Below are 571,214 nucleotides of genomic sequence, written 5' to 3'. Positions count from 1 at the left end.
TGAGTACCCCATTGTAAACAGGGGACAAAGCATGTCTCAGACCCCCTGCCCGGTTAAGGCTGGGTTTCAACTGTTTCACATAGAATGCCTCCTTCACCCCTCTCTCAAACCATTTCTTCTCTCTTGCAAAGATTTTAACTTCCTTGTCTTCAAACGTGTGGTTAGTGTCTTTAAGGTGGAGATGAACTGCAGACTGAGGTCCACTGGGGCCCTCTCTGCGGTGCTGGTATAGCCTTTTGTGTAAAGATTGCTTAGTCTCGCCTATGTAGTGTTCATTACAGTTTTGCTCACATCTGATAGAATACACTACATTGCTCTGTAATTCAATTTATTTCAATTTATTTCCTTTATATAGCGCCAAATCACAACAGAGTTGCCTCAAGGCGCTTCACACAGGTAAGGTCTAACCTTACCAACCCCCAGAGCAACAGTCGTAAGGAAAAACTCCCTCTGAGGAAGAAACCTCAAGCAGACCAGACTCAAAAGGGGTGACCCTCTGCTTGGGCCATGCTACAAACATAAATTACAGAAATAATTTACAGAACAATTCACGGACGAATATACAAGAAATTGCTGTTGGTACACAGGACAGGAGGATCGCCAACACAGACAACTCCCATCTCTGGATGGAGCTGCACCTTAAACAGAGAAAAAACAGAATCAGGCATCAGAAAGACAAAAAATACTGTATAATTTGCCAGCATTAAACAAGAAAAACAAAAGAAATACTAAGGTGATCGCCGGCTGCTAGCCCTAAGCTTCACTAAAACTAAAAAAGTAAAGACCCATTTTTATGCTTTGGCTTTTAACACCGCGTGAGTGTGTGGTCCTCTGTGTGTGTGTGTGTGTGTTTTTTTTTTTGTGTGTGTTTGTACAGCACTTTGGAAACTATGTTTGTGAAATGAGCTATATAAATAAAGTGTATGGTATGGTATAAAAGACTGAGAATTTAGGTGAAGTTGAGGCCGCGGCCCACTTCAATTACTAATAACATGAATTAAAAGAGTAAAAAGCGTAAAACAAAACTGTACCAGTATGCTAGCCATATGAAAGGGAAAATAAGTGTGTCTTAAGTCTGGACTTGAAAGTCTCCACAGAATCTGATTGTTTTATTGACACAGGGAGATCATTTCACAGAACAGGGGCACGATAAGAGAAAGATCTGTGACCGCAGACTTCTTATTCACCCTAGGGACCTGTACCCTGAGAATGTAAAGCCCGGGCCGGTACGTGAGGTTTAATTAGTTCAGCTCGGTAGGGAGGTGCCAGTCTATGAATAATTTTATAGGTTAGTAGCAAACCTTAAAATCTGATCTCACTGGGACAGGAAGCCAGTGAAGAGACGCCAAAATGGGTGTAATGTGGTCAAACTTTCTGCTTCGTGTCAAAAGTCTGGCTGCAGCATTCTGAACCAATTGGAGAGCCCTAATGCTAGACTGTGGTAAACCAGAAAATAGAACATTGCAGTAGTCCAATCTAGAAAAGATGAACGCATGGATCAGGGTCTCAGCATCAGCCATAGACACTTCACTATATTTCGCAGGTGGAAGAAAGCAGTCCTAGTAATATTTCTAATATGGAGACCAAAGGACAACGAAGGATCAAAAATTACCCCAAGGTTCCTCACTTTGTCAGTGTGATGTATGACACACGAGCCTAGGCTGAGTGTTAACTGGTCAAATTGATGCCGATGTCTCACTGGACCAAGAACCATCATTTCAGTCTTTTCAGAGTTTAAAAGTAGGACGTTTCTAGACATCCAACTTCTCACTGCTGCAAGGCAATCTTCTACGGATTTTATGTGAACGAGATTACCAGCAGTTATCGGCATATATAACCGAGTATCATCTGCATAACAGTGAAAGGAAATCCAAAAACGCCGCAATATGTGCCCAAGGGGTGCTATATAACGGGAGAAAAGCAGGGGGCCTAAGACAGACCCCTGAGGAACCCCAAATTTCATGTCAGTGAGGTTAGAGGTAGTGTTACTGTACAAAACACAGTGAGAACGACTGGTCAAGTATGACGTCAGCCATGCAAGGGCAGTCCCAGTAATCCCAAAATTATTTTCCAGCCTATCAAGTAGAATATGATGATCCACTGTATCAAATGCAGCACTGAGATCTAACAGCAGCAGAACCGTAGTAGTGTCTGAATCCATTGTAAGCAGAAGATCATTCACCACTTTAGTGAGAGCCATCTCTGTGGAATGATATTTTCTAAAAGCAGACTGCAGTGGCTCAAAGAGATTATTCTCAGTAAGATATTCTACAAGCTGCCGTGACACCACTTTTTCCAGAATTTTAGAGCAAAATGATAGATTTGATATTGGCCGGTAGTTTGTCAATACACTAGGGTCAAGATTAAGTTTCTTAAGTAATGGTTTAATCACCGCAGATTTGAAACGTTTAGGAACAGATCCAGATCCAGAAGTTAAAGAAAGATTCATCATTTCCAGTACAATCGGCCCAAGAGTGGGCCACAGGTCCTTAAACAGTTTTGTTGGTATAGGATCAAATAAACAGGTTGTGCTTTTTGTTGACATTACGAGTTTTGTCAGCATGTCTAGAGAGATACTATCAAATTCTGTAAATCTAGGTAATACGTCAGTAGTGGCGCCCACCTCAATAGCAGGGTGTAGTGGCTGGGTTAAGGCATGCTGGGATATGTTCAACCTAATGTCATCTATTTTCTTCTCAAAGTAATCTAGGAAATCTTGTGCTGTAAAAGGAGAGCGAGCTACAGGTGGTTGCCCATGAATAAGTGTTGCCACTATGTTGAACAAGAACTTTGAGTTATGCTAGTCTTTGTTGATCAAATCAGAGTAATAGGTCCGCTTTGTAGCCAATAATGCATGCTTATAGTCTAAGATAGTATCACGCCACGCAAGGTGGAATACTTCTAATTTTGAACGATGCCATTTCCATTCTAGACCTCTTGCTTTATGCTTGAGGTCACGCAGGTAATCATTGAACCAAGGTGACTGCGATTTGGGGGAGCGCGGTTTCAACACGGGTGGTGCAATCATGTTAAGTGTCGTTTTGAGCACTGAGTTTAAACTATCCACAAGTCTGTCTACTGACTGGGTATTTGTCAAAAGTGAGGCTAAGACATTAGGCAGTGTAGCTTCTAGTTCAGTCTTAGTTGAGGAGTTAATGCATCGCCATAATGATAAATAAGGTTGTTGTTCCACTAAACACGGCAGTGAAACTGTAAACTTAATAAGTGAGTGATCAGAGACCACTGATGTAAGAGGCATGATGTCAATATTTGTGACAGCAATACCACGTGCGAGAGCCAGATCCAAGGTATTTCCACTAATGTCCGTCAAATCCCGAATGCATTGCCGAAATCCTAATGCATTCACAATGTCCATAAATGATTTGCAGAGGGGATCAGAACGCTTATTTATATGAATGTTAAAGTCACCAATGATCAGAATGTTATCTGCTCTCGTTGACAAGTTAGAAATAAACGCACCAAATTCATCTAAGAATTCAGAGTATGGGCCAGGAGGCCTATATACAGTGACAAAGTAATACGGCTGATTTTTATTCTTCTGACCTTGGCAATGCGTAATATCCTGAGCGGAGTGGAGAATCAGATGCTCAAATGAGTTATATTTGTGACCCCCAACAGTTAATAAGCTAAACCTAGATTTATAAATAAGAGCTACACCCCCGCCTTGCTTCGCATCATGAGGGACGTGACTAAATGTATATGCTGGTGGGCAGGCTTCATTTAAGGGGAGAACAGCTGTAGGTTTAAGCCAGGTTTCACATAACCCAATCATATCTAAGTGATGATCAATAATTAAATCAATCAACCGTGATTTTGAGGACAGTGATCTTATGTTAATGAGACCCAGTCTACAGACCTCAGTGGGGTTGACAGTTGAGCTGTTTGGGTTTAGGGGTGGTTCCAGAGTGGCATATATAAGATGCCTAGAAGTAGGTTTAGGTTTAAGACATTCCACGCGCGTTGTAGGTAGCAGACATGAAATCTTTGCTATTAGTGGAACAACCACTGGGCCATCCTCAATTTCAACATGATCCAATATAGTAATGGGTATTAAGTTTGCAAAGCATATCCCTCTATGATTTTTATGGACACGTCTACGGAAGCAGGCCACAGTCTCAACTTGTTGAATTTCCCTCCCTGGCATATAAACTGCATTATCACCATAGTGGATTTTCTGCACTAATTTCCCCGCTAAGCTAATTGATTCAACATCCACATTTGTCATAAGCCTTGCAGGGTCTCTAATCACCTGCTCCGTGGCCTGGTGTAGATTCCTAATGTTACCCTCCCTGTAGAGCTCTATCTATGTTTGCAGACAAGATGGCGGCGCCTTCCCCAGTAGGGTGGAGGCCGTCCGGCATCAGCAGGCCACGGCGGCCCCAGAACAAAGGCCATTTATCAATAAAGCTAAAGCCTTGCTGTCTACAAAACTAAGCCAGCCACCTATTTAATGATGTCAGCCTGCTAAACGCCTCATCAGTACCCCAGGAGGGGAGAGGACCAGAGACTATTAATCGATGCTGATATCCTGATATCATTGGTGCCGACGTGAATAACTATGTGACTATATCTCATGTCATGTTCCTTCGTCTGTCTTCCCTTCTGCAGCATCAGCAGCCTAAGATGGGATGCAATGTTGGGGGCTCTGGCCCCAGGGATACATTTAATGTCAGCCAGCGTCTGTAACCTGACTTTGCGGGTGATAGAATCGCCGATCACTAAAGTAAATTCCCTATCACTAAAGTGTAACTAGGGATCCTGTCCTTAGAGTGAACTAATTTCTGTCTCAAGGTGTTAACTGGTTTAAAGTAAACTGGGATTTTGTGCTGTCTGAAGATCCTCTGTAGTTTTTCCCCTACTCCTGCTAAATAAGGGAGAGACACTCTTCTTCTTGTCTCCGTCTCCTGTCTATCTGGTCTCTTTGTTCTCTGGGACTTCTGCACTTTATCCAGGGACCATTGTGGGTACCCACATATGGTGAGGGCTTTCCGGACAAGTTGTTGTTCTTTAGCCCTTCCCTCTGCAGTTGTGGGCACCTGTAGGGCTCTGTGTTGAAGAGTCCTGATCACCCCGAGCTTGTATTCAAGGGGGTGGTTTAAGCCAAAGAGTAGATATTGGTCAGTGTGAGTGGATTTTCTGTAAACCCCTGTCTGGAGCTGCCCATTCTCTCCAATCGTAACATCACAGTCCAAGAAGGCTAAATGGTTGTTTCTGGCATCCTCACGTGTGAACTTTATATTGGAGTCCACCAAGTTGATGTGCTCTGTAAAGTCCTCAACCTCCTGTTGCTTGATTTTAACCCATGTGTCATCGACATATCTGAACCAGTGACTGGGAGGGATGCCAGTGAAAGACGTCAAGGCTCTCTTCTCCACTCGCTCCATGTACAGATTGGCCACAATGGGGGATACCGGAGACGCCATCGCACAACCATGGATCTGCCTGTAGTAATTCCCCCTAAACAGGAAATACGTGGTGTTGAGACAGATCTCCAAGAGTTGGCAGATGTGGTCTGGTGTGAGTTTGGTCCTTTCAAGTAGAGACACATCCTCCAGCAGTCTCTGCCTCACAGCTGAGACGGCCTCAGCAGTGGGGATGCAGGTCAACATCAATGTCACATCAAATGACACCATAGTTTCATCTGCCTCCAGCTGAAGGTCCTTGATCTTGTTCACAAAATCTTGTTTGTTCTCCACATAGTGGTCTGAGTTACCCACTAGAGGAGCCAAAATCCACTTGAGGTGCTTGGCCAAACTGTACATGATGGAATCTGTGCTACATACAATAGGCCTGAGTGGCACGTCCTGTTTGTGGATTTTGGGCAGTCCATAGATGCATGGAGTGACATCCCTCTTTCTCCAGGTTTTGGATGTAGTTAATGACTTTCTTCTTATAGCCGCTTGTGGGGTCTCTCTTCAGACACTCGTATGTATTGGAGTCACTGAGCAAGTTGTTGATCTTGGCCTCATAGTCCGATGTGTTCAGGACCACCGTGCATCTGCCTTTATCCACTGGCAGGATAAGGATGCTTTGGTCCTTCTGCAGTGCTGACAAAGCTTTCCTTTCTTCTCCTGTGATGTTGGATGGAGGAGGCTTAGCACTGTTAAGCACTGCTGTGACTATTAGTCAGAGGTCCCCAGCTTCTGACTCTGACAAACTGTTATGTTTAATGGCTGACTCTACTGCAGTGATGTAATCTACTGTCGGTATATGTTTAGGGGTCACTGAGAAATTTAGTCCTTTAGCGAGCACATCTTTTTCTGTCTGTGTAAGAACCCTGTCTGAGAGATGCTTTACCCAATTTTCCCTGTTGTCACTAATTTGTCTGGGTGTATCTTTATAACTACCCCCACTGAAAGTACACCTTTTCTGCACTAAAAGTTTGTGAAACTTCCTGATTTGCCACTCCTTACTTTTTAAATGCTCAGCCATTTGAATTTTAACTATGAACTTTGTGATCTTATTATGGGCCTCTTCCCCTAGTAAAGTTTCGAACCTTTTGTGGACTATCAAGATCATTTTGGAGGTGTAATATTTTAAAATGAAGCCTTCTAATTCTAAGGCCCAAAATCCTCCTAAGGTAACTGTGTGTATTGGAGTCACTGAACAAGTTGTTGATTCTGGCAGATTTCAACTGGAAACCACAATTTTCCATTAGACCAATGTAAATAAGTACTTTTAATGAAATGCACTGATGTTTGACTTTTTTCAGTGTTGTAAATTGAATCCTTGGTAATGAATTTGTATGTCATGTCTTCATGACGTTAGAGTTGCACATCACTGGGTGTGAATTCAAAGTGTTAATCGCTCCTATATAAGATGATCCAATGTATCTTTATACATGGGCTGCAATACGACTCAGGGATGGTATTTGGTTCAACTCAGTTCAATATGATACAGTTGATAGATATTTTTCTTTTTAAAATGTAGACAATCTAGAATAAGGCGAATGTGGCATTACTTACCTTGAAATGTATATCATAAAATACCATGGAAGCTCAAAGAAAATTTCAGAACTCCATGTTTATTGCATAAAATGAGCTTTAGATACTGTGATTACCTTCGACCTTGCTTAACTGTGGCTGAAATTTTTGCTGCTGTCTCAGTTCAGATGCTGCATCCTTTGAAGGTTGCATTCTATGAAGATCAGGCATTCCACGATCACTGAGGCTGAACCAACCGTTCTGAAATGACCGTCTAACCCATTGAGCTTTTTATGATTGCATCATTAGCTTATCCTGAGTTTGCCCCATAGGTCTACTCTGTTGCCAATCGACCTTGTCAACATAGTCTGAGTACTCTGTAGTCTGTTGATCCTTTTTCAATACTTGTTTATACTTTGCTTATGAACATTATTTAGGATTGTACACATGGAGGCTGAAATTATCTTTTTTTTTTTTTAATTTCCAGCCATTTTCTTGTAAAAATTAAAAAAATATTCATGCCATGACTTTTGGGATTGTTTGGACCACAAAGGATACACCTGTTTTAGCCTTCATTTTCAGGGAAAAGAGGGGTGCATTGTCATCCATATTCCAAGGAACTTTTGAAACAGCCTGGTTCCACCACCATTATGCATGCCGTCAAAGACTGCAGCATTTGAAGGATGCAGCCCCTCAATTGGGACACAGCAACTACATCAATACTCCAGACCATTGATCAATCCAACTGTACTATGTACCCATCGATGGGAGTCTTTCTTGTGTGTCCTTGCTGGCACTAGCATTACGAGCATGCAGACTCTCATTGCCTATCATCTTCTGAGATTAAGAGTTGACTGTGTGATCAGTCTCACGAGAATCATGTTCTGGCCTTTTGAACATTTACGAGCGTTTGAAGATATGGAAGTAGCAGCATAACTGTTTCACTTAACCAGTTTATAACTTTAAAACTGGTCCATTGACCAGCTCAGTCATAGGTGTCAACCTGATTCCAGAAATGGCAAAAAGCCACCAACTCCGCACAGGATGATTTCATTGATTTACAGCAGATGTGATGAATTCATCAATTAAATTGCCTGGTGGAGTTGATGGTTAAAAAGAAACCGGCACCCTCTTTGCCCTTTTTGGAGTCAGGTTGACACCTATGTCATAGTACAGTTGGATCGATCCAAGGTTCAGAGTATCAATGTTGTTGCATTTTTTACTTCAAAAACAGTTTCATTTTTTATACTTTAAATCGATCCCAAAAATTTTTCAGGCATCTTTTCAGTCAGATGACTCACTGCCAAATTAGAGCCAATCTGAAAGAGCCTCTGGTGAGCCTGGCAAGGCGCCGAAATAGGTTTGGCACTAGTTTTGGGCAAAAAAAAATGAAATAAAAGGGATCTGAATATTGAACCTGTGCTGGCGACCAGACGACGGATGACTGAGAGAACTCCGTCACATCATTGTAATAGATATAATTACACAAAGGAAGGCGCTGTTAGGTTAAATTAGCCATGATATTCACCATGACTGAAAATCAGAAGGTTAAATGACACCACAAGCTGAATGACTGACATTAAGGCACGCTTGAAAGGGGAATTATAACGGAGCCTTTATGGGCAACTCAAATACCCCATGTGTCAGACTGGAGAAAGGTTTAAAAGGTTTCTCGAGAAGCCACTGAGAGACACTGATTTTGTCTCTAAAAGCACTGAGTGGCCAGATCGTTTCCAGCAGTGGAAGCCTAATGTAGCTCAATTTCAGTTGCCCTGATGTCCAGAAATTGCCTTGGTGAGTGCACAGCTTCTCAAGCAACTAACCACGGCAAGAAAAGCTGAATAAATGTTAGTGTTTAGCTGTTTGTTTTCCATAGATTGTCTCTCAGCATTGACTAAATAACTGTGATGCTTCCTGCCCCCGTTATTGCTTCAGTGAGAGCTATAGTCTCTCTGGTCAAAAATGTTGCCACTCTCAGACTGTAAACAGCTCAATTAGTGGAAGAGAAGGTTAGAGAGCCAGACCTTATCACAATCTAATTACTCTTCCAGCAAACACCCACACAAATAACTGTATGTTCCGAGCATCTTTTTTTTGGCTATTAATTTATTAAAATTCCCATAAAGGAAGAATTAAGCCACACAGTATATACGAGGTCTGTCAATAAAGTATTGTACCTTTTTATTTTTTTCAAAAACTAGATGGATTTCATTCATATGTTTTTACGTCAGACATGTTTGAACCCTCATGCGCATGTGTGAGTTTTTCCACGACTGTCGGTGACGTCATTCGCCTGTGAGCACGCCTTGGGAAGGAGTGGTCCCGTCCCCTCGTCGGATTTTCATTGTCTGGAAATGGCGGAATGAAAAGGACTTTTTTTCCATCAGAATTTTTTCAGAAGCTGTTAGAGACTGGCACCTGGAAACCATTAGAAAAATTTATCTGGCTTTTGGTGAAAATTTTACAGGCTTCACAGAGAATAAGGACTGTTACTACAGCTTTCAGGACTGCTTTAAGGACGGTCGGTGCGCCACGCTCTGAGCTGCGATGACGAGGCACAAACCACTGGATCATTTCTAAGCTGATGGCTCTGTGGATACAAGACCGTCGTGTGCTCTTTCTCTGGTTCTCACAAGAAAATAAAAGTAAAATTTTCACAGAAAGCCAGATAAATTTTTCTAATGGTTTCCAGGTGCTAGTCTCTAACAGCTTCTGAAAAAATTCTGATGGAAAAAAACGTCCTTTTCATTCCGCCATTTCCAGACAATGAAAATCTGAAGAGGGGACGGGACCACTCCTTCCACAAGGTGTGCTCAGAGGCGAATGACGTCACCGACAGGCGTGGAAAAACTCACGCATGCGCACGAGGGTTCAAACATGCCTGACGTAAAAACATATGAATGAAATCCATATAGTTTTTGAAAAAAATAAAAAGGTAAGATACTTTATTGACAGACCTCGTATTACTGTTTTTCCTCACTTTTCAACTTCATTGAAAGAAGTCAAAAAATGGTTTATATATATATATATATATATATATATATAAATAAAATTACAGTTAAATATAGTAGAGAAGCTTGCTTGAATCTTCAACTGGACTGGGTTGCTTGACGCGAGACTCGTGTCAAGCAACCCAGTATTGCATGGTACTGACTAATGCAGTAGAGCATGTATGGGGTCCCAGCTTCCACCTGGAGCCAAGCAGTGCAGCTCAGGTGTCATTGCTAATTTCCAACCAGTGCAGTTGTCATTTTTACGGATAGGTTTTATAAACACCAATTGTACTTGTGCTCATCTGTGCACCCATGAGTGCGTTGGTCTTACAATGAGGCTACAAAAACCTGCTCTAAAGTTGAGCGCGCGGCTTTTCCTGCAATTTTGAGGTGAAATTTTCAGATATGCTTCACACAGGCAGATACGAAGGAGATCATCGAGGAGGCTTTGATGGAGCTTCATCTCAGGTGAAACAGTGGAGCTGCACCTGAAAATGTTCTGCTCCCTTTCTGTGCAGATCCATATCTGCACCAGAAAACCTCTCTTTTCTCTGCCATCGAAACACAATTTTGCCAGGTTGAAGCAGCCACTGCTTTTAACGCCACGAGCAGATGACATTCTGATGTTAGTTCTAAAAGTCACCCGTGATTAATTATAAGACGAAACACAAGCAGGTTGCTCTTGAGCCTTATGTTGCACTCAGAATATTCACCTCAAAACAGCAAAGTGCAGTTGGACTTGACCCAAATGCATCAGAAGGTTAATTAAATTTATGCACGCAAGGCCATGTAGTTTTTCCTACAAAGTATCTGGGACAATTCAGCTGTAGACCTTTTTACATGCAGAATCCTTATTAACACATACGTTATCATCAAAACCTCAGAACCAAACTGGCTTTGCTCATGTGTCATGTTTAGGCTCAGTTCTCCGATTAATAAGACGTGCAACATAAGTAAAAAGAAAAACAGTTCAAAATGATGAGCAGCTGAGATGAAAAAAATAACTTCACACTTTTTCCTGGATTAAAAATACACAAAAAAAGGGTCAGTTCTTCATGGTGTAGCTTGAATTTAAACAATTTTCTTTCTTATCATTCATAACACATCACTTGATCTGATTTCATATTGTTCTTTCCTGAGGTGTGTAGTATGAAAGCACTGTTATGGAATACCAAAGGCCTCGGGTCCAAAGTGAAAAGTGCCATTAATAAAGAAGAGATTACTTTCACTTGCTGTCAAGGCCTCGAGCCGCTGAAGGATTGATGCGCTCACATTAAATCAGCCCCTTCAAAAGTCCTTCCAACCTTGGATGTGGGCCAACTGTACCGCCGACGTCTCGCTTCATTCTGTGAACGATATTATCAACACATCAATATCAGCATTTTTGATTTGTTGCTCATTATTTTTGCACTTTTTTCTCTTTTTTTCTAACGCTACATCCAGTATCTGTAGTTAAATTTTTGTTGTCGTCTTGACGCGTTGTTCAAAATGCAGACCTTTTTCTGACAGCCACCGAATCAAGGAAATGAGACTTAACACGGTTTAGCGTCTCTTCATTTTCATTCGCTTTATTATTACTACACACATTTGCGCGTGTGCCCAGATGTGCTCGCGTGCACCGGCGCCTATGTCAAATGCGCTCTCACGGATGATTAGTGAAGTCTCCTCTCCAAATAGACACCCAAATCTGTAAAATACTGAGAGTCCCCCCCGGTCTATGACATATAGCACATTTAGTTGACTTTGACACTGTGGAGAGTGATTGCTCCTGTGCGCCACTAATTAGCCGTCATTCATAATTGATTACAGTCCAACTGTAAATAATAAATGGAAATTGAATTTTATTTGGGATGTCATATCGTTTGCATTTACCTTTGGCACTGCGGAGCCGGGATGTAAACATGACTGCATAATTGCCAAATAATTTCACAGTCAGTTAATTCATTATGTTAAAGGCTAACAATTGCTGTTGTTCTTTGTTTAGTTTGTTTTTCCTCTGGTCTAGTTTCAGCACCTGGGTGTGAGGAAATAATGAATGGTGCATTCACATGTTGGCAGCATGCGGCGGATACCAAACGTTCCATCGTTTTCAATGAGGAAGATGAAAAATTCTGCCAGTGCTAGCTGTGAGAGTGGTAGCCACACACCAAGACAGTTGTGCTGTCCAACTGTTTAACTTTTTTATCCACTTACAACACAGAAGATTATCCTTTAATAAAGGTGAAAGATATACAGTTATTCCAGTGCAGAAGACATTATACCTCATACAGGACCCACGTGGGAGATATTCACGCTAAAGCTAACTGAATCAATGCTAACAGACTTAAACTACTTCCAAAGCTAATGGACTGTAAAATAACTACTTCTAAAGCTAAAAGAATCTAAAACTAAATGACTAACAAACTACAGTCTAAGCTAACTGAACCTAAAGAATAAACAAACTGTAAAACTGCTTCTAAAGCTAACCAAATGTACTAATGGACTTTAAAACAACTAGCACAGCTTTACTAGTTCTCAATATATTTAGGCCATTTTGTTTAATGTGGACCAGCATATTCATGTTTGCTGCCAGATGAAGTGTGGACATCTGCTTGGCCTTCTCCAGCTACTGGGGTCCTTGATACTCAGGCACCTGCGTGCTGGATCACGCACAGAGAAACGGGCCACATGGCCAAAATGTCATAGCAGATGCTCACAATGCAAGTGATTCTCCTCATCCTAGTCTTTCTCAGTAACTACTCATTTGATACACAGTCATTCCAGCGGCACCCAAGGATCCTTTGAAGACACCTAGTACCAAAGACATCCAGTTGTTACCTTAGATGACTGGTTAGTGTCCAGGTCTCACAACCATACAGCAAGACAGGCAGCACCAGGACCATAAAGACCTGGACCTTAATTTGCCTGCAAAGATATCGCCATCGCCAAACACCTCTGTCCAGTGACCTCATGACTATAACTATCATGCTGGACAGCCAAATTTCTCCTTTGGGGATCAATAAAGTATCTATCTATCTATAAGCTTTTCCCAGGTACCCATCGATCTCAAAGGCCGAGGACCCAGAGACATGTATGTCACTGCCGAGATAAGTGAATCAAACATATAAAGCTGGCTGTGTGTGTGCTATCCACAGCCACAGTAATGAAGCAATCAACACCTAACTTACTATGGTGACTGGGGACACCAAAGGGCCGGTCACTGGGGCCCTTAGGTTGAAAGCATATGTGCGCAAGCACACACACATACATACACACGGTCAGCCTTATATATTAAATTACAACCCGCTCACTGGAGCCCTTATTTTCGCAATTCATGTGGTACTCAGGTCAGGTAGTCACAAACTGCTCTATGAAAATTAATGACGGCAACATACACACTATGCAATGCAACTTACTGTACCTTAAGTGACATGAAATATCCAATGACATGGCTTAAATTCTTCTCTATTACCCATGTGTAGAATGGGTAACTCACCAAGTGTCTCAAAAAGTTCAACTCTTTCACCACATACAGATACACATCTAATAATTTAGTCCAGGAAGTTGTTAAAAGCCTGAATCTTTGGGTTTGGGTTTGAGATTGTCGATTAAGATTATCACAAACCCAGACATTCTGATTCATCACTCAGCTTCTCAAATGCTGCAATCACAGCATTCATTTACTCCGCAAAGATCACTACATCATCAGTGAGTGTCAGTAAACCTTTCCTGGCCAACAAAAGTACCCAAATCACAGGTTTCCACAACCCTACCCAACACTCAGTGAACAGCGTCGGACCCAGAACACACCCCTGAAGAATGCCTGTTTTCACTGGGAAGTCATTCTATTGACTAACCAACTACCTCACTGCTAAAGGAGTCAAAAGTGAACTGAATCTAATGCAAACCAGCTATAAAACAACTACGTACATACAAATCTAACTGAATCAAAAGCAGTCAACTATAAACCAGTTACTTCCAAAGCTAAATGAATCAAAAGCTAACTGACGTGAAAGTTAGCAGACTATAAAAGTATCAACTGTAAACCTAAAATCAAAAGCTACTTGAATTTAGAAACAATTGAACATAAATGTTGTGATTTCTCAAATACTTTAAACAAAGTAGTCTGGGTTTCAGTGTTCAGTTTTCTTAGCATGTTGAAACTCTGTTAAAACTGATTTATGCGTCTGTACCAATTTCTGATTTTTTTTTCTTCTTTTCAAAAACAACTGTGACTGAAAAGACAGTTCACAACTTTTGAAAAGCTAACAAGCAGCAACTAAAAAGGAAAAACAAAATGGTTTAAGCAGTGAAAAGGTGCACAGATGGTTTACTTGGAAACTTTAGTGCCTTCTTCAGCTTCTCCCTTTGCAGTTCCTGAAGAACAACAAGACATCCAGTTGCTGTAAACTTTAAAATATTCTCTGTGCTATTTCTCATAAAAAGGCAATGTCTGAAAAGATTCATTATAGTGGCAGTTTTTCTTCTGTGGAAGCTGGAAACTGGTCTCAGTTTGCGGTTCCTCTTCCATTTGGCTCAGTTGGGTCAGTCGGATTTTAGTAGTCACGACCAGACAGCCGCCAGCATCCTCTTGCATTTCGGATTTCTGTGTGTCTCTATTGTGTATGCACATATTCTGAGGCATGTGCTGTTCGAGCTCGAGAAAAAAAAAGCCATCGATGCATTCCTCAGAAGTAGCACATCATTAATAACAGAGGGACCTTTGAAGATCCTGCATAAATGTCTAATTAGGTTTGGTAACCTTTAGGAAACTGAAGTGGGTGAATACTAAACAGGCCTGGAGATCTTGTACTGCATGGCAAACTAAGCGCTCAACACATGGGAGGGAGTGCTGACATTGAGAAGGTTTGTTCCCCTGACTGAAAGGGCATGCAATTTAAGCCACATTACAGGCACGTCTATACTCATTGGCCAATTCCTGTCCAATTTACTGCACTTAACCATCCTGTACATACATGGTGTGATGGAGCTGGTTCAAAATATGCTGTTTTTTTTTTTTTTTTTTTCTTTTTTGTGTGTCCTGACCTTCATGCTGTGCGGTTCACTGTTCTGCACAGTCATGACAAGTCTGGGTGGCATTTAGCAGAGCCTTAAGTCAGCCGATTCAAGCCACCAGCCATGTTCAAACCAATGCAGTGCTACAGTGATGTGACCTGGAAAATGCTACTTTGAAATGCTTTACATACCAGTAATCCATGTACTAACAATAGTACCACGGCCAGTCTTGTATAATCCTCATCCTCCTGTTGGCCAAATTTCCATAGCAGCATTAACGTAGGAGGGCCAAGCTGCTGGTAGAATCAAGGGATACCCTATGTGCAGCTGAGTGCCAAGTGAGGAATCAGAGAGTCTGGGTTTGCGATTACCGTGGATCAAGGTTAAAGCCACAACCAAATACACACAATGCCTTCCTATATAGGAGGTAAAAAGTAGATGCCACAATCCGTAGGGTAGGCATTTAGTTGCAGGTGAACGGGATACAGATGATCTACAACCACGACAATGTACAAACAGACTGTACTTCAGTTTGGCAACTGATGGAGAACTTCAAAAATATTCGACATATACTGCCGGTCAAAAGTTTGCACACACTTTCCTGCTCAGTTAAATGGAAAAGTGTATCCAAATTTGACTGGTAGTGTACAAAAAATGCTAGTAACATCGACAGGGCCAAATATACAAGAGTGTGGCTATACGCCCAACCATTGGCTCAATAAAGTAAATACGCAAGCATATACGAGGTCTGTCCGTAAAGTATCGTACCTTTTTATTTTTTTCAAAAACTATATGGATTTCATTCATATGTTTTTACGTCAGACATGCTTGAACCCTATCTCGGCTTTCAGTGCTTACCAGTCGTGTGAGTATAAAAGAACTTGTGGAGAGCTGGACATGTCCCAACTTGTCCTCTAACACTCCGAAACGGAGGTGTTCCTTTGTCTCGCTTCATCAGCGAATCGGTCGTGACGCGCGAAGCCTCCGCGCGGCTTTCCATGACAAAATCTCGTTAAAAGTGAAATCTGCCGGAAAATGGCTGATGTCCAGGTCTTGTGATAACCAGAGAAAGAGCACACGACGGTCTCGTATCCACAGAGCCATCAGCTTAGAAATGATCCAGTGGTTTGTGCCGCATCGTCACAGCTCGCAGCGCGGCGCACCGACCGTCCTTTAAAGGGGTCCTTAAACCTGTAGTTAAAGTCCTTATTCTCTGTGAAGCCCGTAAAATTTTCACTGAAAGCCAGATAAATTTTTCGAATGGTTTCCAGGTGCCAGTCTCTAACAGCTTCTGAAAACATTCTGATGGAAAAAAAGTCCTTTTCATTCCGCCATTTCCAGACAATGAAAATCCGACGAGGGGGCGGGACCGCTCCTCCCACAAGGAGTGCTCACAGGCGAATGACGTCACCGACAGGTGTGGAAAAACTCACGCATGCGCACGAGGGTTCAAGCATGTCTGACGTAAAAACATATGAATGAAATCCATATAGTTTTTGAAAAAAATAAAAAGGTACGATACTTTACGGACAGACCTCGTACGGCCAACCGCAACTAACCAATGCGCGCGGTTGTAAGGTCACTTCCGGTTTAAACGGGAAAAAAGGCAGATATCGTCTCGCCTGGTGCGGGAGGGTTCACAGCCCTCGAAGGGGCTGTAAACTAAAGCGGTTCTGTTTGGCTCATCACACCCAGGGAACTGCATCAAACTAACACCATCTTACAGGCAAAAAGCAGCATTTGTTCATAAAAACTGTTTCGTCGTCGTTAACAGGCTTTCGTCCAAAATGCTTATGAAGTTTGTCTGCTTTCATTCATTGCAGTGTTTTTTTTTCGCAGTAATTAAAGACGGCGCCAAACATACGCCGCTTTTCACGCCACAATAGAGCCTTAAAAAAAGTGGTGTTAAAAAATGTAGTTTAGATGCACAAAATGTGTCAAATACACGAACACGGTTGGGCGAATAAGGTAAGACATTATACTAAATTTATCTGCCCAACGGTTGGGTGTGTCATGTTCAATGTGTGACTTATCTGCCCAACGGTTGGGCGAATAGCCTTTGCCAATATACATGAGTAATTATATTTTAAAGTCACCATCATACGTCCACAGTGTGTCTCTACTTCTAGTACAGGCCTCACCAACCCTGCTCCTGGTTGGCACCCGTCCTGCATATTTTCCATGTCTATCTGCACTAGTCACACCTCAATCAGCATTGGTGTTTCCCAACTCTTGATTGCCTAATTTGCTAATTAGCTATGAGTGGAGAAAGTTGTAAAACATGCTGAGCATTTGACCTCCAGGAGCAGTTTTGGAGAGGTCTGTTCTATTGTGTACTATGTACTAGCCAATGTAAGTACATGCAAAGTATTTGGGTGGAGTGCAAGATCTCAGCTTTCACTGACCTCCTGGATTGTGTCATTAAAAATATATCTGCATATGGTACAATATGTAATCACCATATGCAGGGGAGGTGATGGTCTAGTAGTTAAGTGTTGGGCTTGAGACCAGAGGATCTTTGGTTCAAACCCCAGCCTGACCGGAAAAATCACAAAGGGCCCTTTGGCAAGGTCCTTAATCCCCTAGTTGCTCCCGGTGTGTAGTGAGTACGTTGTATGGCAGCACACTCACATCGGGGTGAATGTGAGGCATTATTGTAAAGCGCTTTCAGTGTTTGATGCAGATGGAAAAGTGCTATATAAATGCAGTCCATTTACCATTTAAATAGTCACACCATCTCTCTAGGTCCTCGATCTTTGAGCTCTAGACACAACTGCAAAGACCTTAAAGCGTCACAAGGTCACCTGGCAGAGGTGTTAGGTGATGCCAATTCCTTTGCAAGAGAGCTATGGGTCAGGTCTTGCAGTGTGCAGCACCAGTGCATGCTCCCAGCTTTGATCTGAGCGGTTAAAGTGCAATATTAACATGAACATGGCAACTGCACTTAAATCTGAACCCAAAATAATCCCAGCTGTTGTAGGGGTGGTTTCACTCTGAGTTCATGCAGCTCAAATCCAGTTTGATCCAGTGCACCATGCAGGACATTGAACCCTCATTCTGACTTATAGTAAGTATGCTGAATAATTGGCAAACTAGATTTTTTTTTTACAAACAGACACACAATAGAGTAAACAGTGTCTCACTGCAATATGACGGGGCCCATCATCCTGGCCACACTGGAATCTACACGTGCAGTTTCTATGACTCCAAAACTGGTTTTATGAGTCACTTGTGCAAACACACCCCAGTTCCCCAACCTGGAGTAGCCATCGTGTACTAAGACACAGTGTCATTTTCTGTTTTTGTACACACAGAATCATTCTAACTGCAATTACTTTGACTAAAACAAAAATTAACACAGCACAGTATCCACTAAAAAAAAAAAAAAAAAAAATCTATTAAACAATGTTTGTGAAACATTTGGTGCTTTTACCATCAAACCCACAATTGTGCCACATATCTGCATCACTATAATGTGAATAAATGTTCTACCTACCTCCTGCTCAGGTCATGACAGGGCTCTTCCTTGCTAAAATTGGAGTCAATCCCCAATATGCCTCATTGTGAGATTAGAAATAAAGTCATCCATATGTGTGTTTGGTGACTAAACAAAGAGGGAGCTTATATTAAATTAATAATAAATTTAAAAACCACATAAGGATTAAGTGCTGGAGAAAGAGGATATATACACAAAGGAAAATGAGTTTGATGATGTGCAGGTGTGGCCAGGTGATGATTCCAGAATGGCAACAGCAGAGGGGTGTGGCCAGTGTGGTGTGTTCATGAAACCCGGGAGAGACCAAAGTAGCCTTCATTGAAATGTTCCATAAACATTAGATTGTAGAAAAACATGTAAATGCCATGTTTGAAATGCATTCTGTGAAGTCACTTCTGTGCTTCTCACTGACGTCTTCGACAATTTATTTGCAAACAGCTTCCTGGTGATATATTTTGCTTCTGCTTAGCTTGACTAAAGGCTGCTTGTTTCCTAAATTAGTCTCCTCCTCAGCTCTGAGCTGTTGACACTGAACGATGACATTATTGCAACCACGCATCAAGAAGTGGGAAGTAAAACACACACAGACACACACACATAAATTACGACAACAGTCACTCTGCAAGACATTGGACAGGAATCAGCTCTCGGACCGCGCATGCTCACCAAGCATAATTTTGTACTGCGACTAAATGTCTGGAATCACCATTCACATCTTTATTACACACACTCGTAAAAAACACAAACAAATACACAGTGTGCACATAAAAATCAGATGCACCGTTAATGGAGGTGTACAGCTCAGCTACTGTTTCATCAAGTGCACAGGCAATGCAAATCTGTATCCTGCAGCATGCTGAGAAATGGATCAAGTCCCTTCTGTCTGCTGAATCTGAAGCACACACCAATAGGGATTAGATCACCACTTTACCACTGCACGGTGACTTTGAAATAGCCAACTGAGGAAAAAAATTGAGACTGTTTCATGCATTGATATGCCCATCAGGCCAACAAGGGTCTCTCTTGGACAGATATCGTTATTTAACTGCTAGAATTGTGGCAACCTTGAGAATATTCTTTATGTGATTGATACCAGCAGCCACACAGCAGCTTACCTGAAAGACGTCCTCTTACAGGGCGGTTTTGTTAGTTATTATATCACGGCTGAGTGATTTGATTGGTGCTTTGTATATCACGTGACATGGATTGTTCATCCCATTTATGTTGTGTTCAGTGGTGGGCACAGTTCCGATAATCCGATAATTAATTAATTGTTTATCTGTAAACACCAACACATGAGACACATCACATTAACGTGTTGATTTACATAATGAATGACTGAACCTATCAGTGTTTAGCAGAGGCACATTTTACCCAGAATCCTTTGCGATCTGTCTGTGTTTGTTACAAAACCTCAGAATTAGTGCATTATTCAACATTAAAAGATATATGTTATATTTTAACTTTGTACAAATGAAGAAATTGACATTAATGGAGTTATTCTATCAGTATTAATGTTATTTATAAATCAAAACCATAAGTCAGCACTGCTTTAAACTGGAAGACTCATATAAAACATATACAAAGTAAACTGTCAAGAAGCATTTCAGTTCTAAACAAAGCGAAACATATTCTGGACCACAACTCACTCCGCATTCTTTACTGCTCACTGGTTTTACCATATTTACAGTACTGTGCAGAGGTATGGGGTAATACTTATAAAGGTACAACACAATCACTATCAGTAATGCAGAAAAGAGCTATAAGAATTATTCATAATACTGGCTATAGAGATCATACAATCCACTATTTTTACAATCCAAATTCTTAAAATTCACAGACTTGGTTCATTTTCAAACAGTACAAATTGTGTATAAAGCAATAAGCAATTTACTTCCAGCAAATATTAAAAATATGTTTTTTAACAGATCAGGGGATTACAGTCTGAGGGGGAAATTTAATTTAAAGCATCAGTGGGCACGAACAACATTAAAAGGTTTCTGTATTTCTGTCTGTGGGGTGAGGATGTGGAACAGATTGGGAGTGGGGCTCAAGCAATGTCCAAGCATGAACCAGTTCAAACAGCGTTACAAAAATATGTTTTTTTCTAGGTATAGGGAGGAGGAAGGGTAATGAGGGTTAGGGTGTTTTTGTTTTTTGCTTCGGCTTGTAAATATATAGTATTTTGTATGTAAGTAGGTATGTGTAGGTGTATATTTATACTCAACAAAAATATAAACGCAACACTTTTGGTTTTGCTCCCATTTTGTATGTGATGAACTCAAAGATCTAAAACTTTTTCCACATACACAATATCACCATTTCACTCAAATATTGTTCACAAACCAGTTTAAATCTGTGATAGTGAGCACTTCTCCTTTGCTGAGATAATCCATCCCACCTCACAGGTGTGCCATATCAAGATGCTGATTAGACACCATGATTAGTGCACAGGTGTGCCTTAGACTGCCCACAATAAAAGGCCACTCTGAAAGGTGCAATTTTGTTTTATTGGGGGGGGGATACCAGTCAATATCTGATGTGACCACCATTTGCCTCATGCAGTGCAACACATCTCCTTCGCATCATCCGTGAAGAGAACACCTCTCCAACGTGCCAAATGCCAGCTAATGTGAGCATTTGCCCACTCAAGTCGGTTACGACGACGAACTGGAGTCAGGTCGAGACCCCGATGAGGACGATGAGCATGCAGATGAGCTTCCCTGAGACGGTTTCTGACAGTTGTGCAGAAATTCTTTGGTTATGCAAACCCATTGTTTCAGCAGCTGTCCGAGTGGCTGGTCTCAGACGATCTTGGAGGTGAACATGCTGGATGTGGAGGTCCTGGGCTGGTGTGGTTACACGTGGTCTGCGGTTGTGAGGCTGGTTGGATGTACTGCCAAATTCTCTGAAACGACTTTGGAGATGGCTTATGGTAGAGACATGAACATTCAATACACGAGCAACAGCTCTGGTTGACATTCCTGCTGTCAGCATGCCAATTGCACGCTCCCTCAAATCTTGCGACATCTGTGGCATTGTGCTGTGTGATAAAACTGCACCTTTCAGAGTGGCCTTTTATTGTGGGCAGTCTAAGGCACACCTGTGCACTAATCATGTTGTCTAATCAGCATCTTGATATGGCACACCTGTGAGGTGGGATGGATTATCTCAGCAAAGGAGAAGTGCTCACTATCACAGATTTAGACTGGTTTGTGAACAATATTTGTGGGAAATGGTGATATTGTGTATGTGGAAAAAGTTTTAGATCTTTGAGTTCATCTCATACAAAATGGGAGCAAAACCAAAAGTGTTGCGTTTATATTTTTGTTGAGTGTATGTTTGTGTATATGTATGTGTATATATATATGTATATGTGTATGTATGTTGATGTGTGTATGTATATATATGTGTATATATATATATATATATATATATATATATATATATATATATATATATATATATATATATATATATATATATCGGTTTAGGTGTGTAGGAATCTATGTGTATATGTGGCAAAGGGTATTACTGGTTGTGGGGAAGAAGGGGTAGGGATAAATAAGCTGATGCTTCACCCTACCGCTTTTCGGACATGTTGGGTACACAGTAGGAACTTTTTGTTGTTGTCTTTACTGATCTATCTTGTAATTGTTGTTGTATCAAATGTTCGAAATAAACAGTTTTCATTCATTCATTCATTCATTCATTTTCCAAGACCTCCACCTGACCAGAGCGTTGTGGTTGCGCTCAGCTTGTGTCTGTGCTGGAAGCCATGTAGTAAACAAGAGCTTCCAGCAGGGGGCAAGATGTTCAAGGACAGTGTGGGCTCATGGTTTGGGTCAGTTGTCGCTTTTGATGCTACCAGAAGCGATTGTGGTGTTAAAACTCAAATTCAGTTTGTTAGTAGTTACAAATGTACCAAAGACAATACTGGAATTTATTGGTTATCTGTAACTTCCAATACATTTTTGGATGGTTTATCGTTTTATCTTTATCAAAGATAACTTTTCAGTTATCTGATTATCTGTTATCGAAGTAAATTTTTTGGTTATCTGTGCCCACCACTGGTTGTGTTGCATTTATCATGCAAATTTGGTTCCATATGTTTTGAACCATCGCATGCTGTGACACACACTGCTGGGGGGCAGCATTTAGCTAAACATGGCAGAGTTTGTTTTGCTGATGGTGCTAATTGACGGTGCTAATTCTTTTAACACACACACACACAAAAAAAAAACAAAAAAACAAATCCACTACACTGATTCAACATATTCAAAAGAAGATATCAAAAATTATTGCAGTATTAAATAAGACAAAGCAAGTTCTTGATTGCAGAGCACTACATACTTTATATCGTTCTTTGGTTGCACCCTACCTGACTTACTGGCTGAGGTTTGGGGCAACAATTATAAAACTACATTGCAACCGTTATTCATTCTTCAAAAAAGAGCATTAAGAACAATTCATAATGCAGGTTATCGTGACCACACCAACCCATTGTTCATTAAATCTCAAATATTAAAACTTCACGATATGATTTTGTTCAAGACTGTTCAATTAATGTACAAAGTGAAAAATAAACAAGTGCCCTTTAGAATTCAAGATTTTTTTTTTTTTTTACTGAGAGAGAGGGAAAATATAATTTATTGGGGCTTGTATCTTTTTAAAATTGCTGGTGCTCGGAACGACCAGGAAAGGTTTCTGTGTCTCCATGTGTGGCCCTAGATTATGGAATAACCTGACAGATGAACTCAAACGATGTCCAAATATCAATCAGTTTAAAAATCAATATAAAGACTTGATGTTTTCAAATATGTATCTGCTGAAGAAGGTTGAGTTTTGTGTGTTGCCAAATTGTAAATGTAAATTTGTTCGGTATCATTCGGACTGCATGCTTTAAGATGAAGAGATTAAAGTGGTTGAAAATGGGAGTGAGAATAGCTGTTTTATAACTTCCCCTCACTCCTTTCGGACTAGATAACTTTATTTTTGGTTAAAGGGTAGGTGTTAAAAAGCATTGCTTCTGGCTATACCCTTTCATTGTAAGTTTTTGTTGTTGTTTGGACTGTGTGTGCTGAATACATTTATTCATTCATCATTCTGTAAGCCTTCTGGAGGCATGAAGAACTGTTAGGATGAAACCTGGACAAATTTCCGATGCAGTTTTTCGCTGGACTGAAGGAAGTACACAAGGTCAGTGCACGGCATCATGGACTACATCGTCAGAATTATTTTTGAACTGTTTCTCCAAGCTGACTGAGAACAATTTAGAACTCTTATTTAATGTTAGTGTTGGACTGTTGATGTCAAAACACCAGTGACACACATCAGAAAAAGGAATTACATTTCCCTTTCTGTTGTTTATAAATTAATGAAATATCAAATTACAAGAATCTATTTTTGTTGTTATATAAAATAAATTCATGTTTTTTCACTCTCTCATTGAATGGAATTTTCCATCTTTCACCTCATGAAATATTCATACCATTGAACTCAAGCATTCATTATTTGTACTGTAACTGCTATTGAGCGTTCCACCAGGTCTGCATTTACAAATTTAAATTTAATGAGATCACTGAAGAATCTGTTAGAAAGTTACTTTGAAATATTGGAGATGTAAGTACAGTTGATGTACTTGGTTTGTGATGGAAAACCTTTGTTTCATGCATCAAATATTATTTCTCCTATATTATGCAATTTCTTCAATCTTTCTCTTACTCACAGAATAGTGTTGGATGATTGGAAATCATCTCATGTAACCCCAGTTTATAAAGGTAAGGGCAATAGGGATGAAGAGTCTAGTTATAGGCCAATTAGTGTTATTTGTCATATTGCAAAAGTCATGGAAAAATTTGCACACGCCCAAATTATGAAATATCTAAGGGATCATGAAGTGATTAGTACTGATCAATCTGCTTATCTTAAATTTCACAACATGCAGACATCCTTACATAGAGTTATTGATATTGACTATTGACTATATTGAAGACAATCTTATTACAGCTATTTGTGCATTGGACATTAGCAAATGTTTTGACACCATAAGTCACAGTATTCTTTTAGCAAAGCTTAAATTCCATGGTTTTGATGATAACTCAGTTGAATGGTTCAGGGCCTATTTGTGTCAGAGAGGCCATATGACTTACTGTAACAATAATTATGCGAGGATTGATTATGTTAATATTGGTGTTCCATAAGGGTCTATTTTAGGACCTATGCTATTTCTAATATATGTTAATGATATAATCAATTACCTAGATGGTGCATCATGTAATATGTATGTGGATGATGTGCTCATGTCCTATATGGAAGATGTTAGCAAATTACAAAAGTCCTTAGATAGTGTTAAGAAATGGTATGACAGAAATTTGTTAGTTGTGAACCCCTCAAAGTGCAATAGTATGTTTGTTACTACAAAACAAAAAGAGACTTTTGAAAAGTATGCTTAATGATTATCCTTGTATTGACGTATCTTTAGATGGTGACCACATAGTTTGTGTTGAGCATTGTAAATACTTGTGTGTACAGATTAATAAGCATATGAATTGGAATAAACACATAGAAGACCTTTGTAAACAACTCAATAGTATGGTATGGACATTTTGTTGACTTAAAAAAATCTTCCTTTTGATTCATTAATTCAGTTATATAAGAGTATATTGCAACCAAAAATAGACTATGGCATAACCGTATGGGGTTTCAGTTCTGACCAAAATATTGCTAAGGTACAGAGAAATCAGAATAGGGCTATATGAGCTATCATGAACAATTCTGATTATATATACTCGTAAACTGTACAGGTATCTGGTAAAGGAATTGAAATTGTTAAATGTTACACAAAGAAGAGATTATTTTATGTCATTGTTGATGTTCAAGAGCATTCACGGACTCACTCCCCAGCATGTTTGCAAAGAAATATTAATGGCAATTGAAGTCAATAACAGAATTTCAAGAAATGTAAGCCCAAATGATCTTTTTGTGCCCACAGTAACTAAAGAGGTCACTAAAAAACACATTTTCTTTCCTTGGACCTACTATTTGGAATTCCATGCCTGAGAGGTTAACGGAGTGCACAAACATTGAGTAATTTAAGTATCATGCCAAACTACATTTTCTTACTTGTTAATACTGTATTATGTGCCGTCTTATTTAATCTGTTTTATTGTTGTTATTCTTTTTACCCATACAGGGCCACATTGTAAACAGGTGTTACCTGAATTGTGTAAAATATATAAAGTATAAAACTAGTATAAATATATTTTAAATAAATAAAAAAAAGAAACATTTTGTACAAGATGCCTTTTGGATGTAACTCCAGATGTACATGGGAGACTGTGGCATGGGTGTTCTTTAAGGTCTAGCGCTTCCTCTCTTACTGTATGGTTGTGAGACTTGGATTCTAACCACTGATGACATATCTTTGGCACTTGGGTTGTCAGTAGCTTCTTGGGGACCGTTGGAAGACCTTTGTGTCAAACAAGCAGTTAATTAGGGAGACTCAAATGAGGAGCATCACTTGCATAGTGAGGGGGCATCAGTAAGACATTTTGTCCATGTGGCATGTTTTACGGCTTCATGTTGAGGACCCCAGCTGCTGGAGAAGGTCAAGGGGATACTCACATTTCACCTGGCTGTGGTAGCTACTTGTAGATGATTACTTGTGAGAGGTAGGAATGGACCAGCTGTCTGACTGGTTGGTTGCCAACCAGGACCCGGGTGGTTCTGTGGTGTGGTGGATGTGGTGATGCACTGTGCATTATCCCAGACCTGACCTGATTCTCTTCAGGTTTGTTTTTTGTTTTTTTTATACTCTAGTAGTTTTTTTCTTTCTTTTCTTTTTTTTTTTTTAACCAACAAAAGGGATGTGGCCAAGCGGTTTGTGGACTTGCTTCAAGAACAGAAGGTTTTCTTGGTAGAAAACCACCCATGCAACATGGCATCCAGTGTAAAACTTGTGCCAAATCAGCATGCAGATCAATAAGAGATCTGTTGTGGTGACCCTGACCAACAAGGTGGAATAACTTACTTTATTACAATATTTCATTACAACTATCACTGAATACAAGTTTGGGTTTGATCCAGAATATGTGACATCTGTGTGAAAACCGCATTACCACTAATTAGCAGTGAAATCAGGTGAATGAACATTCTTGGTTTACACTTTAATATCGCAGCCAACACATTCTCATTAGACAAAATTATTTATGGCTTTGATCAGTTTTATTTCTATTCAGATTTAATTTTACCATTTAATTTCCCCGGAGGAGAAAAGCGAAGAGCAGTTTCACTTTGCGGCAGCTACAAATGAGTCTGCGAGGAAGCAAAAAACAGGTTAGACTTTATACCATTAAAGGTGTCAAAACAAGGTATTTAGCAAGACTAATGCTGGAGCTACTGCAGTTTCATCACGGCGTCGGAACATTCTACCAGATGTTTTGTCATTAGCTTTCAAGGTAGCGCAGTTCATCTCAACCATTCAACAAGGACAGGATTTTACAATTCCATTTCACAAATCACTCAGAGGTTATTTTAGGAGAATCCATGTTTGCCCTCCGGAAACCAAATGTTCAATTTTGTCACGTTTGACAGTCTGTCAGCACCATCTTTTTCCTTCAAGGTGAAGGTCGGGACACTGATTGTAAATGTCACTGGATTATACCCAACCAAAAACAAAATTCGCTGATACATTTCATCAATTTAACACTGCTACTGTTCATCGACATTCTCCTTGTTTTGCCCGAGAATGACAAAGAAAAGGTGTCAGCCCATTTTGCCACACTGATGGAGCCGCGGGTCTACGGAGACCTTTAATTTTCTGAGTGAACGGTTCCAGAAAGAGCTAATGATATGTTAATGCTGAACGGCAGACATTAGGGCGACCAAATGACGGCAGTCCCAATTACCTCTAAGGAACGCGCCTCGTGCAGTCTTGTCACGCAAATTAACTCTGCAAATACAAACAACGTGCAGAACAATGGGTGAAAGTACACGGGGGAGGTTGCCAAAATGTCACAGATCTGACAGAAGAATTGAGCAACCGAAGACTACGCCGCTCGCTCAATAATTACGCCTCCGCGCTTTGTTTTGCCGTGTGGAGAAAGATAAAAATTACTGTACCTCACAGTAGATTTACATCTTCTGTTCCCTGTGAGAACAATTATGCCGGTGTAGTTTTTACCTGTTTTGTTTTCCTGAAAATGTCGCCAAACTTGGATGGTGCTTTCAAAACCTTGCGCAAAACTTTTGATTTTGCCTTTTTGTTCTCGGCCTTTCGTAACTTTTCTGTCAAACTTCATTTTGGCAGGAACGCAGAGACAGCATCCTGTCTGTGTTTACTTTCGCAGCTGTAGTCGTGCAGGGTGAAAGCAGTGGGAGGAGGTTATTTTTTAAATTTTTTTAGATATTTATTTTTTGAACAGTGCAAGATTGAAATATGCCAGAGCAGATTGTGAATTCCCAGGCTTCCCTCTTGCACGTATCCCTTTGTGTGGTTTTACCTTTGAATGTATCAGTTAGTATGTATGTGTTCCTGTTTGGGTAGGCTTAGCATCAGATTGCTTCTCCCCCGGCCCCTCTCTAGTGTCTGCAGCATATGGCCATTGTGATAGAGGGTAAAAGGAAATGACAGGCCATTTGAAGATGCTCCAGTCGCTGCATCATGAATAATGCAGAGAGTGCAGCGAGCAGGTTTCTCAGCGCGAGCTTCAAAGTTTATCGGGCTCCGCTGTCTCGCAGGGAGAGAGACTACAGTACTGCGGGGAGATTAGGCCGACACTGAGCAAGGACCTGGTCAAACTCAATTAAATACAACCAGGATAATTCCATCCTCTCATTGCGCCATTTGCTTTTATTAGAAAAATAAATACAGCGTGGTCACAACTTGAACTGACAATACGGGAAAGCTGCTAGTGAATTATTAAGCAGGGACAGGAGAAGGAGTCATGTAAAAATATGCAAATTAGTAAACAGCAAAGTCTGTGATCGATGAGTATTTTCATTAATTATGTCACTCACCCAGTCTAAGATCAGCAAAGAGGGAGATGGACAGAACAAGTACCCAGTGGGCCTTATTGATTAACACTTTTTTCACACTAAACTCAGTATGACATAAATAAAACTTTGTGTCAGACTTATGAGATATGAGAAGGACTGTAAAACAGAGTCATGATCCAAGGACTCGGCAACAGACACGGTCCAACTGACAGCAGCAGGGTGGAGGAGGTATGCTCCGGACCAGCAGCAGGGGCCAACCAGTGGTGGCAGGGTGGAGGAGACAGAGTTCCGGTCAGTGACTGCAATCAGGAGAGTGATGAGTCAAGATTGACATCTTTAAATGGTGTTTCTTATTGGTTGAGGTTGATGACTAACTTGTGGCCAGCTGATTACAGGCACAGCTGTTACTGATTAGGCAAATCTTAATGTTGTTGTTGTCCATTCAACTGCTCCCATTTTGTGTTTGGGATCACCTCAGGGGATACAGCCAGATCTGCATTGGTAGTTGGCACAGGTTTTATGCCAGATGCCCTTCCTGACGCAACTCCAGTTTTACCTGGAGAAACACACACAGCCGCTGGTGTTCCAAAGAGGTCTCCCATCCAAGTACTAACCAGGTCCCGCACTGCTTAGCTTCTGAGATCTGACAGGATCAGGATGACACAGAGCAGATCAGCTGCATTAGGCAAAACTTAAAGGTTCAAATCTGAGGCTTCCTGGTAAAACTTGAGCTATGCTACATTTCTCAAAACTGAATAGGACATGTGAGGCAGGCTAATAAGCTATCCATGGCAACACTGAAGGAGTTATAGACCTCTGTGGCTGTGATTGTTGGACCTGTGTACAGTAGTGTTCAGAATAATAGTAGTGCTATGTGACAAAAAAGATTAATCCAGGTTTTGAGTATATTTCTTATTGTTACATGGGAAACAAGGTACCAGTAGATTCAGTAGATTCTCACAAATCCAACAAAACCAAGCATTCATGATATGCACACTCTTAAGGCTATGAAATTGGGCTATTAGAAAAGGGGTGTTCACAATAATAGTAGCATCTGCTGTTGACGCTACAAACTCAAAACTATTATGTTCAAACTGCTTTTTTTTAGCAATCATGTGAATCACTAAACTAGTATTTAGTTGTATAACCAGTTTTTCATGATTTCTTCACATCTGTGAGGCATTAATTTTGTTGGTTTGGAACCAAGATTTTGCTCATTTACTAGTGTGCTTGGGGTCATTGTCTTGTTAAAACATCCATTTCATGCATGTCCTCTTCAGCGTAAGGCAACATGACCTCTTCAAGTATTTTGACATATCCAAACTGATCCATGATACCTGGTATGCGATATATAGGCCCAACACCATAGTAGGACAAATATGCCCATATTATGATGCTTGCACCACCATGCTTCACTGTCTTCACTGTGAACTGTGGCTTGAATTCAGAGTTTGGGGGTCGTCTCACAAACTGTCTGTGGCCCTTGGACCCAAAAAGAACAATTTTACTCTCATCAGTCCACAAAATATTCCTCCATTTCTCTTTAGGCCAGTTGATGTGTTCTTTGGTAAATTGTAACCTCTTCTGCACGTCTTTTATTTAACAGAGGGACTTTGCGGGGGATTCTTGCAAATAAATTAGCTTCACACAGGCATCTTCTAACTGTCACAGCACTTCCAGGTAACTCCAGACTGTCTTTGATCATCCTGGAGCTGATCAATGGGTGAGCCTTTGCCATTTTGGTTATTCTTCTATCCATTTTGATGGTTGTTTTCTGTTTTCTTCCACGCGTTTCTGGTTTTTTGTTCATTTTAACGCACTGGAGATCATTGTAGATGAACAGCCTATAATTTTTTGCACCTGCGTATAAGTTTTCCCCTCTCCAATCAACTTTTTAATCAAACTACACTGTCTTCTGAACAATGCCTTGAATGTCCCATTTTCCTCAGGCTTTCAAAGAGAAAAGCATGTTCAACAGGTGCTGGCTTCATCCTTAAATAGGGGACACCTGATTCACACCTGTTTGTTCCACAAAGTTGACAAACTCAGTGACTGAATGCTACACTACTATTATTGTGAACACCCCCTTTTCTATTTTTTTTTTAATAATAGCCCAATTTCATAGCCTTAAGAGTGTGCATATCATGAATGCTTGGTCTTGTTGGATTTGTGAGAATCTACTGAATCTACTGGTACCTTGTTTCCCATGTAACAATAAGAAATACTCAAAACCTGGATTAATCTTTTTAGTCACATAGCACTATATTCTGAACACTACTGTAACATTTGTCCTTTGCAACACCAGTCACCTTCATGGTGGATTTGCATATTCGGTGTTTTGCAGTTGTGAATCCCGTGCCGTCTTGGGGTCCGTGACTCACGCAAGAGATCAGTATTAGCAGAGTTCTGGTTCAGGGCACAATGTAAACAAGCGTTGTGAAGTATAGACAATAAGACATCGGGGCATGGCAGAAGTTCATCACAGATGCTACACCTCCTCATGATAACTTTCTCAACTTGGGAGAACAAGTCATCATCATAATCGCCCATGAATTTGGTGGATTAACACCATCCACATCCTCGCTAGTCATTGTTTACATGCACTGTGAGACGCCAGAACTCTGCTGGCACCACGGTGCATTCTGGGACGCGCAGGAGGATGCCAGGGGCATTATGGGAAACAAAGTACCAAATAGAAGGATTTAAATACAAGGAAACAGTTCAAATCTGAATATGTAAGACAAATTATTGGCAGATCAGAGATCTGAAAATAAAGTATTATCTTATCTTATCTAGACTTGAGTCTTTCATGTACCCACTGGCCAATCTTGGCTGAAATTTAACATCATCTTTTTCATAAAAATCATTCTTTATGATGCTCTGCCATGAAGCTGTATAACTGGTGATGCGACAGACAAAAGGCAAAACTTGGTTGCGATAATGACCAATCAGCACCTTAGTTTGAAATTCTGGATTCAGTGCTTTGTCGTCAATCACAATCAATAAATCTGGGGTCAAAGGTCCAAATTTATTCAGTCCACTCTTTTGTTCCCCCACTCCTCTGAGGCCCTTTGTCTGATTTTCACCAAACCTGACATATGAATGATGGTCAGCCTGAGAATTGTCCTTAAAGGTCTTATTTTGGCAGAGGTAAAGGTCATTGACTCAAAGCTCAAAATTTGGATTTTCATTGATTCATTCATTCAGTGTCCACCATAGTAGGTGTTTTGACAAGAAATTGACAAGGCAAGATAAAAGGTCAATCAATGGAGTCAAGGTCATTTGATTCAAAAGTTAAAATTTTGGGTTTTCTGATGTGATTTTCAACAACCTTGGAAAGTACATGTGTGGGTTCAGGAATTACCCAGATGAGATGAAATTTACCAAAGGCCAAGGTCACGTCTGCCTATCTGTTCACTGACCTGCTGCTCCCAGGTCTTTTTGTCCCAAAACTGGCCTTAAAAATTTACATTGTCAAAGTTCAAAGTGAAAGAATTTAATTTTCAACTCAATGTGGACCAAATACACACTCAGATGGATTCCATTTGCCCTGGCAAGGTCAGCCAGAGGTCAATCCTTTGGATAAGGTCACTGGTGTCAAATGTCATATTACCAGAGTGCGTACCCTCTTCATGCCCACAGGTAGTATTACCTAGCTGTGGAAGACAGTGTAGATCCTTGTTCAAATCACCATAAACAGTCACAGATGCAACAAAGTGCGCACAAAAAAAACAAAACACACACACACACACACATCTGTGATCAAACCATTTTTGTGGCTGTCATAACCACTGTACCAGTCTACCCTTCAATTCCACAAATATTTCTGATTCAAGCGTTTAACCACTGTGTTGGTGATGCTCCACATATTCCCAGAAGGGGCGTTGATGGCTTTTAATAGCCCCATTGATAGATGATTTATTAGTCGCCCTCATTTGAATGTATAATTCAACTGAAGATGATTAATAAAGCTCCCAAAACATCTTCACTAAATCTTGCAGTTGGGTTTAATATGCATGTTTCTCTCCACCAGAGTCTGTTAAGAACTCATTAGTCCCAAAGCTCATCCTCACGGCAGATGTAGACCTACAGAAACATCGCCGGATGGATCATCCACATCCTCACTGTAAACAAACAATTGGCGGCAGGTTTGGCTAATGATGATGAAGGTACGTCAGAGGACAAAGCCTTGCTAATTAGGCTGCTGATGTTGTTCTGACAATCGTTACCAGAGAAACTTCAGTGTGTTTTAGCATATTACAAGGACGACGGCCAGGTCACATATTGATCAAACTATAATTACTTTCAACTTTAAAATGACTTCAGTACTTAGATTTTAATAAAACACCAAAGATGAAGGCTATTTTTTATTGAAGAACAAATTTACGATTCCATTTTTCAGATCTGACTGATGCAGGTTGAGTGCGTTTTGCTGCACACGCGACCTCAGTAATTTAGTTATGTCAATGACTGGATAGCTTTTTGGAGCTCAAATCAAATTGGGTAAAAATGAGGGCTTTGGTGGAGTAATTTTTTGCAAGAACAACAATTAAAAAGCTCATTGTTGTGTGGGCCGCTGAAGAGGAGTACTGCTGGCCCACCACACCAGTGGGCGCCCTGCCTGGAGTGCGGGCTCCAGGCACCAGAGGGTTAATAAGTGAGTGATCAGAGACCACTGATGTAAGAGGCATGATGTCATATTTGTGACAGCAATACCACGTGCGAGAGCCAGATCCAAGGTATTTCCACTAATGTCCGTCAAATCCCGAATGCATTGCCGAAATCCTAATGCATTCACAATGTCCATAAATGATTTGCAGAGGGGATCAGAACGCTTATTTATATGAATGTTAAAGTCACCAATGATCAGAATGTTATCTGCTCTCGTTGACAAGTTAGAAATAAACGCACCAAATTCTAAGAATTCAGAGTATGGGCCAGGAGGCCTATATACAGTGACAAAGTAATACGGCTGATTTTTATTCTTCTGACCTTGGCAATGCGTAATATCCTGAGCGAGTGGAGAATCAGATGCTCAAATGAGTTATATTTGTGACCCCCAACAGTTAATAAGCTAAACCTAGATTTATAAATAAGAGCTACACCCCCGCCTTGCTTCGCATCATGAGGGACGTGACTAAATGTATATGCTGGTGGGCAGGCTTCATTTAAGGGGAGAACAGCTGTAGGTTTAAGCCAGGTTTCACATAACCCAATCATATCTAAGTGATGATCAATAATTAAATCAATCAACCGTGATTTTGAGGACAGTGATCTTATGTTAATGAGACCCAGTCTACAGACCTCAGTGGGGTTGACAGTTGAGCTGTTTGGGTTTAGGGGTGGTTCCAGAGTGGCATATATAAGATGCCTAGAAGTAGGTTTAGGTTTAAGACATTCCACGCGTGTTGTAGGTAGCAGACATGAAATCTTTGCTATTAGTGGAACAACCACTGGGCCATCCTCAATTTCAACATGATCCAATATAGTAATGGGTATTAAGTTTGCAAAGCATATCCCTCTATGATTTTTATGGACACGTCTACGGAAGCAGGCCACAGTCTCAACTTGTTGAATTTCCCTCCCTGGCATATAAACTGCATTATCACCATAGTGGATTTTCTGCACTAATTTCCCCGCTAAGCTAATTGATTCAACATCCACATTTGTCATAAGCCTTGCAGGGTCTCTAATCACCTGCTCCGTGGCCTGGTGTAGATTCCTAATGTTACCCTCCCTGTAGAGCTCTATCTATGTTTGCAGACAAGATGGCGGCGCCTTCCCCAGTAGGGTGGAGGCCGTCCGGCATCAGCAGGCCACGGCGGCCCCAGAACAAAGGCCATTTATCAATAAAGCTAAAGCCTTGCTGTCTACAAAACTAAGCCAGCCACCTATTTAATGATGTCAGCCTGCTAAACGCCTCATCAGTACCCCAGGAGGGGAGAGGACCAGAGACTATTAATCGATGCTGATATCCTGATCATTGGTGCCGACGTGAATAACTATGTGACTATATCTCATGTCATGTTCCTTCGTCTGTCTTCCCTTCTGCAGCATCAGCAGCCTAAGATGGATGCAATGTTGGGGGCTCTGGCCCCAGGGATACATTTAATGTCAGCCAGCGTCTGTAACCTGACTTTGCGGGTGATAGAATCGCCGATCACTAAAGTAAATTCCCTATCACTAAAGTGTAACTAGGGATCCTGTCCTTAGAGTGAACTAATTTCTGTCTCAAGGTGTTAACTGGTTTAAAGTAAACTGGGATTTTGTGCTGTCTGAAGATCCTCTGTAGTTTTTCCCCTACTCCTGCTAAATAAGGGAGAGACACTCTTCTTCTTGTCTCCGTCTCCTGTCTATCTGGTCTCTTTGTTCTCTGGGACTTCTGCACTTTATCCAGGGACCATTGTGGGTACCCACATATGGTGAGGGCTTTCCGGACAAGTTGTTGTTCTTTAGCCCTTCCCTCTGCAGTTGTGGGCACCTGTAGGGCTCTGTGTTGAAGAGTCCTGATCACCCCGAGCTTGTATTCAAGGGGGTGGTTTAAGCCAAAGAGTAGATATTGGTCAGTGTGAGTGGATTTTCTGTAAACCCCTGTCTGGAGCTGCCCATTCTCTCCAATCGTAACATCACAGTCCAAGAAGGCTAAATGGTTGTTTCTGGCATCCTCACGTGTGAACTTTATATTGGAGTCCACCAAGTTGATGTGCTCTGTAAAGTCCTCAACCTCCTGTTGCTTGATTTTAACCCATGTGTCATCGACATATCTGAACCAGTGACTGGGAGGGATGCCAGTGAAAGACGTCAAGGCTCTCTTCTCCACTCGCTCCATGTACAGATTGGCCACAATGGGGGATACCGGAGACGCCATCGCACAACCATGGATCTGCCTGTAGTAATTCCCCCTAAACAGGAAATACGTGGTGTTGAGACAGATCTCCAAGAGTTGGCAGATGTGGTCTGGTGTGAGTTTGGTCCTTTCAAGTAGAGACACATCCTCCAGCAGTCTCTGCCTCACAGCTGAGACGGCCTCAGCAGTGGGGATGCAGGTCAACATCAATGTCACATCAAATGACACCATAGTTTCATCTGCCTCCAGCTGAAGGTCCTTGATCTTGTTCACAAAATCTTGTTTGTTCTCCACATAGTGGTCTGAGTTACCCACTAGAGGAGCCAAAATCCACTTGAGGTGCTTGGCCAAACTGATGATGGAATCTGTGCTACATACAATAGGCCTGAGTGGCACGTCCTGTTTGTGGATTTTGGGCAGTCCATAGATGCATGGAGTGACATCTTTCTCCAGGTTTTGGATGTAGTTAATGACTTTCTTCTTATAGCCGCTTGTGGGGCTCTCTTCAGACACTCGTATGTATGGAGTCACTGAGCAAGTTGTTGATCTTGGCCTCATAGTCCGATGTGTTCAGGACCACCGTGCATCTGCCTTTATCCACTGGCAGGATAAGGATGCTTTGGTTTCTGCAGTGCTGACAAAGCTTTCCTTTCTTCTCCTGTGATGTTGGATGGAGGAGGCTTAGCACTGTTAAGCACTGCTGTGACTATTAGTCAGAGGTCCCCAGCTTCTGACTCTGACAAACTGTTATGTTTAATGGCTGACTCTACTGCAGTGATGTAATCTACTGTCGGTATATGTTTAGGGGTCACTGAGAAATTTAGTCCTTTAGCGAGCACATCTTTTTCTGTCTGTGTAAGAACCCTGTCTGAGAGATGCTTTACCCAATTTTCCCTGTTGTCACTAATTTGTCTGGGTGTATCTTTATAACTACCCCCACTGAAAGTACACCTTTTCTGCACTAAAAGTTTGTGAAACTTCCTGATTTGCCACTCCTTACTTTTTAAATGCTCAGCCATTTGAATTTTAACTATGAACTTTGTGATCTTATTATGGGCCTCTTCCCCTAGTAAAGTTTCGAACCTTTTGTGGACTATCAAGATCATTTTGGAGGTGTAATATTTTAAAATGAAGCCTTCTAATTCTAAGGCCCAAAATCCTCCTAAGGTAACTGTGTGTATTGGAGTCACTCAACAAGTTGTTGATTCTGGCAGATTTCAACTGGAAACCACAATTTTCCATTAGACCAATGTAAATAAGTACTTAAATGCACTGATGTTTGACTTTTTTCAGTGTTGTAAATTGAATCCTTGGTAATGAATTTGTATGTCATGTCTTCATGACGTTAGAGTTGCACATCACTGGGTGTGAATTCAAAGTGTTAATCGCTCCTATATAAGATGATCCAATGTATCTTTATACATGGGCTGCAATACGACTCAGGGATGGTATTTGGTTCAACTCAGTTCAATGATACAGTTGATAGATATTTTTCTTTTTAAAATGTAGACAATCTAGAATAAGGCGAATGTGGCATTACTTACCTTGAAATGTATATCATAAAATACCATGGAAGCTCAAAGAAAATTTCAGAACTCCATGTTTATTGCATAAAATGAGCTTTAGATACTGTGATTACCTTCGACCTTGCTTAACTGTGGCTGAAATTTTTGCTGCTGTCTCAGTTCAGATGCTGCATCCTTTGAAGGTTGCATTCTATGAAGATCAGGCATTCCACGATCACTGAGGCTGAACCAACCGTTCTGAAATGACCGTCTAACCCATTGAGCTTTTATGATTGCATCATTAGCTTATCCTGAGTTTGCCCCATAGGTCTACTCTGTTGCCAATCGACCTTGTCAACATAGTCTGAGTACTCTGTAGTCTGTTGATCCTTTTTCAATACTTGTTTATACTTTGCTTATGAACATTATTTAGGATTGTACACATGGAGGCTGAAATTATCTTTTTTTTTTTTAATTTCCAGCCATTTTCTTGTAAAAATTAAAAAAATATTCATGCCATGACTTTTGGGATTGTTTGGACCACAAAGGATACACCTGTTTTAGCCTTCATTTTCAGGGAAAAGAGGGGTGCATTGTCATCCATATTCCAAGGAACTTTTGAAACAGCCTGGTTCCACCACCATTATGCATGCCGTCAAAGACTGCAGCATTTGAAGGATGCAGCCCCTCAATTGGGACACAGCAACTACATCAATACTCCAGACCATTGATCAATCCAACTGTACTATGTACCCATCGATGGGAGTCTTTCTTGTGTGTCCTTGCTGGCACTAGCATTACGAGCATGCAGACTCTCATTGCCTATCATCTTCTGAGATTAAGAGTTGACTGTGATCAGTCTCACGAGAATCATGTTCTGGCCTTTTGAACATTTACGAGCGTTTAAGATATGGAAGTAGCAGCATAACTGTTTCACTTAACCAGTTTATAACTTTAAAACTGGTCCATTGACCAGCTCAGTCATAGGTGTCAACCTGATTCCAGAAACGGCAAAAAGCCACCAACTCCGCACAGGATGATTTCATTGATTTACAGCAGATGTGATGAATTCATCAATTAAATTGCCTGGTGGAGTTGATGGTTAAAAAGAAACCGGCACCTCTTTGCCCTTTTTGGAGTCAGGTTGACACCTATGTCATAGTACAGTTGGATCGATCCAAGGTTCAGAGTATCAATGTTGTTGCATTTTTTACTTCAAAAACAGTTTCATTTTTTATACTTTAAATCGATCCCAAAAATTTTCAGGCATCTTTTCAGTCAGATGACTCACTGCCAAAGAGCCAATCTGAAAGAGCCTCTGGTGAGCCTGGCAAGGCGCCGAAATAGGTTTGGCACTAGTTTGGGCAAAAAAAAATGAAATAAAAGGGATCTGAATATTGAACCTGTGCTGGCGACCAGACGACGGATGACTGAGAGAACTCCGTCACATCATTGTAATAGATATAATTACACAAAGGAAGGCGCTGTTAGGTTAAATTAGCCATGATATTCACCATGACTGAAAATCAGAAGGTTAAATGACACCACAAGCTGAATGACTGACATTAAGGCACGCTTGAAAGGGGAATTATAACGGAGCCTTTATGGGCAACTCAAATACCCCATGTGTCAGACTGGAGAAAGGTTTAAAAGGTTTCTCGAGAAGCCACTGAGAGACACTGATTTTGTCTCTAAAAGCACTGAGTGGCCAGATCGTTTCCAGCAGTGGAAGCCTAATGTAGCTCAATTTCAGTTGCCCTGATGTCCAGAAATTGCCTTGGTGAGTGCACAGCTTCTCAAGCAACTAACCACGGCAAGAAAAGCTGAATAAATGTTAGTGTTTAGCTGTTTGTTTTCCATAGATTGTCTCTCAGCATTGACTAAATAACTGTGATGCTTCCTGCCCCCGTTATTGCTTCAGTGAGAGCTATAGTCTCTCTGGTCAAAAATGTTGCCACTCTCAGACTGTAAACAGCTCAATTAGTGGAAGAGGTTAGAGAGCCAGACCTTATCACAATCTAATTACTCTTCCAGCAAACACCCACACAAATAACTGTATGTTCCGAGCATCTTTTTTTTGGCTATTAATTTATTAAAATTCCCATAAAGGAAGAATTAAGCCACACAGTATATACGAGGTCTGTCAATAAAGTATTGTACCTTTTTATTTTTTTCAAAAACTAGATGGATTTCATATGTTTTTACGTCAGACATGTTTGAACCCTCATGCGCATGTGTGAGTTTTTCCACGACTGTCGGTGACGTCATTCGCCTGTGAGCACGCCTTGGGAAGGAGTGGTCCCGTCCCCTCGTCGGATTTTCATTGTCTGGAAATGGCGGAATGAAAAGGACTTTTTTTCCATCAGAATTTTTCAGAAGCTGTTAGAGACTGGCACCTGGAAACCATTAGAAAAATTTATCTGGCTTTTGGTGAAAATTTTACAGGCTTCACAGAGAATAAGGACTGTTACTACAGCTTTCAGGACTGCTTTAAGGACGGTCGGTGCGCCACGCTCTGAGCTGCGATGACGAGGCACAAACCACTGGATCATTTCTAAGCTGATGGCTCTGTGGATACAAGACCGTCTGTGCTTTCTCTGGTTCTCACAAGAAAAAAAGTAAAATTTTCACAGAAAGCCAGATAAATTTTTCTAATGGTTTCCAGGTGCTAGTCTCTAACAGCTTCTGAAAAAATTCTGATGGAAAAAAACGTCCTTTTCATTCCGCCATTTCCAGACAATGAAAATCTGAAGAGGGGACGGGACCACTCCTTCCACAAGGTGTGCTCAGAGGCGAATGACGTCACCGACAGGCGTGGAAAAACTCACGCATGCGCACGAGGGTTCAAACATGCCTGACGTAAAAACATATGAATGAAATCCATATAGTTTTTGAAAAAAATAAAAGGTAAGATACTTTATTGACAGACCTCGTATTACTGTTTTTCCTCACTTTTCAACTTCATTGAAAGAAGTCAAAAATGGTTTATATATATATATATATATATATATAAATAAAATTACAGTTAAATATAGTAGAGAAGCTTGCTTGAATCTTCAACTGGACTGGGTTGCTTGACGCGAGACTCGTGTCAAGCAACCCAGTATTGCATGGTACTGACTAATGCAGTAGAGCATGTATGGGGTCCCAGCTTCCACCTGGAGCCAAGCAGTGCAGCTCAGGTGTCATTGCTAATTTCCAACCAGTGCAGTTGTCATTTTTACGGATAGGTTTTATAAACACCAATTGTACTTGTGCTCATCTGTGCACCCATGAGTGCGTTGGTCTTACAATGAGGCTACAAAAACCTGCTCTAAAGTTGAGCGCGCGGCTTTTCCTGCAATTTTGAGGTGAAATTTTCAGATATGCTTCACACAGGCAGATACGAAGGAGATCATCGAGGAGGCTTTGATGGAGCTTCATCTCAGGTGAAACAGTGGAGCTGCACCTGAAAATGTTCTGCTCCCTTTCTGTGCAGATCCATATCTGCACCAGAAAACCTCTCTTTTCTCTGCCATCGAAACACAATTTTGCCAGGTTGAAGCAGCCACTGCTTTTAACGCCACGAGCAGATGACATTCTGATGTTAGTTCTAAAAGTCACCCGTGATTAATTATAAGACGAAACACAAGCAGGTTGCTCTTGAGCCTTATGTTGCACTCAGAATATTCACCTCAAAACAGCAAAGTGCAGTTGGACTTGACCCAAATGCATCAGAAGGTTAATTAAATTTATGCACGCAAGGCCATGTAGTTTTTCCTACAAAGTATCTGGGACAATTCAGCTGTAGACCTTTTTACATGCAGAATCCTTATTAACACATACGTTATCATCAAAACCTCAGAACCAAACTGGCTTTGCTCATGTGTCATGTTTAGGCTCAGTTCTCCGATTAATAAGACGTGCAATAAGTAAAAAAAAACAGTTTAAAATGATGAGCAGCTGAGATGAAAAAAATAACTTCACACTTTTTCCTGGATTAAAAATACACAAAAAAAGGGTCAGTTCTTCATGGTGTAGCTTGAATTTAAACAATTTTCTTTCTTATCATTCATAACACATCACTTGATCTGATTTCATATTGTTCTTTCCTGAGGTGTGTAGTATGAAAGCACTGTTATGGAATACCAAAGGCCTCGGGTCCAAAGTGAAAAGTGCCATTAATAAAGAAGAGATTACTTTCACTTGCTGTCAAGGCCTCGAGCCGCTGAAGGATTGATGCGCTCACATTAAATCAGCCCCTTCAAAAGTCCTTCCAACCTTGGATGTGGGCCAACTGTACCGCCGACGTCTCGCTTCATTCTGTGAACGATATTATCAACACATCAATATCAGCATTTTGATTTGTTGCTCATTATTTTTGCACTTTTTTCTCTTTTTTTCTAACGCTACATCCAGTATCTGTAGTTAAATTTTTGTTGTCGTCTTGACGCGTTGTTCAAAATGCAGACCTTTTTCTGACAGCCACCGAATCAAGGAAATGAGACTTAACACGGTTTAGCGTCTCTTCATTTTCATTCGCTTTATTATTACTACACACATTTGCGCGTGTGCCCAGATGTGCTCGCGTGCACCGGCGCCTATGTCAAATGCGCTCTCACGGATGATTAGTGAAGTCTCCTCTCCAAATAGACACCCAAATCTGTAAAATACTGAGAGTCCCCCCCGTCTATGACATATAGCACATTTAGTTGACTTTGACACTGTGGAGAGTGATTGCTCCTGTGCGCCACTAATTAGCCGTCATTCATAATTGATTACAGTCCAACTGTAAATAATAAATGGAAATTGAATTTTATTTGGGATGTCATATCGTTTGCATTTACCTTTGGCACTGCGGAGCCGGGATGTAAACATGACTGCATAATTGCCAAATAATTTCACAGTCAGTTAATTCATTATGTTAAAGGCTAACAATTGCTGTTGTTCTTTGTTTAGTTTGTTTTTCCTCTGGTCTAGTTTCAGCACCTGGGTGTGAGGAAATAATGAATGGTGCATTCACATGTTGGCAGCATGCGGCGGATACCAAACGTTCCATCGTTTTCAATGAGGAAGATGAAAAATTCTGCCAGTGCTAGCTGTGAGAGTGGTAGCCACACACCAAGACAGTTGTGCTGTCCAACTGTTTAACTTTTTTATCCACTTACAACACAGAAGATTATCCTTTAATAAAGGTGAAAGATATACAGTTATTCCAGTGCAGAAGACATTATACCTCATACAGGACCCACGTGGGAGATATTCACGCTAAAGCTAACTGAATCAATGCTAACAGACTTAAACTACTTCCAAAGCTAATGGACTGTAAAATAACTACTTCTAAAGCTAAAAGAATCTAAAACTAAATGACTAACAAACTACAGTCTAAGCTAACTGAACCTAAAGAATAAACAAACTGTAAAACTGCTTCTAAAGCTAACCAAATGTACTAATGGACTTTAAAAACAACTAGCACAGCTTTACTAGTTCAATATATTTAGGCCATTTTGTTTAATGTGGACCAGCATATTCATGTTTGCTGCCAGATGAAGTGTGGACATCTGCTTGGCCTTCTCCAGCTACTGGGGTCCTTGATACTCAGGCACCTGCGTGCTGGATCACGCACAGAGAAACGGGCCACATGGCCAAAATGTCATAGCAGATGCTCACAATGCAAGTGATTCTCCTCATCCTAGTCTTTCTCAGTAACTACTCATTTGATACACAGTCATTCCAGCGGCACCCAAGGATCCTTTGAAGACACCTAGTACCAAAGACATCCAGTTGTTACCTTAGATGACTGGTTAGTGTCCAGGTCTCACAACCATACAGCAAGACAGGCAGCACCAGGACCATAAAGACCTGGACCTTAATTTGCCTGCAAAGATATCGCCATCGCCAAACACCTCTGTCCAGTGACCTCATGACTATAACTATCATGCTGGACAGCCAAATTTCTCCTTTGGGGATCAATAAAGTATCTATCTATTATAAGCTTTTCCCAGGTACCCATCGATCTCAAAGGCCGAGGACCCAGAGACATGTATGTCACTGCCGAGATAAGTGAATCAAACATATAAAGCTGGCTGTGTGTGTGCTATCCACAGCCACAGTAATGAAGCAATCAACACCTAACTTACTATGGTGACTGGACACCAAAGGGCCGGTCACTGGGGCCCTTAGGTTGAAAGCATATGTGCGCAAGCACACACACATACATACACACGGTCAGCCTTATATTTAAATTACAACCCGCTCACTGGAGCCCTTATTTTCGCAATTCATGTGGTACTCAGGTCAGGTAGTCACAAACTGTCTATGAAAATTAATGACGGCAACATACACACTATGCAATGCAACTTACTGTACCTTAAGTGACATGAAATATCCAATGACATGGCTTAAATTCTTCTCTATTACCCATGTGTAGAATGGGTAACTCACCAAGTGTCTCAAAAAGTTCAACTCTTTCACCACATACAGATACACATCTAATAATTTAGTCCAGGAAGTTGTTAAAAGCCTGAATCTTTGGGTTTGGGTTTGAGATTGTCGATTAAGATTATCACAAACCCAGACATTCTGATTCATCACTCAGCTTCTCAAATGCTGCAATCACAGCATTCATTTACTCCGCAAAGATCACTACATCATCAGTGAGTGTCAGTAAACCTTTCCTGGCCAACAAAAGTACCCAAATCACAGGTTTCCACAACCCTACCCAACACTCAGTGAACAGCGTCGGACCCAGAACACACCCCTGAAGAATGCCTGTTTTCACTGGGAAGTCATTCTATTGACTAACCAACTACCTCACTGCTAAAGGAGTCAAAAGTGAACTGAATCTAATGCAAACCAGCTATAAAACAACTACGTACATACAAATCTAACTGAATCAAAAGCAGTCAACTATAAACCAGTTACTTCCAAAGCTAAATGAATCAAAAGCTAACTGACGTGAAAGTTAGCAGACTATAAAAGTATCAACTGTAAACCTAAAATCAAAAGCTACTTGAATTTAGAAACAATTGAACATAAATGTTGTGATTTCTCAAATACTTTAAACAAAGTAGTCTGGGTTTCAGTGTTCAGTTTCTTAGCATGTTGAAACTCTGTTAAAACTGATTTATGCGTCTGTACCAATTTCTGATTTTTTTTTCTTCTTTTCAAAAACAACTGTGACTGAAAAGACAGTTCACAACTTTTGAAAACTAACAAGCAGCAACTAAAAAGGAAAAACAAAATGGTTTAAGCAGTGAAAAGGTGCACAGATGGTTTACTTGGAAACTTTAGTGCCTTCTTCAGCTTCTCCCTTTGCAGTTCCTGAAGAACAACAAGACATCCAGTTGCTGTAAACTTTAAAATATTCTCTGTGCTATTTCTCATAAAAAGGCAATGTCTGAAAAGATTCATTATAGTGGCAGTTTTTCTTCTGTGGAAGCTGGAAACTGGTCTCAGTTTGCGGTTCCTCTTCCATTTGGCTCAGTTGGGTCAGTCGGATTTTAGTAGTCACGACCAGACAGCCGCCAGCATCCTCTTGCATTTCGGATTTCTGTGTGTCTCTATTGTGTATGCACATATTCTGAGGCATGTGCTGTTCGAGCTCGAGAAAAAAAAAGCCATCGATGCATTCCTCAGAAGTAGCACATCATTAACAGAGGGACCTTTGAAGATCCTGCATAAATGTCTAATTAGGTTTGGTAACCTTTAGGAAACTGAAGTGGGTGAATACTAAACAAGCCTGGAGATCTTGTACTGCATGGCAAACTAAGCGCTCAACACATGGGAGGGAGTGCTGACATTGAGAAGGTTTGTTCCCCTGACTGAAAGGGCATGCAATTTAAGCCACATTACAGGCACGTCTATACTCATTGGCCAATTCCTGTCCAATTTACTGCACTTAACCATCCTGTACATACATGGTGTGATGGAGCTGGTTCAAAATATGCTGGTTTTTTTTTTTTTCTTTTTTGTGTGTCCTGACCTTCATGCTGTGCGGTTCACTGTTCTGCACAGTCATGACAAGTCTGGGTGGCATTTAGCAGAGCCTTAAGTCAGCCGATTCAAGCCACCAGCCATGTTCAACCAATGCAGTGCTACAGTGATGTGACCTGGAAAATGCTACTTTGAAATGCTTACATACCAGTAATCCATGTACTAACAATAGTACCACGGCCAGTCTTGTATAATCCTCATCCTCCTGTTGGCCAAATTTCCATAGCAGCATTAACGTAGGAGGGCCAAGCTGCTGGTAGAATCAAGGGATACCCTATGTGCAGCTGAGTGCCAAGTGAGGAATCAGAGAGTCTGGGTTTGCGATTACCGTGGATCAAGGTTAAAGCCACAACCAAATACACACAATGCCTTCCTATATAGGAGGTAAAAAGTAGATGCCACAATCCGTAGGGTAGGCATTAGTTGCAGGTGAACGGGATACAGATGATCTACAACCACGACATGTACAAACAGACTGTACTTCAGTTTGGCAACTGATGGAGAACTTCAAAAATATTCGACATAACTGCCGGTCAAAAGTTTGCACACACTTTCCTGCTCAGTTAAATGGAAAAGTGTATCCAAATTTGACTGGTAGTGTACAAAAATAGCTAGTAACATCGACAGGGCCAAATATACAAGAGTGTGGCTATACGCCCAACCATTGGCTCAATAAAGTAATACGCAAGCATATACGAGGTCTGTCCGTAAAGTATCGTACCTTTTTATTTTTTCAAAAAACTAATGGATTTCATTCATATGTTTTTACGTCAGACATGCTTGAACCCTATCTCGGCTTTCAGTGCTTACCAGTCGTGTGAGTATAAAAGAACTTGTGGAGCTGGACATGTCCCAACTTGTCCTCTAACACTCCGAAACGGAGGTGTTCCTTTGTCTCGCTTCATCAGCGAATCGGTCGTGACGCGCGAAGCCTCCGCGCGGCTTTCCATGACAAATCTCGTTAAAAGTGAAATCTGCCGGAAAATGGCTGATGTCCAGGTCTTGTGATAACCAGAGAAAGAGCACACGACGGTCTCGTATCCACAGAGCCATCAGCTTAGAAATGATCCAGTGGTTTGTGCCGCATCGTCACAGCTCGCAGCGCGGCGCACCGACGTCCTTTAAAGGGGTCCTTAAACCTGTAGTTAAGTCCTTATTCTCTGTGAAGCCCGTAAAATTTTCACTGAAAGCCAGATAAATTTTTCGAATGGTTTCCAGGGCCAGTCTCTAACAGCTTCTGAAAACATTCTGATGGAAAAAAGTCCTTTTCATTCCGCCATTTCCAGACAATGAAAATCCGACGAGGGGGCGGGACCGCTCCTCCCACAAGGAGTGCTCACAGGCGAATGACGTCACCGACAGGTGTGAAAAACTCACGCATGCGCACGAGGGTTCAAGCATGTCTGACGAAAACACATATGAATGAAATCCATATAGTTTTTGAAAAAAATAAAAAGGTACGATACTTTACGGACAGACCTCGTACGGCCAACCGCAACTAACCAATGCGCGCGGTTGTAAGGTCACTTCCGGTTTAAACGGGAAAAAAGGCAGATATCGTCTCGCCTGGTGCGGGAGGGTTCACAGCCTCGAAGGGGCTGTAAACTAAAGCGGTCTGTTTGGCTCATCACACCCAGGGAACTGCATCAAACTAACACCATCTTACAGGCAAAAAGCAGCATTTGTTCATAAAAACTGTTTCGTCGTCGTTAACAGGCTTTCGTCCAAATGCTTATGAAGTTTGTCTGCTTTCATTCATTGCAGTGTTTTTTTTTCGCAGTAATTAAAGACGGCGCCAAACATACGCCGCTTTTCACGCCACAATAGAGCCTTAAAAAAGTGGTGTTAAAAAATGTTTAGATGCACAAATGTGTCAAATACACGAACACGGTTGGGAAATAAGGTAAGACATTATACTAAATTTATCTGCCCAACGGGGGTGTCATGTTCAATGTGTGACTTATCTGCCCAACGGTTGGGCGAATAGCCTTTGCCATATAATGAGTAATTATATTTAAAGTCACCATCACGTCCACAGTTGCTCTACTTCTAGTACAGGCCTCACCAACCCTGCTCCTGGTTGGCACCCGTCCTGCATATTTTCCATGTCTATCTGCACTAGTCACCTCAATCAGCATTGGTGTTTCCCAACTCTTGATTGCCTAATTTGTAATTAGCTATGAGTGGAGAAAGTTGTAAAACATGCTGAGCATTGACCTCCAGGAGCAGTTTTGGAGAGGTCTGTCTATTGTGTACTATGTACTAGCCAATGTAAGTACATGCAAAGTATTTGGGTGGAGTGCAAGATCTCAGCTTTCACTGACCTCCTGGATTGTGTCATTAAAAATATATCTGCATATGGTACAATATGTAATCACCATATGCAGGGGAGGTGATGGTCTAGTAGTTAAGTGTTGGGCTTGAGACCAGAGGATCTTTGGTTCAAACCCAGCCTGACCGGAAAAAATCACAAGGGCCCTTTGGCAAGGTCCTTAATCCCCTAGTTGCTCCCGGGTGTAGTGAGTACGTGTATGGCAGCACACTCACATCGGGTGAATGTGAGGCATATTTGTAAAGCGCTTTCAGTGTTTGATGCAGATGGAAAAGTGCTATATAAAGCAGTCCATTTACCATTTAAATAGTCACACCATCTCTCTAGGTCCTCGATCTTTGAGCTCTAGACACAACTGCAAAGACCTTAAAGCGTCACAAGTCACCTGGCAGAGGGGTTAGGTGATGCCAAATCCTTTGCAAGAGAGCTATGGGTCAGGTCTTGCAGTGTGCAGCACCAGTGCATGCTCCCAGCTTTGATCTGAGCGGTTAAAGTGCAATATTAACATGAACATGGCAACTGCATTAAATCTGAACCCAAATAATCCCAGCTGTTGTAGGGGTGTTTCACTCTGAGTTCATGCAGCTCAAATCCAGTTTGATCCAGTGCACCATGCAGGACATGAACCCCATTCTGACTTATAGTAAGTATGCTGAATAATGGGCAAACTAGATTTTTTTTTTTACAAACAGACACACAATAGAGTAACAGTGTCTCACTGCAATATGACGGGCCCATCATCCTGGCCACACTGGAATCTACACGTGCAGTTTCTATGACTCCAAAACTGTTTTATGAGTCACTTGTGCAAACACACCCCAGTTCCCCAACCTGAGTAGCCATCGTGTACTAGACCAGTGTCATTTTCTGTTTTTGTACACACAGAATCATTCTAACTGCAATTACTTTGACTAAAACAAAAATTAACACAGCACAGTATCCACTAAAAAAAAAAAAAAAAAAAATCTATTAAACAATGTTTTGTGAAACATTTGGTGCTTTTACCATCAAACCCACAATTGTGCCACATATCTGCATCACTATAATGTGAATAAATGTTCTACCTACCTCCTGCTCAGGTCATGACAGGGCTCTTCCTTGCTAAAATTGGAGTCAATCCCCAATATGCCTCATTGTGAGATTAGAAATAAAGTCATCCATATGTGTGTTTGGTGACTAAACAAAGAGGGAGCTTATATTAAATTAATAATAATTTAAAAACCACATAAGGATTAAGTGCTGGAGAAAGAGGATATATACACAAAGGAAAATGAGTTTGATGATGTGCAGGTGTGGCCAGGTGATGATTCCAGAATGGCAACAGCAGAGGGGTGTGGGCAGTGTGGTGTGTTCATGAAACCCGGGAGAGACCAAAGTAGCCTTCATTGAAATGTTCCATAAACATTAGATTGTAGAAAAACATGTAAATGCCATGTTTGAAATGCATTCTGTGAAGTCACTTCTGTGCTTCTCACTGACGTCTTCGACAATTTATTTGCAAACAGCTTCCTGGTGATATATTTGCTTCTGCTTAGCTTGACTAAAGGCTGCTTGTTTCCTAAATTAGTCTCCTCCTCAGCTCTGAGCTGTTGACACTGAACGATGACATTATTGCAACCACGCATCAAGAAGTGGGAAGTAAAACACACACAGACACACACACATAAATTACGACAACAGTCACTCTGCAAGACATTGGACAGGAATCAGCTCTCGGACCGCGCATGCTCACCAAGCATAATTTTGTACTGCGACTAAATGTCTGGAATCACCATTCACATCTTTATTACACACACTCGTAAAAAACACAAACAAATACACAGTGTGCACATAAAATCAGATGCACCGTTAATGGAGGTGTACAGCTCAGCTACTGTTTCATCAAGTGCACAGGCAATGCAAATCTGTATCCTGCAGCATGCTGAGAAATGGATCAAGTCCCTTCTGTCTGCTGAATCTGAAGCACACACCAATAGGGATTAGATCACCACTTTACCACTGCACGGTGACTTTGAAATAGCCAACTGAGGAAAAAATTGAGACTGTTTCATGCATTGATATGCCCATCAGGCCAACAAGGGTCTCTCTTGGACAGATATCGTTATTTAACTGCTAGAATTGTGGCAACCTTGAGAATATTCTTTATGTGATTGATACCAGCAGCCACACAGCAGCTTACCTGAAAGACGTCCTCTTACAGGGCGGTTTTGTTAGTTATTATATCACGGCTGAGTGATTTGATTGGTGCTTTGTATATCACGTGACATGGATTGTTCATCCCATTTATGTTGTGTTCAGTGGTGGGCACAGTTCCGATAATCCGATAATTAATTAATTGTTTATCTGTAAACACCAACACATGAGACACATCACATTAACGTGTTGATTTACATAATGAATGACTGAACCTATCAGTGTTTAGCAGAGGCACATTTACCCAGAATCCTTTGCGATCTGTCTGTGTTTGTTACAAAACCTCAGAATTAGTGCATTATTCAACATAAAAGATATATGTTATATTTAACTTTGTACAAATGAAGAAATTGACATTAATGGAGTTATTCTATCAGTATTAATGTTATTTATAAATCAAAACCATAAGTCAGCACTGCTTTAAACTGGAAGACTCATATAAAACATATACAAAGTAAACTGTCAAGAAGCATTTCAGTTCTAAACAAAGCGAAACATATTCTGGACCACAACTCACTCCGCATTCTTTACTGCTCACTGGTTTTACCATATTTACAGTACTGTGCAGAGGTATGGGGTAATACTTATAAAGGTACAACACAATCACTATCAGTAATGCAGAAAAGAGCTATAAGAATTATTCATAATACTGGCTATAGAGATCATACAAATCCACTATTTTTACAATCCAAATTCTTAAAATTCACAGACTTGGTTCATTTTCAAACAGTACAAATTGTGTATAAAGCAATAAGCATTTACTTCCAGCAAATATTAAAAATATGTTTTTAACAGATCAGGGGATTACAGTCTGAGGGGGAAATTTAATTTAAAGCATCAGTGGGCACGAACAACATTAAAAGGTTTCTGTATTCTGTCTGTGGGGTGAGGATGTGGAACAGATTGGGAGTGGGGCTCAAAGCAATGTCCAAGCATGAACCAGTTCAAACAGCGTTACAAAAATATGTTTTTTCTAGGTATAGGGAGGAGGAAGGGTAATGAGGGTTAGGGTGGTTTTTGTTTTTTGCTTCGGCTTGTAAATATATAGTATTTTGTATGTAAGTAGGTATGTGTAGGTGTATATTTATACTCAACAAAAATATAAACGCAACACTTTTGGTTTTGCTCCCATTTTGTATGTGATGAACTCAAAGATCTAAAACTTTTTCCACATACACAATATCACCATTTCACTCAAATATTGTTCACAAACCAGTTTAAATCTGTGATAGTGAGCACTTCTCCTTTGCTGAGATAATCCATCCCACCTCACAGGTGTGCCATATCAAGATGCTGATTAGACACCATGATTAGTGCACAGGTGTGCCTTAGACTGCCCACAATAAAAGGCCACTCTGAAAGGTGCAATTTTGTTTTATTGGGGGGGGGATACCAGTCAATATCTGATGTGACCACCATTTGCCTCATGCAGTGCAACACATCTCCTTCGCATCATCCGTGAAGAGAACACCTCTCCAACGTGCCAAATGCCAGCTAATGTGAGCATTTGCCCACTCAAGTCGGTTACGACGACGAACTGGAGTCAGGTCGAGACCCCGATGAGGACGATGAGCATGCAGATGAGCTTCCCTGAGACGGTTTCTGACAGTTTGTGCAGAAATTCTTTGGTTATGCAAACCCATTGTTTCAGCAGCTGTCCGAGTGGCTGGTCTCAGACGATCTTGGAGGTGAACATGCTGGATGTGGAGGTCCTGGGCTGGTGTGGTTACACGTGGTCTGCGGTTGTGAGGCTGGTTGGATGTACTGCCAAATTCTCTGAAACGACTTTGGAGATGGCTTATGGTAGAGACATGAACATTCAATACACGAGCAACAGCTCTGGTTGACATTCCTGCTGTCAGCATGCCAATTGCACGCTCCCTCAAATCTTGCGACAGTCTGTGGCATTGTGCTGTGTGATAAAACTGCACCTTTCAGAGTGGCCTTTTATTGTGGGCAGTCTAAGGCACACCTGTGCACTAATCATGTTGTCTAATCAGCATCTTGATATGGCACACCTGTGAGGTGGGATGGATTATCTCAGCAAAGGAGAAGTGCTCACTATCACAGATTTAGACTGGTTTGTGAACAATATTGTGGGAAATGGTGATATTGTGTATGTGGAAAAAGTTTTAGATCTTTGAGTTCATCTCATACAAAATGGGAGCAAAACCAAAAGTGTTGCGTTTATATTTTTGTTGAGTGTATGTTTGTGTATATGTATGTGTATATATATATGTATATGTGTATGTATGTTGATGTGTGTATGTATATATATATGTGTATATATATATATATATATATATATATATATATATATATATATATATATATATATATATATATATATATATCGGTTTAGGTGTGTAGGAATCTATGTGTATATGTGGCAAAGGGTATTACTGGTTGTGGGGAAGAAGGGGTAGGGATAAATAAGCTGATGCTTCACCCTACCGCTTTTCGGACATGTTGGGTACACAGTAGGAACTTTTTTGTTGTTGTCTTTACTGATCTATCTTGTAATTGTTGTTGTATCAAATGTTCGAAATAAACAGTTTTCATTCATTCATTCATTCATTCATTTTCCAAGACCTCCACCTGACCAGAGCGTTGTGGTTGCGCTCAGCTTGTGTCTGTGCTGGAAGCCATGTAGTAAACAAGAGCTTCCAGCAGGGGGCAAGATGTTCAAGGACAGTGTGGGCTCATGGTTTGGGTCAGTTGTCGCTTTTGATGCTACCAGAAGCGATTGTGGTGTTAAAACTCAAATTCAGTTTGTTAGTAGTTACAAATGTACCAAAGACAATACTGGAATTTATTGGTTATCTGTAACTTCCAATACATTTTTGGATGGTTTATCGTTTTATCTTTATCAAAGATAACTTTTCAGTTATCTGATTATCTGTTATCGAAGTAAATTTTTTGGTTATCTGTGCCCACCACTGGTTGTGTTGCATTTATCATGCAAATTTGGTTCCATATGTTTTGAACCATCGCATGCTGTGACACACACTGCTGGGGGGCAGCATTTAGCTAAACATGGCAGAGTTTGTTTTGCTGATGGTGCTAATTGACGGTGCTAATTCTTTTAACACACACACACACAAAAAAAAACAAAAAAACAAATCCACTACACTGATTCAACATATTCAAAAGAAGATATCAAAAATTATTGCAGTATTAAATAAGACAAAGCAAGTTCTTGATTGCAGAGCACTACATACTTTATATCGTTCTTTGGTTGCACCCTACCTGACTTACTGTGCTGAGGTTTGGGGCAACAATTATAAAACTACATTGCAACCGTTATTCATTCTTCAAAAAAGAGCATTAAGAACAATTCATAATGCAGGTTATCGTGACCACACCAACCCATTGTTCATTAAATCTCAAATATTAAAACTTCACGATATGATTTTGTTCAAGACTGTTCAATTAATGTACAAAGTGAAAAATAAACAAGTGCCCTTTAGAATTCAAGATTTTTTTTTTTTTTTACTGAGAGAGAGGGAAAATATAATTTATGGGGCTTGTATCTTTTTAAAATTGCTGGTGCTCGGACGACCAGGAAAGGTTTCTGTGTCTCCATGTGTGGCCCTAGATTATGGAATAACCTGACAGATGAACTCAAACGATGTCCAAATATCAATCAGTTTAAAAATCAATATAAAGACTTGATGTTTTCAAAATATGTATCTGCTGAAGAAGGTTGAGTTTTGTGTGTTGCCAAATTGTAAATGTAAATTTGTTCGGTATCATTCGGACTGCATGCTTTAAGATGAAGAGATTAAAGTGGTTGAAAATGGGAGTGAGAATAGCTGTTTTTATAACTTCCCCTCACTCCTTTCGGACTAGATAACTTTATTTTTGGTTAAAGGGGTAGGTGTTAAAAAGCATTGCTTCTGGCTATACCCTTTCATTGTAAGTTTTTGTTGTTGTTTTGGACTGTGTGTGCTGAATACATTTATTCATTCATTCATTCTGTAAGCCGTCTGGAGGCATGAAGAACTGTTAGGATGAAAACCTGGACAAATTTCCGATGCAGTTTTTCGCTGGACTGAGGAAGTACACAAGGTCAGTGCACGGCATCATGGACTACATCGTCAGAATTATTTTTGAACTGTTTCTCCAAGCTGACTGAGAACAATTTAGAACTCTTATTTAATGTTAGTGTTGGACTGTTGATGTCAAAACACCAGTGACACACATCAGAAAAAGGAATTACATTTCCCTTTTCTGTTGTTTATAAATTAATGAAATATCAAATTACAAGAATCTATTTTTGTTGTTATATAAAATAAATTCATGTTTTTTCACTCTCTCATTGAATGGAATTTTCCATCTTTCACCTCATGAAATATTCATACCATTGAACTCAAGCATTCATTATTTGTACTGTAACTGCTATTGAGCGTTCCACCAGGTCTGCATTTACAAATTTAAATTTAATGAGATCACTGAAGAATCTGTTAGAAAGTTACTTTGAAATATTGGAGATGTAAGTACAGTTGATGTACTTGGTTTTGATGGAAAACCTTTGTTTCATGCATCAAATATTATTTCTCCTATATTATGCAATTTCTTCAATCTTTCTCTTACTCACAGAATAGTGTTGGATGATTGGAAATCATCTCATGTAACCCCAGTTTATAAAGGTAAGGGCAATAGGGATGAAGAGTCTAGTTATAGGCCAATTAGTGTTATTTGTCATATTGCAAAAGTCATGGAAAAATTTGCACACGCCCAAATTATGAAATATCTAAGGGATCATGAAGTGATTAGTACTGATCAATCTGCTTATCTTAAATTTCACAACATGCAGACATCCTTACATAGAGTTATTGATATTGACTATTGACTATATTGAAGACAATCTTATTACAGCTATTTGTGCATTGGACATTAGCAAATGTTTTGACACCATAAGTCACAGTATTCTTTAGCAAAGCTTAAATTCCATGGTTTTGATGATAACTCAGTTGAATGGTTCAGGGCCTATTTGTGTCAGAGAGGCCATATGACTTACTGTAACAATAATTATGCGAGGATTGATTATGTTAATATTGGTGTTCCATAAGGGTCTATTTTAGGACCTATGCTATTTCTAATATATGTTAATGATATAATCAATTACCTAGATGGTGCATCATGTAATATGTATGTGGATGATGTGCTCATGTCCTATATGGAAGATGTTAGCAAATTACAAAAGTCCTTAGATAGTGTTAAGAAATGGTATGACAGAAATTTGTTAGTTGTGAACCCCTCAAAGTGCAATAGTATGTTTGTTACTACAAAACAAAAAGAGACTTTTGAAAAGTATGCTTAATGATTATCCTTGTATTGACGTATCTTTAGATGGTGACCACATAGTTTGTGTTGAGCATTGTAAATACTTGTGTGTACAGATTAATAAGCATATGAATTGGAATAAACACATAGAAGACCTTTGTAAACAACTCATAGTATGGTATGGACATTTGTTGACTTAAAAAAATCTTCCTTTTGATTCATTAATTCAGTTATATAGAGTATATTGCAACCAAAAATAGACTATGGCATAACCGTATGGGGTTTCAGTTCTGACCAAAATATTGCTAAGGTACAGAGAAATCAGAATAGGCTATATGAGCTATCATGAACAATTCTGATTATATATACTCGTAAACTGTACAGGTATCTGGTAAAGGAATTGAAATTGTTAAATGTTACACAAAGAAGAGATTATTTTATGTCATTGTTGATGTTCAAGAGCATTCACGGACTCACTCCCCAGCATGTTTGCAAAGAAATATTAATGGCAATTGAAGTCAATAACAGAATTTCAAGAAATGTAAGCCCAAATGATCTTTTTGTGCCCACAGTAACTAAAGAGGTCACTAAAAAACACATTTTCTTTCCTTGGACCTACTATTTGGAATTCCATGCCTGAGAGGTTAACGGAGTGCACAAACATTGAGTAATTTAAGTATCATGCCAAACTACATTTTCTTACTTGTTAATACTGTATTATGTGCCGTCTTATTTAATCTGTTTTATTTGTTGTTATTCTTTTTACCCATACAGGGCCACATTGTAAAACAGGTGTTACCTGAATTGTGTAAAATATATAAAGTATAAAACTAGTATAAATATATTTTAAATAAATAAAAAAAGAAACATTTTGTACAAGATGCCTTTTGTGATGTAACTCCAGATGTACATGGAGACTGTGGCATGGGTGTTCTTTAAGGTCTAGCGCTTCCTCTCTTACTGTATGGTTGTGAGACTTGGATTCTAACCACTGATGACATATCTTTGGCACTTGGGTTGTCAGTAGCTTCTTGGGGACCGTTGGAAGACCTTTGTGTCAAACAAGCAGTTAATTAGGGAGACTCAAATGAGGAGCATCACTTGCATAGTGAGGGGGCATCAGTAAGACATTTTGTCCATGTGGCATGTTTTACGGCTTCATGTTGAGGACCCCAGCTGCTGGAGAAGGTCAAGGGGATACTCACATTTCACCTGGCTGTGGTAGCTACTTGTAGATGATTACTTGTGAGAGGTAGGAATGGACCAGCTGTCTGACTGGTTGGTTGCCAACCAGGACCCGGGTGGTTCTGTGGTGTGGTGGATGTGGTGATGCACTGTGCATTATCCCAGACCTGACCTGATTCTCTTCAGGTTTGTTTTTTGTTTTTTTTATACTCTAGTAGTTTTTTTCTTTCTTTTCTTTTTTTTTTTTAACCAACAAAAGGGATGTGGCCAAGCGGTTTGTGGACTTGCTTCAAGAACAGAAGGTTTTCTTGGTAGAAAACCACCCATGCAACATGGCATCCAGTGTAAAACTTGTGCCAAATCAGCATGCAGATCAATAAGAGATCTGTTGTGGTGACCCTGACCAACAAGGTGGAATAACTTACTTTATTACAATATTTCATTACAACTATCACTGAATACAAGTTTGGGTTTGATCCAGAATATGTGACATCTGTGTGAAAACCGCATTACCACTAATTAGCAGTGAAATCAGGTGAATGAACATTCTTGGTTTACACTTTAATATCGCAGCCAACACATTCTCATTAGACAAAATTATTTATGGCTTTGATCAGTTTTATTTCTATTCAGATTTAATTTTACCATTTAATTTCCCCGGAGGAGAAAAGCGAAGAGCAGTTTCACTTTGCGGCAGCTACAAATGAGTCTGCGAGGAAGCAAAAACAGGTTAGACTTTATACCATTAAAGGTGTCAAAACAAGGTATTTAGCAAGACTAAATGCTGGAGCTACTGCAGTTTCATCACGGCGTCGGAACATTCTACCAGATGTTTTGTCATTAGCTTTCAAGGTAGCGCAGTTCATCTCAACCATTCAACAAGGACAGGATTTTACAATTCCATTTCACAAATCACTCAGAGGTTATTTTAGGAGAATCCATGTTTGCCCTCCGGAAACCAAATGTTCAATTTTGTCACGTTTGACAGTCTGTCAGCACCATCTTTTTCCTTCAAGGTGAAGGTCGGGACACTGATTGTAATGTCACTGGATTATACCCAACCAAAAACAAAATTCGCTGATACATTTCATCAATTTAACACTGCTACTGTTCATCGACATTCTCCTTGTTTTGCCCGAGAATGACAAAGAAAAGGTGTCAGCCCATTTTGCCACACTGATGGAGCCGCGGGTCTACGGAGACCTTTAATTTTCTGAGTGAACGGTTCCAGAAAGAGCTAATGATATGTTAATGCTGAACGGCAGACATTAGGGCGACCAAATGACGGCAGTCCCAATTACCTCTAAGGAACGCGCCTCGTGCAGTCTTGTCACGCAAATTAACTCTGCAAATACAAACAACGTGCAGAACAATGGGTGAAAGTACACGGGGAGGTTGCCAAAATGTCACAGATCTGACAGAAGAATTGAGCAACCGAAGACTACGCCGCTCGCTCAATAATTACGCCTCCGCGCTTTGTTTTGCCGTGTGGAGAAAGATAAAAATTACTGTACCTCACAGTAGATTTACATCTTCTGTTCCCTGTGAGAACAATTATGCCGGTGTAGTTTTTACCTGTTTTGTTTTCCTGAAAATGTCGCCAAACTTGGATGGTGCTTTCAAAACCTTGCGCAAAACTTTTGATTTTGCCTTTTTGTTCTCGGCCTTTCGTAACTTTTCTGTCAAACTTCATTTGGCAGGAACGCAGAGACAGCATCCTGTCTGTGTTACTTTCGCAGCTGTAGTCGTGCAGGGTGAAAGCAGTGGGAGGAGGTTATTTTTTAAATTTTTTAGATATTTATTTTTTGAACAGTGCAAGATTGAAATATGCCAGAGCAGATTGTGAATTCCCAGGCTTCCCTCTTGCACGTATCCCTTTGTGTGGTTTTACCTTTGAATGTATCAGTTAGTATGTATGTGTTCCTGTTTGGGTAGGCTTAGCATCAGATTGCTTCTCCCCCGGCCCCTCTCTAGTGTCTGCAGCATATGGCCATTGTGATAGAGGGTAAAAGGAAATGACAGGCCATTTGAAGATGCTCCAGTCGCTGCATCATGAATAATGCAGAGAGTGCAGCGAGCAGGTTTCTCAGCGCGAGCTTCAAAGTTTATCGGGCTCCGCTGTCTCGCAGGGAGAGAGACTACAGTACTGCGGGGAGATTAGGCCGACACTGAGCAAGGACCTGGTCAAACTCAATTAAATACAACCAGGATAATTCCATCCTCTCATTGCGCCATTTGCTTTTATTAGAAAAATAAATACAGCGTGGTCACAACTTGAACTGACAATACGGGAAAGCTGCTAGTGAATTATTAAGCAGGGACAGGAGAAGGAGTCATGTAAAAATATGCAAATTAGTAAACAGCAAAGTCTGTGATCGATGAGTATTTTCATTAATTATGTCACTCACCCAGTCTAAGATCAGCAGAAAGAGGGAGATGGACAGAACAAGTACCCAGTGGGCCTTATTGATTAACACTTTTTTCACACTAAACTCAGTATGACATAAATAAAACTTTGTGTCAGACTTATGAGATATGAGAAGGACTGTAAAACAGAGTCATGATCCAAGGACTCGGCAACAGACACGGTCCAACTGACAGCAGCAGGGTGGAGGAGGTATGCTCCGGACCAGCAGCAGGGGCCAACCAGTGGTGGCAGGGTGGAGGAGACAGAGTTCCGGTCAGTGACTGCAATCAGGAGAGTGATGAGTCAAGATTGACATCTTTAAATGGTGTTTCTTATTGGTTGAGGTTGATGACTAACTTGTGGCCAGCTGATTACAGGCACAGCTGTTACTGATTAGGCAAATCTTAATGTTGTTGTTGTCCATTCAACTGCTCCCATTTTGTGTTGGGATCACCTCAGGGGATACAGCCAGATCTGCATTGGTAGTTGGCACAGGTTTTATGCCAGATGCCCTTCCTGACGCAACTCCAGTTTTACCTGGAGAAACACACACAGCCGCTGGTGTTCCAAAGAGGTCTCCCATCCAAGTACTAACCAGGTCCCGCACTGCTTAGCTTCTGAGATCTGACAGGATCAGGATGACACAGAGCAGATCAGCTGCATTAGGCAAAACTTAAAGGTTCAAATCTGAGGCTTCCTGGTAAAACTTGAGCTATGCTACATTTCTCAAAAACTGAATAGGACATGTGAGGCAGGCTAATAAGCTATCCATGGCAACACTGAAGGAGTTATAGACCTCTGTGGCTGTGATTGTTGGACCTGTGTACAGTAGTGTTCAGAATAATAGTAGTGCTATGTGACAAAAAAGATTAATCCAGGTTTTGAGTATATTTCTTATTGTTACATGGGAAACAAGGTACCAGTAGATTCAGTAGATTCTCACAAATCCAACAAAACCAAGCATTCATGATATGCACACTCTTAAGGCTATGAAATTGGGCTATTAGAAAAGGGGGTGTTCACAATAATAGTAGCATCTGCTGTTGACGCTACAAACTCAAAACTATTATGTTCAAACTGCTTTTTTTTAGCAATCATGTGAATCACTAAACTAGTATTTAGTTGTATAACCAGTTTTTCATGATTTCTTCACATCTGTGAGGCATTAATTTGTTGGTTTGGAACCAAGATTTTGCTCATTTACTAGTGTGCTTGGGGTCATTGTCTTGTTAAAACATCCATTTCATGCATGTCCTCTTCAGCGTAAGGCAACATGACCTCTTCAAGTATTTTGACATATCCAAACTGATCCATGATACCTGGTATGCGATATATAGGCCCAACACCATAGTAGGACAAATATGCCCATATTATGATGCTTGCACCACCATGCTTCACTGTCTTCACTGTGAACTGTGGCTTGAATTCAGAGTTTGGGGGTCGTCTCACAAACTGTCTGTGGCCCTTGGACCCAAAAAGAACAATTTTACTCTCATCAGTCCACAAAATATTCCTCCATTTCTCTTTAGGCCAGTTGATGTGTTCTTTGGTAAATTGTAACCTCTTCTGCACGTCTTTTATTTAACAGAGGGACTTTGCGGGGGATTCTTGCAAATAAATTAGCTTCACACAGGCATCTTCTAACTGTCACAGCACTTCCAGGTAACTCCAGACTGTCTTTGATCATCCTGGAGCTGATCAATGGGTGAGCCTTTGCCATTTTGGTTATTCTTCTATCCATTTTGATGGTTGTTTTCTGTTTTCTTCCACGCGTTTCTGGTTTTTTGTTCATTTTAAACGCACTGGAGATCATTGTAGATGAACAGCCTATAATTTTTTGCACCTGCGTATAAGTTTTCCCCTCTCCAATCAACTTTTTAATCAAACTACACTGTCTTCTGAACAATGCCTTGAATGTCCCATTTTCCTCAGGCTTTCAAAGAGAAAAGCATGTTCAACAGGTGCTGGCTTCATCCTTAAATAGGGGACACCTGATTCACACCTGTTTGTTCCACAAAGTTGACAAACTCAGTGACTGAATGCTACACTACTATTATTGTGAACACCCCCTTTTCTATTTTTTTTTTAATAATAGCCCAATTTCATAGCCTTAAGAGTGTGCATATCATGAATGCTTGGTCTTGTTGGATTTGTGAGAATCTACTGAATCTACTGGTACCTTGTTTCCCATGTAACAATAAGAAATATACTCAAAACCTGGATTAATCTTTTTAGTCACATAGCACTACTATTATTCTGAACACTACTGTAACATTTGTCCTTTGCAACACCAGTCACAGCTTCATGGTGGATTTGCATATTCGGTGTTTTGCAGTTGTGAATCCCGTGCCGTCTTGGGGTCCGTGACTCACGCAAGAGATCAGTATTAGCAGAGTTCTGGTTCAGGGCACAATGTAAACAAGCGTTGTGAAGTATAGACAATAAGACATCGGGGCATGGCAGAAGTTCATCACAGATGCTACACCTCCTCATGATAACTTTCTCAACTTGGGAGAACAAGTCATCATCATAATCGCCCATGAATTTGGTGGATTAACACCATCCACATCCTCGCTAGTCATTGTTTACATGCACTGTGAGACGCCAGAACTCTGCTGGCACCACGGTGCATTCTGGGACGCGCAGGAGGATGCCAGGGGCATTATGGGAAACAAAGTACCAAATAGAAGGATTTAAATACAAGGAAACAGTTCAAATCTGAATATGTAAGACAAATTATTGGCAGATCAGAGATCTGAAAATAAAGTATTATCTTATCTTATCTAGACTTGAGTCTTTCATGTACCCACTGGCCAATCTTGGCTGAAATTTAACATCATCTTTTTCATAAAAATCATTCTTTATGATGCTCTGCCATGAAGCTGTATAACTGGTGATGCGACAGACAAAAGGCAAAACTTGGTTGCGATAATGACCAATCAGCACCTTAGTTTGAAATTCTGGATTCAGTGCTTTGTCGTCAATCACAATCAATAAATCTGGGGTCAAAGGTCCAAATTTATTCAGTCCACTCTTTTGTTCCCCCACTCCTCTGAGGCCCTTTGTCTGATTTTCACCAAACCTGACATATGAATGATGGTCAGCCTGAGAATTGTCCTTAAAGGTCTTATTTTGGCAGAGGTAAAGGTCATTGACTCAAAGCTCAAAATTTGGATTTTCATTGATTCATTCATTCAGTGTCCACCATAGTAGGTGTTTTGACAAGAAATTGACAAGGCAAGATAAAAGGTCAATCAATGGAGTCAAGGTCATTTGATTCAAAAGTTAAAATTTTGGGTTTTCTGATGTGATTTTCAACAACCTTGGAAAGTACATGTGTGGGTTCAGGAATTACCCAGATGAGATGAAATTTACCAAAGGCCAAGGTCACGTCTGCCTATCTGTTCACTGACCTGCTGCTCCCAGGTCTTTTGTCCCAAAACTGGCCTTAAAAATTTACATTGTCAAAGTTCAAAGTGAAAGAATTTAATTTTCAACTCAATGTGGACCAAATACACACTCAGATGGATTCCATTTGCCCTGGCAAGGTCAGCCAGAGGTCAATCCTTTGGATAAGGTCACTGGTGTCAAATGTCATATTACCAGAGTGCGTACCCTCTTCATGCCCACAGGTAGTATTACCTAGCTGTGGAAGACAGTGTAGATCCTTGTTCAAATCACCATAAACAGTCACAGATGCAACAAAGTGCGCACAAAAAAAACAAAACACACACACACACACACATCTGTGATCAAACCATTTTTGTGGCTGTCATAACCACTGTACCAGTCTACCCTTCAATTCCACAAATATTTCTGATTCAAGCGTTTAAACCACTGTGTTGGTGATGCTCCACATATTCCCAGAAGGGGCGTTGATGGCTTTAATAGCCCCATTGATAGATGATTTATTAGTCGCCCTCATTTGAATGTATAATTCAACTGAAGATGATTAATAAAGCTCCCAAAACATCTTCACTAAATCTTGCAGTTGGGTTTAATATGCATGTTTCTCTCCACCAGAGTCTGTTAAGAACTCATTAGTCCCAAAGCTCATCCTCACGGCAGATGTAGACCTACAGAAACATCGCCGGATGGATCATCCACATCCTCACTGTAAACAAACAATTGGCGGCAGGTTTGGCTAATGATGATGAAGGTACGTCAGAGGACAAAGCCTTGCTAATTAGGCTGCTGATGTTGTTCTGACAATCGTTACCAGAGAAGACTTCAGTGTGTTTTAGCATATTACAAGGACGACGGCCAGGTCACATATTGATCAAACTATAATTACTTTCAACTTTAAAATGACTTCAGTACTTAGATTTTTAATAAAACACCAAAGATGAAGGCTATTTTTTATTGAAGAACAAATTTACGATTCCATTTTTCAGATCTGACTGATGCAGGTTGAGTGCGTTTTGCTGCACACGCGACCTCAGTAATTTAGTTATGTCAATGACTGGATAGCTTTTTGGAGCTCAAATCAAATTGGGTAAAAATGAGGGCTTTGGTGGAGTAATTTTTTGCAAGAACAACAATTAAAAAAGCTCATTGTTGTGTGGGCCGCTGAAGAGGAGGTACTGCTGGCCCACCACCACCAGTGGGCGCCCTGCCTGGAGTGCGGGCTCCAGGCACCAGAGGGCGCCGCCGCCTCACAGGAGCAGCCAAGGTGACAGCTGTCACCCATCACCTGAGACAGCTGACAGCAATCATCAGTGGGGTATATCAGCAGGACAGCATCTCCACCTCATTGCCGAGATATCGTTTCTACCTGAAAGGTATCCTTTTGGATTAGTGCTTAGATTGTGGATTACTGTTCCAAGGAGAGGTGGAGGTAACTTCCCTGCTGTTCGGAGTCTTGGGTGCAAACGCGCCCCCATCTAACTGTTCTTTGTTCCTCGCCAGCAGTACCAGGTCCGACACGCGGAGGCAGTGGCCACCTGGGAGTTCGGGACTTGGCGGCTCCAGTATTCCCGGGGTCCTGTGGCGGAGGAAGCCGTGTGGTTCCGGTCTTACCTCGGAGAGGCGTCTCCTATCTTCAAGCCTGCCCACACGACACTTTTGTGAATTGACTGTTGTCTATTTCCATGATTGGTTGTATTCGTTGTGCACGTTCACAACAGTAAAGCCTTGCTATTTGACTTTCTCCATTGTCCGTTCATTTGCGCCCCCTGTTGTGGGTCCGTGTACTGACACTTTCCCAACAGGATATCTCGGCCAACGTCATGGATCCCGAGGGGCGTCAACCGGCTGTTGAACGGCCAATGGAAGAACAGGCCGCGCAGGCGTCCGCAGGAGGGGTAATCGGTGAGTTGCAGCGGATCCTCACCGCTTTCACGACTCGGTTAGATTTGATGACCGAGCAGAACGTCCTCCTGAACCGCAGGGTGGAGGCTCTCGCCGCGCAGGTGGAAGCGCGCCCTCCGGGCGCCGCTGCGGCTCTCCCTCCCATAGATCCTGTGCGTAACATAGACGTTCCACTGGTTGTTCAACGACCTCTCCCACCTTCCCCGGAAGCATACATAAGCCCCCCAGAGCCGTACGGAGGCTGTGTGGAGACGTGCGCAGATTTTCTCATGCAGTGCTCGCTCGTCTTCGCACAGCGTCCCGTCATGTACGCGACCGATGCTAGTAAAGTAGCTTATGTAATAAACCTGCTTCGCGGTGAGGCACGCACTTGGGCTACAGCGCTCTGGGAGCAGAATTCACGGCTCCTTCTGACATACGATGGGTTTGTAAGGGAGCTCAGAACCGTGTTCGATCACCCTAATAGAGGCGAAACCGCTTCAACCGTGCTGCTGTCAATGAGACAGGGGCGTCGGAGCGCAGCTGCCTATGCAGTCGACTTCCGCATTGCGGCTGCGAGGTCCGGCTGGAATAGCACTGCCCTCCGCGCTGCCTTTGTAAACGGACTGTCTTTGGTTCTTAAGGAGCACCTGGTGGCTAAGGACGAACCGCGGGATTTAGATGGGCTCATCGATCTTGTCATACGGTTAGACAACCGGTTAGAAGAACGTCGGCGGGAACGAGACGAAGGGCGTGGCCGGGCACGCGCCGTCCCTCTCCCTTCCGGTTCCGACCGCGCTCCGCCTTCCCCACGCTCCACGGCCCCTGCGCTCCGTGGGGCCACAGCTCCCCCTGCTGACGAAGCTATGGACACGAGTAGGGCAACATTTAGGGCACCAGATGCACAGAGGAGACGGGCCCACGGAGCTTGTTTTGTTTGTGGTGCAATAGAGCACCATATGAGAGACTGCCCCGAGCGGTTAAACTCCAATGCCCGCCCCTAGAAACTGGGCTAGGGGTGGGCCGAGACATTCACGTGGGACACACCCACATTGCCACACGACTCCCAGTTACGATCCTGTATGAGGACTCAACCCTGAAGGCCCCAGCACTGGTGGACACGGGCTCTGAGGGGAATCTGCTGGACAGCAGATGGGCCAGGGAGATAGGGCTCCCTCTGGTGGCGCTTACCTCGCCTGTGCAGGTTCGAGCACTAGATGGCTCCCTACTCCCTCCAATCACACATAAGACACCACCTGTAACTCTGGTGGTGTCAGGAAATCACCGGGAGGTGATCGAGTTTTTTGTGACTCAGGCCACCTCCCGTGTGGTTTTAGGATTTCCCTGGATGTTGAAGCACAATCCCTGGATTGATTGGCCGTCCGGGGTAGTGGTTCAGTGGAGCGAGACCTGCCATCGGGTGTGTCTAGGTTCCTCGGTTCCTCCCGGCTCCCAAGCTAAGGAGGAGGTCAGAGTCCCGCCCAATCTGGGGACGGTGCCGGTGGAGTACCACGACCTTGTCGACGTGTTCAGCAAGGATCTGGCGCTCACACTTCCCCCCCACCGTCCGTATGATTGTGCCATTGATTTGGTTCCGGGCAGTGAGTTTCCATCCAGCAGGCTGTACAACCTCTCCCGGCCTGAGCGCGAATCAATGGAGACCTACATCCGGGACTCATTAGCCGCTGGGTTGATCCGGAATTCCACCTCCCCGATGGGCGCAGGTTTCTTTTTTGTGGGCAAAAAAGACGGCGGACTTCGTCCATGCATTGATTATAGGGGGCTGAACGAGATCACGGTTCGCAACCGATACCCGTTGCCCCTGTTGGATTCGGTGTTCACACCCCTGCATGGAGCCCAAATCTTCACCAAGCTCGATCTTAGAAATGCGTATCATCTGGTTCGGATCCGGAAGGGAGACGAGTGGAAAACGGCATTTAACACCCCCTTAGGTCACTTTGAGTACCTGGTCATGCCGTTCGGCCTCACAAACGCCCCCGCGACGTTCCAAGCATTAGTTAATGATGTCTTGCGGGATTTCCTGCACCGGTTCGTCTTCGTCTATCTAGACGACATACTCATCTTTTCTCCGGATCCTGAGACTCATGTCCGGCATGTACGTCAGGTCCTGCAGCGGTTGTTGGAGAACCGGCTGTTTGTGAAGGGCGAGAAGTGTGAGTTCCACCGCACCTCTTTGTCCTTCCTGGGGTTCATCATCTCCTCCAACTCCGTCGCTCCTGATCCGGCCAAGGTTGCGGCGGTGAGAGACTGGCCCCAACCCACAAGCCGTAGGAAGTTGCAACAGTTCCTAGGCTTTGCTAATATCTACAGGAGGTTCATTAAGGGCTACAGTCAGGTAGTTAGCCCCCTGACAGCCCTGACCTCACCAAAAGTCCCCTTCACCTGGTCGGATCGGTGCGATGCCGCATTCAAGGAGTTGAAACGGCGCTTCTCGTCTGCACCCGTTCTGGTGCAGCCTGATCCTAGTCGCCAGTTAGTGGTTGAAGTGGACGCCTCGGACTCAGGGATAGGAGCCGTGCTGTCCCAGAGCGGGAAGACCGATAAGGTCCTTCACCCGTGTGCCTATTTTTCCCGCAGGTTGACCCCAGCCGAACGGAACTATGACGTCGGCAATCGAGAGCTCCTTGCGGTGAAAGAGGCTCTTGAAGAGTGGAGACATCTGTTGGAGGGAACGTCCGTGCCATTCATGGTTTTCACTGACCACCGGAACCTGGAATATATCAGGACCGCCAAGCGGCTGAATCCCAGGCAAGCCCGCTGGTCACTGTTCTTCGGCAGTTTTGACTTCCGCATCACCTACCGGCCCGGGACCAAGAACCAGAAATCGGATGCCTTGTCCCGGGTACACGAAGACGAGGTCAAAACGGAGTTGTCGGATCCACCGGAACCCATCATCCCGGAGTCCACTATCGTGGCCACCCTCACCTGGGACGTAGAGAGAACCGTCCGGGAGGCCCTGGCACGAAGCCCGGACCCTGGGACTGGATCAAAGAACAGACTTTACGTCCCACCAGAGGCACGGGCTGCAGTCCTGGACTTCTGTCACGGCTCTAAGCTCTCCTGTCATCCAGGGGTGCGAAGAACCGTGGCAGTTGTCCGGCAGCGCTTCTGGTGGGCGTCCCTGGAGGCCGACGTCCGGGACTATATCCAGGCCTGTACCACCTGCGCCAGGGGCAAGGCCGACCATCGCAAGGCTCCGGGACTGCTACAGCCGCTGCCCGTGCCTCATCGCCCCTGGTCCCACATCGGCCTGGATTTTGTCACGGGCCTCCCGCCGTCCCAGGGAAACACCGTCATCCTCACGATAGTGGACCGATTCTCCAAGGCGGCCCACTTCGTGGCCCTCCCGAAGCTCCCAACGGCCCAGGAGACAGCGGACCTCCTGGTCCACCACGTCGTCCGCCTGCATGGGATACCATCAGACATCGTCTCCGATCGCGGTCCCCAGTTCTCCTCACATGTCTGGAGGAGCTTCTGCCGGGAACTGGGGGCCACGGTCAGTCTCTCATCCGGGTATCACCCCCAGACCAACGGGCAAGCAGAGCGGGCTAATCAAGAAATGGAGCAAACACTACGTTGTGTGACAGCCGCGCACCTGGCGGCCTGGAGTACTCATCTGGCCTGGATCGAGTACGCCCACAACAGTCAAGTGTCATCAGCCACCGGCCTCTCCCCCTTTGAGGTGTGTTTGGGGTATCAGCCCCCACTATTCCCGGTGGTTGAGGGAGAGGTCGGTGTGCCCACCTGCGGAAGTGCCGTCGGGTGTGGTGTGCCGCCCGTTCTGCTTTGTTGAGGCCCGGATGAGGGCGAAGACCCATGCAGACCGGCGGCGGACCCCGGCCCCTACGTATCGCCCCGGGCAGGAAGTGTGGTTGTCCACCAAGGACATTCCACTGCAAGTGGCCTCCCCAAAACTGCAAGATAGATACCTAGGTCCGTTTAAGATTCTCAAGGTCATCAATCCCGCCGCAGTGAGGCTTCGGCTTCCAGCCTCACTGCGGATCCATCCAGTATTTCATGTGTCAAAGATCAAGCCCCATCACACCTCGCCCCTCTGTGCACCCGGTCCCGGCACCACCCTCCTGCCCAGATCAGCGATGGCGAGCCGGCTTGGACAGTGCTCCGGCTGTTGGACGTCCGACGGATGGGCCGGGGCTTTCAATATCTGGTGGACTGTGGAGGGGTACGGTCCCGAAGAACGCTCCTGGTTGAAGAGGAGCTTCATCCTGGATCCGGCCCTCCTGGGCCGCCTGTTTACCGCGCCACCGGACAACCCAGTCGGGCGCCAGGATGCGCCCGTTGAGGGGGGGGTCCTGTTGTGTGGGCCGCTGAAGAGGAGGTACTGCTGGGCCCCACCACCACCAGTGGGCGCCCTGCCTGGAGTGACGGGCTCCAGGCACCAGAGGGCGCCGCCGCCTCACAGGAGCAGCCAAGGTGAACAGCTGTCACCCATCACCTGAGACAGCTGACAGCAATCCATCAGTGGGTATATCAGCAGGACAGCATCTCCACCTCATTGCCGAGATATCGTTTCTACCTGAAGGTAACGTATCAAAGCTGACGGAGTGTATCCTTTTGGATTAGTGCTTAGATTGTGGATTACTGTTCCAACGAGAGGTGGAGGTAACTTCCCTGCTGTTCGGAGTCTTGGGTGCAAATGCGCCCCCAATCTAACTGTTCTTGTTCCTCGCCCGCAGTACCAGGTCCGACACGCTGAGGCAGTGGCCACCTGGGAGTTAGGGACTTGGCGGCTCCAGTATTCCCGGGGTCCTGTGGCGGAGGAAGCCGTGTGGTTCCGGTCTTACCTTGAGAGGCGTCTCCTATCTTCGAGCCTGCCCACACGACACTTTGTGAATTGACTGTTGTCTATTTCCATGATTGGTTGTATTCGTTGTGCACGTTCACAACAGTAAAGCCTTGTTATTTGACTTTCTCCATTGTCCGTTCATTTGCGCCCCCTGCTGTGGGTCCGTGTACTGACACTTTCCCAACACTCATGTTGGATTTTCACAAACAGGAAATACATCAACTTCGCTTTACTGTGTGTATATATATATATATATATATATATATATATATATATATGTAAGTAAGTCCCTTCGGCTGCTCCCTTGTTTGCACTTGGGGTCGCCACAGCAATTCCAAGGTGGATCTGCATGTTGAATTGGCACAAGTTTTACGCCGGATGCCCTTCCTGATGCAACTCCACATTACATGGAGAAATGTGGCAGGGGTGGGATTTGAACCCGGAACCTTCTGAACTGAAACCAAGCGCATATATATATATATATATATATATATATATATATATATATATATATATATATATATATATATATATATATATAAAACATCTGAATAGTTCCTTGTTATTTGATTGGTGGTTTGTATGTCACTTAATATTGATCATTTGTCCCATTTTCCATTGTGCTCCATTTACCGTGCAATTCCGGTTCCATTTAGCGTGCAAATTTGGTTCCACATATTTTATATCATTGCACACTGCAACCACCACGTGTGCACACTAGTGGAGGCAGCGCTTAGCAGTTTGTTGATGCTTCTCATTCTTTTAACACAAAAGAAAAAACAAATCCAGTAAGCCGTCTGGAGGCAATTGCAATATTCGCTGGAACGTATCTAGCTGAAATACAACCCCTGACAACAATTATGGAATCACTGGCCTCGGAGGATGTTCATTCAGTTGTTTAATTTTGTAGAAAAAAAGCAGATCACAGACATGACACAAAACTAAAGTCATTTCAAATGGCAACTTTCTGGCTTTAAGAAACACTATAAGAAATCAAGAAAAAAAGATTGTGACAGTCAGTAACGGTTACTTTTTTAGACCAAGCAGAGGAAAAAAATATGGACTCACTCAATTCTGAGGAAATAAATTATGGAATCACCCTGTAAATTTTCATCCCCCAAACTAACACCTGCATCAAATCAGATCTGCTCGTTGACATTGACCCTATGTCATGACATTGACCCTATGGTCTTTTTGCAAGGAATGTTTTCCACAGTTTTGCTCTATGGCAAGATGCATTATCATCTTGAAAATGATTTCATCATCCCCAAACATCCTTTCATTGTCCAAAATATCAACGTAAACTTGTGCATTTATTGATGATGTAATGACAGCCATCTCCCCAGTGCCTTTACCTGACATGCAGCCCCATATCATCAATGGACTGTGGAAATTTACATGTTCTCTTCAGGCAGTCATCATTATAAATCTCATTGGAACGGCACCAAACAAAAGTTCCAGCATCATCACCTTGCCCAATACAGATTCGAGATTCATCACTGAATATGACTTTCATCCAGTCATCCACAGTCCCACGATTGCTTTTCCTTAGCCCTTGTAACCTTGTTTTTTTTCTGTTTAGGGTGTTAATGATGGCTTTTGTTTAGCTTTCTGTATGTAAATCCCATTTCCTTTAGGCAGTTTCTTACAGTTCGGTCACAGACGTTGACTCCAGTTTCCTCCCATTCGTTCCTCATTTGTTTTGTTGTGCATTTTTCGATTTTTGAGACTTATTGCTTTAAGTTTTCTGTCTTGACGCTTTGACGTCTTCCTTGGTCTACCAGTATGTTTGCCTTTAACAACCTTCCCATGTTGTTTGTATTTGGTCCAGAGTTTAGACACAGCTTGACTGTGAACAACCAACATCTTTGCAACATTGCGTGATGATTTACCCTCTTTTAAGAGTTTGATAATCCTCTCCTTGTTTCAATTGACGTCTCTCATGTTGGAGACATGATTCATGTCAGTCCACTTGGTGCAACAGATCTCCAAGGTGTGATCACTCCTTTTAGATGCAGACTAACGAGCAGATCTGATATGAATGCAGGTGTTAGTTTTGGGGATGAAAATTTACAGGGTGATTCCATAATGTTTTTCCTCAGAATTGAGTGATTCCTATTTTTTCCTCTGCTTGGTCTAAAAAAATAACCGTTACTGACTGCCACAATCTTTTTTCTTGATTTCTTATAGTGTTTCTTAAAGCCAGAAAGTTGCCATTTGAAATGACTTTAGTTTTGTGTCATGTCTGTGATCTGCTTTTTTTCTACAAAATTAAACAACTGAATGAACATCCTCCGAGGCCGGTGATTCCATAATTTTTGCCAGGGGTTGTAGATCTGGTGACAGATGAAAAGCTCAACACATTTCTGCTGCAAATTTTCACTGGACTGCGAAAAATAGGCAGCAGTCTGTACACGAAGTAGTCAGTGCACATCATTTGCTATGGACTACATCATCGGGATTGTTTTTGAACAATCTGACTGTTTTTGCAAACTGACTGAAAACACTTTTGGATTTGATTGCTATTTAAAATTCGTGTTGGACAGTTTGGAACCTCTTGATGTCAAAGGACTAGTGAGGCACACTAAAATGTAAGTCCCTTTTCTCTTTATTGTCATTGCACATATATACATACATACAACAAAACTCTGCATTTATCCCATCCTAGTTATAGTTAGACACAATCCTACTACTAGCAGCAGTTGTTGGATTTAATTTGTTTATAAATTAATAAAATATCAAATGACAAGCAGGAAGCAGAAAATTCGACCACATTACACCCATTTTGGCATCTCTTCAGTGGCTTCCTGTCCCAGTGAGATCAGATTTTAACATTCTGCTGCTAGCCTAAAAAATTGTTCACGGACTGGCACCTCCCTACTTAGCTGACCTGCTTAAACCCTACGTCCTGGCCCGGGCTATGCGTTCTCGGGGTGTCCTGCACCCTGAAAAGTCTGTGGGTCACAGAGCTTTCTCTTATCGTGCCCCTGTTTTGTGCAATGATCTCCCTGCATCAATAAAACAGTCAGATTCTATAGAGACTTTCATGTCCAGACTTAAGATGCACTTATTTTCCCTTTCGTATGGTTATCTTACTGGCATGTTACAATGCTTTTTACACTTTTAAATCCATTTATTAGTAAAGAGAGCGGGCCTCGGCCTGAACTTTATTTAGTGATTTACGAGGGCTAGTAGTCGGTGATCACCTTGGTATTTCTTTTATTTAATGCTGAAAAATTGTTGTTTTTCTGATGCTTCATTCTGTTTTTTCTCTCTGTTTGAGGTGCGGCTCCTTTCAGAGATGGGGGTGGTATCTTCTTCTGCAGGCCTCCCCTCCTGTACACCAGCATGGGCGCCCAAAATTTCCTGTATATTCATTTTGAATGGCCCAAGCAGAGGGTCACCCCTTTGAGTCTGGTCCGCTTGAGGTTTCTTCTTCAAATCATCAGAGGACATTTTTCCTTACCATTGTTGCCTGTGTGCTTGCTCTTGAGGTTGGTAAGGTTCAACCTTACTGGTGCAAATCGCCTTGAGGCAACTTTGTTGAAACTGAAATTGATAAGGATCTATTCTAATGACTTCATGACTTTCTTTGCTAACAAAATTTTAACTATTAGAGAAAAAATTACTCATAACCATCCCAAAGACATATCGTTATCTTTGGCTGCTTCAGTGATGCCGGTATTGGTTAGACTCTTTCTCTCCGATTGTTCTGTCTGAGTTATTTTCATTAGTTACTTCATCCAAACCATCAACATGTTTATTAGACCCCATTCCTACCAGGCTGCTCAAGGAAGCCCTACCATTATTTAATGCTTCGATCTTAAATATGATCAATCTATCTTTGCTAGTTGGCTATGTACCACAGGCTTTTAAGGTGGCAGTAATTAAACCATTACTTAAAAAGCCATCACTTGACCCAGCTATCTTAGCTAATTATAGGCCAATCTCCAACCTTCCTTTTCTCTCAAAATTCTTGAAGGGTAGTTATAAAACAGCTAACTGATCATCTGCAGAGGAATGGTCTATTTGAAGAGTTTCAGTCAGGTTTTAGAATTCATCATAGTACAGAAACAGCATTAGTGAAGGTTACAAATGATCTTCTTATGGCCTCGGACAGTGGACTCATCTCTGTGCTTGTTCTGTTAGACCTCAGTGCTGCTTTTGATACTGTTGACCATAAAATTTTATTACAGAGATTAGAGCATGCCATAGGTATTAAAGGCACTGCGCTGCGGTGGTTGAATCATATTGTCTAATAGATTACAATTTGTTCATGTAAATGGGAATCTTCTTCACAGACTAAAGTTAATTATGGAGTTCCACAAGGTTCTGTGCTAGGACCAATTTTGATTCACTTTATACATGCTTCCCTTAGGCAGTATTATTAGACGGTATTGCTTAAATTTTTCATTGTTACGCAGATGATACCCAGCTTTATCTATCCATGAAGCCAGAGGACACACACCAATTAGCTAAACTGCAGGATTGTCTTACAGACATAAAGACATGGATGACCTCTAATTTCCTGCTTTTAAACTCAGATAAAACTGAAGTTATTGTACTTGGCCCCACAAATCTTAGAAACATGGTGTCTAACCAGATCCTTACTCTGGATGGCATTACCCTGACCTCTAGTAATACTGTGAGAAATCTTGGAGTCATTTTTGATCAGGAGTATGTCATTCAAAGCGCATATTAAACAAAATATGTAGGACTGCTGTTTTGCATTTACGCAATATATCTAAAATCAGAAAGGTCTTGTCTCAGAGTGATGCTGAAAAACTAATTCATGCATTTATTTCCTCTAGGCTGGACTATTGTAATTCATTATTATCAGGTTGTCCTAAAAGTTCCCTAAAAAGCCTTCAGTTAATTCAAATGCTGCAGCTAGAGTACTGACGGGGACTAGAAGGAGAAGCATATCTCACCCATATTGGCCTCTCTTCATTGGCTTCCTGTTAATTCTAGAACAGAATTTAAAATTCTTCTTCTTACTTATAAGGTTTTGAATAATCAGGTCCCATCTTGTCTTAGGGACCTCGTAGTACCATATCACCCCAATAGAGCGCTTCGCTCTCAGACTGCAGGCTTACTTGTAGTTCCTAGGGTTTGTAAGAGTAGAATGGGAGGCAGAGCCTTCAGCTTTCAGGCTCCTCTCCTGTGGAACCAGCTCCCAATTCAGATCAGGGAGACAGACACCCTCTCTACTTTTAAGATTAGGCTTAAAACTTTCCTTTTTGCTAAAGCTTATAGTTAGGGCTGGATCAGGTGACCCTGAACCATCCCTTAGTTATGCTGCTATAGACATAGGACTGCTGAGGGGTTCCCATGATGCACTGTTTCTTTCTCTTTTGCTCTGTATGCACCACTCTGCATTTAATCATTAGTGATCGATCTCTGCTCCCCTCCACAGCATGTCTTTTTCCTGGTTCTCTCCCTCAGCCCCAACCAGTCCCAGCAGAAGACAGCCCCTCCCTGAGCCTGGTTCTGCTGGAGGTTTCTCCTGTTAAAGGGAGTTTTTCCTTCCCACTGTAGCCAAGTGCGTGCTCACAGGGGTCGTTTTGACCGTTGGGGTTTTGCATAATTATTGTATGGCCTTGCCTTACAATATAAAGTGCCTTGGGCAACTGTTTTGTTGTGATTTGGCGCTATATAAAAAAATTGATTGATTGATTGATTGATTCTAGGCATTATATCAAACAAATAATGAATGTTTTTTCATTATTCAATAGAAAGGATATTTCATATGTTGAAAGATGGAATGTTCCATGTTCCATCTTTCACCTCATAAATGGTAAAAATAAACTGCATCTATATAGTGCTTTTCCATCTGCATCAGATGCTCAAAGCACTTTACAGTCATGCCTCACATTCACCCCGATGTCAGACCTCATGAAGATTGCACTCTTAAACATCCATTGCTTGTACATATACAGACATATGTTACCCATGGGGATCCACTGGCTCCAGATTGGGTAGTGTTTATAAAAAATAGATAGCTGACATTTTTCAAGGGTGGTAGTAAATTAAGCAAAGCTTATGTAATGAGCTGGAATGGTGTGTGAGAATGTTTTTAGAACCTTAGACCTCAACAGTTTTTAGAAAAACTAAATTATGTAATTTTCTTATGTTAATTTACTGTCTTAATGTTTTTTTATAAATTGTTTAGGTTCTTGTATCATATACAGACACTATTATTATTGTTATTATTTATTATTACTTATATTTTGTCATTTGATTGTTAATGGGCTACAATGGAAATAAGTATTTTCGCTTTCTTGTGTCACCCATGTAATTATATTATGTACTTACAGTGAACTTACTAAATAAAATCACATCCACACGCATGTGCACACATGCCACCTTCACTTTTAAAATATAGATGATTCTACTGCCCCCCTGCTGGAGTGGTGTGAGTCTAGAATGTAATTATCAATGTTCATTGTTCAGTGTTGTTAGCTAATATCCGTAGTTTCTCCAAAATATTAGTCCTATCAACAGTCCATTTTGGCAAATTACCAAACGCCAAATGTTAGCTCTCCACAGTTTGCCCATGATCAAAGTTATACACACATACGTACATGCAGCATATATATACACCGATACCATTTTGCTTTTATTATATTGTGGCAAGCTGTGTGGAAGAACTAAACCTGAGCCAGAGCTTTTGTTTTTCTGAATTCTACCCCAAGCAGGTGCTTTTATTTTTACACACCCACAGACAGCGACAGTGGCGGAAGACATCAGACCCACTACACTTATCACTCATGGTAACGGCAACATGAGACTTAACTTAACCAGTTGAATGGCAAAAACACAATAAATCAATAACTGTTAAACTAATATGAACCGCAATAACAACATTTTAAACCCGAAACTCCCATCATCCATTGTTCACTGTTGATTGCTAATTTCTCTAAAAATATTAGTCCTATCAATGTTTCATTTTCGCAGTATTCATCCTTGACCCAAAATACATAAGCATGCCAAACGGCAAATGTCAGCTCTCTTCTTTTGACGTTTCTTTGTTAGCTTTTATGAATAAAATAAATTCATACATTTATTTTATTTGCATTCATTGGAAATGTATCTGAGGGCCACTTTGCACAGAATCATTTCTGAAACTTGGGGTCATCATAGTGGTTGTTAAAAAAACAAAAACACAACAACAACATGTTGGTTTTTCTTCAACATCAAATTAATATGTCCTTCCTTCCATCCTTTTTTCTTTCTCTCTGAATCTTATTTAGCAATGTTGTTGATTCCATCCATTTTTTTTTCCAGAAATTGTACAATGGATGGATGGATGAACGGCTTGACAAATAATTTAAGTTGATGAAACACACAGTTGGGTAAATACAGTAAGTATTTATATATGCGACACAAGCTTTGTAATTCTGCCTCTGGGCACCACATCAGTGGAGATGTGCTGAAGATGTGCTTGTTGTGTAACATTTTCAGCTTTAATTCAGTTACTGCGTTCACCATTTCAGGATTACAGCCATTTGAGACACTAAACATGGAATTGTACAAATCCTAATGGACCCAACGGCATAAAAAATGTTGGATGACCCTGAAAAACGAGTTGTGTGTGTGCAGTGTTGTGAAAGTAACTTTGACAAGTTACTTTTTTAGTTACTTTTTTAGTTGCTTTATACAGTTACTTGATGCAGTTACTTCATTAGCAGCTTTATGCAGTTACTTTATTAGAATCTGCCGAAAACTTGCAACTAATAAGTAATGTAACTAATAAGGTAACTAGTAATCTAACTTGGTTACTTTTAAGATTGAGCAATCAGCAAAGTAACTCATTAGCAAAGTAACTAAAAGTTACTTTTCTGAGTACCAAATCTTAAAAATAACCAAATTAGATTATGAGTTACTTTATTAATTACATTCAGCAGCTGCCGACAAGGTGTCCGCAGCTGCTAATGAAGTAACTGGATAAAGTAACTGTAAAATATAACAGTATAATGTAACTAATGAAGTAACTTTGCCAACACTGTGTGTGTGTGTGCACATATGCAGCATGTTGTCAAAAAGCATTAACTATCCGAGCTGCCTGTAAATGGTGAAGCGGGTGTGTGCTGCAGTGAAATACCTGTATATAACTGTGGCCTTTGAGGAAAAAAAGAAAACCAGACCTCAAAGAGAAGTGAAGCTTCCTTGATCTCTTTATCATGTTGTTTCTGACCTTTCTGAAACGAGTGCCTGAAAGCTGAATGGGCGACTCTGCTTTCATCTGAATTTGTGTTTTCCTCCACTGGCTCCTTTACAACTCTGATAAATCCTAACCTAAAAGTGGTCAATGACGAATTAATTCCAAGTTATCCGACCATTCTTTTTATCTCGTACACACCTCCACTGCTGCCATTTTGACCTACTTTTTACAATCCGTTCCAGAGGCGCTTAAGGAGCGCGCTGTTGCACACCACAAACACAAACACACCACTCAGGAGAATTATTTATATCGCCCAGCTCTGGGACAAGTCTAATTTAGGTGGAACTACAGACGCCACAAACCTCAGGTCTGATATTTCTCTGGCTGAAAGCGGGAGAAGCGTGCGCACCACTGAGAGAGAGACAGAATAAAACATGGCACTGCGACGCCCTTTGATCTTCTCTTCCCTCCTTTTCTGTTTTTCAAAGGAGTCGTCCAGCCGATGCCAGAGCAGGGAGCTGGTTTCTCTGCCACCAGCAGGCACCGCAGGATGGACGACCCTGCCGTGATTTATACGTTTCTCTTTGTGAGCAAGGGGAAGAAAGCAGACTTAAATATTAATAAATATTCTGCCACATGCATAAATAAATATGTGAGGACTCTGTTCCCAGTTGGCGCAGAGTTAAAACTCATGTTTCAGTTCTGTGCTGCTGGAAAAGATACTGGAGGTTCACAAAATACACAGTGCTGCTGCTCCTGTTTGCTTCTTTTTAACTTCAAAAACCAGCCAAAAACTCAAAGAGCACTCATAGAGCACACCCCAGCCAGCGCTGCGCGCCATTTCAGGGTTTAGCACAGGCGTCTTGGTCTCTGTGTTTCTTGGCAGCATACAGGGTCTTAAGGAAGAGTCCATTTCTGATCTAACTGACATATTTGGCTAATAGATGGCAGGAAGTGTATTGATTTATCAAATTTCCAGTCCCTTGCATTTATGTAGGAAAATATTAAATTGTAATGGAAATGAGTTTGGATTTTTTTTTGGGGGGGGGCTTGATCGTTTAAAGCCATGAAAAATTTTCTATATATGTTGGATATTTTAAAATCTGAGTGTGGCATCATTTGTGAAACCTTATTTGTGACTGCACGCCAGGTGGGACAACCCTATCTCACGCTTGTGATGGCAGCACGAAAAGTAAATTAATCTATTAGTCCATGCCACAGACATGAAAAGCGTTGCATTTTCATGATGGGACCATAGAATATAGGGTGACGCAGGGGTTCTTTGAGGGGTAACGACAAAAAGCATGAAACTGGGCTGGGTGGAGAGCATACGCCAATGTGCCAGATTCTCCGGTCATGTCATTTCTGAGAAAAGAAACATACCCCCTTTTTAAAATTTTCCAGAGCAAATGAAAGAAATTTTGGGGCACAAAATCACCCTCTTTTTTTGCAAAATGAAGCGGTTAACATACTTTTAAATGACAAACCTCTTGCAATGAGTATATATATACACACACACAACCCCAATTCCATTGAAGTTGGGACATTGTGTAAAATGTAAATAAAAACAGAATACAATGATTTGCAAATCCTCTTCAATCAATCAATCAACTTTTTTTTTATATAGCGCCAAATCACAACAAACAGTTGCCCCAAGGCCCTTTATATTGTAAGGCAAGGCCATACAATAATTATGAAAAACCCCAACGGTCAAAACGACCCCCTGTGAGCAAGCACTTGGCTACAGTGGGAAGGAAAAACTCCCTTTTAACAGGAAGAAACCTCCAGCAGAACCAGGCTCAGGGAGGGGCAGTCTTCTGCTGAGACTGGTTGGGGCTGAGGGAAAGAACCAGGAAAAAGACATGCTGTGGAGGGGGGCAGAGATCGATCACTAATGATTAAATGTGGAGTGATGCATACAGAGCAAAAAGAGAAAGAAACAGTGCATCATGGGAACCCCCCACAGTCTACGTCTAAAGCAGCATAACCAAGGGATAGTCCAGGGTCACCTGATCCAGCCCTAACTATAAGCCTTAGCGAAAAGGAAAGTTTTAAGCCTAATCTTAAAAGTAGAGAGGGTATCTGTCTCCCTGATCTGAATTGGAAGCTGGTTCCACAGGAGAGGAGCCTGAAAGCTGAAGGCTCTGCCTCCCATTCTACTCTTACAAACCCTAGGAACTACAAGTAAGCCTGCAGTCTGAGAGTGAAGCGCTCTAATGGGGTAATATGGTACTACGAGGTCCCTAAGATAAGATGGGACCTGATTATTCAAAACCTTATAAGTAAGAAGAAGAATTTTAAATTCTATTCTAGAATTAACAGGAAGCCAATGAAGAGAGGCCAACACGGGTTAGATATGCTCTCTCCTGCTAGTCTCCGTCAGTACTCTAGCTGCAGCATTTTGAATTAACTGAAGGCTTTTTAGGGAACTTTTAGGACAACCTGTTAATAATGAATTACAATAGTCCAGCCTAGAGGAAATAAATGCATGAATTAGTTTTTCAGCATCACTCTTTGCCACCCCCAAAAACTCAATCAGTTTGAACATTAAATATCTTGTCTTTGTGGTATATTCAATAGAATATAGGTTGACGAGGATTTGCAAATCATTGTATTCTGTTTTTAATTTACATTTTACACAATGTCCCAACTTCATTGGAATTGGGGATTGTACACACACGAGTGTGCTGTTTGTGTTAACTGACCTTCACTGACCATTGCAGTAATACTCCTCATCTGACTCTCCATAAGTAACTATTTGTTGACACAAAGTCATTCCAGGGGTACTCAATTAAATCAGCTTATAAAGCAACAAATCTCAACAAAAGTCGTCTCAAGGCGCCTCACACACAACAGTTCAAAAGAAAAATGAAAATAAATAAATATTAAAAATTCAAATACATAATTAAAAACAGAAGTAAAAGAATAAAACATAACAAATAACTATTCATAAGAAAGAGAATAAAAATAGGTTTTAAGTCTTGCCTTAAAAATGTCCACGGACTCCAACTGCCTCATTGTCACAGGAAGACCATTCCACAGAGTGGGTCCACGATAGCAAAAAGCTCTTTGACCCGCTGACTTCTTCACCCTGGAAACACAGAGAAGTCCCGCATCCTGCGACTGCAAAGCCAGGGCCAGCACGTAGGGTTACACCAGATTGGCCAGATAAGATGGTGCCAGTCCATGAACAACTTTAGAAGTCAATAACAAAACCTTAAAATCTGCTCTCACAGAGACAGGGAGCCAGTGCAAAGATGCCAAAATGGGTGTGATATGTTCAAATGTTCTGCTTTGTGTCAAGACTCTGTCATCAGCGTTCTGAACCAGCTGAAGACCCCTAATGCTGGACTGCTGTAACCCTGAAAATAGGACATTACAATAATCTAGTCTAGAAGAAACAAAAGCATTAATCAGGGTCTCAGCATCAGCCATAGACAGGATGGGGTGGATCCTCGCTATATTTCGCAGATGGAAAAAAGCAGTCCTAGTAACATCCCTGATGTGGAGGTCAAAGGACAATGTGGGATCAAAAATTACCCAAGGTTCCTCACTTTGTCCATATGATGTATGACACACGAACCCAGGCTGAGCGCCAGCTGGTCAAACTGATGCTCAAAAATCATCTGAAAAGACCTGGTTTCAAAGATATCCAGTTGTTGCCTTACGTCTGTCTCTCAATCATGGAAAAAGACTGGAAACACCAGGACCTTTTTTTTTGCTCTCTTGCATAGGTATCAGTCAACACTTCTGTTCAGCAACATCATGACTCCATAAACTCACCCCAAGTATTTCTCAATCTCAAAGGTCAAGGGCCCAGGAAATATCATTGCTGACATAAGTGTGCATCTCTTTGATGCTTTCACAGCACACAGATACAGGTGTGACCACTTGGCTGAATCGAAAAGGTCCAAGTGTTCAGGGTCCTGCTCCTTCCTTTCTTACTATATGGTTGTGAAACTTGGCCGGTCACCAGTGGCCAAAGGTAACAACTAGATGTCTTTGGTGTAAGATCTCTTTGGAGGATCCTTAGGTACCGCTAGAATGACTGTGTTGAACGACTGGTTATGTAGGGAGACTCAAATGAGGAGTATCGCTTGTCAGCTGTGACATTTTGGAAATTCAGTGAGTTTCTTTGGGCACAATCCAGCACACAGGTGCTTCAGTGTTAAGGATGCTAATGGCTGAAAAAGGCTAATGAGATGCCCACCTTTCACCTGGCAGCAGCAGATAGATGATTACTTTCAAGAGGTGAGATGGATGGCTTGTCTGCCTGTGTGTTCACCATCCAGGACAGAAGATGATGGTTCCACAGTGTGATGATGTGGCGATGCGCAGCATCAGTGCATCCACCCAGACCTGACTGTACCTGCAATTTTAAGGTTGGGAGAAACACAGTTACATATGACTGAATTCATTACTCCCGCACTGGGTGCCCTGTTGATCTATTTTCTTCTAATCTTTTTCTTGAAAATGGGATTTCTTGCTCGAGACTCAATTGCCAGAGGTGAGTGATGTGATTACTAAATGGACTGCATTTATATAGCGCTTTTCCATCTGCATCAGACGCGCAAAGCTCTTTACAATTATGCCTCACATTCACCCCGATGTCTGGGTGCTGCCATACAAGGCGCTCACTACACATCGGGAGCAATAGGGGATTAAAGGCCCTGCCCAAGGGCCCTTAGTGATTTTCCAGTCAGGCGGGGATTTGAACCCATAATCTTCTGGACTATCACTAGACCATCACCTCCACTACTAACAATTACTTACTAACAATGTTTGAATAAGCCTACATTTGTAACAAGTGAACTTGTTACTTCCTCTCAGTATAATTCACCTTTCCTTCAGGTTTAATGGTGTTTCACTGAAAATGTGTTGAAAAAAGTGCTAAACATTTTCATCTTGATATAAGTGTGATTCTCCTGTTTTGCTTGGGGTCACCACAGCAGATCTAGATGTTGATTTGGCCCTTGCTGATGTAACTCCAGATGTAGAGAGAGATTGGGAGGCAGGTTTGAACCCTGGAACGAACACTGTCCCACCCATCTCCATCATCTAAAACATCACTGTCCCACCCATCTCCATCATCTAAAACATCACTAATCATGCCAAATCCACATATGAATTGCGATCAGAATTTAACCTCATGATGGACGTAATGCCACAATTTCTACCACTATTCTTTTTATCCCAAATCACTACATGCACTAGAGTGGCATTATGATGAATGATGCCAGACACCAGCTTTTGCACGCCGGGCCAAACGGATCCTGCAGAAAATGATTTCTTTAGGAGGTGGCTAAGAGGTCAAACTCTATTAGTGATGTTCCAGCAGGCAATCTGAGGAGACGCCCGTTCTTCATCTTTCTGTGAGCGGCTGAAAATGGCCACCTCTTTGTCAGGGCAATTTGTTGATGATGCATGGTTATGATAAGAATTGATTGAGGCATCTGTAGTGCCCAAAGCCTCTGTCAAGAAGACGCCAAGGCCAACAAGAGTAATCAGAGGAGGTCCAGATTGAGCCCCTGATAGCACAGGGTCCCTGATTGCTCATAAGTATCCTCAGGCATCAGACATTTAAGACATTTTGTGCTGATTTTGACTGAAACCTGGTCAGTCACAATCAACATCTGCTGACAGATGCTATCAGTGCTTCAGATATTATGTGTTTGAGCTATGTCCATGTCCTTACAAAAGAGAAGTCTTTAAAATCTAAAACCAAAATCATGAAAGCAACACATTTAAGAGAATTGCTAAAGTGAGTACTTTTAAGTTTTTTCATGCAGTTACAGTTAAAAATTGACATTTCTGGATATGAAGTTAGGTTTCGCAACTAAGCATGGATTTGATTCACGGTTCAAACTATATTTACAAAAAATCACAAAGATTTCCAGTTGAAAGGGATGAGTTTCAAAATAAATTTGAGCCCATTGCACACAGTCAATCAGTTTTATGTGGCTAAAAGTTGGGCAGTATGATGGATGTGAAGAACAACTACACACATAGCTCTTTACCAAATTCATGGTAACAAGGTATCAAGGTTTTGGACTGCAGTCACTTCGATCGGACTTCAAAGCAAAATGCCTCAGAATGCATTATGCTTTTTGAGTCATGAGATACGGTCAGCCTTGTGAGTAGTAGTACCTCTATTTGATGTACAGTAAGTAAACTTCAAGAGGAGGTGATGGCATAGTGGCTAAAGTGGTGGTTTTGTGACCAAAGTGTCCTCAGTGCAAATTTGCATCAGATTGGAAAATGACTAAGGGCCTTTGGGCAATCCTCAAATTGCCCCCGATGTGCAGCTGAACACCTTGCTTGACAGCATCCTGATATTTGTGTGTGTGTGAGACCTCACTGTCAACTGCTTTGGCTGTAACTGTGCTATATAAATTCACTTATTTACCATTTACCTAACATATGCTACTTTTTAATATTTGTGACACAACTAAAGACATAGTCCTCAATGATTTTTTTTAAGCATTTTTCTTTTACACCATTATAAATGTCCTCAGTATTCAAACAAAGGACTTTTATATGGTGCAATGTGACTAAAACTTGACTTGTCTGCAAACAGTTTGGAATTATAAACATATAGGCCAGAACTATGGATAAAATGTAAAAAACAATCCAGGCCAATGTTTTGCTGGATATCTGCTGGACAGGTGTCTGAAACTGTGTGAACAGGTAATATATTGTAATTTGCACTTTTTACAATTACAGGTAACACCCCCCACCCAACTGTTTAAGCTTCTATTGGGAAGGGGGGGTGGAAGGACAAATACAGGTCAGATAATGCCCCCCCCCCCCCCCCCCCCCCACAACCGCATCTCCACCACAATAATTTAAATGATGGCTTTTGATGTGGATCATCAAACTAAAGATAACAGTCTGTGAAGAGCTCTTCGGATTTTGGTAGCCACTTAAAATGAACTAGCGTGTTGCCCGTGGGGATCCACGGGCTCTAGATTGGGTAATGTTTATGAAATAGGTAGCTGACATTTTGGTGGAAAGAGCGTTAATAAAGCGTGTATACTGAGTTGGAATGGTGTGCGAGTACAAAATGTTTAGAACTTTAGACCTCAACAATTTTTAGAAGAAGAACTCAACCCTTTTATTTCCTGTTAATTATGCATTTTATGTTAATTTACTGTCTAAATGTATTTATAAATTGTTTAGGTTCTTGTTATCATATATACTATTGTTATTTTATTTCTACTTTGTCATTTGATTTTTAAATGAACCACAATGGAAATAAGTGTTTTCACTTTGTGTTATCCATGTATTTACAATTATATTATGTACTTACATTGAACTTAAAATCACTCACCACACTCACGCATTTAATATAAAGATGACTTACCACCCCCTGCTGGAATGGCATGAGTCTAGAAAGAAGTTAGCAACACACGCACAGCTGCTGTAAGGAGGTGGTCAATGGCTGAAGATGTTAAAACCACTAAATATTTCACTCATAATACCAACATGAAACTTAAGTCACTCATGGTAATAGCAACGTAAGACTTATCAAAACTGAGTCAACCAATAGAGCTATAAAAACACAATAAATCAACAACACTAACACTGTTAAACTAACATAAACCACAATAACATTTAATACCTCAAAATCCCGAACTTCCATGGTGCATTGCAGCACAGCATCCATTGTTCATTTGTTAGCTAAAATTGCAAATTTCAACAAAAATATTTGTCCCATCAACTTTCTGTTTGCGCAGCATTCATCTTTGACCCAAAGTACGTAAGCATGCCAAATGGCAAATGTCAGCTCTCCCCAGTTTTTGGGCGATCGAACACACACACACACACACACACACACACACACACACACACACACACACACAGAGAGAGAGACCACTTGGCTATTATAATGTAGATTAAACTTGGTCCATGTCCAAATATATATGACTGTAGCCAACGGTAACACTTTGTATCATTGACAAATTGTTTTTAAAGTTCCAAATTCCACTCTATGAGTCTTTCCTTCAAAGCATTTTGTGGCCCTTGAGACAGATCATGAATGTCAACCAGTGAAGATGTGAGGATGAATGCTGTTCACCTCTGCAGGTTTGCATGAGTTGCATCATCATGAGCAGATACAGTGACCTTCGTTCCTCTGGGCTCAGTTAGAGTCTCTGATGTTGTATTTTTTTTTTTTAACCATGTTCAAAGCTCTGGAAACTATGTCAATACCTGTAAGGAGATGACATATTTACCAAGGAACAATGAATAACAAGGTCATTTCAATCTGTTGCATCACTGCAAATTACACCCTTCAGTTGTATTCATGAAACTCCAAGATATGCGGTGATGCAGAAACACCTCGACGAGCTGGCTGGCTATTTTCAACATGCAAATTTGTTGTGTGGGTCATCGCCTGGCTGTAGTTTGCACTGTAGAACAGCCAGTGTGGTTTATTTTCTGACTCTTTCACAACAGGAGTTCCATCCAATTAAATTAAAAAAAAAAAAAATCAGATATGATGTAAATTTTCTGCACTTCATTAATATTGTGGATACCAGAGAGACCATGAAAAATAAGAAACCTGCAGGAGGAGCAGTGTACATTCGGTTAAATTAAACCAAAGCTGTGTCTGACCATCACAGTATAATACCTAAACTAACATTGCTAAACCAAATTTAATCTCACCAGGTTAATCCCATTGAGACTGAGATGTCTTTTGCAAGGGAAACCTTGACAATTAAAAATCCACCTAACCTGCATGTCTTTAAATGTGGGAGAAAACCCATGCGAACACGGGGAGAACAAGCAAACTCTACACAGAAAGGCCACAGGTGGGAATCGAACCCATGACCTTCTTGCTGTGAGGCAACAGTGCTAACCACTAAGGCACTGTGCTACCCTTAAAATCTTTTTGAGGCATGTTTTATGATGGAAAATTTCACTAGTCACAACTGGTGTGTGTTCCAGAAGGAGGTTGGTTAAACTCGTGCTGGTTTTGAACATTTTCAGGAGCTCAGCTGGACTGGCGGCTGCCTTGGTCCACTCACACTGGATGCAAGGTGGCCATGAGTCTGGTGAAAGATCTGCTCAACTCGAGCTCAAATTATCACGCTGACCACTGAAAGAATGATCTCCAGATATCACGAGTTGAGGACGGAAGATATGCCAAGTACATGTGGCGATACGTAACCTGCCTCGAGCTGTCTTGGAGTCCATCAAACTCAGGCAAAGTACTTTTCTTGACTTCTGCAGAGTGGCATGTTTGCTCAGGGGGACTTGGCATCAAACGTGGCCAGATGAAAGCTGCTGAAATCAGCCGTGGTGCTGGTGTGCCAAGTTGTAGCTTGGCCTTTTATGGTGTAAAACATCTTCAAACATGAGCAGGTGTGACAGCAGTGCAAAGACGTGATGTTGGATATCAAAGTCTGCATAAGAGGTTTATTCATATTATTGGTATGATTTTTATGTATTAGTTTGTACTTTTATGAGTAACATAAAAACAGTAAGCAGAAATGTGCTTACTCAATGGAAATATCAGTTATCAAGTTGTTCACCAATGAAGATGGCTTTATACACCCTGAAGAAAACCATACACCCTGAGGCCGAAGGCCAAAGGGTTTATGGTTTCATATACCCTTGGATTATTGCATTAGTGGATGTACGTGACACCGGTGGGAAATACACACGTGGAACAAGAGGTGAAGCTCTTAACAGACAGAATATTTTACGTCCACTAATTCAGCTGAATGGTGCTGTTTCTTTTTTTTCCTCCCTTGTTTCAGAAGCCATAACTGGCAACTGTCTTCTAGTATTAGCGGAGGTTAGCCTGTAAGCTCGCCGTCGTGCTGATAATCATTCGAGTACATTTGTTTAATGAAGCTGCTGTAAATGAAGAAATTCATCAAAATATCGACATAAATTGCGAAGGTGTTTTGCTTCTTTCATCATCCAGCCACCTCAAGTTCCAAGCGCTGTTTTCTAAGTGAGGCGGAAAGAATTGTATGTGACACCTGATTGGCTGATTACTCGGGTGGTATGAAAAATATTACCCGTCCGCAAAAAGGGTGTATTGCTATTTATTCTTTAGTGTTTTATCCAGTCATATTGGCGAATCATTTATAGGTATATGATAAGAAGATATACAGTTGTTCTCAAAAGTTTACATACGCTGGCAGAATTTTTTTTATTTTTTTGCCCATTTTTCAGAGAATATGAATGATAACACAAAAAACTTCTGTTTCATCCATTTAAGAATCAAATGACAGAACAGAAGTAATAATAAAAGAAAACAACAATATTACTAATACCGATAATATTAACAGTGTGTATATGACATTACATATATACATATACATTAAGACAGTAAATTAACATAAAATAATTATGCAGATCAAGCCAGTAGAGTGTTACTGAAGCATTGTTATTCTACATACAGAGAATGTCTCTCCTTCCTCAGTCTTTTCTGCCATCTTCTCCATTTAAGACACTCTCCCTACTCTTTACCATTGGGCACCTTAGGAGCTCTCTTAAGGCACTTTTGCAGACAACTTTCATCTTACCGAGAGAAAATTCCAAGAAATGTCTAAGAATTTGAGGAATTCTAAGATTTTTCTTAGACTAATATCACTAGGAGCTATTTTTAGCCTTAGGCTGCTTCGTGGATACGGGCCCTGGTCTTTGTTCAAAGATCAGTTTCTTAGCATTTCAGACAAAGTAGCTCCAAATAAACTCTTTAGTTTGAAACACGAGCCTGAGATTTGGATTAAGAGTGAAATCATACATCTTGCAAGTTTAATAAATCCAAAGATGCATAAGACTATGACAAGTATATACACTATAGAAATCAGTTCCATCATAAGAAAACCATGGCTAAAGGTAAATATTATAAAGGCAAGCTTCAAGAGTTCCAGAACAAGCCTAAACAACTGTGGAAAGTTTTAGGTGATGGTTAGATGGTTTTACCAATAACGTCGTGTTGTGCTCAAGGAACAAAAGGTCAGGACAACAAACTCTTATATGAGTTAAAGACCGGCTTTTGGCCATTGTTTTCCACAGAAACCTGTCTAGTCCATTTTATGGATTGTATTAAACTTCAACAAGGCAAATTACACAGGTATGATTCTTCTCAATCTCCAAAAAGCTAGTGGACCACATAATCCTACTGTTCTGATTTATCAAAGGAACCCAAGATGCTGGCAGCAATGAGTCAGATGATACATTGCTAAAACCTAAGATGATTTAATGTTTCAGTGGTGACAGACAGTCCAAACAAGTGACACGAAGAAACAGGAGTAAAGAGTCAAAAAAAAAAAAAAAAAACACTACAAGGGATCTAATCAAGGAATACACACACAAACTGAATACAGCTGCTACAAGAGGTGACAAGCAATTCTTAGAGTACTTAGAAAACTCAGCAGGAGGGAACAATGTGAAACCAACGTAAGCAAAGTGAAGGAACCAGCAAATACATAAGGGCAAACACAGACTTAAATACACACAGGGATAATGATACAAATGCATGACAGGTGAGGAAAATCCAATCAACCACAGCTGGTGAAGAAAACTCAGGAAGAGGTTATCACAAACATACCAGCACAGTGACACCACCAAAATAAAACAGGATAAACCAACTACAGTTGTAACAGAAACAACACCATGATCAAATAAACCCAGGAAAAAGGAACAATAACAAAGGAAACTAAATTGCAGAAGTATGGCAAAATAACCAAAGACAGTCAAACAGACATGAAAGCTCAGAGACATAGACACTGACAACACTAGGAACAGTCACCATGGAGAGTCAGAGGACAAGTACAGAACACTCCAGATGCAAAATGAAGGACAAACACAAGGGTGAGGCAGAGGGTAAGACAGGCAGACAGGGATCAAACGCAAAGCCACTGACAATAATGCCATACAGAAAAGACAGAGGACTGAACACCAACCCATAAACAAAAGGCACAGACAGTAATACGGATGCACAGACACAACACCTACTCTCAAAATTAGAGGCCTTATGATTTCAGAAACCTGCAATAACTTGGTTTCAATCCTACCTTTAAGGAAGGCTGCAGTCAGTAGAGGTTGGGGGCAGCCTCTTCACTCCTGTCATATATTTTTGTGGGGTATGTCAGGGCTCTATCCTGGGCCCCTTATTATTTCACATTTCCGTACATTAATGACATGCCTGGAGCAGTTTCTTTTAAGCTGCTGTTGCATGTTGATGATTCTGCTTTAATCTTAGCTGCCAAAGTCTGAGAGAATGTAAAATTGTCTCTCCATTTAGGAAAGACAGAGTAATTCCTGTTTGTATCTAAAAAAAAAAAAAAAAAGGAATCTGCAATCAAAAGTCTATGTCAGTAGCCTGTGCTGGTTGTGAGATCAGCAGCAAATCCTGTGTGAAATATATTGGGCTGGATATTGACCAGACCCTATCAGGATATCTAATAGTTGACAAATTATCAGTGCTAAAGTGAAGTTTTTATATCGACCACCAAGCATTTCGATATGAGGACAAAGAGGCTACTTGTTTCTGCTGTTATTTAATGTCACTTTGACTATGCAAGTGTGTCTTGATTTTCTGGCCTGATCAAGACAAATGAGGGGAGGTTGCAGGTTATGCAGAACAAGATAATACGCTTCCACCTCAATGCTAATCCCTGGTCACATATAGACTTTGATGAATTCAATATGGTTCGTATGTTGTCAGTTGATTTTAGAGTGGACCAACTTAAATCAAATCACGTGTTTCCTGTGGTACAGAAATCCGCCCCAGACCACCAAATTTCTTCTTTTAAATTGAATTCAGAAAAGCACTGCATTAACAGTAGATCCAGTGCCTTGTCCTTGGTTATCCCCTCGGTTGGCTCCTTTGGGGCCACATCGCTTTCTAATATTGGTGCTAAGGTGTGGAACAGCCTTGATTTTCAAACAAAATCCAAAAGAAATAAATTTGCTAAAAAAAACAAAAAAAAAAAAACAGAGTAAAGCAACATCTTTTTTCCTTGATGGTCAACAATTTTACTAATAACTTTGTCTATTTCTAGACTTTATTATGTATTATCTGTAAATACTGCTTCAATAGTGTGTAAATACCATAGTTATACTCATTTATTATGTTTTGTTGTCAATAGCGTTATCTCTAGTCATATTCTATCTGTGATTTATATTGGGCCACAATGGAAACAAGTGCATTTGCCACTTTTTTGTGCTACCCTGTATTTTAATGTATTCTTATTTTTTCCATTATTATACAAATCAAATGTAAATGATAAATGTGGACGTGCTTTGCCAGCTAGGCTTCAAAATTATAATTTATTCATTGTACAGGTTGAAAAACACCACTATTCAAAATCACAGTTAAAAACGGTCTAAACTCAAATGTTGATTAAACATGTACACATAGACGTTGAAAAATACTTTCACTTTTGAGCCATTTTTGAACATCTTTTCAACAGTGGGTCACTGATCTGTATATATTACTGGATAGCACATTGGCCCATATATCCCATACAATCCGCTGAAGCAAACTTGCGGCCATCTTGCCACTCGCAACTTATGCAGGCCGCACATAGACAGCTTATTACAAGTTCAACAATTTCAAGCATTATCTGGAGAATTAAAATAAGGAAATAAGAGAATAAGATCAATTATTACTTGAAATTGTTGACGTTCTAATAAGCCATCTATGTGCGGTCCACATAACTTTCGAGTGGTAAGATGGCTACCAGTTTGCTTCAGTGGTTTGTACAGAGCAACCTGGTCTCATGGCAAGTCATGCGTCAGCAGCACAAAATATACATTAATCTACTGGTTTGCGACGTGACGAAAAGCACCTCATTTTCGTCACAGCAGCACAAATTCATTCTCATTCATTCCGTGATGGCTGCACAAAATTAAAAGTGAAGCGGGGGGTCGGGTGGTTATGGTTAGAGTGGGGGAAAGGAGTAAGATTAGGTTATGGTTAAGGTTAGGTTGGGAGTAGGTTTAGGAATAGTGAGTTAACTAAAGTTCCGTCACGAAAATTTGACTAATTTCGTCACGGGAGCATGAAAAAAAATGTGAGACTGGGTGGTACAGAGTGTATGGACCAATGAGCTATCCAGTGTTATATAGAGATCAGTGGTGTAACCCTGGCTTCTGCTCGAGCTCCACCCTTGCCAGGAAGTGTTCAATATTTGACAGTTCCTGTTTCACTGTGGACAGTGGTGTTGCTTTTATTTATAAATCCAGGTTTACTTTAGTAACTGTTGGGGGTCAGAAATATAATTCATTTGAGCATCTGATTCTCCGTTATGCCCATGATGCTAAGTACTGCCAAGGTCATAAAACTGGAAATCAGCTATGTTATATTGTCACTGTCTATAGGCCTCCTGGTCCATATTCTGATTTTTTAGATGAATTTGGCACGTTCATCTCTAGTCTTTCAACTAGTGTAGACAACATTTTGATTATTGGTGACTTTAACATTCATATAAATAAGCCCTCTGATCCCCTCAGTAAATCATTTATGGAAATCATGGATGCACTAGGATTTCGGCAGTTCATTCATGGTTCAACGCATATCAGTGGTAATACTTTGGATTTGGTTCTTGCACGTGGCCTTGCTGTCACAAATATCGACATCCTGCCTCTTGCATCAGTGGTCTCTGACCACTCACATATTAGGTTTACAGTTACGCTGCCACGTTTAGTGGAGCAACAACTTTGCCTATCATTGCGGCGACAAATTAAACCTTCAACTTTGACTGAACTTGAAGCGAGACTACCTGAAATCTTAACTTCAAGCTTGATGAAATTTCTGTTGGGGAAGTGTTGTGACACGGACCCACAACAGGGGGCGTTAATGAAGGGACAATGGAATAGCCAAAAAGTAACAATTTAATGTTGTGAAGGTGCACAACGTAATACAGACAGATACAAATATGCGTTATATCAATCCGACAAAAAGGTGATGTGTGGCAGGCTCGAAGATAGGAGACGTCTGGTGAGAGGAAAGCCAGAACCCACACAAGCCTCACCACCAATGGACCTGAAGAACACCGGATCCGCCAAGCCCTGCGCCCCAGGTGGCCACTGTCTTCAGCAGTCAGGCCCGTTACTGCTGGCAGAAAACAGAAAGTTCTGGATGAGTGTGAGTTCGCACACTCAGTAATCCCACAGTCTGTGTTCAGTAAGGAGGGAGAACCTCCACCTCCAATCACACACTCGTGCAGCTCCTGAGATAACCACTTATCTGGGTGGGGTGTGAGGCGAAGCCGTCGCAGTCCACACCAAACGCCAACTCCGTAGACAGGGTATCCGTCCCAGGAAAACGGCTGCAAAAAGAGATCAGACTAATAGTCACGGTTTAAGCTTAGCAGAGAAATTACCGGTATGGTAGAAGATTTCTCGGCAAGAAGGTGGAGTTGCAGTCCGGTCTTTGTAGTGGTGGTGATGGGTGACAGCTGGTGTTGATAGATGACAGCTGTCACCTCCAGCGGCTCCGACGCCCTCTCGTGCTTGGAACCCGCACTCCAAGCAGGGCGCCATCTGGTGGTGGTGGGCCAGCAGTACCTCCTCTTCAGCGGCCCACACAACAGGACCCCTCCCCCTCAACGGGCGCCCCCTGGCGCCCGACCAGGTTTATCCGGGTGCCGGGCGTAGAAGTCGGCCAGGAGGGCCGGGTCCAGGATGAAGCTCCTTTTCACCCAGGAGCGTTCCTCGGGACCATACCCCTCCCAGTCCACCAGATACTGGAAGCCCCGACCCTTGCGACGGACGTCCAGAAGCCGATGCACGGTCCACGCCGGCTCGCCGTCGATGATCCGGGCAGGAGGTGGTGCAGGTCCAGGGGTGCAGAGCGGTGAGGTGTGGTATGGTTTGATCCGTGACACATGAAAAACAGGATGGATCCGCAGTGAAGCTGGCAGCCGTAGCTTCACTGCGGCCAGGCTGAGGACCTTGGTGATGGGAAAGGGTCCGATATATCTGTCTTTCAGTTTCTGTGATTCCACTTGAAGTGGGATGTCCTTTGTCGACAACCATACCTCCTGCCCTACCTAACGCCGGCGGTCTGCATGGGCCTTGGCCCTCGTCCGGGCCTTCAACAGGGCAGAACGGGCGGTCCGCCACACCCAGCGGCACCTCCTGAGGTGGGCCTGGACCGAGGGCACACCAACCTCACCCTCCACAAGCGGGAACAATAGGGGGCTGGTACCCCAAACACACCTCGAACAGGGAGAGGCCGGTGGCAGATGACACTTGGCTGTTGTGGGCATACTCGATCCAGGCCAGATGGGTGCTCCAGGCCGTCGGGTGCGCGGAGGTAATGCAACGGAGGGCCTGCTCCAACTCCTGGTTGGCCCGCTCTGCCTGTCCGTTCGTCTGGGGGTGATACCCGGACGAGAGACTCACGGTGGCCCCCAGTTCCTTGCAAAAACTCCTCCAGACCTGAGAGGAGAACCGAGGGCCACAGTCTGAGACGATGTCCGCTGGTATCCCATGCAGACGCATGACGTGGTGGACCAGGAGGTCTGCTGTCTCCTGGGCCGTAGGGAGCTTCGGGAGGGCCACAAAGTGGGCCGCCTTGGAGAACCGGTCCACTATCGTTAAGATGGTGGTGTGGCCCTGGGACAGCGGGAGGCCCGTGACAAAGTCCAGGCCGATGTGGGACCAGGGGCGATGAGGCACCGGTAGGGGTCGGAGGAGTCCTGAGGTCCTCTTATGGTCCGCCTTGCCCCTGGCGCAGGTGGTGCAGGCCTGGACGTAGTCCCGGACGTCGGCTTCCATAGACGCCCACCAGAAGCGCTGCTGGACTACTGCCATGGTCCTGCGCACTCTGGGATGACAGGAGAGTTTGGACCCATGGCAGAAGTCCAAAACCGCAGCTCTGGCATCTGGTGGGACGTACATCTTGTTCTTTGGGCCGGTCCCCAGGTCCGGGTTCTGTGTCAGGGCCTCCCGGACGGTCTTCTCCACGTTCCAGGTGAGGGTGGCCATGACAGTGGACTCGGGGATGATGGTCTCTGGGGGGTCTGACAGCTTGGCCTTGGCCTCCTCCTCATGCACCCGGGACAGTGCATCCGACCGTTGGTTCTTGGTCCCGGGGCGATACGTAATCTGGAAGTCAAAGTGCCCGAAGAACAGTGACCAGCGGGCTTGCCTGGGGTTCAACCGTTTGGCGGTCCGGATGTACTCCAGGTTCCGATGGTCCATGAAAACCGTGAAGGGCACCGTCGCTCCCTCCAACAGGTGTCTCCACTCCTCAAGAGCCTCCTTCACTGCCAAGAGTTCCCGATTGCCGACGTCATAATTCCTCTCAGCCGGGGTCAACCTGCGGGAAAAATAGGCACAAGGGTGGAGGACCTTATCGGACTCCCCGCTCTGGGACAGCACGGCTCCTATCCCTGAGTCAGAGGCATCCACTTCCACTGTGAACTGGTGTTTCAACTCCCTAAACGCGGCTTCGCACCGATCCGACCAGGTGAAGGGGACTTTAGTGGAGGTCAGGGCTGTCAGGGGGCTAACTACCTGACTGTAGCCCTTAATGAACCTCCTGTAGAAATTTGTAAAGCCGAGGAACTGTTGCAGTTTCCTACGGCTTGTTGGGTGGGGCCAGTCTCTCACCGCCGCAACCTTGGCCGGATCAGGGGCGACGGAGTTGGAGGAGATTATGAACCCCAGGAAGGACAAAGAAGTGCGGTGGAACTCGCACTTCTCGCCCTTCACAAACAGCCGGTTCTCCAACAACCGCTGTAGGACCTGACGTACATGCTTGACATGAGTCTCAGGGTCCGGAGAAAAGATGAGGATGTCGTCTAGATACACGAAGACAAACCGGTGCAGGAAGTCCCGCAAAACGTCATTAACCAAAGCTTGGAACGTCGCAGGGGCGTTTGTGAGGCCGAACGGCATGACCAGGTACTCAAAGTGACCTAAGGGGGTGTTAAATGCCGTCTTCCACTCGTCTCCCTTCCGGATCCGAACCAGGTGGTACGCATTCCTAAGATCGAGTTTGGTGAATATTTGGGCTCCATGCAGGGGCGTGAACACTGAATCCAACAGAGGTAACGGGTATAGGTTGCGAACCGTAATTTCGTTCAGCCCTCTGTAATCGATGCATGGACGGAGTCCGCCGTCCTTTTTACCCACAAAAAAGAAACCAGCACCCATCGGGGAGGTGGAGTTCCGGATCAACCCAGCAGCTAACGAGTCCCGGATATAGGTCTCCATTGATTCGCGTTCCAGACGTGAGAGGTTGTACAGACTGCTGGACGGGTACTCAGCGCCCGGAATCAAATCGATGGCACAATCGTACGGTCGGTGCGGGGGAAGGGCGAGTGCCAGATCTTTGCTGAAGACGTCAGCAAGATCGTGGTACTCACATGGCACCGCCGTCAGATTGGGCGGGACTTTGACCTCCTCCTTAGCTATCTCACCAGGTGGAACCGAGGATCCTAAACACTCCTGGTGGCAGGTTTCGCTCCACTGCGTCACAACCCCAGATGGCCAATCAATCCGGGGATTGTGTTTCAACACCCATGGAAAACCCAAAATCACTTGGGAGGTAGAAGGTGTTACAAAAAACATTATCTCCTCCCTGTGATTCCCAGACACCACCAAAGTCACTGGCTGTGTCTGGTGTGTGATTAATGGAAGAAGAGTGCCATCTAGTGCTCGTACCTTCACAGGGGAAGGCAGAGCCACCAGAGGGAGCCCTACTTCCTTTGCCCATCTGCTGTCCAGCAGATTCCCTTCTGACCCCGTGTCTATAAGTGCTGGGGCGTGAAGGGTTAAATCCTCACAAAGGATTGTGACTGGGATTCGTGCTGATTTTCGGGGTTCCCCCGCGTGCGTGTTATGGCCCACCCTTAGCCCAGTTTCTAAGGACGGGCGTTGTAGTTTGACCGTTTGGGACAGTTCCTCTGTATGTGACTTTTAGACCCACAGAAAAAACATTCCCCGCGGGCCTGCCTCCCTTGTCTGTCCTTTGATTTCATTTTGGCCCTGCTCGTGTCCATAGCTTCGTCAGCAGGGGGAGCTGTAGCCACACGGGGCCCTCTGGCTGTGGAGCGTGGGGACGACGGCACCCTTTCGGACCCGGAAGGAAGAGGGACGGCCCGTGCCCGGTCACGCCCCCCGCCCTGCTCCCGACGGTGTTCCTCTAACCGGTTGTCTAAGCGTATAACCAGGTCGACAAGCCCGTCAAAATCCCGCGGTTCCTCCTTAGCCAGCGGGTGCTCCTTCAGGACCGGAGACAGCCCGTTTATGAAGGCGGCGCGGAGTGCAACGGTATTCCAGCCGGACCTCGCAGCCGTGATGCGGAAGTCGACTGCATACTCGGCTGCACTCCAGCGCCCCTGTCGCATTGACAGTAGCACGCTCGAAGCGGTCTCGCCTCTGTTGGGATGATCAAAAACCTGTTTGAACTCCCTTACAAACCCAGCGTATGAAGTTAGGATCCGTGAGTTCTGCTCCCAGAGCGCCGTAGCCCAGGCGCGTGCCTCTCCTCGAAGCAAATTGATGACATAAGCCACCCGGCTAGCGTCTGACGCGTACATGACGACGCTGTGCAAAGACGAGCGAGCACTGCATTAGGAAGTCCGCGCACGTCTCAACACAACCTCCGTACGGCTCCGGAGGGCTTATGTATGCTTCAGGGGATGGTGGGGGGGGGGGGGGGGTCATTGAACGACCAGTGGAACGTTTGTGTCTGACAAAGGACCAGCAGGAGGAGGTGCTGCAGCAGCGCCTTGATCGCGCGCCTCCACCCTGGCGGCGAGAGCCTCCATCCTCCGATTGAGGATAATGTTCTGCTCGGTGACCAGATCCAACCGAGCAGTGAAAGCGGTCAGTATTTGCTGCAGCTCCCCTAACACGCCTCCTGCTGGCGCCACCTTAAAAGCCTGTGGTACATAGCCAACTAATAAAGATAGATTGATCATATTTAAGATCGAAGCATTAAATAATGGTAGGGCTTCCTTGAGCAGCCTGGTAGGAATGGGGTCTAATAGACATGTTGATGGTTTGGAGGAAGTAACTAATGAAAATAACTCAGACAAAACAATCGGAGAGAAAGAGTCTAGCCAAATACCAGCATTACTGAAGGCAGCCGAAAATAAAGATATGTCTTTGGGATGGTTATGAATAATTTTTTCTCTAATAGTTAAAATTTTATTTGCAAAGAAAGTCATGAAGTCATTACTAGTTAAAGTTAAAGGAATACTCGGCTCAATAGAGCTCTGACTCTTTGTCAGCCTCGCTACAGTGCTGAAAAGAAACCTGGGGTTGTTCTTATAACCCACAAACGTGTGGGTTATACCACGGAGTCAAGCATTTCTGATTTAAGGCTCTCTTTTTCAGAGGAGCTACAGCATCCAAAGTTGTGCTCAATGAGGATGTAAAGCTATTGACGAGATAATCTATCTCACTCACAGAGTTTAGGTAGCTACTCTGCACTGTGTTGGTATATGGCATTGAATAACATAACAAAGACTGAATCATATCCTTAAACCTAGCTACAGCACTTTCAGGAAGACTTCTACTGTAATGAAACTTATTCCCTACTGCTGGGTAGTCCATTAAAGTAAATGTAAATGTTATTAAGAAATGATCAGACAACAGGGGGTTTTCAGGGAATACTGTTAAGTCTTCAATTTCTATGCCATATGTCAGAACAAGATCTAAAGTGTGGTTAAAATGGTGGGTGGGCTCATTTATATTTTGAGCGAAGCCATCTGAATCTAATAATAGACTAAATACAGTGTTGAGCCTGTCATTCTCAGCATCTATGTGGATGTTAAAATCACCCACTATAATTATCTTAACTGAGCTAAGCACTAAGTCAGACAAATGGTCTCAAAATTCACAGAGAAACTCACAGTAACGACCAGGTGGACGATAGCTAATAACAAATAAACTGTTTTTTGAGACTTCCAATTTGGATGGACAAGACTAAGAGTCAAGCTTTCAAATGAATTAAAGGTCTGTCTGGGTCTTTAATTAATTAATAAGCTGGAGTGGTCTGACCAGGTCAGAAGAATAAAAATCAGTCGTATTACTTTGTCATTGTATATAGGCCTCCTGGCCAATATTCTGAATTGTTAGATGAATTTGGTGCGTTCATCTCTAACTTGTCAACTAGTGTAGATAACATTCTGATCATTGGTGACTTTAACATTCATATAAATAAGCCTTCTGATCCCCTCTGCAAATCATTTATGGAAATTGTGGATGCATTAGGATTTCGGCATTCGGGATTCGATGCACATTAGTGGAAATACCCTGGATCTGGTTCTCGCATGTGGTATTGCTGTCATGAATATTGACATCATGCCTCTTACATCAGTGGTGTCTGATCACTCGCTTATTAAGCTTACAGTTTCGCTGTCGTGTTTAGTGGAACAACAACCTTATATATCATTACGGCGATGCATCAACTCCTCAACTAAGACTGAACTCGAAGCTAGACTGCCTGATGTCTTAGCTTCACATTTGACAAATACCCAGTCAGTAGACAGACTTGTGGATAGTTTAAAGTCAGTGCTCAAAACTACACTCGACATGATTGCACCACCTGTGTTAAAACCGTGCTCCCCCAAATCACAGTCACCTTGGTTCAATGATTATCTGCGTGACCTCAAGCATAAAGCAAGAGGTCTAGAATGGAAATGGTGTCATTCAAAATTAGAAGTATTTCACCTTGCGTGGCGTGATGCTATCTTAGACTATAAGTATACATTATTGGCTACAAAGCGGACCTACTACTCTGATTTGATCAACAAAAACAAGCATAACTCAAAGTTCTTGTTCAACACAGTGGCAACACTTATGCATGGACAACCACCTGTAGTTCACTCTCCTTTTACAGCACAAGATTTCCTGGATTACTTTGGGAAGAAAATAGAAGACATCAGGTTAAACATATCCCGGCATGCCTTAACCCAGCCACTACACCCTGCTATTGAGGTGGGCGCCACTACTAAGGTATTATCTAGATTTACAGAATTTGATAGTATCTCACTAGGCATGCTGACAAAACTCGTAATGTCAACAAAAAGCACAACCTGTTTATTTGATACTATACCAACAAAACTGTTTAAGGACCTGTGGCCCACTCTTGGGCCGACTGTGCTGGAAATTATTAATCTTTCTTTAACTTCTGGATCTGTTCCTAAATGTTTCAAATCTGCAGTGATTAAACCATTACTTAAGAAACCTAATCTTGACCCTAGTGTATTGAAAACCTATCGGCCAATATCAAATCTATCATTTTTCTCTAAAATTCTGGAAAAAGTGGTGTCACGGCAGCTCGTAGACTATCTTACTGAGAATAATCTCTTTGAGCCACTGCAGTCTGCATTTAGAAAATATTCCACAGAGACGGCTCTCACTAAAGTGGTGAATGATCTTCTGCTTACATTGGATTCGGACACCACTACGGTTCTGTTGCTGTTAGATCTCAGTGCTGCATTTCATACAGTGGATCATCATATTCTACTTGATAGGCTGGAAAATCATTTTGGGATTACTGGGAGTGCCCTTGCATGGCTGACATCATACTTGACCAGTCGTTCTCACTGTGTTTTGCACAGTAACACTACCTCTAACCTTAGTGACATGAAATTTGGGGCTCCACAGAGGTCTGTCTTAGGCCCCCTGCTTTTCTCCCTTTATATAGCACCCCTTGGGCACATATTGCGGCGTTTTGGGATTTCCTTTCACTGCTATGCAGATGATACTCAGTTATATATGCCGATAACTGCTGGTAATCTCGTTCACATAAAATCCTTAGAAGATTGCCTTGCAGCAGTGAGAAGTTGGATGTCTAGAAACTTCCTACTTTTAAACTCTGATAAGACTGAAATGATGGTTCTTGGTCCAGTGAGACATCGGTATCAATTTGACCAGTTAACGCTCAGCCTCGGCTTGTGTGTCATACATCACACTGACAAAGTGAGGAACCTTGGGGTAATTTTTGATCCTTTGTTGTCCTTTGGTCGCCACATTAGAAATATTACTAGGACTGCTTTCTTCCACCTGTGAAATATAGCGAAGATTCATCCCATCCTGTGTATGGCTGATGCTGAGACCCTGATCCATGAATTTGTCTCTTCTCGATTGGACTACTGCAATGTTCTATTTTCTGGTTTACTGCAGTCTAGCATTAGGGGTCTCCAATTGGTTCAAAATGCTGCAGCCAGACTTTTGACACAAAGCAGAAAGTACAACCACATTACACCCATTTTGGCATCCCTTCACTGGCTTCCTGTCCTAGTGAGATCAGATTTTAAGGTTCTGCTACTAACATATAAAATTATTCATGGACTGGCACCTCCCTACCTAGCTGACCTAATTAAACCTTACATACTGGCCCGGGCTTTACGTTCTCAGGGTGCAGGACTACTTTGTGTCCTGCACCCTGAAAAGTCTGTGGGTCACAGAGCTTTCTCTTATCGTGCCCCTGTTCTGTGGAATGATCTCCCTGTGTCAATAAAACAGTCAGATTCTGTGGAGATGTTCAAGTCCAGACTAAAGACGCACTTATTTTCCCTTTCATATGGCTAGCATACTCATTTATTAGTAATTGGAGCGGACTTTACGTAAATTCTGGGTCTTTTAGTGAAGTTTAGTGCTCGTGGCCGGCGAACACCGTAGTATTTCTCTGTTTTTCTTTTTGTTTAATGCTGGCAAATTATACAGTATTTTTTGTCTTTCTGATGCCTGATTCTGTTTTTTTCTCTGTTTAAGGTGCAGCTCCATCCAGAGATGGGAGTTGTATTCGTGTTGGTGATCCTCCTGTCCTGTGCGCCAATAGCATTTCTTGTATATTCGTCCGTGAATTGTTCTGTGAATTGTGTCTGTCGCATGGCCCAAGCAGAGGGTCACCCCTTTGAGTCTGGTCTGCTTGAGGTTTGTTCCTCAGAGGGAGTTTTTCCTTACCACTGTTGCTCTGGGCAGAGCCGGCCCAAGGCATACGCCAACTACACGGTCGCTTAGGGCCTCCACGCCACCAGGGGGCCCCGAGAGCACCGAGACATTGTGATAAAAAAGTAAATATATACATGAAATTAAAATAATATTGAATAATTTAAACGAAATTGTATTACACCCGAAAAAAATAAATTCATTTTGACAAAATACCAATACTAGGTTAATTGATGCCTCCTGTTGGCTGCTGCCACCGTTGGGCAAATTTAGATGCACCGCTTGGGTCAGTTGGTCGATGACTAATTGTGAGGAATGAAGTGAGTGATAGTCATGTCTCAGAAAAGAAATTATCCCTCTGGAGCAGAGAAAAGAAAAAGAAGTTGGAAGACGAGAAAAAACAAGACAAAGATAGGTTTGCATGTCCAATATTACAATTTTTGTTGTCATTATTTGCGAAATGCTCCGTTCGTTTAGTGTACGAGGTGTCTTAAAGTCAGAGGCGAGACTGCAAGTGAAGCTCAACTTCCCCTAAAATGTCAAAAAATCAGTGATCAAATATGTACTGTTGTGTGTACGTCATTGACTAAATATGCACTACAACGCGCTCAACATTTGTTCAGAATCAGCTTCTTATCAGTGGTAACGACACGGCTTTCCTCTCACTCAAACCCGCAGCTTCACAGTGCTTTAAACAGTCCACAGACTTCAATAGCGACACAAAGCATGCAGTGAAACGAGACGAGTCATTGGATAAATGCTGGGCTTTGTCCCGCCCATCGGACGCTCAGCATCTCTGGGGTTCTATGGGGCAGTGGGCTGGCCTCGGCTGGCCCGGACGCTCACCTTCTGCATGATGATTGGATGATCTGTCTGAGGCTGAATCCCTTTTTGATTGACAGCGAAATGAGCAAATCAGCGATCTTTTGGTGATCTTTCTAGTTTCCCTCCCGCGTTCAAACCAGAAGTGTGCTTACAAGCGCACTCATTGGTCGGTTGTGGTTGGGTGTATATTCTGGCATATTTACTTTATTGAACCAACGGTTGGGCATATAGCCACTCCGTAGATTTTAATACCCACACTTTTGGAGCCAGCCTCAAGTGGCCATTCAGGGTATTGCAAGCTTTGGCACTTTGGCTTAGTTTTTCAGCACCAGAGGTTGTTGGTTTTTCTATACATGCACTAGCATGCATGTTGCTTGCAAGGTTGGGTAGGATTACTTTGAAATGTAATCCAAAAGTAATCAGATTACAAGTAATCCAAATGTATGTACATACATACATGTAATCCACATGTATTCTTTCAAAGTAATCCTACCCAACCTTGGTTGCTTGTATGTACAATTATGCCCTTTGAATTCAGAGTTAAAACAAATCTCTACATCATGATAAAACACTGCAAAAACTGATATCCAAGAAAGTTTAAAAAAAAATGCTTGTTTAAAGAAAATTTGGCTTAATTTTTGTCTAAATAAAAAAAAAAAAAATCTTGTCAAGCATTTTTTACATAAGAAAAAAGTCTTATTTTGGGAAAATGTATCTCATTTTTTTTCCCAGCTAATATCAAGCTGTATTCAACCAGTAACAAGGAAAGGCAATGGATTTCAAATCATGCAAGCAAAGGAGCAAGATTGGTTTCCTTATTTTAAGACAAAGTCTAATCCTAAAATAAGAATTCTGTCTAGTTTTAAGGCACATTTTGATTATTCAGTGCCTAGACATTTTGCTGGTTTTCAGAATTCTAACCAAGTAAATTTATCTTACCCCATTGGCAGATTTTTTTTTTTGCTTAATACAAGACAATTTGGCTTGATTTAAGATTATTTGGCTTATTTTGAGAGGGACAGTTTTTACAGTGAATCAAATGTGTCAAATCCAAAATATCAGAATACGCTAAAATGATAGCTGACAGTCCACATTGTGAGCTTGTGTTCATTATATACTTACAACTCCAATATGCTGTGATAATAGTAACACAAACTTTGTCCAAATATATGTGGCTCTAACTGTGTGTACCCCGATATGGGCACATACGTCGTTACAGAGTGTTGGAGTTCAGCAATAATGAAGCTTCTTGTGGGTGTGTGACACAAGCCTCACTAACTGATGAATGGGGCTCAGCTGGCACTTTGTCTCCACCTAGACTTTCAACTACAAAAAACCTCATCAAAAAGAGATGTGAGGAAAATTCTTATTTCCCGTCGCTCCCTCTCTAACCTTGTGCCCTGTTTCTTGGCCGAGCGCACAGAGAACCATTGCTGACCACCGATGGACACCGCTTGTGGTTTGCCATCAGAATAAAACCTATTTTCTGATTTACTTTGCTACTCAAAAAGAACTCCTTTCACTGTTTAAAGGATTTGAATGTCAACTTTATTTTTCAGCAAAGGGATAAAAACATCAGCTGCACAATTCTGCCTGGTCAAAATAGATAATACATATCAGTTGTACATGTCGACACTCAAGTGAAACATAAATTATTTAAGCTGAAGAGGAAAAAAAAAATCTGCACAATTATGATTATCATACAGTGTGGCTGTTTACCGTCACTAAACAAACCGTGAAGATTATAGAGTCCATTCTGCCAAACACAATCCAGAATGACAATATATGTTGGACTCTGCAAAGTACAGAAGCAAAATTCACTTACTTACAAACTGCAACTTCACCCAGTTAAGAACCGTCACTTCAATAACTTTTTTTATTTTTTAAATTTTGTAGAGTCTCGGCGGAGTGAAGCTTGCAATCGGCAAAGCTTTCTGATTCCCCCCCCCTACACACACACACACACAAATAAAGTGACATTTTTATAGCTCGGAAATCATATATTGTACTTGGCAATAGAAAGGCGGAAGGAAAACAGACAAATAGTACATTGCAACATCTGCAAATGTATTGTTAGGATGAAAAAAAATAAATTATATGCCGTCCTGTTTCACCCAGTAGAGACATCAAACTGACAGCAGTGTCATTCTCTTCTATTATTACACCACCACACCGCTTCCTTAGCATGATAACTTAAGCACTTGTTTATACGGCATATGGGGTTCGCACTCCTCATATAGTGTCGTGATTGATAATTGAGTCGAGGAATGATGCGGGTCTGTGGAACAAAAAAAAAACAACAAAAAAGACAACAAACTTTCTAATCACTTACCCGTTAGGGATACAGCGTTTCATGAGATTTTTTTTTTAGCACAAATATAGCAAAAGGAATGCATCAAAGCAAGAGGGCGGGGCCTGTGCCCGTCACTGGAATGAAATGCTTCCCCATAAAAATGCTCTGACGCATTTGCATTCTGCAGCCAACCGTCAGTGCAAAGCTTCAAGTCTGAAACCTTTAATGTCTTTTGCACACAAAGTTTCCTCCGTAGTCAGGTCACTTTTGAAGTTGGTGTCAAAACTCACCACGGCGCGCTTTAGAAGATCCATACAAGGAGGTAAACAAACTCAAACCTTTGAAGTCCAAACTGGTTTTCTTTTAATCTCTCTTTTGTTGTCTTTGAATCGTCTCCTTCAATGCTCTGACAAAATCATTTTCTCAGACAACAAATTACTTTCATTTTAAACATCTGGGAAATGTTAAGAGTGGCGATCAGGGGCTACGAGAAGACGACGGTGCCGTCGTTGTTGCCATACAAGTCAGCCAGCTTTTTGAAACGAGGTCCCCAGTTGCTGAGATAGTCGTAGTTCTGATCTGAGTCTGTACTTAGTGACTCCAGTGAGCTTAGTGACTCGGCCACCGAGCCGCTGCCTTCAAACGCATAAGTCTGCAGAGAGTCATACGGCGGAGCGGACGGGTCCACGTCGGCGTCTTTAAGTCGATCCCAAATAAACTCCCGGAACACCATATTGTCTGGCAGGGATTTGTATGATGGGCGTGTCGCTGATGGGTAATGAAAGAAGGTAGGCGTGTCCGGTGTCACATCTCGCCGCACGTTGGGGTCTCTGATGACGTTTAGGTTGCGAAGTGCAACCATGTCGAAGGCCTCGGTGTCTTCCTCTCCGCCGCCCTCGTCGTCATATCGGACGATGTTCTCTCTGATATCCCTCTCCTCTTCCAGGATCAGAGGCTCCTTCCTTCTCCGACGCATTGTGACAATGAGCAGGACCATCACTGCAGACAAATACAAGACACATTTACTTATTTAACATCATTCACGGGAAAATCACTACAAAGTACTTTGTAAATACACACAGGGGTAGCAGATTGAAAGACAATCTGAATTAATAATAAAAAATAAATAAATAAAAGTTGTAATAAAAGTAAATAAAAACTAATAGAAAAGAAATATAATGTCATAGTCCCCTCAGCCTCTTCCATTTGCTGGTGTCTGCAGTACTGAGGCCCTCAACACTCGGTCATACTCAGAGAAATGCACCTCAAGGCCATAGTGTAGAAACTGTTGTTCCCTCACAATGCAAGTGTTATGCATCACATGGGTCTCCTTAAGTAACCGTTCATTTGAAAAAAGTAGGGTATCTGTATAGCAGCCCAAAGAATCTCTGTAGTGGCCTAGGAGCAAAGACATCCAGTTGACATCTCAGTTGAGAATGTACAGATATTATTAAAACAGGACTAGATATAAAATTGATTTTGATGAACATTTGTGTCTTTTCAATGTCAGTACAGTCTTTCCTTCTTTGCACTAAAACCTGTCATCGCAGTTATATCTATATTTTATCCAAGTTATTTGGGACATCAAGCATATCAGTTGTTGAAGCTGCCTGTTCAGTGAATTATCTATTAATATGGTCATTCAGTAAATATCTCCTGTTGCAATTGAAGAGGAGGCCCAAGAACTGAACCCTAAGGAACACCATGTAATTTTTGTTATTGATGTGTAATAACAACAGAAATAATTGATACCTTGTATGTAGAGTTTAAAATGATGTTGGACCAATTTTCTACGCCTGTAGAATCATATGTCATAACCATGGGATTTTTCCACTTAGACATGGATAAGGACAATTTTAGTCCTGTGGGTAAAATCCAGACTGAAAAAATCACGAGGATAAAAAGTACACAGTTGTTTCAAAAAAGTTTTTAATTACCTTTATGCAAATAGTTGCTTGGGTATTGATCTGTAATGACTAAATATGACACAAACTAGATTTACTTTAAAGGATATTTTTAATAACTGAGGTTTGCAGGGAAACTTTTTAGAAAATGGCCTGGCCTGAGACATATCTTTTTGACTATCTGCTGCAAATCTGAATCAAAGCAACCAAATATCTTTTTGATAAATGTTGTCGGTCAAGGGTCAAAGTGGCAGGTCGACAGTTGTAGAAATCACAGGATCCTCAAGGATTTCAAAGCCAACCATTTTAAATTGAGCCATTTTACCTATTTGTTCGCAGGTTTTTGTAAGAAAGGCACCATTTTGGCATTTGTAGAAAGTGAGAGATGACTGGATCAATATAGGCTTAGAATAAGCATTCTCTGTGCTAACCAGACAAAAAGGGATGCTGGGATTGAAGAGTTGAACACACAATGAATTCAATGATGGTGCTTTCTGAATAGTATCAAGTGTTTACAAAAGTAAACTCCAAATGTAATATATTGCAGTCCACTGTGATTTCCACCTCCTACATTTTGCTCCAAGAATCATACAAACATCCCCCAAAGTGGAATCAGTGGTCCTCCGAGGTCTTACCAGAACCCTTCCTCCAGCCTCTGCTCCCTCTCCCATACATTGTTGCTGAAAATAACTACGCCCAAGCAAACTGGCAAATGTCTAATGATCCTCAATCCATCAATGTCATGATGCCGCCAGTGAAATATCGCTCCGTGGGCCCATATTTCTTCCCCTCGCTGCATCTACTATGGCTCCTGCAGCAGGACAGAAAGAGCCCTAGGAACCGAATTCAAACAACACTTCACACCATCTAATAAGGGAGCAAATGGAAGCGATGGCAGGGAGAAAAGATTGCAGGAGATGAATGGGGAGCTCTTTGTTGGTTATTTGGCGACTGGCGGTGCCATATAACAACAGCAGTGTCACTGCTCAACAGCTATTGTGAAACAGTGGAAAGGCACCAGCAGCTACACCAATATCCACCACACGGTTTTTGTGCTTTGCGTGAGGTACCAAATATTTGTGCAGGAGATCCTTATTCTCAGCCCTGTGGCGGACTGGCATCCTGTCCAGGGTGTACCCCGCCTCGCGTCCTATGGCTGCTGGGATGGGCTCCAGCCCCCCCCAGGACCCTTAATTGGAGTAAGCGGTTGAAGATCAGTGAGTGAGTGATTCTAGTTTCTAAAATCAGGAGAATGATGACTCCTGATTTTAGAAACTAGAATCATTCTAAAGTCTATTGAGTTCAGAATGGCTACTCCAAAGTGCTTTGAGCATTTGATGCAGATGGAAAAGCGCTATATACAGTTGTGCTCAAACGTTTACATACCCTGGCAGAATTTTTGCTTTTTTGGCCATTTTTAAGAGAATATGAATGATAACAAAAAATTTGTTTCACTCATGGGTAGTGGTTGGGTGAAGCCATTTATTGTCAAACAACTGTGTTTCTTCTTTTTAAATCAAAATGACTTGTGTTTTGGTGGCTTTCCTCACTCTTCTCCTGGCAGAATTTTTGCTTTTTTGGTCATTTTTAAGAGAATATGAATGACAACACAAAAAACTTTGTTTCACTCATGGGTAGTGGTTGGGTGAAGCCATTTATTGTCAAACAACTGTACTTCCTCTTTTTAAATCAAAATGACGTGTCTTGGTGGCTTTCCTCACTCTTCTCCTGGCAGAATTTTTGCTTTTTTGGTCATTTTTAAGAGAATATGAATGACAACACAAAAAACTTTGTTTCACTCATGGGTAGTGGTTGGGTGAAGCCATTTATTGTCAAACAACTGTGCTTCCTCTTTTTAAATCAAAATGACTTGTGTCTTGGTGGCTTTCCTCACTCTTCTCCTGGCAGAATTTTTGCTTTTTTGGTCATTTTTAAGAGAATATGAATGTCAACACAAAAAACTTTGTTTCACTCATGGGTAGTGGTTGGGTGAAGCCATTTATTGTCAAACAACTGTACTTCCTCTTTTTAAATCAAAATGACGTGTCTTGGTGGCTTTCCTCACTCTTCTCCTGGCAGAATTTTTGCTTTTTTGGTCATTTTTAACAGAATATGAATGACAACACAAAAAACTTTGTTTCACTCATGGTTAGTGGTTGGGTGAAGCCATTTAATGTCAAACAACTGTGCTTCTTCTTTTTAAATCAAAATGACTTGTGTCTTGGTGGCTTTCCTCACTCTTCTCCTTCTTGCACAGTCACTCAGTTTTTGATAACTGTCGACTCCATGCAGATTTACCATAGAGTGCCATATTGTTTGTATTTCTTCGTAATTAATGTAAATAAAGTCCAAGACATATTCAGTGGCAGCTTTACCATCAGAGAGCCTTGCCCACAACTACCACAAAAGACTCCAAGCTGTCGTCGATGTTAAAGGGGCAATACACACTATTAAGAACAGAGGTATGTAAACTTTGGATCAGGGTCATTTGGGTAGTTCTCTTGTCATTTTGATTTAAAAAGAGGAAACACCATTGTTAGACAATAAATGGCTTCACCCAACCACTAACTATGAGTGAAAAAAAAGTTTTTGTGTTGTCATTCATATTTTCTTAAAAATGGCCAAAAAAGCAAAAATTCTGCCAGGGTATGTAAACGTTTGAGCACAAGTGTAAATGCAGTCCATTTACCATTCCAAAGTGAATCAGGGAATTTTCTGTTTTCTCAGTCTTTGCAGCAAAGCTCTTTAGGGTTTAATAGCTCAAAGGTTGCCACAATATCTTAATGAATTGGTGGTGAATGTGTTTGTCTATATGCAGCCCTGTGACAGACGGGCATCCTGTCTTCATGCCCTATGACTGATGGGAGAAGCTCCAGCCCCCTGTGACCCGATCTTGGTAAAGCGATTGAAGAGAAACAGGAAACAGGAGGAGCATTGGGTGGAGCTAACCGAGGCAGCGGCGGAGGGACGAGGTTGGCCTGTGAGCTAACCGAGACAGCGGCGGAGGAGCGAAATTGGCCCGTGAGCTAACCGAGGAGCGAGGTTGGCCTGTGACCTAACCGAGGGAGCGGCGGAGGGATGAGGTTGGCCTGTGAGCTAACCGAGACAGTGGCGGAGGAGCGAAGTTGGCCCGTGAGCTAACCGAGGAGCGAGGTTTGCCCGTGAGCTATCCGAGGCAGCGGCGGAGGAGCGAGGTTGGCCCGTGAGCTAACCGAGGAGCGAGGTTGGACTGTGAGCTAACCGAGACAGCGGTGGAGGAGCGAAGTTGGCCCGTGACCTAACTGAGGCAGCGGCGGAGGAGCGAAGTTGGCCCGTGAGCTAACTGAGGCAGCGGCGGAGGAGTGAGGTTGGCCCGTGAGCTAACCGAGGCAGCGGCGGAGGGACGAGGTTGGCCGTGAGCTAACCGAGGCAGCGGCGGAGGGACGAGGTTGGCCCGTGAGCTAACCGAGGCAGCGGCGGAGGGACGAGGTTGGCCCGCGAGCTATCTGAGGCAGTGGCGGAGGAGCGAGGTTGGCCCGTGGGCTAACCGAGGTAGCAGTGGATGGCGGAGGAGAGAGGCTGAGGTACAGAGAGAGTGGTTGGTGGGGAAAACTGCCTGAGTGGCTGGTCCGGAGAGAGCTGTCCGGCGGGGAAACATTGTGGTTGACCGGTGAGGCAACTAAAAGTAGTCGGCTATAAGCAGGCGGCGTGCTGGCAGCTAGCAGCTTAGCATAAGTAACAGGACCGAGCTTATTAACCATTATGGGGCCAAAAAAGAGTGGCACAGAGACATCAGAGTCAAACATAAGATCAGTCCCTTTAAGCATAAGTCCAACCATTGAAAAGCTGCTAGAGGATATTAAGAAGTCTCTGAACTTTATAACACTGGACATGCAAAACATATCGAACCAACAAAAAAACAATTATAGACTTAATGGCCCAAGTGAATGAACTGAAACAGCAAAATATGGAGAAAGACGTGAAGATTAAAACTCTTGAAAATAGAGTATCAGAGCTTGAACAATATTCCAGGATAAATGATCTTATGGTTACAGGCCTTGACATCAAACCAAGAACTTATGCAAGAGCAGTAACCAACGAAGAGGAGCCTACTGACAAAGACCTGGAATCAATGGAGCAGCAGGTGGTCACCTTCTTTGCTACCAAAGGAATTACAATGAACACGCAGGATATAGAGGCATGCCATCTGTTGCCCCGAAAAGACAAGCAACAAAAATCAGCAATAATAGTAAAGTTTGTTAATAGGAAACATAAGTTAACCATATTAAAGCAGGGAAAGAAACTTAAAGGGACCAAGGTATACATAAACGATCATCTGACCAAAAAAAATGCAGATATAGCTAGAAAAGCCCGTCTACTAAAGAAACAAAACAAAATCCAAGGAACATGGACCTCTAACTGCAGAGTTTACATAAAACTATTAGGTACACCAGAAGAAGCTAAGGTACTATGCATCAAAGAAGAACATGAACTGAACAAATACAATTGAAAAATGAAATATAAATCAAAAATCTAGATAGTTTTACCTTCAATTCAAAATGACAAATTAAACATTAACAATTCCCTGCCTATAGAGGACAATGAAAGTACAAAACCAAGAAATGCAATTTAAAACTTTTGAATGTAGTGACTAAAATGCAACATGTTATAGATGAAGTCGACCCGGATATAAACTTTTATAATGACATAAATGATGACTGCATGTATTATCAAGACCAGGAAATACCAACTCAGAATAAACCTAATGAGATGTTGTAAATTGTCCACTTCAATAGTCGCAGCCTTCATGCAAATTTTGAAAAGATAAAAGATTATTTAAACCAATTGGGTACTTTGTTTAATGTATTAGCAATTTCAGAAACTTGCATAAAAAATGATGAAACAAACAACTTTATGTTAGAAGATTATGAGATGTTTGCACAGAGCAGAAACAAAAAACAACAACAAAACAAAAAAAATGGAGGTGGTGTGGCATTATATGTGGATAAAAACTTACATGCAAAACAGATTGACAACATGACATTGGCTATTGATGATATTATGGAGTGTATAACAATTGAATTGATAATGGAAAACAGAAAAAATATATTGATTACGTGTGTTTATGTTGGGAAAGTGTAGGAACACGGACCCACAACAGGGGGCGCAAATGAACGGACAATGGAGTAAGTCAAAATAACCACGCTTTACTGTTGTGAATGTGCACAACGAATACAACCAATTACAGAAATGGACAACAGTCAATACACAAAAGTGTCGTGTGGGCAGGCTCGAAGATAGGAGACGCCTCTCCAAGGTAAGACCGGAACCACACGGCTTCCTCCGCCACAGGACCCCGGGAATACTGGAGCCGCCAAGTCCCGAACTCCCAGGTGGCCACTGCCTCCGCGTGTCGGACCTGGTACTGCTGGCGAGGGAAAAAGAACAGTTAGATGGGGGCGCGTTTGCACCCAGAACTCCGAACGGCAGGAAAGGTACCTCCACCTCTCGTTGGAACAGTAATCCAATAAACTAGCTCAGTCAAGAATATGTACTCTGTATGCTTCGATAAGTTACCTCTCCGGTAGAAACGATATCTCGGCGATGAGGTGGAGATGCCGTCCTGCTGATATACCCCAGTGATAATTGCCGTCAGCTGTCTCAGGTGATGGGTGACAGCTGTTACCGAGGCTGCTCCTGTGGGGCGGCGACGCCCTCTGGTGCCTGGAGCCCGCACTCCAGGCAGGGCGCCCTCTGGTGGTGGTGGGCCAGCAGTACCTCCTCTTCAGCGGCCCACACAACAGTTTACAGATCTCCTGGATCAAGTATTGAAATGTTTACGGAACTAATGCATAACTTGTATACGAAAATGGAACATAAAGATGTTTTTATATGTGGGGATTTTAACATAGATTTATTAAAAATGACTACACATAAGCCTACGGAAAAGTTTATAGATACTATGTATACCTTGTCATTCCACCCAAAAATAACTAAACCAACCAGAATCACTGCACAGAGTTCATCACTAATTGATAATATTTTCACTAACATATTAAACAATGACATTTCCAGTGGCATATTAATAAACGATATAAGTGACCGCTTACCAGTATTTTTAACTATGAAAATAAGTTATAACTATAGGAAAGCCAAGAAAAATATTAATATTACTAATTTCATAAGAGTAAAAACAAATGAATCAATAATGATATTCAAACAAAGTCTATTAAAACAAGACTGGAAAGTAATATTAGATGAAACTGAGGTTAACTCGGCTTATAACACTTTTTTGAATAAATTTTTGACTCTCTATGATCAATGTTGCCCTGTGAAATCAATCCAAATCAAACAACAAGCTAAAACCAACCCATGGATGACAAGCAGTTTAATTAATGCCTGTAAAAAGAAAAACTGGCTATACAGGGTATTTATTAAAGAAAGAACAATCAAAACAGAAAATAAATATAAAATATATAAAAATAAGTTGACATGTGTATTAAGAAATTGTAAAAAGATGTATTATAAAACACAACTAGAACAAAACAAGGGAAATATTAAAGGCCTCTGGAATGTAATAAATAGTGTCATCAGGAAAAAGGAGAACCGTAGTACCTTGCCGGACTATTTCATTGACAGTGATAAAAAGATCTATAACAACGAAGAGCTAGTAAATGCATTTAATCATTATTTTGTCAATATAGGGCCAGAATTGGCAGCTGAAATAAAAATGCCATATTCAGCCTCAGAAATAGGTACTGAACAAGTAAACTCAAATTCATTCTTTCTATCAGCAACAGACGAAATGGAAATAATAAACACTGTTAATGAATTGAAGGCAAAAAAATCAGTAGATTGTAATAAGTTGGACACTACAATAATTAAGTCATTAATGAAATTGCAAAACCTCTAAGTCATATCTATAACTTATCTTTTATTAATGGAGAGTTTCCAAGTCAAATGAAGATTGCCAAAATTACACCTATATATAAAAGTGGAGATAAGTATCTATTCTCAAATTATAGACCTATATCTGTGTTATCTCAATTCTCAAAAATTTTAGAAAAACTATATACAGTACAGTTAGATCAATACATTGAAAAGTTCAAGATATTAAATGATAACCAGTATGGTTTCAGAAAAAATAGATCAACAACTTTAGCTTTAATTGATTTAGTGGAAGAAATAACAAATAATATTGATAAAAAGAAACATACAATGGCGATCTTTATTGACTTAAAAAAGGCGTTTGATACTATTAACCACAACATATTATAATGTAAATTGGAAAAAATTGGCATAAGGGGTATTGCACTAAATTGGCTCCAATCTTATTTAAACAACAGGCAACAATATGTACAAATAGGAGAATATAAATCTTTGTTTAAACAGATACATTGTGGAGTTCCACAAGGGTCCGTTTTAGGACATAAACTTTTTTTAATTTATATTAATGACTTGCAGTTCATCTCTGAAAAACTGAAAATTATCCTCTTTGCTGATGACACAACGATAGTATGTTCTGGGGAAAACCTGGAACAACTTGTGATCGAAATGCAAATAGAAATTATTAAATTAAAAAATTGGTTTGATAGTAATAAATTGTCACTTAATATTTCAAAGACAAAATTAATGCTCTTTGGAAACAGAGAAATGAAAACAAAAGTAAATCTTAAAATTGACATGGTTCCTATTGAAAGGGTTAACCAACATAGATTTTTAGAAATAATAATCGATCACAGGATGTGCTGGAAACCCCACATTGCTAGCATACAATCCAAAATGGCCAGAAGTATTTACATAATGGGGAAACCCAAACATTTCTTAGATCAGGAGTCCTTATATATTATTTATTGCACATTAATATTACCATATATTAGCTATGGCATTGAGGTATGGGGTAATACATATAAAAGTAATGTAGACACACTTTTTAAGTTACAGAAAAGGGCAATAAGAATCATCCATAATGTAGGCTTCAGAGATCATACGAGTACACTGTTTTTACAATCCAAAATACTAAAATTTAGAGATCTTGCAGAATTTAAAACTTTACAAATTATTTTTAAAGTGAAACAAAACCTACTATCAGATAACCTCCAAAAATTGTTTAGTGAAAGAGAGGGAGATTATAATCTAAGAAGGAAATATAATTTAAAAAAAACAGTGTGCTCGTACAACAATGAAACAAATGTGCCTTACGAGACATGGGGTGGATTTATGGAATAACCTGAGGACATCAAAGTATGTAATACAGTACATCAATTCAAAAGAAATTTAAAACTCAAAATATTAAAAAAATATGAAACTGAATAACATAATTCTTAGTATACATACAGGTGTGCATCTTTGTGGATCTAAACTGTTATATTATTTGGTCATGATGAATGTATGGGAAATATGAATGCACACGAGTTGCCCATGATACATGTGTGTGTGGGGAAAAAAAATTAAATTATTATATCATCAAGTTTAATCGAATATAGGTAAATGTGCGTGCATGCATGCATGGGCTGGGTGCCCATGGGTGCATGTATGTGGGTTAAAAGTGTTATATTGTCAAATCTCATTGAATTTAGTGTGTGTATTGGTGTATGCAAGGGTATTTGTGTATAGAGGTAGTGTATTTATGTAAATACATGTTTATGTATAATGCAAGGTGTGTTTTATATAGGTATATATGATCTCAAATTTTTTTTATTTATTCTTGTCTGCGTAGTCGAAAATAAAATGTAAAAGGGGGTAGAAAATATAAGTTTTACTTCATTCTACTCCCTTTAAGTAATGTATGGATTTTCAAAGATGAATGTGCGCAATGTATAAATGTTTTTAACTTGCCCAATAAAGTATTCATCATCATCACGACTGGAAAGTGGCCAACTTCCACGCATGTCCTCGATAGATCATCAAGCATACAAATACTCTGGACTACCTGAGTTTCATGAGCCAGACACTGGAGTGGGTATCTTAAACAACAGTCTTGCTGATACTCTTGGATAATAGGATGCTTCAACGTTTGCTCGACTCAGCTGCACCAGCTAGACATTGAAAGTATCAAAGACACGGTGACTTAGTGGTTAGCACTGTTGCCTCTCAGCAAGAAGGTAACGAGTTAGATTTTTCTGTGCGGAGTTTGCATGTTCTCCCTGTCTTTGTGTGGGTTTCCTCCAGATACTCCGGTTTCCTCCCACATTTAAAGATATGCAGGTTAGATGAATTGGAAACTTCAAAAGAGGTCTCAATTTCAATGGGACTAACCTGGTTAAATTGAATAAGACAAAAACAAAGACCAGTTTCACTGGTTTACTGAGGATCTGAGAGTACTAACGAGGAATTGAAAGATCTAGGTTGTCTATCAGGAGCAGCATTATGGTCTAAATTGAGATCAACCTTCAGTGCCAGCTACCAAGTCTGTCTCTTATTGTACTGTAATTAATGAGTATACCTCTTGACTTTTAGATGACATTGTTGTGACACTTCCCCAGTCTGTTAGAGGCACAAACCTGTTAGTCCGTGACTTTATGGATAATAAAACAATAAATAGATAGAATCAAAGATAACAAAAATGCATGTCTGTGTTTTGTGGCTGGATCAGAGTGACTCTGATATGACTTAAAATGGCCATTACTTTAGACAATGCTGTCTGTGAATTTAACAGCCCGGTCTCATGTTTTGTTTTTTTTCCCCCCCCCGTGGCTCTTTCAGAAAAAGTGGCCGATTTTTCCTCACCCTGTTTTTTTATTTTTTTTTATTTTGCTATTTAAAAACTTCCTGTTCTCCTAATTCTAATCATAACCATAGTGTTGATGTCTACCCTCCCAAAATGTTAACAATGACCCTCCCAAGACCCCCCCTTCACCCTACATTTTGTGCCCCCATTACGAAAAATGTCCCATTTTCCTACCCATAGATTAATATACCTTTCATAACCCAGTTCCACGAACTGCCGTGAGACTGGATTATAATTTAAATGTATATATTTATAGAATCTGTCAAAGATTGTTGTGTGTGCTAAGACTACAACGTGTTCTCTTGATCCTTTGTCACTATAGCTTGTTAATCTCTGGCCAATATTGGGTTTTTGTGTTTTAAATGTGAATTTATTGCTCACCACTGCGGTACTTCCAGCTAGTTTCAAAACTACTTAAGAAACCATGTTTGGACTCAAGGTTTGGATCACTCTTCAATTTGGCATTTCTGTTAAAAATTTTTGAAAAAGTAAACTTCAGAATATTTGGGAATGATTCTTTTTGTACCTCACATTGTCATCACATGATGATTATCAGACAATTTTAATAAATAAATAACAGCATAATACAACAAGACTTCACATATATATATATATATATATATATATATATATATATATAAATGAAAAACAGGATAAAATCATCCATCCATCACAACCAACAGAGAACAAGGTGACATTTCTGTCCATCCCTCAACCTACTAGCACACATCACTGAATATTCTTTCAATTCTGTCCACTCTTTGTGTAATTCTAGTGAACTTTGGGACTGATTATTAATCTTGTCACCCACACAAATCCAATATCTCTGTGCAACACAATTCATAAAGGAAGAATACAGCAATAACATGTCACTGCCTGAAGTACATGTTCTTTGTAGGAAGAGCAAGTTTTTTTCACTAGTTGTTGCTGTATGATAAGTAATGATTACAGAAGAACACAGTCAAGCACACACACTGTCAAAAATGTGTTGTTTTTACAATTAAATAAACAAACAAACAAACTGGCAGGTGAGAGTTGCCAGAATAATGCTACAAAATACAGTAAAAATATGCAAAAACCTTCACAGAAAAAACAGTAAATTTGATGGCATCGAGCTGTTGTAATTTATTAAGAAAATACATTTTAAACCAGTAAATCCAGCAGCTTTTTTTCCTGAGTTGACCTGCATCTGGAATGCCTCTATGGTTACAAGGAGTCGAGGTGCTGAAAGTAGATGAGTTTAAATACTTGGGGTCAACTGTCCAAAGTAATGAGGAGTGTAATAGAGAGGTGAAGAAGAGAGCGCAGGCAGGGTGGAGTGGGTGGAGAAAGGTGGAGGGAGTGATTTGTGACCAAAGAATATCTGCAAGAATGAAGGGGAAAGTCTTCAAGACAATAGTGAGACCAGCTATATTGTACGGTTTAGGGCCCCTTCCCTCGGGGCGACTCACAGCGGTAGAGCTTGTATGACTGCACCATGAAACATTGCACCACTGATGTGGAGGAAAATAAAATAAAAACCAGCTGTATAATTAGTGATTAACACTAGGTTGATATATAATACATAAAAGAGGATGCGATACAGAACCCCACGGTTAAATAACCCTGGTTAAAAAAATGGCAGTCAGAGGATTTAAACCCACATACTCTGATTACCAGAAAGAAACTTTACCACTGCGCTACAATCACTGTCTTGTAACAGGAACGTGAAATGGCTAAAATCAACAAGCAGATAAACATATTTTCTAAAAAAAAAAGAAAAAAAAGCACTGTGATAACTGACCAAACAACATTTGGTATGGCTATTTCTGCTGATACGTGACTGAAAGTGGTGTAACTGTCATACTGTTGGGTTCTCCTGGTCCTGCGGCGCGCTGCTCACAGCCCTCATGGCCCGACGCATGTCCTGTCAGACCGATGTGACATTCACATCGCCTGCTGCGTATCCAAATGGATTGACGGTCCATTTCTCCTCCCGTTGCAAAAGCAATATATGTATTTCCACACAAGCACACGCGGGTGTCCATCAAAACACGGGACAGGTGCTGCAGCTGTGATGTACAGAACCGGAGATGTCTCAACAGTTGTGGGCAGCCAGCCATGCTCCCTGTCCTATCAGCGCACAGACCAAGATGTCACTCTGTGATCAGATGAGAGATGCCTCGCCTGCCGGGGGGGGGCATAGATTTGGCTGTCATCGGCATAGCAGTGAAATGACATCCCAAATCTATGAAAAACTGATCCCAGCAGAAGCAAATACAATGAAAAAAGAAGTGGCCCAAGAATGGACCCTTGTGGCACACCACAAGACAGGGGAGATGTGGAGGAGACAAAATCTACAAGTCTTACATAAAAACTCCTATCCGTTAAGTAGGATCTGAACCATTCTAGAGCATAGCCCTGCATGCCGACCACATTCTTAAGGCGATCCAGGAGGATCTCATGATCCACTGTGTCGAACACAGCGGTCAGATCCAACACAATAAAACACTTAATACTCTAAAATGTCATTATACTGTACATGTTGGGAAGCATGGAGCATAACCATATGGAGGTATTACATATTTACCTCAGTAAGTGTAAAGAAATTTTAAAAAATTAAAATGTAAATACCGTAGCATTGTCAAATGTGAATGATGCATTGTTATTGCTGATTAGGTGCATTGTAACTCGTTGCCAGTAAAATAATGCAGAATAATTAAGGTCGACTGAGTAATTGCATACATATGAACTTATAGATGAGCTATTTGAATTTAATGTCTGACCATATTTATTTGAACAAAATATACTGAGGAACAGCTGCAGCCTACAGGAGCAGATTGTTGTCTTCCTGCTACGCAAATGTTTCAGTGAGATTACTGTAATTATTACTGTATATTACACACTTTTATCCCCATTCAATAAACAAACCTAAATATTAAAGCACAAGAACTAAATACAAACACAATACCAAGAATAGCTGCATTCAATTCAGTTGCGTTGCCGATACAAGCAGAAAGTACGCGTGTTGTGAGCCCACTGATGTAAGGCAGGTCTCAACATAGCACCATATAAATTGCAGAACATCAGGCTTGATTTTAGACCACGCTCTGCTGCCACACAACAGCGATGCTCCATCCCTGTTCCTGACCACACCTCATTTTTACCAACATACCAATAGCTGCACGAATAAGTGCAATTCTACTCACTATTTACACAGTGTATGTGCTCAGCATGAAAATTAAATTACATCAGTCACTACTCATTATTTGTGTTACACTGTTGATTCATACCAGGTGGAAGATAGGGCCCAATGACTTACAGAGTTGACGATCAATACATAGCAGAATAATTGTGTAAAGATTTGGAGTACTCTGTAATATCCTAATTGGTGCTGTGGAGGTACCAGACCTGTACTGGGTGGGAAAAAATGGCACCAATCTTAACAACATAATGAGAGGTCTGAGTATTTGAGATGTATTATCCAAAAGTGACAGCATCACAAAAAAATTACATTTACAAGAAGCATTTTTGTCAACTTTTTCCTGCAAGTAATAGAGGTCGAGCCCAGCAATTAAATCTGGAAACATCAATGTGATTAATGACCACTTAGCTTGTGAATGTGTAGAGCCAAAGCTGATGTATAAGTCAGTGGTTTAAAGCAAGCAAGTTGAAAGTGAAAGTGTCATGATTGCAGCTTTCAGACACCGCTGATGGATATTAAGGTCCTTATTATAAAAGAGATATGAAATTGTGAAAGTTTCAGAGGTAAATTATTCATAGGATATCTATTTCCGCCAAATGTAATGTGATTTTTAAGAATGGTATCAGCAGCAAATCAGTTCTCTTCACACACCCTTTTTCACAATTAGGCATTAATCTTCCTCCCAGCACAAAGTGCATGACAGGTGTCATTGTTCATTTCCACCTGATGCAGATGTCATTTTTACACAAAACACTCAAAGAGCGCTCAGAGTTCATCACCATTTCATTTTTTAACCTTTAAGTGACCAAATGGGGACATTTATGACTCCAGCCAAATATTTATATGTGCCATTATAATATTTAAAAAAAATGTCCTACCATGAATTCATCAGTTTACTTGTCCTACAGCTTTTCATGTACACTCACCGGCTACTTTACTAAGTACATCTTGCTAGTACCAGGTTGGACCCAGGTACATCTTGCTAGTACCCAGTAATGCCGGGAACGCGCTACTTAGTAATGCGTTACTCTAATCTGACCACTTTTGTCAGTAACTAGTAGTAATCTAACGCGTTAATCTTTCCAAATTAGTAATCAGATTAAAGTGACTTCTCCAAGTCACTCCACGTTGCTATTATTTTTGTATTGTGGGTCGAGCGTAGCATTGAACTGGCTCGCGGGCAGGAGGTCGGGGTTCGAGTGAACTGCCCATTTTCAGTGAGCTGCGAGCTTTTCATCTGCAGTTTTCTGCAGTAACTAGGACTTCTCCTCATCTCTCAAAGTGCAGTGACAACAGCACACCTGCACTAAGCTTTACAAGATATTTTTATGCTTTTTTTCCCCTTTATTTAGAACTCTGAGCTGAGCCGCTCCGTGTCTGCTCACTAAAAACAGCTGATCCACCGCAATGCATTAACAACTAAAATGTTTTTCCACTCAAATGCACCTAAACTCTCCTTCTGATGATGACATAAGTAAAAACGCGATAAAACTTCTTACCTGTAAATCTGGTCATGTTTTCTGTATAAATAAATGTTATCCATTCTTTGTGCACAAACGCCAAAGCAGGGGCGAATCCAGTCGGAAAGGGGGCTTGTCGTGGGGCAGGCACAACACCCATAGATTAAAGGTCCAGTTTTGAAGCCTTTTTTTTGCTACAGCTACTAACACTACTTATAATAATAATTTCAACAACTAAAATGTTTAGAGTGAATTTAAATGTTAGAAAGAACTTCATAGTTACATTTATAAACAATGTAGGTTAGAAATTGCAAGTTTTACTGTTACGGTGCTGTCAGCAGTTAAATATGAGGTCAAGAAAGAGGTCTTTATTTTACTTTTTATAAAACAAGTATTTATGTTCATTGAAGTCAAGAAAGGGTGACTATAAAGTGAGTATTGGCAAATCATTTTCATGTTGAGGGTGCAGAGGGGTGTTGCTGGTAGCTGATGAAAGTAACTAAAACGTAACTAGTAATCTAACTTAATTACTTTTACAATTGAGTAATCAGTAATTGGATTACTGTTTCAAAGTAACTGTGGCAACACTGCTTGTACCAGATTGGACCCCTTTTTGCCTTCAGAACTGCCTTAATTTTTCATGGCACAGATTTAACAAGGTGTTGGAAACAGTCCTCAGAGATGTTGATCCATACTGGCATGATAGCATCACACAGTCACCCATTCAACCAGTCTGCCCATTCTACTCTGACCTCAGCATTTTCATCCACACAACTGCCGCTCACTGGGTATCTTCTCTTTTTCTGACCATTCTGTGTGAAGCCTGGGGGTGGCTGTGCATGAAAATCCCAGTAGGTCAGCAGTTTCTCAAATAGTCAGATCAGCCCATCTTGTACCGACAACATACTACTTTCAAAATCACTTACATCTCCTTTCTTCCCCATTCTGATGCTTGGTTTGAACTTCAAGTCATCTTCCCTAAATCTAGATGGCTAAATGCATTAAGTTGATGCCATGTGTTTGGATGATTAGCTATTTGTGTCAAAAAGCAATTGAACAGGTGTAACTAATAAAGTGGCAGGTGAGTGTATACGAGGGCTGTCCATAAAGTATAGGTCCTTTTTATTTTTTTCAAAAACTATATGGATTTCATTCATATGTTTTTACGTCAGACATGCTTGAACCCTCGTGCGCATGCGTGAGTTTGTCCACGCCTGTCGGTGACGTCACTCACCTGTGAGAACTCCTTGTGGGAGGAGTCGTCCAGCCCCTCGTCGGAATTCCTTTGTCTGAGAAGTTGCTGAGAGACTGGCGCTTTGTTTGATCAAAATTTTTTCTAAACCTGTGAGACACATCGAAGTGGACATGGTTCGAAAAATTAAGCTGGTTTTCGGTAAAAATTTTAACAGCTGATGAGAGATTTTGAGGTGATACTGTCGCTTTAAGGACTTCCCACGGTGCGAGACGTCGTGCAGCGCTCTCAGGCGGCGTCATCAGCCTGTTTCAAGCTTAAAACCTCCACATTTCAGGCTCTATTGATCCAGGACGTCGTGAGAGAACAGAGAAGTTTCAGAAGAAGTCGGTTTCAGCATTTTATCCGGATATTCCACTGTTAAAGGAGATTTTTTTAATGAAAGATGTGCGGGCGGATTGCAGCGTCGGCTCGCAGCCGCTGCGACGCTCCGCCACAGGAAAAACACCTCTGTTGGAAGCCTTAAGGACAAGTTGGAACATGTCCAGCTGTTAAACAATTTCTCATATACTCACTCCACTGAAAGCCATCAAAAGCCGCCTGGATTTTACAAATGGTTATCAACACGGAGGTGTTTTTCCTGTGCCGCCGCACTGCGTCGGCTGCGTCCCGACGCGCGGACCCGTCCGTAGATCTTTCATTAAAAAAATCACCTTTAACAGTGGAATATCTGGATAAAATGCTGAAACCGACTTCTTCTGAAACTTCTCTGTTCTCTCACGACGTCCTGGATCAACAGAGCCTGAAATGTGGAGGTTTTAAGCTTGAAACAGGCTGACGACGGCGCCTGAGAGCGCTGTGCGACGTCTCGCACCGTGAGAAGTCCTTAAAGCGACAGAATCACCTCAAAATCTCTCATCAGCTGTTAAAATTTTTACCGAAAACCAGCTTAATTTTTCGAACCATGTCCACTTCGATGTGTCTCACAGGTTTAGAAAAAATTTTGATCAAACAAAGCGCCAGTCTCTCAGCAACTTCTCAGACAAAGGAATTCCGACGAGGGGCTGGACGACTCCTCCCACAAGGAGTGCTCACAGACGAATGACGTCACCGACAGGCGTGGAAAAACTCACGCATGCGCACGAGGGTTCAAGCATGTCTGACGTAAAAACATATGAATGAAATCCATATAGTTTTTGAAAAAAATAAAAAGGACCTATACTTTATGGACAGACCTCGTATACAGTATAGAAGATGCAGGACACGCTGGAGGGATTATATTTCCCAGATGGCTTGGGAATGGGTCAGGATCCCCAGGAAGAGTTTGAGGAATTGGCCAAGGATAGTGAAGTGTGGGAAGAGCTGTTTGGTCTACTGTCCTAGTGACCTGGCTTCACCGGCGAACAGTCCCCTGTAAAAATTGGTCTGACCTGCCTTCACTGCGCATGTGTCTGAGTCTGACTCTCTACACCCAAAGCGATCAAAGGGAAAAATGTGATTATTAACCATCAGATGACAAATTAAAACCTCTTAAATCATTCTAAAGTCAGTTTTAAGCAGAAATGAGGCAGTTTTAAACAGAAACAAATCATCGGTGAATCGCTACGTATGCTCCGAATTGACGCAGGCGCAGCAGCAGCATGTCAGACTCAGATGTGCTGCTGCTACGCTCTGATCACTCCCCCATCATTTATTCTGAAATAATGCAGAATTTATGTGGAAATGATTGTTGTACAAAAGCTTTGGATATCTGTCGCTGAGCTAGATGACAAGTGGGGTTCAGTTTTAAGCAGAAACGACATGATAAATGGTGAATCACTGCTGACGCTCAGAAATGACGTTGCTGTGAAGGCAGGGCGGACCAATTTTTAGGCGGGGCTGTTCGGTCGGCGACACCAGACTAGGATAAGCTGCAGAAAATGAATGAATGAATGAATGAATTACCCCTTTGGTGTGGCAAGGATAATGGAAGGGTTGTTTTTAAACATCAAAGTTTTGATGTTATTGTATAATATCAATAACTTAATAAATATAATATCTTAGAATACCTGCAATCAATAAAAGAAGCAATATGCCCAAGCAAGTCCAATGCTTAACCACTCGACCATCACCTCCCCTGCACAGAGGATCAAAAGTGAAAGTAAAAAACAATTTGCAAATATACTAATATAAATACCAGAAATACTGATCAATATTGGTTTACTGGCTGCTACTGTTCCTCTCCTTCCCGTCCCCTGTCTTCCTGTTTACTCCTCCTCCCCCCGAGTGAGGAGTTGTACAGTCTGATGGCCTGATGGACAAAGGAGTTTTTTAATCTGTTGGTCCTGCACTTGGGAAGGAGCTAGTTGTTGTTAGCTCGTTTGATGGTTAAACATACACATCAACATAAATATTTAATATTTTTACGTTTTCTGAAATCAAATTGTGCTTGAAAACCTGAGAAATGTTGCCACTGCAACGGTATTTGGTGCCAAATATTCTGAGCAAAAAAATCATCAAAATCCAATCAGTGTAAGTGATGTGATGTTGGCATAAAACTCTGTTGATCCACAACAATAAATGTCCCAAATTTGTGCAGCAAATACCTGATCAACATGAAATTCTGCATTAATGGTGCACGATAAAAAAAAAAAAAGTGCCAGAGCTTCTCACTTCTTTTACTACATGTTGAAAAATGATCTGAGGCACTTATAGCGAACAACGTGGATTCGATTAAAATAAAAGACTGAGTGGAAACAGTGCTGATGGATGACGTGCCTGTTTCTCACAGCTGCTGAGAGGTTTGACGCCTTAGACAGAGAGAGATATCGATAGATGGAGGAAGACTGAAAATTGAGGAGATTTAAGCACCCTGAAGCACCTCAGGGTGACATCAGTGTGATGCAGATCAAGTGTTCCTCTGGATCGCGAAGAATTTAAAACAATACAATCACACGCAATTACGTCCTGGGTTCATATACTCGCAGATTGAAAGAGGTGTTGATGGAAAAGACCATCAAGGAAGACCGGAATAAAACATTAGGCAGAGCAGCTGCACGTGAGTGTTTAATAAAAGCAGAGAACATGTGCAGAGGACAGGCAGAGAAGGAAAGTCGCTGATCCAATTGAGTGGACCAGACTGATGGGGACAGGCTGAGACATGGAGGTATATTAAACTGGAGGCCATTAGTTGTGAGCCTGTGGCCGGAGGCCGCGGCGTACAGAGCCAGCTTTCATTAGTGAGGCTGAGGTCAGGGCTGCGCCGCCGTGGATTTCCCCCTGTTGCTCTCTTGAAGTTTTCATTAATCACAAAAAGAATTACCTGGTGTGGTAAAAACAAGCCAAACTTCAAGCGGAGTGGAATAAAAAAAGCATATTATATAACATGTACATGACGTGTTCCTCCAACAAACATCAGCTAATTGTACCATGTTGCCCCCTGTATTGGTGTATTTTATCAGCAGCTTGTAATGACTGGCACAACAGGTGTTGGCTTGTCTTATAGTTAAGGTTCTGGCAAGCTGTCGATGAGTCATCAGGCAAAGTTGGCGTTTAAACAATTTGCTCAGTAATGTACTGGATAAACCCTTTGTGACATTACCCACAGGTTTTCTACAGAGACCCAGAAGAAGATGAGAAAAGTGCTGTTCCAAGCGTCGCCGTGTTGGCAGTGCTACGTTATGGCTAAACCATAAATGGATAAAGAGGTGGAACATACATGAAAATTCAGTAAGGTACGAGGTCTGTTAGAAAAGTATCCGACCTTTTTATTTTTTTTAAAAACCTGATGGATTTGAATCACGTGTGCTTGCATGAGCCAACCTTGAACCTTCGTGCGCATGTGTGATTTTTTTTCACGCCTGTCGGTTGCGTTATTTGCTTGTAAGCAGTCTTTGTGTGAGGATGGGTGTAGTCGCTCATCATTTTTTCTTTGCAAGGAAATGGCGGAACGACTAGAGCAGCGCAACTGCATCAAATTTTGCTGGAAACTGGGTGACAGTCAGGTGGAAACCATTCAGATTATTCAGACGGCTTTCGGTGACGATCCTCTGGGCATCACACAGATTAAGGAGCGGTACAACCGGTTTAAAGACGGCCGCACAACGGTGGAGAGCGCGTTGCGCTCCGATCGGCATAAACATGCTGAAACGACTGGATCATTCCAAAGTGAACGCTGTGGTGATGTGGGACCGTCGTGTGATTATCTGAGAAACTGTGGAAGAGGTGGACATCAGCACTTTTTTGGCACATTCCATTGTGACAGAAGATTTGGCCATGAAAAGAGTTGTGGCCAAATTCATCGGCACGAAGCTGATGGCGCAGCAAAAGCAGCTTTGTGTTGAAGTCTCACAGGACATGTTGTGGCATGCCCACCTCGTCCACCATTCAGAAGATTCAGATGGCTTTCGGTGGCTTTTCAGTCGTGTGACTATCCGAGAAATTGTGGACAAGATGGGCATGTCACAACATGTCCTGTGAGGCTTCAACACGGTGGCGCTTTTGCTGCGCCATCAGCTTTGTGCCGATGAATTTCACCGCCACGCTTTTCATGGCCAAATCTTTTGTCCAAGTGGAATGTGTCAAAAAGTGCTGATGTCCACCTGTTCCACAATTTCTTGGATAGTCACACAATGGTCCCACATCACCACAGCGTTCACTTTGGAAATGATCCGGTCGTTTCAGCGTGTTGATGGCCGACTGGAGCACGGCTCGCTCTCCACCGTTGTGCAGACGTCTTTAAACCAGTTGTACTGCTTCTTAATCTGTGTGATGCCCATAGGATCGTCACCGAAAGTCGTCTGAATAATCCAAATGGTTTCCACCTGGCTGTCACCCAGTTTCTGGCAAAATTTGATGCAGTCGCTCTGCTCCAGTCGTTCCGCCATTTCCTTGCAAAGAAAAAATGACGAGCGACTACACCCATCCTCACACAAAGGCTGCTTACAAGCAAATGACGCAACCGATAGGCGTGAAAAAAATCACGCATGCTGCAAGCACATGCGATTCAAATCCATCAGGTTTTTGAAAAAATAAAAAGGTCGGATACTTTTCTAACAGACCTTGTGCATCTTATATATTATATTCCAATTCTAAGGTGGAATGACCGAGTTTAGATGAATGAAGCCCAAACGCACCCCATCTCAGAGTAACTGAAGCTAACAAGCTAACTTTGTTTTATCTATATACATAAAGGGCTAATTCTGTCTGTCTGTCTGTCTGTCCGGGATAAACTCCCAAAGTATAATATGTAGCCCTAAAAACTATATATATTCTGAATCCTCATGACATGGGGAACAAACTGGTAACATTTTTTAAAAGTTGAACGTATCAAAAAATGAATGCTTTAATCTACTCTCTTTACCTATTTATCTTTTTATGGAATTACTGGGCAACCGGGTCAAGCTGCCCTGGTTTCCCAGGTCTATAGATCTATCGACCTTTATTCATGGAATTACTGGGCAACCAGGACCCAGTATTATATATATATATACATGTCCTGGTAGTCAGGGGGATATTGGTTGGGGACTAGTTTGTATTATTTTAAATCTTTTACATTATGCTGAGGCATTCAATATCCACCTCTTTATTAATTTTTGAGATAACTCGTGCAAGATTGCTGCACAAATTTACAAAACTGTCATGCACAGATGAACTTTTAAGCATTACATTGCTGCTGGTGAGCTTCTATGACATATGTAGCAGTTGTTAGTGACTACAGGTCCAGGACAATTTGTCCCTAAATTGTCCATTCCAAGTCAGAAATATGCTTTTTTTAAAATTCACTTTAATACGAGCAAAGCAGCATGAAGCTTGCTCATGGACACTGAGTCCCAAACAGGAAGTGCCAAATTTTGAGTCGACAGTGAATCAGGAAATGTCAAATGTTGAACACTTCCTGGTTCAACACTTCCTGGATTGACAGACAAGATCTTGTGGAATCTCACGGGAATACAGTGGCAAGTTCACATTGAAGCAGGAAGTGCCAATTTTTTTAGCCCACAGTGAAACAGGAAACATAGTCATTATATACGTAGATGCCTCATGACGTGCTGCAACGTAATCCAGTGTCGCCGCCATATTGGATGGGTCTCTTTACCATAGGCTAGTACCAGAGTCAATGGAGAGTAAGAAAATATGCCAGTATTTTGTGCTGCTTACGGTTGCAATAACCGGCACAGTATAGAAACCAGATCACATGGGATTACCTTTCACAAGTAAGACTGAACAATAATTTTGGTTATTTTACCTTATGTAACATTATGTCATCGTAACAAACTAAACTTACATGTGCAGGGGTGGTGGCCAAGTGGTTAATGTGCTTGGTTTCAGTGCAGAAGGTTCCGGGTTCAAATCCCACCCCTGCCACATTTCTCCATGTAATGTGGAGTTGCGTCAGGAAGGGCAGCCGGCATAAAACCTGTGCCAATTCAACATCCAGATCCACTTCGGATTTGCTGTGGCGACCCCGAGTGCAAAACAAGGGAGCAGCCGAAGGGACTTACTAACAAACTAAACTTACATGTAACATTATCACAGAAGGAACTGGTACTCTCTCTCATTAGCTGTGTTTCCATCCAACTATTGCAACTCTTAAGCAAATTTTTGTTAATGCAGCAAAAGGAAGAGTGTATTTGTGCACATTTCCATCCACCTGTTATGCGCTTTTGTTTCATGGGATAAGTCGTAGGTGCTGTGAGGTGTTGCTAATTCTCGAGTCCATTGCCAAGACATCTGCAGAAAACAGTGCTCATTGGTGCACGCGAAGATGTTAATAAGCGCGACAATTGAGAACCATCATTTCATACTTCTGTCATTTGCGGTGTCTGTATTTCACAAAGTAAGGCTGCACCACATCGCAAAATTAACTACATTGGAGTTACAGAGTGCCAGCACATGTAAGAAGCTGTGCAAAACAGTTCTTTTTTCAAATCAAATCAAATCAGTTTTATTTATATAGTTCCAAATCACAGCTTATTAGCTGTTGGGGGTTACAAATATAACTTGTTTGAGCATCTGATTCTCCGCTCTGCTCAGGATAATACACATAATACACATGGCCAAGGTCAAATCAAATCAAATCAATTTTATTTATATAGCGTCAAATCACAACAAACAGTTGCCCCAAGGCGCTTTATATTGTAAGGCAAAAGCCATACAATAATTACAGAAATACCCCAACGGTCAAAACGACCCCCTGTGAGCAAGCACTTGGCGACAGTGGGAAGGAAAAACTCCAGTTTAACAGGAAGAAACCTCCAGCAGAATCAGGCTCAGGGAGGGGCAGTCTTCAGCTGGGACTGGTCGGGGCTGAGGGGAGAGAATCAGGAAAAATACATGCTGTGGAAGAGAGCAGAGATCAATCACCAATGATTAAAAGCAGAGTGGCGCATACAGAGCAAAAAGAGGTGAATAAAAAGAAACACTGGGTGCATCATGGGAACCCCCCAGCAGTCTAAGTCTATAGCAGAATAACTAAGGGATGGTTCAGGGTCACCTGATCCAACCCTAACTATAAGCTTTAGCAAAAAGGAAAGTTTTAAGCTTAATCTTAAAAGTAGAGAGGGTGTCTGTCTTCCTAATCCGAATTGGGAGCTGGTTCCACAGGAGAGGAGCCTGAAAGCTGAAGGCTCTGCCTCCCATTCTACTCTTACAAACCCTAGGAACTACAAGTAAGCCTGCAGTCTGAGAGCGAAGCGCTCTATTGGGGTGATATGGTACTATGAGGTCCCTAAGATAAGATGGGACTTGATTATTCAAAACCTTATAAGTAAGAAGAAGAATTTTTAATTCTATTCTGGAATTAACAGGGAGCCCATGAACAGAAGCCAATATGGGTGAAATATGCTCTCTCCTTCTAGTCCCCATCAGTACTCTAGCTGCAGCATTTTGAATTAACTGAAGGCTTTTCAGGGAACTTTTAGGACAACCTGATAATAATGAATTACAATAGTCCAGCCTAGAAGAAATAAATGCATGAATTAGCTTTTCAGCATCACTCTGAGACAAGACCTTTCTAATTTTAGAGATATTGCGCAAATGCAAAAAGCAGTCCTACATATTTGCTTAATATGCGTATTGAAGGACATATCTTGATCAAAAATGACTCCAAGATTTCTCACAGTATTACTGGAGGTCAGGGTAATGCCATCCAGAGTAAGGATCTGGTTAGACACCATGTTTCTAAGATTTGTGGGACCAAGTACAATAACTTCAGTTTTATCTGAATTTAAAAGCAGGAAATTAGAAGTCATCCATGTCTTTATGTCTGAAAGACATTCCTGCAGTTTAACTAATTGGTGTGTGTCCTCTGGCTTCATGGATAGATAAAGTTGGGTATCATCTGCGTAACAATGAAAATTTAAGCAATGCTTTCTAATAATACTGCCTAAGGGAAGCATGTATAAAGTGAATAACATCGGTCCTAGCACAGAACCTTGTGGAACTCCATAATTAATCTTAGTCCATGAAGAAGACTCCCCATTTACATGAACAAATTGTAATCTATTAGATAAATATGATTCAAACCACTGCAGCGCAGTGCCTTTAATACCTATGGTATGCTCTAATCTCTGTAATAAAATTTTATGGTCAACAGTATCAAAAGCTGCACTGAGGTCTAACAGGACGAGCACAGAGATGAGTCCACTGCCTGAGGCCATAAGAAGATCATTTGTAACCTTCACTAATGCTGTTTCTGTACTATGATGAATTCTGAAACCTGACTGAAACTCTTCAAATAGACCATTCCTCTGCAGATGATCAGTTAGCTGTTTTACAACTACCCTTTCAAGAATTTTTGAGAGAAAAGGAAGGTTGGAGATTGGCCTATAATTAGCTAAGATAGCTGGGTCAAGTGATGGCTTTTTAAGTAATGGTTTAATTACTGCCACCTTAAAAGCCTGTGGTACATAGCCAACTAATAAAGATAGATTGATCATATATAAGATCGAAACATTAATTAATGGTAGGGCTTCCTTGAGCAGCCTGGTAGGAATGGGGTCTAATAGACATGTTGATGGTTTGGAGGAAGTGACTAATGAAAGTAACTCAGACAGAACAATCGGAGAGAAAGAGTCTAACCAAATACCAGCATTACTGAAAGCAGCCGAACATAAAGATATGTCTTTGGGATGGTTATGAATAATTTTTTCTCTAATAGTTAAAATTTTATTTGCAAAGAAAGTCATGAAGTCATTACTAGTTAAAGTTAAAGGAATACTTGGCTCAATAGAGCTTTGACACTTTGTCAGCCTGGCTACAGTGCTGAAAAGAAACCTGGTGTTGTTCTTATTTTCTTCAATTAGTGATGAATAGTAAGATGACCTAGCTTTACGGAGGGCTTTTTTATAGAGCAACAGACTCTTTTTCCAGGCTAAATGAAGATCTTCTAAATTAGTGAGATGACATTTCCTCTCCAGCTTACGGGTTATCTGCTTTAAGCTGTGAGTTTGTGGGTTATACCACGGAGTCAAGCACTTCTGATTTAAGGCTCTCTTTTTCGTAGGAGCTACAGCATCCAAAGTTGTGCTCAATGAGGATGTAAAGCTATTGACGAGATAATCTATCTCACAGAGTTTAGGTAGCTACTCTGCACTGTGTTGGTATATGGCATTGAAGAACATAAAAAGGAATCATATCCTTAAACCTAGTTACAGCGCTTTCTGAAAGACTTCTACTGCAATGAAACTTATTCCCCACTGCTGGGTAGTCCATTAAAGTAAATGTAAATGTTATTAAGAAATGATCAGACAAAAAGGGGTTTTCAGGGAATACTGTTAAGTCTTCAATTTCTATGCCATATGTCAGAACAAGATCTAAAGTGTGGTTAAAGTGGTGGGTGGGCTCATTTACATTTTGAGCAAAGCCAACTGAGTCTAATAATAGATTAAATGCAGTGTTGAGGCTGTCATTCTCAGCATCTATGTGTATGCTAAAATCACCCACTATAATTATTTTATCTGAGCTAAGCACTAAATCAGACAAAAGGTCTGAAAAATCACAAAGAAACTCACAGTAACGACCAGGTGGACGATAGATAATAACAAATAAAATTGGTTTTTGAGACTTCCAATTTGGATGGAAAAGACTGAGTCAAGCTTTCAAATAAATTAAAGCTCTGTCTGGGTCTTTGATTAATTAATAAGCTGAAGTGGAAGATTGCTGCTAATCCTCCTCGACACGTGCTTCGAGCATTCTGACAGTTAGTGTGACTCGGGGGTGTTGACTCATTTAAACTAACATACAACCCCTGGCAATAATTATGGAATCACCGGCCTCGGAGGATGTTCATTCAGTTGTTTAATTTTGTAGAAAAAAAGCAGAGCACAGACATGACACAAAACTAAAGTCATTTCAAATGGCAACTTTCTGGCTTTAAGAAACACTATAAGAAATCAAGAAAAAAGATTGTGGAAGTCAGTAACGGTTACTTTTTTAGACCAAGCAGAGGAAAAAAATATGGACTCACTCAATTCTGAGGAATAAATTATGGAATCACCCTGTAAATTTTCATCCCCAAAACTAACACCTGCATCAAATCACATCTGCTTGTTAGTCTGCATCTAAAAAGGAGTGATCATACCTTGGAGAGCTGTTGCACCAAGTGGACTGATATGAATCATGGCTCCAACACAAGAGATGTCAATTGAAACAAAGGAGAGGATTATCAAACTCTTAAAAGAGGGTAAATCATCACGCAATGTTGCAAAAGATGTTGGTTGTTCACAGGCAGCTGTGTCTAAACTCTGGACCAAATACAAACAACATGGGAAGGTTGTTAAAGGCAAACATACTGGTAGACCAAGAAAGACATCAAAGCTTCAAGACAGAAAACTTAAAGCAATATGTCTCAAAAATTGAAAGTGCACAACAAAACAAATGAGGAATGAATGGGAGGAAACTGGAGTCAACGTCTGTGACCGAACTGTAAGGGACCGCCTAAAGGAAATGGGATTTACATACAGAAAAGCTAAACAAAAGCCATCATTAACACCGAAACAGAAAAAAAACAAGGTTACAATGGGCTAAGGAAAAGCAATCGTGGACTGTGGATGACTGGATGAAAGTCATATTCAGTAATGAATCTCGAATCTGCATTGGGCAAGGTGATAATGCTGGAACTTTTGTTTGGTGCCGTTCCAATGAGATTTATAAAGATGACTGCCTGAAGAGAACATGTAAATTTCCACAGTCATTGATGATATGGGGCTGCATGTCAGGTAAAGGCACTGGGGAGATGGCTGTCATTACATCATCAATAAATGCACGTTCACTTTGATATTTTGGACACTTTTCTGATGTTTGGGGATGATGAAATCATTTTTCAAGATGATAATGCATCTTGCCATAGAGCAAAAACTGTGAAAACATTCCTTGCAAAAAGACACATAGGGTCAATGTCATGACATAGGGTCAATGTCAATGAGCAGATCTGATTTGATGCAGGTGTTAGTTTTGGGGATGGAAATTTACAGGGTGATTCCATAATTTATTCCTCAGAATTGAGTGAGTCCATATTTTTTTCCTCTGCTTGGTCTAAAAAAGTAACCGTTACTGACTGCCACAATCTTTTTTTCTTGATTTCTTATAGTGTTTCTTAAAGCCAGAAAGTTGCCATTTGAAATGGCTTTAGTTTTGTGTCATGTCTATGATCTACTTTTTTTCTACAAAATTAAACAACAGAATGAACATCCTCCGAGGCCGGTGATTCCATAATTTTTGCCAGGGGTTGTATTCATCCTGCTGTAACCAGGTTTCTGTAAGGCAGAATAAATCAATATGTTGATCAATTATTATATCATTTACTAACAGGGACGTAGAAGAGAGAGACCTAATATTTAATAAACCACATTTCACTGTTTAGTCTGTGGTGCAGTTGAAGGTGCTATATTATTTTTTTCTTTTTGAATTTTTATGCTTAAATAGATTTTTGCTGGTTATTGGTGGTCTGGGAGCAGGCACCGTCACTGTGGGGATGGGGTATTGGTGGGATGGCAGGGGGAGAGAAGCTGCAGAGAGGTGTGTAAGACTACAACTCTGCTTCCTGGACCCAACCCTGGACAGTCATAATTTGGAGGGTTTAATAAAATTGGCCAGATTTCTAGAGTTTTTGCTGCTCCATCCAAAGTGGCATGGATGCCGTCTCTCCTAACAAGACCAAGTTTTCCCCAGAAGCTTTGCGAATTATCTATGAAGCCCACCTCATTTTTTGGACACCACTCAGACAGCCAGCAATTCAAGGAGAACATGCGGCTAAACATGTCACTCCCGGTTTGATTGGGGAGGGGCCCAGAGAAAACTACAGAGTCCGACATTGTTTCCTTTTTTAAGGGTTTTAGCTCCCCAACCTCAGTTGGAAGCCTAACAAAGTAGTTTAAGACACTGGAATAACCTGGAATTATATTGCTTTCTTTTCCTGGCCTTGAAAAAAATGTTCATCTTTGTAACAAAACCTGGTGAGTGAAGCAGAGGAAATTAAAGTTTTGTCCTCTGTGTGTATGTGTGTGTGTGAGTGAGAGAGAGTGAGAGAGAGAAAGAGAGAGAGAAATAAATTAAAACGAACAATCCAAACTTGTTTCTTTAGTAAATTAAAAATTGCTAATAAATATTTTTCAGCTATTGCAGTTACTGAGACGTGGTTAAAAGATGAGTATGTTGACGTTGTCCAGTTAGAGGGTTGTGATTTTTTTTTTTTTTTTTTTTTTATAGAAATAAGGTGAATAATTGGGGTGGCGGTGTGGCTCTTCATGTCAGATCCAATCATCACTGAAATTGTTTGAAATATGTAATTTTCCTTGGATGACATTATGGAATGTGTTACTGTGGAAATCATATGTGAAAAATAAAAAAAAAAGATAATTGTAAGTTGTATTTATAGAGTTCCCAGATCAAACAAAAACATTTTTGTGGAGAAATTGAATGTATGAATGAATGAATGAATGAATAAATAAGTTTATTCTGCACGCACATGAACAAAATACCAACATAAAAAACTCTTACTAACATAAATCAAAAAACAAAAGAAAATACAATAACTCAAACGATGTCCCAAATCTGGTGTGGCCGAAAGGCTTAAGCAAAAGTTATACACGCCCACCCCGTACACCAGTTACTATACACAGTTAAATACACTCAAAACGAGATAACAATCAGAAAATAACGTAACAGAACAATCAAATATATGATGTGCAAGTAAACAATAAAGAAAAAAGAACCACAAAAACAATTAGCCTATTATAACATACTATACAGTAAGAAATTGCATTGTTTTTATAAAGCATTTTAACACCTACCAATGAACCACATGATTTAATACTATCAGCACAATTATTCCATATTCTAACACCTTTTACAGAAATACAATGACTTTTAACAGTAGTTCGAATATTTCTTCTTTCAAATCTCAATGTTCCTCGCAAATGATAACTGGACTCCCTCATTTTAAACAACAATAATCAACCAAATCTTGAAATTTCAAAATACCCAGACAAGCAAACAATTGGTTTGTTGGCTCATAATATGTTTTTTACTTATAACTCTTATAGCCCTCTTTTGTAACAGAAAAACTGAATTTGATTTTGTTTTATGTGTTTCCCCAGACTTCAATACAATAGGTCATATATGGGACAAGTAATGAATGATACAGCATGGCCAATGGATGTTGGGGGAGAAAATAATGTGCTTTGTACAAAATTGAAATAACTTTTGAAATTTTAGATTTGACATAATTTATGTGGGTTTTCTAACTTAATTTATCATCAATAAAAATGCCAAGAAATTTAGTTTCAGATACAGTTTCAATTTCAACATTGTTCAATGATAAGTTTGTATTTAAATTCCTAGGCTTATTTCCAAATATAATACACTTAGTCTTACCAAAATGAAGTGACAATTTATTAGAATCAAACCAGTATTTAAAATTTAATAATTCCCTCTCCATCCTTTCCAAAAGCTGTTCCAAATTGTCCCCACTACCGAACACAGTCGTGTCATCGGCAAACAAAATACAACACAGACTTTGGCACCAAACCTATATCGTTAACATACAATGAAAACAACAACAGCCCAAAGACTGACCCTTGGGGCACTTCTGAATGTGTCCCTCCAAAATAAACACACTGATACTTGTTTGATAAATAACTGGCTAACCGATCAAGTGCTAATCCTCTAATGCCATACTTCTGTAATTTGTCCAATAATAAAGAATGATCTATGGTATCAAATGCTTTCTGTAAATCAAAGAAAACCCCTACAGTATATTGCTTCATCTCTATTGCATTTGTAACTAGCTCAACAAAGTCAATTAGTGATCACTTGCCAGTTTTTTTGTTGCTTACAATTCCTTGATAAATTTGATCATATTGAAATTCCAAATTTCAAAAGGAAAATAACTGAGGAAACTATGGCAAATCTTAGAATGGGTTTAATGCACCAAAACTGGCGTGACATTGACCAACCATATGAATAATTTATCTCCATTATTTCCAAGTTATATGATAAACATTGTCCACTGATGTTAAATGTCAGAAATAAGTGAAATACTGATAAAGGGACTGCTGAATGCATGTAACAAGAAAAATGTATTGTACAAGCAATTTTTAAAACTCAGAACAATTGAAGCTGAGAGTAAATATTAGACATATAAAAACATACTGTAAGTTAACTAATATTATGCAATCTTGCAAAGGCAGTATTACAGTGATTTATTGGAAAAAAAATACTTGGAAGGTACTTGGAAGCTCTTAAATTAAATCATCAAAAATAAAATAGTTGTCAAAGATTATCCAACACATTTTTACTGAAATACTGATACAATTGTTAAGGAATCTATAGTAGCTCATTTTAATGATTATTTTGCCAATGTGGCAATATTTATCAGAGAAACTGATGAATATGAAATAATTGACAGTTCATAAACTAAAGGGAAAAAAATCAACTGATTATGATAATTTTGATATGTTTTTGATAAAGAAAATAATTGATTGTGTCATTAAACCTTTAACTTATGTCTGTAATTTGTCATTAATGACTGAGAGATTTCCTTTCCAAATGAAAATAGCTAAAGTGATACAGCTGTTCAAATCTGGTGATAAACACGTTTTTTCAAACTACAGGCCAATCTCACTGCTAACTCAATTTTCAAAAAATCTGGAAAAGGTATTCACAAAAAGGTTAAATGATTTTATATCTAAATATCCCATACTAAATGAGCAGCAATATAGATTTAGAAAAAAATGTACTTCTTCATTGGCAGTAACTGTTTTTGTGGAATATATCACAAATGCAATTGAAAACAAGCAATATACCGTATGGGGTTTTTTTTCAACTTACAAGAAGCACCCGATAACATAAATCATACCTTATTGTTGGATAAATTATGGAAGTATGGCATCAGAGAATTAGCTTGTGACTGGATAGCAAGTTATTTGTACAATAGGTATCAATTTGTTCACAAAGGTTGGATAAATTCAGATTTGTGAGGGGCACTTGTGGGGTGCCTTAGGGCTCAGTCCTTGGGCCTTTGCTGTTTCTTTTATATATTAATGACATATGTTTAGCTTCTACGTTTGTGAGTTGTATTTTATTTGCTGATGACACAACTGTGTTTTGTAGTGGGGATCATTTGGGACAGGTTCTGGATATGATGGGGAGGGAACTACAGACGTTTATGGAATGGTTTGATTCAAACAAACTGTCACTTCACTTTGGTTAAACAAAGTGTATCATATTTGGAAATAAGCCCATAAATTTATGTACAAATTTACTATTACACTATATTGAAATTGAACTTGAAAATTAAACTAAATTTCTTGAGATCTTTAATGAAGATAAACTAAGTTGGAAAACACATAAATTGTGTTCAATCTAAAATGTCAAAAGTCATTGCCATTTTGTACAAAGCACAAGACTTCCTCTTCCAACACTCATTAGTTAACTTGTAAAATTCATTACTTGTTCCATGCATGACCTACTGTATTGACATTTGGGGAACCACCTACAAAACTAATACAAATCCTATATTTTTACTTCAAAAGAAAGCTATAAGACTTTTTAGTAAGAAACCATACTGTGAGCCAACAAATCCATTGTTTGTCTGTTTGCATACCTTAAAATTTTGGGACTTGATTGATGTTATCATAATACAAATTATGTTTAAAGTAAAAATTAAAGTTTTACCACAACATGTCCAGGACCTGTTCAAAATGAGAGAATTTGTGAGGAACATTATTATTTCAGAAATTGAACATTCAAACTACTGTAAAAAGTCATTGTGTTTCTGTTAAAGGTGTTAAGATTTGGAATAAATGCCATAACATAAACATAACATAAAATCACTCTGTGATTTTTGTGGCTTTTCAAAAATTATTTGATTACTTGCTATGGGATGATGAATTAGTTTTATTGATTTTGTTTTGTTTTTGCTGCACTGCTGTTTGCATGTTTGTGTTTTTGAAATTTTAGTTTAGGGACTAATTTATAGTTTGTATTAGTTATCATGGGTATATGTATAATTTTCTATACATATGTATAATATGTTTTTTTTATTAAAGGGGTGGGCGTTTATAAGCTTTTGCTTCTGCTTACAGCCTTTCCAATGCATGGATGCATTGTTAGATTGTTTTCTTTTGTTGTAAGTTTCTTGTTGTTTTGGATCTGTGTGTGCCGAATAAATTCATTCATTCATTCATTCAAATTATAAAATTAATTAATTTATACATTTATCTATATGCCATACCATATGTCTTTGTTAAAGAGCATAAGACAAAGTCTCCAGAAGCTGAAGGGGTTTCTTTTAGCCATGCTTATGCTCCCCAGAAGCATTGACTGAAAAAAGTCTGAAGGACCTAAATTACATGGTGAGGAAGTTTTCCGGGCATGTGAGATGCAAATAAAGAAAATGCTCAAAATGGGGGGGGGGGGGGGGGGGGGTCTGGAAAGAGCTTCGCTCATTCATGTCCGTGACATATACATATTAAGTATTATTAATTCATTGATTTCCATGATTTCAGCAATATACAACCCCAATTCCAATGAAGTTGGGACATTGTGTAAAATGTAAATAAAAACAGAATACTATGATTTGGAATCCATCCTTGTCAACCTATATTCAACTGAATACACCACAAACACTAGATATGTATTATTCAAATTGATAAACAATTTTCAATTTATTTTCATTTATATAGCACCAAATCACAACAGAGTTGCCTCAAGGCACTTCACACAAGCTTCACTTTATACTTATCCACATTTCAAAAAAGTTGGGACAGGGCAACAAAACACTGGGAAAGTTGATGAATGCTCAAAGAACACCTAACTGGAAACAGATGCATGTCATGATTGGGTATAAAAGGAGCATCCCGAAAAAGTCTCAGCCATTCACAAGCAAAGATGGGGTGAGGATCACCACTTTGTGAACAACAGCATGAAAAAATAGTACAACAGCTTAAGAACAATCTTTCTCAATGTTCAATTGCAAGGCATTTAGGGATTCCATCATCTACAGTCCATAATATAATCAGAAGATTCAGAGAATCTGGAGAACTTTCTACACATAAGCGGCAAGGCCAAAAACCAACATTGAATGCCCGTGACCTTCGATTCCTCAGGCGGCGCTGCATTAAAGACCAACATCACTGTGTAAAGGATCTTGCCGCATGAGCTCAGGAACATTTCAGAAAACCACTGTCAGTTAACACAGTTCGTCGCTACATCTACAAGTGCAAGCTAAAACTCTACCATGCAAAGCAAAAGCCATACATCAACAACATTCAGAAACGCTGCCACCTTCTCTGGGCCCGAGCTCATTTGAAATGGACAGATGCAAAGTGGAAAAGTGCACTGTAATCTGGTGAGTCCACATTTCAAATTGTTTTTGGAAATCATGGACGCTGTGTCCTCCGAACAAAAGAGGAAAAAGACCATCCAGATTGTTACCAGAGCAATGTTCAAAAGCCAGCATCTGTGATGGTATGGGGGGGGGTGTTAGTGCCCATGGCATGGGCAACTTACACATCTGTGATGGCACCAGCAATTCTGAAAGGAACATCCAGGTTTTGGAGCAACACATGCTGCCATCCAAGCAACGTCTTTTTCAGGGACATCCCTGCTTATTTCAGCAAGACAATGCCAAGCCACATTCTGCACATGTTACAACAGCGTGCTTCATAGTAAAAGAGTGCAGGTACTACACTGGCCTGCCTGCAGTCCAGACCTGTCGCCCACTGAAAATGTGGCGCATTATGAAGCGCAAAATATGACAACGGAGACCCTGGACTGTTGAACAACTGAAGTCATACATCAAGCAAGAATGGGAAAGAATTCCACCTACAAAGCTTCAACAATTAGTGTCCTCAGTTCCCAAACACTTATTGAGTGTTGTTAGAAGGAAAGGTGATGTAACACAATGATAAACATACCACTGTCCCTGCTTTTTTGAAATGTGTTGCAGGCATCCATTTCAAAATAAACAAATATTTGCACAAAAACAATAAGTTTATCAGTTTGAACATTAAATATCTTGTCTTTGTCATGTATTTAATTGAATATAGGTTGAAGAGGATTTGCAAATCATTGTATTCTGTTTTTATTTACATTTTACACAACGTCCCAACTTCATTGGAATTGGGGTTGTACGTAAATTTAACCCTGCTTCGATGTTGAGTAACTGGTTTTCTGTTTTTTATTTTTATTTTTATTGTTCACAAGCACTTTTTACCCCATTCGGTGAAGGCGGACACCTGTCATTGGTGGCATATTTGCAGTAAGCACATGGTATAGGTAGTACTCCCTCTAGTGGTACTCCCTTATACTCAGCTCTGTGGAATGAGCTTTTGGCAGAGTGAGAAGAGGTAAAAAAAAAAAAAAAAAAGGGAAATTGAAGAATCCGTAAGGACTGGGAACCATTTCACCAATAAATCCAAAAACTGAAAATGGAATCTGTCTTTAAAATGCAACATTGGATATTTTGCATGGTTCTGTTCTGTTGCTCCGTAAAGTGATATACTCCATCAAATAAATACACTGCAGCATATGTGGGGAAAGTCACTGTCATAGTTCGCTTAGAAGGATAAATGATCACAAATCTGAAAAGTCATCAACGTGTGAAGTTGCCTTCACGCACAAAGCAGCGAAAATCTTCATTGTGAATCACTTTGAGCTCAAACACAGGAGCTGCTGCTGTCACCAAATGACACTGGTGCAAAGTAAGTAATTTTATTTGTGCTTCAGTAGCTCATATTTGTGTTACTTTATACTTATCCATTTACTGACAGAGAGAATTGGTTCAATCCTATTAAGTGTCTGGATATGTCTGGACTCTAAGGATGCTCATGGTGATACTGCTGTTTTTGGATTTTGTTTTTCTCAGTCAAATGTTGTAGAGAATAAATTTAAAAGTTTTTTTCAGAATACATATTTAACTGTTTTGAAAAATTTCAACAGCAGTGAAGCTCATGGTCATGGTGCTGTTTTTAGACTGTATTAATTAAAAATCAAGCAATGCTGAAATACCCTCAGCCCTATGAGCATGAACTCAATGAAAGAGTGTGTTGAAAGAATGTGACATTTTGATGCCTTGGAATAGGTCAAGGTTAACCATCTTTGAACATGTCCAAGGTCTGTGTTCCAAGAATGCTCCTTGTGAATTTGAAGACCCTGACTAATAGAAATGGAGCTATGCTGGGCACAGGCAGATTGACGGAGAGACGGATGCAAACTCTTCGCAATACCCGATGCCCATATTTTGGCCACAGGTAAAAATCAACTAATGTTTGATTAATCCTTCATGTTTCAGGGTTTTTCAATGACCCCCCCCCCAAGTTAAAAATAAATAAACAAACAAAGCATGGGATTAACTTTTTTCATGTGCATGAACGAGACTGCCCATATGGAAAAGATATACATAAATTTTATAAACTTTGTATCTGTTTTTATCTGGAACTTGTAAGTAATGCATGTGACTGTCAAACCAGATAAAAGATCCTTAGTAAATTTGTACAATATGTAACTTATTCCACATACAGAATCCTTAGTAGGTATGTATAATATCAAACTGAGACTTATAAGCACAATACATATCAAACAAAGATTTAGTACTGGAATTTATGTAACTTCTTTTAATTTTTTTCTGTTTCTTTTCCATATGGGTGAAGTGCAGGTCATACTGTTGTTTTAGACTATATGTATCTTGGTCACAAGTTGCAGAGAAAAAATTATCAATCTTTTGAAAAAGTAAAATCTGCAATACCATCCTGTTCAGGGTATACCTGGCCTCTTGCCCAGTGACTGCTGTGATGGGTTCTAGCACCCCCAATGACCCTTAATTGGAATAAGTGGGTGTATATATGTATATGTATTTATCATACCTATAAATGATATGCCAATATGATTGGATAAAACACTAAAGAATAAATAGCAATACACCCTTTTCGCAGACGGGTAATATTTTTCATACCACCCGAGTAAAACCCACAAAATGAATGCTGCCTTGGTAATCAGGCATTCCAGACAGCAGGGCGGCGCCACGATGAAGAGGTGCGGTCAGAGGAACTGTGAAATAATCATTATTTATGGAATGCATATTAGATGTTTATTTTGGTCACATTAACAAAGACTAAGTTCTGTGTTCTGGAAAAAAGTACATTCACACAATACACAATATCTCTTCATTGAGTCGGAGCTTATATGGAGCATTGTATGGACATCCTGCCCCACACTGAATTGACTTTATGTAATGAGACAGACTCCTTTACTGAGTTCCTGTTATAATCACATTTGGCACAGACACATTATTAAGAAAGTAACGTTTCCACAGCAACTGGCAAAGTTTGACAAGTTTCCAACACATCATCTCCAAGAGCTCAGTCCTTTAAAAAACACAAAAACTCACATTCTGCTGCCTGATTTGAATGACACTCATGAATGTTTGAACATCTCTTCCCAGCACAGCATTCTGTAAAGTAGGTTTTAGTGTCAAGATTAGAAGGGCACACAGAGAGTGAATACATCCACTCAAAGCCAACAGTCCTCTGTTTACTTCAATGTTGACATCACCCTTTTATTGCTTTTTTTCCTCTCTCATTATCACTGAGCTTTGATCCTCATTGCAGATTTTTGATCTTGATCACTCATCCTGGCCTTACATCCTGATGGCCAAACTTCAGTTTTGATCTTTTATCCTGATCACGCATCTAATTACCAATCCTTATTATGTGCTCCAGGGAACAAGGATCATAGGACAAAAGTCAAAGGCACATTGAGGATCAAAGAAACCAAGCCAAGGAATTCATGCTTTCCTCATTGTCTGTCATGCTTTGGTCTTGTATTCAAGATCATCAGGCAGATCCTGACCTCAGAGCCTAATTGCTGGAAAAATGATAAATTGTGATTACAGGATCAAAGAAACTGAAGATCAACAATCAAAAGCGGGATTACGCTAAAAGAAACCACAAACAAAGATCAAAGAAATAAGGCAGCATTCAGCCCTTTATTAGGATTAACAACAAAACAAACAGCTCTTCGCTGACCTCAGGTCGACCTCTGTTCATATCCTTTGAAATATTCTGGTGCCTAACTAACAATCACACAGATTGGAACAAAAACATAACTGGTTCAGCTGCATCTGCTTGAAAACAGAATACAGTCTGTGCAATATGAGAAATTTAGATGATTTTTATGGCTGAATATTTTAGAGAAATATGGCTCATATTTAGTTTTGATGAATATTGTCTTCACTGTGATACAACAGCAAGACCAACAAGCTAATCAGAATACAGCAGCCGGAGTCCCGACATGTGCCATACAGTAGTGTAAAACTCACCTTAATATTCCATTTGAAAAATCTACTCTTTTATTTTAAAGCCTGAAATGGCAATCCTTCAAGTTACTTTGACTTCTATTTCATTGCAGACTGTATGAACCCAAGATATTTCATGGTTTGTCAAGTCAACTTACTTAAGTATACATCCATGTCTACATTAAAGGCATGCAACACACGACAAAATAAACAAAAATGGGAAGGGAGAGTATTTATCACTTTGTAATGTTGTCATTCCTTCTCAGAACATTTTGGCATTGGGGATACCAAGCCATGAAATGTTTTGTTCCTTATTTTGTCCCATTCTTTCTCCAAACGTCTTACAGGAAGTAATACAGGATCACCGTTACTGCATTTTTCATTTGAAAATTCTTCACATTCTCTATTGGAGACAGGTCAGGGCTGCAGGCAGGCCAGTCCAATGCTGTGTCCACGTCGTCCGCAACCATGCCTTTGTAATGTGTGCGGAATATGGTTTTTCATTCTCTTATTGAAAAATGTATGGGCATAAAAGACAAAAGATGCCATCTTGAAGACAGCACCTGTGGTCCTTTTCATCTTTGGTCCACAGCACACAGTGCCCATTTCTTTCAAAAAAAAAAAAAAAAAAAAAAAAATATATATATATATATATATATATGGAATAATGATTTGTCTGGCCACTGTCCACATTTCCACTGTGTGATGGTGCAACCCACATGCCTCAGAGCCCAGAGATGTTAATGCCATTTCTGGACAAGGTTTTTGTTCCTTTTTGCATTGTAGAGATGTATGTGGCATTTGTAAAGACCATACTGTAGTGCTTGACGAATTTCCAAAGTAATTCCTTGCCCATGTGGTTATATCAGCTATTGATGAATGATGGTTCTTGATGCAGTGCCATGAGACTCAAGATCACAACTGTTTAACTCAGTCGTGGACTGATCATCATTGTTTATGTCTGAAGTGAAAATCTGAAATCAAAAACATCTAGACATATTGTATCAGTTGAAGAATACCACAGTTCCCCATTATCTGTGGAATCAAACATCTTTTACCTCTTAGGATGAGTGTGACTCAGATGGTATATTACACTGCCCATCAACAAGAGGGTTGGTGGTTCAATTACTATCTGCTTTTGTCTATATGTTACCTTGTCCTTGAGCAACTTCTTGAATGTTGATTTCAGTGTGCATGGCAGCTTCTGGTGTCAGAGTGTGTTTGTGAATGGGTGACTGTGAGGCATACTAATTGTAAAGTGCTTTGAGAATGAAATGGAAATGCAGTCTGTTTACCATTACAAAGCTTATGAATAATTAGTTTAGGGTCTGTGCTTCTGTATGCATTATTTTTTAATATGATTTCAATGTTTTATAACATTATTTATGTCTTGTACATCGCGTTCAGCTCATTTTTTAGCCTGGAATGTGCAAATAAACCAAAAACAAAAGAAGAAAAAGATCTGCCTTGCTTTTGTCTGTTACTGTCTGCTCTTATGATGCTGTCATCTGCATACAGTGACATTAATTATGAATTTTGTGGAACACACCTGTCTGGCAAGAACAAGTGGTTGGATAATTAGACAACCTGTAAACAAGGAATGCTGCCCAAAGACACATAAGAAAAAAGTCACAAAATGTCATCTCGAAGGGAAATACACTATAACAAGAGGTCTGAAATTAATCAGTTCTGTTTACATACATATTCGCTGCTGACACTGAGGTTATCTTACCCAGAAGTGTGATGATGCAGCCCAAAATAGCCAGAAGCGCACCGGTGCTCAGACCTGTTGCCGAATATGCCACAGCGCCACATGACAGGGCCACGCCGTCAGAGTCACATTCACACACGCGCACCGACAGCGTGTTGGTGCTGCTAAGGGCAGGACTTCCGCTGTCCACAATCAGCACAGGCAGCCGATACACAGGCTGTTCACGTCTGCGGAAACCACCTCGCTTTGTTAGTATGGATGCCGTGTTGTCTGGAACACACAGTGGAAGGAAGCGCAGACAGTTAAGACACAACAGGTGAAAAATATTGTCAAATTTAGTGGCAAAAATACACGATGAACAAGAGACTCTGGTTTCTGTAGTGTAATGATTCTCGTGTCATGGTCATGCAATTTCAACTGTGTTGTATTTAAAGCACCCATGCCAACAGATGGTATCATTAACGCAATTCATTATGACACACTGTGGTGTCTCTCCATAGTCGTCGACCACCTGTTGGCTGATAACAGCTTTGGTTTGATGGCAAAGTATTACATGAAAATGCAGAATATCAGATGAAGAGCCAACCAGAGGAGAAAAAGGACGATATCAAAAGACTGAAACACACTTTGAAACTGAGCAGCCAAAACTGAATTGTAGATTGGACAACTTTTGTGAACAATATTCAGACTACTCTTGCCTTTGCACAAAGTATAATCTCAGGTAAAACAAACAAACAACAAACAAAAAAAAAAAAATGTCTGAAGAAAACTGGCAATTAAATTGATTATTTACAGGTATTATACCAAAGGGGCTGATTACTTATGCAACTCATCATCTTGGCTTTTATATTTTTAATTAATTTATATCAAGTTGTTGAGATTTACTTTCAGTTTGAGTCTAAGGAAGATAATTTAGAAATTTTATATTGAGAAGCCTTACTTTTTGCATTTGAAATGCCATAAACAAATTAAAATGCGTGAAATACCAAGGGGTATGAATACTTTTGCAAGCCACTGTAAATACAAATTAAGAGATGGGTTCTTTTGTAAAAACCACCTTCGCAAAATTTGCAAAATGTTCTTACAATACAAAATTATAGGTAACAACTGTGACATTTTCAAAAACAAGCATTTAATATTAAGTAGACAAGGGCACAGAGATTGCATTTACCTCCATCCACACTCAACACTGGCCATGCAAATTCATTCCAAAATGGGCGGGGCTAGGAGCTTAGTGATTCAGTGACTTTTGTAGGATGTGATTTTAATGTACTGCTGTTACGCACAATCATCTGACATTACATTTACTGGGTAGCAGCCTGCCGTTACATAATGAACATGTATTATACTGTATGTTCATTTTCAAGATAGCTACAAGGTTGTACACACATGCTAACTAAGTTAGCGTACTGAGGCAACTGGGCTACAGTAGACGACTAGCTAGCATTGACACTACCTGGATATCAAGTTAGTAATTAAATCTGAAAATACATGTATTTGTAATGACTATATCAATTTGTTTTCTGAACCAATTATGATTTGTTAAATGTTACAACTTTATAAATGTCCATCCAGGGTTTTCATGTATCCCATAATCCCTTGCACGCCAGAGAGTCGCTGCAGTCAAAACAACAGAGAATCCACATGATGATAACTGTAAATGAATATTATACTACAAAAATTTATTTTTTCTGCTTTTCATCACGTTAATGAGAGACTACATGCATGATACCCTGAAAACTTGCTAAAACAATTATAACGAATAATCCGTGTCTGCTACATTTAATCTGCGTGTAATTTAATAAACGCAAACTGAATTTTGGACATATTATATATATTAGTCTGGAACAAAGAGGACAAACAGTGTTGTAAAGAACAATAATGAAGACGCTAAAGAGAAAACTTCACTTTCTCCCAGAACGACATGATCAGGAAGCGAGTGTAGCTCACAGCAGCTCCCATTGAAAATAACGGAGAGACAGCCTGGGATTCTCGCATGTTTACATAAAACAAACGCAATAACAACGTCTAAAAACCCAGAGAATATATTCATGAGAGTTTTAGGCACAATATAAAAATAGTTTTATGTTGCGATGTTAATGCTGTTGTCCGTTTGCAGTGGTTAAAGTGCAGCGTGATCAGAGCGTCTCAATGCAGTTCTCAATGTTACTGAGATCTCGCAGCACAGCGACCTCTCTGAGTTTTGCGAGATTTGAAACCCGAGAAGGGCGGATGGCAGGAAATGGTTGGCTTAAAATATTGACCACCTCAAGCATTGGAAAGATGGCCCTTGATTGAACGATGTCCAAGTTTTCCAAATTTGTGAGTATCTTTCAATGGATAAAAGAATGAATATGTCCCTTCCTGGGGGAAACTTGAGTGAACACAGAGTTTTGCAAATTTGAGTGAAATAAATTTAAATTTCCTGTGACATTTAAGTGCCAAAATGCTAATATGAAAATTAAACCGTAGAATGAACTCTTTCCGGCCTCTAAAAAATGTCTTCCTGTTTGCTATTTGTTTGGTTGTGCATTCAACCAAAATTCATGCATTGTGCAACTGATTAGCTTCATAATAATCACTGCAAACACCACAGTTTTGGACAGAAAGGTAGATCTGGATTTGAACATGTCAGCTATAATAAACTGGACTTCTATGAAGTTTGACAGATTTTTTTTCAAACTTTTCAGCCCTTTCTTCCACCTGCTGTCAATTCTAGTTTGTACTTGACAGTTGTCATGCACCTGAGACCTCTAAATAATACCTCCACTTGCACTCGTGTGGGTGTGTTGGTCTAAAAATGAGATGTGCTTGGATGCAGAGGTGGTGTGTTGAGAGTTCATCTGTCACCAGTAAAAACCTTTGGCTTAGATGACAAAAAACAAAACAAAAAACTGTGCCGTTATTTATGCAACTGTGTGCAGAAAATGTTCTAAATTCTGTCGTCATAATAAAATTGGGTATATTTGTTAAGTACAATAATGTAGTAATACACACATCAGTAAGTATTAGCTGTTGATAAATCCTATATGTTCTAAACCACCATGCTTGTGCACATTCATGGTCATTTGCATTCAGGAATACCCTCAATTAACCACCTGTTTAAAAACCACATGTTGCTTGTATTCTCCACCAGAATACTGGAATAAGAGACAGACGAAAAGAAAGTTGTGTGAAACAGAGCTCAAGGTGCTTGTGTGCACTCTCAGCAGTGAGATGACAAAAATAAGTGCAGCAAGTGGCAACACTAGGTGGTGATGACAAGTCCATGAGTAGTTTTGAACCCAACCATTGGTAAAGACCATTCATTCATGGTGTCGCATGTTGCTTCTTAATTTAGACATCACAGTCACCTCTAGACATAATTTAACCAGCTTTAACAAGCTCAACACAAGAACCAGTAAAAAACATTTCAATTAACAGTCAAAAATGATCTATTTTCATAGTTGCCCCAGAATCCTTTGCAGTCCTGCGATGTCACTGTGCTACACTCTATATTAGGATAACATTTCCGCAAATGAAATTTGAACATAGAGAATAGTGTGGGCCCATGTTTAATATACAAATGCAGGAGGAAAAGTTTTTTTTTTTTTTCCATGCCTTGTCAAAGCAAGTGGACATTGAGGTGCTTGTTGTTGAGGTTAAAGGCAACAGCTGTTGTTTTGACACCAATGAGGCTACAAGTCTGTTGAACTCAATATAATTACTAACTGTATACTTACTAATTTGAAGAAATAAACATGTATGTGAATGATGTTGCATGCTGAGATGACACCAATGCTTTATATTTGCAGTTTCTCTGCTAATGTTCTACCACTAGAGGCTGTGCATATGCATAGTCAGAGCTATGCATATCTGACCCACATTCCTAAGTACAAGTTGGTAAATTCCACTGTGCAGAAATATGAAAATCAGAATCTGAACGCTGTGTAGAAATGTTCGTGTGCATGCTTTATGTACAAATCTATGCATACAAACAGTTGACAAATGAGGGCCCTGGTCTAAAATCCAGTCCTGTTTCTTGTTGTACTAAGGGTGTCACAGTCAAGACATGAGCAGCAACTTAATCCTTCAACACCCTCAGCCCATTTCCTCTGTCCACATTACTCTCAGACCTGTGGATCATGTATCAACCTTCACTTCCATGTCAGGCCTAATAGGAAATAAGCACAAAAACTACCTGTTGATTACAGATAGTAACAGTATTTTTTTTATAAATAAATGGTGGGACTGGATTTGGAGATAGAGCTGGAGAGCACTGCCATCATTATATCAATAGACAGCCAAAAATAAGTAGGTTCACAAGCACGTACACTTTGCCTGCACATATCATACCTGCAACAGAGCGATATTAATGTAATGTCATATTATGGGCACAGTCAGAAAATAAAAACTAGTGAACAGGAAGAGGGAGAAAAGAAACTCACCTTGCTCTTGCACTGCTTCAACTCAGGGAGCTTTGGTGGCCAAGGTCTACTGTGCACTCTGACTGGTTGGTGCAAATCCACTAATGTGCCACTAATGCTTTCACTTTGGTCAACTTCCTCCCTAAAAGAGCACTGTGCACGTGTTTCAGTCCAGTTTAAAGGGAAGGACATATGCCACTCTGATTGGCTGACATCACATTTTGATTACAATATACCCATGTGTAATGAACACGGTAATTCCAACCTTTTTACACACAGTGCCTGGATTTGCACCGACATTTCAAGCTGAATACCAAAGCACGCTCTGTGCAACACATCTCATCTTTGAGTCCGCTGTCTGTGCAAATAATCTTTGCAGCCACTTTGCATCCCTTTATCAAAAACAATCATGGTGGTAGATGTTACACTCGCAATCCTTCATTTGGTCATTTTCATCAGTTTTGGATGAAGCAGTAGTGATCTGACATTAGAAAAGCAAACTTTCCATCATATTTGCAATAGAAAAATCTGAATTTCAGCAAGTTTTTCAAAATCATTTTTCAATGAATGCTCAAGTGATGTCAGAGGATTAAATTTAAGTCTGTTTCAACTTCCAAGTTCTTCTTACTGCTCTTATGGAGATAATTAACTGCAACCAAACCTTGAAGTGCAAACACAAGGAACCATTTGTTGCCAGAGAAGCTTCTTTTTTTTTTATCCTCGACAAAGCTATCAAAAACTATTTTCCAGCTGAGTTGCCCTTAAATCTGCTCCGAAGTTCACTTAGACATTGTGTTCATCATGTAACACTAAATTGCATTTGTGCGGATTACTGTGGCAGAACCTGACAAGTGTTTCTTCTGAAATATAATGGCAGCATTGTGGCAGAGCACATCACCTTGGAGACCACATCGGCGCTGAACATGTTTATACAACAGCATGTACGTAATCGACAATGCAGCCACACACGGTGTGTCCATCTTTCAAGCTAAATACAAATAAGCACTTGCATACGTTTTCCTGTTGGGAAATCTAATTTTCCGATTGGCCCTCTGCCATGTGCGTGGGCAGTGAATAAATCATTTCAGCACAATGGCAGGTTTTAGTGACTCTGTGTCCAGCACAACCAAGAGATGGCACGCTAAACCAAAAGAAGGCCAAGTGGATTGTTTCAGAAGGCCAAACTTATTCAGTTTTGACAAACAATTATAAAATAGAGCACAGAGGGCATTGTCATTGCAGAATTATGGTTTCATTTGGAATAGCAAGGCTAGCCTGCAGGCACCGGTACATCTGCAGTTCCTCTTTTGAGACAGGCTGCAGAGCAGATTGTGTCCATATACAGGCCAGCTCCAGCCCACTGGAGTGAGCAATGGCCAAAGTGTCAATTGCATTGCTTCTAGGCTCAATTGAATGAAAGTAAGCAGCAAATAGACTGTGCCAAACAGGACAGAGATATTATAGAGGCTCCCGCAGTCACTAGAAATTATATTTAAAGGAAGTTCTGTGTTTTGGTTTGGCTGCTGTACATATCTAGGTTGGCCTGACAGGACGTGCTTTGTCATGGGAGTAAATATTTATTTTGTGGGAGTGCTGGGGTAATCTGCACAAAAAGTAGGTCATTTTGGGAGGATTCTCTTGCTCAAAGAAACTTCCACACTCATCTACATTTGGGTATCAAACTCACTGACAGTTTAGTGAACAGCACATTCTACCGACTGAGCTGGAGTGGAGTGTGGTTACTGTAAAAAAAAAAAAAAAAATCAACTTGTTTCCCAAATAGACCATTAACTTGGGTGGTTGACATCCAGGACTCAAGGTGGTTCCGTGGTGTCATGGACGTGGCAAAGTGTGACACCAGTGCACGTTCCCAGACTTGATTTGTGGGGGAGGTACCCTGAAGGTACCCTGGTAACAGATGACCTGGAAAAAAACATTTTACCTTCTTGGCAGGGACGGCAATAAGGACACTGACTAGAGCCCATGATACCCAAGGTCTTGGTCCTAGGTCTGTTTTCGTGGGTTCACCTCAAAAGCTGATGTTGTCTATTCCAATTCTTCTTTCTTTACATCTTTGTCCCACATTTGTCAAAGGTGGAAAGGAAAATGTTCCCAAATTCTGAACAGTTTATGGGTTTAACGTATTAGTCAAGAAGACTTCAATACCCACCGACAATCATGGACTGAACCTATTGACCCATAGCTCAGTGGTCAACTGGCTCTAACAATCATGCTATAATTTTCAATTTCTTCAATTTATTTCCTTTATATAGCGCCACATCACAACAGAGTTGCCTCAAGGTGCTTCACACAGGTAAGGTCTAACCTTACCAACCCCCAGAGCAACAGTGGTAAGGAGAAACTCCCTCTGAGGAAGAAACCTCAAGCAGACCAGACTCAAAGGGGTGACCCTCTGCTTGGGCCATGCTACAAACATAAATTACAGAAACAATTCACAGAACAATTCATGGACAAATATACAAGAATTGCTGTTGGTGCACAGGATAGGAGGGTCGCCAACACAAATACAATTCCCATCTCTGGATGGAGCTGCACCTTAAACAGAGAAAAAAACAATCAGGCATCAGAAAGACAAAAAAATACTGTATAATTTGCCGTCATTAATTAACAAGAAAAACAGAAGAAATACTAAGGTGATCGCCGGCTGCTAGCCCTAAGCTTCACTAAAAGACCCAGAATTTAGGTAAAGTTGAGGCTGCGGCATGCTCCAATTACTAATAACATGAATTAAAAGAGTAAAAAGCGTAAAACAAAACTGTACCAGTATGCTAGCCATATGAAAGGGAAAAGAAGTGCGTCTTAAGTCTGGACTTGAAAGTCTCCACAGAATCTGATTGTTTTATTGACGCAGGGAGACCATTCCACAGAATGGGGCATGATAAGAGAAAGCTCTGTGACCTGCTGACTTCTGATTCACCCAAGGGACACAAAGTAGTCCTGCACCCTGAGAACGTAAAGCCCAGGCCGGTACGTAAGGTTTAATTAGGTCAGCTAGGTAGGGAGGTGCCAGTCCATGAATAATTTTGCAGGTTAGTAGCAGAACCTTAAAATCTGACTTCACTGGGACAGGAAGCCAGTGAAGAGATGCCAAAATAGAACATTGCAGTAGTCCAATCTAGAAGAGATGAACACATGGATCAGGGTCTCATTAGTATTTCCACTAATGTGCATCGAATCCTGAATGCATTGCCGAAATCCTAATGCATCCACAATTTCCATAAATGATTTGCAGAGGGGATCAGAAGGCTTATTTATATTGAACGTTAAAGTCACCAATGATCAGAATGTTATCTGCACTAGTTGACAAGTTAGAGATGAACGCACCAAATTCATCTAAGAATTCAGAATATGGGCCAGGAGGCCTATATACAGTGACAAAGTAATACGGCTGATTTTTATTCTTCTGACCTTGGCAATGCGTAATATCCTGAGCAGAGCGGAGAATCAGATGATCAAACAAGTTATATTTGTGACCCCCAACAGCTAATAAGCTAAACCTAGATTTATAAATAAGAGCAACACCCCCGCCTTGCTTCGCATCACGAGGGACATGACTAAATGTACATGCTGGTGGGCAGGCTTCATTTAAAGGGAGGACAGCTGTAGGTTTAAGCCAGGTTTCACATAACCCAATCATATCTAAATGATGATCAATAATTAAATCATTAGTCAACAATGATTTTGAGGACAGTGATCTTATGTTAATGAAACCCAGTCTAAGGACCTCAGTTGGGTTGACAGTTGAACTTTTTGGGTTTAGGGGTGGTTCCAGAGTAGCATATATAAGATGCCTAGAAGTAGGTTTAGGTTTGAGACATTCCACGCACGTTGTAGGTAGCAGACACGAAATCTTTGCTATTGCTGGAACAACCAGCAATAGCATCCACAATTTCAACATCATCCAATATAGTAATGGGTATTACGTTTGCAAAGCATATCCCTCTATGATTTTTATGGACACGTCTATGGAAGCAGGCCACAGTCTCAACTTGTTGAATTTCCCTCCCTGGCAGATAAACTGCACTATCACCATAGTGGATTTTCTGCAATAATTTCCCCACGAAGCTAATGGATTCCACACCCACACACTAACAGTTAACTAACAGAAGTATATAAAAAAAATGAAATGGAAAAAATTAAAACGGGGGTCCGAAGTAGCTAACGAAAGCTAACTGCTCGCGAAAATGCTAGCCGCTCCTAACATTTACACAGGAGTAAAATAATTACTTAAAATTCACAGCAGTTCGACTGAAAGTAAGTATTAACCAGGTAAAAAAGAAACAGCTATAAAAATAACGACGGAGGGGAGGAGAGGAGTCGACCTAGCTAGTGAAAGCTAACTGCTACAACAGGACTATAGTTAAATAATGTTTAGAGTAGATACAATTAATAACCAGAAGAGTGCTAAACAGAAATAAAAGAAACGTATACAACCGTGTGAAGTTCAGAATAGTGTCACAACAACAAACAATCCGTCAGAAACAAGTTGCCAGATCTGTGAGCCAGCGTCTAATCACCCTCACAAAATTCCCTAATAGTGTAGTTTTTTTAATTTACTTGTTCTGTTGTTTTCTCCATCTCAACCCCAAAATATACTGATATTTATTTCAGGTGAGACCCAATATTGTCAGCAGGTTTTGGGGAAAAGGGACATCAAATTCTCCAGATCTAACAATCTGTGAAGATCTGACTTCACTTGATGCCTCTGTAGGATTGAACTTGGACTGCTAATATATAGACTTGTACTCAATTCCAGGTGAGTAGGCTGGGGGAAGTAACCTGCCATGGCCTTTTGTCCAGGCAGAGTTGTATTAACTCATCACTATAGTTTCCAGGGAGAAGGACTGACCTCAGGGTCTGCATAGGGCTCGACTTCTACTTCTGGCTCCTCATCCAGGCTTACCTCTAAGTTTAATGGAATATATTTCAAGGTAGGCTCAGCCTTCTCAACATTTTTCAGGGCAACGACTTAAATCAACCTTCCATGTTTTAAGTTTTAAATTTTGCAGCACATTATTTATTTGCAAATCCACTCACAAATGTAACAGTTAATATGTGAGGCCAGGCTCAAACATTTCACCACTCTCTGAGAAAATTACTTCATTAAATTTTAAGTAATCCTGCTAACAAACCAAAAACAAAACAAACAGACACAAACAAACACTACCTCCACCAAAGACTGTCTTGGCTTTATAAAGCAACAAAATGTAAGTCAGAATTGAGCAAAAGCATGTTGCACCTTTGTTGTCTCGCAGAGTGAAGTTGAGATTTCCAGCGACTGGTGCAGTCAGACCAAAATAGAACCGATGGCCACTAGGAGGTTCATCCTTATCTACCGCACTGATGGTCTGGATCACCTGAAACAACAGCAGCGCAAGACAAAAGTCAATATTGGATGCCTTAGAGAGCTTTATTAGACCTACCTGTCTGGATGTATGTCAACTCAAAATGCATTTTTTTTTTAATTTGTGCATGCATATGCACTATCACCTTTTGTTCACCAGTATATCGACTTTCACACTAAAGGCCCTGTCTTGACGATTGATACTACAACATTTACAGTATACAGGGAAAGTACCTTTTGGGTGTGTCCAACTCCATTGTGCTGTTTATGTAATTCAAGTACAAAGTAAGATGCAGTGTACAAAAGGTGCTGTGCTTAGTCTTTTAATTAATCTTGAGTATGTTTTGGGAGTTACATTAATCACACCAATCAGACTGCCATTCGTCATCATTATTTAGAAGATGGACTCAAGTGAGGGGTGTTTTGCTGAGTGAAATGGATTTGCGTGCAAAGCATCAAAGCATATGATCAGCCCATTTGCGGGAGAAACCACCAAAGCTCCCTGAGGTGAAGCAACTTGTTCATGCAACACTTCCTCCATCACCATAAACATAGTCTCAACTATATCTCATATCAGACAGACCTTTAAAACAACTGAATCCCAAGAATGGAAAAAGAGGAAAGCATCCTATTGTATTCTACAGCATATACAGTGAGGCAATAAGTATTTTCCCACCTACAAAGAATGGAGAGGTCTGTAATTTTTATCATAGGTACCTTCAACTGTGAAAGACAGAATGTAAAAAAATAATAATAATACATTTGATTTGTATAGCGCTTTTAACAATGCTCAAAGATGCTTTACAGGTTTAAAAACAAAGCATTTGCATTTTATTACATGAAATAAGTATTTGATCAACCAGCCAATTAACTATTAACTAGAGCACCATGCTTGTAGAGTTTCAAAATTCAACAAAATGTTACCTTGGCAAAAATTTTCAAGGTCAAAGTTCTGTTAGAAGTGGCTTTTCATCAGCTAAATTTGATGTGATCAACTGCACTATGTAACAAATTTTTATTTTGTTTTTTTCCTAACCTGTTATGCCTTAAATAAATAGAAAATAGCTGTTATTCCACAGAAACTTTGTTTCTGTGATCAGGACAATGATATTTTGAAATCTGTCTGTTTTCAAGAATATTCTCGATTCGCCTTCACTACTACTGAGTAGTCTTCTAGAATATTCTTTAACTGCTAGAACTGTCCAGAATTTTCTAGAAGTTTTCCAGAATTATCTAGGAATTTCAAGAAACTTTTAGAACTTTCTAGAACATTAAAAAAATAAAATCAAAGTTTGTGCTGAATGTAGTCATTTTTCCATAGACTTTAGACATAAGCAGTTGAAATATAACACTTAGAAGCCAGGAACAAAAATTGTGTTACATAGTGTTGTCAAGTGTATGTATTTCGTTCATGCACATGAAACAAAGGGTTTTATTTGTAGTGTTGTCAGGTGTTGTTTTTTTTTGTTTTTTTTCAACTTTTTCGGTTTCTGAATTCTTCAGATAATTTTCACAGAACATTGGTTATCACTGCTATGCACAATTCGTCATTGCTTTTTGGCACTTGGTTTCCAACTGATAACAGGAATACAAACAAACAGGCATATAATTGGAACCTCCATCCAATTTTGGTGGTGTAGGTAAATCCATAACAGGAAAATGAGAGTGATTGAGGCACTTTTGATTGAGATATAATGCGAAATACCAACCAAATGGACTTTTCAATATTAGATTCAAATGTCCATAAAATCCACAATCAGGATCAGATCTGAATCAAACTTTGTCAGGCGACAGTGAGTGCCATTCTGCACTTCACCTTCAAATATGAGAGTGTTTGAGGCACGTTTGATTAAGATATTATGTAAAATATACTTTAAATGGGGTTTTCAATGTTAAATTTAAATAGTCACAAAATCTGTAATCTGGGTCAGATCTGGATCAAACTTTGTCAGTCAATAAAGGATACCAACCTACAGAATGCTCTTATATATGAAAGAAATGTGATCTATTTTACGTCTTGCCTATCAGGATATGAATCTTCAGTAAAAATGTCATAATGATGCATGAAAAATTATGGGTTACAGGCTGTTCACATCAAACAGACAAACACAAACAAACAAACAAACAAACAAACAGGGGTGAAATTTATTTCAATTTATTCTCATTTATATCACACCAAATCACAACAAAGCTGCCTCAAGGCTCTTCACACAAGGTTTAACCTTACCAACCCTAGAGCAGCGGTGGGCAACTTGTTCCAGAAAGGGTCAAGAGGGTGCAGATTTTCTTTGCAGCCACTGATTCCACCAGGTGATTTCACTGATTAATATCACTTTGAGCAGATGGAATCAGTTAATCAGTGAAATCACCTGGTGGAATCAGTGACTGCAAAGAAAATCTGCACCCTCTTGCCCCTTTCTGGAACAAGTTGCCCACCGCTGCCCTAGAGCAAGCACACTGGCGACAGTGGGAAGGAAAACCTCCCTCTGATGATATTAAGGAAGAAACCTCAAGCAGACCAGACTCAAAGGGGTGACCCACTGCTTAGGCCATTCTTCCAAAAAGGTTTACAATACAGAACCTCCTCAAACCTTGTTGGCAGAGGTAATAATGATAACACTGCACCGTTCTTCCATAATGTTGTAAAAATTTAAAACTTCAAAAATTAAAAAAAATAAAAATGACAGACAACAACATGTATTTTTAAACCAAATCAGAAACAAGAAGAATTTGAAGCAACAAAATGACAGAGGTGATCCATATGCACCAAACAAGGCCAAACAATTGTTGATTTCTGCTTTAGTATTACTGGGAAATGTATGACTAACAGATGTCACAAAAATCTGTTGGATAGTTTATAAGAAATTGATGAAAACAAATAAATGAATAAATAAAATCTAAAAAAGAAAAAATGTATCAACTAGACACAAACAAAGAAATGACTCAGAATCCACATTACCTTTGACTCAGTAACTATAATCATTCCACATGGATGTTTCATGGATTTTTGGCGGTTGGAGTCGGGAAGTGTTGTCGGGGGGGTTGCACTTTGAGTAATCTTGTTAACAAATGAATAATGCTTGTAAACATAACCTCCTTGGCAGAGATAATAAATTCAAAGCCAGGTCAGCCCGCTGAATATTTTAAGCTGACGCTGTTCAAAATAAGCGCATATGCTGCACAGACAGTCATTACTACTTCACGATTACGAGTATGAAAATGACTCACGATAAGAACGGCTCTCGCCCGAGGCCAAGCGATGCACAAACATTCTGATCTGTGAGCTAAACACGCTTATTTTGCCTTGAAAATTAACACTAAACAGAAGGTTGGTCTTTTATTATATATCAATATCAACAACAATAAATAATGCATAATATGTAATTTGCAAATAAAGTGCAGTAACTATAAAAGATGTGAGAATCAGCTTGTGTCTGTTCAGCACATTTCTTTCTTTTTTTTCGCTTTAATCCACTCCGACCGGCACTACAGCTGCAGCCGGGGTGTGGGAACATATCACACACAAACACGCCATATGGGCGCCAAACGATATCCACAGCGACAGCCATCAAAGTGGGTGTTACTGCTGCAGTGTCCTTATAAATTTAGATCAAACCTCCCGGATCCTTTGTAGACTCAACCTGTGACGACTCACACCCGTGGACGGCATCCAAGAGATCCTTAAAAAGCAATTCACGCTAAATTATCACATACTCCCAGAACCAGCTCCACATCTGAAACACCAAAACAACAATCACAACAATAATATTAATAATAAAAAAGGGCAAGAATTAAAAATAAATATATAAAGGCAACGATGCATTCAGACTGAGACGTGGATTATCAGTTGTCAACTGTGATTAAATGCTGCTGGTTACAAGTTGTCAGGTATTAGGAGTTGGTGTAGGTGGGAAGCGACAGCCTGCCAATTATTAAAAATGACAGACGGTGTAAAAAAAAAAAAAGGACAGAAAAATCATGCATATTTTACTGTGTGTCTTAAAATTAAAATAGTTCCCCTTTCATCAGCAGAGTTAATTAAAAAGTATGCTTTTTTCTTGTTTTTTTTTTTTGTTTTTTTTTTTGCTTACTTTGCAGCACAAGTGAAATTTATATGCAAGCTTTAAAAAAAAAAAAAAAAAACATGAATTCAAAGGTTCTCTCCTGCAGTGCAAGATGAGTCTGGATATCTGGTCTATACGCAGATGTTTGAGCTGATGCCGGATCAGACAGGTAGAGGCGCCTTAACGCGCGCCTTAGTGTGCACCACATGCATATCAAGAAAGCTGCCATTGATTCGTGGATCACATTAACTCAGGTCTCTCATTCTGTTATGGAAATTTCCCATCTGATAGATGCGTGTCTTTGTGCTTCTTAACACCTACAATGAATCCTATACGCATTTCAAATTGTTTGATGTTCTTTGAATACTGCAGATGAATTCTGAGGCTTATCTCGAGGAAGGTTTCCGTTCCTCAGTGCCGGTGGATGGGACTGTAAATCATCCTTAAATCAAACACTTTGTAATGTATAATGCCTTTCATTAGTGTGGCTCTGATGCAATGCTTTCCAGAGAACCTTTGGTGGGAAATTCTCTAATGAGTTGAGTCGGAGACAGGAGCAGAGAAGCATGGGTATAAACAGAAATTCTCAGTGAACAACATTAACGGCAGCAGCAGACTGGTGCCTCTCAAAAGCCAGGCTGAGGAGGCCTATGAATCACAGAATTAAGGTTTTTGAGTTTACACATGGCTGCATATCAGCTCAGACAGGGTATAAAAGGATAAAGGTGTCTCTTTGTCACTTTGGAGGAGCAGTCTGAAGATGTGCATTCAGTAGATGCAAGTAAATTCATCGGTACTGCAAGAATGGTGGCGATCCATCAATCTATTTGTCCATTTTCCACCAGTTCCCATTCCAAGAAATGGTGACTGCAGGTTAAAGTAAGGTAGCCTATAATTTCCTGTCCACGGCCAAATCATCTAAACCAAAGAGAAAATCGAGGAAAATAACCTGCTCCTGAACACATCCAAAACCAAGGAGACTTCAGGAGATACAAAACAGACATTCAGCCCATTATCATTGGGGAGACCTGTGTGGAAAGGGTCACGGACTTCTGTTTCCTCGGAGTCCACACAGATGAGAAACTGTTAAAGAAGGCACAGCAAACACTCCACTTTTAGAGAATCCTCAGGGAAAATACCATAAACCAGACACTGCTCGTGTGTTTTTACCGCTCTACCATGAAGAGCATCATCACATATGGCCTCTGTGTCATCTGCACGGTGGTAAACAGACAGGAGCTCCAGAGGGTTACCAAAATGGCAGAGAAGATTACTGGGTGCCCTCTACCCACACTGGAGAAACTTCATGGCTCTTACTGTCTCCGGAGAGCTAACGCCATCCTAAAGGACTCATCCCACCCTGACCACTCTCTGTTTGTGCTACTGCCATCAGGCAGATGCCATTAAAGCAAGTACAAATAGATTGAAAAACAGTTTCTACCCAACTGCTGTTAGAGATTAGAATGCCACTGGAACCAAATAGCCAAGTCACATGCCACACTTGAAATGAGTGAAATATTTGTTTAGGTGCAATATCCACTGCCACTGAAATATCCATAGTTTTGTACATACTTTTCTCTTTTTTTATACATATGCAATCTCTTTTTTGCTACTACGTTCTTATATTTCTTTCTTTTTTTTTAAAATTTGCGCTCTGGACAAATAAGGGTGCATTTGTTGGCTGCATAACAAGGAGCCTTCGATATGAGACAGCCTAGTCATGTGAATTATGACATCTGTGAATGCAGCCTTAGAAGGAGGCATCCCATGAACTGGGGCATGGCCAATAACTCAAAAACTAAGTCCTATTCAGGCCCTGTGGCTCATTGGTGCCATTCCTAAATGGACTGCATTTATATGGCGTTTTTCCTTCTGCATCAGACGCTCAAAGTGCTTTACACATCAATGCCTCACATTCACCCTGATGTCAGGCTGCTGCCATACAAGGCACCCACTACACACTGGGGACAATTAGGGGATTAAGGACCTTGCCCAAGGGCCCTTAGTGATTTTCCGGTCAGGCTGGGATTTGAACCGAGGATCCTCTGGTCTCAAGCCCAATGCCCAACCACTAGACCATCACCTCCCCATTCCCTGGATTCCATAGCATGAAGTGGTGAAGGGTAATAGTCTGTGAGTTCCCTTGAATGGGAATCCAGCATGAGGGAAGTTAAAGGCTGGAGCCCGTGTACAGCTGGGTGGACTGAGACAATGCAGATTAAGTGTGTTGCCCAAGAATACAGACAGGTAGCATGACCAGGAATATAACCAAAATCTAAATGCTGGTTGTCCAACATGTTAACCCACTGAGTGACCTGTTCCTCCCAGGAGACATGCCTGAAAAACATTCAGAGGGAGGTGTCTACCAGTTATCACCATCAATAAGACAGCCAAATCACCTCATCTGGAGTTGTACCTTCACATGCCTCTGGGTATCAGACCTGTTTACCCAGCTCTAAAGGCACAGACACTTCTGCTTTTAGCTACAAGCATCACAAAAATCTGCTTTAGTTTCAAGCAGTTTTACATGCTCCAAAATTTACATGAGACAGCCACGAGCTGCAATACCTGTGTCAACAACAGAGGCGCTGTAGTCAGAGGTGCAGTGCAAAAAAAAATTACAGAAAAGAAAATGTTATAAATAAATAAATAAAAATAAATACATTAGTAATTATTGAATTATTAAAATTGTTAAATTAATAATAAATATGAATTAAAAAATAAACAAAAACAATGGTAGAATGTTTTGCCATTGATTCAATGATATGTGTAAATAGATTACTTTTCTTTTCCACTCAAAGCTCTGTATGCTTTACAATAATGTGTCACTGGATGTCCTGTTTTGCTTTGTTTTTGTTTTGTTTTTGTTTTGTTTTTTTGGAAAGTAATGAAAATGCCCTGGTTTTCATTGTTTTTCGTCTTTGAGCATCTTTGAGTAAACTTTGAGTATCATTTGAGTATCTCATTTCTGGATTGAGTTTCCTGGTTTTCGGTAATCAAAATATGCTTACTCTACCTGATGTTAAATATGAATGACCTTGGTCAACTGGTTCTTGAAATATTGTACAAACAAGGGTGGCAATGACAATATCTTAAATATGTAGCTGTGACCCTGAAACTGACCCCAAGGTCAAATTACCACAGAAAAGATACAGCAATTAATCCACAATTATTACTTGTTTACCGTAATAATGGCACACATCAGAATTTAGACAACACATATACTCGTACATTTGACATTGTTTATGTGCACTAAACTTGAAACAGTCTGTTTTCCGAATTCAGGCGATGTGAGTGTGTGATAGCCACATTAACAGGAGTCACGCTGCCGCCAGCTTGGGGGGAGTCCCAAGCACAAAAAGCTGAGACAGTATCGGGGGAACAACATGCGGTGGTTCTTACACTGATTTGAACTTTTAAAATTACACAAAATGAATGACTATTAAAAATAAAACCACTGGGGGCAGCGTAGTACACTTGCTACCAGAGCAGCACTGGTTCAAGATGACTACTGCCCATTGTCCATGTCATGTGGATGTGCATCTGGAAGGACACGGGGTGTAAACCTGTGCAAAGGACTGGACACACCTTCCCATTCATTTGAATGGGAAGGTGTGAATTAAAGAATTAAAGTTCTAAACAAAATAAAGTCCAATAAAGAAAGAATAAATGCCAATAGAAATACACCACAACAATGCACAAAAGTCAAACATTAAAGAGCTGATAATGCAGAACACAGTGTGACTTATACTCTATGCAATACTGCAGAAAATACAGGAAGTGTACAGATATTTTGTTGAGAAATTAGACAAACATACTTGGCAAATGCTTGTAGAAAACACTTGTCTTAAGGCTGTTTGATTGAGCGTATCAGCAAAATGAAATAGTGGTAAATAACAAAAAAAAGAACATAAAACATAAAGCTGAAACTCTTTCATTAACCTACTAAGACCGGAGTACTTTCTGAAAAACAAATGATGTCGCTGTCATCTGAGGAAATTATTTACACTTCAACTTTCTAGCTGAAGTATAAATAAGTATCGCATCAAATAGGTGGCAGCCGTTGCCGTGTTGAAGAGACAGCTGTCAACGGGGGGGGCGGGCTGTGTTGATGAAGGACGTGGTGGGCCTGCGGTTTTCACATTCCTGACGGCTTCACAGCAGCTTGCTCTGACATCAACACCCCGGATATTACCCTGCATCTGTGACACCGCTAAAAAAAATAAAATAAACGGCCGGCCCTCGCACCTCCAACCTGTCTCCACACGTGCAACAGCTCAAATCAAATTTTACAGCAATCGATAAGTACACCGTTCAACAAATGTCATCTCTCATTCTTCATATGCCAACGCCTTCATTCCATATTGATTATTTAACTCATTTGGTGAGACTTTTCCCACCGCGGACATGTTTGCTTACGCGCTCCTGACGAGTCTGAACTACAAATGCTGGAATAATCTCCCGCTGAGATATGAGATTAAATGCGCTCCTCGTTCCTTCTTTTTATAGAACCAACAGTATGCTGCCACATGTTGGTTTACGTCCTTTGACATCCGCCGTTTTCCTCGCCCGGCTTGATGCAACACCTATAATAAATGCTTAATTTAGTCAGCTGGAGGTGTGAATGTTGTTCTTCTTCTTCTTCTTGTGATTGATTTGACAGCTGAGGCAGCTGTTAAGTCGTTAAATCCGAGAACTTTGCTTAGTCTAGAAAGTCCATAAAACTAAGTTCCCCCCGCCCCATCTTTTTTTTCTATATTAAAGCCTCTTGGGGATGCTGGGAGAGAGCAGGGAGGGGCTGAGGCAGCAGAATGCCAAGTCCACTCATGGATGTAATGGTTACACAAAAAGTGATTGTACAATGTGACACCCCCCCCCCCCCCCCCCCCATCCACTCTCACTGCCCCACATCTCCTCACCCTCATCCCAGTTTTAATTAATATTATGGCAGAAGACAGACGCACCAATGATCCGTAACAAGGGGGATCTCTGGAGAGCGCCGGTGCCATGAGACGACCTTAATTAGGACTGAAAAATGGCAGGTTATTCCGTCCCTGCACTCCGTATTAATCTATGCTACAGAGCTGCAGAATCAACTCTGGCCCCAACCGGCAAATGTTATTGTTTCATCTTAGCTGCATGGCTGTGGATGAAGCCAATGGGTGTGACATCCGGTGGACGGCCAAAGACTTTTATAACACAGCTAACAGGAAAGGAGGCAGCTGGTGAGCTGGACACAGTGAGAATAAACACGCGCTCGGTGCTCCTGCAGGAGATACAGCAGACAACAGGAGGATTTCAATTCATTAGGAAGGAGGGAGGTTGTAGGGACGAGGTGCACATCTAACAGAGTTCACCCACTCACTCTGCTAACAGACAGCCGACATCTCGTAATTCAAAGAGTGTTTTCACATTCAAATGTCAACCTTTCTCCTTCCTTTTTGTTCTGGGTGTGTTTTTGGTGTAAATTTCATCATGAAATTTCCATTCGACCAGGCTTCATTATTCAGTCTGAAGGTATTCTCCCAACGGTGCTCTTCCTTAAATAGAAGTCTTGACTTCAATCAATAACTTTTTGTCTCAATAGTGCTCATCACTCATTATTCCTCTTGGCTTCTCCTGGTTTGCTTGGGGACACCACAGCAGATCTAACAAGTTTTATACCAGATGCACTTTCTGACACATCTTCAGATGTACATGGAGAATTGGGCACAAGTGGTCTACAACTGGGAACCTTCTGTTAGGAAGGCAAGAGTCCTAAAGCTTTGCATCACCATGTCGCACTGATCCTATCACCAACTCCTGAGGGGAAATGTCTGGAACAGTGGTGTCAAAAGACATTTCAGAAAAGGCCAAGAGGGTGCAGGCTTTCTTTGGAACCAGTGACTACCACCAGATGGTTTCACTGATGAACTCATCCCATATGCTCAAAGTGATGCTAATCAGTGAAATCACCTGATGGAGTCACTGGTTGTTGCAAAGAAAACCTACACTCTCTTGGCCCTTTCTAGAATATCTTTGGACTCCAATGGTCTAGAAGCTGCAGGACGACCTGCAATCCTATCTTGCATCCTGCATTTTAGGGAGCTCATAGTACCATATCACCCCAATAGAGCACTTCGCTCTCAGACTGCAGGCTTACTTGTAGTTCCTAGGGTTTGTAAGAGTAGAATGGGAGGCAGAGTCTTCAGTTTTCAGGCTCCTCTCCTGTGGAACCAGCTCCCAATTCGTATTAGGGAGACAGACACCCTCTCCACTTTTAAGATTAAGCTTAAAACTTTCCTTTTTGCTAAAGCTTATAGTTAGGGTTGGATCAGGTGACCCTGAACCATCCCTTAGTTATGCTGCTATAGACTTAGACTGCTGGGGGCTTCCCATGATGCACTGAGTGTTTCTTTTTATTCACCTCTTTTTGCTCTATATGCACTACTCTGCATTTAATCATTAGTGATTGATCTCTGCTCTATTCCACAGCATGTCTTTTTCCTGACTCTCTCCCCTCAGCCCCAACCAGTCCCAGCAGGAGACTGCCCCTCCCTGAGCCTGGTTCTGCTGGAGGTTTCTTCCTGTTAAAAGGGAGTTTTTCCTTCCCACTGTCGCAAAGTGCTTGCTCACAGGAGGTCGTTTTGACCGTTGGGGTTTTTCTGTAATTATTGAATGGCTTTGCCTTACAATATAAAGCGCCTTGGGGCAACTGTTTGTTGTGATTTGGCGCTATATAAATAAAATTGATTTGATTTGATTTTGAATCCCCAGTACAATTCAACATAGTGCAAAGCATGCTCATCAGGTACTCTATCCCATGGATAATCCAGCAGGAGGGTGCCTGATTGCTGAAGACATCAGAGACAGGACCATACTCATGGCCAAATCCAATCTGATCCAGTTAAGATCCATGTCGTTTTTGACTGGCCGGTTCTTACCATTCTTTTTGGGATTCTCCAACCTTAATCAAAATTTCAAATGTAACTACAGTCAGGTGACCTCATTCCTCATTGCACTCACATCACTAAGACACTGTTTACCTTGCCACAAGCCACTGCACATGCATTCTTGCATCTTAAACATCTATTCACTACTGCTCCCATACTTATACAACCGGATCTTGGTCACCAGTTTACCAGTCAATGCCTCCGATAGCGGAATTGGGGCAGTCTTTTCCCAGAGCGGGGTTGATAACAGTTTACATCTGTGAGCATTCTTTTCATGTTGCCTGTCGCCAGCTGAGATGAACTATGACGTTGGCAACCAGGAACTGCAGGCCATTAAGGAGGCCTTAGAGGAGTGGCGACACTGGTTAGAGGGGTCCACCATACTGTTTATTGTGTGGACTGCCCATAAAAACCTCACATACATTCAAAAGAGAGACTTAGTGCACATCAAACTAGGTGGGCCTTATTGTTTGGTCATTTCAACTTTTCTATTACTTACAGATCCAAGAACACTAAACCGGATGCTCTTTCATGACAATTCTCCATGGACACGGACCCCAGCATCCCGGACAATATCATTCTTGCAGCCAGAGATCCACCAACAAATTATGGATGCACAGAAGCAACACCCAGACCCAGGTGGGAGACCCCCAGGCAGAGCTTTCATTCCACCACCCCTGATTTCAAAGGTAATGCAGTTCTGCCATGCTTCCAAATTCACATCATGCTGGAGTACATCGGACTTTAGACACTGTACAGGGACATTTTTGGTAGCCCTCCATGGCTGCTGACTGCAAAACGTTTGTATTGCCGTGTTGTGTTTGTGCCAGGAATAAGTCGTCACATTAACCTACCTCTGGTCTCCTCCATCCTCTCACAGTTCCACAACATCCTTGGTCCCATATCTGTTTCATTACTGGTCTGCCACCCTCAAATGGACACACAGTGAACCTCACGACCATCAACCAGTTCTCCAAAGCTGTGCACTTCATCTCCCTCATCAAGCTCCCCATGGCCCGAGAGACAGCTGACCTCCTGATCAACCACATTTTCCGTCTGCATGGCATCCCACTGGATATGGTGTCTGATCGTGGTCCCCAGTTTATGTCTAAGGTCTGGAAGGATTTCTGTTCAGCCTTGGGGGCCGTGGTTAGTTGTCCTCTGGATTCCATCCCCAGTCCAATGGGCAAGTGGAATGGGTCAATCAAGAATGGGAGACAGTGCTCCATTGCACCACCACCAAGGACCTGGCTTGGAGTGATCACCTGCCATGGATAGAGTACGCCCATAATTCTGAAGTGTGCACAGCCATGAGTTTCAATCCCTTCGAGTGCTCTATGGGCTACCAACCACCCTTGTTCCCAGACCAGAGCTCATTGTGCCTTCTCTCTAAGCACACCTTCACCAATGCCACAGTATGTGGGCCGACACCTGTTGGGCCTTGTTGGGATCCAGGGACCAGGCTCATTGCCGTGCAGACCACCGTCAGACCCCGGCCCCGCTCTACCACCTGGGGGAAGAGGTGTGGCTCTCTTCTGCCAACCTCCCACTGCAGGCAGAGTCCCGCAAGTGGGCTCCATGGTTTGTGGGTCCTTTCATGGATGATTGCATTGTGAACCCTGTGCCGGTCTGCCTGTGCCTTCCGAGGAGAATGTGCATGCATCCTGTGTTCCACATCTCCCTCCTGTGGCTTTTCAGCTCCAGTCCTTTGTGCCCTCCAGCCAGTACCCCCCCTCTGCCCAGCTTGTGGCTGGCCATCTGGCCTGGATCGTCCAGTGCATCCCACTAACTGATCTTGGACACATGCACTCTACACTCATGGTGCACTTGTGGTGCAGTCGTACAGCAATCTGACTGCAGTCATAATATTCGTATTGCATGAAAACGCAATTCGAAGCATTTGGAGATAGTTCAAGGGGCTGATCAAAATGTTTGGGCACATCAAATCCTGGCTGGATGTCTCAATTGTGCCTGAACGCACCCCCCCCCCCCCCCCCCCCCACACACACACACACACACTAGAGACTCAATGCCACGCAAGTGGACATCTGACCTACATTTATGCAAATTTGAGGCGCACGTGAAATCTTGGTACACATTCTTCAGTGCATCCCACACAGTCGGGCACATTGTTGGGCACAATGTAGAGAACATGCACAACACTATCGAGGTGTGTTCGAGGTGAGGAAAGTTGGAATTGCAGTTGAAGTGCAGTCTGACTGCAGTCTCAGCTTTGGCTGTTGGTAGTTGCGCACATTTGGAGAGGTCCACCCAAAAGGGAGAAACTGGATTTTATGAAAGGATCCATCCATTTTCTGAACCTGCACTGAAAAGAGTTGAATTCCCTTATTTCACCATAAAACAGAGGCGGAATATCCGAGAAATGTTGCAGCATTCCGATTCAATGACATCAGCCTCATAAGTTGACTGTGTGTCAGTAGTTATGATGAATATTTACTTTGAAGACTGAAACAGGATCCAAATTAATGCACTATAGGGTGAAAGATTCAACGATACAGTATCTTAGATCAGTCAGTGGTTGAATGTGAGCTGGTGTCATTTTTCTACAGCTGCTGCCACATCAAAAAACAGACAGATAAAAAATATGTGCCTTTGACATTTTATTGTGTCTGACGAAGTGCAGTTCAAACTGCTTGGCAAAGAAGCTGTCTGGTGGCAATCAATCATTTTTAAGACCAGTCGACCACTTTAACACTGTAAGCAGGTATTAAATTAGAACACGGACCTCCAAGAAAAGAATAATAGGGTATTACGCTAGCCTTTGGTATATTTCATTTACAGAATCTCTTTGATTGGAGCCAAGTTGTAAACCAATAGGTCTTCATTTTCGAATAGACCATCTAAAAGAATGTACTGCTGCAGTATGCCAGGGCAATCCAATATTACCTCCAAAAACAATGGAGTCCTTATTCCTGACTTCTCTATCCATCAGATCTTTGTGATGTCATAAGGCAAAAATGCAAAAGAATGAGATAAACAGAAAACCTATCTCACAGTGTTACACAAGATAAAGTAATATAAAGGAACATTTTAAAGGGAGATTGAGTTCACATTCAGAATTTGCTCCCTGATCCAAAATCTTGCTGCAAAATGTCTCTAAAATGAAACCACTTTCAAGTGGTTGAGGCACTGCTTTGTCTGACATATGACTCAATACAAGTTGTTTCCAAGAATACCCACCCTATGAGAATTTTAAGACGTATTCGTCAAAAAACAAGTAATTTTACATACCCATTTACTCCGATTAAAAGCACCTTAACACTTACACGAATTTGATCCCCGCACTGCCGCGCAATTCGTCTTACTAATGCGACTCGCTTTGTCTCACTTGACGCCACGCAATATAAAATAATCATTTCGTAGCTGATGAAGCATTTGGCTTATGAAACCATTCTCTCATGGTTCTCAGAATCATAGAGAAATTATATACAGCTGCAGGTTGTCTCATGTGTGTCATGCGATGGAGAACACATTTGGAATATTGTCTCAAAGGTAATTATTTATAATATATATGCATTTTTATTCCTTCTTATGAGTTACACAATTTGTCTGTAAAGTCATGTTTATTATAGATGTAACATCTCGTCATAATCTAACTTCACGTTCACATGCCCTGCGCACAATGGCACGCATTGACACGCAGTTCCACGCAGTGTTTTTGAGTAGGTTTCACAATGTTCCCGACTAGTTCATGTAAGTGGTACAAAATTAATTTGTGCCAGAAATTGTGAACATTTTTTCTTTGAGCACTGGCAGGCATCCGCGCACAGTTCACGACAGTTTACAATGAGTTTACAGTGCAGGGATCAAGTTCGTTGAAGTGTCAAGGTGGCCTAAGGGTCATGGGGTTGGAGCCTATCCCAGTAGTCAGTGGTTGTGACGCGGGGTACACAGGATGTCAGTCTATCACAGGGCCACATGTAGACAGACAGACACATTCACACCCACACACACTGTCAATTTAAAGTGTCCAGTTCACTTAACCTGCATGTCTTTGGATGTGGGAAAAAGTCGGCGCACCCGGAGGAAACTCGTGCAAACACTGAGAGAACATGCAAACTCCACACAGAAAGGCTACAGGTGGTAATCGAACCCACAGCCACAGTGCTGCAGAGGTGGGACGAAGTCACCAGCAAGACACTCTCAAGTCATGAATCTGCAAGTGTCAAGTCAAGTCCTAAGTCAAGTCTCAAGTCTTAATGTCCATCAAATGTTTGCAAGCTGACTTGAGACTTCACTTGAGACTCGAGTTGAGACTTGCAGATTGATGACTTGAGAATGACTTGACAGTAACTTTGTCCCACCTCTGCCATGCTGCCACACAAATAATTATATCAAAGTGAAATTTTGCAAGAGTGATTTTTTTCTTACATTAAATGTAATGCGATATGTGGTAAAATTCTGCATTTTTTCAGATCAAAATTTGCTCACCACTGAGAAACCACTGTTTCACCCTGCGCAGGGAACAATCAGGACCAGGACTGTGTGTCCTCTGCATTTCAGCATGCAATCGCTAACATAGCCTGATGTTAACTCACTCACAAGAAGGAAAGAACACACAACTGTTTTACCATGCCATGATAATGTAAAAATGACAAATAATTACCTTTTTATGCTGCGTTTACACATAGGCAGGAAGCGTTACGAATGTCATATTTGCGTCATTCTTGGCACATTCCTGGCATTTTTAATGTGACAACGCATTTGAATAGGTTTATTAATAGTGTGTGTTGGTGTGTGATATTCCTGATTTTCGTGAAGCATGTTTTTGGCTATCAAAAAATCTTCCATGAATGTCACACACACCACCCTCATTTTGCCTCATGTCTTGGAGGTCGCATCTGAGTGTGTTAATCCATCTTGATTAGTGGTGATCCTTAATAGAGCGTGACAGCGTTCTTCTCTGACATGCACACAATTAAACCCTGCTGCACCGCATTCAGTTTCATTGCTGCAGTATGATGAAAAAGGACAGTGATGCCAAGCTGGCTAAAAGTTTTGTTCCAATGCTCATCAGTGTGCTCCTGCAGGTGTTCCACCTGCTGCTGCTGCTGCTGTGCCTGATGTTTGGGAAAATGAGCGAGACGAGACCTGCGTAGAGCCACACATCTGACTCTCTCTGCTCCACTCCATGGCACAGAGCCCAACTAAGCATGCAGTCACAAAGTTCTTCTGCTGTGGATTTTGAGGAGCAAACTGGAGCGATCTGAATTGTTCAGCAGCCGATGGATGAATGTGTGTGTGTGTGTGTGTGTGGAGACAACTCGCCTCATTCACAACATGACAGACGTTTAACAGCGCAACAGCGCGCAACATTATTCTTGACCATGCGTAATGGTTCCTGATAATTTGCCAGCAACACGTGCTATTAACACGTGGTAACAGGTTGCAGCAGGTCCTGAGGACACCTGACGCTTCTGCCTCAAATCATTACATTTGTGATCAGCGGCCAATAAAGTATACTTTGTGGCATTCGTGACTTGTCGTCGTTATATGTAAACACAGCAATAGATGGCTCAAAATGCTTTATCCAGCTTGTTAGGCAGACGCGTGTGCACGAACAGCACCAGCTGAAGCCCCCTCTGTGATTCAGGAAGCGATTACAGCCGTTTTCACCGGCCAATTTGCAGAGAAAATGATTAATCTGTCCACAAAATAATTATTTTATATACACAGCGTCCAGCGCAGAGCACATGGCAGGTGGTAGAACAAAGAATGGTGTGGAGCTGGGAACACAGTGGGTGGGATCGTCACAGCAACGGGTGTGCTAGTGCGTGAATCAAAGTCGTGCTCATGTCACTGCACCTTACGTATGTCCATTTGGCTGCCTGCATGAAGCAATCCTACACACTGTAGGTTTAACATAGACATCAAGCTATCTTTTTCTTATTTAGAAAATCTTTATACGGAACATTAAGCTTAATTTTCAAAAACGAAAAGGAGGTAAAAGTATTTCCAGACATGCATACAATGCTGAGTCTTGACTATTAACATTTTAAAAGTAGCTCCCAGCAATAGAGGCAGATTTTTTTTTTTTTTTTTTCTATGACTGCACCATTTATACAGAATTTGAATGCAGCATATCTGCTTGGTGGACCAGGACAGAGACCTCCGTCATCAGCAGCTCATCGCTTTACAGCAGAGTAGCTGCAAGCGTCACCTGGGGGGACCTCACAGCTCAGCCATCGCCGGCATTGAGTAAGCAATCTGTCTGCTTCAGCTGAGTAATTACACATTTGCTGTACGTTTTCCTGCTGATGATGCTGTCACGGACCAGGGCTGTTGCTATGTCCCCAGGGTCAGTTTGATTGTTGGAAAATGACTTTGTTTCAGTATTGTCATTCTATCTGTGCCATAATTTATCGGGCTCTAACGGGTGGGGTGGCGTGCAAATTATTTGTGGAATTTGAAATTCAGCTTGCACTGAGAAAAGCACAGATGCCAGCTTTCCTGTAAATTTCATGTCACAGAGAAACAACAATTATCTGATGATAAACCAGCAGGGTGTTCGTACAAAAATAGACATTTGGTTCGATGGCATGTGTTTGGCAATGATTATGTTCAAACCCAAGAATATTTCAGCAAGCCGCATTTCCCAGGAATAAATTCTGAAAGGTAAAATCTCCAAAAACGTCTGGAGAGGCTGAGGTGTTGCCGCACACTTTCATAGTTATAGAATAGAATAGATGTTTATTGCTATTGCATTTCTGCAATGAAATTCTGGTGGCACTTTCCAAACAGCTACACAAAAAAAAAAAAAAAACATCGCAGCAGCAGCATTAAAAAAATAAAAACAAAACACAACAACGAACAGCTTCACAGGATGGCAAGACCTTCTTAAAGTACCAAAAATAAAAAGGTGCTTCATAAATTATGAAGGTGCTTAATGCTTAGTGAGGTCGGATAGTTATAGATATGTAAACAGACTGTTATTTATTGCACATGTTGATATCCGTTACAGAATGTCTGTGTTTGTGTTTGCGGGAGGGGGACGGGGTGGGGTGATGGAGGCTACAGCTCTGAGGAAAAAAGCTGTTCCTTAGCCTATTAGTCTGTTTCCGTATAGTGCAGTACCTCTTCCCCAATGGCAGAGGAGCAAACAGGGAATGTCCCGGGTGGCTGTTATCCCAGCAGATGGCCCGTGCTTTCCTCTACAAGTGCTCAACATACACAGAGTCTATGTCTGGGAGCTCAGCTACTACAATCCTCTGTGTTGTCTTCACCACCCAGGACAGATCTTTTCTGTCCTCTGCTGTGCAGCTGCTATACCACACTGTGCAGTCCTGGCAAAGGATGATGCTTCTGTAGAGGTTCCTGAGCAGCTGTAGAGCCAGACCAGCTTACTTCAGCTTCTGCTGGGCTTTTTTCACCTGGTTGTGGGTATGTAATGTCCATGTCAAATCCTTGGTGATGTGGGTGCCAAGGAACCTGATTGAGTACATCTTCTCCACTGATGTGTAGTGGGGGCTGTGAGACTCTCCTGGTCCTCCTGAAGTCTACTTGCTATTTGCTTAAGTCTATTAGAACCACCCTCTATTTTCTGCTTATGAATAAGTTATTAATCCAACAGTGTAGGTGTTTCTCTTGTTTGAGTTTTGCCTTTATTTTATTAACTTTTTCCTGCATTGGCTTGGACTGCAAAAAGTTTGATTGGGAGGCAGTTCTGGTCTTTATAAATCTATATATATAAATCTAAAAAAGATCATATTGTCATTATGGGGTGTTGTGAGTAGAATTGTGAGGAAAAAATATTATTATTATCATTATTATTATTATTATTATTATTTTGGAATAAGGCTGCAATATAAAAAATGTGGAAAAAGTGAAGCACTGTGAATACTTTCTGGATGCACTGTATCTGAATTTTGCTTTCTTTCTTCAAGACGTAAGTGTAACTGTGATGTACTCAGCATTTTAATAACAAATTTATTAAATAATGCATTGATCAATCAATGTCTTGATTTTATGTAAATATTGCTTCTCTGATTTTGCAAATGTGTTTTTTAGCACATTTGTGGAGTAAGAGCTTATCGTGTATTTATATACATGGCCGACAAACTTGACTTAGCCACTAACATTTATTATATCAATTTATACTTGTTTTTCTTCCTCTAAAACCATGAAAAAACAGACCTAAAGAGCTGAAATTTGAATACATTGAAGCATAAACACAGATGATCCCATGCCGAGATCACAGGGTACATCCTGGACAGGATATTAGATGTACACATATATATTATTATAGCATTTATACATAACTAGCGCGTTGCCTGTAGGGATCCATGGGCTCTAGCTTGGGTAGTTTTTCATTTATTTTCATTTATATATAGTGCCAAATCACAACAGAGTTGCCTCAAGGCACTTCACACAAGTAAGGTTTAACCTTACCAACCCCCAGAGCAACAGTGGTAAGGAAAAACTCCCTCTTAGAAGAAACCTCAAGCAGACCAGACTCAAAGGGGTGACCCTCTGCTTGGGCCATGTTACAGACACAAATTACAGAACAATTCACAAAGCGAATATACAGGAAATGCTGTTGGTGCACAGGACAGGAGGGTCTCCAGCACAAATACCACACCCATCTCTTGATGGAGCTGCACCTTAAACAGAGAGAAAAAACAGATATCAGGCATCAGAAAGACAAGAAATACAGTATAATTTGTCAGCATTAAACAACAAGAAAAACAGGAAATACTAAGGTGATCGCTGGCCACTGGCCCTAAGCTTCACTAAAAGACCCAGAATTTAGATAAAGCTGAGGCTGTGGCATGCTCCATTTCCTAATAAAATTAATTAAAAGAGGAAAAAGCGTAGAACTATACTATGCCAGTATGCTAGCCATACGAAAGGGAAAATAAGAGCAACTTAAGTCTAGACTTGCACTTGCTTGCTTGCCTCTACTGGTGGTTGGCTCTCACTGCGGTATTGTATCACTTCCTGTTCCGGAGCACAGCGGTGTTTTTCTGTATCTGTTAGCTGTTTAATCTGCGCAGTTAGATTGATCTAGTTATCTAGATTACGATTTGTTTCCCAGTGTAATCTTTACGTGCCTTAACTAAAGCACTCCTTCTGCTGAATCACCTCTAAATTATTTACACATTATTCACTTTGCGTGTTTTTAGGAATCCGCTAGCTTAGCGTAGCTACTAGCTCTTAGCCGATTTAGCATGGCGGCTTCTCCTGTCTCTCCCGCACTTTCTGCTCTGGGTGTGAAATGTTTAGTTATTCCTCGGCCTCCTTTAGCAGTAATGGTACTTGTAATAAGTGTAGCTTATTCGTAGCTTTGGAGGCCAGGCTGGGCGAATTGGAGACTCGGCTCCGCACCGTGGAAAATTCTACAGCTAGCCAGGCCCCTGTAGTCGGTGTGGACCAAGGTAGCTTAGCCGCCGTTAGTTCCCCCCCTGGCAGATCCCGAGCAGCCGGGAAAGCAGGCTGACTGGGTGACTGTGAGGAGGAAGCGTAGCCCTAAACAGAAGCCCCGTGTACACCGCCAACCCGTTCACATTTCTAACCGTTTTTCCCCACTCGACGACACACCCGCCGAGGATCAAACTCTGGTTATTGGCGACTCTGTTTTGAGAAATGTGAAGTTAGCGACACCAGCAACCATAGTCAATTGTCTTCCGGGGGCCAGAGCAGGCGACATTGAAGGAAATTTGAAACTGCTGGTTAAGGCTAAGCGTAAATTTGGTAAGATTGTAATTCACGTCGGCAGTAATGACACCCGGTTACGCCAATCGGAGGTCACTAAAATTAACATTAAATCGGTGTGTAACTTTGCAAAAACAATGTCGGACTCTGTAGTTTTCTCTGGGCCCCTCCCCAATCAGACCGGGAGTGACATGTTTAGCCGCATGTTCTCCTTGAATTGCTGGCTGTCTGAGTGGTGTCCAAAAATGAGGTGGGCTTCATAGATAATTGGCAAAGCTTCTGGGGAAAACCTGGTCTTGTTAGGAGAGACGGCATCCATCCCACTTTGGATGGAGCAGCTCTCATTTCTAGAAATCTGGCTAATTTTCTTAAATCCTCCAAACCGTGACTATCCAGGGTTGGGACCAGGAAGCAGAGTTGTAGTCTTACACACCTCTCTGCAGCTTCACTCCCCCTGCCATCCCCTCATTACCCCATCCCCGTAGAGACGGTGCCTGCTCCCAGACTACCAATAACCAGCAAAAATCTATTTAAGCATAAAAATTCAAAAAGAAAAAATAATATAGCACCTTCAACTGCACCACAGACTAAACAGTTAAATGTGGTCTATTAAACATTAGGTCTCTCTCTTCTAAGTCCCTGTTGGTAAATGATATAATAATTGATCAACATATTGATTTATTCTGCCTAACAGAAACCTGGTTACAGCAGGATGAATATGTTAGTTTAAATGAGTCAACACCCCCGAGTCACACTAACTGTCAGAATGCTCGTAGCGGAGGCCGGGGCGGTGGATTAGCAGCAATCTTCCATTCCAGCTTATTAATTAATCAAAAACCCAGACAGAGCTTTAATTCATTTGAAAGCTTGTCTCTTAGTCTTGTCCATCCAAATTGGAAAGTCCCAAAAAACCAGTTTTATTTGTTATTATCTATCGTCCACCTGGTCATTACTGTGAGTTTCTCTGTGAATTTCAGACCTTTTGTCTGACTTAGTGCTTAGCTCAGATAAGATAATTATAGTGGGGCGATTTTAACATCCACACAGATGCTGAGAATGACAGCCTCAACACTGCATTTAATCTATTATTAGACTCTATTGGCTTTGCTCAAAAAGTAAATGAGTCCAACCCACCACTTTAATCATATCTTAGATCTTGTTCTGACTTATGGTATGGAAATAGAAGACTTACAGTATTCCCTGAAAACTCCCTTCTGTCTGATCATTTTTTAATAACATTTACATTTACTCTGATGGACTACCAGCAGTAGGGAATAGTTTCATTACACTAGAAGTCTTTCAGAAAGCGCTGTAACTAGGTTTAAGGATATGATTCCTTCTTTATGTTCTCTAATGCATATAACAACACAGTGCAGAATAGCTACCTAAACTCTGTAAGGGAGATAGAGTATCTCGTCAATAGTTTTACATCCTCATTGAAGACAGCTTTGGATGCTGTAGCTCCTCTGAAAAAGAGAGCTTTAAATCAGAAGTGTCTGACTCCATGGTATAACTCTCAAACTCGTAGCTTAAAGCAGATAACCCGTAAGTTGGAGAGGAAATGGCGTCTCACTAATTTAGAAGATCTTCACTTAGCCTGGAAAAAGAGTCTGTTGCTCTATAAAAAGCCCTCCGTAAAGCTAGGACATCTTTCTACTCATCACTAATTGAAGAAAATAAGAACAACCCCAGGTTTCTTTTCAGCACTGTAGCCAGGCTGACAAAGAGTCAGAGCTCTATTGAGCTGAGTATTCCATTAACTTTAACTAGTAATGAGTTCATGACTTTCTTTGCTAACAAAATTTTAACTATTAGAGAAAAATTACTCATAACCATCCCAAGACGTATCGTTATCTTTGGCTGCTTTCAGTGATGCCGGTATTTGGTTAGACTCTTTCTCTCCGATTGTTCTGTCTGAGTTATTTTCATTAGTTACTTCATCCAAACCATCACATGTTTATTAGACCCCATTCCTACCAGGCTGCTCAAGGAAGCCCTACCATTATTTAATGCTTCGATCTTAAATATGATCAATCTATCTTTGTTAGTTGGCTATGTACCACAGGCTGTTTAAGGTGGCAGTAATTAAACCATTACTTAAAAAGCCATCACTTGACCAGCTATCTTAGCTAATTATAGGCCAATCTCCAACCTCCTTTTCTCTCAAAATTCTTGAAAGGGTAGTTGTAAAACAGCTAACCGATCATCTGCAGAGGAATGGTCTATTTGAAGAGTTTCAGTCAGGTTTTAGAATTCATCATAGTACAGAAACAGCATTAGTGAAGGTTACAAATGATCTTCTTATGGCCTCGGACAGTGGACTCATCTCTGTGCTTGTCTGTTAGACCTCAGTGCTGCTTTTGATACTGTTGACCATAAAATTTTATTACAGAGATTAGAGCATGCCATAGGTATTAAGGCACTGCGCTGCGGTGGTTTGAATCATATTTGTCTAATAGATTACAATTTGTTCATGTAAATGGGGAATCTTCTTCACAGACTAAAGTTAATTATGGAGTTCCACAAGGTTCTGTGCTAGGACCAATTTTATTCACTTTATATATGCTTCCCTTAGGCAGTATTATTAGACGGTATTGCTTAAATTTCATTGTTACGCAGATGATACCCAGCTTTATCTATCCATGAAGCCAGACGACACACACCAATTAGCTAAACTGCAGGATTGTCTTACAGACATAAAGACATGGATGACCTCTAATTTCCTGCTTTTAAACTCAGATAAAACTGAAGTTATTGTACTTGGCCCCACAAATCTTAGAAACATGGTGTCTAACCAGATCCTTACTCTGGATGCATTACCCTGACTTCTAGTAATACTGTGAGAAATCTTGGAGTCATTTTTGATCAGGATATGTCATTCAAAGCGCATATTAAACAAATATGTAGGACTGCTTTTTTGCATTTACGCAATATCTCTAAAATCAGAAAGGTCTTGTCTCAGAGTGATGCTGAAAAACTAATTCATGCATTTATTTCCTCTAGGCTGGACTATTGTAATTCATTATTATCAGGTTGTCCTAAAAGTTCCCTAAAAAGCCTTCAGTTAATTCAAAATGCTGCAGCTAGAGTGCTGACGGGGACTAGAAGGAGAGAGCATATCTCACCCATATTGGCCTCTCTTCATTGGCTTCCTGTTAATTCTAGAATAGAATTTAAAATTCTTCTTCTTACTTATAAGGTTTTGAATAATCAGGTCCCATCTTATCTTAGGGACCTCGTAGTACCATATCACCCCAATAGAGCGCTTCGCTCTCAGACTGCAGGCTTACTTGTAGTTCCTAGGGTTTGTAAGAGTAGAATGGGAGGCAGAGCCTTCAGCTTTCAGGCTCCTCTCCTGTGGAACCAGCTCCCAATTCAGATCAGGGAGACAGACACCCTCTCTACGTTTAAGATTAGGCTTAAAACTTTCCTTTTTGCTAAAGCTTATAGTTAGGGCTGGATCAGGTGACCCTGAACCATCCCTTAGTTATGCTGCTATAGACATAGACTGCTGGGGGGTTCCCATGATGCACTGTTTCTTTCTCTTTTTGCTCTGTATGCACCACTCTGCATTTAATCATTAGTGATCGATCTCTGCTCCCCTCCACAGCATGTCTTTTTCCTGGTTCTCTCCCTCAGCCCCAACCAGTCCCAGCAGAAGACTGCCCCTCCCTGAGCCTGGTTCTGCTGGAGGTTTCTTCCTGTTAAAAGGGAGTTTTTCCTTCCCACTGTAGCCAAGTGCTTGCTCACAGGGGGTCGTTTTGACCGTTGGGGTTTTACATCATTATTGTATGGCCTTGCCTTACAATATAAAGCGCCTTGGGGCAACTGTTTGTTGTGATTTGGCGCTATATAAAAAAAAAATTGATTGATTGATTGACTTGAAAGTTTCCACAGAATCTGACTCTTTTATTGAAGCAGGGAGATCATTCCACAGAACAGGGGCACGATAAGAGAAAGCTCTGTGATCCGCAGACTTCTTATTCACCTTAGGGACACAAAGTAGTTCTGCACCCTGAGAACGCAAAGCCTGGGCTGGTATGTAAGGTTTAATTAGGTCAGCTAGGTAGGGAGGTGCCAGTCTGTGAACAATATTATAGACTAGTAGCAGAACCTTAAAATCTGATCTCACTGGGACAGGAAGCCAGTGAAGGGATGCCGAAATGGGTGTAATGTGGTCGAAGTTTCTGCTTTGTGTAAAAGTCTGGCTGCAGCATTTTGAACCAACTGGAGAGCCCTAATGCTGGACTATGGTAAACCAGAAAATAGATCATTGCAGTAGTCCAGTCTAGAAGAAATAAACGCATGGCTCAGGGTCTCAGCATCAGCAATAGACAGGATGGGATGACTCTTCGCTATATTTAGCAGGGGAAGAAAGCAGTCCTCGTAATATTTCTAATGTGGAGGTCAAAGGACAATGTAGGATCAAAAATTACCCCAAGGTTCCTCACTTTGTCAGTGTGATGTATGACACACAAGCCTAGGCTAAGCATTAACTGGTCAAATTGATGCCGATGTCTCACTGGACCAAGAACCATTATTTCAGTCTTATCAGAGTAGGAAGTTTCTAGACATCCAACTTTTCACTGATGCAAGGCAATCTTCTAAGGATTTTATGTGAATGAGATTACCAGCAATTATCAGCATGTATAACTGAGTATCATCAGCATAGCAGTGAAAGCTAATCCCAAAATGCCGCAATATGTGCCCAAGGGTTGCTTTATAAAGGGAGAAAAGCAGGGGCCTAAGACAAACCCCTGTGGAACCCCAAATTTCATGTCACTAAGGTTAGAGGTAGTGTTACTGTACAAAACATAGTGAGAACGACTGGTCAAGTATGACGTCAACCATGCAAGGGCACTCCCAGTAATCCCAAAGTGATTTTCCAGCCTATCAAGTAGAACATGGTGATCCTTGGTATCAAATGCAGCACTGAGATCTAACAGCACCAGAACCGTAGTGGTGTCCGAATCCATTGTAAGCAGAAGATCATTCACCACTTTAGCGAGAGCCGTCTCTGCGGAATGATATTTTCTAAAAGCAGACTGCAGTGCCTCAAAGAGATTATTCTCAGTAAGATAGTCCACGAGCTGCCGTGACACCACTTTTTCCAGAATTTTAGAGCAAAATGATAGATTTGATATCGGCCAATAGTTTTTCAATACACTAGGGCCAAGATTAGGTTTCTTAAGCAATGGTTTAATTGCTGCAGATTTGATACCTTTTGGAACAGATCCAGAAGTTAAAGAAAGATTAATAATTTCCAGCACAGTCGGCCCAAGAGTGGGCCACAGGTCCTTAAACAGTTTTGTTGGTATTGGATCAAATAATCAGGTTGTGCTTTTTGTTGACGTCACGGGTTTCTTCAGCATGCCTTGAGAGATACTCTCAAATTCTGTATTAGTGTTTATAAAATCGGTAGCTGACAAGGGTGGTAAATTATGCAATGTTTCTATAATGATTTAGTTGATGTCATGTTTTACAACTGGCAAGGTTGAGATATTTCCTTTGTTCAGAGCTTCTGTGGTTACCAGGGACTGATTAATGGTAATATCAATAGTCATTGTTCACTGTTGTTACCTCATTTCTCCAAAAATATTAGTCCTATCAACTTTACGTTTTCATGGAATTCATTCTTTTCCCAAAATACATAAGCATAACAAACGGCAAATGTTAGCTCTCCCCAGTTTCTCCATGATGGAGATTACACACACAGATGTACACAGAGGCCACTTGATTTTTAATATATAGATCAGGGGTGATTTCACTGATTAATATCACTTTGAGCAGATGGAATCAGTTAATGAGTGAAATCACCTGGTGGAGTCAGTGGCTGAAAAGAAAACCTGCACCCTCTTGGCCCTTTCTGGAACAAGTTGCCCATCCCTGATATAGATGATGTACCACCCTCTGCTGGAATGGTGTGTGAGTCCAGAATTTAATTATCAACATTCGTTGTTCACTATTGTTAGCTATGATCCCTAAATTCTCCAGGAATATTAGGCCTATCAACTTTCCATTTTGGCAGCGTTCATGCTTGACACAAATACATAAGCATACCAAATAGCAACTGTCAGCTCTCCCTAGTTTCTTAGTGATCAAAGACATACACCCGCAGGCACATAAGCACACAGGCCACTTTACTTTAATATATCATGGAGAGCTGCACATAAGAACCAAGACCAAGTCAGGGTGTTTTGTCTTTTCTGCATTCTGCCCCAAGCAGGTGCTTTTATTTTTACACTCCCACATACAGAGAGTGGTGGAAAACATCAAACAATACAATACCCCCATATGGTAATGGCAACATGACACTTATGTAAACTGACTAAACCAGTTGAACTACAAAAACACAATAAATCAATAACACTAAAAACACTGTTAAACTAACATGAACCACAACAACTTTTAAAACCTGTGCATTGCAGCACAACATCTATTGTTCACTGTAAGCTAATACCCCAAATTTGACCAAAAACATTAGTCCTAGCCCAAAATACATATGCATACCACATGACAGCTCTCCCCAGTTTATCTGTGATTGAAGCCATATACACATGCACGCACGCACACACACAGTGGCTACTTGGCTATTAATATATAGATAACTCATATTTTATAGTTGTATAGTTTTAGATATGTACATGTGTATTGTAGTGTAGAGGGGTAGAAAATGTCTTTATCGCCAAAAAGGGGCCTCTGCAGAAAAATCTTGCGAACACATGGATATGTGTATAACCTCCAAGACAAACATATGATTTTAGGTTTTCAAATACTTTTGACAAACTTTATAAAAAATAAAAATGTTGGCTAACTTAAACAAGTGGAACTAAATTTAGTGGAGGCTAATTGGTTTGCTTGCGGTTTTCAAAGTTACCTGAAAAGCTAATCAACCATGAAAAAATGAGCTTTGCTAATTATCTCTCAGCTGATTAGCTGAATTGTGCCCACCACAGTCCAGAAGGCTCGATAACCTCATTACAAAAAGAACCAATGTGGTCAAAACAAATGCACATAGTAAAAAAAAAAGGAAACATGCATGTGAAAAATAGTCTCTATTTTTGCAAATGAAATCATTTACTATGTGCACTCACCCTTTTGTGAGCACAGTGACAAACAACTCACAAACGTGAATGCAAATAACATATTTAAAAGGACCTAATAGCGATTTCAATTACAATGAATCATTCTGATCAATTGTACTTATTCAGGTCTACACGCCTCCTTTACCCTTCGCCTCTGATTGTATTTCCCAAATGCCAAGAGCAGACAAATTGCTGCTGCAAACACACAAGTCATTTAGTAAGAATGGGGCCAAATGCTAAACACAAAGAAAAACACAAAGAAAAAGTGTCTTTGGCTCCTTTTCTGCAGCAAACCTCCATTTTTCCCTTTGCACAATATTTTGTCGCATTTTCTAGCCCACTGCCCTCTGTGGTGATCGTCTAATTACCAGAAGCTTCAGGATGGAGAATCACACTGCAGTAGAACATCAGTCCATCCCAGAATGAGACACCACATTACGTGTGATATTATTGTGGATTAAGACCTCAGCCAGAGTCAAGCGCTGCCATTAATTTTGTTGGCTTTGACAGTACGAAATGAGAGTATCATCCCTAATGAACGATAACACCTGCATACCTGCTATTAAATCTTAAGAATGTGTCTCACACTAATGATGCCATCTTGCTGGAATGACCTCAAACTCTGAAGATGTGCATAGTGGACTTGTTTGGAGCTACAACATCTTTAATGATTTGGCAGGCTCTTTCAGATTTCAGATGTGGAAGAATTAAGGACTGGTGACACCAGAGGGTATATTTGTGTGTATATATATATATATATATATATATATACGAGGTCTGTGAGAAAAGTATTGTACCTTTTTATTTTTTTCAAAAACTATATGGATTTGATTCATATGTTTTTACGTCAGACAAGCTTGAACCTTCGTGCACATGCGTGAGTTTTTCCACGCCTGTCAGTTGCGTCATTCGCCGGTGGACAGGCTTTGAGTGAGCACTGCTCCACCTCTCTCATCATTGTTTCATTGCGAGGAAATGGTGGAATGATTTGGGCTTTTTTTTTCCATCAGAATTTTTTCAGAAACTGTTAGAGACAGGCAGCTGGAAACCATTCGAAAAATTTATCTGGCTTTCGGTGAAAATTTTACAGGATTCACAGAGAATAAGGAGTGTTACTACAGCTTTAAGGACGGCCCACAATGGCGCACGGCGTGCCGCGCTCTGAGCCGCCATCGAGAGGCAGAAACCACCACATCATTTCTAAACGGATCGCTGTGTGGAGCCGGGACCGTCGTGTGCAATTTCTCTGGTTATCACAAGAGCTGGACATCAGCCATTTTCCGGCAGATTTCACTTTTAACAAGAGATTTTGTCATGGAAAGCCGCGCGGAGGCTTCGCGCATCACGACCGATTCGCTGATGAAGTGAGACAAAGGAACACCTCCGTTTCGAGAGGACAAGAGGGACATGCCTATCTCGGCTTTCAGTGCTTACCAGTCGAATGAATATAAGAGAAATTGTGGAGAGCTGGGCACGTCCCAACTTGTCCTCTGGCACTCCGAAACGGAGGTGTTACTGCTTATTGTTAGAAAGTTTTGTTTTTTAATTTGATATAAAACCCTCGTCAGTTCCCTGAAAAAGCGGAGAAACCAGATTTTTGATAAGACCTCGGGTGAATTCATGTTTCAAATACATCAAAATCAGTGTGTTAAATTCAAGTTCTAAAAGATTATCGGCCTTATTCTGACAGTGGATGCCAAAAGGACTTACGTTAATAGCAAGTAAGCTAGCACAGCCCAGCAATTACAAAGAGTCACCAAATCAGCTATTTTGGACAGTTAGTTTGAAAATAAATTTGTACACACAGATAAATAAGCTATCCTGACTTAGCAACCAACAAAGACTCAGCTTTCTGGCTATTTTGGATAGCTGGTTTCAAAACAAATGTCTTCAACCCATTTTCTGGATTGTACATATATTTGTCAAAGAATTTCAGACTCTTACCCAGTTAGTGATTTTTAAAACCATTTAAAAAGCAACGCGTCAGTTATTTGTTTTAGTGATTCATACCTCTGACAAAATGTGGCGGGATTTGACCACTTCTGGGGACATTGCGCAATACAAACACATCAAAACTCCACACGGAAAAATGGCGTACTGTTTTGTCTTCACAGAGCCTGTCTTTGTGTCTGTAGCATCTCTAGGTTTGTGCCTGTCTCACAGACTCTCTCTTTTTGTCTGTAGCATCTCTAGGTCTCTGCCTGTCTCACAGACTCTCTCTGTATTTGTGTCTCCAGCTCTGTCTCTATGTCTGTGCCTGTCTCACATTCTCTCTGTCTTTGTGTCTGTAGTGTCTCTAGGTCTCTGTCTGTCTCATATTCTGTCTCTGTCTTTATGCCTGTAGCTCTGTCTCTATGTCTGTGCCTGTCTCATAGACTCTCTCTTTGTGTCTGTAGATCTGTCTCTAACTCTGCCTGTCTCACATTTTCTCTCTATCATTGTGTAGCTTTGTACCTTTTTCACATTCCCTCTCTGTCATTATGTCTGTAGATCAATACCTTTTTCACAGTCCCTCTCTGTCTATGTCTTTGTGTCTGTACATCTGTCTCTCTGTCTCACAGTTTCTCTCTGTCTTTGTGTCTGTAGTTCTGTACCTGTTTCACAGTCTTTCTCTGTCTTTATGTCTGTAGCTCTGTCTTTATGTCTGTGCCTGTCTCACATTCTCGCTCTGTCTTTGTGCTGTAGTGTCTCTAGGTCGGTGCCTGTCTCACAGTCCCTCGCTGTCTTTGTGTCTGTACATCTGTCTCTAACTCTCTGCCTGTCTTACAGTCTCCCTCTGTCTTTGTGTCTGTAGAACTGTCTTTAACTCTGCCTGTATCACATTCTCTCTGTCTTTGTGTCTGAAGTGTCTCTATGTCTGTGCCTGTCTCACATTCTCTCCCTGTCTTTTTGTCTGTAGTGTCTCTAGGTCGGTGCCTGTCTCACATACTGTCTCTGTATTTGTGTCTGTAGCGTCTCAGTGTCACATTCTCTGTCTTTTTGTCTGTAGCGTCTCTAGGTCAGTGCCTGTCTCACAGACTCTCTCTGTATTTGTGTCTGCAGCTCTGTCTCTATGTCTGTGCCTGTAACACATTATCTCTCTGTCTTTGTGTCTGTAGCGTCTCTATGTCACATTCTCTGTCTTTTTGTCTGTAGCGTCTCTAGGTCAGTGCCTGTCTCACAAACTCTCTCTGTATTTGTGTCTGCAGCTCTGTCTCTATGTCTGTGCCTGTCTCGCATTCTCTGTCTTTGTGTCTGTAGTGTCTCTAGGTCTCTGTCTGATATTCTCTCTCTGTCTTTGTGTCTGTAGCTCTGTCTCTATGTCTGTGCCTGTCTCATAGACTCTCTCTTTGTGTCTGTAGATCTGTCTCTAACTCTCTGCCTGTCTCACATTCTCTCTCTGTCTTTGTGTCTGTAGTTCTGTCTCTATATCTGTACCTGTCTCACAGACTCTTTCTGTCTTTGTGTCTGTAGCGTCTCTAGGTCTATGCCTATCTCACAGTCCATCTCTGTCTGTTTTTAGTGCCATTAATTAGGTTTTAGAGCAACACTGAAGAAAGTATAAAAACTGAAAACATGCTAAATGCCACAACATCATCATTTATGCTGATTTATCTCTTTGCATGATGATGACAAAATGAAATATGTGTCACAAAACCAAAATAATAAATAAAAAAAGAAATAATTCAATATTTAAAAAAAAAAAAGCAGCTGATCTTCCTCCAGTGCATTTTTGGGCCTCACCTGTCCTGGCGGTGTGTTTTCACAGAGTAGGGTCTCATAGTCGATGGCAAAGACTGGGGCGTTGTCATTTATGTCCAGCACCACGACAAAAGCAACACCTTTTCCAATTTGTGTTGGGTCCTCTGAAAGAGAGAAGTCAGGGGGACAATTTGAACTATTTGGGAATTTTCATATCTAACAGTTTGTTTCTTTGGTGCAGAGGATTTTCCAAAATATTTCAATTCCTCATCTTTACCATAGTTGAGTTTATGATATTCTTAATGTTGCTTTTACATCTGGCTGCATATGGCAACTTAAGGGGTCATATAGAAACACCTCGGCTGATATCCAAAGCAGATCTCACCTGGCTGTGTTCATCACAGAGCCCTCCCAAGTTGGCACACCACTTGGAAAAAGTGGTGAAAAGTCTTTTTTTTTTCCCCAGAGTGCGGTGGATTCCCAGCCATCTCGGCCCAGCCCCCGCTCGCCTCAGGCCAGCCTGGGAAAGGCATTGGGGAATTCATTCTAATTCATTCTATCTCCAGACAAATTTGCTGTACAGTCCACCATCAACTCTTGATATCTCAGCAAAGTTCTTTCTGTGTTTGGCATAAAAATTGGATAATGAGGTTCATCAAGCCTGAACTGGGCACCTCAAGGGAGGGTACGTGAGGTGGCCTGGAGTCCAGATGGGGGTCTAGGTCAGACTCTAGCACAGAGTCTGACCAAGCTCCTGGAAATGTCACAATTAACATGGGTTTAACCAACATTTCTCGACTTCTGCTGATCTATGTCATGCAGTATGCTGTGGTGCACAATAGTGTGCCTAGATATAGAGACTGGCGACGACTCAAACAAAATCGGTCACGTGACTCCTGGTGCCATCTTGGGTTCAAAATACTGTTCACTGTTAATCTGTTTGCATGCAAATGAAGCTATTTTATTTATTTATTTATTCACTGGAAATAGTAGAGAAGCTTGAATCTTCGACTGGACTGGGTTGCTTGACGCGAGGGACATTTCGCTTCAAATCCGCAGAAGCTTCCTCAGCTAAAATTCTTGCTCTGGTGGTCTGACTCTGTCAGTCTAGTTAGCACCCTCCTAATGACAGGGCAGCTGTCCCTCCTAATGATGGGACGGACCCTCTCCTGATGGCTCCCTTGACGACTCTGCTGATGATGTGAATGACTCATTACCATGAACAAAAGACTGAAACTGCTTTGACCTGAGTACCCCATTGTAAACAGGGGATAAAGCGTGTCTCAGACCCCTTCCCCGGTTAAGGCTGGGTTTCAAACATTTCACAAAGAATGCCTCCTTGACCCCTCTCTCAAACCATTTCTTCTCTCTGGCTAATACTTTAACTTCCTTGTCCTCAAACGTGTGGTTAGTGTCTTTAAGGTGGAGATGAACTGCAGACCGAGGTCCACTGGTGCCCTCTCTGCAGTGCTGGTATAGCCTTTTGTGTAAAGGTTGCTTAGGTCTCACCTATGTAGTGTTCGTTACAGTTTTCCTGACATCTGATAGATACACTACATTGTGTATTGAATACACTTTTGTGATTTCCTGACATCTGATAGAATACACTACATTGTGTATTGAATACACTTTTGTGACTTCTTGATTATTCTTCTCTACAAGAGTCAAGACAGAAGTCAGACCACCAGAGCAAGAATTTTAGCTGAGGAAGCTTCTACGATTTGAAGCGAAATGTCCTCGCGTCAAGCAACCCAGTCCAGTCGAAGATTCAAGCTTCTCTTCTATGGAAACCACCTGGACAACTGAGAGCCTACACAGAAACATTCACTGGAAATGACAGGTTGTTGTGCATTTGGGGGCACAAATAGACATAGCAAGGGCATCAAGATGTACAGATTCCCTTCAGATCCGAACAGAAGAAAAAATTGGGAAAATAAAGTCAGTTGTGTGGGATGGGAGCGACTTCATCATCAAAGCTTGGTCAGGGTAGACCTTACTTGTCTGAAGCACCTTGAGGCAACTTTGTTGTTATTTGGCACTATATAAATGAAATAAATTGAATTAAAAACTTTGAGAGGTCAATTTATTGTTCAGTCCCAGGTACAGTCAAACTCACCTAAAACATCGTATTAACCAGATATTCACAGTCACCAGACAAAAAAAGTCCAAAGTTTTTGTATTGTTTTCCATGTATAACATTGTTATAACAGATTTGTACAACAGATTTACAACGTCGGATAAAAAGTCCCATCCGATCACAATGTATTTCCATTCAACCCCTCACATGTGGGACCGGAGTCATTTCAATGATTAAAAGTCAGACCGTTTATTTTTTTCACACTTTGCTCAGACTTTGCTGCTTTCAAGCATCTGCCATCATATTGTAATAGTTTTTATAGTGCGTGCGCTGATTACAAATGGATCCGAAAAGTCCGCAACTTTACAGCACAAAGTCGGAAAAAAAGGAAAATGTACAGCTTACCTTTGATTTGGAGGGGATGATTTTAGAAAGAAAAGCTTGTTGAGGGTCAAATTAGTCCATAATAAAGCATAATCCAGAGATGGATAACTTTACAACTGTCACGCACGTGATTACATGACACGGAGTTACAGAGCTGCAGCTGCATAAATCATCATAAAATTTGATGTTTTAATTATTTTAATATTTATTTTTATATCACCTACACCTGGATGTGTTGCTGTATGTGGTTAAATGATTTAAAAAAAATGTTGAAAACATTAAAGGTTCATTCAGTAGTTCAGCGCAGTTGGAACCAAAATGGCGCCATGTTGTGAGTTGACGCCACTCTGTCTATCTAGGCACACTAGTGTGCACGGGCGCTGCTCAGCGGAGGCTCAGAGCAGAACTCTGCCAAACGTAAGAGCTGCTTCAGCACATCAAAAAGTATAAAGAACAGCCACATGTGAACATGCGGGTCCCTCACTGGTTGTAAGTGCTCTACTTATGTTCCAGACTACATAGCGGCAGTTTTGGTCGTCCGAGGAGACGCTAATATCACAGCTTTTTCACTTTTTCCTTTTAATTTAAACAGGACATTGTACTACAGACTGGAGACAGCTCTTCTGCTGTTCTCTGTAGGTAGCTGACTGGACACTTCGTGCATTGTTTCAATATCGATTTAGCGACTTAGAAATTTTAGTCCCCTTGTCATTTGATGGAGTCCCCATTCAGTCAATGAATTTTGATGCTCAAATGCAAAGCATAAGGGGCGATTGAGAAGTTTTGAGCCTAACCCAGAAAAGTAGGGTGTAGTTCTCTATCTCAGGGGTTTTCAAAGTGTAGGAGAGTGAGTGCCCCCAAGAGAACAAATGGCTGCCCCCCCACCACCACTGAGACACATACACACAATTTCAACATCTTTGTGTGTTTCTTTTTATTCTTTTACACATCTTAAACACATTTTAAATATTTATGTGTTTTAAGGAACTGTCTAGGCATTTATACGTATACATCCTTTGTAAACATTTTTTTTAAAGAACTTTCTATTTAAAGTTCAAAGTTCTTGATTAATCGTCTCTTTTCGGAGACATTTAGCTTGGTGCATGAGGGGGCTCAACTGCACAAACAATAAACAGTACCAACATTACAACAGTGATACCCACATAATGAATACAACCAACAATAAAGTAGCATAAATAACCATAAATAACCTTAAAACCAGTGAAAAGACATACAATCGCTGTAACCAACCCACTATCAACTACTAAAACCACACAGCCATTAAAAACTCCCCATTCCACTGGAAAATGTGCAAGATCTATCTTATGACAAAGTGCAATTTAAGCTTGTTCATTAATAAGCTTAATGGACAATGGAACAAGTGAATATTTGTACCGGTTACATTTGCACAAAGAAACACGATATCTCTTCCCCGAGTTTAACAAGATATACTCTGAGTGCAGAGTGTGTATTCTTTCACACATTTTACACCCCTTTCAAACATTTTAAACATGTTTTTTTTTTTAAACTTTCTATTCTTCTGTTTTTTTTTTTTTTACCTTTGGTCATATTTTAAACATCGTTTTTTAACATTTAAACATGTCTGTGTGTTTTTAAATGTCTTTGACATAACTAACAAATTTTAACATAAATTATATTAATTAAACATGACGCGCACAGACGGCTAGTGCGGGGATGCACTGTGGAGAGGGAGCAAATGAAGATCCTCCTCGACTTTCTTCTTTTTTTTGGTTGCCCCAAAATGCTGTCTTTTCACTGGTAGATTTACACACTAAAAAAGTATCCATTTTGCTGCTGGCATGTTAGTTAACAATGTTTTCTTTTTCCTTTTTCCCCTTCATTTTTTGTTGGTTAACAGTGTTTACAGTTATTTTTTCACCTTGAGGAGATTCCCAGGTCCAGACGCACTGAAGCATCCCCACAGCATAATACAACCCCTGGCAATAATTATGGAATCAACAGCCTCGGAGGATGTTCATTCAGTTGTTTAATTTTGTAGAAAAAAAGCAGATCACAGATATGACATAAAACTAAAGTCATTTCAAATGGCAACTTTCTGGCTTTAAGAAACACTATAAGAAATCAGGGAAAAAAATTGTGGCAGTCAGTAACGGTTACTTTTTTAGACCAAGCAGAGGAAAAAAATATGGAATCACTCAATTCTGAGGAATAAATTATGGAATCACCCTGTAAATTTTCATCCCCAAAACTAACACCTACATCAAATCAGATCTGCTCGTTAGTCTGCATCTAAAAAGGAGTGATCACATCTTGGAGAGCTGTTGCACCAAGTGGACTGACATGAATCATGGCTCCAACACGAGAGATGTCAATTGAAACAAAGGAGAGGATTATCAAACTCTTAAAAGAGGGTAAATCATCACGCAATGTTGCAAAAGATATTGGTTGTTCACAGTCAGCTGTGTCTAAACTCTGGACCAAATACAAACAACATGGGAAGGTTGTTAAAGGCAAACATACTGGTAGACCAAGGAAGACATCAAAGTGTCAAAGACAGAAAACTTAAAGCAATATATCTCAAAAATCGAAAGTGCACAACAAAACAAATGAGGAACGAATGGGAGGAAACTGGAGTCAACTTCTGTGACCGAACTGTAAGAAACCGCCTAAAGGAAATGGGATTTACATACAGAAAAGCTAAACGAAAGCCATCATTAACACCTAAACAGAAAAAAACAAGGTTACAATGGGCTAAGGAAAAGCAATCGTGGACTGTGGATGACTGGATGAAAGTCATATTCAGTGATGAATCTCAAATCTGCATTGGGCAAGGTGATGATGCTGGAACCTTTGTTTGGTGCCGTTCCAATGAGATTTATAAAGATGACTGCCTGAAGAGAACATGTAAATTTCCACAGTCATTGATGATATGGGGCTGCATGTCAGGTAAAGGCACTGGGGAGATGGCTGTCATTACATCACCAATAAATGCACAAGTTTACGTTGATATTTTGGACACTTTTCTTATCCCATCAACTGAAAGGATGTTTGGGGATGATGAAATCATTTTTCAAGATGATAATGCATCTTGCCATAGAGCAAAAACTGTGAAAACATTCCTTGCAAAAAAACACATAAGGTCAATGTCATGGCCTGCAAATAGTCCAGATCTTAATCCAATTGAAAATCTTTGGTGGAAGTTGAAGAAAATGGTCCATGACAAGGCTCCAACCTGCAAAGCTGATATGGCAACAGCAATCAGAGAAAGTTGGAGCCAGATTGATGAAGAGTACTGTTTGTCACTCATTAAGTCCATGCCTCAGAGACTGCAAGCTGTTATAAAAGCAAGAGGTGGTGCAACAAAATACTAGTGATGTGTTGGAGCGTTCTTTTGTTTTTCATGATTCCATAATTTTTTCCTCAGAATTGAGTGATTCCATTTTTTTTTCCTTCTGCTTGGTCTTGGTGATTTCTTACAGTGTTTCTTAAAGCCAGAAAGTTGGCATTTGAAATGACTTTAGTTTTGTGTCATGTCTGTGATCTGCTTTTTTTCTACAAAATTAAACAACTGAATGAACATCTTCCGAGGCCGGTGATTCCATAATTTTTCCCAGGGCCACTGCTGAGTTTCACTGGCTTTGGGTGCTACGCCTCTCCCTTCTTTCTCCAAACAGACGTCTCTATGGCCAAAGAGTTCTCGTTTCATGTCATTTGACCAAAGGACGTACTTCCAGTATGCATAATCTTTCTCCAGCATACTCCAGTCTGGTTTGAAGGTGTCTCTTCTGCAGAAGTGGAGTTTTTTTCTCAGTCCATTCCAGTGCAGAGCTCTAGTGATTGTTTTCTTTGAGATGACAATCCCCGACTTGGCTACGTCTCTTGACAGTTGTTCTGGGGTCTTTAGACACATTTCACTTCCTACCTCTGCCAGGCTTGTTCTGTACTGTGTGGCTCTCCTTGAGTTTCTTGAAGATATGTCTCACTCCACTTCTTGATATTTGAAAAAGCTGTGATAAATCGTCCTCCTGCTTTCTTTTTTCTTCAGTCTAAACTGATTTATTTTGATGCTTTCTCGAGTAACAGCTGTAACCCTTACTAAAGTTTTTATACTGTGTGATCGCTGGAAGATAAACCTCAGTTTTAACTTGATTTTAAATGCTTTGAGCTTTATGAAGTTAAAGCACATCATTGCACAGCAGTGATTTGTGCTGTGGGTCAACAAAAAGGTAATTTCTTAAGAAGGCTTGTGAAATAACTTTGTTTCTGTGTGCAAAGATAAAATAATGTAAGCATACAAAATAAAACTCAGATCTTTAGAAATGCTATGTTGAAAAATTCTTACTCTGTTAAAAAAGCACTTGGTACAATTTTGAAGAAAATTGTACCAAGTCGGCTTTTTTACACAAAGCAAGAACTGACAGTACAGCCAGTTTCACTTGATGGCCAGCTTGTTGAAATGGTGGAAACTTTTAAATATCTTGGTACAGTTCTTGACAGTCATTTGAGCTTCTCTGAAAACACCGATTTTATTTTTAAGAAATGCTCACAGCGACTCAGTCTTCTTAGAAGATTAAGCTGTCTCGGTGTTAATCCGCAGATTTTATAGCTTGTGTATTCTGCACATATTGAGAGTATTTTAACTTCATCTTTGTGTTTGGTTTGGTCACTTGAGTCGCAACTGTAAGGACAAATTAAATAGAATTGTAAAAATGGCGGGGAAAATTGTGGGAAAACCCCAGAAGTCTCTGGCCCACATTTACACGGACAAGACAAGGAGGAAAGCTGAGAGAGTCCTGGCAGACAGCTCTCATCCTCTGTCCTGTCAGTTTGAGCTCTTGAAGTCTGGGAGGCGCTACAGAGCTCCTCTGGCCAAAGGTTCTTTTAAAAAACCTTTTATACCAAATGCCGTCGCCATTGTGAACTCAACAAAGTGACCAATCCACAGATAAAACCTGAACTGCTTTATTTCTGCTTTATTTAATTTTATTAGCTCTTATTTTACATTTTATTTATTTTTACTAGAGTTTATTCAACTTGTTCCTTTATTTCTATGTATTTTATATATCTTATCTTTGTTTATTGTTTGTTTTTATGTATGACTATGTTTGTATTTTAGTGTCATCTTTTTTGTGCTGGTGAGCTGAAGACAATTTTCCACCTTGGTGGACGATAAAGAATTATTCTATTCTATTCTAAACATTACATTTCATAGCAGGGCTGATAACTTCATCCTCATCAAGATAGAAAGAAAAAAAAATGCAAAAATCACTTCTTTTTCTCACCACAAAAAAACTGCTCAAGAGTTTGTTTGGGACTTTATTGAGATCAAGTCCTCTCATACATTTTGCTGTTTTATGTCACATCCGAGTGCAATTACTGTGTTCACACTGTCTCTGAATGAAGCACCTAAAGGGCGAGTTGGACCTTTAATGCCCCACATTATACAAATAATAAATGTTTATGAGTTCAATGGTACAAATATTTCATGAGGTGAAAGCTGGAATGTTACTTTCAACGAGGCTCATTGAATGGAACGTTCCAGCTTTCACCTCATGAAATATTTGTACCATTGAAAGAATGAAAACCATTCATTATTTGTTTTATATGCAGGCTAAAATAGATCCTGGTCATTTGATATTTTATTAATTTCTAAACAAGAGAAAGGGACTTACATTTTGGTGTCCATCACTAGTGTTTTGGCGTCAACAGTCCAACACAAACTTTTAACGGGAGTCCAAAATTGTTCTCAGTCAACTTGGAAAAACAGTTAGACAGTTAGATAGTAGGGGAGGTGATAGTCTAGTAGATAAGTGTTGGGCTTGAGACAGAGGATCCTTGGTTGCAATCCCAGCCTGTCCAGAAAATCACTAAAGACGCTTGGACAAAGTCCTTAATCCCCTAGCTGCCCCAGGTGTGTAGTGAGTGCCTTGTATGGCAGCGCCCTGACATCGGGGTGAATGTGAGGCATTATTGTACAGTGGTGGGCACAGCTAACCAAAAAATTAGCTTTGATAACACAATCAGCTAACTGAAAAGTTATTTTTTAGAAAGCTAAACCAATAAACCACCCAAAAATTTATCGGAGGTTACAGATAACTGATAACTTCCAGTTTTGTCTCCGGTACACTTGCACCTACTAACAAGCTGATATTGAGTTTTAACACCACAATCACTTCTGGTAGCATCTAAGGTGACCACAGACCCAAACAATGAGTCAGCACTTCTGTCTTTGAGCACCCTGCCCACTGCTGGAAGCCCCTGATTACATAGCTTACAGGAGCCAAGCAGTTAAGAGGAACAGCAAAGCTCAACTGTCTACTCAAGAACAGTGTCACCGTGAGGTGGAGGTCTTGGAAAATAAAGCAGTGCTGGCTTGTGGTTTTGAGTTATAAATGAAATTAATACCGATAGAATAACTCCATTAATGTCAATTCTGTCATTTGTACAAAGTTAAAATATACCATATATCTTTTAATGTTAAATAATGCACTAATTATGAAGTTATGTAACAAACACAGACAGACGCAAAGGGATTTTGGGTAAAATGTGCCTCTGCTAACACTGATTGGTTGACTCATTCATTCTATGTAAACCAACACAATGTGAGGTGTGTCATGTGTTGGTGTTTACAGATAAATGTGTTTTTGTAAATTATGCCATTTTTTTATTTGTAAAAAAAAGACATAAAAAAAAAAGCCAAGTTGTAATTAGATAACCATGTTAAAATAAATAGAACGCTGCCATGATCTACTGGTGTCCAGACACTCAGTACTTAAGCTGGGCTTACACTGTGCGAGTTTTGGCCCTTTTTCAGCTGATTTTTCACTTGTGTGAGAATTTTTTGAATCGCGCTGTTTTTCAGCTGAATTGTGCATCCTGCATCGTGTAGTATACATGGAGTAACGAGCTGCGTTTAACGTCTCACAACCACCTCCTGATCGGCAATCGTATGGTCGGATGAAAATCAAGCCTGTTTGATATTGTGGTTGGCTGTCGTGAGGGCTGAAGCGCTACAAACCGTCCACTGATGTCGTGTACTTGCAAAGAAAAAAGACTTGTGTATTTCCTCAATCCAGGAAAAAAAGAATCACGTCAGAAATTAAGCTCTTCATCCTAACAGCTCTTCATGCCTCTAGAAGGTTTACAGCATCTCTCTCTCTCTCTCTCTCTCTCTCTCTCTCACACACACACACACACACACACACACACACACATAAATTTTGTATGTGTGTGTGTGTTAGAATAATTAGCACCATCAATTAGCTCCTTGAAATCTTTGTCCGTCAACAAAACAAACTCTGCCATATTTAGCTAAATGCCGCCCCCACTAGTGCAATAGTATAAAATGTATGGAACCAAATTTGCAGGGTAAATGGAATCAAATTGCACACTAAATGCAATGCAACACAAATGGGATGAATAATCCATGTTGCATGACATCCAAAGCACCAATTAAATGACAAGGATCCACTCAGCCATTATATAATATAGAATAATGATCTTTCTTGTGGTCTAATTAATCAAAAAAAGTGCTGTTGTCATACAACATTCAGCACTCCTCGAACAGTTGGCCCCCTCTTCGACTCTGATGTGCATCAGCCAAAGGTATTACGCTCTGCGAGCTGTTGTGTGACTTCACGCCTCAGTCTGTCTGACACGCAGCCATGGCTAAATGGGCATGTCTGCATGTAAGATGATGATTTAGACTGGCGTCGCCGGCGTGCCGGTCGGAGACGATGCACTGACATTTGGGGCAACTGATTTGACTATGATAAAAAGGACGCTCTGCGCCTCCGGCTGCAGACTTGTTGTCACTGGCGCACTGCGGGCAGCGTGGGTGAAATGTGAGTGACTGCAGCTCAAACGCGCAACATCCCATCAACCAAAGAGACTTCCAAAGAAGCCTCAGCGCGCGGGGCAGAATGGTATTGCCAGATTGTGAATTGGATGATGTTTTGAGCTGAAAACGGCGCCTGAGTGTCACTGCATGTCAGAAGCCAGTAACGCACACATGAGCGACTGTTGTGACATTTCATATGGCTATTATTATATGCTGCCTGTTCTTTGTTGCTATATCGGGCGACTGCTCGCACTCGGGAATCAACCACGTAGTGCGCTGTCAGATATAAATCAAAAAAACACACCTTTGAAGCAAAGAGTGATAAAAAGGATCCAAAAAGAGAAATGAGCACCTTTATTGTTCAGTCTGAAGAAAGTAGAAGCCTGCCAGCCTGACAGTCCCTTTTTTTAAGTTCTACTGATGGGACGGAGCTGTCGGGAGCATTCAGCCGATCTTCCGACAAACGTCCGTTGTGTTTGCGTAATGATAGTGGAATAATGTGAGGAAAAACAAGGAGCCCCGTGTCCTTGGAGCCACAAAGAGACAAACAAAAAGGCATGCAGCGCTTCTCAGCGTCACACTTAGTTCACCCGTGGGTGAGATCGCCTGCCCTTAGTCAGCGGCTCGTCTCCGGCACGGCTCAGGGAGACCCGGAGGTCAAAACGACCGCCCTGCATGTGAATTAACATATCCCGACAGCCCCACTACAACCACAACAACTCCTCAATGCACTGTCAACACAGCACAAGAGGGCACCATATCAAGCAGGTGAGAGGACAAGAAGGGGGTGGCGGCATCCACGCAGTGACACAAACAGGCTGATTGTGCACGGCACAGGGGGCTCGTACTTACGGCTCTCGATGGCAAAGATGGTGAGGTTATGGACCGAGTTGGCCTCTCGGTCTAGCAGTTTCGCTGTGCTGATGATCCCACTTAGCGCATCAACGTTAAAGAAGCGCTCCAAATCCGTGTTTCTGTCGATGGAATACCTGGACAGAAACAGAGGGCCACACTCAGCCAGCATCCTTTCAAAAAGAGCTTTTGGACAATTTTATTGATTTGACATTTCAGTGTTTTCAAGGCTTTCAGCTGATACAGTCAGAGCTTCAATCAGTTGTAAAAACATATATAGAACATTCACATTTCCAGCCAAATGTATACCATATGTACATAATAATAATAATAATAATAATTAATATATAAAAAATATGTAATACCAATTGGGACTGCTAAGTTTATCAATATAATTGCAGCTGAATGTTAGCAGTTTCAAATTAACCTGTTGACATCCACCTGTTTTTGTCTTGTGCATGATGGTCTTGCATACCCAAGTGCCATTGCTCACTAAAACAATATTTTACCTCCCACATGCTTATGATATGGCTCATTTTAAAGATCTGGATCTCTAGTTTCTGAGGATGTGTATAGGATCCATGTGAGTGCTACACAACTTTACCTATATCATTTCAAACATGTCTAAAAATGTTAGTTTTTATTCTCTCAAAAAAAAAAAAAACATGTCAAAAGCCTTTAGTTTGGACATACTTTACAGCAGACATTCACAACTCACTACAATTGTTGTTCATGTTGTTGGCAACAACTGTGTGAAAAAACAGGTCTCTAGTCGTAAGCATTTTGCTTCTGTGAGACGTTTTGTGAGAAATAGTCCATTCGGCACAATTGGTCCAATTTTGTGCCAAAATGTTTTATTTGCATTATATGTCTTCTTAGAGCATAAAAAACACATTTTCATGTTTTGGTAGCTACAAATTTCAATTCTAGCACTTTTTTTCAAATATTCATATTTTTGCATTGTGACTATGTGCTTATAAAGTGCCAAATCACAAGAAAAGCTGTCTCAAGGCGCCTCACACAAAACAGTTCAACATCAAAATTTAAATAAATGAATAAAAATTTAAAAATTCAAGTACATAATTAAAAACAGAAGTAAATTAATAAAACAGATTAAAAAAATAAAAAACTCTTCATAAGAAAGAGAATAAAAATAGGTTTTAAGTCTTGACTTAAAAATGTCCACGGACTCCGACTGCCTCACGGTCGTGGAAGACCATTCCACAGAGCGGGTGTACAATAAAAAAAAAAGCTCTTTGACCCGCTGACTTCTTCTTCACCCTGGGAACACAGAGAAGTCCCGCATCCTACGACCGCAAAGCCCGGGCCGGCATGTAGGGTTCCACCAGATCGGTCAGATAAGAGGGCGCCAGTCCATGAACAACCTTATAAGTCAATAATAAAACCTTAAAATCTTAAGGTTAGCAGATGAAAGAATATTAGCAAAATGCATTATTTGTGATGCTGCCGGATTGTTCTGGTCTTGTTTACTGCTATTACTACAGTTTACTTACTATACTGTTGTAGTAAGTAAACTGCAGTTTACTTAAGTTTGGTCAGGATATTGTGTAAATCAGACAGAAAGCTTTGTGATACAAATTAAAACTTAAAATTAAAAACAATTATTTTAGGAACAGATAAATAAGAAAAACAGGGTAAATGTGTTGAATTAAGCAACAATGTGCTAGAAGTCAGGTAGGGGTGGTGGCCAAGTGGTTAGTGCTTTTGGTTTCAGTATGGAAGGTTCCTGGTTCAAATCCCACCCCTGCCACATTTCCCCATGTAATGTGGTTGCACAAGCCTTAAAACTGTGCCAGAATCAACATGCAGATCCTCCTGTATGATGTACTGTGGCGACTCTGAGTGCAAACAAGGGAGCAGCTGAAGGGACTTATTACTTTTGTGCTAGAATATGAGTTGATATAATTTATTTTATTTACTTCATCCAAGGGCAGCACGGTGGCTTAGTGGTTAGCACTGTTGCCTCACAGCGAGACGGTCATGGGTTCAATTCCCGCCTGTGGCCTTTCTGTGTGGAGTTTGCATGTTCTCCCCGTGTTTGCGTGGGTTTCCTCCAGGTGCTCCGGTTTCCTCCCACATCCAAAGACATACGGGTTAGATGGATTAGAATCTTTAAATTGTCCGTAGGTGTGCGAGTGGGTGTGAATGTGTTTGTTTGTTTGTTTGTGGCCCTGTGACAGACTGGCATCCTGTCCTGGTTGTACCACGCCTCGTGCTCTATGACTGCTAGGATAGGCTCCAGCCCCCCCCGCGACCCTTAAATGGACTAAGTGGTTGAAGATGTGTGTGTGTGTGTGTGTACTTCAAATCATTTTATGCAGATATATCGTAAATGTAAATCAATTTGACCCATATAATTAATAAGTGTGTCTATTTCACCTAGATTATCAGTAAATATGAATCAGTTTCCACCAGATACTTAGTAAATCTAAATTGTGTTTGCTAAATTGAAAACTTTACAAATTACAAACTCATTAATGGAAATCTGTATAGAGGTTCCTATCTGGCACAACTCAGACTTCAAGATCAATAAAGCAACACTTCATATCGTCACATGGGAACAGAAAGGAATCACACACCTTCACCACCTCTTTCAAAATAACATGTTCATATCATTTAATAACTTGATGCAGAGGTTTGGAATTATAGGAGGAAATTTTATTCATTATCATCAAGTAAAGTATGCAGTGATGTCAAAACCTCAGATGCATCAGTGCCCACCACAACCACCCACATTAATGACAGATATCAAGAACCTCCTCCCAATAAAGAAAACCTTATCTAAGGTATATAAGTTAATATCATGCATGGACACTGCTTTACATTTACCCAGCTTAAAATGAGGGATGGACTTCCTCCTCACCTCGGACCCTGACCACTGGACACAGATTTGTAAAAACACATTTTCAATGACAAAAAATACGAACTTACAACTCATCCAATACAAAATTCTTCATAGAACACACATTACACAATATAAGATGTATAAAATGGGCTTCTCAGACTCTGATGTTTGCTCACAGCATGAGCTAAACACCACTGATACCTATTTTCATGTCCTTTGGGTTGGCTCACCTGTCCACTGAAAAACTGTCCTCCATCTCGGGATATAGAATCCCTTATCTCCTAATTTATGTTTACTTGGAGACACTACAGTTATGGAACTGCCAACTAAAAAAATCTAAAACTATACTTGTCGCAGTGACTATTGCCAAAAAATACTTTTGCTGGCCAATTGGGTGGCCATCATTCCTTTTCATGTTGGGTCTGTCTGCTCTGCCCTTGATGACCTGGTGGGGTGCCTCTCCACAGGGCTCGGATTGTATGGGGCCCTCCGTGCCCCTGCTTCTCCCTCCTGGGTTTGTGGGGCCCGCTTGTCTCGCTGTGCCTCCTCGGCTGCCACTCCTGGGTTTCATCTCGCACCTTCCCTGCCTGGCCCCCTGTCCCCCCTGTTGGTCTGTTCTTCCCCTGGGCTTCTGGTGCCCTCTGGGACTGCCCGCCTCCACCCCGTCTCGTGATTACCCTGGCACCTCCATTTGGTCTAGGGGTGGGCCGGGGGCCCATTGGGGCCGGTGTGTGTGGCTTGCTCCCTGCACAGCGCCTCTTCCTTTCCGCCAGCTGCTTGGGATTGGGCCTCACATAGCACACCCTTTTAATGCACTTCAACAGCTTAGTACATGCATGCACACCATATTGGGTTTTAAGTAGCACATTATAGGGTTCATATAGATTTGCAGTTAGGTGTTGGGGATGGGTTTGCAGGGCAGTCTGTGGTGCAGCTGTGCACCAAACCCAAAGTGTGGGCATGGACCACTGAGCAATACGAGGACGGGGCTGTGCACTGCAGCCTCCCACAGTGATCTCCATCTGCCACTCCTGCCCTGCCATTTTAATGCACACACTTTATTTCTACACATTTAGTAAACACATTCACTAATTTAGAGTCAGGGTCACTACGCGGTGGTGGGTTTGCAGGACAGGATGTGGTGCAGCGGTGTGCCGCGGACTCCCACGGCAGTCTGCCACCTACCATCTCCTGTTCTGCTTTTAATGCAACACTTTATCTTTGCTCACTTAGAGGGTCACACACAGCATGGGAGATTAACTAAAACAACTATGGTGGGGTTGGCCCCCAGTGGCTGTGGATGTCTGGGGCGAAGCAGGTTCTGCCGTAGTCTCTGGGCCCTACTTTGGGGCTTGTGGGGTATGGTGTCCTGTGGCCATTGAGGGTGTGTGTGGTTGCAGTGGGGCGGGGTGTTGGCACTGGGGGGGTGGGTGGCTGCTGTGGGTTGGGGGTCCATGGTCTCCGTGTGGTGGGGTGTTGCCCCACTCTCACTTGGGCGATCTCCCGATCTTGGGCTTGGTGTCTGGGGTGGGGGTTGGGCTGGGAGGAGCTTGGGGGAGTCCAGCTGGCTGCACTGGGGGAGTCTTGGGTGTTGGGGGACCCTCGTGTGCTTCCTGGCCTGGGGGGTTGTGTCTCAGCTCTTGTCTGGGGGCTGGGCCCTGCCCTCGTACGGTTCGGTGGTCCATGCCCACACTTTGGGTTCAATGGCAGCGGCTCCTTTGCCCCCCATCCCCGCCGCCACTCACTCCTCCCTTTGGGGGCCGTGGTCCAGGTCATGTGGTTCTGGGGCCCCCCTTTTGGTGGGCCCATGCCGCCACCCTGTGTGCTTCCCTTGGGTATGGTATTGCTTCCTGTGCCTTGGGGGGGGGGGGTGCGGTGTGGGGACTGCGTTCTGGTGCCGCCAGGCCATTCCCCTGGTGGTTCGTTGTACAGCCCTGGTGGCTCTGGTGGCTGCCCTTCCTGGCCCATGTGCCCTTCCACTCCCCTTTTTCACCTGGTTTCTCCTGGGGCCCTGCGTCCTGGGCCCATTTCCGTCATTGCGTGCAGTCAGCCTTATGGCTTCTGATGTGCCGGAGTGGTTCATATCATATGCTAGGGTTCTGTACTTTTGTCTTGGCCCAACACACCAGCCACGGTAGTGATCGGATATTTAGTTGTGATCTGGGTATCTGTGCATGGATGGTTGTGTGTTTGTCGCTGTCACCACAATTCAGTTTCAGGTGCTCTTAAGGGGATCAAGATGCCGGTGTCCTAGATTAGAGTATGGATGCTCACTAATTAGACAACTGTTACTGTCACTACTTGTTCATGTGTGGTTGTTTGTCCTGGTAAGTTGTATGGTTGTGGCCCCATCTACTCGGAGTGTCACTTCTAATCACTTCACAGTCATTGCCTTCACCAGTTGTCTTTTGTTCTTGTCTGTCTTTGTGTTGTTTTGGTGGTTGGCCCTTCTTGATAGAAGTTGTCGGTTGGCTTTGAGTAGGATGTTGTAGGCTAATCGGGAAGGGCAGATGGGGGGGTCACACACGCACACCACATTCACTCACGCACTACATACCTTCTGTCTTGCAAGTATAAAATGCATATATGTGTATTAATGTACATAAATGGTTCTGCCACTGAGGCATTTGCCATTACTATATATGCAAACAGGGGGAAAGAAAAAAAAAGTAAATAAATAAATAAATTGTGTTTGCTCAGCTGTCCTTGCAAAACTGACTAGGATTTACTTAATATTTTGGCAATATATGTCATCATTTGGCGTGCACAGTGGTGGGCACAGTTTCGCTAATCCGCTAACTATAGAAGATAATGTTTTCATTATCGGATTAGCTTTTCAGATAACTTTGGAAACCATCATTGGACCAATTATCTTCCGATAACTTTTGGTCCGATAATTTTTAGACCGCTAACATTTTTGCAGATCTAGTAAACAAAGCTTAACAGTTACAATCATTTATGAAGTCTAAAATCAGTTGAATACATACCTGTTAAATGTTTTGTAGTAGATGAGCAGTTTTATCCTCTACAAACAGAGAAAAGCTGGTTCTAGAAGAAAAAAAAATGCTCTATCCTCTGTAGACAAAGGAGAGCTGGTCACAGAACACAAACAAAGCTCATTTCTTTTGACACCATACTGATACGCTGGCAATATCACCCAAGTCATCCAGAGGCATACAGTTTTAAGTTATGGTTAAAATTTTAACTAAAATAATTTCAGACAAGTTATTTAAAGTAACGTCACGTATGAAGTTTTATAAAGTGAAAATATCAGTTATATGTTTTAGTTTTAAAGTAATGCACTAATTTTGATGGTTTTAGTGTGGACATGCTGTGCCCAGTGCATTATGGGTAACCTCAGTACATTCACGACAGAAGAAATGCATTTGAGACGCTCTGATCAGGCTCCATACAGACAACAGCATTAAACTCTTTGTATATTGTGCCTAAAACTCTTGAATATATTCTCTGGGTTTATAGACGTTGTTATTGTGTTTGTTATGTAAAAATGCCAGATGAAGGCCAGGTTGCTTCTCCATTATTTTCAATTGGAATCATTACAATCGATTTCTGTTTGGTCTTTAACGTCTTGCTTATGTCAAACACTGTCTGTCGTCTTTGTCCCAGAGTAATATATATATATATATATATATATATATATAAGAGGTCTGAAATTCAGTTTGCGCTTATTAAATTCCACGCATCTTAAATGTAGCAGACACGGATTACCTGGAATTTTGTTATGGCAAGTTTTCACGGTCTCTACTGCCATCTACTGGCCAGTAGTGTTCATTGCAGTATTCACCCTAAGTACTGAGTATCTGGGCACCAGTAGATGGCAGTGTTCTATTTATTTTGACACTGGTTATATCAGACAGTTATCTAATTACAACTTGTCTTCTTTTTGAAAATGCCTTTTTTTACAAATAAAAAAAAAAACATATTTTACAAAAGCACATTTATATGTAAACACCATCAACACACACATCACATTAACATGTTGGTTGTTACATAGAATGAAAGAGTCAACCAATCAGTGTTAGCAGAGGCACATTTTACCCATAATCCCTTTTGCATCTGTCTGTGTTTGTTACAAAATTTCAGAATTAGTGCATTATTTAACATTAAAAGATATATGGTATATTTTAACTTTGTACAAATGACAGTATTGACATTAATGGAGTTATTCTATCGGTATTAATTTTATTCATAACTCAAAACCACAAGTCAGCACTGCTTTATTTTCCAAGACCTCCACCTCACGGCGACACTGTTCTTGAATAGACAGTTGAGCTTTGCTGTTCCTCTTAACTGCTTGGCTCCTGGAAGCTATGTAGTAATCAGAGGCTTCCACCAGTGGGCAGGGCGCTCAAAGACAGAAGTGCTGACTCATTGTTTGGGTCTGTGGTCGCCTTAGATGCTACCAGAAGTGATTGTGGTGTTAAAACTCAATATCAGCTTGTTAGTAGTTGCAATTGTACCGGAGACAATACTGGATGTTATCCGTTAGCTGTAGCTTCCGATACATTTTTGGGTGGTTTATCGGATTAACTTTATAAAAGATAACTTTTCAGTGAGCTGATTATCTGTTATCGAAGCTAACTTTTTGGTTAGCTGTGCCCACCACTGGGCGTGCGATTACTAAATCCAACACATTTCTACTGTTGATTTTGTTAACATGTACTTTATTTTTTTAGGTTTAGTCAATATATTCAAGACTTTGTTTTAATCAAAATTGTAGAAGTTAAAAATCTATTCAATTATATTATGTGTCACTTTGTTCCCGCACTTTCTTGGAGTAACCATTGGTCAAATTTTTTACAGTGTGATTAAGTCTGTGTGATTAAGTTTTGCTTGTACATTTATATTGTAGTGTGTAGAATGGACAGGGTATGCACCAGCAGTGGTGGACACAGTTCAGCTAATCCGATAACAGATAATTATTGAAGCTAATGTTTTTGCTAGCGGATTGGCTTTTCAGATACCTTTTAAAACCATCAGCGGACCAATTATCTTCCGATAAATTTAGTTCCGAGGGACTTTTCTTAGACACCATTTTGGATAATCGGAACGCTTTAGGTGGATGATTTCTTCAGAATTTAATGAACCCCACTGAAACTAACATTTAAGAATTTATATTTACTACGTGTCTTTTACTCTGCGAATCAATGCATTCATGGACATAGTTTGGTTGTTTAAGCTGCAGAGTTCAAAGCGTGTGAAAAAAGCAAGGCTTTTAGTTTGTAAATGACGGTGTGTAAAATACCGAGATAAACTGTGACTTCGAATACTGTGTTTTACTGCTTTTGAAAGATGATGACAGTGTTTGGGGTTTTATTTTTTTATTTGTTCATTTTTTGTGCGTTCTTGTGTGTTTGTGATCATTGAATTTACCCAGCAGCCCCTGCAGTGCTTAAAGTGAAACTGGTTTATCGGATGCCAACAGTGTAATCTGATGTGGCCGTGTCCGAATCAATACTAAAAGTTATCGGTTATCTATAAAAAAAAGGACAAATTTTTTAGCAGTTTATCAGTTTAGCGTCACAAAAGATAAGTTTTCAGTTATCGGATTAATGGTTATTGAAGCTAACTTTTTGGTTAGCTGTGCCCACCACTGTGCACCAGCCTTCTGATGCCTTTCATTTCATTTTGAATATCTGCCAATAGTCCCATTACGAAATTTCCATTTTCTTCTATACTGCACTCACATGGGGCCCAACACAAACACATTAAAATCAATTCAGTGTATGTGCCTGACAACTGAAGACCAGTGTTCAACAAGTGCTTAAGTCACAAAATAACAGTTTTGAGATATTAATGATCAAAATTTTCAAAATGTGCTGCCTTTTGTTTTGTTTTTTAGATGTAGTATACTATGGTGCCTGTTGCTGGTTCCAGGTCTTATACATAGTGGAAAAACAGCATTTTTGTGCAAATCCTTTACTGCAAAGAAAACAAGAAAATTGGTACTGTATGTACTTTTATGGTAAATTACCTGGACTTGAATACTTTTTGCAACAAAATTGTTGGACATGGGTATTTCTTACAACACAAAGCCCTTTATTGTTCATTGTAAATAGTCAAAAAGTAAGTTTCTCTACATCTCCTTTCCCTTCATGGTTTAATTTCATGTGGAAACAATCAGTTAACTCCAATATTACCCAGTCAAGTCCAAAATTACTCGGTTAAATTGAAAATTAATATTTTAAATAACAGAAACACTAACTTTGATGCAAACATCTTTCACATTTCATGTTCCTTATTCAGGAAAAAACAAAATGTAAGTTTGATCTGCATCAAGCTAAAAAAAGAAAAAGCTGCAGAAATGTGGAACTCAACAGTTAAATCAGTATTAACATCTGTTTTGTCGTTCAGTACACAAAACTGACTTTCAACACACAGCAACACATATTCTTCAGGAAATTACAACTTCAATTAGCCTACATCTAAAGGCTATTATTGCAATACAATTCCACTGCTGTGCCCACATTAGTTCCACATTCATTTTAATTTCAAAAGATGCAGTGAAATATTTTGCAGACACTGATAACAGTAATAGCAGAGAAAAGGGGTAATTTACAGCCACAATAGTGCAATAATTAGATTTTCTGATTGAGATTACTAACAGGCCGAACAGACAAAGCATGAGAATCAAACAATATTCATTCAATTAATGCAAAATGGTCGGCAGTCTCAAGAGTGACACCCGACAGACTGGGCTTCTTTTGAGGCACAAATGCCATGGCAGAAGTGTGGAGACAACCCTCCTGCAGGAATGCCTTTCTCTTTTTAAAGATGGCATTTCACTTTTGCAAATGGTGTACTCCTCGGCCCACGGGCCATCTGTGAGAGTCATTGTGAGAGGCGCACTGGACCTTTGGAGGCCCTACACAGATTCCCTGTGTTTCTGGACAGAGTACTTTAGCTGAAACATATTTATCTTCTTTGTGGCCTTTACCTGGATTACGCAAGATTCTTTGATTAACCACAAAATTGTTTCATAAATTGGAAAGTGCATTCTAAGATATAAGTAATTACACTTTTACTTATAAATTGAATGCAAGATGTGCCAAAGAACATTTTTGAACAGAAAGATGTACCTCTGATAGTTCAGGAATAGCTGACCATCACTTCCAACATAACAGTAAAAAAATTAAAAAATGAAAAATATGGAAGCATATTGCATTGTAATTCCAGATCTTAAATGACCTCTTTTCACTTGTTTTAGTGATAGATTCTCAACACATGAGACTTTAAAACAATTTTGTTACCTGAAGCAAAGATGGTAAATAAAACTTGCTCCCACCAATGGAGAAAATATATATATTATAATAAACAATAATAAATCAATAATGATAATTATACATTTAGAGCTTTCAGTCAACAAATCCAAAGTCCCTTCCAAACTAAAAATACAGTAATAACAATAAGAAAGCAAACCACATAAAACCATGATTATAAATACAAAAAACCTGAAGTCTACTTTTAAAAGACTTGAACAGAACTCAGCTGTCAGTTGGTAAACTATTCCAAGGTGTTGGTGCACAAAATGAAAATGCTCTATGACTTACTTTTTTCTAACCTTCAGGGACCACAGCAGGCACAGGGCACATTCAGTTACATATATTACATTCATATATAGTATACACATATTGCTCCAGAAACACAGCCATATAAGATGGTGTACAACCATCAGCAGAACTTTAAACTCTGCCTTCAAACGAACAGACAGCCAATGAAGAGATGCCTGCACTTGAGTAATATGTTTGAAAACACAAAAAACTTAACCATAATGTTCAGGTTCTATCATCAAAATTATGAGATGTGTCAAAATTTGAACATTTAAATTCAACTTGTTAAATCCCAAGTAAAATAAATAAATAAAAATGTCTCTTTATAAAAATCAAACGTAAGACTAAATTCTGATTTAGTCCACAATGAGTCGCGTGAGTTTACACCAACAATAAATATTAGACTAGATAGAAGATTAGCTAGATTAGATAGAACTATATAATCCCTTCCAAAGAAATATGTCAGTGACTTCAGCTCCATACTTTTTTCTCTTTATTATTCCTTAGAAAGTCGAATGGTTTTACTTTTCCTCACAGTTTTTTTTTTTATTTTATTTTTATTTTAGTTCTTACAAGTATATACTGTACGAGTATACAGCACAGAACAGCAGTCAAACAGTATGGGATCAGCTCACAAGGGACAGGAGGAATTACAGTTTCAGATCACATTTTCATTTATATAAGTGAAGAGAAATAAAAAATAAATAAAATCCATTCAAATGTTAATGTCTTTGTTTATATAACTTATCCATTTGCACCATTTCCTATTATAATCTTCTTTTTTTAGTCTCAGACAATGTCATTTTTTCCATCACACAAATTTCCTGTACTATATCCAACCATTCTTTTTGTCTAGGTGGGTCTGAGGAAAGCAACTTTCTTGTTGTGGCCTTCCTGGCAGCCATAAGAAGAATTTTTACCAGATAATTATCCTCTTTCACTACTACTTTACCTATATTTCCCAAGTACAGGGTGGAACAGTCCTTGGAAACCCTATATCCAAGCATATCATTTATCACAGTGTTCACGTCATCCCAAAACGGTTATATTTTAGGGCAACACCAGAAAACGTGTGTGGCTTGCATTTATTTGCTGCTTTTGATACTGTTGACCATAAAATTTTATTACAGACATTAGAGCATGCCATAGGTATTAAAGGCACTGCGCTGCAGTGGTTTGAATCATATTTGTCTAATAGATTACAATTTGTTCATGTAAATGGGGAATCTTCTTCACAGACTAAAGTTAATTATGGAGTTCCACAAGGTTCTGTGCTAGGACCAATTTTATTCACATTATACATGCTTCCCTTAGGCAGTATTATTAGACGGTATTGCTTAAATTTTCATTGTTACGCAGATGATACCCAGCTTTATCTATCCATGAAGCCAGAGGACACACACCAATTAGCTAAACTGCAGGATTGTCTTACAGACATAAAGACATGGATGACCTCTAATTTCCTGCTTTTAAACTCAGATAAAACTGAAGTTATTGTACTTGGCCCCACAAATCTTAGAAACATGGTGTCTAACCAGATCCTTACTCTGGATGGCATTACCCTGACCTCTAGTAATACTGTGAGAAATCTTGGAGTCATTTTTGATCAGGATATGTCATTCAAAGCGCATATTAAACAAATATGTAGGACTGCTTTTTTGCATTTAAGCAATATCTGTAAAATCAGAAAGGTCTTGTCTCAGAGTGATGCTGAAAAACTAATTCATGCATTTATTTCCTCTAGGCTGGACTATTGTAATTCATTATTATCAGGTTGTCCTAAAAGTTCCCTAAAAAGCCTTCAGTTAATTCAAAATGCTGCAGCTAGAGTACTGACGGGGACTAGAAGGAGAGAGCATATCTCACCCATATTGGCCTCTCTTCATTGGCTTCCTGTTAATTCTAGAATAGAATTTAAAATTCTTCTTCTTACTTATAAGGTTTTGAATAATCAGGTCCCATCTTATCTTAGGGACCTCGTAGTACCATATCACCCCAATAGAGCGCTTCACTCTCAGACTGCAGGCTTACTTGTAGTTCCTAGGGTTTGTAAGAGTAGAATGGGAGGCAGAGCCTTCAGCTTTCAGGCTCCTCTCCTGTGGAACCAGCTCCCAATTCAGATCAGGGAGACAGACACCCTCTCTACTTTTAAGATTAGGCTTAAAACTTTCCTTTTTGCTAAAGCTTATAGTTAGGGCTGGATCAGGTGACCCTGAACCATCCCTTAGTTATGCTGCTATAGACGTAGACTGCTGGGGGGTTCCCATGATGCACTGTTTCTTTCTCTTTGTGCTCTGTATGCACCACTCTGCATTTAATCATTAGTAATCGATCTCTGCTCCCCTCCACAGCATGTCTTTTTCCCGGTTCTCTCCCTCAGCCCCACCCAGTCCCAGCAGAAGACTGCCCCTCCCTGAGCCTGGTTCTGCTGGAGGTTTCTTCCTGTTAAAAGGGAGTTTTTCCTTCCCACTGTAGCCAAGTGCTTGCTCACAGGGGGTCGTTTTGACCGTTGGGGTTTTACATAATTATTGTATGGCCTTGCCTTACAATATAAAGCGCCTTGGGGCAACTGTTTGTTGTGATTTGGCGCTATATAAAAAAAAATGATTGATTGATTGATTGATTGATTTGACCACATTGCCTCCAGCATGATTGCTGTTTTAACAATTGTTTGCTTTTTTAAATTTGGTGTAATAAAAATACGTGTTAAATTTTTCCAATTAAATTCTCTCCATGTAAGTGAATTTGTGGATGTCTGTTGAGTTGCACACATGTGATACCATTCCTCTTCAGTGATTGTGATATTCAGCTCTTTTTCCCACTTGTGAGATTTGTATAATGTTGTTTTATTCTGACATTCCATTATGCTGTGGTATATTACTGATATAACCCTAGATATTTTTGATTATATGCATTAACCATCACTTCTATCACTGGGTTCATTTCTTCTGGTGTGGCCCTCTTCACCTCTTTATTGTAATATTCCCTCAATTGAAAATATCTAAACAAGTCTTGATTCTTAAGTGCAAATCTTTTCTTTAAGTCTTCAAAACTCCTTAATTCTCCATTCTCTGTGGCAGTACAAAATGCAGTCATTCCATTTTTCTTCCATTCTTTAAATGTTGAGTCATACAGCCCAGGCCTAAATTCACTCCTCACAGTTTTTAACTTACTTATTGAAAACATTTTTGAAACTCATTACTTGTCAGCTGTTTCTTTTGTCAGGGTTTGAGTTTTGTTTGGTTATCTGTTTTTATTTCTTTATTTTGATCTGTTTGTTATTTTTCATACCTCAGTGTTTTTTGTTTGTTTATTCTCTTGCTGGGTTTTTTCTGCTTGGGTCTGTCTGTTGCTGCTTCTCTTGTTTTTCTCTTGGTTCTTCATAATGGGTGTTTCCCTCTCTCTCTGGCCATGCCCTTGTTCTGGTGCTTTCCATGCACACCTGTTTCTGATGTGCTTATCACCTGGGGTTATATAAGATCACTGGGTGTGATGGTTCCTCGCCAGTTTGTCATGACTTGTGTCTTCATTCCAGCTCTGTACCTGCATTCCATAGTCCTGCCTGTCTCCTTGTGTGTTCCTGACCTACAGCCTGTTGCATCGACCACGCCTTTTTGCCTAATGATTTTTGTACTGCTGCTTTTCTTTGACTGCCTACTCGTGTACCGACTGCTGCTAACCACATCAGTAAAGCCATCTAAAAACCAGAGCTGTTTGTTTGAGCTGTGCATTTGTGTCCAGCAATTCCTGACCATCCAGCCTGATACTTTTTGTCTTCACACAAAAAGGCTTATGCTGATTATTTTGAACCATGTACAACTACATTATGGATATGTGGTAATGTGTGTTTTGACATGGTACAGCTTACTCAACTCTCAACATCCATTCTAACAAGTAACATTCTGTTTACAGACATAGTGAATTGTCATTATGGTGAAACAGAATATCGCTGAAGAAAATGTGTCCAATCGCATCATATTAACGAAGATGTTGGCAGTAATTTTGAGCTTGTTGCTAATTACATCATATGTTCATTGAAGATAAATGTGCAAAACTCTGTTAAACAACCTATAGACAGAAGTGCTTCCTAAATGAGTTTCAGGAAAAAAATACAAGCAAAAAAACTCAGCATGAAATAAGAACTGGGTGCACAGATGGCTCGTACTGGGACATTCTTGTGACCCCCAGCTCGAGGTGCACAACCAGCACGACACCATGCTGTCAAGAACATGACACGAGACTGTGTTTAGTGATGAGAAAATCCTTACAAACGCATCTCTGTTATCCAAAACAGTACAGTGACACAATGGTAGTGAACCTACCAGTGTGTCTCAAACAACTTGGAGATCTGAAATCATGGTTAGGTTTGGGGTTTAGGATTAAAATAGAATATGAAAGAGACATGCAATGAAGTAGCTGAGACAAAGCATGAGAAAGGCACCAAACAATAGGAGTACTTTTTGTTTTACATAGCCAGTAGGGGTCACTGTTTACTACCTTTAAAATGGAACCTATGGGGTTATGGTGTATGTGACTAGTTAACTTCTGACATTTGTTACAGATATCGTGAAAAGTCTTACGGCAACCCTAAGCCTAGTAACCAAACGTGAAGAGAAACTGTTTTAATGTTGGAATGTCTTTTTTTGTGTCATCAGAAAATCATCAGTACCTGATTGCGCTGTTGGAGTTGTCTGGATCGTGGGCAAAGACTCTCCCAATTGAAGTGCCCACTTTGGCATCCTCCAAAACTACCATCTTAGTAAATGGCGTGGAAAAGATGGGCGGCTCGTTCACATCTTCCACCGTCACCCTGACAGGCACCGTGTCGCTAAATGGGCCCAAGCTCAAGAAGTTGGAGTCAATATTCCTGTTTGTGGCTTCGATTCTCAGAGAAAAGCTGCTCTTTGTTTCGAAGTCTAAAGGCTAGAAAGGACAGATGGGAAAAGTACACAACATGTGAAAGATGGTCACTTTACTTGTCAACATCAGTGAGGAGAAATTCGATGGAAAGAAAAAAACTCTTTCAATGGAAAAACTGCAACAGTTCAGGCATAACTATTGAAGGATGATTAAGCTCTATATATGATTAATATCTAAATGACTCAGCAATAAACCAAATTAAAGATTCGTACCCTTACAGTATGGTTTCTTAAAGTCATTTGCAAATGGACGCTGTCAAAGCATTACTATTGATTTTCAGAATGGCGCCGCTTTTCTGAACGCTTCTGACACATTTTGTCATTTCAGCCGACTTATTGAACACCACGAGGTGACACATGATCCACTGCGAGGGGGCATTGATTTGACACTTTTATTGTCCGCGGCTCTCTCCAGTGTTGTAATTGTGTGGGTCTGGTGCAAAACAAAACAATGAAAAGATCAATGTGGCCCATCTGACAAGAACAGCTCGTGGCCAACAATTCCTCTCGCTCTCTCTTGCTTAACACCCCCCCATTCCCCCCAAAAAAGCTGCAGCTATGACCTGTCAAATTGGCGTGGCCTGAGGAAACCATTTCACATCCTCTGAAATCCTGAAATGTGAGTCATGAGCCCTGAGCTCTGTGAAACTCGAAATTTACATGAGGCAAAAATGTGCAACAAAACTTTGATCGCTTCCCTGGAAATTACTGGGTCTGTCATATATCAACTTGAAATGATATTTATTTCCATAGGCAGACATCAATAATGTTATTTATAGCATATTGTTCCCATGGTGACAGTGTTAAAATCTGTCTGTACCAGTTAAGAGTGCTCCGTCCAGTCATCCTTATTGTGACTTCTATACCGTGAGAGAGTTCCGTGGAGTGTGAGACTGGAGTTGTTGCCTCAATAAATCCATGATTAGAGCCCGTGTTGACTTATTTATTATTCAAAGCTCCAGCTGATATGTTGTAACATACTAAGGAGATAATGGGAAAACTGCTATGCCTTCTTTTTTGTTTAAATGTAGTCTAGTACAAACATTAAGAAGACACAGTGGTAAGTCCTGTATAGGTCCTGAGGCCCGTTGGTGTCGGTGCCTATCTCTGGATTCCATAGTGTTGAGTGGATGAGAGCCCCCCCTGGGTGGGATGCCAGTCCAATTATAAACATTAAGACTCACTCAGAATTTATGGATACAGCAAGTGGTTCCCAAACTGAAGGTTGTGACCACAGATGGTGTATATATACTGGATAATCCCTCTGCTATATCACCTATAGGTTTTACAGAGAATGCACTTGAAGCTTTTTATCAAAGAGTGGTCTGCAGACCACTGGTGGTATTTTAATGACCCCTATTGGTCCAGGAGTACATTGGTTATCATATTCTAATTTAAATGTTTCTCAAACTGTTTAAAAATGATTCCAAAGTATATTGATTGTAGCATATACGTATGTTCTATTTTCTTTATAAGCTCTTATTTAAATCCCAAAATTTGAATTTGAAGTGTGATGCTAGTGTGGTTGACAATTATACAAGTACTTAGGTTACAATTTGTAATAGTATTGGAGTGGCAAGCAGGCCTACTTAGTAAACGGCACATGACAGTTTGCCCCATCAAACCTGATGGACCCTGAGAGTTGCTTCAAAGAGGAATGGGCAAAACTGCCCAAAGTTAGGTGCATCAAGCATCATTTCCAAGAAGACTTGAGGCTGCAACTGCTGTCAAAGCTGCATCAACAAAGTATTGAGCAAAGGGCGTGAATACTTATAGTATGGACATGTGATTTCTTAGTTTTTATTTTTAATAAATTTGCAAAAAATTAAAAAAATATATATTTTTCATGTTGTCATTATGGGGTGTTGTGAGTAGAATTTTGAAGGGGAAATGAATTTAATCTATTTTGGAATAAGGCTGTAACATAAAATGTGGACAAAGAGAAGTGATGTGAATACTTTCTGGATGCACCCTGTGGCCCCTTTAATTATTATTTATATTATATTCTTATTTATTTATTTATTTGAGCAAAAGTTTAGTCTGGACCATTTTCATTTTCAAATTTGCTTCTTAACTGTGAAAAGTCGGTTGAAAAACATCATGAATCAAGGATTTTTTTTTTTTTTTACAGATTTAAAAGCTATGCAGCTGTGTTACATTTGGCAGTGCAAAAAGCCCACTGATTCAGTTTAATCATTTCTGTGTGCGTGCGTGCGTGTGTGTGTGTGCGCACGTGTGTGTGTGAGTTATGCCGATGATAAAAGAAATTTAGCAGGTGTTTGGAACATGGGGGGGGGGGGGGGGGTGGAGAAGAAGAAGAAGAATAAAAACAACCTCTGAATGGCTGCACAGACCACCTCCGCCTGTGGCTCTGATCGCAGCAGCACTGCAATGCTGATCAGAGCTGCAGAGAAATATTTATTGATCTCTAAATTAAAGTATATGACATTTCTCTCGTTATTTTGTCATTATTGTGTTAATTTTCTTTGACATACAAAATAAATTGCCCATGTTTATGCTATAGTACTGCACAATCCATATCATGGCCCACCATCACACGGTGATGACGATGACTTCAGCGTACTGAGATTTGTTCTCACAAGCTATTTTCAGTTTATTTGCAGCTGTACCATAAGAGGTTTCAAAACACTACTTCTTAGCCACTCATTTCCTTTGTCTCTGTATTTGAGTCCTTGCCATCGCTTACAAACTGCAAATTGAAGTGGAAGCCATAAAATGTGCCTGGACCTTTGGACGAATCAATGCACATGGTATGAAAGTAACACAGTTGGAAAGCTCTAGGTTTGAGCAGATGCCCCTTTTTCAGCACTGAGATGACAGTTTGATGCTTTTTGATGATCCAACCAGGCTCTTGGAGACAGAATGCTTTCGCTTTAAATGTAAGACCTTTGCTCAAAGCCTGTCTTTCTGAAAAGGGGAGGTTTTAGTGCCATTTGGAGACAGAAATGTATAATTGGAAGGTTATAATTTCTTCCAGTAGTGCTTGGCACGGGCCCCATCCACTGCTTGTTGCACTACTTAGTGAGCAGAACAGATTCAATTCTCCATCTGAAGTTAATGCTCTACCTTTAGAAGGATGATGACCCCCTCTTGCGTGTCCTCATCTGTTGTAATGTTAAATACGCCAGGCCCATCGCCGTCCATGATCCTGTAGTCCATTTCCGCATTGGAGCCAATATCAGCATCAGCGGCTTTGATTCTGGCGACCACGGATTGCACAGGCAGCGACTCCAGCACAGTGTACTGATAGCTCTCTGGAAGAAGATGGACAGGACCAGGATGGCAGTGACAAATGTGTTTATTTTGCTGCCAACTCACCATCAAGCAGCCCGGATTTGAATTAGCTGTGTGGTTTTTCAATAAAGCCATGTTAGATATTACATTTAACAAGCAGTAGTGACATTCCTGGAGTCATGGTCGTAGTTTTGTTGCATTCTTGCCATGTAGACTATGTAAAAATAACACAAAATGCAAGAGTGTGACAAAACTTGAATTTCAAGTAATAGATGAGTACATCGATACATGGAGCCCTGAATCAAACCCAGTGTACTATGAACCCCTTAGTGGCTGAATTCTGAATATACGGCTCTGTCTCAATAATGGGGTCGCATCCTTCAAAGGCTGCATTCACTGACCTCATGGATCATAGCAGTGTGACTAGGCTATCTCATGGAATGCATTCGACCCTTCTTTACCCTGAAAACAAAGAATACTTTCTGGATGCCCCGTATGCTGCGCTTTCTGTCACTGTATGCAGTGCTGCCCCCCAGTGGTGAACAAAAGGTGAGCAGTTTATTTGTTTATTTGTATTTGAAGGTAAGCACTGCCACTTTTGGCTTATTCTAATTGATTGTAGAAAATAAATATGTACATTAAACAAAGAATTATATCGGGTAGATGATAGTGCACCAAGTCAAACTGTTCCATAATACGAAGTATTCCTCTTGAATCATATCGTAGCCAATGTAGCTATGACCCAAGCAGCCAATGTAGGGGTGCCCCAAGCAGAGGGTCACCCCTTTCAGTCTGGTCTGCTTGAGGTTTCTTCCTCAGAGGGACTTTTTCTTTACCACTGTTACTCTGGGGGTTGGTAAGGTTAGACCTTACTTGTGTGAAGAGCCTTGAGGCAACTCTGTTGTGATTTGGCGCTATATAAAATGAAAATAAATTGAATGTATCTATACATATTAGATAGTTTTAAAACAGAGATGCATGATCTAAGTAGAGTAGAATACATCATATTATGTATAGCATAAAAGAGGACTTTTAGGAAAACAAATTTGGAGATTTACAATACATTTTTGTGGCTTTGAAGAGAATGATCTTCCTGAATACTGAATAATGCTGAGATGTGGAGGTTTATCCTTTTCACAAAAATTTAAAAAATAAAACAATAATAATAACAATAATAAAATATCTTGTACTCAGATCACTTTGGCATTTTACACCGCATGAAATGACCACTCAAACATTCTATTAGTGTGAAAATCGCCATTTTGCTCACTAAGCTTTTGTGTGACCCTTTGGATTTAAAGCACTTTAAGAAGAATAAAGAAGGGAATCATATTCATAATAATAATCTCCCCATTCACCGTGGCAGAGCTCATTACCAGACCTTTCCATGTTCCTCACAGTGTCTCCCTCAGCCACCGTCTAAATGCTAATCTGCCTGACATTGTTTGCCTCCATGTAATCGTTGTAATGGCTTTTTAATTTGCCGTGGTATAGCAGCTCTTTAAAAGACCAAAAAATTGCTTTCCTCCATCCGTTTTGCCCCTGCACCTATCTCCTCCACCTCGTCCCCCTCTCCCAGCCCATCCCATCATGCAGCTAACCTTGTCTTCTTTCCCTTCGTTTGTTCCAAGGACTGCCTACAGTGAAGTGTCTAGACTCAATTGGCTCTGATGCTCTGTAATGTTTTATCGATTCTGAACCACGACCCTGGGAGCACAATGGCAGGAGCAAAACCCAGAACTCCTCCAAAGTCGCTTTATTCCCAGTGAGATGGCACAGGGTTAAAAAACAGCATTGATGACTTGTTGGAAAAACTTGGGCCTTTCTTTCCCCCTGGGATCCGAACAAATTAACTTGGCTTCATGGCGATACAGTGGTGACTGCACCTGCCAGACAGTAGTTGGTCTATCTGCGGTAAACCGATTGCCGGTGCTTCAGATTATCATGAGAAGCACTGTGTGCCTTTGAATCCTGACGCTCAGGCTGGAACCCATTAGCAGGCCATGAAATAAGCAGACAACAAAAAAGGGAGCCTGATTGATCTCGTATCCAACGTCGAAGCAAATCCCAATTGAAGACTAAAGCACGGAGAAACTTTCCTTGCAGGAAGCCTGTTTTATTAGCTCGCCTTATAAAAGTCCAAATATTTGTTGGAAACACAAAGCCACAAAGATAAAGAAGTAATAGAGTTTGGCAGGTAGTTAAAGGAACTTGAGAAACTTGGTGAGACAGATTTTTCTGCCCAGCAAACTGTATATGCTTTAAAGGAACATGCCATCGTTTTGATCTTTGAGCCAATTAATATAATTGTCATGCATGTTATGTTGCAGACAACCATTTTTTCAAAAGATGCGAGGAGAAAAAGCAAGGTGAAAAACTGAATACATTCACCAGTTGTAAAGTATTTTATCGTTTTTTTTTTTTTGATTGATTGTTGTTTTTAAGACATATTTTTGGCGGTTTATGCAGTGAAACTGTGGAGTAAATGATGTACAAATACTTGGAACTGTTGCATTCATCTATGTGTTAAAAACAGAATAAAACAATTAAGCCCCGTTTCTCACTTTCACATTTCTGCATTCCACAAGTTAACAGTGACAATCTAGCGTGCAGTTTGATGACATAACATACTGGAATTGCACCATATGGCATGCGCAAAAACAACTGCAGAATAACCGTAGCATAAAAATTGCATGCCTGTAGTATGATAATAGTATGGTACGGCATGTACGACAACGTTAAGTGCCCCTTCACACATAATACAAAGGTAATCAAACTGCACATGAATTGCACATGAAACGCATGAATCGTATACAATACGTGTAAAATCATAGCTGCCTCCAACACCTCATACACCTGTTGCTACAGCTATGTGCGCACACAAGTGGCTGAACGACAGGGTGTGCCCTTTGAGAGCCCATTTGATCTATCTCACGGCAGGTGTTGGCCAGATTCCAGGTGACACACGCGAACATCTAACACTTATTTGGCACTTAGAAAATTTGTGGTCATTCCAGCTATTAGCACAAAACAGTCACTAGACAATCACTTTCGAGCTGGATGTGAAATTTGCCTAAGTGCTCCCACGACTGTGAAGTTGCCAAGTACACATGTGGAGTGCCAGAGTGTCAGCTCCCCCCACAACACGTGCGTGTGTTTTGCGTGCTCCCCCAACACATGGCATGTGTGTGGTTCATATGCCCCCCCCTTCCCGCGGACAAGGTACCTCATGTAATCACAGAGTGACACCTTGGTCTGTGTGCTGAACGGATGGAGGCATGGCTGGCTGCCCACAGTTGTTGAAACTTCTCTGGTCCTGGATGTCACAAGTGCAGAACACGTACCATGTTTTGACAGACACGCGCGTGTGTGTGCCTGCGGTCCTCATGCGGAAATACATAAAAACATATATCGGTTTTGCAACCAGCTTGAGAAACGGGCTGTCAGTTCATGTGGACACACAGCAGGCGACCTGAATGTCACGTCTGTCTGACAGGACACGCGCGCAGGCCAGCCCAAGATGCGTGTCTGTGAGCAGCACAGGACTATATGACAAGCCAACAGTGTGACAAATACGCCACTTTCAGTCACTTATCAGCAGAAATATGTCACAACAAATGCCGTTTGGTCAGTTATCACAGTGCTTTTCTCTCTTTTTAAAAAATGAGCATCACACAGATTAAGGAGCGGTACAACCGGTTTAAAGACGGCCGCACAACAGTGGAGAGCGAGCCGCGCTCCGGTCGGCCATCAACATGCTGAAATGACCAGATCATTTCCAACATGAACACTGTGGTGATACGGGAGTGTTGTGTGACTATCCGAGAAATTGCAGAAGAGGTGGACATCAGCACTTTTTCGGCACATTCCACTGTGACAGAAGATTTGGCCATGAAAAGAGTTGCAGCGAAATTCATGAAGATGGCTTCAGCACGAAGCTGATGGCGGAGCAAAAGCGGCACCGTGTTGAAGTCTCACAGGACATGTTGTGACATGCTCACCTCTTCCACAATTTCTCGGATAGTCACACGACTGAAAAGCCACTGAAAGCCATCTGAATCTTCCGAATGGCATGTCACAACATGTCCTGTGAGGCTTCAACACGGTGGCGCTTTGCTGCGCCATCAGCTTCGTGCCGAAGCCATCGACATGAATTTCGCTGCAACTCTTTTCATGGCCAAATCTTCTGTCACAGTGAAATGTGCCGAAAAAGTGCTGATGTCCACCTCTTCCACAATTTCTCGGATAGTCCCACGACGCTCCCGTATCACCACAGCGTTCACGTTGGAAATGATCTGGTCATTTCAGCATGTTGATGGCAGACCGGAGCGCGGCTCGCTCTCCACCGTTGTGCGGCCGTCTTTAAACCGGTTGTACCGCTCCTTAATCTGTGTGATGCTCATAGCATCATCACTGAAAGCCATCTGAATAATCCGAATGGTTTCCACCTGGCTGTCGCCCAGTTTCTGGCAAAATTTGATGCAGTCGTGTTGCTCCAGTCGTTCCGCCATTTCCTTGCAAAGAAAAAACGACGAGAGACTCCACCCATCCTCACACAAAGGCTGCTTACAAGCAAATGACGCAACCGACAGGCATGAAAAAACTCACGCATGCGCACGAAGGTTCAAGGTTGGCTCATGCAAGCACACGTGATTCAAATCCATCAGGTTTTTGAAAAAAATAAAAAGGTCGGATACTTTTCAAACAGACCTCGTGTACATATACAAAGTTTACATACCCTGCTAACATATTTTACAGGGCGTGCTCTTCTGTTTTTGTTGTAAAAAAAGAAAAGAAAAGTTTACTATGATGGATTGCTTATTACTTGGATTATATCAAGACCATCTCAAATATCAGAACATTTACCTTCCAAGTGTATTGGAATGAAAACAACCCAGTGGAACTCAGGAAATGTATGAAACGGTTTAACTTCCGCAATCCAGTCATACAGTCTTGAAAATGGTTTCTAATATACATATGTTGCGGACATGAACGAGCGAAGCCATCTCACCATGTCATTTAGGTCCTTCAGACTTTATTTTGAGTAAATGCTTCAGGGGAACATTAGCATGGCAAAAACCTTTCAGCTTCTGGGGGGCTCTGCACTCCCCAGACCCCCCCCCCCCGCGTTTTTAAGCATTTTTCTTTTTTTGCCTTTCAGCTGACACCTCTTATTACAGCCCTCTTAACCCCCGTCATTATAAGCATTTTTTTTAATGTAGATGTAAATTAATATTCACAGTTTTCAGCTAGTGGACAGTAGGGCTGTACAATATGGCCAAATTATCGTATCTCAATATTGTCCTATCAATTTGATATACAATATGACTATGATTTGACACAAAGTGCAGCAACAGTGAAAATTAAACCTTCTTAAACAAAACAGTAATAATACCACACTCATTTTGCACTCATCATAAGGTTAGGATACTGTGTCCTCCAAAAGTATTGGAACACTTTAAATTTCACACATTTTTAACTTGTTTATGCCATTTTAGATACAAGAAATACAAAAAAATTAATAATAAAATTTCTAAAATGATCTTCCTCAAACTCGAACTGAAAGCAAATCTGTAAAACTTGATAAAACCTGTAAATAATAATCAGTTTTATTGCCAGTTTTCTTTTGACAAGTCAGGGGATGGAAACATGAACATTTCCAAGTCACTGATTATGTCTTGGACTTTATTTACATAAATTATGAAGAAATACAAAAGTTTCTTTCACCAAAACATCAAATCTAGACTTTCATCTCAAATGTACTTTCTGTCAAATTGTAGCTGATCTTTCAGGTCTTTTTAAGAAAATCCTCTACACCATCAGGAAGCTGGATTTTATATTTTTAATTAATTTATATCAAGTTCTAGAGATTTGCTTTCAATTTGAGTTTAAGGAAGATAATTTTAGAAAAAAAAAGTATTTGAAATGGAATAAACAAATTAAAATGTGTGAAATATAAAGTGTTCCAATACTTTTGAGGGCAATTGAGAAACACTGAGGAGCAGCAGCTTACGTCTCATATATAGTGCAGCAGATAAGAGAATATTTGCAGTGGAATCCTGCAAATGGTGATACAAACATCATATTCGGCACAAATAATCTAAAGACATGAACTCTTTTGAAAAAACTGATTGGCCACTTGAATTTTTCAATAGGCAACCAGGTAGGGGTCAGTTGAAGAATTACACAGGGGTCAAAATTTAAAAAATGCTCCAATCATATAGAAAACTATACCACATTGTTTGCCTGATAATAAAGATTCCAAAAAGGTATAGTTTGGACTAAATGTGACTAAATGTTATGGAGTTATGAGGTAAAAGCAGCAAGAATGGTGACAAAGGTCAGTTTCAGTTTGTACAGCGGTCAAAAGTTAAAGTTGCTCCAATTTTGGTAAAAAATGATGCAGATTATTGGTTGAGTTAATCAGGTTTTAAAAAGTAACAGTTTGCATCATGTCTCATGCTTAGTTCATGTTAAAGGGTAACATATGTCACATGTCATAGAATCCAATGGACATTGACCTTGTTTGACCTTTACTTTGGCGACCAACCATTCAGCACTGTCAAAACTATTCCATTTATGAATCCAATTATCTATTCAATTTGATTGGAGCATTTTTAAATTTTGACATCTGTGTAATTCTTCAATTGTCCCCTACAGTGCCAACTACTGGACAGGAGGAACCTAGCAGTCAATGTGACACTGATTTCAAAATGCAGCTCTTTTCAACCAGACGTGTGGTGCCGTGACATGTCAATCATCTGTGTCCAATCAGATCTGAGGGGAGTTCAGTGAAACCCTGGCCTCTGCTCTAGCTCCACCCATGCCAGGAAGTGTTCAACATTTGACATTTCCTGTTTCACTGTGACTGAAAAGTTGGCACTTCCTGTTTGAGTCTGAGCTTGCCACTGAGTTCCCGCGAGATTCCATGGGATCTCGTCTGTCAATCCAGGAAGTGTTTGACATTTGAACATTTCCTGTTTTACTGTGGATTCAAAATTGGGCACTTCCTGTTTAGGATGCCCTGTACCATGAGTGAGGTTTGCGCCGCTGTGCGACGCTTCGCTCAGAATAATGTAACAAGAACACTGATTGTATATATTGTGTTCCAACATCAAACTGAGCAATATTGGCTTTTCTCTTTTCTGATGAAAGTGATTCTAAGGGTGTCTCAGATATTGCAGATTTATTCTTTTCTTCTTAGTGTCTGAATAAGAACCCAGCTTCTTTTGGGCCACTTGAACAATTACCAACACACACACATAAATTGGGCTGTTTTCACATCTTCAAGCTCAAGCGCTGTTTCACTGGGAATAGCTGTTTCATTATAAGAAGCAAGAAGCTATTAGTTTTGTTCTGATTGCTGAGAGCACATTTCAGTCACTGTATGAAACACAAACTCAATCACTGCCAAAGTGTCAATAAGGAACAGGCTCTTACTGTGGGTGAACCGCGGTGGGTTGTCGTTGACGTCGGTCAGCGTGACAGTGACGGAGGTGGTACCAGAGAGTCCGCCCATCTGGCCAACCATGTCTTTGGCCTGGATGACCAGCACGTACTGGTCCCTCGTCTCTCGGTCCATGTTGGGCAAAGCTGTTCTGATGACACCTGTGTCAAAGAGGAGGAAACAGATGCACTACATGACAAACGGGAAATATGTTTTCATCATGTAGGGATCTTATTTTGTTTCTATTTGAATCATCACCATGATGGGATGTGATTGAAGCTGATACAAATCACTTCACCAGTGGATCAAAAAAGGTTCAACAAGAGCAAAGGTTATGAACCTGTCCTCACAATCCAGTTCCCAGTTTCAAACATCACTGAATTGGGCAGCGCAGTCTCGTTTGAGGGCGGACGCAAAAAGGTAAAATATGACACATACGAGGTCTGTTAGAAAAGTATCCGACCTTTTTATTTTTTTCAAAAACTATATGGATTTGAATCATGTGCGCTTGCATCAGCCAAGCTGGAACCTTCGTGCGGATGCGTGAGTTTTTTCACGCCTGTCGGTTGCGTCATTCGCCTGTGAGCAGGCTTTGTGTGAGCACTGGTCCACCCCTCTCATCGTTTTTTTATTGCGAATAAATGTCTGAACGATTTGGAGCTTTGCTGCATCAATTTTTTTGCAGAAACTGTGAGAGACCTCCAGGTGGACACCGTTTGGAAAATTAATATGGCTTTCAGAGATGATTTTATGGGGATTATACAAATTAAGGAGTGTTACTGCCGCTTTAAGGACGGCCCACAACTGCTGAGAGCGCGGCGCGCTCCCAACGCTGATCGACATGCTCAGACCCCGCTGAAACAACCAGATCATTTCCAACGTGAAGGCTTTGTTGATCCGGGACGTTGTCTGACTTTCACAAAAAGGCAGAAGGCGTTGACATCAGCACTTTTTCGGCACATTCCACTGTTACAGGAGTTTTTTTTCATGGAAAGAAAAGCGGAGGGACGCGCCACAGAGCCGTTCATTACGCGGCACAAAACCACCTCCATGTTGGTCTCGCAGGACAGCTTTCAGGTGGATTTCAGACGGCTGTTGGTTGCTTTTCAGTCGTGTGATTATCCGAGAAATTGAGCATGAGCTGGACATGCCCCAACATGTCCTGTGAAGCTTCATCACGGCATTGCTTTGCGCCATGCGGCTCCATCGCGACGCGCGGAATTCCGCTCCTCTTTCCATTGACAAAAACTCCTGTAACAGTGGAATGTGCCGTTCATTTCTAAACTGGACGCTGTCTTGATCCAGTATGTCATCTGACTAGCACAGGAATTGTGAAAAGATGTGGACATCAGCACTTTTTTGGCACATTGAGACAAACGTGCGGAGTAGTTCCGTGCGTCGCGGTGGAGCCGCATGACGCAAAGCAACGCCATGATGAAGCCTCACAGGACATGTTGGGGCATGTCCAGGCTCATCCACAATTTCTCAGAAGAATCACACAACTGAAAAGCAACCGACAGCCGTCTGAAATCCACCTGAAAGCCATCCTGTGAGACCAACACGGAGGTGGTTTTGTGCCGCGTAATGAACGGCTCTGTGGCGCGTCCCTCTGCTTTTCTTTCCATGAAAAAAACTCCTGTAACAGTGGAATGTGCCGAAAAAGTGCTCATATCCACGCCTTCTGCCTTTTTGTGAAAGTCAGACGATGTCCCGGATCAATAAAGCCTTCACGTTGGAAATGATCTGGTTGTTTCAGCGGGGTTTGAGCCTGTCGATCGGCGCTCGGAGTGCGGCGCGCTCTCAGCAGTTGAGGGCGGTCTTTAAACCCTCTGGATCACTCCTTAATCTGTGTAATCCCCATAAAATCGTCCCTGAAAGCCATATTAATTTTCCGAACGGTGTCCACCTGGAGGTCTCTCACAGTTTCTGGAAAAAAATTGATGCAGCAAAGCTCCAAATCGTTCAGACATTTATTCTCAGAAGGCACTTTCTCTGAGATTTTGGGCAAATTACACACAAACAAAGTGAAAATACAAAGAAAAAGTGATGATGCGGTGGAAAGTGGACATGAACTGTGGTTTGTTTATGACCCGGAGCTCAAACGTGTCGAGGTGGTTTTGCAGGCAAGAGAACGCAACTACTCTGGTTAGCTGTGTAGACTAACACTTACCGACACAATGTCTCCCACTCGCCTCGTCTTCCCTTCAGCACTGGGAACCTAAAAAAAACTGGGAATTGCATCTGCTTCACTGATTGCAGACGAAAAAATTTCGGTGTGAAGTTATGCTGCATATATAATGCGCAATGGGAGCGGCTGTCCCCTTAACTGGTCAAATCCCGCGATATCACACAGGGTTCAAACAAGACTGCGCTGCCCCATGAGAAGACCAGGGTGCTATCTCGAGGTTCTAAAACACATAGCTCAAGTTTTGTTTTTTTTTAGGCATGTCCAAGCACACATTGCTGTTGATGGTTTTAGAGTATCCCAGAATCCTTTCCACGCTGGGGAGGGAGGCTTGATAATGGCTCAGCTTAATGCTAACTTTAACACTGAAAATGCCATAGACATGCTAACACATTAGCATCGGTCCCGTTCTTAAGTTATAAAATACATCTCTTTTGGCAAATCATAAGTCGGTTTTACAGGGTTTTAGTGGGGAAAAATTAAGATAAAGTGAAATATAACAAAGAACCAACGAAGCAACAGATCGAACATCGAAGCACTGCTTCATTGGTTCAAGGTTCATAGCAAAGCCGTGCTGCAGAAATGCTTGATTACAGACCCGCTGCAGGGTCTGTAAGCAATATAGAGAAATGATCATTTTCCTGACAAATAGCCCCAAAAACAACAGCCATTCTGAAGGACCAATAAGGGAATCGTTAAGCAAAAAGGCTATTGGTGTTGATGGATCAAATTATTTCTTAAGGATACCCAAAAAGAACTGGTTCCCGACACACAGCCCTAACAGCAACACGCTTTTTAAAATTTATTCATTTATAAATTTTTTAATAAAACTGACATTAAAGCCTCACAATTATCTTAGTTAAACACTAGAGGTGGGCGATACCAAGAATTCTGGTATTGATCCAATACCAATTAAATACAGGCCCAGTATCGCGGATATCAATACCGATACCGATTCTTTTTCATATACTCAACAAAAATATAAACGCAACACTTTTGGTTTTGCTCCCATTTTGTATGAGATGAACTCAAAGATCTAAAACTTTTTCCACATACACAATATCACCATTTCCCTCAAATATTGTTCACAAACCAGTCTAAATCTGTGATAGTGAGCACTTCTCCTTTGCTGAGATAATCCATCCCACCTCACAGGTGTGCCATATCAAGATGCTGATTAGACACCATGATTAGTGCACAGGTGTGTCTTAGACTGTCCACAATAAAAGGCCACTCTGAAAGGTGCAGTTTTGTTTTATTGGGGGGGGGATACCAGTCAGTATCTGGTGTGACCACCATTTGCCTCATGCAGTGCAACACATCTCCTTCGCATAGAGTTGATCAGGTTGTCAATTGTGGCCTGTGGAATGTTGGTCCACTCCTCTTCAATGGCTGTGCGAAGTTGCGACGACGAACTGGAGTCAGGTCGAGACCCCGATGAGGACGCCGAGCATGCAAATGAGCTTCCTGGAGACGTTTTCTGACAGTTTGTGCAGAAATTCTTTGGTTATGCAAACCGATTGTTTCAGCAGCTGTACGAGTGACTGGTCTCAGACGATCTTGGAGGTGAACATGCTGGATGTGGAGGTCCTGGGCTGGTGTGGTTACACGTGGTCTGCGGTTGTGAGGCTGGTTGGATGTACTGCCAAATTCTCTGAAACGCCTTTGGAGACGGCTTATGGTAGAGAAATGAACATTCAATACACGAGCAACAGCTCTGGTTGACATTCCTGCTGTCAGCATGCCAACTGCACGCTCCCTCAAATCTTGCGACATCTGTGGCATTGTGCTGTGTGATAAAACTGCACCTTTCAGAGTGGCCTTTTATTGTGGACAGTCTAAGGCACACCTGTGCACTAATCATGGTGTCTAATCAGCATCTTGATATGGCACACCTGTGAGGTGGGATGGATTATCTCAGCAAAGGAGAAGTGCTCACTATCACAGATTTAGACTGGTTTGTGAACAATATTTGAGGGAAATGGTGATATTGTGTATGTGGAAAAAGTTTTAGATCTTTGAGTTCATCTCATACAAAATGGGAGCAAAACCAAAAGTGTTGCGTTTATATTTTTGTTGAGTGTATTTAAGCTTCATAGATCCAAAGGATCCAAAAAACCTAGGACAGAATTTCGCCAAATATTGTACATGACAACAAAATACTTTATTATCACAATCAATGTTTTTGTTTAAAAAATATCACTCAACAAAACTTAAAACAAAATCTCCTGAGGTAGAGGGCTGACAAACCACAATAAAAGGGTGCGCTGCTCCATGTTGTGTGACAGTGCAGCGCTGCTCTTACAGACAGAGTAGACTTTGATGAATCTGCGTGCGCAGCAGTCAGTGCATGCGGGAGAAAAAAAACAAATTGAGTATCAATCTTTTTACATGAGGATTGTTCAATATTAATACTAGCATTGGTATGGATATTATCGATATTAGGATCGATCACCTAAATACATATTTTGGTTGAGCTCACCTCCATAATGATGCAAGGTTGCAAACAAGTTGCCGCAAATGCTTGTTTACACTGACAATGAAATCTCTGCCTCCCCAGCGAGAACACGATTACGCCAGAGATTTGACACTGTAAAGGTGTCAATTGACCAGTGGCTGCAAATACTGACTCGCATTAATCAAGGGCAAGTTGTGGGCATTCCCAGCACATCTCATAACATCAACCAATCAGTCACCTGTAATCCCAAAGGTGTGCAAGTCACACAGTGCTGTGGCATTGAACATATGCAAGTAGAAGGCACAGAGAGGTTTTGTGGCAAGGAAACATACAGAGTGAGACATAACTCATGACAGCTGGATGAACACATCTGAACATTGTGTCCTTTAGCACCACTTACGTCCACAGTGTCAAGTGTGTCCACCAGCGTGTAGGGTTATATGCACACAAACTGCAGCTGTGCAAAGTGGTCTTTGTGATGCACGTCACACTCAAACTGAACAGATACACAGACACTTGTCACCACTTTGGAAGGTGCATTGAGCTCCTTGTCTGTCATTAACGGTTGTGCATGCGTTCGTGCACGACATCTGTACGCAATTGGAATGAACGTTATTTGTCTGCTGAAGATGGAGTGTGTGATTAGTGTTTGCAAGTGTTTTGTGTCAATGCACGGGTCGCTGCACGTCTTAATAATGTATTATCATCATCTACGTTTTCAATTTAAACCATAGTTAGTGTCCAGACCCCCTGTGAAAACTCAATCCACCTCCCTGAGCGCACAATGCCAGCTGCAGGGAGAGAGAAAGAGAGCAAAGAAGCACCGAGCAAGTCAGCTCAAGTCTGGGAGCAGGCGCTGGCACCACGCTTCGACGCATCCATGACACCTCTGCTCCGAGCTGGCCATAGGTCCTGGATGGCAACCACCGAGGCAGACAATTGATGCTGATGCTCCTTCACAATGCAAGTAATCCTCCCCGTCTTATTCTCCATAAGTAACCACTTGTTTGACAAAAAGTCATTCCAGTAAAACTGGAGTGTGAGTGTGTTTGTGAATGGGTGACTGTGAGGCATCATTTTAAAGTGCTTCAAACTTCCAAATCAAATGGCAAAATGCTCTAAAAATGCCATTTACCGTGTTGCTGTATCTGTCAGAGTAAGAAAGAGCCTTGGGTTCTGGATGACAGCTACCCAGGCAGACAAACAACCGGGCCTTCCCAACTCAGCAAAGTGAAATGTGGGAATGTCTTTGGTCTTCTTCAGCCACTGTGATTCTCAAAACTGAGACATATACATCCAAACTAGCATATCTGACATTTCCCCATCGAACAGGTAAAGAGTGGATTTCCAAAACTGGCAGCTTGTCCAGTGTGGACCCCACCTGCTACCCAATGACCAGTGGGATAGGCTCCACCCTCACCCCCTCACCCCCTTAATTAGAATAAGCAGGTACAGAAAATGAATTAATTTTTATGTAACACTGTCAATGTGCTGACTATACATTGGTAGAAATAATTTGTTTTCCCTAAAAAATGGTGTTTATCCCCATTAACTGGAATAAGAATATACAGAAAATGAATGAATTTTTTATGTAACACCGACTATAAATTGGTAGAAATAATTTAGTGTTTCCCGCAAAATGGTGTTTATTCCCATTAATTGGAATAAAAATGTAAAGAAAATGAATGAATGTATGAATTTTTATGTAACACTGTCAATGTGCTGACTATACATTGATAGAAATAATTAAATGTTTTTCACTCAAAAACAGTGTTTATCCCTGTTAATTGGAATAAGAATACAGAAAAAGAATGAATGTATGAATTTTTATGTAACACCATCAATGTGCTGACTATACATTGATAGAAATAAGTTAATGTTTTTCCATCAAAAATGGTGTTTATCCCCATTAATTGGAATAAAAATGTAAAGAAAATGAATGAATGTATGAATTTTTATGTAACACCATCAATATGATGACTATACATTGACAGAAATAATTTAATGTTTTTCCCTCAAAAATGGTGTTTATCCCCATTAATTGGAATAAGAATATAAAGAAAATGAATGAATGTATGAATTTTTATGTAACACCGTCAATGTGCTGACTATACGTTGATAGAAATAATTTAATGTTTTTCCATCAAAAATAGTGTTTATCCCTGTTAATTGGAATAAGAATGTAAAGAAAATGAATAAATGTATGACGGTGTTACACAAAAATTCAATGTGCTGACTATACGTTGGTAGAAATAATTTAATGTTTTTCCCTCAAAAATGGTGTTTATCCCCACGAACTGGAATAAGAATGTAAAGAAAATGAATGAATGTATGAACTTTTATGTAACACCGTCAATGTGCTGACTATACATTGATAGAAATAATTTGTTTTTCCCTCAAAAATAGTGTTTATCCCCGTTAATTTGGAATAAGAATGTATAGAAAATGAATGAATTAATTTTTATGTATTACCATCAATGTGCTGACTATACATTGGTAGAAATAATTTCATGTTTTTCCTCCAAAAATAGTGTTTATCCCCGTTAATTGGAATAAGAAGGTATAGAAAATGAATGGATGGATGACTGAATGAAAGAGTGAATGAATGAATTTTTGTGTGACACTGCCAATGTACTGATTATGCATTGATAGAAATAATTTAATGCCACCCCCCCCCCCAAAAAAAATGGTGTTTATCCCCATTAATTGGAAATGAGAATGTATAGAAAATGAATAAATGTATGGATTTTTGTGTAACACTGTCAATGTACTTGTTACAAATTGGTATTAATAATTTCATGTCTCATTTTGCAAATAAACTCTTCATGTGATACTCCTCATTTGAGTCTCACTGAGCAACTGCTCATTTCTAGCAGGACCCCTGGATCCTCCAAAGAGACCTGGTACCACAGATACCCAGTATGTGACCAAGACGGTAATAATACCACGAAAGTTAAGGCAACAGAATTAGGAACAAAGGAAAGCCTCCTGATCCCTCTAAAGCCGTTGCTGTTGCTTTCATTGTTAATGACTTAGCACACAATGTGTTTCACTCATTAAATGGCATTTATTAAAGATTCTTACAGAACACTGATGATTACTCATTAAAAACCCCACAAAGCTGCGGCACACACTTCCTGAATAAATGAATCTTTAATTTTTTTTTTTTTGGTCGCTGCGTTCACAGCCTGATGAAACAGATCAAAGAGGAGCTCGTAGAGTTGGCACCTGAATAATTTCTCATAATCCTTTAAATTACACAGATATTTGACACATAATTGAGGTCGAATCTCCAGAGAAAGAAAAGGAAAAAAACACTGAACACTGAATGTTCCTGCTCATTATTTGTTTTGAAAAATTTAAGCAAGTTTTTTATGTAACACCATCAATGTGCTGACTATACATTGACAGCAAATTTAATGTTTTTCTATCAAAAATGGTGTTTATCCCCATTAATTGGAATAAAAATGTAACGAAAATGAATGAATGTATGAATTTTTATGTAACACTGTCAATGTGCTGACTATACATTGATAGAAATAATTAAATGTTTTTCACTCAAAAATAGTGTTTATCCCTGTTAATTGGAATAAGAATACAGAAAAAGAATGAATGTATGATTTTTTATGTAACACCATCAATGTGCTGACTATACATTGATAGAAATAAGTTAATGTTTTTCCATCAAAAATGGTGTTTATCCCCATTAATTGGAATAAAAATGTAAAGAAAATGAATGAATGTATGAATTTTTATGTAACACCATCAATATGATGACTATACATTGATAGAAATAATTTAATGTTTTTCCCTCAAAAATGGTGTTTATCCCCATTAATTGGAATAAGAATATAAAGAAAATGAATGTATGAATTTTTATGTAACGACCTTGACTGTGTTGTTTATCGAGTTTAAAGCTGAACTACTCGTGCATTTACCAGATTCTTTTGTGGTGTCCACTGGTCATACAGTCCTCATCAAGTGAATCTTATAATACATCTTTTAAATTAAAGGAAACATACGTACATCCACAACACATGCAAAGCGTCATGATCATATCTGAAATCTAACAATTTTTACCTGCACTTAGTGAAACATTTACCATCATTTCTCTGAGTATAAAATAAAATGTTTAAAATAACAATAACTCTCTTTTAGTAGGTGTCTTTAGTCATAGTATTCATGAAATATAAGTTGAGAAATAAAAAAGACATTATTATGACCACAGCCGATAAATGTGGCTATAAAGTGCTGAATCATCACTATCATTGCGTTGCAGCACTGATTCCTTATTGTAGCTTAAAGTTACAGTCTTTTGGAATAATATGTTGTAAATTAGCTTAGCGTTAGCTTTGCGTTAGGTACGGTGTCAAGCAACTGGCATTGTACCAAAAGCTAGCATGAACTATGTGCCTCCATTGTGAACAAAGGATATATAATGTGCTTAAAAAATACACATGTGCTCACATAAATGCAGGAAAAATCACTAGCATAATGGGCTAATGTTAGCTAATGTTAGCATGAAAGCTTGCTATCATAATGGACTACAATTAGCATGAAAATTTGCAATCATAGTGGGCTAACATTAGCATGAGGTGACTGGGTGCCTCGATTGAGAGCAACTGGATTAATAATGTACTTAAAAACACATATGTGCTGTTAGAATTTTACTTGGAACATTCTTAATGCAAATGTTCAGGCAATTTTACATGTTGCCTAAATAAATGACAGTCTGTGTGTTTTTTGCATTTTCAAAGGACAGACTAATTACTAAACAGCCTTCAACAATTATGATATAGATTCAAACTACAGTTAAATTCAATGTATTTGATTGATTGGAATGTTTATTTCGAATATCAAGGCACAAAATAACAACGATAATAATATAAAATATAAAGAAAACTATAATCAATGGATATTCGAAAAGGAGTGAGAAGAAGTAAAACTTATTTACTCCCACCCCTTGTCCTTAAGTAAATAACATAATTAACTTATACACAATATATGGTTGATTCTTAGACGACGGGCACTTATTATGTCTTTTGATCATATTGTATGAAAAACAGAAAAAAGGGGAAATTTCACACTTTTATAGTTATCTTTACAATGAAAGTGTGTTAAGAAATTTGTTCTAGTAGTCTGTGATGACATCTTCACCTTTTTTCAGCATCATTATATGCAAATATTGCCGTTTTGTGCTTGTCCCACACCCAGACTTTTTGATCTTCAATGATAAAAATTTTCTAATGTTTTAAAATATCTCTGAATAAAATATCAGTAAAATAATCAAAACATAATTGGGGTATTCAATGTCATACAGCTGTTGTGATTTTTTTAAACAAAATGTAGTTGTCCCACACTATTGCCGTAATTTCCACCACAACACTGTAATGTCCCTTTAAACAGTTTGTATGAAAGATTGTTTGGGTAGTTTCTATGGAGATAAACAGTGACATCAGAGCACATGTATATAGCGCCAAATCACAACAAACAGTTGCCCCAAGGCGCTTTATATTGTAAGGCAATGGTGTGGTGGAAATTACATTTACAAGGCCAATAGTGCCCGTAGTTAAAGAATCACCCATATGCATTAATACATATAAACATACACACATAATCAAATACATTTATCCATCAGCACATGTGTAGTCCCACATATAAATCCACGTGTACCATATAAATATAATACAAAGAAACACCACAAAAAAGACTAGCAAGGCTAGCCAAAGCAAGGAAAGAAAAGCATTGAGTAGAAATAACCAAAAAACAAACAAAAAATAAAAATAATAACTAGACATTTGCCCCTAAAACACCTGATGAGCGGGCACACCTCCTTCATCCTCATACCTTTTGAAAATCTTATTTTTATACAGCATTTTGAACTGTCTCATATTTGAACATTGCTTCAATTCCACACTAGTCTCACCCCACAGACTGATAAACAAAAATGTTTTGTGGTTGTATGAAATCTTGGTTCTTTAAAGTTACATTTTCTCCTTAGATTGTAATCCCCTTCTTGATTTTTGAACAGGTGTTGAATATTCCCTGGTAATAAATTATTTGCTGCTTGAACATTATTTGTGCTGTTTGGTTACTGCACAATGTCAGGAAGCTTGAGTAATTGTGACTTTAGAAATAATGTGTTTGTGTGATCCTGATAACCAGCTTTGTGAATGATCTGTATCTCTCTTTTCTGTAGGATACTTAATGAACATCATGCGGTTTTGTAGTTGTTGCCCCAAACCTCAGCACAGTACTGCAAATAAGGAGAGACTAGTGAACAGTATAGAGTGTGGTGTGATTTGAAATCTAAGACCTTCTTTGCTTTATTTATTACTGCAATGTTTCTTGAGACGTTGCTCTGTATATGTTTGATATGTGGTTTGCAGCTAATTTTGTAATCTATAATTACCCCCAAAAATTTAATTTCATGAACCCTCTCAATTTCTACCACCTCTACTTTTATCTTTAACTGTGTGTTCATTCTACAATTTCCAAATAACATTATTTTTGTCTTACCTAAATTTAATGATAATCTATTACTGTCAAACCATTTCACCCTGTAGTATAAGTTACACATATCAAAAAATAACTTTTGAAGAAGAACACTCCATGTATACGTCACCTTTTTTTGTATTATCATGTCTTTAGTTATGTATTTTTGGTTATTGCTGTTTTGTACTACCTACATCCATCCCTACATACATTCATACATACATCTTCCACCGCTTATCTGGGATTGGGTGACAGGGTCTCTTTCAGGTCACAGGGATACTTTTACGACTGACATTTATTACTTTGTTACTGGAGTTTATTTTGTTTAGTGCTTTGATTCTTGATGAAGTCCTACATAAGGTTATTCTAATTATTATTATAATTATTGAAATATTGTTATTATTCTTAATAACAATAATAAATGTACTTTTTTTAGTATATAAGATGCACAGGAGTATAACTTACAGAACCTCCCAAAAGTACATAAAATTATTTCATTATTGTTATTATTCTTAACAATAATAAATGTACTTTTTTAGTATATAAGATGCACAGGAGTATAACTTACAGAACCTCCCAAAAGTACATAAAAATTATTTCATTATTGTTATTATTCTTAATAACAATAATAAACATACTTTTTTAGTATATAAGATGCACAGGAGTATAACTTACAGAACCTCCCAAAAGTACATAAAAAAGGAATTTATACTCCAGAAAATATGGTCATTTAACACAATAGCCAGTGGCCTAAGACAACAACTAGATGTCTTTGGTACTAGGTGTGTTTATGAATAGTTACTTAGGGAGGCTAAACTGAGGAGTAGGGCTTGCATTTTTAGGGAACATCAGCAACAAAATATTAGCCATGTAGTGCCTCTGGGAAGGAACCAGCACAAAGGTGCTTCAGTGTTGAGGACTCCAGTGGGTGGAGAAGCTGATGGGGATGCTCATGCTTCTTCTGGCTTTGGCGGCTACTTTCTTGAAGTGAGATGTACCGGTTTTCTGCTGGGGCTTTGCAATCCAAGACCCAAGGCAGTGTGGTGTGGTGGATGTGGCAGCATGCGGCACAAGTGTGTGCTTATAGACTTTACGTGACCTTAAACTTAAAGAAGATTTTAAATCATCATAAGTGATGACATGTCGATTTCAGCGACGTTGCCCTCTTTTCATATGGTGTGTTTCAGTGTGACGTCTGTGGGTCAGTCCTACTGCACTTTGATAATACAGCACATATTACTGGTGTCACCTGCATCTCTGTCACCTTTCCACTAGCAAACACCTTTGCAACTTTTCTTCAATGAAAAACTTTTAACTTCATTTGCCAGAGATTCCCACAGAAGTTGGTGAACAGCCACTTGTGCCATGAATGGTATTACCTATGCATTTAGGATGGGCACCGCTTTGTGGACTCCAGCTGAGACACCAATCAAATTAACATTTTTATGTGAACATCAGTCAGTTTTGATATGTAGAATTCTACCCATTTAGATAGAAGCCTCTGCTTAATGGGCTTCTTTATAACTTTTATATCAAAAGTGGCTTTTCATGTATTCCTCTTTAAATTCATTGCAAATGGGATGTATGATGCATCTAAATGATGACGGCACCAGTGAGGTAATTGATGAATTGCAAGACGGTTAAATAGACTCTGATCATTGTCATTTATTTCTATTTTAATCTGCACAATGCATATATATGAGCTTTTGAGTTGAGGTGAAAGTCAAAATAATTCCATTAGAAATAATAGGTAATAAATTGTTTTACATATACGAGCAAAGAGAAGCAGTGGTGCAAAGCTCGCTCATGGTACAGGGAGTCCCAAACAGGAAGTACCAAATTTTCAGTCCACAGTGAAACAGGAAATGTCAAATGTTGAACACTTCCTGGATTGACAGACGAGATCTCATGGAATCTCATGGGAACTCAGTGGCAAGTTCACACTGAAACAGGAAGTGCCAAATTTTGAGTCCACAGTAAAACAGGAAATGTCAAATGTTGAACACTTCCTGGATTGACAGACGAGATCTCATGGAATCTCGTGGGAACTCAGTGGCAAGTTCACAGTGAAACAGGAGGTGCCAAATTTCGTGATTAATGTCTCCAGTTTCATTTATTTTTGGTGTGCCTGCCACATATATTATTTTGTTGTGTTATTTATTGTTTGCTTTCTCTTATGTGGATTTAGTTTGTTTTATTCTGTTTATCACATTGTTCATATTATACTTTAGTCACATGGTTTTGTTATTTATCTGCAGTGTTCTTATTTGATTATGTTCCATTTGTTATTTATTGCATTTTTTGTTTATCTGTTATCTTGTTTTATTAATTGCACTATTCTCTCGTCACCAGGTTTGTTTATTCTCTGTTTTTCAGTTGTTTATTTTGCTCTTCGGTTCTTATGTTCATGCTTAGTTTGTTACCGGTCTTAGTTGTTCTGCATTCTGTCCATGGTTTCTGTTATTGCCTCTTGTTCTTTGACTGCTCCAGTTCTTGTGTCTTTGTCTCCCACACTCTGATTCGGTCTGCTTTGCATTTTCACTCACTCCTGCTCTTGCACCTGCTCACACGTTTGTTTGTTTCATCACCCCACTAAGTTTTCCTGCCTTCACTATCTTGTCCCATGCATATCTCTGTTCACCAGTCACGCCCCCTTCCAGAACCTTCACCGACACCTGCATCTCGTTTCATTAATCACACCACCAGTTATTTAAGCCCTCACAGTCTCACAGCTCACTGCCAGATCGTTGACTCTGTGTCAATTTCCAGCCTCTGTCTCATGCCCGTCTTGTCCAGCTTATCGATATTTTGACCTTGACTGTTTTTGACCTCTAGTTTTGTCTTGCCTTCGATTGCCCTTCCACTGTGTATTTTGACTTGTGCCTTTTTTTTTTTTTACTACGCCTGTTTCTTGTCTGCCTGCTACCTGTGCCACGCTGCTGAACCACACGTGTACCGACCAGCTGTCTATTGAGCCAATTAAACCCCTGTTTTGAACTCTATCAGTTGTGTGAGTTTGCAGTTGTCCTTACAGTTTGTGCCACGCCTGGTAATAACTAAGCATGACGGATGGTGTAAACTATACCTTTTTAAAATGCCATTAACTCAACCAATAATGTGCATCATTTTTTTTTTTTACCAAAATTGGAGCAATTTTGTTTTGACCCCTATATAAACTGAAACTGACCTTTGTCACCATTTTTTGCTGTTTTTACCTCATAACTCCAGAACATTCACTCATAGATAGTCCAAACTATACCTTTTTGGAATCGTTATGATCAGACAAATAATGTGGTTTCAACATGATTGGAGCATTTAAAAAATTTTGACCCCTGTAGCTCATTAGAAGTCAGCTCCAGGATGGTTCCATATATGAAACTAAACATTAGTTAATTTAGAATATGTGTGCCAAATTTGCTGCTTTTATCCAAGAATGCACAACTGTTTTGCTATGCCGCTCCATTATTACATATATCCCTTGGCGATCATTTTTCTGTTGATCAGCGGTGCTCATTTTGCTTTCAACACTTCCAGAAGCATAACTCACCTACGACCTGCCTTTAGCACCAATTCAGACAATAATTATATCCTGGAGTAGTTGTTGCTCTATTTGGTAACATTTTGTTGCCATGCCCCGCTGTGATTTGCAAAGCTGTTTAATAGAAGACAACTGCTCGAGGCGTTCATAATTTTTCACCACACCTCACCCAGCTCGTTTGCCCGTAGCACCAGCATGAACCAACGTAACAGGTGTACTGAGAAACACCTCCTCGGTGCGTTCACAGGAAAAACCTCAGGCCGCGCGCCCGGGACAAGTCTGTTAAGCTATTAAGCCTAACAAGGCGCGCCGCCTCCTACAAGGACAAACGTTTAAGCACGCATAGGTAGAAAATTTGCAATTAAGTCCAATCTAGGAACAAAGTGGGGACGAAAAACACAATCAAGAAAAGTGTTTCCAAAGACTTTGAGAAAAATGAAGATGACTTTTCACCATCAATCGAGATTGGTGTTGAAAACAAACAATTCCATTAAGTGTTTAATTTTCTCTCCGTGCCATTCTTTATTAATGTCATTACAGTCCCTCCAGCTGAAAACTGTTATTGGCTGCTCTAAGTAAACGCTTCAGTTAGCTAAATTATACCGAGCTGCCCACCTCTTTCTGCAAAGTCCCTGCCAGTGGGCTTACAGTGGGATGACGGTGGTCAATAAAGCAATAATCTTTTGCTGCTGCTCTACAAAACAAGCCATTTGAGAAGTGCATCAAATGCTGAACAGTGGGCTGTTGTGCTGCTGGGAGAAATCATTGCTCCCTTCGCGTCTTCGGTTCAACCTCAGCGACAAACTCACAACATGCCGCGTCTGGTTTTTAAGCTTAATTCTTTAATACAGAGAATTTATGCATTTGATTCTGTGCTGTGGATATTCAACAATCTACCCATTCATCCCTCTATCTATCCGTTCTTCACTTCTCCTTTGCTTCAGTGCAAAGTTGGGGCCAATTATGGAGCAGCAGTGCTGCTCTGCTGCCTGGTGAAGTGACACCTACGAACTCTGTTTACTGAATTGCATCAGAATGGTTATTTCAGTACACTAAAGCTCCTTAACACAAAGAAATAAAACACTTTTTTCCTGTTCTCCACTCCATACAGCATCACTAGAGGGATAAGGCTTGTAAGATTACCATTAAAAGAAACAATCTCAAAAGTTTGGGAGGCAAAGTTAGGCGCTTTCATGAGCAAATGCAAAATTAGGCAATAGTTTTGAAATCTCGAGCATATGGAGGATGTTGGCAAAATAAATATTTTGTGGTTGTCTTTTCAGGAGAGCAGCATGGTCAATAAATCCTACACAGGCCAGAGATCAGGGGCCTTGTGTACAAAGATCTGTGTGGACTTTCTACTAAAAGTTGATGTACGCCAAAACCCTGAATCTGGCACAAACACAAATATATTCAGATGTTTGTAAGTGTGTATAGCCACGAATTCACGCACGTTCCGTTTGTACATCCCACTGAACGCGGAATTGAGCATAGAACCAAACTCCTCCCTGGCCACGCCCATTTAAATATGCGATTTCATGTAAATAGGCCCTTTGAGCAGAGATTCCCCACGACATCACGTCAGACAACATGAACACAGAAAATAAATTATACTGCGGATGACTGGAAATTACGTGGAGACACGCAAGGACAGTTTACTTGATACGCTGTTAAACGGATTAATCATGGAATTGGAAAATGTTACTGGGAGCTATGAAGCGTGTGTGAGGCCGACATGCAAAACAGTGCGCACACACACTGATGTTAAAAAGGTGTGGCGTGTCTCCGCTGACAGTGTGACATTCACAATTTACGCACATGCTTATTGACAAATACTGAACACAGGAAGCCTGTTAGGAAGCTCTGCAGCTCACCATCAAGCAAAACTAAAAAAGACATTAATAATAATAATAATAATAACATATTTGAATATGCACATGCCAAAATGTGTCCGTGCTGGTTTTCATTCGGAATAATTACACAAACAAACTATGTAACCACAAGCCCCTCCGCCATCGTGCACCATGCAGCCTCCAGCGCACATTCGTACACCACACATGATTTGAGCATTGATGGAATAAAAAATGTTTCCTATTAACAGAAACAAATTCATCATGCGATGGCACCTTCATAGCAAAATGTGTGCAGTTAAACTGGCTCTTGCTGCAAAATGTGCTGTAATGCTGGAATGTACCTGGTGACATTTGGATGAATGCCTCTCAGTGCAAGGTTGACTGGCACATGCCTGACCGATCAACCTGCTCACGTTGGAATGCTCCTGATGCCAGGAAGCGCAGCGTGGTCTGCACCTGTGTGCGCACAGACAACTCCTGGTTCCTCACTGTATTGCACTCTGGGCTGACTACAGTTCTGCGTGCAACTGCAGTCACAGTGACCTTGGTAATCAATATCAGTTTCAGAGCCAATTATGCTGATTTGGAAGTAAATCCTTGCATTCCCTGAATACACGCTAACGTCGGATTGCAACATTTGCAAGGTCCTCTGACACTAACGCAGCCACTATTAATGCCATTTTACGCATCACTTTGCGCGTGCTTTTATATCCATCTATTTAACTGCAAACACGCGGGTGCATTAAATGTTCATCACTGTGCCGCTGATGTGCACATCACTCTGATGACTTCTTGTTTTCACACTATTAATACTAGGGGAGCTGCAACCACTACCTTTGCACCCCCCAGGACTAAACCAAACCAACTTTTTTAGGTTCCCTAGATGACCCCAAAACACAATCAGGATGTTCCTAAAAATAAAAACTGGCCTCAAGCCAGTTATACAAGATGGCGTCCAAGATGGCCGCCAAAATGGGGTTTTCACTAAAACACCTTTTAAACAACTTAAATATCACAGAGATTCAATGGGAAGACCATTGCAGGTCACAGCAAACTCATTTGTGCCAAAACTAAATTCATTCATGGGTCTATGATTCAAAAAGGTATCCAAAATGGCTGCCAATAGACCCTTATTATTAAAATACATAGTAGGAAGTTGTTTAAAGGTGTTTTACTGAAAAAAACCATATTTTGTTGGCAATCTCAGATAACTGGCTTGAGGACAGTTTTTATTTTTGGGAACATCCTGATTGTGTTTTGGGGTCATCTTAGGAACCTAAAAAGTTGGTTTGGTTTAGTCCTGGGGGAGGGGGGGCAAAGGTAGTGGTCATAGCTCCCCTAGTATAACGGTTCCCAGCATCACCTTTACATGTCCACAGTGGAACAATAGTTGTAGAAACATGCGTACGCCAGCCAGAAGTTTTGTGTGACGCACTGCACATTTCCACGCTCAAGTCACTTTTGATACATCTGCACGTGGACGTGGAGACGGGCGTACGCCAGGTTTTTGTGTGTACGCACACTTTGCACATGAGGCCCCAGATCTCTTGTGGTGACACAGTATAACTTAGTTTCCTTTGTGCAGCCGAATAAGTCACAAACATTATGAATAAGGGTTATGTTGCACCATTAACATGACCAGCCTTTAAATTACTACAATAAACATACTGAACACATGACGCAGTGCTCAGTAAAAAAAAAAAAAAAAAAAAAAAAATCACAAACACAATAAATGTTGGGTTCAAAAAGTGTGAGGTATATTTAATGTTTTAGTCAGTGGAATAAAAAGTGTGTAGGGGGGTTGGGGTACGGGGGCAACATACAACTTCACCCAGGGCGTCAAAAATTTCAAGGCCGGCCCTGCATCTGAAGGCACACTTTAGACCAGAGGTCTTCAATCTGATTCCAGAAAGGGAGGGTGCAGGTTTTTCTTTGCAACCACCCACTCCACCAGGTGATTTCACTGATTAACAGATTCCATCTGCTCAAAGTGATGTTAACCAGTGAAATCACCTGGTGGAGTGGGTGGTTGCAAAGAAAAACCTGCACCCTCTTGGCCCTTTCTGGAACGAGTTGAAGAGCTCTGCTTTAAACCTTGTTTTCCTGCAAAATGTCACACTTTGGACTTCCATAACCATCTGATAGTGCATTTTTCTTTTCTTTCCTGTACACAACTGAAATCAAAACTCACTGTGGCCGATGTCTATATGGGGTCATTGCTGCGTCAGACAGAGGATAGAGGGTGAAGCAGAAATCAGACTTTTCCTTTCATCCTCCAAAGGTTAGCAAGAAGCAGAGAACGTAAACAGATAATGTCGAGTTACAATAACAGCTGCAACCAACGGCTCTTAAAAGGTGTCATCAACTGGAAAAAAGTTTGTGCAGCCAGCAGTGACGCAAACAAATGCTGTCACTAAACAACAGATCGACTTCGCACACCGTTGATATACTTATTTAATATCAGCTCGGTGTGCTGGAGCCTGAGAGATATTGTTTGTGGTTAATGATGCAATGAATCCCGATTCCAGCATACTGAAAAACAAGAAAATCTGCAACGTGTTTCTCCTCCCGTCTAGCCGGGAGCACACATACTTCTCCCAGAGCAACGCCGCTAATCCACGCGGCGGTTTGTGTGAGGCTGTTGTTTGTCTGCTGGGTGCCAGCTCTCTCGCTCTCTGTCTCTGTTACCCCATGCGGCGCTGGTGTCATTCCTGGGGAGAGGCAATGATTAAAATCCTTCTGTCGCTATCACCGCCTCGCTTTGCAAACCGCGGCTCCTTGCCTCCGGTGTAAGCCAGACGCATTGTAGGCATGCATTTATCTAGCTGTCTCTACACGACTGCCGGCAGACGGGTGGGTCGCGCTCCCTGCTAAAGCCCAGATACTTGACATTTGTCTTGGGTAGAGGAAATAAAAGTGCAAACTTTGTAGCAACCCTCTGGCTCCGCGTGCAGCTATCAGAGGTACTGATGAAGGTGATGAACACTTAAACATGAAGGGAGCAGGATGTGATTTGCTAAACCCTCAGGGGGACCATCCCATAACACAAACACGGGGCCACAAACAGCTCGGGTCATTTATGACTTAGAAACCTTCAAGCATCAAGCGGTAATCATGGCTTACAGTCCTGGACTGTATCTGTGCTGGAACACCCCAATGTAACAAATGAAGCTAGGCTAAGGCTAACATGCTAATTTAAAGAATGGATAGTTTTGCGGATTGGGCGGTTTTTGGGTGTGAGCATTAAAAAGTTTATTCTAATCCAATTACATTTGTTCCGCAAATCTGACTGGTTAATTGTGTGAGATTTCAGACCATAAAATATCGCGTTGACGGTGGCAAAATATTCAACCATTTCAACACGCCCTGACCGCGTTGCTATGGAGATATCAATAATGGCACTGTCAGATGAGAGCGAGAGAAACTAGTGCAGGGAAGACGATGCCAAAATGCGTGGATTTAAGATACCATATGAAAGTATTGATGTAGATTCTGATACGGAACTACTCAATGCAGTTGACGAGATGAAGAAATCTGTGGGTCTGCCCACAGAATTTCCCATTTGGCATGAAGACGCTGTTGCTACGGTAAGATTCGACAAGCCGACCACACCCTTTCACAACGATTCGGAAAGTGTTTTATTTTTTACAGAAAAATAAACCGTGCAAATGATGGAACTGGATTAGAATGGGAATAACCCCTTTGTGTCTGAGGATTTGCAAACATTAATGCTGGATTACAGTCATAAACTGAGTTCAAAATTGATATTTGCTACTGTAATCCAGCATCCAACAGGGTTATTCCCTAAATTCATTCATTCACTCATTTTCTGCCGCTTCTCCGGGTCCAAGTTATTGTGGCATTGGACCAAGTAGCTCTTCTCACCCTTCTCTATCCTCTGCCAAGTCTTCCAACTCTTCCTGGGGGATCCCAAGGTGATTCCAAGCCATTTGGGAAACATAATCCCTAAAGCGTGTCCTGGGTCTTCCTTGGGGTCTCCTCCCAGTTGGACATGCCTGGAAGAATTCCCTCTGGATGCAACCAGGGGGCATCTTCACCAAATCTCCAACCCACCTCTGCTGCGTTATTTCGAAGTGAAGAAGCAGCATTAGTCCCTCCCAGGTAGTCAAGCTTCTCACTTTGTCCTAGAGGGCTTGTATCTGCAACCTTATTCTTTCGGTCATTACCCAAAGTTTATGACCATAGCTGAGGATAGGAGCATAAATCGACTAGTAAATCAAGAGTCTTGCCTTCTGGCTAAGCTTTTTCTTCACCACAACAGTCTGGTACAGCGTCTGTAAAACATCAGACATCACCTTGATCCATGTATCGATCTCACGCTCCAACTTACCCTCACTTGTGAACAAGAGCCCACAGATACTTAAACTCCTCCACTTGGGACAATAACTCTGCTCTGAGTCAGAGGGGACAGTCCAACCAGTCCACAGAGGACCATAGTCTCAGATTTGGAGGTGCTGGTTCTCATCCCAGTCGCTTTACACTCTGTTTCAATCCTGCCCAGTGAACATCAGAGATCACTGTCTGTGGATGCCAACAGAACCACATCATTGGTAAAAAGCAGAGATGCGACTCTAAACATTAGCTACAAAAACAAAAATTGTTTTTTACCAGACTGAAAATACATATATTTGGGTATTTCAACATTGGGTTCTACGGGGGAATTACTCATCAAGTGGCCATTCAAGGAACTGCAGCATTTCTGCCTGGGCTTCATTTTTCAACACTGGGTGTTGCCGCGTGCTCACATTTTGTGCCCAGTGATCCGCTACATGATGCTCGAGGGCAACGGAAACATGTTGCACATATAAACGTGTTCCAGAACACTTCTTTGTTTTGTGCTGTTTCTGATTAGAATTAATCAGCCCGCTCTGTATTACCTGCCTGGAACAGCAGGAAGATTTATAACTCGCCTTTAAGGTGCAGCGCTCTTGATTTAGTGCAGTCACCACAACGAGTCCTGCAAAGCGGCACAATGCACGCTTTTAGAGACAAGAAGAGCGGGATCAGTGTAGATTAGATGAGAGACAACAGATTGCAAATAAAAGGTCACAGCAAACCTTTCTCCTCCTGATCTCGTCACTGGCATTTCACATATACAAGCGTGCGCTACCGAACGCGTCGCTGGATGTGGGCTTTTCCCTTACTTGAGCATCTTCTCTTTAATTAGATTCTCCATCTGGGAGAGTGAAGAAGTAAGTGGAGACAAAGCTCACTCTGTCCGGCCTTATATCACCCAAGTACCTGCCACATCCAGATGTCACACTCCTTTTGAGAGGCGCGCCGTGTCACATCTTAAACACAACCTTCTTCACAATGTAATTAATCCTCTCACTGCAGGCACCTGCCATTTTCCTACTAACTAAATTCATCTCTTGTTATTCGAGCAGCTGAGGTTTGCGTGCATGCTTAGCAGCTTTAATGTGCGTGGATAATTGTCTCTAAAGGATTTGCCGTATCGCCAAGGTGTGCTCAGCTCCAGGCAGCTGTTCAAACCTCCTTGATTCTGTCATCAATTAAAACGCGGTCCTTAACGCCATTCTGCCGTCACCTTCAAACCCAAACTACAAGCTATCAATCAATACAGTCTGTGCTACAAAACGCCTTCTTAACTGCAGCAACTTAGGTATTTTTTGCGACATTATGTGTTGCATGGAAGTTACAGAGCTATTCAGGATTAAGCACTGTTCCCCAAGGTCACCTTGGAAATTCAATTTGGGATTAAGAACCGTAATAAAGAGACATGGTATAGAATAGTGAGCCAGGATGCAACCCAGCTAATGCCGGGTCACACAGATCTTTTTCCTCTATTCCCCCCCGTGACCATTGCCCTTAGCCACTTAATCACTCGTGCAGTATTACAGCGGGGTTCTTGGAGTGTGTTTCAGCTCAGGCACTTTGTCAAAGTCACCCTCTGCTATGGCCAAGGCATGATCCGCAAACAGGGCTAATTAGTAACCTGCAACAAGAAGTACAATAATCACCCAATAAAACTCAATCCCTGTGCGCTAAGGTGTCACCTGTAGAGTGTATTCTGCAAGATACGTAACACTGCCAAAATGTTTAAGAACTAAGCATCAACACGTTTTACTCAAAGCATATCCTGAGAGAAAAATTCAGGATATATCAACCCAGTCTCATGTTATTTTTCGTGCTCCCGTCACAAAATGAGTCAAATTTTCGTGACTTTTTTTTTTAACTCACTACTACTAACCCTACTCCTACACCCAACCCTAACCTTAACCATAACCTAACCCTACTCCTTCCCCCCACTCTAACCATAACCACCCCGACCCCCCCGCTTCAGTTTTAATTTCATGCAGCCATCACGGAATGAATGAGAATGAATCTGTGCTGCCACAATATCACGAACCAATAGATTAATGTATATTTCGTGCTGCTGAATCACGACTTGCCGTGAGACCAGGTTGGATACAAACAACATAATAAAAGATTCAGTTACCGACGCTTTGGAAAAGGTCCTTTTCCTTGACATTAGTGAAGCCCAAAGTAATGCTCAGTGCCGACATAGCCAACCAAACAGTCCCCTCCTAAAAATTGGTCCGCCCTGCCTTCACTGTGCATGCATTATTTAGGAGCATCAGCAGCGATTCACCGATTATCACCTCGCTTCTGCTTCAAACTGCACTCCAGTCATCATCTGTCTCAGCGACAGATATCGGAAGCTTTTGTACAACAATTGTTTCCAGATAAATTCAGCATTATTTCATCATAAAAGACAGGGGAAGTGATCAGAGCGCCACAGCAGCACGTCAGACTCAGACGCGCTGCTGCGCCTACGTCATTTCGGAGCATCAGTAGTGACTCACCAAATATAGTAAGTAAGTAAGCTTTATTTATATAGCACTTTTCACAGACCAAGGTCACAAAGTGCTTCACACGATATAAAATATATATAATATCACCTTGTTTCTTCTTAAAATAGCCTAGTTTCTGCTTAAAACTGACTTTAGAATGATTTAAGAGGTTTTACTTGGTCATCTGATGGTTAATAATCACATTATTCCCTTTGATCACTTTGGGTGAAGAGATTCAGACTCAGACATGCTGCTGTGGTCCCAAATGACGCATGCGCAGTGAAGGCAGGGTGGACCAATTTTTAGAGGGGGGGCCATTCGGTCGGTGACATGGAGCCATTTTCATGCAGCAAGGATGAAAATGGGTTTTCTATGTCAATAGTTAATTATCATGACTAAAAGTAACCCTAAAGCCCCGGTCACACGGCACTAATGTAGGACAATGAAGCCCAAACTGAACAAGAAATCTGGACTTACGCTGACTTTCGGAGGCATCATTTAACTGTTGTCCAGCTTTGTTCTTGCAGCTGGTGCTTTATCAGAATTCTCAAAGTGTTGGAAATTTTGAACAAATCTCAACGACAACCTCAATTCGTCCGTATGTTGTTTTGCTTTCTGTCTTGATGGTTCCTTATCGTTTGCATAGTTTCCATAATGTCAGCATTCCGTTTGACTGTTGCCCAACTTCCTGAGTCCGACGTATCGCACGAAGGTTGACGATATCTGAACGGATCAATAACTAAAGCTGCGATGAGCTGAACGTAACATTTTTGTATCGCTGATGACTCGTCCATGTTTGGGCCGAAAATCAACACTATCATACAGAAACAATAGCTTTACGAATGTTTAATCAACTACTTTAACTATTTATGCACATCCCAGGTATTTGTGGCTGGCCTGCACGTGTGCACATGTTGTTGTGAAGACACCATGAGTGTGGCTTTGGTGTGTGCGTTGAGAACTGACAGGAGGTGTGGCTATGACAGAAGCGGCTGTGGTGATCTGTCTGGACATCCCAGCTAGACAACACCTACTGTGTTTGGACAGACATGGACTAACACCTGTCCACTGTGAGGCGCGTGTGTCTGATTACTGTACTTACGTGGACATACATACAAACATATATTGCCGTGGCAACAAGCTGCAGTGAACGCACGCACGAAGCGGACACTGACAGCCCCCCAGGTTGAAACGGACTGTCAGATCAAAATATGCAGCGAACGATCTGACCGTCACGTCACTCACGTGAGTTCTGTTCCACATGAGGCACTGTCTGTGCTGCAGGGTGCTGCTCACAAGACTCACGTGTCGGTTTTTATTTTTTTATTTATTCCACATAAGTGCCGCGATCACGTGGTGCACCTTGCACTGTTCCTGTTTGACAAACACCGTCGCATGCACAAACTCTCGCACCGGGCTCGTGCATGCTTGCCCGCCGGCGCGATGTTTTGTGGTGCGCAGGTTCGAATTGTGTTGCGCTGTTTCGCCGTTTTCGACCAAACGTCGACCAAACTTCACACTATGTGTGACCAGGCCTGAAGACAGCCATACACAACATGCCAAGATTTTTGTTTTACAAATCAATTGTATCATGACATACTGCATACACTGACGTCATATTTGTGGGGGGGGTTACTATTTAGTATGATGTCCAACAAGAGAAACAGAACACTTCCAGATAAAGACAATACTACCAAATGCCCAAAACGTTTACAGATATTAAAAAAATTAAGTGACTATTGAAATTAAGTGACTATGAAACCACACTACTTTTTCACAAGGCCAGTCATACAGCATCCAATAACAAACAACCCTGACTATCACAAGATAAAGGGAGACAGCATAGCTTTGACGCTGTGCAGGAGGCAAGTCACAAATTTCAAAGTCGACACTGATGGTTAGGACGTTGGGTAGTTTGAATAACAATGGGTGTCGTACAAATACCAATACTTCTTTATTCATTTAAACTTTATTTAACCAGGATAGTCTCATTGAGATGTAAAATCTCTTTGCAAGGGAGACCTGGACTATTATAAAGTTTCCAATTCACCCAACCTGCATGTCTTTAAATGTGGGAGGGAATTGGAGGAAACCCACACAAACAGGAGGAGAACATGCAAACTCCACACAGAATGGCCACAGGTGGGAAACTAACCTATGCCCTTCCTGCTGTCAGGCAACAGCGCTAACCACTAAGTCACTGTGCTGCCCTTCTACCCTTCAGTGCACGGCAAATGAAATGAGATGTGAGATTATAGCTAGCATACGATTAAAATCATGAATAAAGTCAATAAATACACTTCAGTTAGAGTGCACAGAGCAGGAATTCCTGTTTGCATTATGAGTACTTCTGTTGTGAAGCTTGTGTTTCTGTGTTTGGGTACATTGTGTGACAAATTCAATTCTTGCATAATCTGTGCTGCAGATTATGTTTGTTTGTGTTGTCTGTGTTTTGCAGCATTTGTAACGTTTGTGATGCATTTACAACCCCAATTCCAATGAAGTTGGGACGTTGTGTAAAATGTAAATAAAAACAGAATACAATGATTTGAAAATCCTCTTCAACCTATATTCAATTGAATACACCACAAAGACAAGATATTTAATGTTGAAACTGATAAACTTTATTGTTTTTGTGCAAATATTTGCTCATTTTGAAATGGATGCCTGCAACACGTTTCAAAAAAGCTGGGACGGGGCAACAAAAGGCTGGGAAGGTTGATCCATGCTCAAAGAACACCTAATTGGAAACAGGTGAGTGTCATGATTGGGTATAAAAGGAGCATCCCCAAAAGTCTCAGCTGTTCACAAGCAAGGATGTGGCGAGGATCACCGCTTAGTGAACAACTGTGTGAAAAAATGTTCCAATAGTTTAAGAACAAGGGATGAGCGAGTACACCACTATCTGTATCTATCTGTTCAACCATCTAAATTATCTGTATCTCTACTCAGAGCGGACGGGGCCTAAACTGGAAGGGGGCGTGGTTTAAGCAGAAATGGGTGGGGCTTACAACTGTACATTATTTTAAGTCTGAAATTGATATGGATTGATCAGAAGTTGCTATATTCATAAACTATTTACAGAACAGCCTCAAAATTAAGATTCAAATCAATAATTTTGATCACAAAAGTAAGACAACTGTTTACAGAACAAGTTTTTATAAACTCAGAACATGAATATTCTTAAGGGTATGAATGAATAACAGAATAGCCTCATGTAGCGCGATGGCCTCGATTAGACCTGATTAAATAAAATATATTAATCCTCTCTCAACCACAAAAGCCCACTGGAGACAGAGATGGCGTTTCCACCCCAGTTGAGTAATTCCTAAGTCATCTGGAGATCTTCAGATAACGTTTGGAGACATCACCCGATGGTCGAGCACTGCTTTCCAGAGAAAAACAAGGTTGTAATTCGTGAAGTACATGACATGATAATGGCTTAACATCAGAATCTGAGCTTCTCCAGGCCAGGAGAACCCAAACTTTAGACAGGACAGGACCTCTCCTCATCCAGGGGGGGACCCTTCCTCCATGATAACACGTAGTCATAAACTTTGTCCTGACAATCAACTTTTATCTTGAGTAAAGCAAAGAAAAGACCTTTGGTTTGAAATAAGAATTTACATCAGTGTCTCTCATTTATATCTAAAGACTTATAATGTTGTTGCATTTATTATTCAAACGAAATGCTTTGCATGTAGTCATTCCATTTATTGATGTGCTCATGTTAACTGATGTGTGTGTGTGTGTGTGTGTGTCTGTGTGTGTGTGTGTGTGACCTTTCTGGAGTATCTAAAATGCTGATGTTGAAGTACTCTGTTTATACAAAGGATGTGTTTAAATGTCTAGTAATAATATGTGTATCCATTTGAGTGTCTTAGAACAAATAGTATTTCAAATTAATTAATGTGTTTAAAACTAAATAGTTGAAGCATTTCTGCCTGCTCTAAGACATGAAGTGTCTGTGAGATTACACACCCTGAATGGGCAGAGTTTGGTGACGTAAGTCCCCCTTTAAAAGTTAGAACAGAGTCTTGTTGCTTGCTCTTCTGCGGCTCTTTCTCTCTTCTGCCGCCTCTTCAGCAACTTTTTCCTCTCTCTTTTGCTTAACACTTAATTTTATTTTGCGCCAAGAGCCATTGCTAAGCTAAGCTACCACGTGGCATTCATTCATTCTTTACCTTTGGGACAAACTCAAAGTTTAACCTGATGCTTTTAAGGTGCGTCAAGCTTTTGAATTTTTAAAAGAACTTCCGAGCTGAGCTTTCAAATTAAGTGCGAATTTACAGAAAAAGTGACTTTTCCTTTTTCATTCAATTTTCAACACTCTTATTAAAGTTGAACTTTTTATAAAATCACAAAGACTTTAATTTGGCTCCAATCATTTTTGAAAGCCACTAAGAACCCTTTTTCAACAAACACCTTCCACCTCTGGGTCACTGCACGCTGACACGCAGCTGATTCCAAACCTGACTGCAGCAGCTACGGTAAAACCAGCTGACACCAGCCCTGGGATCACCCGGGGACACCTCTGAGTGAACCCCTCTGACCCAGGTGAGCTCACGCTGCCCGATAGACGACGGACGGACGGAACCAGCCCTCCAACGGCAGCTAATCGACCCAGTCCATGCTCCACGAAGGAGGTTTGTTGTCAATGGAAACAGGTGGCTCATCTCCTTTTTCTTTAAAGCCATTCATGTAATTTTTTTTTCTCTTCAAAATTCATCACTAAATTCCAATCACATTTATTTACTTAAAGTTTTAACTTCACCTCTTTCTTCCAACGTCTCATGAGTGAGTAAGAAAATTGTTTCCCTGAATTAACAAATTTTTCATCACAGTCTATAAAATGCCAGTCAAATGTTCATTTCTTGTATAAATTGTAAATATTTTCTGCTGTGGTTTATTTGGGGTGCAGAAGGAAACTCTTGGTCAACTGTATTGTGAAGTCATGACTTTCAGATCAGAGACTGATTAAATTAAATCGAGACTAATTAATTAATTTGAGACTGATAAATTAATGTTTAAATTATGGTACTTATGCCATATAAAAAAGAATAAGTGGTGCCCCATTAATGCTTAAATAATAAGTATTAAACCCTAAATCAATTATTTTGGTGACCCGTTATTTTGGGGCCTAATCCAGTCTAATTCAGTTTGGGAGTTTAATTACTTATTCACTACAACTAAATGCTACATATAATTGGTCCCCGTAGTGAGGCCTAAATATATGTAAAGCAAAGTGTCTCCACTCAAATCAATAAAATAATTCACTACATTTACATATTGGTGCCCCATGTGGAGGCATAAATTAATTACATAATCACTACATTTTTGTAGTGATTATGTTTTGTAGTGTAGTGATTACATAAACACTACATTATTGGTGCCCGGGTGTGAGCTGATCGTGGTTTATACCACACCAATAATCACTACTTTCTACACTCAGAATTGACATTCAATGTCATAGGAAATTATGAACTACTTAGTATGCATGAACAAGAGTTGTCATACTCAACACAACTTTCTTTTTTTTTCTTTTTTTTTTCTTTTATGATCAGACTGATTTGTTTTCATTTATTTATTTATTTTTACTACCTAACATTCTTGGCATTTCGATTAAGGTGTGTGTGTGATTGAGTGAGAGAGGTTGTTCTAACACTGTTTATTTTTTAATGATCTGTGTGAACTTGGTGATTCATGCAAACATCCAGTGATGGCAAACAGGGAAATCTGTCAGCCTTGTTCACTGTATTCTTCTCAGTTCAAGCAAAGTTTTCCAACTGACTTTATATCACCAGCCAGCAAACAAACAGTAAAAAAATAAAAAAAAAGCTCAACCGGAGTGGAGGCAGTGACCGACACAATACGGGACACTTTCATCTCTGTCTTGTCAAAGGCACCGTGTACGTTACGAAACAAGTTCACCAAGTAATGTTAAATACCATACAAACCAAAACAGAGGCGAATTGAAGAAAAATTAAGGAGTACTGACACAGCAACGTGAGCTAGAGTCAAACCAAGCACAGAGAGAGAGCAGATCCTGTGTGTGTGTGTGTGTGTGTGAGTGAGAAGCTGCAGAGGCATGTCTGTGTAGGGAGGGGCTGGTGCTGTGTGTGACTGGCCAATCACAGAGTGTGAAGACAGTCAGTTAGCCAATCAGGATTTTCCTTCAGCACTCTTGTGCTCATCAGAACTGCTTTATCTGTCCAGGACACTCATCTGAAACAAGTATCTGGCTCAACCCAATTAAGAACAATGTTTCTCAACGTTCAATTGCAAGGAATCTAGGGATTCTATCATCTACAGTCCATAATATAATCAGAAGATTCCGAGAATCTGGAGAAATTTCTACACATAAGTGGCAAGGCCGAAAACCAACATTGAATGCCCGTGACCTTCGATCCCTCAGGCGGCACTGCATTAAAAATTGACATCATTGGGCTCAGGAACACTTCAGAAAACCATTTTTAGTTAACACAGTTCATCGCTACATCTACAAGTGCAAGTTAAAACTCTACCATGCAAAGTGAAAGCCATACATCAACAGCATCCAGAAACTCTGCCGCCTTCTCTGGGCCCGAGCTCATTTGAAGTGGACAGATGCAAAGTGGAAAAGTGTGCTGTGGTCTGATGAGTCCACATTTCAATTGTTTTTGGAAATCATGGACGTTGTGTCCTCCAGACAAAAGAGCAAAAAGGCCATCCAGATTATTACCAGAGCAAAGTTCAAAAGCCAGCATCTGTGATGGTATGGGGGTAAAGGATCTTACCGCATGGGCTCAGGAACACTTCAGAAAACCATTGTCACTTAACACAGTTCGTCGCTACATCTACAAGTGCAAGTTAAAACTCTACCATGCAAAGCGAAAGTCATACATAAACAACATCCAGAAACGTCACCGCCAACTCTGGGCCCAAGTTCATTTGAAATGGACAGATGCAAAGTGGAAAAGTGTGCTGTGGTCTGATGAGTCCACGCTTCACATTGTTTTTGGAAATCATGGATGTCGTGCCCTCTCGACAAAAGAAGAAAAAGACCATCCAGCATCTGTGATGGTATGGGGGTGTGATAGTGCCCATGGCATGGGCAACTCACGCATCTGTGATGGCACCATCAATGCTGAAAGGTACATTCAGGTTTTGGAGCAACACATGCTGCCATCCAAGCAACGTCTTTTTCAGGGACGTCCCTGCTTATTTCAGCAAGACAATGCCAAGCCACATTCTGCACGTGTTACAACAGTGTGGCTTCGTAGTAAAAGAGTGCGGGTACTAGACTGGCCTGCCTGCAGTCCAGACCTGTCGCCTATTGAAAATGTGGCACATTATGAAGCGCAAAATGTGACAATGGAGACCCTGGACTGTTGAACAACTGAAGTCGTACAGCAAGCAAGAATGGGAAAGAATTCCACCTACAAAGCTTCTACAGTTTGTGTCCTCAGTTCTCAAATGCTTATTGAGTGTTGTTAGAAGGAAAGGTGATGTAACACAACGGTAAATGTACCACTCCCCCAGCTTTTTTGAAATGTGTTGCAGGCATCCATTTCAAAAGGAGCAAATATTTGCACAAAAACAACATAAAGTTTATCAGTTTGAACATTAAATATCTTGTCTTTGTGGTGTGTTCAATTGAGTATAGGTTGAAGAGGATTTGCAAATCATTGTATTCTGTTTTTATTTACATTTTTCACAACGTCCCAACTTCATTGGAATTGGGGTTGTACGTATTGGTGAACTGATGCATCCACAGTGTAACTTCTTGCCCACAATGCTGATAAATGTGACTCAGTATGTGTGGCATTTTACACACAACACAGCAAACACTACAAATTAACTCCACTTAACAGCACAATCCGCTGTATGACGGCACAGGCCACTTACGGTAAGTAATCATAACGTACTGAAGCGTCTAAAATATTAACCTTGGGATTTAAAGGATCCACTTAGCTAATGAAAAAACACGTCTTCACTTCAGGCTGTGAAAGTGCAAGCTGCGGCCATTGGTCTGAGCAGCCCTGAAACAACACAATATGAGAGTAATGGAGGCTTTATGGGGCCAACACGCCGTCTGAACACCGCAGAAGTAAATATCTGCTCTCGCTCTGGTTGGTATCGGTGTCATGAAGTCCCACTTGAGACTCACGTTTAGATTCAACTGTTCTCAGTCGTAAACTCTGTTAAAGGCAAAAGAACTGCCGGAGGTGGGTGGACAAATTTCCACCAGAAATGTCCCAGTTTGAGAATTGTCTCATTGAGGCTCTATGAAAAAATTCAGGTCAGCATATTTATGCCATTTTTAAATACTGGTGCTTATTAACAGGACAATAGTAAATGGAGTTTATATGGTGATTTATCATCTTTTATAATGACAACCCACATTCATCCATTCACACACTCACACACACTGTATTGCCATGCAAGATGCTCAACTGCACACCTGGAGTTAATTGTGGTCCTTCGGATTATATGATGAGCACAATTCAGTACAATGGCTCCATATCAGATTCATTTGAAGTAACATGTGGGGTGAAACAAGGCTGTGTTCTCGCACCAACACACTTCAGAACCTTTTTTGCAGTGTGGCTCAGACACACCTTCAAATCAGCTACAGTGAGACGTTCCATCCACTGTAGGTCTGATGGAAGACTTAACATTTCTCACCTGAAGGCTAAGCCCAAGACTAAAAGTGCTCATCACACATACAGTAGTGTTCAGAATAATAGTAGTGCTATGTGACTAAAAATATTAATGCAGGTTTTGAGTATATTTCTTATTGTTACATGGGAAATTAAGGTACCAGTAGATTCAGTAGATTCTCACAAATCCAACAAGACCAAGCATTTATGATATGCACACTCTTAGGGCTATGAAATTGTGCTATTAGTAAAAAAAAAAGTAGAAAAGGGGGTGTTCACAATAATAGTAGCATCTGTTGTTGATGCTACAAACTCAAAACTATTATGTTCAAACTGCTTTTTTAGCAATCCTGTGAATCACTAAACTAGTATTTAGTTGTATAACCACAGTTTTTCAGGATTTCTTCACATCTGCAAGGCATTAATTTTGTTGGTTTGGAACCAAGATTTTGCTTGTTTACTAGTGAGCTTGGGGTTATTGTCTTGTTGAAACACCCATTTCAAGGGCATGTCCTCTTCAGCATAAGGCAACATGACCTCTTCAAGTATTTTGACATATCCAAACTGATCCATGATACCTGGTATGCGATATATAGGCCCAACACCATAGTAGGAGAAACATGCCCATATCATGATGCTTGCACCACCATGCTTCACTGTCTTCACTGTGAACTGTGGCTTAAATTCAGAGTTTGGGGGTCATCTCACAAACTGTCTGTGGCCCTTGGACCCAAAAAGAACAATTTTACTCTCATCAGTCCACAAAATATTCCTCCATTTCTCTTTAGGCAAGTTGATGTGTTCTTTGGCAAATTGTAACCTCTTCTGTACGTCTTTTATTTAACAGAGGGACTTTGCGGGGGATTCTTGCAAATAAATTAGCTTCACACAGGCATCTTCTAACTGTCACAGCACTTACAGGTAACTCCAGACTGTCTTTGATCATCCTGGAGCTGATCAATGGGTGAGCCTTTGCCATTCTGGTTATTCTTCTATCCATTTTGATGGTTGTTTTCTGTTTTCTTCCACGTGTCTGTTTTTTTCCATTTTAAAGCTTTGGAGATCATTGCAGATGAACAGCCTAGAATTTTTTGCACCTGCGTATAGGTTTTCCCCTCTCCAATCGAATTTTAATCAAACTACGCTGTTCTTCTGAACAATGTCTTGAACGTCCCATTTTCCTCAGGCTTTCAAAGAGAAAAGCATGTTCAACAGGTGCTGGCTTCATCCTTAAATAGGGGACACCTGATTCACACCTGTTTGTTCCACAAAATTGATGAACTCACTGACTGAATGCCACACTACTATTATTGTGAACACCCCCTTTTCTACTTTTTTTTTTTAACTAATAGCCCAATTTCATAGCCTTAAGAGTGTGCATATCATGAATGCTTGGTCTTGTTGGATTTGTGAGAATCTACTGGAACCTTGTTTCCCATGTAACAATAAGAAATATACTCAAAACCTGGATTAATCTTTTTAGTCACATAGCACTACTATTATTCTGAACACTACTGTATGTTCTTTGCAGCGTTCCCTGAAAACTCCAATCTCCAGGCCTTGATTAATGGTTTTGAAGCAGCATGCAACCTCTTTAGCTTCACTGTCAGCCTGAAGAAATCTGGGGTGATGGGTCAGGCAATAGCAAGTCCTCCATCTATCCATATCAAGGACTACCAACTGAGAGCTCTCCACCAGTTCACCATAACCTATCACTTGATGCAGAACTGAGAAAACAGATCATCAAGGCAGCTTCAACTCTCTCCAGACTAACCAAGAAGGTGGTGGGAAAACAAGCAGGCAACTAAATCCACCAAACAAGCTGTTTACAAAGAAGGCATTATCAGTACCCTCTCCTTTAGGGTAGTGAGTCCTGGACAACCTCCTCCTCACAGGAAAGGAAACTTCATGTGTTCCACATGAGGTGTCTACACCACATCCTCACATCCTTGGTATCATGTGCCAAAATAAGGCCACCAACTATGAGGTCCTTTCCAAAGTAGGTAATCCTTCAATGTTTTCTCTCAATTCCACCAATGTTGCCTACACTGGTTCGGTCATTTTACCAGATGGAAGATGACAGTATACCCAAGAATCTAGTGTAAGGGAGCTGGCCATGGAACAGAGAGACTGAGGACAACCATAAGTGCATTTTTTTAGAACGTGTGCAAGCATGACATGAAGGCTCGCCACAGTGGCTATAGAAACCTGGGAGGCCCTCACCACGAACAGGATAACATGGAAGCACGAAGTGTCCGAAGCTTTGTGTCGTGGAGAAGCCCAGCTTCAAACAGCCACTGATGAAGTCAGACTTCCAGTCTGAGTCAACTACAGTAAGTGCACACACACAAACAGATGCAACAGTCTTCCACTTACAAGGTTACAATATTTTGTGCAAATCCTGCATTGAACTCTACAGTGACTCCAGAAGATGGCTATCAGCTAAAACATGGTGCTGTGCTGGATTCAGGCAAGACTGAAGGATAATAAGAATTGAACTGATAATACTGGGAGATGTTAACCCCCAAAACGTGAATCAGCTGCAAATCTTGATTTATCCACAATCCATTAATTGCAAATCAGAATCAGAATCAAATTTATTTTCAAGTAAGTTCTCACATACAAGGAATTGATCTGGTGTCATTGGTGCATAAGCAACAATAAAAAGAAAAGGAAAAAAAATGCTTCTGTAAGACGTGAAGTAGTCAAATAGACAAATGAGCAAAACTATGTTCACTGTCAAATAAATATAATATCGTGGAATCTCTGACATTATTTATAAGTCTAGCTGTGGCCAGAAAGAAGCTGTTTTGTGTCTTGAGGTTTTAGTCCTGATGGACCTCAGCCATCTGCCAGAGGGGAGGATAACAAAAAGATTGTGTCCTGGGTGAGAGGGATTGGCCACTATCTTCCTTGCTTGCCTCAGGGCCCTGGAGGTGTACAGGACCTGTAGGGATGGCAGATTGCAGTCGTGCAGTCACATGAAAATGTGAATACTGAAAAAATGTGACAAAATGTGAACGCAGGTCTCACAAAACGTAAGACGCAAAACATGAGTATCATTCATGATATATATATATATTTCAGTTTAAGTACTTTCGGATTTCAGTTCAATCATTTACTCAATTACTTCAGGAAACCTTGATCACAAACCCTATCTCTGCAATTTTTTTTGAGACTCTCGCTTCTGGTGTGAAGCGCCCAGCCCCGCTGGGCATGACCCACTCTGAGGACAGTGGCAAGTGGCGAGTTTGACTGGGACAGCCCACCTGTCAAATGGTAACGCATGTGTCAAACTCAGAGAGGACAGAAACCTCCCCTGGAGACTCGGGTGACGTTAGAAAGATATTCTCAGATTTGGAGATCTACAACCTTATTTTTTTCACATTAGCTGTCCTCTGAGCTGGAAAATTAGCAATGATCTGAACAAGCAGGCAGTTGAGAAAAGGAAGCGTAGGGACCATCTACAGCTTAATTGGAGTCTATCTTGGGAAAATTCAGTTGACTGGACATGATTTGGAAAGGCACCCACCTGTCTACAAATGAGGTCCCACAGATGACAGTGCATGTCAGAGCACAAACCAAGCATGAAGTCAAAGGAATTGTCTGTAGACCTCCGAGAGAGGATTGTCTCGAGGCACAAATCTGGGGAAGGGTATGTCTGTGAATGTCTGAGTGGCCCAACCAGAGCCCAGACCTCAATCTGACTGAACATCTCTGGAGAGATCTGAAAATGGTTGTGCAAAGACACTCCCCATCCAACCTGATGGAGCTTGTGGCATCATATTCAAGAAAACTTTGGCTGAAACTGCTGCCAAAGCTGCATCAACAAAGTATTGAGCAAATGGTATGAATACTTAATAAACGAACTTCCAAAGCCTTTTTTGTGTTGTCATTATGGGGTGTTGTGAGTAGAATTTTGAGGGGAAAAATAAATTTACTCCATTTTGGAATAAGGCTTTAACAAAATGTGGAACAAGTGAAGAGCTGTGAATACTTTCTGGATGCATTGCATCAATTACAGCCGTGACTTATTTGTTTTCCATAAGAGAGAGAGAGAGAGAGAGAGAACTTTTATTAAACTTTTTGGAACAAATTGAGACTTGCAGACAGTCATGCTGCTCCAATAAAACATATATTCCCACCTCAACACCTGTTGTTTATTTACTTCTTTTTTTTTGGTTGTTGTTCTCTCAAACAACACAACACATCTTCATGCTTCCCTGCGTCTGCTCCCTCATGCAGTCACACCTCTCTGACGGGCATCCACGTTATTCAGTTCTGACACCATCTCATAACCACAAGATCCAATCGCCTCCTACGTGGAAGGAAAGGGAGCCAAGAATAATCATTTGTGGTCGGGCAGACATGAGCAGCAGGGAGCAAAGCCGCTGGCAGCCAACCAAAGGCTGGATGTGGATGAACTATCAGGTGCGTGTCTACTCGTTTGACAGGTCAATAAACCAGCCGCTGTCCGAGACAAAGAGAACGGATCTGTGATTTGAGGAACAAGGATCTGTCAAAAGAAGTTAAACTTTACAGGTAAGATGTCTTTCAAGAATAAAGCTGCACTGGTTTAGGCGGTCTTTGTGCAAGGCCCGAGTTTAATGTTGTTTTTTCCTTGGAATCATCCCCTGGCCCCAAATTCCGAGAGTATCACAATGATTGCAGTGGACATAGTTGAATCTTTGCGATCGCTCACTGCTTCTGCTGAAGTTGCAGTACACACTATGTAAAACAACTGATAGGAACCCAAGAACCCATTTGCAAAGATAAACTCAGTCACAAATTTCCCATTTCTGGCAAAAGTCAGTTCGTTTGACACACTATTATGGTTATATGTGGGAATGTGATTGTGGCACCATGAGTCTCTGATATGAGGTGAGCGACTGTAGTTCTCCATTATAAATTTAAGGACAGGCCCTGAGGTCCATCAGATTATACTCTAGCATGAAGGGGAAGGTGTGCGTGCAGCTGATCTTTCCGGCAGACATCTGACAGCATCTCCCTGAAAGTGCAAGTCATGTGGAATGCATTATAATATTTAAATTTTAAAGTGTAGACATATAAATGCATGGTGACACCATCTGAACCAGTAGCTTTTCTTCTTTAGATTGTCTGTATGATTCAGACCATGTGTGTTTCGCTGAATACCATTTGGAAAAATGAAGACCAGAAACATGAAAAGGACTAATCTTGAGTTTTTGTGAATCTAGGAAGTATTCACAACGTTACACTTCTTCATTCTGTTATGTTACAGCTTTATTCCAAAATGGATGACATTCATAGTTTTTCCTCAAAGGTCTACACACAATACCCCATAATGATAAGTGAAATGTTTTATAGAGATATTTGCAAATTTCTTAAAAGACCTCCGAGGCAGGATTGTCTCAAGGCACAAATCAAGGGAAGGGTACAGAAACATTTTTGCTGCTTTGAAGATCCCAATGAGCACAGTGACCTCCATCATCCATAAATGGAAGAAGTTCAGATCCACCAGGACTCTTCCTAGAGCTGGCCGCCCGTCTAAACTGAGTGATTGAGGAAGGAAGTCAGGGAGGTGACCAAAAACCTGATGGTTAAAGATAGGTGCGCCAAGCTTGTGGCATCATATTCAACAAGACTTGAGGCTGAAATTGCTGACAAAAGTGCATCAACAAAGTATTGAGCAAAGGCTGTGAATAATTAATTGATAATAATTAATTAATAACTTGCAAACATTTCCAAAAATGTATTTTATATTTACAAAAATGTGTTTTATGTTGTCGTTTTGGGGTGTTGTGTCTACAGTTTAGAGGGGAAAATAATGAATTTCATCCATTTTGGAATAAGCCTGTAACATAAAAACAGGAAAAGAGTGAAGCCCTATGAATACTTTCCGGATGCATGGTAGTCGCAGGATCTCATCCATGACTGTACCTGGACAGAACGCCAGTCCTTTGCTGGTTACTTCATCAGCTGAGGTCAGTATTCATTTACAGCTGGTTTTACCGGGATGATACAGATGAAGTGGCTCAGGGAAACAAATTGGCAGTGTGAGTAGGAATCAAATCCAGGTCTACATATTGGGAGCCCAACTCCATATCCACTGTGCTATGCACCTCCTCTATGGAGTTCTGAAGTAAGCAGTGGGTCACCCCTCTGAGTCTGGTCTGCTTGAGGTTTCTTCCTCATTACCACCAGAGGCAGGTTTTCCTTACCCCTGTCACTTATGTGCTTGCTCAGAGGAGGTTGGTAAGGTTAGACCTTTCTCATGTGAAGAGCCTTGAGGAAGCATTGTGATATGGCGCTACACAGATAAAATAAACTGACCTGACAATTACTAAAGTTTGTGAGGGAATGTCACCTACAACATTTTGGCCATGTCACACAGGTGCTGGATTATAGACAGGACCCCCAGCGGCTGAAGAAGGTCATAGGAATGCTCTTTCACCTGGCTGAGGCAGACAGATGGTTACTTTGGAGAGGTGGGGATGAGCCAGTTGTCTCCCTGTCAGCATTATTCATTCCTTCAATCCTTTGTGTTTTCAACATACACTTCTTGGATTTTGTTGTCTTAGCTGTCTATCATGGAGTATCAGCAATGAAAGCACGCAGTGAAAATGTTCTCACAGTGCAGACAGCCTTAATCTGCGGGGAATTATATCTAAACCAGGTGAACTTTGGAGGAATCACAACACTTTGTAAAATGATTAATGGGGAAAAAACTGAACCATACAGTTGTTTTATGTAATAACTACTGACAAGTCGCTCGCAGCATAAAACACCTGCAGACAGACAGGCATTTTTTGAGTGCAGACACACATAACCAACAGCTAGCTCAGTGGTTTCCAAACTGAGCAGAGTGGCAGGGCAAATGAATTTGTGTTGTTGCAAACAGTCTGATTTTTATGTATGTTCAGCTGCACTGTTGTTACAATAAGCAAATGGAAGCAATTAAAACAGTCATTTATAATTTGTTAAAATTGAGTCAAGTCAAATCTGGGAGGATGCACTAGTGCTGCGCTTCACCACATCCATGACACCATGGAACCACCAGAGTCCTGAATGGCAACCACTCAGGTAGACAACCGGTCCATTCCCACGCAAAAACAGAATGTTCAGAGGATTAATATTTTCAGAGAAACTACAAATATTATCTAACAACAGTGAACAATGGACATTGATAATGACATTCTGGACTCACACGCCAATCCAGCAGGGGGCAGTAAATCATCTATATATAAAAAGCCAAGTGGCCTCTGTATGTGTATCTGTATGCGTGCATGTGTATAACTTCGATCACTCACAAACAGGGTAGAGCTGACATTTGCCATTTGGTATGCTCACGTATTTTAGATCAAGGATGAACGCCACCAAAATAGAACATTGATAGGACTAATATTTTTGGAGAAACTATAACTATTATCTAACAACAGTGAACAGTGGATGCTGATAATGACATTCTGCAAAGATTTGTCCCATCCTGTCTATGCCTGATGCTGAGACCCTGATCCATGCATTTGTCTCTTCTAGACTGGACTACTGCAATGTTCTACTCTGTGGTCTGGAATGGTTCAGACCCCAATGCAGAGATGACACATGTAAGTTCAAAAACACAGTCTTTATTGACTCACTAGGGCAGAAGTCAAAGTTCAGTACACAGGAGAGCAGTCGAAAACTGGCAACAGTGTCCGTGTGGGGATAGGCAGGAGAGCAGTCAGAGAGGCAGTGAAAGGGCCAAAAACAAGAGGCAATTAACAGCAAAGTTTCCAAAACGGCAAGTAGAATCTAAACATTACTGGGAAAAACAGGTACGGCAACAGAAAGTCAAACACAAGGAAACACTAGAGATATTGGACAGAAGACAAAATAAAATCTAAACATTCAAGCAATGCACAGGAGGAACACATAGGTATGAATATGCATTGGAGGTAATCACACAAAAAGATGACAGGTGAGGGTAATTATAAATAGACAACAGCTGGGGAGAGACACAAGTAGAAAGTTAACAAAACACACAAGGAAAGCAAGACCACTAAAATAAAACAGGAAGAACCAACTACAATAAATATAGAAACACAACCATGACAAACTAAATACAGGAATGAAACACAACAAAACCAGACTACAATAACACAGGAACTAAACGACAGAACATTTAAATAAACACCAAAGATATACAAGAATAAAAACAGCACACAGACATGAAAACCCACAGGGAACTCAAAATAACACCAAGAATAGTTACAAGGGGTGACAGAGGATAAGGACAGACAGACAGGGATCGTGACATTCTCCACTTACTGGGGTCCTCAACACGCTGGATCAGAAACACACCACATGGCCAAAATGTCACAGCTGATGCTCCCTCACAATGCAAGTGATACTCCTCATCTTAGTGTCTCTAAATAACCCCTCGTTTGATTCAAGGTGATTCCAGTGGTACCCAAGGATCCTCCAAAGAGACTAAGTACCAAAGACATCCAGTCATTGCCTTTGGTTGCTGGTTTGCATCTAAGTCTTACAACCATACAGCAAGACAGGCAGCACCACAACCCTAAAGACTTGGACTCTTGTTCATTTATTTTGTGTGTGGACCCTGGATATGGCTGTTTCCTTTCATCATGGGAGTAACTCTGCCCATGTCTTCCCTCGGAAGGGAGCTTACATTATGAAGGCGATGGAGGAAAGCCATCTGGAGCCTAATATCCTGACAAGAAGAAACCACAGGAGAGCACACTGGGTGTTGTCTTTGAAGGACAGTGATTGATGGAGAGCTGAGGGGTGCTGAGGGGTTTTCCACCGTACACGGTGGCAAGTTTCAAAACTGAGGTGGCTCATGCGGGTGAACACCTTCAACATCTTTGCTAAAGTGCTATATGGAGAAAATTTAAATATTAAATAACTATTATTTTTATAGTGATATAGTTTTGTGGTCATTTTGGTGGGTTTTGAGCAGCTTTTGGGCTAGAAATCATCAGCTGTATTTGGCAACACTGATGACAATCATGCTTGAGTACTGTGAGCAGAACGTAAGATGTTGTTTTGCATAAATTACAATGAATAAAATTAATTCAAGTTTAAAAATGTGTATACAGTGCATCCAGAAAGTATTCACAGCGCTGCACTTTTTCCACATATTTTTATGTTGCAGTCTTATTCCAAAATGGATTAAATTAATTTGGTTCCTAAACATTCCACAGACAGTACCCCATAATGACATTGCCAAGTGTATTTGAGTATTTAATAAAAATAGAAAAAATTAAGAAATCGCATGTACATAAGTATTCACAGCCTTTGCCATGAAGCTCAAAATTGAGCTCAGGTGCATCCTGTTTCCACTGATCATCCTTCATTCTACAGCTTAATTGGAGTCCACCTGGGGTGAATTCAGTTGATTGGACATGATTTGGAAAGACACACACCTGTCTACATATAAGGTCCCACAGTTGACAGAATGTCAGAACACAAACCAAGCATGAAGTCAAAGAAATTGTCTGTCGACCTCCGAGACAGAATTGCCTGGAGACACAAATCTGGCGAAGGGTACAGAAACACTTCTGCTGCTTTGAAGGTCCCAATGAGCACAGTGACCTCCATCAACCGTAAGTAAAAGAAGTTGAGATCCACCACGACTCTTCCTTGAGCTGGCCACCCATTTAAACTGAGTGATTGAGGAAGGGAGTCAGGGAGGGAAGAGAGTCCTCCTTAGTGAGGGAGGTGACCAAGAACCTGATGGTCACTCTGTCAGAGCTCCAGCATTCCTCTGTGGAGACAGGAGAACCTTCAAGAAGGACAACCGTTTCTGCAGCAATCCACCAATCAGGCCTGTATGGTAGAATGGCCAGACGGAAGCCACTGTAAAAGTAGTAAAAGGCACCTGAAGGATTCTCAGACCATGACAAACAAAAAATTCTGTGGTCTGATGAAACAAAGATTCAACACTTTGGCGTGAATACCCGGCGTCATGTTTGGAGGAAACCAGACACCATCCCAACAGTGAAGCATGTTGGTGGCAGCATCATGCTGTGGGGATGTTTTTCAGCAGCAGGAACTGAGAGACTAGCCAGGATTGAGGGAAGGATGAATGCAGCAAAGTATGGAGACATCCTTATGTATTTTTTATTTTACCTTTAATTAACCACTTAAGTTTTTAAGAAAAAAAATCTTATTTACAATAACAACCTGGTGGATAGGGAGAAACACAGAGATAAATCACAAAAGTGGATCAAACAACACACTTTTACAGATTTGTTTTGGAGCAGGTTTTCATCCTGGATGAAAACCTGCTCCAGAGCGCTCTTGACTTCAGAATGGGGTGGTTGTTCATCTTTCAGCTGGACAATGACCCTAAACACACAACCAAGATATCAATGGAGTGGCTTCAGGAGAACTCTGTGAATGTCCTTGAGTGGTCCAGCCAGAGCCCAGACCTGAATCTGATTGAACATCTCTGGAGAGATCTGATAATGTGCACCAACACTCCCCATCCAGCCTGATGGAGCTTGAGAGGTGCTGCAAAGAGGAATGGACAAAACTGCCCAAAGATAGGTGCACCAAGCTTGTGGCATCATATTCAAGAAGACTTCAGGCTGTAATTGCTGCCAAAGTTGTATCAACAAAATTACTGAGCAAAGGGTGTGAATACTTATGTTCATGTGATTTCTTAGGTTTTTTTTTTTTGTTAGTTTGTTTTTAATAAATTTGCAGTTAAAAAAATTATGTTGTCATTATGGGGTGTTGTGAGTAGAACTTTGACAGAAAAAAAAAAGAATTTAGTCCATTTCGGAATAAGGCAGCGACAACAAAATGTGGAAAAAATAAAATGTTGCAAATACTTTCTGGATGCACTGTCACAGTGTATGTGTGTGTCTGCGGGGGGTGTTCTTATCCACAGTGGCATGGGGGGGGGGGGGGGGGGGTACGACTTCATCGACACACGGACACCAAACTCAATCTAAATGTACCATCAAGCCATCAATGGCCCAGTTTTAACGCTCGGAATCGGCTGAGTGAAGCTGTTATGCTGCATCTCAGCGACAGCTAAAAAGTCCAAATGCAGTCCAAGTCAACTTCTTGTGGTTTAAAATATTTAAAAAAGCAAATACTTTAAGGAATTACTCATGGGAAACTTTAGGTAAAAACAAACCTTCAAATGAGCAAAAAAAAAAAAAAAAAAAAAAAGCACAGAGACTAAGAAGAGGAAAAAATAATACATTCAGATTTTTGCACCAGACTGAGGAAGGTGATCTACTCAGACACATTACTTCTAAAGAACCACGAGGAAACCTTGATTAATTCAAAGAATTCTCAGCCTCAAAGTCACCCCAGAGCTTCAACCATGTTAATAATAAAATATGTTTTTGTGTGTGCTTAAAAAAAAAAATGTAAATTTGTGTTTTGCCCCAAAACATGGAACTTCTCCCAAATGAAAGCTTCAGTAGGAGGCTTCATTATCCGAAGGTCTCTGGAAAGTGAAAAACAACAGCACACCTGTGATTCTGTGCGGCTCCGAGTGATAAAAAACACTCCTGGCTTCTCAAAGATCATCACACAATGTCAATGCATTATGAAGTCACTTAGCCAGTGCCTGGTTTTATTTTTAAGGAATCTTCACTTTCTGAGTTTTGGCTTATTAAATGTTTGAACCCCGGGCCACTGCCGTGTGTGTGTGTGTTTTTTTTTTCTCTCTCTCTCTTTAGCAGACTGAAAAATACAAAGTCATAACTCCCTGCATTGCGGTGGCTTTTAACAGTTGGAGATTCTGAGCTCCAGTCACCAGATATCTCTGCACATGTTGCTTTCAGAGGGGAGGATGAAGGCTAATATTATGGGGTGGACCATGTTTTTGTGTTTCCTTCTGGGCGCGCTGTGCATGAAGCAGCCGAGGCTGAGCCGGCCGCTGCCTAATGAGCCGGCGGTGAACACGTAGCCAGGACGGCTGCTTCTGAGGATGAAACTGCACACAAATCACTTCTCTGCCACCTTGTTGCAGTTCTTTCTTTCGCCTACTTTCCGGTCATTTTCTTATTTGACTGCTGTTACGTTTTAGTGCACCAAATACTCTCTGATCACTGTGACGTTTGATAAAGGAGGTTATCACATTGTCAAATGTGACACACACAGTAGTTAATGTTCATGCATCCACGGACGGCACACGTTCTATATTTTGGGGAGTAATACGGAGACACGTTTCAACTGAAAAAGTGTACAAAATCCCCAAAAGTCACAAACAGACCACCGGGATGTTCATTTATGTAAGCAGCTGATGGATTTTATATTGCTTGGATACTAATGAAGCAGTTTTGATGCAGGGCTGACTCTCGATGCAGATCCATGGAAAGTAGTACAGGGTTTAAACATTTATGGGACAATGTACACCACTTTGCGAGAATGGTAATTCTGATAAAAAAAAAAAAAAAAAAAAAAAAAAATGTTGGTTAAAATAATAGGATTAATAAATGGAATCAGTTTGATCGTGTTGAGAGCTTGTTCTCCAAAGTAAAGGTCAAACAAGTTCAATGTAAGGTGTACTCTGTGAGTATTGTTTGTTGTGTTTCTTTGTACATGAAATTGTTAAATTTGATTAAGTTGAATATTGTGAGGTGAAAGAACTGAAATTTATTAATTAACTGAATCATTATGTTTCAATTTAGGTGCAATATAAGGATATATGTAATGGTAACATCACATATTTAAGTTGCAACAACTTATTTTTAAACACTTTAACTTAAAAAGTTCAGGTAACCATTTTAATTTGTTATAAAAGTTAATGTTGTTAAAGCTCTGTAAAATATATTTACAATGACAATTATCTAAGTAATTGATTGAAAAATGCCATGGAAGAGGAAGTACACAAAGGGCACAGATAAGATTAATGAGGCGTTCATCAGTGCATGATGAGCAAGAAGAAAAGGACTATTCGTCTGATTGTCTTATGCTATATGATGAGGTGAGAATGTTTTATCAGTGTATAATGGACGACCAAGGAACGGACTTTTGAGACTGACTGTTATACTATCAAATGATTTCATTGAATGGACTTTGTAACACCATGGGACTGTATGTAAGTGGCATGAAAACTAAAAGTACTTGTATTTTGCCTTCAGACTTACACTCTGTATGACATCTACCCTTAAAGCTTTAAATGAAGAAAGATCTTAGTAACTGAAGCCTGTTTCCCCTGGTGTCTCATTTGTTGTCTGTCAGTGTTTTTAGGTAATTTTCCTAACATTTTTTTTCTTTCGGCTCTGCCAGTTTGTTTGGTTTTACAGTGTGCGTGTGTGTTTCAACATATATATGGTGCAAATACACATTCTCACCATTATTTTGGCTTTTAAATTTTTATTTATATTAATTCATGATGTAGAGATTATTTTTTTCACTGTGAGTTTAAAGGGTGTCATTGCAGAAATTTTAATATCAAAAGCCTGAATTTTTGTTTAGTTTTTTGATGTCCTAAAAAATTTTAAATATGTAAAAGCTCAAGGGGTTGACAAACTTTCAAACCGCACTGTATTATGCTCACACACACACACACACACACACACATTATACATATATATACATATATATATATATATATACGAGGTCTGTTAGAAAACTATCCGGCCTTTTTATTTTTTTTTTAAACTATATGGATTTGAATCATGTGCGCTTGCATCAGCCAAGCTTGAACCTTCATGCGCATGCGTGAGTTTTTTCACACCTGTCGGTTGCGTCATTCATCTGTGAGCACGCTTTGAGTGAGCAGTGGTCCACCCTCCTCATCGGATTTTTATTGTGAGGAAAATGTCTGAACGATTTGGAGCTTTGCTGTATCAAATTTTTCCAGAAACTGTGAGAGACAGCCAGGTGGAAACCATTCAGAAGATTCAGATGGCTTTCAGGGACGATTCTATGGGGATCACACAGATTAAGGAGTGTTACAACTGGTTTAAAGATGGCACACAATGGCGGAGGGCCGCCACGCTCCGAGCGACGATCGACAGGCTGAAACGACCAGATCATTTCCAAACTGAACGCTGTGTTGATCCGGGACGTCATCTGACTACTACAGAAATGGCATAAGAGGTGGACATACCACTTTTTCAGCACATTCCACTGTTACAGGAGTTTTTGTCATGGAAAGAGGAGCGGAGGAATTCGTCACGGAGCCGCTAATGGTGCGGGACAAAAGCACCTCCGTGTTTGTCTCACAGGACATGTTGTAACACGCCCAGCTCTTGCACCATTCGGAAGATTCAGACGGCTTTCGGTGGCTTTTCAGTCGTGTGACTATCTGAGAAATTGTGGACGAGCTGGACATGCCACAACATGTCCTGTGAGGCTTCATCACGGCGTTACTTTTTGTCCCGCACCATTAGCGGCTCCGTCCCGACGCGCAAATTCCTCCGCACGTCTTTTCATGACAAAAACTCCTGTAACAGTGGAATGTGCCGAAAAAGTGGTATGTCCACCTCTTCTGCCATTTCTGTAGTAGTCAGACGACGTCCCGGATCAACACAGCGTTCAGTTTGGAAATGATCTGGTCCTTTCAGCCTGTCGATCACCGCTTGGAGCGCGGCGCGCCCTCCGACATTGTGCGCCGTCTTTAAACCGGTTGTAACACTCCTTAATCTGTGTGAGCCCCATAGAATTGTCCCTGAAAGCCGTCTGAATCTTCCAAATGGTTTTCACTTGGCTGTCTCTCATAGTTTCTGGAAAAATTTGATGCAGCAAAGCTCCAAATCGTTCAGACATTTTCCTCACAATCAAATCCGACGAGGAGGGTGGACCACTGCTCACTCAAAGCGTGCTCACAGGCGAATGATGCAACCGACAGGCGTGAAAAAAAACTCACGCATGCGCATGAAGGTTCAAGCTTGGCTGATGCAAGCGCACATGATTCAAATCCATATAGTTTTTGCAAAAAATAAAAAGGTCGGATAGTTTTCTAACAGACCGTATATATATATATATATATATATATATATATATATATATATATATATATATATATTAGGGTTGGGCAACGTTAATGCGCTAACGTTGCGTTAACTATTGAGGTCATTATCACCGGCAATTCTGTTCCTCCCCTTAACGCTGTGTTGTTTTTTTGTTTGTTTGTTTTTTTAGCCTTTTATGACTGTTGCTCGTTGCCTTTTATTTTGAAAGTGTCAGTCGGGGGCGAGCTTATGCTGCTGCTTCCTGCTGATAGCTGAGTTCACACAGAAAATGACACGAGGATCGAGAAAAGTACAGGCTATGCAATGCACAACAAAACAAAATGCAGAAAGACGCCAAACTTTTGAATGGACATTTTCGGTACAAAGTTCTACAGGATCAGGCCCGATTCCAGACCGGTTTGGACTGATGCAGCTGCATCGGTCAAATTTTTTTTTACGCATCGTTCGTCATCAGTAAAAAAAAAAAAATAGCCGAACGTGTCCCGCGGTGAACACAGCTTTTCGGTGGTTTTCATGTCAACCTATAGTCCGTAAATTATACGGATTTTTCCGAGTTTCAGAGTCATACGGATGTACAAATAAAGTCAGATATTCAGGGTTTGGTCTGTAATAAACCATTTCTGCAGCACGGCTCCACTTTGAAACCATGAACCATTTAAGCAATGCTTCGATCCAGTAGCTCATTGGTTCTTTGATTAACTGCTCTTCAGAAATGGCAAGCCGCTTCTTAACCCCTCGCAAAGCCATTAAAATATCGTCAGTCACTTTTGTGTGGATTAAAGTCACTAACTGGGACTCTTGTCTTGTTGCTGTCAAGAAACGAGAATCGTCCTCCGTTCCGTTCACACAGCTCGAAACGCTGCACGGCAGACATAGTCCGGTCGGAATTAATAACTTCAAAATGAATCGCCGCTTTAAATAAAATGACACCTCTTTCCAAATGTAATACAGACAAGAAACTACAATCGACTAAAACGTTTTTTTTTTTCTCCCAAAATGAAACGTGCTGTATTTTCTTTTCAAATTACATCCTGAAGTGAAGCACAGCAGCTGTAATCTCAGCTCATATATATAGAAACACATTCATGCCAAGGGCTGAAAGGAAATGCTTTTGACAAAAAACTACAGATTTTGTTTATTCCTATTTATGTCCAGAGATCAAGGATTCACCAAGCAGAGTTCATTATGTACAAAGTTTAAGGATCCAGTGACCAAATTCATATTTATTTACTTTAAGACTCAATAAAATGTTCAATTTCAATTCAGTTTAATTGGCTTATAAAGTGCCAAATCACAACAAAATCTAAATATACTAAAACAAATACATCACAATTGTACACATATCAAATTGTGGTATGTGTACAATTGTGACGTATTTGTTTTAGTACATTTAGTCATGGACATGAATATTGTTATTTTGATATGAAACAGGATAACAAATGACCTGCCAGTGGTTTTATATTTGATTTCATTAGTGTGTTTCAGTTGAAATTTACATTTTCAAATTTATGCAGTGTTCATTTACATTTTCAAATAAAACTGCTTTTAAGCGGGTTTTGAATTCATTTTTGGGTTTCACATATACCATGCGATTAATCATGATTAATCACAGAAAGTCATTGAGTTAATGCGATTAAGATTTTTTATGTTTGCCCACCCCTAATATATATATATATATATATATATATATATATATATATATATATATATATATATATATATATAAAAATCATTTCTGTCAGTCATGTTGCAACTGTTGGAATCATGTCCGTATGCCTTCTGTCTGGTACAACATGATAAACTTACCCGTCTTGGGCTCCACTGAGAAGTACGGCTGTCCATGCACGATGCTGTAAACCACCCTGGCACTGTTTCCGTATGTTGGGTCATCTGCGTCTGTTGCTGCCACTTGCACTACCATGGTTCCTACAGCAAGACAGGCCTTAATTAGTTTCCAAGACAACAGCCAGGAGCCAAGTCAATCAGAGCTAAATGTGGAAATAGTCACAGCATCAACAAAGCGTGTGACCAATTCAACTTGAACGCAAAAACAAGCCAGAAAACAAGGAAAGTGGAACTTCTGAGGCAGTAACCCCTTCAGTTATTTATTTATTTATTTTACACTATCATGGATTTGCTGCTGCAAATGTTTCATTTAGTAGTTTAAGATTTACTTTCCATTCAGGTTATAAAACTATGTTTTCCACTGATTTGCCCCAAGCTGTACAGTTGTCATTTCTCAAAGCCTCAAACGTTGCTCAACATTACGGTTGAGCTGCCATTATTTTTGGCAGGTTTAAAGTGCTACTAAAGTAAAGTACAGACAGGTTGTGCACTTTTGCAACCCATCTGTGCAACATAGCCAGAGGACGTGAACAGAGTTTGAATGAAAAGCAAAGTGTAAATATGTTCAACCAATGTTAAACCTCACCATGGGTGTTTGTTCCATTGCCACTGCACTGTGAGACGCTGGGAGATGACACATACTGTTGTAGAGCGATCGGAGCTGCTACACAAGACAGTGGCATCACTGCAGTACTTATCAAAAATATGTGGACGGGAATAATGCGTCCTGAACGTCTGATATGGTGCTTTGACAATACCATGGACCCCTGTTAATTAATGATAAATGGATTGCATTTATGTAGTACCTTTCCAAGTGCATCAGCCCATTCACATAGACACACATACACACCAATGATCATAAAAGCTCAAAACAAACCTGCAGGGCAAAGGTCTCCTGGTTCAGAATCACAGTTTAACCACATTTCCATGATTGTTAACTTACAGTATGTTTTGTGAAAATGACTTTATAGCAAGTGACATCTGTCAGAAGAGCATTTAACAGGTGTTTTGACTCATGCGCTGCACATCAGGAAAAACAGAAATTAAATAAATTACAGATGAATGGGTAGTTGGTGAAATTTTGTTGATTTCATTTCATTTTTCATAGGCATTATTTAAAAAAATTAAATAAAAATATGTCCTCGAGGGTAATTTCAGTGTCTTGGCACTAAGAAAAACTGATTTCCCACTGGAGTTGACAGTGTTGTGCAGTCCATATCGTGGTGGATTATCACACCAGTGATGACTACGCCCACCCTATTTCAGAGACACAGATTGGAGAAAGTTTCTTACTTTTCAGTTTAGATTTTTACAGAGTGCACAGACGGTAACTCATTCCACCCTTGATATAAGTTACACAAACACTTTTGTAACCACGCAAACAAAATGATATCTAAAGTCAGGGGTCAGGTTGTGGAACACTACCATCTTTCAGTCTTATTAATGTGTCTTGTCAAGCACTGAAGCAGCATATATATAACACAAAACAGCAGAGGTCTTAGTGAGAGACGCTTTGGAAATGAAAGAAGCTGACAAACACATTCATTTTTCATTTGAAAAAATCCTTTCTGCAGGGTTATGTGGACTTAGAACAGCTATTTAAGCTTTACAAATGTAATATCGCTTTAAACAACTAGAAAGTAACATTTTATTCCTCTGATTTAGTACATTTCAGAACAGAGCAGCCAGTCTGCTCTGTGTGAGCCTGACCCTGTCAGATCGTAGAAGCTAAGCAGAGGGAGTCCTGGTTAGGCGAGTATCTCACTGACGTGCAACTCATGGAGAGGAGGCGGAGACACAAAATTGTGTGAAAGAAGGTCAAAAAGGTGATAACTTTTTCACGTGGAATCTCATTGAATTGGTTGTCCCGAGATGTGCGTGCGTGGCGGTCGACTGTCCACTGAATGGTATCCAGAGTGGAGCCAAAAATACGGCCACAAATCTCAAGCTGTCTGCACACATATTATGCAAGAGCCACTGACATAGCGCACAACACACGCAAAAGTCAAGGGGCACTGGCACGGTCATTGCAGGTGCAAGGATTTGCACGTAAATACCAAGTGGCACTCTCATGGATGCGACCAGTGGTGGACACAGCTAACCAAAAAGTTAGCTTCGATAACCATTCATCCGATAACTGAAAAGTTATCTTTATGACGCTAAACTGCTAGAAAATGTATCTTTATTACAGATAACCAATAACTTTTAGTATTGATTCGGTTGCGGCCACATCAGATTACACTGTTGGCGTCTGATAAACCAGTTTCACTTTAAGCGCCGCATGGGCTGCTGGGTAAATTCAAGGATCATAAACACACAAAGAACGCACAAAAAATGAATGAATAAAGAAATAAAACCCCAAACACTGGCATCATCTTTCGAAAGCAGTAAAACACAGTATTAGAAGTCAAAGTTTATTTCAGTATTAGATACACCATTTAAGAACTTATGAACTTTTTCACAGGCTTTGAACCAAAATACGTCCATTAATGCATTGATTGGCAGAGTAAAAGATAAGATAACTTCTTGCCTGTTAGTTTCAGTGGGATTCATGAAGAAAATAATCCACATAAAGCATCCTGATTATCCAAAACGGTGTCTAAATCGGTGAAGAAAAGTCCCTCTGTAACACAGCTGTGCCGCGAGATCTCCTCTCTCCCACTGAGTCTTGGCGATTAAATTATCCAGTCAGCCACAAAGAAATAAAATAAAATAATGTTAAAATTAGTCCGTATTGTTTGTGTCTAGTGGACAGCAACAATGTAATGTCCAAAGTGAACCTGAACTACACTACCCACAATGCTCCCTGTGTCGACCGGCCAATCACGTCTTGCGCTTAATGATGACGTCATCAGCAAGTGACAGCCAGACTGCTACAAACCACTGATCTATGCACAACAGGGACTAAAATGTTTGATTGTAGGGTTTACAAACATTTTTGTCCATTAAACTTTGCTCACTTTACCAGCAAAAAAAAAAAAAAAAAAAATTAGCGGACTGAAAGTTATTGGAACTAAATTTTTCGGAAGATAATTGGTCCGCTGATGGTTTTTAAACTTATCTGAAAAGCTAATCCCATTACAAAAACATTATCTTTGATAATAATCGGTTTTCAGATTAGCTGAACAGTGCCCACCACTGGATGCAACACTGTCACTCGTTTGAATATTTGGTCGCTAATTTGTCTCCAGCTGCTCTCCAACAGTTGCACCCAGTGAGGTCAGACCCTTAGTACTTGGATGGGAGACCTCTTCAGAAGGTTGTGTTTGTGTCTCCTGATAACACTGGAGTTGTGTCTGGAATGGCATCTGCTGTAAAACCTGTGCCAAATCCCGATGTGGATCTGTACTGGATCTATGGTGGCAACCCTGAACACACGGGGACAGCTGACAGACAACACAAATTTCAGAACAGAAACAGTATCTCTCACAGACCCCATTTACTGCATACATCACTTGACCATGTTCTTTTCTCTGTTTTTGAGAGTTTGTGTTTGAAAATGTAACCACTGGACTATCAGAAAATAACAGTCTACACCTCTGATTTGGGACATTTCTCTGCAGAAATTATGTCTGACAACCACACCTATTCCGAATTCATCATAAATCCATATTAAGGATGTAAAGCAAGGTACTTTTTTGAAGTTCATCACATATGGAATGGGCTTTTCCTCATTTTTATGCCTTTGTAATCTGCTAAATTAGAGGATAATAGCATTTATTAGCCTCACCACAAAGCTGACAGAGGCTATTGTAACGGCAAAGTCTGCCTGCCTGTTCGTGATAATATCCTCAAAATGTAAAGAGTAATTTCAATCAAAACTGGTTGATAAAGTCAGTGAACTGTCGTCTGAAAAAACTGATCATGTGAAGTGCACAGGTCCAAGTCATGGTAAAATCAGAGCCCCCTATCTGAAATGAATTAATGACCATAGTCCAGGAGCTACATGAGACAATGAAATATGTTTTTGCATACAATGTGTCAGACATCTAGTGTCAGTGATGTCACATGATGATGTCTCGTGGTCAGATGTACCTGGCAGCAGCAAGGCATTGCAATCTCCTGGATGCCTTGTTTTTGAGGTATCGCATCAATACACAGAAGTGGATGAACTCTTTTATGTATCCTATTTCCTGTCTGCATTTACAGATTAAGTGCTTATAGGCTTTTCCAAAGCCTGTGAAAAGCAGGTTTAGGAAAATAAATGAGCAAATATTGGCAGAAATGCATCCAAAAAGACATTTGTGGTGCACAAAATTGGTTGTACAAAATCTAGACACTGCATTAGCTGCATGCTTTACTGTGCTTTTATTCTTTTTAGTTAAGAATTTCATTGCCACCTGAGCCACAGTCAGTGTTGAGAAGAATTTCAAGAGCATTGTGCCATAAATGAGAACAAGTTGTTTAAAGGGAAAAAAAAAAACTACAGAATTAAGGCGTAATTGAAAACCGAGAACAGGTTTAGCTGAGAAAATACAGAGATCACAGAGTTTGAAAGTATAAAACTAAATCTTTACTTAAAAATGTGGAGGAGACATGTCTTCTGGTTTATATGCCAGTTGTATAATTTGTGAAAATACAATTTTCATTCAGTGCCCCACTGACTAAAGACGGCATTAAACTCTGATGTGAAAAGGAATCATTAGTTATTACCAAATTTATATTAGCTCAATCTCATTGGGAAAACTCACATTATGCAGCATCACAGTGCAGTTAAAGTTTTAAAGATCATCATACAAATCCTGATTTCATTATGTGACCCAACAGCCCACTGATTATCCCAAAAGTCGCTCCCAGCGCACTTAATGAAAATTACTTTTCAACCTTGGCTGTGACCCATTTTGACAATCACGTGGCGTCTACTGCGCTTCCTCTGGAAGCCATCAGCGGCGACTGTTAATGTTTGAATATGGGTGATGTGAAGCAAGATGAAAGTGTTCAAACAGCTTAGAGAGAAAATCTAATCAGCGACAGCCGCGTCACTTTTCTCTTACACCTTACGGCTGACAGTGTTTTTTGCTGTAATTAGAGTTATAGTCGATGAAATCTCATTTTAAGGTTGGAAAACCAAAACTGAGATTGGAACAAACAACCATTATGGTTCAGGGACTGCGCGTCAGTGTCGGTCTTGCGGCTGACACCCACAGTGGTGAAATCATCAGCGGTAACAGCCATTGTTGAAGTAACCATGAAATAAAGAAGAAAAACATTATTCCCCGTGAGTGGCTTTACCAGCTGTTCAGATAAATAGCTCATTTATGATTGAATATTTCACTTTAATAGCTTCAGACACACATATCTAACTCAGACTTTATTGTGAGAAAGTTGGTGATATTTTACTTTGAAGCAAATACCCCAATAAAAATCTCCCTTTCCATCGCGGGGTGGTTTTTACAGGCTTTTACAGAATGAAGTGATCACAGAAATTGAAGATTAGACTCCTCTATTCCAGCCGTAAAGCAGAATTAACAGGCTCGAGCCCTGGGAGGCGATAAAAAAAAAGCTTGTTTAAGATAGAGAAGTTATCACCAGGCTGCTTGTGGAAGGACACCAAGATTATATCATCACCTCTTAGTCATGATGCTTTATGTTACAGATACTTTAAAACTCCAAGGTCAGAGGATGACTGCATGAAAGAGCTCGGGTGTAAAATCACGCTGCAAAGGGCTCGAGTTGTAAATTAATGTTCAATATAAACCTGAAGTGCAGGTATTAAAGGTTTATTGTTTTCATCAGGGTGTCTGACACTTTGCATCGTTAGTCTCGTTAGTCCAACAAACATCCTGCTTCCAGTATTGGTAGTCAGATTGGAGAGATGTAAAAAGAAACATTTTGTAGATTCAGTTTTGTTTTTCATGTCTGCATCACTTCAGTATTTGTCCATCTTCACTGACGTGATGGATCAGATTTTGACATTTTTGGGGTTTTTTTATGTGTTCCCAGCGTGGCATGTACAAAACAGTTTTCCTAATCAATTCAGTATCGTGGGTGAGCAACTGTCATCTGCGCTTAATGAAAATAAATGTGGCATGCTTAATCTCAGTGGGAGACAGGTATTCTTCAGGCAAATACAAGATGGAGCCAACTGTCAGGTACAATATGGATTTCTGAACGCACACTCACAATGCAAATTAGTTTGTTTAGAGGAGAGTGGCCCGCTGTGGCTTTCAGATGATGAAATGACAAAAGACAACAACATATTTTAAAGTAAAGTTTGGATCTAAAATGGATATGCTTAATATATGTGTGTGTGTGTGTGTGTATATATATATATATATATATATATATATATATATATATATATATATATATATATATATATATATATATATATATATATATATATATATATATATATATATATATATATATATATATATATGTAGGGGTGTAACGATACACAAAAATCACGGTTCGGTATGCACCTCATTTTGAGGTCACGGTTCGGTTCATTTTCAGTACAGTATGGGAACAAAATACAAAATCTAAATTTGCTTGTTGTTTAAACCAACAATTTATTGTAACATTATAAAAACAGGTGCAACAGAGGCCAACAGGTGTCGCTGTGCAGATGTAGTTAGTAAACCTCACCCCCAACAGCTCAAAAGGATTCTCTGGTCACAAGGACAGAGGCCTTGGTTTTAGCCTTCTGGGTAGAGAGAGAGTCAACTTTCCATGCCGAGGATCGTGAGTTCGCGTCCCGAGGGGAGCGAATGGGCAGAGTCATAACAACACAATGCAGAGTGCAGCCACAACACAGGAAAATAAAATAATTGCAAACTGCTGCCTGGTAATAAGTGAAATAAAAATGTTCTCAAAGAACAAATGTATGAAATATAATAAAAAATAAATTCCTAGCAAACAGCTTTTAACAAATCCTTTCCACAAGTAAAGCGCAGCACGATGGTTCCAGAATGAAGCCCTGTTCAATTTTATTCAACCTTCATATTTTTTGCCAGAGCAGTCGGTCTGCTCTGCGTCAGCCTGATCCCGTCAGATCTCAGAAGCTAAGCAGAGCAGGATCTGATTAGTTCTTGGATGGGAGACCTCTTTGGAACACCAGCGGCTGTGTGCGTTTCTCCAGGTAAAACTGGAGTTGCGTCAGGAAGGGCATCCGGCGTGAAACTTGTGCCAATTACCAATGCTGATCTGGCTGTATCTGCTGTGGCGACCCCGAACAAAACTGGGAGCAGCCGAATGAACAACAACAACAAATTTTTGCCAGAAAAATTAACTTGTCCAAAACTGTCACACTCTATAAGGAATTTTTGTTAAGATAATTAATGTTAAAGCATCCCTTTACTTTTGTACAATTTATTTTATTTTCTATCTCTTTCTATTAACTGTTTGTTTAAAGTTTGTTAATATATCTTTTTAAATAAAGTTTTGAAAACAAAAACATTGTGGGAGAGGCAAAAAAGTGAGTAAAACCACCTTTAAAACATTTAGAACCACAAATAAACTTGATTCTTGGTTTGTTTATGTATTTTGCCATTAAAATTGGCCATCACTTATTAAAATAAAATAACTTCTCAAGTCCAGGGCTTCTCGAAGTCTGGGGACTATTTAATCACAGCACAGCAAATGATGTCAGTAGGCTGAGCCAGTTTGAATGAGGAGAATTGTAGATATTCCTCCGCTCAGTGCTTTACAGGAGAGGAGGGGGAAACCCGCTGCTGCTCGGTGACAACAGAGACTTTCACTTTCAGTTACCAAAGATCAGAAAAGTCTCATTGATCAGAAATATAATGAAATATCAATTGGGAAGCCATAGTCATATTTTGCTATATTCAGCAATTAAAATAGTGTGCAGGGGTGGTGGCCAAGTGGTTAATGCTCTTGGTTTCAGTGCAGAAGGTCCCGGGTTCAAATCCCACCCCTGCCACATTTCTCCATGCAATGTGGAGTTGCGTCAGGAAGGGCATCCGGTGTAAAACCTATGCCAATTCAACATGCAGATCCACCTTGGATTTGCTGTGGCGACCCCGAGTGCAAACAAGGGAGGGACTTACCTTACCAGCAATTAAAATAGTGTTGAGATTGTGATCACAATGGTAGAAAACTGCGATTCTACCAGATCACAGTTTCTACCTTGACACACACACACACACAAACATATATATTTTACATTCAAGCAGCGTTTTTAAAAAACATGATTTCTTGGTATATGAAATGACTGCCACCAGTGCTGTTATCTAACAGAGTGCTAGCACAAATTGGGCTACTGTTTGGAGTATAAGACAAAGAGGTGGAGAAGGTGTCTGGAGGCAGCAGGAGGAAAGTTAGAAGTGTGGAAGTGAGAGCTGAGACACTGAATGTTGGCAGTGTAACTGTAAAAGAAAGAGTTGGCTCATATGATGTAGAGCAGAAAGGCAGATAACCTGTGCGTACAAAGATGCCAAATAATGACAGGAACATCGGAGGTGGGTTCAGACTATTGTATCATAGTGTGTATGTGAGGAGAAATGGTGTTGGCTCATTCTAAAGGAAGAGTGTATTAAGAGTGTGTTGGAGGTTAAGTAACTGTCTGACAAGATGATGAGTGTGAAGTTGGAAATTGAGGAGCGATGATGAATGTCATCAGTGCATATGCCCCACAGGTAGGTTATGAGATGAAGGGGGAAAGAAGATTTCTGGAGTGAGCTAAATGAGGCAGACGAGAATGTATTCAAGGATGAAAGAATGATGATTAGAGCGGACTTCAAGGAGCATGTTGGTGAAGTAAAGACCCCCATCACCCCATCACATTTCCTGCTTTTAAATTCAGATAAAACTGAAGTTATTATACTTGGCCTCACAAATCTTAGAAACATGGTGTCTAACCAGATCCTTACTCTGGATGGCATTACCCTGACCTCTAGTAATACTGTGAGAAATCTTGGAGTCATTTTTGATCAGGATATGTCATTCAATGCGCATATTTAACAAATATGTAGGACTGCTTTTTTGCATTTGCACAATATCTCTAAAATAAGAAAGGTCTTGTCTCAGAGTGATGCTGAAAAACTAATTCATGCATTTATTTCCTCTAGGCTGGACTATTGTAATTCATTATCAGGTTGTCCTAAAAGTTCCCTGAAAAGCCTTCAGTTAATTCAAAATGCTGCAGCTAGAGTACTGACGGGGACTAGAAGGAGAGAGCATATTTCACCCATATTGGCCTCTCTTCATTGGCTTCCTGTTAATTCTAGAATAGAATTTAAAATTCTTCTTCTTACTTATAAGGTTTTGAATAATCAGGTCCCATCTTATCTTAGGAACCTCGTAGTACCATATCACCCCAATAGAGCGCTTCGCTCTCAGACTGCAGGCTTACTAAAAAAAAAAAAAAAACAGGATTCCTGCCACATCTTGGGGGGGATTAAGAATTGCGGAGGACAACCATCCGAATATCCAGACTGTGCTCCGACCCACCTCGACTGATTTGTGCACATACCATGCACATGAGCCTCCAAACACAGTACAAATGTAGGTAAAACACAGTAATAGTAACTTGACAGCTGCCAAATTGCAGTAAAAACAACAAGAATGCACTAACAAGCCATACGATTGTGGTCCAACTGCGATTCGACAGGATATAATCCATCTGCACTTGAGGTGTGCTCATGGTGTGATCAGGTGCATTTGGAAACATGGCAAACGCACCCCCCCCCCCCCCCCGCGCCAACGCAATTAGAATGTCACAGATTGCATTTTCAGGCCATCAGATTGTTTAGACTCCATTCAGACTGAGGTCAGACGGCACTTCGACTAGTTTTTCCACTTTGACTGTGCCATAAACGTTTTGAACACGTGTAAAACATTCAAGGCAGCCGCACAACTGTGCCAGACTGTTTACACTGTGCTCAAACTGCTGTCCAATGGACACCTCGACACCTCCCGAATGTGGGTTGAATTTTCATTCGGACGGGATTTGGGCTCATACCGCCTCTAGTGTGATGGGGTAGAACAGTGGTGATGAGGAAGCAATGGGTAGATATGGTATTAAGAACAAGAATGTGGAAGGCCAATTGGTGGTAGATTTTGTAAATAAAGGATGGAAACAGCTGCTGTAAATACTTTATTTAAAAAAAAGGGTAGCACATGGTGACATAAGCGTGGTAGAAGGTGCAGATAGGTTGACTACATTCTATGTGTGAGAAAACCCAGCTTCAGTGACTAAAAGTCTGATCATAAATTGCTTCTCTCTGTGCACCTAAAACAGGTGAGTTCACTGATTAGCTCAACTGCCTGCCTGCTTGAACTAATTATAAACATATGTATGTATGTATAACATATATATGTGGTCAGACTTTTACTCATTGAAGCTGAGGGTTTTCCACCTCCAGTTGTGCCTTAGGACTTTAGACCAAATGTAAAATAATCAGCAGTGTGACCAAAAACTTCAGTGGCATCTTTATTTATCCAAAGATGCTCAAACATGATTGATGACAACCACAAATTAATGAAAGTGAGACCTTCAGCTCAAAGATTTAACTGTGTCTTCATTCATCCATCGATGCCCAAACACAAGCAGTTTCAATAGAGCTTCTTCTTCATCAGATCAAATGGTAACGCTGAGTTTTGGGGATTTAGACCTTGCAAAAAGTAACAACAGTGTGACTATTAGCTTTGCTGGTCCAAAGAAGAGATGGGCTTGGACCAGTTTTCTGCCTGACTCCAGGATGGCATCTATCCAGCACATGGGCACACGATGGTCCATCTCCCCCACCTAAAAATAGCAATCTATCTGCTGCAACCAAGTGATTTGAAATGCTTAGCTTTATGTATTTTATTAAAGATCATACCTTGGCCCCCAGGACATCAGAACAGGCAAAAGCTAGGTCAGAAACATGCAGTATGGTCTTCAACTTCCACAGTGCAGAGGTGGGTAACCCCGGTTTCAGTGAGTAAAAAACTCCTACTGCGCATTGCTTCTACCCAAGACTTTCGAGTCCAGACTCTTAAGTCTGGACTTATTTTCCCTTTCATATGGCTGGCATACTGGCATAGTATAGTTCTATGCTTATTACTCTTTCAAATTCATTTTATTAGTAAACAGATAGGGCCTTGGCCTCAACTTTATCTAAATTCTGGGTCTTTTAGTGAAGCTTAGGGGTAGTGGTCAGTGATCACCTTAGTAATTCTTCTGTTTTTCTTGTTGCTTAATCATGATAAATTATACTGTATTTGTAGTCTTTCTGCCATCTGATTCTGTTTATTTCTCTCTGTCCGAGTTGAGGCTCCATCCAGAAGTGGGAGTGGGTGTCGTCTTCTGCAATGGTGATGAAATCGAGAGCATCTGTGGACACCCACACCAGCCAGCCTCCCATTCTGCACACCAGCATGGACTCCCAAAAATTCCTGTATATTTGTATCGTCAAGTGTGTCAGTAGCATGGCCCAAGCTGAGGGTCACCCCTTTGAGTCTGGTCTGCTTGAGGTTTCTTCCTTGAATTATCAGAGGGTGGTTTTCCTTACCACTGTCACCTGTGTGCTTGCTCTAGGGGTTGGTAAGGTTAGACCTTACTTGTGTGAAGCACCTTGAGGCAGCTTTGTTGTGATATAAATGAAATAATTTGAAATAAACTGAAATACCTCTGCACCAAAAATAGGTGATTTCACCAATCAGCTCACCTACCTGCCTGAATAGCTGAACTAATTAGAATCATCTGGTTTAGAGGGTGAATGGAACAAATACAGTAGTGTTCAGAATAATAGTAGTGCTATGTGACTAAAAAGATTAATCCAGGTTTTGAATATATTTCTTATTGTTACATAGGAAACAAGGTACCAGTAGATTCAGTAGATTCTCACAAATCCAACAAGACCAAGCATTCATCATATGCACACTTGAATTGAATTGAAATTGAATAGTAGTGTGGCATTCAGTCAGTGAGTTCGTCAATTTTGTGGAACAAACAGGTGTGAATCAGGTGTCCTTATTTAAGGATGAAGCCAGCACCTGTTGAACTTGCTTTTCTCTTTGAAAGCCTGAGGAAAATGGACGTTCAAGACATTGTTCAGAAGTACAGAATAGTTTGATTAAAAAGTTGATTGATTAAAAAGTTGCTGTTTCGGCTTTACTGGCCTCTACTGGTGGTTGGCTCTCACTGTGGTATTGTATCACTTCCTGTTCCGGAGCACAGCGGTGTTTTGCTGTATCTGTTAGCTGTTTAATCTGCGTAGTTAGATTGATCTAGATAACAATTTGTTTCACAGTGTAATCTTCACGTGCCTTAACTAAAGCACTCCCTCTGCTGAATCACCTCTAAATTATTTACACATTATTCACTTTGTGTGTTTTTAGGAATCCGCTAGCTTAGCGCAGCTACTAGCTCTTAGCCGGTTTAGCATGGCGGCTTCCCTGTCTCTCCCGCACTTCTCTGCTCTGGGTGTGAAATGTTTAGTTATTTCACGGCCTTCTTTAGCAGTAATGGTACTTGTAATAAGTGTAGCTTATTCGTAGCTTTGGAGGCTAGGCCAGGCGACTTGGAGACTCGGCTCCGCACCTTGGAAAATCCTACAGCTAGCCAGGCCCCTGTAGTCGGTGCGGACCAAGGTAGCTTAGCCGCCATTAGCTGTCCCCCAGCGGATCCCGAGCAGCCGGGAAAGCAGGCCGGCTGGGTGATTGTGTGGAGGAAGCGTAGTCCTAAACAGGAGCCCCCTGTACACCACCAACCCGTTCACATCTCTAATCGTTTTTCCCCACTCGGCAACACACCCGCCGAGGAACAAACTCTGGTTATTGGTGACTCTGTTTTAAGAAATGTGAAGTTAGCGACACCAGCAACCATAGTCAACTGTCTTCCGGGGGCCAGAGCAGGCGACATTGAAGGAAATTTGAAACTACTGGCTAAGGCTAAGCGTAAATTCGGTAAGATTGTAATTCACGTCGGCAGTAATGACACCTGGTTACGCCAATCGGAGGTCACTAAAATTAACATTGAATCGGTGTGTAACTTTGCAAAAACAATGTCGGACTCTGTAATTTTCTCTGAGCCCCTCCCCAATTGGACCGGGAGTGACATGTTTAGCCGCATGTTCTCCTTGAATTGCTGGCTGTCTGAGTGGTGTCCAAAAAATGAGGTGGGCTTCACAGATAATTGGCAAAGCTTCTGGGGAAACCTGGTCTTGTTAGGAGAGACGGCATCCATCCCACTTTGGATGGAGCAGCTCTCATTTCTAGAAATCTGGCCAATTTTATTAAACCCTCCAAACCGTGACTACCCAGGGTTGGGACCAGGAAGCAGAGTTGTCTTACACACCTCTCTGCAGCTTCTCTCCCCCTGCCATCCCCCCAATACCCCATCCCCGTAGAGACGGTGCCTGCTCCCAGACCACCAACAACCAGTAAAAATCTATTTAAGCATAAAAATTCAAAAAGAAAAAATAATATAGCACCTTCAACTGCACCACAGACTAAAACAGTTAAATGTGGTCTATTAAACATTAGGTTTCTCTCTTCTAAGTCCCTGTTAGTAAATGATATAATAATTGATCAACATATTGATTTATTCTGCCTTACAGAAACCTGGTTACAGCAGGATGAATATGTTAGTTTAAATGAGTCAACACCCCCGAGTCACATTAACTGTCAGAATGCTCATAGCACGGGCCGAGTGGGAGGATTAGCAGCAATCTTCCACTCCAGCTTATTAATTAATCAAAAACCCAGACAGAGCTTTAATTCATTTGAAAGCTTGACTGTTAGTCTTGTCCATCCAAATTAGAAGTCCCAAAAACCAGTTTTATTTGTTGTTATCTATCGTCCACCTGGTCGTTACTGTGAGTTTCTCTGTGAATTTTCAGACCTTTTGTCTGACTTAGTGCTTAGCTCAGATAAGATAATTATAGTGGGCGACTTTAACATCCACATAGATGCTGAGAATGACAGCCTCAACACTGCATTTAATCTATTATTAGACTCAATTGGCTTTGCTCAAAATGTAAATGAGTCCACCCACCACTTTAATCATACTTTGGATCTTGTTTTGACTTATGGTATGGAAATTGAAGACTTAACAGTATTCCCTGAAAACCCCCTTCTGTCTGATCATTTCTTAACATTTACATTTACTTTAATGGACTACCCAGCAGTGGGGAATAAGTTTCATTACAGTAGAAGTCTTTCTGAAAGTGCTGTAGCTAGGTTTAAGGATATGATTCCTTCTTTGTTATGTTCTCCAATGCCATATACCAACACAGTGCAGAGTAGCTACCTAAACTCTGTGAGTGAGATAGATTATCTCGTCAATAGTTTTACATCCTCATTGAGCACAACTTTGGATGCTGTAGCTCCTCTGAAAAAGAGAGCCTTAAATCAGAAGTGCCTGACTCCGTGGTTACTTGTAGTTCCTAAGGTTTGTAAGAGTAGAATGGGAGGCAGAGCCTTCAGCTTTCAGGCTCCTCTCCTCTGGAACCAGCTCCCAATTCGGAACAGGGAGACAGACACCCTCTCTACTTTTAAGATTAGGCTTAAAACTTTCCTTTTTGCTAAAGCTTCTAGTTAGGGCTGGATCAGGTGACCCACAACCATCCCTTAGTTATGCTGCTATAGACTTAGACTGCTGGGGGGTTCCCATGATGCACTGAATGTTTCTTTCTCTTTTTGCTCTGTATGCACCACTCTGCATTTAATCATTAGTGATTGATCTCTGCTGTCTTCCACAGCATGTCTTTTTCCTGATTCTCTCCTCTCAGCCCCAACCAGTCCCAGGAGAAGACTGCCCCTCCCTGAGCCTGGTTCTGCTGGAGGTTTCTTCCTGTTAAAAGGGAGTTTTTCCTTCCCACTGTCGCCAAGTGCTTGCTCATAGGGGGTTGTTTTGACCGTTGGGGTTTTTCTGTGATTATTGTATGGCTTTTGCCTTGCAATATAAAGCGCCTTGGGGCAACTGTTGTTCTGATTTGGTGCTATATAAATAAAACTGATTTGATTTGAGAGGGGAAAACTTATACGCAGGTGCAAAAAATTGTAGGCTGTTCATCTACAATGACCTCCAATGCTTTAAAATGGACAAAAAAAAAAAAAGACAAAAAAAAAAAAAACAAAACAGAGACGTGTGGAAGAAAATGGAAAACAACCATCAAAATGGATAGAAGAATAACCAGAATGGCAAAGGCTCACCCATTGATCACCTCCAGGATGATCAAAGACAGTCTGGAGTTACCTGTAAGTGCTGTAACAGTTAGAAGATGCCTGTGTGAAGCTAATTTATTTACAAGAATCCCCCGCAAAGTCCCTCTGTTAAATAAAAGACGTGCAGAAGAGGTTACAATTTGCCAAAGAACACATCAACTGGCCTAAAGAGAAATGGAGGAATATTTTGTGGACTGATGAGAGTAAAATTGTTCTTTTTGGGTCCAAGGCCGCAGACAGTTTGTGAGATGACCCCCAAACTCTGAATTCAAGCCACAGTTCACAGTGAAGACAGTGAACCATGGTGGTGCAAGCATCATGATATGGGTATGTTTCTCCTACTATGGTGTTGGGCCTATATATCACATACCAGGTATCATGGATCAGTTTGGATACGTCAAAATACTTGAAGAGGTCATGTTGCCTTATGCTGAAGAGGACATGCCCTTGAAATGGGTGTTTCAACAAGACAATGACCCCAAGCACACTAATAATAATAATAATAATAATAATAATACATTTTATTTATAATGCACATTTGACACCAAATCCCAAAGTGCTACAGTATAAAACAGAAGAACACAAAAGACTATAAATCAATGTAAAAACAATTAAACAGTAGCAAGAAAATCAAAATAACAGCGATAAAACAGTAGCAATTATTTAGGTAAAAGCCAGAGTAAAAAGGTAGGTTTTGAGTCCTTTTTTAAAAGCATCTACTGTCTGTGGAGCCCTGAGATGGTCTGGGAGGGCGTTCCATAGACGGGGAGCAGCCACTGAGAAGGCCCTATCACCCATGGTCACTAGTAAATGAACAAATTCTTGGTTCCAAACCAACAAAATTAATGCCTCGCAGATGTGAAGAAATCATGAAAAACTGTGGTTATACAACTAAATACTAGTTTAGTGATTCACAGGATTGCTAAAAAAAAGCAGTTTGAACATAATAGTTTTGAGTTTGTAGCGTCAACAGCAGATGCTACTATTATTGTGAACACCCCCTTGTCTACTTTTTCTTACTAATAGCCCAATTTCATAGCCTTAACAGTGTGCATATCATGAATGCTTGGTCTTATTGGATTTGTGAGAATCTACTGAATCTACTGGTACCTTGTTGTCTACTGTATGTAGTAGGACTTACTCGCTGAGGGTGGGATTGTACATCTCTGCCAAAGTGGTACTGTAAATGTTGAGAGAAGCTGCACATTACAAAAATGTTTGGTTCAAGTTAAATGACTTTACTAGACCATGAGTACTGAAAACATGCAATAGATAAAAATTATTTATTTCAACTCAGGTGAAGTTGAAGTGAAGTGAAGATCAAAGCGTTTCTCTACACCTCAAATTGGAACACCTTCACGTCCAAAATGAAATGACTACTCCATCCTTTATCTCAGCTCTCAGGAACAATGACAGCTGGAAATATGAGTCCTGAGCAGTAAATTGAGTCAGTGTTCCTTGGGTTGACATTACATTCTCGATGCTTGTAATGAGCCCTCAAACAGCTCCTTTGGTCCGTCATCATGCAGTGGGAGAGAGCCAAGTCTCGGACTGTCACAGCCCCAGTGTCCTCACACTTCCTTGTCTTTTATTTGACATTTTTTTGATTAAGACAAAAGCCTTCAGAGATCTTCAGGCCACAAGGTCTCCGTGTGTATGGATGAGCACTGCCTCTAATTACTTCAATTAATTAAATTCATGATTTCCTCTAAATTGAAGCCATTCATCAGCAGTGCAGGGCTGTGACCAACAGTGATTTAAAGACATCTATAAAAAGGACACGAGGTGCTTTGGCCGATCTGTTTTTTACTGCATTGATAATTACTTAAAGCCGATATTTACAAAGCTGGTACTGCGATGTTCTCCTGTCATGCACACAGTTTGAATCGGAGATGTTGAAAGGAGCCGGGTAAATAAAGTGGCAAAGATGACCCTTGTGGTGTCGCCTCTGTGGTTGATGTGCAGAGCCGGTGTCTTATCACGGGTTGGATGCAACACTCCAAACCCTTGTACTCTAATCCTCTGCTTCCTTAAGCCTGATTTCTGTACCTCCTGTTGACGGTGGGCTGTGTAATCCTTTAGAGATCTCTGTGCCCGTGCTGTAAGCAAAAGCAGAGCTTCCTCTGGAAAGACTCCCTCTGCCACAGCATGCCTGGTGAAGTTTGAATTTTAATAAAGAAAGTACAAGAAAAATAACCATTCAACTATGTTTTGAGGAATCATTACTTCTCCTGATGCCTTGTATATTTGAGGGAATAAATCTAAGTTGTTAATTGTTCTTGTGGTTATACACCATATTTGCAAAACCCTCAAATAATACAAAAAAAAAAAAAAAAAACTGGTGCAAATTGCTCGACAAGTATTCTTCAATTATAAGGACAAAAAATCTGAAATATTCAGCCATTTGCAAACACCTCAGCAAAATTTGGTGGGGTTCCATTTCTGTGTCAGCATCCCTTTGACCTTTTCCAGTTGTTGGAATCCTCAGTAGTAAAGGCATCTGCATGCTGGATCATACTCAAAGAAACACAGCACTTGGCCAGTGCTCTTTCGCAATGCAAGTACTACGCATCATCTGAGTGCACATAAGTAATCCAAGTATCCAGCAGTTCATTTATCAAATTGTGTAGAAAAGGTTCTAAATGCTGTCCAATGGTAAATAGACTGCATTTATATAGTGGTTTTCCATCTGCATCAGACACTCAAAGCACTTTACAAATAATGCCTGTGACGGTGCTGCCACACAAGGTACTTACCACACACCGGGAGCAACTAGGGGATTAAGGACCTTACCCAAGGGCCCTTAGTGATTTTGCGGTCAGGCTGGGATTTGAACCGAGGATCCTGTGGTCTCAAGCCCAACGCTTTAACCACTAGACCATCACCTGGTAGAATTCACTGTGAAGAAGTCAGAGTTTGGCCCCTGCCCACACATCTCTCTCATTACCTCTGCATATGCCGCCTATGATGTCCACCAACTTAATGCCATGAATTTTCAGAATGTGCCACAAAACAGCCTCGTCAACCAAAGGAATTGATTTGTCAAAAATAAACATAAAACTGGGGAGGGTACCGATCTGGTGTCAATACAAACACATATTTGCCAATTGTAGCCCATTTTACCGCGACGGCCATCGTGATCACTGGGTTCTACGTGAATACATTTGCTGAGCTGCAACATTTTTATTGTTGTAATGTTGTGGTTTTTATTCTTGTTTAGTTTTGTTTTTATGTCCAAACTAGATGGTCACCTCATTGATTCTGGTCTGCTTGAGGTTTCCCCCTATAAAAAAACGAAACCTTCGGGAGTTTTTCCCCTAACACTTGCTCATCTGCTTGCTCAAGAGGTGGGTAAGGTACAACATTACTAATGTGTAGAACCTTGGGACAACCTATTTGATTTGGTGCTATATACCAAATTGTCTGGAGTATAAATCATACCCTTTTGTGTATTCTCGACTCTTTATTATAGGATTTTTGTGCATTGTTGTAGCATACTTTTATGATTGACATTTATTCTTTTATTTTGTTTTGTGCTTTGATTACTGAAGAAGCCACTGTAATAATTATTATGTATGAATAGGTGATTTTTCAGTGTACAACGCTCACCAGTCACAGGAAACTGGAAAAACAATCACAACTTAATATACAGTAAATGAAGTGAATTACTTCAAGATAGGCTGCAATGAGACAATCTTGATATTGTTTCTTGCATTGAGTGGGTACTTGCAGAGCAATGATGTGTTCAATGAGTGACTTCCTTGCCAGGAAGTTAGATGGCTTCTTTCGCTGAAGTTGTTGCAATCCGGGCATCTGCCCAGACCAAGAAACTAATAACAGTTTTCTAATAGGACAGAGACAAATTCTTACCTAAATGATCATATTTAACCCCTTAACGCCTATTGTTGCATATATGCTACAATATTTGACTCAAATATGCAACATACCAAATTGACCAGTATGCCTGTTATCGCAAATTTGCAACATACCATTATTATTATAATATTATAACAAATTATTACCAAAATTACTATTTATTTTTTGTGCAAAAGTGAAATTAATAATCTCAACATTATTTACCATCTACTTAAAGGTAAAAACACACACAAAACATTTTTGTTATATACAGCTATATAAATTCAGGTATTAAGGGGTTAAAATATCATAATATCATCATGGACATCACTCTGCCGTGATTCAGCTCCTTACACCTGCACATACAGATCTTGAAGAGCCGCAGCATGCTGTCACTCATTTGCATTTACTTGCTTTTTGAGCCTGAGCCCTTCAGAACCTCAGAGGAAATTCTGACCACATACCGTGCAAAAGGAAGCAAGCGTTCAGAGACAGCATCTGAAATGATGGCTTCCTCAAGCAGCATATAAAAACAAACATATGTAATTAAAAAGGAAATTTGTCAAATTCAAGTCCATGGCTCAGCCCAATGCTCTATGAAGTCCGTAATGCAAAGCAGGAAATCTGGAACAGATTTTACTTATCAGCAAATTATATATTCTCATTTTATCAAGATAAAAGGCAGCGTTGTCTTTAATCAACTGCGTCTCGGGCCATATGACAATGTCTGCTTATTGCACTCAATTAAAACAAAACACACTTTCAGCTTCTATGCTGCATGGAGATCTGAGACTTCCTTACTGTTAAAAATCAAGGTTTATCTGTTTATTATGGCTTGTAATAAGATTTTTAGGGTTTGGTTTTCTTTATGCATCTTTTTTATGTAATTGTTTCTCTTCTATTTGGACTTTTGAATTTGTCTTTGAACACGTTTTCATTTCTGAAGATTTCATTCTTAAATGTTTAGTTGCAAGGTCCATGGAGTGTGTTTGCAGTTCAGTTTTTATAAATTGCTTGCTTTCACAGACAGATTCTAAGGAATTTGTAGTTATTTTGGTTTGCTATAAAGCACATAGGTCATGTTATTTTCCCCAGCAGAGCTACATGCAGTGCAAGGCCAGGTCAGGTGGACTGGTGCCATGCACGGCTGCATCTACCACACTATGAAACGAACTTGGATCCCAGGTGGGAAAATAAACTGGTGCATTCAAACCCCATGTAAGTAGCAATCTGTCTGCTGCAACCAAGTGAAATGTGGCCTTATACTTGGCTCAGGGTCCTCAATGATGAGGCATCTGCGTGCAGAATCATGCCCAGAGAAGCGACCCACATGGACAAAGTGTAATAACTGACATTCCCTAACAATGCAAGTGATTCTCCTTTTCTTAATCTGCCCAAATATGTAACCATAACACAAAGTCATTCCAGCAGCATCCAGGGATCACCCAAAGACACCTCGTACCAAAGACAATGCCTTTGGTCAGTAGTTAGTAGGGCTGCATGATATTGGGAACATTTTCTGATTTTAATTTTTTATTTTGCCCATAATGATAGATATTGTGATGTATGAATATTGTGCAGGATCATCTTTTCTGTATCCAGAAACGCTGAAGTACATATATATATATACATATACATATATATACATATATACATAGATATATATATATATATACATATATATACATATATATATATATACATATATATACATACATATACATATACATACATATACATACATATATATACATATATACATACATATACATACATACATATACATACATATACATACATATATATATACATATATACATACATATACATACATATACATACATATATATATACATATATACATACATATACATACATATACATACATATATATACATACATATATATATACATATATATACACATATATATACATATACATATATATATACATATATATACACATATATATACATATACATATATACACCTTCCTTTCTTCCTTTTCTCTCAAAGATTCTTGAGAGGATAGTTGTAAAACAGCTAACTGATCACCTGCAGAGGAATGGTCTATTTGAAGAGTTTCAGTCAGGTTTTAGAATTCATCATAGTACAGAAACAGCATTAGTGAAGGTTACAAATGATCTTCTTATGGGCTTCGGACAGTGGACTTATCTCTGTGCGTGTTCTGTTGGACCTCAGTGCTGCTTTGATACTGTTGACCATAAAATTTTATTACAGAGATTAGAGCATGTCATAGGTATTTAAGGCACTGCACTGCGGTGGTTTGAATCATATTTGTCTAATGATACAGTTTGTTCATGTAAATGGGGAATCTATCTTTCACAGACTAAAGTTAATTATGGAGTTCCACAAGGTTCTGTGCTAGGACCAATTTTATTCACTTTATACATGCTTCCCTTAGGCAGTATTATTAGACGGTATTGCTTAAATTTTCATTGTTACGCAGATGATACCCAGCTTTATCTATCCATGAAGCCAGAGGATACACACCAATTAGCTAAACTGCAGGATTGTCTTACAGACATAAAGACATGGATGACCTCTAATTTCCTGCTTTTAAACTCAGATAAAACTGAAGTTATTGTACTTGGCCCCACAAATCTTAGAAGCATGGTGTCTAACCAGATCGTTACTCTGGATGGCATTTCCCTGATCTCTAGTAATACTGTGAGAAATCTTGGAGTCATTTTTGATCAGGATATGTCATTCAAAGCGCATATTAAACAAATATGTAGGACTGCCTTTTTGCATTTACGCAATATCTCTAAAATCAGAAAGGTCTTGTCTCAGAGTAATGCTGAAAAACTAATTCATGCATTTATTTCCTCTAGGCTGGACTATTGTAATTCATTATTATCAGGTTGTCCTAAAAGTTCCCTAAAAAGCCTTCAGTTGGTTCAGAATGCTGCAGCTAGAGTACTGACGGGGACTAGCAGGAGAGAGCATATCTCACCCGTGTTGGCCTCTCTTCATTGGCTTCCTGTTAATTCTAGAATAGAATTTAACATTCTTCTTCTTACTTATAAGGTTTTGAATAATCAGGTCCCATCTTATCTTAGGGACCTCGTAGACCCCATTAGAGCGCTTCGCTCTCAGACTGCGGGCTTACTTGTAGTTCCTAGGGTTTGTAAGAGTAGAATGGGAGGCAGAGCCTTCAGCTTTCAGGCTCCTCTCCTGTGGAACCAGCTCCCAATTCAGATCAGGGAGACAGATACCCTCTCTACCTTTAAGATTAGGCTTAAAACTTTCCTTTTCGCTAAGGCTTATAGTTAGGGCTGGATCGGGTGACCCTGGACCATCCCTTGGTTATGCTGCTTTAGACGTAGATTGTGGGGGGGTTCCCATGATGCACTGTTTCTTTCTCTTTTTGCTCCGTATGCATCACTCTGCATTTAATCATTAGTGATCGATCTCTGCCCCCCTTCACGGAATGTCTTTTTCCTGGTTTTTTCCCTCAGCCCCAACCAGTCTCAGCAGAAGACTGCCCCTCCCTGAGCCTGGTTCTGCTGGAGGTTTCTTCCTGTTAAAAGGGAGTTTTTCCTTCCCACTGTGGCCAAGTGCTTGCTCATAGGGGGTCGTTTTGACCGTTGGGGTTTTTCATGATTGTTGTATGGCCTTGCCTTACAATGTGGAGCGCCTTGGGGCAACTGTTTGTTGTGATTTGGCGCTATATAAGAAAAAAGTTGATTGATTGATTGATTGATACACATACATATATACACATATACATATACATATATACACATACATATATATACATATATACATATACATATATACACATATATACATATACATATATACACACATATACATATATATACATATACATACATATACATATATACATATACATATATACACACATATACATATACATATATATACATATACATATACATACATATACATATATATACATATATATACATATACATATACATACATATACATATACATACATATACATACATATACATATACATACATATATATATATATATATATACATATATATATGAGGTCTATTAGAAAAGAAACCGACAGTTTTATTTTTTAAAAAACTATATGGATTTGAATCACGTGTGATTACATCAGCCAAGCTTGAAGCCTCGTGCGCATGCGTGAGTTTTTTCACGCCTGTCGGTGACGTCATTCGCCTGTGAGCACGCCTTGTGGAAGGAGTGGTCCAGCCCCCTCGACGGATTTTCATTGTTAATCAATCAATCAATTTTTTTTTTTTATATATAGCGCCAAATCACAACAAACAGTTGCCCCAAGGCGCTTTATATTGTAAGGCAAGGCCATACAATAATTATGTAAAACCCCAACGGTCAAAACGACCCCCTGTGAGCAAGCACTTGGCTACATTGGGAAGGAAAAACTCCCTTTTAACAGGAAGAAATCTCCAGCAGAACCAGGCTCAGGGAGGGGCAGTCTTCTGCTGGGACTGGTTGGGGCTGAGGGAGAGAACCAGGAAAAAGACATGCTGTGGAGGGGAGCAGAGATCGATCACTAATGATTAAATGCAGAGTGGTGCATACAGAGCAAAAAGAGAAAGAAACAGTGCATCATGGGAACCCCCCAGCAGTCTACGTCTATAGCAGCATAACTAAGGGATGGTTCAGGGTCACCCGATCCAGCCCTAACTATAAGCTTTAGCAAAAAGGAAAGTTTTAAGCCTAATCTTAAAAGTAGGGAGGGTGTCTGTCTCCCTGATCTGAATTGGGAGCTGGTTCCACAGGAGAGGAGCCTGAAAGCTGAAGGCTCTGCCTCCCATTCTACTCTTACAAACCCTAGGAACTACAAGTAAGCCTGTAGTCTGAGAGCGAAGCGCTCTATTGGGGTGATATGGTACTACAAGGTCCCTAAGATAAGATGGGACCTGATTATTCAAAACCTTATAAGTAAGAAGAAGAATGTTAAATTCTATTCTAGAATTAACAGGAAGCCAATGAAGAGAGGCCAATATGGGTGAGATATGCTCTCTCCTTCTAGTCCCCGTCAGTACTCTAGCTGCAGCATTTTGAATTAACTGAAGGCTTTTTAGGGAACTTTTAGGACAACCTGATAATAATGAATTACAATAGTCCAGCCTAGAGGAAATAAATGCATGAATTAGTTTTTCAGCATCACTCTGAGACAAGACCTTTCTGATTTTAGAGATATTGCGTAAATGCAAAAAAGCAGTCCTACATATTTGTTTAATATGCGCTTTGAATGACATATCCTGATCAAAAATGACTCCAAGATTTCTCACAGTATTACTAGAGGCCAGGGCAATGCCATCCAGAGTAAGGATATGGTTAGACACCATGTTTCTAAGATTTGTGGGGCCAAGTACAATAACTTCAGTTTTATCTGAGTTTAAAAGCAGGAAATTAGAGGTCATCCATGTCTTTATGTCTGTAAGACGATCCTGCAGTTTAGCTAATTGGTGTGTGTCCTCTGGCTTCATGGATAGATAAAGCTGGGTATCATCTGCGTAACAATGAAAATTTAAGCAATACCGTCTAATAATACTACCTAAGGGAAGCATGTATAAAGTGAATAAAATTGGTCCTAGCACAGAACCTTGTGGAACTCCATAATTAACCCTAGTCTGTGAAGAAGATTCCCCATGTACATGAACAAATTGTAATCTATTAGACAAATATGATTCAAACCACCGCAGCGCAGTGCCTTTAATACCTATGGCATGCTCTAATCTCTGTAATAAAATTTTATGGTCAACAGTATCAAAAGCAGCACTGAGGTCTAACAGAACAAGCACAGAGATGAGTCCACTGTCCGAGGCCATAAGAAGATCATTTGTAACCTTCACTAATGCTGTTTCTGTACTATGATGAATTCTAAAACCTGACTGAAACTCTTCAAATAGACCATTCCTCTGCAGATGATCAGTTAGCTGTTTTACAACTACCCTTTCAAGAATTTTTGAGAGAAAAGGAAGGTTGGAGATTGGCCTATAATTAGCTAAGATAGCTGGGTCAAGTGATGGCTTTTTAAGTAATGGTTTAATTACTGCCACCTTAAAAGCCTGTGGTACATAGCCAACTAACAAAGATAGATTGATCATATTTAAGATCGAAGCATTAAATAATGGTAGGGCTTCCTTGAGCAGCCTGGTAGGAATGGGGTCTAATAAACATGTTGATGGTTTGGATGAAGTAACTAATGAAAATAACTCAGACAGCACAATCTGAGAGAATGAGTCTAACCAAATACCGGCATCACTGAAAGCAGCCAAAGATAACGATACGTCTTTGGGATGGTTATGAGTAATTTTTTCTCTAATAGTTAAAATTTTGTTAGCAAAGAAAGTCATGAAGTCATTACTAGTTAAAGTTAATGGAATACTCAGCTCAATAGAGCTCTGACTCTTTGTCAGCCTGGCTACAGTGCTGAAAAGAAACCTGGGGTTGTTCTTATTTTCTTCAATTAGTGATGAGTAGAAAGATGTCCTAGCTTTACGGAGGGCTTTTTTATAGAGCAACAGACTCTTTTTCCAGGTTAAGTGAAGATCTTCTAAATTAGTGAGACGCCATTTCCTCTCCAACTTACGGGTTATCTGCTTTAAGCTACGAGTTTGTGAGTTATACCACGGAGTCAGGCACTTCTGATTTAAAGCTCTCTTTTTCAGAGGAGCTACAGCATCCAAAGTTGTCTTCAATAAGGATGTAAAACTATTGACGAGATACTCTATCTCACTTACAGAGTTTAGGTAGCTACTCTGCACTGTGTTGGCATATGGCATTAGAGAACATAAAGAAGGAATCATATCCTTAAACCTAGTTACAGCGCTTTCTGAAAGACTTCTAGTGTAATGAAACTTATTCCCCACTGCTGGGTAGTCCATCAGAGTAAATGTAAATGTTATTAAGAAATGATCAGACAGCAGGGAGTTTTCAGGGAATACTGTTAAGTCTTCTATTTCCATACCATAAGTCAGAACAAGATCTAAGATATGATTAAAGTGGTGGGTGGACTCATTTACTTTTTGAGCAAAGCCAGTAGAGTCTAATAATAGATTAAATGCAGTGTTGAGGCTGTCATTCTCAGCATCTGTGTGGATGTTAAAATCGCCCACTATAATTATCTTATCTGAGCTAAGCACTAAGTCAGACAAAAGGTCTGAAAATTCACAGAGAAACTCACAGTAACGACCAGGTGGACGATAGATAATAACAAATAAAACTGTTTTTTGGGACTTCCAATTTGGATGGACAAGACTAAGAGTCAAGCTTTCAAATGAATTAAAGCTCTGTCTGGGTTTTTGATTAATTAATAAGCTGGAATGGAAGATTGCTGCTAATCCTCCGCCTCGGCCCGTGCTACGAGCGTTCTGACAGTTAGTGTGATTCGGGGGTGTTGACTCATTTAAACTAACATATTCATCCTGCTGTAACCAGGTTTCTGTAAGGCAGAATAAATCAATATGTTGATCAATTATTATATCATTTACCAACAGGGACTTAGAAGAGAGAGACCTAATGTTTAATAGACCACATTTAACTGTTTTAGTCTGTGGTGCAGTTGAAGGTGCTATATTATTTTTTCTTTTTGAATTTTTATGCTTAAATAGATTTTTGCTGGTTATTGGTAGTCTGGGAGCAGGCACCGTCTCTACGGGGATGGGGTAGTGAGGGGATGGCAGGGGGGAGAGAAGCTGCAGAGAGGAGTGTAAGACTACAACTCTGCTTCCTGGTCCCAACCCTGGATAGTCACGGTTTGGAGGATTTAAGAAAATTGGCCAGATTTCTAGAAATGAGAGCTGCTCTATCCAAAGTGGGATGGATGCCGTCTCTCCTAACAAGACCAGGTTTTCCCCAGAAGCTTTGCCAATTATCTATGAAGCCCACCTCATTTTTTGGACACCACTCAGACAGCCAGCAATTCAGGGAGAACATGCGGCTAAACATGTCACTCCCGGTCCGATTGGGGAGGGGCCCAGAGAAAACTACAGAGTCCGACATTGTTTTTGCAAAGTTACACACCGATTTAATGTTAATTTTAGTGACCTCCGATTGGCGTAACCGGGTGTCATTACTGCCGACGTGAATTACAATCTTACCAAATTTATGCTTAGCCTTAGCCAGCAGTTTCAAATTTCCTTCAATGTCGCCTGCTCTGGCCCCCGGAAGACAATTGACTATGGTTGCTGGTGTCGCTAACTTCACATTTCTCAAAACAGAGTCGCCAATAACCAGAGTTTGATCCTCGGTGGGTGTGTCGCCGAGTGGGGAAAAACGGTTAGAAATGTGAACGGGTTGGCGGTGTACACGGGGCTTCTGTTTAGAACTACGCTTCCTCCTCACAGTCACCCAGTCGGCCTGCTTTCCCGGCTGCTCGGGATCTGCCAGGGGGGAACTAACGGCGGCTAAGCTACCTTGGTCCGCACCGACTACAGGGGCCTGGCTAGCTGTAGAATTTTCCACGGTGCGGAGCCGAGTCTCCAATTCGCCCAGCCTGGCCTCCAAAGCTACGAATAAGCTACACTTATTACAAGTACCATTACTGCTAAAGGAGGCCGAGGAATAACTAAACATTTCACACCCAGAGCAGAAAAGAAAATTGTCTGAGACGTTTCTGAGAGACTGGCGCTGTGCTTGATCAAAATTTTTTCAAAAACTGTGAGGCACATCTGAATGGACACCATTCCAAAAATTCAGCTGGTTTTCGGTAAAAATTTTAATGGCTGATGAGAGATTTTGGATTGTTTCTATCGCTGTAAGGACTTCCCACAGAGCAGGACGTCTGTAGCGCTCCGAGGTGCTCTGAGGAAAAAATTATGGAATCACCCTGTAAATTTTCATCCCCAAAACTAACACCTGCATCATATCAGATCTGCTCATTGACATTGACCCTATGTGTCTTTTTGCAAGGAATGTTTTTGCAGTTTTTGCTCTATGGCAAGATGCATTATCATCGTGAAAAATGATTTCATCATCCCCAAACATCCTTTCAATTGTCCAAAATATCAACATAAACTTGTGCATTTATTGATGATGTAATGACAGCCATCTCCCCAGTGCCTTTACCTGACATGCAGCCCCATATCATCAATGACTGTGGAAATTTACATGTTCTCTTCAGGCAGTCATCTTTATAAATCTCGTTGGAAAGGCACCAAACAAAAAAAAAAATATGGAATCACTCAATTCTGAGGAAAAAATTATGGAATCACCCTGTAAATTTTCATCCCCAAAACTAACACCTGCATCATATCAGATCTGCTCGTTAGTCTGCATCTAAAAAGGAGTGAACACACCTTGGAGAGCTGTTGCACCAAGTGGACTGACATGAATCATGGCTCCAACACGAGAGATGTCAATTGAAACAAAGGAGAGGATTATCAAACTCTTAAAAGAGTAAATCATCATGCAATGTTGCAAAAGATGTTGGTTGTTCACAGTCAGCTGTGTCTAAACTCTGGACCAAATACAAAAAACATGGGAAGGTTGTTAAAGGCAAACATACTGGTAGACCAAGGAAGACATCAAAGCGTCAAGACAGAAAACTTAAAGCAATATGTCTCAAAAATCGAAAAATGTACAACAAAACAAATGAGGAACGAATGGGAGGAAACTGGAGTCAACGTCTGTGACCGAACTGTAAGAAACCGCCTAAAGGAAATGGGATTTACATACAGAAAAGCTAAACGAAAGGCATCATTAACACCTAAACAGAAAAAAAACAAGGTTACAATGGGCTAAGGAAAAGCAATCGTGGACTGTGGATGACTGGATGAAAGTCATATTCAGTGATGAATCTCAAATCTGCATTGGGCAAGGTGATGATGCTGGAACTTTTGTTTGGTGCCGTTCCAATGAGATTTATAAAGATGACTGCCTGAAGAGAACATGTAAATTTCCACAGTCATTGATGATATGGGGCTGCATGTCAGGTAAAGGCACTGGGGAGATGGCTGTCATTACATCATCAATAAATGCACAAGTTTATGTTGATATTTTGGACAATTGAAAGGATGTTTGGGGATGATGAAATCATTTTTCAAGATGATAATGCATCTTGCCATAGAGCAAAAACTGCAAAAACATTCCTTGCAAAAAGACACATAGAGTCAATGTCATGGCATACGGTCAATGTCAATGAGCAGATCTGATTTGATGCAGGTGTTAATTTGGGGGATGAAAATTTACAGGGTGATTCCATAATTTTTTCCTCAGAATTGAGTGATTCCATATTTTTTTCCTCTGCTTGGTCTAAAAAAGTAACCGTTACTGACTGCCACAATCTTTTTTTCTTGATTTCTTATAGTGTTTCTTAAAGCCAGAAAGTTGCTATTTGAAATGACTTTAGTTTTGTGTCATGTCTGTGATCTGCTTTTTTTCTACAAAATTAAACAACTGAATGAACATCCTCTGAGGCCGGTGATTCCATAATTTTTGCCAGGGGTTGTATTTCAAGCTGAAAACCTCCAAATTTAAGCCTCTGTTGACCCAGGATGTCGTGAGAGAACAGAGAACTTTCAGAAGAGGTCGGAATCAGCAGTTTATCCGGACATTCCACTGTTAAAGGAGATTTTTTTAATGAAAGACGTGTGGACGGATTGGCGCGTCTGTGTTTTTCCTGTGGCGGGCGCGCCGCTCCGGCTGCGAGCCGATGCGAGCTCGAGCCGCATCTCTTTCCATGAAAAAAAAAATCCTGTAACAGTGGAATGTGCCGTTCATTTCTAAACTGGACGCTGTCTTGATCCGGTATGTCGTCTGACTAGCACAGGAATTGTGAAAGACGTGGACATCAGCATTTTTTCGGTACATTGAGACAGACGTGCGGAGGAATTCCGCGCGTCGCGGTGGAGCTGCATGGTACAAAGCAACGCCATGATGAAGCCTTCCAGGACATGTTGGGGCAGGTCCAGCTCATGCACAATCACATGACTGAAAAGCAACCGACAGCCATCTGAAATCCACCTTTAAGCTGTCCTGTGAGACCAACACCGAGGTTGTTTTGTCCCGCATAATGAACAGCTCCGTGGCGCGTCCCTCCGCTTTTATTTCCATGAAAAAACTCCTGTAACAGTGGAATGTGCCGAAAAAGTGCTGATGTCCACGACTTCTGCCTTTTTGTTAAAGTCAGACGAGGTCCCGGATCAACAAAGCCTTCACGTTGGAAATGATCTGGTTGTTTCAGCGGGGTCTGAGCATGTCGATCAGCCCTGGGAGCGTGCCGCGCTCTCAGCAGTTGTGGGCCATCCTTAAAGCGGCAGTAACACTCCTTAATTTGTATAATCCCCATAAAATCGTCTCTGAAAGCCATATTAATTTTCCAAACGGTGTCCACCTGGAGGTCTCTCACAGTTTCTGGAAAAAAATTGATGCAGCAAAGCTCCAAATTGTTCAGACATTTATTCGCAATAAAAAACCGACGAGAGGGGTGGACCAGTGCTCACACAAAGCCTGCTCACAGGCGAATGACGCAACCGACAGGCGTGAAAAAACTCACGCATGCGCACGAAGGTTCAAGCTTGGCACAAATGTGACGCAATCACACGTGATTCAAATCCATATGGTTTTTGAAAAAAACAAAAAGGTCGGATACTTTTCTAACAGACCTTGTGTATATATATATATATATATATATATTTTTTTTTTTTTTTCTTCATCTGAGACTATGATTGGTGCATGCAGCACAGTGAGGTGCATGTCATGCCCTCGCATTACCAAGATCCTTTATTTGAGTAAATTCAGCGTCTTTGACATCCTTTGTTGGTTAATCATGAAAAATCAAAGTGGGTTTTTCCCCGTATCACTTGGCAATGTAAATGTGTATGCTTAATTTAATTATGCCACATCACAAGTCCTGTACTGTAACAATTGCACATGTGCACGTCGCAATGGCGATGTTCAGGCAATATATCGTGCAACCCTACTGGTTAGCATTAACGGCCTCACAGCCATACCATAAGACAGGAAGCATCAATATCTTAGTTTTTATTCTCCAGAATTGCCAAACGCATTCGTCACGTGACCTCAAGACTCCATATGCTCCTCTCAGGTAACGCTGTATCTCAAAGGCCAAGACTGCTGACAAAGACATCTATGCCACTGGTTTCCACAACCCTACACCACACCCAGTCCATGCTGTGTAAAGGTCGGCTACGATGTCCAGCAACTTGTGTGGGAGTCCTGCAAACACTCAGGATGGCCCAGAGAGCAGCTGGTCAACTTACACCAACCCATCATGAAAATCAACATGGAAGAAAGGAGCATTCACAATATTTGCTTTGTGTTCAACAGGTACTAGCAGAGCTCAGATACACTCAGTGGTTGAGTTCTTCGTTGTGAAGCCAGACTGCACTGCAACCATTTCAGCCGATGTTGGAGCCCGTGTACCATACCTTCATGCAGTTTAAATTGGGCTCTAAATTATTAGCATATATTGAGTCTTACAAAGTGAACAAGGAAGATTCATATTAATATTGCAAACATCCCAAATCCCATATGACCTAAAGACAGATGAGAGAGATGAAGAGAGATTCAGTGAGGAGGAAAATTATCAAATTCAGAGGATGGAGTGGGGGCATTTGAAAGCGAGAAAACGAGATTAGGAGTTTTTTAAGATAAAAAGTGGTGAAGTGGGGGGTTTAAACATACAGAAGGGAAGAGAAGGTTTACCTAATGGTGACATCTCCGGTACTCCTGCCATGTATGGGCCATCAACAAACTTGGGCTCATTGTCGTTGATGTCCTGAACCTTGACCACGAATTCAGACTTAGGTTCTACAGGCAAATTGGTGAGTCGGTCTACAGCTTGTGCTTGAAGGGTATAGTAGGCCTGCGCCTCCCGATCGAGGCGCTTTGTGGCGTGGATGTCTCCTGTATTCTCATCGATGGTAAAGATGGAGGCGGCGCCCTCACCAGATAGCACATATTTCACCTTTCCATCACCTTTGTCCACATCTGAGTGTAGCTGTAGAAAAGACAAGAGCAGTTTAAGAGATGTTATATGTGACAAACACAAACACAACAAATGATAATGCTAGACCAGTTGAATGGGGTTGTTTTTTTTTTTTCTTGTCACTCTATTTATATCAGGTTACATTGTGCAAAATCACTTTTCTATCTTTTAATGACAATTATAGTTGTCATCTTAAGCATCCTCAATATCCCAGAATTCCTAGGGTTTGAAACAACAAATGCAGTCTGTCACTGGGCAGATAAATGGATCCATCCCTCCATTTTGCAAACATAATAACTTGAAAGAAGAAAATGCCATCATCTAGCAAGTCTCCAAATCAAAAGGCAATAAAATAAAAACAAACACATTAAACATCGTGAACATTGATGCATCAGACCAATGCAAATGCAACCTCTAATATTCCATCAACCTCCCTACCACCTGCTGCACGTGTAGGTTTGCTGCAGGGAATAATGTCATCATCACATGCATGATGTAAATTATGAGCAGATGCAGATGAAGTTGCATGTACATTGAAATGAGCTTGTTTGTGAGTTTCTTTCATTTCCAAAGCCTAGGTCTGCCACCGCTGCCTGTTTTATGACGACGCATGAAGGAACTCCCCTAATACAAGCAAAGTTTTGTCTTTAGATAGCTCACAATAAACCTGTGTGACTTATGTCACAGAAGACCACAACTGAACTCCAGGGCCCGTATCCACAAAGCAGCCTAAGGCTAAAAATAGCTCCTAGTGATGTTTTTCTAAGACAAATCTTAGACATTTCTTAGAATTTTTCCTTGGTATGAGGAAAGTTATCCGCAAAACACCTTAGGTCTTAAGAGAGCTCCTAAGGTGCCAAACTGGTAAGAGGAGGGAGGAGGACTTTTAAGAAATCTAAGAGTGTCTTAAGCAGAGGAGATGCTGGAACACACAGAGGAAGCAGAGATATTCTCCATATGTAGGATGACAGTGAGTCAGTAACACGCTACCCGCTTGATCTACGTAATTATGTTATGTTAATTTACTGTCTTAATGTATTTCTAAATTGTTTAGGTTCTTGTTATCATATACACACTGTTAATATAATAATTTATTATTATTATTATCGGTACTATTAATATTGTTATTTTGTTTTATTATTGCATTGATTTTGTCATTTGATTTTAAATGGACCACAATGGCAATAAGTCTTTTAACTTTCTTGTTTCATGCATGTATTTTAAAGTATTTACAACTAAATTATGTATTCACAATGAACGTCATCAATAAACTTATGCACTCACGCACACTATCATCGGTTGATTTCAATGTCCATTTATGACTAGGAGGGCATGTTTTTAAATTTCTCCTCCCCTTTCTGTGACAGCCAATCACAGCTCTTAGAGGACTGCGTCATACCTAGCAATGGGGCCAACCCTGCCTCCTCACAAAGATCGGAATTTCTGTCCCCTCCTTGCTCAGACTTGCTCTCAGACACCTGATAGCTCACTCTTAGGCTAAGATTCCTTCCCAGGAAATTTTAGGCTAAGTTAGGAGCTCTTTGAGAGGACTTTGAGTTGCTTCACAGATACGAGCCCTGATTTCTCTGTGAGACATGCCCACTGAGCCAGTTTGCATTTCTGTCCACACCCACAAGGACACCTACTGATCTGTCATAAAAACAAACAATGATCCTATTTTAAAAATATAGTGCAATGCTAAAATACCGGCGGCCTTTTGAGGCGAGAGTATCTGAAAGAATGTGTAGAAAGAATGTGACCTTTTAACCCCTCAATAGGTCAAGGTTAGCCATCTTTCAACTTGTCCAAGGTCTGTGTCCCAAGAATGCTCTCTGTGAATTTGAAGCCCCTGGCAGTAATAGGACTGGATTTATGCTGAGCACAGATGAACGGACAGATGGATGGATGCAAAGTCTTCGTAATACCCGATGGTCATATTTTGGCTTTGGGTTAAAAATCAATTAACTTTTCTGCCTGTTGCATTAAATGGAAATGAGCTACTACTGGCCACACCCCCTCTGTGGCCAGTAGCAGCAAGCAAGCAATCCGCTATGACTTCCTTGATATGAAGTAGGTCACAGAAGTCTGTAGTGAGCTATTGGATTTTGAAATATTGCTAAAACATCACAGATATGTTTTTACATGCATAGACACAGTTGTGGAGCACCGAGGACCTTTACTATGACAGCTAAACTATATTTACCTGAGTGATCTCTTCATGTGGTCTATGTTATACTGGAAATTTAGATCCTAACACCTACTCACAGCTACATAACTAAATTAGGTTTATGCAGAGATATAGTGTTAAAAAAAAACCCTGCATTTTGTACAGAATGGAACATTTGCAGGTGTGAATTTTCTCTCATGTTGCTGTGCACACAAACTGAAACACAGATCAACGCGTTTATGGGACAAAGCAACTGTAATCCAAATGGGATCAAAATATCAAAGCACATATCACTTATGCATGAATGGATTATTTTCGGGAATCCTATTACGATTTGCATTTCCTCACAAATCGTTGTACAAAATGAAATGCGCCACCCACCCACTCCACTACTACAATAATCACTGTAAACAAACTGTAAATTTTTAGTGTAAATCTGCAACAATGAATGGTTGTGTTTTCGTAAGCTTAGAATGAGCACTTTATATGTACATAGGAGCCGACCCCCTCACGAGGCCGCCATGTTGATACAGTAGCCCAAAAGGGACATACTTAATCTGTCTTTTGCATTTTGTACCATGGTAGACTGTCCACTGGTTGCTACTGTAGGCTAGCAAGTTTGAGAACCCTAATATTTGTGAAATATAACATGAAATATACTGCTTATGATGAGTGAACACAAGGGAGCATCAACCCTGTTTGATTGATTGATTGATTTTATTTATTAAAATGCCACTGCATAAAATAAATACAATACTTCTTCTTCTTTGTCTTTCGGCTGTTCCCGTTAGGGGTCGCCACAGCAGATCAATCGTTTCCATCTCACCCTGTCCTCTGTATCTTTCTCTGTCACACCAACCACCTGCATGTCCTCTCTCAGCACATCCATGAACCTCCTCTTTGGTCTCCCTCTTCTCCTCCTGCCTCGTGGCTCCATCCTCAGCATCCTTCTCCCTATATACCCTGGGTCCCTCCTCTGCACATGTCCAAACCATCTCAATCTCGCCTCTGACTGTCTCCAAACCGTCCAACCTGAGCTGTCCCTCTGATATGTTCATTCCTAATCTTGTCCATTCTTGTCACTCCCAAAGAGAATCTCAACATCTTCAGCTCTGCCACCTCCAGCTCTGCCTCCTGTCTTTTTGTTAGTGCCACTGTCTCTAAACCATACAACATAGCTGGTCTCACTACTGTTTTGTAAACTTTCCCCTTCACTCTTGCTGATATTCTTCGGTCACAAATCACTCCTGCCACCTTTCTCCACCCACTCCACCCTGCCTGCACTCTCTTCTTCACCTCTCTACCACACTCTCCATTACTTTGAACAGTTGACCCCAAATATTTAAACTCATCTACTTTCACCATTTCTACTCCTTGTAACTGCACTATTCCACTGGGCTCCCTCTCATTCACACACATGTACTCAGTCTTGCTTCTACTGACTTTCATTCCCCTTCTCTCCAAAGCATATCTCCACTTCTCCAGACTAGACTCAACTTGCTCTCTACTCTCACTACAGATCACAATGTCATCTGCAAACATCATAGTCCATGGGGACTCCTGTCTGATCTCATCTGTCAACCTGTCCATCACCACTGCAAACAAGAAGGACTCAGAGCTGATCCTTGGTGTAATTCCCACCTCCACCTTGAATGAGTCTGTCATTTCGACTGCGCATCTCACCGCTGTCACACTATTCTTGTACATGTCCTGCACTACCCTAACATACTTCTCTGCCACTCCAGACTTCCTCATACAATACCACAGCTCTTCTCTTGGCACCCTATCATATGCTTTTTCTAAGTCCACAAACACACAATGTAACTCTTTCTGTCCTTCTCTGTACTTTTCCAACAGTATTCTCAGAGCAAACATTGCATCTGTAGTGCTCTTTCTCGGCATGAAGCCATATTGCTGCTCACAGTTCTTCACCTGTTTTCTAAGCCTAGCTTCTACTACTCTTTCCCATAACTTCATGCTGTGGCTGATCAACTTTATGCCTCTGTAGTTATCACAATAAAAGGCTAACACAGTGAAACAACTAGCACTTATTTCCATTGTGGTCCTTGGATAACGTACCCAACATGGGTACAATATAGACAAAACAGGATGACAGTATGTCAGTGACAAGTTGCAATAAGAAGTAAAAAACAAAAACTACATTTTTTAAGATAAATATGACTGAGTGTTAATAACCCTTTTGCAAGTGAAAACATGAAGGGAAATAAAATCATGACTAGTGATGGAATAATGCAATCTCCAACCTCACCACTAGATGACACTAAATCCTACACACTGCAGCTTTAAATAATCATCTTCAAATAATTACAAAATACAAAATGTGGATTGACCATATGCACACTGTTATTTTCCTTGTTTTCTTTTACAAATCTGCAGTAATTCTGCAAAATGTGCTTGGAAACCTGATGATCCTGACATAATATAAATTTATTTTTAGTGACTCCTCTCACACATATCTTTGGAGGCCAGTTCAAATGTGGGCACTTGCCTTCCATTAGAAAATGAAGCAATTTAAAGCTGTACAGCTGTTCAAATTTCACAAAACTAACAAAATTTAGTTTTCACAGAAATCCAAGAATTATAGTGTAGATTTAATTTTGTAAGATGTTTCAAATTTACAGCTCATTTTAATGCAAAGAACCTATTTATCTGATATATTACATCAGGCCTGTTTCCAGTGGAAGTTGTACTCTGCCAGGGCTGCCCCTAGTTACCAGTCCTATTTGTGATGTTCATGGACAGGAATTCAAGGCACAGGCAGGGACTGGAGGGTGTCCGGTTTGGTGACCTCAGAGTTGCATCTCTGCTTTTTTGGAGATGATGTGATTCTATTGGCTTCATCGTGCAGTGACCTCCGATATGCACTGGTTTGAGGCAGAGAAAGACGCGACTCCAAATCTGAGACTACAGTCGTCTGTTGGAAAACGGCGGATTGTCACCTTTCGGTCAGGGGAGAGCTAATCTCCTCCACTTAGGACAGTACGTCTTGGGGTCTTTTTCAAGAGTTGGGGTAAATTGGAGCATGAGATCGATAGATGGATTGGGACAGTGTCTGAAATTGTTTGGACATTGTACCGGACCGTCGTGGTGAGAAGGAGATGAGCCAGAAGGCAAGGCTCTCAATTTACCAGCCAATTCATGCTCCTATCCTCAACTATGGTCATGACCTTTGGGCAATGACTGAAAGAATAAGATTGTGGCAGGGTGAGAAGCTCGACTACCTGGGAGGGAATCAGAGCAGCGCCGCTGCTTCTTTGCATTGAAAGGAGCCAGGGGAGGTAGCATAATCCCTGGTCATCTCCCAAAGGAGGTCTTTCAGACACGTCCAACTGCGAGGAGGCCCAGGGGAAGACCCATGACCCCTCTCGAGAGATTGTTGGGAATGCCTTGGGATCCCCCAGCAAGAGTTACAGGGCTTGGCAGACTATATGGACGTGTGGGTTGAGCTGCTTGCTCTGCTGCCACCGCAGCTCAGACCGGGGTAAGTGGATGAAAATGAATGAACAGATTTATCTAGGGGGAATTCCATTGTATACATTTACTTTTCCTTCATTGCCATCATGCAGACTAACTGCAGGAGGAAGTGTGTGCACACATGTACGAGGTTTTGAGATTACCTTTGACCTGACCAACCCCCAGGGCATGCACGCAAAATCAGTAAGACACTTGTAAATCACTTCACAGGTGTTATCTGGTTTCAAACACAGCATATTTAGATATAGTGTTTATTACTCACTAACCTTTACAAAATATATTAGACACATATTCAATTTATACAGAAATAAGCTGTTTCAGAACACTATCTGCTAACTTGGCTTATTTTGTTTGGGCAAGCAGCTAGCTGATGTCACGCTGCCTTTCTTTACTCCAACTGGTAGTCACCATGTCCCTCCCAGCATGGTCACACAGATCAGTGGAAGCCCCCACATGATCTATGACATTGCTACCAATTGAAAATCATTGTGTCTTAATGCTTGAATTTCTCCCCCTCAGGGGTAGAAATTCTAAATAGTTTCCATACATTACAAATTTTGATCATCTTGACAATATCATATTATGAATCCCTTATTTAAATGCCAAGCAATAAAATTAGAGGTGCCAAAGAAAATTGTTTTTATGACTTAAATCTTACCAAAGGCCATACAGCTTTAATATTCCATTCTTAATGTAGATTGTCACAGCAGTGAGTGGCTCTGCTCAGTGACAGCTTGATTTAATAAATTCTACTTATGTAAAACATTAATAAATAAATAAAATCCATTTGATGGTTGATGTACAAATAGCTCAGAATACATGGATTCACTATTTCTTAATGACATATTACATGACTTTTTTACACTCAAATGTTTTCAGCACTCCTTTATTAATGCCAGTCACAACTTCCCAACCTCCCTCTGCTGCTAATAAGTCAATCAAGAAATGTTTGAAAAGATGACTTCTAGACCCCCAGTCAAGGAAGAGTTATGGAAAATAATCTGTCAATTTCCTAAGAAAGAGCACTTGAAGATGTTGAGGGCAATCAAATTACTCTGACAAATAACCAACCTTGAATAATCAATTGTGTTTGAAGTCTGAGCTGCCTGATGACCATCAATGGCATCAATGTGCTGAGTGATCACAGAAAAAGAGCTGCACAATTTATCGCTGTTGTGGGTAATTTTGATATGGGTTAAAAGGACAGCTTTAAACTGTCAGAATTAAGTGCATTTTTCTGTCATTTAACCTGTGCTTGAAAGCCCAACACCTCAGCTAACATCAAGAAAAGCAGGGCAAGCTTTTAACATTTTTCCCCAGTACACAATTACTTTGTTTTAGAAGCTGGAGTGAAAACTGTGTCAGTGGAATTAATAAAATCTGGTACTGAGATTGGATTTGAATTTTGGAGCTTCTTAGTCAATGGGTTCAAGTTAATTGGGGCTGAAACACATCCAACAAAACACAATCAACAAAGTGTTATTTACCAATACGAATGAAACTACACAATAAAGGACAGCGCGCTGGCAAAGATTTTAGTGACTATTTACCTGAGAGGAAGGATCCCGGTTCAAGACCACCCCTACCCCTTCTCCGTGTAACGTGGAGTTGCATCAGGAAGGATATCTGGTGTAAAAAGTTGCAGTTTCTTGACTGGCTGCTTGAGGCATGGCTTCAAAAAGGAGCAGGTTCCCATAGAAGCCCATGTTAAAATGTCAGAAATAAACATGTTACAACCTGGTCTCTATGGTTATTAGTTTAATGCTCCATGAAAAATTGTATAACCCCCTTTAAGATGTTTTGAGGCATAAAGTTATGCATAATTAGAGGTGTGGTGGCTTTGAGTGACAGCAGTGAGTTGGCGCGTCATTCGCATCCTCAGTGGCCGCTAGCTGCTGTGGATGATTGTCTCTGTGTCTTAGGAGCATTTTATGACAACTATTTGTGATAATATAGTTTGGAACAACTATTGGAGAAACACAATGTGTTATATCAACACGGGATGAGGATGACCCTCGGCCGGTACGCCCTGCCTCATAGACATGAGGAAGACATCCATTTTTCCTCCACAGCTGTGTGGTGAAATGTCCTAATGCATCATCTGTATGTCAGTATTTCTGTTGAGTAAATTTATCATGTGATTTAATTTTGGATTGGCACAAAAGTGTAATGCAGAATAGATCTGAATAACAGTCTGTTCACAAATGCTGCCCCTGTAGGAACCCGTCTGTTGGGAAGGTGTCGTGACATGGACCCACAACAGGGGGCGTTAATGAACGGACAATGGATAAGCCAAAAAGTAACAATTTAATGTTGTGAATCGCACAACGAAAGATAGACAATGACAGAGAATGTGGATCATCAATCATACACAAGTTGACGTGTGGGCAGGCTCGAAGATAGAAGACGTCTGGCCAGCGAAGAGCCGGATCCCACACAGCTTCCACCGCCAACGGATCTGAAGTACACCGGAGCCGCCAAGCCCTGCGCCCCAGGTGGCCACTGTCTTCAGCAGTCAGACCCGGTACTGCTGGCAGAAACAAAAACAGTTAATGGTGGGTGTGTATATACACCCAGCAATCTTACAGAGCTTAATTCCTCCAGGAGAAAAAACCTCCACCTCCAGACACAGAATCACCCGTCATCCTGTCAGTCACTTCCCTGGAAGGAGTGAGAGGCGAAGATGTCGCGCTCACACTATCCGCCAATCCAGCTTCAGACTGTCACCACAGGAAAACAGCTGCACACAGAACAATATTCAGTCTCAGAAAAATCACAGCAGAGAAGGTTACCTGAATGGTAGCTGATTTCTCGGCGGGGAGGTGGAGTTGCAGTCCGGCTTTTATGGAGGATGTGGTTGATGAGTGACAGCTGGTGTTGATGATGTGTGACAGCTGTCACTCCCAGTAGGTCCGACGCCCTCTCGTGCTTGGAGCCCGCACTCCAAGCAGGGCGCCATCTGGTGGTGGTGGGCCAGCAGTACCTCCTCTTCAGCGGCCCACACAACACCGTGGACACAAGCAAAAGTTGTTGGGGTCTGGGGAATCGGTCTGGGCTCTGTGTTGTCTTCTGTACTTTCTGTTTCTCTGCCAGTGGAGTTGATTGCCGACACCTGTGGCTGTGGCACACCTGCATCAATCAGCAGCATCCTACTTAAGCCAAGGCTGAACAGGAGGATGCTGCCAGATCTTTCCAGCTACTCCTCCATCACCGTCTGGTACGCTGCTGCCACTGCTAAGGACAGGTGCAGACTACAGCGTATCATCCACGCAGCAGAGAAGGTGATCGACTGCAAGCCACCATCCCTTCAGGACCTGGACATCTCCAGGGCTCTGAGGTGAGAAAGGAAAATAGTGGCCGATCCCTCTCACCCAGGGCAATAAGTTTTTGTTACCCTCCCCTCCATCAGGACAAAAACCTCAAGACACAAAAATAGCTTCTTTCCACCCGCAGCTAGACTTACAAATAATGCAAGAGACCCCATTTACTCTGCCCCCCCAACTCCCACAAACTACAGACTGATCCTCTCTGTACTGTTCATCTGTTCCACTATATCTATTTGACAGTAAACTTAGTTTTGCTCATTTGCCTATTTGACTCCTTTACTACTGACAGAAGTATTTTTTTTTTCCTTTTCTTTTTGTTGTTTATGCACCAATGACACCAGATCAAATTCCTTGTATGTGAGAACTTACTTGGCAATAAATTTGATTTGGATTCTGATTCTCATGTGTTCCTGGATTATACTGTATCTTTAATCATCATTCATTGTCTTTTTTTTTTTCTTCTCTTGCAGTCCACAGCCACCCCCTGCTCCACTGGCTCCCCTGTCTTTCTGGCCATTAATTGAATTTTGGATTTGATAAATTGATATAGTGCAAAAGTGATGAGTAATGTTACCTTAAGATGTACAATGTTTTGACTGACCATCATCATCATCACTGCCACTCAACACAAAGGTTACCGTCCACGTGAAGTCTGTCAAAGCATCTGCCTAGGGGGTTGCCCCAGCTTGAGGGTCTTGGCAGCCTTTCATCAAAATTGTCAAACTTACTCAGCACTCCCCAAATTGGTTTCAAAGGTCTTAACACCATCAGAACCCCCCCCCCCACACACACACACACACACAACAGTTTATCAACTGGGACTGTAGCCCAAGCCGCAATCTGACAGTCTATAAAAACCCCTTCACACATAGTGAGAAGTTTGGACGACGTTTGGACAAATATGGCAAAACCACAAAACATCGCACCAATGGGCAGGTGTGCACGCACGATCCCAGTGTGAGAGCTTGTGCACGCGATGGTGTCTTTCGAGCAGGAACAGTGCGAGGTACACCACATCGTGTTGCTTATATGGAATAAATAATAATAATAATAAAAAAACAGTCGGTACCTGTGGGACAACATCGCGCCGCTTATGTGGAATAAAAAAAAAGAAAAGAAAAACACATACCACTCACTGGATGCAAACCAGCACCTTCCAAAAGCTCTGATTATCAGTCAGCAACTTTACCACTGAGCTACAGAGCTGTTCTTTAAAAGCTGCAGGAATCTGCCTCATATCAGGAAGGACATGGAAGTATTACAAAAAAAAAAAAAAATACAAACCATATAAAAACACCGCATTTATCAAACGAACAATACAAATATGATCCGTCTGTTCCTCTGGAGATGACCCATGGTTACAGACATACAGTCATGAAATGGCATGAATGAGAAGCAGTGTGCTCTGATCATGTCCACATCTACTGGTCCGGTGCGTCCAGTCACCCTGCCTGCGTGTGTTCTTCCCGACACGCGACACAGCACTGACACCACATCATGTGGAACAGAGCTCATGTGGGTGGCGTGACTGTCAGATCGCCCGCTGCGTGTTCTGATCTGATGGTCTGTTTCAACCTGGTAGCCTGTCAATATCCGCTCCGCGTGCGCTCGCTATGCTTGTCACCACAGCGATACATGTTTTTATTTATGTCCACATAAGTACAGCAATCAGACACACGCGCCTCACAGTGGAGAGTTGTTAGTTCATGTCTGTCAAAACACAGTAGGTGTTGTGTAGCTGGAATGTCCAGAACCACAGATTATCACAACTGCTTCTGTCCGAAGCCACGCCTCCTGTGAGGGGAGCGCACACACCCACGTGTCAGTGTGTGTCTGCAAAGTCACACCTGTCGAGAACTTAGACAAATTTCACAGCAGTAAGACAGCGGTCGCCTGCAGTCTGTTGTCGTATGAAGAGTGCGACTGGCCACACATTTTCGAAGTGCCATGCGAGTGGTGTTAGATGTTCGTGCGCGTCACCTGGAATTTGGCCGACACGTGCCAGTGGGTTCACACAGCGCACACTCTTTTTCAGCCGCTGGTGTGCGTAAATAGTTGATGTACGAGGCGTTAGAGGCAGGGACGATTCCACACGTTTTGCATAAAACTCCTGCTTTGTGCGCATGTCGACCAAACTTCGCACTATGTATGAAGGCTCCCTAAAGGTTGATGTCCAGGACATACTTGTATCTCTTTTTCAAAACACCAACCCTTCGGGTCCCAGTAGAGACCTGACTAAATAGAAGCTGTTTAGGAAGTTGACATGCACCCATTCTGACCACGTGCCCCACATCACATTAATCTATTCTGCTGTTGATCTGACAGCAGCACCTGCAGAAACATCATGTACATACAGCAAAACTAAAACTCCAAATTTCATGCCAAGTTTAATTTATCTGATGATGAAGGTGCGTAAAGAAAGCTGATCATTAAAAAGGCGAATTTCAAAACGAATCATGAAAATGTCATTCATTTGGAGGTTCTAAATCAACTGAGCTCCACTCCAGCATGACGATACGGACTGTGACTAGACTTGTACAGATGACGTATCTCGACACACTGCACTGAAACAGTGGCCCATTCAGACGCGTGAAAAACTCCTTTAGGATCCTGCTGTATTATCAGAGTATATTTGATGTGCAAACACATGATTTTTAAAGCACTATTACAGATAATTTATGGTGAAAGCAACTCATCACAGTTGATATACATGCAAAAAAGGGTAACTTTCCTCCAACAGATTACAAAATTATGCAGACCCAGTGATTTTATGAGATGACAGACTCCGCTTAGTATGCACAGCGAGCTTCAGTCAGGTGCATGTAGCTTGAAAGTGTTTGGCTATTTGAAATGAATTTTATACCTGTGGAAAAAGAAGAGAAAGTGAAAGACTGCTGGAAGTTTTCAAGCTCATGTCATCTCAGGAAAAACAAAGGTCACGAATCATGTGTTGGTGAGGGGGAAAAGGAAATCCACAAAAAGTCAATGTAGAGCCTTGCCTTCAGGTCCATCTACCTTGCTAAAGGTCAGCAGTTCACTGGTTGGTACGACGTTGCATCATGACCTCAAAGGAATGGAAGATTCTTGAACTTTCACTCCGTCCATCTCCACGCAAACATTTTCCACTACTGAGCTGTGACCTCAGACTTCAAAGAGCTGACCCACACACCCATTGTGTCGCACTGACCTCCAAACCGCCCGAGCGTTTGCTGGAGGTAGCAAGACGACATCATCAGCAAAGAGCACTGATATGATACATTAGAGCGACCAAAGTGAAAACATTCTCAGGGTTGTCTCCTGAATATGCTCTTATGAAAGAAAAATGGGAAGAAATCACAGCCTTGACAGCAGAAAACTCCCGCATATGTTTGTCCTTTACGCATTGTTGAAAATGCAACCATAGCTATTACTGTACTTACGGGATGAGCGGATTGCATGAACGGACATCCTGAGGAACCAAAACTCCTGCAAAACACCCCCATGAATATAAGCCTTAACAAAACACATTTCTCAAAAAAATCATCTCAGTTTCTGCATCAATGAATAATCCTCCATTATTCCAAGAGTAGGGTAATATATGTACCATTTATATGATTAGAACACTCATTCATTCATTTTCTGCCGCTTGTCCAGGTTATAATGGCAGTAGACCAAGCTGCTCAGACCACACTTCCCTAACCATGGCCAAGTCCTGTCACTCTTCCTGGTGAAGGTGTTCCCAAGCCTGACAGCGCATTGCACAACAGAAATAAACATGAGAACAAATATGTAGTTTTTAGCTTGCATATTAGTGTGCACAACCATTCCCAACTGCAAAGTGTTTTAGTCCTGAAAATGGGAAGGGTAAAAGAAAGCGTGAGCTTGGAACCAACTAGGAGTGCGAAAAGTTACCGTGAAAGTGAACTTGCGTTGTCGTTGTTCCGATACTTTAAAAAAGGTGCAAACATGTAGATTCTAGGGCTGGGCGATATGATCTAAAATTCATATCACAGTATAAATTGAATCCCTTCACAGTAACGGTGTATATATATCGCGATAATAAGTGTAAAAATTCTGAATGGGTTATATAGCCCCTTAGCAAAACTAAATTTTTTTTTCCTCTCTTGGAAGACTTCTTCATGAAGCTCTTGTTGGGAAAGTGTAGTGACACGGACCCACAACAGGGGGCGTAAATGATCGGACAATGAAAGAGTCGAATATGAACACTTTACTGTTGTGAAAGAGCACAACAAAAACACAGAGGATTACAGAATTTGAGCAAACAGTCAATCCACAAAGGTGACGTGTGGGCAGGCTCGAGGATAGAAGACGTCTGTCCTGAGAAGAACCGGAACCACACGATTTCCTCCGCCACCGAACCTGGAGAATACTGGAGCCGCCAAGTTCCGAGTGGCGGCTGCAAAAAGAGTTCAGACTAAGACACAGTTTAGTGTTAAGGCTGAGAATATTACCTTCACAGGTAGATGATATCTCGGCAACGAGTTGGAGATGACGTCCGGTTTTTATGGAGTGGAATGATGAAGTGTAGATGGATGACAGCTGTCACCCCCGGCTGTGTCCGTGGCAGCAGCGCCCTCTCGTGCCTGAAGCCTGCACTTCAGGCAGGGCACCCTCTGGTGGTGGGCCAGCAGTACCTCTTCTGGCGGCCCACACAACAGCTCTTCCTGGACTTCCCTCAAGTTCTTGACTGTATACTAGCTGATATTCACAAAGGTTTGACATTACGGTTTATTAAAATTATTACGGGTGTGGGCGGCACATGGCTTCGTGGTTGGCACTGTTGCCTCACAACAGGTGCATATGCAGTTGTGTGGAGGACAGGAATGATATTTGACAGGAATGACATCTTGTCAGAACACTGGTCAGGGCACGTAGTAATTCATCTAAATGTGAAACGGTCAAATATTTTGCCACCGTTACCTGATATTATACGGTCTGAAATCTCACACGATTAACCAATCAGATTTGCGGAAAAAAAATTTATTTGATTAGAATTATTTATATTGTGAGTATGGATGACAGTAGAGATGAATTCTGCATATTGCCATTCAATAAAATCCTGATCTGACTCTATAAAAATGTTGTACAACAAAAACCCCATTATACAACTTTTTTTAATGTTATAAGTTCTATTTTTTCATTATATCCAGAAATGTCAACATCTCATTAATAACCATGGTATTTGCATTAATAACATAGGACAAATAACCATGGTATTTTAGTTTCCAAGTCAGTGCTGCAGGGACGGAGAATGATTAAGTCAATATTGCAGTGGTGGCGCTGAAGGAGTACATGCTGAACACGTGATAGAACACCAAAGGTCTTATTAATGGAATCCATCAGTGTGATTGATGCAACGTTGGAGGCTTGATGATTACACTAGTTGTGTCCTCAAGCCTCTGAATTTATATTGCTGCCTCTGTAATGGAGCTCGCCATGTTTATTCACCATCTTCTGCTGCCAGGAGCAAACTTTAAGTAAATTGTTGGTCGTAGGGACTGTCAACATTTAATCTCGAGGTAGCCATCCATGGACGTTTGTTCCTTGTAAATGCCACTGACAAGCAGCACAAAGCTGACAGACTCACAAAGCATGCCAGCTGGGTCGGAGGTCAAGCACGCTATGTGGTCTTTTCAGCCAACTGTTTGGTTTGTTCCATTTCTCACCGTCTGCCTGGCAATAGAAATACAGCAAATACAGCTTCATACATTTTAAACTCATGGACACTGAGGGCGAGTCTGCATATGTGCAGCTTGGCAGCACAAATTAATGTATATTCTGGTCAAATGCGTTTTTCCTCATTAATGCAACCAGTCGATTCTCATTTTCAGACAGTATTTGAAGTTTCAGGTCCTATTACTTCTATGGAGCAGCATAGTTGCTTCACTTGCAAAAATGTAAATAGTTTCTTCTGTAATTCTTTGCTTCCCTTGAGGTGAATAGAACACCGACAACGTGTGGCACTGTAGCTCAAAGGCACGCTCAGCATTTGTGAAGGAGGGGTGGGATCTGAACATGAACCCTTCTGAAATCATTGCTGACACTTATCACTTTCTATGCCGGCGGTTCTCCAGGGAGCAGCCTGTTTGCTTTGTATTTGCTTGTTTTCTGTGTAGCAAGAGAACACTGGGGGGCACTAAAACCCCAAAACAATCTGCTGATACATGCTTGTCCTATCGCTATGACTACCGCACAGAGGCTTCTGCTTGTTCTATTTGATTTTCCATTGTTGCAAATAACACGGAAAACCATGTTGGGAGACGTGTCTACATTTTTTTGCGTCTCTTTACTTCCGTGTGGTTCACCTCGGCACAACATAAAAAAGCAACAAATCTAAAGGATTTAAATGGCATCTGGATAGAAACCTGAGGGAAATGTGAAGTTTTATAAGGCGCTGAAAATGTTTTCTTAAAATTATCATGATGCATGTTTCAACACTAATTTTCAGACCCAAAACTACATCAGAGTGACTGAAGTGAAGAAAACTCATTTGGTGCTTTTGGGTTATCAATGAGGGTCATTTTGTGGATGTGATGGTCAGACGTCCCAGCGTGCAAAGAAGCTGTGTGTACTACCTGCTTCAGCACGTGAAAACATCCTCTACTGCTGCTCAAAAGTCCTTCTTCAACACTTGCCCTCAAGATATTTCAAAGAGCAGCTCGACTTAGTGGAGCAGTTCTGGACAAAACAGTGTTTTTGTCAGAACTAAAAAATTGTGATTGAATTACAACAACCAGGGGACGCCCACGTACCACCTGGCTGCAGCAGATACATGGTGACCTTCAGGAAGTGGAGATGGATAGTTGTCTGTGTGGGTGGTTGCCAGCCCGGACAGATAGCAGCTCCGCAGTGTTGTGGGTGCGGCGTTGCACAGATCCTGGACCTGACCTGAACTATATGTGCATACACCTCTTTCAGGTCACATGGCAGATTTTCTGTTGACATCTTGAATTCACAGCAAAACACAATCTGTTTATGAGCACTGCAGGTTTTGCCAAGTAAATCCAGATGTACATTTAGATGCAGTAAAGGAAAGCGCACTGAAGAGTGCATGCACTCGCCAAGGCCCAAAACAGGCCAACTTCATTTGCTTATCCACCCTGGACAAGTGGACAAACCATTCCAAGACTTTGGCCATAGCAAACCTGCACAACATTCAACATTATCAACTTTCAGTTCAGAGCTCACTGTAACATTGTTAGTTCTAAATCTCATCCAAAGCCACATATTGTTTATTTAACCTTACTACTTACAGTTTTTTTCTTGTCATTAATTATACCATGTGATGAAAAATACTGAGCTGATTTATCTAGCTTTTGTTTCACCTCTCTATCCCTGCTGGTTGTTTCTTGGATAATTATGACATCATTTCATGGTGTTTTTGATACTATCATGACATCACTTAAATCAAGTAATCGCATATGTCCACAATTGAGCTGATTGATAGATCAAATTTTCTAGAGCATACGGTGCATCCAGGAAGTATTCACAGTGCTTCACTTTTTCCACATTTTGTTATTTTAGTCTTATTCCAAAATGGATGAAATTAATTTTTTCCCTTGCAGAAGGGAGGTGATAGTCTAGTGGTTAAAGTGTTGGGCTTGAGACCAGAAGATCCTTGGTTCAAATCCCAGCCTGACTGGAAAATCAGTAAGGGCCCTTGGGTAAGGTCCTTAATCCCCTAGTTGCTCCCGTTGGGTAGTGAGTACCTTGTATGGCAGCACCCTCGCATCGGGATGAATGTGAGGCATTATCTGTAAAGCGCTTTGAGTGTCTGATGCAGATGGCTATATAAATGTAGTCCATTCCATTTACCCTCAAATTTCTACACAAAATAACCCATAATAACAATGTGAAAAAAATTTTTTTTTGTTTTTTTGTTTTTTAGATTTTTGCAAAATTGAGCTCAAGTGCTTCCTTTTTCCACTCATTATCCTTGAGGTGTTTCTACAGCTTAACTGGAGTCCACCTGGGTTAATTCAGTTGACTGGACATGATGTGGAAAGGCACTCACCTGTCTACATATAAGGTCCCACAGTTGCTTTGTGCTCTGACATGCACTTTCAAGCATGAACTCAAAGGAATTGTCTGTAGATTTCTGAGACATGATTGACCCTAAGCACACAGCCAAGATATCAAAGGAGTGGCTTCAGGACAACTCTGTAAATGTCCTTGAGTGGCTCAGCCAGAGCCCAGCCCTGAATCTAATTGAACATCTGTGGAGAGATGCTCCCCATCCAACCTGATGGAGCTTGAGAGGTGCTGCAAAGAGGAATGGACAAAACTGCCAAAAGATAGGTGCACCAAGCTTATGGCATCATATTCAAGATGTCCTGAGGCTGTAATTGCTGCCAAAGGTACATCAATAAAGTATTGAGCAAAGGCTGTGAATACTTATGTACATGTGATTTTTTTTATTATTATTTTTAATAAATTTGCAAAAAAGACAAACAACCTTTTCTTTCACATTGTCATTATGGGGTATTGTGTGTAGAATTTTGAAGAGAAAATGAATTTCATTGCGCCTTGGGGCAACTGTTTGTTGTGATTTGGCGCTATATAAGAAAAACGTTGATTGAAAGTTGATTGATTTTGGAATAAGGCTGTAACATAAACGTGAAAAAAGTGAAGCAGTGTGAATACTTTCTGGATGCACTGTACATCACACTTATCTGTATGCAGATAGGTGGGAAACATCACATTGAATATAATTAATCCCACCTGAGGGCATTTCCATATTTGGGGGATATCCTCTGAGATCACGTGAGATTGTGGGGCTATATAAGAGGCCATGAGAATTAGGATGTCATCTCGTCTTGTCTTCCTGGTTGTGACGTGTAGTGGTTGTCAGTGTGGATGTTTCCGGCGGTTGAAGGTAAATCAATTATTACAGTGTTGATTACGGGAGACATGAAGTGGTATGCATGTGAGAGGGTTCATTGTCTGTATATGATCTTCCGTGTTTCTTCAGGGAAACATGGAAGATGGTTGGCAGCAGCAGGGTGCACAGTCATGCCCGTCGTGTAGGCCACGTTTGAGGGCCGGGTTATTGGTAGGATGTTTATTCTGTTTGTCACAAATTTAGCATCTGTAAAGTTCTTTGCAGAAGAAGTGTGAATGTTCAGATGTTAACTGAGTGTTTGCTCTGTTATAGGAGAGCCACTGCTGTTATTTTTTTCTTTCCTCACTGTTTATTTCTCCTTTCTTGGTTTTATGCATTTTAATAATTTTAGAATTTTTCACTTAGAGTAATAAATTGTAAGCCTATTCAATTTATTTGTTCAGAATAGATAGTCCAAAAGAGAGTCCTCGTGTCCTGTGCAGTATATATAATTTACCAGCATGTCTGAGGAGGCAATTTTAATAACAGTGTGCTCAATGTAGCACATGTCCACACCAAAGTATGTGCTGTTACTTAGCATAAAGACTTTTCAATTCCAAAATGAAAAGGATGGACCAATAAATGTGTGATGACACCATACTGGATGTTTTCTGATGCTGCTGAAAATGGACTGTTGAAAGAAAAATGTGAGCTTTCTAGCTTTGAATTTATGCGCATTGTTCTAGCACACTTTTATTATTGGAATTTATTTTGTTTAGTGTATTGATTCCAGGGAAAACCTGATATTAATAGCTGTAATTATTATTATTATTATTATTATTATTATTATCAAACACACAATTTTTTTTTTTTTTTTTTGATGTATAAGTCAGGCTTGTGCAAAATTCCAAATGTGTAATTTTAATTCAATTCATTTGAATAATTGGAATTGGAATTACAGCAAGTGCAATTATTTTCATTGCAATTCAGAGAAATGCCTTAAAGCCAAGGAAGAATTTGTCACATTTAACAAAGGCTTAAATACTAAAAATACTTTACAAGCACTAAAATTAAACAAAAATTCCTTGCATTTTGAAGAATGTACAATATTCTTTTTACTTCAAAATGAACAAATGACACAAAATTGTGGTAAATGCAAGAATTTATTCCAGTTCTTAAGTTATAGGGTTACGTTGCATCTAACTGTCATACATTCCTCAAAGGTTTTATCACTGAGATGACATCTTTCTGGTTGGAATAGGTTTCCTGCAACACTAAATATACTCTCAACAGGTGCAAAGGATGCAGGTATGGCCAGACATTTGTAGCCAAGTGCAGCTAGATTTGGAAAACTGCTCTGGTTTTCTTTCCAAAAACACTAAAGGATCTGTCAGGCACGGTTTACTCAGGTAGACAGGGCGTTCATGCAACTGGCACAGCAGCTGATTGGCTTTCCATGTAGGAAAAGAGCCTAGGGCGTTTCCTTGGCTGGGTTCTGATGTCAGAGGTGGCATTGGCTTTTGGGGAGATGAATTTGATTTTTGCAGAGAGGAGATTTTTAAGTAGGATGTGCTCGTCACCAATACACCAGTACAGTTTGAAGGTGGGATCAAGAGTGGCCACCAAGTGGAAGCGCTCCACGTCCTCAAATTGTCTGAAGACATTTATCAAGTGAAGTTTGTAAAGTGGACACAAACTTTTTGTTCCCAGTCATCGTCACATCTTTAATCATATGTCGTAAGCCTCTGATACAAGGGATCACAAAGCTTGATGCCACTTATTTTGTTTCCTGTACAGCGGTCTGTGGCTTCCTCAAAAGGTTCTAACACCTCACAAAGCTCCTGGATGATTTTGAATTCATATGCAGACAGCTGAGTAGGGCAGATGAACTCAGCAAGGACATCACTGGAACTGAAAGGACTGACTTCAACATCTTTAGCTGGCTATTCCAGTGAGTGACATTCGTGGGCTGAAGCTTGTATATTCCCTCCAGGACATCAGTAGCACTTGTGGATTTATGGCTAAAAAAAAAAAAAGAAATAATAATAATGCAAATTTAACTTTAGCTAGTAGGGTTTTTACTAGCTGTAGACTATGAGCAAAGAAGGATGTTCTTTCTGGAGGAAAGTATGAAATTTTCTTTTCTCCATTGACCACTTCTAAATCAGAGGTGTCATCCTCCTTGTCCTCTTCACTCCAAACATGAATTGGTGGAAAGTGTGTGAATGCCTTTATCACATCTGAAGCATTGTCAGTTACAATGAAAAAGACCTTGTTCTGAATTTTGAAAGTTTCAAGAACATCTTCATAAACTTGGCAAATATCCTCAGCTGTGTCCCTGCCTTTAATACACTGACAGCTCAGCACAATGCTCTGCAAACCAAAATCAACAATAAAATGGCCCCATCATCCCAGAGAATGACCTCATTGACCGATTTGACCACAGGTCTATTGTCAGGCAAACGGGGTGAGCATTTTGGGCCACATGAAACATATTCATAAAATCCTTATTTTCAACAGGAGAGAGGGAGAGCAGACTATTTGCAATGTATGTCACAATGCTATCGGTGAGAGCAACTTTACATGTATCGGTTGTTGAGCACTTATAGACTTTGAAGTTATTGCTGGAGGATGACCATCATCTGCATCTTGGTTTGCTTGGGTTATGTGACTGCTGGTTGCAGACTCAATCAAGACCTCAGGATGTTTCTGCTGTAACAAAATGGCCATATTATTTATCTCAACCTGAAATGTTCTCAAGTGATTTGGTGATCTACAAATGATTTGGTTTTTTGATAAATATGGCCTACAGCACTTGAGTCATAATAAAAAGTCAGCGCAGACCTACACTGTACGTTTCATATTAATTGCAGAAGTTGCAGCCCGGTGGCTTAGCGGTTAGCACTGTTGCCTCACAGCAAGTAGGTCATGGGTTCAATTCTCACCTGTAGCCTTTCTGTCTGGAGTTTGCATGTTCTCCTCATGTTTGCGTGGGTTCTCTCCAGGTGCTCTGGCTTCCTCCCACATCCAAAGACATGCAGGTTAGGTGGATTGGAAACTTTAAATTGTCTGTAGATGTGCCCTGTGACTGCTGGGATAGACTCCAGCCTCCCGCGATCCTTAATTGGAGTAAGCAATTGAGGATGAGTGAGAGTGATGAGTGAGTGTAGAATGCAATGCCTTACTTTAAAATGACTTTAATTACATTTGGCTGCAACACAATTCAGTAACACCTTACTGTTCTAAATTCATTAATTTCATTATACTCCCTAGCACTGTATGTGAAGACTACTGGATTCTCTGCCTTAGTCTTCCTACTTGCTTAATTATACTTGATGTCACCTGATGGTAATTTCAATGTGGGAGGCTTTTGAGTAATAAAAATAATAAATTCAATTAAATTTTATGTATATAGCCTCTTTGGGAACCATCACCTTATCATGGTGGACAGGTTTGTGTGCCCCTATGAACCCGAGAGCTGTGTTGTCTAGATGCTTTGTGCTCCTGGTAGAGTCTCCCATGGCAAAGTCGTCTCAGAAGAGGGGCCAGACAAACAATGGTTCACAATGACTGAAAAAATAAGGAATAGGAAATGTGACCCAGCCCACAGGAAGCCCGGAGCCCATGTCTGGAGCCAGGCGTAGATGGAGGGCCCCTCAAAAAACGCCTGGTGGTCAAGCTTGCCACAGAGCTCGATCAGGCACAGCACAAAAAGGCAACATGGAGTTTCCATCTCCACCCTGTGGGCTCACCACCTGCAAGGGAAACCACTGGGATCAAGCACAATGTCCCATGGGTGGCAGGGAAAGACGAGGGTCCCATGGGTGGCAGAGGTTAGCTCTGGGGGCATGGAATGTCACCTCACTGTCAGGGAAGGAGCCAGCGCTTGTGTGGGAGGTGGAACGCTACAGTTAGATCTGGTGGGCCAAGGAACTGACAGTCTCTTCTATTAGGGAGGCAAAGCACCAGGTGTGGAAGGAGTTCAGCGCAACCATGGACAAGGACTTTCGGTCAGCACCAAGGTGCTTCTGGCAGGCTGTGAGGCACCTCAGGAGAGGAAAATGGGGAACCATCCAAGCTGTCTACAGTAACAATGGGACTCTGTTGCCCTCAACTGAGGAGGTAATCGGGTGCTGGAAGGAACACTTTGAGGACCTCCTGCATCAGACAGGAGCGCCCGCTATAGTAGCGTCAGACCTGGTAACTGATGGGGGATCATCAATCAGGACTGGGTGGTCCCCTGCTGGAGCTGATGCCCCCGTGACCTAGTCCTGGGTAAGCGGTTGAAGATGATGGAGTGAGTAAGTATATAGCACTTTTAACAGGTACTGTCACAAAGAATCTTTACAGAATCAATAAAAAGTCTAATTCAAACACAATGCTATGCTCAGACTCCTGTCTACAAGAGTGCTTTGCTTTCAAGAGATATCCCAAGGTTGAGTAAGAAGGTTCAGACTTAGAAAAGGCAGAAACTCCTGTGGGTTTAAGTACTGTGGTGATTATCTAGAGAGAGAGAAGGTATAAGGAAATAAGTTACAATACAGGTTTCAAGATGTGAGTAAATTTTAATACATTAGTTTTGAATTATGATCCCAACACTGATCAGAATGCCACGGCCAAGACTATCAAAATAAAAGTCAAACAACAACTCTCTTAACTAACTTGTAGATACTGTCAGAAATTTGATTTTTTTGAGTACTGCAGTACTTGCAGATGGCTCAGTGGTTTCCTGGCATTCTTGTGGGAATTAGCTCACCAAAATGATCTAGTACAGATGGCCTTTTAAGTCTACTATCTTTTCCCATGGTGTTGTTACCCCAAACTTTGGAACTTTTATTGGTAACTAGTTCTGACCATCAAATTTGTCAACAGAGAGGCTTTCAAATAAATGTCCTGAAATGGCTTGGCAACCATTTTGAACACTTGGATGAAGTAAGCATTCTGGAAAATGAAGTATATTTCCACCATTTTCCATAATTTTAAAGTTATAATACATTTAATTAAGGTTGGAAATTCCATTTGGCAAAGTAGTAAGTTGAATGTAAAATGAAGTGATGGAACTGACTGATCAACTTCACAAACAAGAAATTGTGGGGTCAGAAGAAAAAAAACAATCAATACTCATAATACTGCAATTTTTATGATAATAATTTAGATTTTTGTAAGTCTAAAAGCAACAGAATTCAAATTCAGTTGGGTCAGATGAGATGGAAAGAATGTAGGACCACTTTCATTCAGCAATTTGCTGTAGACCTAATCTGAGCATTAGAGTATTTCACTTTCATTCCTCTCTGTTATGTCACACAAATTATTCACATTTACCTAATTTAAAAGTGGTAATGGGGGTGGTGGCCAAGTGGTTAGTGCGCTTGGTTTCAGTGCAGACAGTTCCCTGTTCAAATTCCCACCACTGCCACATTTCTCCATGTAATGTGAAGTTAGCGACACCAGCAACCATAGTCAATTGTCTTCCGGGGGCCAGAGCAGGCGACATTGAAGGAAATTTGAAACTGCTGGCTAAGGCTAAGCGTAAATTTGGTAAGATTGTAATTCACGTCGGCAGTAATGACACCCGGTTACGCCAGTCGGAGGTCACTAAAATTAACATTGAATCGGTGTGTAACTTTGCAAAAATAATGTCGGACTCTGTAGTTTTCTCTGGGCCCCTCCCCAATTGGACCGGGAGTGACATGTTTAGCCGCATGTTCTCCTTGAATTGCTGGCTGTCTGAGTGGTGTCCAAAAAATGAGGTGGGCTTCATAGATAATTGGCAAAGCTTCTGGGGAAAACCTGGTCTTGTTAGGAGAGACGGCATCCATCCCACTTTGGATGGAGCAGCTCTCATTTCTAGAAATCTGGCCAATTTTCTTAAATCCTCCAAACCGTGACTATCCAGGGTTGGGACCAGGAAGCAGAGTTGTAGTCTTACACACCTCTCTGCAGCTTCTCTCCCCCTGCCATCCCCTCATTACCCCATCCCCGTAGAGACGGTGCCTGCTCCCAGACTACCAATAACCAGCAAAAATCTATTTAAGCATAAAAATTCAAAAAGAAAAAATAATATAGCACCTTCAACTGCACCACAGACTAAAACAGTTAAATGTGGTCTATTAAACATTGGGTCTCTCTCTTCTCCCTGTTGGTAAATGATATAATAATTGATCAACATATTGATTTATTCTGCCTTACAGAAACCTGGTTACAGCAGGATGAATATGTTAGTTTAAATGAGTCAACACCCCCGAGTCACACTAACTGTCAGAATGCTCGTAGCACGGGCCAGGGCGGAGGATTAGCAGCAATCTTCCATTCCAGCTTATTAATTAATCAAAAACCCAGACAGAGCTTTAATTCATTTGAAAGCTTGACTCTTAGTCTTGTCCATCCAAATTGGAAGTCCCAAAAACCAGTTTTATTTGTTATTATCTATCGTCCACCTGGTCGTTACTGTGAGTTTCTCTGTGAATTTTCAGACCTTTTGTCTGACTTAGTGCTTAGCTCAGATAAGATAATTATAGTAGGCGATTTTAACATCCACACAGATGCTGAGAATGACAGCCTCAACACTGCATTTAATGTATTATTAGACTCTATTGGCTTTGCTCAAAAAGTAAATGAGTCCACCCACCACTTTAATCATATCTTAGATCTTGTTCTGACTTATGGTATGGAAATAGAAGACTTAACAGTATTCCCTGAAAACTCCCTTCTGTCTGATCATTTCTTAATAACATTTACATTTACTCTGATGGACTACCCAGCAGTGGGGAATAAGTTTCATTACACTAGAAGTCTTTCAGAAAGCGCTGTAACTAGGTTTAAGGATATGATTCCTTCTTTATGTTCTCTAATGCCATATACCAACACAGTGCAGAGTAGCTACCTAAACTCTGTATGTGAGATAGAGTATCTCGTCAATAGTTTTACATCCTCATTGAAGACAACTTTGGATGCTGTAGCTCCTCTAAAAAAGAGAGCTTTAAATCAGAAGTGCCTGACTCCGTGGTATAACTCACAAACTCGTAGCTTAAAGCAGATAACCCATAAGTTGGAGAGGAAATGGCGTCTCACTAATTTAGAAGATCTTCACTTAGCCTGGAAAAAGAGTCTGTTGCTCTATAAAACAGCCCTCCGTAAAGCTAGGACATCTTTCTACTCATCACTAATTGAAGAAAATAAGAACAACCCCAGGTTTCTTTTCAGCACTGTAGCCAGGCTGACAAAGAGTCAGAGCTCTATTGAGCTCAGTATTCCATTAACTTTAACTAGTAATGACTTCATGACTTTCTTTGCTAACAAAATTTTAACTATTAGAGAAAAAATTACTCATAACCATCCCAAAGACGTATCGTTATCTTTGGCTGCTTTCAGTGATGCCGGTATTTGGTTAGACTCTTTCTCTCCGATTGTTCTGTCTGAGTTATTTTCATTAGTTACTTCATCCAAACCATCAACATGTTTATTAGACCCCATTCCTACCAGGCTGCTCAAGGAAGCCCTACCATTATTTAATGCTTCGATCTTAAATATGATCAATCTATCTTTGTTAGTTGGCTATGTACCACAGGCTTTTAAGGTGGCAGTAATTAAACCATTACTTAAAAAGCCATCACTTGACCCAGCTATCTTAGCTAACTATAGGCCAATCTCCAACCTTCCTTTTCTCTCAAAAATTCTTGAAAGGGTAGTTGTAAAACAGCTAACTGATCATCTGCAGAGGAATGGTCTATTTGAAGAGTTTCAGTCAGGTTTTAGAATTCATCATAGTACAGAAACAGCATTAGTGAAGGTTACAAATGATCTTCTTATGGCCTCGGACAGTGGACTCATCTCTGTGCTTGTTCTGTTAGACCTCAGTGCTGCTTTTGATACTGTTGACCATAAAATTTAATTACAGAGATTAGAGCATGCCATAGGTATTAAAGGCACTGCGCTGCGGTGGTTTGAATCATATTTGTCTAATAGATTACAATTTGTTCATGTAAATGGGGAATCTTCTTCACAGACTAAAGTTAATTATGGAGTTCCACAAGGTTCTGTGCTAGGACCAATTTTATTCACTTTATACATGCTTCCCTTAGGCAGTATTATTAGACGGTATTGCTTAAATTTTCATTGTTACGCAGATGATACCCAGCTTTATCTATCCATGAAGCCAGAGGACACACACCAATTAGCTAAACTGCAGGATTGTCTTACAGACATAAAGACATGGATGACCTCTAATTTCCTGCTTTTAAACTCAGATAAAACTGAAGTTATTGTACTTGGCCCCACAAATCTTAGAAACATAGTGTCTAACCAGATCCTTACTCTGGATGGCATTACCCTGACCTCTAGTAATACTGTGAGAAATCTTGGAGTCATTTTTGATCAGGATATGTCATTCAAAGCGCATATTAAACAAATATGTAGGACTGCTTTTTTGCATTTACGCAATATCTCTAAAATCAGAAAGGTCTTGTCTCAGAGTGATGCTGAAAAACTAATTCATGCATTTATTTCCTCTAGGCTGGACTATTGTAATTCATTATTATCAGGTTGTGCTAAAAGTTCCCTAAAAAGCCTTCAGTTAATTCAAAATGCTGCAGCTAGAGTACTGACGGGGACTAGAAGGAGAGAGCATATCTCACCCATATTGGCCTCTCTTCATTGGCTTCCTGTTAATTCTAGAATAGAATTTAAAATTCTTCTTCTTACTTATAAGGTTTTGAATAATCAGGTCCCATCTTATCTTAGGGACCTCATAGTACCATATCACCCCAATAGAGCGCTTCGCTCTCAGACTGCAGGCTTACTTGTAGTTCCTAGGGTTTGTAAGAGTAGAATGGGAGGCAGAGCCTTCAGCTTTCAGGCTCCTCTCCTGTGGAACCAGCTCCCAATTCAGATCAGGGAGACAGACACCCTCTCTACTTTTAAGATTAGGCTTAAAACTTTCCTTTTTGCTAAAGCTTATAGTTAGGGCTGGATCAGGTGACCCTGAACCATCCCTTAGTTATGCTGCTATAGACGTAGACTGCTGGGGGGTTCCCATGATGCACTGTTTCTTTCTCTTTTTGCTCTGTATGCACCACTCTGCATTTAATCATTAGTGATCGATCTCTGCTCCCCTCCACAGCATGTCTTTTTCCTGGTTCTCTCCCTCAGCCCCAACCAGTCCCAGCAGAAGACTGCCCCTCCCTGAGCCTGGTTCTGCTGGAGGTTTCTTCCTGTTAAAAGGGAGTTTTTCCTTCCCACTGTAGCCAAGTGCTTGCTCACAGGGGGTCGTTTTGACCGTTGGGGTTTTACATAATTATTGTATGGCCTTGGCTTACAATATAAAGCGCCTTGGGGCAACTGTTTGTTGTGATTTGGCACTATATATAAAAAAAAATTGATTGATTGACTGATAATGTGGAGTTGCATCAGGAAGGCCATCCGGCGTAAAATCTGTGCCAAATCATTTGTGGTGACCACAAGGGAGCAGCCGAAGGGACTTACCTCACTTAAAAATGGTGACTCTCTGCACTTAAATTGTCCACTTCTTGTTACCCATCTTTTCTCCTCATTAAAGATAAAACAACATCCTTTTGTCTCTATCACTGTCTGAGGATGTCAAACATGAAAATTTCTAATCTTTTGATGTGCTGCTGATAAAAAAAAAATGGCAGAACAATAATGTATTTGCAACTCAAGGATTGGGTTCATTCATTGTTATCCATTTAAATGCACCGTTTATTGTTCTAATGGAACTATCAGCCTAATTAACAAGTCGGTGTCAGACACACGTATGTCAACAAACCAATCCACGTCAGGTTTAGAGGAACACAGCCTACATAGATGATATAAGGACACAAGTGTCATGAAAAGTTGAATGAATGAATCAATGAATGAATTTATTCGACCCACACAGACCCAAAATAAATTAAATTCACAAAGAAAACAATCCAACAATGGACGGACCCATGTGCCCGAAAGGGTGTAGGACAAAGCAAAAGCTTATAAACGCCCACCCCTTTAACTTTAACTAAAAAAGTAAAAATGTATACATATGTATATAAAAATATATGTGGGTGATTCTTAGACTACAGGCACTTATGTCCTTTGATCATATTGTATGAAAAACAGAAAAAAAGGGGAAATTTCACACTTTTATAGTTATCCTTACAATGAACGTGTGTTAAGAAATTTGTTCTAGTAGTCTATGATGACTTTCACCTTTTTTCAGCATCATTGTATGCAAATATTGCCATTTTGTGCTTGCCCCACACCCAGACTTTTGATCTTCAATGATAAAAATGAATGGTAAAGAAACATTTTTTCTAATGTTTTAAAATATCTCTGAATAAAATATCAGTAAAATAATCAAAACATAATTGGGGTATTCAATGTCATACAACTGTTGTGATTTTTTTAACCAAAATGTAGTTGTCCCACACTATTACCGTAATTTCCACCACAACACTGTAATGTCCCTTTAAACAGTTTGTATGAAAGATTGTTTGGGTAGTTTCTATGGAGATAAACAGTGACATCAGAGCACATGTATATAGCGCCAAATCACAACAAACAGTTGCCCCAAGGCGCTTTATATTGTAAGGCAATGGTGTGGTGGAAATTACATTTACAAGGCCAATAGTGCCCGTAGTTAAAGAATCACCCATGTATACCCATGATAACTAATACAAAATATAAATCACTGAACTAAAATTTCAAAATACAAGCGTGTGAACAGCAGTGCACCATGCACAAACCCAAAAACAAAATAAAAATCAATAAACCCAATACATCACACTAACTAGAAATTAAATGATTTCTGTCTAAGCTTTTAAAGACAACCAAGTTACCGAGTGATTTTTGTGTTATCCGGGCACAAATTCCAAATATTAACACCTTTAACAGAAACACAATGACTTTGAAATAATAATATTCCTCACAAATTATAACTGGAGTTCCTCATTTTTAACAGGTTGTGGACATGTTGTGGTCCAGGACCTGTTCGATAGTGTAAATGCATCATTGCCGTGTGAAACCAAACTAACCAGGCCAGACGTATACTGTATATTCATTCATTTTCTATACCTACTTACTGCAGTCAAAGGTCATGGGAGTGGGGAGCGTCTTGAGCCTATCCCAGTGGTCACTGGGCCAGAGGTACACCCTGGATACGATTCCAATTTATCGCAGGACCACTTATTAACACACAAACTCATTCACACTCAAGCACACACAAATTGTCAATTTAAAGTTACCAATTCACCGCACCTGCATGGTTTTGGAAGTAGGAGGAAGCCTGTGGACCTGAAGAGAACCCACGCAAACAGGTAGGAGAACATGCAAACTCCACACAGAAAAGACCAGGCAAAAGGTGATCCCAGGACTTTGTTCTTGTGAAGCAACAGTGCTAAGCACTAAGCCATCATGCCGACAAATATATACAATGCAACAAAGATGAACCTTGGCTCAATTTTCAGGTCAAAACGCCCTGAGGGAGATAAGGTTGAATGAACCAGTGGGACATACTATGTTGCTCCACTGAAATCGACTTGACAGTGACCTTCAACTCAGCATCCAATTTTCACACTGAACACAGAAAGCAATCCAAGATATCAAGAAGAGTTTGCTTGCCTGATGTGCAAAAAAAAAAGCACAAAAAATGTAATACTGAATCACAATACTTATACAAACATATTTCTTAAGAATCACAATATATATTGAATCAGCTCATGTGGCCAAAAAGAAAATCTCAGATTTCTACTCTATGACTTGTCACACGTTCAGTTAATATGTATATGTCATATTTCTTCAAACAAGTCAGGGGATGGAAACATGAACATTTCCAAGTCACTGAATATGTCTTGGACTTTATTTACATCAATTCTAGCACCCTTGGTCCTGGAGGAACGTTGTTTCGTTTCACTGTGTATACAAGGTCTGTGATGAAAAAAGCAGTCCTTTTTATTTTTTTCAAAAAATAAATGTATTTGATTCATAAGTTTTTACGTCAGACAAGCTTGAACCCTCGTGTGCATGCGTGAGTTTTTTCACGCGTGTCGGTGATGTCATTCGCCTGTGGGCAGGCCTTGAGTGAGGAGTGCTCCACCCCGCCTGTCGGAATCTCTTTGTCTGAATAGCCGCTGCAGACGGCGCGCGTTGCTTTATCAACATTTTTTCTGGACCTGAGAGGGATATCCGAGTGGACACTATTCGAGAAATTAAGCTGGTTTTTGGTGAAACGTTTAACGGCTGATGAGAGATTATGGGGTGTTTCTGTCTGTGTAAGGACTTCCCATGGAGCAGGACGTCGCGCAGCGCTTCCAGGCGCCGTCGTCGGCCTGTTTCGACCTGAAAACATTCTAATTTAAGGCTTAATTCACCCAGGACGTTGTGAGAGAACAGAGGAGATTCAGAAGAGGCCGGCATGAGGACTTTATGCGGACATTCCACTGTTTAAGGACATTTTGTAATGAAAGACGTGCGTGCAAATTCGCCGAGTTGTTTCCGTGACGACGCTGCGAATCTGTGTGCGCCGCGACAGGAAAAACACCTCTGTGTTGAAAACCATTTGTAAAATTCAGGCGGCTTTTGATGGCTTTCAACAAGTAACTGAGAAATTGTTTAACAGCTTGGACATGTACCAACTTGCCCGTTAAGGTTTCCAACGGAGGTGTTTTTCCTGTCGCGACCCCCCGCGGTCGGGTCCGGCCCAACATGCGACTCTGCCCGCACGTTCTTTCATTACAAAATGTCCGTTAACAATGGAATGTCCGAATAAACTCCTCATGCCGACTTCTTCTGAAAGTTCTCTGTTCTCTGACGACTTACTGGGTCAGTGTTATGTGGGCCGCCCGAAGAGGAGGCACTGCTGGCCAATGCCAGAGGGCGCCCTGCCTATAGTCGGGTTTCAGGCACCAGAGGGCGCAGTCACCACCCAGGAGCCAGGACTACCAGCTGTCAGTAATCATCATCACTGCACCATAAAAGCCTGGAGGAGACACCACATCTCTGCCGAGATATCAGTTTACCACTCAGGTAATTCTCTCAGCCGTTGTTTCTGTGCCGAACGCACATACCTTGTTTGTTCTGAACTTTTTGCAGAAGTACCTGGAACTCTACTTACAGCTGGAGCTGGGTTTGTGGACGGTGGGGGAGTGACGATCTTCACTCCTCATTCCACTTACGTTAAGTAGTAGTTCAGGCTCTGCCGTTAACTGGTTCCAGAGTTGGAGGTGGAGGTGTTCCCTCCAAGTGGATAAACATTGTGAGTTGCTGACTGCTTACTGGGTGTCCACACACCCACCATTAACCTGTTTTTGTTCCTGCCAGCAGTACCGGATCTGACAGCTGAAGTAGAGGCCACCTGGGGATGCGGGACTTGGTGGCTTCGGTGTACTGCAGGTCTTCGTTGGCAGCGGAACCTTGTGGGCCCCGGCTCTTCTCTGGATAGGCGTCTCCTACCCTTGGGCCTGCCCACACGTCACCTGTTGTATTTTGTAATTGACTGTCTAAAAGCAGTATTCGACCTGTTGTGCACATTTGCCACAATAAATTGTATTTATTGGACTATCTATTGACCGTTCATTTGCACCCCCTGTTGTGGGTCCGTGTCATTACACTTCCCCAACAAACAGCCTGAAATGTGGAAGTTTTCAACTTGAAACGGCGAGACGCTGCCGCCTCGAAGCGCAGATCGCCGTCAGGCGCCGTGGGCCGTCCTTAAAGCAACACTACCAGACCAAAATCTCTCATCAGCCGTTAAAATTTTTACCGAAAACCAGCTGAATTTATCGAATGGTGTCCACTCAGTTGTGCGTTACAGTTTTTGAAAAAAATTTTATCAAACAAAGCAGCAGTCTCTGAGCCATTCCTAAACAATGAAAAAAACGACGAGAGGGTGGGCCACTCCTCACTGAAAGACTGCCCACAGGCGAATGACGTAACCGACAGGCGTGAAAAAACTCTTGCATGCCCACGAGGGTTCAAGCATGTCTGATGTAATCACACGTGATTCAAATCAAGTTTTTGCTTTATGGCAAGATGCATTATCATCTTGAAAAATGATTTCATCATCCCCAAACATAATATCAACGTAAACTTGTGCATTTATTGATGATGTAATGACAGCCATCTCCCCAGTGTCTTTACCTGACATGCAGCCCCATATCATCAATGACTGTGGAAATTTACATGTTCTCTTCAGGCAGTCATCTTTATAAATCTCATTGGAACGGCACCAAACAAAAGTTCCAGCATCATCACCTTGCCCAATGCAGATTCGAGATTCATCACTGAATATGACTTTCATCCACAGTCCACGATTGCTTTTCCTTAGCCCATTGTAACCTTGTTTTTTTTCTGTTTAGGTGTTAATGATGGCTTTCATTTAGCTTTTCTGTATGTAAATCCCATTTCCTTTAGGCGATTTCTTACAGTTCGGTCACAGACGTTGACTCCAGTTTCCTCCCATTCGTTCCTCATTTGTTTTGTTGTGCATTTTCGATTTCTGAGACATATTGCTTTTTGTTTTCTGTCTTGACACTTTGATGTCTTCCTTGGTCTACCAGTATGTTTGCCTTTAACAACCTTCCCATGTTGTTTGTATTTGGTCCAGAGTTTAGACACAGCTGACTGTGAACAACCAACATCTTTTGCAACATTGCGTGATGATTTACCCTCTTTTAAGAGTTTGATAAGCCTCTCCTTTGTTTCAATTGACATCTCTCTCTCTGTTGGAGCCATGATTCATGTCAGTCCACATGGTGCAACAGCTCTCCAAGGTGTGAGCACTCCTTTTTAGATGCAGACTAATGAGCAGATCTGATTTGATGCAGGTGTTAGTTTTGGGGATGAAAATTTACAGGGTGATTCCATAATTTTTTCCTCAGAATTGAGTGAGTCCATATTTTTTTCCTCTGCTTGGTCTAAAAAAGTAACCGTTACTGACTGCCACAATTTTTTTTCCTGATTTCTTATAGTGTTTCTTAAAGCCAGAAAGTTGCCATTTGAAATGACTTTAGTTTTGTGTCATGTCTGTGATCCGCTTTTTTTCTACAAAATTAAACAACTGAATGAACATCCTCCGGTGATTCCATACTTTTTGCCAGGGGTTGTATTTTTAATTCATTTATATCAAGTTGTAGAGATTTGCAATAAACAAATTAAAATGTGTGAAATACCAAGTGTTCCAATACTTCTGAGGGCAATTGAGAATCATCTCTTACATCTCATATATAGTGCAACAGATAATATTTAGAGTGGAATCCTGCAAATGGTGATACAAGCATCAAATTTGACACAAATAATCCATAGACATAAACTCTTTTGAAAAAAAAAACCAAACTAATTGGCCACTTGAATTTTCAATAGGCAGTCAGGTAGGGGTCAATTGAAGAATTACACAGGGGTCAAAATTAAAAGATGCTCCAATCATATAGAAAATACACCACATTATTTGCCTGCTCATAAAGATTCCAAAAAGGTATAGTTTGGACTATCTGTGACAGAATGTTATGGAGTTATGAGGTAAAAGCAGCAAGAATGGTGACAAAGGTCAGTATCAGTTTGTACAGGGGTCAAAAGTTAAAGCTGCTTCAATTTTGGTAAAAAAAAAAAAAAAATGGTTGAGTTAATCAGGTTTTAAAAAGTAACATTTTGCATGTGTCATGCTTACTTCATGTTACAGGGCAAAATATGTCATAGAATCCAGTGGACATTGACCTTGTTTGACCTTTACTTTGGAGACCAAGCATTCAACACTGTCAAAACTATTCTATTTATCAATCCTATTAACTCAACCATTAATTTGCATCACGTTTTACAAAACTTAGAGCAACTCTTTACCTTTTGACCCCTGTACAAACTGAAATTAACCTTTGTCACTATTCTTGTAGTTTTTAAACTCAATAACATTCAGTCATAGTCCAAACTATATTTTTGTGGAATCTTGATAATCAGACAAGTAATGTGATGTAGTTTTCAATTTGATTGGAGGATTTTTTAAATTTTGACCCCTGTGTAATTCTTCAATTGACCCCTACCTGATGGCCTATTGAAAATTCAAGTGGCCCATCATTTTTTTTTTTTTTTTTTTTTTAGTGACAGTGGTCAGGCTGTATTTTTGTGCTGAATTTGATGCTTGTATCACCATTTGAAGGATTGTTTCAGTTATCTGCTGCACTAATAAGCCAACAGAGCATGAACCAGCTGCTATCTGTTAGCTTAAACATGTGTATATAAGCCCCCCCCCAAATTAAAGGAGAATTGCTGCTTTTAACAACCTGGACCTCATTTCTGGCATAAAATACGGTTGTTTTCTCATCAATACAAGGGTGATTCTTTAACTACGGGCACTATTGGCCTTGTAAATGTAATTTCCACCACACCATTGCCTTACAATATAAAGCACCTTGGGGCAACTGTTTGTTGTGATTTGGCGCTATATACATGTGCTCTGATGTCACTGTTTATCTCCATAGAAACTACCCAAACAATCTTTCATACAAACTGTTTAAAGGGACATTACAGTGTTGTGGTGGAAATTACGGCAATAGTGTGGGACAACTACATTTTGTTTTAAAAAAAATCACAACAGTTGTATGACACTGAATACCCCAATTATGTTTTGATTATTTTACTGATATTTTATTCAGAGATATTTTAAAACATTAGAAAAAAAATGTTTCTTTACCATTCATTTTTATATTATATATTATATTTGCATACAATGATGCTGAAAAAAGGTGAAAAAGTCATCATAGACTACTAGAACAAATTTCTTAACACACTTTCATTGTAAAGATAACTATAAAAGTGTTACATTTCCCCTTTTCTGTTTTTCATACAATATGATCATGATCCACAATAAAAGGCCACTCTGAAAGGTGCAGTTTTATCACACAGTACAATGCCACAGATGTCGCAAGATTTGAGGGAGCGTGCAATTGGCATGTTGAGAGCAGGAATGTCAACCAGAGCTGTTGCTCGTGTATTGAATGTTCATTTCTCTACCATAAGCCATCTCCAAAGGCGTTTCAGAGAATTCAGTACATCCAACCAGCCTCACAACCACAGACCACGTGTAACCACACCAGCCCAGGACCTCCACATCCAGCATGTTCACCTCCAAGATCGCCTGAGACCAGCCACTCGGACAGCTGCTGAAACAATCGGTTTGCATAACCAAAGAATTTCTGCACAAACTGTCAGAAACCGTCTCAGGGAAGCTCATCTGCATGCTCGTCGTCCTCATCGGGGTCTCGACCTGACTCCAGTTCGTCGTCGTAACCGACTTGAGTGGGCAAATGCTCACATTCGCTGGCATTTGGCACATTGGAGAGGTGTTCTCTTCACGAATGAATCCCGGTTCACACTGTCCAGGGCAGATGGCAGACAGCGTGTGTGGCGTCGTGTGGGTGAGCGGTTTTCTGATGTCAATGTTGTGGATCGAGTGGCCCATGGTGGCGGTGGGGTTATGGTATGGGCAGGCGTCTGTTATGGACGAAGAACACAGGTGCGTTTTATTGATGGCATTTTGAATGCACAGAGATACCGTGACGAGATCCTGAGGCCCATTGTTGTGCCATACATCCAAGAACATCACCTCATGTTGCAGCAGGATAATGCACGGCCCCATGTTGCAAGGATCTGTACACAATTCTTGGAAGCTGAAAATGTCCCAGTTCTTGCATGGCCGGCATACTCACCGGACATGTCACCCATTGAGCATGTTTGGGATGCTCTGGAGCGGCGTATACGACAGCGTGTACCAGTTCCTGCCAAAATCCAGCAACTTCGCACAGCCATTGAAGAGGAGTGGACCAACATTCCACAGGCCACAATTGACAACCTGATCAACTCTATGGTATCCCCCCCCCCAATAAAACAAAACTGCACCTTTCAGAGTGGCCTTTTATTGTGGGCAGTCTAAGGCACACCTGTGCACTAATCATGGTGTCTAATCAGCATCTTGATATGGCACACCTGTGAGATGGGATGGATTATCTCAGCAAAGGAGAAGTGCTCACTATCACAGATTTAGACTGGTTTGTGAACAATATTTGAGGGAAATGGTGATATTGTGTATGTGGAAAAAGTTTTAGATCTTTGAGTTCATCTCATACAAAATGGGAGCAAAACCAAAAGTGTTGTGTTTATGTTTGTTGAGTGTGCATCAAAATGTCAAGCAAAGTCTCTTCTACAAATGCATGAATTCCAAATAACAGAGTGAAGCGGAGGGTAAGAAAGACTCATTCTGTGACAATAACAGCCGTAATATGTGGAGAGGGGTGTCGGTGCAGCTGTCACTGTCATCAGATCCCAGTATGCTTGGTCCTGGTCACTAGTCATGATGCTGTGCTGTGAGATAGTGTCCAAAGCTCTGCCTGACCACTTTCATTTTAAAGTGGGAGGTGTGGAGCAGACCGTCACCATGAACAGGCGGTGCACACAAACACGACGAAGATACAGATTTTTGTTGTTGTAACTGCACCATATTAAATCGAACTGCTTACATCTGATGAGACTGAGTCAGAAGCTCACAGAATGCAAACAGAGGCTGAGAGTCCCTGCTTTGCTCTTTGGGATCAATAAAACTGTTGTATGGTTGTAGCACTATTTGTCACAATCCAGCAAAGCAACACATCATGACATATGTGTCACTGCTGCAATCCTGCACACTGACGGTTTATTGTGAAAGTCGCAAAACTAAGGGGGGCTTAGCTGACGTTAAAACATCACTGTTTTGTCAGGAAGTCGTTTAGAAACACTGTACGTGTGAGAGAGATTCTGTCACATCTGCCAACGCACAATAAAGGAGAGCAACTCAAGTTCTTGACAACTGCTGACCTCGTGCTCGTGAACCCTTGTTTTTTTTTGTAAGGCCTCCATTACACTCAAAGAAAGGCCATGAAGACAGAACTCTGCCCTGAAAATTTTGATGAGCACAGTGGGAAAGTGGTTTTCAAGCCCATACTTCATCCCTATTATGTCGTTGCTATGTTGTCACAGCATCGAACATGTTCCCACTAATTTCTTACCACACACATGTTCCTGCGGGTACCACATCCAGTTCATTTGTATTACAAAAAAGCAACCCAGTCTCACGGCATGTCACGATTCAGCAGCACTAAATATACATTAATCTATTGGTTTGTGATATTGTGACGAAAAGCGCCTCATTTTCGTCAAGGCAGCACAAATTTATTCTAATACGTTCCATGATGGCTGCAAGAAATTAAAAGTAAAGTGGGGGGGGAGGTCGGGGTGGTTATAGTTAGGGTGGAGGGAAGGAGTAGCGTTAGGTTATGGTTAAGTTTAGGGTTGGGGGTAGGAGTAGGGTTAGTAATAGTGAGTTAAAAAAAAACCCTGTCAAGGAAATTTGAATCATTTCGTGATGGGAGCACGAAAAAAAAACAAAAACATGAGACTGGGCTGCAAAAAAAGCACACTGCACACCTGTATACCACATTCTCACTGTGACACATCCTGTTTTTATCAATACTGCACCATGTGCTGTGCTTTTTCATTTGTTCTGCAAGTTTTCTTGTGTCCACATGTAAATTCAACAACAAACGACAGTTAGAAAACCAGCTATTCTCCAAAACTACTCCGTCTCTGTTTAAAGACACATTGAGATATGCTCTGTGCATGCACGCAGGTGGGTGCCTCCTTGAAAGCGAAAGTCAATTTGTGTGTAGGGCTTTGTTTCAGCACTATGGGCAGCGACTGGCACATTTCACATAGTAGCCCACAAACTGTTGCTGGAAGAGCCTCTCTGCCTCACACCGGTACTATGTTAATGAAGTCCCTACTAGGTTTCATTTCTTGGTTAATATGTCAGTGTGATTGGTACTATGTCTTTAAGTTTTTGCTGTGTCCACTCAGTGGATGCATGTATACATGATGGAGGTGATTTCTGGAAGGATGTTCTGGAGTTGCCCATCCCCGTATCCACCACACTGCACAACCGCAATCATCCAGGAGGAGGGTTTGTGACCCCTGTTGTGCACAGACAGCTAAGCAGACAAGTGTGAAGTCATAACCTCCACCCTTCTGTCATGTGGCAGTTATGGACACTAGAGGTGGGCGGATCGATCCTAATATCGATACCAATGCTGGTATTGATATTGAATGATCCTCGTGTAAAAAGATCGATGCTCAAGCTTTTTTTCTCTCCCGCACGCACTGACTGCTGCGCACGCAGATTCATCAAAGTCTACTCTGTCTTTAACAGCAGCGCTGCTCTGTGTGACACAACACAGAGCAGCGCACCCTTGTATTGTGGTTTGTCAGCCCTCTACCTCAGGAGATTTTGTTTTAAGTTGTGTTGAGTGATATTTTTTTTAAACAAAAATGTTGATTGTGATAAAGTATTTTGTTGTCAAGTACAATGTTTGGCAAAATTTGATCCTAGGTCTTTTGGATCTATGAATCTTAAATATGAAAAAGTATCGGTATCGGCGATACTGGGCCTGTATTTACTTATCGGATCAATACCAAAATTCCCGGTATTGCCCACCTCTAATGGACACGATAAAGGACATAAGCCTGGTTACATTCTGTGAAGAAAACTTGGATTTAAGAAAACACTGACTAAACTCAGATTTTGTATTCTGAACAGCTGTGCTGGCACTTGATATTGACTGTGAGACAGACATTTGCCAATTTCTATTCTTTATTTTCCAGCTTTCCACTAACATGCAACTTAATTGCGTTTGTGCTTTTGAAGACATTTTGGAAGCATTAGAGAAGTTTGTCCTTCTGCTGTGCTAAACATATGCACAACCACTTTGTATTCTCACGACCCTCGAGAGCAATTTAGCAGATCGCTTACAACGGCGGACAGTCCCAAGGTTGATAAAAGACTGTGCGGAATCATTTTTAGTTTGGCAAGGAATAAGCCACTCAAAAGTGCAAACAAAACAGACATGCTGGCTTGTGAATTTTTCCACACAAAAATGCATTTTATTGCAGTACAACAGTCTTTAAAAATGTAACACCCTCCCCTTCATAAAATTAAAAAAAAAAAACATGCACACTAAATTAAGAAAGTATTCCAGTCCTCAATAAGCCGATTTGAAATGAGGTAAAAAGGCAGTTTAGCAGCGAGTGAATTAAAAAATAAAAAGATGAGTGATGGTTTGACACCAGGAACAAAGCATGCAGAGATAACTTAAGAGGATAAAGATGAAAATGCAGTGAGGCAGTTTGGATATGGAGAAAGGCAGAGATTCGGCGCTCTGACGTGACTGCTGTTCACGTCACGTAATCAGCTTTCAATCACTGTCAGGAATGATTTTCACATTTCTGAACGCCATCGATATGCTTGCGTCTTCACGTCTGCACCTGCTGGCTCAGTCAGAACAGGAAACAGATAATAGCTTTGTTTTCATGGTGAGAAAATGAATTTGTGTTTACATAAAACACAGCGTGAACAATGTTAGTCGAGATTTATTATATAAAAATAGATGATGGAGGTGCAGTTAAAGTGACAAAAGAACAAAAATGGCACAAAATGACTTCGAAAACAAAAGTGAAACAGACATTTGCTGCAATTACTTCAAACTGTCTTTTCTGTGTGGAAACATTTGTTTTATTGTGTTACAGAACTTTTCATTTGATTTAACCCACAACCACCCGCCTCATTTTGGCTTGTCAGTATCTCACAAATAAAAGTGAACTTTAACATCGATGGGATATACAGGCTTAGAAGGGGTTTAAAAAAAAAAAAAACACCTAATGAAGTTTGTGTCAATTTACATTGCTTTAGAAAATTGCTTTGTAAAATACAGTGACAGCAGATAGATAGATAGGAGTCCATAGTCCATCCCCTACACTTTGCTAACACCATAAAACACAAAAACAATAACAACTATTATCTTGTATATTAAAAAGACACATAATGAGCATAAACTCATGGAAATATGGTGAACTTTGATGCACCACATCAACCCAAAAAACAATTTTCCATATGTACCCTTCCATAGACATGTCTGCCACCTGCTGGACAGTTGGATAATATATTGGATTGATGATGGGTTCAGAGTAGGTGCCAGTAACATACACTCAACAAAAATATAAATGCAACACTTTTGGTTTTGCTCCCATTTTGTATGAGATGAACTCAAAGATCTAAAACTTTTTCCACATACACAATATCACCATTTCCCTTAAATATTGTTCACAAACCAGTCTACATCTGTGATAGTGAGCACTTCTTTGCTGAGATAATCCATCCCACCTCACAGGTGTGCCATATCAAGATGCTGATTAGACACCATGATTAGTGCACAGGTGTGCCTTAGACTGTCCACAATAAAAGCCCAGTCTGAAAGGTGCAGTTTTGTTTTATTGGGGGGGATACCAGTCAGTATCTGGTGTGACCACCATTTGCCTCATGCAGTGCAACACATCTCCTTCGCATAGAGTTGATCAGGTTGTCAATTGTGGCCTGTGGAATGTTGGTCCACTCCTCTTCAATGGCTGTGCGAAGTTGCTGGATTTTGGCAGGAACTGGTACACGCTGTCGTATACGCCGGTCCAGAGCATCCCAAACATGCTCAATGGGTGACATGTCCGGTGAGTATGCCGGCCATGCAAGAACTGGGACATTTTCAGCTTCCAAGAATTGTGTACAGATCCTTGCAACATGGGGCCGTGCATTATCCTGCTGCAACATGAGGTGATGTTCTTGGATGTATGGCACAACAATGGGCCTCAGGATCTCGTCACGGTATCTCTGTGCATTCAAAATGCCATCAATAAAATGCACCTGTGTTCTTCGTCCATAACAGACGCCTGCCCATACCATAACCCCACCGCCACCATGGGCCACTCGATCCACAACATTGACATCAGAAAACCGCTCACCCACACGACGCCACACATGCTGTCTGCCATCTGCCCTGAACAGTGTGAACCGGGATTCATCCATGAAGAGAACACCTCTCCAACATGCCAAACGCCAGCGAATGTGAGCATTTGCCCACTCAAGTCTGTTACGATGACGAACTGGAGTCAGGTCGAGACCCCGATGAGGACAACGAGCATGCAGATGAGCTTCCCTGAGACGGTTTCTGACAGTTTGTGCAGAAATTCTTTGGTTATGCAAACCGATTGTTTCAGCAGCTGTCCGAGTGGCTGGTCTCAGACAATCTTGGAGGTGAACATGCTGGATGTGGAGGTCCTGGGCTGGTGTGGTTACACGTGGTCTGCGGTTGTGAGGCTGGTTGGATGTACTGCCAAATTCTCTGAAATGCCTTTGGAGACGGCTTATGGTAGAGAAATGAACATTCAATACACGAGCAACAGCTCTGGTTGACATTCCTGCTGTCAACATGCCAATTGCATGCTCCCTCAAATCTGGCGACATCTGTGGCATTGTGCTGTGTGATAAAACTGCACCTTTCAGAGTGGCCTTGTATTGTGGGCAGTCTAAGGCACACCTGTGCACTAATCATGGTGTCTAATCAGCATCTTGATATGGCACACCTGTGAGGTGGGATGGATTATCTCAGCAAAGGAGAAGTGCTCACTATCACAGATTTAGACTGGTTTGTGAACAATATTTGAGGGAAATGGTGATGTTGTGTATGTGGAAAAAGTTTTAGATCTTTGAGTTCATCTCATACAAAATGGGAGCAAAACCAAAAGTGTTGCGTTTATATTTTTGTTGAGTGTAGACACAGAGGGCCTAATTTACTAAGATCCGAGTTAACAAGTGTCAATCTGGGCAAGTCAAACTTTTGTGCATTGGGGTGGAGACCACGTTTGTGGGTGATGTAGACAGCAGTATGCAAATGAGGGTTTTGTGCATCAGAATCAAAATCAAATTTATTGCCAAGTAAGTTCTCACATCCAAGTAATTTGATCTGGTGTCATTGATGCATAAACAGCAATAAAAAAGAAAAGAAAACCACTTCTGTAAGAAGTAAAGGTGTCAAATAGACAAATGGGCAAAACTATGTTCACTGTCAAATAAATATCGCATAGTGGAATGGGGCTGTGCAAGGCATGAAGCTGTACATAAGTGCAAAATGAAATGCAGGCAATCACTTGCCGCTATGCATGTTGTGCTTCGGTACACAAATTCTGCCACATAACTTAGCGTATTCACGCATTGGCAATTTTAAAAATAATCTCTTACTTCAGACATTTAATATTTTTCCATCAATGGCATTTAAACAAACTGGTTAATTCTTATGCTGCATTCTTCCTGTGGACGATACCGGGAATTCTGGTATTGATCCGATACCAAGTAAATACAGGCCCAGTATCGCTGATATCGATACCGCTACTTTTTCATATTTAAGCTTCATAGATTCAAAGGATCCAAAAGACCTACGATAGAATTTCGCCAAACATTGTACGTGACAACAAGATACTTTATTATCACAATCAACATTTTTGTTTAAAAAAATTTCACTTAACACAACTTAAAACAAAATCTCCTGAGGTAGAGGGCTGACAAACCACAATACAAGGGTGTGCTGCTCCGTGTTGTGTGACACAGCACAGCGCTGCTCTTACAGACAGAGTAGAATCTGCGTGAGCAGCAGTCAGTGCGTGCGGGAGAGAAAAAAAGCTTGAGTATCGATCTTTTTACACGAGGATCGTTCAATATCAATACCAGCGTTGGTATCGATATTATCGATATTAGGATCGATCCGCCAACCTCTACTGTGGACCACACACAGACAGCTATGCACACAGCATGCACAGCTGTCTATGCTATGGTGCATTCACATATGCAAAGCTTCCGTAGATCAGGTGGTTTAGAAACAGAAATGTACTAAATTGGAAAAGTACCCGTTACTTTGTAATTGTTTTACAGCAATTACAATCTAACATTCAAGCAACACTGACATACCTCCAGATCACCTAAAGGATTTTTTTTTTGATTAATTTAGCCTTGAAAAAAGAGAGTGAGGGAGATGGTTGAGTGAAGGTCACAGCAAATTGTATTTGAGAGAGCGAGAACATTTTCCAAATCAGAGAAATAGACTGTTATCTGATTAACAGCTGCTATGTTCTAAAACTCAAACAGTCAGAAGTCCACACAACCCTGCAGAAAAGACCGTCTTTCTCTCTCTGTGTTGAAGTTGCATGCAGTTTCAACTGAGCTTGTTGTTCGCTTTCTCATTTCTAATTCCGAAAGTCGTGTTGCCACCAAGGCTTCTTTTATTTTACACTGTATTATCATTGTGTGACATAAGGTTCTGCACTTAACAATACAAATAAACTGACAACTTCAACTGAAAACAAACAAGAGAAGAACAGCGGCACGTGGCAGAGCCCAGAGAGGCAACACAAACCGTCACAAACAGCACTCAGACTGCTCCACAAAAGGCTCGAAACAATTCACTTTGACAGAAAACAAAGGCACAGCATGTGCCAAACGCCCGTGATAGTTACAGGAGCAAAAAATGTGTTAAAGTGCGAACCACATCTGACTTTTTACACAGAATAACTGACACTATACTTCAATAACTGAAGTTGACACACATATTTAGGTGGGTTCTAGAATTGTCCAGGCAAGATCAAATTTATAAAAAGGTCAGTCACTGGAATCAAGGAAATTATGGTCAGAGGTCAAAACTGTCAGTTTGTGTTTTTGTTCTCCAAGGTCCTTCAGCTGATTTCCATCAAACTTGATATGCACCACAGCTGCCCATAAAAGGGGAAGTCTTACTAAAGGCCGAGCTCATTTGTGCCAAGCTCTGGAATTGCCCAGGAAAGGTTAAATTTGCTAAATTTAAATTATTTTGTCCAAGATGATGTTTACCTGCTTATTGCCCTCCCCCCTCCAGGTTGTTTGGCTGATTTCTACCTAACTTGATGTGTCAATGAAGGTTGACCTTGAAATTTCCCTTAAACAAATTTTAGCAAAGTCAAAGGTTAACAAATTTTATATTCACCCAATTTGAAGAAAATGTGGCATATGTTTAGTTGGACTCCAAAATTATCAAAGTCAACCATGGGTCAGTCATTTGGGTGAAGGTCAACTTCATTGGGGTCAAATGGCAGATTGCCATAGCTCTTAATATCTTGCCCATGGGTGCTATTACCAAGAAATAATAGTAATAACATTTATTATTTTATTTTTTCTGTTTATACATAAATATTTGACAGGATGGTGACTTTGTGTTTAGCACTGCAGCCTAACAACAAGAAGGTCCCAGGATTGGTTCCCACCCGGTCCTTTCTTTGTGGAGTTTTCATGTTCTCTCCGTGTTTGTGTGGGTTCCTTCCAAATGCCTCAGCTTCCTTCCACTTCCAAAGACATGCAAGTTAAGTGGGAGGTGATGGTCTATAGGTTAAGCGTCACAGACACAGAAACAGCTTGTAGCGATATTTGAAAATGGGCGTTTTTAGGAAGACTTAGATCAGTGTCTGTGGTATTTTCAGCTATAAATTGTATTATGTGCTTTGAAGACACTGAGGCTTCATGTTTTAAAACTGGGTTCCAAACAAAAACTATGTATTCACCTGTTCCCACACATGACCTGCAATTTATGAAGGAAGATTATTAGACTACAGTGAGGTGAATATTTGTGATCCACTGTCGATTTTGCGACATTTTCCACCTACAAAGACGGAGAGGTCTGTCATTTTTATCGTAGGTATACTTCAGCTGTGAGAGATAGAATCTAAAAAAACAAATCAGAAAATCACATTCTATGATTTTAAATAATTAATTTGCATTTTATCGCATTAAGTATTTTGTCACCTACCAACCAGCAAGAAGTATATAGTTTTCAAGTAAACTGGCTTGAAAAGTATAAAACTGTTTCTTTAATTTCAGCCATTTCATCCAAATTGCAATTTGGATGAAATTACCCTGATATGAAAGAAACTGTTTTATAACTGCAAAAACTGATACGTAAGAAAGTAAAAACAGACAATTTACTTAATATTGTCAAAATAAAAACAATCTCAATTTGTTTTTTTGTTTTTTTGTTTGTTTTGTTTTTGTTTTGGTTTTTTGCATTGGGAAAAATGTATTATTTAAGGAAAATATCTCACTTTTTCTTAATACATTTTTCCAACTAATAAAGTTGTATTTAACCAGTAACAACAAAAGGCAATAGAATACAAATCATCCAAGCAAAGGAACAAGATTGTTTTCCTTATTTGAAGACAGAACTAATCTTAAAATAAGAATTGTAAGATATGACAGTGACTGAGGTTTGTTTGTTATTGTGGTTGTTATTTATTCAGTGGCTTTGAAAACATCTCAAATGTGACAGTACCACTTAATATGAGTACTTTATTAATATTTCTTCGGAGGTATTCCAATGCTGAAACCTCTCTTTTTACAAAAAAAAAAAAGGTTCCATGTAAAAGTTACAGCAGAAATATCAAAAGTCCAAAAGTGCAAGATCAACCTAAGGGCCCCTTCACACATAGTGCGAATTTGGTCGAAGTGCGCATGAAGCAGGAATCCTATGCAATACATGTAAATTCGTAGCTGCCTCGAACGCCTCGTACACCTGTTGCTACAACAGACAGAATGTGCACTGAGAGCCCATCGAACCCTCTGGCAGCAGGTGTCGGCCAAATCCCAGGTGACATGAACATGCCCCTTAGAAAATGTGTGGCCATTCACGCTATTAGCACGGCAACAGTCAGCAGATGAGCACTGTCGAGCTGGATGTGAAATTGGTCTAAGTGCCCCTACAAGTGTGGCTTTGCAAACAGACATTGACACGTTGGTGTGTGTGTTGGCACATGCCGCGCACATTGACAGGCTACCCCAGGTGATCCGGACCATCAGATCATAACATGCAGCGGGTGATCTGAATGTCACAACCTATGTGAGCTCTGTTCCACATGACACGGTGTCTGTCTTGCACCGTGCAACCCACAAGACACGTGTGTCGGGCAGGACATGTGCGCGGAGCCAGCTGGACACACTGGACCAGCAGATGTGGAAATGATAAGAGCACCCTGCTTCCCATTCATGTCATTTCAGGACTGTACGTCTGTGACCATGGGTCATCTACAGAGGAACAGACGGTTCATACTTGTATTGTCGGCTTGATAAGAGGGACTCAATAAAATGCAGTGTTTTTATATGGTGTGTGGTATTATTTTTTCTTAAAAACATCCATGTCCTTCTTGATATTAGGCATTTTCCTGCACCTTTTACAGGACAGTGATGGTAGCTCAGTGGTAAAGTTTCTGGCTGGCAATCAGCGCTTTTGGAAAGTGCAGATTCGAATCCCGTGGGTGGCATGTATTTTATATATTTATTTCACAGCAGCTGTGTTCCTGTGTGCACAAAACCGTTGCATGCATTTTTTTTTTCACAGCAGCTGCTCTCACTGTGTTCCCACATGCATGAACCATCACAGAGGCATCGTGCAGGCCTACCCTTCGGCTCAATGTTTTCGTGGTTCACTCCTACGAGCTGTTCCGCAGTGAGTCAAATAAGTTGTACTTATTCATACTGTGTGTGAAAGGGCCCTGAAGGTGTTCCAAAAGTCAGTGGAGCGGAGAGACTGAAGTCCAAATCAGCTGCAGACATTTCATCATTATGTCGTCAATAAAATAATGAGGTCATGTCTTATACCTGTTCATAAATCAGCACAACAGCCACTTGTCTAATTATTTCTGGACCCTCGTAAACCTCAGCAATTCATGACTGACTTGTGAAAGGTTTTGGCACTATCCCCAACCACACATTCTATTTGTTATTTAATTCTGGTTTCAGTTTCCCATTCTGATAGATAATTCATTTAGAATGTGCCCATATCGTGGCCATTATGTTTGTTAGCTGGGCGAAGCACGATGAGGAGCACTCAGTGTCTCCAGTGGTCAGGAGACAAACTACATGTGTCTGAACTGCAACTGTTGGTAGTTTTCAAGAATTTATCCAACATCCACAAGTTGATAACTGATGTGTGTGATGGCAGGCAGCTCTATTAACCATCCAGCAGGTGGCAGTATGTTTACGTTATAGTCAATAGAAAAAAAAACCAAAAACAAAGCAACTTTTTTGATCGATCTGGTGCTTCGACGTTCAGCAGCTGCAACAAGATTTGTCACCATTACAGACTCTTTTACTGTGGGGAGTTACACAATGACAGCATTGACGTTTTGAGTTATTGTCAACATACGTTGGCAACTCACTCACTCACCTGCTCAGCAACCTGTTTGCTGTCCAAGCCCCAAGCTCTTACCAGCAAAGTGAATACTAATTAAAAAGTTGCTGCCCCATCTCTTCAATCTGCTGCCAGAGTGCCTCTGGCAGCTTTGCCATGTTGTTGATTTCTCATCCACATCAATGAAAGTAATCGAGGTAGCAATCAGGGCAAGCCTTTACATTTTTATTGTGTGTGTGTGTGTGGCACATTCAGCTGCCCTCATCACAGAGATGCACATAAAAGGAGGACAGGAATAGGCTTCCTTTTCAAAAGGATTGTAGAAGACAAAATCAAAGCTCTTTTGTCACAAAAAGCCTCCTCAGATGCGAAAGTGGTGACGACTTGTTTTTTCCACCCAAAGATGCGAGTGCATCCAGCCAAGAGCCAGCAGCCAACTCATGGTGTCGGTACATGAAAGCATTATTGCATGTTGGGTCTTCAAGGAGAGTTGAAAATATATTGTTGAAAAATAAGGTGACACAACTGGAATTTATTTATATTATAATAGCTAAGTGGCCTCTGTGCGCATGCATGCATGCATGCGTGTGTGTATGTATGTGTGCGTGCGTGCATGGCTTCGATCACGGACAAACCGGGAAGAGCTGACATTTGCTGTTTGGTATGCTTATGCAGTTTGGGTTAATCATGAACGCCGCTGCCAAAATGGAATGTTGACATGACTAATATTTTTGGAGAAATTACAGATATGCATGCGTATGTGCATGATTTTATTTAGTAAGTTCAATGTAAGTATGTAATATGATTATAAATATTTTAAAAATACATGGATGACAAGAAAGTGAACACTTATTTCTATTGTGGTCAATTTAAAAATCAAACGACAAAATAGAAGTAAAAATAAAATAATCATAATAATAACGATAAGAATTGTGTGTTTATGATAAGAACCTAAACAATTTCTAGATAACAGAAAATAAAAGGGTTCTTCCTCTAAAAATTGTTGAGGTCTAAGGCTCTAAAAACATTCTGGACTCATCCATCAATTCAAATCGTTAAAGAAACTTTGCAGAATTTATTACCACCCTTGAAAAAAATGTCAGCTACCTGTTTTATAAACACTACCCAGTCTAGAGTCCGTGGATCCCCACAGGCAACATGCTAGTCTATTTATCCTCTATGACATCACTCACAGGCTTTCTGGAGAGCAGGTTTGAAGCTCACATGGGGAGCTTCTAAATGTTGCCATCTTGGCAGTGCATGATTCCGCCTAACTGTCTGCCAATCCACAAATCGATAAAGGGGTGGAGCTTAAAGAATGAAGCCTGAAAACACACCCCTTTTCATACTTACAAAACAAGCTAAAGTTAACAGATGTTGTGGGTGTTTGATTGGCGGATACTTTGGCAGACTGGGTAGTCGCTACCATAACGGGTCACTTGGATGCACATGTAAAAAGTTATGACTGAAATATTGCCTGAGTAACAGTTTAGTTGACATCAAATATTAGTGATACCTGCTAATTAGTGCAAATACAAATTCAATCATGGTAATATTTTACTCAGCGGAACTTTGATTTCTTATATGTTAATGGTACCATTAACATTACCCACACAGGAAGCCATATTTTCTCAGATACTTTGAATAAACCCGAACCCGGACTGAGTTCACTTAAGGGCTGAGTTCTCGTTACTATTGAGACCAGGCCCGGTTTTTCAAAATCATGCTGTAAACATGTTGAATTCTGCAGTAAACTTTGTCATTTTAACATGGGGGTCTATGTAGAGAGACTCATTTTTGAGTGGTCACACAAGTAACATGATTTGGCACTGCACGGACTTCAGTTCTCAGCACTGGAGGTTTTTTGATTGGTTTTAACAAGTGAGCTGCAGTAGGGGTACAGGAATATTTTTAGATGACATGAGGGCAGACGTGGTGTAACCATATGTAGACCTGCTTACGTGACAAAGAAAGCTCATTTCTGCTGCTGAGGACAAGTGCAGTGGAGGAGGTAACGGTGGGTTAATAATACAACCTGACATCATCTTTACACACTCATCCAGTGCTAAAAACTAATCAGGGTGACCAAATACAACTAAGCCAAAAATACAGACATGAAGGAAAATGCACAGTGCTTCTTTATTAATAGAAGAAGAAAACTGGAGGTTCTTCTGCAAACCAGCAGGCTCAGAAAACTGCGGAGGTCGCCTTCAACCAAACAGACAGATGGGGATGATCATATAACCTCCACTCCTCTGTCAGCCGTTGGACGTAACGATGGCCGAGAAGTTAGTGGAAAATTTTAAACTCAAGTTGTTCAGAAAAAAAAAAAAAAAAGTAGATGAGGTGACAAGAACAGCCTCAGTGATATTGTGACTTATAGTCTCTTTTTTTAAAAAGAATAAACAGTTAGTGAAGGATGTGCACTGCAAAAGTACAATGTGCATGCGGATAGAAGGGATAATGCTGAGGAGTTGGACGGGCAGCAATACTAATACTAGGGGAGCTACGACCACTACATTTGCACCCCCGCGGCCTAAACCAAACTAACTTTTTTGGGTTCCTTAGATGACCCCAAAACACAATCAGGATGTTCCCAAAAATAAAAACTGGCCTCAAGCCAGTTATCCAAGATGGTGTCCAAAAACACCATTGATGTCCGTCATTAAGTCTATTGTTTAGCAGCAGCAAATGAACATTTTGCCATTTTTATATGAAGTCAATGTCAGCTTTTTAAAGGACAGTTTTACAGCACTTTACTTCAAAATGCATTTTGTTTACTTTTTAAATATATTGTATGATGTGGCTGTAATAACTTGACTTTTTGATACAAGCTACAGACTGGTGTTAGTGAAGTTTTCCACATGGTCTGCACTACTGTTAGAAAAAGCAAACAAAAAATCATAATGAATCATAACAGAACTGAAATATTTATAATTCTTTAGCACATTAATACAAATAAAACTGGCAGCCACATATCACAATAGTATCAAATTTAAGTCCAAGCTCTACTGACTCGTATGCCTGTGCATACCGAGTCCACTTGGGACCCAGTCACAGTTAAAAGAAGACCATAATGCATCAATACAAAGCCACAAGCTATAATTTTTCCATTCATTCTGCAGGTTTTCTTGTGTCCACATGTTGGCTCAACAATAAACCAAACAGTCAAAAACAGCTCTTCGGCCAAATATGCACATACAAATTGTCAAATATGCTCCATGCGTGTGCGCACATGCTATCAAGTGAACGAGGAAGCGGGTAAGACTTTTTATTTTTTCTGTATTTCAGCACCATGGACAGTGATAGCACATTTCATTCATAAATCAGTCTACTAAAGATTATTAGTGGAATGGCCTGTTTGTGCCACACATCCACAACATCAGTGAAGTTCTTATTGGGTTTAATTATGTTGCTAATACATTAATGCAGTCATTACTGCACCCTTAACTAGTTTGTACTGTGTCCTGATGGAACCATGTCCTTCCTGCATATTTTTGGACCTGAGACCAGAGGATCCTTGGTTCAAATCCTAGCCTGACCGGAAAATCACTAAGGGCCCTTGAGCAAGGTCCTTCATCCCCTAGTTGCTCCCAGTGTGTAGTATATGGCAGTACCATGACATCGGGGTGAATGTGAGGTATTATTGTAAAGCACTTTGGGCATCTGATGCAGATGGAAAAGTGCTATATAAATGCAATCCATTATTAACTATCGCCATAGTGGATTTCCTACGCTAATTTCCCCACTAAGCTAATGGATTCAACAACCACATTTGTCGTAAGCCATGTAGGTTCTCTAATCATCTGCTCCATGGCCTGCTGTGGAGTCCTCATATTACCCTCCCTGTAGAACTGTATTTCTGTCTGGCATCAGCAAACCAAGGTGGCCCCAAAAAGAAGGCAAACTAAAACCTTGCTGTCTATAAAATTGCACCAGCCACCTATTCAACGGCGTCAGCCTGCTAAAAGCCTCACCATTATCCTGGGAGGGGAGGGGACCAGAGACTATTAATTGATGGAGACATGTTTCTGGCGAGGTCACAAGTCAACTCCATGTCCATTTTTGTGAGTTCTGAGGGTCTTATCATAATATCATTGGCGCTGACATGAATAACAATGTGGCTATATCTAGTGTCATGTTCCTTTGGCTGACTATTCTCTTGCAACGTCAGCATCCGAAGGCGGAGGCAATGCCAGTTGTTCTGGCCCAGGAATACATTTAACGTCAGCTGGTGTCTGTTTAACTTTGCAGATGATAGAATCCCCTATCACCAATGCACGTCGTTTCAGGCTGAGACAGAGGTAGAAGTCACCTGTGGACTTGGAGGACTATCATCAGACATGTTCAAGGCTGAAAAATGGTTCACAATTCGCAGTGGCGACCGTGATCTGGGTACCACAACCAGTCACCAGACCCTACGGGACTTCTTCCACCTTACAGTCCAAAAGCCATCCTCTTTAGCCGGTGTTGCTATGCTAACACTAGTGGACGCGGCAGCCAACCCAGCACTAAGCTCATCTGGAGTAGCCGTTTTGTCTGATTCCACTGAACTCAGAAGCTACTCTAGCGTACAAACACGGCTCTCTGAGTCACCCTTTCTGTCAACACTGTGCAAGATTAATGTAGAGTGTAATGTAATTTGTGCAACAGAAAATCCAAATGTGTAGCAGAAGTTAGTGCAAGCTAACTACTAACAGAAACACTTACCACTCCTAAGATTCACACAGGAGTAAAATGATGAGCTAAAATTCACAGTGGTTGCACTTAAAAACTAACAGAAGTGTTAGATAGGTAACAGAAAGAGAAGAAATGATTACAACCTTGTATTATTTTGAATAGTGCCGTTCAAGCCAGACACCAAGGAGGCAATCCGCCCGGGAGAATGTTCCAAGGCCAAACATTCCTCAGATTTTGCTTGGGCTTTAAAATATTTTGAAAATTACTTTCATATTCTTGAAATATTTTTTCCAGTAAGAGAGAGGTTTAAATGGCAAGAGCAGATGTTTTCTGATTAATTCACCATTTCTCCACAAGTCAGCCCATCCCTTATTTTTATTATTTATTGATTTTTTTTTTGTCCAATATATAATTTTCAAACAAGAGTAATCCGAGTTTTTTTTTCCCTGTCTGCATATATAGTAATGGTAAATGCCACACTGGCAGAACCATTTATGAACATTAATACACATATATGCAATTTATTCTTGCAGGACAGAAGGAATGTACTGCGTGAGTGAATGTGGTGTGTGTGTGACCCCCATCCGCCCTTCTCGATCAGCCTACACCATCCTACTCAACGCAGACTGACGCCCTTCTATCAGGAGGGACCGACCACCAAAACAACACAAAGACGGACAAAAACGAAAGACAAGTGGTGAAGACAATAACTGAAGTGAGACACCGAGGAGATGGGGCCCCAACATAAAACATGCCGGAACAAACCACCACACATGAACAAGCAGTGACAGCGACAGTCTGTTGTCTAGTTAGTGAGCATTCATTCCCTAATCTAGGACACCTGAGTCTTGATCCCCTTGAGAGCACCCAAAACCGAATTGTGGTGTCGGCCACGAACATGTAGCCAGCCACACACAGAGACCCAGATCACAGCTATATATCCAATCACTACTGTGGCTGGTGTGTTGGGCCAAGAAAGAAGTACAGAACCCTACCATAAGACACGGACCACTCCGGCGCGTCGGAAGTCATACGGCCGACCACAAGTGACAACGGAATGGGCCCAGGACGCAGGGCCCCAGGAGGAACCAGGCGAAAAAGGGAAGTGGAGGGGCACAGGGGCCAGGAAGGGCAGCCACCAGAGCCACCGGGGCAGCACGACGGACCAACAAGGGAGCGGCCCAACAGCCCTCCCTTGTTGGTCCATCGCAATCTGAGATTTCTGACGTCTGCCAATCTGGATCCAGATCACTTTCAAAATACAGTGGAGTCTTCCACGTCCTAATATCTGTCTGTGGTGCAAATTTGGTGAGAATCTGTAAGTAGTTTTGACGTAATCCTTCAAATCCTATATAAAGTAAAATCTTGATCCAGAATCCAAATCTCAATCGGGATAGCCCCCATAAATTTAATGGAGACTTCCATGGCGTAATATCTACTGTATCTGTTGTGCAAATTGTGTCAAAATCGACGCAGTATGTAATCTTTTTTACATAAATAATCCTGCTATTTAACAGATAAATGAATAAATAAAGGCCGATGATTGAGTCCTTGGCAGACGTAATAAAGACAACGTGATCACATGACCTCCTGCTCCTTAGTCAATGACCGAAGAAATAATTTGACCTTGTGGACAAAGTGGATGTACAGTTTGCTCTCAAATTAAAGGAAAAAAAAAAAATGGAACAGGCCGGAGTTTGACTGTATGATGAGGATAACAGTCAATCTGAAGAGAACAGATGCTTAAAAAAATTAGGCTGCTTTTCTTTTCGCGGTGTCGAGAACATTTACTGCATGACGATATTTTAATAACGTGAACAACTGATCTGTTGTCAAAGCGCAATCACAAACTGCTGCAGCGGCACACCTTTCTCAACGGCAACATCTGCTGCATACTTCACAACGATAAACAACTACACACACACACACCATTCTGCTTTTTTTTCTGGTCCTCCTAGACAAAGTTAAAATGTTCTCAACTTCAGAAGCACTCTGCTCTGCCAAAAAAGATGAGACCTTTCCAAAGTGGCATCTCTCCATCTGTCTTGCAGCCGCTCCCTGTTGGCTTTCATAGAAAAAGGCCCCGACAGTTTGGTGCGCACCTTAAAACTTCTCTGTTGCAAAAATTAAAAGGCAGTTTTCACATTATGTGAAAAGGCGGGATGAGATTTTGTTTTTACGCAAAGGTAACACTCAAATCACTGCAGTAACCAGGCAGTTTCCTTCCGCCTCACACACGACACATTGCAAAATCATTTTTCAGAGTCTGTTTTCAGACCAGATGTGGCGTCTTAATTTGGGTTTTAAATTAATATAGAAAGAAATAATCCTTTTCTGCTTTCAATTGCTATGAGCAACTTCAAAGCTGGACATCAGCTGAGATTCTTTACAATCTGTCTTCAATAAATCAAGTTTGATGAGATACAATCGGGTTGATTCTGTTGGGGGTCAAAGGTGAAAACAGTTATTTCCAGGTATTATCGTGATGTTAATCTTGACCCTGATCTCTCACACACTGGCCTAAGCTCAGTGATTGTTCCATATTTCCCCTTTGTGGGACTGGTAGAGGAACATCATGTCTATTCTGATTTTATGGGGGTTAGGATTAAAAGACATACGAAAATAGGGTTTGTTTGTTTTTAAATTGCAGAATACGTTTCCAAAGATCAACTGTTTGTTTCAGTCATGATTCAAATTCCCTCAACATGTCTTTTTTTAAGTTCTGTCAACTTGAACTTTTAAAGTTCAAGTTCAAAGAAGTCTGAACAGTGACTTTTTTAAAATTTAATGTTTTTCTGTCCTGTAAATGCACTGAGGCCCCAGATACCGAAGCCAGTCTGATACAAGTTACTTCTTCAGCCGAGACGCATACCCATGTACAGCTGGGTGTACTGAGACTATATCCATCTATCTATAATCTCCCTCTCATCCCCCCAGGAGAGGGTGGTGTGTGTGTTCCTCAAGCTCGGGTCCTCTACCACAGGCCTGGGAGTTTGGCGGTTCAGCGCAGTATCATAGCTGTTTCTAGGACTGTACTCTTCTAGGCAGAGACCTCTGATATTGTGCCTGGAATCTGCTGGAGCCACTGTTCCAAATTGGTGGTTACAGCGCCTAGTGCTACTATTACCACTGGGACCACTTTGGATTTTAGCTTCCACATCTGTTCCAGTTGCTCCTTCAGCTTTAGGTACTTCCCTGTTTTCTCGTGCACCTTGTTTCTGATGTTGCCGTCAGCTGGAATTGTCACGTTGATCACAGCTGTGGTCTTCTTTCCTTGTCAGCCACCACTATGTCTGGTTAGTTGGCCCACAGCTGCTTGTCTGTCTGGAATTTGAAGTCCTACAGGACCTTAGCGCTGTTGTTCTCAACCATATTTTGTGGCATCTCCCATTGGGGCTTGGGGACTTCGAATCCATACACAGCATGGATGTTCCTGTACACCATTCATGTATGCTGTCCCACCTTATGTCTTGCATCCTGCAACTATTTGCTTTCGGCTGTGTTAGACTCCTGACTCTATGGAGCTGGTGCTTAAGGCTTGTTCTTATGCTGCCATCATCGGAGCCTCTGTTCTGTCCTTTAGGCTGGTCTTTTCTAGCCACCAGTAGGTTTTCTTGGTGTCAGCCACTTCTATCCATCAATAGTACATCCCATAGAGGGGCTTGATCTTCCATGATTTCTCCCCCTCTTGGTCCGTATCACAGTCTATCTTCAGCTGCCTTCTTGTAGCAGCTGATCTCAGAGGGCCATCTTTCTGATGTAGCCATAGGTGCAGCTGGATAGTGTGGTTGTAGAATTGCTGCCTTTGGAACAGCAGGTGGTGGGTTTAAATCCTAGTCAGGACACACATCCAGTAAGGGTCGCCAGGCTAGACTCCCCCAGCCTACCTCGAAATCATGAATGAAAGACAAATAAAGCCATACTGGGTTAACAAGGTCAAATTGTTGACAAACCACGACACATTGATGGGAAATGTACAACTGGAACAAGATGTTCACAGACAAGGACTGACAACATGGAAAATATATACAGTATAGTCAAAATTTTGGAATTTGTTCTCCATTAGTCAGCATACAAATCATGTAATGTGTTGACTCATACTTTGGGAATTTTTAATTTCATTTCTTCACGACACTTTATGACAAACAGTGCTTCTTTTAATTGGTTTAAAGTGTAAATAATCCCATCTGATGCAATATACATTTGCAACTGATGCGACTGAAGATCACTACTTCCCATTCTGAGGCCATGGTCCTCTGTGGGAACTGCCCCAAGTGAAGTTATATCGCCACCTATGATCATGAGGTTTGGGTAATGAGCGAAAAAACAAGATCATGAATACAAGGGACAGGGTGAGAAGTTCAAATATTCAGCAGAGACTCGGAGTAGATCTGCTGCTCTTTCGCATCAAAAGGAGCCAGCTGGTGAAGATGCCCTTTGTCTTCCTTGGGAGGTCTCCCAGGCATCTCCAACTGGAAGGAAGCTGCAGGGAAGACCCAGGAGAAGCTGGATAGATTATATCTCCCAGCTGACTTGGATATACCTAGGGATCCCTAGGAAGAGTTAGAGGACACTGACAAATATAGGGAAGTGTCAGATGAGCTGTTTAATGTGCTGTCATCAGGACCTGGACCCAGATAATGAATGAATTTTATCTCTATACACCATTGCAGTGGAGCTTAAATTTAACTATCAAGATCTGATGGTGGTGTCGACTTTGAACTTTCACTGAAGGTTTTTAACCGAAAAAAAAAAAATCTAACAAACAAGAGGAAGGCGGTCATGTGAAATTTGATATGATGAAATCTCAAAATTAATGGACAGATTTTTGCTAAATTGTGTGGCGATTTGACCTTTCAGTCAAGGAGGAGGTCATTTGATCTCTATCATTTCAAAAGAAGTTTTCCTTTTATCTCAATTTTTGAAGAACTCACCTTATCACAAAGGTCTGAGGTCCTTTCTGATTCCTTAAAGTATTAAAGATGAATTCCATGATTTTTTTTTTTTTTTTGCAAACCTTCCCGCAAAGAGTTGCTGTTTTCTATAAAGCACGTTGCTGTAGATAAGCAGAGGAGAATTATGCCAGTAGACATGGCAGAGCTCCAAATCTGCATGAACTTCTCAGAGACAAGAACACGGATGAATAAGCAGTTGCAGGTCAAGAGTCTCAAATATCACAAGAAGGATCTTGGTTGAGTAGAATATTGTTCTTTTCAGTTCACAGAGTTTATTCAGCCTACAACAGTTACAGTATGCTTGGTGCAGTTTTTAACTTGTCCATCTGTGTTTAATAATGTGCCAGAAATGCTTCTTTTTTTTCTCTCCCCATAGTAATGGCACGCTAATACAAGTACAGATCCAAAACCATTTTTAAATCAGCATACCTCAATCCATGAAAATGTCTGAGGTCTTGGGTAACTAACTCTTTGAAAGTAGGATGACATGTTTGTACAATGTAAAAAAAAAAAAAAGTGATTCCCAGCAGAGACGAAAAGCCGACCATCAAGGTCCGCCAGAACGATGGTGGCTCTCACTGACTGTATTTCTATGCCAGCATTAAATCCCTCACTATTTCTGCCCCAGTTGCGCTAAACACACAAAAACAGATCATCACTTTCAGTCAAATGTAGTACAGTGTTGCACAGTATGTACTCACTCCATTCATGTCATTTTTTAATGGAGCTATTATACAAATAATGAATGTTTAGGAGTTCAATGGTACAAATATTTAATTTGGTGAAAGCTGGAACATACCATTCAACGAGGCAAATTAAATGTATGTTCCATCGAAAGAATGCAAAAACATATCAGGTGTTGTCAAAAAAAAACAAAAAAAACACTGTACTTCCTCAGTCCAGCGAAAAATTGCATCAGAAATTTGTCCAGGTTTTCATCGTAACTTCATCCTCTTCATCCTGACAGCTCTTCATACCTCCAGAAACCTTATGTGAATACGTACGTGATTTCTTAGTTTTTATTTTATTTATTTTTAATACATTTGCAAAAATCTTAAAAAAAAAAAAAAAAAACTTGTTTCACATTGTTGTTACAGGGTATCGTGTGTAGAATTTTGAGGAGAAAAAATATTTTGGAATAAGGCTGAAACAAAATGTGGAAAAAGTGAAGCCCTGTGAATACTTGCAAATGCAATAACAGGTTATGTGAGTGAAATGATGTCAAAAATATCGGGTTCTCTTTATTGTACTGTATGAATATCTAATAAGTTTGTTAACACAAGTGTTGTGTGGGCCGCCAGAAGAGGAGGTACTGCTGGCCCACCACCAGAGGGCGCCCTGCCTGAAGTGCGGGCTTCAGGCACAAGAGGGCACTGCCGCCACAGACACAGCCGGGAGTGACAGCTGTCACTCATTCTTCATCATCTCAGTCCATAAAACCCAGACGTCATCTCCACCTCATCGCCGAGATATCATACTTCTATGGAGGTAATATCCTCAGCCATTTGTGTTTAACTTATAATCTGTATATTGTGAGTGTTTGCAGGCGTACCGGTCCCTTGTTTTGTGGAGGCTGAGTGAGTGCAGGACGGCACTCTTTTCCTCTTAGGGATCACTGCATACTCATCAGAATATTGAGTGAGAGGTGGAGGTGGCATTCCCACCGTTGTTGTTACGGGGTGTACACACACCCACACTTGACTGTCTTTGTTCTTCGCCGGCAGTACCAGATCCGACAGTCGGGGACGGTGATCACCTGGGAATTTGGGACTTGGCGGCTCCAGTATTCACCAGGTTCGGTGGCGGTGGAAATCGTGTGGTTCCGGCTCTTCTCAGGACAGACGTCTATCCTCGAGCCTGCCCACACGTCACCTTTGTGGATTGACTGTTATCATATTCTGAGATTGTCTGTGTATTCGTTGTGCACCTTCACAACATTAAATTGTTACTTTTTGGCTCATCTATTGACCGTTCATTTGCGCCCCCTGTTGTGAGTCCGTGTCACTACACTTTCACAACAGGATATCTCGGCCAGCGTCATGGATCCCGAGGGGCGTCATCCATCTGTTGGACAGCCAATGGAAGAGCAGGGTGCACAGGCATCTGCAGGAGGCGTGCTCGGTGAGTTGCAGCAAATCCTCACCGCCTTTACCGCTCGGCTGGATTTGATGTCCGAGCAAAACATCATCCTTAATCGCAGGATGGAGGCTCTCACCGCACAGGTGGAAGCGCGCGATCAGAGCGCTGCTGCGGCTCCTCCTCCTGCCGACCCGGTGCCGGGTATTAACATTCCACTGGTCATTCAACAAACCCCCCCACCATCCCCTGAAGCATACATAAGTCCCCCTGAGCCGTACGGGGGTTGTGTGGAGACGTGCGCGGACTTTCTGATGCAGTGTTCGCTCGTCTTTGCACAACGACCCGTGATGTACGCGTCTGACGCCAGCAAGGTGGCTTATGTTATTGCTTTGCTTCGGGGTAAGGCACGCGCCTGGGCTACGGCGCTCTGGGAACAGAACTCACGGTTGTTATCAGCATACACTGGGTTTGTGGGGGAGTTCAGAACAGTGTTTGATCACCCTAACAGAGGAGAGACCGCTTCAACAATGCTGCTGTCAATGCCACAGCGGCGCCGGTGCGCAGCCGAATATGCAGTCGACTTCCGCATCGCGGCTGCGAGGTCCGGCTGGAATAACGGCGCGCCTCTCCGCCGCCTTCATAAACGGACTGTCATCGGTCCTGAAGGAGCATCTGGTAGCTAAGGAGGAACCGCGGGATTTAGATGGGCTTATCGATCTCGTTATACGGTTAGACAATCGGTTGGAGGAACGCCGTTGGGAGCGAGGCGAAGGACATGGCCGGATACGCGCCGTCCCTCTCCCTTCCGGGTTCGAAAAGGGGCCGCCCTCCCCACGCTCCACAGCCGCAGCGCTCCGTGGGGCAACAGCTCCCCCTGCTGACGTTGTTAGGGAAACGCACAGGGCCAAAATGAGGAGGCTGGTCCGCGGGGAGTGTTTTCTCTGCAGCTCAAAGGAGCACATACAGAAAAACCGCCCCAAACGGCCACAACAACAACCGCCCTCAGAGACTGGGCTAAGGGGGGGTCGAAACATTCACGTGGGACACACACAGATTGCCACACGACTCCCAGTTACAATCCTGAGCGGGGATTTAACCCTTCAAGCCCCAGCACTGGTGGACACGGGGTCAGAAGGGAATTTGCTAGACAGCAGATGGGCAAGGGAGGTAGGGCTCCCTCTGGTGGCGCTTCCTTCGCCATTGCAGGTGCGGGCACTAGATGGCACCCTCCTCCCTTTAATCACACACAAGACACAACCAGTAACTCTGGTGGTGTCTGGAAACCATCGGGAGGAGATTGAGTTTTTTGTAACTCCTTTTGTAACTAGCACAATCCCCGGATTGATTGGCCGTCTGGGGTGGTGGTTCAGTGGAGCGAAACCTGCCATCGGGTGTGTTTAGGATCCTCGGTTCCTCCCGGTTTACAGGCTAAGGAGGAGGTCAAAGTCCCTCCCAATCTGATGGCAGTGCCGGTTGAGTACCACGATCTTGCCGACGTCTTCAGCAAGGATCTGGCACTCACCCTTCCCCCGCACCGTCCGTACGATTGTGCCATTGATTTGGTTCCAGGCGCTGAGTTCCCGTCCAGCAGACTGTACAACCTCTCACGACCTGAGCGCGAATCAATGGAGACCTACATCCGGGACTCATTAGCTGCCGGGCTGATCCGGAACTCCACCTCCCCGATGGGGGCAGGTTTCTTTTTTGTGGGCAAGAAAGATGGCGGACTCCGTCCATGCATTGATTACAGGGGGCTGAATGAGATTACGGTTCGCAACCGATACCCGTTGCCATTGTTGGATTCCGTGTTCACCCCCCTGCATGGAGCCAAAATCTTTACTAAGCTGGATCTTAGAAATGCGTATCACCTGGTTCGGATCCGGAAGGGAGACGAATGGAAGACGGCATTTAACACCCCGTTAGGTCACTTTGAGTACCTGGTCATGCCGTTCGGCCTCACCAACGCCCCCGCGACGTTCCAAGCCTTGGTTAACGACGTCTTGCGGGACTTCCTGCACCGATTCGTCTTCGTATATCTGGACGATATTCTGATCTTTTCTCCGGATCCTGAGACCCATGTCCAGCATGTACGTCAGGTCCTGCAGCGGTTGTTAGAGAACCGACTGTTTGTGAAGGGTGAGAAGTGCGAGTTTCACCGCACGTCTTTGTCCTTCCTGGGGTTTATCATCTCCTCTAACTCCGTCGCCCCTGATCCGGCCAAGGTTGCGGCGGTGAGAGATTGGCCCCAACCAACAAGCCGTAGGAAGCTGCAACAGTTCCTCGGCTTCGCTAATTTCTATAGGAGGTTCATTAAGGGCTACAGTCAGGTAGTTAGCCCCCTGACAGCCCTGACCTCTCCAAAAGTCCCCTTCACCTGGTCGGATCGGTGCGAAGCTGCGTTCAAGGAGTTGAAACGACGGTTCTCTACTGCGCCAGTTTTGGTGCAGCCCGACCCTAGCCGCCAGTTCGTGGTTGAAGTGGACGCCTCTGACTCAGGGATAGGAGCCGTGCTATCCCAGAGCGGAGAGACTGATAAGGTTCTTCACCCGTGTGCCAACGTTTCACACAGGATGACCCCGGCTGAACAGAACTATGACATCGGCAATCGAGAACTCCTTGCGGTGAAAGAGGCTCTTAGGAGTGGAGACACCTGTTGGAGGGAGCGTCTGTGCCGTTCACGGTTTTCACTGACTATCGGAACCTGGAGTATATCAGGACCGCCAAGCGGCTGAACCCCAGGCAAGCCCGCTGGTCACTGTTCTTCGGGCGTTTTGACTTCCGGATCACCTATCGCCCCGGGACCAAGAACCAGAGGTCGGATGCCTTGTCCCGGGTACACGAAGAGGAGGTCAAAACTGCACTGTCGGATCCACCGGAGCCCATCCTGCCTGAGTCCACTATCGTGGCCACCCTCACCTGGGACGTGGAGAAGATCGTCCGGGAGGCCCTGGCACGAAGCCCGGACCCGGGAACTGGACCAAGAAACAAACTATACGTCCCACCAGAGGCCAGGGCTGCGGTCCTTGACTTCTGTCATGGTTCCAAGCTCTCCTGTCATCCAGGGGTGCGAAGGATCGTGGCAGTTGTCCGGCAGCGCTTCTGGTGGGCGTCTATGGAGGCCGACGTCCGGGAGTACATCCAGGCCTGTACCACCTGTGCCAGGGGCAAGGCTGACCATAGGAAGTCCCAAGGTCTGCTCCAACCGCTTCCTGTGCCTCATCGCCCCTGGTCCCACATCGGCCTGGATTTTGTCACGGGTCTCCCACCGTCCCAGGGCAACACCACCATCCTCACAATAGTGGACCGATTCTCCAAGGCGGCCCACTTCGTGGCCCTCCCAAAGCTCCCTACGGCCCAGGAGACAGCGGACCTCCTGGTCCACCACGTCGTCCGTCTGCATGGGATTCCCACTGACATAGTCTCGGATCGTGGTCCCCAGTTTTCCTCTCACGTCTGGAGGAGTTTCTGCAGGGAACTGGGGGCCACCGTGAGCCTCTCGTCCGGGTACCATCCACAGACGAACAGACAGGCAGAGCGGGCCAACCAGGAGCTGGAACAGACCCTCCGCTGTGTAACATCCGCGCACCCGACGGCCTGGAGTAACCATCTGGCCTGGATCGAGTATGCGCATAATAGCCAGGTGTCTTCTGCCACCGGCCTCTCCCCATTTGAGGTGTGTTTGGGGTACCAGCCCCCATTATTTCCCGTGGTGGAGGGAGAGGTCGGTGTGCCCTTGGTCCGGGCCCACCTTCGGAGGTGCCGTCGAGTGTGGCGCACTGCCCGTTCTGCCTTGTTGAAGGCCCGGACGAGGGCCAAGACCCATGCAGACCGCCGGTGGTCCCCGGCCCCTGCATACCAGCCTGGGCAGGAGGTGTGGTTGTCGACGAAGGACATCCCACTTCAAGTACAGTCACCAAAACTGATGGACAGGTTCATCAGCCCATTTTGCATCCTCAAGGTCCTTAGCCCTGCCGCAGTGAAGGTCCAGCTCCCAGCTTCACTGCGGATCCACCCGGTGTTCCACATCTCCAAACTCAAACCGTACCACACCTCACCCCTCTGTGCTCCCGGTCCGGCGCTGCCTCCTGCCCGGATCATTGACAGGGAAGCCGGCTTGGACAGTGCGCCGGCTCCTGGACGTCCGTCGAATGGGCCGGGGGTTCCAATATCTGGTGGACTGGGAGGGGTATGGACCCGAAGAACGCTCCTGGGTGAAGAGGAGCTTCATCCTGGATCCGGCCCTCCTGGCCGATTTCTACTGCCGACACCCCGATAAACCTGGTCGGGCGCCAGGAGGCGCCCGTTGAGGGGGGGGGTCCTGTTGTGTGGGCCGCCAGAAGAGGAGGTACTGCTGGCCCACCACCAGAGGGCGCCCTGCCTGAAGTGCAGGCTTCAGGTACGAGAGGGCACTGCCGCCACGGACACAGCCGGGAGTGACAGCTGTCACTCATTATTTCCTGACAGCTGTCACTCATTCTTCATCATTTCACTCCATAAAACCCAGACGTCATCTCCACCTCATCGCCGAGATATCGTACTTCTATGGAGGTAATATCCTCAGCCATTTGTGTTTAACTTATAATCTGTATATTGTGAGTGTTTGCAGGCGTCCCGGTCCCTTGTTTTGTGGAGGCTGAGTGAGTGCAGGACGGCACTCTTTTCCTCTGAGGGATCACTGCATACTCATCAGAATATTGAGTGAGAGGTGGAGGTGGCATTCCCACCGTTGTTGTTACTGGGTGTACACACACCCACACTTGACTGTCTTTGTTCTTCGCCGGCAGTACCAGATACGACAGTCGGGGACGGTGATCACCTGGGAATTCGGGACTTGGCGGCTCCAGTATTCACCAGGTTCGGTGGTTCTGGCTCTTCTCAGGACAGATGTCTTCTATCCTCGAGCCTGCCCACACGTCACCTTTGTGGATTGACTGTTATCATATTCTGAGATTGTCTGTGTATTCGTTGTGCACCTTCACAACATTAAATTGTTACTTTTTGGCTCATCTATTGACCGTTCATTTGCGCCCCCTGTTGTGGGTCTGTGTCACTACACTTTCACAACAACAAGTCCACCAAACTGGCCAGTTAGTCACTCTAGCTGTAAAACAACCAACATTTCTGCAAAGTTACTGATTAATAACAGTTTTAGCGATCATTCAGCCTGTTTTTCTGGTCTCTGGGCGCAGGAACAATTTGGTGTCAGAACAGAAGTGAGATATTCCAACCAGGAAATTGCACGTTGGAATGCAACATAAATGAAGAGCTGCAGGGAGGAATGTGGAAGTAATGCTGACAGAGCAGGGAAATGTGCATAAATGAACAATAGTCATCACGTTAGCCAAATCAATATTTCATACATGTTCAGTCGGCCAAAACGTGAAACGACATGAGATAAAAGTGAAGCAGTAAAATAAACTTCTTTGGCTGTGATGGCTGGTTTTGTTGTTTGCTGGCTGAAGATGTTGTACAATCATAGTGCATCATTCATTTTCACACACACACACACACACACACACACACACACACACACACACACACACACACACACACACACACACACACACACACACACTAGACTGCATGATTGAGCTGCCTTTGTCATGGTGACAGCTGCTCTGTCTCCTGCCTTTGCTTTTCAGCCTCATATTGTCTTGAATCGAAAAGAGCTGTTTGAAAGTGGAAATTCTCTGAACCTGTCATAACGCCTCATCTCTCAACCAGCGGGTCCTCCTTCCATTCATCTGATACTCAGTGTCCATGCACACCTGCCCATCTTTAATGTATACATACTGTAAAAAAAATAAAGAATCTGTTGACTTCACTTGACTCGGTGAAGTCATCTTAGATTAATGGAAGAAAATCTGACACAGGATCTGAGGCACATTGTTCCAGTGTTTATTCCAGGATAGCTGGAGTGAGGGGGACAAAATGATACTCAAGATGTCACAATGTTTCACTTTGTCATATAAGAATAGGAGTTTTGAAGTCCAGAATCAACATCATTCAAAATCAGTAGGTGGAAATAATGTCATCCCACTTATGCATAATAATCTAATACCACTTTCAGTCAGCAGAGGCCATAATATTGACCAAGTGTGAGTATTACGTAACATCACCTCTGTTTCAATCAGACAGGGTTCAAAAATTTTAGCGTACTGTGATAAATTTCACTGGATATCATATTGAGCATGGATGACTATAAACTTCAAGCAGCCAGTGAGCACAAAAATTAAGGATATGGTTGAGACTGTATTTGTATGTGAAACATTTGAGATGGTGCCAACTGTTTGTGAGAATATGGGTTGGTCCTGAAGCACTGTGACTGGACATGGTGCAGACATTTGCAGTGGTAGGAGTGTTTCATTTATCTCAAATTTTCATGCCAAGCATGGAAAATTTTAAAATAAAATAGCAAGAAGAGTTCTCCTACCCGGTGTCTCATTGAAGACGTGATATACCTATTAAATTGACATGGCCTAACCCTAATGCAAAATACAGGGATGAGAATGGGCAAAGAAAAAAAAAAAAAAAATCTGAAGGTCAGCGGGGGGGTTGCCGCAGTCTCCTAGCAGGGTCCAGGGGCAGTGCTGCGCCTGGTGGTGGCCCACAGATTTTGAGCATTTTAGAGGCATTTCAGGGCCACTAGAGAGACCTAATTTCATAAATTTCTATTTCATACTTTTTGTATGTTGGGGTATGTGGAAGCCTTACTGTAATAAAATCTGTCTATGTAGACCTTCTTTCAGTGAAACCTGTCTTGTGCTATAGCACATGTACCAACTGTAAATGCCATAGCATTGAACAGATCACTCAACTTGTCAAAGCTATTCTTTAAGTGTCTTTCCTCAACTTGCAGTGAGCTCTGAAATACACTGAAACTTCATGCAAGTATGTTGACATCATTTAGAGATTAAAACCTATCAACCTATGGTTGGCTGGTCAGTATAACAGTTACCAGTAGATGGCAGTGTGAGTAGCCACACATTCACTAAAAGTGATGAAGGACTTAAACAGAGTTTTCAGTTTTCAAATTGCCTTTTTTTTTTTTTACAAATGAAAAAATATATTTACAAATACAGATCTGTAAAACCCTCCACACGTTTCAGTAACTGTGTTATACCGGCCAGCCAACCACTGACGTGAAGAAACTAATTTACCCATAATGCAATGTGGCATGCATGTCTAAACACTAAAACCTTCAAAATTAGTACATTACTTTAAAACTAAAACATATAGCTGATATTTTCACTTTGTAAAATGACAGACGTGATGTTAATTTCAATAACTTGTCCGCAATTAGATTGTTTAAAATTATAAACGTAAGTCAAAACTGTCTGCCTGTGCGAGACTCCAGTGAAATGACCAGCAGGTCTGTATGGTATGAACAGAAATTCTCTTTTATCTCAGTTCTATCTGATCACCGGGTTTCTTTTGCTGAGAGAAGGCCAATCTGAGACAAAAGCGCTGGCTTGTTGTTATAATCAGTAGCTTTATAAAAGTTAACTTTTCAGTTAGCGGATTAACGGTTATCAAAGCGAGCTAGCTAGTTAGCTGTGCCCACCACTGGTAACCACATTGTGCAGCTTCTGTGAAAAGCTGATGTGTGTCCACGTACACAAAACTGTTACAGAATGTTTTTTTTTTTCTTCTTTACAGCAGCTGCACAATATGTGACCACATTGTGCAGCTGGTGGCACTGTGTTCCCGCATGCATGAACCGTCGCACCGGCATCGTGCACACCTGCCCGTCAGCGCAATGTTTCGTGGTGCGCTCAGACATGTGTCACCCTGAGTTGTACATATTCACACTATGTGTGAAGGGGCCCTAACCAATGATGTTGCACTTTTTAGCTTGCAGTTTCTGCAGCGCTATTATGGTTCCCATGCATATGAGAAAGGTTTAACTTGCACAGATGTCCTGCGCTGCACCCCCCAAATTTTTCTCATCGGATTTACACTGATCTCAGAAATGGCCCAGAAACACAGAAAAACTCTGAAATCTGCTGATCTGCGAAAAATTGTCATCCCTGAAAATATTTTTAGCACTTTCGATGCTGCCAAGTATGAATTATGACAGTTCACAGAGGTGTATTAGTGTACTTGTTGTCATGGTCTAGTGATACAATGACAATATATTGTAACATAAATTTGCAATACATATCGAACTGGCAACCAAGTATCATAATATGTATGTCAGGTATGGATGAGAGTCAACAAAATACCCCCGAAAGGAACAGCAATCTGTCACAGGTTACTTTTCCCACAAAGGCAGGTACCCGTTAACAGCTGGGTGGACTGGGCAAATGCAGATGAAGTGCCTTGTCCAAGAACACAGACAGGAACTTGAAGCACACACCTGGACTCAAATTCAGCTATGGTCATCCAAGTCTGGTCCCACAGAGCAACCGGACCTTGTTCCTTTGACTTCATTGCATTATGTCAAAGTATAGTGGCAAGTTGACAACAATGACATTTGACACAACATTGAAGTAACTTGAGTCAGTCAAGTCAACAAGATAACTTGACTGTCAAGTTGAGGTGACAAACTGACATGCAGATGTTTGAGAACCATTGATGGTTTACACATAAAAATAAATAACTTTCTTCATATAGCACTTGTCACAAATTTATACAATTCAAAGTTTTTAACATCAATAATTAAAAAAACAAAACAAAACACAAGCCTTAATTAAAAAAAAAATAAACTTAAGTACAAACCCTATTAATGTACATAGATACTTTAAAATATAGCACACAACCCTAAAGTTTAATGACAGTGAATTCTCCCTGAACTTGCCCAGACCAAAATACATAAAAGACAGTGATAGACAAGTTATAAATTAAAAATCAGAAAAAGAGAGAGCTTGATATTTATCTGTTAGAAAGTTTAAATATATATTATGGATTCTCTACATTAAAATTACAATCATGATGTCTTAAAATCAGAGTGAAAATGAATGTTTCCAACATGATATAAATTGAAAACAAAAGCCAAACTAATAGAATTCACACTGTAAAAATTTTGAGAAAAAATATGTCAAAGTGACATAATATAATTGAATATATTTTAAGTTCTGCAATCATGATTTAAAAAAAGGATTGAATACATGAACTAAACTTAACATGTACGTAATTTTTTTTTTTTTTTTTTTTTTTTGCTTAACAAAAGCAACAGTTGAAATGTATTGGATTTAGTAATAGCACACCAAATGATGAGTTATATCGCCAAAAAATATTATGTAAATCCTAGTCAATTTCACAAGGAAAGTAAGTGGGGTAGAATTTACACCGGATGCATAAATCTTCCCAACACAACTCCATATTACATGGAGGAACATGGCAGGAGTGGGGTTTGAACTGGGAACCTTCTGCACTGAAACCAAGTGCACTAACCACTTGGCCACCACCCCTGCCAAACAAATATTCTAGGACATTGTTGTTTAATTCAACACATTTACACTGTTGTTCTTATTTATCTGTACCTAAAATAATTGTTTAAGTTTTAATATGTATCACAGGACTTTAAATCTATTCAATAATATTGAATGTCACTTTGTTGCCATGCCCAATATCCTGACCAAACTTAAGTTTGATATACGAGGGCTGTCAATAAAGTATAGGTCCTTTTTATTTTTTCCGTCCGCACGTCTTTCATTAAAAAAAATCTCCTTTAACAGTGGAATATCCGGATAAAATGCTGAAACCAACTTCTTCTGAAACTTCTCTGTTCTCTCACGATGTCCTGGATCAATAGAGCCTGAAATGTGGAGGTTTTCAGCTTGAAACAGGCTGACGACGGTGCCTGGGAGCGCTGCGCGATGTCGCGCACCGTGGGAAGTCCTTAAAGCGACAGTATCACCTCAAAATCTCTCATCAGCCGTTAAAATTTTCACCGAAAAACAGCTTAATTTTTCGAACCGTGTCCACTTCGATGTGCCTCACAGGTTTAGAAAACATTTTGATCAAACGACAGGCGTGGAAAAACTCACGCATGCGCACGAGGGTTCAAGCATGTCTGACATAAAAACATATGAATGAAATCCATATAGTTTTTGAAAAAAATAAAAAGGACCTATACTTTATTGACAGACCTCGTACCTGCATATGCGTACAAGATTTACGCCAGATGCTTTCCGTGTGAAATTGACTAGGATATACTAAATATTTTTAGGCGATATAACATTTGGCGTGCGATTACTAAATCATACACATTTCAACTGTTGCTTTTATTAACATGTACTTTTTTTTTAAATAATTGTACAACTTAAAATCTATTAAATTATATTATGTGGCACTTTGTTGCCACAATTTTTTTTTTTTTAAGTAACCATTAGTCAAGTTTTTTTTTTTAACAGTGCATGAGAATGGAGCCTTGTGTATAAGCCAATTAATTTATCAGTTTCTTTAGACACACCCCGGTACAGATACAGGACACAGATAAGTCACTGAATATCCTGGAGTTCACTTATGTACAAACAAGACGGTATAGTACAATCAGTCTGTTGAGAGTACAGAGTTTGCACTTATTTCTTAAACAAGCTGTGGAATTTCAGCTGCAGTTTGCCAGAAGGCACATGAGAGACTCGTGCATAGTTTTCTTGTATGTCATTTCCTTTGTGTGTTTTTATTCAATTTCAAAATGATTTTTGAAAGAAAATCACATAAGCACGCACCTATTTCTCACTCGTGCACAAATGTTGCATAGCAAACAGGTTTATGAGGTGTTGAGCGCTCATTATTCTGATTAAAAACCTGTTTGCTGAGGCCGACTCATTGCTCTGAGCTCTTTGGGGTGATCGCGGCATGACAGCAACATTAATAATCTTCTCAGGCGATAGCCACAGATTATGCAGATATCAAGATGACCGCCAATGACAATGAACAATCCAACCAGCGCTGATAGGGATCAGGCAAACAATCACCACTTTATTACATGACAATTTCAAAAGCTGGATAGGGTTCTGACTGGAATCTCCAACTGCCCCGTTCTGAAACCGCAAATAACAAGCGACTGAAATGGCTGTTTCAGATTCACTGAAGTATGAAAATAAAAACTGTATCAGAGTATAATTTCTTAAATTAAAGTTGAAATGTGCAAAACATTCCCAGATCCTGAGGTGAATTCTTCAGTTTGCAAGTCAAAGTAACCATTCTGCAAACCTATTTTCAGTTTACAAAGTGCGTGGCTACAGGTTCTCCACAGCAGCATTCTGACAACAGAACCCAGTAATGCCATGTAGTAATGTGGAGTAGGGACTTAAGCGGTGGTGATTTTAAGCTACGGCGACTGGAAGTACCTCTCTGTTGTTTGACCACTTAGCATAGGCTGCCACTCTACAACGGCAAATGGATTATTTTCCCATAGTCACAACAACGTCGCTAACTCAACCACATCGCTAAATTAGCCACGTCAGCTCACATTAATCCAGACAAAGATGTTTCGTCATAAGTCAATCTGGAATTTTTGTTATAGTATAAAAATTTATTGATTTTGAAACCAGCATCACTGTTAACAATAAATAGTTTTAGTCTCATACAAAAAATGGTTTTGGTTTCTATAGCTAGTTTCCTCATTCCTGGCAACTGTAAACGAGATTTTTTTGTTGTTGTTGTTGTTTTAAGAACTGACCTATTTAAGATATTATAAGCCATAAGGTTATGAGTAATTACAGGCATGGTTGTTTTGAGTGTCAGCTAGTTTGCCAAATCCAGGGCCCTGCTAGCAGAAGCAGCTAACAGTGATTGATAGCTGTTATGTATGCGGCTGCGTTTGTCCATTCTGAGTATTTTATTACAAATATTTGAGATAATATGGGTTTCTGAGGTTAGTTGTACTAACATGCTATCTAAGAAGTCTGTGCAGCAGTATTTCTGTTGAATGAAATTTAAGTATTATTTTTAATTTATATGTTAACGCCCCTGCCTCTCACCCAGTGACTGATAGGATAGGCTCCAGCCCCCTCGATGACCCTTGGTTGGAATAAGCAGGTATAGAAAATGAATGAGTATTCGCACCATTAGCATCACTTAGCAGTTAGACACAATTCAAGAACTGGGAGCAGTGAGCAGCCACAGTCTGGTACCCAGGGACCAACTCCAGATGTAGGGACGCTGCCTTGGTCGGGGGCAGGGAAAGGAGCAGACCCTAAATAAGCATGTTTTAGATTGTGGGAGGAAATTGGAGTACCTGGATGATGCACATGGCCCATTGCCTAATAGCTTGGTCACATTAGCTACAGTAATAGTGCCACAGTTACATAGGCAACATATTGGTCTAAGTTAATCATCGCCCCAAGCCAACCTTAGAACCACCACCCAATGTGCAAAAAAAAAAAATCAAATTTAGATGACCTTGCCTAAAGGTGAATTCAAGATAGGTAAGTGTTCAGGCCTCATTTGTCCCACCTAGGTCATTTCTTGCCAACGTTTCACCCCTGAGTCAAGGACCGCCAAGATGGCAGCACCTCAAGCAGCCCCATTTCAGCTTCAAAAACTGTGGGTGACACCACAGAGGGTTTGCCCAGTATATGTACAGTATGTTGAAAATATCTCAAGGCTGTAAGAAACACCCATGAATAAAACAACACAGAAAAAAAGAAGCCACTAAGTGTTGGGCATGTTCTATTATTAGCATGTCTGTGGTTGCATGTTATCGCAGCCATGCTGGTCAGTGAGGAGAGTCAAACAGGACTCTTCTGAGGGAGGACATGAATTGAAAGGGCACGACTCCTCAGTGGTGAGAATAAATACTGTTTCAAGCGACGGAACGCTCCATTTGTTTAATGTGTCATTTCGAAAGTGGAACGCATGTAATCCTACAGGCGCACAAACCTCATCGCATATACGTCCCCAGTGGAATCTGATCAGTGCTAAAAGTGTTTACCAATGTTTGGAGCCTGACATTTATTGAAAGTGGCCTTTAGTAAAAGTCATATTGAAGGCATGAAGAGGTTTTCTGATGAGGACATGACGTTTTCTGCATCTTCTGGCCAGACGGGCTTGGCTGAGTTAATAGACTCATATAATGGTCATATCATGAGAGATATGACCACTCCTGAGGCCTCAGCGTCCAAACACAATTGTGTTTTCTTCAACGTGCAAGTCAGTGCTGGAGCAATTAATTAGATCAATGGAGTTGAAAATGTATGTCTTAGTGTTGCACTCAGAGCACTTTTATTAAGTAGCCGTCAATCACAGGAGCTTGTGGATGATTAAAAAATCCATGAATAGCAAACCCAACCTTTTTGGAAACTTAAAAATCAAGGGGAATCTAAAATATTAATGTATACATTTGTGCCTGCCTGAAATGCCCGCATAAAATACATTTCTCTATCTATGCTTCCACTCAGCACATAAATATGATTAATTACACTCAAAGGTGTTCATGAACAAGGGATCCAACTGATGTATCAATTTGGGGTTTTGGAACAGAAAGTTTTCCCTGGAAGAAAGAAACATTCCCAGCATCAGGGTCTTCACGCACAGTGTATATTGTCAGTGACAACAGTGGAAAAACAAACATACGAGGTCTACTAGATAATAAACCGACCCTTTTATTATTTTTAACTATATGGATTTGAATGCCGTGCAATTACACCAATCATGCTTGAACCCTCGTGCGCATGCGTGAGTTTTTTCACGCGTCGGTGATGTCATTTCCCTGTGGGCAGGCCTTGAGTGAGATGTGGTCCCGCCCTCTCGGCTGAATTCCTTTGTTTCACACGCTGCTCGAGACGGCGCGCGTTGCTTTATCAAAATTTTTTCTGGACCTGTGAGGAATATCCGAGTGGACACTATTCAAGAAATTAAGATGGTTTTCGGTGATAAGTTTAACGGCTGATGAGAGATTATGGGGTGTTTATGTCGGTGTAAGGACTTCCCACGGAGTGGGACATCACGCAGCGCTTCCAGGCGCCGGCGGCGGCGGCCTGTTTCGACCTGAAAACATCCTAATTTAAGGCTTAATTCACCCAGGACATCGTGAGAGAACAGAGAAGATTCAGAAGAGGCCGGCATGAGGACTTTATGTGGACATTCCACTGTTTAAGGACATTTTTTTAAATGAAATATGTGCATGCACGCAAATTCTGAATCTGTGTGCGCCGCGACAGGAAAGACACCTCCGTGTTGAAAACCATTTGTAAAATTCAGGCGGCTTTTGATGGCTTTCAACAAGTGAGTAACTGAGAAATTGTTTAACAGCTTGGGCATGTTCCAACTTGCCCGTTAAGGTTTCCAACGGAGGTGTTTTTCCTGTCGCGACCCCCCGCGGTCGGGTCCAGCCCGACATGCGACTCTGCCCGCACGTTCTTTCATTACAAAATGTCCGTTAACAATGGAATGTCCGAATAAACTCATGCCGACTTCTTCTGAAAGTTCTCTGACGACTTACTGGGTCAACAGAGCCTGAAATGTGGAAGTTTTCAACTTGAAATGGCGAGACGCTGCCGCCTCGAAGTGCAGATCGCCGTCAGGCTCCGTGGGCCGTCCTTACGGTGACACTACCAGACTAATATCTCTCATCAGCCATTAAAATTTTTACCAAAAACCAGCTGAATTTATCGAATGGTGTCCACTCAGTTGTGCCTTACAGTTTTGAAAAAATTTTTATCAAACAAAGCAGCAGTCTGAGCCATTCCTAAATGAAAAAAAAAAAAGAGGGTGGGCGACTCCTCACTCAAAGACTGCCCACAGGCGAATGACGTAACCGACAGGCGTGAAAAAACTCTCGCATGCACATGAGGGTTCAAGCATGTCTGATGTAATCACACGTGATTAAAATCCATATGTTTTTGAAAAAATAATAAGGTCGGATACTTTTCTAATAGACCTCGTATGATTAAAACTGACCAATGAATTCCTTAGCCCTTATAGGATTAATACGAGCAAAGAGCCGCAGAGCAGCGTGAAGCTTGCTCATGGTACAGGGAGTCCCAAGGAGGCGGTGCCAAATTTTGAGTCCACAGAGAAACAGGAAATGTCAGATGTCAAACACTTCCTGGATCAACACTTCCTGGATTGACAGATGAGATCCTATGGAATCTTGTGGGAACTCAGTGGCAAGTTCGCACTGAAACAGGAAATGTCAAATGTTGAACACTTCCTAGCATGGGTGGAGCTCGAGTGGAGGCAGGGGTTTCACTGGACTCTGCTGAAACTGATTGGACACAGATGATTGACATGTCACAGCACCACTGTGGTCGAAAAGAGCTGCATTTTGAAATCAGTGAGTCACACTGACTGCTTGGTTCCTCCTGTCCAGTAGTTGGTGCTGTGTACCACAAAACGTTCTAATCCACCGTAAAAGGAGAAGAAAATGTTTTCCTCAGATTTGAACTGAACATATTTGAACAATGGAATAATAATGACACCAAAGTTATATTGGTGATTAAACAACCGTATTTTATGCCAGAAATGAGGTCTAGGTTGTTAAAAGCGGCATTTCTTTTTTAATTCGGGTTGCTTTATATATGTGTGCGTCTCCAGCGATTTTTAAATGAGCAGGCAGCTGTTGATTAAATAACCTCTTAATTTTGCTCTCTGAAGGACTTGAATAACCTCTTAATTTAGTGACATCAGGATGATGCATTTCGCTTTAAAATACACATACCACAGAGTGTTTCTCAACTGTGCTCAAAGATATCGGAACACTTGGCATTTCACACATTTTAATTTGTTTATGCCATTTCAAATGCAAATAAATAAATAAAAGTTATCTTCCTTAAACTAAAATAAATGGACTGCATTTATATAGCGCTTTTCCATCTGTATCAGACGCTCAAAGTGCTTTACAATAATGCCTCACATTCACCCTGATGTCAGGGTGCTGCCATACAAGACGTTGACTACACACCGGGAGCAATAGGGGATTAAAGGCCTTGCCCAAGGGCCCTTAGTGATTTTCCAGTCAGGTGGGGATATTAACCCATGATATGGACTCAAGCCCAACACCTTAACCACTAGACCATCAGTTAATGTTTGTAGGTTACTCTGATTCTGAAATACACCACATTCTACATTTATCTCAGCAAAAGTAAACATTCCCCATGGCATATCCTTTCCTTTCTAGTCTACCAAAATATTTTGATGTAAGTAGATTGTCTCAGTCCTGTTCAGGCCCCGAAGTCCATTGGTTCCATTGCTTATGCATGGATACTGTATCAGTCAAGTCAAGTAAGGTCTGGGAGCATTTGCTTCTGCCACACGTGCTGCATCTACCACAACATGGAGCTGCCTTACAGTGCATCTGGAAAGTATTCACAACACTTCACTTTTTCTATATTTTGTTATGTTACAGCCTTATACCAAAATGGATGAAATAATTTTTCCCTCAAAATTCTATATGCAAAATTCCATATGACAATGTGAAAAAAGTTTACCAATTAAAAAAAACCCTAAGAAATCACACGTATATAAGTATTCAAAGCCTTTTGCCATTGCCAGACGGAAGCCACTCCTTAGTAAAAGGCACATGGCAGCCCACCTGGAATTTTCCAAAAGGCACCTGAAGGACTCAGACTGTGAGAAACAAAATTCTCTGGTCTGATGAAACAAAGAACAACTCTTTGCTGTGAATGCCAGGTGTCATATTTGAAGGAAACCAGGTACCATCCCTACAGTGAAGCATGGTGGTGGCAGCATCATGCTATGGGGATGTTTTTAGCAACAGGAACTGGGAGACTAGTCAGGATTGAGGGAAAGATGAATGCAGCAATGTACAGAGACATCCTGGATGAAAACCTGCTCCAGAGTGCTCTTGACCACAGACTGGGGCAACGGTTCATCTTTCAGCAGGACAGTGACCCTAAACACACAGTCAAGATATCAAAGGAGTGGCTTCAAGACAACTCTGTGAATGTCCTTGAGTGACCCAGACCTGAACTGATGGAACATCTCTGGAGAGATCTGAAAATGGCTATGCACCGACGCTCCCCAGTCTTACCTAAAGATGCTTGAGAGGTGCTGCAAAGAGGAATGGACAAAACTGCACAATGATAGGTGCACCAAGCTTGTGGCATCATATTCAAGAAGATCTGAGGGTGTAATTGCTGCCAAAAGTGAATCAACAAAGTATTAAGCAAAGGGTGTGAATACTTATGTACATGTCATTTTAGTATTTTACTTTTAATACACTCAACAAAAATATAAACGCAACACTTTTGGTTTTGCTCCCATTTTGTATGAGATGAACTCAAAGATCTAAAACTTTTACCACATACACAATATCACCATTTCCCTCAAATATTGTTCACAAACCAGTCTAAATCTGTGATAGTGAGCACTTCTTTGCTGAGATAATCCATCCCACCTCACAGGTGTGCCATACCAAGATGTTAATTAGACACCATGATTAGTGCACAGGTGTGCCTTAGACTGTCCACAATAAAAGGCCACTCTGAAAGGTGCAGTTTTATCACACAGCACGATGCCACAGATGCCGCAAGATTTGAGGGAGCGTGCAATTGGCATGCTGACAGCAGGAATGTCAACCAGAGCTGTTGCTCGTGTATTGAATGTTCATTTCTCTACCATAAGCCGTCTCCAAAGGCGTTTCAGAGAATTTGGCAGTACATCCAACCAGCCTCACAACCGCAGACCACATGTAACCACACCAGCCCAGGACCTCCACATCCAGCATGTTCACCTCCAAGATCGTCTGAGACCAGCCACTCGGACAGCTGCTGAAACAATCCGTTTGCATAACCAAAGAATTTCTGCACAAACTGTCAGAAACCATCTCAGGGAAGCTCATCTGCATGCTCGTCGTCCTCATCGGGGTCTCGACCTGACTCCAGTTCGTCGTCGTAACCGACTTGAGTGGGCAAATGCTCACATTCGCTGGCGTTTGGCACGTTGGAGAGGTGTTCTCTTCACGGATGAATCCCGGTTCACACTGTTCAGGGCAGATGGCAGACAGCGTGTGTGGTGTCGTGTGGGTGAGCGGTTTTCTGATGTCAATGTTATGGATCGAGTGGCCCATGGTGGCGGTGGGGTTATGGTATGGGCAGACGTCTGTTATGGACGAAGAACACAGGTGTATTTTATTGATGGCATTTTGAATGCACAGAGATACCGTGACGAGATCCTGAGGCCCATTGTTGTGCCATACATCCAAGAACATCACCTCATGTTGCAGCAGGATAATGCACGGCCCCAAGTTGCAAAGATCTGTACACAATTCTTGGAAGATGAAAATGTCCCAGTTCTTGCATGGCCGGCATACTCACCGGACATGTCACCCATTGAGCATGTTTGGGATGCTCTGGACCGGCGTATACGACAGCGTGTATCAGTTCCTGCCAATATCCAGCAACTTCGCACAGCCATTGAAGAGGAGTGGACCAACATTCCACAGGCCACAATTGACAACCTGATCAACTCTATGCAAAGGAGATGTGTTGCACTGCATGAGGCAAATGGTGGTCACACCAGATACTGACTGGTATCCCCCCCCAATAAAACAAAACTGCACCTTTCAGAGTGGCCTTTTATTGTGGGCAGTCTAAGGCACACCTGTGCACTAATCATGGTGTCTAATCAGCATCTTGATATGGCACACCTGTGAGGTGGGATGGATTATCTCAGCAAAGGAGAAGTGCTCACTATCACAGATTTAGACTGGTTTGTGAACAATATTTGAGGGAAATGGTGATATTGTGTATGTGGAAAAAGTTTTAGATCTTTGAGTTCGTCTCATACAAAATGGGAGCAAAACCAAAAGTGTTGCATTTATATTTTTGTTGAGTGTAAATTTGAGAAAAAAAAAAAAAAACAGACAACCTTTTCATGGTTTGGAATTTGAGAAAAATTAATTTCACCCATTTTGGAATAAGGCTTCGACGTAACAAAATGTGGAAAAGTGAAGCGCTGTGAATACTTTCTGGAAGTACTGAATGACCTAAATGGCAATCAGGTAGCCAATGATCCTCAGAAGAGACAAAGCACCAAAGACAACTAGTTCTTGCCTTAAGACACTGGTCAACATCTAAGTCTCACAACCACACAGGAAGACAGAAAGCAGCACCAGGACCCAAAATACTTGGACCTTCATTCTCCTGCAAAGATATCAACAACATCTCATCAACAATCTCTGCCTTCTCAGGCATCTCTCACCCTCATTTCTTAAAAATGTTTGTAAGAGGCTCAGCAAATCTCATCACTTGAAAACCTGGAGAGTTGGTCGATGGTGAAACCTTGACTGGTGCAAATCAGTACTTGTGTCAGTTAAAATATAGCTTGAATTAACAGATCCTCAGTCAACTTAATGCTTAGAATTTGCACATATTTGCAATGATTCCAGTGTGACAAACCTCCAAATTTCACTTTGATTGGATGCCATCATGTGTTGCACTTACAGGCAACATATGGAAACCAAAGTTGAAAACAATTAAAAAAAAAAAAAAAAAAAAATTCTCTCACTAAACTCTGCAGTTAATGTGAAATGCCCCATTTAAATGAATGAGTTGTGAAATTATTAGTGAGAAAAAGACTTGGCGTGTAAAGAACTGACAGCAGGTTCAGCATGCGTTAACTTTCAAAGCAGAAAAAACCCTTTGTACTACTTAGTGTGGAACACTAAAATCAGTGGAAAAACACTTTCACTCCGCCGACATGATTAACCAATTACCAAAGTTGCTCCAGCTGGAGCAGGATTGCACAAATTTACACTTATCGAGCAGGAAGTCACTTCTGATTTGCTCAGCATTATCTCTTCCAGCCTGCTGGCCGTACGGATGAACACATTTTGAGGTCAAACTTTCAAATCTAATGTCTGCTGCATTAGAGACTCTGCGCTGCACAAACACTCCGGATGATGTGTTTCTCTTAGAAAATGTGCTCCTATGGGCAACTGTTTTCCATCTGTTACTCACAGACGTTTGGGAATTTCACTGTTGAGAGCAACTTTGATTTTGTCTCCTCTCTTGAGGGAAACGATATGTTGTTCCTGTCGCTATTGCATTGCTCCAGACAGCACCAGAGTGACTGTGACACCTTTGCTGTACACGCTGTAAAAAAAACCCCGAGGCCTCACAGATGAAGAGTCAGCAAAATGTTTGGGCAAAAGCGGGATGACATGACTCTTCCTGCAGGTCTCTGCTCCAAATCAAACCTCCCTGCTGCCAACAATGAAACGCCACGACTTGGCAACCAGCTCTGAATTCATTAGATGCCAATTCCAGCCCCGTTTTCACCTCATCTTCTGCTTTCTGGATTAAGGTGAATAAAATATTCACTTCCTGTTCAGCCTCCTCCCCACATTTTGAAATAGTGAATCAGTCATTCAGTTTGTTGCACTTATTCTGGCGAAGGTCCACAGAGCAAGAGACAGAACCAGTCACCACCGTAGGCTGGATCTGGACTCCATCTACAATCAGGTGAGTGAGTATTCGGACCTTACCATTTCTGTACCTATTTATTTTAGATTTAAGCATTCTCAGTTGAGCAATCTGAGATTTCTGACGTCTGCCAACCTGGATCACCTCAAAAATTCAGTGAATCTATCTGTAGAGCAAATTTGGTGAGAATCTGTGAAGTAGTTTTGACGTAATCCTTCAAAGCATAAGTGAAATCTTGATCCAGAATGTAGATCCGGATCACCTCCAAAATTTCAGTAGAGTCTTCCATGTCCTAATATCTATCTGTGGTGCAAATTTGGTGAGACTCTGTAGTTTTGACATAATCCTTCAAAGCCTATATAAAGTGAATTCTAATCCAATTACATTTTTTCCGCAAATTAAGTTAATCATGCGAGATTTCAGACTATATAATATTGGGGTAACGGTGGCAAAATATTCAACCGTTTCACATTTGGATGTATTACTCGGTGACCTGATCGGAGTTCTGATGAGATGTCATTCCCGCCGAATATCATTCCTGTTCTGTCCATGCACAGTATTGTCAGGATGCAGAACTGTTGATTTATATGATGAGATGCATGATTCGACAGAACACCGGCCGCGCACGCTGCAAGTTGTTAGCTGAGAGCAAGAGAAAAACTGTGTACTGATGCTGCCAAAATGGGTGAATTTAAGATACCATACGAAAGTATTGATGTGGATTCTGATACAGAATTACTGTTTCACATTTGATGGATTACTCCACACCCTGACCGCTGTTGAAGCGACACTGCCTCGCGGTAAGCCTTGCCAACCGAATTACCTACAGAAAAATAAACCGTAAAAAGGATGGAATTGTATTAGAATGGGAATAACCCCCTTGTGTCTGATTATTTGCGGACGTTCATGCTGGATTATGATCGCAAATATCCTTTTTACCAGTGAAACTCCTTTTTACCAGCTCGCTAATGCGTCGCCGGTAAAGCTCAATTTGCGACCGTATAACCAGCATAAACGTCCACGAATCAGATACAACAAGGTTTATTCTCTAAATCTTGATTCAGAATCCAAATCACCTAAATTTAATTGAGTCTTTCATGGCCTAATATCTATCTGTAGTCCAAATTTAGTGATAATCTGTGAAGTAGTAGACGTAATCCTCCAAAGCGTATATAAAGTGAAATCTGGATCCAGATCACCTCCAAAATTCAGTGGAGTCTTCCATGTCCTCATACCCATCTGTGGTGCAAATTTGCTAAGAATCCGTAAAGTAGTTTTAAAGTAATCCTTCAAAGCCTATATAAAGTGAAATCTTGATCCAGAATCCAGATCACCTCCAAAATTGAATGGAGTCCCCCATGGCCTAATATTGATCTGTGGTTAAAAAAAAAAAAATCAAAATCCATGCTGTAGTTTTGACGTAATCCTGCCAACAGAAAGACAAAAATAAATGCCCATGATTTCCTTACATCCTTGGCAGACGTAGTGATGGAGTGTGTGGCCTAAAGTGGCAGCTGGTTTACCTTGGGCCAAAAGCAGGGATTTAATTAATTTGTTCATTTTCTATATCTGCTCACTTCAATTAAGGCTGGGGCCTATCCCAGCAGTCATAGGGCGAGAGGCTGGGCAGACCCTGGACAGGACGCCAGGGCCACATATATAATTAAACATGACCAGGAACCCCATTATCCACTGGTGTCAGCATATCTCAGGATTGCAACTTACCTGGAGTGTCCAGAAGCACAAGGTGTTCAGAAACATGGTCAAGGTAAAGAAGACTGAAACATGGTGACCACTGAACAAGACTTACAAGTTGAAACATCAAGATTTGACCAAGAAATATCTGAAGACACATTGTTCAAAAGGTTGTATGGGCATGAATTGAGAGTGGCACTAACAAAAAGACAGGAGGAAGAGCTGGAGGTGGCAGAACTGAAGCTGTTGCGATTCTCTTTGGGAGTGATGAGAACAGACAGGATTAAGAATGAACATAGAGGGACAGCTGAGGTGGGATGGTTTTGTAGATAACGTCAGAGAGGCAAGATTGAGATGGTTTGGACATGTGCAGAGGAGGGACCCAGGGTATACAGGGAGAGGGATGATGAGGATGGAGCCACCAGGCAGAAAGAGGGAGTCCAAAGGAGGTGGTTTATGGATGTGCTGAAACCCTACTGAGAAATGTGAGATGCACTGTAAGGAAAAACAAACCTCTATGAACAGCATTTTGGAGTCTGTGGTTGCTGCTGCATGAAACCATCACCAACAGATCAACTGACAAGACTCCATAGATCGATGTCTCATGGCAATTACGGAAAAGAAGGGTGACTGTATTGGTCTCTGAATATTTCTGAAATGTGAAATTGTTCATTTTAAGCTGTTTGTGATTCTCATTCAAGTGAAAATTTATGTTTTCCCATTCAGGTGGATAATAATTCTGCTTTGTACTTCTAGGGAAACAAAATCATAACCAACAATGTCATCATGCAATATGCAACCTCACCTCTACAAGACACTAAAGCCGACACACTGGAGCTTTTGTGTTACTGCACATTTAAGTAATGAACTTGCAGTTTCAAGTCTTGTCAGCATTAATACAATCAAACTGAGCAAATTATAGAGATTTTTAAACTCAAGACAGATGTGATCAGACAAAAATTTTAATCTCATTTGCTAATATATGGGATAAAAATGCTGAATTTCACTTAGATGTAATAACAGAGTATCTCTCCAAGTCAATGTTTAATGCATAAAAAGTGAGACAGCAAAGGCTTTTACTTTGGTCTTTCCATTCTGTACATATCCAGTGTAGCTTCTCAAATTAAGTTTCACATGCTTAAAGAACACCCTAAGAAAGGGATCCGATCTTATGTGAGAAAGGCAGTGGAATGACCCCACAAAACCAAAGCAAAAGCAGGAGACAGGCAACTGTCACACCAACCTGTAGCTTCAGAAAGTCAACGGGATCAGTGCCCTGTTTGCACTGTGCTACACTAATCTGAGCAGCCAAAAACCTGGAACATGCTTAAGGTGTAAAACGTACAGAAATTGAAATATGTATTATCCACTGTAGATGACAAGTGTCCCAATCCCACCTCAAAGAAATACTAAATAATTTAATTAATTCATTTACAGTAGCGTTCAGAATAATAGTAGTGCTATGTGACTAAAAAGATTAATCCAGGTTTTGAGTATATTTCTTATTGTTACATGGGAAACAAGGTACCAGTAGATTCAGTAGATTCTCACAAATCCAACAAGACCAAGCATTCATGATATGCACACTCTTAAGGCTATGAAATTGGGCTATTAGTAAAAAAAAAAAAAAGTAGAAAAGGGGGGTGTTCACAATAATAGTAGTGTGGCATTCAGTTTTGTGGAACAAACAGGTGTGAATCAGGTGTCCCCTATTTAAGGATGAAGCCAGCACCTGTTGAACATGCTTTTCTCTTTGAAAGCATGAAGAAAATGGGACGTTCAAGACATTGTTCAGAAGAACAGCGTAGTTTGATTAAAAAGTTGATTGGAGAGGGGAAAACTTATACAAAGCTGATGATGGAGCAAAAGTGCCTCCGTGCTGAAGTCTCACAGGACATGTTGTGACATGCCCAGTTCTTCCACCATTCGGAAGATTCAGACGGCTTTCGGTGGCTTTTCAGTCGTGTGACTATCCAAGAAATTGTGAACGAGGTGAGCATGTCACATGTCCTGTGAGGCTTCAACACGGTAGCGCTTTTGCTGCGCCATCAGCTTCGTGCCGATGAATTTCGGTGCAACTCTTTTCATGGCAAAATCTTCTGTCACAGTGGAATGTGCCGAAAAAGTGCTGATGTCCACCTCTTTCGCAATTTCTCGGATAGTCACACGACGGTCCAACATCACCACAGCATTCACTTTGGAAATGATCTGGTCATTTCGGTATGTTGATGGCCGACTGGAGCGCGGCTCGCTCTCCACCGTTGTGCGGCCATCTTTAAACCGGTTGTACCGCTCCTTAATCTGTGTGATGCCCATAGGATCGTCACCGAAAGCCGTCTGAATAATCCAAATGGTTTCCACCTGGCTGTCGCCCAGTTTCTGGCAAAATTTGATGCAGTCGCGCTGCTCCAGTCGTTCCGCCATTTCCTTGCAAAGAAAAAACGATGAGAGACTCCACCCATCCTCACACAAAGGCTGCTTACAAGCAAATGACGCAACCGACAGGCGTGAAAAAAATAACGCATGCGCACAAAGGTTCAAGGTTGGCTCATGCAAGCACACGTGATTCAAATCCACAGGTTTTTGAAAAAAATAAAAAGGTCGGATACTTTTCTAACAGACCTCGTATGTACAGATCTGATCACATGGTGGCCTGACAGCCAGATGTGATCTCACACACGTATCACAGTGAGGTGCCTGACCACATAACACAGAGACATGTTGATCTGGGCACTGAACAGCCAGGTGGCCATGTCTGCTCACAGTGGCTGCTGTTAGATCTCTGCTCCTTGACGTCCCAGCTGGAAAACACCTACTGTGTTTTGCAGAACATGAACTTACAACATTCCTCCGTGGACACGCAGGAGGCGATCTGAATGTCACATCTGTCTGACAGGACACGTGTGTCCTATGAGCGGAGCGCTGCAGGACGATATGACAAGCCAACAGTTTGATAAATACGCCACTTTCAGTCATGTATCAGCAGAAATATGCCGTAAAAAAAAAAAAAATGCAATTTGGTCAGTTATCACAGCATTTTTTTCTCTTTCAAAAAAAAAAAAAGTTTATTCCTATTATAAGACAGTGATCATCGTGCAGTGGTAAAGTTTCCGTCTGGTAATTGGAACGTATATGTTTGAATCCCGCGAGTGGCATTTTTTTATTTAAGCAGGGTTATTTAACCACGGGGTTTTGTATTGCGTCCTCTTTTATGTATTATTTATATCACCCCAGTGATAATTCACTAGTTATACAGCTGGTTTTTATTTTATTTTTCTCCGCATCAGTGGTGAGATGTGGTGCACCACATCTCAGCTGCTCTCATGACACCATCACGTGCATGATGCTGTCACAGCAGGATTGTGCACACCTGTCTCTCAGCTCAGTGTTTTCGTGGTTTGCTCATAAGAGCTGTACTTATTCACACTCTGTGTGAAGGGGCCCTTAAGAAAACACTTCCTTCAATTCAAGCTGCTCATTATTGATTTGACTTATTTTTATAAAATAACAAAGCAAGCAATGTTTTTTATATGTATAGTGCCTGTTAGCAAGAGGAAAACAGTAAAGTTGTTGAGGAATACTTGTGCATTCATGTGGAAAGCTTAACATAATTGGGTGAGAAGCGTATCACATGCGGCATCCATCAACAATAGACTTGGTGTATATTTGAAGTGAAGCAGAGCATAAATATGCTTTCAAAATGTGCAGAGTACCCCTGCTGGTGAGCTAGTAGAAAGCACTGATAGAGCAGTGGCTGTTAGTTCTGTCAGTATATATGAAGCACACTGTAATGGATTCTCTAGTGACCTATGTCAGATGCATCCGATCGCATTAAAAAAAGCCCCAGGCCCAATTCTGGTTCCCTCAATCGGACCAAGACATCTCGAGATAGAGAATTTGGTTGAGATCTGGATCTGTCTCAAAATATAAATTAATTCAGTTTATTTATATTGTGCCATATCACAACAAACGTTGCCCCATGGCTAATCACAAAAGTAAGGTTTATCCTAACCCACCCAGTCTTCTCTGACCCAAGGAGAATCCCTCCACAACATTTGGTGAAATCCTGACTTTTAGAGTTATTGTGTACAGTTGGAAAACAACCTACAGAACAGTAGGTTGCGGGTCACAGATCTTTCTCTTATCCTGCCCCTGTTCTGTGGAATGATCTCCCTGCATCAATAAAACATTCAGATTCTGTGGAGATTTTCAAGTCCAGACTTAAGACGCACTTATTTTCCCTTTCATATGGTAGCATACTGGTACAGTTTTGTTTTACGCTTTTTACTCTTTTAATTCATTTATTAGTAATTGGAGCGGGCTGCACCCTCAACTTTACCTAAATTCTGGGTCTTCTAGTGACGTTTATGGCTAGTGGCCGGTGATCACCTTAGCATTTCTCTGTTTTTCTTGTTGTTTAATGCTGGCAAATTATACAGTATTTTTTGTCTTTCTGATGCCTGATTCTGTTTTTTCTTTCTGTTTAAGGTGCAGCTCCATCCAGAGATGGGAGCTGTATTCGTGTTGGCGATCCTCCTGCCCTGTTCACCAATAGCATTTCTTGTATATTCGTATTTGTAATTGTTCTGTTTGTAGCATGGCCCAAGCAGAGGGTCACCCCTTTGAGTCTGGTCTGCTTGAGGTTTCTTCCTCAGAGGGAGTTTTTCCTTACCACTGTTGCTCAGGTTAGACCTTACCTGTGTGAAGCGCTTTGAGGCAACTCTGTTGGTGCTATATAAATTAAAATAAATTGAAAATTGAACTGAAAATTATGTCAAGGTAACACGGCAGTGAATTCATTTCAAACAGCTTCCTTTTCCCTGCAGAGAGCCATTTTTTTCCACAATTAAACACGCGCAATAGTGTAACATTGAGACAATCTTTAGACAGCACTTGACAAAGAAATAGTCAAGTCTGGGAGCACATGTTGGTGTCATGCTTCACTGCAGGGGTGGGCAACTTGTTCCAGAAAGGGCCAAGAGGGTGCAGGTTTTCTATGCAGCCACTGATTCCACTGATTAACTGATTCCATCTGCTCAAAGTGATATTAATCACTGACATCACCTGGTGGAGTCAGTGGCTGCATAGAAAACCTGCACCCTCTTGGCCCTTTCTGGAACAAGTTGCCCACCCCTGCTTCACTGCAATCACAACACCACAGAAACGCCTTGTGTCCTGATGACAACCACCCAGGCAGACAACCAGTTCATCCACATCTCTTGAATGTAACCATCTATCTTCAGCGAGGTGAAGCGTGGGCATCCCTTGGCCTTCTCAAGCCACTGGGGTCCACATCACTCTTCTGAAGAGAGCTAGTACCAAAAAAACCCAAAATAAATCATGCTGCTAGTTTATGTCTTTATGCAGTGATGCTGCTGGAAGACCACAAAAAAAAAAGAAAAACCATCACATTTTGTAAAGTAGCCTGATAATGGTGATGGCCAACACTAGCTATTGAACCCACTGAAATTATTAATAAATGTGAATATTCTCTCTCTCATATATATATATATATATATATATATATATATATATATCATTTTTATTTTTTTATTTTTATTTTTTTACACCTTTGGTCTATGCGAACTTTTACCACCAACCTCTTTCAGAATAAGTTGTACTTTGCTGCAGCCACCACATATGGATGGTATCCAATGATAAAGGTGGGTAATGGCACCATTTTCAACAGATAAAGTGTGTTTCTGCATTGTATATTTGTTAAAAATAAAAGCGCTCATGGGGCAAAAATAATGCACACACCGATATGTTTCTGAAAGGCTCATATTGGAAGATAATATCCGGCAACTGATATATCAGGCTCTAGTAAAAGCTACATTAATTAAAAATTTTGTCAACGCATTTTCAACATAGTCATCAATTAATTGTTATAGTTATTCACTTCTAGTAATAGAAACCCATTACAAACTATCACTTCAAGGATTCTTTCCTTCACTATCTGGATCCTTACATTCTAATTCCTTGAAAAAAAAAAAAGCTTCACAGTGTCATGGTGTTCCAACTGTGCAGCAACTACCATAAAACGCATGTCCATCCTCCAGCACTGAGACTGAAGTATATAATACAACTCTGAGAACTGAGACTCATTCCTGTCATTCTTTTGGGACGCAGGGCTGGATCATACAGTGGAAGCCTGGTGAAAAAGTAAGAGCAAACACGAGGATGGTGCCATCTCTTTACACTAGCAACTGTGCTGCTACAATCCAAAGGAATTAGAAACAATCCAACAAGCAGTACTACTTCAAACAATAAAATACCTTATTAAACCCCAACATGAGTAGGCCTTTGGGATGGAAGATGTTTGATGTGTACCCCATCCCTTCAGTCGTGAATATATTTAGTCTCACCGAAGAAAAAGAACAAATCACTCTCCTGACTCCATTGTTCATTCTGAGGAACATCAGGAGCCAAATTCAATAACAACCTGAGATCAGAGCCCAATCCATCTCTGAATCATCCCATAGTCTTTGCGTAGCCTTAGCTGCTCGGCATAATTTAACACTGTCAGACGGTGAACTCAGCTCCTCTGTAGAAAATGAATGGGCTTGCTTCCAAGAATAGGATATCTTCTCAGAAAACCCTCAAACTTCTTTGGTGCACTAAATTTAACTGGAATCTGGTTGAGTCAAAGCGATATCTTCTAGCAGAGGAATGAAACTCAGTGATATTTGGTTTGAATGGAATGAAAGTAGTTTGTCATGTGCCTTCATTGTGCCTAACCACAAATGGCTGGCAGGTTAAATCTATGAAGTTAAAGCAGGATTTCAAACCACTGAGTCAGTTTTCTGAGACATTTCTGTGGAAAACAAATGTAGCATCTTTACATTTTGAACAATTAACATAATTTCTGGAGTGTAAGTCCCACCTGTCAAAAAAAAAAAAAAGAAAACCTCTTGAGAACCACCAGAGTACAAGTCACACTTGTTTTCTGTGTGTGGAACTTGTATTTTAAATCAGAGTTTAATAATGGACAGAAATTAAGCCTCAGAAGTGCGCACCACAGTATTTACTGTTACTTAACAAATAAATGTGTTTTAGACAACATATTGGCCTTGCGACAGACTGGCGTCCTGTCCAGGGTGTACCTCACCTTACACCCTATGACTGCTGGGATAGGCTCTGCCCACGTGTCCCCTAATTGGACTAAGCATGTATAGAAAATGGATGGATGGGTGGATAGACAACATATTGGATGCCATCAAACACAGTTTAGACAAAAGGAAATGTTAGATGGAAAGTGATTGAGAAGCAAACAATGGATTTTTGCAGGATGCTCTCAGCCTGTGGTGTGTACCAAAAGAACTTAAATTCCAAAAATAAGCAAGATAAAAAAAATAAGTGTTGAACAACATTAAATGTTGTTTAACACAGAACAGAAATTACTGGCCGGAATTGGAAAAATAAATAAATAAATAAATAATATATATATATATATATATATATATATATATATATATATATATATATATATATATATACACACACACACACACGTGGTCTATTAGAAAAGAAACCGACCTTTTTATTTTTTTCAAAAACTATATGGATTTGAATCATGTGCGATTACATCAGACAAGCGTAAACCCTCATGGGCATGCGTGAGTTTTTTCACGCCTGTCGGTTGCGTCATTTTCCTGTGGGCAGGCTTTGAGTGAGGAGTGGTCCACCCCTCCCATCTATTTTTTCATTGTTTATGAATGGCTCAGACTGCCGCTTTGCTTGATCAAAATTTTTTCAGAAACTGTGAGGCACATCCGAGTGGACACCATTCGAGAAATTCAGCTGATTTTTGGTGAAACGTTTAAGGGCTGATGAGAGATTATGGAGTGTTACTGTCACTTTAAGGACAACCCACGGAGCCGGAGGGCGCGCCACGCTCCGAGCCACCGTCGTCAGCCTGTTTCGAGCTGAAAACTTCCAAATTTAAGCCTCTGTTGACCCAGGACATCGTGAGAGAACAGAAGTTTCAGAAGAGGTCGGGATCAGCAGTTTATCCGGACATTCCACTGTTAAAGGAGATTTTGTAATGAAAGACGTGCGGACAGATTCGCGAGTCGGCAGGCAGCCGCTCATGGCCTGGCGCCACAGAGAAACACCTCCGTGTTGATAACCATTCTTAAGATTCAGGCGGCTTTCAATGGTTTTCAGTCGAGTGAGTATCCGAGAAACTGTTTAACAGCTGGGCATGTTCAAACTTGTTCCGTAACGCTTCCAACGGAGGTGTTTCTCTGTGGCGTCGGGCCATGAGCGGCTGGGTGCCAACATGCGAATCAAAGTCTCCTTTAACAGTGGAATGTCCGGATAAACTGCTGATCCCGACCTCTTCTAAAACTTCTGTTCTCTCACGATGTCCTGGGTCAACAGAGGCTTAAATTTGGAAGTTTTCAGCTCGAAACAGGCTGACGACGGTGGCTCGGAGCGCGGCGCGCCCTCCGGTTCCGTGGGTTGTCCTTAAAGCGACAGTAACACTCCATAATCTCTCATCAGCCCTTAAAATTTTCACCAAAAACCAGCTGAATTTCTTGAATGGTGTCCACTCGGATGTGCCTTACAGTTTCTGAAAAAATTTTGATAAAGCAAAGCGGCAGTCTGAGCCATTCCTGAACAATGAAAAAAATAGACGGGAGGGGTGGACCACTCCTCACTCAAAGCCTGCCCACAGGCGAATGACGTAACCGACAGGTGTGAAAAAACTCTTGCATGCCCATGAGGGTTCAAGCTTGTCTGATGTAATCGCACGTGATTCAATTCCATATGGTTTTTGAAAAAAACTTTAAGGTCAGATACTTTTCTAATAGACCTCGTATATATATATATATACACATACACACACACAATTTGATTTTTTTTTTTCTTTTTATAACCCTCTGGAGTCTTGGCTGTTATTGGGCATTTTTGACTAATTTTGGTTTTACCTTAAAAACTGTTTACCTGGCCTTGTTTGGTGTCATTTTTTTCAGCACATCACTGATTTTCTTTCATTCTGACATACTGCATTAAAACAGTGAGCCTAAATTCACATTCAAATTCTGTAAAAACCAGGAATATTTTAACCAACCATTTTCATAACTTAGAATGTAAATATAAATTGTAAAAAAATATATGTAAAAATGTAGCATGGCTATTGACATGCAATAAGATGCCACACAAGTTATATTTGTGCCACTCAGAAAAACAATTCCTGTTCAATGCACATCAGAAGTTCCAAGAATTTGTACAGATATTCCACCTCAATATCCATGTGTATTTTTACCCTAATTCCTTGTTTTTTGTAGCATTTTTATTGGTACAGACTGTCCTGACCATGTTAGTGCCCCCCCCCCCCCCCCCCAAAAAAAAATGAAAAGGTGTTTTAGACTTTGGGGGTGGGGGAGAGGTCCTCTACCTGAACTCCTGTGTTCTCCATCCCTGGAGTCTGCTCACTGCTGGGGCAGTGTGAGTCTCCACCCTGCTCTGTTCCAGGACTCGGTGCTGGAGCAGAAACACATGAGTCCTTAAGAAAATGGAACAAGAAGCACGCGGTCTGGTACACTGTGCAAATCTGTGTGCATCCACCTGCTCTGGTTCGTCCAGACTAAAACAATAAAGTCCACTTCATCATGATGCGCTCCGATTGTCTTCATGCAGTTAAAAAAAAACATACACCACCACACACTCTAAAACACACTCCAAGCATGGCAAATAACTTTCAAAACTGATCACTTTCTCCTTTTTGCTCTGCATGAAACCACAATTTCCCTTCGCTCAGCAGCCAAATTACATGGATTGGCCATCATTGTTTATTTGGTAATATATTTTACACCAGTGATAAAGAAAAGTTTGTGTATATTTTTTTGTTTGCTGTCACTGACAGAGACATGGAAAAAGTCCTGTTCGCAAAATACGCGTATACACACACACACACACAGGGGTGTGTGTTGTCATCAAATCCATGTGAAGTTGGTGAATGCGACTGGTTAGTTACAACTTTTCCACCAATGGTAACACCCCTTTCTCCTGCTGCAGCTGAGCGAGTCCTGTTTCATTCCAGCCCTCTCGCTCCCCCTAGCTGAAAGGAGGAAATTAGTCATTTTGCTCCAGCTGTCTGCAAAACGGGCAGCTAATATGAGAATATTATCCCCCCCAAAAGACTTGTGTAAATTATTAATCATAATTCAAGTTATACTTGGCCTATTAACAAATTTTTAAAAGTGCTGTGGAGTGGAAGTCTCCAAACAAACACAGAGTGGAGCCGATTGTGTGCTACGTCCACTTAATTAGGTCATGTGACTTGACGCGTCATTCGACTTCAGAAGGTTAATCAACTCTTTCATTTAAGATTTTTGTGCATTGCTGCAGTGGACTTTATTATTGGTGTTTATTCTTTTATGACTAGAGTTTATTCTGTTTAGAGCGTTGATTCCTGGGTAAAGCCCTTATTATTACAAATGATGAATATGATTTTTTGGTGGAAAAAAGTCGCACTGGAGTATAATTTGCAGGAACTAGTAAAACTGCAATATATACACAGGAAAATACAGTACATCTGCAGCATAAAGAAAAACTGGCAAATATCTAGATTTCATTTCTACCTATGCCATAAAAGAAATAAAAATTCCACAATCAAAATTTGTTGTTGGTTTACTGGCATTTCCAGTAACCAACAAAATGTTCCCTGCACACAGACATTTTCACTTTTATCCTGTTGTCCCTGAAATAGATTGCTTTGGGATTTAAAAAAAAAAAAAAAAGAAAAACAGAATTGATTCAGCCTTTTTAATACTGCAGCATTTTCATGAGTTAGCCTTGAGCCAAAAAATATATACATTATATATATAAAGTAGGAAACATGTCAAACTGTGGACATGCATCATATATGTAATAAGGTGGAATTACAGTAGAAATAACATATCCCTGAGGTCTCAGATCAGGTCTGGTATCATGTGCCGGTGTTATGCATTGCCACATCTTCCACACCACAGAATCACCCTGGGTCCTGGATGGCAATAACCAAAGTAGACAACTGACCTAACACCACCAGTCAAAAGTAATCATCTATCTGTCATAGCCAAGTGAAATATGGACATCCTCTTGGGTTCCTCAGCACTGACGCACTTGTGTGCTGGATCGTCCCCTGAGAAACCCACCACATGACCAAAATGTCACCCATTCATCTGACAAGTCATTTCAGTGGGTCTCAAGGATCATCTGAGTGTATCAAAGGCATCTCATCTTCACCTTACTGTAGGTCATTGGTTTGCATCAGTCTCACAAACGCACAGTAAGACAGTCAGCACCAGGGGCCTCATGTACAAAGACTTCCGTGGATTTCCTACTGAAACATGGCGTACACTAAAGCCCATAAACTGTCATATGCACAAAAATATCCAGATGTATCAAAGTGTGCGTACACATGGATCCAAGCACCATTTGTACATCAAAATCAATGTGGAATAAAACACACATGCAGACGCATCAAACTCCTCCCTCTCCATGCCCCTATTTAAATGTATTTGCTTATTTAAATAAGTCCTGGGGGCTGAGATTCCCCTCTCTGTCAGATCAGTCAACATGAACACAGAAAAGAAATTATACCAAGTGTGAGTTACAGATGATGGAAATGCAGGGATAGTTTATTTGGTACTCTTTCAAATGGAACAAAAGTGAAACGGAAAATAAGTTTTTGGGAGCATCAGTGTGTGAGGCCATAAACACTGTGGGCTCAGAGCAGCGCGCACACACAAGTTTAAAAAAAAAAAAAAAAAAAAAGGTGCAGCATGGCTGACTGTGTGACATCCACAACTTTACACACGCATTTATTGGCAAATACTGAACACAGGGAGACAATCAGACCTGTTAAGAAGCGCTGCAGCTCCAGTTTCACCACCAGGAAAAATAACAAAAAAAAACATTAATTCTAAAAACATATTTGAATGTGCACATGCCCAAATGTGGCCTTGCTGGATTTCATTCAGTGTGACTGCACGAATAAACTATTTACTCACCAAGCAGCCACCCATCGTGAACCGTCCCGGCGTATAGCCTGTTCCCAACCCAATGCATTTGTGCATCACATATGAATTGAACATTGATGGAATGAAAATATTTCCCATTAACAAAAACAAATTCAACTTGTGATTGTGCCTTTATACCAATATGTGTGCAGTCAATAGGGCACCACAGTCTCGTTTGAACCCTGCGTGATATTGTGGGATTTGACTGCTTATGGAGACAGCCGCACCCATTGCACATTATATACACAGCAAAACTTCACACGGATAAATGGTGTACTGTTTTGTTTTCGGCTGCAATCATCGAAGCAGTCGTGAAAAGTGCAGTTTTTTCAGTTCCCAGTGGAGAAGGGAAGATGAGGCGAATGGAAGAGGTTGTGTTGGTAAGTGGTAGTCTACACAGCTAACCAGACTAGCTGCGTTCTCTCGCCTGCAAAACCACCTGGACACATTTGTACTCTGGATCAAACAAACTACAACACATGCCCACTTTCCACCGCACTTTTTCTTTGTATTTTCACTTTGTATGTAATTTGCCTAAAATTTTAGAGAAAGTGCCATGTTTCTGTCCCCAGAAGTAGAGAAATTGCATCATATGCATCATATTTTACCCCTTTAGCGCCCACCCTCAAAAGACGGTGCTGCTAATAGCTCCAACTACATTAGGTAAACTGACTCTTGCTGCAAATTGTGCTTTAATGTTGTTGTGATGTACTTTGTTGACAATCGGATGACTGCAGCCCACACAGTTGGCATGGCTTGGCTCAAAGTTGACAGGCACACTCCTGACCGACTGGCCAACTCCCACTGAAATCCCCCTGTTTCCAGGAAGTCCAGCATGGTCAGCACTTTTGTGGGCACACAACCCCTGGCTCCTTGTCATATTGCACTCTGGGTCAGTCGCAGTTCTGTGCACAACTCCAGTAACACTGGCCTTGGTAAAGGAAATTGGCTTATGAGCCAATTATCGCCATTTGTGAGTAAATTCTCAGATTCTGTGAATCCACATTCACGTTGGATTGAACCATTTTGAAAGTACGGTACTCTAACAACGCTAATGCAGCCATTGTTCGTACCATTTTCATCATCACTTTCCGCATGATTTCATATTCACCCATATAACTGTAAACACGTGGGTGTGTTAATTGTTCATAAGTGTGTATCTGATGTGCGCATCACTCTGATGACTTCTTGTTTTCATACTATTAACAGCTTCCCAGCATCACCTGTACATGTCGCCAGAGGAACAATAGCTGTAGAAACGTGTGCAGGTCAGCCATGCACTTGACATAACGCACCGCACATTTCCACGGTCATTTCACTTTTGATATATCTAAACATTTGTGTGGAGATGGATGTAAGCTATGTTTTTGTGTGTGCGCACGCTTTGTGCATGGGGCCCAGGACCTTAAAGATGTGGAGCTCTGTGATCCTGCATATCTTAATCTCAAAGGCCGAGGAGAGACATGAATGTCACTGATGAGATTAGTGAATATGTGTTATATATAAATCTTGAAATATACATATACAAATATACATTTGTGTATATATTTTTTGCTGTAGCAGACAGAGACATGGAAAAAAGTCCTGCTCGCAAAATGCGCGCACGCACAAACAGGGTGTGTGTGAAATATCCACTGTATATTACAAAATGAATCACAATGTTAAAAATATTTCAAGGCTATAAATGTCCTTTTTTAAAGTAGTGCAATAATGGTCATGGGGTATCTGAGTTACCATTTGTCATGTAGTTCGAACAATCTGAAATTTAAAAATGGAATTTATACTTGGGCAACTCATATACTGAAAAACCAAGAGCTTGTTAATTATTATAGCTATTACAGTAACAATTTATATAGAACTTTCACAGGAATCACAGCACTAAACAAAATAAACTTCAATAAAATGCCAATAATAAGAATAACGAGTTCAAAGATGGCTAACCTTGACCTATTCTAAGGGGTCAAAAGGTCACATTCTTTCTATAACTCCAGTCCTATCACTGCCAGGGTCTTCAGATACAAAGGGAACATTCTTGGGACACAGATTTTGGCAAATTCAAAGATGTCTAACCTTGACCCTTTTTAAGAGGTCAAAAAGTCGCATTCTCTTTCCTATTTTCATGGTCATATGACTGAGGGTATTTTAGCATTGCGTTATTTTTATTATTAAAGATAAAATATCATTTCAGTTGCTCTTTTAAGACGACAAGTTTTGCACAGTATATAGAAATAATTTTTTTTTCTCAGTCAATTTGTCTCCCCCGCCCTCTGTTAAAAAAACTGAACTCAGAATCATGACATGTATCGACTCATGAGTTGAGCTCTTCATGACATCCTTAAAGATGTATCATTTAAAAATATATATATATTTTTTTTGTGTGTGTGTGTCGAGTAGATCTTTAAAAATGGCTTTACCTGGAACTTAGACAATTTGCCTGATGTAACACACACAGAAATATTTGTCCCGTACTGGTTGTGTTAATATAGATTATCAAAAAGAGGACACTCAGAACAGCACTGCGCTTGACATATTTGGCATCAATTAATGAAAATTAATGTTTGGGATTCAGGAAGACCATAATATATGGTTCTGTGTGAACTTCTTTGACTAAATGCCAAAATCAAATTGGTGAAACATAAAAGGAAAACCTTCTGAAGCTCAATTATTACAACTTCGGGAGTAAATATACATGGATGTACACATTTGATCCAAAACTATTAAAAAATATCAAAATAAAAAAAAAAAAAAAAAAAAAAAAAAAAAAAAAAAACTAGAAGCACTCAGAGTGCAAACCTCCGCCAAGGACATGGGGTCACTGACGCTATAACATCTACACGCCGTGGAATCATTGAACCTAAAAAAGTCTAACGATGTTTGCTCAGTAGTAAAAAAAAGTTTCATCTGCTGTTACTGGACAGCATGTATCCTTAGCGCTTGGCATCACAGTTTATTTTAACTTACACCTTTCCCAGAAGCTACTGTCATCTGAGCACTGATATTGATATTGCATGTGCTTATAGACAAAAACAAATAAGAGACAAAATTCAATTTATTATTCAACTAAACTGCAAATATATGATTTTTTTTAACGTTTATGAAACACTTCTCTAAACAAGGCCATAGGGTCACTGACCCTAAAGAGATTCCCTCCTTGGCACAGTGATCTATTCAAGAATTCAGTGTTACAACCAAAACTATGATACATACACTTTTCTTTCCTTTATATTTGACATCCTTGACCATGAAAACATACCACTAGAACTTGGAATCACTTTTATGTCTTTATTAGTTCAAACGTTATTGTATATAAATTATTTTTCGGTAATGGCAGTTTTCTTCTGGATCTAGCTCCATAACATTTGAAGCTACATCAAATCTGATGACACCTTACTGAATCAGTACAGATTCAGCTAGAATTTGGTGTTAGTTGTGCATCTCTAGCTTCATTTGTCACCTCACACTGACACATTTTCTATTTTCCCTATATTTTTGCATATTCTGGATCACCAGATCCGGAATCCGGATCCAATCATCACCAAACTTTGTTGTTTGATAGAACATTTGACTATGTTACACCTTCATTTTTTTCAAGCCTTTCTGCCTTGTTTTTGTGGAGTTAGAAACTAGAATGTCAAAATTCCCCCTATCCCGCAATGGTGAAGAATCCTTTAAAAAATTCCTGGATTCAGATCGTGATCCGGATCACCACTAAAATTTAATCACTTGTTCCTCTTGTCATTTCCAACCACTCCACAAAATTTCATCAAAATCCGTTCAAATCTTTTTGAGTTATCCTTCTGACAAACAGACAGACAAACAAACAAATGCGACTGAAAACATAACCTCCTTGGCGGAGGTAATAATGGCGAAAATATATTAATTACCAAGAAATGACATTCAGAAGCTGCCCAGATTGAATATATTGTTCCACTAAAGAATGACTGATAATGAAGGTTCATTTTTAGGCTGCAATAAAAGCTTGACTTAAAAGCTGAAATTTCCACAATTTATGATGTTAATTAGCAAATACGTGTAACTAAATAAAAATGACTGCAAACACAAAGAGAGAGAAAAAATTAAAAACAAAGGCTGAAATCATAATTAACAGACATCACCGTGCTGCTTCAGAGTACACAAAACAAAGTTATCTGTGTTCACCTGCTGCCAAGTGGATTTCTTACACAATGAATCAGTGACACTATCTTGGTTTGCAACCAATATGGTCTAGAAATGATAAAATGCATCTCAGAGCAAAAGGTAGAGATGCTTGGCTGTAAATCATCAGCATTAGCCCGATGACTGGCTCATATAATACCATAATTGCCTTGCGTAACTACGACGCAGATTTGAGCTATTGCACATCACATTGCTATTCAAATCACAAAACATGAGCTGAAAGCAGAATAGACAAAAAAAAAGTTTCCAAAGTATAGACTTGACAACATTATTAAGAACATTGCAAACTATGACACGACTTGCTATGAATCTTTAAAAGCTGCTGCCATGTTTTTGTAAACTGCACCCTCTTCCATACATATAAATGAATATTGCCGTTATGGAAATGTGCACATTGTGCTTTCCCTGCAACTCAAAGTGTGTTTGTCATGCTTTCACGCGGGATGCCAAGAAAGGAAACGAAAGCAGAAAGGAAATACCGAGAGCTTTTCTAGAACATGTAGGTCATTTCTTCCTCCCTGTGGTAATACAGCCTGTTTTAGGATTAGCGGCGATGATTCATTATGACTGGATTTAATTACAGCGAGAGGTGGCCAATGCGCGCCTGGTTTTAGCATATTAGCGTCCCTTCATCCGGTGCATGGTAAATGTCTAGAGGATGATGCGGGGGAAGGGGTAGGATGAAATGTGTTTGAGATAGTATGGCCGGGACGAGGGAGGAGGCAGAAGGGTTCAGGTTACCGTAGCAGAGCTGCAATTTAAATGATAGAAAAAAAGCGAGATTACTGGGAGCAATCACATCAGCATAGGAAATACCGATAACAGGGCTGTGCAAGTGAAATCCAGCAAAATGTTTATCACTGAAAATAAAATTCACGACCTATTTCATAGTAGCAGCAAAATATCCAAAAGTAAGTCATGATGCCAACATCTTAAGTTCACAGCGACATTTTTTGTGTTGACAATCTTTACATAATGGCACACAAAGGTGCGAACAATGTAAGAGTACAAAAACAAAGTGTGAAAGATTTCTTCAGAAAGGTTTTTCTGCTTGTTTGCCCCCCTCCTCCAGGGTCCTTGTCTTAAATTCCACCAAACTTGTGTGGTTGAAGGCTGAGCCCAAAACATACTCTTCAAATGTGTTTTGGTCAAAAGGTCCAAATTTACATTTTCACTCCAATGTAGACCATACATATGTAGTTGGGTTCTATAAATTTCTAACCAAATTTTAATAATTGAGATCATGTTTATTGGGGTAAAAGACCAAAATTGAGGTTTTTACACTCCACATTGCACCAAATTTGCCACACAAATGGAGATGGGTTTTGGAACTACCCACGGGAGGTTAGTTTGCAAAAGGTCAAACACTGGGTGCAAGGCCATTTGAGTTAAAGATCAACATTTACAGTTTTTTACTCTAATTTGTGCAAGAATTGGCACAGGTGGGGGGTGTTCCAGAATTACCCAACAAAGTCAAATTTACCAAATGTCAATCATTGGGGCCAAGGTCTGTCAGGCTTACTGGTACAGGATCCGAAGCATCAGGCAGAGACGAAGTAAAAAAAAACAGGCAGACTGTTGTGAAAGTGTCGTGACACGGACCCACAACAGGGGGCGTTAATGAACGGACAATGGATAAGCCAAAAGTAACAATTTAATGTTGTGAATCACGCAACGATGTACAGACAATAACAATACAGTGACTGTCAATCATACACCAGGTGACGTGTGGGCAGGCTCGACGATAGAAGACGCCTGGTGAGAGAAAAGCCGGATCCACACAGCTTCCACTGCCAACGGAGCTGAAGAACACCGGAGCCGCCAAGCCCTGCGCCCCAGGTGGCCGCTGTCTTCAGCAGTCAGACCCGGTACTGCTGGCAGAGAACAGAGACAGTCCTGATGAGTGTGAGGTCGCACACTCAGTAATCCCACAGTCTGTATTCAGTAGGAGGGAGAACCTCCACCTCCAATCACACACTCGTGCAGCTCCTGAGATAACCACTTATCTGGATGGGGTGTGAGGCGAAGCCGTCGCTGTCCACACCAAACGCCAACTCCGCAGACAGGGTATCCGTCCCAGGAAAACGGCTGCAAAAAGAGATCAGACTAATACTCGAATTTTAAGGTTTAGCAGAGAATTACCTGATTGGTAGTTGATTTCTCGGCGGGGAGGTGGAGTTGCAGTCCGGCCTTTATGGTGGTGGTGATGAGTAGTGGATGAGTGACAGCTGGTACGGATGATGAGTGACAGCTGTCACTCCTGGTCGCTCCGACGCCCTCTTGTGCTTGAAGCCCGCACTTCAAGCAGGGCGCCATCTTGTGGTGGTGGGCCAGCAGTACCTCCTCTTCAGCGGCCCACACAACACAGACAGGTCAAAAAACACAGGTAGGCTCAACTAGGGAAAAAATGCTCAGAAGAAAAGTGCTCAAATGCAGCTCAAGGCTCAACAATCTTGCAGGGTGAAAGGTGTGACTTAAACAAAGAGAGTGATTAGGAGGAAATGCAAGACAGGTGTGTGTAGAAGGATGTGGAAAGGAGCCTGGCAAACTGGAGAGAGGACAGGGAGGAGACATCCATCACCAAGCATTAGACAGCAGACAAGAAAAGTCTCTCCACTAAAACCCCAATCAAACATGTCAGTGACAGAAAACCAGCTGAGACAAAATAAAGTAAAAACAAAAACACACTCCCCACATACCCCAATCATGACAAGTCTGTCTTTGTGTTTTTTTTTTTTTATTGTATTCCTCCAAGGCTCTTATGCTGATTTCTACCAAACTTGGTATTTCATTGAAGGTTGACCCCCAAAACTGCCCTTCAACACTTCATTTTGGTTTATGTTATGCCCAAGGAACTTGACTTTCAAACCAATTTCAACCAAATGTGGCACACACTTAGGTGGATTCAAAAGTTGCCCTGGCAAGGTCAGCCAGAGGCCAGTTACTTGAGTGAAGGTCAGTATCACTGTGGACAAATGTCCGATTGCCACAGCCCTCGTGCCCACAGCCATTATTGCCAAGTTATAACAGTGATGGCAGACCACAGTTGATGTTGCTGTGTTTGGTACAACATTTGTTGCTGTCATTATCTCTAATGGAAAGGCAACCAGTAATACTTGCATAAAGACATAAACTCAACAAGGCTGATAAACCCGGAGAAAGCCTGTCATTGACGAATGAAACAATAAAGGACATTGTGAGACACAGTATGCTGTCACACAAAAAAATGTGACATTTTGTATCTTAAAGCAAAAACTGTATCACATTCAGAAAAAAAAATTCAATTATTTGATAGCACAGTGTTGAAGGATCTGGAAAAGTGAACGATGGGGATATTCCCACCAGGCTGCAGTCTGCTTGAGAGAAAAAGGGTGCCGATACTTATTTATTAGAACGCTAAGACTAAAGTGATAAGGGATTAAAACAAAACAAGCAGTAATTAAAAGAAATCTTGCTGAGAGTAAAAGGAAAGATGGTGACAGTAATAAAGGGAGTAATAAAGTTTGATTAGTACAAGACTGAAACATAAAGATAATAGTTTTATGCGGAAATAAAAATTAGATGACATGTTCTTGCATGATTAATATATAGTGACATGAAGGGTCAGATGGTGGAAAGTGGTGCACAGCACAATGCATGTGTCATCATTGCTAGTTTAAACCAGCTGAAATTGTTATTGTTATGTCCAGCATAGATGTTCTGTAAATCATGATAAAATCTGTATTCACTTGGGTGTGTCATTTTGTAAAGGAGGTCTGGTGAGGTACAGAGCTGTTGCATTGATATTGTCCTTCACCCAAAAACATTGTCTTAGATGAGCAGAAATCAGGTCTAAAATCCAGCATTGTCGATCGCAGTATAAAGACCACGCCACTCAGACGCACCTTACAAAAGCAAGTTAACAAAATATGTACACTTTGTTTGCCTTCACATATTGCTGCTTGCGTAATGGAGGCCAGCAGGGGTCACTGTGCATGTGGTAGTCAGAAATCCTCAATCCCCAACAGCTTTAAGGACTTGCTGACCCCAGAAGCCAGAGCCTGGGTTTTAGCCTTCCTGTCAGACCGCCTGCCTCCCATGCAGGATATTGTGAGTTCTTGCCCCGAGGTAAAGCAACAGAGTGAAGTGAGAACTACACACCGCAGATGCTAAACCTGAAAAGGTGCATCATTAGTATGATAGCGTACTACAGCTACTGTGGGGGGGATACCTCATATTGTACTAGAGCTGTCTCTCCTTCTCGCTTGCTGTCACTCTCTGTGCCATGCATGCATACACAAATTGACATGTTCAAGTGACACATACAACCCCTGGCAAAAATTATGGAATCACCGGCCTCAGAGGATGTTCATTCAGTTGTTTAATTTTGTAGAAAAAAAGCAGATCACAGACATGACACAAAACTAAAGTCATTTCAAATGGCAACTTTCTGGCTTTAAGAAACACTATAAGAAATCAAGAAAAAGATTGTGGCAGTCAGTAATGGTTACTTTTTTAGACCAAGCAGAGGAAAAAAATATGGACTCACTCAATTCTGAGGAATAAATTATGGAATCACCCTGTAAATTTTCATCCCCAAAACTAACACCTGCATCAAATCACATCTGCTCGTTGACATTGACCCTATGTGTCTTTTTGCAAGGAATGTTTTCACAGTTTTTGCTCTACGGCAAGATGCATTATCATCTTGTAAAATGATTTCATCATCCCCAAACATCAGAAAAGTGTCCAAAATATCAACGTAAACTTGTGCATTTATTGATGATGTAATGAATATCACTGAATATGACTTTCATCCAATCATCCACAGTCCACGATTGCTTTTCCTTAGCCCATTGTAACCTTGTTTTTTCTGTTTAGGTGTTAATGATGGCTATCATTTAGCTTTTCTGTATGTAAATCCCATTTCCTTTAGGTGGTTTCTTACAGTTCGGTCACAGACGTTGACTCCAGTTTCCTCCCATTCATTCCTCATTTGTTTTGTTGTGCATTTTCAATTTTTGAGACATATTGCTTTAAGTTTTCTGTCTTGACGCTTTGTCTTCCTTGGTCTACCAGCATGTTTGCCTTTAACAACCTTCCCATGTTGTTTGTATTTGGTTCAGAGTTTAGACACAGCTGACTGTGAACAACCAACATCTTTTGCAACATTGCATGATGATTTACCCTCTTTTACGAGTTTGATAATCCTCTCCTTTGTTTCAATTGACATCTCTCATGTTGGAGCCATGATTCATGTCAGTCCACTTGGTGCAACAGCTCTCCAAGGTGTGATCACTCCTTTTTAGATGCAGACTAACAAGCAGATGTGATTTGATGAAGGCGTTAGTTTTGGGGATGAAAACTTATGGGGTGATTCCATAATTTTTTCCTCAGAATTGAGTGAGTCCATATTTTTTTTCCTCTGCTTGGTCTAAAAAAGTAACCGTTACTGACTGCCACAATCTTTTTTTCTTGATTTCTTATAGTGTTTCTTAAAGCCAGAAAGTTGCCATTTGAAATGACTTTAGTTTTGTGTCATGTCTGATCTGCTTTTTTTCTACAAAATGAAACAACTGAATGAACATCCTCCGAGGCCGGTGATTCCATAATTATTGCCAGGGGTTGTACAACAAATGTTTGTCTTTGGACTGCCTTTGTTCAACATAGTCAGATCCAGTGGAGTTTTGGAACATTTTATGCAGGACGAACCCAACTCAACTCCAATAGATCCCAAGTGGTCTCCCAGCCGAGTATTAATCAGGACCTGTGGGGCGCACCCTGGACAGGACGCGTCTATTGCAGGGCCACATACAGACAGACGAACACACACACACGCATACACTCTAAAAACTGTTACTGTGTTCTACTCAATTTTTTTGGTGAAACATTTTACAATTAAAAATATTGAGTGAATTAAAAAGGCTGTGAAATCATTTAAATATACCTGATGATCTGAAAATACACAGTAAAAATATTAAGTACATGAGTCCATTCCAAATATTTTGAATGCAATTTACCAACCAAATTAAGTATATTTCATAAAATATAATTTGTTAAGCAAATGCTAATTTATGTCAATGAAATAAACTCAAATAATAAATGTAAAGTTAAAATAAAATTAACTGTTAATTTTTTAAGCATTTCATTTGGTATATCCAACTCAAACAATCAATTGAATGTATTTCAGAGATTTTATTGAGTCAGTATAACTGTTTCTCACTGTGATATATTTATACAAAGCCACAGAATTACTTTTTAGAGTGCACACACACACACACACACACACACACACCCACACACACCCCTACGGTCAATTCAAACTTTCCAGTTCTCCTAACCTGCATGTCTTTGGATGTGGGAGGAAGCCGGAGCATTCGGAGGGAACCCACGCAAACTCGGGGAGAACATGTAAACTCCACATAGAAAGGTCACAGGTAGGAATTGATCCCACGACCTTCTTGCTGTAAGGGAACAGTGCTAACCATTAAGTCGGCTGCTAAAATATATATATAAGAAAAATTAATGTGCACCTACATTACACTTCACTAACAGGTACATTCATCATCAACTTCTGTGATGTGAGATTGCAACGTAAAGTGATGTACAGTATACTCCAGAAAACACAGGAATTAAATCAAACACATCACCCAGCATTTTTTTTTGTTGCCAATTTGGAAGAAAAAAAATTAAAAACTCCTACAGTTTTAATCTTCCTAAACTAATCTCCAAGACAACTCTGTCTGATGCAACATACCATAATTAACCCCAATTTAAGGCTTCTTGAATACACAGAGGGTTTTTGTTGCAGATTCTGGATGTCAAGTTAGCCTCAAGCTGTTGTAATTAAATAGAAGGGAAACCATTAAATACGACCCTGTGTGCGAGCCACCACACATATCCAAACTTAAATGTGTAACTTGCACATTGCCCATGAAGATCCACAGGTTCTAGATTGGGTAGTGCTTAGAAAATAGGTCGCTGACATTTTTCAAGGGTGGTAATAAATGATTTTAACTGAAAGTGCAGAAAATTAAAATTAGAATATTTTGTTAATAATTGTATTTATTATTTGGCACATTTAGTTGATGTCATGTTTTACAACTGGCAACGTTGCGGCGGCACAGGAAAAACACCTCCGTGTTGATAACCATTTGTAAAATCCAGGCGGCTTTTGATGGCTTTCAGTGGAGTGAGCATATGAGAAATTGTTTAACAGCAGGACATGTTCCAACTTGTCCTTAAGGCTTCCAACAGAGGTGTTTTTCCTGTGGCAGAGCATCGCGGCGGCTGCGAGCCGACGCTGCAATCCGGCCGCACGTCTTTCATTAAAAAAATCTCCTTTAACAGTGGAATATCCGGATAAAATGCTGAAACCGACTTCTTCTGAAACTTCTCTGTTCTCTCACGATGTCCTGGATCAATAGAGCCTGAAATGTGGAGGTTTTCAGCTTGAAACAGGCCGACGACGGCGCCTGAGAGCGCTGCACGACGTCTCGCACCGTGGGAAGTCTTTAAAGCGACAGTATCACCTCAAAATCTCTCATCAGCCGTTAAAATTTTCACTGAAAACCAGCTTAATTTTTCGAACCGTGTCCACTTCGATGTGTCTCACAGGTTTAGAAAGAATTTTGATCAAACAAAGCGCCAGTCTCTCAGCAACTTCTCAGACAAAGGAATTCCGACGAGGGGCTGGATGACTCCTCCCACAAGGAGTGCTCACAGGCGAATGACGTCACCGACAGGCGTGGAAAAACTCACGCATGCGCACGAGGGTTCAAGCATGTCTGACGTAAAAACATATGAATGAAATCCATATAGTTTTTGAAAAAAATAAAAAGGACCTATACTTTATTGACAGACCTCGTATATTCACTTATTTGCTATTCCAATTAGTGTTGGGTGGGAAGGGGGGGGGGGCTGAAGCCTATCCCTGCAATCATTGGACAACATGCGGGGTACATCCTGGACAGGCTGCCAGATACATTCTCTGACAAAATCACCCTAGTCATTGTGGAATGAGTCATTCTTTATAAATAGAGCTATTCGAGTTTTACTATGTACATTTCTGTATTTTAACACATCTCAATAAACATTCATTCATTCATTCATTTTCTGACACCTATCTGGGTCTGGGTTGCTGTGGCAGCAGACCAAGCAGCCCCACCCCATTCTTCCCTGTTCTCAGCCAAGTTCTCCAACTCTTCTTAGAGGATCTCGAGGCATTCCCAAGCCATCTGGGAAATATAATCCCTATAGCGTGTCCTGGGTCTTTCCCAGGGCCCCTCTCAGTTGGACTTCCTTGGAAGACCTCCCTAGAGAGACAACCAGGGGGTATTCTACCAGATGCCCGAACCTTCTCTCCATGTCCCAGAATCTAAGCCCTGATAATGGACAGAGGAATTTAATTTCCCCTGCATATATCCACAACCTCATTCTTTCAGTCATTTCCCAAAGTTCATGACCACAGGTGAGGATAGGAGCATACTTTGAGTGGTAAAACAAGAGTCTCACCTTCTGGCTTTATTGGAAATGCTTGGATTATCCCCTCTGGACGATGGGGGACAGTTATTGCCCCAAGTGGGAGTGTCAGACCCATTCATTGAAACAAATGGGAAAATATTAATTTTTTGCAACTGGAAATCTTTTTTTTTTTTTTTTTGGAGATTGATGGTGCATGAAAATGGTGAACAGGTGATGTTTGAAGGTGTCCATCATAACCAGTCATGGTGTTTATTAATTATAAAGTTTTCCCATGGATATGATTTTTGAGGGAGAAGTGGAAGTGTTTTGTACAGATTGGATAATTGCAGCCAAGCACAGCGTGAAAAATGCGCTTCAAAAAGTACTTGGAGCTGGAATCACGAACAAAGAAGGATTTTGTTTTTAAAGGTGGGAACGTGAAGACTTTGAGATGAAGTGACTGCTTTTGCAATGTTAACATGGAAGACGTGACGTGGATACTAGACCCACCCCGAGACGTTTACCTGCTTACTGGATCAATGACAATGACAAAAAAGACGCATATGTGAGAATGCTGTTCTTAGACTTCAGTTCTGCATTCAACACCATAAAACCGCGACAACTCATCTGCTTCTTCTTCTTCTTCTTTGTCTTTCGGCTGTTCCCGTTAGGGGTCGCCACAGCAGATCAATCGTTTCCATCTCACCCTGTCCTCTGTATCTTCCTCTGTCACACCAACCACCTGCATGTCCTCTCTCAGCACATCCATGAACCTCCTCTTTGGTCTCCCTCTTCTCCTCCTGCCTGGTGGATCAATCCTCAGCATCCTTCTCCCTATATACCCTGGGTCCCTCCTCTGCACATGTCCAAACCATCTCAATCTCGCCTCTCTGACTTTGTCTCCAAACCGTCCCACCTGAGCTGTCCCTCTGATATGTTCATTCCTAATCTTGTCCATTCTTGTCACTCCCAAAGAGAATCTCAACATCTTCAGCTCCTCCACCTCCAGCTCTGCCTCCTGTCTTTTTGTTAGTGCCACTGTCTCTAAACCATACAACATAGCTGGTCTCACTACTGTTTTGTAAACTTTCCTCTTCACTCTTGGTGATATTCTTCGGGCACAAATCACTCCTGCCACCTTTCTCCACCCACTCCACCTTGCCTGCACTCTCTTCTTCACCTCTCTACCACACTCTCCATGAACAGTTGACCCCAAATATTTAAACTCATCTACTTTCACCACTTCTACTCCTTGTAACTGCACTATTCCACTGGGCTCCCTCTCATTCACACACATATACTCAGTCTTGCTTCTACTGACTTTCACTGCCCTTCTCTCCAAAGCATATCTCCACTTCTCCAGACTAGACTCAACTTGCTCTCTATTCTCACTACAGATCACAATGTCATCTGCAAACATCATAGTCCATGGGGACTCCTGTCTGATCTCATCTGTCAACCTGTCCATCACCACTGCAAACAAGAAAGGACTCAGAGCTGATCCTTGGTGTAATCCCACCTCCACCTTGAATGAGTCTGTCATTCCGACTGCGCATCTCACCGCTGTCACACTATTTTTGTACATGTCCTGCACTACCCTAACATACTTCTCTGCCACTCCAGACTTCCTCATACAATGCCACAACTCTTCTCTTGGCACCCTATCATAAGCTTTTTCTAAGTCCACAAACACACAATGTAACTCTTTCTGTCCTTCTCTGTACTTTTCCAACAGTATTCTCAGAGCAAACATTGCATCTGTAGTGCTCTTTCTCGGCATGAAACCATATTGCTGCTCATAGATCTTCACCTGTTTTCTAAGCCTAGCTTCTACTACTCTTTCCCATAACTTCATGCTGTGGCTGATCAACTTTATGCCTCTGTAGTTACTGCAACTCTGCACATCACCCTTGTTCTTGAAATTAGGAACCAGCACACTTCGTCTCCACTCCTCAGGCATCCTCTCACTTTCAAAGATTTTATTAAACAATCTGGTTAGAACTCTACTGCCATCTCTCCTAGACATTTCCATGCCTCCATTGGAATGTCATCTGGACCAACTGCCTTTCCACTCTTCATCCTCTTCATAGCAGCCCTCACTTCTTCCTTGCTAATCTCTTTTACTTCCTGATTTACTCTCACCACATCATCCAGCCTTTTCTCTCGCTCATTTTCTTTATTCATCAACTCTTCAAAATATTCCCTCCACCTTCTCAGCACACACTCCTCACTTGTCAGCACATTACCATGTGCATCTTTTACCACCCTAACCTGCTGCACATCCTTTCCAGCTCTGTCCCTTTGTCTGGCCAATCAGTACAAGTCCTTTTCTCCTTCTTTACTATTCAGCTTCTTGTACAGCTCGCAATATGCCTTTTCCTTTGCTTTTGCCACTTCTCTTCTCGCCGTACGCCGCATCTCCTTGTACTCCTGTCTACTTTCTTCATCTCTCCGACTATCCCAAAACTTTTTCGCCAATCTCTTTCTCCTTATGCTTTCCTGGACCTCTTCATTCCACCACCAAGTCTCCTTGTCTTCCTTCCACTGTCCAGATGTCATACCCAGTACTGCCCTAGCTGTCTCCCTCACCACATCTGCAGTACTTTTCCAGCTGTCCAAAATTGCTTCCTCTCCAACTAGTGCTTCTCTCACCTGCTTGCTAAATTTCACACAACAGTCTTCCTCCTTCAGCTTCCACCATCTGATCCTTTGTTGAGCTCTCACTCTCTTCTTCTTCTTTACCTCTAAAGTCATCCTACAAACAACCATCCTATGCTGTCTAGTGACACTCTCTCCTGCTACCACCTTACAGTCTGTGATTTCTTTTAGCTTGCATCTCCTATAAAGAATGTAGTCCACCTGTGTGCACCTTCCTCCACTCTTATATGTTACCCTGTGCTCCTCCCTTTTCTTAAAGTAGGTATTCACCACAGCCATTTCCATCCTTTTTGCAAAATCAACTACCATCTGTCCTTCCCCATTCCTATCCTTGATACCAGATCTACCCATTACTTCCTCATCACCTCTGTTCCCTTCACCAACATGCCCATTGAAGTCTGCTCTTATCACCACTCTTTCATGCTTGGGCACACTCTCCACCACCTCATCTAACACACTCAAGAAATCTTCTTTCTCCTTCATCTCACAACCTACCTGTGGGGCATATGCACTGATGATATTCATCATCACCCCTTCAATTTCCAACTTCACACTCATCACCCTGTCAGACACTCGCTTAACCTCCAACACACTTTTAACATACTCTTCCTTTAAAATGACCCCAACACCATTTCTCTTCCTGTCCTCACCATGGTACCCACCGCTGATGCTCCTGCTCTTACTTCCCTTCCACTTGGTCTCTTGCACACACAATATGTTTACCTTTCTCCTCTCCATCATATCAGCCAGCTCTCTCCCTTTACCAGTCATACTACCAACATTCAAAGTCCCCACTCTCATTTCCACCCTTCTAGTTTTCTTCTTCTCCCGCTGTTCGTGGCAACGTTTTCCTCCTCTTCTTCGTCGTCTTCGCCCAGCAGTAGCCAAATTTCCACCGGCACCCTGTTGGGCAATAGCACCGGTGGCGGACGTTGTTAACCCAGGCCGCGACCGATCCGGTATGGGAATTCGATTCTGAGTCTGCATAGTTGGGTTGGCTTGTTTTACGCCGGATGCCCTTCCTGACGCAACCCTCCTCATTTATCCGGGCTTGGGACCGGCACTCAGAATGTACTGGCTGCACACCCCATGTGGCTGAGTTGCGACAACTCATCTGCAAACTCGACAAACAAGGACTCAGCACCTCCCTATGCAGCTGGCTTCTGGACTTCCTAAAGGTGCGTTTACACATAACCAAGACGCGTTACAAATGTCATCTTTCTGTCATTCAATACACATTCCTGACATTCTTAATGTGATTTAATGCATCTGAATAGGTTTCTTATTAGTGCGTGTTGGTGCGTGATATTCTTGATATTTGTGGAGCGTGTTTTTGCCTGTCAAAAAAATCTTCCACGAATGTCACACACCACCCTCATTTCGTCTCACATCGTGGAGGTCACAGCTGAGCGTGTTGATCCATCTTGATGAGTATTGATCCTTAATAGAACGTGACAACGTTCGTAGTGGTTCCTGTGGTGGTTCTTGGAGCCCAAACTGTCACGCGTTATTACAAAGTGACACGGAAACTGTCAAGTTTTGACACAACTTGTAACGTGGCATCACATTTCACTGCGTGCACGACGAATCAGTTTTCTGTCACGTGTGCACAATTAAACTCTGCTCCAAGTGTCATTCCACAGTTCCTGCTGAAGCTCCTGCAGGTGTTCCACCTGTTGTTGTAACCAATGAGTGGGAAAATGAGTCTGAGCCAGAGGAACCAGAGGAGTGAGAGGAGACTCACATGCAGCCAGACATCTTTGCACTTCCTCAAGTCCAGCGAAGGAAGAAGCGTGTGCACAATTAAACCCTGCTGCACCCCTTTCAGTTTGATTGTTGACACCAAGTCGGCTAAAAGACTAATTTCAGTGCTCTTCAGCGCGCTCCTGCAAACGTTCCACCTGCTGCATGTGCCTGATGGTTGGGAAAAAAAGTGAGATGAGAGCCGCATGAAGCCACACATCTGGCTCTGTCCGTCTCCTCCTCCTCCTCTTTGCACCACTCCATGGCACAGAGCCCAACTATGCATGCAGTCACAAAGTTCTTCTGAAAAACTGGAGCGATCTGAATTCGGTTGGATGAATATGGGTGTGTGTGTGGAGACAATTCACCTTCAGTTAATTCAAAATGCTGCAGCTAGAGTACTGACGGGGACTAGAAGGAGAGAGCATATCTCACCCATATTGGCCTCTCTTCATTGGCTTCCTGTTAATTCTAGAATAGAATTTAAAATTCTTCTTCTTACTTATAAGGTTTTGAATAATCAGGTCCCATCTTATCTTAGGGACCTCATAGTACCATATCACCCCAATAGAGCGCTTCGCTCTCAGACTGCAGGCTTACTTGTAGTTCCTAGGGTTTGTAAGAGTAGAATGGGAGGCAGAGCCTTCAGCTTTCAGGCTCCTCTCCTGTGGAACCAGCTCCCAATTCAGATCAGGGAGACAGACACCCTCTCTACTTTTAAGATTAAGCTTAAAACTTTCCTTTTTGCTAAAGCTTATAGTTAGGGCTGGATCAGGTGACCCTGAACCATCCCTTAGTTATGCTGCTATAGACTTAGACTGCTGGGGGGGTTCCCATGATGCACTGAGTGTTTCTTTCTCTTTTTGCTCTGTATGCACCACTCTGCATTTAATCATTAGTGATTGATCTCTGCTGTCTTCCACAGCATGTCTTTTTCCTGATTCTCTCCCCTCAGCCCCAACCAGTCCCAGCAGAAGACTGCCCCTCCCTGAGCCTGGTTCTGCTGGAGGTTTCTTCCTGTTAATAGGGAGTTTTCCTTCCCACTGTTGCCAAGTGCTTGCTCACAGGGGGTCATTTGACCGTTGGGGTTTTTCTGTAATTATTGTATGGCTTTTGCCTTACAATATAAAGCGCCTTGGGGCAACTGTTTGTTGTGATTTGGCGCTATATAAATAAAACTGATTTGATTTGATTTAGATCCAGAAGAAAACCAGCATTACCGAAAAATCGTTTTTATACGAAAACTTTTGAACTAATAAAGACATAAAAGTGATTCCAAGTTCTAGTGGTATGTTTTCATGGTCAAGGATGTCAAATATACAGGAAAGAAAAGTGTATGTATCTTAGTTTTGGTTGTAACACTGAATTGAGTTGAATAGATCACTGTGCCAAGGAGGGAATCTCTTTAGGGTCAGTGACCCTATGGCCTTGGCGGAGGTTTGCACTTTCTGAGTGCTTCTAGTCTTTATTGCAAACATCTTTTTTGTGTCTTCATTTTGTGTCTTCATCACCTTCTTACTTATTATTGTTTACTTGAATGCTAGATGTTTGTCTTATTGACTATCTTACTGTCAGGAATATTTCACCGTGGGATGGTTGGAAATGTAATTTTGATTGTATGTCTGGTACATGTGAAGAATTGACAATAAAGCTGGCTTTGACTTAAAATGAACAAATGACAAATGGAAGAAAGCAACACCAAACTGATCGGCAATCGGATATTTACTGACCGTGTTCCTATAATTTGGATTTTTTTAAAGGAAGATATTGACTTTAGAACCAGAACCAGGTGCGATTGCACAAGGCTGCTGAGTTCCTCTCTCAAATGGAATGCATTTATATAGCGCTTTCCATCTGCATCAGACACTGAAAGTGCTTTACAATAATGCCTCACATTTACTCCGATGTCAGGCTGCTGCCATACAAGGCGCTCACTACACATCGGGAGCAACTAGGGGATTAAGGACCTTGCCCAAGGGCCCTTAGTGATTTTCCGGTCAGGCTGGGATTTGAACTGAGGATCCTCTGGTCTCAAGCCCAACGCTTAACCACTTGACCATCACCTCCCACTTTCAAAGTATGGATTTATTACTTTGTGCTTTTCAATCTTATTTAGACGTATTTGATGTGGAGGGTTTTTTTTTTTTTTTTCCGAATACATGAAGCAACCCATATTAACATGCTGTCGTAAATCCGAGCATGAAACTAAGCGGCAGCAGACACAGCGGCGCGATCTTCGGCTAGCTAAGTCAGTCTCCAAGGTTACGTAACGATTATAGATAAAATGGCTATTAATCTGTCCTGCATTTTTCTGATGTACTGTGGCTACATTTATTTCAACACAGTCTCACAGCAGTTCATGAGACTGGGTTACGAAAAGTACATTCAACTATGGGATTGTGGCGGGGGTACGGAAACGGGGCACTTGTCGTATTGGGGGACTTAATTTTGTGACAGGGGCATGAAATGTGGGGTAGATTGGGGGGTTATGGTTATGTTTAGGGGAGGGTAGCCACGAACACTATGGTTATGTTCGAGTTAGGAGAAAGGGAAGATTATAAATAGCAAAATAAATAAAAAAACGTGTCATGAAAATTGGGCGCTTTTCGTGAGGGGGCACAAGGAAAAGGTGAGACTGGGCTGGTTTCTTTTAATCAGCTTTTTCAGTGCCTGCACATGTTAAAGAAATGATTTATAATGTGGTATAGAATGGTGTAAAAAAGACAGCACTGACTGGAGTGAGATAAGCCCTTTCAGTATCTCAGGGTCTTGTTATGAGTGGGAGTAAGTTGGAACATGACATCAATATATATATTGCAGACAAAAATAATATTCCAGTGCCAATTCTCCTCCAGTGCTGTGCGCTCCTAACGTGAACCGGGTGAGATTCTACAACTCCTCTGGATGGGACGCTGAAACCCATTTACATAGAGCTGGATGGACTGAGACAGTGGAGACAAGTATCTTGTCTGACAGTGTGGCACAGAATTGAACACAGGTCTACATTTTTGCAGGCCAACTCCTAGCCCACTGCATCACGGGATATCATTTGGTAACATGTTCTTTGTAAGATATCGCCTTCGCTCATTGCTGTTTTGGCGGTTTGCACATTTGGCTCACAGCAAGAAGCACGTCTCAGGTTCACGCCTCAATATGTGGTGGGATTTTCTTTCCCCCCTAAGAAAAAGGTTATTTTAATTTTGACTCTGACCTGTCACCCCTCTATCTCCCCCCCAAGGAAACATACTTTCAGGGTTCAAAGTCACGTCCTAGATAGTTAGTCAGTGTGTCTCTGCTCAAGCGGAAAGTTTGTGCTGAATTCTGACTTGTTCTCGGCGTGCAGGAATCCGCTCACAGTAACCCAGATAGAGTTTTGCTGTACACAAGTAATTAAGTTTCCAGCACAAATCCAAGTGTGTTAACCTGATTATTCTTCTCCTTTAACCTGAAAAAGGAAACCAGGTTTCACAACGAGATGTTTGTGAAATCAGAATACTGCAGAAAGTGAAGAATAATCAAATTACCGCAGCGCTTCTGATTGAAGGAAATGTTTGTTCGAGTCCTATTAAATGGACTTTTGATAGACTTTTATGCTCCTGGCTCATAAACTTTCAGAGGTAATAGATGAGGATACACTTGACGGAATGAACTGCAACGATCTCTGACTGTAACCGACCTAAAAGAAATGAGAGAGTTGTAGAAACTCAATATCTTCAATCTGTATGAAGGAGGCATTGGTAATGCCTGGTGTATCAGACGGCGTATGAAAAGTGAGATTAAAATACTCAAGTATCACACGTGAAATCAAATTAGTCAGACCATGAAAAATGAGCATCACTCTATAATGCCTCATTATGTTTTAGGAGGAATGTAGTCATGTATCCTCAACACACAGATGGGTGATTGCTGCCCGACAACGCTTGAACTAAGCCCCTCATGTTTCAGTTAAGTGTGCGCGGCAACCATCGGTGCTGAAAAACAAAGCCTACACAGAAGTGCCGGTTCCTCGAATGACCATATGAAGCTTGCTATAAAAGCGAGACAAATCCCCATAGTATATCATCTTAAACTGTTTAAAGACATAAAATTAAGAATAATTAGGGGGCGTGGTCTCTTTGAGTGACAGCATGTGTACTGGGTCCAGCCACTAGCTGTGGCTTTGAGCTGTTTTATACCAAATACTTAATATGGCTGGATGTTTGGTTAATTGAACTAACTGTTTAAAAAAGAAGTCTATGCACCAATATGTCCCTTGATTGAAATTTTAGTGTGTGTGTGTGCACACCATTAGCAGTAATTAGCAAATGTCAATAGCATTTTGATGTTTTCTACTTTAATAGTGCCCACCAACCACTGTTAGAACCACCGCCCAGTCTGCAAAAATGCTTGATATTCAAACACCTGAACCAAAGTTACTTCCCCATTAGCCTTAACTAGTGTCGAACTTCAACATAGGTGAGAGTGTTTTGGCGTCATTCGTCCCACCAAGATGATACTATGGCTGTGTCTCAAATCAGGGGCTGCATCCTTCTAAGGCTGCACTTGTTGGCTGTATGCGTCCTAGTGGTGGGACTGAGCTGTCTCATGTCAAAGGCTCCTTGAAATATTGCCCACAAATGCCACCTTCTTTCTTTCGAAAATGAAGGGTACAACAGCCCAAACTGTCCCATGAATCCCCATCCCAAGACAAAATGGTTTGGAATTTTTTTTTTTTTTTTTTTTTTTTTTTTTTTTTTTAAGTATTGGGCTCCAACTATACAAGTTTAACCCTCTGGGGTCCGAGGGCATTTTTTGGACAGTTCACTCGCCTGGCATAAATGTTTTATTATTGCTGTTAACAGCTCTCCCCGCATCCCACAATCAACTTTTATGTCTCTTTTTTTCAGGACAACCTGTTGTTTTATAATATATATGCTTTTGTTGTGTTTTATAAGTGTAATAAAGGTTTAAATCAGTAATAACAAAGATAAAAGTAAAGTGGAAAATAATTTTCCACAGACATTTATTGAAAACACATAGCAAACTATAATAAACAACTGTTTTGACACTTTATAATTTGAGATCTTGTGTGAAAGACTGTACAACAAAAAAGTTCAAACAATAAACACAAATGCACATTTTGAACAATATATACAAATGGTCTATGCGTTTATGCTCCAGTCTGAGGAGTGGCACCTCTCCCTCACCCCATTGATATGGTAAACAGTGCTTTACGCCAGAGGGAGGGAGCCACAGAGTAATCCAGTAACATTCAAATGCAAACTAGTGGCGCAATCCTGATAGTAACACATTCTTTGTTTGAGCACGTGAGATTGTCATGCGAGGCTCTCTGTCTGCTTTCACTTTTGCTGTGCGTAATGGCGCAGGGCGCATTTGAGGGCCTATTCAAACGGGCCAACTAGTAATATATCACTCCTGAAAACGATCTTGGGTTTATCACGTGGAGTAAATCTGCCCTATGATTGGATTTTGGAAAACCATATGACGGTGAACCAATTCCAATTGGACACTCACATTGCACACGTCATCACAGCGTCTGTGAGAGGTACAAAGATGGCCGACGATGGATCGAAAGTCCGCGGAGTTAATTTTTCAGCAAAAAAAATACGTTTCTATCTCATATCATTAAAAAGTTATTTAGAATTTAGTAAAGCTTGGTCCCAGCCGTCGTATACGACGGCGTCTGCCCCAGAGGGTTAAATTAGTAATGTTTATAAGTAAAGTTTGAATAAGTATTGAAAAATGATTACTAAACCATGGGTAACGCCCACGACAATAGCTTGTGTAGCTGTCAAGGTGGCAGAGGATAAGGGGAGGAAAAGCTGATGACGCAATTGCAAAATGCTTGATGGGCTAGATTACAGTCCACTTTCAGAACTACATTTTGCCACTTTCATGACATGTCAAAAGGTGGAAATTATGAGCTCCAATTCTGAAAAAGCTATTTGACCATGTAGTTTAATTGGATTTTTTTTTTTTTTTGTTTTGTTTTTGTTGTTTGGAAACTTGTGTGGAAATGCAGTACTCCAACTTATCCAACTTGCTGTCATAAAAATAACAAACATGGCATCATGGTAATACAAATGCCACTTAATTACTTCAAACAAATTATTTACTTTTGTGTGTGACATGTTTGCATTCTTTACACCATATATGAGTGAAGTTGCCAGCACTGCAGTTTTTCCAGAGATGTCTGCAATAATTGATATCGGCACAGAGTCAGACTACACATAGAAATAGACATACAGTAGTGTTCAGAATAATAGTAGTGCTATGTGACTAAAAAGATTAATCCAGGTTTTGAGTATATTTCTTAGTGTTACATGGGAAACAAGGTACCAGTAGATTCTCACAAATCCAACAACACCAAGCATTCATGATATGCACACTCTTAAGGCTATGAAATTGGGCTATTAGTAAAAAAAAAAAGTAGAAAAGGGGGTGTTCACAGTAATAGTAGCATCTGCTGGTGACGCTACAAACTCAAAACTATTATGTTCAAACTGCTTTTTTAGCAATCCTGTGAATCACTAAACTAGTATTTAGTTGTATAACCACAGTTTTCATGATTTCTTCACATCTGCGAGGCATTAATTTTGTTGGTTTGGAACCAAGATTTTGCTTGTTTACTAGTGTGCTTGGGGTCATTGTCTTGTTGAAACACCCATTTCAAGGGCATGTCCTCCTCAGCATAAGGTAACATGACCTCTTCAAGTGTTTTGACGTATCCAAACTGATCCATGATACCTGATATGCGATATATAGGCCCAACACCATAGTAGGAGAAACATGCCCATATCATGATGCTTGCACCACCATGCTTCACTGTCTTCACTGTGAACTGTGGCTTGAATTCAGAGTTTGGGGGTCGTCTCACAAACTGTCTGTGGCCCTTGGACCCAAAAAGAACAATTTTACTCTCATCAGTCCACAAAATATTCCTCCATTTCTCTTTAGGTCAGTTCATGTGTTCTTTGGCAAATTGTAACCTCTTCTGCACATGTCTTTTATTTAACAGAGGGACTTTGCAGTGGATTCTTGCAAATAAATTAGCTTCACACAGGTGTCTTCTAACTGTCACAGCACTTACAGGTAACTCCAAACTGTCTTTGATCATCCTGGAGCTGATCAATGGGTGAGCCTTTGCCATTCTGGTTATTCTTCTATCCATTTTGATGGTTGTTTTCCATTTTCTTCCACGCGTCTCTGGTTTTTTGTCCATTTTAAAGCATTGGAGATCATTGTAGATGAACAGCCTATAAATTTTTGCACCTGCGTATAAGTTTTCCCCTCTCCAATCAACTTTTTAATCAAACTACGCTGTTCTTCTGAACAATGTCTTGAACGTCCCATTTTCCTCAGGCTTTCAAAGAGAAAAGCATGTTAAACAGGTGCTGGCTTCATACTTAAATAGGGGACACCTGATTCACACCTGTTTGTTCCGCAAAACTGACAAATTCATGAACTGAATGCCACACTACTATTATTGTGAACACCCCCTTTTCTACATTTTTTACTAATAGCCCAATTTCATAGCCTTAAGAGTGTGCATATCATGAATGCTTGGTCTTGTTGGATTTGTGAGAATGTACTGAATCTACTGGTACCTTGTTTCCCATGTAACAATAAGAAATATACTCAAAACCTGGATTAATCTTTTATTCACATAGCACTACTATTATTCGGAACACTACTGTACAGTCAGTCATCTGACCTGTTTTCCATCTTGCTCACTCAAAACAAATAGCTATGTTAACTTATTTACATGTTATTACCTCCGCCAAGGAGGTTATGTTTTCGGTCTCGTTTGTTTGTCTGTCTGTCTGCTTGTCAGCAGGATAACTCAAAAGGTTTTGAACGGATTTTGATGAAATTTTGTGGAGTGGCTGGAAATGACAAAAGGAACAAGTGATTAAATTTTACTGGTGATCCGGATCCCGATGCTAACGCGTTAGCATGTCTATGGCATTTTCAATGTTAAAAGTTAGCATTAAGCAGTTGCAGCTGTCATCACGTTCGGGTGCATTTGTTTTCAAATTGTAATATTTCTTAAATTTATTTTTGTTTATATATTAATAATCTAATGATTATTATATACAATTTTAGAGAAAGAGACAAAAAGAAATAGATCACTGTGCCAAAGAGGGAATCTCTTTAGGGTCAGTGACCCTATGGCCTTGTTTAGAGAAGTGTTTCATAAATGTTAAAAAATTCATATATTTGCAGTTTAGTTGAATAATAAATTGAATTTTGTCTCTTATTTGTTTTAGTCTATAAGCACATGCAATATCAATATCAGTGCTCAGATGACAGTAGCTTCTGGGAAAGGTGCAAGTTGCAATAAACTGTGATGCCAAGCGCTAAGGATACATGCTGTCCAGTCACAGCAGATGAAACTTTTTTTTACTACTGAGCAAATATCATTGTTAGACTTTTTTAGGTTCAATGATTCCATGGCGTGTAGATGTTATGGCATCAGTGACCCCATGGCCTTGGCTGAGGTTTGCACTCTCTGAGTGCTTCTAGTTATACTATATTATTTTCCAAAGTTATGAACTGAAAGCACAGTTTTCAGAACTCGGAGGTTCCAACTTGAGTTTTCGGAGTTTACAGGTCTCATGAATGCAACATTTCTTCAGCGGTCTGGGAAGGCCAGATGTTTGTAGGACACATCCTTAGAAGGATGCAACCACTGAATTGTGACATATGTATATATCAGCTGTTTCAAATTAAACGTCTTTGTTATCTCATTAATAATTTAATCTTATCCACCTCTATACAACAAAAACAACACCCCACCCCCAAAAAACCCATAGCGTTTTTAGTCTTGCCACCATCTGTATTCATTTGATCCTGTCATGCTTCTAAACCAAGCAGGATGATTGATGCTGCGATCAGACCAAACCCAACAGTCTGCAATCCACCTGTTATCTACTTTGCAAAGCAAGAATAAAGAGCTTTAAAATAAGAAAAAAAAAAATCATTTTAGTGCATATTTATGGGATCTCTTTACTCTCAGCAGAAGTATCTTTATTGAATTATTCAAGATCAGGCATGTGGGGTTATGTCCAAAATTTAATACATCAGCACTTCAGGAAACTTTAAGAGCCCTATTTTTCAGATTTAAAAAAAGAAAGACACATTAAAGAGGATATAGACATAAAACAATAAGTGCAATATACAGCAACTTCTATTTCACAACTCCTGCACCCACAATATTGTTCAATATTTAATTCAGCTAAAATATGATGAGGCGTGCCATACTAAAAGAGTATTTATTTGCACAGTGCATCCAAATGCCAGAAAGATTTACCTCCGTTTGCAGCAAGTCATCATCAGAGCAACATAAATTTGAAGAACATAGCTCAGGGGTTAGACAAGGAGAGAGCGAGTAAATCCAAGCTCTAAATAATAACTTAACTTTGGCAAGGGGACAAACAGCTCCTGTAATAATTGCAAACGTGTGAGAAGTGAAGAACTGCACAAGGCTGAATTTTCAAAACTTGATTCATGGCTTCTTCGTGTACCCACTTCAACTTCAGTAAACATGTTTGGAGAAAGAAAAAAGAAGGATACACCAAGAAAAGTGTTTAAGAAATGCGAAACATGCCTGAAACAAGGTCGTGCTCGCTGCTGACAGGAGCATCTGTGTAGAAAGACAAATATCCAAAGAGATTGCACACCACAATCACAAACCCATATAGATGAAACATTGTGGCACCACAAGAACTGGTGGAAGTCAGAATGAAGTTGAGTTAATAAATCTTCCTTCTGACTGAGTTGTCTCAGCAATGAATAAATAAATCCAGCACAGAGGACAAGAAAACACCTTGAGGGCACAAATTGACAAAATCTGAATTTGTGATAATTATTCAACATGCAGCGGTGGCCTTCATGACCACTGGACTGAAACTTTGGGAATGAAAGAAACTAACAAGCTTGTTTCAACCTACAGTACATGTAGGTTGAGAGCAGATGTACCCTACAGCTCAACAACAAAGAAGCCCAGATGGATGATTTAAGATCCCCGTCACACATAGCACGAATGGCGACGCAATGACGAATCAACCCACAGCCGAAAAGTGTTGAGGTGTGGTCTGAAAACGTAAGACAGCAGTCTCAGAGCAGTTGCGGTTGCCTCGAATATTTTGCACATATGCAAAACACTTGTGGTGTAGTCCAGGTGGGTCACCCATCGAACGGCAATGTGCAGTCTGAACACAATCCCACTGCAAACTACGTATTAATACGGCATTACAACACCATTCAAAACAATCTGATCGTGGTCAGGGGAACCCCAAAATGGATCGGGCGCATCAAATCCTGCCGGCATGTCTAGCTTGTGCCACACATGTCCACCTCCACTGGATCCTATTCAGGGAGTGCAAAGGAAATGTTGATATGCAACATGTATGTGGCATGCATGCATCATGTGCAGTGGACGTGGACATTGCGCAATCAAACCGAAAGCACTGTCTGTCTCTGCAAATCAATGCATCGTTGTGCATTTCAGAGGCTTGGCAGAGCGCCTACAATGCAGCTGATTGGAATGTCACCCCCGTAATGTACATATTATAACATCTTCACCATCGAACTCTGTCGGATGAATGATGGTGGAACTGTTTCGCCAGCCCATGACACCATAAGTAAACATGTAAACTCACCTCCCATGCGGCCCCAGATGCATGTTACAGCACAGGGCGGACACCAGCCAGGCACTTCAGCCTATGGTTAAGTCCGTCTTGTCCCAGCTGCGCCATGTGCTGAAAACATTGGCTCACAAATGCCTCATCCAACACAGCATAAATATATCCCATGTCAGGCGCTGTCCTGCAGCGTGCTGCACGCTAATGACCAACCAGACAGCATGGCGCACGGCCCCTCCATGTATTCAGTGTGCTCAACACATCACACCCACTGTGCTGTTTCCGTGAGCACAATACTGACAGTCCATCATGTGTGGGACATACATGTCCATCCTGGCGGTGCAATGTCCTGCTCAGAGGTCAGTGTGTGCAAGGGAGTAACTGGACGAACGAATCAGTGAGTGAGTGGATAAGTGAGTAAGTGACAGCATTCAGGTGCATCTGTTCACCAGTCTGACCGCTTTATTTATAATCTTGGTGCAGTTTGACAGCAGTCTGTGTCTACGTACTGCTGTCCAACAATGTTTGGGCTGCAGTCATGTGGGTGTGCACAACTCAGTCTGGACTGGATCCACCCACATTTTATGTGATCATCCGGCAGTCGGAAATGGCTGTCCGACTGTCTGTCCTTACCGACTGTGCCTTGAGGTTTGGGTTTTTTCCCCCTTTCCGACTGATTCTGCTTGATTCTTGCTCATTCTTGCTATGTGTGACAGGGGTTAAAGCATATTCTGATCAGCAAAATATTTATGATTGATTGGTATGAATTACTTAATTATGAAGTCAGAGAAGTCATATGTTGAAGTCATACATAGTCAAAAGGTTATGACAGACATATGCGTATTTTCGTGTAGATTTATATTGTGGTGTGTACAGTGCACAGGGTATGCATCATCCTTCTGATGTCTTTCGTTCATTCCTTTGAAGGCCCACAAATTAAATGTGGATGAAGGACCACGGGACAAAATGACATATTGATTATGTTAAATAATTTTTTTTTATTAAGTAGTTTTCATTGAAAAACAGTGTAAACGTGAAATAAAACTTTAAAATAATGAATTCACTGTTGTTCAGTCTGCTTAATATTTATTTATTAATTTACAAAGAATTGATCAGTTTCCTCATTGGGCCAAAACAAAGGAAGCAGACAATAACCAAGTTGAAATGGTGGCGTACTTTTCTCTCTGTCAATAAAATTCTGTGCTCAATACATGTATTTCTATGTTTGTTATTATTACATTAACACCCAATCATAGCATCTCTCATGCAGAGTGGGATTTTCCGCCTCAGTTCTTTGTGTGTTTAGCAACTTCACACAGCACAGAAGCTTATGTGCACACAAAATAATCAAACATGGGGAATAGCTGTGTCTTGTGCACATACAGTAGCATTTTGGGTGCCTGGTAAAATGTGACCTTCTTAATTCCTCGTCACACTAGAGGCCGAATGTCATCCAAATGAAAATTCTACCCACATTCTGGAAGTGTTGTGGTGCAATCAAGGATGTCAGACAGCACTCTGAGAGCAGTCTGAGAGCGGTCTAAACAGTTGGCCAACTTTTTGTGGCTGCACAAATATTTTGTAAAACAGTCGGAGTGCAATAGAGTTGGAAATATATTGAACAGCGGTCGGAGTGCAGTCTAAACGCAATCTAAAACGGCATTCAAAGCAATCTGATTGGGTTCGTGGGGCAGTTCGACGTGATCCGCCATGCACTGAATGTCCCGACTGTGCCTGAACATACCACGAGTGCAGCGCGAGTACTGCTAGAATATATTTCCTCCGCCCACAATCGGACCTCACTCGTACAGTAATATAAGTGCTTTCATCATAATCTCACTGCAGTCTGACAGCCGTGTAGGTAATCTAAATGCGTTCCACATACATTTGTACTGTGTTCGGGACCTTCATGCACACAGCATGTGCAGAAATCATTCCGGCTGTGTCGAGGCGCAGTCTGTGTGGTCAGACGGCTGTCTTCCGTAATCCTTAACCCTCCCAGATGTGGCATGAATTTTGTTTTTTTTAACATTACATCTGGGTTGGCTCAATTCTTGCTAATGCTGCGTTTACACATAATGACGACAAGTCACGAATGCCACGAAGTACACATTCTTGGCTGCTGATCACGAATGTGATTATTCGGGGCAGAGGCATCAGGTGTCCTCAGGAACTGCTGCAACCTGTTACCACACGTTCCGATTAATGGCACGTGTTGCTGGAGAATTATCAGGAACCATTACGCACGGTCAAGAATAGCGTTCCACGTTGCTGGGTGCTATTGCGCGCTATTGCGCGTAACAGTGCATCGTTAAGTTCTGTCACGTTGTGAACGAGGTGAAATGTCTCCACACACACACACCCATATTCATCCAACCGAATTCAGATCGCTCCAGTTTTTCAGAAGAACTTTGTGACTGCATGCACAGTTGGGCTCTGTGCCATGGAGTGGTGCAGAGAGGACGAGGAGGAGACGGACAGAGCCAGATGTGTGGCTTCATGTGGCATCAGGCACATGCAGCAGGTGGAACACCTGCAGGAGCGCGCTGAAGAGCACTGAAATTACAGTTTTAGCCGACTTGGTGTCAACAATCAAACTGAATGTGATACAGCAGGGTTTAATTGTGTGCGCGCTTCTTCCTCCGCCGGACTGGAGGAGGTGCAGCGATGTCTGGCTGCACGTGAGTCTCCTCTCATTCCTCTGGTTCAGACTCGTTCTTCCGCTCATCGGTTACAACAGCAGGTGGAACACCTGCAGGAGCGTCCTGAGGAGCTTCAGCAGGAACTGTGGAACAACATTTGAAGCCAAGTTTAATTGTGCGCACGTGACAGAAAACTGATTTGTCGTGGCGTGCAGTGAAATGTGATGCCGCGTTACAAGTCGTGTCAAAACTTGACAGTTTCCGTGTCACTTCATAATAATGCGTGATAGTTTGGGCTCCAAGAACCATCACACGTTCTATTAAGGATCAATACTCATCAAGACGGATCAACATGCTCAGTTGCGACCTCCACGACATGAGATGAAATGAGGGCGGTGTGTGACATTCGTGGAAGATTTTTTGACAAGCAAAAACATGCTCCACGAATATCAAGAATATCATGCACCAACACGCACTATTAAGAAACCTATTCAGATGCATTAAGTCACATTGGGCCTCATGTATCAATGAAATAAATTTATGGCGTAAACTTGAAATACACCAAAGTCGCCGTGACATGTATCAAGCAGTGCGCACCTGCCCATTTCTGGCGTACGCCTGACATGATCTTGATAAATGCGGCGGGTGGAAACGATCGTAATTATAATAAACACGCCCATAAATATTCAGACTCCGCTTCAGACACACCCTCATTTTACGACATGGAAGCCGGGAGGACGGCAATGAAAAAGAACTCCACCAATCACGACGCGTGCCAATAGAGCGTCCAAAGCAGCTGTCGTATCAATTGTTTTGTAGTATATAATCAATAAAGTGTTACAGTGGTCCCTCGTTAATCGCTGGAGTTACGTTCTAAAAAATAGCCCATAATACGCGAAACCGCGACGTAGTCAGCCTTATTTTTTACAATTATTATAGACGTTTCAAAGCTGTAAAACCCCTCACTACACAGTTTATACACTTTCTCAGGCATGAACATTTTCTCACTTTTCTCTCGTGTGTAAACACTCTCAAAGTTCAAACCTTAGTAGGAAAATAATACCAAACTGTTTTCAGGCCCAAACATTTGTTTGAGAAATAAAAATAGAACGTTTTCCTATAAATAATTATGATGGCATTTAGAACTAACGAATTAATTTTAACAATCAACGAACAAGGTCGGACACATAAGAAATTATTAATAGTGACTCACCAGTATTTCACAGATCGGGCCTCTGTGTCCTGACGCCGCGCCTTTTCCCACTCACATCTCGCTGCAGCAGGTGTTTGTTTCCGTGTGACAAACACAGTTATGAGTAGTTGTTGGCGCTCTTTTCTCTTCTGGGCAACAAGATTCTTATAAACAGATACGCAGAACACAGAACACTGTAAAAAAAAAAGGCATGCAAAATTGGACTAAAAACTCCGCGAGACTCCGAGACCACGACAGGTGAACCGCGTTATAGCGAGGGACCACTGTATTTTCTTTTCACATGTCAATAATTCTTGACATGTGGATATTTGCTCGCTCAATTAATAAGACATGCCTAATCTGTCAGATTTCTTTATTTTTTAAATGTATTTCTGTATTTATTTTATTGTGACAACCGAATGGAGACGACAAAACCTGGTCGCAGCATGGGCAAATTAAGGGAATGACGAAACTACAGTTGTTATTGCGGACTATGGCGGATGCAGCGACGTGTCTCTCCCAGGCTGACCAGACGCTGGGAGGAGGTATGCTGGTGTTGCAGCTGTAAAATTGCAGAGGGCCTTGCAATAGCACTGCTGTTCATAACTCTTGTAACATCTTTACTGCACAGGAAGTAGACCATGTTGCCCCCATGAGGTCAAGATCTGACTTCATATGCTGTATGTTTACACCCGGCATCTATGGATGTAAACAAAGAGGGATACGGTACTTTTAAGCCAGTTTTGGACCCAGAAGATGTACCTGGAGCTGTTATTAACTCACCATTCAAGGCAGCAGTGTTAGCGGAACTAAAAAGATGGTTAAAGTGCAGAACTGCAAGTTTAAAAGGCAAGAAAAAGGATATGATGGAAAGGTGAGTTCTGACTAACTTGCGCGTAGGTGTTATTACATTGTGAGTGATGGTGTAAATAGCATATATTTAGAGGTTTTATATCAAATGTTCATAAGATGCTTAATAGTTGGCCTTTTTCCACAGGAAGAAAACTGTAATGGAGATAATCTTGGCTACACATCATTCAGATCAGTAAATGTGCACTGCATGAGCCAAGCTCACGCATTTCTCAGTAGATGGGACTCTGAATCTCTGGAGCAGGAAAAAAAGAAAGAAAGTAACAGAAACAGGGTTGTTTCTGGTCTGGGCAAAGAGGGGGCACACTTTTCCCATAATCCCCTGCGTGACCAAAATCCAATATGGTGGGTATGCAATGTTCCGATTAAATCTACCATGAATCGCTGCTTCTTGGCGCACCCCCTAAATACCTTGGTCATGCTGTCAGCCACAGCATGAAAATAAACATAAAAGTTATTATAAATAAATAAATAAATAAAACTTTTTCTTCATTGAGTTTATTGGTGGATCGCAAACCACTATTAGGGTGCATACTCCCACCTACTGTATTGAAATGTGTGCAATCATGGCAATTAGTCTAAGTCAATACAATACAGAACATGAAACATTAAAATGAAAAATAAAGCAATCAAAATGTACAACAAAATATCTTAACACTATTGGGATACTAGGAAACACTAACAGGAAAGGTTTGATAGTCTTAGCACAATCATACAGCACTTTTAAGAGACGAAAGAAGAGCACTGTAGTTTTATCTATATGGCTGAAAACAACTGCCCTGATATAGTGATTCCAGTGATGTCCTTATTCACTTATTTATTTATTTAAAAAAAAAGTGCTTAAAATGTGGTAACTACTCTTCAGGATGGGTGCCTCTGCTAGTATTTAGAATTTGATGTATTTATTTATTTATTTTTAACATAACATACTGTTTCATTTCAAAGGTAGACATAGCTTGTAAAGAATGACAGTATCATTGTGGTCTGTCCATATTTTTATTTACACACAGAAAACATTCAATTTTGAAAAGTTTGTCAAAATGCACATAACATAAATGCTGTACATCTAGTGTCATTAAAAAGATGCTCACGCACTCTGAAATTACACCATGGGAAAATGCATACATATTTGATCAATTTGAATAAATAAATGCACCAAATAATGTTGACGTTTTCCCGGGAATTTGAACTACAGCAAATGCCGAAGGCATGAGGAAGCCGATACTGGAATCATCCTTCTCAGCCTCAGGCTGCTAGCATTTCCTCATATATTAATTAATACAATAGGTACCACTGCAGCTAAAGAGAACATGATGAAGAAATATTATTATATTGGAATGTCTGTCCATCAGCACAATTTATGCAAAACCAGATTAAACTTAATGTATCAGTTGATGCATAAATGTTACATTTCTGACTGTCAGGCTCTGCCTTTTTCCTTAATTTTTGTCACTGACCCCAAAAGTAACTCACACTGACTGACTCATCCACAAACGAAGTTTACGATGAACTGGATTCACGTAGTACGGTCTCTGCTCTGGCACTCGTTACCATGAGCTACTTCTTTCACACTGTCTGGCAGCATTTGTGCATTTTTTGAATATTCTTTTACAGCAGTAGTTTGTATCTACAAGTGAATTTCAGTCTGAAAGTTATGATAAGTATCTAACAGCCCCATGTGGAATCAGCTTTCCCAGATCTGTTGTGTTCAAATCAGCTACAACACGTTTGTGTTGAGTTTGCAGGAACTGTTGCAGATCAAAATGTGCAGCTCATTCTGAATAAATTGGCAGGTTTAGGGTTTTGCTAAACGTGGGATGTCCTAATTAGTGTTTTTTTTTCCCTGTTCCTGATCTAATATATATATATATATATATATATATATATATATATATATATATATATATATATATATATATATATATATATATATATATATATATATATACATACAAGGTCTGTCCAGAAAGTAACATGCGGCACATTCCACTGTTACAGGATATATATATATATATATGTATATATATGTATATATATATATATATGTATATATATATATATATATATATATATATATATGGCTCAAACCACCCCCTTGAACACAAGCTCGGGGTGATCAGGACGCTTCAACACAGAGCCCTACACGTGCCCACAACTGCAGAGGGAAGGGCTAAAGAACAGCAACGTGTCTGGAAAGCCCTCACAGTATGTGGGTACCCACGATGGTCCCTGGACAAAGTGCAGAAGTGCCAGAGAACAAAGAGACCAGATAGACAGGAGATGGAGACAAGAAGAAGAGGAGTATCTCTCCCTTATTTAGCAGGAGTAGGGGAAAAACTACAGAGGATCTTCAGACAGCACAAAATCCCAGTTTACTTTAAACCGGTTAACACCTTGAGACAGAAATTAGTTCACCCTAAGGACATGATCCCTAGTTACAAACAGAGCAATGTAGTGTATTCTATCAGATGTCAGGAAAACTGTAACGAACACTACATAGGTGAGACTAAACAACCTTTATACAAAAGGCTATACCAGCACCGCAGAGAGGGTGCCAGTGGACCTCAGTCTGCAGTTCATCTCCACCTTAAAGACACTAACCACACGTTTGAGGACAAGGAAGTTAAAATATTAGCCAGAGAGAAGAAATGGTTTGAGAGAGGGGTCAAGGAGGCGTTCTTTGTGAAACGTTTAAAACCCAGCCTTAACCAGGGAGGGGGTCTGAGACACGCTTTATCCCCTGTTTACAATGGGGTAGTCAGGTCAAAAGAGTTTCAGTCTTTTGTTCATGGTAATGAGTCATTCACATCATCAGGAGAGTCATCAAGGGAGCCATCACGATAGGCATCCATCCCATCATTAGGAGGGACAGCTGCCCTGTCATTAGGAGAGTGCTAACTAGAGCACAATAGTTGCTAATTAGAGCTATTGTTTAGTCACTAGCCTATAGCAGTCTGCCTCTCAGTAGGAGGGGTCTGGTTAGGTTTACAACTCCAGCTTTTGTGGCTTTCTGTTTATTCGTCTCTACAAGAGTCAGACAGAAGTCAGACTTCCAGAGCAAGAATTTTAGCTGAGGAAGCTTCTGCGATTTGAAGCAAAACGTCCTCGCATCAAACAACCCAGTCCAGTCGAAGATTCAAGCTTCTCTACAGTGTGTAGGAGATCAATCACTGATTTCTCTTCTATTTTTCTTCAATCCTCCATGAGAGGGCCCGCTTCCATGAAAACACATCAGTTTGTTGTTGCAAGTACTGTACTTATACACTAATGAAAACATTGTTATGAATGCTGTAAGTCATTTCTGCAAATAAACACCCCAAAAATCATACAAACTGTAGCTTTAATGGCATCTTGCTCCAATTAAAAAAAAACTCTGGTGTGCCGTGGTCACTGCTGTATCACTGTATTACGTTACTAACCCATATATATTGATTTATAACAGAAAACTGTCAAAAGGGGAAATAAATATAAGTGTAAAGATGATTGAATATATCAGAGCAGTAAATTGATCAGTCTGTGTAAACACCGTGCATTGACTCCCCATGTGTGGTTATTTCCACCAGCTGCAGCTGATCCACAACGTGAATTGTGTCTTCCAGAACAGCTCTTTATATAATCTTTTGAATTATCTACCTGTTGCCACATGTACATAAGGGCTGGATTGTTATTGCTACACTCATATTGTTATATTTAATAAAAAATAATAAGCACATGCAGGAGCTGCTGCTGCTGCTCCCACTGCATTCAAGTACCATCGGAAACTACACAACGTTTTTGTTGTTTCAAATTCAGCAGTTGCTTGTGGCAAAATAATTAATTGTAGCCACACAAAAGATTAATTCTGGCCTATAGAAGGTGCCTGAGCCCAGTGAAGCTGACCTCCCTCCCAGATAAAAAAAAAAAACAAAACAAAAAAACATCCAAGCAAACAGACTTAGTTTGCCCTATAATTTCTGATGGTACATGAATGCACTGGCAGCAGCAGCACTCAGAAACTGGCTTCTGCACTGTGTGAAAACATTCAGCTGGTTGAATGAAGTCAAACTAAACGCTAACATTCCAGAAACTAAGCAAATGATAAAATATATATATATATATATATATATATATATATATATCAAGAACAACAGCAAAATGAAATACAGATGAATTGAGGTTTTCATTGCCCTTTGTTCAAATTTGAAAATGAAAAGATGATGATATAAAGACTTGGATGGAAGACTGTTGGCTGTATTTTAGTAATTGAAATACATCTATTAGTATCATTATTATTATCATCATTATTATTATGTAAAATTATTCAAATATGTCTTCAAAAGTGGACCTTATTGCGTGTGCGTGTGTGTGTGTGTGTGTGGGGGGGGGGTCTTCAAGCCTGTTGCCCTTCTGGCTACGCACCTGTACAGCACTTGATATGATGATATGATGTTAGAAATATGTCCCACATACACCATCCCAAAAAGAATAGACTTGATGTGAATTTGAAGTGATGAAGAGAGTAAATATGCCGCTATACTTCTGAACTACAGCAAGCACTGACAGAGCAACGGCTGCTTTCTGGCACAGAGCTTACAAAGCAGAGATGGAACACACACTTATCTGTGTGACTCATGTTGAATATGTCAGATTCCAATCAATCAAAAAAGAAAAAAATGCACTGATTGATAAAAGCATGTGATCTATTCACTGAAATGAGCTGGATTTCAGAGTTTGCAGATGGCTGCAACCACAAACAAAGAACCAACCACAAGATAACCTTATAAAGAATACCAAGTCAACAGCGGATCAAATTTGATATTTTGAACTTGAAATCTATATGGATTACTGGAATCATTCTATGTGCAAAGCTTCCCAAAGCTGAAGACCCTTTTATTATTATTATTATTATTATTATTATTATTTTAGATTTGTGCAAATGTCAGTGAGGTTTGCTGTTGTGAAAGGTTCATAAAATAATGTTGCTTGTAATGACACTGACTCAGACGTCAATGGATCATGTCAGACCGACGCTGGAGCTGCTTAAAATCAATATGGACACCAATATCATTCCAGTTTATCATCACTGTCATAAGATTAACAGCCCTTTTCATGTTTCAATTAAGAACATTATGTTGCTGTGGTGCCAAAATATGAGGAATAAATCTCAGTTGCTTTCTCTGAACAAACTTATGTGAGCGTCAACCAAACTGGACACTTCAAGAAATAAAAAGATAAAAAAAAAAAAGTATGGCCATTTATTCTGGTTGTTTCTTAGCTTTTCCATATGTAAAATAATCATTTTAATAAAACGTCTTCCTCACTTGAGTTTTCCATACACAGTAAATTTTGCAGAGTAAAATATACTCTGCCCAGATAACATTTGGTCCAAGTCCAAACAGAGTTAAATATACTCTATCACAATGCTAAATCATCTCAATCACAGTGTAAAATCAACTCTCTCATGCTCTGAATGACTCTTATTGGAGTAGAAAAACTTGATTTGACAAGACGGTAGAGCTGATTTCACTCTATAATAGAGTGTATTTTACTCTATTTAGACTGGGACCAAATGTTATCCCGGCAGAGTCTATTTTACTCTTCAAAATTTACCATGTACCCCTGCTGATTAGTACTCATTAGTTCACTAGTTCCTCCTCTCACCAACTACTAGGGGAGCTACAACCACTACCTTTGCACCACCCCCCAGGACTAAACCAAACCAACTGTTTTAGGTTCCTTAGATGACCCCAAAACACAATCAGGAATTTCCCAAAAATAAAAACACATGTGGTTTGTCAGTCCTACCCAGGGCTGACAAACCACATGCTGACTGCTGACTTCTTCCCAGGGTGAAGAAGAAGTCAGCAGGTCAAAGAGCCTTTTCGTATCGTGCACCCACCATGTGGAACAGTCTTCCTGCGACCGTGAGGCAGTCTGAGTCCGTGGACATTTTTAAGTCAAGACTCAAAACCTATTTTATTCTCTTTCTTATGAATAGTTTTTATTTTTATTTGATTTATTCTTTTACTTCTGTTTTTATTTACGTATTTTAAATTTTTTTTATTCATTTTTAATTATTTATTCAATTTTATGTTGACTTGTGTTATGTAAGGCACCTTGAGATGGCTTTTGCTGTGATTTGGCACATTATAAGCTAATTAAATTAAATTAAATTATCCAAGATGGCCACCAAAATAGGGTTTTTTTTTTTCACTAAAACACCATTACACAACATATAAACAACTTAAATATCAGAGATTCAATGGTAAGACCATTGCAGGTCACAGAAAACTCATTTGTGCCTAAATTCATTCATGGGTTTAAGATTCAAAATGGCATCCAAAATGGCCACCAATAGAGCCTTATCATTAAAATACATAGTAAGAACAAACAATAGACTTAATAATGACAGAAATCATTGGTGTTTAAGTGAAAAAACCCTATTTTGGTGGCCATTTTGGATGCCATCTTGGATAACTGGCAGGAGGCCACTTTTTATTTTGGGGAACATCCTGATTGTGTTTTGGGGTTATCTAAGGAACCTAAAAAAGCTGGTTTGGTTTAGTCTTGGGGGGGTGCAAAGGTAGTGGTCATAGCTCCCCTAGTAAACCTGCACATCCATGTGTTAAGATATTTATTGTATGTTTTAATTGTTTTATTTTTCAATTTATTGTTTCATGTTCTGTATTGTATTAACTTCTACTAATTATTGCTGTGATTCCACTTCAGTACAGTAGGTGGCGGTATGCACCTCTAAAAGATGATTTTATTTCTGTATGCATGTACACAGAATAGCTTTTTTTTCTTTTTATCTTTGGTTTAAAAATATCTTTGTAATCTTTTTAATTAGTTTTTAATTAATATTATTATTTCCTGTAAGTGTGTCATCATTATGTTAACATGTCTCATCGTTATGTTAACATGTCTCATCGTTATGTTAACATGATTCCCTGAATAAGTTAAGAACTCCAGGACTTCCTTTCGGTGCAAAGCAGCACACAGCACAGTATTTTTTTTTTTCTTTTTACACCCAAAATTTATGTTCTTTATGTGTGTGCTCATCTGTGCACTTGTATAACTGGAGATACAAAACACAGAATTTGCACTGTGCACAATTTCTTCAATCACAGCCACAGAAGCCTAAATCTTTTTTCTGGGTTGTCTGGGTGTCTTGGTGGCTTTCCTCACTGTTCTCCTTCTTCTTCTTCTTCTTCTTGCACAGTCACTCAGTTTTTCAGAACTGTCTACTCCACACAGATTTACTATAGAGTGCCATACTGTTTGTATTTCTTCATAACTGATGTAAATAAAGTTCAAGACATATTCAGTGACGTGGAAATGTTCATGTTCATGTATCCATCCCCTGACTTGTCTGAAGAATACTGGCAATTTTTACAGGTATTATACCAAAGGGGCTGGTTACTTATGCAACCCATCATTTTGGCTTTTATATTTTTAATGAATTTATATCAAGTTGTAGAAATTTGTTATTCAGGATGATCATTTTAGAAATTTTTATACTGAGAAGCCTGATTTACTTTTTGTATTTGAAACACCAAAAAAAAAATTAAAATGTGTGAAATACCAAGGGACTGAATACTTTTACAAGCCACTGTACCTGTTATCTTAAAGGCCATGAAAGAGGGCACTGGTTTATTTCATGTCATGTCCAAATACAAAACCTTTAAGGCCTTTGCCTTACTTTGTGCTCAGATTACATGCCCCAAATGCACTTGCGCTATATATGCTTTAGACTGTGATAGGGCCCATGGGCCTTCCTGTCATTCCAGGGGTGCGCAGGATGCCTCATCATCTTCTTTCCGGTGTGAGTTCTCACTGTGTAAGACATCCCCCTGTCGACCTAAACATTGCTGCTCTTTAGGAACGCACCCCCGCCCACTGCAATCCCAGCTGCAGGGATGCATTTGCACCAGCAAGTGTGGGTAGGATTGCCATGTGCACTGTGATTCTAACGCATCTGACAGCGAGTTAATAGAATACTAATGAAGTAGCTTATACAGTAACATGATGTGTTCACTGCAGTGTAATTAACTGTGGGACAGCACCTGATGACAGTGACACATCTTGTTTGAGGATTAAATTGAATAATATGCCCTAAGAAGACCAGGTGCCTGCTACCAGCTCAGAAATTACAGCTGATAATGCATGTTACATACACCACCTCTGTGCCAAGGCCCAATAAAACTGCAACGCCATCAAATTCCAAACCAGAAGCATGTAATCTCACAATTATGAAAGAACGATATACGAGGTCTATTAGAAAAGTATCCGACCTTATTATTTTTTTCAAAAACCATATGGATTTGAATCACGTGTGATTACATCAGACATGCTTGAACCCTCGTGGGCATGCGAGAGTTTTTTCACGCCTGTCGGTTACGTCATTCGCCTGTGGGCAGTCTTTGAGTGAGGAGTCGTCCACCCGCTCGTCGATTTTTTTCATTGTTTAGGAATGGCTCAGAGACTGTTGCTTTGTTTGATAAAAATTTTCTCAAAACTGTAAGGCACAACTGAGTGGACACCATTCAATAAATTCAGCTGGTTTTCGGTAAAAATTTTAACGACTGATGAGAGATTTTGGTCTGGTAGTGTCGCTTTAAGGACGGTCCACGGCGCCTGACGGCGATCTGCGCTTCGAGGCGGCAGCGTCTCGCCGTTTCAAGTTGAAAACTTCCACATTTCAGGCTCTGTTGACGCAGTAAGTCGTCAGAGAACAGAGAACTTTCAGAAGAAGTCGGCATGAGGAGTTTATTCGGACATTCCATTGTTAACGGTCATTTTGTAATGAAAGAACGTGCGGGCAGAGTCGCATGTCGGGCCGGACCCGACCGCGGGGGGTCGCGGCAGGAAAAACACCTCCGTTGGAAATCTTAACGGGCAAGTTGGAACATGCCCAAGCTGTTAAACAATTTCTCAGTTACTCACTTGTTGAAAGCCATTAAAAGCCGCCTGAATTCTACAAATGGTTTTCAACACGGAGGTGTTTTTCCTGTCGCGGCGCACACAGATTTGCCGAGTCGTCACGGAAACGACTCGGCGAATTTGCGCGTACGTCTTTCATTAAAAAAATGTCCTTAAACAGTGGAATGTCCGCATAAATTCCTCATGCCGGCCTCTTCTGAATCTTCTCTGTTCTCTCACGATGTCCAGGGTGAATTAAGCCTTAAATTAGGATGTTTTCAGCTCGAAACAGGCCGACGACAGCGCCTGGAAGCGCTGCAGGACGTCCCGCTCCGTGGGAAGTCCTTACACCGACAGAAACACCCCATAATCTCTCATCAGCCGTTAAACTTTTCACAGAAAACCAGCTTAATTTCTCGAATACTGTCCACTCGGATATTCCTCACAGGTCCAGAAAAAATTTTGATAAAGCAACGCGCGCCGTCTCGAGCAGCGTGTGAAACAAAGGAATTCAGCCGAGAGGGCGGGACCACATCTCACTCAAGGCCTGCCCACAGGGAAATGACATCACCGACATGCGTGAAAAAACTCACGCATGCGCACGAGGGTTCAAGCATGATTGGTGTAATCGCATGTCATTCAAATCCATATAGTTAAAAAAAAAATAAAAGGGTCGGTTTATTATCTAAGAGACCTCGTATATATATATATACACACACACACATGCACGCACGATCCAGTTATGTACTCAGATTATCAAGTTACAAAGATGCACTTAGATTACCCTGTTTAAGCCGTGGTCACAACCCGCTATACTTGCACGTGCGTGCAGTCTACTTGCAAAAACGTGGGCTAAATTTGGAGATCCATACTTCGGATCTTACTAGGAGCATGCAGACACACGCAGACACGCCGTAGAGGTTTTAGTGCATGCAGAACTTTCGCTGTGGTCAGGCTGCAGATTCACCAGCAATACAGATGACACACATTGTGAGTACTGCCTCAGTACTCATTCAAAGCAGCACATTTTCATTCAATTACTATTGAATTAACCAAATCCGTACATAGGCAGTACGGATTATGGCACTCACCACATACTATGGAGGCCGACAGACTTGCATGCACAACGCAGCTTCTCACTTGAACTTGGACTTTATTTCCAAACGTCAGCAACACACACTCCACAGCTTCACTCTGTTAACTAGCTGTAACTTTTCGAGGCAAGTAAACACTCGTACAACTGACCGCTGCAGACTGGACATGCTCATGCATCGCCGACGCCGAAAAACACCTGCCGCTCCGGTCCCGCTCATAAAAAACAAAAGCAACCCCACACACACTGCTTTATTGTCAACTCTCTTTATCGTTACACTCCTAGAGACGTGCGTTGAACGTACTCCCTCCCTCCTCTTGCTACTGCCTCCGTACATTTTCACAAAAACGTAGTGGCCGTGGCATCCGCATAAAACGTACGGCAAAAAAAAAAACCGCACGGTGGGTTGTGACCAGGGCTTTAGATACCAACATGTTTCTTTACATATATAACACTCTCATAAGGGATGTTGAGGGCTATATGGATACGAAGTAAATTTCAACACGTCCGCCAATCCAGATCCGGATCACCGGAAAAATTCATTGGAATCTTCCACGCCCTAATATCTATCTGTGGTGCAAATTTGGTGAGAATCTGTGAAGTAGTTTCAACATAATCTTTCAAAGCCTGTATAAAGTGAAATCTTGATCCTGAATCCGGATGCGGATCTGGATCACCTCCAAACTTCAGTGGAGTCTTCCATGCCCTCATATCTATCTGTGCTGCACATTTGGTGAGGATCAAAAAAGTTGTTTTGACATAATCCTTCAAAGCCTATATAAAGTGAAACTTGATCCAGAATCCGGATCCAGATCCAGATCACCTCCAAAATTTAACGAAGCCTTCCATGACCTAATACTGTATGTGTCTGTGGTGCTAATTTGGTGAGACTCAAAGAAGTAGTTTTGACCTAATCCTTCAAAGCCTATATAAAGTGAAACTTGATCCAGAATCCGGATCTGGATCCAGATCACCTCCAAAATTTAACAAAGCCATCCATGGCCTATTACTGTATGCATCTTTGGTGCAAATTTGGTGAGAATCAAAGAAGTAGTTTTGACCTAATCCTTCAAAGCCTATATAAAGTGAAATTTGATCCAGAATCCAGATCTGGATCTAGATCACCTCCAAAATTTAACAAAGCCTTCCATGGCCTATTACTGTATGCATCTTTGGTTCAAATTTGGTGAGGATCAAACAAGTAGTTTTGACCTAATCCTCCAAAGCCTATATCAAGTGAAACTTGATCCAGAATCCAGATCTGGATCACCTCCAAAATTTAATGGAGTGTTGCATCGCCTAATATCTGTGGTGCAAATTTGGTGAGAATTCGTGCAGTAGTTTTGACGTAATCCTGCTAACAGACAGACAGACAAGTCAATAAACGCTGAAGATTTTATTACGTGCTTGGCAGACGTGATAAGGTGTGAAACCAGGGAGCCTATGGGTTTGAAGCTTTTCTGAATGGGTGTGGTGTAACAGGTGAGATCTGTGATGCCTGATGCATTTTTTTTTTACCAAGTAGTGTATGTCAGTATGACATATTTACATCATGATTATGTCTTTTATATTGTACAACCCCTGGCAAAAATTATGGAATCACCGGCCTCAGAGGATGTTCATTCAGTTGTTTAATTTTGTAGAAAAAAAGCAGATCACAGACATGACACAAAACTAAAGTCATTTCAAATGGCAACTTTCTGGCTTTAAGAAACACTATAAGAAATCAAGAAAAAAAGATTGTGGCAGTCAGTAACGGTTACTTTTTTAGACCAAGCAGAGGAAAAAAATATGGAATCACTCAATTCTGAGGAAAAAATTATGGAATCACCTTGTAAATTTTCATCCCCCAAATTAACACCTGCATCAAATCAGATCTGCTCATTGACATTGACCCTATGCCATGTCATTGACCCTATGTGTCTTTTTGCAAGGAATGTTTTTGCAGTTTTTGCTCTATGGCAAGATGCATTATCATCTTGAAAAATGATTTCATCATCCCCAAACATCCTTTCAATTGTCCAAAATATCAACATAAACTTGTGCATTTATTGATGATGTAATGACAGCCATCTCCCCAGTGCCTTTACCTGACATGCAGCCCCATATCATCAATGACTGTGGAAATTTACATGTTCTCTTCAGGCAGTCATCTTTATAAATCTCATTGGAAAGGCACCAAACAAAAGTTCCAGCATCATCACCTTGCCCAATGCAGATTCGAGATTCATCACTGAATATGACTTTCATCCAGTCATCCACAGTCCACAATTGCTTTTCCTTAGCCCATTGTCACCTTGTTTTTTTCTGTTTAGGTGTTAATGATGCCTTTCGTTTAGCTTTTCTGTATGTAAATCCCATTTCCTTTAGGCGGTTTCTTACAGTTCGGTCACAGACGTTGACTCCAGTTTCCTCCCATTCGTTCCTCATTTGTTTTGTTGTACATTTTTCGATTTTTGAGACATATTGCTTTAAGTTTTCTGTCTTGATGCTTTGTCTTCCTTGGTCTACCAGTATGTTTGCCTTTAACAACCTTCCCATGTTGTTTGTATTTGGTCCAGAGTTTAGACACAGCTAACTGTGAACAACCAACATCTTTTGCAACATTGCGTGATGATTTACTCTCTTTTAAGAGTTTGATAATCCTCTCCTTTGTTTCAATTGACATCTCTCGTGTTGGAGCCATGATTCATGTCAGTCCACTTGGTGCAACAGCTCTCCAAGGTGTGTTCACTCCTTTTTAGATGCAGACTAACGAGCACATCTGATATGATGCAGGTGTTAGTTTTGGGGATGAAAATTTACAGGGTGATTCCATAATTATTTCCTCAGAATTGAGTGAGTCCATATTTTTTCCTCTGCTTGGTCTAAAAAAGTAACCGTTACTGACTGCCACAATCTTTTTTTCTTGATTTCTTATAGTGTTTCTTAAAGCCAGAAAGTTGCCATTTGAAATTACTTTAGTTTTGTGTCATGTCTGTGATCTGCTTTTTTTCTACAAAATTAAACAACTGAATGAACATCCTCCGAGGCCGGTGATTCCATAATTTTTGCCAGGGGTTGTAAGTACTGTTGTTCGTGGTGCCATGAATGTTTTGGAGATAGATGGTTCCTATGGAGGAGTGAGACTTGTATAGAACCCAATTTGTGCTCTGGAAGCCTTGGCTTAAACAGCTTAGATGTTTTTCCTGTTCTTCAATGCAATAAGGCACTGGCTCCAGAGGTAAGCCCATAAATACAGCCAAACCCCCTGATTAATCTGGCAGGGGAACCAGATGAATCTGAGAGCTCATACTGGATTTGGTGTTGCAGATCTGAATAGTCATCGTCTCACAGAAACTAATTTCCACCCTGCAGAAAACTGGCTTGGCCAATCCCCCCAAATGAGTGGAAGAATTAGGTTGAGAAAAAGATGGAATATGGGCAGCTGTGGAAAGTTGAGCTTGAACTTTTTTTCACCAAGATGTATGTAAACGTATGTCTGCATATTTCTATATTTTACATATTTATTAAATATAATTGCTTTTCTGCAGAAGCTGGCACATCTAGTACAGCAGATAAATGCATGCATGTATCATAACAATCTTTCATTTTGTGATATAAGCACCAAATTTGGGATAATGGTACTTCTTGGTCTAAGTTTTTGCAAAAAAAAAGCCATTGGCCACTTTTGTTTTCAAGGCGGCACATGGAAATATGAATTGTTATCATACATTTGCACAATCTTGGTTTATTTCAAAGATGTACCTTTTAAATATTGTACTGTGGAGTGGAGGGGGAGGGGGGTGTTTGAAATTAACTTCCGGTAACAGGGCAGCACAGTCTCGTTTGAACCCCTACGTGATATTGCGGGATTTAGTCACATGTGGGGACAGCCGGTGAGAGAATCCCCGGGTGGAGTGCCCAAGTTCCAGCACAAACCATTCAGTCCGGCTCAATAAACTTAATAGCATACTCGCTGTCACGTAGCGATCATGCCATTTTAAACCGTGCCGGTTTAAATAGGTTTCTGCTGAAACCCCCATACTCTGAATGGTTTGTGCCAACATTCCCACACTCCACCCGGGGATTAGTCTCTTCCCACAAACAGCATCAATTCTAACAGACTAACGGTGTACTGTTTTGTTTTCGGCTGTAATCACCGAAGCAATCGCGAAAAGTGCAGTTTTTTCGGTTCTCAGTGGAGAAGTGAAGACGATGTGATTGTGAGAGGTCGTGTCAGTAAGTGTTAGCTCACACAGCTAACCAGAGTAGCTGCGTTCTCTCGTTTGCACAATTTTTCTTTACATTTTCACTTTGTTTTAGTGTAAAGTGCCCAAAAACTCAGAGAAAGTGCTGTGTTTCTGTCCCTGAAAGTAGATAAATGACATCTATGCATCATATTTTACCCCTTTAGTGTCCGCCCTCAAACGAGACTGTGCTGCCCAATATTTTCATGTTTTTTGATGGACTGCACATGGTTTTAAAATGTGTACATGCATCCCGTAGAACGTGTATGCTGATGCTGAACATCATTGTGTTCGTGGTGTAAAGCCCTGGTCAGACAATGAACAATGAACGATGAACAATGAGCTACGTAGCATGTTTTTTTTTTGGTACGAGTTGTTGTGGACAGGCTATTATGGCTCTGCACTTTCGCACACTTTGCTGTGACAATCCCACCTGCTTTGTGTGGTGGACGCTGCATATATAAAATTACTTTCAGAGTTTGACTGTTGAAAACACCTCTAATTGCTTCCGGAATCACAGAGGACCGTTTCATCTGGAGCTTTTCTTTCTCTCTTTTTCCTGTGCTTCATGAGGTGGAGAACATATTTGGAACAGCCTAAAAGGTAATTACTTGTAATATGTATATTTTAATGGCTTAGTAAAACAGTTGCATTTTCATTCCTTCTTATGGGTAACTGTAAAAGTATGTTTATGATAGATTTAACATCTTGCTATAATCGATCAGCTGCGCTGTGATGCGGTGCGCTGACGCAATCACTCGCAGTTTTTTTTATTGTTTCCGCAGTGTTCATGTACGTGGCTCATTATTCGAATAATCACTGAAATTTCTGACAAATCCATAAGTGGCTCATTATTCATAGCTTTATTATTCGGACTGGCCAGGGCTTAAGGATTTTGGAGTAGAGGTAGTAGTTTTGCTTTTAAAGTCAGCCATGTCCTTTAGATGAACACTAGTCCTCACTACTTATCAAAGTTTTACCTTTGAGTAGGACACAAAGAGATTCTCTGTGATGGAGTTTGCTTTGCTCCCATATCAGTGCATGAAGACTGGAAACGGACTAATGAACAGATGAAACGGCAAGTCCCTTCAGGTTCTCATTTGTTTCACTCAGGGTCGCCACGGTAGATCTGCATGTTGATTTGGCACAACTTTTGCAATGGATGCCCTTCCTGTTGCAACTGTGCAGGGGTGGCCTTGAATGGGAACCTTCCGCACTGGAAACAAGTGCATTCAATTACTGCAACATTATAGCCCCAAAGATTTTTATTAAAATTTCATGTTGCTCATGGCTTTTTTGAATAAAAGGACTTCTCATTAGTATTTGTACCACATGTAGTGCTTGTATCATCAACTGAACGATTCTTACACTTACCTGCTGCATGACTTTAGTGTCCTTGCTAAACAAATAACTGGCAGTGACAATAGTTTAAAACCCATTCAAGGCAGCTAAAAAGTACTTCAATCGACTTTGTCTGTGGAAGGTTGGTGTAGAACAGTTTAAATCCAAATTAAACCATTTTAATCAAATAGAGCCATTTAAAGCAAATGAAACTGCAATATTTGATTTAATCCAGTTTGAAATATGTTTGAAAGGATTTAAAAACATGATTTATTTTCTCATTTTTGTGAAGGTTTAACAACACTATATTTGAAATGCAAAAGAGGAATAAATCTTCACATTTTAAAATGTAAAGATGTCAGAAATGAACATTTTGCTTTGGATTTACAAAAAAAAAAAAAAAACCAATGAATAAATGGATTTGCTTTTTATCATGTTTTAATCTTTTAATTCTTTTGTTGCGTTTTTCTGTCGTGTGAAGCCCCTTGAGGCGATATGGTCGTGAACTAGCGCTATATGAATTAATAAATTAGAATTTTGAAATTTTAAATAATATATAAACCAATTATCAAAATGACTATCATCACTGAAAATTAGTATATCTGAATGCAATAAGCGTTACTTTAAAAGATTACTTAAACGATTAATAATAACACAGTAGTAGTTGATGATTAAACTTCTGACGCTTAAATAATAAATGTCGAAAGTGATTGTAATAAATATCACCCAGCACTTGGTGCAAAGCCAAAACACTGCTCAGATAAATTAAACTGTCCCCTTTAGTGGTGTTTGTTTGGACAGTTCTCTGAAGAGAGGTTTTTTCCTAACAAGAGATGTTTTCTATTTTCTTGCTTCTCACTGAATTTCCTTATTTGTATTGTAAGAAATCCTTTAGTGAGTGTGCCTGGGGAGCTTTGGCTAATGCTGCCTGAATGCTGAGGTGAAATGAGCCCATCCGTTATGCAGGTGGTTAGTCAGACTACCAATTTTGGGGACGTTTCTCGAAATCAGTGAGATTCTCTCTGTGCGATTGGACCTTCTATTATGTGAAGCTTCACTTAGTGGCTGTGAATATCCGAAGTTGTTTAAACATAAATGGCGAAATAAAAATAAAAAAAATCCACAAATGTACGACATAATGGAAGCTGGAAAAAGTTTCTAAATGTACCAAACTGCGAGTCGGTGAAATCTTGTCTTTTTTTATTCCCTCCCTTCCAGGTCCTTTGGCTGATTCACACCAGACTTCATATAAGGATGAAGGGTGACCCTGGATTTGCCTGCGAAGAGTTTGTTTGGGCATAGGTCAGGGTCATTTGGAGTCAAAGGTCAAAATTTTGGGTTTGTTTACCTGTTAGTTCCCTGACTCCTCCCAGGTATTTTGGCAAATTTCCTCTAAATTTGAAATGCGGACAGCAGTGGATCTAGCCTTTCCAAGCTGCTGACAAAATGCAGCACAGCGCAAATTCTACCAGAGGACTCAGATTGTAAATCATCACCCAGATTTGGTTAATTAACATCTGTGTTAATCTCTAAACCAGGGGTCACCAACCTTGGTCCAGGAGGGCACCCGCCCGGCATGTTTCCTAACTCTTCCTGTTTCACTCCCAGGCAATTAATTCTATCACCAAAGCCAAGCCAAGAGCTGGAAAACACCACTTTTAAAAAACTCAGATGTGACTTGAGTAGGGAGACATGAACAACATGAAGGGCAGGGGCTCTCCAGGAACAGGGTTGGTGACCCCAGCTCTAAACAAAGCAGGTGCTTCCATTGGTCATTAGCTCACAATCAATTGGAACCATGCACATTCAGTGTTCTCACTCACTTTTCGCTGTTTGCAGATCATTGTTGGGACTTCCCCTCCTCCACCACACCGATGACCACTAGGTCCCTGTCCTCTACTGGGGGCAAACTCTGCCCCTGCCATTTCCTTCAAAAGCAGTCTACTTTTAGAATGTACTTTTCCATGAGGACAGCTTGTGTTGCGGTCCACTGATGACATGATGGATGGATGCTGACTCTGCACTCCAGGACACTGGACTCATCTCATTTCACCCTGCCTGTGGTGCCAATGACTGTGTGTTCATCTCAATAATGCAGTTTACTTTTGATGCTATTCTGGTTTTTCTGTTTCCTATTTCTTTAGCTTGGTAAAAACTCTGCAAAACCTTGTAAATGTTAGAACAGCCTAACCAGTAGATCACCCCTCTGAGTCTGGTCTGCTTGAGGTTTCTTCCTTCTTCCATCAGAAGGTGTTTTAACTTACCACTGTCACCTGTGTGCTTGTTCTAGGGGTTGGTAAGGTTAGACCTTACTCGTGTGAAGCTCATTGAGGCAGCTTTGTTGTGATTTGGTGCTGTATATAAAAAATAAATTGAATTGACTTGTACTCTCTGTACTCTCTGCCATGATGGGGACCAGCGCCAAATATAATTCACCATGATCTATAACTTCCTGTGCATTATGTTGTCCATTAAAATTATTAACTTTTACTTGCTTTCTGGGTCTTGTGGTAGAACTGCCTTTAAAGGGTTTGTTTTGGGAAAGGTCAACATCACTGGAGTCCAAATTTATGCTTTCCAGTTTGATTTGCACCAACCTTGGCACATATACAGATATGGGTTCCAGAACTGCCAGGGTGAGGTCAAATTTGCCAAATGTCAATTGTTAGGGTCAAGGTTATGCCTGTCATGATGATGATTACTACCAAATGCATGTGAGTGAAGGAATTTGATTTTCGATCAGATTTGGACAAAATGTGGCACACACCAAATTGGATTCCAGAAGGTCAGTCACCTGGGAGAAGGTCAAGCTTAACAGGGCCAAGTATCAAATTGCCATAACCCTTACTGCCTTCATGGCGATGAGAATTATTACCCGCTCAGTAGAAATCTGCATGTGTGCTTCCCCTTCTTACTCAGCACCAGCTGCACACTGATGCGTTTCAAACCTTGCAAATATTTAGTGACATGAAAATGTTAATCACGTTTACTAGTGAATGTTTGTTAAGTGGATGAGTTGCTCCCACATTCTGCTTGTTTAAATCTGTTCATCAGCAATTTTCAGCGGAGGCTGCTTAGTCTGAGCTTCTTTAATGTATGTTTCCGCTAGCTTGATGTGAGTGCAACTGATTCCGGGCCGGTACGCTTACCCGAGGCAGAGTGCCAAGGCATAATGAGACATTTGGTTGTGAAATTCTGAATCTGACAGAATGCATTAAAGCCGAGCAGACTGCAGATGCAAAGAGAACAGCCAGGCTGAAGTGATAGCTTCCAATTTCCGGCCAATAACCACTATCATATTTCTCATTTGCTTTCAAACAAACAAATGCTGTAACTGTAGAGCGAAGATACAAATATTTGCACCTACATTCCAACTGGTTTCAGTTTACATTTAAAAATAACATATGAAGTTACTTTTTCATTTCACACACTGTTTCGATAAAGTAATGTAGGTCACCAAGTGTCTTAATAACATTACATTTTCTGACCTAAAACATCACAAGCTAAGGAAGGTGATGCATCAAAGTCCTTATTCAGAAGTTTGATGGGTTGAGCTTATTGTTACCAAGCGATAAGCTTTGATGTCTTAGATGAAGCCCACTCAGAAGAAGAAACAGGTGCAGTTCCTAGATTGGAACCCATAGGAGTCCATGTTAAAATGTCCATCTTTGGAGCAGAAATAAGCATGTTTACAGCCTGGTACACAAATATTTTGGACTCTATATGTAGTTTCCTCCTCCACAGCAAGTGAATAGGTGGGGGTGATTTTTTTATTCTAAATTCTGCATTTAAGCTATAACGTTTTGTATAACCAGGCGGTTTGAGTGAAAGACGCAAGTCTGTTAGCTTAGCTGGTTTGGATTCGAAGATAGGGGCATATTCAGGCTTCTTTCATCACACAACAGAGCCACCCACGCGCCACCTCTATATCCATGGGTTCATCATGGCATAGCCAAAATCAGTGCTACCGCTGCTGCCATCATGGCAACGTGTTGACACGAGCTCCATATTAGCTTTTCCAGTGTCGCCAACTGAACGATCCCCTCTAAAAATTGGTCCGTCCTGCGTTCACTGCACACGCGTCATTTCAGAGAGTCAACATTGATTCACAGATTATCGCCTCCTTTCTGCTTAAAACTGATTTTAGAATGATTTAAGAGGTTTTACTTTGTCATCTGATGGTTAATAATCACATTTGATCGCTTTGGGTGACAGACTCAGACTCAGTCTGAGACGCATACCAGACCTATTTTTAGGCAACACCGGGTCTCAAGAGAAAACCTATGGGTGATGTAATGCATGTTTTTTTTTCCCAGTATATATACAGCCTATGATTGTTACTTTTAATTATGATTTAAGTTTTAGTTAGTAAAGGTCAGGTGGTAGCTTTGCATTACAGAACAAGCCCTCACTGGTAAATGACTTACAATAACTTAGTGGAGTGCAGCACCACCTAATGGAATGGAAGCTAAGGTAAGCAGCTGACTGTATAACCAGTTGCCTTTGGACATGTGCAGAGGAGGGACATGGGGTATACAGGGAGAAGGATGCTGAGGATGGAGCCAGTAGGCAGAAGGAGAAAAGAAAAAAATAACATTTATTATTATTATTATTATTATTTATTTATTTATTTATTTATTTATTTATTTATTTATTTTATTTTTTTTGTATCACTGTATTTGAGCACCAAAACACCAAACACCCTTGTTGCCAATCTACTTTTCCTTATTGCCTACTAGAAATTGCAGAACTGCATATGCTACATCCTGTTTTTGTCAGGAACCACATAAAGCTTTAATTTCTACTCGGGAAATCTTCACGACAGAGCAGGTTTTTCCATGTCACTCACACTAAATCAGGAGATCATGCTGTCCCACCAAGACCTCACAGGAGCAACATGTTCTTGTGATACCAAACAAACACACATTATGTGACAAGTATGATCTCAGAACACAAATAATGTCACAGCTTCTCCTGTTCCCAGCAGCATGCCTTGCCTCCTGGCAGGAAACAAATCAGATTTTCCATATTTATGAAAAGGTTATATTGAGCTTGAGCAAGAGGTCAGATGTCAAAATGAAGCAGCTGCAGTTTTGCCACATAGCTGGCTTCTCGTCTCCATGGGGCACGGACCTTATAAATCAAAAAGTTCTCAAATTTCTCACACAGAACCAGATCCACACCACACCACACCACATATAAATTTAAACAGCATATATGTGTTCACTCCCAGCACAAACCCTGTCCGGACAGAGTGACCTACAGTCCATCAAGACTATATGAAATGCCAGTTAAATAAAATAAAATAAAAAGTAATCTATTGGATTGATGAAGGAAGAAAGGATGTCGCATAATTAGACATGAAGAAATTACAGTGTACATTTAACCCTCTGGGGTCCAAAGGCACTTTTTGGACAGTTCACTCGCCTGGCATAAATGTTTTATTATTGCTGTTAACAGCTCTCCCTGCATCCCACAATCAAGTTTTATGTCTCTTTTTTCAGGATAACCTGTGCTTTCAGAATATATATGTTTTTTGTTGTGTTTTATAAGTGTAATAAAGGTTTACAATCAAAAATAAGCAAGGAAAAAATAAAGCGAAAAATAATTTTACACACACATTTATTCAAAACACACAGCAAACTAGAATAAACAACTGTTTTGACACTTTATAAAGGTAACTTGAGGTCTTGTGTGAAAGACTGTACAACAAAAAGGTTCAAACAATAAACACCAATGCACATTTTGAACAATATATACAAAATAGTCTATGCATTTTGTTGTCCAGATAAACAGTGCTTTACACAGAGAAAGCAACAGAGTTATCCAGTAACATTCACATGCAAACTAGTGGAGCAATCCTGATAGTTACACACTCTTTGTTTGAGCACGTGAGATTGTCATCAGGGGCTCTCCGTGTGCTCCTGCTTTCACTGATCGCTGTGCGCAATGGTGCAGGGCACACTGAGTATGTCCTAATAGTATGTACTCATTGGAGCACCCAGGAGGCTATTCAAACCGGCCAACTAGTAACATATCACTCCTGAAAATGATCTTTGGCTTTTCACGTGAGGTAAATCTGCCCTACAATTGGATTTTGGAAAACCATGTGATGGTGAACCAATTCTGATTGGACACTCACATTGCGCACGTCATCACACAGCTTCTATGAGGAGTACAAAGATGGCCGATGGCTGGCTCGAAGATCCGCAGAGTTAACTTTTCAGCAAAAAAAAGAGTAAGTTTCTATCTCAAATCATTCAAAAGTTATTTATAATTTAGTAAAGCTTGGTCTTAGCCGTCGTATACGACGGCATCAGCTCCAGAGGGTTAATCAGTAGTGACAGCGCTGTTTGACTTAAGCAGCTATATCATATTAGCTAAACATGACACAGGCTGTAACTTAAAGAAATTCTTCCACACCAAAGCAGAAACTGTTTTAAACTGATCTATATAATTTATTACTGTCACATAATTTATGTATTTTTGGTAGCACCTGTGCTAGATGCAGGCTAGCTATCTCCTTTGGCCTTTTCCCACTAGAATAATCTCAACAGGGCAGCGCAGTCTCATTTGAATCCTGTGTGATATCGTGAGATTTGACCACTTATGGGAACAGCTGCTCCCATTGCGCAATATATACATTAATATATACACAACTGGCAGGAAACTGACTCCAACAGAGGCAAGCAAACTTTGCTCTCCAGAATGGAGGCATAGCTGGGTACAATCAACAGGGAAGAGCAGGATCTGGATTTGGGTCAAGTCGACCAACATCATTTCGTGAGAGCAGCAGAATGTCCATTGAAATCATTGATAAGCCTGATCACGACCCACCTTGACCCATCCCCTGACTGGAAAATGCAGGTCGACCTTGACCACAAACTGGTCTTTCCAACAGAGAAAATAACTTCTCTCAAGCCAAAACCTATCTTGTGGTCAACTACAAAGAAGTTGCTGTACATCCTGGAACTAACGGTATCATGGGAAGCTACAGTTGGAGAAAAGCTTAAAGTACACTGAAATAGCAGCCCAGAAAGAACAACACCAAACACTATCACTGTTGAGCCCCCTGGAGGGGTCATGGGTCTAAATCAGTGAAACATTAAGGAAGGAGGGTGAATACCCTGATGACCCCAATAAAGTAACCCTTCTCCCACTCAAGACACGAGGCAAGAAGCAATCAAGTGATTGTGCCATCAAATCCAATAGGTTCTACACGCAAATACGTCTTTCTGATCATATTTGGGGGCGGGGAGTGGAGGGGAGTTTGTCAATGTTAGACTAGGTTACTTTGCAGTTTTACTCATTTATGTAACCCGGTGCAGTTCTCACATGACGTACAGTGCATCTGCAAAGTATTCACAGCATGTCACTTTTTCCACATTTTGTTATGTTATAGCCTTATTCCAAAATTCTATTTTTTTTTCTGTGAATACATTCCCAATGCAATGTATTTGTGAAGCATTAGCTGCACATTGACAACATAGTAGGTGCAGCAACGTTTCAGCTCCTTCCCATTTCAGTATTACTCAAACACTGAAGGTACCAAAGGAATATTGCTATAAAAATGTATGAAAATAAACAAATAAAAGTAATCATTTGTTCACAAAATATATTTAAATACATGCTAATCGGTCCTTAACACTGACTAAATGAACAAACAAATTCATTCATCAATTCTACTACTTTAAAAAATAAAATGCTTAATATCATTTAAATGAGATGGCCCTCCAGGGTCATTGGACAATAATTCATGACCTTAACATTACTTAAATTGAAAGGCTTTTTTAAATTATCCAATGAAAATGTTAAATTCACAGAAATCACTTCTTTTTAAATAGATTATGAAGACATTTTGCTTTTTTCTGAACCATCCAGAGTGCCACGTTTGCCTAATTGCATGTTTAGCTCTGGTTGAGCGCTCATATTGGTGGTATTACTACAATACGATACTTCTACACAACAAAGTTTGCATATGGATTCAGTCATGTCTAAGTTCCATTACTTTGTAATGTGTAAAACCCAAAACATTTCCCTACTCTGAATTTTAGCACTGTGTGTCATATCTATGGCTGTCTTCCATCATCTTCCTCACATCTGCTTGAAAATGAAATGTCATGTAATCAGATTAGGCCTAAAATGAATATCTTTGCCCTCTGCTGGATAAAAGCAGTCATTTCTTTTCACCAAAAAGACAAAAATGAAGCAAATTAATGAGATTTATATCTTTAAAACAAATATTGCAACCCTTAACAAGAAGAAGAAATAAGTCCTACACTGGAACTGAGGCATACTGGTGCAGCTGCTTATACTTGGATATTATTGCATGAAGGTGATGAGTATCTACCACTCAGCATGGACAAGATACCAGTCCATTTCAGGTTACTTGACTGGGACTAGACAGATGAAGTCTCTTGTGGAAGAACACAGAAAAGTACCATGATCACGAATTGAACCCAGGTCTACATACTAGCAGGGCTTACTAGCATCTAGCTAACTTTATTAATCCCTTGGGAAGACTCCCTCAGGAAAACTGAGGTTCCAGCAGCATTATACTGCAGCACACAGGATATCAAAAGTGAAAGTAAAAAACAATTTGCAAATATAAACAACAGAAATACTGTTGGCTACTGGCTTTCTGGCTGCTACTGTTCCTCTCATTCCCGTCCTCTGTCTTCCCGTTACTCCTCCTCCCCCCAAGTGAGGAGTTGTACAGTCTGATGGCCTGAAGGACAAAGGAGTTTTTCAGTCTGTTGGTCCTGCACTCGGGAAGGAGCAGTCTGTGGCTGAAGAGGCTCCTCTGGTTGCTGATGACGGTGTGCAGACGGTAACTGGCATCATCCATAATGTCCAGCAGTTTGTCCAGTGTTCTTTTCTCTGCCACCGTCAACTCATTGTTTTGCATGAGGTATTTTTCTCAGATTCATTAATGTTTTTACACAAGCACACAATGTTTATTTATTTATTTATTTATTTTTTGCAATAGTCGTTGCATGACAATCATGTCAATTTAAGAAAGTTGTGCACAATGTGGAAAGCATCTGGCACTAAATGGGTAAGTTATTTGTGATGAAATCAGACTGTTTTATTGAATTGTATGGAGGTTTGGACATTCAGATGAACATAATATTAGCGACATGCTTGTGCATCTACCCACCTTTTTTTTTTTTTTTTTGTCCATATGGGAAAAAAAGTCCTCACTGGCTTGTTTCTATGAGATTTCAGCTCAGAAGTTCCATTAAATTAGTCTCTGGAGTTACATTAATTTTAATCAACAAATAAATCATGAAATGTGTTGAAATAACACAAAATTCACGCCAATTTTAAGTAATTTGATTACATTTACCAAACAATTAAATTATGTTCAGGCAGTGAATGTCTGTGAAATTACCTTGAATATACAAAAAAAAACATAGTTTACCAGTGAGAGTTTTATCAATCACAGCAAAAAAGCAGGAAAATACTGCAAAGTTGGAGTTAATAGCATTAATGATGGCTGTGTGCAATTTAAGTATCCGGTATGCATAATCAGGCTGACACAGTCATGTAGTCATGGTGCAATTACTAAATGTACTAATTGTAATAATTACACATGTCCTTTATCAGTGATGACACATCAGAGTATCTGCTGTGAAACAGCTCTAATCTTGGTCAGAGCCACTGTGTAAGCAGAAAAATCAGCACATCTGTTCAATGTCACACAACCAACCCACGGTCTGGAAGTACTAACTTTGTGAAGTTGTTGAAATTGTTGAGATGGTATCAAGAGTTCTTCTTTTATCTGACCTGAGGCTGATGTTTCTTGTGTGACTGGATTGAAAGTTGGCTTTTATACAAGTTTTCTAAACCACCTACAGTGCATCCACTAAGTATTCACAGCGCTTCACTTTTTTGACACTATTTTATGTTACAGCCTTATCCCAAAATGGATGAAATTCATGTTTTTTCCTCCAGATTCTACACCCAGTACCCCATAATGACTGTGGAAAAATGTTTTTTTGAAAAGTTCATATATATACATATATATATATATAAATTTGCAAACATTTCAACAAAATAAAAAACTTATTCATGTTCTCATTATGGGGTGTTGTGAGTGAAATTTTTAGGGGGGAATTAATTTACTACATTTTGGAATAAGGCTGCAACATAAAATGTGGAAAAAGTAAAGTGCTGTGAATACTTTCCAGATACACTATAACTTTATCATTCACTGTATTTGTGGATGAACAGAAACACTTCTGAGGATGGTAGCTGCATCTCCAACAACTTTCAGAAGGTCAAGAGAGGACAACACATTTGGCAACAAAGTACAGATCTTCAAAAGCAAACAAATAAATATATAAAATCCTCAGCTTGGACAAGAAATAACCTTTAGCTGAACTCTAAGCTGTGTCACCACTGTGCTCATTCTGATTTTGATGCTTTCCTCCAGCATCCCTCTGGCCACAATAGATGGAACAATAGGACAGTCAAATGTATCCTAATTCCAGCTGGAGATGCTAATCCAGTTCACAGGCAGCAAGAGAATGGGCTTGTGAGAGCAGACCCGGCAAATACATGCAGATGAGAATGATTATCCTGCAGATGAGCGGAAAGATGAAAACTAATTTAATAATAAGACCAGAAAATTCTACAAGATAACGGGGATCGAGAGACCAATCCGAGCCCCATCTGGCCTGAAATTAACACGCTCAATCCATTTTCTGGGTAGGAGCTGTCCGTTACACAACAGCGCTGAAAGCTACTGAGATACCTTTTTTTTTTTAAATCAACATTGTTGAGGTGCAAAGGACAAATGTCACCATTCATAGTTGCACCATCACAAAAACTTGAAACGAGAAATAATGTTATTTTTCAAAAGTTAAGCTTTGCTTACTGGGTCAACTTCAACAGCAGAAAGTCAAAAAGTGCTTCCTGAAAATATAATAAGCAAAACATCTGACGTACTTGTATATGACTGAAGTATTTCCAAGTCAGGGAAACATATTACACTCAGTTACTAGTTGCATTTCAGAGTTTGACAAAACATTTTATCACATTACGACACTGGTCTGAATGTAAGATCCTGCTTTTTTCCACTCTCTCAGAAATACACCTGGAAAAACATGGTGTTATACTATAATCAGACATATGACTTTTGCATGTCATACATCCACAACACTAGGTGGCGAAAAAGGCTAATACCATTCTTGTGCCTCTTTACACAAGCTGTTATGCTGTTGAGTACAATTTTCTTCTTTGCATTTTAACTCCACAATCGCTGATCTACACAACATTAATAACACAAGAACCAGCATATAACATTCACAAATAACACAACTATTTACAGTTCTCACAGCAGTCCTTGTGCTACTGTTCTCGCATCAGACAGACATAGTTCCTTGACTGCTTCAATGTGGTTATTTGGACACGTGCATAATGCTGGTCACAGTCCCTCTGCAATTTTATTTCAACATTGGAGCCGCATTAGTTTTGCTGCTCAACCTGCATCAGGAAAGCTGTATAAAACATGGAGTAGAGGCACACCACATTGTGTTCTATGGGGTATTGTCACCTCACTGCATATTCTACAGATATTCACACAGCTGTGTTAACATGTTGCTGACCAGTTAAACATTTTTAAGTGTTTTTACAATCTCCATAGTTGCTTTCCTTGTTCTTTCATGGGAAACTTTTCAAACTTTTGTAGCATTTACTTGTCTGAACACTCCTCGTACATCTCCAATCTTACTTCATTATGCAAATGGTGACTATTTGCATAAAGTACCATGTGTAGATAACTGACTGATGACATGAGGCTCTGACACAGTAAAAGTAAGTCCCTTTGGCTGCTCCCTTGTTTGCACTCGGGCTCGCCACAGCAAATCCAAGGTGGATCTGCATGTTGAATTGGCACAGGTTTTACGCCGGATGCCCTTCCTGACGCAACTCCACATTCCATGGAGAAATGTGGCAGGGGTGGGATTTGAACCGGAACCTTCTGCACTGAAACCAAGCGCATTAACCACTTGGCCACCACCCCTGCAGGGGCTCTGACACAAATATCTGAAAAAACAAGGCAGGCTGGATTACACAATTTATTGCACTACTTCATTTTTTGCAATCTTTCACTCACTCCCTCTCCCTTTTTTCCCTCATTAGCATTATTTTGTGTCAGCCTGATCCCATCAGATCTCAGAAGCTAACAAGTGCAGGACCTGGCTAGTACTTGGATGGGAGACCTCTTTGGAACACCAGCGGCTGTGTGTGTTTCTCCAGGTTACACTGGAGTTGAGTCAGGAAGGGCATCTAGCGCAAAACTTGTGCCAAATACCAATGTGGATCTGGCTGAATCTGCCGTGGTGACCCCGAACAAAAACGGGAGCAGCCGAATGGACAACAACAAGCATTATTTTAAAACAAAAGCATTTGAAAGAAAGACAGTCTTCAGGAAGTCTGACGTGAAAATGGGGGGGGGGGGGGGGGGGGAGTAGTTTTATAATCACGGTCATTTTATATTTGAGTCAATGCTGTAATGCATTATTCCAATTCATACTAGTTTTACACATTATGCAAAATACTCTGGATTGCCGGTGTATAAACTGTGTTATATAAAAAAGGTTATATTTTTTTGCCTTAAAAACCTGAAAGAACTCTACAAAATGACTCAGCTAATAAAGAGTAACATAATCTCATTGGCTCTCTGCCACGTATACATATATTTTTTAAGGAAATGTGATCCAGAAGAGTCTTTAAGTGTAATAAATGCAGGATTAGTCACTTATCAGTGTAGCCTTATGTTAACTATGGCATTTGTGCACATTTGTAAATGTCATGGAGAGGATTCCACACTTATATACCTGCCAAAACATGCATTACTTTGATGGATCTGCTTGTACCGAGGCGGAACAATTACACTGCAGACATGTTTGCATAAACACACTTTTCTAAGGCGTTATTCCATTTAACATCATACATCAACCTCTAAGTAAAATCTCTCATTTACAAATAAACATCTATCTGCGTAAGATAAAAATGTACCTGTGCTGACACACAATTTCAGTTTTAGATGTTATATTGGAATTAACAGTTTTGAATAACAAAATAAAATCTGACATCTGCATTCCAGGTTTCACTTTTTATTCATGGAAAGAGGTGATTGGTGTATTAAAGGATTCTTAAACTTGTTTATCACAATTTGTTAAACTTTTGAAGATACAGTCCCTTTCGATTTTTTTTAAGTATTAATTTCTACAACACTATCACTTATGTAATGTATAAATGCTTATCTGTGGAGGTACTAATGAAATTTTAATGGCCGTTAACAGAATTTGTTATTTAATTACCGGCCAATTGCGTGGTGAATGATTTAACCACCCAAAATGACACGGCCTCTCAAACAGCTCTTCCAGTTTACTCACAGCTATAAATTTGTTGCATCAGATTTTAAACCAATCATAAACTTATACATCCAACATCTTTTCAGCCATTTCTTTTACATCATCTTTTATATTTTTCTTTTTTACTGCTTATCAAATGACACTGCTGTGGTCCTGTCTGAGGCGTACCCTCCCTCCTTCTTACCCTCTGACTGCTGGAATAGGCTTCAGCACCCCCATGGCGCTTGACTGGAGTAAGCAGGTATAGAAAATGAATGAATGAATGAATCACATTGGCACGAATCACAAATACATTTTTAAATTTGAGCAAATTTACTGACTCTTGTCCCATGTGTGTATTATTGCGTTACCACCACCTAGGTGATGGGTGGGCTATGTTTACATTACAGACATTAATCGTGCACGTTTGAAATTAAATGCAAGTGCACAGGACAAAGGAAATGTTTCCAAAATGGAATCTTGGCAAATATCATATTTTCGGGACAAAAGACTGTATTTCATGTATAACAAGAGCAAACAGAGATTTCTGATGTCCGCCAATCCGGATCCAGATCACCTCCAAAATTCAGTGGAGTCTTTCATGCTCTAATACAGGGGTGGGCATCGAGGGCCGAGACACTGCAGGTTTTCCATGCAACCATTCACCTCAGCAGGTGGGTTGCTGATGAGCTTCTCCTCTGAACATAAACACCTGGTTGTCAATGAAATCACCTGCTGAGACACCTGATCATTAATGAAATCACCTGCTGAGGTGACTGGTTGCACGGAAAACCTGCAGTGTCTCGGCCCTTTATGGCACATGATTGCCCACCCCTGCTCTAATATCTATCTGTGGTGCAAATTGGGTGAGAATCCGTGCAGTAGTTTTGATGTAATCCTGCTAAAAGTAATACTTCAAAGCCTATATAAAGTGAAACTTGATCCAGAATTTGAATCACCACCAAAATTTAATGGCGTCTTCCTTGGCCGAATATCTGTTGTGAAAAGTTCGTCAAAACCCGTGCAGTAGTTTTGAGGGAAACTTGCTAACAGACAAATAAATAAATAAATATGTGTATAAATAAATGCCAGTGATTTTAATATGTCGTTGGCAGACATAATTAATGTTCCTATCATGGAGTAATCACCTTTAAACACACAATGATGGTGATATGAAACTCAAATACTTCCAATATTGCGTAATTGAGAGTGTACTTTCAAGCTGTCTTACTGTGTGGTTTGGTAATCTCACTGTAAAAGAAAAAAAGACTTCAAACCAAGTGGTCCACTCGGCCAGCAGGACCATCGAATGCACTTGCAATTGGACAATTGGAGGTGATTTACAAAGCCAGACTTTTAACTCGGGCTTTGCAGATCATTAATGACACTTCAAGTCATCCGTCTATGGCCATGTTTGAATTTCTTCCCTCTGGAAAAAGATTCCATTGTGTTAAATGCTCTACTGTCCGACACTCGAGGAGTTTTCTTCCACAAGCTGTGAGGATTCTGAACGGCACACTTTGAATTTTGGATTTGCACAATGCTCTTTATATAGTGCATTTTATTTTTTTATTTATTTATTGCACGTTAACAATGCACTTTGATATTTACATTGTTTAATTTGTTTTTAATTTGCTTTTATATTTGTTATATATATATATTTGTTTTCCTCAGGCGTTTGGTTGTTTTCTTGTTCATGATATAGTTTTTAGATCTTTTAGAATTTACATGGCATTTGTTTACCATGTGTGTCTGTTAAATTGTTTGTTCACGTCTTGTGGTATAGTTTTTAATGTCAACAGCGCAGTTGAGCTTCTTGCACCTTTTTTTCCAATGTGGTTTCTGTAACTGCAAATGGCCAATAAACTGAACTGAACTGATATTTCTCAGAATCAAAAGTGATGTTTCAAGTGCAGAGGACAGAGGGCTGCTGTTTGAGATGTCCATCATATGGCGGTTTTCTTCTACTGGCAAGTGTTGCAAATGGCGTGTTAATAAAATTATGATATAGACAACTGGCTGGAGTTTGATCTTTAGTGGCTACACTGGTGGAGCTTCTACCAGTGTAGAATGAGTTAATAGCATTGGATCATTGAATAACATTGCTTAATTTAGGAAATTACCATATTTTAATGATCAAAATCTAATCAAGTAATCTGACATAACTCTATCCAGATTACATATGCTTCCATTGTAATCTAGGATGAGTGCAGTTACGGTATTTATCTTTTGTAATCTCCTTACATAATCCCAAATGCAGGTACAGTAATCATTACCCCGGCTTCACTACACATGGTAGCGTTAGCATCATGGAGCCAAATAAAGGCCGCAGATCTTAATTTGTGAGCTACACCTTGAAGTCCAGCCAGGCTTTGGACAGACACAACAGATTCCCTGATTGCGCGGACAAGTTAGCGGTCACGTATGGCTTACCTTGCCAACATACAGCGGATCGTTGCCTGTGTACTCTTCCAATACGAAGAACTGGTTCCACACCCAGCTGCGTTTGTGCCTGTGCAGGGCGTCCCATGAGTCCGGGACCGAATTGTCCAGTCCTCCAGAGCTAAGGTTCGACCCCCAGCAGCCTTTGACCCACAAGGGAAGCAGGAGTGCCAGGATGGCCAGGGTGCCGCAACCCATCCTCCTTTCTAACGCTCGGTGAGGCCAGAAGAGGAGTTAAATTTTTAAAAAGACAGAAATGCTGAAATGTCAAATCCCCTCAGGGTTCTCTCCACACAGGTCTGACAGTGTGTCTCAGCAGACGACAAGAGCAGTCAAGCCCCGGGTTGAAAAAGAGTCACGATCTGCATTTTGTTGTGTTGCTCTTATTTATTTTTTCTTCTTGTTCTTGATTGGGACCTAAAAGTGCGATAAATCCAGGTTAATGACTTTAACGTTGAAGAACAGGGTTGGCGAATGATGATCAGGGAGGCTTACCACAGACGCTGGATAATTGGCACCTATCAGAACAGAGAGGGGGGAAGGAGACAAAGACATGGAGAGGAGAAAAGAGAAAGTCTCGTCAGCAAAACTGCCTCTGTGACCGCAGTCACTTTAGCCAGCAAGTAATGTGCCTGCTGATGCAACGATAATGACACTTTTCACCAATCATAAAGAAAGTGGTCAAAAATGAATAGACAGTAAATATAATCAACGTAATGTCCTTCAGGATGCAGACACGTGCACGCCCGAGGAACAATGAGGCGAAGGCGAAATGTTCAAAAGGGAAAAATGACCCGGTATTTCAGTGCACGAGCAAGAGAGATTTCACAGCAAATGAAACACAACAGCGGGTGCTCAGAATAACAATCACAAGCTGCTGCTCAATTATCTGAGCTTTACCTCAGCAAGGTCATTAGTTTGTCACATTTTCTTTGTATAACATCGCGGCATAATGATGCTGGTGCTTCGGCGCTTCAGACTAACCGGCCACACGATCTGTGATGCAAGCTCTCATCACAGATATTAAAAATAAATCTGAGCTGTCAGCAGCATGACGGCCCAACTGTTCGTGACCTCTATTCCGCGCGGGCGGTCTGCCGCCCTGAGCGCCGGCGAAGAGATCCGTCTCTCCCTCATCGTCCCGCTGCGAGAAATTTCCCCCAAGGTGCCACAATATGAAGACGTGTCAAAGCAGGGAGAAGCATCGGCTTGTGACAGATAACGTTCCCCGTGTCACAACGCGCCCCGCGAGTCCCGAGTACATCACCAATTATTTAAAAATCATTAGATTCCTGGTGTTTTGTGCATTGCAACCAACGACTGGAGGTTAATTATCAAGAAGCAAAAAAAAAAAAAAAAAAAAGATGATTTTCTATTTTATGCAAGACAAAGTGGGATTAAACTGTTATTAAACCTTTTCAACCCCATTTAAGATAATATTAAATAGTTCCACATTAAAAGTAAGTGGAGGTGCAATGGATCACAAAACCCATGGTTTGGATTGATTTTTTTTCCTCCATGAACTGGGTTATTTTTCAGACAAAACAAACAAAGAGAGGCATCAGAGGGCTGATGGATACCGTGCCCGCTCTATACACCATGATATCAATGTACATAGGTCTTTAATGGTGTTTTTCACTATCGATGACTTCATGACGTCATTTGTACCATTTGATCACAGATATTTTGCTTGTCAATATATGCTTTAGATCATCTATCTGCAGTTCTTGGTTGCTGAGATATACCCGTTTGCCTGTCAGAGGTTCCAGGGCCAAGCATGAGCCCACCCACTTTTTTGAAGAAAGTGGGTTAAATGCTCACCTGAAATTGAATTACATGGAATGCATTGAATGAATGAGAAAAGGACAAAAAATGTACACAATCAGGTGAGTTTTTTGTGATAGATTTTTGATTTGTAATGAAATTAGATATTTTATTGAAATTGGCATTCCGATGTACGATACTGGCCGTGCTAGTGCATCGGCCCACCCTGTATTCAAGCAGAATTTAGGATGGAGAGTTTTCCTTGACTTTAACCTGTGACCAAACTACTCCAAAGTTTGAGTTTTCTTGTCCACACATGCAGTGAAAATAATACCCTGCTATTGCCACTTCATCAATGTGCATGGCAAAAAAACAGATACTGTAAATATGACTTTGCTTGGCATTTATTACAGAATTCAATTAAACTATGAAAAGAAGGAACTTTTACACATGGTTCTGAATGAAAACAACTTTAAATAATATTTTAAAGTAAAACAGAACACTTCCTCATGAGTAATGTAGTGCCAGGTACAATTTACCACATCTCTACTGTATGTCATGTAGCTCTATACTGCCCATACTAAGTCCTCCTGGGCAGAAACACAACTCTACAAAACTCAAATTTTTTTTGGCTTTCTTTTTTGTTTTGTGTTTTTTTTTTCCCCTGGTTCTCAGTGCCCTCCTTGCCACCATGGCCCCACCAATGCTCAGTTCAAGATGGCACAGGAAAGGCATTGTAGAAACTCTGACCTCAACTACTGATATTTCAGAGAGATTCTTTAGGTGCCCTGACTTGCCATGTAGGAGAGTAAACATCTCTCAAACTCGTTGTAAACTGTGCGCGGCTTTGTGCAAGTGCGCAAAGAAAATTTTGAAATGTTCAAAATATCCATCACGCATTAATTACATGACCTTCACATGAACATTGCACAAACAATTAAAAAATACTGCTTGTGAGTGTAAGCATTTGCGTCAGCGCATTGCATCAGAGCACAACTCATCTGAACGATTATGACGAGGTTTTAAATCTATCATAAACATACTTTTACAGCTACTCTTAACAAGGAATGAACATGCAACTGTTTTACTAGGCTATTACAATATAAACATTACAAATAATGACCTTTTAGATGTTTCCAATGCGTTCTCCACCTCATTAAGAGTACGAGAGCGAGAGGGAAAAAAAGCGGAAGATGAAATGGGCCTCTGTGATTCTGGAAGTGATTAGAGGTGTTTTTAACAGCCAACTCTCACAGAAAATGATAAATGTACTATGAAATAATTGTTTTACATATGGAGCATCCAGCGCACAAGTGCAGCTTCCAGTGAAACAAAGCACGGCGTCCAGCTGGGAACACAGGGGCTGGGATCGTCACAACGAAATCGTGCAAGTGTCAGCGCACCTTTTCTGTGCTTAGACCCTGACATATGTCATCCCTACACCAGGCTGCCATGAGCCAAACATTCAGCAGTTGAGGCCATCTGCTTTTAAGATGCTCCGGTTACATTAACACTGCCTGTTTTTTTCTCTGCTCGAGTGTGCATACAACTGCTTTGACTTCACTGCAATGTTGCAATGATATTTATGCAGTTATTCTGTAAAAACAAGTCACCGTGACAACAAATCTTTATTTCACATAATTATTTCAACTTTGCAATTAGTTCATGGTTCATATACATACTGAGCCATGGGGGATAGTCCATACGGATTACAGATCAACTGTGATCCCCAAATACCAGTAACAGTAAGTCAGCTAATCTACTATCTAGTGGAATTTGAGTAAGTTTAGACACAGTGTAAGTTGATTTAAACATTGTTTTAGTCACTTAAAAAGGGTTTTAAATTGAATAAGTCTGGTTTATTAGATCTTAAACCAAGTCAAAGATGGATTCAAACCCAAAACAAACTGATTTTGACTGACCAATCGAATTGGGAAGTTGGACAATTCCACCAGTGATGGCTGCCCAACATCTTGATATGAAGCCACCAGTATGATGCCATGTCCCTTCACCCAGCAAAACACCCACCATTTCTTTTATCCCTGCTATAATGTAAAAATATTTGTTCTTGCCGAGGATTTCCCCAGAGGTCAAATTGAGCAGTGATGAATATGTACTTTAAGCAGTGTCATCCAGAGATTGTGAAAATGAAGGATGGAGGCGAGTCTTTATTTTTATGCAGAAGGGCTAAAATGTGCTGTGTCTACGCCGGGGGACTGTGAGCCGAGCATGGGCTAGATCGAGTTGGGAAACACCAACCAAACACTGACTCCAAAACAAATCGAAAAACTGGCCTTCGCCGAAGATTGTGCCTCAAGATGGCTCAGCTGTTCTCAAAGGAAAAGTGTGTGCCAAATATACAATCCTGACTTTATCATCCATCATGATATTCTACTGTAGATATCATGATATTCCAGTTCAGTACACATCGCACACCCATTCTGACCAATTCAGTCAATGAGGGCTTTGAAGTTGGAGAAATTCTTTAAAATATTATCTAAAACATTATGGGCAACTATGAGTAATAAACACTTCATGATATTTGGAAATCTTGAAGCAATCTTTAGCCTTACTGACATACATAAAAGAAAAAGGCTTATTTCTTTCGAATCTTGGTACACATCCATGTGTGTGTCTGTCATGCAGAGGTTTCCAGACTACCTCTCAGCCGTCGCTGGGCCACTCTGCTCAAAACTTGGCACATGGGTTCACCTGGAGGTGGAGCAGCGCATACTTACTTATCCTTGTGACTGGCCTGCAACCCTAAAAGTTACTGGGGTCTGAAAAAACTCACTCACTTTATCCCTATGGGACTCAGCTCAGCCATGTTTTGTAGGCAAGTTCAACTGTGATTTGCCAGGTACATGCTCAAATTAGGTTGTGAACAGGCAGGAACCCTGAAATATATTGGGGTCAGGAAAATACACCTCCTCCCAAAAGGGAAAGTTTTCAACTGATCCAATGCTTCTCTATTTAATGGTCAACATACAAATTGTATTTATCTATAAATCTGGAGTGTTAATCTGCAATATCACAAGTGTCAGTTCTGCCAACTGTAATCAAAACTAGACATTTTGCAAAATGGGTATTTTACACAAGCAGGCACACTGAATTAACTTTTGCTCAATAAATAAACTCTTAAGTGTATAAACATTTGGAACATTTAACAAATTGGTGGAAAAATTACTCCATTTGGCACCACTGGTTTCCCTGTTTAGGACAAAATAGAGAGTGTGTCTGTTATGCTAAAACTAAATTTTGCAGTAGAAAAAATATTTAAAAATATATAAAAAATGCCTCCCAGTTCTAATTGTTTTCTCTAGGAACAGGTTTACCTTTTTCATCAGTCTGTGCAACTGTTTGCACCTTTATGACCACCATCATTCAACGTATATTTTATCCATGGGGAAAATGTGACTGTTGCCACAGCTAAACAAAAGCTGATAGGACCAACCAACCCATCAATCAAAACCTCTGCTAATCTATTGTCACATTAATGGCCCGGTCACACGGCACACGATGTTAGCTGAACGAAGAAAATAAAGTCCCAAAGTCACAAATCATCACGAAAAGTTGGACGAATGAATCTGGACTTCTCCCATCACTGAAAAGACTAGGAGAGCAGAACACATAAAAGACCAAAACAAAACTGAAACTAGCAAAAGAAAAATGAAGCAAACGGCCATCTTGATGCTTTAAAACAAAATCAATATGAAGCACCAGTGTGTGATCATTTCTGCAGCAAGTCTATGCTGTCCACAGCCACCTTCAGCAGCGTTGTCTTGAAAACGTGCGTACATACGCACGTCGCAGCCAGAGACATTGAGAGGCTGGAGAGAGAGAGGCTGCAGGTTGGACGAAGTTAGACGACAATCAAATGGAATGCTGATGGTACGGGAATTATGCAAACAATGAGGAACCGTCAAGACAGAAAGCATAACGGAATACGGACGATTTGAGGTTGTCGTCTGGATTCGTTCTCATTTTTACAACAGTTTGAAAATTCTGATGAAGCGCCAGCTACAGAAACTAAGCTGGACAATGGTTAAACTTCTTTGTCTTTCGACTGTTCCCGTTATCGCCACAGCAGATCAATCATTTCCATCTCACCCTGTCCTCTGTATCTTCCTCTGTCACACCAACCACCTGCATGTCCTCCCTCAACACATCCATGAACCTCCTCTTTGGCCTCCCTCTTCTTCTCCTGCCTGGTGGCTCCATCCTCAACATCCTTCTCCCTATATACCCTGGGCCCCTCCTCTGCACATGTCCAAACCATCTCAATCTCACCTCTCTGACTTTGTCTCCAAACCATCCCACCTGAGCTGTCCCTCTGATATGTTCATTCCTAATCTTGTCCATTCTCGTCACTCCCAAAGAGAATCTCAACATCTTCAGCTCTGCCACCTCCAGCTCTGCCTCCTCTCTTTTTGTTAGTGCCACCATCTCTAAACCGTAAAACATAGCTGGTCTCACTACGACGGTTAAACGAGGTCTCCAAAAGTCAACATAAGTCCAGATTTCTTGTATTGTTTTGGCTTCGGTGTCCTTCATTAGTGCCGTGTGACCGGGGCGTGAAGGACTTTAAAATGTAATTCCCTCAAAGAAGTGATGTCATCAGGAAGAATGGAAGCCACTTTTTACTATGTTGCACTCTCACTGGATATTGCTTTGGACTGACATCATAAAATGATACGCTTGGGTTCGTTTTGTTGCAGACAAGATAAGATTTCCATGGCTACTCTTATGAAGACATTTTGTTGAGAAACAGCAATGACAAAAGATGCAGTTTCTATTTCCAGGTCGCTGAGCCGACACATGGGCCGCTGTGGTTTAAAAGTATCAAGCCATTTTAAAACCTTTTTAAAATGGGATTTAAACTGAATAAGAGCTGGGTTCGGCAGCTGGGTTTAGGTGTTGGACTGCTGGTTTGTTGAAACAAATATAAAGAAAGAGTGATGTTATGTGTTTTACATTTCACAGGCAATTGATTAATTGTGAATGTAATCAACACATTAAATGCACGACTGTGAATCATGAGTCTGCAGCCCGACATCAGCCATAAAAATACACTGTGATTCTGCACAAACAAAACTCGCTGGCAAATTTATGCAGGATGATGATACAGTCTGAAACGTCACTTCAACTTGAGGAGGAAAACGCAGACGTTTGGAAAAATGAGATCTTGACCGTACGGATATAGATATATATTTATTTTCTCACTGACCCCTCTTTCACTCTCCTCTACGCAGAATATTGGCAGGGCCCTCGACGAGGAAGGTAATTGCCTTGGCATACAGTGACCTCTTTCTTCGCACACAGAATCTCCTGTTCTTATTCTACTTCCTTTGTGTCCCTGCCAGCAAAACAAAAAACGAATTTAAAAAAAAAACACCACACCAGGGATGGATCCCCCACCAGCCCAAAAAAAGGTAAACAAAAATAAAGAAAAAAAATGTAAAAATAAAAGAAAGAAAATTACACAAAAAAGTTTTTAAGTTCAAAACCTAATGTTTGCCACAACTCAACAATATGAAATCATTTTTACACTGTATCATCTGTCCATAGAAGCAGGATAAACTTCTATAATCTACATGATTCTATGACAGATTAAAGTGTTCTTAGACATTACTGGCCAATCTGCCAGAATATTTTACTTTGCCACACTCAAAAAATTTGGAGTGATATTTACTTGAAAAAACCTCGGCAAGTTTTTTCCACTCAGAAATTCCAAGTAAATTTTACAAGGGGAATTCTTAAGTAAATTTTACTTGCATATACGAGTTTATCTAAAAGAATAACTCAAGTAACATTTGCTAGCAATTATAAACTGAATATTTTATTGAATTTTACTCTGTCTTTATTCATAAAAAGTAAAACTTTTCAACTGTTCTCCTTGTTGCAACAGCAGCTCCTATTTGGATTGTTGCCTGCGGCCTTCGACCTTAGGCAACAATGATCCCTCGGGGTGACAATCCATTTATGCTGCCTCCCAACCAGTCACTATTTGTATATTATTTATGTTAGCATTCACGATGGAAAAAAGTTGCTAGCTACTATCCATTCATCATCTATGCCCGGTTACTTCAATTAAGGGGTCACGGGGGAGCCGGAGCCTATCCTAGCAGTCACAGAGCATAAGGCGGGGTACACCCTGGACGGGACACCAGTCCATCGCAGGGCCACATATAGACAAACATATTCACACCCACATGAACACCTTGTCTGCATGTCTTTGGATGTGGCAGGAAGCCGGAGCACCCGGAGAGAAACCACACGAACATGGGGAGAACACGCAAACACCACACAGAAAGGAGAAAGGTCCCATTTGGGAAATGAGCCCATGACCTTCTTGCTGTGATACAACAGTGCTAACCACTAAGCCACTGTGCTGACTGCTGACTACTAGTATTTTTTTCAAACCACCAACACCAAAAATGTGTGGATCCACCCCTGCACACCACACATCCTGCAGAAACAACTTTTGACAAAGTCATTATGGAGCACTAATAATCTCTCAGCTCAGAGATTTTACCCAAACACCTGTTTGTGCAATTCTCCAAGATTCAGTTTTAGTTTTCAAAGGGTAAGTCCAGGATGCAAACCTCCAGCAGGCACGAGGCGCCCACCCGTACTGTTTAGACAGCATTCTGATCTGCTGCGTTTTGAAGCGAAATACACGAAGGAATGGGCACGCATGCGAGTGCACATTTTACGCACGCAAACGGATTCAAAGTCGCTGCCTCTGCATGACAATTTAATGGTCGGGGTGGAAAGTGGAGCAGATCTGGCTGCAGGGCAGCATAAGTTGTGAAGGCAGGTTGCAGCGGTGGTATTGTGGGAGAGAAGATCGGCACAGGGTCAGTTTGAGCCAAGCGGCCGAGTTAATGCTTCTCATTTTGTCGAAGCCTGAAGACTGCCAGAGACACACGGCAGGCTGCCTACGCTGCATATTCATACACAAAACAAAAGCAGATATTTGTGAATTAATTTTTGATGGTTTGCTCACTCATTTGTTCAAATTATTCAGCAATAACATGATAAATTTAGTAAATAGTAGAAATTAAAGCCCGGAGCATCAGATGTAGCCTGAAAGCCACACCAAGAGACAAATATGAAAAAAATGAATGAAACAAAGTGTTTTTTAATAGCTTTTCTTGGCACCAGGTGACTGATGATGTTGCTGCTCGATTAAGGTAAAACTTATAATAATGATTCTTTAACACAATTACTCATTGACTTTTGAAACGTAATGTGTTTACTTATATCATTTAACTGAAAAACATAGAAAATGAAGATAAAAATACAACTCCAGGCTATCCCATGAATGGATAAAGAGGTATGGGAAAGACAGGCGTGACCAGGGCTTAATGAATTTCAATAAAATCACAGCACCAGTTGCCTGAAGGCGTTGCACAAGAGCAGTGTCGGGCTCGGATCCGTTGGGTGGCCACCTGCTCTGATGCCACAATAAAAAATAATAATAATAATAAAAAAAAAAAATATATATATATATATATATATATATAGATAGATAGATAGATAGATAGATAGATAGATAGATAGATAGATAGATAGATAGATAGATAGATAGATAGATAGATAGATAGATAGATAGATAGATAGATAGATAGATAGATAGATAGATAGATAGATAGATAGATAGATAAAACAATGAACATACATACAAGTACAGAGATTAGTCAAATACACACAACACACGAACAATGCAGCTAGAAACCAATAAACAAGTAAAAAAAAATGATGCAAAAAAACAGCAAAAACAAAATGCAATTTAAAAAAATATAAACATTAACATATGTATAACACCAAGAAAGAAGCCTGAAGCCTGAACACACATCTCATTACAAACCTACAAAGAAGGCTAAGGCTAACAGGCTAGCTTTGGTTTGGGTGTTTGATTAATACATATTTTGCTGACTGTGTGGTGGTTTTCATAACAGGTGGCTTGGGTGCAGATGTTTAAAACTCTGACCACCATATTGCCTCAGTATCCAAGGCATCAATGGAACGAACATCTGGAACCCACAATTTTTCATATCATTATGAAAAATTGACCTATGACTGTTTACAAGGTCATAGGTCAAAGGTCAAAGTCAGGAAAAATATTGGAAAAACCCCTGTCCTTTAACATGGAACAAAAATTCATAGCTCTGTCAAAAAAGATCGAATTTCTTTCATATTTGGCAGCATTATGTAGGATGGTATCCTTTATCGACTGACAAAGTTTGATCCGAATCCCACCCGGATTACAGATTTTGCAGCCATTGAAATCCCAGTTTAATGTATATTTTACATGATATCTTAATCAAATGTGCTGCAATCACTATCATATTTGAAAGTGAGGTGCAGACTGGCACTCACTATCGCCTGACAAAGGTTGATCCGGATTTGATCCATATTGTGAATTTTATGGACATTTGAATGTAATATTGAAAAGCCCATTTGGTGTACATTTTGCATTATATCTCAATTAAAAGTGCCTCTGTTACTCTCATTTTTCTCTTATGGATTTACCTACACCACCAAAATTGGATGGGGGGGTTCCAATTTTATGCCTGTTTGTCTTCCAGTTATCAGTTGGAAACCAAGTTTCAAAAAGCAATGCCAAATTGTGCATAGCAGAAATAAGCAATGTTCTGTGAAAATTACCTGAAAAAGAATTCAGAAACTGAAAAAGTAAAAAAAAAAAAAAAACTGACAACACCACAAAAAAGACTTTGATTCAAGTGCATGAACTAAACACACTCCTGACCTTTGATCACATCTAATTTAGCTTATGAAAAGCCACTTTAACAGGACTTTGAAGTTGAAAAATTTTTACAAAGTAAACATTTGTGTAATTAGAAACTAGTGTTGGCGGAGGTTTGCGCTCTATTAGCGCGGTGCTCGAGTTTTACTTGTTATTCTGGTATCGGTAGAATGGCCAATGCAGATGCTCCCCCGCCCCCCAGTCTAGTGTGCTTTAGGTTTTATCCTATAATCAAAAATGCCTGAGAGAGTTTTTCCTTACTGTTGTTGCCAATATGCTTGGCCAAGGGGGTGAGTAAGGTTGGACCTCACTCCTGTGAAGGCCCTTTACGTGACGTATGTCATGATTTGGTGCAGTATAAATAAGGCAGTGGCTATCCATACATAGCATTATCAATAATAAAAAAAAAAATCAAAATGATGAAAACCGGTGGTAGGCACAGTTTCGATAACCAATAATTATCAAAGATAAAGTTTTCATTATCGGGTTATCTTTTCAGATAACTTTGAAAAACATTATCGGACTAATTATCTTCTGATAAATTTTTGTCCAATAACTTTTAGACCATTAACGTGGTAAACAAAAGTCAGCAAATGTGTAGTTCTACCTTCTGCAAGCAGAGGAGACCTGCTTTCAGGAGAAACCGCTCTATCCTCTGCAAGCAAAGAAGAACTAGTCACCAAAAAAAAACTCAATTTCTTTTTTTTTTTTTTTTTACCCCATACTGATATGCGGCCAGTATCACCCAAGTCATCCAGAGGCATACATTTTTAACTTATGGTGAAAATAAGGTGAAAATATCAGATATGTGTTTTAGTTTTAAAGTAATGCGCTAATTTTTACAGTTTAGTGTGGGGCATGCTATGTAATGGTGCATTATGGGATAGGGTAATCTCAGTAAGGTAATCTCAATACGTTCACGACAGGAGAAATGCATTTCAGACACTCTGATCAGGACAGCAGCATTAAACTGTAGTGCCTAAAACTCAGGTGAATATATTCTCTGGGTTTATAGACGTTGTTATTGTGTTTGTTTTATGTAAACATGCGAGAATCCCAGACTGTCTCTCCGTTATTTTCAATGGGAGCTGCTGTGAGCTACGCTCGCTTCCTGATCATGTCGTTCTGGGGGAAAGTGAAGTTTGCTCTTTAACATCTTGATTATTGTTCTTTACAACACTGTTTGTCCTCTTTGTTCCAGACTAAGATATATAAGATGTCTGAAATTCAGTTTGCGTTTATTAAATTCCACGCAAATTAAATGTAACAGACACGGATTATTTGTTATAATTGTTTTAGCAAGTTTTCAGGGTATCATGCATGCAGTTTCTTATTAACATGATGAAAAGCATAAAAAAATACATTTTTGTAATATTAATTTACAATTGTCATCATGTGGATTCTCTATATGTTGTTTGACTGCAGCGACTCTCTGGCGCGCAAGTGATTATGGGATACATCAATAGGGCAAATGGCGGTGTTCTATTTATTTTGACACCGGTCATATCAGACGGTTATCTAATTACAACTTGGCTTTTTTTATTTTTGAAAATGCCTTTTTTTACAAATAAAAAATGGCATATTTTACAAAAGCACATTTATCTGTAAACACCAGCACACGACACACCTCACATTAATGTGTTGGTTTACATAGAATGAATCATCCAATCAGTGTGAGCAGAGGCACATTTTACCCAGAATGCCATCTGTCTGTGTTTGTTACAAAACTTCAGAATTAGTGCATTATTCAACATTAAAAGATATATTATATATTAACTTTGCACAAATTACAGAATTGACATTAATGGAGTTATTCTATTAATATTCATTTTATTTATACACCAAACCATAACTCAGCACTGCTTTATTTTCCAAGACTTCCGCCTGACAGCAGAGCTGTGATTGGGTAGAGAGTTGAGCGGCTCCGCTCAGTTGCTTCTGTGTTGGAAGTCATGTAGTAAACAGAAGTTTCCAGCAGGGGCAGGATGCTCAAAGACAAAAGTGCTGATTCATTGTTTAAGTCTGTTGTTGCTTTTGATGCTTCCAGAAGTGATTGTGGTGTTAAAACTCCAAATCAGCTTGTTAGTAGTTGTAAGTGTACCGGGGGCAATACTGGAATTTATCAGTTATCTGTAACTATTGATCTGTTTTAAAAAGGTTCTATGTGAGGGAAAAACTTGTTCAATTTAGTTCACAGGGGATGTTTTTTAACGTTTTTCCTTTTGACCGTTGCAAACCAAATCTGTGTAATGGCTGAAAATAAATTTGGTCTGACAACATGGCAGTCAATCAAGTTTCGACTGCTTTTCCAACAGTGCATTATTAAGCAGTAACCACTATGAATTGTTTAAACAGCTTGATTTAAATTGGTTCAGTTAATGTTGTGGAATACTTTGGAACATCTGTGGATGAGGGGTAAATAAATGTCAAGCTGTGTATTTGGGCTCTAACAAAGAGATAACTTTTTTCCTGCTCCCGACATATTTTACAGACAAATTGTTCAATCGATTATAACCATCAATTTCCACCCTACAAGGTGAAAAGCTAACCTAAGTATTTACCAGAGGAGGTAAATACTTCGTGTTGGCACATCCAATCCATCAGTTTCAGCGTTCCGTGCAGGTCCTGATGGGCACCGTTATTGTGTTCATATTGTTCTGTGGGAAAGTGGCTCATCTTTTGAAGGTCATTGTGATGACATTAAATGAAGCGAAAATCTGAGCTAAAACTGTGCGAAGCCTCCCAGTCATCGCCCAGCTCCGTTTCTTTTACTTACTCTTGTTAATCCCATTTGCCAGTCCGACAACAGGATTACCAGTGCTCCGGCGCTCAATAACCAATCACACGCTTCCTCTGATCCATATTCTCCTCAATCACTGTGCACACTCGGCGCAGTCACAGGCCAGAAAAAATGCAACCAGCTAAGTTAATTATGGGTTAAACATTTCATAAACGCAGTTACAAAGTATGTATGAAGATGTGTTGTTGAGGAGCATAAATACAACATCTTGGTTTGGTGGATTTTTTTTTTCCTCCTGGGACCTTCGCTGTTTGTCTCCATGTGAGAACATCACCTACAGGAAAAGTAACCTCAGAGCTGCAACCCTGCATTCAAGGACACTTAAAGCACATGTAGACCAAACTATTGCTGATGCAGGAGCTTGAACTTTCACCCTGTGGTTGAAGGGCGCTCTCTAACCCACCACACCACCCCCACGCCCTCCGTGCACATCCACAGACGGCTGATTACTCAACTGAATTCATCCTGCATCCATGATAGGTTTCCCATGCTGCACAGTAGTTTCTCCAACAATTTAGTGGGTAATTATTCTTAAAAAAAAAAACCTAGAAAACCAATTAAAGAATTGTATATCAAACCAATTATTCATTTAACCCACCACAATGAAAGCAGTTTTTTTTAATTAAATGTTATCTCATTCTGAAAATGACTGGGAAAAAGTCCTTAAAATGTGCACCTTAAGGGCCCCTTCACACATAGTACGAATAAGTAAATCAGGGCAAATCATGGAGAAAAAGCTCATAGGAGCGAACCATGAAAACATCGAGGAGACGTCAGGAGGGACACATGGTCAGGCAGGCGTGAACGATCCTGTACACTGCGAGCAGCTGGAGCATGTGTAACCACATCGCACACCTGCTGTGGAAAAAAAAAAACACATGCCACCCATGGGATTCGAACCTGCAATTTATAAAAGCTCTGATTGCCAGCCAGAAACTTTACCACTACACTACCATTGCTCTCCTATAAAAGGTGTGGAAACATATGTGAAATCAACAAGGAGATAGATGTATTTTAAAAAAAAATTAAACCACACACACACTATAAAAACAACACCGAAAGCCACCGAGCGAACAATTCATGTATGAACTGTCTGTTACTTTGTAGATGACCCATGGTCACAGACGTACAGTCACGAAATGACATGAATGGAGCAGTGCATGCCTATCATGTCCACATCTACTGGTCTGGCGTGTCCTGTGGACGGCGCGCCACAGGACAGACACTGCATCATGTGGAACAGAGCTGATGTGGGTGATGTGACATTCAGATCGCCCGCTGCGTGTTATGATCTGACAGTCACCTGGGGCAGTCTGTCAATGTGTGCACTGTGCGCTCACTCGCTGCAGTGTTGCAACAGCGATATATGTTTTTACGTCTGTCCACGTGAGGACAGCAAGCAGACACACGCATGTCACAGTGGACAGTTGTAAGTTCATGTCCATCCAAACACGGTACGTGTTATCCAGCTGGGATGTCCAGAACCAGAGATCTCAACAGCTGTGGCTGTCGGCGGACACGCCCCCGTCAGTTCAGCGCACACACCAACATGTCTCTCTGTGTCTGTGATATGTGATCATTCCTTTGAGTTATTTTTACTGTTATTTAGTTATTTCCCCCACCCCCATGCGCAACATATGTGGCGGATGTGTTGCGGATTGTGGGGGAGCGCAACACATGCAGTTCACACGCACGGCACATGTGCTGCAGGGGGAGCTGACTCTCTGGCACGCCACATGTGCAGTGCTGTTTTGCAACGCCACACTCGTGGGGGCACTTAATAGATGCACCTGTTGCTACAAATAGTTGTAGCAACAGGTGTACGAGGCATTAGAGGCAGGTACAAATTTACACATATTGCATATGATTCCTGCTTCGTGCACAATTCAGCCACATTCGTACTATGTGTGAAGGGGTCCTAAGTTATTCATCTTCAAATAAAAGCGCCTCTGTGCAAAAACTAGAAATCCATTTTTACCTCTGTGGAGGAAGTTGCAACAAACAAGAGTTTGTTTGCGTTTTGTTTTTTGTGCCTGAGCGGAAATAAAACATGAAACCATGGTAGACTGATCTGACTTATTAAATGAAAGAAGACTTTTTTCTTGGGTGAGATTCAGATCTGCACTCTGCATTGCATTTAGGGTTTTTGTAATCATAAAATGGGGCATTTTGGAATGTTTTCATATACATTTCACAAAAGATTTTAAACCAGTCCTCATCATGTGTGGTGGACTAATTGTCCCTACTAAGAGAAAGATTCCAGATCACTTTTAAGCTTCAGTAACAAATAATTTTAACATTTTAATCAATATCACAAAATTTCCTAGCCGATTGCCACCAAACTTGATGATGTGATGGAACTTATAAGAATCCAGTCAAATTTAGTGTTAATCTGGATCCAGATATGGATTCCAAATCACTCGTATCTACTTCAAGTGGACTTTTTTTCTGCCACAAGATGTTTTAGCTCCAATTTCAACATCAAAACAATGCTTCCCTCCTCAGCCACTCCCCCACAACCCCTTCTCCCCTCCTCCCTCTTTCATACTGAGTAGAAGGAATGCCAGTTGGAGCCTATGCCAGGTCGAATGTCTCTCTTTTGAGGAAAATAAGAGGTATATGGATTGTAGTCTGATCTTGTTCTTGGTCAAAGGCATTTAAAATTGCTGTCACCTGCCAAGATTTAGCAGCTACGTGTTGAGTAATGAGTACTGCTGTCTCGCTGTATACAGGAGGAGGGGTAATACTTTGACAAGGAAAGATACACACATCCAGAAATCTCATCCACTACAATGTGCACATACGGCCAGACCAGGAGTGTAAATGGACAGAAAAGCTCAGAGCACAGAGGGAGTGTTACTTCATTCTGTGTACAGGATGCCATTAAGCCACTAAATTCTGATATAGGGGTTAAAAATGGTGGCTGCTATATCAATATGTAAAATATAATTTAGGGTAGCATTAATATGGAAACATTCAAGTCAACCTCTGTCAAGCTTTTTTAGCCCACTGCCAGCAAACTTGATCTGATCAATGTCTTAAAAATGAATAATAAGAAATAAATCTATAAATAAACAAACAAACAAATAAATAAATAAAATAAATCAGGTGTTTTGGTGTTGTAACATTTATTTTCAGTTTAGTTCACCTATTAATAAATGGGATTTTTAAAAAATGGACAAATATTAATGCACTGATCATGATTAATATGACAATCAAGTGCAATTTTGTGCAGATCTGATGATCTGGACCTATTATAGCGCAACAATGAAAAATCTTACTGCAAACTTCCAGAGTTTTTCTGCCAATTTTCCTGCCAAAAGCTCTCTCCCAAGTATCACTGTAGTTTGAATTTCAATCTCTCTTTTGCATAACGAACACAATCCTCCCTTTTCTGAGCTGGCATCACATTTTCTTTTTAGTTCTATTAATTTCCTCCTAACAGGTGGGAGGATTAAACCTTTAAAACAGATTAAAATAAAATAAAAAAACACACAACAATTTAAAGTAATTGTTTTTATGCCTGCTGGGGATATTCTCTTCACTTTCTCACAAAAATAAATCTGTCATTTTTTTTAATAATCCATCATTGCGCATCAGCACCTGCACAATGCAGGAAAAGTTGCCAGAGCGCACCTGTTCCCCCAATTTAAATTTTTATTAAATGTCGCGTTATTAACGCACAACAATGAAATAATGAGTGAAGTTGAGGTTGTGAGGAGCAAAGTGAAGCACGTCCACGGTGAGGACACGAGTGGGTCACGAAAACACCGACAGCACGAGCGACCGCCGCAGGAAGCCCCGTGTCCGTGGAATACTAATGACAGGACACAGCCACGCACACTGCACAGAGCCACGAGAGAACAAAACAATCCATCAACTGACACGCGCGCTTTGAATTAGAAAGAAATAAATAATAATTTTAAATAAACGTAGAATTACTCACCAAAAACAAGACGCAATAACTTCACTGCCCCCGGATGATAAAAAGTTGCGGGTTTTCCTCCACGCAGCACGTGGATTCCGTGGATGCAAAGAGTTTCAAAGTTCTCCTCATCAAATTAGTCCTGGTGGCGCAGCGGCGCGGCCGCAGATCGGCGCGTGGATGCGCGTAAATGCGGTGAAGTGGCGAGTCTAGTCCCCCTCCGTCTCTCTCTCTCTCCCTCTCTCTCTCTCTGTCTCTCTCTCCCTCCCTCTCTCTCTCTCTCTCTTTACGCAAGGAAGCCCAGCTGCAGGCTTGTGGTTCTCCCGTGAGAGCCGGACCTGCGCTGATGGAGGGTTCGGAGATTCGTTCCAAACTGTTTCACCGAAATAAACTAGCACGCAGGAAGCCCAAAAGGGAAAAATAAAAAGAAGAAAAAAATCGGTTTCACGCGGCGCTCTGGCACGCAGGATGAAGAAGCGAATTGTCAAAAGCTGCCAAGTTTTTGGCACCAGATGGCATGTGAGCTGCTGAACGATCGCCGCGCTCGCTGTTGGAAAAAAAAAAATTGGAGAAGGAAATCGACAGAAATGTTTTTTGACTCCTTGAACCAATAAGTGGAATTTAGCAGTTATTTGCCGAACTGTAAATTCGGTCACGGCGCGTGGTAAAACGCTCTGAAAGATGCGCGCTCGCCAGGGAATCTGTGCTGAAGAAAATTTAGATTTAGGGTTTTAATCCTTTTCACACATTTCCCGAGTGGATTTTTTTTTTCTTTTTCTTTTTTTAATCCTGGCCTTCATAGAAGAAGCATACCAGTGTGCATCGGATCACGGGCGTATTCACGTGGTGGCACTGAGTACTGTGGTACAACCCTCCACAAAAAAAAAAAAAAAATGCAAAAGGTTTTTAATGTAAAAACAACAGTTTAGTGTGTGTGTTTGTGTGTGTGTGGGGGGGCACTTAAAACATTTATATATATATACTTTTTAACGCTACAAATTACAGCACATGTCCACTATTCGTACATGGAAGAAACCTGTCATATAATTTCAAAACACTCCTATAAATGGCCTGTGGGATCTCTGAATGTTAATTGAACACATCTTGTTTGACAGACTCAGTACGATCACTCCAGTGGGTGTCACAAGCCAAACCATACCACTTTAGAATAAGGTAAGAAGCTAACAAGCTTGTTTAACACACTTTACTTTTCCATTTCATTTTTCAATTTATTTTCATTTAAATAGCGCCAAATCATAACAGAGTTGCCTCAAGGCACTTCACACAAGTAAGGTCTAACCTTACTAACCCCCAGAGTAACAGTGGTAAGGAAAAACTCCCTCTGGACATGTTTCTGTGTAGGCTCTCAGTTGTCCAGGTGGTTTCCATAGTAGAGAAGCTTGAATGTTCGACTGGACTGGGTTGTTTGATCAAAACAGTTTCAGTCTTTTGTTCATGGTAATGAGTCATTCATGCCATCAGGAGAGGCATCAGTCCCATTGTTAGGAGGGACAGCTACCCTGTCATTAGGAGGGTGTTAACTAGAGCACAATAGGTGCTAATTAAAGCAATTGTTTAGTCACTAGCCAATAGCAGTCTGCCTCTCAGTAGGAGGCATCTGGTTAGGTTTAAAATTCCAGCTTTTGTGGCTTCTGTTTGTTCTTCTCGACAAGGGTCAGGCAGAAGTCAGACTACCAGAGCAAGAGTTTTAGCTGAGGAAGCTTCTGCGATTTGAAGCGAAATGTCCTTGCGTCAAGCAACCCAGTCCAGTTGAAGATTCAAGCTTCTCTACTCCCTCTGGACATAGGTGGATCTTATTTCGCAAAATCACAAAATCCTTCTTTTATTGGCCACCGTGAGCATTCGAGGGAGATCCAACCCCCTGCCCGAGACCTGCACAATAACAGGAGACATATGATTTATAATTTTAACCTAACTCTCTTTGTCCTAAATGGTAGAAACTGGTTAACTCCAATTCTACCTGCGCATACCAAGAGAACAAAGAAAAGTAACAATAAGAGTGAAAACTAAGACTAAAATCCTTAGTAAAATAACTACTTTAATACCAGTATAGGTACAGAAAACAAATAAAGAAAAAAATAATTGAACACACAAATATATCTAACACTGGCTAATGTTCAATAAGGGCACCCCCCACCAATACAACAGGTACGGACCCCCAATTGTCACTGTACAAATCACACTCTATTAACAACAATCTGTTCTAGGGTTGTTAAACTAGGAGGTGGTGTGGTTTGTGTATTTGATGGCCAACAGGTTTCCAACACAACAGATTTTCCAGTTTGGCATGAAGACACTGTTGCTATGGTAAGCATCGTCGACCGAATTACTTACAGAAACTTCCTACTTTTAAACTCTGATAATACTCAAATGATGGTTCTTGGTCCAGTGAGACATCGACATCAATTTGACCATAGTAGAGAAGCTTGAATCTTCGACTGGACTGGGTTGCTTGACGTGAGGACGTTTCGCTTCAAATCGCAGAAGCTTCCTCAGCTAAAATGCGTGCTCTGGTGGTCTGACTTCTGTCTTGACTCTTGTAGAGAAGAATAATCAAGAAGTCACAAAAGCTGGAGTTTTAAACGTAACCAGACCCCTCCTACCAAGAGGCAGACTGCTATAGGCCAGTGACTAAACAATAGTTCTAATTAGCACCTATTGTGCTCTAGTTAGCACCCTCCTAATGACAGGGCAACTGTCCCTCCTAATGAAGGGACGGACCCTCTCCTGATGGCTCCCTTGACGACTCTGCTGATGACGTGAATGACTCATTACCATAAACAAAAGACTGAAACTGCTTTGACCTGAGTACCCCATTGTAAACAGGGGATAAAGCGTGTCTCAGACCCCCTCCCTGGTTAAGGCTGGGTTTCAAACGTTTCACAAAGAATGCCTCCTTGACCCCTCTCTCAAACCATTTGTTCTCTCTGGCTAATATTTTAACTTACTTGTCCTCAAACTTGTGATTAGTGTCTTTAAGGTTGAGATGAACTGCAGACTGAGGTCCACTGGTGCCCTCTCTGCAGTGCTGGTATAGCCTTTTGTGTAAAGGTTGCTTAGTCTCACCTATGTAGTGTTCGTTACAGTTTTCCTGACATCTGATAGAATACACTACCTTGCTCTGTTTGTAAGTAGGGATCCTGTCCTTAGGGTGACCTAATTTCGGTCTCAAGGTGTTAACCGGTTGTTAACTGGGATTTTGTGCTGTCTGAAGATCCTCTGTAGTTTTTCCCCTACTCCTGCTAAATAAGGGAGAGACACTCCCTTATAAGCCAGAGAGAAAAAATGGTTTGAGAGAGGGGTCAAGGAGGCATTTTTTGTGAAACGTTTGAAACCCAGCCTTAACCGGGGAGGGGGTCTGAGACATGCTTTATCCCCTGTTTACAATGGGGTACTCAGGTCAAAGCAGTTTCAGTCTTTTGTTTATGGTAATGAGTCTTTCACGACATCAGCAGAGTCGTCAAGGGAGCCATCAGGAGAGGGTCCGTCCCATCATTAGGAGGGACAGCTGCCCTGTCATTAGGAGGGTGCTAACTAGAGCACAATAGGTGCTAATTAGAGCTATTGTTTAGTCACTGGCCTATAGCAGTCTGCCTCTCGGTAGGAGGGGTCTGGTTAGGTTTAAAACTCCAGCTTTTGTGACTTCTTGATTATTCTTCTCTACAGGAGTCAAGACAGAAGTCAGACCACCAGAGCAAGAATTTTAGCTGAGGAAGCTTGTGCGATTTGAAGCGAAACATCCTCGCGTCAAGCAACCCAGTCCAGTCGAAGATTCAAGCTTCTCTACTATGGAAACCAGCTGGACAACTGAGAGCCTACACAGAAATCAATTTGACCAGTTAACGCTCAGCCTAGTCTCGTGTGTCATACATCACACTGACAAACTGAGGAACCTTGAGGTAAAATTTGATCCTACATTGTCCTTTGACCTCTACATTAGAAATATTATGAGGACTGCTTTCTTCCATCTGCGAAATATAGCGAAGATTCATCCCATCCTGTCTATGGCTGATGCTGAGACCCTGATCCATGCATTTATCTCTTCTAGATTGGACTACTGCAACGTTCTATTTTCTGGTTTATCGCTGTCCAGCATTAGGGCTCTCCAATTCATTCAAAATGCTGCTGCCAGACTTTTGACACAAAGCAGAAAGTTTGACCACATTACACCCATTTTGGCATCTCTTCACTGGCTTCCTGTCCCAGTGAGAGCAGATTTTAAGGTTCTGCTACTACTCTATAAAATTGTTCATGGACTGGCACCTCCCTACTTAGCTGACCTAATTAAACCTTACGTACCGACCCAGGCTTTTGGTTCTCAGGGTGCAGGACTACTTTGAGTCCTTAGAGTGAATAAGAAGTCTGTGGGTCACAGAGCTTTCTCTTATCGTGCCCCTGTTCTGTGGAATGATCTCCCTGCATCAATAAAACAGTCAGATGTTGTGGAGATTTTCAAGTCCAGACTTAAGACGCACTTATTTTCCATTTCGTATGGCTAGCATACTGGCATAGTATAGCTTTATGTTTTTTACTCTTTTAAGTCATTTTATTAGGAAACGGAGCGTGCCATGGCCTCAACTTTACCTAAATTCTGGATCTTTTAGTGAGGCTTAGGGCTAGTGGCCAGCGATCACCTTAGTATAAGGTGCAGCTCCATCCAGAGAAGGGAGTTGTATTTGTGCTGGAGACCCTCCTGTCCTGTGCACCAACAGCATTTCCTGTATATTCGTTTTGTGAATTATTCTGTAATTTATGTTTGTAGCATGGCCTAAGCAGAGGGTCACCCCTTTGAGTCTGGTCTGGTTGAGGTTTCTTCCTCAGAGGGAGTTTTTCCTTACCACTGCTGCTCCGGGGGTTAGTGAGGTTAGACTTTACTTGTGTGAAGCGCCTTGAGGCAACTCTGTTGTGATTTGGCGCTATATAAATGAAAATAAATTGAAACTGAAATTGACAGAAAAATAAACCGTGCAAACAATGGAATTGGATTTGAATGAGAATAACCCTGTTGTGTCTGATGATTTGTGGACCTTAATGCTGGATTACGGTCACAAATGTCCATTTTACAGTAAAGCTCAATTTGCGACCGTAAAATCCAGCATTAACGTCCACAAATCACCAGACACAACAGGGTTATTCCATAATTCTATGAGAAGAACCGGATGGAACACCGGCCCATCCCAGGACCCATTTACAGCTGTGCAGACTTAGACCACCAAAGCAGAGTCTGGTGTAAAGCCTGAGGCACAAACCTGGGCCTGAACTATACATTTCTCAATCAACCCCGATCCCACAGACACAAAAAAATTTGAGCCCAGTTCTTAAATCCACACACGGCAACAGTGTGTTCCTGTGTGTCTGTCCATGCTTCTAGTTTTGAACGGATTTAGATCCAATTTGGTGGAGTGGTGGAGGCTGAGCTAAGAAAGGCACAATTTGATTTTGGTAGAAAAATAATATGTTCATATATGGTTGTAGCCTCATACTAATATATAAAGATATTTACTAAAATGAGAGTTTTAAAGATTTATTTAAATGTCCTCCCATGATTAAATTAGATTATATAGAACTTTATTAATCCGTTGGGAAGACTCCCTCTGAGAAATTAAAGTTCCAGCAGCATTGTTTAGCAGCACACAGGGTAAGAAGCACACAGAGAATCAAAAGTGAAAGTAAAAAACAATTTTCTAAATGTAAATACAAATATAATACCAGAAATACTGCTAACTGCTGGTTTAGTAGCGACTACTGTTCCTCTCCTTCCCGTCCTCTGTTTTCCTGTTACTCCTCCTCCTCCTGAGTCAGGAGTTGTACAGTCTGATGGCCTGATGGACAAAGGAGTTTTTCAGTCTGGTGGTCCTGCACTTGGGAAGTGAACTCAAATATGAATTTATATATCACCTTTCTCTTGGTCATGTGAGCTCTGACCTTGTTTGACACTTTGAAAATAGTTAACATCCGTCATGTCTGATTACACAGTTTGTAACATCTGTAACATTTAACTCCGTTTGAATGTGGCTGAAATTAGTATAAAATAGTACAAGAACCAGATACAATCTGATTTTTAATGTTTAATAATAAAGGGGGAAAATCATATTTCTTTTTTGAGAAGCCAGGGGAAATTAAAATGGAACATTTTGACTTCATGACCTTCTTTGCATCATGACCTTAAAGACAACTGAAGTATAACTCAGCTGATTACCTATAATTGATTATTTCATTTTATTATTATTATTATTATTATTATTATTATTATTATTATTATTATTATTATTATTTCAGTCAGTCTGGAGTGCTGCATATGTTTGATACAGAAATTTGTAAATATCCGCATGGACCAGTGTGTAAGTGTTGGGGAAAGTGTAATGCACGGACCCACAACAGGGGGCGCAAATGAACGGTCAATAGATAATCCAATAAATACAATTTATTGTGGCAAATGTGCACAAGAGGTCGAATACTGCTTTTAGACAGTCAATTACGAAATACAATAGGTGACGTGTGGGCAGGCCCGAGGGTAGGAGACGCCTATCCAGAGAAGAGCCGGGGCCCACAAGGTTCCGCCGCCAACGAAGACCTGCAGTACACTGAAGCCGCCAAGTCCCGAGTCCCCAGGTGGCCTCTGCTTCAGCTGTCAGATCCGGTACTGCTGGCAGGAACAAAAACAGGTTACTGGTGGGTGTGTGGACACCCAGTAAGCAGTCAGCAACTCACAGTTCTTATCCACTTGGAGGGAACACCTCCACCTCCAACTCTGGAACAAGTTAACGGCAGAGCCTGAACTACTACTTATCGTAAGTGGAACGAGGAGTGAAGATCGTCACTCCTCCACCGTCCACAAACCCAGCTCCAGCTGCGAGTAGAGTTCCAGGTACTCCTGCAAAAGGTTCAGAACAAACAAGGTACGTGTGTTCGGCACAGAAAAATGGCTGAGAGAATTACCTGTGTGGTAAACTGATATCTCGGCAGAGATGTGGTGTCTCCTCCAGGCTTTTATGGTGAAGTGATGATGATTACTGACAGCTGTCAGTCCTGGCTCCTGGGTAGTGACTGCGCCCTCTGGTGCCTGAAACCCGACTACAGGCAGGGCGCCCTCTGGCGTTGGCCAGCAGTACCACCTCTTCGGGCGGCCCACACAACAGGACCCCCCCCCCTCAACGGGCGTCTCCTGGCGCCCGACCAGGCTTGTTGGGATGTCGCTGGTAGAACTCGGCCAGGAGGGCCGGATCCAGGATAAGGCTCCTCTTCACCCAGGAGCGTTCTTCAGGTCCGTAACCTTCCCATTCCACCAGATACTGGAGACCTCGACCCCTCCGGCGAACATCCAAGAGCCTGCGGACTGTCCACGCAAGCTCACCGTCGAAGATGTGGGCAGGAGGCGGCTCCGGTCCGGGAGTGCAGAGGTCCGAGGTGTGGTATGGCTTCAATCTGGAGACATGAAACACGGGATGAATCCGCAGTGAAGCTGGGAGTTTCAGCTTCACTGCGGCTGGACTGATGACTTTAGTGATCTGGAAGGGACCGATGTATCTGTCCATGAGTTTTGGTGACTCCGTGTTGAGAGGTATGTTCTTGGTTGAAAGCCAGACTTCCTGCCCGGGCTGATAGTCTGGGGCCGGGGCGAGTCGGCGGTCTGCATGGCTCTTCGCCCTCGTCCGGGCTTTCAGCAGGGCAGAGCAGGCTGTACGCCACACCTGACGGCACCTCCTGAGGTGGGCCTGGACCGAGGGAACCCTGACCTCTCCCTCCACAGCTGGAAACAATGGGGGTTGGTACCCCAAACATGCTTCAAATGGGGAGAGGCCGGTTGCTGATGAAACTTGACTGTTATGAGTGTACTCGATCCAGGCCAGATGTTGACTCCAGGCCGTCGGGTGCGCGGAGGTCAAAAACCGTAGGGCCTGTTCTAGCTCTTGATTAGCCCGCTCTGCTTGTCCGTTGGTCTGTGGGTGGTACCCGGACGAAAAGCTCACGGTGGCCCCCAGTTCCCTACAGAAACTCCTCCAGACTTGCGAGGAGAACTGGGGACCACGATCCGAGATGATGTTCGCACGGATAGCATGCAGACGTAAGACGTGGTGGACCAGGAGGTCTGCAGTCTCCAGGGCCGTTGGGAGCTTCGGGAGGGCCACGAAGTGGGCCGCCTTGGAGAACCGGTCCACTATCGTCAGGATGGTTGTCATTCCCTGGGACGCAGGGAGACCCGTGACGAAGTCCAGGCTGATGTGGGACCAGGGGCGATGAGGCACTGGCAGCGGCTGGAGGAGTCCCTTCTCCGGTTGGTGGACTGCCTTGCCCCTGGCACAGGTGGTACAGGCCCGGACGTACTCCCGGACGTCGGCTTCCAAAGACGCCCACCAGAACCGCTGTCGAACAACTGCCATGGTCCTTCGCACCCCTGGATGGCAGGTGAGCTTAGAACCGTGACAGAAGTCCAAAACCGCAGTCCTAGCGTCTGGTGGGATGTATAAACGGATAGGTGGTCCACCGCTGGGGTCCGGGTGACGCGTCAGGGCCTCCCTGACGATGTTCTCCACGTCCCACGTCAGTGTGGCGACGACAGTGGACTCCGGGATGATGTTTTCTGGTGGATCCGACAGCTCCGCTTTGACTTCTTCTTCATGCACCCGGGACAGAGCGTCTGACCGCTGGTTCTTAGTCCCGGGGCGATAGGTGATCCTGAAGTCAAAACGTCCAAAAAAGAGAGACCAACAGGCTTGCCTGGGGTTCAGACGCTTAGCGGTCCAGATATACTCCAGGTTCCGATGGTCGGTGAAAACCGTGAATGGAACCACATTCCCTCCAACAAGTGTCTCCACTCCTCCAGGGCCTCTTTCACCGCCAGGAGCTCCCGATTGCCGACGTCATAATTCCGCTCTGCTGGGGTCAACCTGCGGGAGAAATAGGCACAGGGGTGGAGAACCTTATCGGACTCCCCGCTCTGGGACAGCACGGCTCCTATCCCTGAGTCAGAAGCATCTACTTCCACAACAAACTGGCGGCTAGGATCAGGCTGCATCAGAACTGGCACAGTAGAGAACCGGCGTTTCAACTCCCTAAACGCGGCTTTGCACCGATCGACCAGGTGAAGGGAACTTTTGGGGAGGTCAGGACTGTAAGGGGACCAACAACCTGACTATAGCCCTTGATAAACCTCCGATAGAAATTAGCGAAGCCGAGAAACTGTTGCAGCTCCCTACGGCTTGCTGGTTGGAGCCAATCTCTCACCGCCGCTACCTTGGCCGGATCAGGGGCAACGGAGTTGGAGGAGATTTTGAACCCCAGGAAGGACAAAGAAGTACGGTGGAACTCGCACTTCTCGCCCTTCACAAACAGCCGGTTCTCCAACAACCGCTGCAGGACCTGACGTACATGCTTAACATGGGTCTCAGGATCCGGGGAGAAGATGAGGATATCGTCTAGGTATACGAAGATGAACCGATGCAGGAAGTCCCGCAAGACGTCATTTACTAATGCTTGGAACGTCGCGGGGGCGTTAGTAAGGCCGAACGACATGACCAGGTACTCAAAGTGACCTAACGGGGTATTAAATGCCGTCTTCCATTCGTCTCCCTTCCGGATCCGAACCAGGTGATACGCATTCCTAAGATCCAATTTAGAAAATATTTTGGCTCCATGCAGGGGCGTGAACACTGAATCCAACAGGGGCAACGGGTATCGGTTGCGAACCGTGATCTCGTTCAGCCCTCTAAAATCAATGCATGGACAGAGTCCGCCGTCCTTCTTGCCCACAAAAAAGAAACCAGCACCTAACAGGCAGGACGAGTTCCGGATCAACCCGGCAGCTAAAGAGTCCCGGATGTAGGTCTCCATCGATTCTCGCTCGGGGCGTGAGAGGTTGTACAGTTTGCTGGACGGATACTCAGCACCCGGGATTAAATCAATGGCACAATCATACGGTCGATGCGGGGGAAGCGTGAGTGCCAGATCTTTGCTGAAGACGTCAGCAAGATCGTGTTACTCAACTGGCACTGCTGAGCGAAGACGAGCGAGCACTGCATTAAGAAGTCCGCGCACGTCTCAACACAGCCTCCGTACGGGTCCGGGGGACTTATGTATGCTTCAGGGGATGGGGAGGGGTCCGTTGAACGACCACTGGCGGGTCCCTGTTCTGCGACAGGTCGGCAGGAGGAGGAGCGGCAGCCGCGCCCTGTGCACGCGCTTCCACCTGTGCGGTGAGAGCCTCCATCCTATGATTGAGTAGTACATTCTGCTCGGTTACCAAATCCAACCGAGCAGTGAAGGCGGCCAAAAATTGCTGCAACTCACCCATTATTCCTCCTGCAGAAGCCTGTGCACCTTGCGTCTCCATTGACTGTTCAACGGGTGGGTTGTGCCCCTCGGGATCCATGACGTTGACCGAGATATCCTGTTGGGGAAAGTGTAATGCACGGACCCACAACAGGGGGCGCAAATGAACGGTCAATAGATAATCCAATAAATGCAATTTATTGTGGCAAATGTGCACAACAGGTCGAATACTGCTTTTAGACAGTCAATTACAAAATACAATAGGTGATGTGTGGGCAGGCCGGAGGGTAGGAGACGCCTATCCAGAGAAGAGCGGGGGCCCACAAGGTTCTGCCGCCAATGAAGACCTGCAGTACACTGAAGCCGCCAAGTCCCGAGTCCCCAGGTGGCTTCTGCTTCAGCTGTCAGATCCGGTACTGCTGGCAGGAACAAAAACAGGTTACTGGTGGGTGTGTGGACACCCAGTAAGCAGTCAGCAACTCACAGTTCTTATCCACTTGGAGGGAACACCTCCACCTCCAACTCTGGAACAAGTTAACAGCAGAGCCTGAACTACTACTTATCGTAAGTGGAACGAGGAGTGAAGATCGTCACTCCTCCACCGTCCACAAACCCAGCTCCAACTGCGAGTAGAGTTCCAGGTACTCCTGCAAAAGGTTCAGAACAAACAAGGTACGTGCGTTCGGCACAGAAAAACGGTTGAGAGAATTACCTGTGTGGTAAACTGATATCTCGGCAGAGATGTGGTGTCTCCTCCAGGCTTTTATGGTGCAGTGATGATGATTACTGACAGCTGTCAGTCCTGGCTCCTGGGTAGTGACTGCGCCCTCTGGTGCCTGAAACCAGACTACAGGCAGGGCGCCCTCTGGCGTTGGCCAGCAGTACCACCTCTTCAGGCGGCCCACACAACAGTAAGACCACAAATATGTGAACACACTTATAGGGGGCAACTGTTGTATGGCTGGGGGGCCTGGCTGCCTTTTTGTTTCTGTCTTTTGTTTTTCCTTCCAGGTGGCTTGCATTTGGGACTGAGTGGCTGTGTTGCTGAGGTTATCAGGACCTCACCCTGATCACCTGCGGCTCGTCAGGACTCACAGCTGAGGTGCATCTATATGGATTGGAACATGGTGGCATTTAAGACTGGAGTATACAGTGTGTATTTGTCAGAGACTCGACCTTGTGACCAGACGGGTGAGATCGTCGTCTCGGGAGCCATCTCATCATCAGTGGATGCAGAGAACGTCCAGGGTTTGATGCACGGTCTGTGAAAGAGGAGGGGGTGAGGTCTCACGCTCGTCAGCACACTTCCTGAGACTCGGTTTGTTGCGGCCACCTGGGGGTGTCGGCGGGGTCCTTGGGTCCGAACAGCTTCTGGCTCCGGACCGTTAGCGGAGCGCACCACGCCAGACCGCACTTTCTTTTGTTATTTTTTGTATCACTGTTATGTATTAAATTCAGTTAGCCTTTGTACCGTGCTCTGCTTATTTCATACTGGGTCCTTCAAACGCTGGTCGGTTCTCCGAGCTGCGTCCGACACATAACAGCAACATGATGCTTATTATATAAAGTCAAACAGAAAAGGTCTGTAGGAATCTCAGTTTAACGCAACACCAAGCTTCTCTACATACATTTTCCATGTTCCAATCAAGGGCGCAATTTAGAACTAGAAATTGGGGGGGACAAAGTGTGAGGCCCGCAGGGCTGAAGCCCATAGGCTGGGGGTCTGGGGGCCGCTTTAGGCCCCCAGAAGCCAACAGTTTCGAGATGAGCTCAGATGCATTCTGAGCATCCAGAACAGTGATTTTAATGTTTTGAGAAGACCATAAAGTGGACACCATTTGACTCATGCAATTTGAAAATGTGGATATAAGTACTTTATTCTGAGAATAGCCAGCATTGATTTTATTAACATCCTGGTGTAAATAAGGTATCAACACGTGTAGAACTCAAAAAGAATGATAGGTTGAGTTTTCGTTAAAAAAACAACTGCAATGTGGTAAAATGTATTCATAAATATGAAAGAACAGGCTCTTAATAATTATTAACTATCACATACTGTATTTTTTTTTCTCAAGATTTGTTTTTGCATAAGTTTGAAAAAACAGATCATAAGTTTAGGATAAATTACTTCGAAGATGCACTAATGACAACACTCATACTGAACATAATTTCGCTTGCATAGACTGATTTTGGAGATCAAGCAATAATTGCAGATGGGCTTTCTGAGGTCCCAGATAGCTTTTCTGATTTCATTTTCTAACTTTCAGAATTTAGTAAATTAGCATATGGTCCATTGATACTTATGTGTAGACACTAGTCCCTAAAGGCAACTATTTTTGGTTTCAAATCTGGGCAAATGCAGTCCCAGAAAATTCCGAATGTGACAAACAAGAAACAGGTGTAAACAAGTCAATGCTGCTAAAAATACAAACTTGCAGAAACAAAGATACTATTCTGACATGGTTTTGCACATAAGACTGACATGGTTTGCACATAAGACTGGCATAGCATGTTTCAAGTACACACATATATGTCAGAAGGTGGCGGGGACATACCATATTCTGTCCCCCCTGGTTGAAAAGGTGGGGGGGGACATGCCCCCCCCTTATCCCCCACCAAATTGCGCCCATGGTTCCAATAGTGAATGAGAATACTTGCCTTCATCAGGATTCAAGACCAGCAGTGTACAATAACATTCATTCAAAGTGAAAACAGACATTTGCAGATTAACTCACACGGTGGTACTTGGTGATAAACCGGTTTGGATTCGGCACTTCTCAAAAACCAAGTAACTGTATAAGAAGAAGACTTGTGAGGGAAGCCACCAAGACAAACAGATAACACTGAAGTAGTTACATGAATCTGTAGCTGTGAATGGAAAAAACTGTGTGTTGTGAAAATTTAGTCTGTTGCTTCACCAGTTATACAGCTTCATGGTGGAGAGGAACAGGGATGGATTTTGGTCAAAATAAGACTAAGAATTTCAGATGCACTTTGCCAGAAGGCACATGGGAGACTCAGGCATAGATATGATCAGTTATGTGACATTAATAATAGTTCATATTTTAACTTATTTGACATTATTTACATTCAGTTTCTATATGTACCTTGAATACTTTGAATGCTGATCTGAATGTTTATTGTCATTTATTAATTAAACCTGTATTTTGATGTGAATTTGGTGATGTAAAGAAATTGGAAATTTATCGTAAAAGAAATGTATAAATAAAGTTATGATTATTATATCTGTCTGTGTATAATGTTTAAGATCCTTGTAGATAAATCAATTTTACAACAGTAACTGTCATTCTAAAAGCTACATTTATGTGTCTATTGTTTACCATCTATGTAAATTAAGAACTCTGGATATACACATGTAATATTCAGATGTAATAGTTTGTGTATCTTGTTTACCTACTATGTCATATAATAATGCAAGCAGATATTTAGCTCGTGCTGGCAATAGCCTACAAATATAATAACGTGGAGGTTGGTCCGTGGTTTTCATGAAAAAGCTACACCATCTCAGCCCTTTCTGGAACCATTTTGGGACAAATGATGGAAATGCTGTTAACCACTTAATGAGGACAGATTTTTAATTTGTGTTCAAAAGCCATCAGTGATTTTGGAAGCTAAGTTGGATGCTGACAGCTCACTGTATCTCTAAATCAAATCAAATCAAATGTATTAATTTATATAGCGCCAAATCAGGACTAGTCGCCTCAAGGCGCTTCACAAACATCATTTAAAACGTAGAATAAAATGAATTAAGATTTAAAACACAATAAAAATTAAAACATAAATAAGTAAAAGGAATAAAATAAATAAAAGGAATAAAAGAAGACACACAGTCATATAAAATACTATTGATAAAACAGGGAAAGAAAGTGTATCTTCAATCTAGCCTTAAAAGTCTCCACAGAGTCTGACTGTCGGATCTGCGCAGGCAGATCATTCCACAGAGCTGGAGCACGGTAAGAAAAGCCTCTGTAACTTTATATTCACCCTAGAGACACACAATAGTCCTGCACCCTGTGAACACAGGGCCCGAGTCGGTACATAGGGCTCAATCAGGCCCACCAGGTAGGGGGGTGCCAGTCCGTGAACAGTTTTATAAGTCAATAATAACACTTTAAAATCTGATCTCAGACAGACAGCCAGTGAAGGGATGCCAGAAGCGGTGTAATGTGGTCAAACCTTCTGCTTTGTGTCAGAAGTCTGGCAGCAGCATTTTGAACCAGTTGCAGACACCTGATACTACGGTAAACCAGAAAACAAAGCATTACAATAGTCCAATCTGGAAGAAATAAAAGCATGATGGGACAAATCTTCGCTATATTTCTTAGATGGAAGAAAGCAGTCCTCGTAATGTCCCTAATGTGGAGGTCAAAGGACAACAAAGGATCAAAAATAACCCCAAGGTTCCTCACTTTGTCAGTATGATGTATAACACATAAACCTTGGCTAAGCACTAGCTGATCAAATTGATGCCAATGTCTCACTGGACCAAGAACCATCTCAAAATCTAAAAAAAAAAAAAAAAAAATGCTCCAGGGATTCAACCAACTCTACTTATATTGTTGGCTTCACAGAGCATAATCGTGCAGGGAAGGAGGCGGGTTTTCCTGCCAAATGGTCAATTAAGGCCCAGCCGGCTGATCCCCCCCCCCACCTTAACAATCTGGCTATGCCCATGCAATTTGCTGCAATATGTGGATGTGCAGCTCCAACATGTGGCCAGACTCTTCTCGCCTGCACATTAATTCTCACAGCTATAATTACTAAAAGTGAGCAACTTCTCAAAAAAGTCCAGATTAATTTGGCCTTAGTTTCAAGGTTACGCAACGTTTCTTAACATAAAACTTAAAAAAAAAAAAAAAAACATAAAACAAGAATATATTAAATTTATTTTTGGCCAAAGGAGTGCAAATCACATTAGTCACCAATGAATTTTCTCCTGTGTATTTTTCGCTGTGCGATTTGCATTTTTGTATAGACACAATACTCTGTTTCAACCTCTTTTTTTTTTCCTCAATGCTGTGCGCTGTCATGTAAAAAAGGAGCACTGACCCAAACTAAAAGAAAGAGCAGCCTCTGTCTGTCACACGCGGAAGAGCAGTTAAAGATAATTATGCATCGGCGTGGAGATGATAAGAAAAACCGGAGACACGATGAAAAACAGTGTCGTCGGAGGCGAAATTAAGAATCTAAAGAGGTGCCGAGTAGTGACAATGCAGGAAAGCAGGAGCACAAAAGAACTTAAAGGATACAGAGGCAGAGTGGCCGTGTGATAATAGAGCGAGAGGAGGTGAGATGGAGGAGGAGAGGGAGGTTTGTCACGGGGGGAGGCTGCAGTTCAGCGGTGAGAGTTATTTAATTGGAGAGTGACATTGGGAGTTTGGCTCGTCAGCTCTTCGCCATCAATCAAGCCCGGTCAGGAGATGCCTGAGGCGATGTGGCCTGCGTCCCACTCCTTCTGGAGCCCATGGCCAGACCCTGGCACTTAAAACGCCGTGCCTCCATTACTTCTTTCCCAGCACCCTGACCCCGTCCGATCAGGATGCCGTGACCTCCGTTCACCTGGCCTACAGTTATCTGCTCTCCGGCGACACCCGGCTTGATGGGGCCGCACTAACAAGACAAACAGTGACGGTGATATTACAGCAGCTTAATGAAGTATGACCCTGAAAGACAATCGGCTGGAGTTTAAACACGCTGGTCACAGTCATATTTCTCATTGTGTCCTCAGTCAGTTCTTTTCAGTTTTAAAAGAACCAGCGGTCACATTGTCGTTTTATCCTGACAGGTCCACAGAGCTGAAGCCATAGTGACATCTAGCACGGCCTATGACCGTGCTAGATGTTACCACCTTAGTATTTCCTGTTTTTCTTGTTGTTTAATGCTGACAAATTATACAGTATTTCTTGTCTTTCTGATGCCTGACTCTGTTTTTTCTCTCTGTTTAAGGTGCAGCTCCATCCAGAGATGGGTGTGGTATTTGTGCTGGAGACCCTCCTGTACTGTGCACCAACAGCATTTCCTCTATATTCATTTTGTGAATTGTTCTGTAATTTATGTCTGTAGAGGGTCACCCCTTTAAGTCTGGTCTGCTTGAGGTTTCTTCCTCAGAAGGAGTTTTTCCTTACCACTGTTACTCTGGGGGTTAGTAAGGTTAGACCTTACTTGTGTGAAGCACCTTGAGGCAACTCTGTTGTGATTTGGCGCTATATACGAGGTCTGTCCGTAAAGTATAGGTCCTTTTTATTATTATTTTTTAATTAAATGGATTTGAATCACGTACAATTGCATCAGCCAAGGTTGAACCCTCGTGCGCATGCGTGAGTTTCCCCACGCCTGTCGGTGACGTCATTCGCCTGTGGGCACGGCTTGTGGGAGGAGCGCTCCACCCCCCTTGTCGGATTTTTTCTTGTGAGAAAATGGCCGAACGCTTGGAGCAGTGTTACTGCATTAAATTCTGCCAGAAACTTGGCGACAGCCAGGCAGAAACGATTCAAAAAATCCAAACGGCTTTCGGAGATGAAGCCATGAGCAGCACACGGATTAAGGAGTGGTACAACCGGTTTAAAGACGGGCGCGTAATGGTGGAGAGCGAGCCGCGCTCCGGTCAGCCATCAACTAGCCGAAATGACGAGATTGTTTCAAAAGTGCATGCTGTGGTTATGCGGGATCGTCGCTTGACTGTCCGAGAAATTGCTGAGGAAGTGGACATTAGCAAGACTTCGGCACATTCCATCATAACGGACGATTTGGGCATGAAACGAGTGGCGGCGAAGTTCGTGCCGAGGTTGCTGACGGCGGAGCAAAAGCACCTCTGTGTGGAAGTCTCACAGGACATGCTGGACTCCATTGACACTGATCCCAGCTTTATGGACACCATAATCACCGGAGATGAGTCCTGGGTGTACGGGTACGACCCGGAAACCAAATTTCAGTCGTCACAGTGGAAGCATTCCACGTCGCCAAGACCGAAGAAGGCACGCCAAGTGCGCAGCAACATCAAGGTAATGCTGACTGTTTTTTTTTACTCCCGTGGTGTGGTACACCACGAGTACGCACCACAGGGTCAAACAATAACAAAGGAGTATTACAGGGATGTCCTCTGTCGTCTACGTGATAGTGTGCGGCGCAAGAGAACGGAGTTGTGGGCCGGAGGAAATTGGCGCCTCCACCACGACAACTTGCCAGCTCATTCCTCTCATTTAATTCAGACTTATTTGACCAAAAACCAGACTCCGGTGGTTCAACAGGCGCCTTACTCCCCTGACATGGCCCCTTGTGACTTTTGGCTCTTCCCAAAACTTAAAATACCATTAAAAGGAACCCGATTTGAGACAAGAGAGGACATTATGGCTGCGACGACGGGGGAGCTGCACGCCATCCCGAAAAAGGCATTTTTGGAATGCTTCCAACAGTGGCGACACCGCTGGGAGAAGTGTGTGGACTCCCAAGGAGAGTACTTCGAGGGTGATTAGGTTTCCAACCCTCCAGGTAAGCCAGTTTTTTTTTTCCCAGCCAATGGTCCGATACTTTACGGACAGACCTCGTAAATGAAAGTAAATTGAAATTGCCATTGAATGTTGTTGGAGTTCAGTTATCAGCCTGTTTGGCTGTGTTTTTGAGTTAGATTTGTCACTGTGGTTTGTCATTTATTTACAGTTCTAATGGGTGGGTGTGTCTCCTGGTGTTCATGACATGTGTAGGCGTGTCCTGTCATTGTCATTCATGTTTGATTGCTGTTTTTGCTATGGTTCTGATTTGTTCTGCTGCACGCACCCTTAGTGTTCTTTTCCATGAGGGTATTTCCCTTATGTCAGTTTGTTGATTACACTAAAAAAAGAGATTAGTTGAACCAACTTAAATTCATTGTTTCAACTGGTAACATCTAAATGAATTACGTTTTTTGAACTTAAGTTAGTAAGTTAGATCAACTCTAACTTACTAACTTAACAGAGGGACTGACAATTACATCAAAGCAGGTGACAAACCCATAACAGACTATAAAAGGGTGAAAAAGTGAAAAAATAATGACTACACTGAAAAAAGAACCAACTTAAATTCATTGTTTCAATTGGTAACATCTAAATGAATTAAGTTGTTTGAACTTAAGTTAGTAAGTTAGATCAACTGTAACTTACTAACTTAGTAAGTTACAGTTTCAATTGGTAACATCTAAATGAATTAAGTTGTTTGAACTCAAGTTAGTAAGTTAGATCAACTGTAACTTACTAACTTAAGTTCAAACAACTTAATTCATTTAGATGTTACCAATTGAAACAATGAATTTAAGTTGGTTCTTTTTTCAGTGTAGTTATTATTTTTTCACTTTTCACCCTTTTATAGTCCGTTATGGGTTTGTCACCTACTTTGGTGTAATTGTCAGTCCCTCCGTTATCCACGTGCTTCCCGTGTGCACAGTTTATTCTTTAGTCCACATCTGTTGTTATAGTTTATGTCTGATTGTCATCACATTTAGTCACCTTATGATCTGTTTATGTTTTGCTTTTTTTGTCACAAACATCTTTTATTTTCTGTTTGCTGGTTATCATCTTTTAATGTCTGGCTTACATTTTTGTTGTCCACATTACTATTTTTATGAGGATGATTATTTAGTCTTGCACCAGTTTTTATTCTGAGCAGTTTGTCTCCCTGTGTTACCTTCTTTCACGTGCCTCTTCACTTCCGCCCCTTGATTGTGGGTACAGCTGCGGTCACTTATTATCACGTTGGACACTTATGTAAATAAAACATAAAGTTCCTCACATGCTCCTTGTGTTTCACTGCCTGTATTTTGGGCTGTCTCTGAGCTATCAGTAAAGGAAAACATAACAAATGTGTCATCAGTGTAAAGCCAATCATCATACAGAAAAAAATCTAAGGCTCTGTGCCCCAACCAGTGCTAAGCAGTGGTGGGCACAGTGCCGCTAATCTGTTAACCGCTAATCAGTGAAGCTTACTTTTTTGTTTGCAGATTAGCTAATCAGCTAACTCTGAAAACCATCAGAGGACCAATTAGCTTCTGCTAAATTTAGTTCCACTAACTTTCAGGCCACTAACTTTTTTTTTTTTTGCTAGTAAAGTGAGTAAAGTTTAACGGCCAAAAACGTTGGTAAACCCTAAAATCATACATGTTAGTTCCTGTCTGTTGTGTGTCTGCAACAGTCAGGCCAGTGTTCTGTCGCGATGAGCTCCCGTAGCGTAAATCAACAGTTAGTGTGTCTGCTTTAAAGGCAGCATGTACATGCAAATCTTTACTTTTTTAAAGTGAAAAGACACTTACTGCTGTATTTTTTATGTAAAGACAAAACGTACGTGGGTTTTCATCGGTGGGGAAGCTCAATGTGATGGATGAGGTGTAGATTTTACCAGTCGCATTGAACACAACACAGGTGAGCTGTTTCTGTGTTTCTAAATATAATACAGAGATAAACTGTGGCTAATAATACTATGATTTACTGCTTTTTATAAAGACGATGGGATTTTATTTTTTATTTATTTATTTTTCGTGCATTTGTTTTGTGTCTGTGAACACAGCTCCGTTAACGGTTTATAAATATATAATATAGAGATAAACTGTGACTTCTAATACTGGAATTTACTGCTTTTGCTCAAGATTATGACAGTATTTGGGATTTTATTTTTTATTTACTTTTTTCATGCATTTGTTTTGTGTTTGTGAATGCAGCTCTGTTAATGGTTTATAAATATATAATATAGAGATAAACTGTGACTTCTACTACTGGAATTTGCTGCTTTTGCTAAAGATTATGACATGTATTTGGGGTTTTATTTTTTATTTTTCATGTGTTCATTTTGTGTTTGTGATCCTGCAGCCGCTGCAGTGCTTAAACTCAGAACTGACATATCAGTAGCCGACAGATGTAGCCGCGACCGAGTCAATAGTAAAAGTTAGCGGATAGCGGTAATGTCCGCTAAATTTTTTAACAGTTTATTGGTTTAGCATTATAAAAGTTAACTTATCAGTTAGTTAACGGCTATCAAAGCTAACCTTTCGGTTATTTGTGCCCATCACTGGTGCTAAGTAACGCACATTTCCCTGCTAGTTTCCAACCAGAACCCACATTCTCTGTGCAAGAGGTTGCTAAGGCATTTGGGTAGGTAGGTAGGTAGGTAAGTAGCATCAATAAAGATGTGGACACATTGTATAGGATAGAATTTCCAGATAACGCAATTTATTGCTGAGTTGAAAGCTCACTTTTGACCACCAGTGACATTGACATTCACCCAAATGATTGACCTTTCGCTGCTCTTGCCAAGGCAATACATGAACCCACCAACATGTATGTGCCAAGTTTGATCCCAGTCTGGTTTAAAGTAAGATTTGTTGACTTTGATCACAATGACCATGGCCTTTTCAAAAAAATTAGCCCTTTAATCACAGTTCGTAACTGGACAGTAACAAACAGGATTGGTAGACATCTGCCGATGGCCAATTCTGGGACCCATCAACATGTGCCCCAAGTTTACTGCAAATTGGAGGGAAAAAAAATCAAACTGTTGACCCCCAATGACCTTGATCTTTGCCAAAATTAACCTCACAATCAGTCATCTTCAAACGCTTACTCCAATTGATGGTTGCGGGGGCTGGAGCCTATCCCAGCAGTCATAGAGCGTGAGGCGGGGTGCACCCTGGACAGGACACCAGTCTGTCGCAGGGCCAAAATAAACCTCTTTAAGGATAATAATTCATCTTCATACAAAGTTTGTTGGAAATCAAACAAAGGACCTGATACTCCAGAGGTTGACTTTTGGTAAATTTGACCTTACATTGTCAATTCTGGGAGTCACCAGCAAGTGCCAATTTTGGTGCAAATAGGAGGGAAAGTAATCAAACTTTTGACCACAATCCTTTGACCTTTGCCAAAATTAACCTTTTAATGCCAAATCTTGACTTTCATTTACATATTACCTTTGGTGGATATCTGATAAAGGGCCTTGGAGGTGTTGGGGAACAAACAAATTACTGTTTGTGCGCTAATCTGTCCACCCACACTACTTGTGTAGAAGCACAAAGCGACTGCATCATAGCCCAGCAAAAACCTGAAGTGAAGCACAGTGTACATGAGGTATTAAAATGATGTAATATTTTCACGTGCCTTACATCAGCGGGTTCACGACACGGGCGCGTTCTGCTTGTACATACAACAAAACTAAATTGAAAACAGCAAACAAATAAATGGCACAAAAGTGTATGGAAAAAATATTTTGTCTTGGATGAGCATCGAAAACCTTATGGTTTTTATGATAAAATGAGCCGCGTTTCCCATAAAATCTGATGGATTTAATCTCTTTGAAATTCAGTTAACCAACAACACTTCATGTTGAGAGGCTTTTAAAATCCCCAAGTGCAGACGAAGGATATTGTTTATTGTCAGTGTGTTTAGCCATATTTGAATATACTGTAGATGCCTTTTGGACCATCCTGAGCTGGAGGATGGAGAGTGCAGATGTGTATTATGCTGCAAATATGTTCTGGGAACATTTTAATTCTTGTACTGTAAATGACCTGATTCACAACAAGCTTTCAATGTGCAAAAGTTTATCTTTAAATCAGTGTGACTGTTTTTCTAGACTCTTAAAAACCAATGGAGAAAGAACAATACAAAGCAAAATAGAGAGATTGAGAAAGAGATATACTGTAGGTAGTGATAGAGATGTAGAGATAGAGAAATATAGAGAAGTGGTGAGATACTGCATATGTAGATTGGCAGAAATAGAGCCAGAGATAAAGTCATTCCATAACTCAAAAATCTTTTGCTATGATCTTGTAACTCACTGAACTGAAAGCTGATATTGTGAGGCAAAATATTTGAATGATGCTTATTGTACTGTGAATTTTCACAAATATGTGCAATACACATTTTGCATTTCATGTTAAGAATTCAGTGTTTGGGTTCGAGTAATAACAATAAGAAGAATAAGAAAAAAGAAGAAGAAGAAGAAGAAGATCCACATTTGTGCAATGTGGGTTCTGGTCATGGAATGCTGGCCCAGTTCTTTACCCTTGCATGTGTAGCGGGATGAAGGTTCCGGGTCTTGATTGAAAAAGATGTTCCCGCTAGCTTGGCTAACAGGGAATTCCTCTTTGGCTGACCTGGTAAAGGAATGGTGTTTAGTGCGAGGCGTCCGGGTTCGATCCCACCGCCGTCCCGGCCACAAAGGTCCTACGGTCACACATGGATATTGTAAGGGGCTTGGTAGAATCCCAAACCATTCTACATGTGTTTTGTGGACTGGGAAGATGTCCTGTGGGGGGTGCTGTGGGAGTATGGTGTACCACAACCACCACAGTGCGCGAGCTGGTCTCTCCAAAGCAGGAGGCGTATCCCCATTCTTGGCTTCACATCAGACCTGTTCCAGGTGCATGTTGGACTCAGGGACAGGAATATGTCCAATCTGGTGACCACAGAATTGCATCTCTGCTTTTTGCGGATGATGTGTTTCTCTTTACTTCATCAGACTGTGACCTATGATGTAAACCAGGCAGTTTTGATGCCAAGTGTGAAGTGACTGGGATGAGGATCAGCACCTCTTAATTTGAGACCATGGTCCTCTGTTGGAAAAGGGGGGGTTGTCCCCTTTGGGTCAAGGGGGCAGTTACTGCCCCAAGTGGAGGAGTTGAACTATCTCAGGATCTTGCTCACGAGCGGGAGTAATTTGTAGCATGAGCTCAACAGATGGACCTGGCTGCATCTGATGTTTTGCAGATGCTGTTCTGAACTGTGATGGTGAAGAAAGAGCTGAGCAAGAAGATGAGACTCTCAATTTACCAGTCAGTTTACACTGCTGTCCTCACCTGAGGTCATGATCTTTGAGTAATGACATTACATGGCAGAAATGACATTCCTTCATCGGATATCTGGGCATACACACAGGGACAGGGTGTTTTAACTGATATGTCAGTCAAAACACCTTTCGTTTTTTTTTTTTTTTTTTGTGAGCATAACCTGAAAGAGGACAAACTCATCAAAATCTGGTGAATTTTTATCCACTAGATCAATCCAAAAAACTGGCTCTGTTCTGCCGATACAATGTTATGGGCGTGTCTGCCACCTGCTGAATGGTAAGCGAATGTTGGCTTGATGATGGATTAGGAGCAGGTGAGGCTGTCAGTGAGAGAGACTGACCATTTTGCATAAAAATGTACTAAATCAGAGAAGTAAACCATTGCGTTCTAATTATTGTTTCACTGCAGTTATGTTGTAAAAGTCAAAGTGTAACAGTGAAACAGGTTTTATTAATTGTCATTTTTACACTAACATGTTGTTCTCAGTACAGGTGGTTGAATGTTTTGTGATGCAAAGTTCCATCTTAGCCCAACTGTTGTTACACATGGCCCCAATATTAATGTACATCGAAAGGACTTCATTTAATTTGTCATAAATTCATGAAATCTGTGATATTATTAGGCATATTAAAGTAAGTGTTCATGCAGTGGACAAATAACATGAGAACAACACAAAACATACAATGAAGGGAAATGGTTACAAGCTCCCCCGCTCTCCCCTATTTATTAGAGCAAATTAAGCTCAGCAAATGAGCAGGAATGTTAATTGCAGAAAAAGTGTCAGAAATCTATATCCTGCTAAATGACAGCTGGTGTTTGTAGTGGCTGTGCACTGTAATTGGGAATAGATGATTGCAACATTGATTGGTCAGTTTGTGCTCTAAACAAGGTATGGATTTAGCCGATGGACTCGCTGAAGAAGACGTGTGTTGCTGTTCACAGCCAAAGAGCAATCATAACTAACATAAAACGTGTCAAAATGTTCAGTGCTGCAAGATATTTTGGTGTCTTGCTGATGGAAACGGAAGATGAAAATGCCCTTACGCGAGCACTTTAATTAATTTTGATTCAGGTTTATGAAAACAGAATTGGTAGCCGTGCATCAGCCTGCACGTTCTGCAGCGCTCGCTGAGCGATGATTCAAAGCAAGTGACCTTTTTCACACCGTGAACTTGACAGTGGGAATCGGATTTATCATCAAACTCAATTCCATTTAGTGGTTGTTCTAATTTATCTCAGACTACTTCTCCTGCTCTATAATTGCACACAAGACATTTGCAGACAATTTAAAATGGGTGCTTAATTGTTTTTACGCCTCTGCCAAATTCTGGCAAGAAGGGTTTTGTCACGCTGGCGCCATCTCTGTCTGACAGTGTCTACCTTTGCTAATGCTGCTCTTGCATGATGGAGAAATATCCACAGAATGGATGCATCAAAATCAGCCAACAATTTTTAAGTCATGGATGTTTAATTATTTTCATTAAATATGTTTTCAACTGCACTGAAAAAAGAGAATGTTTGAACCAACTTAAAAAAGTGTTACAATTTGTAAAAAGTTGTTTGAACTTACGTTTGAAAGTTTAATCAACTCTAACTTAGGCTACGCACTTAAGTCATTCAGGTTTTTACAAATTGTAACACTTTTTTAAGTTGGTTCAAACATTCTCTTTTTTTCAGTGTGGATTCGCTTTAATCTGCTTCAGCAAAGTGAATTGTGGGCAATTTCTTGGCGTTCTGCAGCCTCTGGGGTCCTCATCACTGAGGCACCTGTGTGCTGGATCATGTCCATAGAAATGTGCCACATGTCCAAAATGTCACAGCTGATGCTCCGTCACAATGCAAGTGACGCTCCTCAGAGTCTCCCAAAATAACCACTCGTTTGACACAAAATTATTCCAGTAGTACTCAAGGATCCTCCAAAAAGACAGAGAACCAAAGACATCCAGTTGTTGCTGAAGGTCAGTGATTTGCATCCCAGTCTAACACCCGTACTGTCATGGTCTGCCTTTGTCCTTGCCCTTTCTAAGCTCTGTGTGTAGTTTGTGTGTTTTCCTTCCAGGTGGTGCGCTGCAGAGCCAAGGAACACCTACAGCTCATCTTCTCCTCGCAGTGGACACTCATGAGCTCCTGATCAGGAGCCGGCTACTTAAACCCTGGTTCTGAGCTCAGTCTTGGCCAGAGTCTTCGGTGACCCTGACCCGCAAGAGTCTTCTCGTGACTCTCCGTGACTTTCCATGATACTCCGTGAGCCTCCCATGAGAAATCCATGACCCTCTCTATGCTGACCCTTGCATGTGTGCTGAAGTCTGAGCTTCCTGCAGCTCATCTCAAGGTAACCCAGCCACTTCTAATTCCCGTATTAGAGCTCGTTGATCTTTTGGTGTTTCCAGATGCTTTCCTGCGCTGCTTCCACACTGCATGCTCCTGGCTCCCACGCCACCTTCTGCATGATGTCACTTTGGGACTCATCTGCTCTCAGCCTCAGAGCGCATAGCTCTGCCACGTTCAGCTAAGTTCCTGCATATCTGTGAGATCCTGTTCTCACGCTGCTCCTGTTTGTGACTGTGCATGACCAAGAACTGTATTCAAGAACTGTTTTCCAAGAACTCTATGAGCTCTGATGCAGAACCACTAAGAACAAGATGCGCAGCAGCTGACCTCTGAGGACAATTCATGAACTGTGAACATTCCTGCCTTAAGCCTACAGTGAACTGTTGTGTTGAGGGCTTCTAGTGTTACAAATGCAATCACTCACCTCTGTTTTCCTCTGTTCTCCTCATTTCTTGTCCTCAGTTCTCTGCATCCACCTGGCTCCTTTTCCAGCTCCATATACTCCAGGACTCCAGCTCATTCTCAGACTCCCAAGTTGGGCCCTGTGTGCACTGTGGCTCCTGAACTTTCATCACTATATGTGGGCCCGGTCTGTGCTCAGCAGGCTTCCTCCAGCTCAGCACCTCAGTTATTTATTATTGTAAATAAAGCTCTTTTTATTCACAACCTGTTCTGGTTCTTGCTCCCCAGTATTTGAATCCATCACCTGTAATGGTCTGGTCCCATCCGGACCTCTAACAACAACATGTACAATAAGACACGAACCACCAGGATCACAAAGATCACATCATCATCAGCTTACTCAAGGTCAATAAACCATTCCTGATCAATAAAGGCACCTAAGCAACTGGTTTGCTAAACCTGACCCAGCAGTCAGTCTGTGCAAGCATTGAACAGTGCTGGAGCCAGAACACATCCCTGATGAATGGTAGATTTCACTGAGAATAATTAGAACATTCTGCTCCAGCTCGTGAATGTTAACCAGTGACCCAAGATGAAGACTAGATGTCTTTGGCACTGGGTCTCTTCGAAAGATCCTTGTGTAGAGCTAAAATGACTTTGTATCACACGAAAGGTTACTTAGAGAGTCGAATTTAGTTTATAAACAGGGTTATGGTAATATCTGCAATGTCATTAGCTGTGAGCCACTATACACTGATGTATCACCCCTTTAAACCCAGAACATCTCAGGATGCTGAGGCAGAAGTCAGTGATGTCTCCCTGCCACTCCCTATAGGCGGGATTCAAATAATCAGGTGATTCTTGGCATCTCAGTTCCAACAGTTTTATCTTTTCTACCCAACCACAGCCAAAACCATCCCTTTGATATTTCTTTCACAGAGTTGTCCTGAAGCCACTCCTTTGATACCTTGGCTGTGTGCTTAGGATCATTGTCCTACTGAAAGATGAACCATCACCCCAGTCTGAGGTCAAGAGCGCTCTGGAGCAGGTTTTCATCCAGGATGTCCCTATAGATTGCTGCAGTCATCTTTCCCTCAATCTTGACTAGGGATGGTGTCTGGTTTCATCTGAACATGACACCTGGCATTCACACCAAAGAGTTCAATCTTTGTCACATGCAGCCAGGATCACCTGGTGTCTGTGGTAAATGAGACATTAATGAAGTGCTGTGACTTTTTCAACTTGTGGCACAAAGACAGAGACACGGTGGCGCAGGACAGAAGCTCCGCTAACTGATGTGACAAGGAATTAAAGTATTTTCAAATGTCATTTTCCAAAATCAGGAGGCTTTATGTGGATAATTTTTCTTCAGGATGTGTTGATGAATCCACTAAAAGGAACAGGTCAGACTTTATATTTACTTTGTGTGTGAATTTACGCCGCATGAGCACCGCAGCTTTCAGCCAATCAATGCACAGCATCAATTTGACATATTTCGACTTATGAGAAAGCCTGTAAAAATTCATAAATTAGCCGCATCATTGTTTAAGCCACAGTGTTTAACACATGTGAAAAAAGTAGCAGCTTATAGTCCGGAAATTACGGTAGACAAACAAGTACATTTACACCCACACGCACACCTACGGACAATTTAAAGTTTCCAATTCACCTATCCTGCATGTCTTTGGATGTGTGAGGAAGCCGGAGCACCCAGAGGGAACCCACACAAACACGGGGAGAACATGCAAACTCCACACAGAAAGGCCACAGGTGGGAAGACCTCTTGCTGTGAGGCAAGAGTGCTAACCACTAAGCCACCATTCTGCCTTTTAATAAATATGAGATGGAAAATTTAATATTAGACTTTTTGCCATGTATGCAATAGAAATTATAGACTTTGTATCTAACAGCTATGATTTAAAAAAATTCACACAGTTTGACAGAACTGTAATTATATGGAGCCTGAGGGGAACTGGCTGATTTTGTAGCATGATGCAGATGAGTATCTGACTGCCCCTGGATGCAACACTAGTATATTACATGTCACTTCCCCAGCCAAGGCCCCAGCCAAACCAGTTTACAGCTGGGTGGACTGGGATGATGCAGATGAAATGTATGATTCAAGGACAATCAGTGTGACTGGGAACTGAACCCATGTCTAAACATTGACAGCCCAAGTCCTTATCCCACTGAGCTTACCTGCATTGCAAAGTAGTAATGACGTGAAAATAATTTGTATTTAACATCAGAATTGACTTTAAAAAATTATTATTCCAAAGAAAGTTGCAATATGACAGGCTGAAGTAATTTTCAATTTCAATTTATTTTCATTTATATAGCACCAAATCACGACAAAGTTGCGACAAACAACAAATGTTGTCACAACAAATGGCTCAGCATTTGTTGTCATAAAAGAGTCAAATGTATTACAAATTTTAATATTTTTTAATTTATTTTTTATTTATATATTAGTAATAATAGCAACAACAATAATAGTAATAATAACCAGTAATGCTACAATACAGTTTTAGAGAAAGAAACAAACGAACCTGATTAAAAACAACATAAAAGATAAATCCAACTTACAATGAACATAAATAAATAAATATAGAAATAACTGTTTCCTGTGAATACCTAGTGACTCTTAAACCTCCACTTCATTCCTGTTTTATTTAAGTTTAATGACAATTTGTTTCAGTCAAACCACATCTAAGCCGTATTTTTACACAAGAAAAGATAAAATGCAGTTAACTGCACATTTGAGTCTTTTTTCATGAAAATGTGTTTTTAAAGATCACATATTACACTTTAGTCAGGTCTTTAAAATAGTTTTGTGGACTCTTGATGTAATATGTTGTCAGTGGTTGAGATAGTTGCTGTAGGCATCTAAACCTGATGGAAATCTCTTTGTGGTGTGTCGGTGATGTATGTATGTGCAAAATAAAACAAAACACTACTCCAGGTATGTTTTTGACAAGAATATAATATAACTTTGTTACAAGCTCAAACGTTGATGTTGCGTGATAAAGGCCTTTTCATAATAACTCACTTAAAGAAATAATAGCAAAACTCACATGCAAGTAAAAAAAACCCCAAAACGATTAATCAAAAAAATAATCGACCGATGAATTGATTACTAAAATAATCGTTAGTTGCAGCCCTAGTGTTTAGGCTGAAATAAAATGTGTCTTTCCTAAAAAAATCAAAGTCTGGATTTCAAAAAAGAAGAGTAAAAAGGACAGGGAAAGAAAACTAAATGAGGGAAAGCAGCTGCTAACCAAATTATTTGAAAAGAGAGGTGAACTTGAAATTAGCTATATTGAGTTGGGGGGTCTGGGGGACATTCCTGTGCATTTTAACAGGCGGGAATGTCCCCCAGACCTCCCAATTCAGTATTGCTCCCCCAACTTTAAAAAAGGGTTCTGACTCTCAGGTGTGATCTAAGGTATACATGATTTAGACCTAGTTTGACTACGCATTAGAAATTTGGTGTTTGCGTTAATAAAAAAAGAACATAACAGTGTGTGTGTGGGGCGGGGGGGGGGGGGGGTCTTCAATATGGCTAGTACCTAGGGCCCAAAATTTGTTGCTACGCCCTTGCATCCATCCATCCATCCATCTGAATTATTAATGTATGTCAGCTCTTCTTTAGATCCAGTCAGGTTTGTGCTTTTGGGTCATCGCATTTTTGTGATTGTTGTCAAAGGGCATCATGGCCAGTTGGCGGTTGTCAATAGCAGCAATGAAGCACGACCTGTGATGGAATCAGAATCAGATTTGTGTGTCAATATATTCAAGGGACCTAAATCTCCAAGGAACAGACAATAAGTCACTGAAGCTAACAATTATAATATCAACAGTAAAAATTGCAAACAAATTATTTGTTTAAACTATTTCCATTTGTGATCATATGCCTTTTGCTTTTAATTATCACTGCTTCTTTCTCACAAATGCTGCATATGTACTTGTTTTTGCCATCACCATTGGTTTAATGGATGTGTTGCGAGTGTTCTTGCTATGCAGCAAGTGTGAAGTTCAAAGACAAACCATATTATCTCCTTGTACATCTGGAGCTGCACCAGGGAGGGTGTCTACTGCAAAATTTGTCAGATTCACTCTGGCCACCCTGAGTGAGCAGCTAAAAGAATCATACATTTGTAAACTCAGAGAACTATGTAGCTTGAACAGTGCATGACAAATCTAAAAATCGAAGACGCAGTGATGGTGGTTTAGCACAAAATATTTTCAATTTTGTTGAAATCACTTTCCAAGTCAAGAGAATTACCAAGGAAGGTAAATGAAATACTCAACTTGAGATGTTTACTCAAAGTTACATTTTGTGGTGTTGGAAAACCAAACTGTATTTGTTGACTTAAAGCTAGGACACTGGAGCATGACTGGTGACCCCTGAGCAGAGAACCACATGAGGTAAGGTATAAAGTTTGTTATTCTTGGTCTAGGGACAGGCAAAGGTCAAACTACACAGAATAATCAGACTGCATAGAAACCAGGTCAAGAAGGGGAAAAAAATGATGTAGGTCCATTAAACAGGTAGGAGGTCAAAACACAATCACATACCACATAACACATACCAAGTGAGCAAGCTAAAGCTGGAACAACTGGAGTATGACTGGCAAGCCCTGAGCAGAGAACCACAACAGGGTAAGTACAAAGTTCACTGTTTTTGGTCCAGTGAAATGCAAAGGCACACAGAATAGTCAGGCTGCATAGAAAACAATTCCAGAAGGGCAAAACACAGATGTACGTCTGTTAAATAAGCAGGAGGTCAAAACATGAAACAAACAATACCAGGTACCAGAGGCCAAGGAAGCAAGCTAAAACCCAAAGTCCTGGAAAGACAACAAAAATGGTTGGCAACAACAAAACACAAGCAAGCTGAAAATTGTGGCATGGCACACTAAAAAAATTCTGGCACAGGAGATTTATAGGTTTAAATACAATAGGGAGGCAATCAAGGAAACTACAAACAGGCGTGAAGGAAAGAAAATGGAAACAACCACAAGGAGTGAATGTCAAGATAAAACAATAAGTCAGACACAAATGAGAGTGGGACATGCCAAAAGCCATAGTGTGTAAGACTGAATGTCATCTAGTGGTGAGGTTGCAGATTGCACTATGCCATCCTTAGTCACAGTTTTGTTTCGCTTCAGATTTTTGCTTCTCATCAAATCATGCTCCCTTGCCGTATCTTGTGATAAGGACCACATATGATCCACGATTTAACAAAATTGAGCATTCTCAAAGTTATTATTCTGTGTTAGCAATCAGTCCTCTTATTTTTTCTTCAATCCTTTCTGCAAAATGCAAACGATGTAGCAAGCATGTACAGACAGTTGCCCAGTTCTGCATAACCTTTTTTAAAGTCACGCTATATGGAGCCATAATGCAACTGAATGTCCTTTATTGGGTATTGTTGTATTGGGTATTTGGATGTTATCTCGCTGAAAAAGTCTGGATGGGGTAGCCCTTCTACTTAAAGTGTGAAGCCACATTATGTGTGGTGCAAATATTTGACGGAAATGGATCACTTTGCCCGGTTCTGGATCAAGACACTCTGTGTCACTTTGGGGGCATTCCTGGCATCTGGCTGGAGCCCTTCTAATGCAGAATGATACACACTGTTCCTGAGAATGTGTTTTGAACACAAAATGATATAAATTATACTCGAAAGACACTGTTATACATTTTTACGAGCAAAAAATGAAGTGTGGAGGTGAGATTTCTACCAAATTAAAAAGTAAAAATCCCCACATTCATGCCCATTCGTGATGTTGAGATGACCCCCAAAGTACACATGGCTCACAAGTACTGACATGAGGCTGCTGCTTCAGTGATCCACAACCGGCAAATTTTCGCGCCGTAGATAAATGCGTGCAGCAATTAAACAGCAAGACATAACACACTGACATTTTCTACCCAAGTAAGTATTTTCCCACTCTAGCTTGTGGTTGTTTGTAGACAAAATATCAGTCTTTCCATTGGTACCAAGTATTAGCTTATTCGTGCTGATTAAGATAAACAGCAGCGCAAATACTACAGCAGTGATCTGGAACCGGCAATGATCCAGAACTGGGCAAGTGACTGTACTTTCGGGCTACTGTATGAACATGGCGGTGCAACATGGCCGCCTTCATGAGGGGGCCAACTCCCATGTGGATATGACGGCCACATTCTAAGCTTATGAAAACATTGCTTCATTGTTGCAGGTAATTATACAATAATGCTCATCAGTGTTTAACACAATATTTCATTTCTGCTCATAAACACCCTTCAACCCTACACATACAAGTTTAAGGTGAAATTATGAGGCAGCTCTTGACGTCACATTTTTAAGCTATCCCAGTGAGTTCTGTTTGACAGAGCAGACTGGGTTTACATACTGCAGATCAGGTGGAACAAGGGCCTTGATTTTGACGGGACAAGGCCAGAGAATTAACAATACTGGGACCATGACCAAAATCCAAAAAAGCCAAACTCATTTACATAGGCTGCATGAGAACAGTCCTGCTCCCGCTCTTTGTGAACCAAGGGCTTCTCCTGATCATGCATCAATGACGGAGCTCTTACATTTTCATCAGATGCAAGGTAAGAGGGTCAAAAGATCAAGGGAACAAATGGATGGCCTAATCATGGGGGATTGGCTGTATCGATTCAGATGGTCATATCCTCATTGTCTGTCAGGCCGCGGAGCCTGGAGGCGGATATAATCCTTCACTGGCTCAAACGACTATATTCAACATTCAGATTACACTAATTTAGCCCATACCTCTGCTGCTCTCCTGAGGGTTAAATAGATTAGAATGGGGGGATGGCAGTTCTGCTGAGTTGCAGTTTTGAACTTCCAGGGGGGTTTTCTGGGAATAATTTACTGTAACAGGTTTTTATCAGCCATGATCTCTGTTAGATATTTCATACTTTTCCCCTTATTTCCACTCGAGGAGATTCTATAGCGCGCGGGGGCCCCTGCATGAACTGTCTGTACATAAATTGTCTTAATCCTCATTGATATATGGCGTGTTGAAATTGTTGTCATGCTTGCAGATGCAATTTTACACACAAGCAAAAATTACGATTGGGTTGCTGGCGACAGCGGCTGGCAGCGCCGCAGAGGCAGTCATTCCTCAAGGACAATCTGTGTGAATAATCGATGTTACTGAAAGTTTGTCATGAACTGCCAGTATCACTGTGAAGCACATCTAGAAGTAAAGCGGCGTTCATGTTTCCAGTAGATAAGACAGAGAGCGATCTGAAAGGTTAAAGAAAAAAAGAAGAGGATTAATAGATGAGATTGAGAAGAGTTGGAGATCTTTCTCCGTGGTTTTCCTCGAGACGAGTCGCAGCAGGTTGGGGAAACGCAAATGTGTCAGTGCAGACAGACATATTCATACAACTCGGTTTGTGTCAGCAGTGACAGCATCCTGATCTGAATCCTAATGAGACACCAGCGTGCTAACACACACCAGTCTGCGTGTTACAGAGAAGCTATTCACACTCTTATCTCAACTTACAAAATCTCCACATAAAGCTGTCAAAGAAGGTTCGATCCATCTTGTTAACATAGTTTATACTTTGCCCTGTGGGCCATCATTAAGCTGGGTGGGTGTTTTTTGTTTTTGTTTTTTTTTTTTTGTTTTTTTTTTGCTGGTTTGTTTTCTTTTTTAAAATAATGGTACCCATTTAAATCCAATTCATGAAGAAAAAAAAACATTTAATCATGTGGAGATTTCCAGGGTAATGACCGTCAAGGTCTGATTTTTGTGTTAAATAGGTCTTGTTGCTAACAAGCGGCAGTGACCATGAAGCCACCAGACCCAGGAATTGAAAGGGAAGGAAACTTAAAAACAAGCTCTTTTCAAGCAACTTCAAACATAACACAATGCTAAAATACCCTCGGGTATATGAGCATTGTGTTCTTTATCATTTTCAGTTGTTTATTTAATTATTAAGATCCTATTATCTTACAACCCTAATTCCAATGAAGTTGGGACGTTGTGCAAAATGTAAATAAAAACAGAATACAATGATTTGCAAATCCTCTTCAACCTATATTTAACTGAATACACCACAAAGACAAGATATTTAGTGTTCAAACTGATAGACTTTATTGTTTTTGTGCAAATATTTGCTCAATTTGAAATGGATGCCTGCAACACGTTTCAAAAAAGCTGGGACAGTGGTATGTTTACCACTGTGTTACATCATCTTTCCTTCTCACAGCACTCAATAAGTGTTTGGGAACTGAGGACATTAATTGTGAGTGTCATGATTGGGTATAAAAGGAGCATCCCAGAAAGGCTCACCCGTTCACAAGCAAAGATGGGGAGAGTATCACCACTTTAAACTGTATCACCACATAAAGCTCATCAAGTTTGCGGACGACACCACCCTCATTGGACTCATTTCGGATGGGGATGAGTCTGCCTACAGGAGGTAGGTGGACCAGCTGGTGACCTGGTGCAACAGCAACAACTTGGAGCTCAACGCCCAGAAAACAGTGGAGATGATCAGGAACACTTCAGAAAACCATTGTCAGTTAACACAGTTCGTCACTACATCTACAAGTGCAAGTTAAAACTCTACCATGCGTAGCGAAAGCCATATATCAACAACATCCAGAAACGCCGCTGCCTTCTCTGGGCCCGAGCTCATTTGAAATGGACAGACGCAAAGTGGAAAAGTGTGCTGTGGTATGATGAGTCCACATTTCAAATTGTTTTTGAAAATCATGAACACTGTGCCCTCTGGACAAAAGAGGAAAAAGACCATCCAGATTGTTACCAGTGCAAAGTTGAAAAGCCAGCATCTGTGATGGTATGGGAGTGTGTTCATGCCCATGGCATGGGCAACTTACACATCTGTGATGGCACCATCAATGCTGGAAGGTACATCCAGGTTTTGGAGCAACACATGCTGCCATCCAAGCAACGTCTTTTTTTAGGGACATCCCTACGTATTTCAGCAAGACAATGCCAAGCCACATTCTGCACGTGTTACAACAGCGTGGCTTCGTAGTAAAAGAGTGTGGGTACTAGACTGGCCTGCCTGCAGTCCAGACCTGTTGCCCAATGAAAATGTGTGGCACATTATGAAGCGCAAAATACAACAACGGAGACTCGGACTGTTGAACAACTGAAGTCGTACATCAAGCAAGAATGGGAAAGAATTCCACCTACAAAGCTTCAACAATTAGTGTCCTCAGTTCCCAAATGCTTTTTGAGTGTTGTTAGAAGGAAAGGTGATGTAACACAGTGGTAAACATACCACTGTCCCAGCTTTTTTGAAACATGCAGTGGTGGGCACAGTTCCGATAATCCGATAACAGATAATTATCGAAGAGAACGTTTTCATTATCAGATTATTTTTTAAGATAACTTTAAAGACCATCATCGGACTAATTATCTTCTGATGAATTTTTGTCCGATAACTTTTAAACCGATAAACAAAATAAACAAAGCTGAACAGCGACAAGCATTGTAGAGAAGCTTGAATCTTCGACTGGACTGGGTTGCTTGACGCGAGGACGTCTCGCTTCAAATCGCAGAAGCTTCCTCAGCTAAAATTCTTGCTCTGGAAGTCTGACTTCTGTCTGACTCGTGTAGAGAAGAATAAAACAGAAGCCAACAAAAGCTGGAGTTTTAAACCTAACCAGACCCCTCCTACTGAGAGGCAGACTGCTATAGGCTAGTGACTAAACAATAGCTCTAATTAGCAACTAGTGTGCTCTAGTTAGCACACCTAATGGCAGGACAGCTGTCCCTCTAATGATGTGATGGATGGCTTTCTGATGGCTCCCTTGATGACATGAATGACTCATTACCATGAACAAAAGACTGAAACTCCTTTGATCTGAGTACCCCATTGTAAACAGGGGATAAAGTGTGTCTCAGACCCCCTCCCCGGTTAAGGCTGGGTTTCAAACGTTTCACAAAGAATGCCTCCTCAATCCATTTCTTCTCTCTGGCTAATATTTTAACTTCCTAACTTCTCCAGCTTTTGTTGGCTTCTGTTTTATTCTTCTCTACAAAATCAGACAGAAGTCAGACTTCCAGAGCAAGAATTTTAGCTGAGGAAGCTTCTGCAATTTGAAGCGAAAAATCCTCGCGTCAAGCAATCCAGTCCAGTCGAAGATTCAAGCTTCTCTACTATGGAAACCACGTGGACAACTGAGAGCCTACACAGAAACGAAACAACAAGCATTTTTAAATTACTTCAACACCCACCTGTTAAAAGTTTTGTACCAGACACACAGTTATAACCTTTGCAAACAGAAGAATACTGCTTGTATAAAAAGCATCTCAATCCTCTACAGACAAAGGAGAAAAAAAAAAAAAAAAAAACAGCCCCAAAAAGAAAAAAAACATTTTCTTTAATACCATACTGATATGCTGGCAATATGACCCAAGTCATCCAGAGGCATACATCTTTAACTCATGGTTCAAATTTTAACCAAACTAATTTTGGACAAGTTATTTAAAATTACTGCCATGTCTGAAGTTGTATAAAGTAAAAATATCAGATATATGTTTTAGTTTTAAAGTAATGTGTTAATTTTTAAGGTTTTGTGAGCACATGCTGTGCCCCGCAGTGCATTATGGGTAGGATGATGTAATCTCAGTACGTCAGGACAGGACAGATGCATTTCAGACACTCTGTTCAGGCTCCAAGGACAACAGCATTAAACTCTAGTGCCTAAAACTCTCTTGTATATATTCTCTGCATTTATAGACGTTGATTTTTTTAATTGCGTTTGTTAAATTCCACGCATTTTAAATGTGAACAGACAGGGATTATCTAGAATTTGTTTTGAAAGCCTCTACTGCCATCTAGCATCTACTGGCCAGTAGTGTTCATGGCAGTGTCTGGGGACCAGTATATGGCAGTGTTCTATTTATTTTGACCCCGGTTATGTCAGATATAAGACTTGTTCTTCTCTCTGCTCCTTTTCATTCTGGTGATTGTGATGCTTTATTTCTGTTTTTTCTGTTTTTTCTTTTAAATGAATGAAATAAATATTAAAGAAAGAAAGATGATTGTCAAATCAAATTTTTGCTTTGCAAATGGCTTTTTTTTACAAATGAAGTTTTAAAACAAACAACTGCATAATAATAATAATAATAATAATAATAATAATAATAACATTATTACAAGACAGCTCTGCACTGTTTGCACAGGTACAGTGCGAACGGTTGGATGCTGCTTGTAGCTTTCAGCAGCAGGATAACCTCACTACGGCCGACCACAATAATATATCAAACAGGTTTGATTCTCATTCGACCATACAATCAGCGATCAGGAGGTGGTCGTCAGATGTTGACCGCAGCTTGATACTCCATGAACACTACATGATGCAGGACGCACGATTAACCTGAAACTTGGTCCAAAAAAATTCCTGCATGAAAAATCATTTTGCACAGTGTAAAGTATGTTTTACAACATCAAATGAATGTTGTAAAGAGAGAATGCAAAAAAAATGAAAAAAAAACATGCAAAAAAATTGGCGATGACACTTCCAGAGCTCCGTAAAAATGCCTGTTTTTACAAATAAAAAAAAAAATAGAATATTTTACAAAAGCACATTTAAACACCAACACACAACAGACGTCACATTAACATGTTGGTTTACATAATGAATGACTGAACCAATTAGTGTTTAGCAGGCACCTTTACACAGAATCCTTTGCGATCTGTCTCTTTGTTACAAAACCCCAGAATTAGTGCATTATTCAACATTCAAAGATATATGTTATATTTTAACTTTGTACAAATGACAGAATTGACATTAATGGAGTTATTCTATCGGTATTAATGTTATTTATAAATCAAAACCATAAGTCAATATGACTTTATTTTTCAAGACCTCCGCATGACCGGGCTTTTATAATTGATAGAAGGCTGGCTTTACAGCTGCTTTCATAGTGCTTCTCTGCTGTGAGGGCTTTAATAAACAAGAGCTTCCAGCAGGGGCCGAATGTTGAAAGAAAACAAATCTGGTCTCATTGTTTGGATCTCGGGGTGTCTCTGTCTGTGCTTGGAGTGCTGTAGGGCTTCCAACAGGGGCAGACTGTTGAAAGAAAAATGTATGGTCTTACTGTTTGGGTCTGTTGTTATTTTTAATACAACCCCTGGCAAAAATTATGGAATCACCGGCCTCAGAGGATGTTCATTCAGTTGTTTAATTTTATAGAATAAAAGCAGATCACAGACATGACACAAAACTAAAGTCATTTCAAATGGCAACTTTCTGGCTTTAAGAAACACTATAAGAAATCAAGAAAAAAAGATTGTGGCAGTCAGTAACGGTTACTTTTTTAGACCAAGCAGAGGAAAAAAATATGGAATCACTCAATTCTGAGGAATAAATTATGGAATCACCCTGTAAATTTTCATCCCCAAAACTAACACCTGCATCAAATCAGATCTGCTCGTTAGTCTGCATCTAAAAAGGAGTGATCACACCTTGGAGATCTGTTGCACCAAGTGGACTGACATGAATCATGGCTCCAACACGAGAGATGTCAATTGAAACAAAGGAGAGGATTCAAAAAAAAAAAGAGGGTAAATCATCATGCAATGTTGCAGAAGATGTTGGTTGTTCAGTCAGCTGTGTCTAAACTCTGGACCAAATACAAACAACATGGGAAGGTTGTTGGCGACTTCCGGGATGACGAGGAGCCGAGTAACAGCATAACTTTTGAGCTCCACGACGGTCCATCACCCCCCTGACAAAAAACTACTAAAATTCAAACGAACGTTTCATAAAAATGTCAGGGGGCAATAAGAAGAAGATAAGAACAACTGTACAAGAAACTGCGAAAGACAGAGAAGGTACGCTCGCGGAGATCACGGAAGCTAACCCTGTAAATTAGTAACCCTGCTAGTAAATTAGCTGAAAATACGACCATGGATGCTATTCAAGCTAATATTTTGGCAGCGCAGAAAAATGTTCAAGATGACATTAAAAGAGAGTTTAACGACAAAATTGACTTTCTTAAAGCCGAGGTGAGCGCTTTCAGAGAAGAAATGGCAAATCGCATGGATGAGCTTAACGCCGATTTAAACAACGTTACACAGAGAGTCGAGGAAGCCGAGCAGAGAATGGCCAACATGGAAGAGTTCAATGTTGATGTTAAAGATGCATTGGAGCACACATTACAACTGCAGATGGATCTGCAAACAAGATTGGTGGGCATCGAATCTCAGACACGCAGAAATAATATTAGAATCCATGGGATTGCGGAGGAGGCTGAAGGAACAGATATCCAAGCATTCATGGAAACTTTTATAAAAGCAGAGCTCAATCTCCCTGAAGCCAATTTGGCAATACAGCGATGCCACCGCTCACTCAGCTCCAAGCCTCCACATGGAGCTAATCCTAGATCCATCGTGATCCACTTTCTTGAACACAGGATGAAAGAGTTAGTGCTCCGCTCCGCGTGGCGTAAAGGCAACATTCAATTCAGTGGAAGACGGATTTACTTTGACCAAGATTATCCAAGTGACATACTGTTCAAGCGTAGAGCTTATAACCATGTGAAAAAAACACTCAAGGAAAAGGGTTACCGCTTCCAAACTTTGCATCCAGCCAGACTACGTGTGCTCTTTGGCACGGACGGAGACAGCGCTATTTACAACAATGTGGAGGATGCTTCAAAGGACCTGGAGAGAAGAGGGATTTTGCCATTACCATCAGAAAATATAATGGATGAGACAGTTGCACCGCCTACCGGAGCAAAGCGACCTAAATTCATGCGAATGACAAAGAAGCAGAGCAAAGGAGAGCTGATGAAGAGTATCCAAGAAAGATTGAGCGCATTTAAATGGAACACAGTCTAATGCATCGACCTACGTAAAGAAGAATAGTACAGCTGAACTGTAAAGTGAGTTCTAAAGACGATTGACGGACCGTTGGAGAAAGAGCTTCCTCACCTTTTGCTGTCACAATGGACAAGAGGAGCGGAGGGACAGCGCAGAGAGGGTTCCCCTATTTTTATAGGAAACTCCCTCTCAACATTGAAGGTGGACTTTTCCTTCACCAATGGAGGTCACATATGTTCAACGTTCGTATGTTTTGTTTTGTTTTTTTTCTTTTTAAGCAGACCCTTTTGTGTTATTTGGAGCATCTATTAGGATATAATTTATATTTTGGCAATGTTAGATAAGCAGAAATATACAGTCGTCACTCTTATTAAAAGAAGCAAAGTGATTGCAAAAATGAAAAGAGAAAGATACGATATTATATTTTGGCAAGAGACGCACCTTTCGGCCATGGAGCATGAGAAAATACGTAAAATGGGCTTTAACAATATGTATTATTCTTCCGTTAATAAAGGACGCTCAAGCAGAGTAGCTATTTTAATACCAAATAGAGTACATTTTCAGTGTACCGCACAGATAAGTGATAAAGATGGATGTTACATATTAGTAAAAGGTCATATAGATAACAAAGAAGTAACATTATTGAACGTATATAGACCACCAGGAAAAGACAAGAATAAAATGAAGAGAATATTTGACCTCATTGCTACAGAAACATCTGGAGTACTTATATGTGCGGGGGATTGGAACATTTGTCTCAACCCCTATATCGATTCCTCTAGTAAAAACAAAAAGCTCCAAACCGAAACAAACCTTATCAAAAAAATGCTTAATGAATTAGGGTTAATGGATGTATGGAGAAATCTATATCCTTCCGGAAAAAGTTATACATTTTACTCACACTCTCATCAAATACATTCAAGACTGGATTATTTTTTTATGTCAACATCGGATAGACACAGAATAATAAAATGTACCATAGGGGTTAGAGACGTGTCTGACCATGCAGAAGTCTGTCTGACACTCCATTTAGATAATGATAGAAAAGAATCCCTATGGAGGTTTAATACGAGCCTCCTTAAAGACGGAAAATTCTTAGACTTCACGAAAAGAGAGTTTAAAGATTATATGGACCATAATAACAATGAGGAGACCTCTCCTAACATTGTATGGGATGCCTTAAAGGCAGTGTTAAGAGGTAAATTAATTATGTGGTCCTCATTAAAGAAAAAAGAAAAAGAATGTAGTATCAAAAAAACACTCGACAAACTGAAAAAATTAGAAATTGAACATACCCAAAATAAAGACAATGCCATTTTAAAAAGGATTGATGAAACAAGACATAGCTTGAACAAATTATATGAGGACCAAATAGAAAAGAAAGCCAAATTTATGAAACAAAGCTATTATGAAAATGGCCCAAAATCAAAGAAACTTCTTGCATGGAGAATACGTAAACAACAGACGGATAGATTTGTGAACGGGGTGAGGAACCCTACTGATAATAAAATGTGCTATGAATTGAAGAGTATTCAAAAGTCTTTTGTAGCATACTACCGACAGCTGTATGCTCAGCCACATCTACAGAATCCACAATTTATAAATCGTTTTCTTTCACAGCTGGATTTACCATCTATAGGAACTGAACAAAATGCCATTTTAAATAGTGAAATAACAGAGGAAGAAATCAATAAAGTTATTTCTAAATTAAAAGGAAATAAAATGGCTGGAGAAGATGGTTACCCAGCAGAATGGTATAAATACTTCAGAGATCAAATAACTCCTTCTCTCAAAAAATGTTTTAATTATATTCTAAAAGGTGGAAAGATTCCACCATCTTGGAGAAGAGCAGTTATATCTGTGATTCACAAACCTGGTAAAGACAAAACATAATGCGGTTCTTATCGACCAATATCCGTTTTAAACATTGATTACCGCATATTTGCGACAATATTGGCTAAAAGACTCGAAGTTCTGATTCCAGAACTGACGGACGCTGATCAATGTGGTTTTGTACATGGCAGACAAACACACGATAATATTAGACGTGCTCTTCACCTCATTTATAACATGAAAAGATTAGAATCTGTTGCAGTTAGTTTCGATGCTGAAAAAGCATTTGACTCTGTCAGTTGGGAATATCTTTACCTAACCCTTAACAGATTTGGTTTCAATACAAATATAATTAACTGTTTAAAATCATTATATGAACTACCGTCGGCCAGAATTAAGATAAATGGGGACCTTTCAGATACTGTATATTTGGAAAGGGGCTGTCGTCAAGGCTGCCCCCTTAGCGCTAGTCTATTTGCACTTTTTATTGAACCCTTGGCTCAGGCTATCAGAGAACATAAAGATATCTCAGGTATCGAGACACTACATACAAAATTTGTTTATATGCAGATGACATCCTCTTGACATTAACCAATCCGACGACCAGTTTATCCAATCTGTTGACACTATTGTCTGAATACGGTTCATACTCTGGGTATAAATTAAATTTACAGAAAACACAAATTATTACCTTTAATTTTCAACCACCCATAGAAATTTCTAAAGAGATAAATATCAACTGGAAAGGCAACATCATTAAGTACCTTGGAATATCGATACCAAAGGATATATCTTCACTTTATGATGAAAATTATAGAAAATACACACCCAATATTAAAGTAGACCTACAACGATGGGCATTAAAACCAATGAATATGTACGATAGGATTGAGACAGTTAAAATGAATTTATTACCAAGGTTCCTTTACCTATTTCAAGCGTTGCCAATTGAAATAACTTTCACACAATTTAAGGAGTGGAACAAAATGTTATCAAACTTCATATGGGGAAACAAAAAACCAAGAATACGACTTCAGACTTTACAATTACAGAAAGAACAGGGTGGTTTAGCCTTACCATGTTTAGAAAGTTACAATAAAGCTGCGCAAATACGAATATTGTTGAACTGGTGTGACCTTAGATATGAAGCTAAATGGAAAAAGCTGGACCAAACATATTTTGATATACCACTACAAGCTATGGTTGGTGACAAACCACTATTGAAAACATCATCAGAATCTTGTTTGATCCCTCCTTGGATAAAATTTCCAATGAACGAATGGATTAAAATACTTAAAAACAAGAACGTTGAATTCAAAGCTAAGATATTACGCTGGCCAGCTTATGATTCTGAATTTTTGCCAGCCAAAATTGATAGCAGGTTTCAACAATGGCCACAGGAGGGCATAACGAGCTATTGGGTCATAACAACAAAAGGCACACTGAAAGGTTTCTCGGAGCTTTTAGATAAACATAATCTGAATAGACATGACCTTTTTAGATATTTTCAACTAAGACATTACTTTAATAAGAAAATTAAATATGAAGGAGAAGAGGAGGATTTGGTGAAACATTTCCTTGCGGCTTGTAAAGGTAACGCACAAAAGAAACAAATAACAACAGTGTATAAAGGTGTACAAGTACTTAAGAATATTTCTACTATGTATATTAAAGAAGCATGGGAAAATGAAGCCAATATCATAATAACAGAGAAAGAGTGGCTTGGTATATGCAAAACTGTTACGATTACTAGCTGTTCTGGTTTTTGGAGGGAATTTGCATGGAAGACTGTAACACGTTTTTTTGTCACACCACATATCAAAAGTAAGCAGTGTAACGACCCCGTAAAAGCCTATTGTTGGAGAGAATGTGGACATACTAAAGCAGGACATTTTCACATATTCTGGGACTGTGTGAAGATCGCACCCTATTGGACAACGGTGATAACAACAATTCAAAACATTATTGGATTAACTGTGTCAAATGGATTTATTGAAATATTTTTGGGATACATCTCTTGTGAATTGCCTAAATCACAAAAATATCTTTTGTCTATCTTGCTGGCTGGAGCAAAAAAAGCGATTACTAGGAAATGGTTGAGTAAAGATGTACCTTCACTCCACGATTGGGTTAATGTGGTTAACGAAATTCAAGATATGGAGAGGATGACTTTTTCACTGAGATTGTCTGTCGAGAAATGTAACAGATATTGGGAGAAATGGGAACGATTCATTCGATCACTGAACCTTTAAAAGATGACGTACTGTATAGTGTGTTATACATTATTACTACATGTTCATATAGTTGATGCCCAACTTTATTTTCTTTCTCTCTTTTTTTCTTTTTTTTTTTCCAAGAGGTCTGCTTGTTATTACCATTGTTCCATTTACATTTGTTATATATATAGGAAAATTGTTCAACAACCAAAAATAAAAATAAAGTTTAAAAAAAAACATGGGAAGGTTGTTAAAGGCAAACATACTGGTAGACCAAGGAAGACATCAAAGCGTCAAGACAGAAAACTTAAAGCAATATGTCTCAAAAATCAAAAAATGCACAACAAAACAAATGAGGAACGAATGGGAGGAAACTGGAGTCAACGTCTGTCACCGAACTGTAAGAAACCGCCTAAAGGAAATGGGATTTACATACAAAAAAGCTAAACGACAGCCATCATTAACACCTAAACAGAAAAAAACAAGGTTACAATGGGCTAAGGAAAAGCAATCGTGGACTGTGGATGACTGGATGAAAGTCATATTCAGTGATGAATCTCGAATCTGCATTGGGCAAGGTGATGATGCTGGAACTTTTGTTTGGTGCCGTTCCAATGGGATTTATAAAGATGACTGCCTGAAGATAACATGTAAATTTCCACAGTCATTGATGATATGTGGCTGCATGTCAGGTAAAGGCACTGGGGAGATGGCTGTCATTACATCATCAATAAATGCACAAGTTTACGTTGATATTTTGGACAATTGAAAGGATGTTTGGGGATGATGAAATCATTTTTCAAGATGATAATGCATCTTGCCATAGAGCAAAAACTGTGAAAACATTCCTTGCAAAAAGACACATAGGGTCAATGTCATGGCATAGGGTCAATATCAACGAGCAGATGTGATTTGATGCAGGTGTTAGTTTTGGGGATGAAAATTTACAGGGTGATTCCATAATTTTTTTCTCAGAATTGAGTGATTCCATATTTTTTTTCCTCTGCTTGGTCTAAAAAAGTAACAGTTACTGACTGCCACAATCTTTTTTCTTGATTTCTTATAGTGTTTCTTAAAGCCAGAACGTTGCCATTTGAAATGACTTTAGTTTTGTGTCATGTCTGTGATCTGCTTTTTTTCTACAAAATTAAACAACTGAATGAACATCCTCAGAGGCCGGCGATTCCATAATTTTTGCCAGGGGTTGTATTATTAGAAGCTATTAAATTTGTTTTACTAGTAGTTGTAAATGTGCCAAAGATATTAGAATGTATCTGTTATCGGTTATCTGTAACTTCCGATAAATTTTTGGGTGGTTTATTGTTTTATCTTTATCGAAGATAACTTTTCAGTTATCTGATTATCTGTTATCGAAGTTAATTTTTTGGTTATCTGTGCCCACCACTGGAAACATGTTGCATCCATTTCAAAATGAGCAAATATTTGCATGAAAACAATAAAGTTTAACAGTTTGAACATTAAATGTCTTGTCTTTGTGGTGTATTCAATTGAATATAGGTTGAAGAGGATTTGCAAATCATTGTATTCTGTTTTTATTTACATTTTACACAACATCCCAACTTCATTGGCATTGGGGTTGTACATACAATTTCAATAAAACCTTTCTATCAATCAATCAAAAACAATAATTACCTCTTAACCGCATCTGCAGGAGGACTTGCGTGTGCGTAAACGAGCTTTTGACGAGAGCGGAAGTTTTACAAATCAAGGAATATTTGTAGATCATCCTATGTGCATTTGTTGGTATTAATTAGACAAATTTAACTTCATAGGAAGTTAGCTTGAGTTAGCGGGAGTTAGCGTGCACGCTGACGCCACAAAATGTCTTGTAAATGACTCCAGAAGTGTTATCAGATTACAAAAACAGCATTTTCAGTTTTAGACATGTTTATTTCTGGCTAGCTTTTACATAATCCATGAGAAACGTATATAAACACACAAAACGAAGCGGTTTTGGAGAGACCCGCCACTGATGTTACAGTTCAGCTCTACTCTGATTGGCTGTCATAGCTGCCACTCAAAAACAATACAGAACAGTGAGAAACAGAATGTGGCTTTTTTTACCTTTTAAAATACCTCTTAAAATAAGTCAAGTTTAGCCATCTTTGAACTTATCCAAGGTCTGTGTCCCAAGAATGTTCCCTGTGAATTTGAAGGCTGTGGCAGAAATAGGATTGGACTGATGCTGAGCACAGACAGACACAGAGACGGACAGTTTGTTTGATTTAGAGACTTTTGTCCATATCTTCATGACAGCTAAATGCCCTTTAAAATCAATCAAATACAAGACAATAGTATTTAGTGTATTTGAGTTATAGTCTAAATAAACTGGAGGGCACTCATCTGTCACTGTTCACTCAGATTTTAGAGGGTTCATGCCTTTTTAAAGCCTCGGAAAACCTCGGACTAATTGAGATTTATATTTATTTGTATGAAATGTAGATTTGCTGCAAACACAAAAACACAACAAGGCAGATTCGTGTTAAAGAAAGAGATATGACCAAAATCTGAAGTGTTAAAGAAACAATAATTCAAGAACCTTTTCCTCAAAAACAGACGCCAAAAAAAAAAAAAAAAAACTTTCAGAGCTTCTTACTCTGTTAGTAAAACAACCAGACAGAATAACTAATATAAGTGCAATCAAACATTCTCTGGACTGGAGGTTCAGTGCATCAGTTGGTAGAGGTAATAACAGAGTAGAATCCACTTGATTTCAGGATTCATTTAATTGTTGTTTCCAAAATAACCTTTGAATCAAATCACTGCTTTAATTGGAACACTCGTGGTACTTTTATGGTAATATCCCAAAAAGTGTTTAATATTTTGCTATTTCCTATGCACGTGTGCATTTGTAGGCACCATGTTTCTCCAGCAACAGCAATCCACAGAATGTTTGAGTCCTGCTCTCTGACCCTTCAGCAAGTAGCCAACCATTAATTATATACGACACAAAAATCAGAAAAAGCTTGGACAGTATAGAAAATGCAACAACAAAAAGCAATGATTCTTGTTCAAAATATCTCAGATTCATATTGTCTGCAGTGAAACAGGTTCACGTAAATGTGTTTTATCTGGTCCACCTGATTTCATTTGTTACATTCATTTCTGCATTTCAGGCCTGCAAAACATTAAAATACCCTGGATACTAAAACATTTACCAATTTGTAATGTTGCCATTCCTTGTCACAACACTTAAAATATGTTTTGGCATTGAGGATACCCAGTGATGAAATGTTTCAGGTATTATTTTGTCGCATTCTTCCTGCAAGCACATCTGAAGGTGTGCAACAGTGCAGGGTTGTTGTTGTATTTTTCATTTTCAAGACTCTCACCCCCAGTTCTCTATTTGGGATAGGTCAAGACTGCAGACAGGCCAGTCCAGTATCTGTATCCTTTTTGGCCGTAGCCATGCCTTTGTAATGTGTGTGTGCAGAATGTGGTTTTGCATTGTTCAAAATACTTACATAGATGTACCTGAAACAGATGCAAGAAAGGTAGCACATGTTGCTCAAAAATCTCAGTGTTCATTTCTGCGTTAATGCTGCCATCACTGAAGTGTAAATTGCCTTTGTCACAGGCACTTACACAACCCCATACCATGACAGACCCTGGATTTTGGATTTGTTGGCGATGACAGTCTGGATGGTCCTTTCGGCATTTGGTCCAGAGTACACTGTATCCATTTCTTCCAAAAAAAGATGTTGAAGACTGATTCTTCTGACCACAGTACAGGTTTTCACTGTGTGATGGTCCAACCCAGATGCCTCAGAGCCCAAAGAAGTCAACACAATTTCTGGACAAGGTTAACATAAGATTTATTTATTTATTTTTGTACAGTTAAGTATTACGTGGCATTTTTGAATGTGAGTCTGTATTGCAGTGCTTAATCAAGGTTTCCCAAAGTAATCCCTTGTCCATTTGGGTATATCAGCTATTGATGACTGACGGTTCTTGATGCAGTGCTGTCTGAAGGTGTTCAGCTTTTAAAAGGATGGGACAATGAGACATACCTTTCCTAAGCAGGTTTATGTTGCACATACACCCTGCTTGTATACACACCAAAAGGGATTTAAAACAACAAATAAAACAAAAGTCAAGACATTGATAAATACAAAACTTTGGTGGCTCATGTCTGCTGGCACGCTCTGACAGGTTGGTGCTTAAACCCAGTCACTTGAGGCAGCTTTCTCAGTACCATTATGCGGTGCATGTAGCACACTCCTACAGGTTGCAACAAATCAAAAATGATTCAGACGTGCAATAAGTTCACTTGACCATGCAAGGTAAAGGATAGTAAGCCTGTTTGGTAAAATACTCATGATAATATAGTGCACCAAAATTTGCAATAACAGTGTAAGCGCTGGACATTTATACTCAATATGATGAAATTTAAGTCTATTCCACAGCAGAAATGATCACAAAAACAATGTGCGTATGCAGTTTTTAGGTTTCTCATCAAACTACATGACCATTTTCGATTGCAAAGTACTATTTGAGCTTTATGATGGTGTAAGAGAGTTGGCTCAGTGAGGTGGAAAAGCAACCATGGAAGTCAACTTGCGTCAACTTCCAAAGCCGAGGAAATGATGATAAACATTACTTCAAGCAGGATTACAAAATAAAAACACAGAGGCTCTGTTACATGATTACAGATTGCCAAAAATGTACACGTTAAGGTCATGGTCAAGCTACATACAAGGAGAATCACACACACCTCCTATGCTGGCTTTTCGCAATAAGAGCTATAGGTATGCACTGCTGTGACAATAATAATCATTGTAGTGTATGTACGTATGTACATTTAAGGTGGGTTTTTCTTGGAGCAATAAAAATGCGAGCGAAGCGCCGGTACAGGGAATCCCAAACAGGAAGTGCCAAATTTTGAGTCTACAGTGAAACAAGAAATGTCAAACACTTCCTGGGTTGACACTTCCTGGATGGACAGATGAGATCCCTTGGAATATTGCAGGAACTCAGTGGCAAGCTCACACAATTATGAATCCACAGTGAAACAGGAAATGTCAAATGTTGAACACTTCCTGGCATGGGTGGAACTAGAGCAGAGGCCAGGGTTGCACTGGACTCCCCCGAAATCTGATTGGACACAAATGATTGACATGTCACAGCACCACACGTCTGGTTGAAAAGAGCTGCATTTTGAAATCAGTGAGTCACATTGACTGCTAGGTTCCTCCTGTCCATTAATTGGTGCTGTGTACCACAAAAGTTCTAATCTACCTTTGTAGAAGAAGAAAAATGTTTGCCTCAGATTTGAACTGAACACATCATTTGAACCATGGACTAATAATGATACCAAAGTTATACTGGTGCGTAAACAACCATATTTTATGTCAGAAATGAGGTCCAGGTTGTTAAAAGCTGCATTTTTCCTTTAATTCAAGTTGCCTTATATATGCATGTGTCTCCAGGACTTAAATAACCTCTTAATTTTGCTCTCTGAGTGACATCAGGATGCATTTCACTTAAAAATACACATGCAACAGAGTGTTTCTCAACTGTACTCAAAAGTATTGGAACACTTGGCATTTCACACATTTTAATTTGTTTATGCCATTTCAAATACAAATAAATAAATAAATAAATCTAAATATATCTTCCTTAACTCACTTGATATAAATGAATTAAAAATATGAAAGCCAGCTTCCTGATGAAGTGGTATAGAAGAGGATTTTCTTAAAAAGAAGACCTGATAGTTCAGCTACAATTCATCTGAGATGAAAGCCTAGATTTGATGTTTTTGTCAAAGAAACATTTGTAGTCCTTCATAATTGTAAATAATGTCCAAGACAGTGATGTTCATGTTTTCATCCTGACTTGTTTGAAGAAAACTGGCAATAAAACTAATTATTATTTACAGGTATTAAAACGTTTTAGAGATTTGCTTTCAGTTTGAGTTTGAGGAAGATCATTTTAGAAATTTTTATTCTTTATATTTTTTGTATTTCTTGTATTTGAAATGCCATAAACAAATTAAAATGTTTGAAATACCAAGTGTTCCAATACTTTTGGAGGGCACAGTATCATAACCTTATGATGAGTGCAAAATTAGTGTGGTATTATTACTGTTTTGTTTAAGAATGTTTAATTTTTACTGTTGCTGCACTTTGTGTGAAATCATAGTCATATCATATATCATACTGATATGACAATATTGAGATACAATAATTTGGCCATATTGTACACACTGACTGTCAACTAGCTGAAAAATTTGAATATTAATTGACATCTACATTTTTAAAAAATGCTTAAAGTTGCAGGGGGTTAAGAGGGCTGTAATTAGGGGGGTCTGTGGGTTGGAGCTCCCCCAGAAGCTGAAAGGCAAAAAAAAAAAAAATGTTTAAAATGGTGGGGGGTCTGGTGGGGGGGAGCCTCCCAGAAGTTGAAAGGTTTTATCCATGCTAATGCTCCCCTGAAGCATTTACTTTAAAAAAAAGTCTGAAGGACCTAACATGGTGAGATGCTGAAGAGCTTCAGTCATTCATGTCTGTGACATATACATATTATTAATAATAACAATACTAATTTAGGATTTTTTTAACACATGACCACACTATATCATTGTTAAAATATGTTTCTAAGCTTTTGTGACATTTATGCCCCAAAACATTAGTCATGTCTGTACAAACTTCCACTGCATGAAAAGGTGACTTCTGAGGAAGAAAACGTATGACTTTATGCCTTCGCAGAAACACTTCATCAGCAGCAATTTTTAGTTGCCCGACACTTGTGCCTGTGCATTTTGGATTCTGATCCGTTCCAACACTTGACAAACATGCACCACTTTTCATCCTGAAGTGAAACAATCACCCGCTGTTGACACCGCTGGGATGAACACGTTTGTAGGCATTTTTGTGGACACTTTACACTGACTGAGAAAAATTCAAGCCGTTTTCCATACAGCTCAGAAGACAGGAGCTGTGCCCGCCAGTGGACGTTCAAAAACGTAGCTTTTCATTCAGTGCTCCATAAAAGTGACATTTTGTGACAGCTTCGGGATTTGAAGCCTCAGGATGAGACTGAATATTTCTTTAATTCATTCATCCATCACGCCGCACTGATCCTGCACCCTCTTTTAAAAGTGTTCTCTGCAAAGTCACTGAGCAGTCCTGCACCAGGTTAAATATCAGCTCGCATCTGTATTCTGTATTTGTGCCGCTTCCACAGCCAGGGTTTTCAATTAGCATTTGCCTGAAAAGTGGCAAATATTCCAGGTTTTTGACAGCAAGCCTCAACTACATATCACCCAGGTATTTTTTCTTACATTTTTTCTCCCCCTTAAACAAAAAGTCACCTTGTGCCGTGTACATTGAAAAAGAAAGAACCAAACAGAACGTGAGCGCAAACAAGACAGAAATAAGGACAGTGTGAGATGGAGACACGTTCAGGAGCAGGAAGTAAGTAAAAAAAAAAAGAGAGAGGCAGAGGCACCGGCTTTGTCATGACAGTCTCCTCTTCCATGGCAGGGAAGACGTGTGTTCACATGCTCCAGTAGTCAGGCTGAAACACCCAGGCCTCCTGTTGCATTCACTCCTGCAGAGTAGCGGCACTCACGGCTGCCTAGTTGGCAAAGAGCTTGTTATCCCCCCATCCCGTCGTCTGCCATCCCCCTTTTCTCCACACCTCATGCATCTGCATTCTGTTTGCGCCGACGTGCATCTGTGTTTGCAGGCCACCGTGTAACAAGGAAACAAGAGGCACCTTTTGATTCTTTTTGCAAGATGCAGGTGCAAAGGAACAGCACGGCCCGCGGCACAGGTGGCGGATGCGTCAGGTGGAGCGCCCTGATCCTGAAAATAAAATGCATTCCTGTCAAGCAGATTTGGTTCCTCCAGAGGTGCCCAAACTGTCCTCCCAGTGACAAAATCAAGTCTCCAGGAAATAAATAGTAATAATCTGAGAGAAGCAAATAAACCAACATGTACCTAACGGGAGTCCACAGACGAGGACTGGAAGAGGTTTTCTTGCTCTTATGGGGTAGATTTCAAACATCTGTCATTAGCTTCAAGAGTTTTTCTTTTGTCCATTAAATTTTTCATCTTATGTGAACGAGGTGGTACGAGCCAAGAATACTTGCTGACTCAGAAAACGGAGAGCCAACTAAATTAATCACTTTAGTCCCCCCCCACCCCCAACCCAACCACCACCCCAAGTTTTTCTTCAAACAGCAAGTATAAAGTGAGATGTTTAATAAAAGAGACTTAAGAGAGGCATTAGACGGGAGACAGTTTGTCATGTGCAAAACAGACGAAGCAAGGACAAATATTTGCTGTCAACTCACGGATACCTCAATTTATTTAACTAATGCTCCCTCGTAATGGAATGGAAATCCAGGAGCGTCATTAAAACGCAAACGTCTCCGCTGCAGAAAATAAAAGTCCTGCGTGGAGATTAGTGATTTGTCTTTTGCAACCACGGAAACACTTAAACATTCATGACTGAGGAGGAAAACATCAAGAAACTGTGAACGCTGATGAGACTGGGAGAGCAGCTTGAAGCAAAACAAAGAAAACAGCGAGGATTTTTTTTTTTTATTGTTCAGTTCTGTACCATGTCTGACAAACAGGAACAAATCAGTGCAGATTTGACAACTATGAGCACTGATAATGATAACTTTCTGTTTTGACATGATTAACTTATGATTTTTAATTACTATTCCATACAGTCATTTCTGTGTATATTTGTTGAGGGTAGTTTCAATCCCAATTGTAGACAATATTCATTTATTTTTAACTATTGAAATATTGACATGATTATCTCTTTATTTTGTTGTTTATTTCTCTGTTTTTTGCCATTTTTCTATTTATCAGCAGCAGAATGTCAAGGACTTCATTCCACCATTTCCTGAACTACAGAAAGTCACCTCTTGTCTCAATCCCAGTTGTAGACAATATTTATTTATTTTAAACTATTGACATATTGAGATGATTATCTCTTTATTTTGTTGTTTATTTCTTGGGGGTATGTTTCTATTTATCAGCAGCAGAATGTCAAAGATGTCATTCCACCATTTCCTGAAACTACAGCAAGTCACCTCTTGTTTCAATCCCAGTTGCAGACAATATGTATTTTTAGCTATTGAAATATTGAGATGATTATCTCTTTATTTTGTTGTTTATTTCTCTGGGGGTGGGGGGGCATGTTTCTATTTATCAGCAGCAGAATGTCAAAGATTCATTGTACCATTTCCTGAAACTACAGCAGGTCACCTCCTGTTTCAGTCCCAGTTGTGGACTATCTTTCATCCTAGAGCCCAGAGAAAGCCACCTCTCTCTCTCTCTCTCTCTCTCTCTCTCTCTCTCTCCCTCTCTCTCTCTCTCTTTCTCTCTCTCTCTCTCTCTCTCTCTCTCTCTCTCTCTCTCTCTCTCTCTCTCTCTCTCTCTCTCTCTCTCCTTCCCAACCAGGCTTCATTCAGAATGCACCATTGCTCTGTTGAAGAGTCAGTCTGATTCACACTGTCACTAAACCCTCATAAATGCCAAAAAAATGTCCTGTAAAACACAATTTTTTACTTAGTTCTACAGATAAAGCATGCTGTCATAAATAAGCATGTGGATGGGGTATATTTTTTAAACCTGGATCTCCAAACTTTTTTCTTCCTCCCCTGAACAAGCAAATGAGCATTTTTTTGTTGTTGTTGTTGTTGTTTTTTGTACCCAAAAATGTATCCAAAAGTATTTTGACAGTACAGAAAAACCAATCAATATTATCAAATATTTTCTCCATGACTATGTGGCTGAAGCATGTAGTTTTTCTCCACAATGCACAGTGTTTAGTTCAGTCTTTCCTTTTTGATGTTTTAAGCCTTTGTCTTTTACACCACATGATCAATGTAACCTCCTTGTCTGAAGTTTCCAAAGAAATAAATCATCCATCTCGTTTTCTGGAAAACCACCTAGCAAATTCAAGTCTCCTTGCCATTTGCTGGGGAGTTACTTCGCTCTGAGACTGAATTTTGTATGGAAAGAGATGCAAGTCAGCCCTTAGGATGCGTTACACAGAACTCGATGATTTTTGTTCTCTGAATTAGGCTCAGCTGTGGCATTTTTCCTGGACTTTAATGTCTTGCAGAACAAACTTTAGGGTTCCTGAAATTAGAAAAAACATCATTATTTCCCAGTAAAACCATTTCCGGGTATTCATATTTCAGAGAACTTTTGGGTGCATTTTTTTCGAGACACCCTATAGATTTAAGGTTTAGCCTACCAAGATTCGAGGATTATTAGGATTTACATAAATTATTAAATCAACATAAACACATATGTGCCAGCAGGAACAAACACTTTTAACAGTTAAAACATCATTAAAAAGTTAACAGAACCAAATTCAGTGGAAGCCAATTAGTGTGGTAATGGTTTTCAAAGTCAGATGAAAAGGTAATGTGGTCATAGAGGCCTCCCTTGTGCCATCAGTTTGACACCTACAACTTCAAGGTTTAATCAGCTCTCCAAATCCACGGTTCTGTCAGTCAACATAATGATACCCTGATTAAGCAGCTATCTTCATCACAGAGCGATTTGTAATTTTTTTAATCAGTGTGACGAGAAACAAGAATACATCTGTGCATTCACATCAGAAAACTCTCCACTTCATTTTGTTCTGTTTAGAACTTTAACACAGAGTTCTGAGTGAGAAAACGCTCACTTGAAATGAGAGAAGCGATGGAGCAGCAGAGCTCCATCCTAAAGTGGCAGGAGTTGATTGAGGCGATGGTGGGAGCGTCGACGGCCCTGTAAGGGTTTTCTAAGAGCTTTTCCCCCGGGTTTTCTGCGTTCCAGGATTGTGCTGGGCCCTGCAGGCTTCAGCTGACAGGATGAAAAGAATGGTGCAGAATGGACCCGTGCTGACAGGAGTCAACGTGGTCGTCCACATCTGTCACAGCTTTCATTTCCGACATTGTGCCGCTGACTCCCTACGCAGACGACGTTAGTGACGCCGTCTTCTAATCTGTTGAAAAGAGCTTGGCCTGTAGAGCACGTCTCCCGAGGATGGGGAACTCTTGGCTCAGTCGCTCCCTGGCTGCTCTGAGGAAATTTCACCACAGTGACACTTTTGGGTTTGGGAGGGTTGTTTTGTTTTCACAAAGACAAAAATCCTATTGATGAAATCGCCATCCAGAAAAGAGTCAAATTAAATGTGTTAGTGAAGGAAGTGGGCTGGAAAGAGGGAGGTCTTCAATGATGATTTATTAAAGCCACAAAGGAAAAGCAGATGGAAGCCATTACACTACAACTCAATGTCAAGGGCTGAGGGCCAAATCTGGCCACCAAACACTTCATCAAGGCCACATATGTAAACAGATGATTAGTTTTATGATATACAAGAAGACGTCCTATTCAGGCCCTGAGCCCCATTGGTGCTGGTGCTTATCCCGAGATTCTGTAGCCTGAAGTGGATGCAAGTCTACAACTTAACTTGGATGGGATGCCAGTCCAACATAGGGTACTTCCCCAGCCAAGGCTAGTACCCATTTATTACTGGGTGGACTGGAATGGTATGGAATGAAATGTCTTTTCCAAGGACTACATACTGATAACCCAACTCTTATCTCACTCAGCTACAGTACCTGCTCTATTTAACCTTCAAGTGACTGAGTAGGGTCATATATTTATCTGCAGGGTTATTTATGACCAAGAAAGATGTGAACTTTTTTCACAGCATTACAGGCTTAGATTTTATCATAGAAAATAATAAATTATAACGTATAAGGAAGCACTCAATTTGATAAAACACAAATAGAGCCATTAAAAATGTATAAGATATAATGGAGTCATAAATGACCCCACTAGGTCACTTGAGGGTTACTGATGCAGCAACTAAGTCCAGTACAGGCCTGTTGGTGATGAGGTTTACTGTACGGAATGCCGGTCCAGTGCAGGTTACTACCCCAATCAAAGTGGGTGCCCATGGACAGTTAAGATGACCGGGAATCAAACCCAGGTCTACATAATGGCTCTATTTAATTGTGCAACGAGACAATGTGTCTCTGCACCATCACAGCTCCAGTACTGAGAAAAAATGGCCTCTCCAGGAAAGCCAAGGAAGGTATGGAAAACTTCCACACATGACAGTACACTGAAAAAAAGAATCATTGAACCAACTTAAAAAAGCATTACAACTGGTAAAAAAAACCTGAATGAATTAAGTAGTAACTTAGAAACAGCTTCATTCATCCAGGTTTGACCAACTTTTATCAGTGTAGAAGCAAGGATGAAGTCAAGGAGACAGAGTGAAAAGTGAAGAATAAAATAGAAGGAGGGAAGGAGTGGACAACAAAGAAATAAGCAACAAGGCATTTAAATGAAGAGTTCAGATCACAATTGGGTCCAATGAAAGTCCTGCCCGATGGCACTGATTGGACCAGCAGAAGAAGAAGCACTTCATCAATTACTTAATAGGTCCAAATAAATGACCTACCTACCTACATCGTTGGTAATTCTTACTTTACTGAAGATGATGGTAAAATAAAAATCACATGAGATGAAACATGTTAATCAAAATCATTTAAAAGTAATAACAAATTTACTAATTTGTCATTAATACTTGCTAAAAATCATAAGTGAATTGAGTTTTGAAGGGTTTCTGTTGTCCACCTGTGATGTCACTTTATGGATTTAAGCTTTGGGACGTGTTCCCGTGTGAGACATCAGGGACGGGACCCTTTGCCAGTGTTCTTGGAATGTTGAGCAATGAACAGAATGATACCAGAAGTGGAATGGAAACTTTTCAGAGTGCCCCAGAAGTCTGGGCTGGATGCCAGTGGTACAAACAAGGTTTGAGAAAACATTTATGGTCGTCTCTTTCTCTCGGATTTATCATTGGTCACACTGTAAAAAAAAAAAAAAAAAGTAAAATTAACTGCAGTGCTGTAAAAATCATGACATTAAAAAAAAAGCAAACAGCCTATGACCAAATGTTTGGGCAGAATCTCTCCAGTTCTGAGTCCACTCATGCACATCTCTTCGTTTTTTTCTCCTTCCAGCTTTTCCTCTGTCAGTTTAAATGACTGTGTAATGAAAGTTGACCTAAACTCCGCCTGGCATTCAACCAAAAAGCCTGTATTCATTAATGTTCACATGGCAAATGCAATCGGAGACATGATAGTGGCACACAGGACAGTGCAATTACACCTCTTCTGCAGGCTGCAGCCTGAGTCGGTAATGATTTAAACATCTGTTTGTGTCACATTATCATTAGCCTTTAAAAAGTCTTTTGTTAAAATCAAAATGAAATATGCACAAGGAAATGACATGTTAAGACATCATAGTGTGTCAAAACGGTTTATTAAATACATTTTGCCAATAAAATATGGCTGGAGTTATGTATGTTTGCATATAGAAAAATTTCTGTGGTGGGTTCACTTTTTTTTTTTTTTTTTTTTTTTTGCATTTTTGCCAAGATTAATGATGTTTGCTTGATTACTTGAGCCATACTTACAGTGAGGAAAATAAGTATTTGAACACCCTGCAATTTTGCAAGTTCTCCCACTTAGAAATCATGGAGGGGTCTGAAATTTTCATCTTAGGTGCATGTCCACTGTGAGAGACATAATTAAAAAAAATAAAATAAAATAAATAAAAAATCTGGAAATCACAATGTATGATTTTTTTTAATAATTTATTTGTATGTTACTGCTGCAAATAAGTATTTGAACACCTGTGAAAATCAATGTTAATATTTGGTACAGTAGCCTTTGTTTGCAGTTACAGAGGTCAAACGTTTCCTGGTTTCACCAGGTTTTCACACACTGCAGCAGTGATTTTGGTTCACTCCTCCATACAGATCTTCTCCAAATCTTTCAGGTTTGGAGTTTCAGCTCCCTCCAAAAATTTTCTAATGAGTTCAGGTCTGGAGACTGGCCAGGCAACTCCAGCTTGAAATCCTTCTTACAGAGCCCCTCCTTAGTTGCCCTGGCTGTGTGTTTGGGGTCATTGTCATGCTGGAAGACCCAGCCATGAACCATCTTCAGTGCTCTTACTGAGGGAAGGAGGTTGTTTGCCAAAATCTTGCAATACATGACCCCATCCATCCTCCCTTCAATACGGTGCAGTCATCCTGTCCCCTTTGCAGAAGAGCACCCCCAGAGTGCGATGTTTCCACCCCCATGTTTCATGGTTGGGATGGTTTTCTTGGGGTTGTTCTCATCCTCTAAACATGGTAAGTGGAGTTGATTCCAAAAAGCTCTATTCTGGTCTCATCTGACCACATGACCTTCTCTCATACCTCCTCTGGATCATCCAGATGGTCACTGGTGAACTTCAAACGGGCCTGGACATGTGCTGGCTTGAGCAGGGGGACCTTGCTGCCCTGCAAGATTTTAAACCATGACAGCATCATGTGTTACTAATGTAATCTTTGTGACTGTGGTCCCAGCTCTCTTCAGGTCATTGACCAGGTCCTCCTGTGTAGTTCAGAGCTTTCTCAGAATCATCCTTACCCCACAAAATGAGATCTTGCATGGAATCCCAGATCGAGGGAGACTGACAGTCATCTTGTGTTTCTTTCACTTTCTAATAAATAATCATAACAGTTGTTGTCTTCTACCAAGCTGCTTGCCTGTTGTTCTGTAGTCCATCCCAGCCTTGTGCAGGTCTACAGTTTTGTCCCTGGTGTCCTTAGACAGCTCTTTGGTCTTGGCTATGGTGGACAGGTTGGAGTGTGATTGATTGAGTGTGTGAACAGGTGTCTTTTATACAGGTAACAAGTTCAAACAGGTGCAGTTAATACAGGTAAAGAGTGCAGAATAAGAGGGCTTCTTTAAGACAAATTAACAGGTCTGTGTGAGCCAGAATTCTTGCTGGTTGGTAGGTGTTCAAATACTTATTTGCAGCAGTAACATACAAATAAATTATTAAAAAATCATACATTGTGATTTCCCGGATTTTTTTTTTTTAGATTGTTTCTCACAGTGCATATGCACCTAAGATGAAAATTTCAGACCCCTCCATGATTTCTAAGTGGGAGAACTTGCAAAATCGCAGGGTGTTCAAATACTTATTTTCCTCACTGTATTTCAGACTTCGATTTTTTTTTCCATGTGTACACTGAAAAAAAGAACCAACTTAACTGAATTGTGTCAATTGGTAACACCTAAATGGATTACATGAAAATGAAATTAAATTAAGTTAAATGACATTAACATGTGTTAATCTAACACAATTCAATTAATTTGGTTCAAGTATTTTAAGTTAAGTTTATGCATTCATTAAATTTTCATCTGGGCCTTGTTGCGCTGACAGCAGAGAGAGCAGCTCCTCCCACAATATTTAAAGTTAACTTTTTTAAACATTGTTCTCGATAGGAAAGAAATTTAATGTTGTACAATTAAAGAAATTCCAAAAGAAATTATCAGCTTCTAAAAATAGTCTCCAACCAATGCTACGCTCATCGATTGCATGCCCAATTTTCATTGGGGGACCCAGTCACAAGCCTTTCTCAAGTCCACAAAATACATGCAGACATGTTGGACACACTCTCAAGCCCCTTCTAAAATCTGTGCAAAGGTAAAGATCTTGTCCACTATTCTATGAACAGGACAGAACCCGCTTGACTTCTCTTGAATCCGAGGTTCAACAGTTGGTCTAAGTCAACTCTGTAGTTCCCTATCATAGGATGGAAAGTGCAGCAAACTGCAGTTCCTTTCCATTTGTCTCTACTACGAAGTTACTTCAAGACATTCTTACCCTCGACCAGATAATATAACAGGAGAAAGATTGTTCTTGGAATTGTTTTTCAGCATAGTCTCCCTAAGCTTCAGTGCACTTCTTTCGTAAATGTTCAAGCTTGAACCTCCAGATACATTTGTTTCTGGGTGAGGCTGAGAACTTTCTGAAGTACACTGGAAACATGACTTAAATACAGTGGAAATTATTCACAGTGCTTCCGTTTTTCCACATTATATGTTACAGCCTTATTCCAAAATGGCGTAAATTAATTTTTCCCTCATAGTGCAGCAGATAAGAAAATATTTAGAGCGGAATCCTGCAAATGGTGATAAAAGCATCAAATTCGTCAGAAATACTCCTCAGACAATCCTCTTTTGAAAAAAACGATTGTCCACTTGAATTTTCATTTGGTGTTCAGGTAGGGGTCAATTGAAAAATCAAAGTCAAAATTAAAAGATGCTCCAATCATATTGAAAAATATTCCACATTATTTGCCTGATCATAAAGATTCCATAAAGGTATGGTTTGGATGGTCTGTAACTGAATTCTATGGAGTTATGGGATAAAAACAGCCAAGAATGGTGACAGAGGCATTTCATTTTGTACAGGGGTCAAAAGTTAAAGTTGCTGTTTTTATCCCGTAACTCCATAGAATTCAATCACAGATAGTCCAAACTATACCTTTTTGGAATCTTTATGATCAGGCAAATAATGTGGAATATTTTTCAATATGATTGGAGCATCTTTTAATTTTGACCTCTGTGTAATTATTCAATTGACCCCTACCTGACCACCGATTGAAAAGTCAAGCGGCCAATCAGTTTTTTCAAAAGAGGAGTGTCGAAGGAGTATTTCTGCCAAATTTGATGCTTTTATCACCATTTGCATGATTGTTTCAGTTATCTGCTGCACTATCAAAATTGTACTCACAACACCCCACAGTGAGAGCCACCGCTTCTTCACATCAAAAGGAGGTAGCTGAGGTGGCTCAGGCATCTAATAAGGATACCTCCTGGTCATCTTCCAGGCACATCCATCCAGAACCAGGACTTGGGGAAGACTCGGAACACACTGGAGGGTTTATATTTCCCAGCTGGTTTGGGAGCACCTCACGATCCCCCAGGAGGAGGTGGGCTACTTGGCCATCACAGGGAAGTGTGGGATGAGCTGCTTGGTCTACTGCCACTGCGACAAACACCCAGATAAAAGGCAATGGGCTGAAATGTCCGTTAAAAACGTAAGATAAGAGATTGGAATGTGGGGCAAATTATTTGTCTATTAAGTTCTGCACTGTTACCAGTGCAGGGAGTATCTGTCTTTATGATCAATAAAGATGATGAATTACATCAGCCTGCTGTTCAGGTAACATGACCTTTTTCACCATTTAATTTACCTTCCTCTGCGCCGGCTCTCGGGTGGCTGTACGAGCAAGAAGTTGGCCTGTAATTGTCTCCTGGATATTTGTCAGCGGACAGCTTGGTTTGAGTTCTGAGGCGCTCTGCTCAGCAGTGAGCATGAAGCTATTTGTTGTCAGAGGGCTTTGACGTATTGTTTCAGGAGCCGTGCGAACAGAAGGGTGAGCACGTGTAGACACAGGCCCACATTTGTTGAGAGAAATTAAAGGTCATTTTGAGTAGAAGTGAAAATTGATGTGAGCTATCATTTTCAGCCTTTAACAAATGTGACATATTTCAGCCTGTCATGTTTTAATTAGGCTATCAATACTATGACAACAGTGGCTAATGGTGGAGAAGACAACCGAGATACGTTACCTTCACTTTAATGGTTGTGGATGTATTTAAATGTCATTTAAAGCAATTTGTTATTGGTTCAGAGAACGTGGAGAAAAATGTTCTCATCCCAATGCGGTTGGTGTGTTGGCTGTTGTTCCACAGAGATGTGGAAATGTGAAGTAACCGCGAAGAAATGCACAGCTAACATATACGAGGTCTGTCAATAAAGTATAAAAACTATATGGATTTCATTCATATAGTTTTTGAAAAAAATAAAAAGGACCTATACTTTATTTACAGCCCTCCTATGATCCACAAGGGTAAGGTCTAGGGGCATGTCATAGACTGTATATATACACACTGGACAAACCCTCCCTGATGCCACAAATAGGTTTTCTGATGAGCGGGTTGAAGCTCAAATGGGGTGCCTTTAGATATTGTCATCACGGCAATAATTAACTCTATCTAACACCCGTCCAAACCATAAATGGATAAAAAGGTGGAACATGAGCAAGACTAGCATGACCTTGGTGGGGCAAATATAGCCTGAACATTGGCATATGGCCCCAGTACCCATAGCACACATGTCAACAACAGTGATGCCAGTAACGCATTACTTAGTAACGCGTTACTCTAATCTAGCCACTTTTTTAGTAACAAGTAATCTAACACGTTAATCTTTCCAAATCAGTAATCAGATTAAAATCACTTCTCCAAATCATTGTACATTACTATTATTTCTGCATTGTGGGTCGATAGCAGCATTAAACTTGGTCTGTGGGCAGGAGGTCGGGGTTCGACTGAACTGCCCACTTTAAACGAGCTGTGAGCTTTTCATCTGCGGTTTTCTGCAGCAGCTACGACTCGTCCTCACCTCTTAAAGCGCGGTGACAACAGCACACCTGCACTGAGCTTTACAAACACATTTTTTTATGCTTTTTTTCACCTTTATTTAGAATTCTGAGCTGAGCCGCTCCGTATCTGCTCGCTAAAAACAGCTGATCCTCCGCGACGCGTCAACAACTAACACTATTTTCCACTCAAATGCACCTAAACTCTCTTTCTGAGGACCACATGATGTGAAAACACAATAAAACTTTCTTACCTGTAAATCTGGTCATGTTTTCCGCATAAATAAATGTTATCCATTCTTTTGCTCAAACGCCAAAGCAGGGGTGAATCCAGATGGAATGGGGGCATGGGGCAAGGATGTGCACCCCCACAACACCCCTAGATTAAAGGTCCAGTTTTGAAGCTTTTTTTTTTTTTTACTACAACTACTAATACTACTTATAATAATAATAACTTTGACAAGTAAAATGTTTAGAGAGAATTTAAATGTTAGAAAAATGTTAGAAATTATTTAATAGTTACATTTATAAACAATGTAGGTTAGAAATTGTTTTTGAATTTTGAAAGTTTTACTGTTACAGTGCTGTCAACAGTTAAATATGAGGTTAAGAAAGAGGTCTTTATTTTACTTTTTATAAAAGAAGTATTTATTTTCATTGAAATCAAGAAAGGGTGACTATAAAGTGAGTTTTGGCAAAACAAGTATCATTGTCATGTTGAGGTGGCAGAGAGTTGTTGTCGACAGCTGGGGAAAGTAACTAAAAAGTAACTAGTAATCTAACTTAGTTACTTTTACAACTGAGTAATCAGTAAAGTAACTAAGTTACTTTTTCAAGGAGTAATCAGTAATCAGTAATTGGATTACTGTTTCAAAATAACTATGGCAACACTGGTCAGCAAGCTACTGGTACCTGCTAATTAGTGCTAATTTTTGTAAAATGTGATGCAAATTATTGGTTGAATTAATACAGTATAGTTTGCACCATGTGTCATGCTTAGCTGTCATGTTACAGGGTAACATCGGGGCACATCGAAGCCTGTCACCCGCTGCCCTCCAGGAACAACGAGAGACCTGTTGTCATCCTGAGGTTTGTCATCTGAAAACGCAAAGTGGCTCTGCTAAAACAAGGTCACAAATTGAAAGGAACTAACGTCTTTATTAATGAACACTTAACTAAACAGAATGCGGACATTGCAAAGAAAGCAAGACAACTCAAAAAGCAGCAGAAGATTCAACACACCTGGGTATCAAACTGTAAAGTCTTCATTAAACTGAACGGGAGCCCAGAGAATGCCAGAGTGATGGTGGTGAGAAGGGCAGAGGAGCTGGACAAATATATTTGAAAATGCCCCAAATAAGGTAATACAAGACTCTAGACTCTAACATCAATTATGCCTGCACCACCAATCAACAATGACTTAAGTAAGCTACAGAGAATACTACAACACAAACAAATGGAACTGGAAACTTTTAATTACATGGAATATAACACACATGATGATCTACTTGATATAGACCCTGACAAAAAAAAGAGAGCTTTAAATCAGAAGTGCCTGACTCCGTGGTATAACTCACAAATTCGCAGCTTAAAGCAGATAACCCATAAGTTGGAGAGGAAATGGCGTCTCACTAATTTAGAAGATCTTCACTTAGCCTGGAAAATGAGTCTGTTGCTCTATAAAAAAAAGCCCTCTGTAAAGCTAGGACATCTTACTACTCATCACTAATTGAAGAAAATAAGAACAACCCCAGGTTTCTTTTCAGCACTGTAGCCAGGCTGACAAAGAGTCAGAGCTCTATTGAGCCGAGTATTCCTTTAACTAGTAATGACTTCATGACTTTCTTTGCTAATAAAATTTTAACTATTAGAGAAAAAATTATTCATAACCATCCCAAAGACGTATCGTTATCTTTGGCTGCTTTCAGTGATGCCGGTATTTGGTTAGACTCTTTCTCTCAGATTGTTCTGTCTGAGTTATTTTCATTAGTTACTTCATCCAAACCATCAACATGTGTATTAGACCCCATTCCTACCAGGCTGCTCAAGGAAGCCCTACCATTATTTAATGCTTCGATCTTAAATATGATCAATCTATCTTTATTAGTTGGCTATGTACCACAGGCTTTTAAGGTGGCAGTAATTAAACCATTACTTAAAAAGCCATCACTTGACCCAGCTATCTTAGCTAATTATAGACCAATCTCCAACCTTCCTTTTCTCTCAAAAATTCTTGAAAGGGTAGTTGTAAAACAGCTAACTGATCATCTGCAGAGGAATGGTGTATTTGAAGAGTTTCAGTCAGGTTTTAGAATTCATCATAGTACAGAAACAGCATTAGTGAAGGTTACAAATGATCTTCTTACGGCCTCAGACAGTGGACTCATCTCTGTGCTTGTCCTGTTAGACCTCAGTGCTGCTTTTGATACTGTTGACCATAAATTTTTATTACAGAGATTAGAGCATGTCATAGGTATTAAAGGCACTGCGCTGCGGTGGTTTGAATCATATTTATCTAATAGACTACAATTTGTTCATGTAAATGGGGAATCTTCTTCACAGACTAAGGTTAATTATGGAGTTCCACAAGGTTCTGTGCTAGGACCAATTTTATTCACTTTATACATGCTTCCCTTAGGCAGTATTATTAGAAAGCATTGCTTAAATTTTCATTGTTACGCAGATGATACCCAGCTTTATCTATCCATGAAGCCAGAGGACACACACCAATTAGCTAAACTGCAGGATTGTCTTACAGACATAAAGACATGGATGACCTCTAATTTCCTGCTTTTAAACTCAGATAAAACTGAAGTTATTGTACTTGGCCCCACAAATCTTAGAAACATGGTCTCTAACCAGATCCTTACTCTGGATGGCATTACCCTGACCTGTAGTAATACTGTGAGAAATGTTGGAGTCATTTTTGATCAGGATATGTCATTCAAAGCGCATATTAAACAAATTTGTAGGACTGCTTTTTTGCATTTACGCAATATCTCTAAAATTAGAAAGGTCTTGTCTCAGAGTGATGCTGAAAAACTAATTCATGCATTTATTTCCTCTAGGCTGGGACTATTGTATTCATATTATCAGGTTGTCCTAAAGTTCCCTGAAAGCCTTCAGTTAATTCAGAATGCTGCAGCTAGAGTACTAACGGGGACTAGAAGGAGAGAGCATATCTCACCCATATTGGCCTCTCTTCATTGGCTTCCTGTTAATTCTAGAATAGAATTTAAAATTCTTCTTCTTACTTAATAAGGTTTGAATAATCAGGTCCCATCTGATCTTAGGGACCTCGTAGTACCATATCACCCCAATAGAGCGCTTCGCTCTCAGACTGCAGGCTTACTTGTAGTTCCTAGGGTTTGTAAGAGTAGAATGGGAGGCAGAGCCTTCAGCTTTCAGGCTCCTCTCCTGTGGAACCAGCTCCCAATTCAGATCAGGGAGACAGACACCCTCTCTACTTTTAAGATTAGGCTTAAAACTTTCCTTTTTGCTAAAGCTTATAGTTAGGGCTGGATCAGGTGACCCTGAACCATCCCTTAGTTATGCTGCTATAGACTTAGACTGCTGGGGGGGTTCCCATGATGCACTGAGTGTTTCTTTCTCTCTTTGCTCTGTATGCACCACTCTGCATTTACTCATTAGTGATTGATCTCTGCTCCCCCCACAGCATGTCTTTTTCCTGGTTCTCTCCCCTCAGCCCCAACCAGTCCCAGCAGAAGACTGCGCCTCCCTGAGCCTGGTTCTGCTGGAGGTTTCTTCCTGTTAAAAGGAAGTTTTTCCTTCCCACTGTCCCCAAGTATGGCCTTGCCTTACAATATAAAGCGCCTTGGGGCAACTGTTTGTTGTGATTTGGCGCTATATAAATAAAACTGATTGAAACTGATTGAACAGTTGTCTTTCCTCTGTTGTTTGTAACTGTAATTATCTCAGTCAAGATCAATACAACAAAAACATAAACTTCCAGGGGAAGCTATCAATAATACAATTACAAATACATTCATTTCAAGTTATGTACACAATTTTAGTTCTATTAAAGATTATTTGCACAATTTCAATTTCCCATTCAGTATTATTGCAATTACAGAACCTGGATTAGCAATGACAGAGATATGAATTTTTAATCTTGATGGTTATGAGCTAAGGAATATAAATAGAGAAACCAAAACAGGAGGTTGGGAGTCGCACTACTTATCCACAAATCCTAAATATAGAAGGCTTATTGATAATATGTCTTTGCGATAGATGACATTATGGAATGTGTAACTATTGAAATTTGTAATGGAAAGCAGAAAAATGTCGTAGTAAGTTGTGTGTATCGTTCACCTGGATCAATATTGATATTTTACTAAAATTATGGAAGAAAGGTTTTCAACTTTCAACCATAAAACAATTATTCATCTGTGGTGATCTCAATATTGACCTTCTGAATCCATCTAGACATAGAGCAACAGACGACTTCTTAGACACAATGTACAGTTTGTCTCTGTATCCCACAATTACTAAATCAAGTAGAATAACATCACACAGTGCTACTTTGATTGATAATATCTTTACTAATAATATTGGGGTTCCTACACTTAGTGGCTTACTACTATGTGACATCACTGATCATTTACCTGTTTTTACTGTGTGTGACTGCAAGCTCAATGAGGTTAAAAAGGATAAGAAGGTGACTTTTAAGCGAATAAGAACTGAAGAAAACATCAGGACTGGAATCAGGACTGAAGTTCAATATCTCTGAAACAAATGTAGATCAAGCTTATGACATTTTTCTGAAGACTTTTATCTCATTGTATAACAAACACTGTCCAGTCAAAGAATACTGTATAAAGAAGAATCACTTATAGCCCCTGGCTTACAAAAGGAATACTGAATGCGTTTTAAAAAAAGCAAAATTTGTACAAATTGTTTATTATTATTATTATTATTGTGAACTCAGATACAAGACATACAAAAACAAATTGACTTATATAATTAGAAATGCTCAGTAGTTATATTTTAAACAAATGCTGTATGATAACAAAAGCAATATAAAGAAGACATGGGATATACTAAATGGTATTATTAAACAGGGCTCAACAAAAACTGAGTACCCCAACTATTTTGAAAATGTAAGTGGAAATAAGCATGATATGGAATATATAGTTAACAATTTTAACCATTTTTTTGTGAATGTTGGTCCGGAGCTGTCTGCTGGGATTCCAGACCATTCCCAAAGTCAGCCCTTAGCAAAAGTCACTATGATTAAGAATCCATTTTCAATATTTCTCTCTGCAACCAATGAACATGAAGTAAAAGAAGTAATTCTCAAATGTAAAAGTAAATATTCCACAGATTGTGATGGTATTGACATGTCTTTAGTAAAGAGAATTGTTGACAACATTGTAATTCCATTCGCTCATATTTGCAACTTGTCTTTCCAGTCTGGTTGTTTTCCTAGTAAAATGAAAATAGCAAAAGTGATACCATTATTTAAAAATGGAAACAAACACACTTTTACCAGTTATCGTCCAATCTCCCTCCTCCCTCAGTTTTCAAAAATTTTGAAAAATTATTCACTTTTCGGCTTGAAAATTTCATTAACATACATCAAATAATAAATGAAAGTCAATATGGTTTTAGGTCCAAAAGAACTATTTCTATGGCAATAATGGAGGCTGTAGAAGAAATAACGAATGCTCTGGACCATAATAAATATGCAGTTGGTATCTTTATTGATTTTAAAAAGGCGTTTGATACGATTAACCACTCAATTTTGATTGACAAACTTGAAAATTATGGAATCAGAGGAGTAGCGGGGAATTGGATAAAAATTATCTGACCGGAAAGGTACAGTATGTGAAAATGGGAGATTACGCATTTGAACATCTTGGTATTACATAGTAGAGAAGCTTGAATCTTCGACTGGACTGGGTTGCTTGACGCGAGGACATTTCGCTTCAAATCGCAGAAGCGCAGAAGCGAAACGGCCTCGCGTCAAGCAACCCAGTCCAGTCGAAGATTCAAGCTTCTCTACTATGGAAACCACCTGGACAACTGAGAGCCTACACTGAAACATCTTGGTATTACCTGTGGTGTCCCCCAGGGGTCAGTGCTGGGTCCAATTTTGTTCAATCTTTACATTAATGATATATTCAATGCATCAAAATTCTTAAAGCAAATTCTCTTTGCTGATGACACAAATATCTATAGTAGTTTAGATTATAACGAGCTTCTGGAAACTGTGAATTTGGAAATGAATAAATTAAAGAAATGGATGGATACCAATAAATTACTGTTAAATCTAAGTAAAACAAAAGCTATGATTTTTGGTAATTATAAACATAGAAATGAATTTCAAATTATTATTGATGGTGTACAAATTGAAAATGTATCGGAAAACAAATTTCTTGGTGTAATTATGGATAGCAAATTATCATGGAAAGCCCACATCAGGCACATAAAAACTAAAATATCTAAGAATCTCTCTATTATAAACAAAGTTAAGCAGTTCCTTCACCAAATAGCACTCCGTATTTTATATTGTTCTCTGGTTCTCTGGTTTCTGGTTTGTGTGACAGTATGTGGGGTCAAAATGTGGAATGCTCTGGATCTACAGCGAAAGCTTTGCCCAAATATTCACAAATTTATGTCCTTGTATAAAAATGCCGTTTGGTCAGAATACAGTCGTAGACTTTAAATGTCTTGTTGTGCACTTGTCTGTATCAGTGTTGTGTTTGATACCTGAAGTTTCCTTTCCATCGTTGGTATGACTTCTTTCTATTGTATTACCATTGCTGGTAATATTGTTCTTACCATTGTTGGTATGTAGCTTGTCGTTTCTTATATGAACATTTATTGTATTTACTAATCTACTCTTCATTTAGTTATCAATATTTTCGATGTGAATGACTTGTTTCTTATTTTGGTGTGTTATTTATTTTGTTTTGGGTTTTTTTGTGTGTGTGTGTGTGTGTGTGTGTGTGTGTGTGTGTGTGTGTGTGTGTGTGTGTGTGTGTGTGTGTGTGTGTGTGTGTGTGTGTGTGTGTGTGTGTGTGTGTGTGTGTGTGTTTTCTCAACTGATATGGAAACTGGAAGTCAAATATAGTTTAAGTTAAGTATTAATGTAAGATGGGGTGGGATTCAATAAGTTTTCTTCTTCCCACTCCTTTTCGAGCAAAAATGAAATGTATCTGATTGTTTAATATGAACTAGGTTCATGTATTTTGTTACACTGCTCGAAATGAATTAATAAATGAAGTGAAATGAAATGAAATGAAATGAACATATGTCATAGAATCCAATGGTTGTCAACATTGTTTGACATTTACTTTGCAAACCAAGCATTCAACAGAGTCAAAACTATTCCATGTATTAATTCTATTAGTTCAACCAATAATTTGCACCACTTTTTACCAAAATTGGAGTAACTTTAACTTTTGACGGCTGTACAAACTGAAATTGGACTTTGTCACCATTCTTGCTGTTTTTACTCCATAACATTCAGTCATAGATAGTCCAAACTATACCTTTTTGGAATCTTTGTGATCAGGCACATAATGTGGTATAGCTTTCAATATGATTGGGGAATTTTTAAAATTTTGAGCCCTGTGTAATTCTTCATTGTCCCCTACCTGGACGCCATATTGGATTTTCAAGTGGCCTGCTCAAACACTGATTTATGAAGAACATTCATGCTAAATCTGACGCTTGCATCACCAAGTGAACAATTCTGGCCAAAAGTCATACTATTTCAAGAGGTAAATATCAACTGATGCTCGACTGGTGGTTGGCTCTCACTGCAGTATTGTATCACTTCCTGTTCCGGAGCACAGCAGTGTTTTGCTGTATCTGTTAATCTGCGTAGTTAGATTGATCTAGATAACTACATACCGATTTGTTTCACAGTGTAATCTTCACATGCTTTAACTAAAGCACTCCATCTGCTGAATTCACCTCTAAATTATTTACACATTATTCACTTTGTGTGTTTTTAGGAATCTGCTAGCTTAGCACAGCTACTAGCTCTTAGCCGGTTTAGCATGGCGGCTTCTCCTGTCTCTCCCGCACTTCTCTGCTCTGGGTGTGAAATGTTTAGTTATTCCTCGGCCTCCTTTAGCAGTAATGGTACTTGTAATAAGTGTAGCTTATTCGTAGCTTTGGAGGCCAGGCTGGGCGAATTGGAGACTCGGCTCCGCACCTTGGAAAATCCTACAGCTAGCCAGGCCAATGTAGTCGGTGCGGACCAAGGTAGCTTAGCCGCCGTTAGCTGTCCCCCAGCGGATCCCGAGCAGCCGGGAAAGCAGGCCGGCTGGGTGATTGTCAGGAGGAAGCGTACCCCTAAACAGAAGCCCCCTGTACACCACCAACCCGTTCACATTTCCAACCGTTTTTCCCCACTCGGCGACACACCCGCCGAGGAACAAACTCTGGTTATTGGCGACTCTGTTTTGAGAAATGTGAAGTTAGTGACACCAGCAACCATAGTCAGTTGTCTTCCGGGGGCCAGAGCAGGCGACATTGAAGGAAATTTGAAACGGCTGTCTAAGGCTAAGCGTAAATTCGGTAAGATTGTAATTCACGTCGGCAGTAATGACACCTGGTTACGCCAATCGGAGGTCACTAAAATTAACATTGAATTGGTGTGTAACTTTGCAAAAACAATGTCGGACTCTGTAGGTTTCTCTGGGCCCCTCCCCAATCGGACCAGGAGTGACATGTTTAGCCGCATGTTCTCCTTGAATTGCTGCCTGTCTGAGTGGTGTCCAAAAAATGAGGTGGGCTTCATAGATAATTGACAAAGCTTCTGGGGAAAACCTGGTCTTGTTAGGAGAGACGGCATCCATCCCACTTTGGATGGAGCAGCTCTCATTTCTAGAAATCTGGCCAATTTTCTTAAATCCTCCAAACCGTGACTATCCAGGGTTGGGACCAGGAAGCAGAGTTGTAGTCTTACACACCTCTCTGCAGCTTCTCTCCCCCTGCCATCCCCCCAATACACCATCCCCGTAGAGACGGGGATGGTGTATTGGTGAATTGTTCCTGGTTAATAGGCAGACGAGAAGGGGCGGAGGTGTTGCATTGTTTGTAAGGTCAGATTATAACTGTAAACTCATCAACAACATGTCATTTACAGTGGACAACATCATGGAATGTGTTACCATAGAAATTACATCTATAAACTCCAAAAACATAGTTGTTAGTTGCATTTACAGAGCTCCTGGGACAAATATTGACACCTTTGAAGACATTATCTTAGGAATGTACAACAAAATCAACAGAAATAAGCATTTATTTGTCTGTGGAGATTTCAATATAGATTTTTTAAACCCTCACAATCATCCACAAATTACCTCATTTATAAACACCTTGTACTGTTTAGGACTGTTTCCAACCATCATTCATCCTAGCAGAATAACTATGGATACAACAACTCTCATTGACAATATTTTAACTAACGTTATATCCGGTAGTCTTAGTGGGGGACTACTGGTCAGTGATATCAGTGATCACTTGCCAGTTTTCTCAGTCTTTGCATTGGAGGGTTGTTGTATGTATCGAAGCAATATCAAATTCATGAGTAGAAAAGTAACACCTGAAACAATTGATAATTTAAGGGAGGATTTATCAAGTCAGAATTGGTCAGATGTTTTTGTTGATGATGTTGACAGGTCATATGATGCTTTCATTTCCATTTTTTCCAGTTTGTATAATAAACACTGTCCATTTGTTCACAAAATATATAGAAATCAATATAGCAACAAACCATGGATAACTAAAGGGCTTCAGAGGGCATGTAAAAAGAAAAGCGTACTATATAAACAATTCATAAAACTACGAACTAAGGAAGCTGAAAGTAAGTATAAAACATATAAGAATAAGTTAATCAATATCATGAGACTCAGTAAAAAAACATATTATAATGAGTTACTTGTCAAAAATAGAAATAACATCAAAAACACATGGAACATATTAAATGAAATAGTAAAAAAGAATAGAGTAACTAGAGATTATCCTTCATTTTTTCAGAGTAACAACTACATCACGATTGATAACGACGAGTCTATTGCTGAACACTTTAATGAATACTTCGTTAATGTGGGTAAAAATCTTGCCAGTAAAATTGACTCATCAACTAATAACTTCTGGGTAAATAATTCAACGTTTAACAAATCTGTTTCAATGTTCATTGGTGGTACTCATGAAAGGGAAATACTTGATCTGGTTCATGGTTCAAAAAGTAAGAAATCGACTGATTTTAATAATTTGGATATGGCTTTATTAAAAAAAGTTATTGATTGTATAGTAAAACCGTTCAATTATATTTGCAATATGTCACTAAGTACTGGTAAATTTCCTTCTCAAATGAAAATAGCCAAAGTAATTCCTCTGTTTAAAACTGGTGACAAACACACATTTTCTAATTATAGACCTATATCACTCCTGCCACAATTTTCCAAAATTTTGGAAAAAATATTTGCTAAAAGATTAAATGATTATTTACTGAAGCATAACATCATTTGTGAAGAACAATATGGATTCAGAAGGTCTCGAACTACATCACATGCTTTGATGGACTTTGTGGAAAGTATAGCAACTGCAATTGACAATAAACAATACACAATAGGTGTTTTTTTTGATTTACAGAAAGCGTTTGACACAATTAACCATGGAATACTATTAAGTAAACTGCAGAAATATGGAATCAGAGGTCTGGCATATGAATGGATAGCTAGTTATTTACAAGGCAGATTTCAGTATGTTCAATTCAATAATGCAAATTCTGAACTCAGGGATGTCACATGTGGGGTGCCGCAGGGCTCAGTGCTGGGTCCTTTGTTGTTTATAATCTATATAAATGATATAAGTTGGGTGTCGAGTTCACTGAGATGTGTCCTTTTTGCGGATGATACAACTGTGTTCTGTAGCGGTGAAAATCTTGAACAGCTTCTGGACATAGTGGAGAAAGAACTGGAAAAATTTAAGGTTTGGTTTGACGCTAATAAGTTGTCACTCAACCTTGGGAAAACTAAATGTATTATATTTGGAAATAAACAGGCACCCAAATGTAAAAATTGAACTATAAACAATAAGGAAATTGAGTTAGTAACAGAGAATAAATTTTTAGGTGTTATAATTGATAATAAACTTAGCTGGAAACCACATATAAATTATGTGAAATCAAAATTGTCAAAAACTATAGCCATTTTGTATAAAGCCAAAGACCTACTGCCGCAAGAAGGGTTACTTACTTTATATCATTCTCTGTTGGTACCATATATGACATATTTGTTGTGTGGGCCGCTGAAGAGGAGGTACTGCTGGCCCACCACCACCAGAGGGCACCCTGCCTGGAGTGCGGGCTCCAGGCACCAGAGGGCGCTGCCGCCTCACAGGAGCAGCCGGGGTGACAGCTGACACTCATCACCTGTGACAGCTGTCACCACTCATCTGATCTGCATCGGTATATCAGCAAGACGTCATCTCCACCTCTTTGCCGAGATATCGTTCTACCTGAAAGGTAATATCCTCAGCCTGACTGCTTGATAGAAAGCCCTTTTTGTGATTTTTGTGAGTGATAACAGACTTTTTCTCCAACGAGAGGTGGAGGTAGCTTCCCTGCCATGCAGATTGCTGGGTGCAGACGCACCCACGTTTAATTGTGTTTTTGTTCCTCGCCAGCAGTACCATGTCCGACACGCGGAGGCAGTGGCCACCTGGGAGTTCGGGACTTGGCGGCTCCAGTATTCCCGGGGTCTGGTGGCGGAGGAAATCGTGTGGTTCCGGTTCTGCTTTGGACAGGCGTCTCCTATCTTCGAGCCTGCCCACACGACACCTTGTAATTTGACCTCTGATCTATTGTGTAATCTGTTGTGTTTGTTGTGCACGTTCGCAACAGTAAAGTGTTGTTATTTGACCTATTCCATTGTCCGTTCATTTACGCCCCCTGTTGTGGGTCCGTGTACTTACACTTTCCCAACAATATTGTGTTGAGTCATGGGGAAACACTTACAAATCAAATACCAATCCAATATTCCTTTTGCAAAAACGAGCCATACGAATCATCTGCAATAAACAATATCGTGAACCAACTCATTCTCTATTTGTGTCTTTAAATTTATTAAAATTCATTGATTTGGTCGATTACATTACAATTCAAACTTTATTTCGAGTGAAAAACCAAGCCTTACCGAGACATGTCCAGAGTCTGTTCCGATTGAGGGAATCCAGATATAGTTTAAGAGGTTGTGCAATTTTTATGAAATCACCAGTAAGAACAAATGTGAAGGGTTTTTGTGTGTCTGTGGTTGGGGTGAGGAAATGGAACAAATGTTCAACAGAGGTTAGAATGAGTAGTACCTTAGTAAGATTTAAGAAACTACTCAAAAAGAACATCATGTCTAAGTATCATAAAGAAGCTAATATAATTTGATTTATATGGAATGTTCAATTTATAAGTGGGACTTGTATATTTGAATGTGTGGGTATGTATATGCATATGTAGGTATATAGATATGCGTAGGTGTATATGTATATAAGTGACTGTGTATATGTATGTATATAGGTATATATGGCACAGCCCAAGCAGAGGGTCACCCCCAAGAGCCTGGTCTGCTTGAGGTTTCTTCCTTATAGGGAGTTTTTCCTCACCACAGTTGCCTAGTGCTTGCTCTGGGGGTTGGTAAGGTTAGTCCTTACTGGCGTAAAGTGCCTTGATTCGACTTTCTTGTGATCTGGTACTATATAAATATAATTATAAGTGAATAGTATATTGATGTGTATGTCTGTGTGTCGACATGTAGTAGTGAATTTATATTTATGTAAATATGACTGATTAGAATTGTTGGACTTGTACTAGCAGGGGTGGGCGCTAATAAGCTTTGCTTCAGCCCACACCCTTTCGGACTCACTAGTTTTGTCTGTGTTTGTTTGTGGAATTGTTCATTTTTTTCTATTTGAATATTTTGTGTGCCGAATAAAAAACTTTGTCACTTGTCACTTTGTCACTTTTGTCACTTGTCACGGTGCCATCTCCCAGACCACCAACATCCAGTAAAATTCTATTTAAGCATAAAAATTCAAAAAGAAAAAATAATACATCACCTTCAGCTGCACCAAATCAAAATCAAATCAACTTTATTTATATAGTGCCAAATCACAACAAACAGCTGCCCCAAGGCGCTTTATATTGTAAGGCAAGGCCATACAATAATTACGGAAAAACCCCAACGGTCAAAACGACCCCCTGTGAGCAAGGACTTGGCGACAGTGGGAAGGAAAAACTCCCTTTTAACAGCAAGAAACCTCCAGCAGAACCAGGCTCAGGGAAGGGCAGTCTTCTGCTGGGACTGGTTGGGGCTGAGGGAGAGAACCAGGAAAAAGACATGCTGTGGAAGAGAGCAGAGATCAATCACTAATGATTAAATGCAGAGTGGTGCATACAGAGCAAAAAGAGAAAGAAACACTCAGTGCATCATGGGAACCCCCCAGCAGTCTAAGTCTATAGCAGCATAACTAAGGGATGGTTCAGGGTCACCTGATCCAGCCCTAACTATAAGCTTTAGCAAAAAGGAAAGTTTTAAGCATAATCTTAAAAGTAGAGAGGGTATCTGTCTCCCTGATCCAAGATTAGATTAGACACCATGTTTCTAAGATTTGTGGGGCCAAGTACAATAACTTCAGTTTTATCTGAGTTTAAAAGCAGGAAATTAGAGGTCATCCATGTCTTTATGTCTGTAAGACAATCCTGCAGTTTAGCTAATTGGAGTGTGTCCTCTGGCTTCATGGATAGATAAAGCTGGGTATCATCTGCGTAACAATGAAAATTTAAGCAATGCCGTCTAATAATACTGCCTAAGGGAAACGTGTATAAAGTGAATAAAATTGGTCCTAGCACAGAACCTTGTAGAAGTCCGTAATTAACCTTAGTCTGTGAAGAAGATTCCCCATTTACATGAACAAATTGTAATCTATTAGATAAATATGATTCAAACCACTGCAGTGCAGTGCCTTTAATACCTATGGCATGCTCTAATCTCTGTAATAAAATTTTATGGTCAACAGTATCAAAAGCAGCACTGAGGTCTAACAGAACAAGCACAGAGATGAGTCCACTGTCTGAGGTCATAAGAAGATCATTTGTAACCTTCACTAATGCTGTTTCTGTACTATGATGGATTCTAAAACCTGACTGAAACTCTTCAAATAGACCATTCCTCTGCAGATGATCAGTTAGCTGTTTTACAACTACCCTTTCAAGAATTTTTGAGAGAAAAGGAAGGTTGGAGATTGGCCTATAATTAGCTAAGATAGCTGGGTCAAGTGATGGCTTTTTAAGTAATGGTTTAATTACTGCCACCATAAAAGCCTGTGGTACATAGCCAACTAATAAAGATAGATTGATCATATTTAAGATCGAAGCATTAATTAATGGTAGGGCTTCCTTGAGCAGCCTGGTAGGAATGGGGTCTAATAAACATGTTGATGGTTTGGAGGAAGTAACTAATGAAAATAACTCAGACAGAACAATCGGAGAGAAAGAGTCTAACCAAATACCGGCATCACTGAAAGCAGCCAAAGATAATGATGTCTTTGGGATGGTTATGAGTATTTTTTTCTCTAATAGTTAGAATTTTATTAGCAAAGAAAGTCATGAAGTCATTACTAGTTAAAGTTAAAGGAATACTCAGCTCAATAGAGCTCTGACTCTTTGTCAGCCTGGCTACAGTGCTGAAAAGAAACCTGGGGTTGTTCTTATTTTCTTCAATTAGTGATGAGTAGTAAGATGTCCTAGCTATTATTTATTTATTAATTAATTATCTTATCTGAGCTAAGCACTAAGTCAGACAAAAGGTCTGAAAATTCACAGAGAAACTCACAGTAACGACCAGGTAGACGATAGATAATAACAAATAAAACTGGTTTTTGGGACTTCCAATTTGGATGGACAAGACTAAGAGTCAAGCTTTCAAAGGAATTAAAGCTCTGTCTGGGTTTTGGATTAATTAATAAGCTGGAATGGAAGATTGCTGCTAATCCTCCGCCTCGGCCCGTGCTACGAGCATTCTGGCAGTTAGTGTGACTCGGGGGTGTTGACTCATTTAAACTAACATATTCATCCTGCTGTAACCAGGTTTCTGTAAGGCAGAATAAATCATTATGTTGGTCAATTATTATATGATTTACTAACAGGGACTTAGAAGAGAGAGACCTAATGTTTAATAGACCACATTTAACTGTTTTAGTCTGTGGTGCAGTTGAAGGTGCTATATTATTCTTTCTTTTTGAATTTTTATGCTTAAATAGATTTTTACTGGTTATTGGTGGCCTGGGAGCAGGCACCGTCTCTACAGGGATGGGGTAATGAGGGGATGGCAGGGGGAGAGAAGCTGCAGAGAGGTGTGTAAGACTACAACTCTGCTTCCTGGTCCCAACCCTGGATAGTCACAGTTTGAAGGATTTAAGAAACTATGAAGCCCACAGACTACAAACCACAGACTAAAACCGTTAAATGTGGTCTATTAAACATTAGGTCTCTCTCTTCTAAGTCCCTGTTAGTAAATGATATAATAATTGATCAACATATTGATTTATTCTGCCTTACAGAAACCTGGTTACAGCAGGATGAATATGTTAGTTTAAATGAGTCAACACCCCGGAGTCACACTAACTGTCAGAATGCTCGTAGCATGGGCCGAGGGGGAGGATTAGCAGCAAACTTCCACTCTAGCTTATTAATTAATCAAAAACCCAGACAGAGCTTTAGTTTTATTTGTTGTTATCTATCGTCCACCTGGTCGTTACTGTGAGTTTCTCTGTGAATTTTCAGACCTTTTGTCTGACTTAGTGCTTAGCTCAGATAAAATAATTATAGTGGGCGATTTTAACATCCACATAGATGCTGAGAATGACAGCCTCAACACTGCATTGACCGGCATGTGAATTGGCTTTGCTCAAAATGTAAATGAGTCCACCCACCACTTTAATCATACCTTAGATCTTGTTTTGACTTATGGTATGGAAATTGAAGACTTAACAGTATTCCCTGAAAACCCCCTTCTGTCTGATCATTTCTTAATAACATTTACATTTACTTTAATGGACTACCCAGCAGCGGGGAATAGGTTTTATTACAGTAGAAGTCTTTCGGAAAGCGCTGTAATTAGGTTTAAGGATATGACTCCTTCTTTGTTATGTTCTCCAATGCCATATACCAACACAGTGCAGAGTAGCTACCTAAACTCTGTGAGTGAGATAGATTATCTCGTCAATAGTTTTACATCCTCATTGAGCACAACTTTGGATGCTGTAGCTCCTCTGAAAAAGAGAGCCTTAAATCAGAAGTACCTGACTCCGTGGTATAACTCACAAACTCGCAGCTTGAGCCGAGTATTCCTTTAACTTTAACTAGTAATGACTTCATGACTTTCTTTGTTAATAAAATTTTAACTATTAGAGAAACTTACTTAAATATGATCAATCTATCTTTATTAGTTGGCTATGTACCACAGGCTTTTAAGGTGGCAGTAATTAAACCATTACTTAAAAAGCCATCACTTGACCCAGCTATTTTAGCTAATTATAGGCCAATCTCCAACCTTCCTTTTCTCTCAAAAATTCTTAAAAGGGTAGTTGTAAAACAGCTAACTGATCATCTGCAGAGGAATGGTCTATTTGAAGAGTTTCAGTCAGGTTTCAGAATTAATCATAGTACAGAAACAGCATTAGTGAAGGTTACAAATGATCTTCTTACGGCCTCAGACAGTGGACTCATCTCTGTGCTTGTCCTGTTAGACCTCAGTGCTGCTTTTGATACTGTTGACCATAACATTTTATTACAGAGATTAGAGCATGCCATAGCTATTAAAGGCACTGCGCTGCGGTGGTTTGAATCATATTTATCTAATAGATTACAATTTGTTCATGTAAATGGGGAGTCTTCTTCACAGACTAAGGTTAATTATGGAGTTCCACAAGGTTCTGTGCTAGGACCAATTTTATTCACTTTATACATGCTTCCCTTAGGCAGTATTATTAGAAAGCATTGCTTAAATTTTCATTGTTACGCAGATGATACCCAGCTTTATCTATCCATGAAGCCAGAGGACACACACCAATTAGTTAAACTGCAGGAATGTCTTACAGACATAAAGACATGGATGACCTCTAATTTCCTGCTTTTAAATTCAGATAAAACTGAAGTTATTGTACTTGGCCCCACAAATCTTAGAAACATGGTGTCTAACCAGATCCTTACTCTGGATGGCATTACCCTGACCTCTAGTAATACTGTGAGAAATCTTGGAGTCATTTTTGATCAGGATATGTCCTTCAATGTGCGTATTAAGCAAATATGTAGGACTGCTTTTTTACATTTGCGCAATATCTCTAAAATTAGAAAGGTCTTGTCTCAGAGTGATGCTGAAAAACTAATTCATGCATTTATTTCCTCTAGGCTGGACTACTGTAATTCATTATTATCAGGTTGTCCTAAAAGTTCCCTGAAAAGCCTTCAGTTAATTCAAAATGCTGCATCTAGAGTACTGACAGGGACTAGAAGGAGAGAGCATATCTCACCCATATTGGCCTCTCTTCATTGGCTTCCTGTTAATTCTAGAATAGAATTTAAAATTCTCCTTCTTACTTATAAGGTTTTGAATAATCAGGTCCCATCTAATCTTAGGGACCTCGTAGTACCATATCACCCCAATAGAGCGCTTTGCTGTCAGACTGCAGGCTTACTTGTAATTCCTAGGGTTTTTAAGAGTAGAATGGGAGGCAGAGCCTTCAGCTTTCACGCTTCTCTCCTGTGGAACCAGCTCCCAATTTGGATCAGGGAGACAGATACCCTCTCTACTTTTAAGATTAGGCTTAAAACTTTCCTTTTTGCTAAAGCTTATAGTTAGGGCTGGATCAGGTGACCCTGAACCATCCCTTAGTTATGCTGCTATAGACTTAGACTGCTGGGGGGTTCCCATGATGCACTGAGTGTTTCTTTCTCTTTTTGCTCTATATGCACCACTCTGCATTTAATCATTAGTGATTGATCTCTGCTGTCTTCCACAGCATGTCTTTTTCCTGATTCTCTCCCCTCAGCTCCAACCAGTCCCAGCAGAAGACTGCCCCTCCCTGAGCCTGGTTCTGCTGGAGGTTTCTTCCTGTTAAAAGGGAGTTTTTCCTTCCCACTGTCGCTAAGTGCTTGCTCACAGGGGGTCGTTTTGATTGTTGGGGTTTTTCTGTGATTATTGTATGGCTTTTGCCTTGCAATATAAAACACCTTGGGGCAACTGTTGTTGTGATTTGGCGCTATATAAATAAATTTGATTTGATTTGATTTGATCACTTTGTATCATCTTCAGTCTTTGGGTGATTGTGAGAGGAAAAAAGGATGGATAAATCTGGAATACCTTAATTCTCCTTCTTTACCCAAGAAAATCCTAACAATCCCCCATTGGCAGATTTCGTTTCTCTAAAATAAGGAAACGTCTTCATTACCGTCACCCTCTTAACTGCTTTGTTTCCACCCCTGTTCTGCCCAGAGAATAAATAAGATAAGGGAGCGCAATGAATGCATTCATCATTCAAAGTGGAAAAGGGTAATTTAGCTTGGCCTTCCTGACAGTTTTACAACTTTGCACGCTATTCTATTTTAATTAGCAATCATGAATTAACTGAATGAGAGCCCTGCTCACTTCTGATGTCTTTCTCATTGCAGCTTTTAATTGGGTTGACTTGATGAGTTCCTGAGATAAAACCAGACAATATAGTCTCATGATTGGCAACTCATTTGTTGCCATCTAATTAGGCGACAGGCAAATCAAGCACGCACGTTTCCTCCTCAGCCAGGCCCCGCCCTTTCATCACGGTGTCGCGAGTTTTCCGTGCCGTATTTATGCAGGCGCATTCCTCCAGGTTGAGCGACGTTCATCTGTCATTCGTTCTGCTTGTGTTGAGCAATTATTGATCTTCCCGAAAGAGGTCACCTGCTGTCACACGCAGGTCTGAATTCACATTCGTTTCTCACGCTGCAAGAACAGGCGATGAATATCAGCGCGCGCGGAGGTAATTTCACACAAAATAAAAAGGGGGTGGGGGAATCTGCTGTAGTCATCTGATTTGAATAATACGTAAGGCTGCTTCAGTAGAGCATTGAGATAGTTTCTCTTTTTTTTTTGGCTGCTGATTCTTAATGATTAAGACGATCCCTGAGGCGCCTCAGACTCACCCTGCACTTTTACATGTAAGGTCAAATGTTCAAAGCGTTCTCTTTTCTTGCTACATTTTACAAATACAAGAAGGGGAAAAAAAGGAGGAATTAAACTTTAATTGGTTAATGAATAAATATTTTGTGTCTCGTACTCAGCACTTTCTCCAATCCTGCATCTGATTTAATGAATTCCTCCTTGAGCCTTTTGTAAATTAACACATCTATTTCAGCGTCCTTTGACTTTTTTTTTAGCCTTTTTTTTTATTACCATCCAAATGAGTTAGACGAGTTCTTATTTTTTTTAAACACCAAATGGAGGGTCGAATAATTATTCGACCTTGGAGTTACTATTTTTACTTACAAAGCAGATTCCCTCCTTCAGATGTAAGTCAGGATGTTTGCTTCGGGCTAAAATGGCACAGGGGGTGTTTCTGTGCTCACCAAACCACATTTGTATCGCTTAAGAGTTTCAGTCCTGCAGGAAACGAAAGCTGCATTTTGGAAACCTGCAATTTTCTTTCAGCCGGACGCTGCCGCCTTATATCCTGTAGCACCATTTCTCTGTATTTCCTCAGCCAGACTCATATCTCCAGAAAAAAAGAGCTCCCTGTATCTATTAATAAATGTTATCTCCTTCAGTGTTCCTGCACCGAGCGGTTAGATGAGACCTGGCCTGTCAGTGCTTTCATTCTTGGTCCTGAACAGTCAAAGCAAAGATGAAAAGGTTGTGTATTTTAAAAATAGTCCGATTACAAATGCAATTGATGCCATATCATAAAGGCTCAAGCACGCTGAAAATAGGTTAAAATGAGTGTTACCACGGAGAATAACCCACGTTTGCACAGTTGGGGTTTGGCTTTTTTCCCTCTCGGAAAGCAATTCAGTCTGCAGTAGACATTTCTACGCCGTCATTTTGTGGACTTTATTGTGAATTACTCCAGCTGTCAGCACGACTGCAGCTCCTCTTCTTGACTTATATTGTTTGTTTTTTTTTCTCCTTTGGCCTATGCTTGCACCTCTGATTCCGCCCCATCACATCTGCTGGCAAGTGATAAATGTGACGCTGCTCCATCAGAGGATCATTAAATGTCAGGTCCTGCCGTGACAGCGGAATGTCATGGCAGAAAGTCAATGGCATGGGGGAGGAGGGTGTCTTAGCAGAGGGATCGCTTGGTGGAAAAGCCTGCTGGGAAGGATCAATGGCTCGTCTAATACCAGCATGCCCACCGCTGAACCAGGCAGGACCACTCATGTACTCCCTGCCTGCCAATGAGGGAGTCCAGCTGCTTTGAGATGACTGCAGACAGCCAAATGCGACCACTTGTGGTGATTTGTTAATGTGCTTCATCAAATAATGGCAATGACAGCGAGTACTTCAAACCAAGAACCACTTAACCACTGAAAAAAAAATCTTGCAGACCACCAAATGCCCCAAATAACCAAAAAAGAAGAGGACTATATGACATATTCCAACCTAATAATGACAGCTTTACAAAAAGTTTCTCCTTTGCCACATGTTGCTGCTGAACCACCTGCACCAGCATGGTGAACCTTGGTTGTTGTTTCAGATGTTTCATTTAATTTCTGTTTAAGTGACCCTGTCTTAAACCAGTGATCCATCTTGTCAGGTAACCGTACCAATCAGTTTTCACAAAACTGTTGCAAAACGGTCATAAAACAGTCAGCTGTGCTCGCATCACAAATCAGCCAATTCAAATTCAAATTTGTGGGTTTATATGTCAGTTAAGAATGAAAATAATACATATATGCTACTCTCTATTAGACTTTGGAGTCATTTTTATACAGAGAAACACTTAAGTCAAAATATGATGTTAATTATTAATGTGATATTTTCCCAATATATTCATGGACCTAGGTGTCACTCTTGAACTAAGCAAGTCCCAAGTTTGCACTCAGGGTCCCCACAACAAATCCGAGGTGAATCTGCATGTTGAATCGGGACACGTTTTATGCCCGATGCCCTAGCTGACGCAACTCTACATTACATGGAGACGTGGCAGGGGTGGGGTTTGAACTGGGAAACTTCCACACTAAAACCAAGCGCACTAACCAAACTACTCTTTGAAAAAGGTTGCTTTCAAGGTTGGGCAGGATTACATGTATTCTTTCAAAGTAATCTTACCCAACCTTGGTTGCTTTAGACAGCCCTGCAGGGGTGCTGGCCAAGAGGTTGAGTGCACTTGTTTTTCCCTGCCCATTCTTCATACACTCAACAAAAATATAAACGCAACACTTTTGGTTTTGCTCCCATTTTGTGCGAGATGAACTCAAAGATCTAAAACTTTTTCCACATACACAATATCACCATTTCCCTCAAATATTGTTCACAAACCAGTCTAAATCTGTGATAGTGAGCACTTCTCCTTTGCTGAGATAATCCATCCCACCTCACAGGTGTGCCAAATCAAGATGCTGATTAAACACCATGATTAGTGCACAGGTGTGCCTTAGACTGTCCACAATAAAAGGCCACTCTGAAAGGTGCAGTTTTGTTTTATTGGGGGATACCAGTCAGTATCTGGTGTGACCACCATTTGCCTCATGCAGTGCAACACATCTCCTTCGCATAGAGTTGATCAGGTTGTCAATTGTGGCCTGTGGAATGTTGGTCCACTCCTCTTCAATGGCTGTGCGAAGTTGCTGGATATTGGCAGGAACTGGTACACACTGTCATATACGCCGGTCCAGAGCATCCCAAACATGCTCAATGGGTGACATTTCCGGTGAGTATGCCGGCCATGCAAGAACTGGGACATTTTCAGCTTCCAAGAATTGTGTACAGATCCTTGCAACATGGGGCCGTGCATTATCCTGCTGCAACATGAGGTGATGTTCTTGGATGTATGGCACAACAATGGGCCTCAGGATCTCGTCACGGTATCTCTGTGCATTCAAAATGCCATCAATAAAATGCACCTGTGTTCTTCGTCCATAACAGATGCCTGCCCATACCATAACCCCACCGCCACCATGGGCCACTCGATCCACAACACTGACATCAGAAAACCGCTCACCCACACGACGCCACACACGCTGTCTGCCATCTGCCCTGGACAGTGTGAACCGGGATTCATCCGTGAAGAGAACACCTCTCCAACGTGCCAAACGCCAGCGAATGTGAGAATTTGCCCACTCAAGTCGGTTACGACGACGAACTGGAGTCAGATCGAGACCCCGATGAGGATGACGACCATGCAGATGAGCTTCCCTGAGACGGTTTCTGACAGTTTGTGCAAATTCTTTGGTTATGCAAACCGATTGTTCCAGCAGCTGTCCGAGTGGCTGGTCTCAGACGATCTTGGAGGTGAACATGCTGGATGTGGAGGTCCTGGGCTGGTGTGGTTACATGTGGTCTGCGGTTGTGAGGTTGGTTGGATGTACTGCCAAATTCTCTTAAATGCCTTTGGAGATGGCCTATGGTAGAGAAATGAACATTCAATACACGAGCAACAGCTCTGGTTGACATTCCTGCTGTCAGCATGCCAATTGCACGCTCCCTCAAATCTTGCAACATCTGTGGTATTGTGTTGTGTGATAAAACTGCACCTTTCAGAGTGGCCTTTTATTGTGGGCAGTCTAAGGCACATCTGTGCACTAATCATGGTGTCTAATCAGCATCTTGATATGGCACACCTGTGAGGTGGGATGGATTATCTCAGCAAAGGAGAAGTGCTCACTATCACAGATTTAGACTGGTTTGTGAACAATATTTGAGGGAAATGGTGATATTGTGTATGTGGAAAAAGTTTTAGATCTTTGAGTTAATCTCATACAAAATGGGAGCAAAACCAAAAGTGTTGCATTTATATTTTTGTTGAGTGTATAATGTGGTGTTGTGTCACGAAGGGCATCTGGCATAAAACGTGTGCCAAATCAACATACAGGTCCACCTCAGATCTACTGTGGCAACTCTGAGTGAAAACAAGGGAACAGCCAAAGGGGCTTACTTACTTAGACCATCGCTATTGGAAAAAAAGGACTGACACAGAAGTAGCAAGTCCAATTGGGGCATGCCCCAGTGCACTTTGCTATTCCATTGGTGTAACTCAAGGGTGATATGTAGTCCAAACATGATATCAAGCAGTCAGAGTGGCTCTTGTTCTCCCTTTTAAACTACAGTACACCAGGAAGTTTAAGTGAAGGTTCTAACTTAGCCTGTCAAAGTGCACAGCAGAATGCAGCCACCAAAGCTCCCTGAGGTGAAACCTTCAGCAATGTGAGGGATTTTTTTGTCTGAGTGTACAGAGCACAGAATGTATGCACATTGTGAAGCCACTTATATAAGGCTTACAAGGGTAGGCTGAAAAGTTCTAAGGCTCCCCATGAAGGAGTAATGCATTAACTGCATTATAGTGAGCCTTAGAACTTTTCAGCCTACCCTTGTATACCAAGATGTTGCTGCAAATCTACCCAATGAAGAAAAAATATTGTCTTTAGTAGTTGCAGTAGCATTTTCCACCAGGTTCCCTTTGGTGAAGTTTTTGATCCAACTTTATACTGACTTGCAATTCACCCCTGACATCGGAGTGAATGTGAGGCATAATTGTAAAGCGCTTTGAGCGTCTGATGCAGATGGATGCTATATAAATGCAGTCCATTTACCATTTACAGTTATCTGATCAATGTTGCCTTTATCATCAGTAATGTCCAAAATAGGATTGTCTATCACATTAGCTCATCATGTTATGTGGTACAACTTTTGGATTATATAAGATGAGAGTGTGCAGTTAGTTCTGAGACAAATAAATTGCCTCAAGTGATTAGCTTATTGTTCAGGGAACAACTACAGTACACGTGGTCGTTAATATGTCACTGCCTCAACAAGCCAGCTGTTTGTCATTTAGCCTGCAGCTGAGTTGTTGCGCCAATTTGCAAGAAAATGATATTCTAATATATATGTTCATCAAATAACACCAGGCTACTAGTTATTTCATGATTTTATGAAAAATTAGCAATGTGTTATTCATATATAATCAAATCTTAAAGCTGCATTTTTCTGGAGGATGGTAATATCTGGAATTATGTGTTATTGAGTCATTTGCTTGTCTCACAGTTTATTCAAGTTCAGTGAAATTGTCAAGGGGAGCAGCACATCCAAGAAGGACACATCCAGGCTGGACAAACTGATCACGCAGGCTGGATCTGTTGTTGGCATGAAGCTGGACTTTCTGGTGACCGTGGCAGAGAAGAGAACACTGGACAAACTGCTGGACATTATGGACAATGCCAGTCACTCTTTGCACACTGTCACCGATGTGGTTTGCACACCCCTACAAGGGTGTATCTGGTAGCATGCAAGCCCTCCCCTGGACAATTTCTCAAATCTCTGGGCTTTTTCCGACATTCTAAGGCAAACTGGAAAACTAAATACTGACTCTGTAGTTATTGGTTTTAATACACAATTTTATTTTACAAATACTGGAAATCTAAATGCTGCATTAAACAGAGCTGAAATAGCCTTCTTTATGCAAAATCATTCCCATATTTTATCACACCATTGGTCATGGGGCTTAGGGGGTGCAAGCCCTTCAGTCCCCCCCTCTGTATCAGCCACTGTAAAATGTAAGGAAATGAGGAGCAAAATAAATTGATGCAAGTGAACAATTTGTTAAAAAAAAAAAAAAAAAAAAAGCTGGCTTTGTAAGATGATTGAAGAGGAACAATGTGGGTTCCGTCCTGGTCGTGGCTCTTCACTCTCACAAGGATCCTGGAGGCTTCCTGAGAGTATGCCCATCCAGTCCACATGTGTTTTGTGGATTTGGAGAAGGCGTATGATTGGGTACCCCGGGAGATACTGTGGGGGATGCTGCAGGAGTATGGAGTGAGGGGGTTCCTTCTCAGGGCCATCCAATCTCTGTACTCCTAAAGCGAGAGCTGTGTTTGGGTGCTTGACAGTAAGTCAAACTCGTTTCCGGTGGAGGTTGGCCTTGGCCAGGGCTGCGCCTTGTCACCAATCCTGTTTGTGATATTTATTGACAGGATATCGAGGCGTAGTCGGGGGGAGGAGGGTTTCCGGTTTGGTGGGCTCAGGGTCTCATCACTGCTTTTTGCAGATGATGTGGTCCTGTTGGCTTCATCAGCCGGTGACCTCCAACTCTCACTGGATCGGTTTGCAGCTGAGTGTGAAGCGGCTGAGATGAGGATCAGCACCTCTAAAGCTGAGGCCATAGTTCTCAGCTGGAAACCGATGGATTCCCTACTCCGGGTAGGAAATACAGCCTTGCCCCAAGTGAAGGAGTTCAAGTACCTCGGGGTCTTGTTCACAAGTGAGGGGACGATGGAGCGTGAGATTGTCCAGAGAATCGGCGCAGCAGGGGTGGTATTGCATTAGCTCTAATGTACTGTTGTGACGAAAAGGGAGCTGAGCCAAAAGACGAAGCTCTCGATCTACTGGTCAATCTTCGTTCCTACTCTCACCTATGGTCATGAGCATTGGGTCATGACGGAAAGAACTAGATCATGGGTACAAGCAGCCGAAATGGGCTTCCACGGGAGGGTGACTGGTGTCTCTAGAGTCGCTGCTCCTTCGCATTGAAAGGAGCCAGCTGAGGTGGTTCAGGCATCTGGTAAGGATGTCTTCTGGGCGCCTCCCTAGGGAGACCCCGGGGAAGACCCAGGACTAGGTGGAGAGATTATATCTCCACACTGGCCTGGGAACGTCTTGGGATCCCATAGTCAGAGGTGGTCAATGTGGCACGGGAGAGGGAAGTCTGGGGTCCCCTGCTGAAGTTGTTGCCCCCGCGACTCGAACCCGGAAAAGTGGTTGAAGATGAGTGAGTGATGAGTGAGTGTAAGATGAACAGGTTTTACCAGCACTATTCAATAATCCAAACTTGCAGGAGTCTTAGATGCGTTTGATTGCTGTGCCATGCGGAGAGCAAAGTACCCAGACCTTCCACACAAAAAGTAACTTTTTACTGCCTGATCAAATAAAACTTACGGTTATTTTGTTCTACCTACCGCCATCTCCAAAAAACAACATGTCACAAAATATTAAACACAAATTTCTCGCCTTCGCTTCTTTAATCAAGGTCTGACCGAAAGATTGACTTAATATCAGTTCCAGAGTGTTTAAACTCAGTTCATTAGGTTTTGAGTAATTGTGCCAACAACACAAGGACACGGGCAAAAGTATAACATCCTCCACATAACCTCCATCTGTCAATAATTTGTCCAGAATCTTCTTTCTTGAGTCCAAGCAGCAAATTGGGAAAAATCAAAAGAATGAGACCGTCTCCGTCTCTGATGCAGGAAAAGAGGAACTGCTCCTCCAGTGAAAGGTGGACATGCCGAGCTTTAGTTCGCTTTGTGCTTTCATCTTGTGTTGTGCACAGTGGCGGGAAGTTTACCTCCATGACACCAATTCTGAGTTAAGGGGGGAAAAATACCTCTGGTGATCATATAGAGACTCCAAAGAACAAAATTGTCTTGTGTAGGAGTCGAGGAAATCTTTGTAACTCTGTCAAATGCACTATTTATAGCTATGGAGTTGTGTGAAACCTGGCTCAGTTCATTCTTTAAATATGACCTACCTTTGTTTATTTTATGATGCACCTTCATGCCTTTTTTTTTGTATAGAAGTGTTTATATAAATGGCATCATCGGGGGGAAAAAAAGTAGATCTAACATTACTTTTCTAACGATTCATATCGGGAAACTTGCATATGGCCTTTGAAAATAGACATTAAAGGTGCAGTGTGCAGGATTTAGCGTCATCTAGTGGTGGTGTTGCAAACTGCATTATACCGTCACTAGTCACGATTGATTACCTCCATGTTTACACTTCAAAAACGACACAATATTGCAAAAAATTCCCAATACTACATAAACTGCACATCCTCTAAACTGTACATCCTTTAAATAGTGTATATAATTCATTTCTCAGTCTAGTAATGTGTATTTTATAATGTGTTTACTTCTTCTTTTAATCATCTGATGTGAACTTTCGATATGCAAATTTTCTTGGCAGAATGAACAGAGTAATTATTTCATTGTGTGGTATAACTGTTTTTACTGTGCACATGATAATAAAAAAACTCTTGACTCTTATTGAAAACTCTTACTCTTGTCTTCTCTCATGATGAGTAATATACAGTGGTGGGCACAGCTAACCAAAACGTTAGCTTTGATAACAGCTAATCAGCTAACTGAAAAGTTATCTTTTATAAAGCTAAACTGATAAACCACCCAAAAATTTATCAGAAGCTACAGCTAACCGATAACTTTCATTAAAATACTAACAAGCTGATTTTGAGTTTTAATACCAATATCACTTGTGGCAGCATTAAAGGCGACCGCAGACTCAAACAATGAGTCAGCACTTCTGTCTTTGTGCAACCTGCCCACTGCTGGAAGCTCCTGTTTATTACATATTTTGCAGCAGTGAAGCAGTTGAGAGGAGCTAAGCTCAACTCTACACACACACAAAACAAGCCATTATTCCTTAACAGAATTCAGCAGTGCCGCAGAGGTCTGAGAAAATAAAGCAGTTTTGACTTATGGTTTTGATTTAAAATCACCAAATTAATCCAGATAGAATAACTCAATGTCAATTCTGTCATTTGTACAAAGTTAAAATATAACACATATCTTTGAATTTTAAATAATGCACTAATTCTGACGCCTTCAAAATTAGTGCAATACTTTAACCCTCTGGGGCCGATGCCATCGTATACGACGGCTAAGACCAAGCTTTACTAAATTATAAATAACTTTTTAATGATATGAGATAGAAACTTACTTTTTTTTGCTGAAATGTTAACTCCGCTGACTTTCGAGCCAGTCATCAGCCATCTTTGTACTCCTCATAGAAGCTGTGTGATGATGTGCGCAGTGTGAATGTTCAATCGGAATTGGTTCCCCGTCACATGGTTTTACAAAATCCAACTGTAGGGCAGATTTACCTCACGTGAAATGTCAAAGATCATTTTCAGGAGTGATATGTTACTAGTTGTCCCGTTTGAATAGCCCCCTGGGTGCTCCAATGAGTACATGCTATTAGTACATACTCAGTGCGCCCTGCGCCATTACGCACAGCGATCAGTGAAAGCAGACGAAGAGCCTCTGATGACAATCTCACTCGAAAGCTGCTTTAGGAGCAGCACAGAACAGTCCAAAACAGAGTAGAAGTAGAAGTTTGTGTTGTAACCTTTGTGTAATAGCAGACAGACATTGCTTTGAGATGAAGACAAAAAAAAAAAAAAAAAACGCATAGACCATTTTGTATATATTTTTCAAAATGTGCATTTGTGTTTATTGTTTCAACCTTTTTGTTGTACAATCTTTCACACAAGACCTCAAATTACCTTTATAAAGTGACAAAACAGTTGTTTATGATAGTTTGCTGTGTTTGGAATAAATGTGTGTGGAAAATTATTTTCCGCTTCTCTTTTTTCTTTCTTATTTTTGTTTATAAACCTTTATTACACTTATAAAACACAACAAAAGCATATATATTCTGAAAGCACAGGTTGTCCTGAAAGAAAGAGGCATAAATCTTATTGTGGGATGCAGGGAGAGCTGTTAACAGCAATAATAAAACATTTATGCCAGGCGAGTGAACTTTCCAAAAAATGCCCTCGGACCCTAGGGGGTTAAAATTAAAACATATAGCTGATATTTTCACTTTATGAAACTTCAGAAGTGACGTTAATTTAAATAATATGTTTGAAATTAGTTTGGTTAAAATTATGCCCACCACTGGTAATATATACAAGGGTAGGCTGAAAAGTTCTAAGGCTCACTGTGATACAGTTAATGCATTAACTGCATTAACTGTATCATAGTGTATTAATATGCATATTTATTTATTTATTTATATACAGTACCAGTTCAATTTTTGGACACATTTTTTCAAAGCGCAAAACAGAGCAAGTATATCCAACATGGCAGTGCAACATGAGGACCTCCAAGAGGGGCACACTTCCAAATAAATCTGAAGGTCTTCTAAGGTTTCGAGGACAATCGTCTCATGGTTGATTCCCCGACGGACTATATACAGCCAGGTGTCGATCTAGAGACACCTGTGCATGGGTTTGTTTAACATAGGAATGTTGTTGCACGCTGGCAAACACACAGCCCTTGAGAGATTCTTTGCCTGGTCCGATTCAATTTCAATTTCAATTTATTTTCCTTTATATAGCGCCAAATCACAACAGAGTTGCCTCAAGGCGCTTCACACAGGTAAGGTCTAACCTTACCAGCCCCCAGAGCAACAGTGGTAAGGAAAAACTCCCTCTGAGGAAGAAACCTCAAGCAGAATAGACTTAAAGGGGTGACCCTCTGCTTGGGCCATACTACAAACATAAATTACAAAAACAATTCACAGAACAATTCACGGACGAATATACAAGAACTGCTGTTGGTGCAAAGGACAGGAGGGTAGCCAACACAAATAAAGCTATCATCTCTCAATGGAGCTGCACCTTAAACAGAGAAAAAAACAGAATCAGGCATCAGAAAGACAAAAACATATTGTATAATTTGCCAGCATTAATCAACAAGAAAAACAGAAGAAATACTAAGGTGATCACTGGCGATCGCTGGCCATCGCTGGCCATCCGACAACTGGGGTCTGAGGACCTACTCTGCACCTCCTCTGCATCATTTGCCGTTGAGGACGTCTTGTTTCACCAGAGCCTTGTTAGCCGTCTTGTGTTCAGGGTTGTTGTTGAGTCTTCAAGGTCACACAAGGTCCCCACCATATTTCACCCCAACAGGTAATCCCCTAATTGAGCCATTGAGCTGGGTGTCACAATGTGGGCAAGGGGTTGGATTTTGGCACCTAATGCTATATTCCATTTCTGCTATTAAACCCTGCTAAATTCTAGAAACAGTAGCTTTTAAATCATTGTTATCTGTTAAAGCACTTTCTGCAAGAATTATTTGTGGAAATTTGTCATTCCTCTGGTATTACTTACTGGAAGTGTGAATTTCAAAAGATACAAAGGCACATAAAGTGATTTGAATGCAGATTGTTAAATTGAGTCATTTTACTGTTTCGGTTTTATTATTGAGACATGGACAAGGAAGGGAAGGTAGATTTTTATTGTGGCAGATAAATGACAGGCTGTTAAATTTAATTCAATGTGGTGAAGAGACAAAAAAAAAAAAAATAGAAATAGGAGATAGATCCATGGACTGCACCTCCAGACATGCTCCTTCTAATACACAACAACTGACAGGTAAATTCTAACTTATTTATTAAGCACTGAAAACTCTTGTTTTATTCATTCAGTGAATATTTTTATGTTACTGCAGAGTCGTTCATAGTACAGAAAGGACAGTGTTGATTTTTAAAGTGTTCACTGTATATGTATATCCAGTTTATTTGCATTTTGTGCCATTTTTTATGGTGCAAAGTGGAGTGAATGACAAGATGACTTTTTAAACAAATATTTCACAGTATGAGAACCAAATTGGAGATGCATGGCTCATGATCAATATGTTAAACTAAAAGTGTTGCTGTGAAACTTTTTGCCAGAAAGGTAATAACTTCTTCAGAATCAGAATCAAATTTATTGTCAAGTTCTCACATACAAGGAATTTGATCTGGTGTCATTGGTGCATAAACAACAATAAAAAGGAGAAAAAATACTTCTGTAAGATGTAAAGGAGTCAAATTGACATTTTAATCAATTTAATTCAATTTAATCATCTTATAATGCGCCAAATCACAACAAAAGCCGTCTGAAGGCGCCTCACACAGAACAATTCAATATAAAAATTAAAGAAATAATTAAAAATGAATAAAAAAATTCAAATACATGATTAAAAACAGAAGTAAAAATAAAACAGATAAAAAAAATAAAAACTATTCATAGGAAAGAGAATAAAAATGGGTTTTAAGTCTTGACTTAAAAATATCTACAGACTCCGACTGCCTCACGGTCACAGGAAAACCGTTCCACAGGGTGGGTACATGATGAGAAAAACCTCTTTGACCTGCTGACTTCTTCTTCACCCTGAGAACACAGAGAAGTCCCGCATCCTGCCACCGCAAAGCCCAGGCCGGCACGTAAGGTTCCACCAGATCAGCCAGATAAGATGGCGCCAGTCCATGAACAACTTTATAAGTCAATAACAAAACCTTAAAATCTGCTCTCACAGAGACAGGGAGCCAGTGTAACGATGCCAAAATGGGTGTGATATGTTCAGACCTTCTGCTACGTGTCAAAAGTCTGGCGGCAGCGTTCTGAACCAGCTGAAGACCAATAATGCTAGACTGCGGTAACCCTGAAAATAAAACATTACAATCATCCAGTCTAGAAGAAACAAAAGCATGAATCAGGGTCTCAGCATCAGTCATAGACAGGATGGGCAAAAAGACAAATAGGCAAAACTATGTTCACTGTCAAATAAATATAGTGGAATGGGGCTGTGCAAAGGCATGCAGATGGGGGGGCAGGATAAATGACAGTGGCGGCTGGTGAAAAAAATCTTGGTGGGGCTGGTGTCCCAATACATTTCTCTGCCTTGTCCAGTAGAGGCGTTCAGATGAACAGTCGAAAAATTACTACAATTCCATAATAATCATTTAATGTCCAGTTTCACAGATAAATGTAACCATTTCCAGCTCATTAGGCCTCATTTATACTTTGGAAAGGAACAGTATCAAATACAATACAACACTCAAGTTCTTGAGCAAGGAACATTTCACCATTTGACACCAATTACACCAAATTGTACTGCACTGCCACGATCCTCAGCCCAACAGATCCTGGGTTTCACAGTGACACCCCTTGAACAGAACAGAAAATATCACCAAATTTAGACTCTTTCAAAATATGGAAAAATTTGGTAACACTTTATTTGAAGGTTGTTATGTGTCGGACGCAGCTCGGAG

General features: G+C 40.9%; 1 protein-coding gene across 2 annotated transcripts; it reads right to left on the bottom strand.

Annotated features, from left to right (window-relative positions):
- Positions 1–102,683: 102,683 nt before the first annotated feature.
- cdh7a (cadherin 7a) lies at positions 102,684–477,835 on the bottom strand. Of its 2 annotated transcripts, XM_034166782.1 has the most exons (13): positions 477,154–477,835; positions 466,862–466,990; positions 459,862–460,388; positions 303,200–303,494; positions 271,524–271,643; positions 222,774–222,941; positions 215,166–215,353; positions 211,829–212,082; positions 196,723–196,859; positions 185,630–185,751; positions 154,049–154,166; positions 144,404–144,652; positions 102,684–104,446 (listed from the first exon to the last, which is right to left on the bottom strand). In XM_034166782.1, exons 3-13 carry the CDS (start codon positions 460,066–460,068, stop codon positions 103,932–103,934), a joined length of 2,373 nt encoding a protein of 790 aa, XP_034022673.1. In that variant the 5' UTR covers positions 460,069–460,388; positions 466,862–466,990; positions 477,154–477,835; the 3' UTR covers positions 102,684–103,931. The 2 variants fall into 2 exon arrangements, with proteins under 2 accessions (XP_034022673.1, XP_034022662.1); XM_034166771.1 differs by lacking the exon at positions 466,862–466,990.
- Between the last annotated feature and the right edge of the window lie 93,379 nt (positions 477,836–571,214).

The sequence above is a fragment of the Thalassophryne amazonica genome, chromosome 1 (assembly GCF_902500255.1).
Source record: "Thalassophryne amazonica chromosome 1, fThaAma1.1, whole genome shotgun sequence".
NCBI classification, from domain to species: Eukaryota; Metazoa; Chordata; class Actinopteri; order Batrachoidiformes; family Batrachoididae; genus Thalassophryne; species Thalassophryne amazonica.
The sequence above is the reverse complement of the archived record's forward strand: the minus strand, read 5'-3'. Positions and strand labels throughout refer to the sequence as shown.

Bases quoted from the DNA above. Each gene is read 5' to 3' on its own strand.
- cdh7a (XM_034166782.1), bottom strand. From the start codon at position 460,068: ATGGGTTGCGGCACCCTGGCCATCCTGGCACTCCTGCTTCCCTTGTGG. The intron at 212,083-215,165 runs GTAGAGCATTAA...TGTCCTTTCTAG, and splicing joins GGGTCATCATCCTTCTAAAG to CCTTTAGACTTCGAAACAAA. The intron at 144,653-154,048 runs GTGCAACATGCT...TGTGTGTTCCAG, and splicing joins CACTCTGCGAGACAACAAAG to ACAACACGGCATCCATACTA.